Here is a 421538-nt window from a genome sequence, read left to right as displayed (position 1 = left end):
ACCCTAACCCTAACCCTAACCCTAACCCTAACCCTAACCCTAACCCTAACCCTAACCCTAACCCTACCCTAACCCTAACCCTAACCCTAACCCTAACCCTAACCCTAACCCTAACCCTAACCCTAACCCTAACCCTAACCCTAACCCTAACCCTAACCCTAACCCTAACCCTAACCCTAACCCTAACCCTAACCCTAACCCTAACCCTAACCCTAACCCTAACCCTAACCCTAACCCTAACCCTAACCCTAACCCTAACCCTATCCTAACCCTAACCCTAACCCTAACCCTAACCCTAACCCTAACCCTAACCCTAACCCTAACCCTAACCCTAACCCTAACCCTAACCCTAACCCTAACCCTAACCCTAACCCTAACCCTAACCCTAACCCTAACCCTAACCCTAACCCTAACCCTAACCCTAACCCTAACCCTAACCCTAACCCTAACCCTAACCCTAACCCTAACCCTAACCCTAACCCTAACCCTAACCCTAACCCTAACCCTAACCCTAACCCTAACCCTAACCCTAACCCTAACCCTAACCCTAACCCTAACCCTAACCCTAACCCTAACCCTAACCCTAACCCTAACCCTAACCCTAACCCTAACCCTAACCCTAACCCTAACCCTAACCCTAACCCTAACCCTAACCCTAACCCTAACCCTAACCCTAACCCTAACCCTAACCCTAACCCTAACCCTAACCCTAACCCTAACCCTAACCCTAACCCTAACCCTAACCCTAACCCTAACCCTAACCCTAACCCTAACCCTAACCCTAACCCTAACCCTAACCCTAACCCTAACCCTAACCCTAACCCTAACCCTAACCCTAACCCTAACCCTAACCCTAACCCTAACCCTAACCCTAACCCTAACCCTAACCCTAACCCTAACCCTAACCCTAACCCTAACCCTAACCCTAACCCTAACCCTAACCCTAACCCTAACCCTAACCCTAACCCTAACCCTAACCCTAACCCTAACCCTAACCCTAACCCTAACCCTAACCCTAACCCTAACCCTAACCCTAACCCTAACCCTAACCCTAACCCTAACCCTAACCCTAACCCTAACCCTAACCCTAACCCTAACCCTAACCCTAACCCTAACCCTAACCCTAACCCTAACCCTAACCCTAACCCTAACCCTAACCCTAACCCTAACCCTAACCCTAACCCTAACCCTAACCCTAACCCTAACCCTAACCCTAACCCTAACCCTAACCCTAACCCTAACCCTAACCCTAACCCTAACCCTAACCCTAACCCTAACCCTAACCCTAACCCTAACCCTAACCCTAACCCTAACCCTAACCCTAACCCTAACCCTAACCCTAACCCTAACCCTAACCCTAACCCTAACCCTAACCCTAACCCTAACCCTAACCCTAACCCTAACCCTAACCCTAACCCTAACCCTAACCCTAACCCTAACCCTAACCCTAACCCTAACCCTAACCCTAACCCTAACCCTAACCCTAACCCTAACCCTAACCCTAACCCTAACCCTAACCCTAACCCTAACCCTAACCCTAACCCTAACCCTAACCCTAACCCTAACCCTAACCCTAACCCTAACCCTAACCCTAACCCTAACCCTAACCCTAACCCTAACCCTAACCCTAACCCTAACCCTAACCCTAACCCTAACCCTAACCCTAACCCTAACCCTAACCCTAACCCTAACCCTAACCCTAACCCTAACCCTAACCCTAACCCTAACCCTAACCCTAACCCTAACCCTAACCCTAACCCTAACCCTAACCCTAACCCTAACCCTAACCCTAACCCTAACCCTAACCCTAACCCTAACCCTAACCCTAACCCTAACCCTAACCCTAACCCTAACCCTAACCCTAACCCTAACCCTAACCCTAACCCTAACCCTAACCCTAACCCTAACCCTAACCCTAACCCTAACCCTAACCCTAACCCTAACCCTAACCCTAACCCTAACCCTAACCCTAACCCTAACCCTAACCCTAACCCTAACCCTAACCCTAACCCTAACCCTAACCCTAACCCTAACCCTAACCCTAACCCTAACCCTAACCCTAACCCTAACCCTAACCCTAACCCTAACCCTAACCCTAACCCTAACCCTAACCCTAACCCTAACCCTAACCCTAACCCTAACCCTAACCCTAACCCTAACCCTAACCCTAACCCTAACCCTAACCCTAACCCTAACCCTAACCCTAACCCTAACCCTAACCCTAACCCTAACCCTAACCCTAACCCTAACCCTAACCCTAACCCTAACCCTAACCCTAACCCTAACCCTAACCCTAACCCTAACCCTAACCCTAACCCTAACCCTAACCCTAACCCTAACCCTAACCCTAACCCTAACCCTAACCCTAACCCTAACCCTAACCCTAACCCTAACCCTAACCCTAACCCTAACCCTAACCCTAACCCTAACCCTAACCCTAACCCTAACCCTAACCCTAACCCTAACCCTAACCCTAACCCTAACCCTAACCCTAACCCTAACCCTAACCCTAACCCTAACCCTAACCCTAACCCTAACCCTAACCCTAACCCTAACCCTAACCCTAACCCTAACCCTAACCCTAACCCTAACCCTAACCCTAACCCTAACCCTAACCCTAACCCTAACCCTAACCCTAACCCTAACCCTAACCCTAACCCTAACCCTAACCCTAACCCTAACCCTAACCCTAACCCTAACCCTAACCCTAACCCTAACCCTAACCCTAACCCTAACCCTAACCCTAACCCTAACCCTAACCCTAACCCTAACCCTAACCCTAACCCTAACCCTAACCCTAACCCTAACCCTAACCCTAACCCTAACCCTAACCCTAACCCTAACCCTAACCCTAACCCTAACCCTAACCCTAACCCTAACCCTAACCCTAACCCTAACCCTAACCCTAACCCTAACCCTAACCCTAACCCTAACCCTAACCCTAACCCTAACCCTAACCCTAACCCTAACCCTAACCCTAACCCTAACCCTAACCCTAACCCTAACCCTAACCCTAACCCTAACCCTAACCCTAACCCTAACCCTAACCCTAACCCTAACCCTAACCCTAACCCTAACCCTAACCCTAACCCTAACCCTAACCCTAACCCTAACCCTAACCCTAACCCTAACCCTAACCCTAACCCTAACCCTAACCCTAACCCTAACCCTAACCCTAACCCTAACCCTAACCCTAACCCTAACCCTAACCCTAACCCTAACCCTAACCCTAACCCTAACCCTAACCCTAACCCTAACCCTAACCCTAACCCTAACCCTAACCCTAACCCTAACCCTAACCCTAACCCTAACCCTAACCCTAACCCTAACCCTAACCCTAACCCTAACCCTAACCCTAACCCTAACCCTAACCCTAACCCTAACCCTAACCCTAACCCTAACCCTAACCCTAACCCTAACCCTAACCCTAACCCTAACCCTAACCCTAACCCTAACCCTAACCCTAACCCTAACCCTAACCCTAACCCTAACCCTAACCCTAACCCTAACCCTAACCCTAACCCTAACCCTAACCCTAACCCTAACCCTAACCCTAACCCTAACCCTAACCCTAACCCTAACCCTAACCCTAACCCTAACCCTAACCCTAACCCTAACCCTAACCCTAACCCTAACCCTAACCCTAACCCTAACCCTAACCCTAACCCTAACCCTAACCCTAACCCTAACCCTAACCCTAACCCTAACCCTAACCCTAACCCTAACCCTAACCCTAACCCTAACCCTAACCCTAACCCTAACCCTAACCCTAACCCTAACCCTAACCCTAACCCTAACCCTAACCCTAACCCTAACCCTAACCCTAACCCTAACCCTAACCCTAACCCTAACCCTAACCCTAACCCTAACCCTAACCCTAACCCTAACCCTAACCCTAACCCTAACCCTAACCCTAACCCTAACCCTAACCCTAACCCTAACCCTAACCCTAACCCTAACCCTAACCCTAACCCTAACCCTAACCCTAACCCTAACCCTAACCCTAACCCTAACCCTAACCCTAACCCTAACCCTAACCCTAACCCTAACCCTAACCCTAACCCTAACCCTAACCCTAACCCTAACCCTAACCCTAACCCTAACCCTAACCCTAACCCTAACCCTAACCCTAACCCTAACCCTAACCCTAACCCTAACCCTAACCCTAACCCTAACCCTAACCCTAACCCTAACCCTAACCCTAACCCTAACCCTAACCCTAACCCTAACCCTAACCCTAACCCTAACCCTAACCCTAACCCTAACCCTAACCCTAACCCTAACCCTAACCCTAACCCTAACCCTAACCCTAACCCTAACCCTAACCCTAACCCTAACCCTAACCCTAACCCTAACCCTAACCCTAACCCTAACCCTAACCCTAACCCTAACCCTAACCCTAACCCTAACCCTAACCCTAACCCTAACCCTAACCCTAACCCTAACCCTAACCCTAACCCTAACCCTAACCCTAACCCTAACCCTAACCCTAACCCTAACCCTAACCCTAACCCTAACCCTAACCCTAACCCTAACCCTAACCCTAACCCTAACCCTAACCCTAACCCTAACCCTAACCCTAACCCTAACCCTAACCCTAACCCTAACCCTAACCCTAACCCTAACCCTAACCCTAACCCTAACCCTAACCCTAACCCTAACCCTAACCCTAACCCTAACCCTAACCCTAACCCTAACCCTAACCCTAACCCTAACCCTAACCCTAACCCTAACCCTAACCCTAACCCTAACCCTAACCCTAACCCTAACCCTAACCCTAACCCTAACCCTAACCCTAACCCTAACCCTAACCCTAACCCTAACCCTAACCCTAACCCTAACCCTAACCCTAACCCTAACCCTAACCCTAACCCTAACCCTAACCCTAACCCTAACCCTAACCCTAACCCTAACCCTAACCCTAACCCTAACCCTAACCCTAACCCTAACCCTAACCCTAACCCTAACCCTAACCCTAACCCTAACCCTAACCCTAACCCTAACCCTAACCCTAACCCTAACCCTAACCCTAACCCTAACCCTAACCCTAACCCTAACCCTAACCCTAACCCTAACCCTAACCCTAACCCTAACCCTAACCCTAACCCTAACCCTAACCCTAACCCTAACCCTAACCCTAACCCTAACCCTAACCCTAACCCTAACCCTAACCCTAACCCTAACCCTAACCCTAACCCTAACCCTAACCCTAACCCTAACCCTAACCCTAACCCTAACCCTAACCCTAACCCTAACCCTAACCCTAACCCTAACCCTAACCCTAACCCTAACCCTAACCCTAACCCTAACCCTAACCCTAACCCTAACCCTAACCCTAACCCTAACCCTAACCCTAACCCTAACCCTAACCCTAACCCTAACCCTAACCCTAACCCTAACCCTAACCCTAACCCTAACCCTAACCCTAACCCTAACCCTAACCCTAACCCTAACCCTAACCCTAACCCTAACCCTAACCCTAACCCTAACCCTAACCCTAACCCTAACCCTAACCCTAACCCTAACCCTAACCCTAACCCTAACCCTAACCCTAACCCTAACCCTAACCCTAACCCTAACCCTAACCCTAACCCTAACCCTAACCCTAACCCTAACCCTAACCCTAACCCTAACCCTAACCCTAACCCTAACCCTAACCCTAACCCTAACCCTAACCCTAACCCTAACCCTAACCCTAACCCTAACCCTAACCCTAACCCTAACCCTAACCCTAACCCTAACCCTAACCCTAACCCTAACCCTAACCCTAACCCTAACCCTAACCCTAACCCTAACCCTAACCCTAACCCTAACCCTAACCCTAACCCTAACCCTAACCCTAACCCTAACCCTAACCCTAACCCTAACCCTAACCCTAACCCTAACCCTAACCCTAACCCTAACCCTAACCCTAACCCTAACCCTAACCCTAACCCTAACCCTAACCCTAACCCTAACCCTAACCCTAACCCTAACCCTAACCCTAACCCTAACCCTAACCCTAACCCTAACCCTAACCCTAACCCTAACCCTAACCCTAACCCTAACCCTAACCCTAACCCTAACCCTAACCCTAACCCTAACCCTAACCCTAACCCTAACCCTAACCCTAACCCTAACCCTAACCCTAACCCTAACCCTAACCCTAACCCTAACCCTAACCCTAACCCTAACCCTAACCCTAACCCTAACCCTAACCCTAACCCTAACCCTAACCCTAACCCTAACCCTAACCCTAACCCTAACCCTAACCCTAACCCTAACCCTAACCCTAACCCTAACCCTAACCCTAACCCTAACCCTAACCCTAACCCTAACCCTAACCCTAACCCTAACCCTAACCCTAACCCTAACCCTAACCCTAACCCTAACCCTAACCCTAACCCTAACCCTAACCCTAACCCTAACCCTAACCCTAACCCTAACCCTAACCCTAACCCTAACCCTAACCCTAACCCTAACCCTAACCCTAACCCTAACCCTAACCCTAACCCTAACCCTAACCCTAACCCTAACCCTAACCCTAACCCTAACCCTAACCCTAACCCTAACCCTAACCCTAACCCTAACCCTAACCCTAACCCTAACCCTAACCCTAACCCTAACCCTAACCCTAACCCTAACCCTAACCCTAACCCTAACCCTAACCCTAACCCTAACCCTAACCCTAACCCTAACCCTAACCCTAACCCTAACCCTAACCCTAACCCTAACCCTAACCCTAACCCTAACCCTAACCCTAACCCTAACCCTAACCCTAACCCTAACCCTAACCCTAACCCTAACCCTAACCCTAACCCTAACCCTAACCCTAACCCTAACCCTAACCCTAACCCTAACCCTAACCCTAACCCTAACCCTAACCCTAACCCTAACCCTAACCCTAACCCTAACCCTAACCCTAACCCTAACCCTAACCCTAACCCTAACCCTAACCCTAACCCTAACCCTAACCCTAACCCTAACCCTAACCCTAACCCTAACCCTAACCCTAACCCTAACCCTAACCCTAACCCTAACCCTAACCCTAACCCTAACCCTAACCCTAACCCTAACCCTAACCCTAACCCTAACCCTAACCCTAACCCTAACCCTAACCCTAACCCTAACCCTAACCCTAACCCTAACCCTAACCCTAACCCTAACCCTAACCCTAACCCTAACCCTAACCCTAACCCTAACCCTAACCCTAACCCTAACCCTAACCCTAACCCTAACCCTAACCCTAACCCTAACCCTAACCCTAACCCTAACCCTAACCCTAACCCTAACCCTAACCCTAACCCTAACCCTAACCCTAACCCTAACCCTAACCCTAACCCTAACCCTAACCCTAACCCTAACCCTAACCCTAACCCTAACCCTAACCCTAACCCTAACCCTAACCCTAACCCTAACCCTAACCCTAACCCTAACCCTAACCCTAACCCTAACCCTAACCCTAACCCTAACCCTAACCCTAACCCTAACCCTAACCCTAACCCTAACCCTAACCCTAACCCTAACCCTAACCCTAACCCTAACCCTAACCCTAACCCTAACCCTAACCCTAACCCTAACCCTAACCCTAACCCTAACCCTAACCCTAACCCTAACCCTAACCCTAACCCTAACCCTAACCCTAACCCTAACCCTAACCCTAACCCTAACCCTAACCCTAACCCTAACCCTAACCCTAACCCTAACCCTAACCCTAACCCTAACCCTAACCCTAACCCTAACCCTAACCCTAACCCTAACCCTAACCCTAACCCTAACCCTAACCCTAACCCTAACCCTAACCCTAACCCTAACCCTAACCCTAACCCTAACCCTAACCCTAACCCTAACCCTAACCCTAACCCTAACCCTAACCCTAACCCTAACCCTAACCCTAACCCTAACCCTAACCCTAACCCTAACCCTAACCCTAACCCTAACCCTAACCCTAACCCTAACCCTAACCCTAACCCTAACCCTAACCCTAACCCTAACCCTAACCCTAACCCTAACCCTAACCCTAACCCTAACCCTAACCCTAACCCTAACCCTAACCCTAACCCTAACCCTAACCCTAACCCTAACCCTAACCCTAACCCTAACCCTAACCCTAACCCTAACCCTAACCCTAACCCTAACCCTAACCCTAACCCTAACCCTAACCCTAACCCTAACCCTAACCCTAACCCTAACCCTAACCCTAACCCTAACCCTAACCCTAACCCTAACCCTAACCCTAACCCTAACCCTAACCCTAACCCTAACCCTAACCCTAACCCTAACCCTAACCCTAACCCTAACCCTAACCCTAACCCTAACCCTAACCCTAACCCTAACCCTAACCCTAACCCTAACCCTAACCCTAACCCTAACCCTAACCCTAACCCTAACCCTAACCCTAACCCTAACCCTAACCCTAACCCTAACCCTAACCCTAACCCTAACCCTAACCCTAACCCTAACCCTAACCCTAACCCTAACCCTAACCCTAACCCTAACCCTAACCCTAACCCTAACCCTAACCCTAACCCTAACCCTAACCCTAACCCTAACCCTAACCCTAACCCTAACCCTAACCCTAACCCTAACCCTAACCCTAACCCTAACCCTAACCCTAACCCTAACCCTAACCCTAACCCTAACCCTAACCCTAACCCTAACCCTAACCCTAACCCTAACCCTAACCCTAACCCTAACCCTAACCCTAACCCTAACCCTAACCCTAACCCTAACCCTAACCCTAACCCTAACCCTAACCCTAACCCTAACCCTAACCCTAACCCTAACCCTAACCCTAACCCTAACCCTAACCCTAACCCTAACCCTAACCCTAACCCTAACCCTAACCCTAACCCTAACCCTAACCCTAACCCTAACCCTAACCCTAACCCTAACCCTAACCCTAACCCTAACCCTAACCCTAACCCTAACCCTAACCCTAACCCTAACCCTAACCCTAACCCTAACCCTAACCCTAACCCTAACCCTAACCCTAACCCTAACCCTAACCCTAACCCTAACCCTAACCCTAACCCTAACCCTAACCCTAACCCTAACCCTAACCCTAACCCTAACCCTAACCCTAACCCTAACCCTAACCCTAACCCTAACCCTAACCCTAACCCTAACCCTAACCCTAACCCTAACCCTAACCCTAACCCTAACCCTAACCCTAACCCTAACCCTAACCCTAACCCTAACCCTAACCCTAACCCTAACCCTAACCCTAACCCTAACCCTAACCCTAACCCTAACCCTAACCCTAACCCTAACCCTAACCCTAACCCTAACCCTAACCCTAACCCTAACCCTAACCCTAACCCTAACCCTAACCCTAACCCTAACCCTAACCCTAACCCTAACCCTAACCCTAACCCTAACCCTAACCCTAACCCTAACCCTAACCCTAACCCTAACCCTAACCCTAACCCTAACCCTAACCCTAACCCTAACCCTAACCCTAACCCTAACCCTAACCCTAACCCTAACCCTAACCCTAACCCTAACCCTAACCCTAACCCTAACCCTAACCCTAACCCTAACCCTAACCCTAACCCTAACCCTAACCCTAACCCTAACCCTAACCCTAACCCTAACCCTAACCCTAACCCTAACCCTAACCCTAACCCTAACCCTAACCCTAACCCTAACCCTAACCCTAACCCTAACCCTAACCCTAACCCTAACCCTAACCCTAACCCTAACCCTAACCCTAACCCTAACCCTAACCCTAACCCTAACCCTAACCCTAACCCTAACCCTAACCCTAACCCTAACCCTAACCCTAACCCTAACCCTAACCCTAACCCTAACCCTAACCCTAACCCTAACCCTAACCCTAACCCTAACCCTAACCCTAACCCTAACCCTAACCCTAACCCTAACCCTAACCCTAACCCTAACCCTAACCCTAACCCTAACCCTAACCCTAACCCTAACCCTAACCCTAACCCTAACCCTAACCCTAACCCTAACCCTAACCCTAACCCTAACCCTAACCCTAACCCTAACCCTAACCCTAACCCTAACCCTAACCCTAACCCTAACCCTAACCCTAACCCTAACCCTAACCCTAACCCTAACCCTAACCCTAACCCTAACCCTAACCCTAACCCTAACCCTAACCCTAACCCTAACCCTAACCCTAACCCTAACCCTAACCCTAACCCTAACCCTAACCCTAACCCTAACCCTAACCCTAACCCTAACCCTAACCCTAACCCTAACCCTAACCCTAACCCTAACCCTAACCCTAACCCTAACCCTAACCCTAACCCTAACCCTAACCCTAACCCTAACCCTAACCCTAACCCTAACCCTAACCCTAACCCTAACCCTAACCCTAACCCTAACCCTAACCCTAACCCTAACCCTAACCCTAACCCTAACCCTAACCCTAACCCTAACCCTAACCCTAACCCTAACCCTAACCCTAACCCTAACCCTAACCCTAACCCTAACCCTAACCCTAACCCTAACCCTAACCCTAACCCTAACCCTAACCCTAACCCTAACCCTAACCCTAACCCTAACCCTAACCCTAACCCTAACCCTAACCCTAACCCTAACCCTAACCCTAACCCTAACCCTAACCCTAACCCTAACCCTAACCCTAACCCTAACCCTAACCCTAACCCTAACCCTAACCCTAACCCTAACCCTAACCCTAACCCTAACCCTAACCCTAACCCTAACCCTAACCCTAACCCTAACCCTAACCCTAACCCTAACCCTAACCCTAACCCTAACCCTAACCCTAACCCTAACCCTAACCCTAACCCTAACCCTAACCCTAACCCTAACCCTAACCCTAACCCTAACCCTAACCCTAACCCTAACCCTAACCCTAACCCTAACCCTAACCCTAACCCTAACCCTAACCCTAACCCTAACCCTAACCCTAACCCTAACCCTAACCCTAACCCTAACCCTAACCCTAACCCTAACCCTAACCCTAACCCTAACCCTAACCCTAACCCTAACCCTAACCCTAACCCTAACCCTAACCCTAACCCTAACCCTAACCCTAACCCTAACCCTAACCCTAACCCTAACCCTAACCCTAACCCTAACCCTAACCCTAACCCTAACCCTAACCCTAACCCTAACCCTAACCCTAACCCTAACCCTAACCCTAACCCTAACCCTAACCCTAACCCTAACCCTAACCCTAACCCTAACCCTAACCCTAACCCTAACCCTAACCCTAACCCTAACCCTAACCCTAACCCTAACCCTAACCCTAACCCTAACCCTAACCCTAACCCTAACCCTAACCCTAACCCTAACCCTAACCCTAACCCTAACCCTAACCCTAACCCTAACCCTAACCCTAACCCTAACCCTAACCCTAACCCTAACCCTAACCCTAACCCTAACCCTAACCCTAACCCTAACCCTAACCCTAACCCTAACCCTAACCCTAACCCTAACCCTAACCCTAACCCTAACCCTAACCCTAACCCTAACCCTAACCCTAACCCTAACCCTAACCCTAACCCTAACCCTAACCCTAACCCTAACCCTAACCCTAACCCTAACCCTAACCCTAACCCTAACCCTAACCCTAACCCTAACCCTAACCCTAACCCTAACCCTAACCCTAACCCTAACCCTAACCCTAACCCTAACCCTAACCCTAACCCTAACCCTAACCCTAACCCTAACCCTAACCCTAACCCTAACCCTAACCCTAACCCTAACCCTAACCCTAACCCTAACCCTAACCCTAACCCTAACCCTAACCCTAACCCTAACCCTAACCCTAACCCTAACCCTAACCCTAACCCTAACCCTAACCCTAACCCTAACCCTAACCCTAACCCTAACCCTAACCCTAACCCTAACCCTAACCCTAACCCTAACCCTAACCCTAACCCTAACCCTAACCCTAACCCTAACCCTAACCCTAACCCTAACCCTAACCCTAACCCTAACCCTAACCCTAACCCTAACCCTAACCCTAACCCTAACCCTAACCCTAACCCTAACCCTAACCCTAACCCTAACCCTAACCCTAACCCTAACCCTAACCCTAACCCTAACCCTAACCCTAACCCTAACCCTAACCCTAACCCTAACCCTAACCCTAACCCTAACCCTAACCCTAACCCTAACCCTAACCCTAACCCTAACCCTAACCCTAACCCTAACCCTAACCCTAACCCTAACCCTAACCCTAACCCTAACCCTAACCCTAACCCTAACCCTAACCCTAACCCTAACCCTAACCCTAACCCTAACCCTAACCCTAACCCTAACCCTAACCCTAACCCTAACCCTAACCCTAACCCTAACCCTAACCCTAACCCTAACCCTAACCCTAACCCTAACCCTAACCCTAACCCTAACCCTAACCCTAACCCTAACCCTAACCCTAACCCTAACCCTAACCCTAACCCTAACCCTAACCCTAACCCTAACCCTAACCCTAACCCTAACCCTAACCCTAACCCTAACCCTAACCCTAACCCTAACCCTAACCCTAACCCTAACCCTAACCCTAACCCTAACCCTAACCCTAACCCTAACCCTAACCCTAACCCTAACCCTAACCCTAACCCTAACCCTAACCCTAACCCTAACCCTAACCCTAACCCTAACCCTAACCCTAACCCTAACCCTAACCCTAACCCTAACCCTAACCCTAACCCTAACCCTAACCCTAACCCTAACCCTAACCCTAACCCTAACCCTAACCCTAACCCTAACCCTAACCCTAACCCTAACCCTAACCCTAACCCTAACCCTAACCCTAACCCTAACCCTAACCCTAACCCTAACCCTAACCCTAACCCTAACCCTAACCCTAACCCTAACCCTAACCCTAACCCTAACCCTAACCCTAACCCTAACCCTAACCCTAACCCTAACCCTAACCCTAACCCTAACCCTAACCCTAACCCTAACCCTAACCCTAACCCTAACCCTAACCCTAACCCTAACCCTAACCCTAACCCTAACCCTAACCCTAACCCTAACCCTAACCCTAACCCTAACCCTAACCCTAACCCTAACCCTAACCCTAACCCTAACCCTAACCCTAACCCTAACCCTAACCCTAACCCTAACCCTAACCCTAACCCTAACCCTAACCCTAACCCTAACCCTAACCCTAACCCTAACCCTAACCCTAACCCTAACCCTAACCCTAACCCTAACCCTAACCCTAACCCTAACCCTAACCCTAACCCTAACCCTAACCCTAACCCTAACCCTAACCCTAACCCTAACCCTAACCCTAACCCTAACCCTAACCCTAACCCTAACCCTAACCCTAACCCTAACCCTAACCCTAACCCTAACCCTAACCCTAACCCTAACCCTAACCCTAACCCTAACCCTAACCCTAACCCTAACCCTAACCCTAACCCTAACCCTAACCCTAACCCTAACCCTAACCCTAACCCTAACCCTAACCCTAACCCTAACCCTAACCCTAACCCTAACCCTAACCCTAACCCTAACCCTAACCCTAACCCTAACCCTAACCCTAACCCTAACCCTAACCCTAACCCTAACCCTAACCCTAACCCTAACCCTAACCCTAACCCTAACCCTAACCCTAACCCTAACCCTAACCCTAACCCTAACCCTAACCCTAACCCTAACCCTAACCCTAACCCTAACCCTAACCCTAACCCTAACCCTAACCCTAACCCTAACCCTAACCCTAACCCTAACCCTAACCCTAACCCTAACCCTAACCCTAACCCTAACCCTAACCCTAACCCTAACCCTAACCCTAACCCTAACCCTAACCCTAACCCTAACCCTAACCCTAACCCTAACCCTAACCCTAACCCTAACCCTAACCCTAACCCTAACCCTAACCCTAACCCTAACCCTAACCCTAACCCTAACCCTAACCCTAACCCTAACCCTAACCCTAACCCTAACCCTAACCCTAACCCTAACCCTAACCCTAACCCTAACCCTAACCCTAACCCTAACCCTAACCCTAACCCTAACCCTAACCCTAACCCTAACCCTAACCCTAACCCTAACCCTAACCCTAACCCTAACCCTAACCCTAACCCTAACCCTAACCCTAACCCTAACCCTAACCCTAACCCTAACCCTAACCCTAACCCTAACCCTAACCCTAACCCTAACCCTAACCCTAACCCTAACCCTAACCCTAACCCTAACCCTAACCCTAACCCTAACCCTAACCCTAACCCTAACCCTAACCCTAACCCTAACCCTAACCCTAACCCTAACCCTAACCCTAACCCTAACCCTAACCCTAACCCTAACCCTAACCCTAACCCTAACCCTAACCCTAACCCTAACCCTAACCCTAACCCTAACCCTAACCCTAACCCTAACCCTAACCCTAACCCTAACCCTAACCCTAACCCTAACCCTAACCCTAACCCTAACCCTAACCCTAACCCTAACCCTAACCCTAACCCTAACCCTAACCCTAACCCTAACCCTAACCCTAACCCTAACCCTAACCCTAACCCTAACCCTAACCCTAACCCTAACCCTAACCCTAACCCTAACCCTAACCCTAACCCTAACCCTAACCCTAACCCTAACCCTAACCCTAACCCTAACCCTAACCCTAACCCTAACCCTAACCCTAACCCTAACCCTAACCCTAACCCTAACCCTAACCCTAACCCTAACCCTAACCCTAACCCTAACCCTAACCCTAACCCTAACCCTAACCCTAACCCTAACCCTAACCCTAACCCTAACCCTAACCCTAACCCTAACCCTAACCCTAACCCCCTAACCCTAACCCTAACCCTAACCCCCTAACCCTAACCCTAACCCTAACCCTAACCCTAACCCTAACCCTAACCCTAACCCTAACCCTAACCCCCTAACCCTAACCCTAACCCTAACCCTAACCCTAACCCTAACCCTAACCCTAACCCTAACCCTAACCTTAACCCTAACCCTAACCCTAACCCTAACCCTAACCCTAAACCCTAAACCCTAACCCTAACCCTAACCCTAACCCTAACCTAACCCTAACCCTAACCCTAACCCTAACCCCTAACCCTAAACCCTAACCCTAACCCTAACCCTAACCTCTAACCCTAACCCTAACCCTAACCCTAACCCTAACCCCTAACCCTAACCCTAACCCTAACCCCTAACCCTAACCCTAACCCTTACACTTAAAGGGTTTGCTTCATGCCGTCAGAATGGCCTGAACGGAACATATTCTTCAGAAAACATGCCCAACTAACGATATCTTTATCCAAATACACAAATTAAAAGCTCATTTTGTAAATTTTTGGCTTTAAAAAACGTCCTATTTGCTCGGCCTGGGAGTTAATGAGCTATGTGGTCACGTGGTCCAATGACGACAATCGAGCCACTGGAGAACAGAGCGTGCTTAGCTGTCAAACTGAGCTGCATTGTCCACCTGTACGATGACTTCTCTGGCTTCTGATAAAAGTTTATACTCATTCAAATCTCTTACCCGAGGGGTCTAAATCCTCGTGAAGCTGTGTAAAACCATTTCCCGTCTAGTCATTTCTTTAACAAGCATTTCATTATGGTTATCCCAAGTTGTATAAAACACTGCATTTGAATGAGTTAAGGGAAATGTTGATTATTGCATATGAGGTCCATGTTATTTGTGAAATTCAATTTATTTTATTAAACCGCTGACACTCCGTCTTGCATACTTTTATTAAACTGAGGTAAACAATGCCTGTTACCTTTACAAGTCCTATCTTAATCATCCATCTACCTGGAACTTCCTTTACCTCTTAATTAGAGGGTTAAATGGCATTCAATTTGTCTTGCTTGTATCGAACGCACTCTCTAAGCTTTACTCCAGTTATCTCAGGTAAAAATCTACCTGTGCGTTAGTTACAAAGCGCAGCTCCCGTAGACCTGGGGGTACTAGATAAAATCTGAACACCAGGTTTATCGAGGAGCTAGAGAAAGAAAGGAAGAATTTTTCCTGCACAACTTCATAGGAATTTTAACACGGACTTAATCCAGCTTAGACCTCCAAACTAACAGGGTGACATGGGCAATTTTCACAAACAAATCATAAAACTATATTTCAGTTAACCGCCTTTAAAATAAATATACCGTTCTGGGTAAATTAAAATAGTTATTAAATCGCAAGAATATTTTTGACTTAAATGATGATTTTATTATTAATGGAAATTAAGCTACTATATGAGGTACATTTGCTGTGATTACGCTGTCCTTCATGTTTTGCGTAAGTCTACATTTTGCTGTATGTGCTTGTAATCTTTTTAAATATGTGCGTACAATTTTTGCAGGTCTGGTTACCCCCCTGTTATGTGATGAGAGTATTAATTTGGCAATTAGTTCCTTGGCTTATTTGAATAGAATTGCAGTGTAAAATTTTCAACAAGATGTTGGCGAAGTAGCCCATTACTCTTTGTAGGTATTTCCCCCGTCAAAGTTAGTCTAAAATTATCTTTCAATCTTTACTCTTTCAAAGACAGTATAAAGTTACCTGACATATTTTCGTGTAAACTTAATGACAAGCCAAGTGTCTCCAGTTCATTCCGTACTCAATTTTACCCAAGCAAAATTTTTTCTTGAGTAGATCTTTATAGCACGGTGTTATAAGCTTACAAATTTGCAAAAAAAAAATTGCGTACTGACGCAGAATTTGCGTTTCAAGTTATAAAATAATCAATCTTTTAAATTATTTAATATTTCAGATGAAATAATCTTCAGAAACAAATCCTCAAAGCATAAACGAATTAGGATAACGAACCATTTTATTACAGCAGTTCCCATTTTTTCTTTAATATAACGCTCTTTTTCCTGTTTTTCCTCAACACATTTTCTTCCACGGAAGCTTCAAGATACCCTGAGAGCAATTTCTTTTATTTATGTTCGCGACCGTGTTTGAACTTAATTGTTTAAGTATTGATATTTAACGTCATTTACAAATACCAATAAAATAATCCCATGAAATAAATGAGATATATTGAAAAATATGAAAGCCCACCAAGACGAGTTTCATACCTGTTATTACCTGGCTTGGGAATTGCAGCGGTGCATAATTAACAGGTTTGTTGTAAACGAGCTTTTGGTCAACTACAAAGCATTTAAAATGCATCAGCAATCAGTAAGTTTGCCAACTGATGACAGTTAATCTGAAAGACTACCAGCTCTTGATATGATCTAAACCACCTGAGGTGACCATGATCTAGAGCATCGCAACTATTGTCACCGAAGTTAGTAAGTCACGGAAGACCGTCACAGACAAAGAAAGATTGTCAAAGAGAGCTGCAATTTTGGTGAATCCCACGGCAACTCACCGAGGCATAACGAAAATTCCTCAACTCCGTTCAACACAACTTTCCTTAACTTCTACGTCTGTATAGTATGCACCATGCAGCTCAGTTGAGTCTCATAGACCTTTATCGTGATTGTCGTCACAGTACCACGTGACCCAGATCTGTTGCTTCATTTTTGCATATTGAGGTGAGGTTTACTAAAACGCTTTTTTTTCTACTAATAGATTGTTTTTATAATATTTAAATGGCGGGGATCGATTAAAACATACCTCTAGTGTATAGATTGAGTGCTGTATCTTCAAAATTCGAGAAATGGATTTTTACATGAACATTGTCCTTTAAAGTTTTATTAGGCGTGACAGACATTCAAGCCCGTTAAGTTGATATCAATTTAGTACGACTCCCCAATGAGATACATTGATCCAAATATGTGGTCCTTTATAGTCATTTGTGGGGCAAGGGTGGGCTAGCTTTGCATCCAAGGACTGACATCCCAGTTTAACGTAGCCTCTTTCAAACTATCCTGCACCAGCCCGTCGTCTTCTAATTCCCGTATATCGCATTAACTTCATATCTTTTTTGAAAATCATTCTCCATGTGATTTGTCGGGTGAGATTAATGTTCTCTACCTTTGGATCAGTTATAACGTTAGAATTATCTTGCTTAGATGTTAATTTGACAATGTGATTGTGAAATAATACAGTTATTCACATGTTCTGCACGGACCACGTCTTGCCCGACCCATGTACCTTTGCCAGTGCCGCTCGGCCGCGTACATCATAATATTTGTATTATCTCCTATTTGGGATTGTGCAGCCTATTTTCTTATTTATGCGGCTGGGTTGCTTATTTATTTTTGTAACGATGTACTGAGTTGTTTATGTCTGATGATTGTACATTATTTGTGAAGGTGTAGGATATGTTAATAAAGAAATATGATTTTGTATAGAAGCAAACTCTCCATTGTGTCTTGATTTCATATTCGCCGCCATGTAAAATAATATGTAAGTCACGAAGACAAAATCTTTAATAATTTACCATCATGATTTAAAGATTTGACTGTCACCAAAACACAAGTGATAACACACTTCATTTTGGCATATGAAATATAACAGATTAGGTGTAAAATACAACATGTCTAAGTTGATCTGAAAGGCACCGGAATACGTGCGGTAATCTTTGCCATCTTGTGTGACCTTAACTTTGACGGTGCCAGTCACGTCGGCAGGAAGTGTGATATATTGGGGTCACATCAGGTCAACAGGATTATAGCACTGTATATTAATAAGAGATCGTTCTTGTGGCACATGTAAACATAAAATGTCGCCTTGAGTAAGTTTTCTGGTTTAGAACACACTGATTGAATCAAATAAATATTGAAATGAGAAGTGAACACTATGGGTTTATTGATCTCGGTAACGGTGCACCCCACTAGCTTTATTATAACGAAAATGAACGTCCTGTGAGAAGAGAACAACCTCACAACTCTCTCTATATACATAATATGCATGTAGTGTACATGGGTCTTGACAAGGACGAAATACACAGCTGAGGGGTTCAAAATCCACCTCTCACTTCCAGAAATGTCCATGGTTAGATATGAAGTGATTATGATATATATATATTGCAAAAGTAAATCATTAAAGCATTAAACGGAGTCGGTATAAATGCACAGCTTTCTCATTGTTTCACCATGCTATCCATTGTGAACTCGGCGCCCGTGATTTCATCTCTCGCAAACAGTCCTACATACTGAGCATCATTTAACAATGCAACAGCTTTGGGACAGAAACAACCTAAGCATATAATTATACAGCATCTTCTCAATTCAGGTGATTTAAACTCTCTTTAATGTCCCCTTGTCACTGCCAAAGGTAATATTACAATCGCTAGAGAAACGTGTGTGCATTGCTGACCGCAGATAAGGCTTAATGACTGTACAGCACGCAGGCAGCCAAGCGTTCAGGACATCATCTCACCACACTGGCTGGAACTGGTCTAGGGTGATAGACGCCCTTGTTATTAATAGTTTCTCAAAGATCATGAAGTTACAATATATAACAAGGACATAGACGATGTTGTTTTTAAGTGGTGACAGGACGAGGGTGAGCGTCACGTGACATGAGGGACATATTAACTCGCGAACAAACAACTGCACCTTGAACTCTCCGTAGCACCAATCACGTGGTAGTTCTTAATTGCCATAGGGACAGCGAAGAAGACTTTGACTGATTTCTCCAATCTACCAAGATTCACTTTGTATTGACTCCATGTACTTTTCTAAAAAGATGTTTAAACGTGGACCATAGAACGGGCGTTGTTTCTGTATGGTGCATTATTCAACCGGAGACATCCTTTATACTTAAATGTCAGGCAAGTGTACATTGATGCGACTGTTCAACTTGTAAAGAAGTTTTTTTTTTGTAGTTAGAATTGGGCTCTTAAATATTCAGCCGAATTGTTTTGGAAGGAGCAGTCGTTAAATATCTTCTTTAGTTTAGAGATAAAATTAAAGCGCTCTTTTGGCATAATTTCGACATCTTCTGCATGGACACGTTGGACAGGGTTCATGTGCATCAACTATGCCACACATGGGTATTTAGAAGCATACAAGGTGCACGTAGTTGTTGAACTTGCCAATCTCCATTAATGATATATGACGGAAACGGCTTTGATATTTGAAATGCAAAGTACGAGAACTTTATGAGACAACATTCACAACATTCTCCTAATGTTGTCATAGATACACTTATTGCAAAGTTTCACAGGGTTTTTAAGCAATATAATACAGAAGACTGGATATACCAGTTGTAAATGAACCCTATGCTAAATAATTGCCCCTATTCAAAGGATCATCAACAAGTGGTACTTATGCTGCAAGCTTTAATGACTTTGAAGAAATAACTTTCCCTATTTTAATGTGACACTATAAACGTGCAAGGCATGGATAAAGAGTTGAAGAACGGGTTTCACAGTATAGACAGAGAACGTTTTAGTAATTATGTCAAAAGATTCCGGGTCGAGGTCAGGGGCTGTCTTCCAGACCCCAAATCACACCTTAGGACCCTGAAAATAGTGGAGACATCAAAGGTGGTGGACGATTTCGAAATCGATTTTGACGAATACGGATATCGGCTACATCGGCCCGGAGATTTGGTCTCAGGTCTCGTGCAACTTCAGTTGAGGTCCCCGTACGATTGTCACGTGGAGGTGAAGGTCATTGGTGAATACGTCATATTGGACAAGCTTGGCTCGGACACCACGGGGAAAAGATTTGATATGTATGCGGAGGGGGAAGAAATATTTTCAGCAGGAATAGAACTGGGGCAAATTATATCAGACACGCCTGTTCCCTTTAAATTCCAACTTCCCAGTGGCATTCCTGGTTCCATGTCCTATGTCACGACCAGTGGGGCTCGCCGAGTTATGATCACCTATTTTGCGGTAGGGATCATATATGACGACGTTGGAAGAAAAGTGTCAGAATCTGAGAGGTCATATTTCTTAGTTCAGCGTCTCCTTAACCGGGACGCCTTAGAAACAGCCAATATAACCACAACGCATACACAAAAAAAGTCGTTCGGGCTCGCCTGTACAGGCAGTTCCATGTCATGCGCAGTAAGGGCAGGAAGAGTGGCCACTAGAGAGGACGTTACCTTCTCTCCTGAACTGGACAATAATAGCTGCTATAGTGTGAATGCTATCATGTGTAAGTTGTATCAGATGGTGACATTCAAGCATAAGGACCAGGTCAAGGTCGCGGAGAAGGTCAACAAGGCGACTTTTAAGCTTCGGCTAGATTGTGGTCCAGGAAAGAAATTTGGCGGGAACTCACAATATTGGTTTAATTTTCACAGGTATGAAAATGAATGAATATTCAATCAAATAAGTCAATCATGACAATCACCTGTACGTTTTAAGAATGGATAAACTCAAAAAGAATTTGTCATCCTTACAGATGTACTATTAACAAAACATAGAACATAATCAAGCGTTTTCAAACTTTGCAAGATATATTGAAAGCATTGACATTTGAATGCATCATTTTTGGATAAGTTCGTTTAAGGGAACCCTTTCTGAAACCCAGCATTCAAAGTCAAATCCAGAGAATATTCCATCGTTTCTTTTTTTGTTTTGTTTGAAAGGCTGGTGAAAATATTAATGTAGCTTTTTTCCCCGAAAGATTTACAAACACCAGTTTGATGTAATCGCTGGCGACACAAAATCTGAAAATATTCATTACTTCGTGTTGTAAACCATTCCTGTCTGATTCCAGAGCTCTGGAACCGTCACTACTGAAGTCAGACCCTGGGTCACAGTACGTGGAGATTACGTACCTACTAGAGTGCAGGTTCCAGACAGGCCTTGGCCAGCCTAAAGGACCCAAAGTAAGCGGAACTTGGTGCCTTTTGTTTTTATCAGGATTTTTGTCTGTATATTCTTTCATTCTTTCTTCTCCTTTCAAGTACAAAAACTGTGTACATGGAGTCAGCACCTGCGTCTGTTGACGTTGTCGTCAATGTCTGCGCAGTCGTTGTCGCCGTGCACTTTCACCACTAACACGATTTATGGACAAACTGTGACTTATTTTTCTCAAACTTACTTTAGTGGTTTACGGTTCAGAAATAAAGAGCAAATCACCATCAAATTCGAATATTGGATTTTATCTTTTGAAATGAAACATCCTGAAAATTTAACATTACTCACTATATATATATATATATATATATATATATATATATATATATATATATATATATATATATATATATATATATATATAGTGGGCTGGCCATAGTAAAGCGATGGATCTGTTTCCGAGGATCAATTTGTTCTGAATGCACTCAGATTTCAGAAAAAAAAAAGCTTAAATTTGTTCACTGCCACCATAAACATAAAACGAGGAAAACCGTGTTGCTCTGTAACTTAAGAGAATAATGCCAAGTTCTTAAAAACAACAAAAGTTGGAAAACCAGTCTGATTCAATTAATTTTCTTTATTTTTTTCTGGGAGGAGTTACAATGTTCAATTTCACGTTTCGGTATTCTCATTGTGTGACTTTAAAACTCATTGGCATTTCTGGGAGGAGTTACAATGTTCAATTTCACGTTTCGGTATTCTCATTGTGTGACTTTAAAACTCATTGGCATTTCTGGGAGGAGTTACAATGTTCAATTTCACGTTTCGGTATTCTCATTGTGTGACTTTAAAACTCATTGGCATTTCTGGGAGGAGTTACAATGTTCAATTTCACGTTTCGGTATTCTCATTGTGTGACTTTAAAACTCATTGGCATTTCTGGGAGGAGTTACAATGTTCAATTTCACGTTTCGGTATTCTCATTGTGTGACTTTAAAACTCATTGGCATGAAGCCAGATGTGATTTACATACGTGCCGATGCTACCTCTAGCATGTAATGTGAAATAGGTAATTACTAAGTAGTTAGGCATTATAAAATATTACATCAAAATTGACAATACTATATTGTGCAGTAGCATCATTATTTTCTGCTTTGTGACTGTACATTTGTTAGCTCTGCTGCCTAGTTATTATTTCCCTTCTGTCTGTAAGTAATTTTCTACATATTTTCTTTTTTATTATTTCATTGTCTTGCTTAACGTTTAACGAGGCTACCAAAGCCACATCTCTGCAATTAAATATGTTTTATTCATATTGATGAAAGGAAAATTGACAAAGGGGGCTTCCTTCAAGAACTGTCCTGCTTCTGTGTGCTCCGAGGACACCGGAATAACCTTCTCACTGCAAATAATTAGTATGTTTTGTTTTCATTGAAATCAATATTAACCATTTAACCTTAATTAGGAGATTAAGACTTAATAAAGAAACCCAATCCTTCACAACTGAAGACATCCTTTAAAACTTAATTTCAGATCTTTCTAATTAATTAAATAGTTTTACATTAACAGATTCAGGTAAAATCATTATAACAGAGACACACAAACAATTTTGACAAAGTTTTGACATAATGTGAACAAAAGTGGAAAGTTTCTAAATTATAATTTGGTCATGAAATCAGCACTATAATAAAAGCACGCGCTTTTGTTGAAGGGCTCTGTTGAGCTGTTTAGATCGGGTTATGGCGGGTAGAAACGGCGTTCATCTGATGTCCTGATTATCATAATTTTCATCTTATTGAAATGAATGGTGACATTATCCACTGCCCAAAGAGGGTGGATTTCCAAAGGGTGTAATTAATGACGATAAAGATAACTGACCAGGTATCCGCAAAAGCTGCTTGTATACTAGAGGCAAATCGAGTAACTAACCTCGTTGGTAACGTTTGTGATTTCCTTACCGAAGCTTCTTGTGACACAACCATCTTAATTTGTTTAATGAGAATAAACTTGGGTAATTAGTCTGATAAAGCACGATGAAGGGTCTGTGGATAATGACTGAAGAGGTCATAGAGCGCATTCAGAACAGATAATCCGCGAACTTACTGATCCTCGGACTAAATATGGCCAATCCATCATAAAGGAAGCCACTTAATATCCTTATGGTCTCACCGCCTACACACGGCCATTAAACGGATTAAATATGGCCAATCCATCATAAAGGAAGCCACTTAATATCCTTATGGTCTCACCGCCTACACACGGCCATTAAACGGATTAAATATGGCCAATCCATCATAAAGGAAGCCACTTAATATCCTTATGGTCTCACCGCCTACACACGGCCATTAAACGGATTAAATATGGCCAATCCATCATAAAGGCAGCCATTTAAATTCCTTATGGTCTCACCGCCTACACACGACCATTAAACGGATTTAATATGGCCAATCCATCATAAAGGAAGCCACTTAATATCCTTATGGTCTCACCGCCTACACACGGCCATTAAACGGATTTTATATGGCCAATCCATCATAAAGGCAGCCATTTAATGTCCTTATGGTCTCACCGCCTACACACGACCATTAAACGGGTTAAATTTAGGCTCCGAAGTTTAATTGCTAGGCTACCGCAGGGACGGGGCGTGTGGAGGCGGGGAGACCATCAGGGAATTATTAGCGGCTACCTTTTAAGTGGGTCGGCCATATTTGGTCCGCGGATCAATTTGTTCTGAATGCGCTCTTATATACCTTGGTGACTTTAAGCGCATGGTGAACTGAGGTGCACGTTTTTTTTTTTTTTTTTTTTTTTGACGTCTGTATGTGCCAAGTAAGGTGGACCCATCCCCAGGGTGCACTCCAGTGGAGGTACCAGTAATGTTGAAGTATGAGATCCATGTTTTGCCAGGCTAGACATCATTAACCACTAGTACATGAAGTTGTTTACCCTGTACCTTACCGGAATTATTCACAAGTTAACGTCCCCAGCAAGTCAAGTAGGTCTCCACTTTGGTCCCTTGTGTAACAGGCGCAAGCCATTACTGGCTAAATTCTGTGAAGCATAATGCTGAATAAGCAAATAAGTTGATTATTTAGCAAAAAGATAAAATAATAATATGCACGGTTTAACGCCGTTAATGAAGGATAATTATAAATGAACCATGTTATCAAGCACCTGTAAATGGGGCTGTTATTGAGACAGCTCGGGTCTTAACGGCTAGCAGATAGCATGTTCGGGGATAATAGGGTTAAGTGAACGTCAAACAGGACCATGTCGACTGCTGCGTGATGACACTGCTGGGAAGTAAGAGCTCCTTTGTTTCCTCGACTACATGGAGAACACCTGGGAGGGGCCACATGGGACCTTTAATTTGTCACTGGAGCACATTATTGTTGGGAGTTTTCCTGCTATATATCATGCTGAGCTAGTCAGCTTCGAGTTCAACAATATGTCGTTTAGTGGGGTCAGATCAATTGTTTCTTTTTAGCTGAGTGTGTCTCTTTCAATGGCAGTTTCATACTTTTTGCGCCCATTTTGGGAAATAACAATTGGCACCGTATTGCAATTGTGTCTGTCGATACACCTTTTCGGCGGTAAGCAAAACAACGTACATTGCATAGACCTCCTCCAAATCAAATGACTGTATATCACAATTATAATAAGTGGCAAATTGCATGGTTTATTTTCAGGTTTCGGTTCCTGTTATTGTCGGGTCCACCACTTGGAGACCACACCAGTCCTCCAGGTCGTCCATCCTCCAGCCAGAGGAACAGCTGCCCTTCCATATCAAATCCAACGGCGAGGGGGTGGTCAACGGGGTCAAGATGTTGTACCAATATTTGAGATTTGCTGATCCCCGGCCACAACATCCAGAAGATATCTCCACAGGGGGTCCGCGAGAGTTTAAGATTCCCACGGCAGTGCCTACTGAACACGTGTTACCACCACTGGCTCCGAACAGGGCGTACTTGGACGACAACTAGCGACATTCACCTTGGCCAGTAACAATCCTGGTTGGTCTGATGTCACCAAACTGCTGCTGATGTCACCAAACTGGTCCTACGTCACTGAGGTCTGATGCCACCAAACTGCTTCTGATGTCACCAAACTGGTCCTACGTCACTGAGGTCTGATGTCACCAAACTACTTGGGATGTCACCAAACTGGTCCTATGTCATTGAGGTCTGATGTCACCATGAAAATAGGATTTTTTAAATCTATTTTTCAAAAGAAATACTAGGTACTTAGGCTTCGTTCACATGCAATGTCTATTTTCTATTTTCTATTTTCTATTTTCGGTATGTCTTATGATCACGGTCTGTGCACTGAATATCCCGCGGCGTAATTACTGGCAGCGCGAGCCAGTTACTATAAGTTACTATAAGTTACTATAAGTAACTGGCTCGCGCTGCCAGTAATTACGCCGCGGGATATTCAGTGCACAGACCGTGATCATAAGACATACCGAAAATAGAAAATAGAAAATAGACATTGCATGTGAACGAAGCCTTAGTGCCCGAAGTACAAGACCCACCATTTCTCCTTTCAATATAGAATTTAGAAAAACTTATTTCATCATCCTCTTCAAATATATTGACATTCAGTTTGGATGTCTTACGTTTGTGGAGCAAAGGACGTTATTTGCCATTCTAACCGAAATCTCTGACTTTGTATAAATATTATTTATCATTTGGATAAGAATTTTGCATTGATTTCTTAAGTGTATACTTGTACCAATAGGTACTTGGTATATCTGAAAACTTGAAAATTTGCCAGAGGGCAAGTACACAGGACTTTAGTGCAAAACTACATGAAAATGTAGGGTGTTTTGGTTGCGGATAAGGTGCATTCTAGGTTATAATATTGTTGTTTGTTTAAACGAGTTTTATAGATTATCAGCACATATACCGATAAATAACACCGTACATCTGTAATGTATTCATGCAACATTTCTTTCATCTTCTCTTTTAATTGCCGTTTGGATGGTATTTTATCTTTGGGTGTTTTTTACTTTATAATCAACTGTTGGAGGAAGTGTTTAAGACGTCTTAGCTTAATGACACAAGTACATACAGGAATGAATATATGGATGTAAGAATATACGGGAAAATTTGATCTCATAAGAATGAGACACAAGCATTTGAACCTCTATGCAATGCGTTCTGTTTTCAGACCATTTATCCACTGTGTGTCCATAGAGTGAGCGGTTGGGGAGTGGTCATATATCCACTGTGTGTCCATAGAGTGAGCAGTTGGGGAGTGGTCATATATCCACTGTATGTCCATAGAGTGAGCAGTTGGGGAGTGGTCATATATCCACTGTGTGTCCATAGAGTGAGCGGTTGGGGAGTGGTCATATATCTACTGTGTGTCCATAGAGTGAGCAGTTGGGGAGTGGTCATATATCCACTGTGTGTCCATAGAGTGAGCGGTTGGGGAGTGGTCATATATCCACTGTGTGTCCATAGAGTGAGCAGTTGGGGAGTGGTCATATATCTACTGTGTGTCCATAGAGTGAGCAGTTGGGGAGTGGTCATATATCCACTGTATGTCCATAGAGTGAGCAGTTGGGGAGTGGTCATATATCCACTGTGTGTCCATAGAGTGAGCGGTTGGGGAGTGGTCATATATCCACTGTGTGTCCATAGAGTGAGCGGTTGGGGAGTGGTCACATATCCACTGTATGTCCATAGAGTGAGCAGTTGGGGAGTGGTCATATATCTACTGTGTGTCCATAGAGTGAGCAGTTGGGGAGTGGTCATATATCCACTTTATGTCCATAGAGTGAGCAGTTGGGGAGTGGTCATATATCTACTGTGAGTCCATAGAGTGAGCGGTTGGGGAGTGGTCATATATCCACTGTGTGTCCATAGAGTGAGCAGTTGGGGAGTGGTCATATATCTACTGTGAGTCCATAGAGTGAGCAGTTGGGGAGTGGTCATATATCTACTGTGTGTCCATAGAGTGAGCAGTTGGGGAGTGGTCATATATCTACTGTGTGTCCATAGAGTGAGCAGTTGGGGAGTGGTCATATATCCACTTTATGTCCATAGAGTGAGCAGTTGGGGAGTGGTCATATATCTACTGTGAGTCCATAGAGTGAGCGGTTGGGGAGTGGTCATATATCCACTGTGTGTCCATAGAGTGAGCAGTTGGGGAGTGGTCATATATCCACTGTATGTCCATAGAGTGAGCAGTTGGGGAGTGGTCATATATCTACTGTGTGTCCATAGAGTGAGCAGTTGGGGAGTGGTCATATATCTACTGTGAGTCCATAGAGTGAGCGGTTGGGGAGTGGTCATATATCCACTGTGTGTCCATAGAGTGAGCGGTTGGGGGAGTGGTCATATATCCACTGTATGTCCATAGAGTGAGCAGTTGGGGAGTGGTCATATATCCACTGTGAGTCCATAGAGTGAGCGGTTGGGGAGTGGTCATATATCCACTGTGAGTCCATAGAGTGAGCGGTTGGGGAGTGGTCATATATCCACTGTGTGTCCATAGAGTGAGCGGTTGGGGAGTGGTCATATATCCACTGTATGTCCATAGAGTGAGCAGTTGGGGAGTGGTCATATATCTACTGTGTGTCCATAGAGTGAGCGGTTGGGGAGTGGTCATATATCCACTGTATGTCCATAGAGTGAGCGGTTGGGGAGTGGTCATATATCCACTGTGTGTCCATAGAGTGAGCAGTTGGGGAGTGGTCATATATCCACTGTGTGTCCATAGAGTGAGCGGTTGGGGAGTGGTCATATATCCACTGTATGTCCATAGAGTGAGCGGTTGGGGAGTGGTCATATATCCACTGTGTGTCCATAGAGTGAGCAGTTGGGGAGTGGTCATATATCTACTGTATGTCCATAGAGTGAGCGGTTGGGGAGTGGTCATATATCCACTGTGTGTCCATAGAGTGAGCAGTTGGGGAGTGGTCATATATCCACTGTATGTCCATAGAGTGAGCAGTTGGGGAGTGGTCATATATCTACTGTGAGTCCATAGAGTGAGCGGTTGGGGAGTGGTCATATATCCACTGTGTGTCCATAGAGTGAGCGGTTGGGGAGTGGTCATATATCCACTGTGTGTCCATAGAGTGAGCAGTTGGGGAGTGGTCATATATCCACTGTGTGTCCATAGAGTGAGCGGTTGGGGAGTGGTCATATATCCACTGTATGTCCATAGAGTGAGCGGTTGGGGAGTGGTCATATATCCACTGTGTGTCCATAGAGTGAGCAGTTGGGGAGTGGTCATATATCTACTGTATGTCCATAGAGTGAGCGGTTGGGGAGTGGTCATATATCCACTGTGTGTCCATAGAGTGAGCAGTTGGGGAGTGGTCATATATCCACTGTATGTCCATAGAGTGAGCAGTTGGGGAGTGGTCATATATCTACTGTGAGTCCATAGAGTGAGCGGTTGGGGAGTGGTCATATATCCACTGTGTGTCCATAGAGTGAGCGGTTGGGGAGTGGTCATATATCCACTGTGTGTCCATAGAGTGAGCAGTTGGGGAGTGGTCATATATCTACTGTGTGTCCATAGAGTGAGCAGTTGGGGAGTGGTCATATATCTACTGTGAGTCCATAGAGTGAGCGGTTGGGGAGTGGTCATATATCCACTGTGTGTCCATAGAGTGAGCAGTTGGGGAGTGGTCATATATCCACTGTATGTCCATAGAGTGAGCGGTTGGGGAGTGGTCAGCCCCCTATCTGAACATAGCAGGCTTGGTTGAATTGTAACAAGCATTCTCAAACGTGTTAAAAATTATCTTAATAAATATACTATGCATGACTTTGTCTTGAGCTTTATTCCACACATCAATAATGTGAAGTGTCTATGGCACCAAAAATATTATCTTGTTAATGGGCAATTTGTAACCACGTGTTTTACATTTATCAATCAATTTGAATTTTAATGGGCGGCGGCACCAAGTACGGTCAATTAATTCACAGTTAGTTTTGTTTCTTTTGCTCTGTATCAGCGTGAAATCAGGCCTTTTGTGTAGTCTGGTCGGTACAATACATCTTAAAGATAAACGGACTTTTGACATTTAAAATCACGTGCACCTAATACGTTTTTGTAAAATGCATAATATAAGCGTTCTAGATTTCCTTTCGTTCCGCTCGAAACGGATATGTTTGCTAAAAGAACCTAAGAAGATATGTTGATTCTGAGATTTGTATGGAAAATAAATAAATAAAAAGTATAATATATAAGGCATTGTAACTCTACTTCTTGTGTCCCGCAACGTGTGTGCTTCCCGCACGTGTGTGTTTGTGTGTGCGACTGTGTGTGTGTGTGTGTGTGTGCGTGTGCGTGTGTGCGTCTGTGTCCAGGCCCCGGAACTCGAAACCATCGCGCATTGCGACCGAGCGCAAGCGTCTTGATTCCGTAACTCGCCCAGGTCGTGTTTCTGTAATGAGTATGTATGTGAAACATTACGTTTGCATGGATAACCGTTGCCCCGGTTTCCTCGATACCACAGACATGATGCAGCAGTGGCCGTTCCTACATCACATCTTCTCTGGCACAATAAAGAGCGATATTGTCGACAAGGATGCCATCACGGTTTCGACTGTATTATCTGATCCCGAGTACACGGTGGCGTGTATTGGGCAGTGCGCTAACGTCGGTATGTTTGCACGCGCGCGAACGAGTGTGTACATATTGCAGAGTCCCCCCCGCCTCTTTCACTGGCATTTCATATAACATGTCCGTTTTAAATATTCTTTGCCACATGCACAGGAGCGAGTCCCCAAATAAAAGGAAAAAATCTTCATCATGTTTAATATTTATCACAGTTCTTAAGAACTAAGAACTCAGAAGACATTTCATTTCCAAGTCCATATTTATTCCATGATTTGCCTCCCCCTGTCTTCCTGTCAGCAGACTTACTGGACTACACTTCGGTCAAGAAACTATACATCAAGTTCATAAAATATTATACTGATAATGTTCATAGTAATGATAATCCTGGTTATTATTCACATACACACGCTATTGTATAATAATTATTTCATATATTTATATATATATATATCAAACACATCCATACTATAGAATATAATGGGCCATGTATAGTCCTTAGAATGTGTATATTTTTATACGGAATTATTTTCCTTTTTGTACGTTTTGAAAGTAGCATTATATGAGATTTCAAAAGACCTGCTTGTCTATATCATCTGTAAATAGAGAAGGGTTCATATTTAGAATAGTTGACATTTGGTTGTATCACCACTAAATATACAGCCTTTCTTCATAATGTAATAGATTGCACTGAAGTCAGTCGCAGTTATTAACGTGAAACTGTGGCCCTAAAAATGTCCACATCTTCAAACTGTCAGTTAAAAGCTGTCATCGATATTTGATGCTTCCAGGGACTTCCATGTTTTATACTTATCAACAACCACTCTACACAATTCAAAATCCAAAATTACATATAACAGTTTCTTATGATTTTTTTTTCACATAACTCAAATAGCACTAACTTGCAGTTTCACATTTGAGATAAAAATGTAATATTTGAACAGGATATCAACTATCTAATAAAAAAGGATGCAATAAGTAAATCAGATATAAAAACAGCTTTTTCTGCTAGAAATAGGCAGAATGTGGACATGATTTGTGTTCTCTCCACCTCCTGCTATAACCTCTTATGTACAAAATGTGCCTCACACAGTGGTCTTGAAAAGGGCTCAAACAGCAAAATACATCTCCTTGCACTAAAATGATACAATGCCTTACATATGATGTATTTTCTGCAGATAATTAGAGGACAGCAAAAAGGAGGATTTCAGCTGCAAACATAAGTGAGATAATTCTACTGGCAGTCTTCAACAGCATTTAATTCTATTAAATTCTAAATGACATAAAAAAAAAAAACCCATCTCTTCTAAACTCCATAACTATAGCAGCTTCGTCTCAGTATTCATTTTCAAATTATCTGTCTTTAAAACACATTTCAATGTGACTGATAAAACCAATAACCATTTTTGAAGCTGTTTTTTTTTTTGGTAGGGTGAGTGTGGGGCAAAATGTCTCCCCATACTTTTACCATAGCTGATATTTGTTCCTGAATTTGTCACATTAAAAACTACACTATATGCCAGACACCTTTCTTCAGTTTCAACACCTAGCTCATGACCAACTTGCCTACCTGAACTTGTTGACATCTGCTCTCTCACTCGCCCCCACTGGAAAATGACATTTTTTAGAATAAATCTTTTTAGAGGTGCCTATCACACAATGTATTCTGACATAAAGAGTAATTCAAACAGAGAACTAGTTGTATTAGCAGAGATGTGACCATGCTGACCACTAGTAATGGACTTCAGCCATGTGCTGTCCCATAGCAGTAAATTGAGAACTCTAGTTGTATTAGCAGAGATGTGACCATGCTGACCACTAGTAATGGACTTCAGCCATGTGCTGTCCCATAGCAGTAAACTGAGAACTCTAGTTGTATTAGCAGAGATGTGACCATGCTGACCACTAGTAATGGACTTCAGCCATGTGCTGTCCCATAGCAGTAAATTGAGAACTCTAGTTGTATTAGCAGAGATGTGACCATGCTGACCACTAGTAATGGACTTCAGCCATGTGCTGTCCCATAGCAGTAAACTGAGAACTCTAGTTGTATTAGCAGAGATGTGACCATGCTGACCACTAGTAATGGACTTCAGCCATGTGCTGTCCCATAGCAGTAAAAGCTGAATGAATGGCATAGGACAGGGCCGATAACATCATTTTTATCTTCTTCACCTTGAAAAACTTTCCATAGTTCCCCAGCCTTAGTTCCTGTGACAGATCAACTCATAGTTCATCTCTCCACAGCTGTTAGTAGCTTATGGCGATGTGTTCAGATTTGTAGTAAAATGTATATTCTTTTATCAAATATATTTCTTGGCACAAAATATCAGCATACAGACAAGAACAATGTGACCACATGTAGTAAACTACAAGGCTGGGGGATGTCTAACCACAAGTCTGCTACAAGGCTTGGGGATGTCTAACTACAAGGCTGGGGGATGCCTGACTACAAGGCTGGGGGATGTCTGACTAGAAGGCTGGGGGATGTCTGACTACAAGGCTGGGGGATGTCTAAATACAAGGCTGGAGGTGTCTGACTACAAGGTTGCTACAAGGCTGGGGGATGTCTGACTACAAGGCTGGGGGGATGCCTGACTACAAGGCTGGGGGATGTCTGACTACAAGGCTGGAGGTGCATTTCACAATCCACAAAGACCCTGGCAACCTACTCAAGCCCTGGCAACCATAAAAGAACCTCAGTTTTGGTGAGGTACAAAATCTTGAAATATGTTTACACATTCAAAGAGTGAATACACTGCAGTAATGACAAAGATCCTTTGAACCTGTGAACCCACGTGAAACTTAAGATTTTAGTCAACTAACAGACATGACAAAGATTCATCTGTACATACTTCAAAAGTAAAAATTTATACTCACATCCAGGAAAAACGTAAGAGTTCATACCCTGGTTCAATGTACACACCCTGTTAAAATCTGTTTATGAAAGAACATGCTACTTGGAAGAATTTAAAATAAAAATAATCAATATATAGATATTTTCTCTCTGAAAACTGACAGGCAGTATTTTTTCAGAAGCAGTCACAAACTGTGCTTTTTTTCTCTTTCCTTATTTCTACACATCAATACTGCTAAGTAAAAGAGGGATTTCAAATTATTAAGTATTTCTTTTTAACTCTCAAAAGTGAAGACTTCAGATACAGACACAGCCAACCAAATACATGCAAGCAGAAATGATCAACTCAAACTTTGACATTACACTTTGTGGCCTGCACAATAAGTTCTACTGGATGGTCAATTTAAAATGGTTTTCGGAAGTTCCCTCTAGTTGACATTTATATCCCAATCACTTGATACTGGTCAGTGGCACTGGTTCTACTGGCATTTTAGGGGTTATCCAATCCTGTCAATTACTAGTGACTTTCAGACCATGGATGTAACATATACTGTGTTCCAGTCCTGCCTTAACTATGAGCTGAATGTTATATACACACAGTTCCAATCTTGGTGAATTCTGTACTAAATATTTTATACACAAAATTCCAATCTTGATGACTTCTGTACTGAATATTTTATACACACAGTTCCAATCTTGGTGATTTTGGTATTGAATATTTTATACACACAGTTCCAATCTTGGTGATTTCGGTATTGCATATTTTATGCACACAGTTCCAATCTTGGTGATTTCGGTATTGCATATTTTATGCACACAGTTCCAATCTTGGTGATTTCGGTATTGCATATTTTATGCACACAGTTCCAATCTTGGTGATTTCGGTATTGTATATTTTAGGCACACAATAGTTCCAATCTTGATGATTTCTGTATTGAATATTTTATACACACAGTTCCAATCTCAGTGACTTCTGTATTGAATATCTGATACAGTTCCAGTCACGAAAGTCATTCCCATTGGTTCACTGATGCTGTTTGTTGAAATGATTTTATTCCTACACTTCTTGACTGGTCTGTACTGGTGCCATGAATCAAACATCCACCTGTTGACTGTTTTTTGATATTTACGTGAAGATTTAATACAGAATATTTGTCAAGTATAATGCTGCTAATGGCTGTATTGTTGCCAGCAAAAGAATGGTCAGCTGTTAGCTGGTACTGTACATTGAAATGGACATCAACATGCTGGTTTTGATGACATACTGCAGACACTGAAAAAGAAAGGAGAATATTAATAATGAAAATAACAATAAATAAATAAAATGATAAAAAAAGAATTGGCAGTTAATGGGTCAGTTTCTTCTGCTGTTGCATCTGCATGTCTTTTGAGATCAATATACTTTTCTGGGGAGAAGGGCAGCTTTAACTGAAGCAACAAGAATGGCTGCCTGGCTTGTCAAGAATCAGATATCTTCACCAAAAGACAACTGACACTGGCTTTTAAAGACAAGGCAGCAAAGCTGTCAAATGTACAGACAAAATAACAGAAAAAAGGATGCAAAAGAGGTCATTTTGCCAATTTTGATGCAATAATAAACAAGACCGTGGAACTTCAAAGTCACACTTTGAAAATGCCAATATGTGAAACCGTTTAACTGGCAGTAAGAATTACCAAACAGACTGCATTGCCTACTGAAGCTGTATTTTAGTCCCATGTTTCTTTCCTGTAAGTTTGAGAACAGTAAGTGACATGGTTTTTCTTAAATGGTCATCATGGGAGCAGTGCCCAAAATAGTTTTTTTTTTTTAATTTTGATGCAATATTACATAATGTTTAACAGCATAATGACCATCAATTTTAATAATAAAATATTAGTATCATGGATATTCAGAAAATGTGACTAGCAAAGGTCTTCAGGCCCATGGAACTTCAAAGTCACAACTTGAAAATGCCAAAATGTAAACAAAGACAGCACTGTTCTGAAATTTTTTTTTTTTTTTTTAACAATTTTTTAACATAAAACAAAATAAACAGTTTACTGCAATTTTTATATGATCAACTAAGAAAATTGATGAGATGGGAAAAATATCAATAGAACAGTGTTAAATGTCCAATTTCCTCCATTCTGAGATTCTGAACATAGTTAATGAATGAATCTGACAAACTGCAATGATATGAGTTTATTTCCATTTTTGACACTTTATTACACAATACACGATAACAAGTTTACCATCATTTTTACATAATCAACTTACAATGTTGTAAAGATGCAGGAAATGTCAAACAAACACTTTTATGTATCTTATTAGTAAAACAATAAGACTGTTAACATGCCTAAGAATTTAATCTGAGGAAATGTGAAAAAACAGCATAACTTCTAAAATAATGGCCCGATTATGCTGATTTTCGAACTCAACCTGCGTTTTAGTAAGATTGACCACTCCTGTGAGTTTAATGACAATTGGCCTATCTGTTTTTCTTATATTGTGTTTACAGTGTTGCATATATGCTGAAAAATGAAAAAACAGCATAACTACTAAAATAGTGGCCCGATCATGCTGATTTTCGAACTTGACCTGCGTTTTAGTAAGATAGATTACTCCTGTGAGTTTCATGACAACAGGCCTATCGGTTTTCCTTGGAATGTGTTTACAGTGTTGCATATATGCTGAAAAGTGAAAAAAAAAGCATAACTTCTACAATAATGGCCCGATCATGCTGATTTTCGAACTTGACCTGCGTTTTATGAATATTCATCAGCTCTGTAAATATAAAGCCCAAAAGTAAAACTGCCTTCCACTTATCGTGTTTACAATGAAAGTGCACGGCACCGGCGACGCCGATGACAGCGACGACAGACGCAGGTGATGGCAATATGTACAGACACATCTATATATATATATTTACTGTACTGTTTGAGAACAGTAAGTGACATGGTTTTTCTTAAATGGTCATCATGGGAGCAGTGCCCAAAATAGGTTTTTTTCAAATTTTGATGCAATATTACATAATGTTTAACAGCATAATGACCATCAATTTTTAATAATAAAATATTAGTATCATGGATATTCAGAAAATGTGACTAGCCAAGGTCTTCAGGCCCATGGAACCTCTAAGTCACAACTTGAAAGTGCCAAAATGTAAACAAAGACAGCACTGTTCTGAATTTTTTTTTTTTCATTTTTAACAATTTTTAACATAAAACAAAATTAACAGTTTACTGCCATTTTTATATGATCAACTAAGAAAATTGATGAGATGGGAAAAATATCAATAAAGCAGTGTTAAATGTCCAATTTCTTCCATTCTGAGATTCTGAACATAGTGAATGATTGAATCTGACAAACTGCAATGATATGAGTTTATTTCCATTTTTGACACTTTATTACACAATACACAATAACAAGTTTACCATCATTTTTACAAAATCAACTAACAATGTTGTAAAGATGCAGGAAATGTCAAACAAACACTTTTAGGCATCTTATTAGTTAAATAATGAGACTGTTAACATGCCTAATAATTGAATCTGAAGACATGTGAAAAAACAGTATAACTTCTAAAATAATGGCCCGATTATGCTGATTTTCGAACTCATCCTGCGTTTTAGTAAGATTGACCACTCCTGTGAGTATAATTACAATTGGCCAATCCGTTTTTCTTATATTGTGTTATCAGTGTTGCATTTATATTGAAAATAGTGAAAAAACAGCATAAATTCCCTAAAAATGGCCCAATCATGCTGATTTTCGAACTTGACCTGCGTATTATGAATATTCATCAGTTCTGTAAGTTTCAAGTCAAAAGGTAAAATGGTTTTCTACTTATCATGTTATCGGTGCTGCATATATGCTGAAAAAAGTGAAAAAACAGCATAAATTCCCTAAAAGTGACCCAATCATGCTGATTTTCGAACTCGACCTGCGTATTATGAATATTCATCAGTTCTGTAAGTTTCAAGTCAAAAGGTAAAATGGTTTTCCACTTATCGTGTTATCGGTGCTGCATATATGCTGAAAAAAGTGAAAAAACAGCATAAATTCCCTAAAAGTGACCCGATCATGCTGATTTTCGAACTTGACCTGCGTATTATGAATATTCATCAGTTCTGTAAGTTACAAGTCAAAAGGTAAAATGGTTTTCCACTTATCGTGTTATCGGTGCTGCATATATGCTGAAAAAAGTGAAAAAACAGCATTTATTCCCTAAAAGTGACCCGATCATGCTGATTTTCGAACTTGACCTGCGTATTATGAATATTCATCAGTTCTGCAAGTTTCAAGTCAAAAGGTAAAATGGTTTTCCACTTATCGTGTTATCGGTAAAAGTGCACGGCGACGATGGCGCCGACGGCGACGACAGACGCAGATGATGGCTATATGTACAGACACATCTGTGTCTGTACATAAAAAGCATAACTACTAAAATAGTGGCCTGATCATGCCGATTTTCTAACTTGACCTGCGTTTTAGTAAGATTGATTATTCCTGTGAGTGTCATGACAACAGGCCTAACGGTTTTCCTTAAAATGTGTTTACAAGGTTGCATATATGCTGAAAAGTGAAAAAACAGCATAACTTCTACAATAATGGCCCGATCATGCTGATTTTCGAACTTGACCTGCGTTTTATGAATATTCATCAGCTCTGTAAATATAAAGCCAAAAAGTAAAACTGCCTTCCACTTATCGTGTTTACAAGGAAAGTGCACGACGACGGCATCGGCATCGCCGACGACAGACGCAGGTGATGGCAATATGTACAGATACATCTGTGTCTGTACATAAAAATGAATTTCTAGACCTTCTGTTGAGAGGTTCGTGTCTATGGGCCCTGCAAACATCTGATCCATCCACAGTACTTACTCAGGCATAGTGGAAATCTGCACTGGTGTCTAGATGTGGCACAGATACTAGTACTAATGATGTGATGACCTTGTGTTAGTCTATACTAGTAATCACATTCCATAAATATATGTATATTCTACATATAACAAGTCTATTATCACCCTCTATACACAAATTCTAGGTATGTACTGTATATTCATTTTGGGATCCAATGAGCCCTTGAATACTGGGTGTAGGAGTTTTCAGCAAGGTTTTGAACATGAAATGGACATCACCACATAGGCAGAGAAGGCAAGAGAACTGTGTACAACCTAACCCATTACTTCTGTAGTGATGACATAGGCAGAGAAGGCAAGAGAACTGTGTACAACCTAACCCATTACTTCTGTAGCGATGACATAGGCAGAGAAGGCAAGAGAACTGTGTACAACCTAACCCATTACTTCTGTAGTGATGACATAGGCAGAGAAGGCAAGAGAACTGTGTACAACCTAACCCATTACTTCTGTAGTGATGACATAGGCAGAGAAGGCAAGAGAACTGTGTACAGCTTAACCCATTACTTCTGTAGTGATGACATAGGCAGAGAAGGCAAGAGAACTGTGTACAGCCTAACCCATTACTTCTGTAGTGATGACATAGGCAGAGAAGGCAAGAGAACTGTGTACAGCCTAACCCATTACTTCTGTAGTGATGACATAGGCAGAGAAGGCAAGAGAACTGTGCACAGCCTAACCCATTACCTCTGTAGTGATGACATAGGCAGAGAAGGCAAGAGAACTGTGTACAGCCTAACCCATTACTTCTGTAGTGATGACATAGGCAGAGAAGGCAAGAGAACTGTGTACAACCTAACCCATTACTTCTGTAGTGATGACATAGGCAGAGAAGGCAAGAGAACTGTGTACAACCTAACCCATTACTTCTGTAGTGATGACATAGGCAGAGAAGGCAAGAGAACTGTGTACAACCTAACCCATTACTTCTGTAGTGATGACATAGGCAGAGAAGGCAAGAGAACTGTGTACAACCTAACCCATTACTTCTGTAGTGATGACATAGGCAGAGAAGGCAAGAGAACTGTGTACAACCTAATCCATTACTTCTGTAGTGATGACATAGGCAGAGAAGGCAAGAGAACTGTGTACAACCTAATCCATTACTTCTGTAGTGATGACATAGGCAGAGAAGGCAAGAGAACTGTGTACAACCTAATCCATTACTTCTGTAGTGATGACATAGGCAGAGAAGGCAAGAGAACTGTGTACAGCCTAACCCATTACTTCTGTAGTGATGACATAGGCAGAGAAGGCAAGAGAACTGTGTACAGCCTAACCCATTACTTCTGTAGTGATGACATAGGCAGAGAAAGCAAGAGAACTGTGTACAACCTAACCCATTACTTCTGTAGTGATGACATAGGCAGAGAAGGCAAGAGAACTGTGTACAGCCTAACCCATTACTTCTGTAGTGATGACATAGGCAGAGAAGGCAAGAGAACTGTGTACAGCCTAACCCATTACTTCTGTAGTGATGACATAGGCAGAGAAGGCAAGAGAACTGTGTACAACCTAACCCATTACTTCTGTAGTGATGACATAGGCAGAGAAGGCAAGAGAACTGTGTACAACCTAATCCATTACTTCTGTAGTGATGACATAGGCAGAGAAGGCAAGAGAACTGTGTACAGCCTAACCCATTACTTCTGTAGTGATGACATAGGCAGAGAAGGCAAGAGAACTGTGTACAACCTAACCCATTACTTCTGTAGTGATGACATAGGCAGAGAAGGAAAGAGAACTGTGTACAACCTAACCCATTACTTCTGTAGTGATGACATAGGCAGAGAAGGCAAGAGAACTGTGTACAACCTAACTAACCCATTACTTCTGTAGTGATGACATAGGCAGAGAAGGCAAGAGAACTGTGTACAGCTTAACCCATTACCTCTGTAGTGATGACATAGGCAGAGAAGGCAAGAGAACTGTGTAAAGCCTAACTAACCCATTACTTCTGCAGTGATGACATAGATAAATATCTCCAAACACTGAGCACTTCAATGTCATCCTTATGAACAGAGATGGATACATATAAAACCCATTAAGTGGCAGATAATGACACTGGTATGTATTGTTACTCCACTGTGATGACCCTGCCATTTAAACCTGTAGTTTAAAATGATATAACTGGGAAATTAAGTGTTGCAACTGGGTTCCGAAAAAAAGTGGGTGGGGGGTGGGGGGTGGGGGGGGGGGGCAATATTCACAGTTATTTTTACTTTTAAAAAGTTGCTCAAATATATCTGACATTCTGTCATGACTTGATGTAAAAACAAAACAAACAAAAAAGAACAAGTTAGATTAACCAATGACATCAGTATCATTCTAAAAACACTAGCAACAGTTACTGTAAGTATACACTGTGAAAACAGGTCCTGACCAGTCACACATAAGTACACAGGGATGATATAGAACACCTTCATATTTGTACCCTGCCAGTAAAAAACAAGAGGGCTTCTTTAAGGACCATGTGGAGTAAGAGATAAACGAAAAAGAGAAACGTTCATTTTTATTGGTATAGATTTGAGCTCCAAACTAAATTTTATAGGACATTTGTTTTTATTTCAGTGGTGCAGCATGCCTAAAAAAGAGGGGCAACACTTATCCATGCCTGTAGGGCAACAGCAATCCCAGCAAACTGAAATCACTGGGACATGTCTATTTCTTGAGTGTTTCATTGTCATTTAAACTGAAATCACTGGGACATGTCTATTTGTTGAGTGTTTCATTGTCATTTAAACTGAAATCACTGGGACATGTCTATTTGTTGAGTGTTTCATTGTCATTTAAACTGAAATCACTGGGACATGTCTATTTGTTGAGTGTTTCATTGTCATTTAAACTGAAATCACTGGGACATGTGTCTACTTTCCTGTGATTACCCTGGAAAGAGAGTGAGATGGGGTGCTTGAGTGGAGTTGGGCTGAATTTATATGACCAGTTTTATTAGGTACTTAGAGATGCTGGAGAGAGAGAGAGAATCTGAGTTTAGTTCAGCTTAATCCACTGATAACCAGTTCAATCAGAAACCAATTATCATGGCCATATGATATTTCAACTGCTAACTTATCATATCTGGACCAGATATTGCAGGTATCACAGGAGGGGTCCCATTTTGTCAAACTGAGATAAAACCAATAGTTCTCTTATCTTCATATCTTTGAAATCTATTACTGGATTTTTTATCCAGCATTTATTTCTCTTTTCACAGCATAAAAGCTGACCAGTTTGTTGACAGTGTACTAGTAACCTCTTGTTCTGCAAGTCTGCCAGAGAAACTTCTTTTTATCCTATCCATTTTCTTCCATGTTATTGTACAGTAAAATCAATGTCAAAACTTTGTTTTTTTTTTATAAAATCAATAGCAAAAAAATTTCCTAATTAGGAAGATTTGCCTTTTTTGCAAAGTTGTCATATACAATGTGAAGTTCTGAATGGGAGTTGTATTCAAAATCTACTAGTCTAGTAAAATTTTGTTATTATTCTGACAAACTGAATACTTCATCTTGAGCTACTTCTTTTCTGTCAGTGTGCTCAGTTAAATTTAAGCACAGAAGTTACAAAAGAGGACCTGAAATAAATATAAAAAAATCCTCCACTATAAAGATGGCCCACATACAGGTGACATACCATTAAACCACAAATAACACGCCATAAAAATGATGTGCAGACAACCATCTTGGTCTCATCCCAATTCATGGCAGGTCCATTTAACTGCTTCAAACTAGAGTTATGATTTGTGTCAAGCCACCTAAGGTGATTGCACTTTCAAGGTCAACTCACTCTCACTCAAGCAGAAGGGAAATAAGGGATTGGCGGATTACAGTATGTGGAATATATATGAGAAGTTATGACTCAATTTTTTTTAAAAAAGTGTGTCCGGTTAAACTGCTAATGGGCATAAAGCCAATTTTATCAAATAAGCTGCAATTAATATAAGTCACCAGTAATCATCTTAACTTAACTGTATAAGTTGGGGTGAGCACACCTACCTAACTGTATAAGTTGGGGTAAGCACACCTACCTAACTGTATAAGTTGGGGTAAGCACATTTACTTAACTGTATAAGTTGGGGTAAGCACACCTACCTAACTGTATAAGTTGGGGTGAGCACACCTACCTAACTGTATAAGTTGGGGTAAGCACACCTACCTAACTGTATAAGTTATAACTGTATAAGTTGGGGTGAGCACACCTACCTAACTGTATTAGTTGGGGTAAGCACACCTACCTAACTGTATAAGTTATAACTGTATAAGTTGGGGTAAGCACCTAACTGTATACATGGCCATTTAGGAGGCTGTTGAACATTTCCATCATCACCTTAAAATTTCTTCGATAGAAATTGGACACTACATGCAATCTCCATAATACATTCCGACTACCTCAATTCAAAATGCCTTTTTACACACTAATGCCATTTATTTACAACAGAAATAAGACATTTTCATAAATAAGGACACATGGTAGATATAATTCAATACAATAATGATGGGACTTTGTAGTAAATGAAAACTACAGTCCAGTCATCTTAGTCCAGTACCAGAGACATTAAAGGGTGTGTTCCCAATGTAACTACGTAGATCAAACCAACGTAGATCTAACCAACTCAACAGGGATTCCCTGAATGCAATCAGATCTTAAAAGTGAATGATACACCTCCTCAAACTAGGAAGTGATTAATTTCTGGGTAGGCTCGACTTTTGGAATCTTTTTCACTTTGTTTTGAAAGTGACCTAATGCATGCAAAAATTTCCATCCCCTAGCTGCTAGGCCTCATTCAGTAAATCTGACTACATTCAGCGAGTGTCCCTGCAGAGTTGTATCTGTCTAAACAGACTACAGTTTCATCTGGAATGTGCCCAAATAATGTATGCCAGGTAGAACAACATGATCCACATCTTATAATTACCTTGTCCAACTGCTATAATATAGTACAACAATCCTGCTTCTCTTTCACCGGGCTTGAATTCATCTCTCTTACAATCTCAACAAATACTTCATTCACATTCTGAGTATTTTTGGCTGAGGATTCACAGTAAGGACACCCCCAGAGTTGAGCCAGTGCCATTCCTTCAGAAGTGGCCACCTCTCTCTGGTGTTCCAGGTCCTTCTTATTGCCAACAAGTAACATGGGGACTTTATCTGTGCCCTTCACCCTCATGATCTGGTCCTTCATTGTTTTAATATCCTGGAAAGTTTGTAAACTTGTGATGCTATAGACAATAGCAAATCCTTGTCCATTTTTTATATACAGGTCCCTCATGGAAGCAAACTGCTCTGTGCCTGCTGTGTCCAGGATTTCCAGCACTGAGGGGGCTCCATCCACCTCAATTTCTTTTCTGTAGAAATCTTCAATTGTAGGGTCATATTTCTCAACAAAATTCCCTGTGACAAACTTCACAGTGAGGGCACTTTTCCCCACCCCACCACTGCCCAGAACCACCACTTTAAACTCCCTCATGGTTTTTTCTGCTCCCTTTCTCTCTGGTTAAATGATCATGTACACTTCACTGGCTGTGGTCAATAGGATCTGGAAAAGAAGAAGATAATTTAAAGTTTGCTTATCATATGAGACAATCAACTATCTGTAAGTATTTCTACATGTATGCAACTACTGAAAATAGAACAATCTTATGTCTATGTCTGTTTTAAATAGCTAATTTTAAATAAACTTTAAATAGCTTTAAAATTATCAACAAATTTGATACTGCAATGACAAATGTTGATCTCAATATATCAACTCTAAGTTTGAAGCTATGTGGAGTGAACTAATGACTCCTGTAACCATTTCATGTTGTCATCAATTAACCATGTTATAATCTTTACAATGTTTTCAGTGAAGTACTAGAAGTATGTAGCAGTATCAGGTGTGCAGACAGGTGTAACTTGTCACAGGACATGTTTGTGTATGTCATCTTCAAAGTACAACATGCTAATGATATTTCCAAGTTGTCCCCAAAGCTAAAAGTTTTACCAAATTGTCTCTGTAAAATGTTCAACTCAGGGATTATCCTTTCAATGTTTCACTTTTCAACTGTTCTATTAAGCAGTTCTAAACAAATTGAAATTCCACACTATGTTAAGCTGAGGAAGATATGTTTTATAATGATAACATGAATAATGATCTTTACTGGTTCTAGAACATTTTACTAAAAGCCTCACAATATTTTGCAAAGACTTTTTTGTAAAAATAATTAGAATCCTAAACTCTCTGTTGTGATGAAGATGTAATTGAAAAATTATACAGATAACATTACATATGGCAAAAGTTACCCACAAGTTATCTGGTTTATAACCAAATAAGTTAAGTTTAACAGAATGTTAACTTTAACTATTAAATCGCGTCTTATTATTTATTAGAATAAACAAAGATTAATTAAGCAGGATGACATAATATGCATCAACAAACAATGAGTGGACCAGTCACTTAAAATAACACCATTATTCAAAGTAACCATCCTGTACGACAGATAAAATATTACATTTAAATCAACATAATAGCTGCCACAATACTAATGCATTATCTACTGAAATGTGCTGATTAACAATATATACATGGACTAAATCAGACAATGAAGCTTATATTCATAATTGAATTGCTCAATATAAATCATATTTTAAAGCCAAGAAACTTGACACAAATCTTACATTATCACAGGTATCAAGCATGACTAAACCCACCATTTCTAACACAGAGACGCTCCCTGTATGTATACAAGTACAGAAATATCCTGGCAATATCTTCACCACATTCACACCTAAATCACACTACAAAGGCTTGTTTAAGGTTATCTGCGACATAATCATCTCGGTTTTTTTATTACTCTACCGAGAGGCGGTTATCACTCTCTCCCATACACTACATAATGATAGCGACTTATTCCTCCAATCTCTCCCATCTGTCTCTTAATTTGTACCAGGCTGGGCCTCTTCACGGTTTTCAAACAAAGAAATTCACACAATCTGTTGCTAAAAATAAATTATATGTGCGACTAAGAACACCAAGAGACGTTTAAATATAAAATGAACTTTGATCTGGTCTTACCTCACATCTTTTTGGTGTTATTTTTCATGGTGTATTTCGGTTGTGAAATGGGGACATCTAGCTCTCCTTGGGTGGGTCGAGCGGAAGTATCACTTTGTAATCTCCTTTTACTAGAGAAAGTGCTTCATGCGAATTTGATTTTGAAATTTATCCTTGCAGGTTATTATTTTTGTTAAAGAAAAATACAGAATAAATCCAAAGGGCTGTATTAAAATTTTCAAAACTCCGAACCATTCGTTTATACTTTGTGAGAGTCATTACTATGGGGTGAAAGTATAAGTAAAAGTCTTTTGACATTCTTTATTTTTGACACAACCAAATGTTTTGGGATGGCAGAACGGTAAGGAAGTGATTTCAATGTAGGATTTACCGGTTTCAGATCATTTATAGAATTTTTTGATGAAATTAATTTTGTATGTATGTACCAGATATATCAACTGAGATACATATAGTGTGTAGGGTGCCCTTATTTGACCTTTGATTTAGCAAAAACTTTTCTATCAACGGCGCAGCTACAGCAAGAGGACGATTTCAGCACATGATAATTGACACAGCCTCACAGGACAACTTTCTTCAAATGTTTTAATTGTTAAGACATTTTCAAGAGGTTATTCATACCAGATTGATTCCATTGAAATTCACAAAAGCGAGTGGTTTGAAAATTTAACGTTATATAAGAAACCAACCATTTTATTTTAATGACAAACATTTACTAGTACATGTATTTTGCTGAAGCAGTAGCTATTTTCCTCTAGGTCGCGGACAGACCAGTACGGCTTTGAGTGGCCGGAGGACTTTGATTTCTCTGCATACGATGCTTATGAGTCCAGCTATATCCAAGTACTCGCCAGGAGGAGCAGGAAATGGAAAAGTTTACTAGGACACAAGGAAAAAGTGAAGAAGAACAGAACTGGTAATGCGATTCTTAAGAATCCCCTGGAATTTCTGTGATAAATCTATTGAGTCGATTTAGTGTTATTTAGAAAAAAAAACAGGAGATATATTAATTATTTATATTAATGTCACCCTTTTGAAATTCATTTTGCTTTTTCAAAGTACTGCCCAAAGCATATGCTACTACTTGTATGTTCATACCACCTATTATTCATTTGAACAAGGCCGCGCATTTCTTTTATTATCATAGGTTGTCTTTTGTATTTAATATTCCATTTTGTTTGATATATTAGTAGATTATATGTGTAACTGGAGTCTTTTTTTACTATACATGTAACTTGCTTTTTCTACTTTGTAGTTAAGAGATATGTACGTAAAGGCATTCCCAAAGAGTTCAGGCCACTTGCCTGGATGACCCTCAGTGGAGCCCAGATGAGGATGGACTCCCAACCACAGCTCTACCAACACCTCCTGACTCAACAGCCACAGCCAGAAGTCAAGGAGTCCATTGACCAAGGTAAGAACTCTACCAACACCTCCTCACTCAACAACCACAGCCAGAAGTTAAGGAGTCCATTGACCAAGGTAAGAACTCTACCAACACCTCCTCACTCAACAACCACAGTCAGAAGTTAAGGAGTCCATTGACCAAGGTAAGAACTCTAGCAACATTGACCTTTAGCCTGTCTTGTATGTGTCAGCAGCTTTGCCCTTCTTGCTTCAAATGAATATTTGATATATTTAGAAGTCTGCAGTTACAGTATACCTATGACTGACGCAGCATTTATGAAATTAATCTGTCCCAAATAACTACTTCAGAACACTTGGATAGGAAAACTAGCTTTTCAATATGTTACAGAGTGGCCTGTATTTCACCCACACTGCCACCTGCTGTTGCCATGGTATCCTGCTGATGCATCAATTAAATGCCTTGACTGTATAGTATATCTGTGATATGATTTGTAAATAAAGAATGACAATTGGGCTGTCTTGGCAGAGATCTCTGCTCTCTGAGTTAAATGCCTTGACTGTGTAGTATATCTGTGATATGATTTGTAAATAAATAATAACAATTGGGCTACCTTGGCAGAGATCTCTGCTCTCTGAGTTAAATGCCTTGACTGTGTAGTATATCTGTGATATGATTTGTAAATAAAGAATGACAATTGGGCTACCTTGGCAGAGATCTCTGCTCTCTGAGTTAAATGCCTTGACTGTGTAGTATATCTGTGATATGATTTGTAAATAAAGAATGACAATTGGGCTGTCTTGGCAGAGATCTCTGCTCTCTGAGTTAAATGCCTTGACTGTGTAGTATATCTGTGATATGATTTGTAAATAAAGAATGACAATTGGGCTGCCTTGGCAGAGATCTCTGCTCTCTGAGTTAAATGCCTTGACTGTGTAGTATATCTGTGATATGATTTGTAAATAAAGAATGACAATTGGGCTGCCTTGGCAGAGATCTCTGCTCTCTGAGTTAAATGCCTTGACTGTGTAGTATATCTGTGATATGATTTGTAAATAAAGAATGACAATTGGGCTACCTTGGCAGAGATCTCTGCTCTCTGAGGGCCTTTCTGCTTAATGTAGTATTTTGTTGGTCTTGTTTAAATGTATATTGCTTGTCTTTAGTTTTAGTTGACTAACTTTTACTGGTGTTATCAATTTTTTTCATATTGCAAAACCTGCCAAATATTACTTAATACAAATAATAACAACAGAATACTAAGTATGCCTTTTTTCCAAGCATGTTATATAAACATTGCAGATCTCCATAGAACATTCCCTGAAAATATCTATTTCTGTGATACCTTGGACCCGACAGGTCTACGCCAGCCACTGTGCAATGTCCTCACAGCATTTGCTCTGAAGAATCCCAAGATTGGCTATTGTCAGGTAGTCAGTTATGGTTTAATTGTGGTTTGTTTGTTTCTTAGAGGTGAGGGAGGGGATGTTTATTACTTATCTTAGTCTTATGATATGCATTCAGGATTTGCCATATTTATTTATACTATATTTCAGTATATATATTAGCAGTGTATGTTTTCAAATATTGAAATGTTCAAATATGGAATATGACACACAAATGAGTACATATTTATTATTCCAGTTGTTAATTAGTAACCTACATCTGAGTTTTTCTCTCTTTTAATTTTCCTCCCTATGGATTGTGTTTAGAATACGATTTTCTGTTGATAAACACATCAGTTGATTCTGAATTAGTAATAATGATAACTGTTTGTTTTCAGGGATTTAACTTCATCGTAGGGGTGATGCTGCTAATCTTGCGAGATGAACAGAAAACGTTTTGGTTATTAGACACCTTGATCACACAGATATTGCCAGGTAATATTAGACACCTTGATTACACAGATATTGTCAGGTAATATTAGACACCTTGATTACACAGATATTGCCAGGTAATATTAGACACCTTGATTACACAGATATTGCCAGGTAATATTACACACCTTGATGACACAGATATTGTCAGGTAATATATATAATGCTATTATATATTAATATATTTTCCAGATCTCTACAGCCCAGGTATGGCAGGCCTGAAGGCAGAAATTGCAGTGTTAGCAGAGCTTATAAGGTAAGATGAAAACTATGCCATTGGGCAGTTGTAGGGCAGTACTATTATTGGGCAGTCCTATTATTGAACAGTCCTTGTTCAGAAGTTTTATTGGGCAGTCCCAAAAATTGGGCAGTCTTAGGACAGTCCTGTAATTAGGCAGTCCTACTATTGGGCAGTCTTAAAAATCGGCAGTCTTATAATTGGGTAGTCTTGGTACAGACCTATTGTTGGGAGAGTACTGTTAATAACATCTGAGCATACTCCATAGTGACGTGAAGTACTGTGACAGTCCCAATATCTAATAAAGCTCCCAGATAAAGACTGCATTGTATTTTCTTAGTTTAAGTCATATGATCATATAATACAAGGTGTTATGTTGCAGGCAGAAGGAGGCAGGGATATATGATTATGTAGTGAGAGAGGGTGTAGTTTAAGTCATATTATCATATAATACAAGGTGTTATGTTGCAGGCAGAAGGAAGCAGGGATCTATGATAATGTGGAGAGAGAGGGTGTACCATGGGCGGTCGTCTTCACCAGATGGTTTATCTGCCTGTTTATTGATGTTCTACCTATAGAGGTAAACCTGACCCTACCTTGTCTACAAATGATACTGAGTTAAGACTCTTGGTGAATGTGTGCCATAGTTCATGTTGTCTTGAGCCTAATTTTACTGTTATATATGCTGTCATATGGTCATAAGAATACTCCTACATTTGTTGCTTTGTTTTATAATATCTAAATACTATTGTTTTCTCTTTATATCTTGTCATTAACAATCAATACAAATAGTCAACTTGTTTATATTTACTGGCTGCTCCAGCTTAGGGTGCTTCTGTCTTCATTGCCAGTACAGTTACTGACCTACAGCAACTGTTACTTTATATTTCATTGCACACAGACAGTTCTCAGGATCTGGGACTGCTTGTTTTATGAGGGAGTCAAGGTTCTTCACAGAGTGGGCATCACCCTGGTCCTCAGGAACAAGGAGCAGATTCTCCACTCCAAGGGATTTGATGGAATCACCAAGGACTTCAAGGCAACAACCACAGACATAAGGAACTTGGAGTGTCATCAGCTGATGCAGGTGTGTGTGTGTGTGTGTGAGTGTGTGCGACGTGTGTATTTGTGCACATGTGTACGACGTATGTGTGCATTTGTTTGTGCAAGTGTTTGTGTGTGCATGTACATGTGTGTGTTTGTGCAAATAGCCTTCACATGCACATGTGGATATTGGGATAAAGTATGCAATAAATGCCTAAAATCTCATTTAGATTTGACTTTTCTTATTCCTTTAACTGCAATAGTTATTGTTGCATTTAGATTTAATATGTTGTCTTTACTAGGACATCTTTACAATTCCTGGATCATTCCCAAGAGCCAAAATCCAGGAATTGAGAGAGAAGTTTCTGGAGGCTGAGACAAAACAGAGGAATGGGACTCCTTCAGGAAGATAATTTTTTGTGTCCTATAACACAGAGGAGTGGGACTCCATCAGGAAGATAATTTGATGTGTCCTGTAACACTGGCAGACAGCCATGAGACATACTCCCACCATTGAAATGGTACAGGAGTTCAATAAGTGATTTTCATTGGTAGAATATGTTCATAGACAGTATGGTTATTTTTCTGCACAAAAACATAATTTGAAGAAAAAAAAATGTAGAAATCATTGCATATTTAATTGATTTATAATATCCTGTATTGGTATTGATGAATATTTTGGCAATATCTAAACAGTGAAATTTAACAGTGTGCATTATTGTAAATGATTATTTTGCAGAGAAGTTAGGTTACTATGTATTGATTTAATACTGACAAATTATCTAATATTCTACATGAAATGATGCCAGAGGCATTGATGTAGACTGTAGAAAGAGGTTATAAAATGTGCTATATAGTAACTATAAAAGGTTTAACATGTAGCCTTCAAGGTGTACTCAGTCAGAGGTATATATTTCAATGTTGAAATGGCATGTGATATGTAGTTTTCTTTCTCGGCTGCTAGTATTGTCAGTCATGGATGCAATGTGTGCCATAGTTACAGTATTATCTAGTCATAGTAAGGTGTACTTACCTGGCAGTGGACTCAAATAAAAATTCTGAGAGACTGGCCACCAAGTATTTGGATGAAAACTCAGATTGATGAACATCTTAGGCAGACAGAAAGCTGGTACCAGCTTCACCAGTGAAATGGTCTTAATCTCGATTTCAGATCACAGTTGTTCTTACATGGTCTTAATCATTATGGCAATGGTCTTACCATAGACTGGCTCTGCTTGTAAGATAAAAATGATCTGAACCTGGATGAGTTAGGCTATTATTAGACTAACTTCTAATTAAGTAGTCAGGCAATTACCTTCTCTCACAGTGGGTAAATGTGTGAGCAGAGACCACTGCATAACAACTAAACTGGAAGTCAGTAAAATAGTCATACTCATTGATTAAGATCATTTGAGATCTGAAATTGCAGATGAAGACCATTTCAGGCCCATTAGTGTTTGTTGTATGACAACCTAGTCATGTTTTCGTTTTCTGTGAAGGTGTAATTACAGGCTTTCTTGCTGAAATCCACGTTTGTTTGAATTTTTGGGACTATCATAGTGTGTAGCACATTTTGAATGTCAGTTTTTCATGGCATCCAATCCAATTTGTCCATATACTTTTGTCTGATGCTTTGTATATTTGTGAAGCATCTATGAGAACTTTCTTATTAGAAATGATCACATTAATTAAGCAGTTAATTGTGACTGGTGCTCAGTGCTGCTGTGATCATAAAAATTATAATAATAGTAAATTATAACAGACCAAGTATCATAATAGCTAAGGTCATCATTTCTGGTGCTCTTTGCTTGTCAATGATTTTGACTTAGAGTTATGTAATAGATATGTTATTTGTAATATATATGTTATTTGTAATATATATATATATATATGTTTAGCTGTAGCATAATGGGAGTTTTTAAAAATTATTTAAATTAAATAATCTCATACCATTATGATCAAATCAGGGAACAAATATATGACAATCCATAACTATATCTGTTAGTATATACTAAGCTACCTTAATGGCTTTGGGTTCATGATATAAGTTGGTCTTAATCTGTTCAGATAATTATATACTAAGCTACCTTAATGTCATGGGAAGGCTCATATCCTCATGGCTTTGGGTTCATGATACAAGTTGGTCTTAATCTGTTCAGATAATTAGGTGAACAAATGGTGATCAGGGTGATAGATTTGAGATTAACTTTAGTTTTGTCAGCAGCTGAATTATAGTCCAACAAACATATCTGCAAGATGATGGCATCATTTTTGACACAACTTTGATACCTCTGCTTAATTCTCCCACTAAGTCACAGTGGGACATTGCAGATTGAAGCACAGCATATGGAGTCTAGTAATGTGTTGTTATCTTCATAAGGTCAATTTTTAGTCTCAGTCAAAAGGGTTTTTTTTTCAATCTGTTATGATTAGTCAAAATTGAGAATTATGTCCAACTCTGATATATACTGGAACTTATATTAACAACTGATTGTTGTTGTTTTAACCCGAGACTTTTCACTAGGTAATGACCTGGATGGAGTGATTTATTGTCATACAGTCAGTTGTCACTGGAAGTTCCAATATCAGAGTTTTACCAAATTCTCCTTGTAATTCTACTGGATAACTAAATCATTCACTCCTTAGTTAAAATCCATTGTCCATTTTTGGGGAGTCTCTGAGTTCTGGAGCCTTAGGCTTTTACTCCTAATGTAAGGAACAGATCATTGAAGGTGATAACTTGGAGATGGTGCTAATTGTGCAGTATTAATAATCTCGTCTGAATATTCATAAATTAGTTTATATTGACCATGTGCAATTTAGAAATAAAGATATCCCTTTTGATACAGTACGGCTTTGTAGTAGCGGTGTGTTTTAAAACAGTGTGCAGACTCCATTGTAACTGTTTGATGAAATCATCTTGTTAGCACAGTTTCAATTGTTCTTCTACAGTGCCAAGCTTGTTTCAACTTACTAAATAGCCAAATACATCTTCCCACTTTTTCCAGATTTTTTCCCTATTCCTGGAATTGTGAGGCACTGGGAGTATTACCTTGAACATAAACAAGTTTAATCTAATTTATAAAGTTTTCATTTTATGCACAGAATCTGTTTATATAAAGCAATTGCAATACTTGCCTTACTTTTGTAAGAGAGAATTGCCAACTATAATTCCTTCTAGTTGGAAATTCTTCAATTTTGGAATACAGAGAAAAGTATGACAAGTTTCAAGATATGCAGGAAAAAATGTAATGCCATAAACAATAGACATATTTTATTAAGTTACTACTAGTATAGCAGATGAAGATCTGAAAGTAGACAGCTTCAAAAAGTTTTATTTTCTAAATTACTGAGCAGTAACAAAGAATTTCATACTTGGTGCAATTTATCTTCATCAAATAATTTTCATATATGTCAAATCATTTTCAAATATGTCAAATATTTCAAACATGTCATCACATGCACAGCATCCTCCAGTGGACTTTTTCCACAATGAAGCATATCTGGCCACATCAGGCCTGTAATATTGTACTTAATCCTTCTTGTGAGTAAGGCTATAATGTATTCAGACTGTTAACAAAAACAATGAATAAAAAAAACTGATTAAAGGGAGTCTATGCAAATATGAGTGATACAAAACATGACAAAAATGCAATAACTAATCAATAACAATGATCCAAGTCTATTCATTATTTTTTTTTTTATCTTGAAATGCACTTTAACAAATAAAATGCCCCAGTTTATTTTCAGTCACTGAGAAACAGTTCTGCCTTTATACAGTCAACAAATAAGATCACTTAGACTGGGACAAAGTACTTCAAAGACAGAAAAAGTTAACAGTAAAACAAGTGAAAAGACAGAATATATCTCAATATTAAAAAAATATTGTTTTGGTTTTGATGATTAACAAATTATAACAGTACAATAAGATATGTTAAGACAATGTAATACTCATCTATGGACTGGAGTGATTCTGCTGTCAGAACTCCTGCTGAACTTCTTCATCTGGAATTGTACAGAACTGGGGCAGAATATAAAATGAGGTCACAACTACCCCGAGTACCTGCACCAAGAAAGACTAGAATAAAGGGATTAATATGAATTATAATTTCAGGCACCATTTATTTTGAGGTATATTAGTAAGGAATCAATTTAACAACAACACTTCTTTAAGCATGTTAAGCAAAAATTAAATATGGCACAACAAAAAGGCAAACATGAGACAATTGCTAGAAAGATCAAATGCTGGATCCAACCAACCAGTTCCTCCATAGTAACAGAAGGGAGTGCGATACTGGGCCAACATAAAAAACATTGTGTAAATATAACAATGGGCTCTGATCCTTGTCCTGTTGACCACCTTACATACAATGTTAGCAGGCCCTGGTCCTTGTCCTGCTGACCACCCTACATACAATGTTAGCAGGCCCTGGTCCTTGTCCTGCTGACCACCCTACATACAATTTTAGCAGGCCCTGATCCTTGTCCTGCTGACCACCTTACATACAATGTTAGCAGGCCCTGATCCTTGTCCTGTTGACCACCCTACATACAATGTTAGCAGGCCCTGATCCTTGTCCTGCTGACCACCCTACATACAATGTTAGCAGGCCCTGATCCTTGTCCTGCTGACCACCTTACATACAATGTTAGCAGGCCCTGATCCTTGTCCTGTTGACCACCCTACATACAATGTTAGCAGGCCCTGATCCTTGTCCTGTTGACCACCCTACATACAATATGTTAGCAGGCCCTGATCCTTGTCCTGCTGACCACCCTACATACAATATGTTAGCAGGCCCTGATCCTTGTCCTGTTGACCACATGTCCTACATACAATGTTAGTGTTATATGAGTTACATACAATGTTAGCAGGCTGAGTGTTACATGATGGACAGGTTGAACTACATTGAAAATGTAATTATAATGGTTCACAACAAATAATCATGATATACAAACTTTCTGGTAAACAAATGAGACAATTAATATGGCACAGCACACAACAAAAATACTGGAGTATATTGGTAAGTAATCCTTACTATTACTTTATAATGAAAAATATCTGTGAGGATAGAATATGGCAGTTTATATGTAAACTTGATTAAAATCATTAAAACATTAATTTCACTGATGAGGTAATATCTATGTTGTCTTCAACACCCATACAAAGCTATGGAATAACCATTTGTTAAAGAATTTTCTGATAGAAATACTGTAAAACATTTAAAAGATTTAAATTTTAAAAATATTTAAAGCTAAATTTGTAAGCGCATGTGATTGAGATCAGCAACCAATTAAAAGTTCTTATGAGGTATTCTGGCTATCTGCTGGCATTCACAGGTCATTGGAATATTACAATATAGTATAAATGTAATTGCATGGGACAAATTCCCAATCAATATGTGCATATGGTATAATTATTACTGCATGGGACATAAATTCCCAATCAATATATGCATATGGCATAATTATTACTGCATGGGACATAAATTCCCAATCAATATACAATCATATATAAGATATAACAAACTCACATTAATCAATGGCTCACTAAAATATCGGGTCTTATAACTGGTTTATCTCTTCATAGGATAAATAATTCACGTTTTCAGACCCTGGTTCTCTGAAGAAAGCTTCTGTTTAATACTCACATGGACAAGTACTAGAACACACACAACACTCTCATGTGCAGACACACACATACACCTAGACTGCCTCAGGTCCAACAATAAGGTTTTAAATCTAATAACATGTTAAATAATATAATAATTTACTCTAAAAGCAATTAAACCCCGGAGCCAAGATTTAATCCATTTCTTGGCACATATAGAGGCGGGAACACCATTAGGGGATTAGGCAGCTTGCTTAGAAGTGGGGTTGGCCATTTTTATACCACAAATCATCAATTCTGAATGTGCTCTAAATTGACAATATTTTTCTGATCCCATGGAGTTCACCTGGCCGGTCATCCCACAGAGTTCACCTGGCTGGTCATCCTGCAGAGTTTGCCTGGCTGGTCATCCCGCAGAGTTCACCTGGCCGGTCATCCCGCAAAGTTCACCTGGTTGGTCATCCTAAGTGCACCTGGCTTGTCATCCTGAAGAGTTCCCCTGGTTGGTCATCCCGCAGAGTTGGCCTGGCTGGTTATCCCGCAGTGTTCACCTGGCTGGTCATCCCACAGAGTTCACCTGGCTGGTCATCCGGCAGAGTTCACCTGGCTGGTCGTCCCGCAGAGTTCACCTGGCTGGTCATCCTGCAGAGTTCACCTGGCTGGTCATCCCGCAGAGTTCACCTGGCTGGTCGTCCCGCAGAGTTCACCTGGCTGGTCATCCTGCAGAGTTCACCTGGTTGGTCATCCCGCAGAGTTCCCCTGGTTGGTCATCCCGCAGAGTTTGCCTGCCTGGTCATACCGCAGAGTTCACCTGGCCGGTCATCCCGCAGAGTTCACATGGCCGGTTATCCCACAGAGTTCACCTGGCTGGTCATCTCAACCAGTCCAGGTTTACCACTGTGTTGGAGTGCACATTGTGACCCAATGAATGGCAGTTTCCAGATGCTGACAGCAGGAAGAGTTAGATGCTACAAAACAGCATGAGATGTTTTCATAGAAAGCCATCAACCAGTTTTGTTAGTTAAAAACTGTCCTATTCTAGTCTAGGACAGGTGTTCCAAGAGAGTAGAGCATCTCTGATAATCTCTTATCAGGTGATATTTATCTTCCTTAAACATTTGTTTTTCACGAACAACACCTGCAGTGTGTTCTCACATTTTTTCTCTTCTATAATAGAAAAAAATATCCAAGAGACAGTCATTGTCATGTATCCCATGTTTTTTAAACAACAGTTTCTAAATTCCTCTATAATTTTCGAAGACATCATGATTTTCTGTTCTTAGGAAACATCCTAAACACTTTGGGCTTCAGGAGTTATAGGTTGATCTGGTGAAACAATCTTCCCCATTTCAATCTCTTTTTTGGTGACGCCCCTCTTCTTGTCCTGCCAGCGCTGCACTTGTGGGATTACAAACAGCATCATTCCACTGAGGGCCACCATGGACCCGGTGATGTAGAAGGCTATATCATAACTATTGGTGCCATCAAACACCCATCCTGGGGAAAAATAACATATTATTATTATTATTATTCTACTTATACAAACAGTATCAGCATCAGTGACAATAATATTAGTAATACATCAGTTCTAAACAGTTCTGTGTGATACCAAACCTGTGCCCCAATACTGGCAACATGCTACCTCCACTATCAGCAAAAATAAGTCATATGATGACTGTTGGTTGGACTTTTTTTCTTAAAACCATAAAAAATTAAATGCTACTTTTACCTATTACCTTGTGTGTGAATAAATATATATGATAAAACAAGCATGTGTACTGACTTGGTGTACACTGTCACCATTTGCATGGATGAGGGTGGTGGATGTAGACAGATGACTTACCCACAATAGGAGGACCAATGAGTGTGGTGGATGTAGACAGATGACTTACCCACAACAGGACGACCAATGAGTGTGGTGGATGTAGACAGATGACTTACCCACAATAGGAGGACCAATGAGTGTGGTGGATGTAGACAGATGACTTACCCACAACTCGAGGACCAACGAGTGTGGTGGATGTAGACAGATGACTTACCCACAATAGGAGGACCAATGAGTGTGGTGGATGTGGACAGATGACTTACCCACAATAGGAGGACCAATGAGTGTGGTGGATGTAGACAGATGACTTACCCACAATAGGACGACCAATGAGGGTGGTGGATGTGGACAGATGACTTACCCACAATAGGAGGACCAATGAGTGTGGTGGATGTAGACAGATGACTTACCCAAAATAGGAGGACCAATGAGTGTGGTGGATGTGGACAGATGACTTACCCACAATAGGAGGACCAATGAGTGTGGTGGATGTGGACAGATGACTTACCCCCAATAGGAGGACCAATGAGTGTGGTGGATGTAGACAGATGACTTACCCACAATAGGAGGACCAATGAGTGTGGTGGATGTAGACAGATGACTTACCCACAATAGGAGGACCAATGAGTGTGGTGGATGTGGACAGATGACTTACCCACAATAGGAGGACCAATGAGTGTGGCAATCCCCTGGAACATTAGCACAAGTCCAAAGGAACTAGTCAGTCTTTCCAGGCCCAGCAAGTCCACCAATATCACACTGGTCAAGCCAACATAGGCACCTGAAGTCAAAAACCAAGTCTTCAACTCATGGAATGTAACAAGTATCAGTCAAGTAAGGCATCTGAAGTCAAAAACCAAATCTGCAGTATCTCTGCTCATGGTACACCTGAAGTATCAGCTAAACATAAACATGTAAATTTATAAGCTGACAGTTATAATTATAAAATAATATGTTGGCTATCTCATTTCTGTAACATTTATGCCTGGATTTCAAACACAGAAGAAAAAAATGAAAAGGGACCTTTTTTCTTCAAAATACAGCCAGTAAATTCTGCTCAACTTGCAGTCCAGCATTTGCATCAAAACTGAGTAGATAACATACCCCTTTAATTTAGTGCAAACACTTTATGGTTTACCTGTGCAACAAAGACATAACAAAAATAGGCTGCTCTAAATATGTCCATCTGATAAAAATCAGAAAACCAATGGACATTGGAAATAATAGAACTGGGTCAATTTTCAACTGTGGCATGCATTTTAGCCTAGCAGAAGATTTCCAATGCTATGAAAATCAATTTATTATTCTTTGGAGGTCCAATATAATAATCTGTCTTGCTTCAAATAAAAGGACATGAACATGCCAAGTTAAGCAGCTTCTTCCCCTGCTCTTCACTTACCTATAAAGCAGCCAAATGTACAAGCATACACCATCATCAGAGGGTAGGACTTCATAAAAGAGCTGAACACGGTGGCTACACCACATATGGTCAGGGTAATGTTATACAGCCAGAGTCTGTTCACCCACTTCCAGTCAGACATCAGACCAAACACAATCCTGCCTACAGTGTTTCCTATGCCAACTCCTGACAGCAGCCAGGCCGCAGAGTGTTCATCATAGCCTTCCTGCAGAGCACGGTCTGGGATATAGATGAAGGGGGCATTGAACCCTATACTGGTCAGGAAGTTGGAAATGGCAAATATGATGAAGACCCAGTCCTTGAGGAGGGTGAAATCCATCATTTCAAGGAAAGAGTCCTTCATCTGAGTGCAGAAGCCCACCGGTTCATCTGTTTCTGAAGGTGGAACTACATGAGGTATTGACAAAACACTTGCCTGGTAGACGCTGACATTGGAACGATAAAGAGGGATATTACGCAGACTTCCCACATAGAGGACATCTTTCCTCTGCATGACAGTGTGGTGTGGCTTAAAGCCAAGGTGAGACAGACTACGAACAACAGAGGGCGAGCGCGGGTCTTCCACTATAACATTGCCACTGCGAATATCACTCTCACTTTTGATCATAGATGGCGGCAGTGGTGTCTGAACTGTTACTGTGTGGGACTCAGATGCAGTGCTACGGCTCCGTAACAACGGCTTCTGTGCTGACCCCTGTCCATTCTTCACTGTGGCAGCTTTAACATCTCCATCTTTGTCTATTTTACCTAATTTCTTTCTCAAACGTTTCTCAATACGTGCCTCCCTCATTTCACGCTGCTCTCGGGCTGAATATAAAGGTCTGAATACAGCACCACACAGAATACAGTTGAGGATAAGACCAGCCTGTATGAGGACAGCCCCCCGCCAGCCATACTCATGGACTAACTCAGTGGAGAAGGGGGCAAAGATGAAGGTGCCCAGCCCACTCCCACACACTGCAAGGCCAGTGGCAAACGCACGGCGCTTCTCAAAGTAGAATCCCACACTGACGATGGCTGGGAGGTAGATCAGACCAAACCCTAGACCTGAAGAACAATGGAGCAAATGGATCAGATATCTAAGTAGAATCCCACACTGATGATGGCTGGGAGGTAGATCAGACCAAACACCAGACCTGAAGAACAATGGAACAAATGGATCAGATATCAAAGTAGAATCCCACACTGACAATGGCTGGGAGGTAGATCAGACCATATCCCAGACCTGAAGAACAATGGAACAAATGGATCAGATATCAAAGTAGAATCCCACACTGATGATGGCTGGGAGGTAGATCAGACTAAATCCCAGACCTGAAGAACAATGGAACAAATGGATCAGATATCAAAGTAGAATCCCACACTGATGATGGCTGGGAGGTAGATCAGACCATATCCCAGACCTGAAGAACAATGGAACAAATGGATCAGATATCAAAGTAGAATCCCACACTGACGATGGCTGGGAGGTAGATCAGACCAAATCCTAGACCTGAAGAACAATGGAACAAATGGATCAGATATCAAAATAGAATCCCACACTGACGATGGCTGGGAGGTAGATCAGACCAAACCCCAGACCTGAAGAACAATGGAACAAATGAATCAGATATCAAAGTAGAATCCCACACTGACGATGGCTGGGAGGTAGATCAGACCAAACCCCAGACCTCAAGAACAATGGAACAAATGAATCAGATATCAAAGTAGAATCCCACACTGACGATGGCCGGGAGGTAGATCAGACCAAATCCCAGACCTAAAGAACAATGGAACAAATGGATCAGATATCAAAGTAGAATCCCACACTGATGATGGCTGGGAGGTAGATCAGACCAAATCCCAGACCTAAAGAACAATATAACAAATGAATTAGAAATCAGAGGATGAAAGTGAAATAACAGTGTTTTTCTAATTGAACATATTGTCCCATAAAATGTCTTCAACATCTTATTATTTTGTGACAGTTGTAACATTTATCATGTAAAAAAGAAACTGTGAAGTTTCAATAGTATGATGTTAACTGGCATGCTTGCATTGAAAATAATACGTATTTCCTTTTAATATTGTTAAAATGCATTTTGTATGATCACAGAGCTGAGACTTAATTCAAGACTGATGGGACAAAAGCATTTTATAACACTAATCTCACCTAGAAGTATCATGCCAACTCAACAGTAAATTATCTGATCAATACTATACAATGAATGACTCTGGTTAGTCCAGCCCAGCTGAGTCAAACGTGCACCAATGGTATATAATCATTCATATGTTTTGAAATTCTTAGATAAGCCACTGCCTGATACACTGTACTTCAATCTGGTAGTATTATGGTATACAATGTTGTACAGTAACTGTATTATTATTGTTTTAGCAGATATTACTGTCTTCTTACCTCCAACAATTCCAAATGTAAAGTACAGCATGTATAAGTTTGGAGAAAAAATGCTGACAATGAACCCCACGGCAGCCAGTGCAGCCCCTGCTATTGTTGTCACCCGGCAACCGTACTTAGATGTGAAGGCACTTGCCACTGGACCTGAAAAGACACACTGGGATAAAGCTTATTCTTTTTCTAACTACTAACTATAATTAACGGAGCATCACTAAAATATAATTGATTCTAAGTTGGCCCATATTTCTGAGCTGTCTGGAAAATTTTGAGTTAGGCTGTTAGATAACAAACCAGGCAGAATCATAATACTAGATTTTTATTCAAATGCTTTGTTTACATTATAAAATAGAAAAGGGAAACAAGCACACAGATAATATATGTCTTATTAATTAAAAGCAAAATAAAAAAAAAATCATAGTGAAGCAAACATGGCAGATATAAATGCTAAGTGTTCAATTCCTTCATTCATCCTCAAAACATATATATACACCCTCCAAATAAAAATTAATAATATCATATTATCTCTGCCTTCCAAACACGTAAACATTGAAGTAAGACAGGAAAAACTTGTTGGCATTCATATTATTAGTAAATTAACTTACCTGGAGAGATAACACCATAAAGAGCATATACTAAATAAATCATGACAAAGACTGAATTGTTTAAGATCACTCAGGACTTTACTGACAGTGGTCCTATTTTAGTCAACTTAACAGGTGTGTGATCAAAAGTATTCTGACATATGACATTACAATTTGGTAAATCGGGACTACTGGGGAGGAATGTAAAAAAAACTAAGAAATAAGTACTACTAATGTTGTTAAAACTGCAGGTAAGATTATTGGACAGAATCTCCTCAAGCTGAGTGATATTTTTAAGATTATTGGACAGAATCTCCTCAAGCTGAGTGATATTTTTAAGATTATTGGACAGAATCTCTTCAAGCTGAGTGATATTTTAAAGGCCAGATAGGGTAAAAAAGAATGAAAGCAACATGGAGGACTCTTCTTCGCCAGCACCACTGTTTACCTTTTGACCTGGCAGCAGTAGGCTCTTTCAAAACAGTGTTTATCCAAAGCCAGGAACACATCTTAATTTGTTTTTTTTTTTTTTTTTCTTAATTCATTTATTGAGTTTCTTTTACTTTGTACATTTATAAAACTTTGCTCCAAAGGCAAATGATTTTCAGTTTTTGTAACTAGCTGAATAAATTCTTATCTCATCTTATCAGAGGACAAAATTAATATCATACATTTGAGCACCCTAAATCACTGTTGCATTTCTTTTCATCTGAATAATAATAGTCAAAATAATGCATTTGTCCTACTGTCTAAAATTAAAACAAATGATAATAATAGCTACATTTCACAAAAATAAATAATACATTTTACATGAAACAATAAGATGTCTAAAAAAAGACATAAGTATCATATGTATCAGGGAGTGAACAAGGACAGTTACATCCTACGTCTTACTAACACAGCTGTCATCAATTGTGGACTCATTATTCTACCCAATCCTGTGGTGTTTTGCCCTCATTACCCTCCTGTTAACAGCATACAAACACACTTAAATACATAATCTTTAATATTTCCAACAGGCCCAATTATGTATACAAGCAATAGACATGTAATTCCTGCATAGTGATCAGCATGATAACTGTTAAAGATTGAACTAATTATGCACATAATCATTAGTCATGTGTATTTTGTGCTGAAGGCAGTGTGAACATGTGGAGAAACATGACAGAAAGGATTACCCATGCTAAATATACAAGACGTACCCTGTACCAGAGCCACAGAGACTTTTTTCACCAAACCACAGGAGCTGCACTCCCATATCTAGAGTATGCTGAAGGGATGGAAAAGTCTCGAACCTTTGTCCTTTTTATGTACATATAATTGTACTCAATATTATAATTGCATGTAGGAAGTATATATTGTGAAATTCTTGTTCCCAAATATGCCCAAAATAAAGCAAGTGAAAAACTGCTGAATAATATGCCCCAATTCTAGTGTGCCTCAGTGAGTTCTTTGATACATGCTCCACAAGAGGCAGGTATGTTACACATGACACCAAGTTTCATCTTGTTCTGGAAAGAACCACAAGCTCCAGAGTTTAAACTAATATTAGTTGTCAGCAAAGATTTTTGAAAATCATATTCTTTGGGAAAATTGGTCAGGTTTGTTGAGTCAACTGTACAAAGGCAAGAGACGTCTCCTAAGTGTGTGACTGGTTATCTAGACACAGTCAGATAAGTGAGCTAGATATTATGTAAAGAACACCAAATTGTTTGCTGCACGAAAACCAAAGATTTCCTTCCTCTGGAGTAGATATATATAATTGGTTTTTCAAATTTTCAACAATGAGGTGCAATGAGACATTAAAAAAAAGGCATCATTGCCTAGCTGGCCTAGACCAAGACATTAGAACAGGGATCATTGACTGCATGTCTTCAAGGGTACTTGACACCATTCAGGGGCTCACTCTCAGGTCTCCCCTAATAGCCCTCCCACCACAGTAGTGTATTTAACCAAGCAAAGGTCAGGATTATCTTATCTCGGCCTCTCTTGTACAAATCATTTCAAGTAGATGCGGAAGTAATCTGGGTGAACTGTATGGGAGAGAAAAGACCCCTAGATCTTGGCAGAGTCAGGCTGACGCTGCCACCCCGCTGATTACCTGCCAATACAACATGTACATTTGAACTAAAGCAAACGTTTATTCCTTGTCTCTTAGATATAACACGAGATTCTAGAATTGTGAATCACAGCAGAGAAAACGATTTGAGTTATGAGTTAAGAAGTGAATCAAATGTATTCCGTCTTATCCCAGACTTGACCTGATGTTATTTCACCAGCCCAAATTGTATTCAGTCTTATCCCAGACTTGACCAGATGTTATTTCACCAGCCCAAATTGTATTCTGTCTTATCCCAGACTTGACCAGATGTTATTTCACCAGCCCAAATTGTATTCCGTCTTATCCCAGACTTGACCTGAAGTTATTTCACCAGCCCAAATTGTATTCTGTCTCATCCCAAATTTAACCTGAAGTTATTTCACCAGCCCAAATTGCCCCACAACAAGGACACACATCATGTCACCCTCACTGCACATTACAAACTATGCTTGAAATAACACGGATCACTTTCCTCAAACACATTGTGTGCTAATGACACCTTTTTATATAGGAATACCTGTGTCAATGATATAGCAGAGGAAGCATTGTAACCCTTTGGCAAGGAAAACATTTCAAGATTTTTTCTATCAGTGCTGCCTATCAACACATATTAGAACATTAATTAGTTGCTCTTCCAAAAATATCAAAAAGCCATATCATCAAAAAATGAATGTATACCAAGATTCACACCAAAAACAAATACTAAATAAGACGTCTTACATAAATGAATCACAGAATGGACTATATTGTATATTATCTTCTGACCCCAGTTTCATAAAAACACTTAAGTCAGTTCCCTGGTTAACATCTTTGTTACCAACGATACATGGTCACATGTACTCATATTACCCTATCAGGAACTGTGTAACAGCAATCTTATGGAAACATGCTTACATTGTAGTCAACTAAAGATATGCAATTTTGTGAAACAGGGGGCTGATGTTCAGAAGTCATGAGATAAGCAGCTGCAGTCCAGACAAAAAAAGGTACCAGTAGATAAGGAGCCAGACATATCAACTGCACCCTGGCTGATTGTATTTTGGATTCCAATTCCAAGATCAAGTTCTTGACCTTTTAAGGGGCAGAATTTCAATGTCTGACATTCAGACAGACTCTGGATTAAGCAACAGTAAAATTAGCCTCTCCATACAGATACAGCCATATAGACCATATGCAGTAAAGTTAGCCTCTCCATACAGATACAGCCATAGACTAAATTTGGTAAAGTTAGCCTCTCCATACAGTTACAGCCATACAGACCGTGTGCAGTAAAGTTAGCCTCTCCATACAGATACAGCTATAGACTAAATTTAGTAAACTTAGACTTTCCATACAGATACAGCCATATAGACCATATGCAGTAAAGATAGCCTCTCCATACAGATACAGCTATAGACTAAATTTAGGAAACTTAGCCTCTCCATACAGATACAGCCATATAGACCATATGCAGTAAAGTTAGCCTATCCATACAGATACAGCTATATAGACCATATATGCAGTAAAGTTAGCCTCTCCATACAGATACAGCTATAGACCACAGTAAAGTTAGCCTCTCCATACAGATACAGCTATAGACCACAGTAAAGTTAGCCTCTCCATACAGATACAGCTATTGACCACAGCAAAGTTAGCCTCTCCATACAGATACAGCTATAGACCTCAGTAAAGTTAGCCTCTCCACACAGATACAGCTATAGGCCTCAGTAAAGTTAGCCTCTCCATACAGATACAGCTATAGACCTCAAAAAAGTAAGCCTCTCCATACAGATACAGCTATAGACCACAGTAAAGTTAGCCTCTCCATACAGATACAGCTATAGACCTAAGTAAAGTTAGCCTCTCCACACAGAAACAGCTATAGACCACAGTAAATTTAGCCTCTCCATACAGATACAGCTATAGACCTTAGTAAAGTTAGCCTCTCCATACAGATACAGCTATAGACCACAGTAAAGTTAGCCTGTCCATACAGATACAGCTATAGACCATAGTAAAGTTAGCCTCTCCATACAAACACAGCTATAGACCTCAGTAAAGTTAGCCTCTTCATACAGATACATCTATAGACCTCAGTAAAGTTAGCCTCTCCATACAGATACAGCTATAGACCACAGTAAAGTTAGCCTCTCCATACAGATACAGCTATAGACCACAGTAAAGTTAGCCTCTCCATACAGATACAGCTATAGACCTCAGTAAAGTTAGCCTCTTCATACAGATACATCTATAGACCTCAGTAAAGTTAGCCTCTCCATACAGATACAGCTATAGACCACAGTAAAGTTAGCCTCTCCATACAGATAAGCTATAGACCACAGTAAAGTTAGTCTCTCCACACAGATACAGCTATAGACCACAGTAAAGTTAGCCTCTCCATACAGATACAGCTATAGACCACAGTAAAGTTAGCCTCTCCATACAGATACAGCTATAGACCACAGTAAAGTTAGCCTCTCCATACAGATACAGCTATAGACCTCAGTAAAGTTAGCCTCTCCACACAGATACAGCTATAGACCTCAGTTAAGTTAGCCTCTCCACACAGATACAGCTATAGACCTCAGTAAAGTTAGCTTCTCCATACAGATACAGCTATAGACCTCAGAAAAGTTAGCCTATCCATACAGATACAGCTATAGACCACAGTAAAGTTAGCCTCTCCATACAGATACAGCTATAGACCTCAGTAAAGTTAGCCTCTCCACACAGATACAGCTATAGACCTCAGTTAAGTTAGCCTCTCCACACAGATACAGCTATAGACCTCAGTAAAGTTAGCTTCTCCATACAGATACAGCTATAGACCTCAGTTAAGTTAGCCTCTCCATACAGATACAGCTATAGACCTTAGTAAAGTTAGCCTCTCCATACAGATACAGCTATAGACTAAATTTAGGAAACTTAGCCTCTCCATACAGATACAGCCATATAGACCATATGCAGTAAAGTTAGCCTATCCATACAGATACAGCTATATAGACCATATATGCAGTAAAGTTAGCCTCTCCATACAGATACAGCTATAGACCACAGTAAAGTTAGCCTCTCCATACAGATACAGCTATAGACCACAGTAAAGTTAGCCTCTCCATACAGATACAGCTATTGACCACAGCAAAGTTAGCCTCTCCATACAGATACAGCTATAGACCTCAGTAAAGTTAGCCTCTCCACACAGATACAGCTATAGGCCTCAGTAAAGTTAGCCTCTCCATACAGATACAGCTATAGACCTCAAAAAAGTAAGCCTCTCCATACAGATACAGCTATAGACCACAGTAAAGTTAGCCTCTCCATACAGATACAGCTATAGACCTAAGTAAAGTTAGCCTCTCCACACAGAAACAGCTATAGACCACAGTAAATTTAGCCTCTCCATACAGATACAGCTATAGACCTTAGTAAAGTTAGCCTCTCCATACAGATACAGCTATAGACCACAGTAAAGTTAGCCTGTCCATACAGATACAGCTATAGACCATAGTAAAGTTAGCCTCTCCATACAGACACAGCTATAGACCTCAGTAAAGTTAGCCTCTTCATACAGATACATCTATAGACCTCAGTAAAGTTAGCCTCTCCATACAAATACAGCTATAGACCACAGTATAGTTAGCCTCTCCATACAGATACAGCTATAGACCACAGTAAAGTTAGCCTCTCCATACAGATACAGCTATAGACCTCAGTAAAGTTAGCCTCTTCATACAGATACATCTATAGACCTCAGTAAAGTTAGCCTCTCCATACAGATACAGCTATAGACCACAGTAAAGTTAGCCTCTCCATACAGATAAGCTATAGACCACAGTAAAGTTAGTCTCTCCACACAGATACAGCTATAGACCACAGTAAAGTTAGCCTCTCCATACAGATACAGCTATAGACCACAGTAAAGTTAGCCTCTCCATACAGATACAGCTATAGACCACAGTAAAGTTAGCCTCTCCATACAGATACAGCTATAGACCTCAGTAAAGTTAGCCTCTCCACACAGATACAGCTATAGACCTCAGTTAAGTTAGCCTCTCCACACAGATACAGCTATAGACCTCAGTAAAGTTAGCTTCTCCATACAGATACAGCTATAGACCTCAGAAAAGTTAGCCTATCCATACAGATACAGCTATAGACCACAGTAAAGTTAGCCTCTCCATACAGATACAGCTATAGACCTCAGTAAAGTTAGCCTCTCCACACAGATACAGCTATAGACCTCAGTTAAGTTAGCCTCTCCACACAGATACAGCTATAGACCTCAGTAAAGTTAGCTTCTCCATACAGATACAGCTATAGACCTCAGTTAAGTTAGCCTCTCCATACAGATACAGCTATAGACCTTAGTAAAGTTAGCCTCTCCATACAGATACAGCTATAGACCACAGTAAAGTTAGCCTCTCCACACAGATACAGCTATAGACCTCAGTTAAGTGAGCCTCTCCATACAGATACAGCTATAGACCTCAGTAAAGTTAGCCTCACTATACAGATACAGCTATAGACCTCAGTAAAGTTAGCCTCTTCATACAGATACAGCTATAGACCTCAGTAAAGTTAGCCTCTCCATACAGATACAGCTATAGACCTCAGTAAAGTTAGCCTCTCCATACAGATACAGCTATAGACCACAGTAAAGTTAGCCTCTCCATACAGATACAGCTATAGATCACAGTAAAGTTAGCCTCTCCACACAGAAACAGCTATAGACCATACAGATACAGCTATAGACCTCAGTAAAGTTAGCCTCACTATACAGATACAGCTATAGACCTCAGTAAAGTTAGCCTCTTCATACAGATACAGCTATAGACCTCAGTAAAGTTAGCCTCTCCATACAGATACAGCTATAGACCTCAGTAAAGTTAGCCTCTCCATACAGATACAGCTATAGACCACAGTAAAGTTAGCCTCTCCATACAGATACAGCTATAGATCATAGTAAAGTTAGCCTCTCCATACAGATACAGCTATAGACCTCAGTAAAGTTAGCCTCTCCATACAGATACAGCTACAGACGTCAGTAAATTTGGCCTCTCCATACAGATACAGCTATAGACCTCAGTAAAGTTAGCCTCTCCATACAGATACAGCTATAGACCTCAGTAAAAATTAGCCTCTCCATACAGATACAGCTACAGACCTCAGTAAATTAAGCCTATCCATACAGATACAGCTATAGACCACAGTAAAGTAAGCCTCTCCATACAGATACAGCTATAGACCACAGCAAAGTTAGCCTCTCCATACAGATACAGCTGTAGACCACAGCAAAGTTAGCCTCTCCATACAGATACAGCTGTAGACCACAGTAAAGTTAGCCTCTCCATACAGATACAGCTATAGACCATAGTAAAGTTAGCCTCTCCATACAGATACAGCTATAGACCTCAGTAAAGTTAGCCTCACTATACAGATACAGCTATAGACCTCAGTAAAGTTAGCCTCTTCATACAGATACAGCTATAGACCTCAGTAAAGTTAGCCTCTCCATACAGATACAGCTATAGACCTCAGTAAAGTTAGCCTCTCCATACAGATACAGCTATAGACCACAGTAAAGTTAGCCTCTCCATACAGATACAGCTATAGATCACAGTAAAGTTAGCCTCTCCACACAGAAACAGCTATAGACCATACAGATACAGCTATAGACCTTAGTAAAGTTAGCCTCTCCATACAGATACAGCTATAGACCTCGGTAAAGTTAGCCTCTCCATACAGATACGGCTATAGACCTCAGTAAAGTAAGCCTCTCCATACAGATACAGCTATAGACCACAGTAAAGTTAGCCTCTCCATACAGATACAGCTATAGACCTCAGTAAAGTTAGCCTCTCCATACAGATACAGCTATAGACCACAGTAAAGTTAGCCTCTCCATACAGATACAGCTATAGACCACAGTAAAGTTAGTCTCTCTATAAAGATACAGCTATAGACCTTAGTAAAGTTGAAATACTATTTGTTAAACTATTATTACCTGTTAATAAAGTGATCCCAGGGACCAAGGATCCCACCCATGCTGTCTCCCCCTTGCTGCCTTTGAAATCCTCCAGGAATTCCACATAGAATATCCCAAATGAGTAGACAATGCCGTCCGCCAGGATGTGAATGAGAAACGAGGAAAACACCACTACCCATCCCCAACCTCCATCTGGGGGGATGATTAGGTCATCTCGGTCTACCTCTGCGTCCTCTTGGTCCATTTTGGAGTCATTTGTGTCTACTGTGACCACGTTGACAGCAGTGTTTTTCTGCTCCTGCTCCATTTGGAAAGTTTCAGCAGTTAAGAGGCGTGTAGTAACCAGTGGTTCTGGTCTGTGTATAGAGAGCTGAGAACTTCTTCCAGTTGATCCAGTGGCTTGGCAAATACGTCAGGTGTGTGAATTTTCTTGACATGGATAAAGAGAAAAAAAATTCATACATTAAAAACCATGCTGCTTTACCGGCTGCTACTCTTTTTCTCTCTCTCTCTTAATTTTCTCTACAGTTACTTTTTAAGAAGTGAGGTTTCTATGGCTGCAAATCACAACTTGATCTTATATTATTAAAATACTTCATGTTCAAGATAAATGAGTACTAAAACATATTAAACTTTGAAGTTACATATTCACCTGTATTGTTGCAGCTATATTTCCAGAGATCGATGTTCTTAGTTACATCAGGTGTGTATCTGGCCAGTAATAGTCTCCTGTAGATATGGAAATCTTGGTCACTGAGCTGCTGTATTTACTTAATATGTATAGCCAGCTATTATAACAGCTAGTTCAGTCTGCCCAGTCTTCTACAGCCCTGCCCTTGAGCCAACAGTACCCTGTGGTCCACTCTCTCACTATGAACACACTCTGTAAGCTCCCAGTCCAGCTTGCCTCATGTGCTCACTATCTTATGTACAGCATACACAGATTTAGACCAGGCTCTTTATCTGAAGTCCGTCTTAGTAAAGGTCACATGTTTTTCCTCCTGTGTAAATACCATCTGGTACTTACTAGCGTTGTTCCACCAGCCTTTCAGGTCACCTATCAACCTCTCCGCTGGCCCTGCCACCTGCAACGATGACTCAAATGCTAGTTTCCACATAAGGCTTACTTAAATACATGTACAAAAGTGGATATATACAATATGCTAATCTAAGCTATTGTGGTATTTTTTGCTTTACAACTTACATAAACCATATGAACCTCCAGGAAAAAGTTGACAAAAAAATCAAACAGTTTTTTAAATCCTTTTCCTTTGATGAAAAAAAAAAACATTTAAGTGTGCATGACAAAATGCTATTAAAAGGCAATAAACTTTCATCTTTTTTTCTAAATAATTTTTTTTTTTTTTTGTAACATTTCGACTTACTAGAAAAAAGAGCAACATTTTCTTTTACTGAAAATATGTAGGCCAATATTTCTACACACATTATATTTCATTGTCAGACTGCTGAAAGCTCAAAGAGGAGGTACTAATGGTGTGCCCTGTATATAGTAAACTTCCAATTCAAAATGATGCAGCAGTCTAAAAGTTGTCATTAATTTTAAAACTTGTAACTTACTAGTAACACTTACTTTGTTTTATACTGTAATTTAGTATTTTTCAGTTTGATATAGCTCACTGAAAGAATATTTTTTACATAGCATGCAATAGTGACCCTTCCTCAAAACAGCTACTACAATTCTGGTAAAAGCATTATAAAATTAAAAATTAGATATGAGTACAGTAATTCCAACCACCATAACAAGAAGTAAATATTACAGACATTCACTGTGTTAATACATGCAATGAAACCTGCTACTGCACGGTGTGCTACTTCAAGTGTACTAGTAAAGTTTTAAATAAGTGCAATACCAATTACTTCTTTTTGAACTTTTCTGTTGACAAGCAATACTTTTTCATCATTTTCAACAGATAACATGAATTAATATCACTAAGATAATTGAAATGATCATCTCCTGACAACTATCTTTTAAAACAGTTTAATTTTGAATCATGTGCAACCAGGTCAGTGCAAGGAGTGAATTTGGAAGGATATTGAGATTTGAAAAACTCACAAAAAAGCATGTTTCAATGATATTTTTATTTTCCCAGATAATATATTGTTATGGGGAGTGTGTGAAAGGAAGGATTAAATAAAGATTGGTTACTAGTAGTTGAAGAAAATTCTGTTTACCCCAAGAAAATTGTCAAATAAGAGTTTTTCACAGAAAAAATATATCTCTGCACATCTGTAACTGACACTGGCGGCAGCCATTCCCAATTCTTGACCTTCATTGAACTTAAGTGCACTACTGTAGACCAACTACTTCAGCTGGTGTCTCTTTAGGTATCTATACAGTACTAGTACTTGGTATTCCACTCAACTTTTGTTATCAATAACTTTTTTTGGTGGATACATGCAGTTGGTTGGCTAAGGCTTCGAAGTACCTAGGTATGATATGAGATACAAACAAATGAAATGGAATAAACTAGTAATAAATTCACTAGAGCCCGTGCCTGTGACTGTAAAACATGTGATATTAGTGACAGCTGATTGTTAAGCACATGTTAATGCTGGCTCAGCATATCTGGCACATGACTGGTATCTGATGGATAGGGGTCAATGGTAGCACCTCACCTGGGGGGCATCTTCAATGAGCACTTTATCCTGGGTATATTATTATAGGGCAACAAGTAAAACAAGCTTGAAAGATTTAGGAAATATATGCTTTAAAAATAGGTGAAAAGAGAAATTCAATTGCAAAAGAATAGCCAAAATAGAAATAACTTTAATAACATAGATGACGTTCTTAACATCCCTTAAACCACCCAGGTCCAGAATAGTCACTAACACAGAATTCATATTACATTATTACCATGTACAAACAGTGTATTTCAGTTTACTACGATCCTCAGTATCTTCAGATAGGATTAGACGGGGCCGTAGCAATAGTCCGAAGGTTCAATAGTCCGAAGGTTCATTGGTCCGAATATTCACTATAGAGCCTTCGGACCAATGAACCCTTGATTAAAAAATCGATGAAAATGTTACCACTTTTCGGACCAATGAACCTTCGGACCAATGAACCTTCGACTATCGAGACGCCCCCGATTAGACTACAGCCAAGTATTTATAGATTCTGAAGCTATAACTTCATAAGCAAGTTTAATGCATGCTCACAATTTTTTCTCCTATATTCAAAATAGAAAAAAAAAGGAATTTAAAGATGTTCCAAGGAAATAAAAAAAGGGAATATCTATAAAACATTGGAAATAATAAAAACTTTATGCCTTAACTGAAAATACAATACACAGAAGGGGAACACAATTCTCTGTTGCTTACTTCATGTGATTATGTTATTTGTTGAGACAAGGTTGCAAAAAACGCCTAAATAAAAAAAGGGCGCACCTGGTATTTATAAAACCCGCATTCATATTGCTGATACAGACGCACATCAATAAAGCTTTTTTTTAACAAATAAGCTTATCTACTTAGAATCTGGAACAACCTATGTCGAGATACAATGGAGCAAAATGCGGAGAAGTTATATATTACTTCTCTGTACTTAAAATTCATACGTATTTTATAATACATACCCCCCCACCCCACCCCGTATAATAAAGAACATATCGTGCTTATATTTTCATTGTATGGGAAGCTACAAAAATTTAAGCCTTATTTTGAGCTACAAAATCTACATTCTAATGGTATTTTCAATTTACACGGTAAGTTATATGCCAGGCCATAATTATATGACTTATTGTCACTTCTACAGATATTGCAAATATAAATTGACCTCTGTGGTCAGTAATGACAAAGGACAGTGTCACTCATATTTTCATGGCATGGTTAGCAACGGACGCAGTGAGAAAAACTGACATAAGCTCGTCTCTCAACAATGTACAATATCTACTTGCTTCCTCATATCGAAACGTCCCTACTTCCATTTAAATATATAGATAAAACTGCTTAAGAATTATAAGAAATATTTACTTGCCGCTCAGCTTTCCAAGTATCAGCTGTTTCTTCCCACGTGACTTCCGGAAAGCGAGGTCAGAGGTTATCACCTCAAGGAGTTCGACGTCACGTCTTATATCTCTTCATAAATGAGAGGGGCAGTTTCGCTTTATCTCCAACACCCATCAACAAAGTACACGTGTTTGGGAACTTGAGCCAAAACAGAGGTAAATGTTGTATAATTTGGCATGAACAGTACTGTGTTTATCGTTTTACATCACCTGATTCTTAGAATGAAAGACGAACAAGAGCAGTAATAGATCTGTGTACATGTAGAGTACGTTTAATTCACAGGGATTCTTTGTCTAGTACAGGTAAGACATTATACAATGGGAATTTAGCCGTACAGTTTCATGCTGGCGCGCGTAGCTCTTGTATTGTTTTTATACTGTCTAATGAAGAAAACAGCCAATAAATCGCAGTTTGTTTAATAACAGTGTAGTGTGTACTATATATCTGCCTGAATTCTACTGTGCATATGATATACTAGTGCATATGGGCAAACGTTTACGACTACATTGGTTTATATTTAGATCTTAGTAAAAAAAGTAAAAGGTTTGCACTCCTGCGTACTACCAGCACTGACAGCTGTTAAGTCCTGATGCTGCTACATTATATACAAATGCATTTTTTATACCTGACATTTTATCATATGATTACATCAGCCCAAACCGGCTTTCTTCCCTCTACCTATACCCCTGTATGTGACAGAGGACATGAGTCTCATCTCTTCCTTGTACATAATAGCTTTAAGCAAGTTGACAATCTTCATCAAGTAAGGAAATATAGGTTATTTTTTATCCTGGTGCTTTGTTAATATTTCCCCATAAAGTAAAATTACAAAGTGGATATATATGTTTGGTTCTGGTCACCTCTAGTATATCTGGCAGTGAATGTGTTTATATCAAGATCAGAGCAAGGGTAGGGTGCATATTTATTTATATGATATCGTTTACATATTACATAATATTGATATGAATCCGTTTTTCACCTAAACTTAAAAGGAGTTGAAAAAGATGGTTGGAACAGTAGTATTTACTAGTAGACCTAGACATCTGTACTTCTGTGATTCTACATGCAGATGTCCATTATTTCAGTTGTTGTGAATTAATTTAAGAATGGCATTACATCTTCTCTAGGGCCAGACATTAAGTGCACACTCCCCAGGTCTTGGGTGACTATTAAACTACCTCAAGCACAGTAACACATAGCAATGTTAGGTAATAAATTCTATTAAATGAGGACTTACCTGTTTACCTATCTGAGTTAAGTGATGGAATTAACATTTAAATGGAGAATTAATAAAACTGTCAAACGCCCTAAGAAAGTTAATGAATGCAAACCAGGGAATGTTGGCATTAGGTGCATTCAGTTCATAGGCATATTACTGGTATCATACTGTTTCAACTAGCACAGTGGCAGTGAATACATTTGTTCATTTCAGCCAGGAAGTAGATCAAGATGGATGGTGGTTCAGCTTCACACCTACCTGTTGATAAGGGATGGGCCTGGATGACAGTGTTAGGTAACATGTTATGTCCAAACACACACACACACGCACTACCTGTTGACAAGGGATGGGCCTGGATGACAGTGTTAGGTAACATGTTATGTCCAAACACACACACACACACACTACCTGTTGACAAGGGATGGGCCTGGATGACAGTTTTAGGTAACATGTTATGTCCACACACACGCATGTGCGTGCACACACACACACACATGTGCACACACATACACGCACACATACACACACATACACACTACCTGTTGACAAGGGATGGGCCTGGATGACAGCTTTAGGTAACAGAGGGTATCTAGAAAAAAAATCAAAATTTTGCACAAACACATTTCAGTATATTTAAATACTGTATAGTAAGAGGATAACTCATCCCTATATTTCCCTGCTACTTTCAGGTTGTTTTGTTATGCACATATTTGTGGTTGGTTCTTTCAAGTCCCTAGGAATCCTGTTTGTAGAGATTCTGACTACCTTTGAGACCAGTAATGCCCTGACTGCATGGATCCCAGCTGTTCTGGGGGGACTCATGTGTCTGTTGAGTAAGTTATGTGAAAACAACAGCAGGATGAATGTGTTGTGAGAATATGTGTGTTGTGACAGCACCATTGTGATAACTGAGGATATAAAGACAACAGTGATATGAATGTGTTGTGAGAATATGGAGAGTGTGTTGTGACAGCACCATTGTGATAACTGAGGATGTAAAGACAACAGTGATATGAATGTGTTGTGAGAATATGGAGAGTGTGTTGTGACAGCACCAATGTGATAACTGAGGATATAAAGACAACAGTGATATGAATGTGTTGTGACAGCACCATTGTGATAACTGAGGATATAAAGACAACAGTGATATGAATGTGTTGTGTGAACATGGAGAGTGTGTTGTGACAGCACCATTGTGATAACTGAGGATATAAAGACAACAGTGATATGAATGTGTTGTGAGAATATGGAGAGTGTGTTGTGACAGCACCATTGTGATAACTGAGGATGTAAAGACAACAGTGATATGAATGTGTTGTGAGAATATGGAGAGTGTGTTGTGACAGCACCATTGTGATAACTGAGGATATAAAGACAACAGTGATATGAATGTGTTGTGTGAACATGGAGAGTGTGTTGTGACAGCACCATTGTGATAACTGAGGATATAAAGACAACAGTGATATGAATGTGTTGTGAGAATATGGAGAGTGTGTTGTGACAGCACCATTGTGATAACTGAGGATGTAAAGACAACAGTGATATGAATGTGTTGTGAGAATATGGAGAGTGTGTTATGACAGCACCATTGTGATAACTGAGGATGTAAAGACAACAGTGATATGAATGTGTTGTGTGAACATGGAGAGTGTGTTGTGACAGCACCATTGTGATAACTGAGGATGTAAAGACAACAGTGATAGGAATGTGTTGTGAGAATATGGAGAGTGTGTTGTGACAGCACCATTGTGATAACTGAGGATATAAAGACAACAGTGATATGAATGTGTTGTGAGAATATGGAGAGTGTGTTGTGACAGCACCATTGTGATAACTGAGGATATAAAGACAACAGTGTTATGAATGTGTTGTGAGAATATGGAGAGTGTGTTGTCACATCACCATTGTGATAACTGAGGATATAAAGACAACAGTGATATGAATGTGTTGTGAGAATATGGAGAGTGTGTTGTCACATCACCATTGTGATAACTGAGGATATAAAGACAACAGTGATATGAATGTGTTGTGAGAATATGGAGAGTGTGTTGTGACAGCACCATTGTGATAACTGAGGATGTAAAGACAACAGTGATATGAATGTGTTGTGTGAATATGGAGAGTGTGTCGTGACAGCACCATTGTGATAACTGAGGATATAAAGACAACAGTGATATGAATGTGTTGTGTGAATATGGAGAGTGTGTCGTGACAGCACCATTGTGATAAGGGAGGATATAAAGACAACAGTGATATGAATGTGTTGTGTGAATATGGAGAGTGTGTTGTGACAGCACCATTGTGATAACTGAGGATGTAAAGACAACAGTGATATGAATGTGTTGTGTGAATATGGAGAGTGTGTCGTGACAGCACCATTGTGATAACTGAGGATATAAAGACAACAGTGATATGAATGTGTTGTGTGAATATGGAGAGTGTGTCGTGACAGCACCATTGTGATAAGGGAGGATATAAAGACAACAGTGATATGAATGTGTTGTGTGAATATGGAGAGTGTGTTGTGACAGCACCATTGTGATAAGGGAGGATATAAAGACAACAGTGATATGAATGTGTTGTGTGAATATGGAGAGTGTGTTGTGACAGCACCATTGTGATAAGGGAGGATATAAAGACAACAGTGATATGAATGTGTTGTGTGAATATGGAGAGTGTGTTGTGACAGCACCATTGTGATAACTGAGGATATAAAGACAAAAGTGATATGAATGTGTTGTGTGAATATGGAGAGTGTGTCGTGACAGCACCATTGTGATAAGGGAGGATATAAAGACAACAGTGATATGAATGTGTTGTGTGAATATGGAGAGTGTGTTGTGACAGCACCATTGTGATAAGGGAGGATATAAAGACAACAGTGATATGAATGTGTTGTGTGAATATGGAGAGTGTGTTGTGACAGCACCATTGTGATGAGGGAGGATATAAAGACAACAGTGATATGAATGTGTTGTGTGAATATGGAGAGTGTGTTGTGACAGCACCATTGTGATAAGGGAGGATATAAAGACAACAGTGATATGAATGTGTTGTGTGAATATGGAGAGTGTGTTGTGACAGCACCATTGTGATAACTGAGGATATAAAGACAAAAGTGATATGAATGTGTTGTGTGAATATGGAGAGTGTGTTGTGACAGCACCATTGTGATAACTGAGGATATAAAGACAACAGTGATATGAATTTGCTGTGAGAATATGGAGAGTGTGTTGTGACAGCACCATTGTGATAACTGAGGATATAAAGACAACAGTGATATGAATGTGTTGTGAGAATATGGAGAGTGTGTTGTGACATCACTATTGTGATAACTGAGGATATAAAGACAACAGTGATATGAATGTGTTTTGTGAATATGGAGATGGTGTTTTGTGGCAGTATATACTATATTACACCAGCAAAGCTAGTTGGGTTCAAGTCGTAGTATAAAGTTGTTTGTTCCAGGTCCTCTAACCAATGGCTTGACAGCCAGATTTGGTGGCCGTCCTGTAGTGATGGTGGGAGGCTTCTTATTTGCCACAGGCTTCAGTCTTTGTTTCTTTGCTGAGAGCATGGAATATGTGCTGGGCACCTTTGCTATCATATCTGGCAAGTATTACATCCCTTAGTAGTGGACTGTGTAGTATACATTATGTTATATCTTGTCAGTACTTACTCTAAGATATATATTAATCTATTTGAAACTATATGGTGGCATTTGATTGACTTTATCTTAAGTGCAGAACAACAATACCATTTATAACTTTACTTTGTCTTGAAGGTGTAGGTTTTTCCATGTCTTAAACTATACCATTTTATAACTTTACTTTGTCTTGAAGGTGTAGGTTTTTCCATGTCCTAAACAATATCATTTATAACTTTACTTTGTCTTGAAGGTGTAGATTTTTCCATGTCCTAAACAAAATCATTTATAACTTTACTTTGTTTTGAAGGTGTAGATTTTTCCATGTCCTAAACAATATCATTTATAACTTTACTTTGTCTTGAAGGTGTAGGTTTTTCCATGTCCTAAACAATACCATTTTATAACTTTACTTTGTCTTGAAGGTGTAGGTTTTTCCATGACCTAAACAATACCATTTATAACTATACTTTGTCTTGAAGGTGTAGATTTTTCCATGTCCTAAACAATACCATTTATAACTTTACTTTGTCTTGAAGGTGTAGATTTTTCCATGTCCTAAACAATATCATTTATAACTTTACTTTGTCTTGAAGGTGTAGGTTTTTCCATGTCCTAAACAATACCATTTTATAACTTTACTTTGTCTTGAAGGTGTAGGTTTTTCCATGTCCTAAACAATACCATTTATAACTTTACTTTGTCTTGAAGGTGTATTTTTTTCCGTGTCCTAAACAATACCATTTTATAACTTTACTTTGTCTTGAAGGTGTAGGTTTTTGCATGTCCTAAACAATACCATTTATAACTTTACTTAGTCTTGAAGGTGTAGGTTTTTCCATGTCCTAAACAATACCATTTAATAATTTTGTCTTGCGGTGTAGATTTTTCCATGTCCTAAACACTACCATTTATAAGTTTACTTTATCTTGAAGGTGTAGGTTTTTCCATGTCCTAAACAATACCATTTAATAATTTTGTCTTGAAGGTGTAGATTTTTCCATGTCCTAAACACTACCATTTATAAGTTTACTTTGTCTTGAAGGTGTAGATTTTTCCATGTCCTAAACAATACCATTTATTACTTTACTTTATCTTGAAGGTGTAGGTTTTCCATGTCCTAAACAATATCATTTATAACTTTACTTTGTCTTGAAGGTGTAGGTTTTTCCATGTCCTAAACAATACCATTTTATAACTTTACTTTGTCTTGAAGGTGTAGTTTTTTCCATGTCCTAAACAATATCATTTATTACTTTACTTTGTCTTGAAGGTGTAGGTTTTTCCATGTCCTATGCTCCCAGTGTGACTGTAGTGGGTCATTGGTTTGATAAGAGGAGGGCTTTGGCCAATGGTCTCTCTGTGGCTGGAGGAAGTGTTGGCCAGTTCATTATTCCACCCTTGTCCAGGTGAGTTCATTGTTGGTCCAGTCCAATAAACAAATTGTATTTTTGTAATTAAACTGAATTCCCAACTTGAAAACTGTTGATAAGTTAGTAGTGCAAACTTCACACATTGGCTCCGGCATAATATATGTTGTCTGTGTATTACTAACTTGCAGGTTCCTTATAGACAACTACACATATAGAGGTAAGACTGTATTGTTTAAGATCACTCAGGTATGTTCTATGTGACTATCTTGCAGGTTCCTTATAGACAACTACACATACAGAGGTAAGACTGTATTGTTTAAGATCACTCAGGTATGTTCTATATTACTAACTTACAGGTTCCTTATAGACAACTACACATACAGAGGTAAGACTGTATTGTTTAAGATTACTCAGGTATGTTCTATATTACTAACTTGCAGGTTCCTTATAGACAACTACACATACAGAGGTAAGACTGTATTGTTTAAGATCACTCAGGTATGTTCTATATTACTAACTTACAGGTTCCTTATAGACAACTACACATACAGAGGTAAGACTGTATTGTTTAAGATTACTCAGGTATGTTCTATATTACTAACTTGCAGGTTCCTTATAGACAACTACACATACAGAGGTAAGACTGTATTGTTTAAGATCACTCAGGTATGTTCTATATTACTAACTTACAGGTTCCTTATAGACAACTACACATACAGAGGTAAGACTGTATTGTTTAAAATTACTCAGGTATGTTCTATATTACTAACTTGCAGGTTCCTTATAGACAACTACACATACAGAGGTAAGACTGTATTGTTTAAGATCACTCAGGTATGTTCTATATTACTAACATGCAGGTTCCTTATAGACAACTACACATACAGAGGTAAGACTATATTGTTTTAGATCACTCAGGTATGTTCTATGTGACTATCTTGCAGGTTCCTTATAGACAACTACACATACAGAGGTAAGACTGTATTGTTTAAGATTACTCAGGTATGTTCTATGTGACTATCTTGCAGGTTCCTTATAGACAACTACACATACAGAGGTAAGACTGTATTGTTTAAGATTACTCAGGTATGTTCTATATTACTAACTTACAGGTTCCTTATAGACAACTACACATACAGAGGTAAGACTGTATTGTTTAAGATTACTCAGGTATGTTCTATATTACTATCTTGCAGGTTCCTTATAGACAACTACACATACAGAGGTGCCTTCCTCATCCTGGGTGGATTGTGCTTTCATGTGGTGTTTTGTGGAGCTCTCTACCGACCTTTCAACATGTATAGGAAGTCTCCAGTCCAGCAGAAGGCTGACTTTGTTACTGGTCGTGATGAAAGTGATGCTGATGGTGGAAAAGAAATAAAAATAAGTGGTGAAAAGAATTTGCATTTGAGAAATAAAAGGCTGGATGAGGTCAAACATCAGGACAACTTTCTGGGACCTGTCAGGAACAGTGTGGACGTGCAAAGGGACCCCACGCTGCAGTCTGATTCAGCATTAAATGCGAGACCAAGAGTGCAGTCAGACGCAGGTCACTTGTTAAGAAAAGCAGCTCTGTCTGGGGTAGGCTATAAACCTGCCACTGAGGGAGACAAACCTGGTGTCATTCTGCACCACCAGTCTGATCCAGAAATTAACCAATCAGAACAGATAAAACAGAAACAAAGTCTAAATCACCGAGGGATATGGGATCATCTTATCTCACCAGAAATCAATGTCTTTCCTAGCAGTAGTTTTTTATTTATTCCTTCTGTTCAGAACATCCCCAGAGCAACAGAGGAATGGCCCTCAGATGAGCAGTCTGCACTTGGAAGTCACAGAACTCTAGGTGGCAGCACCTTTGCAAGCCTCCAAGAAGGGGTTGCAACAAAGACAAAGAAAATTCCTCTTTTTGATTTTACTTTATTCAAGAATGCACTGTTCATTGTCCTTTTCTTCACAAATGTTCTTGGACAGCTTGGATACTTTAATCAGTTTATTTTTATCCCAGCTCTGGCCAAAAGTCTTGGTATTGACGACACCAGAGGAGCTCTTCTTTTATCTATTGTAGGTGGCGCAGACCTGGTGGGGCGTGTTTCTATTGGCCTGTTTACTGACTATCACTTCCTGAAGACACATCATATCATGCTGATCACTTTGATGATTACTGGAATTTCATCATTTGGAGTTTCTTTTGTAACAGGCTATACAGGTAATTTACATACATATACTGGCTGTGGCTGAGGTCAGTTATTCCAGGGTCAATAAATATAACCAAGATGACAAAAACACCCAAGTCAATATCTGTCTTGTTACATGATCACAAATTTTGAAATCAAGACATAGATGAGAGTTTGCTGCTATATAGTTTCAGATTTCTTCATTCATGTAGCCTACCCCGTCACAAATAAGGTACAATTATGGGACAAAAACTACTACATATACACATATGTACATAAAGTTACACAAAAACTACTACATATACACATATAGGGACAGTCGGGCTGACGTCACGCGCCTTAGCAACCGGCATCTGGGGTAAAACAAACCGGGCAACATGGCGGATCACATTGACTTCTATGTAAAAGTTCGCAGACTTTGTCCGAAGATATCATACTTCACAGTGCCTGACCACTTGTGTCAGTGAGGATGAGTTATTTACCTGGTCGTTTTCCTTTACAGGCCTTTGTAATTAGCCGCTGCACACCTGGTAAAGAGATAAAATCGGCCCTAACATAACTGCCGATCGTTATCTGTGATCGGGAATTTTACAGCAGAAGATTTCGCAAAGGCAGTGCTTGACCTTTTGTGTCTGGCGGGTTGAATCATTTACCTGGACTATTGAGTTAGCAGGCCTTGGTAATAAACTACTGTTTAACTTGTTACGGGATAAAATTGGTATAAACTGAATACGCATATGTTCACCTTAAGTATAGGCCTATACATGTACATAAGTTGGTGAAAAAGGAATGGCTTCTTAGAACGTGGATCGTAAGAAAGGCCTGGAAAATGTGCAACACTGAGAAGTTATTTGAATGAGAGTTCTACAAATTGTGATTAAATCACCTGCTGCTGCAATACCCAGGGGAACAGGATAGGGGCAATGTCATCGGTCCCATGGCCTCTTAATTTGTCTGTATAGTAATAGGACAGCATAGGCAGTTGCTTGCTAACTTTTTGTTACCTGTATTAATATTGGCAGCTATGCGTCTATGAGTGTTTACAATCTTAGTGTGCACTTTTCTGGTACGAAAATTGGCGAAATATCATGGAAGACAGAACGTTTTAAAAGTTTCAAAACGTACAAGGTTAAAATTAAATTGAATAACAAACACGGTAATAAAGCTGTACATGTATGTCATTTTACCATTTAAGGTCGCTTTATTTATGGCAACTTTTTTTTATTTTACTTGATAACTTAAAGATTTAGACATTAACTCACAGGTTTGTCAATATATTGACGTACGTTTTTATCTTATCTTCATAACACCCTCAGTTAACTTGCAACAAAAAAGTTCGACGTTATAGTCCATCAATTTTAACTAAAAGAATTGATATACCGTCACATGCCAAAACAAGATGCAATCTCAATTTCTTGTAAATATTACTTATTAATTCCTGTAACAAATGACAAACATAAATACCAAACAAGGTACAATGACTTTCTCCTTATCTATAATAAAATAATCTATACACACATACACAATTCTCGTAGTGCATGTATAGCTATGACCAAATCTTGTTTCGATCAACAATCCCGTCTTTAGTCACGTTTGCACGACCTATATATATAGCCTGCAACAGTCGTTTACTTTTCCGTGGATCTTTGAAATTTAACAAATCCCATTAGATTTTATTAATGTGTTGGTAGTGTCACCTGGTTAACAGCAAGCTTCCACCATTTCACTTTTGTTCGTGCCTGAGAGTTAAACAGTACCGGTTCAATTCAGTAGGCCTGCAAAATCTACCCCGTCATATGTGTCAGCAATATATGCAACATCAACAGTTATTATAGTACAATTGAAACCTTCCTTGATAATATTAGTTGCTTCCGTATGGTTTTATTTTCAAAGACATGTGAATATTATGCTCATCCAGGTAAGCAAATGGGTCTTTGCAATCTACCACTGTAAGATTCCCGACCACAGATAACAATCGGCATTTAAGGCCGATTTTATCTCTTGACCAGGTGTGCAGCGGCTAATTACAAAGGTCTGTAAAGGAAATCGACCAGGTAAATAACTCATCCTCACTGACACAAGTGGTCAGGCACTGTGAAGTATGATATCTTCGGACGAAGTCTGCCAACTTTTACATAGAAGTCAATGCGATCCGCCATGTTGCCCGATTTGTTTTACCCCAGATGCCGGTTGCTAAGGTAAAGTGCCCGGATGACCGACTGTCCCTATGTACATAAAGTTACACAAATACTACTACATATACACATATGTACATAAAGTTACACAAATACTACTACATATACACATATGTACATAAAGTTACACAAGTACTACTACATATACACATGTACATAAAGTTACACAAATACTACTACATATACACATGTACATAAAGTTTCACAAATACTACTACATATACACATGTACGTAAAGTTACACAAATACTACTACATATACACATATGTACATAAAGTTACACAAATACTACTACATATACACATATGTACATAAAGTTTCACAAATACTACTACATATACACATATGTACATAAAGTTACACAAATACTACTACATATACACATATGTACATAAAGTTACACAAATACTACTACATATACACATATGTACATAAAGTTTCACAAATACTACTACATATACACATGTACATAAAGTTACACAAATACTACTACATATACACACATGTACATAAAGTTACACAAAGAAGTAAGCAACACAGTTACATAAATAAGTAAATAGGTTGCATATTTACACACAAAAATAAAGTGCCCTATAAATATATACTACTTTTGATCTGAGCAGTGCAGAGTCTGTCTTTCACTCCGTCTCTCCATCTCTTGCTGGATTTCATAAAGAGATGTAGTGTGTTGGTGTTAATCTGGTGTTCTCTTGCAATGACTTGTAACACAGAATGTAAACTTGATGTTTTCTTTCCAGGGCTGGTTGTTTACTGTGTGTGTCTGGGTCTGTTTGGCGGGGCTTTCATCGCTGTGATAGCTGTCACTTTAGTAGAAGTCCTAGGACTGGAGAGGTTGGCCTACTCCATGGGTTTGCTGCTCCTGGGGACTACTATATCTACCGTAGGATCCCCACCTTTTTTAGGTACGTCTGACTCTTTTCCTTTAAAGTTAGGGTTTGTGCATATGCTATGCTGAGGGGGAAGGAGGAACAAATTTACATTCTCTTTAATTTAAAATCCACCAACTTTCAATGAGGAACTCTGGCGTGGCTCAGGCAGTGACCTGTTTTAGTGTAAGAAAGCAGTAAATATTTCAGACATTTTTTTATGAATTTGTCCTTATTAAAAATTTCAGAGCAAAATGAAATGAAATATTGTGCAGTTGTTATATTTATTTCTTATGTTAATATAGGCTGGGTGGCTGATACTACAGGGTCTTACAGCTGGCTTTTCCGTATCTGTGGAATCTCCATGGTAACTGCCTCCACCATCTTGTGTCTGGAGCCAGTAGCCAGGAAATATGAAGTGAAGAAAGAACAACTGGCAGCAGGGACATCAGACCTGGTGCAAACTGACCAGACGTGTACACAAAAATTGAATGGAAACTTGGTAGAGACTTAAAAAGCGTTTTGTTAATCATGGTGTTTTGTGTGATTGGTAAAACAATTATTGTATTTTATCTCAAGTAAGATTCTCAGCAAGGATTTCTCCTGTATAAATACTTGCAGATATTTCACCATGATGATATGACTTATTTAACTAAAGGATATCTATTACATACCAATAGGAATGTATACAACATAGAAATGATTTTTTTAAATTTTTGATTACTGTATTTTATTGATCCATTAACATTTTAAAATGTTTAAGTTAAAGTACATTGAATTTTAGTTGCATACTGGTGGTAATTATTTCATTATCAATATGACACGTAATTTTCACACAAAACTTAATTCAAGTTTAACTGAAACTACTTTTAGATGTAATAAAAAGGTAAAGATGAAGACAGTTTGTCTTGTATGTAATGCTAGATGTCCAGATGTTGCTCTATAAATATACATTTTCTCTCTGTCAGCCTCCTGAATTATTGTTACAGTAATCCCATGTCTAATGAAAGGTATGCTATGCAGGTCGTATATGATAGGGATGATGTATTAAGATGCACTTTCTTTAATAGTAAGTTGTTACAGATTACTCCACATTTAAGTGTGGATTTATTGTTTTTTGCTTATTTTATTATTTTTTTCAACACTGAGGTTTGTATGAACCCCTGCTGGTTGCTTTTGCTGATGATAACAGAGAATCTCTTGGAAAATCTCACCAAGCAGAGAGGGTAGATCTTTGTTCCTTTTGTTAAGTTCTGTAAAAATATTTTATTGAGCCAAGATGTTCATAAGCTTGTTGATAGTTGGGTCTTATTTAGAAATTATTGAAGACAAGTTGAAATACATGTTATGGTTAGCTTGTTAACTTTAGTCTGATGAAAGCCTACATCAAGCTACAGTATGGAAAATTGTGTTAAATAACTACTATTTATGATATTTTATTGAATTTGATAAGATTGCTAGTGAAATTGAGGTCCACAGCCAACTATATATTTTTCTTTAGAGTGCACAATGTTTTGTGAAGTTCATTGTTTAAAGGTTTTAGAAGGGAGCATATATGACAGATACTCTAGTCTCTTACATATGTTGAGTTTGTTGATCTTAATTTGTACCACGTGAATTATTAAGATATGTTAATTTAATGACCCATCTTCAGTCCCATGCCAAAGATACATTCTTTATTCCCTGCTAAAATGTTTATGTATTACAGATTTTTTTATTTATGTGTGCATATGACTTAAACGTTTTTAACTGTGTTCCTATAAAATACACTTAGTGTGCCAGAAAACAGACATTTGTTATTGTGAGCATCACGTTTTTAAATTCACAGTTATATTTATATCAATCCATCTCCCACCTCATGGATACCTTAGTTTTATACATCATGTTACAGTGATAATTTGAAAGCAGACATTTTGTTTTGACTTTTTTGAATAATCTACAAGGATAAATACAGGTCATCTTTCAATGAAATAGATTGCATATTATATTATATTATATTATATTATATTATATTATATTATATTATATTGCATTATATTATATTATATTATATTATATTATATTATATTATATTATATTATATTATAATAACAAATTTAATGAAGTGTAATACCGCTCAGACCATTAAAAATTATCTTTACTTAATAAGTTGTAATTTTTTATTCCTAGCAGCTTTTTACAGTAACCGTTGTTACAACTTTGCTTTTCTTTGTTGTGGATTATTTTCTGTGAAATGGTGCCTTTAATTGTACACATTTTCTTTAGAAATTTACTGTGGTGACAATTTTATTTTATTTGTTATTGGAGCCTTATCATATATGTCACATTATATTAATTGTATTGCAGAAGATGACGAAGTTCTTTGGTTTGGTTTCCTTTCTATTTACACTCTTATTGTTGGATCATGTTAAGTTGCAAGTCTCACATCACAAGTACAAAATAACATCGGGAAGCTTTTCACATTGTTCATTCACGCTATACGGTATGGTATGGTGAAAACTAAATGAAAAATTAACGAAATAATTAAATACAGACGAAAACAAAATAAAACAGACGCAAAGTAAAACTAATAATGAATTCATCATATGAATGTGGCAGCGTGTGCTACATGTACAGTACTGGTAGATTTGACTAAATATAACGAAAATATCTTCTTAAAATATTATTATTCATACAAATACATAACAGAAATGTGGCGCTTTACTCGTGGCGGCCCACAGGCGTTTCCGACAATAATATAAAAAAAACTTAGATCTGGCGACCTGCATGAGCACGAATTAGTAGTTTGAGTTGCTGACAAATTAGGTACTAAAATCACCTGACAATTTAATTACAAGACGAATTAACAACAGATATGCTACATGCATAAAAAGACGTGATTCAAAAACAATCTTCCTGAGAATGATGTGAATTTTTCTTCAGTCAACAGCTAATATTGAGATAGGTTTTACCTCCAATATTTCGATGTCTATCAGGACATCTTCAGGGAATCGAAATATTGGAGGTAAAACCTATCTCAATATTAGCTGTTGACTGAAGAAAAACCGCAAACCGCAACGCCTGGTTTACTCAAACTGTTTACGCAAGTTGCACCAAAACAAAACACGATCATCCTAACTACGCCCAAGTAACGCTTCGTTGGATCACTGCCCAACAAATCATGGATGGAATAATTGGGCAAATGAGAAGTTTGCAGCTGAAATCATTATAGCATGAGAACTTAGGGACCATTCCCACAGATATTTGGATCAATCTATCTCCCTGGGGAGTCTCACTAAATAGCTGTCATCTTAACTTGCTTAAATGTCTGTCACGCCTAGTAAAGCTGTTAGGAGGTAATTATCTTTACCCCCAAGCTGATTAGGTAGGCGTGACAGACATTTAAGCCGGTTAGTTGATAGCAACTTAATGAGATTCCTCAGGGAGTTAGACCGATCCAGATGGATGGATCTAGGCATGGAAACCACTCATGAATAAAGACAAAATGAGCATTTCAGTGACGGAGAGATTCAGAACATTAAAAGCTTTGAGTAACAGATTGATGTTTGTTGAATATGAGTAAAATGCGTTTAAGGTAGTACGTATTTATGGATTTAATTTAAATAATGGATTTGAACTACTTGGTCAAATCCATTTTTTAGTCTAAAATTGCACATTTAACGCCAACTAAGTTCTCGTCTCTATGTTTATATATCGTAAAATATGAATAATACAAAACGTGAGAAAAAATGCCAAAAGCTATGGTTAGTAAAGATTGTTAAGAGAAGTTGAGAAATCGAACTCCTTAGAGACACAACTTACTGACATGTGTGGTAAGATTTAACTTGCACAAATACATACCCTAATACATGGCTTCATACTCCTACCATATAAATGAATTTTACATAAACATTTCATAACAATACTGACAGTAACTCACAATTTCCTCATCTTATTTCAACAAACATAAATGTTTAGTACAATGTTATGTCAGCGGCCCATTTATTGTCTCAAAGTTTTCTGATTTTAGTTTTTTATATACATGTAGCCATCACCGCCAGACGGCGCTGTCTGCTCTTTTCAATGGAAACACATGCAATCATTTGATAACCGAGTGACTTTCTATCCTCAAATCTGCAGGTCTGACTTCTTTGAAAACCATGTTAGCTCTTATTTTCAAACTAATAAGAACGATACGTACAGTACTCTATACAATATACAGCTGGCATTCAAAAACAAGACTAATTGGACTCTTTTTCTTAATGTTATGTAGTTTTTACATGAGTGTCTAATTGTTTACACATTGGCGTTTTAAATGATTGAGTTTTAAGTCCCATGGCCTAAAAGCTCTGCGTAAGTAACATTTTCTGAATGTGCATGTTACCTGCAGTACATGATAAACAAATGATTGAAAATTGTCAAAAATATTATGTGCAGTGTCATCGTCATTTTCTGCTTTATGCCTGTACATTGGAGAGCTTTGCTGGCATGTAAACAGCGTTTTACGATAACAAGCCCATGGGTATCCTAAACTTTCACGTACCATATTCTATTTCCAGTTATATTAGAGCCTGATGCTAGTTTATCTCTTTGCCCCGTCGATGTCGTGTGTGTTACTTAGAACACTGCGCTAGGCTACCCCCTACCAGGGTGACTGACTGAATTTTCACAAGATATTCACAGATGTTTAAAAATGTCTTTACATAAATAGTCATCTGCCGCCCTGTGATGAAATCTCAAGGATGATTACATGGCTGGTTCTCAACCACTACCACTTACTAGGCCCAAGCCAAGTCCCCTTGACAGCAGTCAAGACAGTTAATTGCTCTGATTTTAATCACCTGCTCTTTGTGACTGATAAAAATAGCCCCTTATGAATAACTTGTTACTTCAGACTAAAGTTAACTAAGGAATCTCCTGTAGCAGCTCCCTACAGAGCGGGTACAATGTCATCTGCGCGCGTGCAGATTTAATTGCTACCATCTGGTCAAAAGTCACAGGGTGGCTTTTTGTAAATTTGCCCATAATATCTGCCATGCTGGTAGAGAGTAACAGCAGTCCATGTGGTCCAAATAAACCATCTGCAAACAGAAAGCCCTGACAAAGTCAATACAAAGATAAGATAAAGCAGTATTTTAGCGCCACATGAAGAGCAAAGGTAACAGATGTTACGTAACCAAGGTCTAGGTATTAGGGATGGCGTACGTTTATGCAAGTGCGAGTTTTTTGCTGCTCGCTGCTGCGACCGCTGTTCGCCAAGAAACGCCAGAGAACGTGTACTACGATGTAACGACGGGTGTAAGTCTCGAAATGTTTTTATGTACTGAAATATGGATTTAAACCAAACAAAAATTGTGGTGGGAATTAACGGAAGATTGATATGATGCTGTAGAGCATTCGCAATTGACCGATGTTTTGTACATCCAGATAATTCAGAGGGTTAATGGTAAATTTGACGCATATACCGCGTGTTTGAGGGAGAGTATAGTGCGTGTTTGAGGGAGAGTATACCGCGTGTTTGAGGGAGAGTATACCGCGTGTTTGAGGGAGAGTATAGTGCGTGTTTGAGGGAGAGTATACCGCGTGTTTGAGGGAGAGTATAGTGCGTGTTTGAGGGAGAGTATAGTGCGTGTTTGAGGGAGAGTATAGCGCGTGTTTGAGGGAGAGTATAGTGCGTGTTTGAGGGAGAGTATAGTGCGTGTTTGAGGGAGAGTATACCGCGTGTTTGAGGGAGAGTATACCGCGTGTTTGAGGGAGAGTAAAGTGCGTGTTTGAGGGAGAGTATAGTGCGTGTTTGAGGGAGAGTAAAGTGCGTGTTTGAGGGAGAGTATACCGCGTGTTTGAGGGAGAGTATAGTGCCTGTTTGAGAGAGAGTATAGTGCGTGTTTGAGGGAGAGTATAGTGCGTGTTTGAGGGAGAGAATACCGCGAGTTTGAGGGAGAGTTTACCACGTGTTTGAGGGAGAGTATAGTGCGTGTTTGAGGGAGAGTATACCGCGTGTTTGAGGGAGAGTAAAGTGCGTGTTTGAGGGAGAGTAAAGTGCGTGTTTGAGGGAGAGTAAAGTGCGTGTTTGAGGGAGAGTATAGTGCGTGTTTGAGGGAGAGTAAAGTGCGTGTTTGAGGGAGAGTATAGTGCGTGTTTGAGGGAGAGTATACCGCGTGCTTGAGGGAGAGTATACCGCGTGTTTGAGGGAGAGTATACCGCGTGTTTGAGGGAGAGTATAGTGCGTGTTTGAGGGAGAGTGTACCGCGTGCTTGAGGGAGAGTATACCGCGTGTTTGAGGGAGAGTATACCGCGTGTTTGAGGGAGAGTATAGTGCGTGTTTGAGGGAGAGTGTACCGCGTGTTTGAGGGAGAGTATACCGCGTGTTTGAGGGAGAGTAAAGTGCGTGTTTGAGGGAGAGTATACCGCGTGTTTGAGGGAGAGTAAAGTGCGTGTTTGAGGGAGAGTAAAGTGCGTGTTTGAGGGAGAGTATAGTGCGTGTTTGAGGGAGAGTATACCGCGTGTTTGAGGGAGAGTAAAGTGCGTGTTTGAGGGAGAGTAAAGTGCGTGTTTGAGGGAGAGTATAGTGCGTGTTTGAGGGAGAGTAAAGTGCGTGTTTGAGGGAGAGTATAGTGCGTGTTTGAGGGAGAGTGTACCGCGTGTTTGAGGGAGAGTAAAGTGCGTGTTTGAGGGAGAGTAAAGTGCGTGTTTGAGGGAGAGTATAGTGCGTGTTTGAGGGAGAGTAAAGTGCGTGTTTGAGGAAGAGTAAAGTGCGTGTTTGAGGGAGAGTATACCGCGTGTTTGAGGGAGAGTATACCGCGTGTTTGAGGGAGAGTATAGTGCGTGTTTGAGGGAGAGTTCTTTGGCAAAACATTTGCTTTGTTAATGAAATATATGGAACAGTGAACGTCATAAAAGTTAAATGGCCGTTTCCTTTTTGCTCAGACATGCAATAATGGCAAGTATCTCCTTGACAACCTGTCTGGAACCTTCGCTGCCGCTCGTGAAAACACCTACTACCAGGACAACGAGGATTGTTACTGGTACATAGTAGTACCAGACGGTTACACCATCAAGGTGACGTTTACTACAGTCTTGACTTTAGCTGCTGGCGATTATCTCCATGTCTATGAGAGCAATGGCACCAGCAAGCTGAGGGGGACGTTAAAAAACAGCCACTGGGGCAGACCGGTTAATCCGATCAACTCGGCTGGACGCTTTTTAACCTTCCACTTCACATCAGATGGTCATGAACGCTATTACGGATTCCGAGCTAAGTACGGTGAGTGGGCAATGGGACTTCTGAGCACAGTACGGTGAGTGGGCAATGGGACTTCTGAGCACAGTACGGTGAGTGGGCAATGGGACTTCCGAGCACAGTACGGTGAGTGGGCAATGGGACTTCTGAGCACAGTACGGTGAGTGGGCAATGGGACTTCCGAGCACAGTACGGTGAGTGGGCAATGGGACTTCCGAGCACAGTACGGTGAGTGGGCAATGGGACTTCCGAGCACAGTACGGTGAGTGGGCAATGGGACTTCCGAGCACAGTACGGTGAGTGGGCAATGGGACTTCCGAGCACAGTACGGTGAGTGGGCAATGGGACTTCCGAGCACAGAACGGTTTAGTAGGCAATATTGGATCTTTAAATACTACGCCCATCTGGTAGAAATACAGTCTTCATATAAGATAATGCTTTTGAATTAATTGGTGCCTGATTTGCTCCTTTGTTGTTCGAATTCATTCCAGAGGCTGTCGATATTGACGAATGCAGGACCAATGGCGGAGGCTGTGAATATAAATGTGTGAACACAGCTGGAAGCTTCAGATGCGAGTGCATGGCCGGGTTCCAAGTGGCCCAAAAGTCATGTATAGGTAAGTACCACAGTTGGGGGTAGAAATCATTGATGGGCGTTGTCCGAACACGTGCACGTTACTAGTATGTCCGATGGGATGGACTAGACATTTGGTTTGGGGGTTATTGGTAATTTGTTGGTTGTCATGACCCGCTGGCTTTGCATACATTTGGATGCCAAACTTGCTACGAACTGTGATGGTTGCCTAAGTCCACAGAGTCCTTTGTCATTAATAAGAGAATGCACACAAACACTGGTTGTGCAATAACCGTCCTCCTGTTACACTTGTTATCATTGGCACATAGCGACAACACGCTGTTTGTTTTTCCCACACCCGTTATCTCGTTATCATATGAGGTTCACTGTGAGACATAGGATGCTTTTTTAATACGACTTGACAAACAGCCAATAGCATAGCAGACAGTATGATAAATGCAATATATACGTTTTTAATAAAACACAGTCACAAGTTTCCGCTGTGTTTTCAAAATACTTGACAACTATCACACATTTTTCTGAACATGTTCTTTCTTTGTTTACAATGTATTTATTGTGAAATATGCATGTCATATGACGAGTTGTTATCTTTTTAATATGTTTGAACCCACACTTTTTAATATCTGATCAAAACGCAAACATGCAACAAAACTTGTGTTTATAATTTTGCCGAAGAAAAGTTACCAGGTTTTTAAGCACATGTTGCACACGTGCACACAATTTTTATTGTCACATTCATAAGTTACCTTTCCGGATTTTGGTGTTCTCCTATCTGATCTCTCAATAATACTTCTCTTTTCTGAAATGAAATTTACTTTATCTGTCTCCGTCATCAAATGTATTCGAGGATTAGTTTTCAACTTTTATTACAAGAATGGGGATAAAAAGATAATATTCAAGATGTCTTGTATTACCGCCTGTATTGTTTCAGTTACAGATCCCCCTACAGTTGTGACGGGTGAAGTAGCCGTGGTGTACGGACGTGATGCATTAGACGTGGAATTAACTGACATGACACAGGGCACTGTTTTAGGTTATAGTGGCCTGCGGAAAGCTCAGGAAATCCGTATAAACGTGACCCTAGCGTCCCGTCCTGCCCTCCCGCCCGGGCATGCCTACATACCGTCTGTAGCTGTTGGGATTGTTGATGCCGGTGCGACTTTTTCTATTATGAGAGGTGAGGCTCTTCTAAGCATGGCTTTAGTTTTAGCGATGACATAATTGAAAATTCGCAGGTTGTTAATTTCTAAGCAGGACTTTAGTAAAAGAATAATCTCGGTGACAAGCTTTTCTATCAGCTGAAATACGGATGGACGCGCCATTCACCTTCCATATAATTACCGTGACAATTACAATAGTTCACTGATAGTATTGCCCCTGCGTGAATATGTTGTTATATTAAAATAAAAATACTTATGAGAGACACTTAAGATTAACATCATTTATATCAAACAGCCGTCTACATTTCAGGACACACAGAACAGCTAAAAGCAAATATAAGTTGTCGGATCCAGCCAAGTCCGGACAACCCTATGCAATATTTGAACTGCTATGGTTCTACTTATGTCATCTGGGAGTTTATGGAGGGAGATGTGTAAGTGAACACCTAACACTTTATTAACTACCTATATCAGAAAGTAAGACAGCATTTGGGAGATGTTTTGGGCAAAAGACACAAAACCGTTTTTGTCCTTAAGTCTCGGAGAATTAGCGTTCATGGCGGACGTGAATGTATCGACTCGTATAGTAACTTTGGGGAAGAATTTTATCAGCTGCGTTATGTTATAAAATTAAAGTAATTTCTTCTTCATTCAACAGCTAAATATTGACATTGTTTACCTCAGGGTTAGTCTGACAGTTTTTGCAAGAAACGGCGGTTACGTTGATATACAACCCCCTGCGGCCCATAGCGGCCCTCTGTCTTCAGCTGACCGCCGTTACTTCCAGGGCCAGACAGTGAGAAGACACGTGGAAGTGACTTTTGACTTTATGAAGCCGTTTCACTGCTCCATTAGCTACAACTGTCAAGACAAAATGTTGGACGTTGGAAACCCAATTATTAAAACGGTAATATTAAAAGTTCATGATTTTGTCAGAATTATGCGTTAAATAGTGCCTTTCTATACGCACTTTATACCGTACATATATTACACATCCACAATAGTTTTCCAACCGACTTGCCATGCAACTTTCATAGCCACCCATCGTGCATATTTTAATATGTATTGATATCGCATAGGGAGTTTGTTTTGCAAAGGTACTCAGCATTATAAAATTTTCATATTAAAAAATATTAAAGCATCTGACCGATTTATAGCAGTTAAACGTTAAAAATCCAATACCGTAGAAAAAATTATATATATATATATATATATATATATATTTCTCTCTGTTATATAGGCAAATTTCAGTATTAGTTGGTCCGGTTGGGCGGATTCTACCTCCGGTATATCTAACTATACCTACATGATCTTCCCGCTGAAGACCGGTTCTGATGGGTTTCTCACCGAAGAGCTTAGAAGCAATGGTTCAGATATCAAGGCAGTAGTCTACCCTAGTGATAAGTTACCTGTAGACGTTAAGCTGAGCCATTACGGATTGTACTCCGTTGTATTAAAGGTACAAGACAAGGCGGGTCACAGCACGTTGGCTAGGCGATGTATTCTGTATTATGACGTCAATAAGCACAAACCAGAACTAGTAGCAGGTGCCCGTGTCAAGATAGTCAGGAGCTCTGGGGGATGGTCCAATGGAGCTGGTGGCGAAGTGACTGTAGATTTCCATAATGTGTTTGTGAATCGTTTTCTCAAGGACAACGGTTACCTGGGTGACATTAGTAGTTTCTCACCTGCCATAGAGCCGGGGTATGACTGCAAGTCAATTTCAGGCGTACTGGTAAATATCGATGTTTACAGAGACGACAGTTGGTCTGTACCGCTGTATTCCGATTTCTTGACTGTGCATTGTCTGTGCCTTCGTAAGGTTTACTGTATATTACGTCTACCTGATGTCAGTTATCGCATCAATATAGATTACAAATAATTCTGTTCTATTCTTATATCCATTTTCACTTTGAGATGCACTTTTCCAGAACACTAATGGGATTGTCAAGTTTCTAGTTGCTGTTGGAATGTACAACTCTGAGGCAGTTGCCAAATTATCACAACCAACAAGTTGGCAGGTAGTCGCTGATCCGAGCAAGCAACAGTACAGACTTCATGTCCCTAAGACAGCTAAGGTCATCAGAGCCTGGGTCAAGGCCGTTGACCTCATGGGAAGTGAAGTAATAGACAGTGTTACAGTAAAAGTTTATAATTCCACTCCAACCATCAGCCGTCAGATCGTATTCAACGGAAGGTAATGCTTTAGTAAAAACATATCGTCATTCCTCTAACACATGTAAATTGTTTACAGAACATATCTTTAGGTTGATTTTGTTATAGTAGAGAAACGTGTGCTACTATTACTTTGTGAATATATTTAACCACATGGTCAGTAGTATTCCAGTTATTGTAATTCTTTAACCATGGACAAAATTACGTTATATATATGCCCAAGATTTGACTATGGGAAGCATATATCCTGCTATGTCAAGCTGTAGCCTGCTCTTAGGTAATTTCTAGCTGTATATTAAAGAAAGATGGGTGTGTTAAAGAAAGATGAGTGTTTCATCTGAAAACAGGGAGTTGTGGAGGTCCTTGACAGTCAACGTCCTGCAAGGACAAGAAGTTTAGACAACAAGAGAGATTAAAGAAAACGCGTTTACTTCTTTAGTAACCGAAAGTCTCAATTCTAGTGCGATGATTCCTATCATTGTAAACATTTGAAACTATAACTAGTAATACAAAAAGGAACATATTTCAGAATACACGTCGAAGCCCAGGAGTCAGTAAGTGGCATCCATTACATCGAGTGGACACTTTATATCCTCAGCACGGGGTCCGCAGTGTACGGCCGTAACTACTCGGTCAGTGCCATGGAGGGCTTTAATATTGTGACGATATCTGAGTGTTTCTAAGTTGTGATTGGCCTTTATTTTAATGACGTCATCAGCACCGCTAGATATTTATATATTGAAAATCTTTCGAAAGTAGTAGTAACGTACAGAGGTCAAAACAAACGTATTGCTTCCTCTCTACTTTTATCCACAGCAGAGGAACCATGGGTTAAAAAAGTTTATCTTATGGCCACTTTGACACGTAAAGTGACCAGGAATGCGATATCTACACAACAATATGTTTATTTGTTAAATCCAATTCAGAATTCAGATGGAACGTGCGCATCCCCGGAGTGCACGTGCCGCGTGGAAGGCGGGAAATGCAAGTTTGCAACCCTGTTCCTCTCCCCAGGTGGAGCCACGTTACCGGATGTTACTCTGAGGTCAGAGGTCACCGTCGTCAGCAATGCTGGGGACGCGATAAAGTCGCAAACAATGGTGGGCTATATAGATATAAATCAGGATATAATTTTTTTTTAATCACGAACACATATTTAGTGGAAATATTTGTGGTAAAAATCCTTTCGCTAATCGTCTGCTTAATATTTATTTCGGAACTTTTGACGTTATACTGATAATTGTGATTTGTTAGTTACACGTGCGCGGGCTTTCTGTCAACTTTCTACCAATCTAAAGAGAGTAACACATGCATTTTACAGTACGATTCTGTCCTTGTTGTATTGTTTTTGTTTATATATGATCATTTTGCTTCATTTGCCCAGGTGAGAAATTCTGATTTGAAGTTGAAGACCAACTCGGGAGTCCTAGTTATTGGGCGTTAGAGGCATCCAGCCGTACATAGAATAGTCATCACCAGCCACCACGTTATACGCTTACTGTGAAAACTTCGATAGACATTGCAAAAGACAAAACCTCCGTCTCCATGATGAAGGGACTGGCTGAAGAAATACCAGTACACGTTTTTACATGTATATGATTAGATTTTCATGCATCATGCTTTTAATTAACAAAACGCCTTTAAATAATTTGATGTTTAAAACAAATACAAATATCTAATATAATTTTAAAAGGAAAGGACATTGATTATATGGTATTGTTATATATAAGTTATCGCTATTAAAGTTACAATACTAGTGACCTGCATTAACTATATGAGGGTTGCATCTTTTTGTAGTTTATTTGATTCTCGTATGTATTGAATGTTAAATATTAGAGTGAGATCATAAATTATTTGTTTTGTATGGTTGCATCGATTATTAAGATGATTTAAGTGAGCATGATTACATGAAACTTTGTTTAAAAATAACCAAAGATTTAAAATTTAAGTAACATTTTTAACCTTATATCATCATAATTTTACAAAGAATTAGTAGGTGTTATTGGATGAAAGGATTAAGTAAAATTTGTCCAGTGTTATGATATGTTTTAACAGTTAAATGTTTATTATGTGCATAGCTAGCTGTCCTTTATATTTAATATGAAATACGCTTTTTCTTACATTCTACCTCTACAAAACTTAAGAAAAGAAACATTTATTATGAACCTCAATTTTGCTATGTAAACCACCAAGTATATTTTAAAACATGCAGAATAAAGGAGGTCCTCTATTTTACCTGTAGCAGAATTCTGCGTTCTCCTTTATAGCTCTACAATCTTTGCAACCATTAGGCCTATTCAGGGCGCAGTGAGGCTTTCGGTAGAGACTAACAAGAAGAGTAGTAGTTATTTTAGGGAACAGCATGGGCGTAGCCTGGATAACATTTGTCATTTCATGATGATAATAAAGGAAGCGGCTTGCTGGTGGATTGATTGTCATCTCAGGAGCGGGGTGGGCGGGGCGTGACGTAATTGACAGCCCGAAGGGGGCACCTTTCGGTACCTTTGATTTTTACACCCTATATGATAAAGTGACGCTGATATGACTGCCCAGACCTCTGCCAGATGACTTGACAAGAGTTGGACTTACACCAAATACCACACTGGCTAGGAGAGTTTCTACACTGTATAGCCAAAAAGGGAGGAAAACATAACGGCAGCCATGGGATCCAACCCTAAGACACCGTGGTGGAAAAGGCTTCACGACTTCAAGGTATCCCTGGATTATGGATTTGCTTTCGAGCAGCCACTGGTGAGAATATCTGTTTTACTACATTTTAGCAAATGGCCACATGATATAACGCTGTCGGGCAGAATAAATAGCAATCATTGCTACGGAGAATATTGGTTGGTAGGATTCAGTTACAGTTTCTATAGCTGTTGACAAATGAAACTATTTATTTACTGCTACTTAAGTTATGTATGGGCTTGTGTTACATCTTATCAATACTAAAAGCATAGGAGCGGCGTGCAAATAATTTCTATTTCACGATTGCTTCTGCATGTAGTACTTTAATTGAGTTATTTTGTCGTTTTTAAGGTACAAATTTGGAAAGATAAGTTGATTTGAAGGATATTCATACACAAAGCCTTGTCAGTGGGACATTATAAAATACGTACAGTTTAATGAAGTAAACGCGCGGTTTCTGTAGAAAACATCTGTAGGAACATCTTTATACGGAAAAGTTTTTATTTGTTGTCAGGTTTATTTCCTAACAAAATGATGTTGCCATGAAGAAAATGTAAAGGCATAACAAAACATACAGGTGTATCAAGAAAGCCACAAACCTTGATCGACTTAACAGTTTACTCTGCATTTTACCGTGCGGCTAATTCCAGTCACACCTTCTAACCTTAATTACCTCTTCCTAATGAGCCGACGGGTCCTTAAAGGCCGTCATTAGCAGACACCTGTATGTCTGCCCCGCCCATTTGAGAGCACATGACATACCTTGTTTCCTTGTGATTTTTATTGATAATGATCATTGGCATTTCTTAAATGGCTTTATGCCTTGTAGATATGGATAGGGTTGTTTTACCATCAAGTGAACTGAGGGAGATTCTCACGAATGAGGTCAATCAGTCTTAAGCGAATTCACTTTAACTTCTCGTTACACCATTTATTACTTATGTTGCATCTCAGTGGGTTATTTTATAATTCCTATCGCTGTAGAAAGACCGTTAGCGGGATCCTGTCGTGAAAAAGTATAACCAACGCCTCGTAGTCAGGACCTAATTTTGATCTTTCCAAGTGAATCCTTTGTCTGTTTATTACTGTTAAACCATTTTTATATTTACAGACAGAACTTCCAAACTACTTTCACATTTGGAATGATATAGGAAAAAACGCCTGGTCCCTGATGCAGGCAAAAGATTTACGCAATGAGGTTGCCTTGGTAAGTACACACACATGTAGAAGTTATTCAGGCGTTTGCGTTTTATTTTTGACTGTTGTTTTTGTTGATCAAATTTTTTTCTCAAACAAAAACTGTAAGATTTACAACTGAATTCAATATGTAATTATACTAGCTCTATATCAACTCATGACGTAAAGGAAGGTTCAGTTTTGCTCTTATATCAAATTCCACATATGTACCCTTTACTTAGGGTGCGTACTGATGTAAGACCCCATTCCCAGAGTTTAGATCGATCCAAACTAGATCGACCTAACTCCCTGGGGGTTCACGCTAAATAGCTGTCAGCCGAGCGGGCACGAAAGTTAATTACCCCCTTACAGCTTGCAGTAGGCGGGACGGACATTTAAGCCGGATTATCTGACAGTAATCTGGGGCCGGGGATAGATCGATCTAAAATCTATGGGAATACGCCCTAACTATCGTACTAGGCAGAACGATCCAACTCTGGGAACTCTCGCTAAATGCAATCAGATGCTGCCTCGAGCAGCACACGGAAGTTTTAACTTAAAACTTAAAACGCCTCTAGATGTTCAAGGAGGCGTGTCATTTTTGTAAATATGGGGATGAGATTCAGTCCATCCCCCTACAGTATTCTATCTATCTTACCTGTAGATGCCGTGCCTGGACCACACCAAGCTGAACGGATACAGAGAGTACTGCCTGGCGCACCTGCTGCTGTCCACCATAGCTCACAGCTTTGTATGGCAGGAGGGAGAGGTGGGCGTCCCAAAGGTACGTGCTGTTTAAGCAACTGAAATTGGTGCAACTCTGATACAAGCCGCAGCTGCACAGATTTTGGTTTAAAGAAAACAGGCTGACGGCGTGCAGTGGGCAGTACATTGGCAGGACTGTTGTAGATCAGTTTCATTAGCTATGTTATTGTCATAGACTTGTGAAGATTCCTTTGTCTATAGCTTCTTATATTTGTCTTGTCTTACCAGCCAATATTTTGTCTGCTTGCAGTCAGACTTCATCAGGGAATGAGGTTGTGTTAGATGTGACAAAGTTTGATGAAGTCTGACTGGACGTCTAACATAATGTACATCTCTCCGCCGCCAGGTTCTCCCCCGCTGTATTGCTGTGCCCTGGTATCACGTGTCCGAGTACCTTGGACTTAAACCGGTCTACTGCTGTCTGGACATGCTGGCCAACTGGCACTACGCCTCCCGTGCAAGGTAAATCACTGTACTGTTACTCGCCAGGTAAATAAAAGGAAAATTGAATTTTGGTGAGTCAAACAACAATAATAACAAGCTCTTTACTATCAAACTAACTATTCCAATCAACGACTGAAGACTGCAGTGGTGAGGATGCCAGACAGGGATGGATTGAGGCCGCCTTCGGGTCTTTTGGAAGACGGTCAGATTTACATTGACGGGTATCTATTTTTTTCTGTCGGAAGACAATCAAAAATGGAGGACGGATCAACAATGATAATTCGGAAGACTGTCAGAAAATATCTCTGGATCCGCCCCTGCTAGAGAGGGATCATTATGGTGATCAGAAAATACATGATCATAAGCAAGAGTGTAGAAGGGATAGTTATTTTAACGATTAGAATTATATCCATTTTAACTATTGATTATTTTAATTATATGTATAAATTATTATTATCATTTCTGTTAATAATGTTTATTATATCATTATGTCTATTTATCAAATTCATTCTATTTATTAATTAAATTCGTTATGTATTGATTACATTTATAACATCAGTGAATCATATACATTATACCAATAATTATTATGACCTCCATTCCCTGTTCTGGGCAGTCCCCTGGACATGATCTGTCACGTGCCAGGCAGTCCTAGGACCGAATGGTACAATCACGTGGCAGTACAAGTGGAACTGGAACACGCATGCGTGTTTAAGGTAAAACACAAAATGTCAGGGTTCTTAAGCCAGTGATTTTAACAAAAATGGTAAATCGGTTTGCCTTCTTTAATCTTTTCTGTTTTTATTTATTAAACTCTTTTGTAGATTTTATTCCTTTGGTTCATTCAATTTTGTTATTGTTAAATCATTTAGCATTAGCAAATAACCACCTAAAAGCAAATTCATGCTTCACCTTTCGAAGAAGTTCAGTAGGTTCAATGTCTCTGTGCGACCAATAAACAGAGATTGATTTGACACCCGTATTTGACGAATGCCTCCTGTCTGCATGCAAAACTGCAATACTTCCTGTGCATATAGTACCCAGTATGTGATCAGTGTTATTTTCCACAACTTTCAGTATTTTATCAAAGCGTTCGACTCGGTGGAGTCCGGTGATAATACCGGCCTGGTTTCAGCACTAGCAAGTATAGAGGACACTATCCAAAGGATGGAGGATACCTTATCTATGTTACATGGTAATTCTTGATAAACGGTGGCGACGCACGCCATTATAACTACATTAATTTCATTTCCTTTTTAATTCTTTTTATTTCTGTGTTTTGATTTTCGTAGCAAAGGTGACCAGTGGAAATAGTAAAAGGATTATTTGCTCTTTATTCCCGTATCCATAGTATACAACCACCGTCTTCCCGCTCTACACTCAGAGTAGCTGGCTTCTCCAACAGCCAGCACGGTCATGTCAGAAAATGATTCAGATATTTCAGATATTGTCCTGTTTTAAGTGGAAAAATATGAATAAAGTATGTAATTAAACCAAGTAAGCGTAAGAAAATCCTTAAACAGACGTCTGTAAAGACACGTGGGTAAACATTGTTTGCCTCAGATGTATCTACACAAACATACATTGACATCTTCGTACAGTGTCACTGACATTTGAACGTCACATCCAAATTCACATTTTATATTTAGTAACGGGTTTATGTTTTAATTTTTCTATTTCAGAGAAACTGGATCCTTATGCTTTTTATAAAATCCTGAGGCCATTTTATGAAGGGTAAGATATCAAAATACATTTGATATTGCTGTTACACAGTGGACAGCTGATATGTTGCTGTTCATAAATTCACACTGTAAAAGTAAATGAAACCAAATTTATCCAATGCTTTTATATAGATGTGGAAAGCAAATGAAATACCTTAATACTTTTTTCTAATCTTAGCAACGTGTGGCATTTTAATTTTGATAAACCTTTTGAATTCAAATACTTAATAGAAAGAGTGAATTTAATGGTGCAAAAATGGTGCAATACCGACTAACTGAGTACCTCAAATGTTCAGTTATGCTGACGTCATTTGCTCCAGCTGGTGTCTATATTCCATCATTTCAGCTGGGGAAGCCATACTCCACTGCTTCCTAAGGGGCTGATTTATGAAGGTGTCAAGAAGGCTCCGCTACACGTACGCATACCTTAATATACATTAAAGCAAAACTAGTTAGCGTTTGATATTTAGTTTTGACCGTGCTGTCAATAGATTGATCAAGACGGAAGAAGTATGACGTCAGCAACGGTCTAGATTACGTCACGATCTTCTCTGTTCTATTCCAGTATCTAGGCTGCAGTGCCGGCCATAGCCCCATAGTGCAAGCATTCGACACGGTGCTAGGGATAAAACACACAAAGGGTGAGACATGGTTATAAAAGCATAGCCAGGATTCCATGCGCCTTCATGTATTATATGAACATCTTTTTAAAACATTCATACAATAGGCCAACAATTCGTCTACCAATACACCTCACCGGCTCCTTTGTTTACACTTATTAGAATTGTTCCTACTAATAAAAAAATGGTTGTCACTAATATCTTAAACCGGCGGTCTCACTATTATATAGAGGAGAAATTTCGATTTCTAGACGTAGCTTCCCACCTGAAGAGCATGCGCGACTACATGCCTAGCTGTCACCGGTCTCTTTTGAACGCCATAGCCACCGGACCGTCGCTGAGGAAGTACGGTAAGTAACGCCATAGCCACCAGACCGTCGCTGAGGAAGTACGGTAAGTAACGCCATAGCCACCGGACCGTCGCTGAAGCAGTACGGTAAGTAACGCCATAGCCACCGGACCGTCGCTGAAGCAGTACGGTAAATCACGCCATAGCCACAGGACCGTCGCTGAAGCAGTACGGTAAATCACGCCATAGCCACAGGACCGTCGCTGAAGCATTACGGTAAATAACGCCATAGCCACAGGACCGTCGCTGAGGAAGTACGGTAAGTAACGCCATAGCCACCGGGCCGTCGCTGAGGCAGTACGGTAAGTAACGCCAAAGCCACAGGACCGCCGCTGAAGCAGTACAGTAAATAACGCCATAGCCACCGGGCCGTCGCTGAGGAAGTACACTGTACGGTAAGTAACGCCATAGCCACAGGATCGTCGCTGAAGCAGTATGGTAAATAACGCCACAGCCACAGGACCGTCGCTGAAGCAGTACGGTAAAAAACGCCATAGCCACAGGACCGTCGCTGAAGCAGTATGGTAAATAACGCCACAGCCCGTCCCTGAGGCACTGCGAGCGTCTGAAGCTCAGTATATATATATATATATATATACATACATATAAGTATTTACCATAATAAGTTATTTATAAAGTAACTGATGTGTATTAACACAGGTCGACAAGATTAACTGTTACACAATGGGATTCGACTACGTGAATGTAAACCATCATTGTACAAGTTGATATTTTCAGAATATCATCGATATTTTTTTTCTTTCAGTAAGCAAGAGCACGATGAAGGTAAAACTAGCATATAACCAGTGTGTTATAGTGCTAGCAGACCTGAGGAGTTACCACCTTCAGATTGCAATCAAGTGAGTCATTCTTTCACCCCAAGGTTATTTTGACTTTATTCAATGGCGCAACATGAGCACATATTTTAAAATACAGTGTCGATCCATGTTTCATTTTCCGCCGTACTCGCACAAAGGTTATAATAAATGAGTTAAGTTGATTTAATGTTAATGTGACATATCTGCATTTCGTTTTACTCTTAACAAAGAACGACTAGACTTCTTTATTGGTTGTCAGCTTGCAAATACCCTTGTAAACTATCTCATGTCCGGCAGATAGCGGCACAGTCACACTTGCAAAGGTTTATTTGTGCTCAGATCTTTGGGTTACTACTGAATCGATTATCTTCATGTTCTTAGTATTGATATAATACTTTGAGAATATGGACCTTTCTCAGGTTTTTCTTGCTGCAAGCTAACAATGATTTGGAGTCACAGAGACTGCGCAAGGCGGCCAAAAGTAAAGGCGACAAAGGTGGGTGAGTTAACAGTGACGTCACAACACCTTGGCGGGAACTAAAGCAAGGGTTGGGGCCACGTGTTTGACGTCCTGTTTTGGCCCATGCTAGATAATTATTTCTTGACTACGTTCAAGTTTTGTTTGAAATCAAACATTTTAGTGTATAATACACAAAACAGTTTAGAAGAGAAAGTTCACTTCTTCGGTGCAACTTAATATTCTTGGAAAAGTTTTTAGTTTAACTCGAAGCCCCCAAGCTACTTAAAACGTTTTATTTATCTTTTTATTTATGAAAGTGATTCCAACAGTTTTTTTGTGCCTTGTTTATCAGGTTTAAATTATCGTTCTCGTTTTGCCTCATATTTCAGCGTTAATGAAGCACCTCAGGGGTGCCAGGGACGGTACTGTGGCCAACATACTTCCCGTGTGAACCTAGATGGCGTCACTGTTACCATAGTTACGGACAATTGGAGCTACATGTTAGTAATGACGCGAGGAGAATTAAGGACTTTTCGTAACATCGTAACATCTTAATCTTGATCTGCACAAATATCACTTGCATCACAGATTTTATGTGCAAGACGGACGTGATCTGCCTCTCGCAACACTGGCTTTTCAACAGTCATTTTTTTCTCTCACCTAAGTACATAACTACTTATAAGTTTGGAATCGCATTTCACTGTTTAGCTGCAGGGCTGCTCCTAGCGCCACAATGCGTGCTTGGGGGGACGTCACAATAGTTTACTTATCCTAAGAACGAGACATTTGCCCACGGCACGGCAGATCATAGAGTTGAAAGCATCTTAAGCAATGTATGAATACTCGTTTACATACTGTTTTTAGAGATTTTACGTCAGAACTTATGATATTGAGATGTGTTTTCTTCTAAAAACTTTGTAGAACTGTTACATAGCTTTTCTTAACTTGGTTTTTTCATTTATATTTATAGGTCTTTATATTTTAATCAAGCACTAAAACTCTTTTTAAAACTTTTAAAATTCCGAAACTACTTTATGGTTTCTCACTTCACTTGAGTGATGTGCAGTGCTTGACCTTGGATATTGATTCTCCATAGTAAATCTAACGGTGTGGACCTCTCTCCGTATGGGACTGGGAACTGGACACTATTCCCAGCCTTATGACAAAAGATGAGGTGACCTGTCCATCCAGGTACAAGTACCTAGTGAAGGGTGTCAGGTTGAGGACGCAATGTCGCAATCGGTCAGTTGTTACACTCGGAGTTACACATATATTGCTGTAACGGTGTCGATGTTTTCACAGATTTTGTAATAGTTTCACTTTGGTGTTTCTTCATAACCTTTACGTGGAATGCATTCCGCATATGTATATACTGCATACGACTGTCGGTCAAAAGCCACGCTTTTACGTTTAAAATTTTTTTTGTAGAAAATTACTTTGATAACAAAAAGCATATTTTAACTAGTTTCTCCACGTGTTTTCTGATGTAAATAAACTTTAAAGTAATTTATCTTTGTCTGTTGATAGAACACCGTACTAACAGGCTCACACCCTGGAGACAAAATATATTTGAAGCTAGCAGCAGTAGATTGTACTTCACACCCTTAAATGGAAATGTTCATCATAATGATTGGCTTGTGACGAAGTTACCACCCAAACCGATCACAATCTCACACCAGTTAACAAATTTATAATTTTTTCTGATGTCTTTATACAGTACTTATATATAGTTAAATATATTTTACATAAAGGAAATATTTACCTATTTAGGCAATTATAACCTATAGAACTACATGAAGCCCAAGACATGGATGAGATGAATAGAAATGTTGGTGTTTTAGCTCATCGGACGAACCTCACGTTATGAGACGGAGAGAGAGAGAGAGAGTAATACGCTATATCACCTGCTACACCAAGACTTAGGTAGATGGAGGTTCATCACACTGTTAAGTTATCAGAATACAAAGTTCATCAGACAATAAATAGTTCAGCACACAATAGCGAGGCACTGGTATGTGATACCATGGCTGCTCTTACATGTATTAAACAACATTGGATTCCTGAGTTAGTGTACATTACACATGTGAAATACACCAGATAATTATAGGGCTATGTAAACCTAGCTTAAAATACAGCACAGGTAGAGGTCTATCTGGTGTCAAATGATGATTACAATAGAACCACTCCCCCTGAGGTCTTGACGTAAACATTGCACGAAAATCACTGTACCGTTAACCGTCAACGTGCGGGGTACATATGAGTACCGGTAGCAGATAAACTTTTGATGAAAATCACTCTACCGTCAACCGTCAACGTGCGGGGTACATCTGTGTACCTGTAGCAGACAAACACTCGTACCTGATCATTTGTTTTCCTCGTCCAAGTCCTGGCCCAGCATCTTGACCGCCATAGTTCTGAGGACAGGGCCCTGTGGACGCCATGACCACTGCAGTATGCCAGACTACGCCCCTGGAGTGGTGGAGACACCTGGAAACTTTTAACATCTCTCACCAGGTTGGATTTCTCTTGGAGAACCCCTTGGTACGTACATGTAGCAACTACGTGTTTTCTGTGGATTCTTTTTTTAAAGAAGTGTCAGTTTAAAGCTATTTATTGGCTGATCGATGATTTTATCATGTTTATCCCTTGGCATGTCGACTTTATTCGAGTTGTCTAAGAAACTAGTACCAGTAGAAGTGGTTTATACACGCTACTAAGAATCTACCCTCTACCAGGGCGACTGATAGATTTTTTACAGATATTCACAGATATGTCTCAAGATAGATAGATGGTCATTTTGGTTCTAAGACCTCAATTTATCTCTCTCTCTCTCGCTCTCTCTCTCTCTCTCCATATATATATATATATATATATATATATATATATATATATATATATATATATATATATATATGGAAGTCTTTTTAGTCTGTTTATTCTCCGTCGTCTCAGAAAACGAGGGCTGACTTAGGCCACTGTTAACAGCGCTTTCTTCAAGGGCACAGTAATCACGAGGTGGGGTAATGGATACCACGCACGGTAATGACAGATAATGAAGATTACCCTTAACAAACAGAAATCAGTATTTATGAGACAGGCAGAAGAAAAGAAGGCCGTAACCTTGCATTAAGGGTGAAACACATACACAAAGCTGGCTTTGAAATGTTGATTGGCCCAAAAATTGACAAGTCGAAACTACAACAAAGAAGAAAATGTTTCATACAAAGTTTCTGATTGCCTATAATGGCTGTTACTGGCATACTATTGGGCACTGTATAAGATCAAGTAATGGTATCAGTCTTTACTATCAGACCAGACCAACTAAAATTGCATGAACAAGGAAAATAGGTAGACAAGATGTATGAGTATATCAAAAATCAAGTATAATTGCGTACATACCAAAGATCGTGCAATGATTATTTAAAAAGTCAGAAACTAGCAATTAAATGTAACAAATTGGATTACAGCTACAAAAACACTTCGATAACTTCGATAATAAAAACGTGTGTAGGAGGAATTTTAAAAAGTTAAAAGCCCGGAAGAAAAAATAATTGAAACTGTCCAAGCTAGACCAATCTACTCTCTACCAGAGGTCAGTGAGTGATAATGTTAATTTTGTACAAAAAATACAGAAATGCGTACAAAATTAGTCAGAGAAATACACACGGTATTTGTGAATACCTTATGTAAAGTCTGTGGTCCTGGTAGAGGATAACATCTACTTTCTGTTATAAATGTATTGCTAATACTTGAATTCGGTACACTGTTTTAGGAGCCCCATATATCAGAGGGTAGGGAACAACTATCCGGATGGGGCAGCATTTATTACTGATCAACCCTAACAATATAGTGTGACGTCAATGTATGAAAGGAGTTCGTTATTTACGGTTGAACTGATGGTGGGCGGAAAGGTGTACGAAGGTGAACTGGTTTCTGTCAAGCTCGGTGGAACGTAAAATAATATTTACTACTAGTAGTAAATAGACAGTAAGTGAGGACATATCATCTATACCGAATACAGCTATGACACCACTGCCCCTGCAGTCAGCCGACCATACAGTGCAATGATTTCAGTGTCGGACGCCCTTTTGTAATTTGTGCGATAAAAAATGTATTTTGGCAGCGGGAGCTATAGGTAATTACCAATCACACCTAAGAGCATAATTTTTCGCAGACATTTTATTTAATGACATAATATGAGTTAACTCTATATAACATCATTATGTTAGTAATTTTTTTTATCGACGCCCGTAACGTTACCATTCTGGACCCACTATCCCTATCAATTTCACAGTAACAGGCGCATCCGAAAAAGCTAATTCGTGCATAATTCGTGCGTGAATAATTATAAACTTGGCAACTTACCTATGACCTGATATAAGAGTTCATCAAAATGTTCGCCAAATCCCGGCATAAGCATGCAAGCTCAACACCTGTGCCATATTTCGTGGGCACATTTAGAGACGAAGAAAGCCCACCTCTACCAGGGCCGCTAATACATTATGTGCACTTTTCTTTAACGCGAGTGCCAGAATTATCATTGTACCCAACGTGCCTTCTTCTTGGGAGTTCAACTCTCTTTTGTTCTATTCCATTCAATTCTTAAAGAAACACTCGTTCTACTTTCAGGATCATCTTCCTGGATATTTTTTACCATGGGAAAAACTCGGCAAGAATGCCGCCCAACTTATGGCATCGCGGAAACTTAGAAGTGAAGTGTACAAAGTAGGTTTAATATACTTTACCGACTGTATACAGCAAGTTGTACAGTAACAGAATATTATTGTGTGCACATGTACTGTATGTGACATAAAACTAAGTGTCATCATGGCAGTGACGTGATAGGGATACCTCGTGTACCTAGTAGGTAGGTTATAATAAAACTAAGTGTTATCATGGCAGTGATGTGATAGGGGTACCTCGTGTACCAAGTCGGTAGGTAATAATAAAACTAAGTGTCATCATGGCAGTGATGTGATAGGGGTACCCCTGTACATACAACATTGGTCAAAAAGGTTGTCCCACCCCCAATTTCATGTACTTTTATTTATAAATGATCAGCTCATGGGTGAAATTTGTTATAAATAGTGATTTTCATTCCAGATACCATAACTAACATGATTATTGGTGCAGAAAATACAAAGTAGCAGGCCCGTAGCCAGGGGGGTTCGGGGGGTTCGAAAGAACCCCCCTTTTTGCTGGAAAAAGGTCCACTCTGTGTAAAATTTGACCTAGGTACATGGGGATTATATGGTAAAAGGTCCACTTTTTCAGAAAAAGAACCCCCCCTTTGAAATTGCTAGCTACGGGCCTGTAGGTTATAATAAAACCAAGGAGTTATAACAGTTATAACTCCTTGATAAACTAAGTGTTATCATGGCAGTGATGTGATAGGGGTACCCCGTGTACCAAGTCGGTAGGTTATAATAAAACTTAAGTGTTATCATGGCAGTGATGTGATAGGGGTACCCCTGTACATACAACATTGGTCAAAAAGGTTGTCCCACCCCCAATTTCATGTACTTTTATTTATAAATGATCAGCTCATGGGTGAAATTTGTTATAAATAGTGATTTTCATTCCAGATACCATAACTAACATGATTATTGGTGCAGAAAATACAAAGTAGCAGTTAAGATATCCATATTTAATACCATTAATTCACATTTATTACGTGTAACCCCTCAAATCCGATGTTCCACTGTCATTTCCATGGAAATAAAGAAATGCCCATTAAATTGAAATGACACCACCAAAAGTCACCAAATTTACACACATTTAGCATTAGGGTGTGCTCATTAAAGGTTACGTGTCTATTAGCGTGTGTGGCTTCCGCGCACTATAATTATCCCCTGTAGACGGCGCCACCGCCTTCAACAAGGGTAACAATTCTGTTTTGTTTGATTTTGCCCCATGTTTCCTAAAAAGCTTGGCGGAATTGGTCCAGACTAGTTGGGGTTTGGTTCTCCTCTGGATTGCACACTTCAATTCATGCCACGGGTTCTCAGTAGGTTTATTATCAGGATTCAAAGATGGTTTCTCCAGCCTCAGAACTTAAGGTTTCTGCAACAAATCACTCACCACCTGAGAACTGCGTGCAAGTGTGCTGTCATGATGAAGCCTGGAACACCCCTAAGTCCCCTCTTGCAGATGGAATGAGGTATCAGTTGAGAATGTTTGGTTCAGTGACCCCAGAACTACCAGAACTTGGTCAACCATCACTAGGAACAAATTGGTTTTGCTGAAGAATCAAGGTATTTCTTGAATGCCTTCGCTGGTCAAATTAGGGTCCGTAGACATGTTGCATAATGCTTTTTGGAAGGTTTGTGCAAAATAATATCGCCTGAGGTGTCAGGTCAGACCACGTTTGGAGAGAATTCCAAACCCATGGTTTCAATGCATTGTTCTTTCCGGAAAAAAGTTATTGGGGCAATTCACGAAAACGTCTTCAACAAATGTCTAACTCCATTTGAAAGAGGTGACTTCAGAGATACTGCAGGTGTCATCGTGGAAATGCACGTGCTCATAACTCTCGTCTGCTGAGTGATTTGTTGCAGAAACCCAATGTTCAGAGGATAGAGCAACCACCTTTGAGCAAAGTTATTAACCCTACTAAACATCTGTGGCATGAATTGAAGTGTGCAATGGAAAGGAGAACCATACTCCTAATAATCTGGACCAACTCCCCCAAGCTCTTTTGGAAGAATGGGACAATTACCCTTGTTCAAGGCAGGCCGCGCCACCTACAGGAAGTAATAACAGTACGCGGTAAACGCAAACGCTATTATACAAGGAGTAATTAACGAGCACACTCTTATGCCAAATGTGTGTAAATTTGGTTACATTTGGTGGTGTCATTTCAATTTAATGGACATTTCTTTACCTCTGTGAAAATCACAGTGAAATGTCGGATTTGAGGGGGTGCATGTAATAAATGTGAATAAATGGTATGAAATATTGATATCTTTACCGCTAGTTTGTATTTTCTGTATCACTAATCATGTTAGTTATGATATCTGGAATGAAAATCACTATTTATAACACTCTTCACCTGTGATGTGATCTTTTATAAATAAAAGCACATGATACTGAAGGTGGGACAACCTTTTTGACCAATGTTGTATAGTAGGTAGGTTATAATAAAAACTAGAATGTCTGTTATTATTATAACGTTAACACTTTAAAACTTTATACAATTTTTTATAAGCCGTTCTGTTTATATATTTTACATATTATTTATGTTTTATTCATTCATCTTTAGCATCGGCGGATTATTTCAAATAATCAATTGACCAAATCTCATGTGTACAATGCTTGCAAATTATTATGTCACAAAATCACATTTACTCACCTGCCCTCCCATTCAACATATATATGAAGAAGCCTATCTTCTACCAGGGCCTCAGATTAATTATGTGCACTTCATAGCATATATATATATATATATGATTACTTCCTTGTTCCCTAGTTGCCACTCCTAGATTTTCACCTACTGAACGGCCACGAGGAGTATTGTCTGGCCCATACACTGTTGGCTACGATTGCCCATTGTTTTGTGTGGCAAGATAATGACATACCCAAGGTAGGTGTTCCTTGACACTATTGAATACAATCAAATATGAAGATATAAGGGTAATATCGTGGTCAAATCTTAGCAATGTGACGTTGATAATTACAGGCATTTCTTCAGACTTTTCACAAATTATTTATGGGAATACCATTTCTCAGATTCTTCCAAAGGCAGTCGCCATTCCATGGTTCCACATTTCCCAGTATTTGGGCCTCAACCCAGTCTATTGTTACCTGGACTGCGTTCTAGCTATGGGGAGGAAGGTGGACCCGAACAGGTGAGTTGATGACTTCTGAGTGCGGCTGGACCCAGGCGTAGGCGAGAAGCTAACCGCGCAACCGTAAGTTTCCAATCTCACCAGGCTGGTAACGGAACATTTACATGAATACATAGTAAATATGAACATTCATACATACGTTCATACATACATATTTAACTTTTATGTCAAGCATTTTGTAAGTTTCCTATCTGGATTGGATAATAAATGACGTGCTCCCAAGGCACATATTTTGTTGCATAAAATTTATTTATTATATTTTTACAGGGAATTAGATCTGAGGTAAGTCTTGGTATTTGTTGTTATTCTACTTTCTAATTGCTGAAAAAAACTATTATAAGTCCGGCCAGTACTCAAAACTAGAATCAAGAAGATTCTGGTTTGAACAAGTTTATAGGGGAGACCGGGGCTAGTTGGACCCCGGGGTAAGTTGGCCCCCCGTCATTTTCTGAAAAAGTAACTACGAGGTAAAAAAATTGGCCACATACTCTTGTAAAGTGACCGAAGCCTACAATGCTAAGGAAGTGTCGACCATTAAAAAGTTTTAATTAAGCGGTGAGTCTAAATAAACTATTTTTGCACCTAAAAGTAATTTTGTTTAAGAGATTTAAAAATCTATTTTCATAGGCTTTTGATCGAATATAAGATATGTATAGGGCATCAAACTGAAGCTCATTGTTTCAAGTTTCACAGATATGTATCATCGTTGCTCATTCTAGCACCATAAATGGCTGCCATCCCTTAAAATAAATAATGTGCACCCGGGGCTAGTTGGCCCCCTTGACTCGGGGCAAGTTGGACCCTCATATTACCCACAATCCTTTGCGCGCAACGCTGTTTGAAATAAACAAGAAGTTGTAACTTCTTGAAATAAACAAGTTGGTGAAATTGACAAAGCTTGCCGGTGTTTACCGTCTAATTGATTTTTTTTTAATTTGCTCTCTGGTGTCTTTTCGAAAATTTATATTAGAAATGTTCTGTTGATTGTATGTATTAGAAAGCAAATCCATTGGACTTTCCTTAGAAAAACATTTATTTTGCCTTAATTCATTGTAAGGTGATTTTATTGTATTTATAGTGTTATATGTGGCCCCAAGGGGAATTTTCCGCCCCTCCCTAGATAGAGACCATTGTTGAAACAAACTCAATGGTTTAAAACTGAATTTGTTACTTTCTTTTAAAACGTAAATTTATTATTCGTTTTCATTCATTATAAAAACCTGCTTTATAACATTATTAATTTATTCTTAGTTAAAACAAAACAAATTTTATTGATAGATTTCTTGCAACACATACCCCCCCCCCCACACACACACACACACAACGTGACGTACGGAAACCTCAATAAATCTGCCTCATTTGAACTATTTATTCATCAATTTAATAAATTAAAAATGTACAAAAATGTATTTCAAGGCGTTTACATGGGATATATACTTCATTTTCGTATAGGGGGTCCAACTTGCCCCGACCCTGGGGCCAACTTGCCCCGTGGCGGGGCAAGTTGGCCCCCTTGACGTCAACTGCGTTTTTTGTCAAATTGTGAGCCGTCTGGCATTATATTTGAAAAATAATGGCGTTGCATACGTAGCTTAGTTCATGAGGCTTACTTTGAAACCGGTTTTGTGACTCTTGTAAACTTGGTGTTTTAAATTAAAGTTGTCCTTAAATTCTAGTACATTCAAATACTACGCCCCGGCCTGATATATATGTTATGTTATATGTTATGTTATCTGTTATGTTATATGTTATGTTATCTGTTATGTGATATGTTATGTTATATGTTATCTGTTATGTGATATGTTATGTGATATGTTATCTGTTATGTGATATGTTATGTGATATGTTATCTGTTATGTTATATGTTATTTCAGCAACCTGGAGGTGATTTGCCCCGCCCCTGGAAGTCCACACACAGATTGGTTTTCACTGGTTTTAATCCAGGTGGAGCTTGACTTCGCTAAAGGAATCCAGGTATACCTACACCGACGTCCTAGCTACCTGGCGCAATGGGTGGGTGGGTGGGGTGGGAGGGGGGCAGCAGAACAGGCTTACTCAGCAAATAGCTACGTTTTATCTAGTTTCCTTGCATAATTATACACGATTTTTTATATTCAGAACAGTGGAAAACCGAGCGTACAAGTATTCACATAATTTACCGTATATTTAGAAATATCCTTCCCATTAAGATTACGGGTTATTGTTTTAATAGGATATCGTTGACATCTACGACTCTATGGACTCTGAGGATGAGAGGAGGCTGATATTGGGATTAAAAGGCATCGAAAATACCGTGCGCCGTATGCAGCAAACTACCACCAGAATGTACGGTATGTAGACTGGGGCTTCTGTCGATTTTCTATAAAAAAAAAATTCCCCTTGGCCATTGCTTATACATGTAGGAATGATAGAAGTATCTGCTTATATACATTATATGGGAGTTGGTACGATTACAAGTGTGCGTCATTGAACGGAAATTAGACTTTGGACAAGACCACAAAGACATCTGACGTTCTTTTCCTGTTAACATGTAATGTCGGAGGTATTGCACATCGTATTGCAATGAATATTGTGAAAAACTGGAAACGCAGGCCAGTGGTTGTATTTGGTTCTGGGACTTTATTTCACTTTATGGCAGAAAATTGCATTGGACCGTTTGGAATCCATACTAGCTGGGACTAGATAATTGCAATAACCCAAGTGTTTGTTTAATTCTTCAGAGAGGCTTGATCCAGCAGTGTTTTATAATGTTCTGAGACCATTTTATGAAGGGTGAGTTAAAGGAAACAGTGTTCTTTGACACTCAGCGTATTTTGAAAGCTCTTAAATTGTTTGAAAGTTGTATAAAATTTGAATATTGCCAGAAGGAGACTGTGTAATTACAAGTATGTTAATAAAAATCAGGTTTGATCATTTCGAGGTTTGTACATTTTCCAGCTGGGGAGCCCACAGCAAACTGCTTCCTGAGGGTTTGATTTTTGAAGGCATAAGCGACACGCCGTTACAGGTATGTATATCGCACATGTATCGTTTAAATCATATAAATTCAAAGCTAATTTGACGATAGGATAATGCTTGTGGGGGGGGGGGGGGGGGGGGGGCACGTGGGGCACAGCGTTAAAAGGAAGTTCCCATCAACTTCAATTGATACCGTCCTGCATTCGGAATGCTTCTTTCCCACCACTGCCAGCTAGCTTGTTGTCTATATGCTAGTTGAACTTAAATCAAATGATGATATTGTTCTGTCTATCAGTTTGTAGGCGGCAGTGCAGCACAGAGCTCCACTATACAGGCCTTGGACGCAGTGCTGGGAGTTGAACACTCAGAAGGTAACTGTTCAGATACATACTATACACCAGGACGGGTTCTGAAACACCGGCGCCAGAAGTCGGCCTGAACGTTACCAACTTAAGATCAGATTGTCGCAGAACCTTTACATACCCTGGTCGCCTGCTTTACGCCTATCACCAACATGTACCATGTGATTCGTACTAACGCGGCTTTTTACGCATAAAAAACTCAATATAAAACGTTTTTTAACAATTGCGAGTAATATTCGATTGTCGAATCGTCCTAAAAACAAGCCTACAGCAAATAACTAAAAAAAGAACAAACCTGTGGTTAGTTTAAATGATCTGCCTTCCATCAGGAGAATTACATGAACACATTGTATGCTTTGTTGTAGATGCGGACCGTTATCTGAAGCAAATCAGGGAGTATATGCCAGCCGGACACAGGGAGTTCCTATACACCGTTGAAACTGGGCCATCCCTGAAGACTTACGGTAAGGATCTGGGAACTCGTGCTTAACAGGAACAACGTTTTACAGTTCAGACCTCTTCGTTTTGTTTATTTTATATAGGCCTACTGTATGAAGGCTTGGGTAAATTAATTTTATTGAAATTATACATTTAATAGAGTTGGTAATGACAACATTTATTTGATCAGTAGTATTATTAAAATAAATGAATAAATAAACATTTGGAACTTCTGGTCTGTTGCCGTCGCCTAGAACGTAAATGGTATTCTGTCCTGAAGTTTCCAGCCAGATTGAATTTTCCGAAAATAATCTTTTTTCGCTCATTCACGAATCATCCCTGCATACTAGTACCCGTGTTCGATATTTTACACCAATTCTAATTATATTACTTAATTAGCTCTAAACTACTTCTGTCTCTTGGATCGCCATGTTCTATTATTGTATATTTAAAAAACAAACATCGGCGTGCTTTCAGTCATACTTTGATCCAGAATCACATATACTTCTATCGCCTTCTCATTTCAGTCCAGCAGTCCCAGCACGATGGAGTGAAAACAGCGTACAACCAGTGCTTGAAGGCCTTGGTGGACTTTCGAACATCTCATCTCCTAGTGGCAGTAGAGTAAGCCGTATACAGCAATTTTATATTTAAAACAATACATAATATAACTGTAATGTGCATTGAAATCTTCTAATGGCAGTAGAGTAAGCCGTATATTTTATCTTTACAACATCTGTTATCACTGTATGTGCAGTGAGTCTAAAAGACAGTTTAAAGCTGAACAACACCAAAAGAAGTTGTTATGATACTCTTTACTCAAACTGTAAAAAGTAACTCATATGAGATATTTCGGCTGATGGCTCTTATTAATATTCAGATAATCGCACTATTAATGTAAGTGTTCTCATTATCTTTCAAGCTACGTTCTTAAACCGTCACAAAACAAAGAAGAACGCCAACACCACTCGGCTCAGGGGACAGGAGGGACAAGTAAGAATGACGTCAGAGGCTGCGTTGATATCAGGACTACTTTAGACTGAAAACCGACTTTGAAGCCGTCCTACACAAAGATTCCAAACATAACGAGAGTCCTCTTCGTTACTTCATACTTCTCATAATACAATTCTGGTCGACTTTTGGTCTGATGTAACCTTGTGTAAAGTAACGCTCCATATCCACATTACATGCTACCATAGTAACAGGATCACTGATAGTACTGGTTATTTCTCGTGTATTTTAACATGCCAGTTATGTTGTTTGCTTAAAGGTACATACGAACCGAGCGTGGATTCCCAGTAACACCTGTAAACCACTTCTACTAGATTCTTATATGACTCAAATAAATTCGACATGCCAAGGGATAAACTGAATAGATCACTCGATCAGCCATAAAAGACCTTTACACTGCTCCTTTCTTTAAATTTTTGGTTGTAAATTTAACCTACTTTCGTGACCTACTTTCATGCCCCATTGACATACAGCTTAAAATGGCAGCAGAAAAATCCGTTCAAACATCATTTTTTGGTAAAATTAAACAATGCCTTTTGGTAATTCTATTAGTTATACTACTTGAAACTATATACTGGCATTTAGTTGGTTTTTGTGACAAAAAATTGACTTTGTATGCATCTTTAAAAGTTTGCATTCAGAAAAAATTTCACCCTGAAATTTTAGTATACTGTTAATAAATCACACCATTTTAAAGCAATTAATATTTATGGTTGTATTTTTGTTTTCAGATTTCGTGTCATTTCTGAAATCAACACGTGGTCGGACAGTTAGGAGTGTTCTTCAGCTAGATGGCGACACGCCGGTTGTCAATAAAGAACTCAATATAAACACGTAACGTAGGACTACACAAAAATGAAAAAGTATCCCATCTACTGGCGTCATTACACACCTGAAGGAAACTTGGTGCCAGTCGCTTGCCTTTTATTAATGCGCCTTTTTAAGTAGTGATGTAAGCGGTGTTAAGTGACTACGTGAGAGTAATTTATGTGTTGACACTTCACAAACATTAGAGTACTAAGATCTCTTGAATATAATCAGAATTGACATGCCGTTTCTGATAAAAAGGCACGTTTTGTCAGTCAGCGTCAGGCCACTAGAACCCCGGGAGGCATATAAAGGTCAGAGGTCAGGACATACATTTTATCATAAGAGATCAGAGGTCGGGACACAGGCATACAAATGACAGGACATATATTGCATACAGAGGTCAGAGGTCATGACATACACTGTGGCATACAGAGGTCATGACATTGTGGCATACAAGGTCAGAGGTCATGCATATATTGTGGCATACAGAGGTCATGACATACATTGTGGCATACAGAGGTCATGACATTGTGGCATACAAGGTCAGAGGTCATGCATATATTGTGGCATACAGAGGTCATGACATACATTGTGGCATACAGAGGTCATGACATACATTGTGGCATACAGAGGTCAGAGGTCATGGAAATGGCAGAGGATGATGACCCAATCACTAGTAGTATGATGTTCCCTAAGTTTGACAAGTGTATAAAGAGAAATAATATTTTATCATTAGTTTTATTCTCAGTGGTAATTTTTAAAGATTTGTGCCTTTTAATACATTTTAAAAATACTGATAATGACAGGCCATTTTCTGTTTCAGATATATCTTGCTGCCATTGAACTGCCTGTTGTATTGTGTATAGTTTTAATGTCAAATCAAATATTCATGGGTTGTATTTTTGTCCGACAAGGAGAACCATAATAAATGTTGAGCATAGACTAGTCTTGTTTACCAATGAATTCAGGTCTGTAAAGTTTACAAGATGATTCCAGCATTTCCCTAATAATTACATTAAGGAAACCACACTATTGACTTATAACTTAAGTAACACAAAATAATGAACTAATTGTTAAAACATCCTTTTTATTGCACATTACATATAATCAATACACATTACATCTTATCAATATAATCAACTTAAAGAAAGTGAACATTACCCTCTAAATTGAGGAACACAGCACTATGACTAAGAATTTGTTTGATTTTCAGAGGATTCGCCAACAAACCTCTCTCACCAAGATAGTCTTAGTGTTACAGGATATCTTGGGCTTTAAATAAAGTGGTGTAATAAGAATGGTTATTTACAATCTGGTTTTATTCACATAGAATATCTGGTTTTATTCAGTTTCGTATGACAGAACAATACCCATGTCTAGTTAAAATATGCAGAAAAAAATATGCTGAATCAAAGGCTAGACATTCACTACGCACTATGGACCATAAACATGTAGTTTTAATACTGTAATTATACAAAGGACCACAGTTCTCTTAAATAAGGTTGTGTGTCAAGTGACATAACTTCACTATAACTATATATCGGTAGCTTCTTAATAACACCTAATTAATTTCTTATTCATCTATGGTCAAAATACACAAAGTTAATTATTTTTAACAACCTACATATAAAATGAGGCAAAATCTTGATTAGATAAAGACAAAATAGGTTGTTATTAAAACTGAACTGAATTATTACATGCCTATAACCCCCTGTCTTATCTCTATACTGAACTAAATGCAGTGCAGACAGTATCACTGCATTACTAATAAAGAAGAAATAAAGAGCCAGCAAACCATCTGATAGAAACAGTATCTTGTGTACTAGGAAATATTCCATCTTCCACTAATCAAAATAAAAATGATTTGCACCATCTAAACATGGAGGATTTACTCAATCCCCCTCCCCCTTTAATCCAATTAATACCCTCCTTTGTTTCCCCCCCCCTCCCCAATACTCACTCTAATTCCCCTAAATCAATACCCCCCCCCCCCCCCTACCCCATTGAACCTACAGCCTTCAATGTCTTCAAAGATAACTCTGCCCCGCACTCTTCATAAACTGCAGGCAGTAGTAAAACTCTGGATACATATAATTAAAAAAACACTAGTCTTAGGTAAGTTGTGTTGTATTCTAGCATCAGTCCATATTTGACCCTGTGTGAAGTGTCCTGTCCTGGTGCTCCTGGTCCAATAGCATCATGTCCACACTGGCAGTCACTCTGCTTTCTGTGTAGACAGTCATAAGCTGGGCCAGGAACACCCAGAAATGACAGCTTCTATCAGCTGAAAACATAATAATATCTACTCAGAATACCAGAATACACACAGTGTGGTAATACAGGCAGGCATGGGGAATGCATAACAACTGACACTGGAACCAACTCACAGTTACAACTAACACAATGATTACAACTGACAATGATCACAATTCTGGTCACAACTAACACAATGGTCACCACTAATGCAATGTTCACAGATTACACAATGGTCAAAACACTGGTCACAACTAACACAATTCACTTACCGTCAAAGTGAACCTTGCTATGACATCACCCCTTCCTGAGTCATACGCATGTTATTATCAATAATCTGGAAAAACTCCTGTGGAGATGGGATTCGACCTGTCTCTAATTTAGACCAAATTGGGACATCTGAAATTTTATATTACTCTTTAAAACATCCAATTTATTGACATAATATCTTTAAAATAAACATACATTTCAAACAACAGGATTAACATTAGAGTTTTTTATCACTGCACCATTCTGTTTTTAATTATAACATGGACACAAGTCGGTAGACAGATAACAGACTAACACCCCATTCTCATAGATTAGATCGACCTACATTGGATCGACCTAACTCCCTGGGGGTTCACGCTAAATAGCTGTCAGCCGGGCGGACACGAAAGTTAATTACCCCTTAAAGCTTGTAGTAGGCGGGGACGGACACTTAAGGGGGATTATCTGAAAGTAATCTAGTGAGACTCCCCGCGGTGATAGATCGATCTAAAAGTTGTGAGAACAGAGCCTAAGTAAAATACCCACTATTACATTACATAACATTTATTACACTGGAAGGGCAATTTGCAGACTTTAACCCCCCTTCCCAGCTCTACAAGAATGTGCTTCATGAAACATTTTTCTTGTCCTTGAGGCTCTTCACTGTTGTTTGATTTAGGTTTATGTTGATTTTTTAAAACAGTTAAAGGTGACTTCAAAGCCCCAGCAGAAATCAACTTTCCCTCGACTCCATTTAAAATAAACACACACACACACACTCACACAAAACTGTACCGTTAAATGTGACTTCAAATGCTCCTGTAGAGATCAGCTGTCCCTCAACTGCATTGCAAATAAAAAACAGCATCAAACATGCATAGACCTGGAAGATAAGACACACGTGCAAGCTACAACTCTGAAATTATCAAATCAGCTATCATGGTGACATAAACAGCTCACTGTTAAGAATATTTTGAATTTTCACTTTATAAAATACATCAAGACCCTTCACAGTTCACTACTAAAGCACTGCAGCTTTTTCACACTTTCTTCAGATTATAAAAAAATAAATAAATATTGTCTACTAGTAAATTCATAGAAAAGTGTTTTTTTAATATCATGAGTACAGAAAAAAATCCAAAAACTGTTAAATCCAAAATCCAGTTTCTAAGCCTGCAAAAGTATTCCTACCTTATTCTCTGAGGCCCAGGTATAGGCTGATGGCGTGTCTACTCCAAGAGCAGGGAAAGGATTAAATCCACTAGCTATCATGATGATTAAAGCAATTTTGACAAGTCCTAATATTTGAGCTATGGTGGCCTTCAGTGGGGGTGGTGGGTAGTTGCCTCCCTGCACACTGAGGGCTGGGTACTTTTGCTGTATGGCATAGGAAAACTGCTCATACAGCTTTTGATACCCTCAGGAATAGCTGGAACAGAAAACAATCACATATACATGACTGAGGCACACTGAGGGCTGGGTACTTTTGCTGTATGGCATAGGAAAACTGCTCATACAGCTTTTGATACCCTCAGGAATATCTGGAACAGAAAATAATCACATATAAATAACTGGGGCACACTAAGCTGATCCCCTCCAAGCAACCCCCTTTCCCTGCCTCAGGTGTAGGTGACTTGCTTTGTCGCTTTCATACATTAGCCCAAAGGTAAGCATGCTTGGCATCCCTATAGTGTAATTATATCTCTGAACTGTAATTACTCTTTGTGGTGGAACAATGCTGGATAAACTGACTCTGAGGCCATTCAGATTAAGTTCGGTCATAATAGCTAACACAGATGCACTCAGTGAAAGTCTACATGGGGTTAATGCTCACTAAATCATTCTGAACAGTTCCCCTGACACTGGCAAGTGTGCTCTGAACAAGTTCAATCATAGATCGATACTCAACGCTTTGTTAAATTTAGTTATGTAGTGACTTTGATCAATGTTTCTGCCAATCATATTACTTGACCTGGCAGCAAATTTAATTTTTTTTTTTTTAATGCTTTTACTAGAAACATAAAGAGAACTGGGGAAATTTCTGCCGTCCAAGTCAGTGAATACATAAACATGCCTTAAAATCTAGGTTTATTACAGTTTCCACCCTGGACATCGGTAATCTAATACTTGAAGACATTTATGATCCTTTCCCCACAGAATATATTACATAAATGTATATACAAAAGGATGAATCATAAAATGAAAAGATATTTCCGGTAATCGTAAATGAGGCCCGTTAAGATCATCTATGATCTACTCTTTACTTTTGATTCTTTAAATTTTAAACCCATGTAAATATTCACATTTAAAACAAAATAACCACAGTTTAAAAGCAGGTCTACCATCGTATCTTAAGATCTCGCAAATAAGCCATATGGTACATGATAACATTACATCATCAACGATTTTCAATGATGTACACTATTAATACGTTTGGACAAACCTAACTAAAGAAAGTGATACGAACCAGTATAAAAATTTTAGCGCTGGACCCGTGAATTTTGAGAGCTTAGGCGCTCGGATATCTTTTGCAGATTTGTGTGACTGTTCGTGAGCAGATATTTCTGTGGTATAATCCCGCCATGCTAGAAAACAAAGGAAAACCAGCCAAGCGCTGGTCTGCCACCTGGTCGCCATCTTAGTGTATAAGTAGTAACGCGCGCAACGATGAGTTGACATAAAACATAGAATTTCACAAAATTATACAAAAAATAAACCATCTTGAATAAAAAACCTTATAATTTCCCCATTCTTAGCTTATTTATGTTTTATTTTGTGAAACATTGAAACCACATTGCCATATTGCATAAACATGTAAAACTAGTCATTGGCAACTTTTTGGTGCGTATTGTATACAAAAATGGCGGCCTTGGCAACCTGGGTCCGGCAACCTGTGGGTGGCTGAAGCAGGTGCTCGGAAAAAGCATGTGTTAGACTGACATTCAGGGAAAATCAAGGTAAGAAAACTTTGTATTTTGCTGACAATGGTTTATTTGCATCAGGCAAATATGTATTCTGTTGCTTAAGCAATTTTTAGCAAACTGTTGGAAGAATTTCTGTGAGATTAGCGGCGCTCTCATACAATACATGTACTCTACAGTACATGTACATGTACACATGCATGTACTAGTATATTGTACAGGCACATCTGTATTGGTACATGGGCACTCCAGGACGGTATTGTATGGTGTATGATAGCTAAAGTAAAGATACGACCATAAGTAATCACGAAAAATTATGCTAAGATATTAAGACAACTTAAGTTAAGCTGCTGACTTCATTCAAAATGCCTGTAAGACTGGATGTGTACATTTGTAGATTTTGCTGAAGTATGTGCTTTAGACAAAGGTCAATAGTTGCTATCAATTTAAAGGTGATAACCAACATACTAGCTTGACTGAAACAATATGCAGTTAAAGCATTTAAAGCACCTTATAGTTTTGCAGCTAAGTTAAAGTAATAAGCCAAGATGCCAAAGAAGAAAGGCAAGGGGAAGAAGAAGGGGAAGAAGAAGAAGTCCTTGAAGAGTGGAGAGGTAGGATATCTGATAGTAGCTGCACTAGTGCAGTGATATTTGAATATTTCTCATAGAACTGACTTTTACAAAAACAGCGACTGGTACATGGTAAGTTACTGTACATATGAGTCTTCATAAGTATCATCATAAGTTAGAATGGGTATTAGCATATATTGTGTTTAGAAACAGTTTCAGAACAATGTGGTATCATTGGCAATAACGTTTTTCAAACATTATTGAAAAAATATGTTTAAAAAAGAGGAATAAAGTTACCAGTATGTATAATCCAAGTACTTCATTGCATGGGTATTGCAGTCCAACCTTGATCAAAATATTGCTGTAAAACTGTCTTATAAATGTTGCACATGAGCTAGTACTAGCATTTTCAATAAATATTTTGATGGGCAGGTGTATATTGTCAACCTTTCATGACATTCTTTTATGTTTTCATCTTTGATCTGTTTTGATGTTTGCATGCAAGTTATAGATACATATAATGAGCTCTGATTTCTGAATAGGAATATAAAGAAAGTACTAGTATGAATACCACTTGCAGAGTGATTTAATGTACGTATACATGTATGTTTTAGATCCCAGATAAGATGGTTAAAAGTTTGTATAAAACCTATGAAAACAACTGCAAGGAAACCAATTCTGTCATGGATCTGAACTTGAAGAAACTGATGAAGAACTGCATTGAGAATAACACAGTCTTAGTGAAGGTCAGTCTATTAGATGCAATAATATACTGAAGGAACTGTGAAGATAATAACACAGTCTTAGTAAAGGTCAATGTGTTAAATATAATAATGTATTGAAGAGACAGTGAAGATAATTAAAGGAGAGATGGTCAATTTTCCTGCAATCTTTCACAAGATTAATTAAGATGGCAAAATGGCATGCACAATTTATAAAATGCAAAGTGATTTTGGTTAATTGATATTGTGGTAAGGATTTACAGTATAAAAGATGCTCTATGTCACTGCTATTTGCCACACATGTATTGTAATTATTAATATTACAGGTTATTCTTGAGGCCATTCCCACCTTGAGCAAAGATGATCCTAAAGTCCTAGTCGAACCAATGATAAGTGCAATCCGTAAAGAAAGATACGTCCACATCAAAGATTTACACGTATGGGACATATGTACTACATATGAGGATATTGCTACTCTGGTATGTCTGTACATATGTACTACATATGAGGATATTGCTACTCTGGTATGTCTTTACATATGTACTACATATGAGGATATTGCTACTCTGGTATGTCTGTACATATGTACTACATATGAGGATATTGCTACTCTGGTATGTCTGTACATATGTACTACATATGAGGATATTGCTACTCTGGTATGTCTGTACATATGTACTACATATGAGGATATTGCTACTCTGGTATGTCTGTACATATGTACTACATATGAGGATATTGCTACTCTGGTATGTCTGTACATATGTACTACATATGAGGATATTGCTACTCTGGTATGTCTGTACATATGTACTACATATGAGGATATTGCTACTCTGGTATGTCTGTACATATGTACTACATATGAGGATATTGCTACTCTGGTATGTCTGTACATATGTACTACATATGAGGATATTGCTAATTGATCCATTTATCAACAGCATATCACTTATTTATGTATAACTCTTCTAAACTTTATAAATTTTATTATTTAATTTTTGGCACCTAAGATTCCAAGAAAGAGAGAGAGGGAAATCACCATCTACATGCTTAAAAGATTTAAGCTCAATTCAGTATTAAATTTAATTTATTTCTGTTTGCATATTTGATGTACAACAGTGGATTGAGACATCATTCTGTCAAAAGTGCTTAGTGATACTTCCTCTGTTTCAGGCATTGCTACTGGAGAAAGGATTTTATCCACTGAGGACACTAGAGATGATGGACTGCCTGGTAGAGACTCATGCTGTGGAGAGATTATCTAGGTAAGTAGTATGTATTAGAGAAAGGTTTTTATCCACTGAGGACACTAGAGATGATGGACTGCCTGGTAGATACTCATGCTGTGGAGAGAATATCTAGGTAAGTAGTATGTATTAGAGAAAGGTTTTTATCCACTGAGGACACTAGAGATGATGGACTGCCTGGTAGAGACTCATGCTGTGGAGAGATTATCTAGGTAAGTAGTATGTATTAGAGAAAGGTTTTTATCCCCTGAGGACACTAGAGATGATGGACTGCCTGGTAGAGACTCATGCTGTGGAGAGATTATCTAGGTAAGTAGTATGTATTAGAGAAAGGTTTTTATCCACTGAGGACACTAGAGATGATGGACTGCCTGGTAGAGACTCATGCTGTGGAGAGATTATCTAGGTAAGTAGTATGTATTAGAGATGAAGGTTATTCCCCTTCTGTTGTCAATGGTAACCGTGCCACTGTCCTGTTTCAGGTCATTCACCTTCTGTTATCAATGGTAACCATGTCACTGTCCTGTTTCAGGTCATTCACGTTCTGTTGTCATTGGTGACCGTGTCACTGTCTTGTTTCAGGTCATTCACCTTCTGTTGTCAATGGTAACCATGTCACTGTCCTGTTTCAGGTCATTCACCTTCTGTCCTTCACTCACCACACTGGTACTGGACTACAATGAGTAAGTCACAATATATATATATAGGAATATTATGCAAATATTTGTTGATCCCTTTATCAACAGCATATATCACATATTTATTTAACCGTTCATAATTTTTGTTGCAATTGAGCATTATTATTATAATAATTATAAGTATTATTTTTGCCAAGAAATTTTTATTTAAGAAATGAAATTACCAAACTTTCTAAAAGGGCATCATTCTCTAAGTGAATAGTGTCTATAAGGAGACATTTGCCTGGTATTGTGTCTGTCAGTCCTGTATGTTTTCTTGGTCAGGTTTGGTGACGAGGGCTGTAGAAACTTGTGTCTGGGTCTGGAGAACAACGTCACAATGCTCTCCATTAGTCTGTGTTACTGTGAGCTGGGACCAGAGAGTGGGAAGACACTGGGCTTTATACTCTCTACAACAGCTGTTAGGTATGTAAGACACTGGGCTTCATACTCTCTACCACAGCTGTCAGGTATGTAAGACACTGGGCTTCATACTCTCTACCACAGCTGTCAGGTATGTAAGACACTGGGCTTTATACTCTCTGCCACAGCTGTCAGGTATGTAAGACACTGGGCTTTATACTCTCTACCACAGCTGTCAGGTATGTAAGACACTGGGCTTTATACTCTCTACCACAGCTGTCAGGTATGTAAGACACTGGGCTTTATACTCTCTACCACAGCTGTCAGGTATGTAAGACACTGGGCTTTATACTCTCTACCACAGCTGTCAGGTATGTAAGACACTGGGCTTTATACTCTCTACCACAGCTGTCAGGTATGTAAGACACTGGGCTTTATACTCTCTACCACAGCTGTCAGGTATGTAAGACACTGTACTCTTTGGCAAAATTCTCTCTCTCTCTCTCTCTCTTTTTGAGAGCTAAATCAATGTACATGTGCAAGTGAATTATAGTGTGAAGTCCTGGTTGGGAAGTTGTTTGTTCTTTAATGTTAGACTTTGTGCCTGACTTCTAGAGAGCTGTACCTGGACGGCAATGATCTCCAGTGTGAAGGAGCCATGGAGCTGATCAAACTGTGTGCAGACAATGCAGAGTTGGAGGCTTTTGAGAGAGCAGAGAATGAGAGACTTAGACTGGAGGCAGAGGCAGAAGCTGCACTCATGGGTACGTGGAGCATTTTTACTGAATCTGAGAGAGAGAGAGAGAGAGAGAGAACAGGTGTTTAAAGATTTAGTGTTCCATGGTACATGTAAGTGAAAATGAATAGAAAGTTGAATAAGTCTGGATGGGGAAAGAGGTAAAAGAGAAGATTGTGGATTATATGTATGGGATTAAAATAATTGCATATAAATAGAATTAGCATTAATGTTCATAACGAAGTGGCATTCACCCTCTTGAGGTAACTTAAGAAGAAAAAAAACAATAACCAGTTAAAACTTTGAATTATTATTACTTGAACCTTACTTTTTCCAGAAAAGGAAGGCAGACACATTGACCGTATAGGCTCTGCAGTCAGTGGAGAAGGAGGGGAGAAAAAAGACGCTGAGAAACCTGGCTCTGCAGGAGGGAAAGGAAAAGGAAAGAAGAAAAAGAAAGGTTACTGAACTGCTTTTATAGAAAAATGTTAAATCTTTTAACTTATGAGGTGTTACTTCTGTAAATCAGTTTCTAGGTTGGTAATGTTGATATTTATGTGTTGCTTTAAATGAACTTGAGTTTGTAGGGAGGAAAATTAAAAACAAGTCCAGAAATCTAGTTAATGCAATCTTTTATGCCAAGTTGATGACAGTTTAATGCTTGTTGTGTTAAGGTAAAAAGAAGAAGAAGAAGGAGCCCCCTCCGCCTCCCGCCGTGGGTCCCTGGGTACACAAGCTCCACCTGGCGGACAATGGAATAGATGCCTATGGCGCCGGTTCCCAGTTCGCACCTCTCATATGTATGAGGTTGTTCAGGAAGTAAGCAATTCAAGCATTTAGAAAGAATGAACATATTACTCTTATAATTTAGAGATGAATTTGGTCGTTTCTCATTGTGGTAGTTGTGCTGCTAACATTGTGTTGGGTGTGATAATGAATTGAGCACTACTACAGCACTGTACAGCACTGTACACATTCTTCCAGGCTTATTGCAAACTCTCTGTGTCTTGAAGAAATTGACCTTGAAGACAATCACATAGGAGAACTGGGAGGAAAGGAAATCTTGGAAGCATTAAAAGACAGGAAAGAAGGTGAGATAACAGAATACTAATTAATGGGCACTGATTTCACACAGTTCCACAAATTAAAACCCAAAGGGTCATCATCATCTTGCTGGCAACCCCCTATAAGTTAAGCTTTATGAACAACAGTTTTTACATCATTTCAGTCTGCAGGTGCTCTGCTGTTTACATTGCCATTTTTTATTGAATTGTGTTTGATTTTTGTTCTGTCATTATTGCCTATTTTCTGGATCTGAAGATTTTTTTCTTTCCCTTCAAAGCTAAATTTAATGTCAATGAAGCTACATAAAGGTGGTTTAAGAAAGATTAAATGACTGAAACTAGGTTGAAACAATGCCAGTTGTAAAGGCAAATTGCTAGTTATCCATTTCTAACTGTGCTATAACAAAAAGTTGAAGTAGGTTTAATAGGCTTAAGCCAAGAGTGTTCTGTTTAATGAATTGTGGTGCGTGCCTATTCACTCAGTGCTAATTCCCTGGCTGTTGTTTGGTGTTCTAGCTCCAGGAAAACTTGGTGGTGTTAAGTTAAAGACCACAACCAGAATGGCCTCCGAAACCTTCAGTGCAATCTGTAAACTGGCAACAGGACTTAAAAAGAAGAAGAAAAAGGGAAAAGGAAAAAAGAAAAAGGTAAACCTGTCTGCAAATATTAATGGAAGGGGATATTATTTAATTCAAACCTTACTCCCAATCCCTTCACAGCATACTATAGTACATTAAAATAATATAGAACATTATTTTTCAGAATCCCGTTCTGCAGTTCTAAAAAGTCCAGCTATCTTTAATAAACTGGTCAAAAACAATGAATTTAGAGTCTTAGTGTTTTATGTACTGTTGCCAATAGTTTTTAATTGGCACACATCTTAAGTTGTTAATTATTGAAGCTGTGAGTAAAGTCATGAACTGTTTTGTTGCAGAAGAAGTGAGGTGTCTCTCCCACTTGAAGTTTACAGATGACAGTAGAGGAGATACTTCTGTGAAGCAGTAACATCACAGTCTTTTTAATCAGCTCACAATGTAGAACTCTCCATTGATGAAGATTGTTTTTCAGGGGCCATAGCAATAGTCTGAAGGTTCAATAGTCCGAAGGTTCATTGGTCTGAAACTTCACTAAAGAACCTTTGGACCAACGAACCCTTGCTTAAAAAACTGACAAAAATGCTAGGATTTTTTGGACCAATGAACCTTCAGACTCTTAAGACGCCCCCCTTTTTCATGTGAATGCTGCAATGTTTTTCATGTGTCTTGAGTCCCAAAAATTGTCAAATACCCCAGAGGGCCGCGCTATGGAGCATTATATACATATAAACGTACTTAGATTATGGATATTGTGTTCTTTGCCTATGTGGCAGAATCACAAAGTTAATAACTTCTGTTTGGTTAAATTTTGAGATTAGTTACTTCACAGTAATGGGAAATATATGGTTAATGTACCCAATGTTTCAGTAGACTTGAATACATAACTAGTACATGTATTTTATACAGAAACTGGTTCTGTCCTGTTCTTACTAAATTAGAGTAACAGTAGGGCTGACAGCTGGATTGTCTCTTCTTACTAATGTGTACATTTAGGGATCCAGGATTTTATACTGTCATTTATTCAAAATCCCTTCTGAGTTCTCAACTGCTGCATTATATCTTGTGCAGTTTCAATATTAAATGGTTTGTTTTATTCACAGGTAAAAACTAGTCTGTTCTGTTTTTTGAGAGCTCAGCTGACTTTGTCATTGTCTGTTGAGACCAGTATGACTACAAGTATAATATATGGAGAGAAGAGTTCGTACTGACAGTATCCTGTAGATATATCTTACACTTGCATGTTAACACTGTCACTTGTATTAATATCGTTTTCACTTGTTAAAATAACAGTGGCATGCAGGAAGAAGATACCTACCTATTTACATGAAATCAAACTTATTTTTAGTGGTTTTATGTGACATTCACAATGCTAATAGAAAAGATAGTGTCTTTTTTGTCTCTATAGACTACGTGGAGATCTATTCAATGCAGATAGAAGGATTCTAATTTTTTTAAAAACTTTACATCATTCTGTAATACATGAACAGGTATATATAGATCCAGTAATTAGGTATGCCACTAGTATCTCATATTCCATGTACTAGTACCTGTACTGTCTAGCCTTTAAACTATGCCTGTACTTTTAGTGAAAAACTTTAATTTATCATTTGTGTTTTTTATTTATACCCCTCAGATTTTATCCCTACAATGAATAATAATTTTAAAAATTAACTTTTGTTTTGATTCTATTCTTCCTTTCAAGATTTGACGTTAAATCCAGTTTTACGTCTGTCACCTACAAAGCAGTAGTATAATGTTAGGTGAGCCCTAAATACTGCTACCGTAAACAACAAAAATGGTTCAAGTCAGGAAGAAATCTTTATTGAAAAAGTGTTATGTAACCTTTACAGCCACATGTACACCACTTTCTTTGAATAAAACCAATGTGTTGAAATAATACAGAAACAAACAGGTTCTTTCAGAATCTTTTGTCCAACAAAAATTCTCTGCAACGTGTCCATTGACAACATCATTGTTATTCGTTCATATGTGATGTCACTTTGCTGTACGTTTGACATCATTGTTTTTTGGTGTACATGTGACGTCGTTAATCACGGTTTATACGCGTACCTCACATTATGTTGACTTACAGCCGTAGACGGAACTGGTCAGCCATACCCGCCAGGACTGGGTGTGGGTACTGAAATAGAAATGAAGTTAAAGCAAATGAAGTTACAGACATTTAACACGTACAACTGTACATGTGCCTCTTACAAATATGTTCACTTGCCTTTGGACAATCAGGCAAACACGACAGCGCTTGCTTTGCACACAGGGAATTTTTTTATTACATGTATACATACAGGTTCATGTACAGTAGCCTGTATGTACCGGTAATTTATTGTATGTTAAACGTACGTTGATCGACCAATTAAAATCTGTTTTTTTTTTAAACAGTTATCAAAAAGTGAAATGTATTTCGTTCTACAAGTAGCAGTATGTCCCTGTACTGGTATATAATCAAGACATCGCAGCGGTATGGACTGAAATAATATGCGGTTTAATATATTTAACAGTGATGAAGCTGTCATGAGTTAACACACAGTATAACAGGAATGTCCCGGTCCCTCGACTTACTGTACCTCATTTGACGCCTTCTTGCAGATGTCTGGCACAGTAAAAACGCTGTTGTCCTTAATTCCAAGTGTCACGTTCACAATGCCAGCAGACTGGATGAGTTTACCTGAAGTGATAAAAACGTAAAGGTTAGGTCAGCAGGGCCTGATATCATGATATGTTGTCTGATAATTAGAAACACTGGTTATGAATTTAGAAACAGGACAATTAATAATCATTGCAATAGAGAAAAGTGCATACATGTGATAATCCCATTTTACATCACATCCTCTGTTTTTGTTTTTCTTTGATTTTTCAAATCAAAAGGGCCCACTTGGACCATTTAAACAGGAGCCAGCACAGTAATCAAGTTTGATGATCATTCATGCTCAATTATAAAATAAAACTATTCCATATGACAAAAATACCAAAAAATTCTAACTGTCCACTGTATATACTCTGATGTGGTAACTGGCCATGCAGTAACACGAGGTTTACGTACCTTTGTTGACCGTTCCGAAGGCAAACCAGCTCATGGGGATGCAGTCCTTCACGGTGGTAGCCAGTTCAGACTGGAAGTCCATGCCTTTGTACTTGATCAGCCACGTGTCAAACATCAGCTCGTTGTCCTTGCCGGCGCCAAGGTAGAAAGTACCAACGTACGTGGCATTGGCTGGAAACAACCCAATGGTGGAAAGAGTCGTTAATGCAACAGTGGATATTTGTACTTGCCCCTCCCTTTTGTTCGTTAGAAAACTTACTGTTGCCATGTTTAAGCAGGGTAACCAGTACAAGAAGAAACAATTGCCCCTATATTAGCCAATTGCAAGGTGTTCCAGACGTTCCAGCGTTACTCACGTGGGACTCCGTTGATCATTTCCTCCGCAAGGGCAGTTTTAGTGCAGTTTTTGTGGACTATGGCATACTGTTGTTTCTACAATAAAAATCATGAAGTTCATAAATCACAGATTCAATCAAGTAACCCACAATGATGAACTAACACAAAACACCCTATCGTTTTTAATGCATCTGAAATTACGAGAAAAAATTTTTTTCTTGCAGACTAAGTACCTTGTAGTTACATACCGGGTACAAATATGCCGTGTATTGGTGTGTGGGTGAGAGGGAGGGGGGCTAGAATGAATGTATCTCTAAGTAAAGAAGTGAGTGTAAAGACGAGTGATTGAATATGTCAATAAAAGCATAGACGGTGAAGGAAGGACTGCTGTGTAAGTATTTCTACTCACCGCCTTGTAATCTTGAATGACTCTGAACTTGACACTGGTGCCCCCTGTAGCGTTTACCTGACCCATGAAGTTTATCTTCTTGTCCGGCCATGACACAGACATCAACGCACCCTCCTGAAATATCACCAGGACTGAAAATAAGTCTAAAATATTTGAGATTTAAAAAATATAATAAATAAATAAATAAATAAATAAATAAATAAATAAATAAATAAATAAATAAATAAATAAATAACGACTTCACCTGGCGTCTCATACAAAAACCCCTCCATAAACTCCATGCCCCGCCCCCTGTACATTGTGTGGTACCTGTAAAAGCCAGGCCTTGCCCTGGTGGTCTGTCCCCATCTTCTCCGCCAGAAGTCCTTCCCACTGCGGAGGCGCACAGCAGGGTTTTTTATCTGCCGCGGCCACAGCCAGTACCCCCAGACATATGGCTACCAGCAACATGGTGTGTGTGGAATTCCACAAACTTTACCGTGTACAGGATTAATAGGAACCAATGCGCGCACGATGCTGTTCCGATGTTTTTAATGCGCTAACATTGACGAACCGTGCCTTTATATCTGTGTCACCTGACTGTCAGATGGTCACCCACTCACTGGGTGACTGCGTGATTGACACAGGGTGTGCCGAGGGAGGGGGGTGGGGTAGAGGGCAAATGCCTGGACGTATTTTTAACCAAGAAAAAATGGGCATATAACCGTAATTCACTCGTGAGAATTATAATAAAAAAACTTTTCTAATGCTAGGATATCATAGGGATTTTTATCGGCTCTGAAGGAGAGATGTTTACAGCAAGCACCGTAACTCCTATAATAGTACACCGTAGTGCCCTCTCCGACAGCAGTAGGACGCACCATCAACTGGGTCATCACCAATTATTGTGAAAAACTGAGGGTCACATGGTCAGCAATCCATTGTTGAATCAGCTGTATTTCTAGAGTGGAGGTTGCGCAATTGAAAGTTTGATAGTTTGCTGTCATATATTTTTGAAAAGACTCGAAGGTTTTTATTACTGAATGAACTAAATAGACGTGCTGCTTGTGCCAAGGCATTTTAGTAAAAAGACAAATGTTCAAACATTACACCCCAAAATATTTGGGACCCTCTCATTTTAATATAGATTAAAAATTTGGAGGTCATCAAGGTCAAATTCAAAACAATTCTCAAAGAAATGCAGTCGCATCCAGTTTTTTAGTAAAGTTTTTAAATGTTTATTATTAATTAATTGTTTTTTAAGATTTGCTAGAAGAGAATGCCCTTATACTTATTACAATGTTAGAACCGTTTACATCAAATCTACTGAATTTATGACAACTAGATCGAATTTTTCTTCACTATTAAAAAGAACTCAAGAAAATTGTTTAAACCTACCGTCACAAAATTTTCATCTTAATATTCTTATTGTTTTAGCAACATTTGCATCCAGTAGATCTTGGAATAATTTAGAATTTAAAAGTTTTAAATATGTTTGCAGAGTTTTCTTGACCTTTCGATTCATATTTAGATTTTACTCATTAATTTTACATTATGCATTACACTAAGGCAGTTTTAAAGAATTATTATTATTATTATTATTATTATTATTATTATTATTATTATTATTATTATTATGAAAATGTTACCAAATTGGATAGAAAAAACATCAACATACAAAAAATATTTGACATAGCAATGTAATTTACAGTATTTTTCTCTTTAGCATAAGATTTTTTTCTAAAAAATATTTTTCACTAAATATATAATATTTTTTCTAAAAAGTCATTTTTTAAATACTAAGCTTTTACTGGCAAAATGTCACAAATATGTAACAAGGCCCAATCAAAATCTAGCTGATACAGACTAAATACACGCCCACACGTATACACGTACTGTACATGTATATGCGCCCTCACACAAATAATATAACAAAAACACCCGAGACCCATATACATTATATTCCAATGATGACCAAGCTTTGGAAGGTCAACAACAGCAAGCTGCACGAAGCATGCATTCTCTTGTACACAAAATCTAGGCAGCCGAAGTGAATATCTGTAGGCCCTAATCATGTACACTAGCGTATAATATCTTTGAAATTTGACACGATTCCATTGTGGGTATTTTTAAGATGGCCATTAATTCCATTAAGGTAATGGTTGAAGCACTTAAAGGGATAATAACTCTTCGTATGAAATCTGTATTTCACAATAAAAACATTGTGAGTGACTCATAAAAATATAATATATTCTGTTTTCCCACAAAAACGGCTGTTATAGCTATTATTCTGATATCTGAGCTTGTCTTTAGACCACGTGATCCCCATTGATGTCTATACTCTGTTAAAATCTCTTAAGAGATTTTAACAAAAAACCGAACTTTTTAGAGAAAAAACAGGGACTAACTTTGAATGTAAAAATGGATTCATTAACCATTGGTAAGTATGGGAAAATTGTTGTTTACTCCAGGAAAATTCATTTTTTGGCCGAAACGAAGAGTTATTATCACTTTAAGTTTTTTCAACTATTTCAAAAGTTATTTTTATCAAATCAGATGGATTCACACCCCTGCATTTATAAAATAATGTTCAACAGTTAGAAGAGTCCCCTTCCGTGGTACAGGTAAAATAAATTTAACAACAAAATGTCATTCGATTAAGATAAATCTTTATTGGAGGTGTTTTGTCTTTATGATAACAACCGAGCAACACGCCCGTCTCGTTGATCATACCAAACAGATGTATATTTCATAAAAATGTATCTAAGTTCTTTTTGATGCGGCGTCATGTCTTCTTGTGACATCATTGCCACTGGTGTCTATATGACGTCACTGAAATATGTGACTTCATTGATTATGGTGACGTCATAGCTTCTTGACTTATAACTTCAGTCGGAACATTCCATCCATACCCGCCAGTACTGGGTGTGGGTACTGAAAAAGAAACAAGGGCATATTAAGTTACAGACATATTACGTCGTTTTAAATTCAATTTACAAAACCATTAGATAAATATTTATGGCTAATTTCAAATCACATCAGTAACTCCAAAATATTTGCCGTTAAATAAGAGCAATCAACATAATAATTTTTTTCATAAAAAAATTCACGCATAAATGTGACTATGGTTACCGCTTTAAGTATATATTGTAGGGACATATTTATTACTATAGTGTAACAAGCGTCATTGCATAAAACTGATCCCTTCCTGTCCCTTGACCTACCTCATTAGACGCCTTCTTGCAGATGTCTGGCACAGTAAAAACGCTGTTGTCCTTAATTCCAAGTGTGACATTCACAAACCCAACAGTCTCTATCAGCTTATCTGAAATGATAATACACATAAGTTATGTCACGTGGCTCATATATGATGAAGATATCTTATCTGATAGTTATATAAGCTATTATCTGTTAGTGATATATGCTATTGCATGTTATACCAAAAATACTTATTTATCACAAGCGCAGCCGTAATGTTTTAAAATAACAAAGGAAATTCCACAAGGTACGGCGCGGACAACTGAACTAGTACTTTTCAGAACGGTGCTTTCTGCCATTAAGTTTTCGGACCAAAAGTTTGGTTGATGAGCCAAATACCCATATAATTATATGAAATGCTTAAATGTAAATGGTCGTATATTATTCGTAGTTTATCTAGTTCGTTCTGATAGAACGATGACAAAGCAGTCAATGATAAAATGACAACAATGGTAACGGTGCTACGCCGGCCCTCGAGTTAAATACGCTGATGTAGTTATACTGGCCAGAAACACGAGGTTTGTGTACCTTTGTTGACCGTCCCGAAGGCAAACCAGCTGATGGGGATGCAGTCCTTCACAGTGGTGGTCAGTTCAGACTGGAAGTCCATGCCTTTGTACTTGACCAGCCACGTGTCGAACATCAACTCGTTGTCCTTGCCGGCGCCAAAGTAGAAGGTGCCAGCGTAGGTGGCGTTGGCTGGAATTAAATAGATGGCGGACAGTGCCGTTAATGCATTTAGGAATGATCTTTGGGTTTTTATTGTGTTTCTCACAGGTGAAGGACACCCCTCCCCTAGCTTTCCTCATAGTTTCAAAGAGTGGTAAAATTTGGCGCCCTGTATAAGACGTGGCATTGGCTAGGACTAAACAGTTCAGTACGTTGATTGGGAAGTAAACAAAGATTATCTTTGAAAATAGAACTATAAAAACAATAGTCTTTGTATCTCTGTTTTGCATAACTACAAATGTAAAATAAAGGGATAACGTTCTTCGGTAAGTCTCGGATGATTCCGACACCAAAACGGGGCACTGGCATGACTCAGCATACGAAAGCCGAGTTGTTCCAAATTATCCCATGATACTTACATGGGACTCCGTTAATCATTTCGTCTGCAATGGCAGCTTTAGTGCATTTCTTGTGGACTATGGTGTATTGTTGTTTCTGAAATGAAAATCAGTTACTACCTTCGTAAATGAATAAACGAATAAACGCAAGAGAATGAATGTAAAATGGACAGAATGCGATAAAAAATAAAATATCCTACTGACCGCCTTGTAATCCAGAATGACCCTGAACATGACACTGGTTCCGCCAGTCATGTTGGCCTGGCCCATCACGTTCATCTTTTTATCTGGCCACGAGACCGACAGCTGGGCACCCTCCTGAAATCGACCAAAAACCGAACATAAACTTACGGAATTCAGCTTCTAGTACAGGATTGCGTACCTTTCTGAAATTGCTCATTTATCCAGACATTTGCAGGGTTTGCAATTCCCCTATATAAAATAGATAACGGCTGCGTCAGGACAGTCAGGATAAAACAAAAAATCAGAAAGAAACCGCACAAATTCAGATAACAGGCTTTTATTTAGAATCACTGGTTCATGCAAAGTAAAAACACAATTACCATCATATTTCTTATTCCGCTGCATAATTATAATTCCCAGTGTTGTGTATTCTAGTTGGTAATAAAAGATATACATATCAACGTGTTTCATGTAAAATAAAGCATTACATCTACAATCTGAGTTCCAATGATTCTACGCTGTAACGTTTGCAGGCTGACCCACGTCGTACCTGTAAAAGCCAGGGTTTGCCCTCATGGTCACCACCGATTGTCTCTCCAATCAGTCCTTCCCACTGTGGAGGTGCACAGCAGGGCTTTTTATCTGCCGCGGCCACAGCCAGTATCCCCAGACATACAGCTACCAGTAACATCTTCTGTGTGGAATTCTACAAACTTTACAGAGAACAGGATTTATAGGAACCAATGCTCGCAGGGTACTGTTCCAATGCCAAAATGCACCGACTATGGCTCGGCGTGCCTTTTAAATCTACGTCACATGACCACCGCAATGTCGCCCGGGTAACAGATAACTTATCTCGATCATCATTGGTCGGTTGTTCGACAACGTGGTTCCAGGAGGGGGCACTTGAAACGATACCGGAGAGCACCTTTAAAATATTTGCACTCAAAATTAATCCAAAAACTTAGGCAGTGGAATGAATTTACTAGACGTGGAATGTTTTTATAGTAGGCCCTATTTGTGGTCTAGAAATCACACTGTAGATATCCTGTGCCGATGATACGCAAGTTGAAATTCCACATTATAAGCATTATATTGCCTGCCAATTTGAATTTTATTCCATTGAGTACAAAATGAACAAAAATAGCTGAGAAATATTCGTCACTAATCACAGTCAACTATGTCATGGACTTCATTAGTTTTCTGCGATGACCCCCCCCCCCCCCTCCCCCGGCTGAATGCAGACACACCCCTGACGGTTATCATCAACGGGGCAACTTTGATTACTATGAATACTGTGTGTCACATTATCAACAATCAATTATCAAATCAGCGGTATTTCTAGTTGTGGTTGCGCAATGTCTGATGTTTGGTGTGATACAGCCCTGATTGGACACATATGCCTTATTATTAAATAAGCGATATTTCCAGTGGAGGTTGCGCAATTGTTAATCTGATGTTTGTTGGGATATAGCGCTGATTGCACATATATATCTGAATTCGTGGCAGTAATGTTCCAGATATATTCTAAATTAATCCAAGGCAGATATCTTTTCCTTCCAAAAGACAAGATACTGAACTAATTGCCCCGATTTTCTATATCCTTTGCCAGTAATAATAATCACTACAGTCATTGTTTGTATCTACACATGATAACTGGGCCTACGCAGCAGATTATGCACATAACGTGACTTCAGTGTCATGTTTACCTGGTCATTTCAACACATCACGTGACTTCAGTGTCATGATGACCTGGTCATTTCAACACATAACGTGACTTCAGTGTCATGTTGACCTGGTCATTTCAACACATCATGTAACTTCAGTGTCATGTTGACCTGGTCATTTCAACACATCATGTAACTTCAGTGTCATGATGACCTGGTCATTTCAACACATCACGTGACTTGAATGTCATGGTGACCTGGTCATTTCAACACATCATGTGACTTCAGTGTCATGATGACCTGGTCATTTCAGCACAATACAAGAAGTAATGGAAATTATCTGATTATATGGCTTTATGCACATTTTTGGCTATAATCAGGGAGATTAGTCATACAACTGCAAAGTTAGATCCAATAAACCTGTGTGCAATACTGTGGCTGCTAATTGCTTGTCTTCTTTTAACAGAAATAAGGTAAACGATCACTAATGGTATCCAGTTAACTGACAAAGCTGGCATTATTCTCATATAAACACATACAAAGACATGGCAGGTATCTTTTCATTTATTTACAAAAAAGGAAATTTAACATGACTATGTTACAAATAAAGGAGCAATGTCCAGATTCAGTGAGAAATATGTTATAGTAACTGGCAACTCTATGTAAATACACTGCTATCTTTGTAACTTGTCATTACGACCTCCCATATCCCCAGCACGAATGAAATATATCTTTCACTTTCATTGGTCCTGAATTACTTCTGAAGCTTACTGAAGCTTAATTCTCATAAACAGGATAGAATTTTATGACTATCTTTGAAGGTCACTTTGACCCCATTCACATCGAGTTGAGCCATGACTCTACAAAGCCACGAACTAAATATGGCATACGTACATGAAAGGAAAACTGCCTAATCTTTGAATAGTCTCTCCGTCTCTCACATGCCTCCCCATGTGTCGTCCCAATGGAGCCGAGATTTAATGACTGTACCACCGCAGGGACGACGCATGGGGAGGCGTGTGAGAGTCGGAGAGACTATTAAAAGATTAGGCGTTTTTCATTTATGTACGTCCGCCATATTTAGTTTGTGGCTTTGTAGAGCCATGGCTCAACTCAATGTGAATGCGGTCTTATACTCATCCCATCATTGCTCACTCAGAACTAAAGCCTTTCTCCTCTCTGGGCTTGTTCAGATAGCTTACGTGTAGACAAATCATACAAACACTTGCTACATTTTATTATAGCACTGTAGTAGTATATCTTTATACACTTGCTATAGTCTATTCAAACATTGTAGTAGTATATCTTTATACACTTGCTATAGTCTATTCAAACACTGTAGTAGTATATCTTTAAGTTTCACTCTCAGTCCTTCATTGCCTTCACATATGATGTGTGTTGATCCCTCTTCCAACTGTATAAGGGTGTCTTCATTTGGCTGAAACACAGAGAATATATGAATCTATTATCAACATTTCACACTCAGTCTGATTACTTCAATGTTTGATCTCCAGTTACTAGCACACTGTGGTATAAACAGGAATATCTTTGCAAATTTTCTTTTGGTTTCTTTTCTGTTCCTTTCAAAAATAGTAACTTATTATACATTTTTTTGTAAATTCAGAGGCTCAATTACATAAAATTTCATGTCAATTAAGTGCCTAAACTCAGAACAAGATATCTGTATGTTCCCACAAGGCCTCTCCACTGATGTTCTTCATGCTCCTCTGATGGTCAAATGCCATGTGTTGTATTTTCCTCTGCTGTGTATCAGACATCAGTGACAAGACCATGTGGTTTTACTGTATTAAGAGGAGCCTGCATTTCATCAAAGAGATCACACGTTCTAATCCTAGGTCTGTATCTTACCAGGTGGACTATATGTCCCTCAGCACTGTCTTCTACCTTGACATCTGTCAGACCTTCCTACAACATTACACACACAAAACTTGAGACAGCTTGAAATTAACATACAGTATGTTTAACAAAGAAAAAAATTATCATTAGTATTTTATTATTATAATAGAAAATGGAAGTCTTGACTCATTACCCTCACCAGAATATGAGGCTTTCTCCATCCTCCCCCCCCCCTTATCCATTTTAACCAGGCCTTGTTCAATGTCTCTCTTACAAAATATCTTTCATTTGCCAAATGTGACATAGACCACAATTTCATTCAATACAATTACCGATGGCAGCTTCATTTTGTACAATTTTGTCTACAAACAACACAATACCACTCCATTACAACACCTTACCTTGTTTAACTTATCAACAAACTCCTGCACATCCAGGGCTCCCCAGAAATAACTTCTCCTCTTCCTGTCAGAGCTGGTCTCAAGTTTTCTCTTCAGACCAGACGTCTGCAGGGGCTGAAGGAAAACACAGGCCTCATTCAGAACAGGGATCTAGCAGATCTGCAGGTCAAATATAGCTGACCCACTTGAATGCTTGTTGCAGAATCCCCGCAGGAGATCTAAACAGTGTCTGTTAGGGGATTTAAGCAGCAAGTTTTTAAGTGGGTCGCCATATTTGATCTACAGATCTGTTAGTCTACTATTCTGGATACACTTACTGTCTCAGTGTCTTTCCTGGGGTACATTTCATAATTCTGAATCTCTAGAACAACCTACTGATCTTTACTGAATTGTATGGTTTAAAACTTCACCCAGAAAAAAATATGGCATGTTAAATAAGACAAATAAACAAGACCTCATTACTTTTTCCCTTGGTATATTTATTAACTGGCAATGACAAAAATGGCCAACATAAACAATGGTAGTCACTTGATGAAATCACAACCAAACAAAATTTAGAAATCCAAGCTACAGCACTCAATACAAGACCACCATAGCAAGTTCTATCTCGACCATACAAATACCAGAAATAAAAGCTGTAACCCCCAATACAACACCAGTTATTGCAAAAGGGGTTCCCACAGCTGCACATCCTGATCTGGTTCCACAACCACCACCAAACACCACCGAACAGTCAGGTGACAGAATTAAAACACAAACTATGCATGAAACACTCCACTAGCATTCCCCTGCTTACCTTCAGTGTGTGCTGGTTGTCCCTGGTAACAAGGCTTCCAGTTACCATGGCAACAGAGACTCCTGGTCTCACTTCTATAGGCATCAGTGAGCCTGCCAGCTGCCATGATAAAAAGACTGGGTCAATTTCCATCAATACAATTTTACAGTTCAATCGGATGACAAGATGTATATATTTATATATGGGGTTGTTTATGATATCCATATTAGTTTAAATCAAAACAAGGAATACTATAATCTCTCTGAAAGGACATAAATTACTTGACATAAGGTTTCTATGACAACTACAATAATGTCATCTCACCTCTGGGTCAATGTTGATCTGCTCAAACTTTCTCCTGATGGGAAGAGTTAGCACCTCTCCCGGTTTATATGTCATCACTTGCAGGTCCTGAGACAAAACATAATATATAGGTTATATACAGATAGTAAATAATTATAAACTTTCTCCTGATAGGAAGAGTGAGCACCTCTCCTGGATTATATGTCATCACCTGCAGGTCCTGAGACAAAACATAATATATAGGTTATATACAGATAGTAAATAATTACAATTAAATAAGAATTAAGTTCTCATCATTACCACAATTATTACAGGGATTAATGACACCAGTAAAGTTCAAGTCTAACCCCTTACCAATATAAGACTTCTATTGGATTTTATAGAAATCCTACAGGATTCTTTAGAAAGTCTATGATATATCCTACAGGATTCCTATCTAGGACTTGTGCTACAGGAATCCTTAGGATTTTGGGCCAATTACCTATGGGTTGTGTATACTTACTGGGTCCACCACAAGGTCAGTTCTATGTGGATACAGTGTGTATATACTTACTGGGTCCACCACAAGGTTAGTTCTATGTGGATACAGTGTATATATACTTACTGGGTCTACCACAAGGTCAGTTCTATGTGGATACAGTGTATATATACTTACTGGGTCTACCACAAGATCAGTTCTATGTGGATACAGTGTATATATACTTACTGGGTCTACCACAAGGTCAGTTCTATGTGGATACAGTGTGTATATACTTACTGGGTCCACCACAAGGTCAGTTCTTTGTGGATACAGTGTGTATAGACTTACTGGGTCCACCACAAGGTCAGTTCTATGTGGATACAGTGTGTATATACTTACTGGGTCTACCACAAGGTCAGTTCTATGTGGATACAGTGTGTATATACTTACTGGGTCCACCACAAGGTCAGTTCTATGTGGATACAGTGTGTATATACTTACTGGGTCTACCACAAGGTCAGTTCTATGTGGATACAGTGTGTATATATACTTACTGGGTCCACCACAAGGTCAGTTCTATGTGGATACAGAGGAGGGGGGCGTGTGTACGTCTCTGAGATTACAAAATGCTGTGGCTTGAGATCCTTGATCAACTTGTTAGTCTGGGAGAAGTTGAGACTTGTGTCTATAGGGCAGCAAAGAACCTGGAATAAATCATACATCAATGAATTCTTATCGTTATTATCTTACATTTTATTAACATAATCATTTATTTATTTTATTATTTATTTATTGATCTATTCATTCTTAAAATTGCTGATCCCAATCTTTGGCCTGTTCCTACTTTCATAGCCAGGGGTTGGTAGGGGGCCAGAGCATCTAGGTAGTAGAAATCTGGCTCTGAAAAAGAAAAAAAAATATTTAATTTAACAAATTTCATGACTTTAACTCTGCACTACTTTTATACAACCTTTATCCCGTAAACACAAAGATTTTCCTAATAAAAACTTTTAGCTTAATAATTGCCACACAAAATCCACATCTAAGAAACCATCTGGGGAGTCATCGGTATGTTTGACATGCTCATTATATATCCATGGAGACATTTTAAACATAATGATTAGGTAACTATTTTCCTCATCATCACCACTTTCACATAGTACACATAAACAAGAGATTTTCACCTACCAGTAAATATGATGGCATTTGCACTGGTCTTTCCCCACATTTCAATAAAATGAACAACATCTCCAAATCTCAAAGATGGGTGTCCTGTGAATACTACACAGGGAGTCTTGAAGTCTTTACTGAAGTCACCTAAAACACAAAATATTATTACATCAAATCTCAAAACACAAAATATTATTACATCAAATCCCAAAGGTGGATGTCTTGTAAATACTACACAGGGAGTCTTGAAGTCTTTACTGAAGTCAAGTAAAACACATGACTTCTAAACTTCTGTTTTGCTTAATAATATTTATTGAAACCAGTTTTGAGACACCAAAATCTTTTGAAGAAATGCAAACACACAAACAAAAATTGTTTGCTACATATATAAAGTGTCCCCACTCACCATGTATACTAGGGTAATGCCGCAGTCTGCCAGCACTTATCAACTGCAAAGAGAATAAATTACTGAGCTACATTTTCATTATCTTATTTCAAACCACACTTTCCCTTAATGATTTAATTACGAAGAGAGATGACCAAATGTTGATGTGCAACAGCTCTGCTCAGATTGACCAATATGCACGTAGTTCTAACATCAGTGGAGATGTGGTATTTCTAAAATCTACAGATCTTCAAATCCTCAAACATTTTTATTTGCAGAGAAAGAGTTGAGCTTTGCCCAGAAAAGCCAATATTTGAAAACGTCTAAAATTTTGTGAGACATTAAAAAGAGAAAGACTTTGTACTTAGCCTCTCAACCAATCATGGTTAATGCAGTAATACAGTAAGAGTTTCAATGTTAGCAGAGAGAGAGGGTGCAAAGGGAAGTGGAAGCAAAAGGAATATATTGTTACTGTTAGTAAACAATGCAATCAGAAAAACAGTTTAGCTCTCAGGATTTGGAAGATTTCCTGTATATTAGATATTTAATTAAATCAACTCAGCTATAAGTTACATTTGAGAAGGACGGCCCATATAATGTGTACAACAGTTCGTATTGATTTGCTTACCTCTGCATGTGGAAAGGGTGGCTCTGGAAGGTACACCTTGGATTGTTTACTGTCTGAGAGCCTGGGAGTGTAAAGTGTTCAATTATGGTTTGTATATATCTGCTAATTCTTTCACATTCATCAGATCTACACATTACATTGATCATTACTGTAGTTACTGTATCAAAAAGTCAAATATTCAAGTATTTGATTTGGTTTGAAGTGAATAAAATTTTCTTAAGAACTATCAACATGGAATCACTGTCAGCAATTGCTTTAATGCATGAGATGACTTTCTCATCACTCAGCAAAGATATTAGAATATGCCAGACTGCTGTCAGCTACAGGGGAGATAAAATACATGGGGACACCTGCCAGACCACAGTTAACTTACCACTCAGCAAAGATATTAGAATATGCCAGGCTGCTGTCAGCTACAGGGGAGATAAAATACATGGGGACACCTGCCAGTCCACAGTTAACTTACCACTCAGCAAAGATATTAGAATATGCCAGACTGCTGTCAGCTACAGGGGAGATAAAATACATGGGGACACCTGCCAGACCACAGCTCTCCATGTGGACAGAGAGGCATTCAAAGAGGTCATAGGTCACACCAGCTGGGTACACAGGAACCAGAACATTGCCTCCTTTCTTAACAGTCAGAGCTGAAATAGCAAGATCACATTAAAATATTTCAATATAGAGCATAATTACTAAAACACTGTTAACAATCTTAGGTAACATTACTGAGAAAATCACCAAGAACATTCAAAATGTAGAAAAAATTAAGCACTCATTGGAAAATTTTAAACTGTAAAAGTATGAAAGATTTCTCTGAAAATAACCAAACAAATCTTCATACCAGCATTGAGGCAGAACTCTCCTATCATGGAGTCTGGATTGACGTGTGGCGTCTGTGTCAACTGAGATAAGATGATGAGGTCAGCATTTTTCAGTGCAGTGTGGTCTACAGGCTGACATTATGGAGAAAACAAACATAGTATTCATTACAACAGCAGCCATAACTGTAAACAGGAGTACATGGAATATTTGCATTGTTTAATACATTTCATTGAAGAGTAATCTCATGACTGGATATACAACACACACAAGCACAAACATTCTATTTCATACATATATGTACCAATCTCAAGCAGAACAACATTCTGAATCAAGAACAGTATTCTAAATCAAGAGCAGTATACTAAATCATAGGTAAAAGCAGTGACCTACCTTGGAAAATGTTGTCAACGTTGAGGAACCTGCCACGTAACAGATCTGGAAAACAAACCAAACATTAATTTCACAAATACTGAGTAGGCTATATGCTCAAAGCAAGAATCTATGTATTCACAATTAATGATATTAACCTTTTAGTACAACAATTTTCCTCAATATCCAAGAAAAAAATATATATGTATTGTGTGTATGTATGTGTGTGCACGTGCAAGCTCATGTGTGTGTGTATGTATGTTAGTGTACGTGTGTGCATGCATGCAGACCCCTACCTTCTCGTGTGCAGATTGTATCAGCCAGTTACAACCTCCAATACACCAGCCTGAGCTGAGAGGAGTCACACACAATGCCCCTAGAATGTCCTGAAATTTTGAAATTTTATAAGTAATTATATATCATGTATGTCATACAGTATCATATAAATCACAAAAAAAACGCTGCTTAGAAATCAACTCCTGTCTGCACATTCAATGTAAGGACAAATAGACCCATCAGTTCTTCCTCATTAAAAAAACAAACAAAAAAAAACTGTCCTTTGTCCTTATCGAATGAACAATATCCTCAATAACCTTAGTTTTTATACATTATGACCAAATAGTTTTACAACTCTAAGTGAACTGAAAATGCACAACTGATCTTTCAGAAGATTCCCATTGTACACTAGTAGTACCAGTTTAGTTTCTGCCAGGTAAAGTGTAACCTACCAATTTCTCATTCAAGTTCTGCCAGGTAAAGAGTAACCTACCAATTTCTCATTAAAGTTTTGCCAGGTAAGGTGTAACCTACCAATTTCTCATTAAAGTTTTGCCAGGTAAGGTGTAACCTACCAATTTCTCATTAAAGTTCACCATGTGAACCTTTGACAAGCTAGCATTGACGTCATGCAGGCTATAACACTGTTTCCATGACAACGGTTGTATGGCATCTTTTAAGGGAGGAGGTAAACATCTGACAAGTAGAAGAAACAACCAGGTCCTTAAATGCATTCATTGGCAAAGTTATTGGGCAAAGAAGCAAATCAGCATCTTAAATGTGTCATCATATCTACATTCATGCAAAAGACATACAAGTAAATTGACAAAACTCTTATTTTAATTTTTTAGTAGTTAAAACTACTTAAACAAAAATTCCATTTCAATTTTAAAAGTATAGTCATATCTTCTACAAATAAAACACTGTTTCTAGGTTACTACAATTTACAGTCACATTTAAGCTTGGCCAATTGATGACAGAAATCAGTGAAAATCCAGACGTACTTGATGACCTCTGGTTGCTTCCATACGCTGGCGTGGTTTACCTTGGGACACCTGTCTATGTACTGCACCAACTCTTCCATGAACTGTCTGCAAGGAGAAAAGATACAAGATGAATAAAAGGGTCATCTTTACAGAGAAGTGCACCATTTTGTGAGACAGTTACAAATAAATCTTGTCTCACAACTAAAACTTTCACAGACCCCCCCCCCCCCACACACACACACACACACAAACACTACCAAACACACACATGCACATAGTGGAAACAAGCACACACTGTAACTTTAAGTATCAGTTATAAACAATATCCAAACAGCCTGTGCCCCCTCCATTACCTGCCTGCTTGCAGAGTGGGTTCAGTGGCATAGACAACACCCTTGAATCCAGAATACTCAGTGACGTAAGGGAGCGCCAACATGGCATGACTGTTGGAGATGAGGATGACATCCACCTCTGACAGGTCCACCAGCGTTATCTGAACATAAAACATGGCTGACATCATACCTGGGTCATTTCAATATGGTTGAACAGCCCAATCTAGAGATAACTATCAATCTACTAAATTTGTCACAACAACCTGAGAAAATATGTATCTTAATCACCACACCATAATATCTCCACACAAATACTTAAAAATTCAGTACTATTTTGCCTACAAAGATATGACAACAAGAAGGTTGATGTTGACCAGTGACTGTGTATAACATTTACCTTAGGTACATTGAATTCTGGGACACTGTCTACAAACACTCTACCGGCACATTCTCTCAGCTCCTAGAATAAACAACACCAACACCAGCACCTTCTACTATATGTTCTACATCCAACAAATTAGAACTCTACTGCAATATATTAAGTAATTATTAATTTAAATTTTAGAAAATGTTATAATCTGCAATAAAAATATTTGCTGCAAGGTTTACATAACTGAAGCAATAAAAATATTTTGATGAAAAACATTTCTAACATAGAGGGTGATGTATAACTATAAACTTACACCTTCTAATTTATAGGGTCCTTTGTATTCTTTGGGCTTCCATTTTGGTAAATCTGACCACCGGGAGCTTAAGAAAGAAAAAGTTGATTTTGGTTTTCAAATAAATGGTCTGACATGATACACGTACTAGTACAGTAACTGCTATAGTTCTTTAAAACAGAATGAATGATTCAGAAACCAAATTAATATGTTTTACAAGTTGCAAAGTACATGATCCAAAAGAAAAATTACAACACAAAAGTGCTTAAAAATTTCTTCCCACCTCTGTACTAAAGATAAAGGCAGGAAATGGAGAAGTGAGCTGTAATCCAAACCACAGTCCAACATTAAGGTCACTGTATTGAACTTGAGGATGAAGCAGGGATGCCTGGCAGCATGGGACAGACAATACTGAAATAGTGGTGAACACTGTTATACAGACACTGTTAACGTTTTTAACACATTTTACCTTCAATGTAACTTTAGGGGTTGTTGCTACTTTCCAAATGTTGCTGTTAATCTGAGTAAGATCCATTATTCTAATTATATGTCAAATATCAAGGCATAAATATATTATTATATGGCAAATATCAAGGCTTAAATACAGCATTACCAGTTTCATCTTGCAGGTCTAAATCATCATCCTTTACTCTCTGTTTACACCTGACTCCGCAACGTGCCGGGTGCTGTATCGGATAGCAGTTTTTTCCCCGCGATAATCAGCGCCACCTTTTGTTAATATATTATTAAGATTTTTGTATACTTATTACAAAAATGTAACATTATGAACATTTCTTATGATTCTGATTTTTTCCCTTAGGTAATCTAAAATTTATTGGTATGGTTTTGAAGTGAATGAAACCCCATATCCGTTCTTATGAAATATTTTGTAATTTGTCTTGTCTTTAATAAGACTTACGCGTGACGTACCGTTGATTGATTGTTTTAACAAAGTTTTATGTATGGAAAGGCAAAAACATATAATAATATATTTTAGGATAAATAAATATATTCAAAGTGATGTTATAATACTGACTGCCTTATAACTATATTCATACTATAATCAAGACTTGATGTATATCAAATATTTGCGTGCTTAAATAGCTATAGAACAAAGTGTGCAAGACAAAATGGCCTCCGAAAAGCTCCCGTGGGGGCTGAAGTCTGAGGGGATTTCTCCGGGAGCCATGAAGGTAAAGCTGTTTTTATGGCGTGTAAACACTCTGAATAATTACTACAAAACATTGCATATAATTATCGGGTCAGATCACTTGCATAAAATTACTTAAAACTCGGACCAATATGTTGTCATCAACGCCGAAGAAATAAAAGTAACTGCTCACATGTGGGCGCTTTAGCTCTATTGATACGATTGGCTTATACTTAACAATATAAGAATTAAGAATTATGTAATGTTTTTGACATGTCTGCTTGAATGCTTCAATATAAGATGAGGAGAAAATAGTTTTTTTTAAATGACTGCATGTGTTACAGTTCCCCGCCTAAACTGTACACCTCATTGAATGTATCGATGACTCTGAAATGCTGATATGTTTAGATCATGACATTTGTGATGTGTCTTTATTTATTATGAATTATACTAGATAATTATTTTATTTGTTTTGCAGTCTTTTAAAGATAAACAGAAGGTATGTGTACATTTCCTTTAAATATATTTTTTTGAAATATATTTTACCAACATTCTTCAATGAAAAAATAAACTAATCTAATATTTGAGGATTATACATTCTTGTATATGGAACTCTGCAAGGCCAAGTCTTGTAGAATTGTTGATGGCATTAAAATACTTTTTGTATCAAAAACCCATGTACTTGAAATATGATGTTTAAAATTACTTGTTTCATATGTCAGAAATTTTCATTTGTTTTTGAATTTTAATTTTAGTAAATTTATCATTTATTTTACTTTAGAACATATCAGAAAGCAAACTGAAGGCATTTAACATTGGCAGCATGAACTTACCTAAGAAAGGAATGACAAAGAAAGAACAAGAGGAGATGAAGAAAAAGGTACTTAGAGACCACCATAACATCCAAAAATTAAATTTTCTTCTAGAATGCAGAACCCATTCAGCAACTGTTTTTTTTTCTTCTGTAATGTGCTTTGATTTACTATGTAATGTTTCATATTGATGGATTCATTTCATTTTAAGGGATTAAATTGTCTTCAGTTGATTTTTTAATTAGTTGAAAAATGAAAGCCAGTGTTCAATACTAGCATTTAGTTGCCCAGAATATAAAATACAGATCAAATGAAGATAAAATAGATCTTTGCTATAATACATGAAAATAATTTGTATTTGCTTCACTATTTTAGCAAGAGCAAGAAGCTGCCGCACAGGTCTATGAGGAGTTTGTAGCAGCATTCCAGGAGCCAGCCAAGGGAAGTAGGACCTGGGTGAAGGGAGGAGTCGTGCAGGCTGGGAAGGGAAGCAGTAAGTAAGGGAGGAGTGGTGCAGGCTGGGAAGGGAAGCAGTAAGTAAGGGATGAGTGGTGCAGACTGGGAAGGGAAGCAGTAAGTAAGGGAGGAGTGGTGCAGACTGGGAAGGGAAGCAGTAAGTAAGGGAGGAGTGGTGCAGGCTGGGAAGGGAAGCAGTAAGTAAGGGAGGAGTGGTGCAGGCTGGGAAGGGAAGCAATAAGTAAGGGATGAGTGGTGCAGACTGGGAAGGGAAGCAGTAAGTAAGGGAGGAGTGGTGCAGACTGGGAAGGGAAGCAGTAAGTAAGGGAGGAGTGGTGCAGGCTGGGAAGGGAAGCAGTAAGTAAGGGATGAGTGGTGCAGACTGGGAAGGGAAGCAATAAGTAAGGGATGAGTGGTGCAGACTGGGAAGGGAAGCAGTAAGTAAGGGAGGAGTGGTGCAGGCTGGGAAGGGAAGCAGTAAGTAAGGGATGAGTGGTGCAGACTGGGAAGGGAAGCAGTAAGTAAGGGAGGAGTGGTGCAGACTGGGAAGGGAAGCAGTAAGTAAGGGAGGAGTGGTGCAGGCTGGGAAGGGAAGCAGTAAGTAAGGGATGAGTGGTGCAGACTGGGAAGGAAAGCAGTAAGTAAGGGAGGAGTGGTGCAGACTGGGAAGGGAAGCAGTAAGTAAGGGAGGAGTGGTGCAGGCTGGGAAGGGAAGCAGTAAGTAAGGGAGGAGTGGTGCAGGCTGGGAAGGGAAGCAGTAAGTAAGGGAGGAGTGGTGCAGGCTGGGAAGGGAAGCAATAAGTAAGGGATGAGTGGTGCAGACTGGGAAGGGAAGCAGTAAGTAAGGGATGAGTGGTGCAGACTGGGAAGGGAAGCAGTAGGTAAGGGAGGAGTGGTGCAGGCTGGGAAGGGAAGCAGTAAGTAAGGGAGGAGTGGTGCAGACTGGGAAGGGAAGCAATAAGTAAGGGATGAGTGGTGCAGACTGGGAAGGGAAGCAGTAAGTAAGGGAGGAGTGGTGCAGGCTGGGAAGGGAAGCAGTAAGTAAGGGATGAGTGGTGCAGACTGGGAAGGGAAGCAGTAAGTAAGGGAGGAGTGGTGCAGACTGGGAAGAGAAGCAGTAAGTAAGGGAGGAGTGGTGCAGGCTGGGAAGGGAAGCAGTAAGTAAGGGGATGAGTGGTGCAGACTGGGAAGGGAAGCAGTAAGTAAGGGAGGAGTGGTGCAGACTGGGAAGGGAAGCAGTAAGTAAGGGAGGAGTGGTGCAGGCTGGGAAGGGAAGCAGTAAGTAAGGGAGGAGTGGTGCAGGCTGGGAAGGGAAGCAATAAGTAAGGGATGAGTGGTGCAGACTGGGAAGGGAAGCAGTAAGTAAGGGAGGAGTGGTGCAGGCTGGGAAGGGAAGCAGTAAGTATGGGAGGAGTGGTGCAGACTAGGAGGTGGACTTAAGGCACTGTCTGAGCATGAGACCTCAAAATTGTCAATTTTATAACTTCACAACAAGTTATGGTGCAGTTTGAAGCATATTCGGTTAAGGTTGCTTGCAAAGCATGTCCAAACTTCAAGCATGACCAGTATTCCATGTGTTCATCAAGTCTAACAGATAGGAATAAGCAGTCTTCAACGTTGCCAGTGAAATTGATTTTAGTTTTATAAGACATGAAAGTATTTAGCCTCTAACTTTACTGTGTTACAGCTGATGCCAGTGCCCAAGAAAAAAGCCGACTGTACAAACCCACCTCCAAGCTGGCTGAGTTGGCTTCCACCTTCCAGTCTGTGAAAGATGCTCAGAAGAAGAACAGAAATGACTCAGAAGAGGAGAGGGTAAGAGCACACAGTTTTAAGTTATGTGTTCCACAATTTAACTATTAAAAACACGAAGAAAGGGTCAGGCAAACAAGTTAGTATTTGTGAACAATACGACATTGTATATATTTTTCACAGTAGGTTCTTTCTATTTTGAAAATGAAAGAACATTTTTGGAAAAGGTGCAGACTTGACTTTCTCATGTTAAACTTCTTTAATATGCCCAAATAGAATTATATGAATGGAATATACATATTTTCATTTTTGATAAGCAAACTTAGTTTGATTCTATTAATTATTTGATCCCAGGTTTTAATAAGAATAGAGCTATGAAAAAGTGATCTTTGCATTTTGTTTAGAAAGAGATTTTTTTTCATGATAATTTTTTCCTTATTTTTACAGCCAATGTCACTGAAGAAAAAGAAAGAAGCAGAGAAAAAGAAAACAAACTTGGAACTTTTTAAAGAAGAACTAAAAATGTAAGCAGCAGTTTGTGTTTTCTCTGTGCACAGGTGACTGCAGATGTCCTAAATCAGGAGTCAGTTGTACCAGGAATAATCCACATGTTTAGATACAAACTTCTAAACAAAATTGAGTCTGTTACCTTAAGTTAGGTCTGTACTGGACAAGGTAATTATGCTGTCCTGTGTGGTGTCCAGCTTTCAGACCACTGGCTGTGTTGGTCCAGCACTGTTGGTCCTGTGTGGTGTCCAGCTCTCAGACCACTGGCTGTGTTGGTCCAGCACTGTTGGTCCAGGGATATTATTACAGGGAGTTTTCAGACCTCTCTTAAGAGTTCAACTTTGCTTTCTTCCAGGATTCAGGAAGAGAGACAAGAGAGGCACAAGATCAAGAAGCAGCTACGTGACATGGCTGTGGACCAAGGTCTTCCGCCGGCCTCTGTCAGCCACTTAGAGCCTCCTGAGGTGTCTCCATTTGGAAGACCTTCCAATATATTTGGTGGTAGGGAAATATATCAACAATAATCAGTTGAATGTGTTTGTAAAAGTGTAAAATAATATGATATACATCAGTTTTTATAGTGAGTGATACATTTATAATCTAAAAAGACAAAGATAAATCTTGATCTGCATATATTGTGTTATTCCAGATGAAAAAAATTTTATGTATGACAATGATAGAGAGACGACCAATCTTTATCTGGGCAACTTGCATCCTAATGTAAGTATTTGGTTGTCTTGTTATTTCTCTGGAAATATGCTTAGGAGCTGGCCATGAAGTGCCCAAGACGCAAGAATGATAGATTTATAAAATCTTATTTATTTATGAAATATTTTTGAAATAAAAAAAAATATACCATTACGGCTTATTATTTTATTGACATGACTAGGAGAAAGTTTTGAACGGATTTATAAAAATAAAAAAAAAGAAAAAAAAACTCTAAATTAGTTGATAACTTGTGAAAGAAGTGAGTTAGAAAATGAGAAGACTTCTTGACCTTATGTCCTCACAGAAGCCAAGTCATTGTGTACTTAGCAGGAGAATACAGGCTTTCACTAGAGTACAAAATTATTATGCACAGTGAGCCTTGTTAAAATATCCCTTGGTATAATATTGAAATATCTTGGACTTGCAGATGTCAGAGCAGCAGCTGTGTGAGTTGTTTGGTCGCTATGGTCCTCTAGCCAGTGTGAAGATCATGTGGCCGAGGTCGGATGAGGAGCGGTCACGAGGCAGGAACTGTGGCTTTGTGGCCTTCATGAACAGAAAGGACGGAGAGAGGTGTCTTAATGCACTCAAAGGTAAATGGAGAATAAAATATGGAAGGGGATGAGATGAAAAAGAGAGTAAGATAAGAAGATAAGGATGTGGCAAAATAAAATATGGCGGTTATAAGTCATGAGCATGTTGTTTGGACATTTTTTTATTGTAAATTGCCTGTTGATTTTTTTGTAACATTTCCTCTCAAATTTTACCCTGTGGTGAAAGTTCTGTATTCACTACTTGTATTCTCCTTGACATTGCAGGCAAGGAAATCATGGGGTTTGAGATGAAGCTGGGCTGGGGGAAGGCAGTTCCTATCCCTCCACATCCTGTCTATATCCCACCCTCTCTGGCTGAACTCACCCTCCCTCCTCCACCCTCTGGCCTCCCTTTCAATGCTCAGCCCAAAAAGAGGCCAGCCAACTCCAATCAAAACCCTGCTGCAAAATATGGAGCTGCAATTCCTCCACCAGGGGTCAACATGCCAAGAGAGCCCCTTCTCCCAACTCCGCCTACAAACCCAGAGGAAATGGATAAGGTGAGAAGGAAAACAAGATGGCTGGCTAGCCCTGATGTCAAAATTTTAACTCTTAACATCTCTTATAATGCATTGACTGTTTTAACAAGCAGGAAATAGTTTTGTGAAATTTAGACCCTTTTTAGAGCTTAGCCAGTCATATTTGTAAAAGCAAAAACATTGAATTTTACCACCTGTTTTACCACTAATTTTTTTTTTCATAGCAAATTTTTATTTTTTATTTCGTCATCAAATGTGTTAAGCATGAAATAATGCAGTTATCATTGCATTTTTCCGTCGTCCCTCTCACAGACGTTAGCGAATGCAGTTGTGAAAGTGGTTATCCCTACAGAAAGGTAATGTCTATTTTTACCAATTGGCGTAAGTATTCCAGGACTTCTCAAGGGGATGCCTTACAAAGTTCATGATTAAATGTCCAGTTCAGGGTAAATTGACTCTGAATCTTTTTGGCCTCCAAATTTGTCCACTTCAATTTTGGTTGACTTTCCATTTGCTAAGCGACTGAAGTGCCCCAGGCTAGTCTTTCATAGACACCTATTTGACCTTGACTGAATAATTTTTGGTATTACCTTGACCTTTGACCCTGAATTGACCCTTGGGGAGTCCTTCATGCCTACAGGTAGCCCCCACTTTCACGGCACCATAGACCAGCTCTGAGGATCCAGGAAGGTACGTATATCTCCACGCAGGAAGCCACACCAAAGGACTGCCGATATTGAAACCAACAATGATGGATTTGTACCAATAAATGGTTGCTTTTAATATTTACAACTCTATAAATTTAATATGGAATAGCTGGATTCTATTTTTTACCACAAAATGTCAGTTTATGGTTTAGATAACTTAAGTGTTACAGTACTGAAAATAGGCAAATGTGGTTTATACAGTTGATGAGTCGCGTTTCTTTCATTTTGTATCAGGGAAGAAAATATTGTAAACTCAACTTTTTTACGCAACAGAAAGATTGGCATTTTTTAAGTTTGGAATATTTTTTTTGGTTTTCTCTCCAATATGACCCAGAGTAACTTAAGCCCTACAAAAATGTTTTCTTTTGTACACATGTATCCTCCCACCCACCACTCCTAAAAGTAGGAAAAAAGAAGTCATTATTAGTCCAATTAATGCTTACAAAGAATGCATGAAAAGAGTACTATAAACATGATTGTAGGGATAGTGATAAGTAGTTCAGCTGTTGTGGCACTCAGTGCTATAATTATTATGTATATGACCTATATCTGTTAAAAGTATCCTGGCTATGTGTCAGGGCCGTGCCATAAGATCTGTTTATTTCAGGAACCTGCTGTGTGTTATCCACCGTATGATAGAGTTTGTGGTGCGTGAAGGTCCCATGTTTGAGGCCATGGTCATGAACAGAGAGCTCAGTAACCCCATGTTCAGGTGAGGGAATACTTATAACTGAGAGAGAGAGAGAGAGAGAGAGAATAAAACAGCCGAGTAACCCTATGCTTAGGTGACTTAATGCTTGTCTCTTTATAACTGAGAGGGAGAGAGGAAGAGAAAGAGAGTTTGAATTCAGGATCATTCACATAAAAGCCCTCCATTCCAAGGTAAACATTGCCAGTTACTTTCAGATTCCTGTTTGAGAACCAGAGTCCAGCCCATGTGTATTACAGGTGGAAATTGTTCTCAATTCTACAAGTAAGTAGATACTCTTGATGTTATCCTACCAGTTTATGTAATGTACCCTTACTGCAGAGTTTGAAATTGTATCAAATTGTCTTTTAAGAGAGGTTTGTCAACTGATGATGGTGTTTACGGCATGTGGTGCATGTGTGTATATATGTGTGCACAGAAGGATTAAACTGATGTCCTCCTGGGCTGTTTTTGTTTCTTTAATCTTCTGTAGAATCTTATTTCCACAATGTTATATTTCACCACGTTTCCACCAGTTTCATCATCTAAAATTCACCATGTTTCCTACAGGGTGACTCCCCACACAAATGGAGCACAGAGAAATTCCGTATGTTTAAAGGTGGTTCCTTCTGGAAGCCTCCCCCAGTAAACACCTACACCCAGGGGATGCCTGAGGAGTTGGTCCAGGAGATGGGAGACCAGCCCAAGAGAGGGCAACTCACAGATAGGTGGGAGTCACATGATCTTTGTATGCCATACCAAGTCACATGATCTTACTGTAATTTTGATGGATAAATGCAGAGCATCCTCTTTACTGAGTTTTAGAATTCTAAAACTAAGGTTCTTTGTAGCTTGTAAGTTAAATTTATATCATATTAATAGGTTTTTATACAGAGGTTGAATTTTCGATGAATCAGTTATAAGGGTCTGATTTTGGGTGAAAGTAGGGTGGGGAAAAAGTTCTTAAATTTTAAAGGAAGTCCTTGAGGCAATCTTGTGTTGTATAAAAAACCACCCAATGACAGACAGTAAAACAGTTGAGAGAGCTGTTGTCATATTGTTTCATCATTTTGTGTCACATCACAGCCAGCGAGATCGTCTGGAGGACATGCTGCGTGACCTGACACCAGAAAGATGGAAGATAGGGGACGCTATGGTCTGGTGTCTGGAACATGCAGAGTCTGCCGAGGAGGTCGTTGAGTGCATTACGGAGGCTTTGTCCATATTACAGACTCCTATCCCTAAAAAGGTGAGGCAAAAAAACAACACATTTTCTTGATTACATCAGTAGTTTGTCTGTAGTGACTGTAGGGTTTGTTAGATGTCTATACTGCAAAAAGTTTTATTAGTCCATCTCAAGTGTGTGTGTTCAGAGGGAGGGGGGGGAGGGGGTACAACATTGAGAAGTCTGGAACTCTCATCCCCTGAGTAATTCTTTAATAGACCAGACATGCAGATATAGTGAATGTAGACCTGGTGTCTTAAAAATAAACTTCACCTAATTGTTTCTTTTCCAGATTGCCAGGTTGTTTCTGGTGTCAGACATTCTTCATAATTGTAGTGCCAAGGTTCCCAATGCCTCCTTTTATAGAAAATAGTAAGTATATCTGCACTACTCTGCCTTGTGTGTATTTATCTTGGAAGAGGATTAAGTGGAAATCTGCAGTGAATGAAATAGATATCCTCAGATACCTGCCATGAGCAGAAGAGTTTTTGTATATTATTAATGTCTGACAAGACTTTTACATTACTTTGTTCAAATCTCTACCAGAGATAACATTTACAATAACAATGTACACTTAAATGTTTTTAAAAAAAAAGTTATTGTACACTATTCTTTTCTTTCAGTTTTGAATCCAAACTTCCAGAAATCTTTAGAGACGTTCACGACTCCTATGATAATATAGATGGCAGGCTGAAAGCTGAACAGTTCAAGGTGAGCCACATCCCAGTTTCTGTTTATAGAAGAGTATTAAATATAATGGGCATTTTGTACATAATTCCACAAAAGCATCTCACAGAGAGAGCAAGATTTCCCTTCAGAACCCAAGCTTGTATTTCAGAAGAGAATAATAACTGACAATGTCATATTTTGAAGTGCACAACTTCAGACGCTGGTCTCATGGACTGTATTCCATGTTGGAATTTCATGGGAAAAATAATTTGAATCTGATTTCACTTTCCAGCAAAAAGTGATGGCATGTTTCCGTGCATGGGAGGACTGGGCCGTATATCCTAATGACTTCCTGATCAAACTACAGAATATATTCCTAGGTCTGGTTCCTCTGGACAAGGATGACATGGTGAGTATCCTAATGACTTCCTGATTAAACTACAAAATATATTCCTAGATCTGGCTCTCTGGACAAGTGTGACCTTTTAAAGCAGCTGATAACAATATTTAAAGATTGGAACTGCAGTGCGTGGCTGTAGTAAAAAGAGATGGTGTATTATATAAAAGCTGCTTGAGCTTCTACTCGCCATGTTTCAGTTTTTCACGATAAAGAAAATAAATGATAGTTATTACAGTATCATATTTCACAGGCGGAGTCAAAGGAGGAGGAATTAGATGGTGCACCTCTTCCAGACTTGGATGGGGCTCCTATTGACCTAGATGGCGCCCCTCTCCCAGAGGCACGAGGAGACTATGAAGGTGTTCCATACAGTGACGACCTGGATGGAATGCCTTGTGAGTGGGACACCACTTGATTTTATACAGCACTTTTATTGATAAGATTATGCTGGGTATTTTCAAATTATTTTACAGTCTTTCAGATGGTCTTTGTGCGATATTTGTTAATATTTCAGAAAGATTAAAATATCCCAACAACACCTTGGAAAGATAATTAAAACCTTATTCAAATGCAGTGTTTCAAGTGTTCAGCAATATTCAACCATTTCCTTTCTCTAAATTATATTTATATGTTTCCTTTTTTGTTAAAATTTATGTTCTTCCCTGAATTATGGGTGTTTTGTTTGTATTTCAGTGGATAAGTCTGGGGAGGACATTGATGGCAGGCCGTTAGACTTTGAGCAGGCTCCCTCACCTCCTAAGTTTGTCAAGTCAAAGTGGGAAGAGGTGGATGAAGAAGAAGTCAGAGCACAAGGTATGTAAGCTTGTATGTTGATAATTCAATATCACTTCTCTGTTCACAGCTGTGACTACCTCCAAATGGGACATGTTGATAATTCAATATCATTTCTCTGTTCACAGCTGTGACTACCTCCAAATGGGACATGTTGATAATTCAATATCATTTCTCTGTTCACAGCTGTGACTACCTCCAAATGGGACATGTTTGATCCTGTAGATGAAGAAGACCAGGAGAAGCAGGGAGAAGAGGAAGACATAGATGGAAAGTGAGTGACATCTTTCAGTGGTAGGAATTGCTGTAGGATTGTACAGAAAAGAAAGGTTCTGCCTCTCAGAGAAATGTTTTTAAGTGTAGGGATTTCATTTGAAGGCATGAAGGGGATATTTTCCCTCCTTTATCAGGCATATCTTGTCTGAATCTTTCGTTTTCATTTTCTTTCTAGTCTGGTTTAAAGAATGACAGTCTTTCATGTGACTATGAATTTATACAATTCTGAGGTACTTGATGGAGTTTTTGGAGAAAGTTTATAATAATTGTTTTTTCCAATACCTTGATGCTGTTTAAGAGCATACAAAGTTATCATAAATGGTCATAAATATTGCTGAATTCCAGGCCATTAGAAGAAGATGACAAGTCCAATGATGATAGTGATGATGACATGTCAACAGGGGGAGACACTGTACAAGATGCTCCCAAGTTGGAAATGACAGAGGAGAGAAGAGCAAAGCTCAGAGAAATTGAGGTATGATGATTTGGAAATCAGAAGGAAAGATTTTAGATATTTGATAAAATTTCATAACTAGCAATGCACTGACGATGGATGGAATTTTTGTCATCATTTGTGGGCATAATTACTAATAGTCTAAGAGTCAAGGTTTATTAATGATGTAAGTTAATTATAAGTTGATGATAACTATGGTATATTTTGTTTTCAGTTGAAGGTTATGAAGTACCAGGATGAGCTGGAGTCAGGTAGAAGAAGCAGGAAACCCAACATGGACATACAATCACAGATACAGCACTATAGGAACAAATTATTAACTAAGGTGAGAATCCTATTTTTACAACCATACATGCAATGTAAACTCACTGAGGGAAAATATTAACATTTATGTTCCTGTTTTAAAGATGAACAAAATCTTAGATAAATAAATGAATTTTTAGCCTTGTGGCTGTGATCTTCAAGGTAGAAATATTTAATGTTTCAAAATAAATTAATTTTTTTTAGATCAGTCTGAAAATGACCAAAACATCCATGTTGGCCCTTTCATCGCACTGTGCAGTCTGTCAAATCTTTTTGATATTCCCATCATGCCCACTGATAATGTTAAACATGTCTTTATGTACTCACCCAAGTTCTAGGTAAATGTCTAACCTGATGCTGTATGTTATATTATGTCATGAGTAATCATATCAATTCTATTGGTTGTATTGTAGGAGAGAGAAAAAGAGGAAGACAGGCTACGAGATATAGAGCGAGAGAAACGGAGAGAGGAGGAACGAATTAGAGTAAAAGAATGGGAAAGAGCGAGAGAAAGAGAGAAGGAACGAATGAAGGAAAAAGAAAAGAGGTCTCGTTCATCTTCCAGTGAAAGTGAAGGCTCATATTCCAGGGTAAGCACTTCTTTTTATGTACAACCTTTCAGGGTTGACATCATCTCATGAATGACAACAGCGACAAATTACAGTAATGTTAATCATACTGTTCATTGTCAATATGTCCTATATTCTATCTAACAGGACAAGAAGAGAGGCCGTAGCCGCAGTGTGTCTCCCCCAGCAGCTTACAGAGACCTGTCTAAGAGGTCATACTCAAGGTCACCTAATAGGAAAGTAAAGAGACCTGGCTCTCCACCTAAAAGACATGGGTAGGACTTGATATATGAAGATATATGATAAAGAAAATAAGGTCAAGGTCATACTCAAAATCACCCATTAGGAAAGTAAAGAGACCTGGCTCTCCACCTAAAAGACATAGGTATCACTTCTAGACATATTCTTAAAGTTTTTATGGCTTTTAAAAATTATGTCAGTAATGTCCCCATATGATAGAATTTTTTTATGCAATACCCTTTTTTAGTCAAATCACACAAACTGAGGTTTTAGTTCTTTGCCTTTGAAAAGTGGAAAGTAAAGATGTGCTATTTTCCCCTAGGTCAAGGTCGCGATCTCCAAGTGGCAGCAGCAGTAGCAATAAGAAGAAAATGAGGTCAAGGTCAGGCTCAAGGTCACCTAGTCGTTCCAAACATAAACACAAGAAAAGCAAGAGATGAGATGTCACACAGGAACATTAGTGATTGAGTGTAATCTTAGGAGATAGATTTGATACTAGTTCCACATTGCCAGTTACTTGGCTGTCTGATATCTGTATATTTTGTATAAAATGCATCTGTAACTATGTGAATATATGTACACTGGGAATTGTACAGAATGCAGGTGGTTAATACAGAGAGCAGATGGTTCTTAAACCTCTGAAGCTGTGGAGAAAGCCCTGTGGAGAGCAGTTAGATGCTTAACATCTCCAATCTGCTACTGGAGGTGGTAGTGCTGGGCACCGTTACATATAAAGACTGTGTCATTGCCTGGACTGATCTCAACTATCTATGGATGTAGTGCTTTGAAAGGTGATTTAATGTGTAAGCAAACTGTAGCATTGAGCTGATAATATACTCTGCTGTGAATGTTAGGGTGAGTGAGCAGTGAGTAAGTCTTACTGCAGTCTTAAAGTCTAAATGCTGGTCTTGAGGGTACATCACTGCAGCTTATTACTATTTCAAAATGATGTTGCTTTTAATAAAGGCAATATTTAGTTAAAGAATAATGCTGTGGATTTTTAGTGTATTAATAGAATTGGTATTTCTATTACCTGTTGAAGTTCCTAGAAATTCATCCACCTAACGTGCATGCGCAGCTAACTGGAATATGTCGCTTCTCATGAAGTCCTTCACTTTCATATAGAATCAATAGAAATGTTATACAATGCATGGAATTCATACATTTAATGTACGCAAGATCCAAATGTTTGACATAACTGACGCTGATCAATAGGCATTTATTTTTCAGTGTTATTTGTGACATTTTCATTGATAGTTCCTCCACCATCTCATAAGCTCTGCCTCTAAAATCTAGATGCTCAAAACAATTCACAGTTTATGGTCCCTGCAATGTATTCAATGTATTCAAACCAAATGATTGTCATCTATTCCTTCAATATTACATTAAGGCAAAGCTTTATGATACATGAAAATAAAGATCCTTTTACAGTATCTTATCTTGTTGTTTCTCTGATAAAATGGTTTCCTTGACTTAGAGACTGCACAATTGGTCAAATGAACGCTACTGTTTCCATCCACCATCTTCGGATCTTGATGTTGTAACAGGATATATATATATATATATATATATATATATATATATATATATATATACACATATATATACATATATGAGACCCCTGTGATTTCATTGGGTACCTGAATGCTGCACCTAGAAAACGAGACGCTGTCACAAACCTTGTGAAGGGCCTAGGCACAGTTGGGTGGTGTCCGGGGTGGACGTGGAGTTGTGTGCGGGGGCGACGTGGACTGGTGTCCGGGGTGGGCGTGGAGTGGTATCCGGGTGGGTTGCGAATTGGTGTCCGGGGTGGACGTGGAGTGGTGTCCGGGGTGGACGTGGACTGGTGTCCGGGTGGGCGCGAAGTGGTGTCCGGGGTGGGCGTGAACTGGTGTCCGGGGTGGGCGTGGAGTGGTGTCCGGGGTGGACGTGGAGTGGTGTCCGGGGTGGACGTGGAGTTGTGTCCGGGGTGGATGTGGACTGGTGTCCGGAGTGGGCGTGGAGTGGTGTCCGGGGTGGGCGTGGAGTGGTGTCCGGGGTGGACCTGGGGTGGTGTCCGGGGTGGACGTGGAGTTGTGTCCGGGGTGGACGTGGACGTGGACTGGTGTCCAGGGTGGGCGTGGAGTGGTGTCTGGGGTGGACGTGGAGTGGTGTCCGGGGTGGATGTGGACTGGTGTCCAGGGTGGGCGTGGAGTGGTGTCCAGGGTGAACATGGACGTGGACTGGTGTCCAGGGTGGACAAGGAGTGGTGTCCGGGATGGACCTGGACTGGTGTCCAGGGTGGATGTGGACTGGTGTTCGGGTGGACGTGGACTGGTGTCCGGGTGGGCGTGGAGTGGTGTCCAGGGTGGGCGTGGAATGGTGTCCAGGGTGAACGTGGACTGGTGTCCGGTGTGGATGCGGAGTGGTGCTTATTTTAATCGAAGCAGAACGTTTGCTTTCGTGACTTCTTTTGTCACAGGTGATTATTTTTAGGTGATTGATATTTTTGCAATGTGTTATCTGTTATTCAAATATTCAATTCCGTTGCATCCATGATAAGCTAGACGATATGATTACAGAGCACAGTCAAATGTTTTACACGAACCACGACAAAAATGCATTCTCTTAGAAAGCAATGTTATCAGGCATTAAGTGTGTATCGTAATACCCCTTAAACGCAGTCTATTTTTAGTTAGGTTAAAAATCAAACGTGCAAATATTTAAATTAAAATCCGTCATTGACAGACCGTATTTGTAGATCATTTACTTTACGGTGCGCTGCCATGACGACAAACGTAAACTCAGATAAGATAGCATTATAATTAAGCCAGCGCCTGCACGAATTTAACTTCCTTTTTCAAAGTGGCATGGAATCAGCTGTGCTTTGCTTGTGATTTAATTTTTTGCGGTGTCTCTGTATTTCCCTAGAGCGAGACTTTGGCTGATATTCTCTTTGATTATTGACCCGGTTGGAGATTCTGCCCTCCTCCAAAAGATAGCGGGTTTTCCGAAGAAATCCTGCCCCAGCCCATGTTTCCATACTTTGACCGCCGTAGTTATCAACACGTTTAACATGAAGTATAAGATTATTTGTATGTATACAAAAATATTATTACCAATTTAAAACTTCTCTTCAGTTATAGAAAATACGGTGCAAACACAAATATGTAATAAGCCACACGTCCTCTATATAAATACAAAGCCTGTGATATCCCAATTTAAATTTTAGAAATCATTGAGGACAGACTTGCTTTTATATCATAGTCTAGGGGTAATTTGATAATATTTCATGTTGATGCTTTTTATTGGCGATAAGCACGTGTTCTGCAAAAAAAAGGTTAGGTAGGCACTGACCAATGCCGACTTCGTTTTGAGGGCGATTATGAAATATCCCAAATCCAGGGATAAGCTAGGAAAATAATACATAAACAATAGGATAAAAAGATGAATATATGAATCAATAAAAAAAACAAACAAACAAAATCTTGCAAAAAAAAAACGAAAAACATTTAAGATTAAACTTCATCACAAAAAGCAAACTGTGACCATAACATGCATTTAAATGCTGATTACGTAGCTACAGTATGACATTGTGAGTCAGCCCGCGCACTAATCTCTAGTCATGACCTCACGCTCCTGATAAGTAAAGTTACCGTCAACAGCGTCTTCCAAAACTTCCTGATCCAGGTGAACCAACATGGCAGACCCTGTGGCGTGGTCGCGCGTCATCCTATGTTTTGTCGGGGTGGTTTTGACACAATTTGCTGATGGTCAAACGCAAGTTTCTAATGATCTCCTTTTTCCGTACGGCAATGCCAGCGGAGATAGTATGGCGCCTGTTAACGATGACGGGAGCTCGGAAGAAATTCAACTGCAGACAATCTTTCCTTATTTTGGTCATTCACATTCCTCCTTGTATGTAAGTAGATTGCGCAGAAGTAATAATTACGATGTTGCAATTACCGATTGTTTTACCAGCGTATATTAATAAGATATCAATATTATCCGTTGTCGCTTCGTCATTCATCGAAATTTGCGAAGTTAGGTTACAATTGATACTAGCGTGAAAGAAACATTGCAGTGAAAATCCTTTATATCCCTTATAGAATTATAACCATTTCCCTACAACTTTTAGTTGCTTATAGAAGATTATTATTAAAAAGAGAAGCAACTTTCAATATATATCAAGACTCCGGAAAGTTGTCAGGGAGTACCATGTCACGTTCTATGATAATCTGCCTAACTGCCGAAAAATGGACATGAAGTATATATAACGTCTTATGATCATCTGACAAACCCTTCTGCTAAAACGATATGTTTACGTAGGACCATTCGATCTTTACCATAGTTAGGAGATAAAGTCGCATAAAACATCACTTCCATATGTTTTCGTTTATGTGACAAATCGCACACTGGTATAGAGATATTTCTAATATAATATTCAAATTATGTACCTGTGAAAAGTACACAATACAACGTGAATATTAACAAGGCAGCAAAGCTGTCAAATGTACAGACAAAAAGCAGGAAATAACAATGCAAAAAAATAGGCTACTGTCAATCCTGATGTAAAAATACATTATGCTTAACTACAAATTCAACATCAAATTTTAATTATGCTCAACAGGTAATACCAATGTAAGTAAAATGTGTAACAAGCATAAGGCTTCAGGCCCATGGGAGTTAAAGTTCACACTTTGAAAATGCCAGAATGAGAAAAATGAAAATTTCACACAAAATTGTATAATTCAATAATAAATGACAACCCAATTGAGCTGGCTTTCTAATTTGAACTGCATGCCAATCTTGAAAATCATACTTGTAAGTTAAAAATAATAAGTAACACAGTTTTCTTTTCATAATTTTTGTAGTAGCAGTGCAAAAAGATTTCTGTCCATTTTGATGTAACATTACGTAATATATTACAGAATAATTATCACCAATTTTTGATTATTGACTATAAATAGCATGGACATGTAGAAAATTTGATTACCATTCAGCTTCATGTCCATGGGAGCTCAGAGTCCCACAATTAATATGCCAACCCGAAAAAAATGGATATTTCACTAAAATGTATAACTTCCAAAAAAAGAAGCCAATTAGACTGCTTTTCCAACTCAGGCTGCATTTTAGTCCTGTGTTTCGTTTTTGAAAGTTTGACAATCATAAGTAACATGGTTTTCCCATAATGGTCATCATGGCAGCAGCACCAAAAATTGTGTTTTCTTCTATTTAAATGCAATATTACATAATGCTTAACAGCATAATGACCATCAACTTTTAATAATAAAATATATGTATAATGAATTTTCAGAAAATGTGACTACCATGGGTCTTCAAGCCCGTGGAGGTTCTAAGTCACACCTTGAAAATGCCAATATGTGAAAAGTTAAATTTTCACAAAAAAAAAAAAAAAGTTTAATTGCCAGAAAAAATTTACCAAAAAGATTGCATTGCTTACTGAAGCTGTATTTTAGTCCTGTGTTTCTTTCCTGTAAGTTTGAGAACAGTAAGTGACATGGTTTTCCTTACATGGTCATCATGGAAGCAGTGCCCAAAATAGGGGTTTCTTCAAATTTTGATGCAATATTACATAATGTTTAACAGCATAATGACCATCAATTTTAAATAATAAAATATTAGTATCATGGATATTCAGAAAATGTGACTAGCAAAGGTCTTCAGGCCCATGGAACTTCAAAGTCACAACTTGAAAATGCCAAAATGTAAACAAGACAGCACTGTTCTGAAATGGGTGTTTTCCCATTTTTAACAATTTTTTAACATAAAACAAAATTAACAGTTTACTGCCATTTTTATATGATCAACTAAGAAAATTGATGAGATGGGAAAAATATCAATAGAATAGTGTTAAATGTCCAATTTCCTCCATTCCGAGATTCTGAACATAGTGAATGATTCAATCTGACAAACTGAAATGATATGAGTTTATTTCCATTTTTGAAACTTTATTACACAATACACGTTAACAAGTTTACCATCATTTTTACAAAATCAACTAACAATGTTGTAAAGATGTAGGATATGTCAAACAAACACTTTTACGTATCTTATTAGTTAAATATTGAGACTGTTAACATGCCTAAGAATTGAATCTGAGGAAATTTGAAAAAACAGCATAACTTCTAAAATAATGGCCCGATTATGCTGATTTTTGAACTCAACCCGCGTTTTAGTAAGATTGACCACTACTGTGAGTTTAATGACAATTGGTCTATCCGTTTTTCTTATATTGTGTTTACAGTGTTGCATATATGCTGAAAAATGAAAAAAAACGCATAAGTACTAAAATAGTGGCCCGATCATGCCGATTTTCGAACTTGACCTGCATTTTAGTAAAATTGAGTACTTCTGTAAGTTTCATTACAACAGGACTATTGGTTTTCCTTTAAATGTGTTTACAGTGTTGCATATATGCTGAAAAGTGAAAAAACAGCATAACTTCTACAATAATGGCCCGATTATGCTGATTTTCGAACTTGACCTGCGTTTCATGAATATTCATCAGCTCTGTAAATATAAAGCCAAAAAGTAAAACTGTGTTCCACTTATCATGTTTACAAGGAAAGTGCACGGCGCCGGCGACGGCGACGGCGACGACAGACGCAGGTGATGGCAATATGTACAGACACATCTGTGTCTGTACATAAAAATGACTAAATGTGGTTAACTACGTATTTCCGTTGAATCACGCTGTCTCGAAATTAACTGACGTTCTGAACTTTGTTTTAGCTTAATTAGCCAGGAGATAAGGCAAAGATTTTCCAGTCCCTATTTTTTAATGGAGTGGCCTAAGAACTACAGTTGTCTATCTCTAACTGTATTGAGGAGCAATCTGTTTTGGTCACCCCGTTTGAGGACCTCTTAATTTTTAACATGATCAATGTAGGAAAACCGGAGTCTTAATTTCTAACATGATCAATGTAGGAGAACCGGAGTCTTTGCCGGTAGAACCATATTTCGGCTGCTTCGATGGACAATCTTATTCTTAGAGGTAGATCTCGAATACTTGGCAAAAGTGCCCCGCGGAGACAACTAAAGGCCTTCTTAGCAAATTTTTAAATGGCTTCAAGCACAGCATCGGTGATGGCACTTGAAGAAGAAGTGCTGAGGTCATTACCTATTAGATTATGACGTATACAAAGTAATAAATTTTCTGCCATTCTTGTGCATGGTAATAGACCTTAACAGTGAGTTATAATTCATAAAATCTTTTGGTTGGAAGCACCTAACCGATAAAGAGATGTTTCTTTAGCGCTGGAAATGATCGTACAAGTTAGAAGATACCAAACACACCTTTAGGATATTGATTCATAATGTAATGAAAAGAAGCCTATTTTGGTCAGAAAAATGAGCTTTTTCTGTAACATCCAAACCTCTAGTTGTGTTTGGCCACTAACCATGGTGAAGTAGCACGGGAAGTAAGATGTGTCACTTTTGTTATAATTAATTACCAAAGGTCGCGTCTTATCGTTATTGAGGTTCGCGGGGACAAAATACATTGATTTTAACTTGGTTATTTACACGTCTTACTGGATTTACCTCATGTCAAGACCGAACCACATTGCGTTTAGTCTACAAGTGGAAAGTTAACCGCATTATTTTATACCTGCGACTTGCGGTGTAGTCGTTCTAATACAATTAAACTATTTACATTGTGATGGTTGCATACCAGGACCGTCAAATGAACCCAATTTTTAGGTAGCTATTTGTTTTCCGCCTTTACGTATCCGTCTATTTTGTTAATCGATTGGATTGGTTGAACCCGGCCAGGTCTCACGTATTTTCATGAGCCTTACAGGCTTTAAAACGATGTGCACAAGCCACCGTGTTAGATAAAAATACAAATTAATTTAGCAAAAAAGCAGGACGTAGGTGTTAAAATATACCAGACAGCGACTGAAGGTTATCCTTACAAAATAAACACTTTGTTAACCAATATATGACCACATGATTCTAACTTTAAAATAAATTAATCTTTTAATAAAATACCTGAGGTGCTTTTACACATTGACCAAGCAAAAATTCAAATATTAAAAATATTATGAATCCATAATGTACCTTGTGAGCTTAAGCTTGATCTTATACGTACTCATCTGCTCATAGCTCACCACTTTAGAATGTTAGAAACCACTCTCTAAAATTTCTCCAAACACTTATCTTCACCCACTTGTGATGTATTACATTACAATTCATCAATGTTATGATCTGCCGTCCCCAGGTAAACACCAATGGCGCCATATCATTCTTGGGTACCATACGTCAGTTCACAGCCGCTGCCTTTCCACTGAACGACTTCCGAAGAATAGTTGCGCCGTTCTGGACCGACGTGGACACCACAAGGAACACGGGTCGTGTTCTCTACCGGGAGGTTACAGCAGCAAAAGACCCGGGACTTATGCAAAGAGTTACCGTTGTCATTCAGAGTGCATTTCCAGCTTCTCGAGGTCTGGCGAAATTTCGCGCCACGTGGGCTTTTGTTGCCACGTGGAACAATGTCACATATTTTGGTGGGAATCAATCTACTCCTGTGAGTAACCTTCCTTTTTCCTTTAATCAATAAAAAAAGAGAATTTGGAACAAGTTTTTCATTATTTTTTGCCTTATTTAATCTAATGGGTAGGTTGTTACCAAGTACATGGTGTCTACTTTTTATTAAAATATTAAATTTGGCCAGACCTTGACCCCCTTTATCCTGACACCATTTCAGTAACTCTGTATTCCACAGTCTCGTTCCTCTCCAATCTGATGTTTCCCCTGTCGTTGAAAACCTTGTAACCTTTAAGTGGCATATGATTTAATTTTAGACAAACACATTTCAAGCAGTGTTGGCGACCAACGGGAGACATTCGTTTGCCATCTTCAACTACGCTAAGATAACCTGGACAACTGGAACTGCTAGTGGCGGAAATAGGAGTACCGGTCTGGGAGGCATCCCAGCACAGGTACATGTATTTGTGTCAGCCACTGTAGCTCTCTCCCTCCCTCTCTCTCTTTCTCTCTCTCCCTCTCTCTCTCTCGAAAAAAAGCTCTGTTGCAGTGGTCAACTTTGCGCATGGCTGTCACCCTGGGCTCGTAACTCGAATGCATCGCGAATTTCGTCCGAGCGCAAGCACCTCTATTCCATAACTCGGGATTTACTCGCCCCATATAATAGCCTCGAAATAAAAGGTGATATCGCTTATCGCAAGTCTCGATGCTTTCGAGTTACGGAGCCCTGATTGGTTAATTAACCTGGTAAGCAAAAATGAAAAAAATACTAGAAACGAATTTACAACAACCCGTGTCTGCCATAAACAGACAGAAAAAGCTTGTCATTATTTTGGTATGTTTGTCCGCAAATTTTTATAAAATGCACTCATCGGCAAACATAACATTCAGGTCGTTACTCATTAAACAATCGTTTTCTTAGGTTGGTTTTAACGCCGGTGATGGTAAACATTATGCCTCAGTAAAAGAATCTCGCACGGACGCCATAGTTAACATCGCCAGCACTAGTAACGTCCAGACTCCCGGACGCTGGGTCTTTCAAATAGACAAAGCTAAAGTGGAGAAAGGAGGGTGCAATACAGAGGGTAAATAGACAAAGCTAAAGTGGAGAAAGGGGTGCAGTACAGGCTGGGAGTAAATAAAGCTAAAACCCCTTAAAATTCCTGTAGGAAATTTTAGTAAGGGCCCGCTGCCTGTTTAATTTCCTTAATTTAAGCATTGTCTTTATCTTCCAGGCACCTTGGTGATTTCTCCCGTCAGAGGAAACATTCTCGGAGGAGAGGAGATCTTGCTCTCTGGACCTTGTATTGATTCGGAAGAACATGATATCGTGTGTAAATTTGGTAACGTCACAGTGGAGGGAAAACATCACAAAGACATGACAGCCAAGTGTATTACTCCGCCACTCTTTGTCATGGGGAGAGCAGATGTAGAGCTTTCCATCAATGGGGGCATCGATTTCACACATAGAGGATTTTTTATACCAGGTGAATTTTTTTCAATTGGAATATTATTATTAATTAATGGATTGGCAGCAACGTATAACGAATGGCTACCTGATGGTTGTGAAATTATCATCCGTTAAGTAGAGTTTAAATTCAAGATTCTCAGAAAGTAGTTATGTAGCGGGTTTGCATTAGTATTTTTGGACATACGTGCTTTAAAATTTAATAACATAAACGTTATCAACATTCAGTGTATCATTTTAGAATACAACGAGGCATTTTCTAAGGTGACACGTGCCGACAAAGCAAAATGGCGCGAAAGTGGTCCATATTACATAGAATGGACGCCAGAGCAGGTTCTAGATGGTGTCCAGAACGCAGAAAATGTGGACATTGATCTTCTTGCATTTGAGTAGGTGTTTCTTAGTTAAAAAGGTCGAATGTTATTGTCAAAGAGCAATTAAGATCATCAAATAAATTTGGGATAACATTTGTTTAAGTCTTTCAACCATAACTCTGTTCGCATATCTTGCAGATTCATAACGTACTCTAGTATGCACCGTATTTGCTTTTAAAAATTTAAATGAACGAAAACGGTATTGAAATTTCAGAGAGCCGAAAGATGGCGCGATGGAAAAAAACTGGTACACATTGGCTAACAAGGTACCAAACAACGGTAGATTTGACCTGGGCACAATTGCCGTGAAATTCAACAAGACGGAGTTTATTGGAGCTGTGCGTATAACACGGTCCCTCCCTTACTCAAACACAGTCTCTTATCAAAACCCATGTCCAGGATTTGAGAATGAACACAAGCAAGTATACAATTGGCATGAAAGAGTAAAAAGGTCTTGTTTTATCAACAGAATTAATTGCGGGCAATTTTTTATTTGATAACTTTTATTTCTGTAGAATTAAAATATAAGATCACTACATATACCAACGATAATAAGAGTAAATTTTTCATCGGAAAAAGTATCCAAATCGTTAATTGCAAGAACTGACAAACGTTAAACAGACCTCTGACCTCATCCTAATGCATGCTTTACCCCCAGATGGACATGCAGGAGGCCCGCCATATGGACAGATATCCACGTGCTTCAGTGGCACGCCTACAATCACCTAGCAACGGTACTGCAGGAGGGCGGCGTTCTTGAGAAAAACTTTTCTGAAATAGAACAACTCAATTTACTCGGCGGCACATGGGAAGATACTAAAAGAAACATCCACGAGCAGTCGCGTGCGATTAATTCTATCTGGTGTAGAAATTGGAACCAAAGTGACAAGTACGAAATATTGCCACAAGATCTCCCACCATGTCCCGTCACTTTACGTCAAGCCCTTCGAGACCGAGGCCGTTTCCATGCCGACCCGACGTGTCACCGTGGAGACCCCAATGGTTGTACCTTACATCCGGGAGCTTTCCATTGCGTCCGATCAAATGAATGCAGGTGGGATCTCACCTATTTGTTAAAAATGCATTTGAAGCGAGTTTGAATGCCAAAGCATCACCACCAAATCCGACCAAATGCCATTTTATAGTTTTTCAAATAGCATACCTTAAGGAAATATCAAAGGGCATCGTTTCATACTTCCAAAAAATAATTATGAACAGATATATTTGCTCTCTTTCTGTGCTATTTCGTTCCATGCTATTCGGCACAGCAGTAACGCGTCATGCATTACTTTGTCATTTAGCGGACTAAGTGATCTAGTAGGAAAGATAAATAGGACAATGTACGACCAGGATGTTGAAGCTGGTCCAGGACCAGGATGTTAAAGCTTGTCCTGGACCAGGAAGTTGAAGCTGTCTAGGACCAGGATGTTGAAGCTGGTCCAGGACCAGGATGTTGAAGCTTTTCTAGGACCAGAATGTTAAAGCTGGTCCAGGACCAAGATGTTGAGAATGGTCCAGTTGTAAAGTTCAGTTTGCTGCCCAAGTAATTGATTTGGTTTAATGGCATATGGACCTAATTTGAGTCGTATTAGAAACCGATTGAAGTGATTTACAAGCGTTATAGGGAATCTACGTTCACATCATTTGTAAATTAAAAAGTTGTAAAAGGAAAAGCAAAAAGCCAAAAACAAATGCCGAAAGCCAAGGTTCTTTATAAATGTTTCTAATGGTAGAAAAAAAATGGCATAACTTACATATATGTGCCTCAAATATAAAATATCAATTATAATGAAAAAATTAACATTGGTTTCAATTCCCCAGGGATTCATAAAGCCCTTAAAGCCAAGGTCTAGTATTTTAATAATCCATTTCAATCATTTCAGCGGATCGGGAGCCGGCCAACAGTGCTGTTACGACCAGCAAGACAATCTCCTTAATGTGGCCGACAATCATGGCGGAGGAACCATGGATATATCGCACTACAAGGGATGTCGTAATCCGCCCGTGGTGCCGTATATCAGTCACTTCTACACAGACTTACGTCCACACGCGTGGTGCTGTCACAGTTCTGGTAACTTGTCCCTGTGCTCGGAGACGTACATGGAGAGACGACCCTCCCGTGACGGCAGAGGGTACCAGCCGCCCAGACCAGGTAGGAAGTACTGGCGGTTCCAGATTTGTGGGATTTGTACAATGTCAAGTAAAGTAAAAACGGTTAGACTTAATGGTTAATCATAATTTGAATATTTATCTGTCTGTCTGTCTGTCTGTCTGTCTGTTAACGACATTATGGAAAAAGTTATAGAGTCCAAGTATAAAATGATTTAGATTACCTATTTTTTCTACGCTGCCTTTTCCATTGGTAATGGTTCTTTAACACTTCAAGCATTGGGGATCTACTTATCTTACAACTGATTAATTTTCTTTCTTCTGGTGAATGTGTGCCATGAGCTTTACCGATCATAAGTCTTGTATTTTAAGCATAACATGCTTTCGTCAAATAGTGACAATATATAAGTCCCTCAAATTAGTAGCTCAGCATCATCAGAATTTTCCAGTACAGCTGCATCACATTTAAGTTTCAAAGCATTTGCAGCTGATAACATTGGTAAGTAACCTACAGTAATTTAAATAAATAAAAATTCCAGCCACTGGTGTCGGCGACCCTCACGTGGTGACACTGGACGGACTACGCTACACGTTTAATGGGATAGGAGAATACAGCCTTGTAGAGAGCACGAACCAGACGTTCACGTGCCAGGGGAGGACCAAACAAGTTGACGGACAGAACGGTGAGTGAAGTGATAAGGATGACACTGAATGTAAACTCCCAAAAGTAGACTGGTGTTGGGAATTTTTGTACATGTACCTATGATTCATATAATGAATGTATCCTCAAATCCAAAGCGTAACAAGACGCTGTGAGAACGGTCTATTACAAAAGAATGTTCTGGATATTTTAAATATATTTAAAACTAATTAGGACTATTTTTGGCAAACGTCTAAACATACTGCTATCGATGTGCAGGTTCTGTCACACTAAAGCGTATTGTATTAATTAACGCATGGGAAAATTGCTTTACATTAGTTTTAACATCCCCCAAGTTTAAGCCAATGCCCCCTTTCACTCTTACTCCAGGTGAGAAAGGTCTGGCGTCCGTGTGGACAGCACTGGTCATGCGCGGCCGCAACACCAGCAGGGTCCAGGTATCTTATAGTAAACTTTGGGGGATGGAGGTGTTCGTAGATGACGACATGATTGACTTTGATGAAGTAGGAAACATTGTTCCTGGCATAGAAGGTAGGTCTGGGCCAGAGTTTGGTCAGTTGGTGGTGTGGTAACTTTGTTTTGTCTTGGAAATGGTAGTGTTCATTTGCTAGCTGCTTCGTTTTGTTGATGGCCTTGACATACTTCCTGAGTATATATTGAAACGTTAATTGATAAGACGTTTGGTGCAGATTTTAAATGATTGACACGAATTATCAGTAAGGGCCGATGTCGCATTCCATTCATACACTGTATATAACCATAAATATCTACAGGTTATCTTTTTCAGGCATTGAAATTGAAAAGGTGGCCAACGAATCAAAAGCCTATATAAGTTTTGAGGATGAACAAGTATTTGTAGATGTGCAGATTACAAACGGGGTTTTAAACTTTTTGCTCTACCTTCCAAATTATTTGAAGGGTAAGTTGACACTTAATACAATTGTATGTAACTATATATCCATTGATAATGTGCGACTATAAACTGTTACCAATTTTCAGTTTACATAACGCGGACTTCTGTAGTTAACGATATTTTTGAAGTTAACTTTACTAATCTACACATCGAAGCCGCTTAATGATAACAACAGAATAGATAAAACTAATAAGAATCCATTTTCTTTATTTCAATTAAAACTAAATGACTAATACTCATTCTGTTTGTTTCAGGAAATGTTAAAGGGCTCCTTGGCGTATGGAATGATGACCCCATAGATGACCTTCTCTCACGTGATGGACACGTGCTAAGCCCCAATGCATCACTTGAAGACATCCATTATAAATTTGGTGAAACGTGTACGTATTCATCATCCTCATCCCAGTGACATCATCCACCGACTGGTATACATCCAACTAAAGAACAAAAAAAAAATAAACATTAAAACATCATGATAATAATAAAATAATGTATAATATATTTTACTGTATTTACAAAACAGCATGTCCTTTCCAGGGCGCATCAGTCAAACTTCATCACTTTTCACATACGGCATAGGTGAAAGTTATGCTAGCCATCAAAATGCATCATTCGAGCCCATGTTTGAACCTCCAAAACTCGAAAACGAGACTCTGCAGACCCAGATGGAGGCTGTGTGTGGGGAGAGCCTCGAGTGCATGTTTGATTTTACAATAACTGGAGGAAACGCTGAAATGGCCGCAGCGAGTAAAATGGTGATGGTTGAATATTCTGAAGCGGTCTCTGAAACTAATCCAGGTGAGTTAAAAGTATATATTTACTGGTACCTTATCACTAATAGAGAATAACTGTACATGTAGGTGATGACTTCTGTCCCAAAATGATAATGAATAAATGTATATGTATATTCCAATGCTATGTGACGTTCATGGATTCGTGCATGTAGGGGAGAGCGGGGTTGGTTGGAACAGTTTTCACCTTTTTTGCGATATCTCAGCAGTCAAAGCTTTGGGGACAAAAATAAAAAATCTGATAGGGGAAAATTATATGCCGCACTCATCTATGAAATAAAACATCAAGTAGGTCTTTTTATTTTAGAGTAATAAATGCTCAAAGTTGCCTCCTAAAACGTTCCATCTCACCCCACCCGCGGGGTAAGTTGGAACAGGCAGTGGGGTGAGTTGGAACAAGAGGGCGAGTTGGAACGCTTGCATATAAATTCAAAGTATAATTCATTTTAAGAGTAGGTGTATCTATATTAATTTCCCAACAAGTGTTACTTTGTATTCGTATCTCCATAGTTTGTAAGCATTTTTTACGTTTACAGTTTGCTTTCAAATAGTCTTTTCGATGTATAAACCATATCCAGGTACACGTCATTTCATAATGATAACAAAAGTGGTGTAGTTTAAGAGAAAAGAAATTAAACTCACATAACTCAACCTATCAACAACAGTATGTTAGACCTACAAATGAAAACTGTATCTCTTTCAACTCAACAACTCAGAATCAAAATCGCAGTTCTGACATACTCAGCATGTACACTTGGTCAACCTTAGTACAGTTTTCATGTGACCACTTTAGACAAACAATGCATTTAACCCATTTCTCTTTTGGTCGGCTGTTAATGAACGGCTCCCCACAAACCAGAGATGGCCACTCTTTTTCTGACTCAGAATCGTTGGTCATCTTTAATTTCCTTTTTCTTGATTTTCTCTATCGACTAGAAATCTTTAACTGTTTTTTGTTTTTGTTGCGCTTGTCCTTTTTAATTTTGTTGGGCTTGGCCTTTTCTTTTTCGAATAGCTCATTTTCAGGTGTGTCAGTTAGTACTGCACTGCATCGTTTTCTTCTTTTAATCTTTGGACTGCGACGGTGAGCCTTTGGAACCGGTCTAATTATTGCTGGACTTGAGCTGTTTTGGACTTTTCTTAAGTGCGCTTTAGACCCCATTTCCAGAGATAAGATCGATCTACTTTATATCGACCTAACTCCCTGGGGGTTCACGCTAAATAGCTGTCAGCCGAGCGGACACCAAAGTTAATTACCCCCTTACAGCTTGTAGTAGGCGGGACGGACATTTAAGCCGGATTATCTGACAGTAATCTAGTGACAGTAATCTAGATCGATCTAAAAGCTCTGGGAATACAACCTTAGTGTGCTGTAGCACCTCTTCCGGTGAGGGCAAATGAGATTTCAACTGAATCTATGCCTAAGTTACGAGGTGAATGTTTGTCTTTTCTGGCGGATTTTGTGCCCTCGCTCACTAAACATTAACAGCAACCCCCAACCCATTACACAAAGCATCTAAAACAATATCGGCAGAATTGGTGTTGTATAGTTTATCCATAACATAGGCTCTCAGCTAGAATATTTTCATTTTGCCGCGAAAAGCAGGGTAATAATCGACATTTCCTTCCACATCTAAAAGCAATTTATCGCAAAAAGCAACAGTGGGCATGCAGACAATTTTCGACCAAACAGCTAGCAACTGCATTTAACAAGCAGTGACCATCCCCCCTTGTATCTTCTACACGCATGTACATTCCGGCATCTTGGAGATGTTCTATCAGCTAGATTTCGTCTCCAGTTGGAGTTGTACTGGGTTACTACGTTACTACTCTCTTCAAAGTTGAAATTAAAACATTTAGAGAGGTTTAAAAAATGAAAAACACCGTGCAGGGTGGGTTGGAACACCCCTGACAGTGTTCCAACTGGCCCCATGTCAAATGTTCCGACCAGCCCCCATGACGTCATGGCCTACTTATGACACTGTATTTCTTTAACACGTGGGAAGTGATTAAAAAAAACAACAGCTTTTTGAACATCAAGGTGGTCCTAAACGTTTTGCACAATTTCATTGATATAATCCTTATACTTTAGTTTACAGCACGATGAATGTCAAAAATAAGAAAACTTACTTCGAGTAGCGAAAATAAGTTTTTTTCGCATAAAACTTTTACTGCATTTTCGAAACTTCCACAAGTTTACCGGATGAATGACCATGCCACGTGACATTTTTATGCTGAAGGAGCACATGATCAGTCTTGTGATTTAAGAAATAAAGCCAATGTTCCAACTTACCCGCGTTCCAACCCACCCCGCTCTCCCCTATTTCTACATGAATATGTTGTTTGAATGTTTTTAGTATAAATGTTTTTTTACCGCCAAGTTTTTATTTCGTTCTTAAAACAAACGTATGACGTTTTTATCATAATATTTCTTCCTATTAAATCTTATTGCAGTTATAACCTGTGGTTTCCTCGTTACTTCCGCCAACGTTACAAAAGACAACCTGTCCACCTTGGCGGGCACCATAGTGACCTTGACCTGCCCCGAAGGGTACGCCCTGATTGGCCAGAGTACCGTGAAATGCCAGGATGATGGGACGTGGGACAGCTATAGTGACGCTAAGTGTAGCAAAGGTACTCAGTAGTCACAGTAATATCTGGGCGGGGTTATGAAAGTCCTTTAGTACTGTATGATTAACAGATACGATATAATGAGAGAAAACAGTTTCTTACCATTGTTGAAATGTAACTGTAATGATGGCTACTGTCCAGAAATGATAATGAACAAATGTATATTCCAATGCAATGTGACGTTCATGGATTCGTATTTCTATCAATACGGTGTTTGAATATTCGTGTTTTAGTGTAAACGTTTTTTCACCGCTAAAATTTCATGACATTCTAAAAACATAGATATGACTTCATTCCTGCCATAATTTTCTACAAGTGATATTTCCTCCAATTAAATCTAATTGCAGTTAGGCCTATTGACTGTGGTTTCCTGGATACTTCCGCCAACGTTACAAAAGACAACCTGTCCACCCAGGCGGGCACCATAGTGACCTTGACCTGCCCTGAAGGCTACGCCCTGATTGGCCAGAGTACCGTGAAGTGCCAGGATGATGGGACGTGGGACAGCTATAGCGACGCCAAGTGTAGCAAAGGTACTCAGTAGTCACGGTTATATCTGGGCGGGGTTATGAATGTCCTTGGGTACTGTATGATTAACAGATACGATATAATGAGAGAAACAGTTTCTAATTATTATTGACATTTTACTCTTATATCCTCACAATTAAGTTAACAGTTAAACTGTTTTTATTCTTTGTGTCGCTAACTATTGAGACATTGTTGACTATTTATTAGGGAAATTAATTCGAGGCAAATAGCCTTGCATGGCGATACCGTTCACTTATTTACATATATTTGTATATCAAAATAATTACAGCGAGCGAGCCTACATTGCTCAGGACTGTGGGCATTGCCGTGGGATCGGCCCTGGGCGCCATCTTGCTGGTTGTTGTTGTCTCTGTCATTGTCTACAAGACGGCAAGGCGCAGAAAGAGAGTAGGAGCATACAAGACGCAGAAGCAACCAGCGAACCCTATGCTTGAGAAAGCAAATGCATGTTAGACTCTGGTTAACTCTGGAACCCAAGCATTAACCCAAACAGTGAGGAATTTTTATCATCAGTATGTGTGCAGTGGGGTGTACTTAATTCAAACCCGCACTTCACTTCTGTTGTATTTATATAGCTGCATATAATCACTTCTTTCAATCTGATAATCTAGGCCAGAGTAACGACATCTTCGTGAACAAATCTGATGTAGATGCATACATTTAAGCTATTTGAAGCTTAGTGAACATATCATACATTCAAGTTATTGGAAGCTCTCGTTGAGATTTAGGTGTTTGTGATTTTCAAACCCTTATAAAAGTACTTAAAATTCCTAAAACTTTTGCTATTCTGTATATGTGCCAGAATTAGTGAATATCACATTTAAATGAAAATACAATATGAAAATGCACGCAAGGCAAAAATATCAAAAATATCATAAGATAAAGCAATATTGTCGTGATTTCATAATACTATATTCATCACATCACAGCTATTATAAAGATGTCAAGAATCATATATTATTCCAGTAACTTATGACAATGTTTCATTTATTAAATAACCGTACTGTCAATGTCTTTACTTTTTAACCATTGTAACATATGAGTTTAATTTATGTTTAAGTTTGAAATGCGTGTCCAACACTTCACTTTTGTTGGTTTTATATAGCTGTATATATTCACTTCTTTAAATTTTGATAATCGAAACCGAAATTCACATCTAAGTGAACAAAAGACCAGTGAAGTCATACGGTGATGGCGATCTACGCCTAATTCTTTTCAATTGTCAATACATTAAGTTTCAATTAAGTTACATTTCTTTAAGCATTTGCGGTCATTTATGTGCCCTAAACTTTGGACACTATATTTTCCATTGTGAGAATGAGATAGAAATATGTCTTTCATTTTGAAGAACTTAGGGGAAATGTAAAGAGATCTGTATTTCTGATTTCACGCGGCGAACCAGTATTCCAAGCAGAGGAACCCAAATGACCGCCAAGCTGGAGGAGAGTGGGGGGAAACACAAAGGGGAACTGCGTAACCTATTTTAAAAATAAAAGACAGATGGCTAAATATATCGGATGATTAGGTCAAAATTGTCTCAACAAGAAAAAAACATACACCAGCTATACACGTTTACTTGTATCTATACTGTAGTCTAATTAAAAGTGTCATCGACCAGTGGCTGTTTAATAACCTTCTAGAAGTTTTTGTGTCACGAAATTTCACTTGTTGTACAACTTACATGTATGAATAAACTCTGCATAGAAATAAATCTTAGTAATTTGTACAGTACCCTCTGACGCATGTCAGGTGCCTGTGCATAGAGTCAAAAGGTTCTGTACAGTTTGCTGAGGGATGGTGTTCCACGCCCGGTATATTGATGACATGGAATAATTTTAGTTTGCAGGGTTATTCCTCAGAATCCCTCACATTGCCAATGATGCTCTGATCTTAAAATTAAACTGGTCATTGGTGGTTCTAGATCTGGTTGTCACTTCATTAGTTCGGGTTTGTTGCGTTGTCTGTTTGTTGAGTAACATTATCATACTGAATTAGAACTGGGTGTTCACGGTCCCCAGAGATATTCTTAAAATTTTTATACGTTCCTTTCTAGTACTATATATTGGCGCGTGTTAAGATTCCCGTTGGCCGCTATCAACTTGCGTACACCATGATAGCCAAATCATTATACCCCATACCACGACTGATGTGTGGTGCGTCAACAAGAGACAGACAAATGTGCAGATATTTCTCACAATTAAACATTTATTTATCAACGACTCAAATATACTTTACAATTGTTCCAAAAGCCTTATCCTCGTTATGCTACTTATACTAAAATTTCACGTGTGACGAGAATTTTGTAAATGTGCTGCAACGTTACTCTAATGCTGGTGCTTAAAATCCAACGATAATTTGTAACTGATTTTTAAAAAAGGACATGGCCTCTAAACTGTTTCTAAACTGTTCTCAACATGGCTTTTGAAAAACTTCATCATTCTGATTGAAGATCATATTTGTGGATATATTAAAATCTGTAATATACTTAATGACGCAATGATTGTACCTCCCGTGCTAATGTCCCAGTTGATCCAGAAATGTAACAGTACATCTACGTATACACCTCGTCAGGTGTTTTTAGCAAATTTACGTGCCCCTAATATCGTGTAAATCAAGGTATGGGATTCAAGTGACTCGATTAATTAACCACTTTCACCACACGGTCAGTAGGCTCAATATTACGTCAAAATATATTCAAAATTGTATTCTTCTTTAAGGCCAATCACAGAAAAATTAATAATGATAATGAAGTATTTGATCATGTTCTATGGTCCAACAGGCTAAAATAGCGATATAAATGGCCACATTGTAATTATCAACACACACAGCGGTAGTTTAGCAGGTGCCACAGGTCACCGGTGGAGCTGTTTATTTCCAGTACTCCTCTGTCGGCTTATATGTTTGGTTTATATGACACAGTGAAGAGCGCAGTTTCAATTTGTTCGACTTCTTGTTCTTCAGTACCTTGCAGACAATGCCGACAGTAACAATGGCCAACAAAATAGCGCCCAGAGCTGCTCCGACCCCGATGGCGATGGTATTCAGCATGCTGGGTTCACTCGCTGGAAGAGAGAGCAAGGTTCCATAAAATATGTGCATTTTCACATATTCTTGAATTGTATTCTCTATATACATAATGTAAGGAAATCATCAATGCATGTATGTGTACAGGTCTACGTATTAACACTGTATATATTTGGTATATATGCTGGAAATACGAGCACCTATATCTTGTAATATATAATATAATGATAAATCGTACGGAATTTTATGTAATTTTAAAATTGCATGTTAATGCATTCATTTGCCGTATAAGTGAACTTTTGTATTCCACTTTTAGCATATAAGCATATGCTGTACCTGTACATACCGCAAACAAATTCTGAGTAAGGAATTGCCATGCAAGACGATTTACCTCGAAATACTTTTCCTTTTGTCTAATAGTCAGCAAGATCCCTTTTAGATACGTCATGAAGATCAAAAGATTGAATGTGATCAAATAAGAGTAATGTTTTCAACTGGAATAAGAAACAGCTCTCTCGCATAACATCGTGATGGTTTGATCAGATGGAACACAAGAGCATTTTTAACCCCGTCCAGATATAACTGTAACTACCTTTCCTACACTTGGCGTCGCCATAGCTGTCCCACGTCCCATCATCCTGGCACTTCACGGTACTCTGGCCAATCAGGGCGTACCCTTCGGGGCAGGTCAAAGTCACTATGGTGCCCGCCAGGGTGGACAGGTTGTCTTTTGTAACATTGGCGGAAGTAACCAGGAAACCACAGGTTATAACTGCAATAAGATTTATTTAGAGGAAATTTCCGTGGTGGATTATTATGATACAAACAAATCATACCTAAGTTTTTAGAATGTAATGAAATTTTAGCGGTGAAAAAACATTTATACTAAAACATGAATATTCAAACACCACATTCATGTAGAAATACGAATCCATTAACGTCACATTGCAGTGGAATATACATTTGTTTTTATGTACAAATATATATATTAATAAGTGAACGAAATTGCCTTGCTTCGAATTGATTTCCCTAATAAAAAGTCAACAATGTCTCATTATTTTGCAACAAGAAGAATAAAAACTGTTAACTTTAAGGGATAATAACTCTTCGTATGAGATCAATAAATCACAACAAAAACATTGTAAAGATAAAAATTAAATGTATTTTGTTTTACCGCAAAAACGACAGTTATAGCTATTATTCTGATATCTGAGCTTGTCATTGGACCACGTGATCTCCACAGCTGATTATACTCTGTAATAATCTCTTAAGAGATCTCTTAAGAGATTATTACAAAAAATTCTTTAGAAAAACAAAAGACTAACTTTGAATGAAGAAATGGTTTCAAATTGTTGTTTACTCGAGGAAAATTCATTTTTTGGCCAAAGCGAACAATAATTATCCCTTTAATTGTGAGGACATAAGAATAAAATGTCAACAATAAGAAGAAATTGTTTAACTCTCATTTCGTATCGGTTAACCATACAGTACACAAGGACTTTTTTAACCCCAGTCAGATATGACTGTGACTACCTTTCCTACACTTGGCGTCGCCATAGCTGTCCCACGCCCCATCATCCTGGCACTTCACGGTACTCTGGCCAATCAGGGCGTACCCTTCGGGGCAGGTCAAGGTCACTATGGTACCCGCCAGGGTAGAGACGTTGTCTTTTGTAACATTGGTAGATGTTGCCAGAAAACCACAGGTTATAACTGCAATATGATTTAATAGGAAAAATATAATATCACGGGTACATAATCATGATAAAAACGAAGTCATACGTATGTTTTAAGAAAAAAGAAATGAAAACTTAGCGGTTTTACACTAAAACATGAATAAAAGAAATATCACGGGTAGATAATTTTGATCAAAAGGAAGTCATACTTTTGAAGAGTAAAATGAAATCATAGGAGTGAAAAAAGGTTATTTTTTATATTAATGTTCAGCCACCATTCATAAAAATACGGATCCATGAATCGCGTTGCATTGGAATATCCATGTCTCTCATTTCCAGACAGTACAGCCATAATCACAGTTATTCTGCATTGTTCGTTATATGTAAATATATACTTTTGACTTACCTGGTTTAGTTTCAGAGACCGCTTCAGAATATTCAACCATCACCATTTTAGTCGCTGCGGCCATTTCAGCGTTTCCTCCAGTTATTGTAAAATCAAACATGCACTCGAGGCTCTCCCCACACACAGCCTCCATCTGGGTCTGCAGAGTCTCGTTTTCGAGCTTTGGACGTTTAAACATGGGCTCGAATGATTCATTTTGATGGCTGGCATAACTTTCACCGATGCCGTATGTGAATAGAGATGACGTTTGACTGATGCGCCCTGCAAAGGAAATGTTGTTTTGTAAATACCCAAGTACAAGATATAATATATCTTTTTGTTATTATTATTATGACCAGTATGTTTTAATATATAAATATACATATATTTTTTTGTTCATTAATTGAATATATACTGGTCGGGGCATGATATCACTGGGATGAAGATGATGGTTACGTACACGTTTCACCAAATTGATAATGAATGTCTTCAAGTGATGCATTGGGGTTTAGCACGTGTCCATTACGTGAGAGAAGGTCATCTTTGGGGTCATCATTCCATACGCCAAGTAGCCCTTTAACGTTCCCTGAAAGAAATACGATGAGTCGTTATGTAGGACCTACGCCTCAATTGAATTAAATACAACGGCTTCTTAACTGCTTTCGTAACTTTGATATATAAATTAGTACATTTAACTTCAAAAATATAGTGGGCATTATGTTAACTAAAATAAGTTACAGCTTACAACTGTATATTATCAATTTTCATAGTTATATATAATTGTATAAAGCGTCAACGTACCCTTCAAATAATTGGGAAGGTAGAGCAAAAAGTTCAAAACGCCGTTTGCAATCTGCACATCAACATATACTTGTTCATGCTCAAAACTTATATAGGCTTTTGATTCGTTGGTCACCTTTTCGATTTCAATGCCTGAAAAATTCATGTACAAATATTGATGCTAATATACAAATGGAATGCAATGTTCAACGATCTTTACTGAAAATTCGTTTCGATAGTTGTTTTTATCATTTACAATCTGTATCAAACTTCTTATCAATTAACATTTCAAGTATTTTGTTAACGTATCTCAATATGCTCAATTACCTTTAAAAGAAACTGTGTCAAAGCCATCAGGAAAACGAAGCAGCTAATGAACACTACCATTTCCAAGACAAAACAAAGTGCCCACACCAACAACTGACCAAACTCTGGCCCAGACCTACCTTCTATGCCAGGAACAATGTTTCCTACTTCATCAAAGTCAATCATGTCGTCATCTACGAACACCTCCATCCCCCAAAGTTTACTATAAGATACCTGGACCCTGCTGGTGTTGCGGCCGCGCATGACCAGTGCTGTCCACACGGACGCCAGACCTTTCTCACCTGGAGTAAGAGTGAAAGGGGGCATTGGCTTAAACTTGGGGATGTGTAAAACTGATGTAAAACAATTTTCCCATGCGTTAATTAATACAATACGCTTTAGTGTGACAGAACCTACACATCGATAGCAGTATGTTTAGACGTTTGCCAAAAGTTGTCCTAAATATATAGTTTTAAACATATTTAAAATATCTAAGAACATTCTTTTGTAATATACCATTCTCACAGCGTCTTGTTACGCTTTGGATTGGAGGATACATTCATTATATGAATCATAGGTACATGTTCAAAAATTCCCAACACTCGTCTAATTTGGGGTTTTTGCATTCACTGTCATCCTCATTACTTCACTCACCGTTCTGTCCGTCAACTTGTTTGGTCCTCCCCTGGCACGTGAACGTCTGGTTCGTGCTCTCTACAAGGCTGTACTCTCCTATCCCATTAAACGTGTAGCGTAGTCCGTCCAGTGTCACCACGTGAGGGTCACCGACACCAGTGGCTGGGAATTTTAATCATTGAAATCACTGCCTGTCAGTGTTATCAGTTGCCAAACTAAGATTTGTAAATGTGCTGTAAATTAATGCTAATTTCAGGTGTCAATTGTCACTTTATAACGACAGTAAGTTTACAGCAGATATTGGTAAAATGTACCCATAACAAGCACAAGGTAACCGTATGCCGTGTGATATAAATGTGTGGAACTATTATTGATTGTCGTTGCTCAAAGATATCCGGTCACCACTCCCCCCCCCCCCCCCCCATACCCACACCCAAACTGGTGAATAAACGTAAACCCCTGCCCCCTCCATCTCCCTAAATATCCCTATCCCCAAATCACATAAATCTGGAACCGCCAGTACGGCCTACCTGGTCTTGGCGGCTGATACCCTCTGCCGTCTTGGGAGGGTCGTCTCTTCATGTACTTCTCCGAGCACAGGGACATGTTACCAGAACTGTGACAGCACCACGCGTGTGGACGTAAGTCTGCGTAGAAGTGACTGATATACGGCACCACGGGCGGATTACGACATCCCTTGTAGTGCGAAATATCCATGGTTCCTCCACCGTGATTGTCGGCCACGTTAAGGAGATTGCCTTGCTGGTCGTAGCAGCATTGTTGGCCGGCTCCCGATCCACTGAAGTGGGAATAGGAAAAATAGCGGATTTCAAATTACAGGGTACATGTAAGTCTAGATAATTGAAATAAATTAATTCCCACTTTTGGAAATTATTTCTTTTTTCCACTTTTTGAATAAATTATCTGAGACCCCACCTGCATTCATTTGAGCGGACGCAATGGAAAGCTCCCGGATGTAAGATACAACCATTGGGGTCTCTACGGTGACATGTCGGGTCGGCATGGAAACGGCCTCGGTCTCGAAGGGCTTGACGTAGAATAACAGGACATGGTGGGAGATCTTGTGTCAAGTTTTTGTATTTAGCTATATCATTGTGGTACCAATTATTACACCAGATGGAATTAATCGCACGCGACTGCTTGTAGATGTTTGTTGTAGTATTCTCCCATGTGTCGCCGATTAAATCGAGTTGTTGTATTTGATAAAATGTTTCGTTGAGAATGCCGCTTGGGTTCTTTCCCTCATGCAGTACCGTTGCTAGTAGATTGTAGGCGTGCCACTGAAGCACGTGGATATCTGTCCATATGGCAGGCCTTCTGCATATCCATCTGGGGGTAAATCATGCATTAAGATGAGGACAAGGCTTTGTTTAACGTTTATCAATCCTCGCAAGTAACAAATTAGACATGCTTCCTATGAATAATTTACAAATTTTATTTTTATCTTCTTTTTGTGGTTGGTATATATATGACCATATATTATAATTCTACCTTAATAAAAGTTATCAATTAACAAATGGCTGCAATTGAGTATGTTGACAGAAAAAAGACCTTTTTACTGTTTCATGCCACTTGTATACTTGCTTGGTTTCATTCCTAAAATCTTTACATTGGTCTCCAAGGGATTGTGAGTGGGACCGTGTTATACGCACAGCTCCAATAAACTCCGTCTTTCTGAATTTCACGGCAACCGTGCCCAGGTCAAAACTACCATTGTTTGGTACCTTCTTAGCCAAAGTGTACCAGTTTTTTTTCACCGCGCCATCTTTTGGCTCTCTGAAATATTTCAATAGCTTTTTCGTTCATTTGAAAAGCAAATACTATGCTACGTAAAAAATCTGCAAGATATGTGAACAGAATTAAGGGTGAAATATTTTACCAAAGGTTAATCAAAATTCCTCTAACGATCTGAACCGTCACTTTGAAAATAACATTTGACTTTTCATTCTATAGACCACCTACTCAAATGCGAGAAGATCAATGTCCACATTTTCTGTGTTCTGTTCACCATATGGGACCTGCTCTGGCGTCCATTCTATGTAATATGTACCACCTACGCGCCATTTTGTCTTCATGGCACGTTCCACTTTAGAAAATGCCTCGTTGTATTCTAAAAAGGTTAAAGTAGATAGTATGCTGAGACGGCGTTTTATGCAAACTCGCTACAGAGTTCATGTGCGGGGACGTTTTCACATAGCAGTGGCGGATTTAGAGGGAGGGTCAGGGGGGTCCGAACTCCCCCCCCCCCCCTTCGATTTCTGGTCCCCTCTTGTAATTAGAATTTTGACTAGCTGAATCATACTTCTAAACCGTACCAAATGGCACCGTTCGGCCTCTCAAATATCAACAAATTTCGGGGCCCTTCAGCGGGTCCCGAACCCCACGCCAAGTGGGGGGAGGGGAGAGGGGAAAGGGTCGACTTCGCAACCGCGGCCCCCCCCCCTTCAAATAATCCTGGATCCGCCCCTGCATAGCATTACTTAACCCATTAATATTTCTGACAGCAGACAACCAGTTACTTCGAGCATAAATTTACGTTATATCTAGTAATGACATTCCGTATAAAGGTGTTCCAATTAAAAAGTATTGCCTGGTATAAAAAATCCTCTATGAGTGAAACTGGCCCCTCCATTGATGGAAAGCTGTACATCTGCTCTTCCCACGACAAAGAGCGGCGGTGTAATACACTTGGCTGGCATGTTCTCGTCGTGTGTTCCCTCCACTGTGACGTTACCAAATTTACATATGATATCGTCACTCGAATTAAAACAAGGTCCAGAAGAAGACCCAGAAAAAGGTCCAGATAACAAGATCTCCTCTCCTCCGAGGATGTTTCCTCTGACAGGAGAAATCACCAAGGTACCTGCAAGATGAAGACATGGTGTGAAGACAAGCCGACAAGCAGACACACCGAAAGACTGGCAGGCAATACATCGTGCGTCAAAATATCATGCATTCATTTACCCTCTGTATTGCGCCTTCCTTTCTCCACTTTACCTTTGTCTATTTACCCTCTTTATTGCACCCCCCATTCTCCACTTTAGCTTTGTCTATTTACCCTCTGTATTGCACCCTCCATTCTCCACTTTAGCTTTGTCTATTTACCCTCTGTATTGCACCCTCCTATCTCCACTTTAGCTTTGTCTATTTACCCTCTGTTTTGCACCCTTTCTCCATTTAGCTTTGTCTATTTACCCTCTGTATTGAACACGCCTTTCTCCGCTTTAGCTATGTTTATTTACCCTCTGTAAAGCACCCTTTCTCCACTTAAGCTTTGTCTACTTACCCTCTGTATTGCACCCATCTTTCTCCACTTTAGCCTTGTCTATTTACCCTCTGTATTGCACCCTTTCTCCACTTTAGCTTTGTCTATTTACCCTCTGTATTGCACCCTTTCTCCACTTTAGCTTTGTCTGATTACCCTCTGTATTGCACCTTCCTTTCTCCACCTTAGCTATGTCTATTTTCCCTCTGTATTGCACCCTTTCTCCGCTTTAGCTTAGTCTATTTACCCTCTGTATTGCACCCACCTTTCTCCACTTTAGCTCTGCTATTTACCCTCTGTATTGCACCCTTTCTCCACTTTAGCTTTGTCTATTTACCCTCTGTATTGCTCCCTCCTTATTCCACTTTAACTTTGTCTATTTACCCTCTGTATTGCACCCACCTTTCTCCACTTTAGCTTTGTCTATTTACCCTCTGCATTGCACCCTCCTTTCTCCACTTTAGCTTTGTCTATTTACCCTCTGCATTGCACCCTCCTTTCTCCACTTTAGCCTTGTCTATTTACCCTCTGTATTGCACCCTTTCTCCATTTTAGCTTTGTCTATTTACCCTCTGTATTGAACACGCCTTTCTCCGCTTTAGCTATGTCTATTTACCCTCTGTAAAGCACCCTTTCTCCACTTAAGCTTTGTCTACTTACCCTCTGTATTGCACCCATCTTTCTCCACTTTAGCCTTGTCTATTTACCCTCTGTATTGCACCCTTTCTCCACTTTAGCTTTGTCTATTTACCCTCTGTATTGCACCTTCCTTTCTCCACCTTAGCTATGTCTATTTACCCTCTGTATTGCACCCTTTCTCCGCTTTAGCTTCGTCTATTTACCCTCTGTATTGCACCCACCTTTCTCCACTTTAGCTCTGCTATTTACCCTCTGTATTGCACCCTTTCTCCACTTTAGCTTTGTCTATTTACCCTCTGTATTGCTCCCTCCTTATTCCACTTTAACTTTGTCTATTTACCCTCTGTATTGCACCCACCTTTCTCCACTTTAGCTTTGTCTATTTACCCTCTGCATTGCACCCTCCTTTCTCCACTTTAGCCTTGTCTATTTACCCTCTGTATTGCACTCGCCTTTCTCCACTTTAGCTTTGTCTATTTACCCTCTATATTGCACCCTCCTCTCTCCACTTTAGCTTTGTCTATTTACCCTCTGTATTGCACCCTCCTTTCTCCACTTTAGCTTTGTCTATTTACCCTCTGTATTGCACCCTCCTTCCTTCATTTCAGCCTTGTCTATTTGGAAGACCCAGAGTCCGGGAGTCTGGACGTTGCTAGTGCTGGAGATGTTAACTATGGCGTCTGTGCGAGATTCATTCACCGCAAAGTAGTTTTCACCATCACCAGAGTCGAACCCAACCTATATAAACAAAGTTGGCTTTGTATTACTGATGAGTTTTTACTTTTTGCCTTTGTACAGTACCAGTACAGTTGGCTCGGTTTAAGGGGTACATAGCGCCCTCTTCGGTGTTTGAAAATGATTTTTACACACAAACACCTAACGTAAAAAGGGCAACTAACATTGCTTTTGATCTAGTTTTCCTTTTAGACTGCAAAATCCCAGATGGGTCATGGGTAATAGTTATGATAAATCTATTCTGTTTACTATGACCACAGTCTTCTTAATTTTGGCGGGATGACATATCAAAGGCCACATATCTGAGTGATGACAGAGGATCGTGTCTGTACAGATGTGCCTCATCTGCTTTCTCCATCCTTAGGTATGAAAGTTCTAGTTGTCCAGGTTGTTTCGACAAAGTCGAAAATTAAGCTAACACTGCACCAAAATTATTGAAAGAGAGAGAGAGAGAGAGAGAGAAGAAGAAGAAGTAAATACCTGCGCTAGGGTGCCTCCCAGACCGGTACTTCTGTCCCCGCCACTAGCAGTTCCAGTTGTTCAGATTATCTGAGCGTAGTTGAAGAGAGAGAGAGAGAGAGAGAGAGAGAGAGAGAGAGAGATGTACATACCTGTGCTGGTGTGCCTCCCAGACCGGTACTCCTGTCCCCGCCACTAGCAATTCCAGTTGTCCAGGTTATCTTAGCGTAGTTGAAGATGGCAAATGAATGTCTCCCGTTGGTCGCCAAGACTGCTTGAAATGTGTTTGTCTAAAATTAAAGCATATGCCACTCAGGTGACGAGGTTTTCAAAGACAGGGGAAACACCAGATGGGAGAGGAACGAGAATGCAGAGTCACTGAAATGGTGTCAGGATAAAGGGGGTCAAGGTCAGGCCAACTTTAGCACTAAATTAGACACCATCTACTTGGTAACAACCTACCCATCAAATTAAATAAGGCCAAAAAGTAATTAAAAACTTGTTCCAAATTTTCTTTTTGTGATTAAAAGAAACAGGAAGTTAACTGACAGGAGTATAATGATTCCCACCAAAATATGTGACATTGTTCCACGTGGCAACAAAAGCCCACGTGGCACTAAATTTCGACGGTCTTCGAGAGGCTGGAAATGCACTCTGTACGGTAACGTCAACTGTTTGCAATAGATCCGGGTCTGTTGCTGATGTAACCTCCCTGTAGAAGACACGACCCGTGTTCCTTGTGGTGTCCACGTCGGCCCAGAAAGGCGCAACTATTCTCAGTGAAGTGTGTAGTGGAAATGGATCGGGCGTGAACTGACTGATAGGCTGCAGAAATGATATGGCACCATTGGTGTTCACCTGGAATCACGGTATAATGAAAGAACTTCAGCCCATTTTTTTCTCAACTTTGGGACCCAACGTTTGTTCTATTTCAGTTCAAAATAAATTCATAGTAGTCACAAAGAAATAACTATTGTTCTGAAACATTGGCAATGTCTTTCTTTTTATAGAAAAGGCGAAATACATGTTCTCTGCCAGTTGATGGAATTACTAGTACAACTAATATGTGCAGGAACAAAATACCGTTCAACAAAAGGAACAAAAGACCAATTTTCGGACCATAATTCTTTTTAGGAACAGGCCCCTGTTGAATTGAAATAAGGCAAATATTGCGACAGGAACTAGGACAGTGGTTTCCAATACAGTGTGACTCTGGTTATGAAGATACAGTTAGACGTGTTAAAATCAATGTATTTTAAAACAATGTATTTTGTCCCCGCAAACCTCAATAAGGATAAGACGCGACCTTTGGTAATTTGTCAGAACAAACGTGTTACTTCAGACTTCCCGTGCTACTTCACTCTGTTGGGTGGCCAACAACAACTAGAGGTTTGGATGATAAAGAATATTTTATTTTGACTTGAAAGGGCTTCTTTTCAATTGATTGAGAATCCATGCATGAAGGCCGTTTTCACTATCTTCCGGGAAACACTGAGAATAAAATCGGAGTCATTTGACTTTCTAGTCAGAGTCCAGCACCCCTTGACCTCATGGAGTCAATTTGACTCCTATATAAGGGTCAAAGTACCCCACTACCACAGTCCTTAGACCCCTTTATCAGAGTCAATCACCCCCTGGCTCTCATGGAGTCAATCTGACTCTAAAATCAGAGTCAAATTACCGGGGGCCAGTGTCTGGCTGACCCCTTTCATCGACTCTTTTCGCTGGCTGGACAGTAAGCCTCGTTTTAGTACTTATGATTGCAGTGAGCAGGCGGCGTGGAGAGAACAGTTTTCACCATCCTTTGTCAGTATAAACATTACTTTATTGGCCATAGTTGGTTTTCGTACACTTATTACTGGCCCGGGCTTTCAGTTGCCCACACCCTTTTTGTGATATGTTGGTATACAGGTGAGCAGGTTTTGTTTCTAGGTTGTAGGTTTGACCCATCAATGCATGTCACTGGGGAGGTATGCTCACTCATTAGTACATTTGTGGTATATATATATATATCATGCTGTTTATTACCAGATTTACAAACTGTTTGTTATTGCTATTTCAACACCGGATGGCCTTGTAGATAGAGTGTCCACCTCCAGAGCGGGAGGACGTGGGTTCACACCAGTCCGGCGACATGCCATTCTTTAATAAACGGAACCTGTTATCTCCCTGCTTGGCACTGTTGTTAAAGTTTTTTTTTTCATAATGTGCCAAGGAGACAAAGATGCCTTAATATGGGGTCATGGTGACACTGCTGGACTCCAAGTTTGGAGTCACTTGGACTCCTATATTATTCTCAGTGAATGCTATTATTTCCAACACAAAGGAAATATCTTTTTGCCGGAATGTGAACTATCGGTTGGGTGCTTCCACCACGTAGAGTTTATGAATTATATCTCATAGATAAGATTTATTTCAGTGTTTGAAAGCTGGATGATTTGTTTATTTGTGTAACTTAGAATTAACTGTCTCTTAATGAAAGCCACGCCATCAGAAATAGACTATTGCGAAAATGCAGATTAGTGATCACGACTTAACGGGGTAGCTATACTTCTCCTAAAATCTCTACTGAAAATCGTATGGGCCCTCACTGTAATGGAATTGAAACGGAAATTCATTTTCACTGAAATGTGAAGAACATAGTAACGATGGAAGCAGACCCATGATACCTCCTGAGCAGAAAACAGATCATGAAAAACTGCAGCCCAAAAAGTGAAACATGCTTAAGAGCATATATATATATATATATATATATATATATATATATATATATATATATATAACTGAAAGTTTGAAAATATCAATACCAATAGTAGTTTTATTCTGTGCTACTTCCCAGTAATAATTCCATATCTGTTTTGTATAGATTTTTATAGTTGTTATAAAGATGTTATGATAAGAGTAGAGAGCTTGTAAAATGTAACTTGTACACATTCAAGTGCTCAATAAAGATTATAGATTGTAAAAATAAGTATGTTATTGTCATTATTCATCTCTGTTTATTTCACAGTACACTGTCTTGTGTACAGATATGAAGAAGGAAGGCGTACACCGTTTTAACTAAGCTTTTAAAAGATAAAATTCTGTGCAAAATGCATTGTTTTACACGGCGTTTTAGACAGAACAGTTGGGTTTGAAATATCACCACAGACTAAAATGTTTGATAAAGTATATTTTCATTATATATACATTGCCATAAACTGCCTCTTTAAACTTAGAGATACAGGAAAGCCTAAGTGCTTATAACGGTTATCTTATCAATAAAGTGTAAAATGTCAATTATTTTATGTCTCCTCCATCTCAGTGTACCACAAACTTTTATAGTCTCATTCATAGCAAGAAAGAAGGTAACAAGGAATATTGTTTGTTCGTAATTTGGCCAAACCAGGCCGCTTTTATTTTATAACCCCTCTATCCTAATCGTTTTAACAATAATAACAATGTAGCAAATTGTTGCCTGTATTAAATGTTATGGCCTAAGGGATAAAATTATATATCAAATATTCAATGAGACTCATCATCCTAAAATTATGATGCGACGAGTCAGCAAAAGTTATTATTTACCAACAATTTTGCACAAATTTCATTTGTGGGGTTGCAAAGAGGCCGACGAGTCAGCAAAAGTTATTATTTACCAACAATTTTGCACAAATTTCATTTGTGGGGTTGCAAAGAGGCCCCCACTATGTCGAATATTCAAAAACACTAGTTACCCTAAGAAGTGATTCAGTATAATGTACAGTATTGCATCCAATTCAGCTTGTCTGATTGCAAAGGCGAGGCCGATGCATTGCTAATTGCAGGATTCTCAATACAAATCTACATAAGTACCGACATGTCAATGCTGTTAGCGGGTGACCTAACCCCTACTCCCCTTTTTTTTTTTTTTTTTTTTAACAAAGGAAGGGGGGAGGTTCAGTTTTTCCCATATGCTGAAAACAGCTGGAAGAGTGAACTCTCTATAATTGCCATGCCATCCTAGCTTGCACCTTACTAGTTGATTAGTATTATAGTTAACAGTTTTAAGTGGTTATCTGCGGAAGAGCAATTTCCTTCTGTTTTATAGTTATCAATGACTAGAATAAAACGTGAACGAAGAAGCAGAGTCGGGGATAACCTACATACGTATGTTCTAATACAACCGATCCCCTTATATTCCTGATTTCAACAAATGTAGAGATGGACCCGCAAAGCTTGCTGGGCCGTATTATGAGAAAAGCATGACTGGGTCTTAAAAATAGAGTCAAAATTCTCATATGTTACATGAAAACAGCAGGTACACAAGTTGGATTTTGCAACACTCATGTCACAACACATTGAAATGACTAATAATCGTGTAAGCAAAAACCGGGAATGGAGCCTGTTTGGCCCCTAAAACGGTGTATGTCAGATTCATATACAGCTGTTCCAATGACCTCTGCAGTATGCACAGATCAAAAATGGACCCACAAGGCTTGCTGGGCCACTGTTCGTTATATTTGAAAAGTAATCGGAAAATGAACCCACTAAAATTTTCATGTGACGATGTCACATACTCTTAAAAAGGTGACACAATATCATCTGAACTCGGGAGAATGTCATATGGAATGAAGAGACTTGATATGTGGCTGGTGGTGGGTTACATAAAAGTTTGGCAGATTATAGTATCACATGACATGGTATTCCCTGGCCTTTCTTTCGGAGTCCGAACTAAATTTTGAAAGTTGCTACTATTTTGAGAATAATGTTTAATTTACAATGGATATGCAGTTCTTGTAATTTAATGGTGATATATATATATATATATATATATATCATGGACATAAAGCACATTGAAATACATGTACATTTTTATTGTGCTGTATGTTTCTTTCAATTTGGTATTAATTGTAACCTAAGTTTTCAAATTGCAAAAAACCATACTGATATTTTAATATTCTTTCAAATATCGGTTTACCCAGGTATATATCGGTTATTCCTACAAAATTATGTATTACTCATGCGCAATCTACTTACATACAAGGAGGAATGCGGTAGATCAAAATAAGGAAAGATAATCTGCAGCTGAATTTCTTCCGAGTTTCCGTCATCGTTAACAGGCGCCATACTATCTCCGCTAGCGTTGCCGTACGGAAAAAGGAGATCATTAGAAACTTGTGGTTGACCATCAGCTAGTTGTGTCAAAACCACCCCGACAAAACAAAGGATGACGCGCGGCCACGCCACAGGGTCTGCCATGTTGGTTCACCTGGATCAGGAAGTTTTGGAAGACGCTGTTGACGGTAACTTTACTTATCAGAAGGAGCTTGAGGTCAGGTAGAGATAATTGCGCGGTCTGACTCATGATGTCATACTGTTGCCATGCCAGCAACATATTAATGCATGGTATGGTAATATTTTGGTTTTTGTGATGAAGTTTAATCTTTAATCTATTTAGATTTTTTCTAAGGTTTGGTTTTTACTGATTCATTTAGTCATCTTATCTTTTTATCCTATTGTTTATGTATTATTTTCCTATCTTATCCCTGGATTTGGGATATTTCACCATCGCCCTAAAAAAGAAGTCGGCATTGACCAGTGCCGACCATCTATCAACTGGGGACTTTTTTTGTAGAACACGTGCTACAAAGCATCAACATGAAATATCCTCAAATTATCCTTTGACTATGATATTAAAGTAAGGCAGTCTGTAGTAGGTACTATAACCGTCTTAGACCAAAGCGTTTGTATGTAGTTAATAGGCTATCCAGTTTAAAAGGTGTAACCATAGATAAAACTTAAACATTTATGACGCAGGCCCCGGGACATTTCGTGAAAATAAGGGTTTGCCATAGGCTCCACTCTTTTATTTCCAATTAAATATTGCGGCGGAAATGACCGCTGAGAACTTGGAGTACGATAAGTACAAGATCTGGAAAGGAAGCTGTTAGATGATTGGCCACGTCTCTCGTCTGCTGTTTACTCTATATCCGGGCATTTACCAACAGACCAACGGACTATCCTTTCAAAGTCTCAATCAATCTGAAAATAGACTTAAAGAAAACACAATTAAATATTTTTTTGCATCTCATTTACAATTATTTCGTGTTCATTGAAATCTAATTTTGTGGTCTATCCTATAAAATATACGACGTCCCACCCACAAATCAATGTGCTTTTATTAACAAATGATCACCTCAAAGGTGTACATTGCTCTAAACAATGCTTTTTATTTCAGATACCATATGTACATGATTAATAGTTCAGAATATACAAAATAGCGATGAAAATAGCTATATTTTATAACATTAATTCTAATTTATTCAAATGGCATCGGCCCTTGGCGCCATCTTGCTGGTTGTTGTCGTCTCTGTCATTGTCTACAAGACAGTAAGGCGCAAGAAGAGAGTGGGAGCATACAAGACGCAGAAGCAACCAGCTAATCCTACACTTGAGAAAACAAATGCATGTTAGACTAATTAGTTATTACTCTGGTAAAATCTGGAACACTAACAGTTACCCAGACAGAGAGGAATTTTTATCATCAATATGTGTGCAGTGGGCTGTACTTAATTCAAACCCACGCTTCACTTCTGTTGTATTTATATAGCTGCATATAATCACTTCTTTCAATCTGATAATCTAGGCCAGAGTAACGTCATCTTCGTGAACAAATCTGATGTAGATGCATACATTAAAGCTATTTTGAGCTCTTGTTGTCTCACGCGAGATTTAGGTCTGCGTGCTTTTCAATAAATGCTTATTTTTTAAACATCTTTATTCTCATGAAGGTTAAATATCGTTGCAGTATAATTGCAGGTGGCAATTTGCCAAGGCATTACATGCTCACCTTTGAATTTAAATTATAAAAATAATAAAAACAACGAAAATAATATAAGATAATAAGATAATAATAGTTAAAATGATAAAAATAATATTCAAGGAAAAGGCAGTGACGAGGACATGAGTGACGTTTGAGGGGATCGAATGAGGGACAGGGCAAGGGGGAAAGGTATTTGTAGGGGGGGGGGGGGGCAAAAGGCCATCAGGAGAGAGTCATAGGCGCCAGAACAGATATGGAAGTGTCATCGACCAGTGGCTGTTTAATAACCTTCTAGAAGTGTTTTTGTCACAGAATTTCACTTGTTGTAGAACTTATGAATAAAATGTGCATAGAAAGAAATCTTAGTAATTTGTACAGTATCATCTGGATTGGAGAACGCACCTCAGGCGCCTGTGCATGGAGTCAAAAGGTTCTGTACAGTTTTCTGAGGGATGGTAATCCACGCCCGGTATATTGATGACATGGAATAATTTTTGTTTGCATGGTAATCCATGCAAACTCCCCTCTCTGACATCCCTCACATCGCCAATGATACTCTGATCTTGAAACTGAACTGGTCATTGGTGGTTCTGGATCTGGTTCTCACTTCATTAGTTCGGGTTTGTTGCGTTGTCTGTTTGTGGAATAACGTTATCATACTGAATAAGAACTGGGTGTTCACGGTCCTCAGAGATATTCTTCAAATTTTTATACGTTCCTTTCTAGTACTATATATTGGCGCGTGTTAAGATTCCCGTTGGCCGCTACCAACTTGCGTACACCATTATAGCCAAATCATTACACCCCATACCACGACTGATGTGTGGTGCATCAACAAGAGACAGACAACTGTGCAGATATTTCTCACAATTAATATATTTATCAACGACTTAAATGTACTTTACAATTGGTTCCAAAAGCCTTATCCTCGTTATGCTACTAATACTAGAATTTCACGTGTGACGAGAATTTTGTAAATGTGCTACAACGTTACTCTAATGCTGGTGCTTAAAATCCAACGATAATTTGTAACTGATTTTTAAAAAAGGACATGGCCTCTAAACTGTTTCTAAACTATTCTAAATATGGCTTCTAAAAACTCCATCTTTCTGATTGAAGATCATATTTGTGGATATATTAAAATCTGTAATATACCTAATGACGCAATGATTGTACCTCCCGTGCTAATGTCCCGATCGATCCGGAAATAAAAACAATACATCTACGTATATATCTCGCCATGTGTTTTAAGCAAATGAACGTTTCCCTAATATCGTATAAATCAAGGTATGGGATCCAAGTGACTCGATTAATGAACCACTTTCACCACACGGTCAGTAGGCTCAATATTACGTCAAAATATAACTCGATTCTACCTTAGGCCATTCACAAAAAATTAATATTAATAATGATAATGAATAATACTGTTTGCATTAGTGTTGGCTTAATAAACGTATTAAGTTTTGATCATGTTCTTTGGCCCAACAGGCTAAAATATTGATAGAAATGGCCATATTGTAATTATTAATACACGCAGTGGCAGTTTAGCAGGTGCCACAGGTCACCGGTGGAGCTATTTATTTCCAGTAGTCCTCTGTCGTCTCGTATATTTGGTTTACATGACCAAGTGAAGAGCGCGGTTCTCTATTGTTCGAATTCTTGTTCTTCCGTACCTTGCAGACAATGCCGACAGTAAAAATGACCAACAAAATGGCGCCCAGAGCTGCTCCGACCGCGATGGCGATGGTAGTCAGCATGCTGAGTTCACTCGCTGGAAAAGACAGCAAGTTTCATAAAATCTGTGCATTTTACATATTCTTGACTTGGATTCTCTATATACATAATGTAAGGAAATCATCTTTGCATGCCTGCGTATACACCTACGTATATATACTATAGATATCGGGTACATGTGCTGGAAATACGAGCATTTATATATTGAAACATAATATGATAAATCATACGGATTTTTATGTAATTTTGAATTGCATGTTAATGTATTTATTTGCCGTATAAGTGCACATTGTTTTCCCCCTTTAGCATATATGCATATTTCGTACATGTACACAACATAAATTCTGAGTAAGGAATTGCCATGCAAAACGATTTGCCTCGAAATGCTTTTCCCTTTGTCTAATAGTCAGCAAGACCCCTTTTAGATACGACAAGAAGATCGAAAGATTGAATGTGATCAAATAAGAGTAAAGTTTTCAACTGGAATAAGAAAAAGCTCTCTCCCATAACATAGTAACGGTTAATAACACAGTACACAAGGACATTTATAACCCCGTCCAGATATAACTGTAACTACCTTTCCTACACTTGGCGTCGCCATAGCTGTCCCACGTCCCATCATCCTGGCACTTCACGGTACTCTGGCCAATCAGGGCGTACCCTTCGGGGCAGGCCAAGGTCACTATGGTGCCCGCCAGGGTAGAGACGTTGTCTTTTGTAACATTGGTAGATGTTGCCAGAAAACCACAGGTAATAACTGCAATAAGATTTAATTGAAAGAAATAGCACGGGTACATATAATTTTGATTAAAATGAAGTAATACATATATATATTTATAGAAGAGCAAAATGAAATCTAAGGAGTGAAAAAAGGTTATTTTAAAATATTAATGTTCAGCCACCATTCATAAAAATACGGATCCATGAATCACATTGCATTGGAATATCCATGTGTATCATTTGCAGAAAGAAGCCATCATCACAAGTATTCTGCATTGTTCGTTATACGTTGCCTATAAATAAAAATTTTAGCTCACCTGGTTTAGTTTCAGAGACCGCTTCAGAATATTCAACCATCACCATTTTACTCGCTGCGGCCATTTCAGCGTTTCCTCCAGTTATTGTAAAATCAAACATGCACTCGAGGCTTTCCCCACACACAGCCTCCATCTGGGTCTGCAAAGTCTCGTTTTCGAGTTTTGGAGGTTCAAACATGGGTTCGAATGATTCATTTTGATGGCTCGCATAATTTTCACCGATGCCGTAAGTGAAAAGTGATGACGTTTCACTGATGCGCCCTGCAAAGGAAAGGCTGTTTTGTAAATAGTCAAGTAAAAGAAATAATACCGGTATATCACTTTATCATTATTATCATCTTTTAATGTTTATTATTATTATTTTTCTATCATTATATATGGATATATACCAGTCGGAGCATGATATCACTGGGATGAAGATGACGAATACGTACACGTTTCGCCAAATTTATAATGAATGTCTTCAAGTGATGCATTGGGGCTTAGCACATGTCCATCACGTGGGAGAAGGTCATCTACGGGGTCTTCATTCCATACGCCAAGGAGCCCTTTAACGTTCCCTGAAACAAATACAACGTGTCGTTATGAAGGATCTACGCCTCAATTGAATTAAATACAACGGCTTCTTAACTGCTTTCGTAACTTTGATATGTAAATTAGTACATTTAACTTTTAAAAAAAATAAAGTGAGCATTATGTTAACTAAAATAAGTTACAGCTTACAACTGTATATTATCAATTTTCATAGTTATATATAATTGTATAAAGCGTCAACGTACCCTTCAAATAATTGGGAAGGTAGAGCAAAAAGTTCAAAACCCCCTTTGCAATCTGCACATCAACAAATACTTGTTCATCCTCAAAACTTATATAGGCTTTTGATTCGTTGGCCACCTTTTCGATTTCAATGCCTGAAAAACATCATGTATAAATATTGATGATAATAATTATAGGAATGGAACGCCATGCAATACCGGTTCTAGTTAATGGTTTTTATCTTCTTTATTCTACTTCAAAATAGTATTCAGCTAACGTTTCTAAACATCCTCAATTACCTTTTAGAGGAACTATGTCAAACCATCAGCTGATGTTCACTACCATTTCCAAGACAAAACAAAGTTACCACACCAACAACTGACCAAACTCAGGCCCAGACCTACCTTCTATGCCAGGGACAATATTTCCTACTTCATCAAAGTCAATCATGTCGTCATCTACGAACACCTCAATCCCCCAAAGTTTACTATAAGATACCTGGACCCTGCTGGTGTTGCGGCCGCACATGGCCAGTGCTGTCCACACGGACGCCAGGCCTTGCTCACCTGGAGGTAGAGTGAAAGAGGGGCACTGACGTATCTAAGTTTATCTTAGGTAATCTACAAAGCTAGTAATATATCGACCATCATGTTGTAAAAAACCCAAGGTGATGTAATTTGGAAACCACAAAATTCTAAAATAGCATATATAAACAAGACTGTCACATAGGTTTCTTCCACTTCCTTTTGCAGAAATAAAAAAGTAAACAAGTGTAAAGAGCAGTCTTTGTAATAGACAATTTTGACAACGTCTCTTTTAGCTTTACATCAGAGGCTACATTTAATTTATGAATCGTACATATACATGTTGGTACAATGCATATGGAGGTCAAACATTCCCAACATTAGCTTATTTTGGGGGTTTTGCATTCGGTGTCATCCTCATCACTTCACTCACCGTTCTGGCCGTCAACTTGTTTGGTCCTCCCCTGGCACGTGAACGTCTGGTTCGTGCTCTCTACAAGGCTGTACTCTCCTATCCCATTAAACGTGTAGCTCAGCCCGTCCAGTGTCACCACGTGAGGGTCGCCAAAGCCAGTGGCTGGAATTTTTAATCATTGAAATCACTGCCTGTTAATATTATCAACTGCCAATACGTTGAAAAATGTGAAGAGGTCGTGTAAATTACTGATACTGATGAGCAATAATTACTTTATGGTTAAATTATTATTGCTGTAGGACTTCTAATTAAGGACAAGGTAAAAGTATGACCTATGATGTGTGAAACGGTTACTGATTGTCATTGCCCAAAGATTAAGCGTTAAGCCTATACAGAAAAAGATATGACCCACTTATATTATGAATATGCCAAACAACAAAGGGGCTAAAATATAAATATGCAAAATGGACAATTTCAAATTGGACAAAATCAAATTTGGAATTCACGGGGACAACAAGAGCACAAGAGCAAAGTATTTCACTTGACACCAATATCTGTTGGTGCAGAGGTAATAGAGCTCCCTGCCCCCCCCCCCTCCATCTCTCCAAAGGCCCCTATTCCAAAATCACACAGATCTGGAACCGCCAGTACTTCCTACCTGGTCTGGGCGGCTGGTACCCTCTGCCGTCATGGGAGGGCCGTCTCTCCATGTACGTCTCCGAGCACAGGGACTTGTCACCAGAACTGTGACAGCACCACGCGTGTGGACGTAAGTCTGTGTAGAAGTGACTGATATACGGTACCACGGCCGGATAACGACATCCCTTGTAGTGCGATATATCCATGGTTCCTCCGCCGTGATTGTCGGCCACATTAAGGAGATTGCCTTGCTGATCATAGCAGCATTGTTGGCCGGCTCCCGATCCACTGAAATTGGTATAGGAAAAATAGCGGCCTTTAAATGACAGGGTACATGTAATTCTACATAATTGAAATCAATTAATTCCCAGTTTTGAAAATTATTATTTTTTCATATTTCAAGCAAATGTATGTAAGGTGCGTGACATCTTTCTTTTTGCATACCGCCTTTAACATTTGATGAAGAGACTCGATTACAGCCTTATTTATTTCTTTTTTTTTTCCACTGTTTAATTGAATAAATTATTTGAGATCCCACCTGCATTCATTTGAGCGGACGCAATGGAAAGCTCCCGGATGTAAGTTACAACCATTGGGGTCTCCACGGTGACATGTCGGGTCGGCATGGAAACGGCCTCGGTCTCGAAGGGCTTGACGTAAAGTGACGGGACATGGTGGGAGATCTTGTGGCAATATTTCGTACTTGAATTTGTCATTTTGGTACCAATTTCTACACCAGATGGAATTAATGGCACGAGACTGCTCGTGGATGTTCCTTTTGGTATCTTCCCATGTGCCGCCGAATAAATTGAGTTGTTGTATTTGATAAAATGTTTCTTTAAGAAAGCCGCTTGGGATCTTCCCCTCCTGCAGTACCGTTGCTAGGTGATTGTAGGCGTGCCACTGAAGCACGTGGATATCTGTCCATATGGCGGGCCTTCTACATATCGACCTGGTGGGGAAACCATGCATTAGGATTAGGTCGGAGTTCTGTTTAACGTTTATCATTTCTTGCAATTGACGAATTGGATACTTCCCGATGAATTATTTACTATTGTAAGCTTTATCCTTTTTTATTATTGGTATACGTAGTAATCTTATTTAATAATTCTGCCAAATTAAAAGTTATTAATTAAAATTGCCCGCAATTAATTCTGTTGATAAAACGAGACTTTTTTCTCTTTCATGCCAATTGTATACTTGCTTGTGTTCTTTCTCAAATCCTTGACATGGGTTTGGGTAAGAGACTGTGTTTGAGAATGGGAGGGATCGTGTTATACGCACAGCTCCAATAAACTCTGTCTTTCTGAATTTCACGGCGACCGTGCCCAGGTCAAATTTACCGTTGTTTGGTACCTTCTTAGCCAATGTGTACCAGTTTTTTTCCATCGCGCCATCTTTCGGCTCTCTGAAATATTGCAATAGCTTTTTGGTTCATTTGAAAAGCAAATACGATGCATACTAGAGTAGGTGAAAATATCTGCAAGATTTGCGAACAGAATTAAGGTGGTAATATTTTAACAAATGTTATCCCAAATTCTTTTGGTGATCTTAATCGCTACTTTGACGATAACATTCGACATTTTTCATTCTTAACCACCTACCCAAATGCAAGAAGATCTATGTCCACATTTTCTGCGTTCTTTGCACCATCTAGAACCTGCTCTGGCGTCCATTCTATGTAGTATGGACCACTTTCGCGCCATTTTGTATGGTCAGTACGTGTAACTTTAGAAAATGCCTCGTTGTATTCTGAAATTTTACAATGAATGTTGATAACGTTTATGTTATTAAAATTCAAAGCACTTGTGTCCAAAAATAATAATGTAAACCTGCGACATGAGTATTGGAGTATCTTGAATTTTATCTCTACTTAACTTAACGGATAATAATTTCACGTTCGAAAGGTAATCATTGGATATTAGTTGCTGTTAATCCCTTAATTAACAATACTCTAATTGAAAAAATCACCTGGTATAAAAAATCCTTTATGTGTGAAATCGGTGCCCCCATTGATGGAAAGCTGTACATCTGCTCTCCCCATGACAAAGAGTGGCGGAGTAATACACTTGGCTGTCATGTCTTTGTGGTATTTTCCCTCCACTTTGACGTCACCAAATTTACACACGATATCATGTTCTTCCGAATCAATACAAGGTCCAGATAACAAGATCTCCTCTCCTCCGAGAATGTTTCCTCTGACGGGAGAAATCACCAAAGTGCCTGGAAGATAAAGACGTTGCTTTAATTATGGTGTGAATACATACAGGCAGTATTGCACCCCATTTCTCCACTTTAGCTTCGTCTATTTACCCTCTGTATTGCACCCTCCTTTCTCCACTTTAGCTTTGTCTATTTACCCTCTGTATTGCACCCTCCTTTCTCCACTTTACCTTCGTCTATTTACCCTCTGTATTGCACCCTCCTTTCTCCACTTTAGCTTCGTCTATTTACTCTCTGTATTGCACCCTCCTTTCTCCACTTTAGCTTTGTCTATTTACCCTCTGTATTGCACCCTCCTTTCTCCACTTTAGCTTTGTCTATTTACACTCTGTATTGCACCCTCCTTTCTCCACTTTAGCTTTGTCTATTTACCCTCTGTATTGCACCTCCTTTTTCCACTTTAGCTTTGTCTATTTACCCTCCGTACTGCACCCCCTTTCTCCACTTTAGCTTTGTCTATTTACCCTCTGTATTGCACCCTCCTTTCTCCACTTTAGCTTTGTCTATTTGGAAGACCCAGCGTCCGGGAGTCTGGACACTACTTGTGCTGGAGATGTTAACTATGGCGTCCGTGCGAGATTCATTCATCGCAAAGTAGTTTTCACCATCACCCGAGTCGAAACCAGCCTGAAGTTACAAAGTTGGCTTTGTATTACTGAAGAGTTTGTATTTTTTGCCTATGTACAGTACCATTACAGTTACCTTGGTTTAAGGGACCCATGGCGCCCTCTTCGGTGTTTGAAAATGCTTTTTACACACAAACATCAACGAAAAAAGGGCAACTAACATTGTTTTTAATCTACATGTAGTTTCCACTTCAACTGCAAAATCTCAGATGGGCCATGGGTAGAAGTTATGACATATCTATTCTGACTACTATGACCACCGCCTTCTTCTTCACTTTAGGTGGGATGACATATCAAAGGGCACATATCTGAGTGATGACAGAGGATCGACCGTGCCTCCAGGCTGCTTCTGCTTTCTCCATCCTTAGGTGTAACAGTTCTTGTTGTCCAGCTTGTTTCGGCAAAGTCGAAAATTAAACAAACACTGCACAGAGCTTTTGAAAGAGAGAGGAAGATGTACATACCTGTGCTGGTGTGCCTCCCAGACCTGTTCTACTATCCCCGCCACTAGCAGTTCCAGTTGTCCAGGTTATCCGAGCGTAGTTGAAGATGGCAAACGAGTGTCTCCCGTTGGTCGCCAACACTGCTTGGAATGTGTTTGTCTAAAATTAAAACATATGCCACTAAGGTGAAGAGGTTTTTGAACAGTGTCAGGGGAAACATTCAATGGATGGGGAACGAGAAATCATTTGGGATACAGAAGTACTGAAAGTGTGCCGGGATAAGGGGAACGGTTGAGTCAAGTGAAAGACGGAGAAAAATAGTAACAATATCTACTTAGAGAAAAAGGAAAAAGAAAACACTCACAGGAGTATATCGATCCCCACCGAAATATGTGACATTGTTCCACGTGGCAACAAATGCCCACGTAGCCGACAGCTTTCGAACGGCTGGGAAGGCATTATGTATGATTACGTTAAATCTTTGCATTAGTCCCGGGTCTGTTGCTGATGTAACCTCCCTGTAGAAGACACGACCAGAATTAATCCTGGTGTCCACGTCGGTCCAGAAAGGAGCAACCATTCTCAGTGAATTGTGGAGTGGAAATGGATCGGGCGTGTACTGTCTGATAGGCTGCAGAAATGATATGGCACCATTGGTGTTTACCTGGAATCATGGTATAATGAAAGAACTTCAGCCCATTTTTTTCTAAACTTTGGGATCCAACATTTGTGCTATTTCTGTTCAAAATAAATCCATAGCAGTCACAAATAAAATAACTATTGTTCTGAAACATTGGCAATGTCTTTCTTTTTATAGAAAAGGCGAAATAAATCTCCTCTGCTTGATGATGGAATTACCAGTACTACTACGATGTGCAGGAATAAAGTACCCTAAATATTGGTCCAAAACTATAGACCAATTTTCGGACCATAATTCTTTTACGGAACAGGCCCCTGTTGAATTGAAATAAGACAAATATTGCGACAGGAACTAAGACAGTGGTTTCCAATATAATGTGTCTCTGGTTATATTACTTAACTGTCATCACAACAGTTATGACACATTTCGTCTCATGAAATTATTTGTTAACTTATCTAAAAGATCATACATATGTAATAATTATTTCGGTGGTTTGTGCAAATAATAAGGAACGGCCACTGAATTTTTGTGCATCCTACGCTCCAATACAGTTTTCCGTTCTTGGTGCATAACTTTCTAATTTTGACTGGTCAAAGTGTAAAGTCAATAAATAGTTTAATGTAATGATATGAAATTTATTTTTGAATTAGATTGTATTTATAACAAGGCTAGCGTCATGCTTGTGTTATTTGTATAACCTTAAGTCTTTACCTTTGGGACTTCAACGTGGTTCACATCATTATACTTATTCATTAAATTTGATAAATAAGTTTTATCTTTATCTAAAATGACAGCGTGTGCACACTTCACGAAAGCCCTTAATGCGCACTCCAATACACTAGAATCTGGACACGGCTTGACAACAGTTGGCTATACTACTTAAAGTTTCGTTTACACTATGATACTTACACCAAGTTCACAACCAGTTGTTTCGCGGATTAACTAGTTCTCGGAACAAGTATGGTGCTTGAAAGCATGCCGTGATTTAATTGTTCTGCCCCTGAAAGGACTGCGGTGGCGGTAATCCATTGTCAAATGCGCGCCATATTTGATCCGCGGACTGGTTAGACAACGGACCAACTGGTTGTGAAAGCAACCTTATTGGGCTCTCCTGGTGTGCCACGAATCTCAAACAATGCGCGATTACCCAAAAATGCGTGATAAGCCGGGTTTTAACAAAACCCTTACACTTAAAATCGCGTATTCATGTATAAAGAATTGCAGCCAACTTTTTCACTTATTGACTAAACGCAATCTAATTAGGGCAGTAGATCCAGTAAAAGATGTGTAAATGGCCCAGATACAATCAATGTATTTTGTCCCCGCGAACCTCAATAACGATAAGACGCGATCTTTGGTAATTTGTCACATTAAACGTGATACATCAGACAACCCGTGCTACTTCACCCTGGTGAGAGGCCAACAACAACTAGAAATTAGGATATTACTGTGACAGCTCATTTTTCAGACTAAAATAGGCTTCTTTTCATTTGATTGAGAATCAAAGCCCTATAGCTTTTTTCAGTTTCTTCCAGGAAATGCTATTATTTCCAACACAAAAGAAATTTCTTTTTACCAGAATGGAAAATAACAGTTAGGTGCTCCCACTGAGTAGAGTTAATGGATTATATCTCACAGATAAGATTAATTTCAGTGTGCTTGAAAGTTGGATGATTTGTTTATTTGTGTAACTTATAGTTAAATATGTATGATATTATCATTATTTGTCTCTGTACATTTTCACAGTTCATTGTCTTGTTTACAGGTATGAAGAAGGAATGTGTACACCGTTTTAACTTAGCTTTTAAAAGATAAAATGCTGTGCAAAATGTATTGTTTTACACAGCTTTTTAGACTGAACAGTTGGGTTTGAAATATCACCACAGACTAAAATGTTTTGATAAAGTATCTTTTCATTATATTTACACTGCCATATTCTGCCTCTTTAAACTTTGAGATACAGAATAGTCTACGTGCTTATCACGGTTATCTTATCAATTAACTGTAAAATGTCAATTATTTTGGAGACAGCGCTACGTGATTGGTGGGAAATGTGTAGTTAAACAAATTTAGTTATATTTCAATTTCACGTTGTGTTGTGTATTTTCCACAGGTAAATATAATTTTAATATGACTTAAGAAATTTGTAGATACATTAAGCTATTTGTCACAAAAAAATCAAAACAAATGGAAATGGTGTTTTATACGGCTTATCTCCTAACTGTGGTGAAGATATATACGGTCCTACGAAGTAACAAAACATAACAGTTTGGCAGATTTTCATAGCACATGACATGTTATTCCCTGGCCTTTCTTTCGGAGTCCAAATTTAATGTTGAAATTTGCTACTATTCTGAGAATAATTAACAAGTAATATATGGTTATGCAGTTATTATAATTTAATGGTCACATAAATAAAATGGACATAAAGCATGTTGAAATACATTTTCACAGCGGTGTATGTTTCTTTCACTTTGGTATTAATTGTAACCAAAGTTTGCAAATGGCAAAAACCATACTGATATCTTAATACCCTTTTAAATATCGGTATACCCCGGTAAATATCGGTTATTACTACTTACTTACATACAAGCATACAATCAACTTAAATATCAGTAATTACTACAAAATAATGTATTACTCCTGAGCAATCTACTTACATACAAGGATGAATGCGGACGATCAAAATAAGGAAAGATAATCTGCAGCTGAATTTCTTCCGAGCTCCCGTCATCGTTAACAGGCACCACACTATCTCCGCTGGCATTGCCGTACGGAAAAAGGAGATCATTAGAAACTTGTGTTTGACCATCAGCTAGTTGTGTCAAAGCAACCCCGACAAAACAAAAGATGACGCGTGACCACGCCACAGGGTCTGCCATGTTGGTTCACCTGGATAAGGAAGTTTTAGAGGCGCTGTTGACGGCAAATTTACTTATCAGAAGGAGCGCGAGGTCAGGTAGAGATGATTGCGCAAGATGAAAGGCCCAGTGTCATAACTGATAACTATGTGTATGAGCGTTCGTCATGATGTCATAATGTAGCAGTGTCAGTAGCAGAATAGAGCATAATGCAGACACTAAGGCAGTTTAACCCGTAGTACCGTAAATGTTTTGTTTTCTGATGCATCTCAGTCCTTAATCGGTTAGTGTTTTTCTATAAAGTTTTTTAAATTCATCTAATCATCTTCTTTTTATTTTATTTTATTTTATTTTATTTTATTTTATTTTATTTTCCAAATATCATCTGTCTGCCATTTCACTGAAGCTGGGGTATTCCAGCACCACTTCACTGTCCTGCATTAATCCAGCTCCAATAACTACAGCTATCAAGATGGCGGTGGTCCCGGGTCTCGTCTCTGTGCGAGATGTGGGTTTGTGTACACATGTATACATGACCCCAGTAAGGACAGCGGTTTGCATAGGATTTGATTGGCAATGTGTAAACCAGAGCATAGAAAGTAAAAAAGTTTTATCTATCTGGGTCTGAAGAAGGTACAGCCACATTAACAGCCACCGCACTATTATGACTAACAGTGTGTGTGTGTGTGTGTGTGTGTGTGTGTGTGTGTGTGTGAGAGAGAGAGAGAGAGAGAGAGAGAAAGAGAGAGGGGGGGGGGTAGGCATTACATGGCAAGCTGGAAAAATCAAACAGTTTAAATCCCAGAGTTGGCTAAAAACATTTATTTGAAACGAATCTAGACACCGCCTTATGCAGGAAATCTTGCCAGTCTGTGCCAGAAACGTTTTAAGCTTACTGACCATTCGGGCCACCATTTTCCCAATTTGGGGGGGTCCGAGTCAGGATGTTATGGTCCTCATAAAAATTTTGATAAGCCTGAATTTTAGATATAACGACACCTTGATTTTGTCAGTTTTTTTAGAATCATCATGTAACAGTTACATTTCAAAAAAAAAAAAAATCAAATCGAAAATTTATTAAAAAAAAAAAAAAAAAAAAATAGCCATATCGGACTACTAAATACACACACTCTGAAAAAATGTTGTCCTAAAAAAATTTTCCTGGTCGCGGGCATAAGGATAGAAATAGAGTACTAAAGTATGGCCACCACCATTATTGCTGCTTCCTTGATACTTTTATGTTTTTTGGTTTCGTTTTGTGTGTCTGTCTGTTCAACAGCAGCCTAAATCAATAAGTTATCGATGGATTTTGATTTTTTTTTTTACTTGAATTTTCAGAATAGGTCACAAATGGGTTACCATTTGTACCCAATTTTAGGGATACTTCACCACATTTTGTTATCTTACAAAACTTTCCCAAAATACAAAATATTTGTAAAAAAAAAAAGAGCGTTTTATCTTATTTTGAAGTTATATTTTATTTTAAATAATACACACTGAACAATAATTTAGAGCAAAATGCGAGATAATTCATAACGTCTTTCCGCGGACAGGACGCCCTGTTGGTCTTGTCTTGTCTGTGTGCAGCATTAGCAACGTCTCTGTGGCCAGCGCTTGTATTGTTTGTGGTAGGTGTTATTGCCGAAGCAATGCGCTGCTTCTCTGTCGCATTCACACCCTCCCTGCTCACAATCGTCGTTTTTGTCCTTACCTGAAAGAGAAAGGGATCCAATATTTAATACACAGTGTCTAATCCAGGATTTAGCTGAGGAGTAGGAAGGGGAGCACGAGTGGGAAGGTGAGTGGGGCACGTTTGCGTAGAAGTAGCCGGTAGAGAATACAGGGAGGGGGGGGGAGGGACACGTGGGTGTATGCACAGCTGATAACCTCCTTTCATTTCATATTGTTTATGTTGCCATCTAATCAAGGTGTGAGATATCTTGCAGGTGTGTTAGGTTGAATTTACAGTCTCCCGTGAAATTAGCATATCGAATGACAAAAGATAAATATCACAAGCAAGATAAGCAATGTGCAAGACAAATGATTTCGAGGAAATGGGGATAAGTTTATAAAAACAGAATTTCTTTTCTTACGTTTGCCCTTATATCTAAATTTGTGCAAAACCTTGACAAGCTATGTGTAATGGCGATCCGACAATCGGAGAAAGCAACATGAAGGTAAGAATTTACACAGCAAACAATTGGCATCCAGGTTTGCCAGTCCCAGTGCCAGGTGTGATACACGTGAGATAAACAGATACATTTCCTAGCTAACGGGAGCAGAATAAGGTAACTTACGACAGATGATGTTCTCTTCCAGCGTGTACTTATACCCGTTCAACACAGGACTAAAACATCCCCGGTCATACAGCGCCTTGTAGCAGTAGTCATGGACCTGACAACACCTTGAAGGAAAATAATTGTTAATGGCACCGTATAGCCAAAATAATAAACAATGTCTCTCTCTCCCACCTGTGTCTCTCTCTCTTTCTCTCTATCACACACACACACACGGACACGCACTCTCTCTCTCTCTTTCCCTCTATCACACACACACACACACACACACACACACACACGGACACGCACTCTCTCTCTCTCACACACACACACACACACACACACACACACACACACACACGAACACGCTGTCTCTCTCTCTCTCTCACCTGTCCACCTCGTCCTTGGGTTTTCCCTTCCCCCCCAGACCACACCAGCAGCCGTAGCCGTTGTAGTCAAAGGGATTCCTCCCTGTGGTTGCTATGATCATAGTAGCAAACTGGAACACGTTTCTCTTTGGACGAGGGTGAACTTCACCACGAGTCAGGCTGATGTACAGGAAGCATGCACCAAACGCTGCAAATAATAAAATAATTCCATAATATTGCAAGACAATAAAGAGTATAAAACTCTCTCTCTCTCTCTCTCACACACACACACACACACACGCACTTATTTTGCTTACATTTAGCCCCACTTAATCACGCTTGTTCAGTTTTTTCAGTGTCCACCTTTTCTTCAGTTTATATTTCTTCAGTTTAAATGATGCAAAACACTAGTATCATAAAGACCGCTGTGTCTTTACCATCACAGTCCGTAGTATCTGGAGTGAGCGGCCGCTGCACATGTGTTCAGCTGTTTCACTGGTTCTTGTCATTTTAAAAACAAATCTTAAAACTTAACTTTTAATCCTTCAACACTGAAATTGACTTATATTATGTTGCACACATTGGAATAAAAATACTTACACCTCAAACGACAATGTAGTTTCATTTTACTTATTCTAAGTACTCCCCTAGGAACTGGTGATTTCAGTTTGCATGCTTTGGGATTAAGATTAATTCGTAATTTTAGAAGGTACTTGTACATTTTCGAACTAGTTTGATTAATTAATCACCATATGGTACACAACGCTCAGACGACAGTGCTGGTAAAAATATCTCATTATTATTATTATTATTATTATTATTATTATTATTATTATTATCAAACAATGATAAATCAAACGGTCATTAAGTTTAATTAAAAAATTAAAAAATCTAATAATGAGACTGAAGAAGTCAACACCAATTGTTTTCCACACTAACTTACCTATAGTGAATATCGTCAATGCTGTTTTCATTTCTCTCGGTCTTTGAGCTCACTTACTGTAATTTTAATTTTATGTCAATTAAAGCGCAGTGTAGATTGGCACATTTATATCACTCAGCGGGACAACGTGATGTTCACCGCAGTTATGTATTCACCTAACATTCATCAGATCCACCATTTGTAACCGGACCTTATTTTGTCACATCATCTATTAAGGCTGCCTAGCCCAACATTTTGTGGATTATTCTTAGAATTAAAGTGAAATAAAACACAAGATATATTCACCGAGTGGCTACGAGTAATGTGACGTGATGATATGATTAAGGATGTGTATAGCTAGGTGTATGTAACAGTATCATATCCTATTAGTATAGCAGTGCCTACGGAGTGTACATAGGTAAAACACAGGTAATACACAGGGTATGTTAATTGCCTGGTCACCAGTGATGTTATTTCCCCATAGTCTACTTAAGGTACTGACCATAAATGTATGTGGATTCCAAACCGAAGCCAGCGCTTAAAAAACCAAATGAGGAAATGTGGTTGATGAAGGAAATAGTTTAAGAAACATTTCTATAATGTTGGCGTCTAGTCATTTTGCTTATAAATACGCTTAAATGAGTGAAGACGGGTGACCTTGGTGAAAAAAGAAAGTATTCCATTTTCATTGTCCGACATGTTTGTTTTATTTCATACAATCATAAAGAAATATGGAGTTACATCAATATGAAGCGTTGAAACTATGGGAAATTACAACAAATTATTCCATTTCTATTTTAAACAAAGATGACAAGAACATTCTGTATTAATTTTAACAAATCCCCATCCAGTTCTTGTACTGGTTGTGGTAGGTGTGCCGAGCGGCGCAATCAGCTGCTGCCTTGTCGCATTCACAGGCTCCTTGTTCACAGCGATTGTTTTTGTTGCCGTCTGAAATAAAAAAACATATATGTATTAATCAAACACAATATTTTATGTTTTCCTTTTTGATGATCATTTCCAAAGAAGGAGTTTTCAAACCTATAGGTGTTCGCAGACTGGATATGCACATAAACGTATGCTTGGCATCTCACTACTGAGAAACTACATGGACCATTTAACTATCCTGCCATGTGCCATCTATCTATCTATCTATCTATCTGTCTGTCTGTCTGTCTATCTATCTACCTATCTATCATATATCTATCTATTGTCGTATAGGAAGTATCAGTGAAGAGAATCTATCCAGACGTCAAGAAGCGATGATTCAAGGAGGACGCATACATGAAGTGGTAGAATCCATTCAGAGTTGCTTTGTATATAATGGCAACTTATGGTGTCAACACGTGCATTCAGGACTGCTTTTCGATTCTAGAGCAATACTCGTTGCGAGGGCAGCTTTTCGTGATGCCACGCATCTTTGTGATGATTTAATGGGTTTAAAAAGTTGCCTCCGCTAAAATCGTTTTCTTGGTAGAGGTTGCTTCAACCCTGTAAGACGGAGTAGACATAAGTTTGTACCGGTAAACTTTAAGAGACAAGTAAGTCAACATACCGCACACGATCCCAGTCTTCAGGTGAAAGTTGTAGGCTTGCCAAATAGGTAGAAGACACCATTTCCTGGACAGGGCCTCGTAGCACCTGGCTAACGTTTGACAACACCTGCAAGTGGACAGTGATATATTATAAACACAGTCATACACACACACTTGTGGTACGGGCCACAAGCGGGCCATCCAGGCAAGGTTTATTTATTATTGAAAAAATAGCAGGTTTATTTTTCAACGAAAGAATGAATGCAACCTGCATAGCACCTTAGAGTTAGACAAGGAAGTACATTAAAAAAGGGCTATTCCCTTGAGTTGTGTTATTTTCTGCTCTGCGAATTTGACAGTCACACCATGCGGGTACAAACTTATACTATTAATGGAAATCCATCGTACCTGTCCACAAACGTGTGCCTATAATAAACTTCACCATACCTGTCCACTCCGTCTTTCGGCTGCCCCCTGCCTACCAGCCCGCACCAGCAGCCATAGCCGTAATAATCTAAGCCAGCTCTTCCCGTCGTGTGGGCTATCATTGCGGCAAGTTGGCTATAGTCCCTCTTCGCGCGAGAAAGAGCGATATTTGTGCACGTGCAGGTCCACGCACCTGGAAATCGGTAGCGGATTTTATGTTATACTAACATATCTTTAAAAACGTAGGCTAGCCCTGTCGGGTAACATTCGGTGTAGTGACACTGAGTTTACTTATATAACATTGGACAATATTTAAATGTTCTATTATATCCTAACGTTCTATGATTGAACACTAGTCGCGGGATATAGTCCCATACCAAAGAAAACAATGAACTGATGGTAGCCATAGCACAGGAAAGTTCCTTGTATATGTTTTGCGCTATGACATCAATTGTAGCAAACAAAACGTCATATTTGTTTTAAAAAATGCCTACCTGCAATAATCAAGATTAGAGTGGTCTTCATCCTACTTCAATCGCACTGTTTTAGTATTTCCGAGTAACGACAGTACTGTTGTACCTGGTAAACATGAAAACATACAGCAAATAAAAGAACATGGATGTCTGTCATTAAAGAATTTCGTTAAAATCTGTCAAAAAAAATGAAAATTTTCGTTAATTACGTCATTGCCGTATCTATTTTGTCACTCTTTTAATTAAATAAGGCGATGATACGACCCCCTCCCCTAATTCACACACACATCTACACACTTGATAATTACATTCTTGCTTAAGATTATGGAATGTTTAGAAAATTATATTAGCATCATCTCAGTTCAGCTGCGTAAATTGCCAAAGCTCCTGTGATAACCTACATGTACAGTACATGTAGTATGTTAGTAATGATAAATAAACAGTTACCAAATATTCCTCGAGTAATGCATAGCAATATCTTGAATCTGCCTGTGATTAAAAAAACACACATACACACACACACAAACACACACACAGAGAGAGAGAGAGAGAGAGAGAGATGACCTCGTAATTTACCCGTGTCTTCGGCAAGGTGCGCCAGCTGAACAGTTTGCTATAGACTGTACAGAGTACATAAAGCCACGAGAACATGATGGACAGACACCTGAGACATCTCCTATCTCCTTGGTTGATCTCTACACGTCCATGGGCCCCATTGTTCTGTGCCTATATTTACTGTTTCTTGGTAAAAATACTGGGTTTACTGTTTCCTTTAGATTGATTTCGCGAGAAAAACAACAAGTACGTCCTAAAATAGTAGTCATACAGAGATGCACTTCGTAGATGAGTTAGAGACATAAGCAAACGAGAAAATCCTTGTCTCCGAGTAGACTAACGGCTACCATGGCGCAGTGCGTGACATACAAATAACGCAGAATTGAAAGAGTCCAATAAATGTACCCCACTTCTCCCGCCCACCCCACACCCCGAACTAAAATCGGGAGAAATAATGTTGAAATCCTAGTCAATTACTTTCTTGGGCGAAATTAAAGATGCATAAAAGTGAAGTTGCTCTGAGAAGTTTATTAAAATTGCTTCATTACTCTATCCAAAATTCCATTTCAAATGGTTCGTGACATTTCAGCAGGATATATTTTAATATAATTTATACCACAAAATTAGAGTATACATAAACACTATATACCGTAAATGGGATATTTTAAATTGTGTTCTTTTCAAGTCTATTTTCAGATTGAGTAAGGCTTCGTTCAACATGGAAAGTCTATTTTCTAAAAATCTATTTTCTATTCGCGGTATCTTATGATCACAGTCTGTGCCCTGAATATCCCGCGGCGTAATTACTGGCAGCGCGAGCCAGTTACCAGAAGTTACTATAAGTAACTGGCTCGCGCTGCCAGTAATTACGCCGCGGGATATTCAGGGCACAGACCGTGATCATAAGACATACCGCGAATAGAAAATAGAATTTAGAAAATAGACATTCCATGTGAACGAAGCCTTAGACATTCAAGGTAAATGCCCAGATGTAGAGTAACCAGAGACGTGGCCAATCATCTAACAGCTTCCTTTCCAGTTCTTGTACTTATTGTGGTAGGTGTTCCTGGCGAAGCAATACGCCGCTGTTCTGTCACATTTACACCCTCCCAGTTCACAGCGGTCATTTCCTCGGCGATCTGTAATTGGAAATACCAGAGTTGAGCCGATGGCAAAGCCTTATTTGCACGAAAAGTACTGGGGTCTGCGTCATAAATTTTTAAAACTTTTTCTTAGACTTTTTTCTTAGACCTCTAAAACGGGATAGCATAGGCACTACGTACAAATGATTTCGCGATATTGGTCTAAGCAGTTATATAGTTCCTACCAAAGACTGACTCAGGATCAATGTTGTGGACATACACAAATGGGTAATTTTTGTCACGCTAGGGAACGTTAGGAACAAAGTTAAAAGCTTCTATGGAAGAGGTAGGATGCATTTGAAAATATCTGTGAAACGTAACTCGACAGTCGAATATATTTTTCGGTAAGCGTTATATTCCTCGTGGAAATACTTTTCCAACATTAAGCTTTTTTTTTTTTTTGCTATACGAGGTTTAACAGTATATGCATAACTGAGATTTAAAAAATATCGTGTCAACAGGCCACGCCCTACAATACAATACAATACAAAACAATACAATACAATACAATACAATACGGTTTTTAATCGGGACCTTATTCTGTTTTTGATTAGTAGGAAGTCGTATGTATGGAACTTACAACAATATATTCCCCAGCGCAGAGTGTATCTGTAGGTGTTCCACACTGGACTGCGACATCCGCTTTTGATAAGTCTATCGTAACAGTAGTCATGGGCGCGACAGCATCTGTAATGATTAGATTTGGTCTATGTATATTGAAAGATAAACTGTATACTGCAGTTACAAGCAGTGCAATGTCAAAACCGCAAAACCGCAAAAAAGACGAATATGGCATGGTCCCGCGCTATAGTAGTTGTCATTCACAGTGGATTCTTCACTTTTTTTGCTCAAGGCGTATCATTATATGATGTTATGTAAGTTATACATGTATTACACTGTTAACGATGTTTTAACGGCGTCCACGGGTGAATGTTCTTGGCCAAATATCTCTTTCGATATGCGGCATCGGTACTAACATATAAAACTGATTGCACACGTTTAATACTGTGTACGGTTATAGAATTTAAAATATTTTATTTGTGTGCGATCTTGGTGAAAGGACTGTCACTACAGGTAGAATCTCAGACAGTTAAGATTGTCAATCAATGGTCCAAAAATAGTTGCCATCGTCTCTATTGGTCAGTCATGTATACACTTTATGGCGCAGTCAAGAAAAAAAAACATGGGAACTCTTTATGTTTAAAATAACCATCATATATTTCATCATATTTTACCTGTCCACTCCGTCTTTAGGTGTTCCTTTTCCTCCCAGACCACACCAACAACCATAACCGTTATAAGCCAGGGCAGATCTTCCTGTACGACTCTTGATCATCCTGCCAAACTGAAAGAAATTCCTCTTCTCGCGAGAATGCACGTTATCCTCGCACACACAGGCAATGACTGCGCACGCAGCTGCAAAGGAAGAAATATGTATGAGACATGAAGTTTAATGATCTATTGTATACTACATGTATAGATGCATAGAATTTTTGTTTCTTTCTCCTTTTACCCTAAACCTACCAGTACACGGAAGATAAAGAATGTTTTCATAATAACGACATACAGATTACACTGGTAAGATTTGAAATGTGCATTTTTCATAACATAAAAACATAACGTAATCTTCTTCATAAAAATGAGTATCCTAACTCTGATCCTGCTTTCTGATAGACTTGTACTCTGTAATTGGAGTGTTGGTCTGCTTCTGTGGTTTATAATTGTGCTAGTTAGGCCACACTTTTTTATTTTTATGGATGACATCCTCTGGGGACCCCAAAGTAGGTGCGAGCGGGCGAAAAAAAAAAAAAAAAACAGTCCGAAAAAAAAAAAACTGCTTAAGAAAAGTTATGTTTTCAGTACACAGCTGGAAACACTAATTTACCAGAGAAACACGTATCAAACTAACAACATGTCTTTATCCATGCTCTCAAAATATTAAAGCTTTGTGAATAGGGCCTATTTCGTAGAAAGGTAAAAAGTCATGAATATATATGCTGCACCAAATACCAAATCTATTTAAGGTTATTTCATGCATTCTGTTGGTATAGCATCCAATAAAACAAATATCAAATAAACAGCGTGTCTTAATTTGTACTCTCAGAAAATTAAAGCATTGTAAACACTTCACAGAATTGTTAAAAAAATGAAGCAAAGATAGGCCTATGCTTCCTACTACTAAGGTAATTTCGGTCGATGCCATTTTGTCTACTTCGACTCAAACGCTAGCAGCCAACTATCGGGTGGCCTGTCCGACCTTCAGTCCACCAAATACCACGACGCTCTTGTCGACCCTTTTTTTGCTCCAAAAAGAAACTGGTATGTGCTGCTCTGGACAGAATGTCACTGAAATTTTTCGGGCGATGATTGCTGGCCGCGGCCAGCCTTTCGCATAATTGTAAAAGGGTGATATCTCCATGTCCAATATCAATGGCAAACCAATCCAAAAAGACGGCCCCCGTTCTCTTTATGACTTTAATTGTCGTGTATTTTGAAATTAAAGCAATAATAACTCTTCGTTTCGGCCAAAAAATGAATTTTCCTGGAGTAAACAACAATTTTCCCATACTTACCAATGGTTATGAATCCATTTTTACATTCAAAGTTAGTCCCTGTTTTTTTTCTAAAAAGTTTGGTTTTTTGTTAAAATCTCTTAAGAGCTTGCGGAATTAGCCGAGAATTGCCGATTGCATTTTCCTGCAAATTCAATAACGATGTTTGCGACAACCAACTTCCTCGGGGGGGGGGGGGGGGAGCGGTTTGGGGGGGGGGATTTTTTTTTTTTTTTTTTGGAGAACGGACGAAAATCGGTGCGCGCGCAGGATGTCATCCATAAAATTAAAAAAGTGTGGCCTTAGTCTAAGTGTAGTGGAGAAATTGGCGGATGTAAACATTGCAGGGGCGGATCCAGAGATATTTTCTGACAGTCTTCCAAATTATCTTTGTTGATCAAGACTCCATTTTTGACCGTCTTCCAACAGAAAAAAATTGGATACCCATCAATGAAAACTTGAAAAGCTGACCGTCTTCTGGAAGACCCAGAAGACGGCCTATATCCGCCCCTGCATTGTACTTTAACAAGTAGCATTGTTTGACACAGTATAGGCAACGTGCCATTCTAACTGAGTACCAACATTGCAGCATCCAGGAGGAGGGCAATGTTAGCGGCAGTACAAATGACACAAAAAACTTGGTTTTCTTACTTTTTGTGGCTTAAACTAGCACAAAACAGTATCGGAATTTCAAAATCACACACACAAAAAAATACAATTTGTGAAAAAAATCCACACACACACACCAAAGTGAAATCGGTAACAAAAAATAATAGGTAACACGCTTACTCGGTTTTCATTTTATCAGTTTAATTAATGATGAATGTGCACTGATTACGCTTTTGGTCAATTTAGGTGCATTGTTACATAATATTTAATACCATTGTCACCATCAATTTTGATGATTTGCCACTGTCACTGTGGGCATTAAGGAAATATAACTACCGAAAGACTTCACGACAATGAAAATTTAATTTCACACCTGGACAATACCAACATAATTTTACGAAAAGCAACTTAACTAATGCTGTTTTCGAACTCAAGTTGGAGGCACATGAACCATCTGTGTATTTTCGAAAATAATCAGTAGAAATTTCCTATTAGGTTAGCGAAAATGCACGACAAGAGAAGATGTAGTCGATGTAGGAAAAGGCCATATAAGTCCATTCACAGCATGCTTCTCCTTAAAAGGTTTGTGTTCAGTGACTTTATTCCACACCCCACGTACTTCAAGTAATTGTCTTACACTGTCATTGAAAAATGAATGTCTGATTGAGAAGAAACCCCATACATGTACCTACCCAGTATAAACAAGATCAAGGTGGTCTTCATCATATTTCAAAGTATCCGTTTATGCTTTTACTTCTTCCGATATCGTCTCTGGTAAATCTGAAAACATAAAGAATAAGGCTGCAATAACAGAAGAACCATTATACATGGTTGTTACCATATTTAGTTTATCACTTTTTTAAATTACTGGACATGACAACCCCTACCCATCCACACGCGCGCGCGTGCAATGATATTTTAGATCTGCCGCTAATAAGAAATACATAACCGAGAGCGAAAGAGAGAAAAGAGATTGAAAAGTTGACACCCCGTTATTATATATAACGTGTGCCACTGCCTATATAAATACATAACAGAGAGAGAGAGAAAGAGAGAGAGAGAGAGAGAGAGCGTTATTTACCCGTTTCAATGCCGTGGAAAGGTGCGCCAGCCGAATAGACAAGATAGTCGACTACTGCGCAGAATATATAAGGCAAGAGTGTATAATGAGGATAGATAGGAGACATCTCTGCCACTTTCATTTTTATGGTCCTCATTGTATTGTGTATATTTTTACCGTTTCGTGGAAAGATTAGTAAGTTAACTACATGTATTTCCTTTTGAATTTCGCGAGAAAGACGTGAGTTTAGTTTCGATATTCCTGTCAACCTTAGATCTAATTAAAGATAAATAAGGTTTACGTGAACAAGCAGTGAAGAAATGTTTCCTTATACACTTTCTTTTGGGCGTTGTGTAATTGTGGTGATATGGGTAATTAAAATGGCTTTTTTTGACAGAATGCAAAATTTCATCTTTGTCACAGATTACTGTATCATATTTAAGTTTCCCCAGAAAAACCTGAGGATACCAAATTGAGTGTGTAAGTCCATTAAAGAGTACGTTGGGCTACATGGTGGACATACCCCTGTATCTTCTCACCTTCTTTAACAAATTGTTCGATGGGAAGTTTATTTTGGACAGGAGACATCTCTAGTCCGCCATTTTCATTTCCATGGGTCTCTGTTATGTGTATATATTTTACCGTTTCTTGGAAAGATTAGCAAGTCAACTATTTCCTTGAAAATTGTTTCGCGGGGAAAAACGTGCATTTTCGTCTAAATACTCAAGTATTAATGTTCCTGTCAACCCTGGGTGTAATTAGTGGTGAATAGGATTTACATGAACAAACGTGGTCGAAATGTAGGCCTATACCTGTATATACCCTGTATGTTCCTTGGGCAGTTATGAAAATGAGCTGATATGGGCCAAACAATGGGTATTTTCTTTTCCAAATACCAGGATGTCATTATTTTCATATATTACGTCACATTTAATTTTGAGCAGTAGGCTTTAAACATAGGAAAGTAAGCGTTCAAGTAAATTTAAGTAAATGTTATTACTAAAAGGTCACTCACATCGATAAATGTAAAGGTAACAATGATATGGTTTTTGGAGTTTTTATGGATTTCATTCAAGCATATTATTTCAGTTAAACTTGAGACAGGTTTAATTCTCAGATCTTTTGAAATAAAAGCTTTGAGAGGTGACCACTGTGGGTGGATGTTACATGTATTCTGCGAACATCTCAAAATGGCCACAAGTTTTTTATCTTTCCAAATCATGACCTTAATATCGGCATTAAACCCCGTTGTAAAAGTTCATCTGAAGCATTCTTGATGTCGTTTTGGCCTTCTGGTCATTTGGACCCACTTAGAAATAAAATCGCGGTTTTTATTCCAAAGTGAAAACGAGGCCATCCCGATTCTCTGTCGTGCGTGATATGCGAAATGACAGGAGGGCGGATGGCAGTTGTAATGAATGATAAGCTTGCTATTATAATGATTTGAAAATGAGACACATGGTGTAACACTTCTGACGCGTACCCACTCTGTTTGTAAATGTTTTTTTTTTTTTTTCATCATTATTCTTCATTAAATAGTAATTACAACTTTATGTTCATAAAAAAAGTAATGTTTTCACATCTGTTATTCAAATACGGTATTCAAATCTGTTTTTATACTGGATTAGTAGTTCTTGAGTATTTCCTCCAGATGTAATGTGGTCACTCTGACACATAGACAGGGTCCTTTACGTGACTTGTACGTGACCATTAGTTCCGATAATTATATACAAAGTACATCATTATCAGAATTATGTTCATTCATTCCGCATTAGCCTTAAAAATCCATTTAACAAAACAAATTTGGAATACTTTGGAATGACATACGTTTGAAGGTTTTTTAATTTCCTTTTTTTAATTTTCTATAAGTCTATTAATTAACTTTTTTTGCTAGACCGTACAGGCTTGGTCCTAGATTTAAACACAAAATGACATGGGGATTGGTCACCCAAACACAAAATTTGCTGGGCGTTTTTTGTACAAAATTATCTATTATTTTCAAGTGGCATCTTTTATTATGCTTTCCTTGTCTATGACAACAGCTGTGAATAGTAGCAAAAGGTCTTCCTATAATCGGGCTTATTCTTTAAAGCAAACATCCGGGTGAACAGCAGGGAAACAAAAAGTGAAACTAATTTTGACTGCATTTTTATCATGAATTAAACTTCACATTTCATTCATTGATAATGCACTGCAATTGTCGCCAGATGCCTATTTAGTGTATAAGCTGCGATAAAAACACTGAACATAAACGCGATCTCCAGAAAACTGTTTGATATGCCGTGGTTTGCAGTGTTTAATTATTCAATATCCGTCGCCATTTTAAACCTCCAACAGAAAGCTGGAACTTCAATGTTTTACAGCCGCATATGCTTAAGCGTGGCATAAATTCAGGTCACATTAATTTTATCAGTAAGTAACTTCAATGAAAACACGTAGCTCAAATAAAATAGTGGTTGAACATTTTATATACCTGTATATGCACATATTTTTTCACTCCATCATAATTGGCTGATCACGTGATCAACGCTGTACTTTTTATCCCTAATGTCATCTTCAATTTATAACACATTGTTTTCCAGACCACTAATTGTAAGTCACTGCCTGCATATGTTTTAATTAGTAGAGTGTATGCGATCTCAAATTAAGCCCCTTTACATCTAATTGTAAATATGATACTACCAAGTCATTAAATATGGATCAATCACAAAATACGCTTTTTCATTTAATGGCCCCATGCACCTTTAAAGTAACATTTCTTATCGATACCTTTATGCTGTGTTACGCCGACGACAGATAAAGTCGTGTCTTTTCTCTCTCTCGCCCACGTTCCTCTCTCTCTCTCTTTTTCTCTCTCTCTCTCTCACCTGTCCACTCCGTCCTTGGGTAAACCCTTTCCTCCCTTACCACACCAGCAGCCGTAACCGTTATAATCCAGGGGAGATCTTCCTGTGCGATTCGCGATCATAAACCCAAACTGAACGAAATTTAATTCTTTTCTTGCGAGAAAGCACATCATTCCCACACATGCAGGCAATGATTGTGCATGCAGCTGCAAATAGAGAAATGTGTACAAAACAATACACTTTTATACATAAAGTATACGGCCGGTGCATAAAATTTGGTCTTCTTTCTTTTCGCTGCAACTACCCAGTGACCAAAACAGTGGTTTATAAGTTGTAAACGTACCGATAAATAGGAATAAAATCCCAGTATTCATCTTGAATTGAAACTCGGCGCTGACTCAGATTAGTCTCTTTGTCAAAGTGCGCTGCTAATGCACAACATTTACTTAGCTGTGTCTTTACTGACTGCCACCTATTGGGGTAGTTAAAATACGTTTATCAAAGCACATGGCAAGTTACTGAGTTTTTTTGCGGATTTGGAGGTAAACGAGTACTCGGTCGTACAGGATTCATAAACGATAATTGCCGTTTTCTAACACGAGTCTTTGATTTGGGAGCACATGCATAAATGAACGACTCCAGCAACGAATTAACTATCCCAAAGCAGAATTACTTGCCACAAGTTTAGCGTTACATTGCACATAATATTGGCCAGCTACTGATTCTGTAGAATGACACTGAAAACGATGTGTACAACTAAATGATGATTTTTAAAGAATATTTTTGAAGAACACTACGTTGTTGATTTATGTGTTTTCTATCAGCAGTGAAAAATGAAATATATCGATGTAATAACATTTTAGTAAAGCATATCCCCTGTGTGGTATCATAAACTTAAACAACTACATGTATATTCTCGTTTGCTATACATCTTTACTTCGGATATTGCAACTTTTTGAGGACTACTGCAGTGTTATAGGCCTACTATTTATGAGCTGCATCTTACTATTTACTTTTGTGATTCTGCATAACTGCATGGGGAAATTCTAAAATTCTCGACTCCTCAATCACGGCAAACAAGTTGATCAGAACACTTTATTTAAATATATTCGCAATATAACAGAAATTCTCAAGTAGTTTCTTTTCTCTGTTTACTTCGTTTCCCTATTTCAAATTGCAAGCATTATATTTTCAAAGGATATGTCAAAAAGTGTGAATTAAAATTAGATCTATTTTACGTTTACATTGATATTTCAAATATGAATGAGACTTTCAATGGTGGTCTATGCTAGTCCGGTCCGGTTATATACTGATCTGCCGACGAGTGTTGGGCAATCATCTACAGAGGAAATTAGGCCAGCTGATGTATTTCTTGTGAAAGGTGTTGCTAGCGAAGCAATACGCCGCTGTTCTGTCGCATTCACATGCCCCCTGTTGACAGCTGTTATTTTCACTGCTATCTGCAATTGAAAATAAAAGAGTACAGCCCGAGTCTATGGCAATCCCCTGGTAAGTACCAGAGCCTGTGTCTAAAAGTTAAAACGTCTTAGGGTTTTCTTAGGTTATACCCCTAATAGCATATTTCGTACAGGTGATTTTGCAATATTGGTTGAAGTGTTATAGGACTTTGGCTCGACTGGCCCACAATGAAATCTAATGACATACCTATATGGGTAATTATTGCCTCAAATTCAAATATAAGCTATGAGCAAAGTTAACAGCTACAAAAATAAACGAGGTAAGATGAATTTCACATTATCTGTGAAGCATAACATTAAAGGATAAAAAACGCATTTTTCTCTGTAAGCGTTATATATATGTATTCCCCGTCAAAATATTCTTGCCAGTATAGAGATGTATTTTTCTAGGTAAACTATATAAACAATACTATACAGTACAACACAAAACAATACAATACAAAACAACAGGACACAACGCAACAAAATACAAAACACTGCAATATTCAAAACCAGACAGTAAAACACAATACAAAAAAACAGAACCGAACAGTGCAATATAACTCAGATCAATACCCCAGTACAATCGATACAACACAATACAATACTATTTAACACAACACATTATAAGAGGAGGGGGCACCTGACTAAACAGCACACCTGAGGGGTGACAGGTGGTAATACCTATCACGGATTTCATTTCCCTGATGAATCTGACTGTCAGCAGATGAAATTTTGGCTGGTAAATGTCACTTAATATTTTTAAAGCTATTGACAAATGAAACTTTATGGTCATTTCCAACACGGACTTTTCTAATGAAACTGTTCAACAATAAAAAAAACAATATAATTTAATACAAGACAAGGCAATACAATACGACATAATACCATACAATGCGACACAACGCGACTCAATGCAATACCACGCAATGTAATACAATACGATACAGTACACATTAATGCAACACAGTATAATACAACACAATATATACAACATTACAACATAAAAAACAACAACACAATACAATACAACAAAATATGACACAACACAAAAGAGTACAATACAAGTAGACAAGACAATAACTTATGAGAGATTTAAATCAAGATTTTAACCAGGTATGGAACTTACCACAAACAATTCCACTGCTCAGACTGTAGGTGTATTTGCTAATCACTGGGTAACAACCATTGTCTCTAAGTCTATCGTAGCAGTAGTCATGGGAGCGGCAGCATCTGTAATAATACGTATTGTTCAATGTGTATTGTAAAATATATTGTTTAGTGCATTTCAAGCAGTGTTATGTCCATATTGCACGACGCAAACAAACAAGGGACATGCTTTAGCCCCACGCAAAAATCTGTTGTTTCCAAATAGTCACCAATGGCTCTTCAGCCTGTTGCACAAGAATATAAAAGTTTTGGGGTTGACTTGGACTGCAAAACCCCGCTGTCAGCCATTAAATAGGTGCGTATACGTTGGAAGCCCATGTTAAGTGTGTGTGTGGGGGGGGGGGGGGTTGCTCATTCAGGAAAAAACTACCCCCCCCCCCCCAATACCTGCTTCTTGTGTTTGTGACATACGTGGTTAAAAAGTGGAGATCGAGCCCAGCTTGCTACTCTTCGCACTTACGCTTGGGACTATTTTTTCCTGAATTGTTTAAGTTATAAACGTATTCGTCCATACGTTCCGGGTAATCATACTTGCAAACATTACTGAACGTATGGTGTTTAGATATTTTAGAAAGACCGTAATTGCTGTTCCATCTCTAGATGGAACCTTCTATTGGTTTGCTTGGAAACTTTCCATGGACTCATCAAAACGCGTTTAACAAAGCTTTTATTTGACGGCAAAACGAATTACTATGAATCTAATTGTTCTCCTTTTTGTTCTTACTGATACACCAAGTTATTATAAGTCAAATACGAAGCAGTCTAATAATAAAATACTGATCAGTCAGAGACTGCGCTATATTTCTTGCAAAGTGAGGAACTCCTTATTCTAAAATTAATATAATATTTTCATCATATATATTCACCTGTCTACTCCGTCCTTTGGTTTTCCTCTCCCTCCCACACCACACCAACAACCATAACGGCTATATAACAGTGCGATCCTTTATCATTTTGCGGAACTGAAAAGCATTTCTCTTCTCGCGAGAATGCACGTTATCCTCGCACATGCAGGCGGTGACTGCGTATGCAGCTGCAATTAAAAAAGTAACGATTAGGAGCTAAATAATTTGATGATAGCTATTAGTGCATGAAGTATAGCAAATTGGACTCTCCACTTTTCTAACCGCATGGCCTGAGTAGAGACATTCATAGTTGAAAAAATGGCATTTTTACCTGAAGTGGGTACAATGTTTTATAAAAGTTTATGTTTGAAAAACTGCTTTTATTCCGTTTTGTTTTTATTAAATATGTAAAAAAGGGAACACATTTATTTATTTTAATTCACTAAATTTCGTTTAAAACACAATGTCTTGAAAAAAGAAAAATTTTGTTGATTATGCTCTCAATTATCGAGTATTAGCTGAGCTTTGCTGACTAACTTTGAGTTTAGGCGGCTTCCGAGGAAGCAAAAAGTAGTTGATGTTGAAAAGCTTCTAATGTAAATGGTGAGCGGCCTTTAGAAATATTTGTTAAACACAACGTAGTAAAAAATATTTTAGACAGAAAACTGTCAAATATCCCAGCTTCGCATCAAATATAGCCTCGAGGTTATCTTATCCAAAGTCAAAAATTGTTTATTCCGAATAATTCCTGTAAGTGTGAAAAAAAAAACTGGAATATTCTTTTAAAAGGTTAACAAGTAAAGGTATCAGACAACTGCCTGTAGCGGCAACGGCAGATGCAGGTAATGCACATGAAGGATACTTCTTCATACACAATGTATCTGCATATGTCCATAAAATGTGCCGTATTGTGTCCGACATGGATCATATGACTTTATTCCTCAACTATTCGTATTACCCCGTTAATAGGAAACTATTTGTTTAATATAAAATTAACTTACCCGCAATAAACAAGATCAGGGACGTCTTCATCGTTCTTCAGTGCCCGTCCACTTTTAACTCTTCTAAGCTACAACAAAATGCTGCCCGGGTGTATCTGAAAACATACAATAAATTAAGGCTGTATTAAAATTTAAAATAAACAAATAGTTTGGCCCTCAGAAAATTCCTAAACATCTGTTGAAAGAAGTCTGTAAGTTTTTATTTATCAAGGACACACCAAAGAAACTGATAGTATAGGTACCAATATTTCACGTTTACCTTATCACTTTTTTAATAGAGATGGCGACATGGTGATTGATTTCCGCCATCAGCACACCTAATAATATCTTGGACTACAAATACATATACTACAAATAAATAACTGAGAGAGAGAAGAGAGAGAGAGAGAGAGGGAGGGAGCATTATTTACCTGTGTCCGTGCCAGTAGGTAGGTAGAAAGCTGCGCCAGCTGAGCAGGCAAACCACCGAGAAGATTATATAGACCCGAGTAGGTGAAAGATAAACAAAGGCGACATCTTCATCACTCTGATTAATCTCTACACTCCCATACGTCCCATTGTTCTGTGTCTATATTTACCTTAATCTTGGTAATGTGACAAACTTGACTATTTTCTTAGAATGGTTTCCTTGAAAACACACTAGATAATTCTTTATGTTTCAGTTACTCCCAGGGCAAAATCGTGACGAGTTCAGTTAACATAAACAAACCAGACTCATGCATCCGTAGATGTCTGTTTTAGCTGTTATCTAGTCTTCACATCAAATATGGTCCTTGGACTTAATTTAGTCCCCAAGAGGCGTTGCTCTGTCCTTACCTGGAAAAATCAACCTCAGGTAGGTCAGATGTAGGTTGGTACTTAACATGTGCCTTAGAGCTAAGATTAGAGATATTATTATTATTATTATTATTATTATTAATAAAAAGTGGCTTTAACGGGTAACGAAAATACCCCGTGGGACCCTCTCAGCTCAGTCTGTTGTTATCGTTGGTTTTCATAGATTAATTTTTTCATACTTAGAGCGTAGGTATACACAAAATGTCAAAATATTTAATTTAATCTTGCACACTGTAAGTTTATTTCATTTTTTTTTTTATATTGATATCTTCACTTTAAAAATCGCTGAGGGGGTGATCGTGGGATTCTAAGGATTCCAGCTCATATATAAATATAGACGGTGTCCTATAACTTGTGATCAACCTGTCATATGAGAAATCCTATTGCTTATAATATAAAAAGTAAAAAAAAATATAAATAATACATGAACTTATATTTATTAATAATTTATTTATTTATTTATATGCATAATTATGAATATTTAATAATGATTATTTTTTATTGCATTGGAACCTCCCCCCTCCACCCTCCTCCCAGCCATCCCCGCTCACGGCATTTGGTTTTTGCTTTGTTTGGACTACCGGTCTATTGACTATAACAAGTCATAAAAACAGTAAAAACAAGTTGCAGTTTATTAAAATTGCAACATGATTTCATCAGATTTTTTAAGTAATTCCTTTTCTTTGGGTATTTTTCAAAAGTACATAGCTGCAAACTTGACAATTTCAAACTGGTATGCTAAAAATAATCAATTTCAATATGTGTCTATGTTACTGTCCATATTATAATTTCTGCTTTAAATATTATTAAATTTGAAAGGTACATATTTGGGATAGGTCTCTTAATAGACGTCTGATATAAAATCTTTTTGTTAAATGCCTGATTTAACATTTGAACTGCAGACGACAGACGTGGCCAATCATCTAACAGCTTCCTCTCCAGTTCTTGTACACACTGTTATACCGGTTCCCGGCGAAGCAAGATGCCGCTATTCTGTCACAGTCACAGCTTCCCTGTTCACAGCGGTCATTTCTACTGCGATCTGTAATTGAAAATGAATAAGCACATTTGTAGCATTAAAACAATTCCTTGTTTACTTAGGTGTGTATATAAATGAATTAAGATTTTGGTTTTAGCCTTGACTGGTAAATTTGGACAGCCATTGCGTTCACTTGGTTCGCCAAGAACTTTCTCCGAACGACTGATCCACAGTATCTGAAGTTGGCATAACTAAGTAGGGTTTTACCATCACTGAGAGGAAAATCCATTGTCATGTGCTATACTATGGGCAGAGGTAACACTAAAAAAAAAAACCCGAGCTAGCTGCCTCTTACGTTCTTTGTAAACGCGACTTCCTGATCTGTTGGGACCATTTCAGATGGTAGAACTGCTACTACCACGCCATGCTAGCGTCACGTGTACGTCCCACAATTTATAAATCTACGTCATCTAGTGATCCCGTGTTCTCACGCGATATATCGTAATCAATCAGATCTATTATTCTGTGTTTGGTTAGAACAAGGAGTTATAACAGGAGGAGATTACACGCGTGGGGGCGGAGCCCGTATTACGGTCTCTCATTGGTCGGAATGAATAGAACCCAGTGAACAATGGGTTCCTATCTCTGTTACGCTTTCTGTTACTCTCGTTTAAATCTCGTTTGTAAGAATAGGTGCCTTCGTCTGTCGTTTGGAGAGGGCACAAACAGAAACGCAGTCAAAAGTATCTTAAAATGAGAGAATTACAGAGTGCAGAGGATATAACGTTGGATAAGGTTATCAAAAAAACAGGTAAGTGCTTTTAAATGCATAACTACTCGAAAATGAAGATAAATTGCAACTTTTATGCCGTGGGGTCTCACTGTGTAAGTGTCCAGCTTCACGTCGATCTCGCGAGGTGGTGTGTGGAGAATAAATATTGCACGAAAAATATTTCCCACTCATAACAAGTGCTTATAAATATAGTATCAGATGAAGAAAGTTTGTTCTTTATACAGTTGCAATTGTTTAGTTATTTGTGGCCATAGCATAGAATAAAACTTGGGTGCACTTTCAGTAGCCGAATAACAAGCAGATGCATAAGCCGCCATCTTGTTTATGTTTCGAAAAAAAATAACTCCAAAAGACATTTTCCTCCTACTTTTTGATATTTCTGTCACATGACAGTCATAAAATTTAACTAATTGGTGTGTGTGCAAGACATTTTCTTGAGCAGTATTGTTGGTTTTTTCGATTTTACATGTGTTCTAGCTCGAATACGACAAGGGACAATTTTCACGAGTCCAGATCAAAAAGTGTTACGCTTGTTACGGCCAAAAGCCTGAACGTTTTTTGCACTTTTCAAATGCGTGATTATAAAAGATTTTGGTGTGTTTAGATTCTGGAACATCTTGGTCATGGCTTGGTATATATTGCATTGGTATTGCTCCAATATTTCCTGAAAAAAATAACCTGTTTTGTTCAGAATACCAATTTTTTACTTTAGTGTTATGGGTAAATGTACCATTTTTGCCTTTACCTTTTTCGTGTTTAAAACTAAAAAGACTTATCATGACAGTTGGTCATCATTTTTCTTCTCACCATGGTGGGTGGCTTTGGAGTGGCAACTTTGTTGTTAAAGTAAGGTGCTCAATTATTTTGACTGGAAAAGTTTTGCCTCCACCCAGCATTTTCCATCATGGCGGTCTAACGGGAAGTTTGACTTCACAGTGTCTTTGGTATAGTTATTTTAAACTTATTTAGTCTTCTTTTTACATAAATATGTTTTAATTCATATTAAACCTTTGAAAAAAAGAACACACATGAATCCTGGTGCTTCTTAATTTAAAGTCTTAAGGTTATAAGTTCACCTAGGCTCCACCAATTACTTTACCTGTTATCTCACTACACATCTCCCTTTGAGTCAAGGTGTGTAAGACACACCTTATTGTGTAAGACACCTCTATAATTAAGGGGTACTTGCTTCTCTACTTTAATTATACTTCACTACTTTGGCATGTTAGGTGGCAAGCTTGGATGTTTCAATTCATTTTAAGAAAGAAGCTTTGCCTTGGTGGTTACAAAAGAATAGAACTCTATTAAGGTTTATTCATTACTTGAAAGTAAATATTTCATCTTGCAGTGCTGAAACAGAAATTCTCTCTGATAATGATAATGAATTTTACATGCTTATCTTAACACTACTCAAGTTTTTTTTTCTTCTATTATAGATATGGGAGAAGGCTGCATTGAATATATGAATTATGGTCAGGCTGGAAAAAAATAAAAAATGTCAATGAAAAAAGGAGGTCAGCGTGTCTGGGGTAAGTTACTATTGTCATAATGCCTACGATGCATTAAACATTCACTAACAACAGTACCCTTTTTCAATTTTTTTTTTCAAAATACAACAACCTTGGGCATTTTCCTTTTAGCAACCAGCCTCTCTGAAATCCCCTTTTTGTCCTGTCAGAAGGGTAGGAACCAGGGCGGATTTAAATAATTTCTTGTAATAAGTACAATTTCTTTCAATTTCTTGGGGTTATTAGCTTGTGATCATGAATCTTGATATTCTATATAAATTTAGTTGTAAATTGTTCATTTATGTGGTGAACATTATTTCAGTCAAGTCATAACAAGACACATTAAACTTCACTGCGTAATTCCATAATGTCTACATGGATACTAGTAGTTCATAATGCTATTATTATGTTTTTTTTCTAACCTACAGGTTTCTCTCTTTTCTGAGTGGCATGGCATTGGCAGGCAGAAGAAAAAGCCCTGAAGAAATTCTCACATGAGTTGTCCTTTTTGGAGAAGAAACTGGATAAGACTGGCCAACAGAAATTGCATTAAATTAATAGTGCTCCTTCATGACATTTTAAAATATTTTCAGTCACCTAACTGACTCTATACATTTCAAAAGTTGACATAAATTTTATGTTACTGTCACGTGGAAAAAATTCAAAACCTATATAATTTGTTGAGTGCCATGGTATAACAGTCTACTTGATTGCCAGTAAAATTTGGACTGTTTCAGTGAAATTTCTTTAAAGCAGTCACTTACTGGCCCAGTTAATTTTTTCAGCTGTAACATGTACTCCAGTTCATTTTATAAATGTTCTTACTCAGTGTTGTCTTGATTTATAATAACCTTTTGAAAATCCCATGTTTTTTATCCTATTTGTAAGAATCAGCCACTTTATCTTCTAGGGTTTTTTTTCATTCAGACCATTAGATTCTCAGACCTTGCTGGCCTGTAAGTGGAAAAGTATCTGGCACAGACTGGTATCAGCAAATCAGATAAAAAAGAATATAATTATTTCTATTTGCACGGTTGAAAAAAATGCCAACAAAGACTGCATAAAACTGGAAAACTATAGCAACTTAATCATTCTTATGACTTCATTAATTACTGCTTATGTGTAAAATTTTGTTTTTGTTCTTCTATTGATATAATAAAATGGTTTTACTCACAGACGCTACTATCATGATGCTTGAGTAAAGAGTTGACTTAAAAGATATTTTAAGTTAATATAGTAAATAATAGTTTGAAATTCAAAATTCTCATCTCTATTTGTTTCACTTTAAAGAGCTCAGTTAATACTAAAATTTCTGATATATTTTGTACATAAATATATTTATGAATGAATAAAAATTATTCTTAATGTTTAGCACTGTGTACTTGTTTACCGACAAATATGAAGTGTTAGTATGTGTCAAAATAATCCTGAAAAAAAGGGAGATTTCCAAGATAAAGAAATTTATAATGAGTATTTAGTTAACTGACATGTCGTGGCATTGCCTCAACCTTTGATTAAATTTTCACTTTAATGCATTATAATATTAAAATTATACTGAGTGAGAGAAAAAAATACTTAAAAAATTTAAAACCAGTCACAAAGCTTAGGCACTGTCTCAATGTATATGTTTATGGGACCCAAAGGCAGGAATGTCCAAACGTTTATGTATTAATATTACGTTCTTTGGCAGTGAGGACAGACGTTCACTTGAATGTCATTTTCACAAACCACAGTTGGGACGTTTTCTTTTGACTTATCCTTGGTGATTTTTTACTGTGTTATGCAAAAGAAAAGCCTTCTATCACTGACTCAAAAAACTCATGGCGACCATCCTCAGTCACCACCTTATAATCGCTTTCTATGATATCGTTTCCTCCCAGCACATCGTCCAAATAACTACCTGTGAAAAAAATCGTCAGCATACAGCGCCGCTTTGACACTACTGAGGAGGAGAGCGACCCAGACGAAACCTTGAAACCGGAGGCCCCCCGTAGCTAGCTCCGCCCACCGTAACAGACATCGGACAATAGAGAGGTTTGCGTGTAATCTCCTTCTGTTATAACTCCTTGGTTAGAAGTAAGTTCCTACTATGAGATGTGACTAGAACTTACTGCAAACGATTCCTCCGCTTGCAGTGAAGCTGTAGGCGTTCAACATTGGATTACGACATCCAGTGTTGATAAGTCTATCGTAACAGCGGTCATGAAGCTGGCAGCATCTGTAATGAAAGTACTGGTCGATGAACCGTTGTATTTTAGTACAAAACATAAATCTACTTCTAAGATAATCTACTTCTAAGTAATTTAACCTAGGAAAGTGTATGCGATCTCAGATAAAGTCCTTTACACCTATTTCCAAATATGAAGCAGTCAAGTCTTACTGATCAATTAGAAGATACTCTTTATCATTTGAATGGTCTTATGTACCATGAAAGCAATTAGATTGTTTCTTACCACGTTTGTTCTTTTTACACGCTGACGAACAGACAATTTCTCATCCCCCCCCCCCTCTCTCTCTCTCTCACCTGTCCACTCCATCTTTAGGTGTACCTCTTCCCCCCAGACCACACCAACAACCATAACGGTTATAATCCAGGGCAGATCTTCCTGTGCGACTAGTGATCATAATGCCAAACTGAAAGGCATTTCTCTTCTCGCGAGAATGTGCGTCATCCTCACACGTGCAGACAGCGACTGCACAGGCAGCTGCAATTAAAGAAATTTTTGGGAAAAAAACGTTCTGTTTTGATATATTCAGTATTTATTAAAAAAAAATGTTCTGATTATTTTTGATCCATTTTGCTAAAAAAGACCTAAGGCCGTATACTTACCGATGAACAGAACTGCAGTATTCATCTTAGATTACAACACAGAAGATTTCTGGGCTCACAGTGAATGACTCCTGCTCAGCTGAACTTTCGTCTGTTTTAGCTTGCACTGAGGACGGTGCATTTATACCAGAAACTTGAAAGGTGTGAATCGGAGTTTCAAAAGTTATTTCCTTGACAATATTTCATTTTAAATCTATTCCAGTATGGGATAATACTGCTTTGTCTTAATTCGCCTAGGTAATTTGTTATTTGAAATGTATTTTAGAGAAATGGTTACTGATACTGACTGATACTACGTGGTAAAACTTCCAGAGGACCCAGTGTCATAGTCAGCTGTCTCTTTTGTTACAAACGCCCAGGTACCCACCGGTTAACATAGAATTTATTATATCATTACCAGTTACACGTCGTACAGAACAGACTGTTGATTTAAATACCTGTTAACAAAAGTATGTGTGTGTTTGTTCGTTTGGCCTGTATAGTTGTTTCTCTGTAGTCTTGTAAACTGCAAGTCGCCATAGACCCCATTCCCGTAGATTTTAGATCGATCTATCCCTGCGAGGAGTCTCACTAGACTACTGTCAGCTTAGACGGCTTAAGCGTCTGCCCCTCCTACTAAGAGCTGTAAGGGGGTAATTAACTATGGTGCGCGCTCGGCTGACTGCAATTTAGCGTGAACCCCCAGGGAGTTAGGTCGATCTAAATCTAAATCTCTGGATCGATCTAAATCTCTGGGAATGCACCCATAGATTAATGTAACGCGGTACAACTTCCTGAACGTAAGGTTTTACAGTCACGCAATATTCAGTTTAACGGAACTTGTCCCTCTTACTTTATACATTTGTTATCGATAGGGGCCTATTATCATTATTTTTGTAACCATAAGTTAACCAGGAAACGTAAACAAGACGTAGGCTATGTGAAATTAATAAATGGACGCTGGCAGTACCGGTACCATAATGACACCTGTCCATAACTTATGACTGAATAAGCTCATCATTAACTTTTAAGATTGGCCTTATGTCGGAGATGGCACTGCGTGAACCATCAACGGGAGACGCAACTACTAGCCAAGGACAAGGACAAGGACAATAACTTTTAATCAAGTCTAATAATATTAAAAATGTTTTAGAGCGACATATACACGGGCATTTTAACTGACCCGAGGAAGGACTTTTTTCTGTATATAATTTCCTAGGGTCTATTTGGTCGAAAATCACCACTGTAACAGACAATCCTGTGTCCTTAGAGACCTGTATCTTTACGATCCGAAAGACAACTTGTGGTACCTAGCTTCAAACCTCTTATGTTAGCATGAATATTGGCAAACATGTTTGCGTCAATAGGGGTACTTTATTAAAACTGAAAACATCTATTATTTCAAAAGTCGCTTTTTGAGATCAAAATTTAAGATTGTTTCACTTAATTGGAGCTGTATTGAATGTCTTTATTCTTTTAAACTCTTGATTTCATCAAAACTTTTTTTATATAAAAAGACATGTTTACAGACGCAACATAGTTTATATACCAATAATTGTATACGAGAGAAAAAAGAGAAGTGTAGCAATAAATACGGTACAGATATTTACGAAGCATGGTCAATGGCATCCAATATGCATGTTTTATTTGCGGTAAATAGAACATCTTTCAGACTGCTCATTAAAAAATGATTTACAAATTGATTAATGTAGATAGTGACGTCAGCATTGTAAAAAAGTGTGACGTCATAAAGAGTTTAACAGCTCCCCCTCCAGTTCCGGTAGCGGACGTTATAAATGTTCCTGGCAAAGCAATAGGCAAGTGCTCTGTCACATTCACAGCCAGTCTGCTCACACACGTCGTTTCTTCTGCTATCTGCAAGTAAAGGAAGTATACCTGGTAAAGACTTGCTGACATCTGAAATAATACATGTACCCATATACAGAGAAAATCCGTATACTTCAGTATTATTGTTATCTTTTAAGCATTCAAAATAGCTAACATGCTAAGACCGTGTGTTTACCACGCCATCACGCTGCAGATGTGTAGTCACGTGGTCTCAGGCGGCACATTTATTGAATGTGACATTGGTATATGATTGACATGTACAGTAGTGACACGACTAAGTACCTGAGCAGGTTCGCCTGTAGACCTTAACTAAAACCAGAAAATGTCCTAATGAGATTAGAAATTGTTAATAATTCACAGGAAACGTCCAGCTGTTCTTAACGATACAAATAACAGATTGAGTTGTGTAGGTTTATCAATATAAAACCTCATCAGTGGCCATACAATCATAACGTAATAGTTACGTCATCAAATAACATCATAATAACGAACAGAAATTCAAGGGAATAATCACACTTTTCGTACTCGTGATCATTATTGCCGCTGAGGACAAATACTTAATTCCAAGGCCAGTTTTTACCGACACTGGGACGTTATATACTTACTGCAAACAATTCCTCCGCGCAGCGTGTATCTGTAGGTATTCAGCACAGGATTGGGACATCCACTTCTGGTCAGCCGCCCATAGCACCGGTCATGGACGAGACAACAGCTGGAAATAAATGACCAGAGGTCAGTTAATATGTATATGGGTATCACACATGTGACTGGGCAGTCAGTGCAGTTCAGCAGTGCGGATTTGGGGGGGGGGGGGGGGCAGGGTTAGTCCAATGTTTTATGCAATGACATATAGGGAAAATTCTTGGCTCAAAAAAAAAAGCGTACTCCATGAAACGCAGTGGTCTATACCTGATTTTATTTATTTCTTTAAACACATTTATATTTGTGTACCAAGGATATCTAGATGAGGGGGTGTTGAGATTTTACTCCCCTGTCTGCTCTTTACTCGCCCCCCCCCCCCCCCTCTCTCTCTCTCTCTCTCACACCTGTCCACTCCATCTTTAGGTGTTCCTCTTCCACCCAGCCCACACCAACAACCATAACCGTTATAATCCAGGGCAGACCTCCTGGTACGGCTGAAGATCATCCAGCCTAACTGGATAGCGTTCCTCTTCTTACGTGAATGCACGCTAGTCTCTGCATTCTCACACATACAGGCAGTGACTGCATACATGACTGTAAGCAAAGAAATATGAAAGTTACACCTAAATAAAGTCCACGTTTCAACTTCGTAAAAAGGCCTATCTGCACATAAGAAAATATCGCCCACATGTTTAAATTCCAAATGCGGCAATTTTAATTAAAAGTAAAATATCACAGTACGCGGCGTTCGCAGCACCAACATGCATTGCCCATTGAGTCTTTAACTGCGCTTACCTACCAATGAAAACAACTGTAAATGCAATCTTCATCTTTCTGTCGTCTATAGGGCCTACAGGATGCAGAGGACACCTTAACTTCAGGGGGAACCTTCCGGTTTGCCGTCCACTGAGACTGTGGCAGTTATATTTGTACCAGGCACCAGTGTGACCAAAACCATCGCTATAGTAAGGAGACTTTCCGTGACTTGAACGTATTTAAGTTTAATCCCGCTCCCCATTTTCTCAATTTCTGCCGCAGAATTTTATTTGGTGTAAAATATCTTATCATATTGACAACTATAAACTTTAATTGAAAAAATCATATATCAGAAAAAGGATTTGAAAGAAAAAAGAATTCATCAGAAAAATGGTTGTTAAAGTTGCCACGTCGTATAACAGGAAGTTAGCGTTAACGACTACTACTGCTACAGTTAATTTATATTTAGACATATGTCACAGGCAAGATTGAAATCCAGGCGAGATTCAAATCCAGGTCACAGCTACATAAATCACATCCCATATATATATATATATATATATATATATATATATATATATATAACATCACAAATGAATATTATACATGTACATCTCTAAAATACCTCCCATTTCTGTCAACCCTATGGATATATTCAAGCACTCCTCGACGGACATCAGTCAATATGTTCCCTCTGATAGTTCCATTATAGTATTTGTGTTCAGCCTCAAACCAAAGTCGACAATACAAAGGTATGTATTTTTCTACGGGTTCGCATGCCACTGATATTACTTTTGCTTCTCTGCCTCTTACTCGTGGATCATAAAATGCAGAGAACACGCGCAACCCAGAATCTGGATTTGAATCTCGCCTGGATTTCAATCTTGCCTGTGACATATACGCCCTTCGCTGGTCACAGACAGTTTAAAAATGTAATGGGGGCTTACACGAAGAACTAAGATTTTGGTGAACATTATGTTATCAGTCAATGTATTAAATCATTGTCCTTCGCTGGAAAGCGTTTTAGACAAAAAATCAAGAATATATGAGTCTGAGAAAGAGAGAGAAAGAATGAAAATAAGAAATTAAAGAAGTTTTGCATGTCGTTCTACGTCGCTCTGGTGTGCTGAAACCCCTTTCTGTGTTAAAGTATATTGTTTCTGTGCAAAAAAAAAAAAAAAAAAAAAAAAAAAAAAAAAAAAAAAACATGAAATGCGTGGACAAATATTATAATTACGTCTTAGACCTCGTTCCCACAGACGCCACTGATCTGTGTAGATCGACCCAACTCTGCAGGGACTCTCGCTAAGTGCAATCAGCTTAACTGACATGCTTTCCCCTTGTGTCCAGCGTATATTCGTATATAATCGCCAGCTTTTCTGTACACTACTTCACGCCCGGAGGAGGTGTGTTATTCATTTTAGCTGATTTCAGTCAGCGAGAGTGCCTGCAGGATTGGGTCGCTCCATTTAGACCGATACTGTCTATGGGAATGCATTTCTATTTACATCGATTTTGTGAAAAAAATACATGCGTGCAGACTTCAATTAACTTCCATCTCTTCGTGAGAATGATAATAATCCGCACGCACGTACAAGCGTGATAGGGGAGGGGGCGAAAGAACAATTCTGCATGCCTGATAAAGGTCCGCTCTGAAGTAAATTTTGATCTAGGTTCTATGCGTATTTCCATATTGGGCCGACTTAAGGGGTAAAAATAAAATATAAGGCCTGACCGATTTCGGTTTGATCGTCGTTTAATTCAGCTGTATCAACATATTTGTATTCCCACACTAGAACCGACCAATAGTCTTGATCAAGTTTTTTAAACACATGAAGTTAAATTTTTAAAAGTAAATGTGGACACTTCAATCATAGCCGATTCGTGTAGAGAAGACTACAGCTGTATACAGTTGTGACGCAATGTGTTGTTCACAATCGGTTGTTTCTGATTGCGTTGCAAGTCGCACCTATCGCAATGAAGTGAAAGCATCGCCCCAACTGAACGTCACAGCAATCGAATCCAGGAGGGCCAGGTCGATCAAGCCCACCCCTATTTTTGACACCCTGAATCCACTAGTTTGTGGATGAGGGCCTAGAGGGAGAGTGAGATGATATGACCATTGTTCCAATTATCGTTTTTTTTTATTTGCACAAAAAATAGAAAATGTTCAAAATTAAATCTCTTTTGCGAGGCTGCAAAAATCTTAATTTTGTTTTTACTTTTTTTCCCTAAATGCCCAATGCTACTCTATTCATCCACGGAACGCTATATGTAAACGTGTTTACTGATCATTTTCTAATATTCCCAGCCAAAACAGTAATTCAGTTATTCTGTTACCATCTAGAACCATTATAAGCATCCGTGCTCAGTCTCGACTTTTGAAAGAAAATTAATCTCCTGGTTTGGTTAAGTCATATGAAAGTTTAAAATGATAGAGCCTTTTTTTTTTGGGGGGGGGGGGGGTGAAGGCGCTCAAAGCCTGTTTTGATGTGGTTTACTCGCGCTTCTGCAAGTAGAGTGGTCAAGCGTTAATTATTAGCGTGCTGCTTTGTAAATTGGTGTGAGATATTGGTGGCTGTACGTGATCACGACTTTTGACACTCATCAATTGGTCTTGAGCAGTCACGTGCTGGTCAATATCAGGCCATATTCACATCCCAACCTCATCATCTGATAAGGTTTCGAAGGCTGAGATTCGAATCCTTGACCTCCTGCTCAAGAGGGGAACACTCTAACCAATATTCTATTAATGTGCATAGAAATTTGGGACATTCACTCATCGTATCTTACACGTTTAAAAGATACACGCACGTATATCCCTTTTGCATTGTTATACTTAAGAAATGAATAAAGTATGGATCCTATCTGGTTCGTATTGGTCTGCCATCTTGGATCTAGATAAGTCGTCATTTGTCAACACTTCTTGAAAAAAGTGCGTATGAATCAGTCACCAAAAAGGCTCATACTATTTTAAATGTTTGGACAGGTGCATGTACGTATCTCTGTTTCGCTGTTATACTCTAGGAATTAATAAAGTATGTATTTTAAAGCTGCATAAAAAACTTTAAGACACACATAAAACTAAATTAATGGTTTAAGACAGATACTTTGGGACTCCAATGGACCCGTGGTTGCACATCGTGTTTTAGATCTCTCATAGTGTATGCTGTAGAAGAATGCTCGATTTTCCAGTTCCATATTTCCCAGGATCCTCTCTCGTAACAGATTGATTAAAGGAACATATATATAGGCTAATGTTAAACTGGCTGAGTAGTTTTATGTTGTCGTTCTCACACTTGTGATATTGCACTGAGGTGGGTCTGATTTGTTGACACTATCATGCATTTATTCCTATATAGGAATAATCTCTTGTGACTTGATTACAAAATCCATGATCATGCATGCAACAAAACAGTTATAGACTTAAAATTCAATTAATTTCAGTAGCATTCATCATCAGCACCATCAGCACCACCATGAAGTATCATGCCGATAGGCTTCGGCGACCATGGACCTCGATTTTCTCTGCCTGCAGTAATTTCTAGGGTTTCGTGTACTGCCTTTGTTCTGACCCAGGTTGTCATGCCGTCTGGTATCTCCAATATTCGTCTTCCCCTGCTTCATTTCCCCCGAAATCTTTCCTGTGGTTATGATGGCTTCCAGACCACTATTTCTTATGCAGTGTATGATAAAAGTACATTGTCTCTTTCTTATTGTACTTAAAAGTCGCCAGGTGATTTCTGCAAGATGGAGGGCAACTGTACCTCTTCGTTTGTCTTGTGTGCTGTGTATTGTATTTTAAGTAGGACTGTAACACCCCATTGTAAATGCATTCACATACACTGTATGGTACATGCTTGGCATCCGTATGCAAGGCCATATATATGTTTCTTATACTCTTTTTGTTGTTATTGACAGCTTTAGTTGGTAAGTATTGATTACAGCTCTTTAAAAGCTGTCTTCAGAAGTATTCAATGAACGTTAAAACACAATGGCTTGATAAAAGTACGTATTTTTGAAATAATTGTTGATTGTGCTCCCATTTACTGAATTTTAGTTGAGCTTTGTAGCCGCATTCAGAATAGTGGACTAACTAGTCCGCGGGTCAATTATGGCGATCCACTACAAAGCTTGCCATCTAATGCGCTGATAGACACAGAATAGATTCCCTCTGGAAAAGCGGAATTTTAAGAATCTTAGTCAGGCCTACCCAACTACCAGACGCGGCCTGTTAGTGTAACACAACGCAGTAAGGTTAGTATCAAAGATTTTAGCCAGAAAAGTGACTATGGATTTTTTTCTTCAGCTGCGGTCAATTATTCCAGGATCGGATCGAAAATAACCGCGAGGCAACCTCACCCATAGTCAACAATTGCATATTACAAATCATATCTGTAATTCTGATATAAAAACCAACACAGATATCCCTTAACAACGTAAACGACTGAAAAATCAGACTAATTCTTCATACAGAGTGCATCTGCCCATGCATGTAACAAAGAGCCGTTTTGTGTCCGAATGAATCGTATGACTTTATTCTTGAAGCCTACGTAAAACATGCTGTTATTGGATAATTAATATAACAATGCCTACCTGCAATAAAAAAGATCGGGGCAACCTTCATCGCTCTTCAATGATTAAACGCTATCTGTACGACAGTACTGTTGTCCTTGGTATATCTAAAAATACAATAAATAAAGGCTGTAATAAAATTTAAATTAAACGAAGAGATCGATAGTCAGAGGATTTGGTCAACTTCTGTTGAAAGAAGTTTCCATGTTTTCATTAATCAACGGCACACCGAAGGAACTGTGACAATTGAAGCACCATCCTTTCACAATTACTTTAATTATTACCTTTTTAATAAATTAAGCGACTTGGTGGTCGATGTCTCCATCAACACCTAATAATATCTTGGATGTGTCGATAAGTACAAATACATAACTGAGAGAGAGAGAGAGAGAGAGGCCGTTATTTACCTGTGTCTGTGCAAATACGTTGAAAGCTGCGCCAGTTGAACAAGCAATTAAGGCATCAAGAAGACTATAAAGGCATGAGTGCTTGAGTGACAGACACAGTAAACGTCTTTATCACTCTGATTTATCTCTACACTCCCGTACGAACCATTGTTCTGTGTCTATATTTATCTTGGAAATGTGACAAAATTTACTACTTTATTACAGTGATTTCTTTGAAAAGACATCAGATAAGTCTATCAGTTTCAGTTACTCCCAGGGTAAAATCGTGACGAGTTCAGTTAACATAAACAAGACGCATGCATGCGCAGACGCCTGTTTCAGCAGCAATCTAGTCTTCGGAACGAATATGGTCCCCGGACTTTTTTTTAAGCCTGAGAGACTCTGTTTTGGTCTAACGCCTGGAAAAGTCAATCACGGCAGCTCATACGGCGGCTGATACGTGGACCTTTGAAAAGCTCCATTGCCTGGGTCTGTTTTGATCCTCGATTTTTATAGATTTTAACTAAAAGCGTGGGTGTTTACAGAATGTTATATACAAAATATTTTATTTAAACGTGCAAACTTTAGGGTCACGCTGTTTTTGATTTATTTACTTATTTTTTAAAGAAACAAAAATTAATATTGTGATGTGAGACCACTCTCGGGATTCTAAGTATTCCAGCTAGAATAATAAACAATGTCCTACACATGTATATCTTGTGTTCAACCTTGTGTCATATGAGGCAGTGGTGGGTGACAGTAACTCAATGCTTCCATGATGGTGTGTATGTTATGGTGTTGTGTCAATTTATCATAATCTCTTCATGATGATATGTACACGCGGGTTAAACATGGTAAATCTAGCCTTCTTATTTGAAGACTGTACCCCCCCCCCCCCCACCACCACACACACGCGCCTCAAATTAAGGTCTGTAACATTTGTCAGCATTATATATTCCACATAACAACATATCCTACATGTAGCTGTCACGTGTATTATGTTAGACCCCATTCCCAGAGATTAGATCGATCCAAACTAGATCGACCTAACTCCCTGTGGGTTCACGCTAAATAGCTGTCAGCCAAGCGGGCACGACCCCCTTACAGCTTGTAGTAGGCGGGACGGACATTTAAGCCGGATTATCTGACAGTAATCTAGTGAGACTCCCCAAGAGGATAGATCGATCTAAATGTCTGGGAATACGCCCTTAGAGTTGACTGCCTATCTTGTATCGTTTCTTTCTTATGTTGTCGTGTCCTGTGGTATTTTATCCGTATTATCAACTGCTCTCTCTCTCTCTCTCTCTCTCTCTCACACACACACACACACACACACACACACACATTTAAGTATGATAAAGAACTATAGTATAATATCACGTGTGTCTATACATGTGGTGCTTCATTAGTGTTATGCACACGGCATGGCATATAGTAATCGAGGGGGGATAAAAATGGTGGTTTTACACTAGTTGTTGACAGATATTACAGAAAAGTTGAAAATCCTGGAGTCATTATGATGACTAACCAGACTGGAACTGTGACAATGATATAGGTGAGGTAAGATCGATTTCCACGCCATTTTGACTGCGTTACACTGTGTGTCTGTGTGTGTGTGTGTGTGTGTGTGTGTGAAACACAAGGTAGGTCTCGTACATTCTCTTCTTGTTGTAACTCTGTCCCATAACTAAGACAGAAGCCATGCTAACGAGGCGTGCCATGTTTCCTATTCTCTTTTTAGATAACTTTGGGAATGCCAATTATTACAACTCATAATAACACACTAAAAACAAGTTGCAGTTTATTACAATTGCAGTGCAATTCTATCAGAATTTCTGAACGATTCCTTTCTTTTTAAGTGCTTTTTTTAAAGACAGCTACAAACTTGACAACGAATCAATTTCAATTATGTGTCTGTGTGACTGTTCATATGATAACTTCTCCTTTAAATGCTTTCAGGTTTGCGGGAAGCATATTTGGGAGGCGTCTCTTAATAGTCGTCTGCTATAAAATATTTCTGTTAATAAATGTCCGATTTAACATTTAACTGCAGACGAGAGACGCAGTCAGCCATCTAACAGCTTCCTCTCCAGTTCTTGTACACACTGTTATACCGGTTCCTGGCGAAGCAATACGCCGCTGTTCTGTCACATTCACAGCCTCCCTGTTCACAGCGGTCATTTCTACTGCGATCTGTAATTGAAAATGAATAAGCACATTTGTAGCATAAAAACAATTCCTTGTTTACTTGGATGTGTATATAAATGAATTAAGATTTTGGTTTTAGCCTTGACTGGTAAAATTGGATAGCCATTGCGTTCATTTGGTTCGCCAAGAACTTTCTTTGAACGACTGAACCACAGTAGGCCTATCTGTAGATGACACAAGTAAGTAGGCTTTTACCATCACTGAGAGGAAAATCCATTGCCATGTGCTATACTATGGGTTACTGAAAATGGTTACTGAAAAAAAAAAGGCGAGCTAGCTGCCTTTTACGTTCTTTGTAAACGCCACTTCCTGATATGCTGGGACCATTTCAGATGGTAGAACTGCTACCACTACGCCCTGCTAGCGTCAAGTGTACGTCCCACAATTTATAAAATTACGTCATCTAGTAATCCCGTGTTCTCACGCGATATGTCTTAATCAATCAGATCTATTATTCTGTGTTTGGTTAGAAGGAATTTCCTACTGTAAGATGTAACTAGAACTTACTGCAAACGATTCCTCCGCTTAGAGTGTAGCTGTAGGCGTTCAACACAGGATTACGACATCCACTGTTGATAAGTCTATCGTAACAGCGGTCATGGGCCTGGCAGCATCTGTAATGATAAGTACTGGTCAATGAACTGTTATATTTTAGTACAAAACATGCAGTATAGTCTAGCACAAACAGTGTCAGATTAACATTGTACCACAATATTCTCCGACACATATCGGTAATTTTTACCGAAAGGTATCATACGCATAACTTTCCCTCGTGTTTATTCCACTAGAACATTATATAGTCTTATTCAAGTATACTGGATCCAAGGCCCTAGCCTTTGCATTGAGTATGGGTTAGCGCTAGAAAATAACTCTGGACAGGATTAGGATCGGCAACACGTGCACGTGCAACTAGCACGTGACAGGATGAAGGGGGTATCTCTCAAACCGGAAGTACATGAACGTTCAATAGGTTATTCAACAGGTTAGTCCTTGCATTTTGTCTTATTTTATTTGTAAAAAAAAAGGGTAGGACAATGATATGTTTGCGAAGAAACTGCGTATCTTGGCTTTCTTCAAACCAAATATGCACAAAAAATATATGACCCAGTTGCTGACCTATTGAATGGCCCGATTTTAATGTGCATTGTTGGTGATGTAAGACATAGTCCCAAAAGGTACAAAATGTTACTCGAGGAAAAACTTACATAATATTATGAACACACAAAACAAGAAAACTGGAACTCGAGAGCATGCAAGTGTTGTAGATATTTTCTTGCCATGAGTTTGTCTTTGCTTCTACTTATCGGCAACTGCTTTGGATAGTAAAAACTATATAGCATATATATTTACGAAACCAAGCCTACACTCTAAAGTAAAAGAGGGTAAACTGTCGGTGAGAAATACTCAATGAAACGTAATTTGGTCGTGTTTTCGGTTTTCTATCCCAAGATCAGCTACATCTAAGTAATTCAACCTAGGAAAGTGTATGCGATCTCAGATAAAGTCCTTTACACCTATTTCCAAATATGAAGCATTCAAGTCTTACTGATAAATCAGAAAATACTCTTTATCATTTGAATGGTCTTATGTACCATGAAAGCAATTAGATTGTTTCTTACCACATGTTTGTTCTTTTTCACGCTGACGGAAGGACAATCTCTCACCCCTCTCTCTCTCTCTCTCTCTCTCTCTCTCACCTGTCCACTCCATCTTTAGGTGTCCCTCTTCCTCCCAGACCACACCAACAACCATAACCGTTATAATCCAGGGCAGATCTTCCTGTACGACTTCTGATCATCCTGCCAAACTGAAAGGCATTTCTCTTCTCGCGAGAATGTGCTTCATCCTCACACGTGCAGACAGCGACTGCACAGGCAGCTGCAATTAAAAGAATACTGGAAAAAAAAACGTTCCGTTTTGATATATTCACTATTTATTCAAGACATTTCTCTGATTATTTTTGATCCTTTTGCTAAAAAAAGACCTAAGACCAAAGGCCGTATACTTACCGATGAACAGGACTGCAGTATTCATCTTAGATTACAACACAGACGATTTCTTGGCTCACAGTGGCTGTCTTGAGAATGACTCCTGCTCAGCTGAACTTTCGTCTGTTTTATCTTGCAGTGAGGACGCTACATTTATACCAGAAACTTGAAAGGAGTGAATCGGCGTTTCAAACGTTATTTCCTTGACAATATTTCATTTTAAATGTATTCCAGTATGGGATAATACTGCCCTGTCTTAATTCGCCTAGGTAATTTGTTATTTGAAATGTATTTCAGAGAAATGGTTACTGATACTGGTATGTACCAGTACGTGGTTAAACTTCCAGAGGACCCTGTGTCATAGTCTGCTGCGTCTCTTTTGTTACAAACGCCCAGGTACCCACCGGTTAGCACAGAATTTATTTTATTATTACCAGATACACGTCGTACAGAACAGACCGTTGATTAAAAATAACTTTTAACGGGGGTATGTGTGCGTTTGTTTAAGTGTGTGTGTGTGCGTGTAAGTACATTTTGTCTGTATAGTTATTTCTATGTACACACACTGGACAATAGAAGTGTCACCCATACTGATTCTTTGGGGGAGATAATGACTGTGGAATGATATGCTCCTGATATTATTTTATTAACACCAAATTTCACAAAATAAACGGTTCTGACTGAACAATTCAACTGTATCGATATTCTGACATTGCTAAATATTCCGCCTCTTCAGGTTAATAATTTTGATTACTCTGATTCAGGGGGTGACACTTTTATTGTCCAGTGTGTGTAGTATTGTAAACTGCAAGTCGCCATTGATTAATGGAACGCGGTACAACTTCCTGAATGTAAGGTTTTACAGTCACGCAATATTCAGTTCAACGGACCTTGTCCCTATTACTTTATACATTTGTTATCTATATTATCATTATTTTTGTTGCCATTAGTAAACCAGGAAACGTAAACAAGATCTAGGCTATGTGAACATAATGGATGGATCCTGGCAGTACCGTACTATAATGACATATGTCCATAACTTATGACTGAATAAATTCATGGTATTAACTTTTAAGATTGGTCGTATGTTGCAGATGACACAGCATGAACTATCAACAAGAAACGCCACTACTAGCGTATTATCAAGGCCATGAACTTTGAATGAAGTCAAATGATATTTTAAAGGTTGTAGAGCGACATTTAAACGGGCATTAAGACTGACCCAATTAAGGACCTTTTTCAGTGTGGTATAACCATGTAATTCTTTAGGACCTATTTGTTCGAAAATCACAACTGTAACAAACAATCCTGCCTCGTCAGGGACCTGTATCTTAAAGAACCGAAATAAAAGTTGTGGTATCTAGTACTATGTTAGCATGAATATTGGCAAACATGTTTGCGTCATTAGGGGTACTTTATAAACTGGAAAACATCATTTATTTCAAAAGTCACTTTTTGAGATCAAAATACAAGATTACTTCACTTGACTGAAGTTGTATTGAATGCCTTTATTCATTTAAACTACTGATTTCATCAAAAAAATTTTATCTAATAAGACATGTTTACAGACGCAATATAATTTATATAGCAATAATTGAATACAGGATTAAACGGAGAAGTGTAGCAATAAATACGGTACAAGTATATACGAAGCATGGATAATGGCATCCGATATGCTTGTTTTATTTGCAGTTAATAGAACATCTTTCAGACTGCTCATTAAAAAATAATTCAAGAACATTTTGATTAATTTAGATAGTTACGTCAGAATTTTAAAAAGTGGTGTGACGTCATGAAGCGTTTAACAGCTCCCCCTCCAGTTCCGGTAGCGGACGTTATAAATGTTCCGGGCAAAGCAAAAGGCAAGTGCTCTGTCACATTCACAGCCAATCTGCTCACACACGTCGTTTCTTCTGCTATCTGCAAGTAAAGAAAACATACCTCGTAAAGACTCGCTGACATCTGAAATAATACATTTACCCATACAATGAGAAAATGTGTATGCTACAGTACTATTGCTATCAGTTATAAGCCTTCAAAAGGGCTATCATGGAAGTTCAGTTTTCTGGATGTCCTTTATTTCTATCAGTGGGTCGTTCCAACCTTTTAGTTCCTACTTCTTTTAGTCTCCGTCTTTGCTTTTCGCTGCGTTCTTCTTGCGTTTTAACAGTTTGGTATTATATACATTAAATATCATGCTTAGACCGTGTGTTTACCACGCCATCCCGCTGCAGGTGTGTAGTCACGTGGTCTCAGGCGGCACATTTATTGAATGTGACGTGTACGCATTGGTTTATGATTGACAGCTGTGACACGACTAAGTACCTGAGCAGGTTTGCCTGCAGACCTTAACTAAAACCAGGAAATGTGCTAATGAGATCAGAGATTGTTAATAATTTACAAGAAACGTCCAGCTGTTTACGAGACAAATAACAGATTGGTTTGTGTAGGTTTATCGATATAAAAACTCATCTTTGCAGTGGCCATGCAATCGTAAAGTCTTAGTTACGTCATAATATAACGTCATAAACACGATTTCCGAACATGTATTCCCTAATCACCGCATTTCGTTCTCGTGATCATCATTGCAGTTGAGGACAAATACTTAATTCCAAGGCAGTATACCACTGACACTGAGACGTTATGTAGGCCTACATGTACTTACTGCAAACAATTCCTCCGCGCAGCGTGTATCTATAGGTATTCAGCACAGGGTTGGGACATCCACTTCTGGTCAGCCGCCCGTAGCACCTGTCATGGACGAGACAACAGCTGGAAATAAATGACCAGAGGTCAGTTAATATATATATGTATATCACACATGGGACTGGGCAGTCAGTGCAGTTCAGCAGTGCGGATTTGGGGGGGGGGGGGGGTCAGGGTTAGTCCAATGTTTTATGCAATGACATAATAGGAAAATTCTTGGCTCAAAAAAAGGCGTACTCCATGAAACGCAGTGGTCTATACTTGATTTTATTTATTTCTTTAAACAAATTTATATTTGTGTACCAAGGATATCTAGATGAGGGGGTGTTGAGATTTTACTTCCCTGTCTGCTCTTTACTCGCCCCCCCCCCCCCTCTTCAGTTCTGTCTCTCTCTCTTTCTCTCTCTCTCACCTGTCCACTCCGTCTTTAGGTGTTCCTCTTCCACCCAGACCACACCAACAACCATAACCGTTATAAGCCAGGGCAGACCTCCTGGTGCGACTGAAGATCATCCAGCCTAACTGGACAGCGTTCCTCTTCTTACGTGAATGAACGCTACTCTTTTCATTCTCACACATGCAGGCAGTGACTGCATACATGACTGTAAGCAGAGAAATATGAAAGTTACCACCTAAATAAGTTCCACGTTTCAACTTGGTAAAACATATGTAAAAAAAAGCCTATCTGCACATGGGAAAGTATCGCCCACATGTTTATATTCCAAATATTAATTAAAAGTAAAATATATTCCAATTTTAATTAAAAGTAAAATATCACGTACGCGGCGTTCACAGCACCAACATGCATTGACCATTCAGTCTTAAACCGCGCTTACCTACCAATGAAAACAACTGTAAATGCAATCTTCATCTTTCTGTCGTCTATAGGACCTACAGGATGCAGAGGACACCTTAACTTCAGGGGGAAACCTTCCGGTTTGCCGTCCACTGAGACTGTGCGAGGAGGAGAAAGTGGCAGTTATATCTGTACCAGGCACCAGTGTGACCAAAACCATCGCTATAGTAAGGAGACTTTCCGTGACTTGAACGTATTAAGGTTTAACCCCCCCCCCCTCCCCATTTTCTCAATTTCTGCCGCAGAGTTTTATTTGGTGTAAAATATCGTATCATATTGACAACTGTAATCTTTAATTGAAAAAATCATACATCAGAAAAAGGATTTGAAAGAAAAAAAATTCATCAGAAAAATGGTTGTTAATGTTGCCACGTCGTATAACAGGAAGTTAGCGTTAACGACTACTACTGCTACAGTTAATGTATATTTACGCCCTTCGCTGGTCACAGACAGTTTAAAAATGTAATGAGGGGTTTACACGAAGAACTAAGATTTTGGTGCACATTATGTTATCAGTCAATGTATTAAATTATTATCCTTCGCTGGGAACGCGTTTTAGACAAAAAATCAAGAATATATAAGTCTGAGAAAGGACAAGGCCGAAAACCAAAGAAGAAAAAAAGACAAGTCTTTAGGCCTATATAGCGAGGTAAAAACGTAAATTTTGAAATTGTTTTGTTGGTAACAAAATTCATGACGGATATAGCTCTTCGAAATACAATAAAGTATGAATCGCATCCGCGCGCATTTGTGTGTGTGTGTGTGTGTGTGTGTGTGTGTGTGTGTGTGTGTGTGTTTGAAAGAAAGAGAGAGAAAGAATGAAAATAAGAAATTAAAGAAGTTTTGCATGCCGTTCTACGTCGCTCTGGTGTGCTGAAACCCCTTTCCGTGTTAAAGTACATTGTTTCTGTGCAAAAAAAAAAAAAAAAAAAAAACATGAAATGTGTGGACAAATATAATTAGGTCTTATGACCTCGTTCCCATGGACACCATCGGTCTTTGTAGATCGACCAAACTCTGCAGGGACTCTCGCTAAGTGCAATCACGACTTCCTTTGTGTCCACCGTGTTCGTATAATCGCCAGCTTTTCTGTACACTACTTCACGCCTGGAGGAGGTGTGTGATTCAGTCAAGCTGATTTCAGTCAGCTAGAGTGTCTGCAGGATTAGGTCGCTCCATTTAGACCGATACTGTCTATGGGAATGCATTTCTATTTACACCGATTTGTGAAAAATACATGAGTGCAGACTTCAGTTAACTTCCATCTCTTCGTGAGAATGATATTAGTCCGCACGCACGTAAGCGTGATAGGGGAGGAGGCGAAAGAACAATTCTGTATGGGTGGGAAAAGTCCGCTCTGAGTAAATTTTGATCTAGGTTCTATGCGTATTTTCATATTGGGTCGCCTTAGGGGGTAAAAATAATATCAGACATGATCGATTTCGCTTTGATCGTCGTATAATTCAGCTCTATCAACGTACTGGTATTTCCACACTAGAACCGACCAATATATATTCTTGATCAAGCTTTTTAAACTCATAAAGTTTAAAGGAAATGTGGCCACTTCAATCATAGCCGATTCGTGTAGAGAAGACTACAGGTGTAGTTGTGACGCAATGTGTTGTTCACAATCGGTTGTGTCTGATTGCGTTGCAAGTCGCAACTATCGCAATGAAATAAAAGCATCGCCCCAACTGAACGTCACAGCAATCGAACCCAGGAGGGCCAGGTCGATCAAGTCCAGTGACCACCCTTATTTTTGACACCCTGAATCCACTAGTGTTTGGATGAGGGACTAGAGGGAATGTGAGAGGGGGATGATATGACCTTTGTTCCAATTATCGTTTTTTTCCCCTTAATTTGCACAAAAAATAGAAAATGTTCAAAATTAAATCTCTTTTGAGAGGCTGCAAAAATCTTTATTTTGTTTTAGGGTTAAGAGAAGAAAAATACTCATCGTTGCCAAGGACTATTTTAAGGTAATTTAAATATTTATTGCACATTTTTTACTTTTTTCCCTAAATGCCCGATGTTACTCTATTCATCCTTGAAACGCTATATGTAAATGTGTTTCCTGATCATTTTCTTATATTCCAAGCCAAAACAGTAATTCAGTTATTCTGTTGCCATCTATAACCATTATAAGTATCCGTGCTCAATCTCGATTTTTGAAAGAAAATTAATCTCCTGGTGTGGTTAAGTCATATAATGGTTTTAAATGATAGAGCCTTTTTTTTTTTTTTTTTTTGGTTTGAAGGCGCTCAAAGCCTGTTTTGATGTGATTTTAAAATGTATAGTGTATGACTGTTTTCTAAAACTGATTTTATTGGCTGTACTTAATTCTTATTTATGAGAAAGTGCGGTCCATTTGATCTTTTGATAAAAAATTCTGAAGGTTACATTTATTGAATTCAATGTCAAATAATTTTTCATAAAAACTAAAATAGAACAAAGGAGGAAAATCCAAAGAATGCCAATTTCCTTTTTTCATTTTAAAAGAACGACCCTTCATCTTGGCTTTAATTCTTAAGCCAGCTTCAACAATAGTCCTAGTTTAGGTAATTTTATACAACATCTATTCATTTTTAATATATAAAGAAAAAGTGTGGCACGCCAAATATGTCAGTTTTCTTTTACATTTTAAAAAGTACTGGAGAAAGCTCTGGCCTCTCTGATCTAATCGTGCGTGAGGCGGACTTCCTTATAAGGGCATCGACTAGAATGCAGCAGATGAGACACCATTGTGCTTTTACAAATGTAAACAAACTGTATCCTTTTTCATATAAAATACTCATTCAGTAACAAAGTTTTGTACTTTCAATTCTGATATTTAAAGTCGCAATAACAGGTGTGGACGACCGCCCACGATAAATTCACCTGCCGATTCATTGACATGACTCAGAGTCAACAAGCGGCTATAACTTTGATGTTGCGAAAGATCAAAGACCCAGTCGCCTAATCTAAGGAAAAAGATAAACACAGATTTGAGTTTTAATCTCTCTTTGTTAGTATCTCTTCGCAAGTTGCGGTCCTACACGAGGAAAGTTAACTGAGAACGCAGTTAAGTATCGGAATGAACGGCTTAATGAATGAAACTTCGTGACCTCTCCCCTCTTCAATAATGTGTGACGTAAGCGTCCGGAAGACCCCCAGCAAACAAGAGGTTAAACTGCGTATTAATATCAAAATGCTAAAATTAAGAATATATCCCCTCTCAGTTATGCTAGTAATTCATTTACACAGCAGGTACAGTTTCGTCTTTTTGGCACTAATAAATTTCACTTGTATGTAATAGTACTTGAAGAGAGTAATCTCATTAATGACCTAGTTTATGACGCGTCACTATAACCTACTTTAAGTCAGTGGTGAAGAGGTGAAAGGAGCAAGTCAAGTTAGAGAAACTTTTTTCGAGTGGCCTCCTGCGAGTTTCCCAGGAAAACTTCAAGATTTCTCCCCACGGATCGTATTGCTGGTTAAACAGAAACCGCCCAGGATCTGCAGATACCCCAGGGACGCGGAATTTGTTCACTTAAACGGGGTCTGGGACGATTAAAAACATGGCTCAACAACCCGAAGGCAACAGGCAAGTCGGGTCAACTCAGCCCATCGTCCATGTTCGTGAGAACTCCAACCAAGAATTAGACGCTCTGTTTGACGTTCTTAATAAACAGCCCCTTCAGCCACAGAGATCATGGAAGGAGAGGGGTCTGCCTCCATCGTTTTTTAACCCCAGTGTCCAGCGGACAGGTAACCACAGCCGGGAGTCCAGTACGGACTCGATGACCAGTGGTTATCACAGTCTGGCCCAGGGAGGGCCTGGAGGAATGATGCCCCTCCACCAAAAGACGCTGTCCAGCCCGGCTGTACTGGGCGGGCACTTGTCTGTGGCCCCCCAGCAGCCGCCTGCACGACACCACGTCAGACAGTCAAGTCTGGGGGACCCTATCGCTGACGACAGCCCCCTGGGTCTCCCCCCGGGCTGGGACATGGCACGAACCCCCAGTGGACAGCCCTACTACATCAAGTAAGTGAACCCCGAGATTCCAGGCTTGGACATTTATGTAATAAAATTATCCTGTTCATGATTTTAAGAAGGAATTCCATGTTGATTTTTGTCATATTTCATATTTCATTTATGTTTTAATGAGTTATGTTTAACGTATTATTCTCATGTATATTTTTCATTTTAAAATTTGTTGATGTATATGTAAAATGTACATGTAAAATAAAAGTTGATAAATATGGATATCATTCTGTCCCAGACACATTAATTACATGTCCTTTTTATAATCAATTTAATATATTCACATCCTCTCTTGTCACACACTACTGCAGACATGGAATATTTATCATGTACATTATGTTCTTATCACACTAGTTTTATGATGTGTACTGTATTAAATTTTCAAAGGTATTGTTCAATGTTTTATAGATTTCATGCTCTGGTCTGCATGTTGTAGTGATATGTTTAACATTTATATTCTTGAGTAATTTTTTTCTTCTTTAAAGATACAACTCTTGTTTATGTTTTACAAGTAGGAGAAAGAAGGTACATGAAGTCAATGGTGAAATTATGTGTACTGTATGTGTGCATGTATTTATGAACCGTCATCTGTGTAGCATGTCTGATAAACACAACTAAGGACCAGGCTATCAGAAAATATATAAAAACTTATAGTCATCAGGAAAAAATCATAACAGTAAGGTCAGAATACAAGTGGAAAGCCGTACTGTATCAGAAAGCGGCTTGGTTTGCAATAAAGCTACCATTGTTTGACTGTAAGAGAGGTCCCAGACGTCGTCCTCATGGGGGGTCTGTAATAAACAAGATAGCTCAGCCTGGGGGGTCCTTCTGCCACCCACACGAAGAAGTCATTAAATGGGAGACAAGATTGTCGTACAGCTCTGTTTTATAGCAGTTGTTGGTGATCACAACTGGTAGAGATATTAAAGATGGAATGTCTAAGAGTGAATGAGAGAAGAGTGGAGGAGAAAAATTGGGGGATTGAAACTATTTCCCTATTTCCAATGTTTCTGTTTCATGTAGTTTTAATCACCATAGCTGTGACCAGGACATTGTGGCCACAGTACTAGTGTACAAGTTACTGGTGTGTGTGTGTGTTTTTATTCGTGTGTATGTTCATGTGTTTGAAGGCAGGAGGCTAAATTCATACAACTTAGGATTTTTTACCCGAGACTAAAAGTCATCTGAACTCTGTTACACTCAGCAGACAGTGTGAATGTCTTGCCTTGACCTTAAACTTTGAAACGAACAGATTGGATCCTTCTTTTTATGGTGTGATTTGCTTCTTCAATTAACACAGCTGTCATGTGCACTGCTGTCTAGTGAACTCTGACATTTTACAGCAGCAGTTTGGCTTTCTTTGTATTGTATAGTCTTTGGAACTTGAAACATTTAAAACAAAATATTTCAAGTTTCCACATGACTCGATTCATGAGGTTTGAAAGTCAGGTTGATTTATCTTGATTTCTCCAACCCCCGCACATCCGGCTCCCAACTAAAGGCCAAGACAAAATAATAGTATGACCAACATTAGGATTACCTTGATCAGAAATTATAATTGATACATACAGAAATTCTTCTTAGCATAACTTCCATGTGACTTGCAAATGCATGGGTGAAATTTTTCAGGATTTTGCATGATTTCAAAATTTTCAGTCTTCGTTTGATTGTTTTTTCATACGGTCTATATGAGACATGATGAGACATTGCAAGGTATGTTTTCAGTCTTTACAACTTTCACCCTTGGGCATAATAATAGTACCAAACTGAAAAGTTAATCTGGGGTGGGCTCTGTCTACTCCTCAGGTTGAAGTCTACTCTTCAGGTATAGTCTACTCCTCGGGTTGTGGTCTACTCCTTGGGTTGTAGTCTACTCCTTGGGTTGTAGTTTACTCCTCAGGTTGTAGTCTACTCCTCAGGTTGTAGTTTACTCCTTGGGTTGTAGTTTACTCCTCAGGTTGTAGTCTACTCCTCAGGTATAGTCTACTCCTTGGGTCGTAGTTTACTCCTCAGGTTGTAGTCTACTCCTTGGGTTGTAGTCTACTCCTCAGGTTGTAGTCTACTCCTCGGGTTGTAGTCCACTCCTCGGGTTGTAGTCTACTCCTCGGGTGGTAGTCTACTCCTTGGGTGGTAGTCTGCTCCTCAGGTTGAAGGACAGAAATATTGAAGTTTGCATTGCTGAGTATAGGGAGAAGTTCACCTGGCTCAGATATAGCTCTAACTACTGATTCTACCCCCCTCCCCCTCACACACACACACTTTCCTCCTCCCAAGTCAAAAAGAGTTGGTATTTACAGTGTGTTCTCTGATGTGTATAGTTCTGTGACAGGTTTATATCACATTGACTACATGAAGCGTAAACTTTCTCAAGGGAAACTGCCAGCTTAATGAGTCCATAGCGACAAGTGCCCCCTGCCTTATGAGAAAGAGAAATAGGTGAATTTATTGCCTTACACCATATCAACATTAGTAGAAAGGGGTTTTCCATTTATTCATAATATCATTGATATGACTTCACTTACGTCAGATATTTAGCTAATTCAGTATTGAAACTACAACCAGATGCTCAGCCTGGTCTGCTTGCTCTGTTTACCTTTATTCAAGTTCCTGGAGTTCAGACATGTGGTCTAAGTTCTCTTCATGAAGTGGGTCAGGCAAGTGACCAGTGAGAGTGTATTGATCCCACTGTAGCACTTTGTTATTATTACAATGCAGACCTCACCAATTAGGCTTAGGTCCAGGTGGGGAGAGATCAATATGTGAACAGTGTAGTATTGACAGGTAGGAAGTCTTGATTGGGGGGTGGGGGACGGGGGGGGGGGGGGAAGGACTAGAAACGCTACCCTAGCAGAGTTAGCTAGTTGTAATGGTAGAAATATACATAGGGTGAAATATACATAGGGTGAAAACATGTATATTGATGTCTTAATTTGCAGTGGAGGCCCCATTAATTAGTCTGCAAATACTGGTGACAGGGAATTAATACTACAGTTAATGGACTGATGTAGGTATTGGTGCTGACTTTGTGGTTGATGTATTAAAGTAACAGTGAGGGGTGTGGGTGGGGAGAGGGTGGAAAGGTGGGGGGGAGTGTAGGGTAAGCCTATTAGTATGGCAACATGGCATACCAACTTAACTAAGTCTTGTGATGAACTGAGACCAGTAGAAGTCCCAGGTGCAGTGCTCATTAACAAGTCCAGGATAAAGGTGGGAAGTAATCAACATTGGGGGGGGGAGCGGGGGGGGGGGGGGGGGGGCACAGAGGCCTGGAGGATGGGGGGGAGGGCTATACACTAACTACTGGCAGGGCTCAAGTCCCAGTGGTATACAGGTTGAGAGTTCTAGCCTTCAGGGACAGGGAGTTTTCATTCTGAACACATCATAATAACATCAACTTTATGACATTGGTTAAATGGAGTTGTAGCTATTTAATGTCAGTCACCTTGGTTATGGCAATGATTAATTGTTTCCACGATAGAGACAGAGAGTTTGAGAGAGAGAGAGAGAGAGAGAAAGAGGGGTTGATTGTATGATATTGTGGCTAGTTTAGTGTCAGTGACATAGTTCAAAATGCCATAAACCTATTTTCTCTACATAAACTATCCCAGTGAAGATGTTAAGTTGTAGTATACAGTAACTGCCACACATGTTGTGTCTAGTATGGTATATACTGAGGTAGTACCAGGCAGCTCCAGATACTACATGTTATGGCATCCCCATGACCTCATTTCTTTACCCCTCCACAGGCCTGGGGGTGACCCAGTTTGGGCCCTAGATCTGGTGAGGAGATTTCCTTGAAGGTGAATGTTTCACAGTGTAATTTTTGGATTGCTAAGTTATTTTTTGCCCTTTCAGTGTTGCCATGTAGAGCAAGGTTTAGTGGTCAGTGATCCTTATACCTCTCAACAAGTGCAGCATGTGGAAGTGGTTCAATTATCATAATGAGTCTTCTGAAGTATCTCTACTGAAGTTGAGCAGTTGAAAATTTGATTTCAAATTGATTATACTGCCACACACATACACACACGCACGCGTGAGCACATGCACACACACTGCCCTGCATAGAATGTAACAAGCCCAGCCTCCCATGTTTTCCATAAACTGCTAGCTTTCAGCAGTGGTGCTTGGGTGTGTGTTAGGATATGTCAGTTCCAATAAAAGAACTGGTCAGCTAAACAGAAAGGCTACTTGATTCATGTCAGGTCAGGTGCCCTTAGAAAGGAAGGGAGAGGGCCTTGTGGGGGGGGGGGGGTAACAACTGGTGGGGTTAGAGGAGAGTGGTTTCACAGGTATACTAACAAGGTGCTCTCTCTATCTCACACACGCACACAAACACTCTCTCTCTCTCTCTCTCTCACACACACACACACACACACACACATTCAATCAGTATGACTACAATATTCTAGACTTTATTGTCCAAGTCCTAGCACAATACACAAGGGTAGAGTAATGAATATTAAAATTCAAACAGCCTTAGTACATAACCCCCTAGAGAAAGGTGTAATTGTTGAGAACAGGGGGTCTCCTGTTAACGCAGACTAGGCGTGTGCTCTTTCATCCTAAGAGGATGCGTTCACAGACTTAAAAGTTGAGGCCAGCTTTGAATTTTGGTTCATGTTCAACTCTCCCATCCCCCCTTCTCTTCAATACATGCCCAGACTGCTCAAACAAAGCATCCACTTTTCAGACAAATAAAAGAATAACAAACAGGAGCTGACTTAAGTTTCAACAAATACTGGTGAGATCTTAGCTGATAGTAAACATATCATACTCCAGGTGCTCCCACTAGGCTGCCATTTTGTCTTCAGGGCAAGAGGTAGAAGTGATCGTTGGTGTTCAGAAAAAATAATAGCTTCACTGGGGTAGCCCTAGAATTTTTTTTTTTTTTTTTTTTTTTGGCTTTGCTTAATTCACCATTTTTTGTCAATTTGTTATCCAAATGGTTATAATTTGACTAAAACAAGTGAAATCAAGTCCTTTTTGTTTAGCCAATTTATGTCAGTTTAAGCATTTGGCTAAATTGGCGAGTGTGAGCACTATCCCAGATTCAGCTTCTCATGGGCATTGGCAGATCATAAAAAGTTTTTTCAGCTGGAGGACGGAAAGTGTTTCTTAATTGTTTTATCCTTGTATCATTTTTTTATATTTTGGAAAAATGTTAAGCTTTGTAGAACAGTGAAATTTAAATATATCTTCCAGTGTCTGTATTTCTAGGTTACATTAAAAAAAAAGCTTATTTACCCCTTAAAAGAATCAGATACATTGCCCAATAGTAATCAGACTTATTTCAATCTTTGTAAATTACCCCAAGATAATGTAGGAAGGTTCTGAACTGCCCAAGTGATACAAAATTAGCCGTAAGCAGTAATTACAAGAACGTCCTAGCAAGCATCTGAATGCATTCAACCCTTTTTAGCAGGAATCAAAGTTGATTTCTTTTGGTAGGTGTGAGTCTAGGTCCAGTTTTATAGCCTTGTCTGTTTGATGCCAGAGAGGTGGATGTGATTATTAATATAATAGTTGAACAGCAGATGTGAAGTGAGCAAGATAATGACACATCTCTCACAGCTGAGGTGAGCACCCTGTCAGAGCACACCTGTCTAAAGCTGCTACCTTACCTGCCACAGAGATCTGAAACTTCACTGTGAAGCTGGCTGTGTTCACAGTTACACTCACTAAGGCCACATTCACAACAGTGGACTAACTAGTCCCAGGGTCAAATATGGCCGACCCACTTGAATACTTCCCCAAGGGAAATATATTCAGCGTCTAGAAGCAGATTAGACGACAAGCTTTGTAGTGGTTCAGGGTAGCCATATTTGACCCTTGGACTAATAAGTCCCCTATTCTGAATGGGGCCTAAGAATTCAACAAATCTTAAGCCACTAGAGAATTATTTTTGGAATAAAGAACTAAGATAGTGCTAGTGGCTTTTTCTGATTCTGTCTTCTAGAGTTAGGGCACAACTGCACTTTCAGATACACATTTAAAGTGAAGGGGATATTGTGGCTGTATAAGAGTGTGTTTTTTTAATCAACATGAATAATGTTAATCTGAACCCTATAAAGAGGCTGCAGGGGTCATCAAAAGTGTCCATATATCCTGTCAGTGTGAAGTTCCAGCAGTTGATGTGGTTACATATGGTAAACAGGGTGGGACACAATTCTTGAGGACATAAACCAGTAAGTTAACTCTTACATTATCCTTACAAGCTCAGGTCCTCCCCTGTTGACTGTTACACTTAATTATTTATAAACGCCTTCAACCACCCATTCATTATTTTCTTAGTTTTTCATGTAAAGTTTTTTGTATCAGGCAATGCAAGCTGACGTAATGGGATAGCCCTAATATTCACCAATTTAGCCAAATGCTGAAACTGACTTAAATTGGCTAACCAAAATAGGATTGATTTGATTTGTGCTAGTCAAATTTCTACCATTTGGAGAAAAAAGTGATGGAAAAGTAGTGATTTGGCTAAAAAAAAAAAATAATAATTTAATAATAATCAGCGTTTGACACTCGCACTCGCCAGCTCGCCAATGCGAGTTAAAATTAAATCTGGCGAGTGAAAATGATGGTGCAAGTCGCCATTTTGGCGATTTATGTCAACTTACTGTATCAAGTTTATCGGCAAAATTTAGACTCAATTTAAGTCCGACTCGTATGCCAAAAATTACAGGGAAGTTCATGGGATTACCCTTACTGCTAACATCGTTTTCACTCTCATAATCGTGATTGCTTGAAAGTGGGGAATTCCGTAATGACGTATTCACAGTCTCGCTGTCGTTTTTGAAAGCATCTAGCCTTCGTTTGCGCGCCGGATTTTGACGAAGTATAGGAAATGCTGTCTGTTTCGTTTCACTTGCGTCTTGCGATTTTGCGCAGTTGACGCTTCCGGGAGAAAACGTGATGCACGTGGATTATCAAGCTGCATGGAAAAGTTTTTAAAAATTTCAAAACGCCAAGTAGAAGAGACTGAGAGTGAGAGCGTCGCAGAATCGGCTTCAACTTCAAGTGGTAAGTAAACAAAATCAAAGCAGAAACGAACTAATAGTCTGAGCTCTTTGACCCAACGCATGTTTTTGACGTTTTCTGATTTTTTTTCCTGAGCGGAACAAAAAAAGAAAAAAGGGGGGGGGGGAGGGGGTTAAATGCGTGCGACGTGCAACGTGTGTAGGGTAAGAGAAATTGAATTACATAGCGCACGCTATTACAGTACAGTGCAATACTATACAAATAATACAAAATAATGAATTTTATTTCAACTCGGATACAACTGAATCTTTTAACAATCTCGTTAGGTTTTCAGCAGTTCACCGACTGCATCTCCGTCAGTGCGACTTACGGAGTTCACCCTGAATATCACAAGTTCTCTAATAATGATAGTGCTTAATTTAACCTCATTTTGATATTTATTTTGAAACGAGTATTTCTTTATATATATTTATTAAGACCCCATATCTGAACGGTCTACTTGTTTGGCCCAATTGTTGATTTTAACGTTGTTAAATGTTTAGCTCTTTATCACATGTACCAGTAATTGATTATGTCTGACTCGGTGATTGTGTTGGCAGTCTTTAATAAACTTGACACTTAAAAATTGCAGGTACCAAACCAAAAACACCAAGAATTGAAAAAAGGGATGCAGTGACAGTGATGAGGGGTTTGATGACAGTTATAGTGATTCAGATGAAGACAATGAAATGACTGAGAAGGATGTGGAGCAGTTTTTAAGACAAAATTGATCTTTATACTGACTTTTATCTCTTCATCGGTATCAGGACAATTTCACCCCGGCCGATTCCCCCCAAAGAATATACATTTATGTACAAATATATAGGAAAGAGCATGAAGCTTAAATCCTTGCATCTATTGTATGAATATTTCTTGGTGTGATGATGCAACTTAAAGATACAAAATATAAATTTCATTAAACAAATTATGTTCACGGAGTACAAGTTCAGAAAATTTTAGAAATATATGTACAGAAAATTTTATTTAAAATCTAATCAAAGTATCTCTAGGTAAAGTGGGGTAAATAAATATGCATATAGTTTATGTTTAATTTAGATTAGAATGTGCGAAATCTGTAGACTAAAGAATAAACACAGTTCTAGGTTTAAAAAAGGTTTTAAATTTTTTTTCTTTATTTGCTTATGATAACATCTCCATCATGAGTCATTACCACATGGCCTGCACTTTGAATATTTGGCCAGTAACTTCGTAATAAAGCTGGCCAAAGTCTGGCTTGTGCATTTTCGGTTTGGCCAGTAACTTTCAGAGCACACTGGCCAAATTGGCCTGTACTATTTCAAACGAAGGTCAAACACTGTAATAATATTAAATAATAAAATTAAATTTTAAAAAATAAATAAATTACTAGATATTTCACATCTCTGTACACCAAATTCAGCTCTATAGCATCAGGATATGATGAGTACATCTTGGGCTCCCACTTACCAGTCATAGGTCCTTGTTATGTTGTCTTCACCTTGTTATAGCTCAGTGACCTCTTGCTGCGGTGTGGAAATAAACAACAGAGAAGACTTGACCACGACACTTACTGTTAGTTAATCATTTCTTTGTATCTTCACAAATACAGACATCACTGGGAAGATAAAATCAAGGAAGTTGTCTTGTTATGACTCTTCTAAACGCACCTAAATCATGCTGGAGAGGAATTGTTTCTAATTAAAGAAACTTAACAAAAAGAAAAGTAAGGTTTTTCAGTTTGATAATCCTATCCTCCATTTACACACACACTCACACAGAAGGAGAGAAAGAATTAAAAATCCAGCCATTTCACCAAAATAAAAGCTCAAACACCATGACAATTGCACTGAGAAAAATGGAAAATATGAAAGAAAAAGAAAAAAAAAACAGCTTTTCACAAGAAAACCATGATTTCCAGTTCATTGTGTTGATGACTAGGGGTGTGTGAGGTCAGCACCACCCCACTATATAGATCATAATAACAGGGGTTGTATTGTATGCTGCATTGTTTACCCACTTATAGTAATCTATGTACACAATCCTTCAGTCAATAGGATTGCCCTATAACCTGAGAGAGGTGCGGGGGTGGTATTTACTTAGGGGGAGAGGGACTTACATCTCTTTGTTTCTTCTCATCTGTACCAGCGCTGTGGCTGAACTGGCTTTGAAGTTAAAAGTGTTGGTCTAAAGCGGGGCTTCAATCCATGTTTTCACAGGCCAGCTCACTGTGAGGAAGGGAATATATATACACAATACAATCTGCCTCAGACTTTTACATAGTAGGTTAAACTGGCCAGCAGGCAATGTTTTTGATCCACTTATTCCCATTAAAACAACGTTAAAAAACTGACCTGTGAGATTTCTCATTATCTTATGTATAAAAGAGACATTATGTGCTGGACCAGGGAAGGGGGTTTAATTGCCTCTTCTTTACAAAGTTATGATTTTATGTATGATCTTAAATTACTTTAGAAATGAGTAGAACTGTCTTGTTGTTGACGGTATTCTGAAATAATAGCATTAGAGTTTTGTTTAGAAACAGGGAGGTGGATGAAAGTAACTGTCTGGGATCCACCCCACATCATAGTATTTGTAGAAGGAGGGGTTGACGTTTTCAAAAGTAAAAATAAAATTTCTAGGTAAACTTGAAGCTTTCATCACACCAAGGTAGGGTGAGTTTTGCTGTCATGAAGATGGCAGGCATGGTGACGTGTGACCACAGCAATATGTGGTTCACAGGAACCAACTCTCACCACAAACCAACACAACCACTGCTGCACACACACTGGTGGGAAAAATAAGGTGAAAATAAAAAATCTGGTTTTACCATCAGCCCAGAGAACACATGGCTATAAAGGAGATTAAGTTGTAATAATGTGAAGCATTTCAGGCCAAAGCAGAGGAATGATGCAGTGTTAATGTGGGGAGAGAAATCTGTAAACCTTTCATGACCCTGACATTATTGGAGATTAATGGACATGGATTTGTATCTGAAGTTTCTTTGGGCTCATTCCCAGTACGGCTACTATTCTTCGTAGATCGATCTAACTCTGCATGAACTCTCAATGAGTACAATTAACTTGCCTCCTCTTGGTTCCACTGTACTCCATGTTAGTCTGTTAATCTGACTGCATTAAGCAAGAGTTGGATCAATCTACAATATGAAGTCGAATGATAGATACATTGGGAATGCACCCTTAAACAGTTAAAGAACATGGCCCATCTCCTCTCTATAGCCTCGGTATGGTGATGTTGATACACATACTAAAACAGTTAAATTGAGGACACTGACATTGTAGTAAACAGCCCTGACCCTTGGGGGGGGGGGGGGGGTCAACAAGGCATGGTTAATGGCTTTATTTGGTATAAATTGATGTTGTTTTTCTAATGGTTTTATGAGCAGGAGTGAACACAGCAGTGCTTGCCCCAAAGCTAAAGAAAATTGTTTGTGAGATGTAAGATGGACTTTTAAAAAGAAACAGGCCAGTGTACTTGTATTTTGAACTGGTTAAAATTTAGATAAGGGGTAAATGAGTGGAATATATCATTTTGATTGGGCTGTTTGCTGTTCTAGATGAGTTCATTCTGTACCATTAAGAATGATAGAATGCATTGCAGTTTGGGACAGAAAGAGAGAGAGTACAATTCATTAAACCTTTCATGTCAGAGAGGTATTCCTCAGACATCTTTCCTGTACTTCACAACTCTGCTATCACCTATTTCTCAGTCACGTATGCACTTTATGACTTCACAAGTGTTAAAACAGTGGCGCACTGTTATGAAATCATTACCCTAATGGTGTCAGTGAAGCTATAGTACAGACAGAAAATAATTAGGTGGCCCTGACAAGGTCAGTCTCAGGTGAATATACCTGTATTCCCAGCACATCAGGTCCAGGATAGTAGTACTACCTCAGTGAGCACTATAGTTAGACCAAAAGTCAGGTTGGATCCATTCCAAGGTACCAGTCTCCTTAGAGAGTATCAGGGCTATAAATATACTCAATGTTTTTGAAACTCTAGTGCTATATATAAACAAAGGTTCAATATCCCTAGATGAAACCCTGGCAGCACTGGTATAATGTACATTAGGAATCATTATGGTAATGTATCATTTGATTTGAACAAGTGTCCCCTAGTGTGCGCCCTCTGGTGGTCAGTTACAGCAAGTTCTGGACCTGTTCTTCCTTCCCTCAATAAGAAACTCTCCCATATCTTATATTTCAACCCCCTCCCTCCTCGTCCTTCTCGCTTCTCTACCAGTGTTGAACAGTGGGAATTGTTGCAGGCTCTGGTGACCCCCCCTCCTCCCCCCCCCCCCCTCCCTGCTCAGGCTCTGGCTGCACTAAGTGACCTCACCTGGGGACAGTAGAGAAAGGAGAAGAGGGGTCCAGTTACAGTGTCTCTGGTAAACACTGGTCATATTATACTGATACCAAGGGAAAGGGTTTTGGTTGAGACTTCAAAAACTTACAGAAACAATAAAAGATTGGTTGGGTGAAGAAGACATTGTGTACCACCCATCTGATTTGTTTAAGGTCTATGAGGTGCATTTACAACCTTTCCAATTTACAGAAGACCAGGTACCTTTACAAAAAACATCAAGACTAAGTTAGCACTGATATGAACAGGTCTGCATCACTTTTCATCACCCCAACTGCTGTGATTGAAGTACATCGAACTTGAGGTTAACTTGAATAAAACACCTTATTGAAGCCTTTGTTAAACTTCACTTATAGGGAAGACATTGATCCCAATCAAAGGCACAGAGGAAGGGTTTGATTAAGGTGTAGTTTCAAATAAAAGTTTACAGAACTGACTGCTGGGGTCCAGATCCTAAACAAATCAAATCTGGGGAAACTTGATCTTATATTGTGAAGGTTATATTACAATTAGGCTGTAAGTAAAGGTGAATTCTAGACATGAGAGGGACTGGTAGGACCCAGATCACCTCTTTAATGAGGGTAAAAGTCTAAGGTTGGTGTTAGGGGCCAAACTCATTGTTTGATAACATCCGCACCATTATGGCCTTCTTTTTGTTGTCCTGAGAAATGTTTCAATTCTGCAGGAATTATCAGTGGAGGTATGTTTTGTTGTTAAGAGATGAAGTTTAGTGAAAAATAATAGAATTAAAAGGAAAAATGTACATGTCATTGAACTCTTACACACTTGAAGATTAGAGAATTACATAGTTTGCTCAGTGACAGACTTGTTGATGCTATAGTTATTGATTAAATAAAAAAGTTGCAAATAAATATTTTGTAATTATTGGTGTTGGACTGCATTGCATCCCAGGCCAAATGAGGATTTAAGAAACTTTTGCTATTTGTTAGAAAAACATCACTTGGTTCTTCATAGTGTCTTACTCAGGACTTGACTGAAGCTTTTAGACAAAAAAGAAATTAGTGTCTGAAGTACGTTTGTGTGCATGTTGTGTGTGTGTGTGTGCATGTTGTGTGCGCGTGTGTGTGCATGTTGTGTGTGCGTGCTGTGTGTAGGTAAGTGTGTTTGCATGCATACTGATACCTTTTTTGCCAATGGATTACATTTCAGGAACATTATAAAACTGCGAAGATTCTCGTTTCAAAAAGATATAAAATGTTTGCTAGGACGTTGATCTCTGGTTTATATTTCCGCAGCAGCAGGTGACAGACAACAATCCCAAGCTGAAGACCCATGGGGGCTATCTAAAGACACAAAATTCAACATAAAATTTATTTGAATTGAAAAAGCAATGTGTATTAATCCGTATCTCTATCACTATTTTAGCCACATCGACAAAACCACCACATGGCACGACCCACGGAAGTCAGTGAGCAGTATGAACCTGAGCCACCACACGACCCCGCCCCCCTCTCACCAGTCCCCCAATGTATCTATGCAGAACCTGGGGCCTCTTCCCCCAGGGTGGGAACAGGCCGCGACGCCAGAGGGAGAAATCTACTTTATTAATCACAATGATCGCAATACAAGCTGGTTTGACCCCAGGATACGTAAGTACATCATGGTTTTATCTTTAAAGGGATAATAACTCTTCGTTTTGGCCAAAAAATGAATTTTCCTGGAGTAAACAACAATTTTCCCATGCTTACCAATGGTTAATGAATCCATTTTTATATTCAAAGTTAGTCCCTGATTTTTTTCTAAGAAGTTTGGTTTTTTGTTAAAATCTCTTAAGAAATTATAACAGAGTATAGCCATCAATGGAGGTCACGTGATCTGAAGACAAGCTCAGATATCAGATAACTGCTGTTTTCGTCGTAAAACAGGATATATTATATTTCTATGAGTTATTCACAATGTTTTTATTGTGAAATATATATTTCATACGAAGAGTTATTATCCCTTTAAGTTGGTCTGTTAACATAGCTCTGTGTACTTGTCTGTCTTTTCATCTGTCTTGAACACTGTATACTGCAATTTAAGGTGAACTTCATACGCTTTGGGTTACTAATTACCCTTCATCTGTAGAACCTGTTACCTTATCTTCTTTTTCTTTTGTCATAAATGAAGGGCAGTTTTAAAAGAAATCCGGTATAAGAGAAACTGCTAACTCCTTTCGACTGTGAGTGAGCATCTAGTCTTTGTTTTGGCAGTTGTACTCATTGACTGCCTGAAGAACTCATTCATATTCCAGACTGATTACAATAACCTGTAAAAACAGTCTTGGTAATGAAGTGCATCTACTCAAATACATGGCCATGTTCAGTTGAACTTGTCTGCTGCCAGAGGGCAGTGATATCACAGGAGGAGACCAATGTCAATCCCATGGGGAAAGGGTTGATGTGGTTGGGGACTTCTGCTTGCTTCAGGGTCTCAAAGAGACTGGTACTTTGATAACCTAGTCCAAGTTATTGTATGGATATTGATTTGATGGGAATGGAAACTTTAGTCTTTTGTCTTCAGTTTTGAATAAATTTTTTCTTGGGTCTACCTTCATTTCTTTCACTCCTCCCTTTTTTCACTTTCTCTGAAGTGCAGTATGGAAACTTAACGTTAGGCCATTCGTCTTTAATTTAAAATAGAATTATTTCATGGGTCGACCTTCTCTCTCTCTCTCTCTCTCTCTCTCTCTCTCTCTCTCTCTCTCACCAGCTGAGCTCATGAAGTCAATAATGAGAGGTTTCTCAGCTGTGTCAGTGTACAGTGACACCTGGGGTAACCACCTGGCCTCCTGCTACCTCTCTCTTCATCTGGGGTCACACAGGGATAGAACCAAACTGCTTCAGATCAAACTGTGGCACATTGTTTGATAATCTTACTTTGCATGGTGTGTTGCATTACATCAGCCCTCTTCCATTTTGCTTATAGTGAATTAATTGAATTACTCAGTGCTGACAGGTTTGTATCTACAGGCTTGAATGTACACTGCTTTAAAACTGGTGGTGTTTTAGACCTACATCGGTCTAGGTCTGTATCTGTGTGTGAACACGGCTGCAGTATTACCCAGCTGGTAGGGAGCATCTTGTAACCAAGGGATGACCTTTGAAAACTGTCAAATTTTGAGACATTTTTCAAATCAGTCAGCTGGCTATGTGTTTGGTGTAATAAATGCTGTAGCAGATGAACTATCACAATTTCTTTGATTTTTTTAAGTATTTTGAAGATGACCTTTTTAAATATCATGGGATAATATATTTGGTAAAGGCACAGAACTGCTCCTATTTTAATTGAAATTTTATACGTGTGATCATTGAACTTGATAGGGCTGTATGTATAATTCATAAGCCTTTGGCAAGTAATACTGACTGAAAAAAAAAGACTTGTGCACCTGTGTAATTGGCTGAGTGACGTCAGGTTTCAGCTTTACCTCACTTCAGAAGCCTGCTGGTCCTCTATTAGTTCTGAATGGCCATAGATACTGTATCATATCTTGTAAGCGTAATAAATAAAGCCTTCCAAACCATTGAGTGTGCCATTCCCTTAATCTAAGATTGATAGGAATCTGACTGACGGTTTATGTACATGTATAGTTATTTATACTACTCTCTCTCTCTCTCTCTCTCTCCCTCCCTCCTTCAGTTGTGTTTTTACACAGACAGTCACTACCATTGAACTCTTCCATATTATGTGAAACATTACAGATCTGCACTTCCTTTCCAAAAATTCTGCAGCCTGAAAAAAGTCGCAAAATATTCGACACATATTTTAATTCCTTGTCCAAAATAGTTAGGGCTATGAGTATAAATAAGTCAAATTATAAGTTCCCTTCTATTCCCAACCTTTGTTCTGTTTTATATCCTATCTACATGTCATATGCTAAGTGTGTTCTCTGTCTTCTGTTTTATATCCTATCTACATGTCATATACTAAGTGTGTTCTCTGTTTTCTGTTTTATATCCTATCTACATGTCATATACTAAGTGTGTTCTCTGTTTTCTGTTTTATATCCTATCTACATGTCATATACTAAGTGTGTTCTCTGTCTTCTGTTTTATATCCTATCTACATGTCATATACTAAGTGTGTTCTCTGTCTTCTGTTTTATATCCTATCTACATGTCATATACTAAGTGGGTTCTCTGTCTTCTGTTTTATATACTATCTACATGTCATATACTAAGTGTGTTCTCTGTCTGTTCCAGCCATGCATCTGCAGCAGCCAGCAATGAACCTGCAGCAGAAACATCAGAGATCACTTCCTCCACAGATGCATCAATTACAGCAACAGCATCAGCAACAGCAGCAGCAACAACAACAGGCAGCGCAGCAACAGCAACCTCGGCAGTTACCTTCCCCACAAATGACAGGGCCTAATGGCCGACAGAGAACGTTACAGGAGCTCCAGCGAGAAGAGGCGCTGTTAAAAAGACGACAAGAAGAGATTACAAAACAAGTGAGTATTTAAGCTGGTTTGTGCTTTGTGTGACAGTGTGTGAGATGTGGCATTGTGTTAGTTGTTATGGTGTGTTGGGTGTGACAGTGTGTTAGTTGTGACAGTGTGTTGGGTGGGACAGTGTGCCTGATGGTCATTTTCAATAATATAAAACACCAGAGAGGATTTACCTTCCAAGGACACTTATCTTGGCTGTTACTGTACACAATTTGTAGTCAATAATGTTTATGTAATTTTATTCCTGTGCAGTATGAGCAGAAAATGTTTTGTGTGATTTGTTTAAAGCAGAAAGCCAATTTAAGGACTTAGCTATTCAAAAGAATAAGAAAAAACCTCTCTCAAGCACACTTTCTCAGGCCTATTTCCATACTTGCTTCCCAGTTGTCAGTCAGTAAACATTTAGGTCATTTCTGGATAGAAGAATGTGTAATGGCCCCTGCTTTAAAAAAAAGCAATGTAAGGCTAAACTTGTGAAATAGTTGGCATAATTTTGGAACATTAACGCTGCTAGCAGTATGCGGAACTATTTACAAACAGATTCTGTGTACTTTTACTTCCTGAGATTGTATCTTAATGATTGGGGGTGGAGCGTGATTTTATGAAGAAGAAGTTAGAAATGTCATAGATGGTTTCTTTCGTGTGATTTTGGGTCGTGATATTTTAGAAAGGGAAAAGTTTCATTAGGTTAAGGAAGTTCTGTCTTTTTTATTGGGAGAACAAAAAAAACTGTATTTAAAAGTAAAAGATGTGTAAGAATTTGTACAATAAATTGGCTTCGATAATATTATATCTAAATACAGTGGAGGTTTCTGTGATTGCTTAGAATACCTTGACAGAGAAAAAGCAGATTACTAGGATGGTCTGCTTGTTCGTGAGAAGGTTATTCTAGATTTTAGAGGAACTTCACCAGGGCAAGTTATAAATTTACAAATTTGCCAGTGGAGACTTCCCTGCTGCTGTGATCTCTGATCAGAGCCAGGAGGGTTTGGACCAGGGCCAAGTAGGGGCTGTCTGGACTGAAAAGGAGAAATTTTACACAGTTAACTGGTAAACACTATGTCCAGATTGTTGGATGACTATCAAATAACAGAGAGAGAGAGAGAGAGAGAGAGAGAGAGAGAGAGAGAGAGAGAGAGAGAGAGAGAGAGAGAGAGAGGGGGGGGGGGGGGTAGAGAGTTTTATTTTGTCAACAATCCTGCACAGTCTTGTATATGAAGGAGATAAAGAAAAGGACATTTCAACAAGAAAGAATAAGAAGTGTGTGATCAGGTTCCCAACATTGGGTGTGGCTAAGAAAGGATTTGAATGTGCATGCTAAAAGGGGGCCATAAAATAACTGGATGACTACATTGAAGTCTCTCCCTAACAATTTCCCCTTGTTGGTAACTGTAGCGACTGCGTGGGCAGTAGGGCGGGTGTAATGTCGCCTAATTTACTGACTTCTACAGCCCAGCTGTTAAAAAACCATTTAATTTGAAAGAGAACACCGCGGAGTGTTTATGTAAAGCTGTTTACAAGGATTCTGTTATTTCCTCTACCAGTATTGGTGAATAGTTTAAATGATAAACCACTCCAGGGTAACAGACAAGTTCACCCTCTCTTCAACTCATTGTAGTTTATATAATCTGCCCTTGATACCTAAACATTTTGGATGATTTGATGTCAGGTAAGCTCTGGATTAAAGTGAATAATCTGCCTCCATTACAAATTTTTTCCTCAAAACCTATACACAACTTCTCAGTCTTAACAAAATATTCCTTCCTAGCTTAAGATCACTTACATGAAATAATAAAAAGAAACTTTGTGGTTTAGTCAACCCCCACACTGGGGACAGCCCTTCTTTATGAGGAGATAAAGTTTGGAGAACTTGATCTGAGAGTGGGCAGAGATGTGGTGTAGTGATGGAGAAGGCAGGTGCTTGGATCAGTTTAAGAGATTGTAATTTGAAGTTTAAGAAGTCATAAGGCAGTTAGTCATAGGCACCCAAGTGATTGCTTCAGAAGTCTGAAATGGTCTGGAACTGTCTTGGTGAGACCAACAAAGACAGCTGTAATGTACACCAATACAATATTCATCTACATATTAATTGTTCACTAAAATAAACTGTTGAAGATGAAGCTGTTATTGAGCAGGGTTTACTCTACACATCATAAGATTTAAGTCCCTCACTGTAGATAACAGAAGATTGTATTGTACCCAACATCAAAATGCTCTCAACAAATTTTGTAGTAATCTGCCCACTCACCTATCACCAAGAGGTGTACTGGCTGCGTTACTTTATCAGGGCACCTGTTTCATCTTCTGGGGCCCTGTGAAGGCAAAGCATCTACAAAGTTAGAATTCTCATGATTTAGCCCCATCCTCCTCCACCCCCCTTCTGTTCCAAATCACAACACTCCTGTCTACCCCCCTCCCCCAATTACCCTGTGCTGCAAAAGATATAGAACACATCACTGTCAGCCATTCTGGTATAGTATCAGTTGCCATGGTGAAATGGTTGGTGTATATTGACCATGCACATTCCCTTGGTGTCATATTGTCCTTCAGGGCCCTGGTGCTGCATAGCCAAAGCCTTGCACTCTCCAGGTCTCATATTACAAACCCTAGCAACAGGGACTGTGATCTTCAGTTTAATTGGATTTCTAGATTAGGTTACTGGGTGAATAGAAAAGACCATTCTTGACCAGTGCAGGGGTCAAGAGCTGGGCAGTGACTGGAGAAACAATGGGGCAGGGAGGAAGGGGAGGATGGAGAGAAGAGAGAGAGAGATGAAAAGAGATGAATGGAAAGAGTGAGAGAAAAAGAGTATGTGTGCGAAAGAGGGGTTATCTGGTTTAAACAATAAATTGGCTTTTCAAGACAATAGGAATAACCCTGGCATTGTAGGCAAACCATGCCCAATGGTATGGTGAGGGAGAGAAAGATTTCAGAGGAAATGAAACCAAGTGTATTGTATAGAATTTGTGTTTGACAGGGAAAATTGGAAGAGGTAAAAAAGGAGTATGGCTTGGCTTGGTATCAAGATGCCACCTGTGTTGTGTGCAGTGTAGTGAGTGAAGTGGATGTCAGACTTTCCCAATATAGAACATACAGATGGAGCATAAGACTATACAGCTTGTAAACATTCTCTCTCTCTCTCTCTCACACACATACACACACACACACACACACACACACACACACACTGTTAGTCGTAATAATGTGGTAGCTGTTAATGTGGCTGTGCCTTCTTCAGACCCACATAGTTAAAATTTTTTTTACTTTCTATGCAAAATTGAAGCTATACCTCACAAAGCCTTGGGTATGGCTTCAGTTTTGTGTAGGAAGCAGGGATAAGGTTTTTTCCGACTATCAGTAGATTTTCAACTTTTTGCGAGCCAAAAACATGACTAGCGCCATATTTTCCAATGAAAGGCAGCCTCATCCTCAACAAAGTGAAAAGTTGAAAACTTCTGATCATGTTGTCCTTGTGTTCTGGTCCTTACCCATACCGTCTCTCCCTCTAATTGGTACACTGGTTCTTATCCATACCGTCTCCCCCTCTTATTGGTACAGGTGCAAGAGATGATGCTGCGGCAACACGGGATGAAGAGCGAGCTGGCAGTTAGTAATACGGGGGTCGACCCGTTCCTGAATCAGGGCTCCTCAGATTACCACGCCAGACAGGAGAGCGGAGACAGCGGTTTAGGTAGGTGAAAAATACAGCCTTGGGTGTAATTACAATGAAACTGTCATACTGGGAAGTGAGAACTCACTCTGTGGAGACTCTTGCTGAATGCAATCTGATTAACAGATTTATATGCCAACATTCTTATACAATCATCAGCTTTTTGGTATTCTGGTCAACAGCATGGGAATAGTTTCAATGTGAACACCCTATAACTAAGAAATATGCTGCTTCAAATTAGTGAGTATTTGCTGAAAGTAAGAACATTAAAATTACTACAAAGGTATACATATTGTCAGAAATAGTAGTAGGCAATGCAAAAGACCAGTGGCAGACCAATGCTTTAGGCTGTTTGCTGCCATCAAGAGATGGTTAAAGCTGAGGTAGTGCTAACGCTGGTCAATTCAGCCAAATGCTAAAACTGATGTAAATTGGCCAAACAGAAAGGGTTTGATTTGACTTGTTTTAGTCAAATTCTAACCATTTGGATAACTAATTGACAAAAAAAAAAGTGGTGATTTGGCTAAGCGAAAAATTTTCTAGTGCTACCCTAGTAAAAGTATGTAGTTCTTGTAAAGAATGTAAGATGTGGTTGAGAGAAGAAAGAGGTGTCCATCCTTTTCTCAGTTACCTTATCAGGTAAAAGGTCCTCAAAGGTCACGCGAAATTGAGGCTGTGCCTTGCGCCTCCTGTGGTTGTAAACTTTGCAGGTACTCAGTGTTTTATTTGGACTTTGGATTCCTGTAATCTGTTCTCAATGGTTATTGACCATAAGGCAGTAAAAAGTCTTATTCTGTTAAGGCAAAGATGGGAAATGTGGCTGAAATGTTCTGTTTGACCTTCTGAAATGTCATCTTGGATTTGAAATTACGTGTTTGTGTATAAATTGAGAATGGGGTGATTTCAGACTAGAGTAAATTTGGCATTAAGACTTCCTTGGTCTTGGTATGGTTTGCTGCAGTTAACTGCTTTTGACATTTTCAAACATGTTGCCAAAAATTGAAACATGTGGCAGATGGCTTTATTTGAATGTGTTTGATTACAGAGTAAGCCCCCATGCCTAGTATTGGGATGATAAGATTTGACTACAAAGCTATGGAGACAGGACACATTATTTTCTGCCTGTGTTTACTATTACCCAATAACAGTTTTAACATATTGATATGTTAAATATAACATATTTATTTAAATCTAAAAGCCTGAATATCGACCTGCCCTCTAGTGACATACTAGAATCTAGGCATATTGCTAACTAACAAACTTTTGAAGATATCTCACAAGATCTAGTCTAGAAACTTGTTTGCTGGGGTGCGCTTCGCTATGCCGAAGGTTCGCTATGCCGAAGGTTCGCTGTGCCGAGGGTTCGCTATGCCGAAGGTTCGTTATGCCGAGGGTTCGCTGAGCCGAAGGTTCGCTATACCGAGGGTTCGCTATGCCGATTGTTTTTAAAAAGATGTTAATTTTACACACACCCAATAACTACAACAAGTTCGCCAAAAATAATTAGAGAATGTTTTCTTGTCAGTAATTTCCTAAATGTGGGTGACGCCCATAGTGCCAAAAATAATTAATATATTAACTTACAGAACTGATTATTTAAAGCGATTTAAGATGTTTATGTCCATAAGGATAAATCTTCAATGCGCAGTTTTAACAAATCCAAATGGTACGGATAGAAGAAGAGAACTTTTAAAACTCGTTTATTTTCAAAAAAGGCCACTGCTCGCCACGTTACATAACAAGCACAATGGGTGATGGGTAGCCGACTTTTTCGGCGCAGCGAACCCTCGGCGCAGCGACCCTTTCGGCACAGCGAACCATCGGCATAGCGAACCTTTGATTTTGGGGCTCCGGAAAAACTTAGCCGATTTTAGACCAATTTTCCGGTTTTGTCGGCACAGTGAACCCTCGGCACAGCGAACCTTCGGCACAGCGCGCTGTCCCCGTTTGCTGATCATGGTCTTCAGTAACCACTGAATTCTCCATAAAGACTTGGGTTGTTTATCTATAACCTCTACAAACATGAGCCTACCCGTACAGCTTTCCCTGTGATTCCTCTCATATGTGATCATGCATATATTAATTCCTGTCATATGTGACCATACATATATTAATTCCTGTCATATGTGATCATGCATATATTGACCACAGAACTACTACACACCAAGATCTAGGTGATCATGGGGGTGGACCTTGTGATTCTGTTGTGATTTCGTAACACATCAATTCTGTACCAGTCTCTGTGCTGCCCTTTAATCTACATTTGCATTTACATGAAGTTTGAACTCACTGGGGGGTGGGGGGTGTTCTGATTTCTACTTCATCATAATTCTGAGAAAATCAAGATAAACAGGTCAAGCTTTGAGGGAAAAAAAACTGTTACACTAGATCTGTTGACTATGTCAGCTTCAGAAGCCATTATTAGAGCCATTTCTGCAAGATTTCACTGCTAACAAGTACGAAGTGTTATTCCTCAGTTCTGGAGATATAAGCCACCACTTCTCACAGCAGACAAGTTCTTGGAAAATGGAGAGAAAAGGGTTTCTCTGAGGCCGTGCCTGGATAATTTCTGCCTAAAATGTATAAACAGTATCATCAGTCACTCTTGAATAAAGCATGAGGTAGATTTATGGGAGCTCATCATACACACATTAAGTACATTTATTTAACCCTTATTCATTGGGCTTTTCTAAGGACAAATAAATGAATTCTCTCTCTCTTTCTCTCTCTCTCTCTCTTTCTGTGTGTGTAGTAGGTGAAATCACTAATGGCTGCACCTTGATGAAATTCTTCAGAAGTGAAATATCACACGTATCTGTCAATTGCTCAGGATATTGCAGCTCCGGAATAAACCATGCAGAGTTGTTAGAATGATATCCAGCTAGTTACAATCCTTGCAATGGCTCAGTTCAGTTTCTGCTGAAAATTACGTGACTACACAACAAAGTTACATGAGCACTGCATGTCTGTGCATATTGCCATCACCCTTTTCCGTTGCTCTCATGCAAATTTCACTATATCCGCAATAAATGGATAATCAGGTTACTTATATTCCTTAAAACTCTCTGGATTAATTTAAGGAGGAAAACCAGCCTGATTGGATTCTATTTCTTAAACTTTGTGAATTTTAAATTTTTCACCATTGACATTTAAATGTGTGATTTTTAACTCTCATTTATCTGAAGTCCTAAGCTAGTTACATGTCTGAATGTCCACATTAACAGTATTACTTAAAAATTGGTGGTGATTATGCCGTAATCAGTTATATGATATTGCATCAAAATTGACAAAAAAATTTTTAGTGCAGTCATCATTATTCTTTTTTTTTTTTTTTTTTTTTTTTTGTCTGTACATTTACCAGCTTTTTCGTCTCTTTGAATAAAAAAAAAAATTAAAAAAGAAACTTTTTCACTAATGGCAACAGTTGTAAGATCAGCGTAAAATTCATGGTATTGAACCAGGTCATTGGAAGTGAATGTACTTCGTCCTGTAGTGAACTAAGGCATAGCCAGCATACTCAATGAGAGGAAATTGAATGTAATTTATATGAGAAAAGTGTGGAGGAAATGTCTGATTGAAATGGTAATGTCTTTGAAGTTTTGCCAGAGTGAGTTCTTTAATGCTTATAATAGCTTTACTCTGTGTTCTCAGCTGTTAATGGAATAATGTATTTTATAAGTGCACAAACTCTCGTGTGTGCATGTGTACGTGCGTCAGTACGCGTAAGCAAGTGCTTTCGCACTTTTGCCTACACACGTGTAAATCTGCGTCCCAATTCAGCCAAAGAAGCTTTTAAGGAGTAAGTCTGAATCTTATCTGATGGGACTGTTGTGTTATATCTATATTGAAGGCATTATCTGATGGAACTGTTGTGTTATATCTATATTGAAGGCATTATCTGATGGAACTGTTGTGTTATATCTATATTGAAGGCATTATCTGATGGGACTGTTGTGTTATATCTATATTGAAGGCTGCTGTTGTGTTATATCTATATTGAAGGCTACTGTTGTGTTATATCTATATTAAAGGTGACTGTTGTGTTATATCTATATTAAAGGTATTATGTAACCATTGCAGGTGGGATGGGGACAAACTATAGCTTACCAAGAACTCCAGAAGATCTCCTGGGTAACATGGACGATATGGACACGTCAGAAGGAGGTGAGTGAGACGGCCTCTGGTCTGATACATCACACCTAGCACACTGTCACATCTAACACACTGTCACACCTAACACATTGTAACATCTAACACACTGTCACACCTAACACACTGTCACATCTAACACATTGTAACATTTAACACACTGTCACACCTAGCACACTGTCACATCTAACACACTGTCACACCTAACACATTGACAAGTCTGATACACTGTCACACCTAGCACACTGTCACATCTAACACACTGTCACACCTAACACATTGACAAGTCTGATACACTGTCACACCTAGCACACTGTCACATCTAACACACTGTCACACCTAACACATTGACAAGTCTGATACACTGTCACATCTGACACACTGTCACACCTAACACATTGTCACATCTGACACACTGCTGATTTGGCCACATCTCACGTTGAGCAAGTTAACATTTCATAGTTCTAAGGAACTGCAAAAATGGGTACGTTACTGCCACAGTGGTCATGTGACCAACCAAGAAAGTGCCATAGTCAAGATGGCAGTGCCACAGTTTATAGAAATGTAGTTTCAGGGTGGTTGTTGTTAAGCAGAAGAGGAATTTGGAGAGAAATGGAGAGTGTGTGTGTGTTCGTTTGTGAGTGAGAGAGAGAGAAAGAGAGAGAGAGAGAGATGGAGAGCATGTGATTGTGTTTGTGTGTGAGAGAAAGGGAGAGACAGAGAGAAAAAAGAGAGTGTGTGTGTGTTTAATTATCTTCTGTTATGACAACCCCAAGTTGGTTACCATGGTGAAACATAATACATCTGACCTTCACCTTGACCCGCGGTGGTCAGTGCTTTTCCTACACTGACCAAACTGCCCGTCTGGGTGGTCAGCCTGGACACTACTGTGTGACCATGTTAACACAGGTCTGGACCAGTCTGGGAGGGGTCAGAGCCCAGCTGGAGGTGGTGTACAATATTTCTGTTCCTCTGCATGTGGAGCTTGCTCACACCATCATAACAGAGAGCTGGTCTACCTTGGAGAATAACCAGGGCAGGGAGGCATGGCCTCTTGCCAGTGTGGTAGACTAGCATATATTTACTGTTCACTCAGAACTTCAGGTTGGTTTTGACTGTAAACATGGGGAGAGGTGTTAGTTCAGCTGACCATCCTTAGTACACTACATCACTGCAGGGGAGAGACAGAGAATTGGGAAGGGAGAGAGAGAGGGAAGGAGGGAAAGAAAAAAGAGAGAGGGAGAGAGATAGAGTGAAGGAAAGAGAGGGGGGTGGCAGGGGATGTATGTGTTTGTGTGTGAGAGAGATTTATGTGTGTGTGTGTGTGTGTGTGTGTGTGTGTGTGTGTGTGTGAGAGAGAGAGAGAGAGAGAGAGAACATCTGATGGTGTTGCCTACTAGCGGCTCTAGGTGCCAAGTTGGCTGTCATCCATGGTAACAAGTGTTCTCATTCACTGCGACAGGCACGTGTTCTGAGGACAGGCACATGTTTTGTGAGGAGAGTACAACTGGATTTTACAACCTGTCACACACACAGGTTTCTCTGCAGGCCTCACACCCTGACCTGGACTTTGTTTGATTCTCTCCTTCTCTCTCTCTCCCTCCTCTCTCTTTCTCTCCCTCCCCCCTTCTCTCTTTCTCTTTCTTTCTCCCATCTCTTTCTCTCTCTCTCTCTCTCTCTCTCTCTCTCTCTCTCTCCCATATTAAATTGAATTCTAAGCAGTTCCTGATAGAAGATTGGTATTATAACCCCTTCTCAAACACAACACACACACACTGTTTAAACCTGATACATAAACTTTGATAGTTTTTACTTTTATTTTTTGTTACAAAATTATTCATGAAGTAAAAAGGAGGGGATAAACAGGATAAACATGTCAACTTTTTTATCAGTAACAGTAATTATTATGTGTTGAAATTTTTTATCAGAATTGTTTTAATTATTTCAGTTAAAGCTTGGGAAGTTGATAAAACTTTTCAGGAGCTAAGTAGAAAAAAATAAGTTCAGGCAGGGAAAGCACTGCACTCTTGAAATAATTGCCCAAGTCTACTGCTGCACTTCTAACAGACATTACCCTAAAACTTCACCTGTCTGACCAAGGGGTGAAACTACACAGCATTCAGGCTAGACACTCTTTCCTCCTTGTCTAAAAGACTTCTTTTGTTGATATTTCTAGGTCACAAACTACAGCCTCAGCAAATGGAATTTGGCCACGATAACATGACCCTCGGCAACATGGGGGAGAGCGACGAAACTTCCAATATGGACAGCGATGATCTGGTGCCTAGTCTGAGGGTAAGGAGGGGGGGGTCTGAGGGTAGGGGTGAACAGGTGGTGTTTAGAGTGGAGGGAGGGGGTTTCAGGGTAAGGAGGGGAGTAGGGGGTTTCAGGGTAAGGAGGAGAGCGGGGGGAGGGTCTGAGGGTAGGGGTGAACAGGTGGTGTTTAGTGTAAGGAGGGGAGTAGGGGGTTTCAGGGTAAGGAGGAGAGCGGGGGGAGGGTCTGAGGGTAGGGGTGAACAGGTGGTGTTTAGGGTAAGGAGGGGAGTAGGGGGTTTCAGGGTAAGGAGGAGAGCGGGGGGAGGGTCTGAGGGTAGGGGTGAACAGGTGGTATTTAGAGTGGAGAGAGGGGGGTTCAGGGTAAGGAGGGGGAGGGGGTCTGAGGGTAAGGAGGGGGGGCGGGTCTGAGGGTAGAAGTGAACTGGTGGTGTTTAGAGTTGAGGGAATGGAGAGAGGGTATCAAAGAGACTGCAGTGTTTTTATCAAGCTTTGCACTTTTCAAACTTGTTGAATTTAATTGCACACAAGGAAATATGCTTTCATTGCTGAAAACAGTATTTTACCCCTGCTGTTATCTGATGCAATATATCCCAATAACTAACTATGTCCTGGTTGACTGACCTGTGTGATCAGAAGTATTCTTGTCTATTTCAACATATCCCAATAACTATGTCCTGGTTGACTGACCTGTGTGATCAGAAGTATTCTTGTCTATTTCAACATATCCCAATAACTATGTCCTGGTTGACTGACCTGTGTGATCAGAAGTATTCTTGTCTATTTCAACATATCCCAATAACTATGTCCTGGTTGACTGACCTGTGTGATCAGAAGTATTCTTGTCTATTTCAACATATCCCAATAACTATGTCCTGGTTGACTGACCTGTGTGATCAGAAGTATTCTTGTCTATTTCAACATATCCCAATAACTATGTCCTGGTTGACTGACCTGTGTGATCAGAAGTATTCTTGTCTATTTCAACATATCCCAATAACTATGTCCTGGTTGACTGACCTGTGTGATCAGAAGTATTCTTGTCTATTTCAACATATCCCAATAACTATGTCCTGGTTGACTGACCTGTGTGATCAGAAGTATTCTTGTCTATTTCAACATATCCCAATAACTATGTCCTGGTTGACTGACCTGTGTGATCAGAAGTATTCTTGTCTATTTCAACATATCCCAATAACTATGTCCTGGTTGACTGACCTGTGTGATCAGAAGTATTCTTGTCTATTTCAACATATCCCAATAACTATGTCCTGGTTGACTGACCTGTGTGATCAGAAGTATTCTTGTCTATTTCAACATATCCCAATAACTATGTCCTGGTTGACTGACCTGTGTGATCAGAAGTATTCTTGTCTATTTCAACATATCCCAATAACTATGTCCTGGTTGACTGACCTGTGTGATCAGAAGTATTCTTGTCTATTTCAACATATCCCAATAACTATGTCCTGGTTGACTGACCTGTGTGATCAGAAGTATTCTTGTCTATTTCAACATATCCCAATAACTATGTCCTGGTTGACTGACCTGTGTGATCAGAAGTATTCTTGTCTATTTCAACATATCCCAATAACTATGTCCTGGTTGACTGACCTGTGTGATCAGAAGTATTCTTGTCTATTTCAACATATCCCAATAACTATGTCCTGGTTGACTGACCTGTGTGATCAGAAGTATTCTTGTCTATTTCAACATATCCCAATAACTATGTCCTGGTTGACTGACCTGTGTGATCAGAAGTATTCTTGTCTATTTCAACATATCCCAATAACTATGTCCTGGTTGACTGACCTGTGTGATCAGAAGTATTCTTGTCTATTTCAACATATCCCAATAACTATGTCCTGGTTGACTGACCTGTGTGATCAGAAGTATTCTTGTCTATTTCAACATATCCCAATAACTATGTCCTGGTTGACTGACCTGTGTGATCAGAAGTATTCTTGTCTATTTCAACATATCCCAATAACTATGTCCTGGATGACTGTCCTGTGTGATCAGAAGTATTCTTGTCTATTTCAACATATCCCAATAACTATGTCCTGGATGACTGTCCTGTGTGATCAGAAGTATTCTTGTCTATTTCAACATATCCCAATAACTATGTCCTGGATGACTGACCTGTGTGATCAGAAGTATTCTTGTCTATTTCAACATATCCCAATAATAACTATGTCCTGGTTGACTGACCTGTGTGATCAGAAGTATTCTTGTCTATTTCAACATATCCCAATAACTATGTCCTGGTTGACTGACCTGTGTGATCAGAAGTATTCTTGTCTATTTCAACATATCCCAATAACTATGTCCTGGTTGACTGACCTGTGTGATCAGAAGTATTCTTGTCTATTTCAACATATCCCAATAACTATGTCCTGGATGACTGACCTGTGTGATCAGAAGTATTCTTGTCTATTTCAACATATCCCAATAACTATGTCCTGGTTGACTGACCTGTGTGATCAGAAGTATTCTTGTCTATTTCAACATATCCCAATAACTATGTCCTGGTTCACTGACCTGTGTGATCAGAAGTATTCTTGTCTATTTCAACATATCCCAATAATAACTATGTCCTGGTTGACTGACCTGTGTGATCAGAAGTATTCTTGTCTATTTCAACATATCCCAATAACTATGTCCTGGTTGACTGACCTGTGTGATCAGAAGTATTCTTGTCTATTTCAACATATCCCAATAACTATGTCCTGGTTGACTGACCTGTGTGATCAGAAGTATTCTTGTCTATTTCAACATATCCCAATAACTATGTCCTGGATGACTGACCTGTGTGATCAGAAGTATTCTTGTCTATTTCAACATATCCCAATAATAACTATGTCCTGGTTGACTGTCCTGTGTGATCAGAAGTATTCTTGTCTATTTCAACATATCCCAATAACTATGTCCTGGTTGACTGACCTGTGTGATCAGAAGTATTCTTGTCTATTTCAGGAGGATATTAGCAATGAACTGTTAAATGACATGGAGAGTGTTCTTAATGGCCAGGACAGTCTACAGACCCTCACATGGCTGTGAAACTACTCACTACATACAACTAAGAACAAAGATCTTCAACTTGTAATATAGTATTATTATTATCATTATTATAGTGGAGAATGGAAGTTTTCTTTTGAAGCACCAAATGAGTAATTCACTCAAAGTCAGATTTTTATTATTTTATCTATCTTTTAGAAGTAGTTGTTGTATTTTTGTAACAGAATGAAGCTTAACTTATCTATTTTGTAAGAGCAAATTATTATTTTTTATCAGAATTATGATATTTCATCATGAAGTTTGTGGCTCTTCTTGACCGCTTTCAACACACTGGTGCCATCTAATGGTGATATAAAAAAGTTAACTTTGGGACAGGTATGACACATTCAGAAGGAAAAAACATGATATTGGGGTGGATTGATTGGCAGTTCTACTTATAACGGTGCTATACTATTGTCATAATTCCTGGTTTACCCAGTGTGAGGCTGTCGTGTGGAGTCTGCAGGTTTTATCAGTGATTTGCTCTTACAGTATGGATAATGCTCTCATGGGAACCTCCAATCATGGGTGTAGATATGTAAAGAGAAAATAATACAAAAAGGGAAACACACCAAAGTGACAAAAAGGCAACACGTAAAACAATTTCAAAAGGATAGCCTTTGAATAGATTCCCTGCAGTTGATGGAAAGACAAACTTGGTTCAACAGGTGTTTTGTTTATAAGACGTGTACCACGTCTGCGTAGATATAACTGCACTGGTTTCATCTTATAAATATGAACAAATAGTTGTGAAGAGAGGTGAAAATTTGGAAGTTTTGTTGTTGTGGGAGTGAACTGTGAGAGGCAAGCAGACTGTTCTTACATACATACAAGTATTTATACACTATTTTCACCATTGTAAGAATAAAATCAGATGTACTATATAATGTCAGTTGATAGGGCAGAAATGGGGAGGGATTAGCTCTCCTTTTTTATGAAAAGGACAGTTACAGTGTTCCCTTTTTTTTTTTTTTTTTTTAGAAAGGGTAAAGTTCAGTGTAAAGAAGAATGCCCAGTTAAGCCCCCTCCTCCACTTCTTATAAAAATAGAACAGAGTTATTGATTACCACTGACCTCTTTATTACTGGCATAGCTTCCTGTTTTTCGCAGACATGAGCCCATGTTTTAGAAAAAAAAAAAACATTTATTGTGGAACCAAACACCTTACGTAAATTTTGGGGGGGGGTTAATTGCTTTAGGGAATTGCTTTAGGGTCATGTAAAAAAAGCATAATTCTGTGATTCTGCAGAAAAAACTCATGTCTGTTTTTGCTATAAGACAAGAACAAGAATTTCCTAAAATTTGGATCAACTATTGGGAGACGGTTTATGTGGAAACCAGTGCTGTCAAAAACCCCCTCGCCCCCAACCCCTCGCCCCATCTTACCTGTCTTCTGACAGGTTTCTTATCGTTGCCATTCCTGTCTGACTGATGAGCAAGAAGTTCCTTTTCCGTCTCTGCCTCGATCAAACTGACCTAATTCTATGACATTATATGCATGAACAGTTGAATAACAATTTATGTCATCATTTACATAAGGCCAGCTGTGTTGGCTTGGTGCAAGTACAGAAATATTATTTGCATAACATGCAATAATTTTTAGTAATATTACTTAGTTATTTGTACAGATTATATGATGAAAAGAGTTGTATTCTGTAGTTTTAAGAGAAAGCTCATAATTTCATCTGTTACAGAAATAAAATGCAGCATGAAACAATTATTATTGAAAAATCTTTAAAATTATGAAAAAGAAACATTGAAAAAATGTTTAATATATATAGAGTTATTATCAGGGAGAGTATTGTCACATGTGCATCCATATACATGTTATACTTGTATATTTTTTCTACACTCAATCATTGTACATAGATAGCATAGTGTACTACAGTCATCACTCGATCTTTTCAATGGGAGACAGTTGTGAATTTTTCCGAAAACTATATTTTTTAAGGTCATAATTTCTTAAAAGTAGAATGTTAGTGTTGAGTGTTAGCAACAACATTAAAAAGCAGGCTACATGTTCCATTTTATGCAGAAAACACACCACAAATGCTATATAGAAATAAGGTTTTGAGATGATAAAATTTTGTATCTGAAAGTGAGATAATTTCTGCTCATTGAAAAGATGGAGTCATAACTGTATTAAGTTACCCTCAAACTGACACTTGGAATGGATCCCCATTCTGAGATTATCTTTGCTGATAGTTTTATCCAAGTTTGTGTATTACAAAGACAGTATTTGACCACTGGGTGTTGTATAAGGTTTGTTCATCGCGCAGTCATGTGAGGGTCCGCTGTCAGGGAACACCTTATGACTTGAAAGTCAACAGACAGCTTGGAGCAACACAAGCGTTCCCCTACAGTAGCCATTTTGAATGTCTGCACTGCATTTAATGGCAGACCAAGCAAGAGGAGCAGGAAAGTTAAAGATGAAAACTCAAAAGGGCAATTTGCATTCATCTCGAAGAAATGCTGAAATTATTTGTATGTTGATATATAATAGACTCAGATGTTATATTTTAGTTATTTTAATTTTAAATCTCTTTTAATAAAAGAGAGGAAAAGTGATGTATGGGCAAGTGTAGCTTAGGGAATTGTTATAAAGTTGAAGAGTACTTAAAAAGTTCCATTATTGTGTCGACATTGTTGCCAACCTCCTGGTTACCAAGGGAGAAGATGACACGAGGGTCGTCTTTAAGCTCTCCAGATTGAAGAACTGAGGTGAAAAATGATTTTATTTCTATTGAGACGTGGGTTTATTAAGGTCCCAAGCAAACGTGGCCAGAAACACACAAAACTGGTGCAAGTGTGGGTGAAGCGTCTTCTCAGGTTGGGATTCGCCAATCCTTAGATTAAAAACTAACGACCTGAAGAGCTCCACACAATGTTTACATCTGGACATTTCAACTTGTGTTCAGACAGAATGAATCAAGTAATTAAGAGAACATTCAGTGTAATAACACTGGTGTTATGTAAGGTCCAGTGTGAATGTACGTAAGATGCAATACAACAGACGCCAGAGGCTCTGACCAATACATAACAAGAAATACAACATTGTTACTGTTTAATACAATATCAAATGATTGATGACAGTAATAACTGTACAGCAGCAAAATGATCAAGTCTGAGCATTGTAAACAGTAAGTTACTGTTTTGATGAATAGATATAATGAAGAGGGTTGAACTTCACCAGATTGTTCCGTATTATTGAGAACCTTTTATTGAATGTTGACTAGAAGAGCCTTGAAATTATTGGTTATTATTCATAAAAAGTAACCCTTGTTTAAAAACTTTCTTGAGTCATGTTTAGAGGATTGTATTTAGTTTGATCTCATTTAATTATTGATAAAAAGTTTGTTTATTTGACGTTGGCAAGTTGACCACTAACTTTGAATTGTATTGCAGGCGGTTCTTCTACTGTGCCTGTTTGGCTTCAAGGACATCAGATCTGACCTATAAATATCCAGTAATGTATGTCAGTGTAACCCAGATACATAATTATAAGGCAGTGACCTTGACCTACTACTGGTCAAGGGCATATTGTTTGTATAGATCAATACTGTTAAGTTAAACAATTTATGTTCAGTACCAGAACCTTTAGTGTATTGTACAACTACTGCAAGCAGCAAATTCAAGCTACTTACAAAAGATCAAAAGAAAGAAAAAAAAGTCCATTCCTTATTTATCTTTAATATCTATGCAATTTGAATAACATCAAAAATCTGCTGACAAAAAAAAAAGCAAAAGATTAGAAAAAGTAATAAACAAAATTGTAAATATTTGTATAATAGTTTTATACAACTAGAGGATTATTTTATATCAAGAAACTAAGATACGTAGTGGTTTTATTGTCAAGTCCGTTTATGTATTATGGACTAGAAATAAATTTTTATGAAAAAGAATCACTTCTTATTTTGTGGTCTTAAATAATAATTGGTCATTTATGGTGTTAAGACAGTGAACTTAAATTGTGGTCCAAATTAATAACTGGTCGTCTATGGTGATAGGACTGGACTTCTTATCTTGTGGTCTAAATTAATAATAACTGGTCATCTATGGTGATAGGACTGGACTTCTTATCTTGTGGTCTAAATTAATAATAACTGGTCATCTGTGTTGATAGGACTGGACTTCTTATCTTGTGGTCTAAATTAATAATAACTGGCCATCTATGGTGATAGAACTGGACTTCTTATCTTGTGGTCTAAATAAATAATAACTGGTCATCTATGGTGATAGGACTGGACTTCTTATCTTGTGGTCTTAATAATAACTGGTCATCTGTGTTGATAGAACTGGACTTCTTATCTTGTGGTCTAAATTAATAAGAACTGGTCATCTAAGGCTGTATTCCCAGAGCTTTAAGATCGATCTATCCTTGCGGGGAGTCTCAGTAGATTACTGTCAGATAATCCGGCTTAAATGTCCGTCCCGCCTACTACATGCTGTAAGGGGGTAATTAACTTTCGTGTCCGCCCGGCTGACAGCTATTTAGCGTGAACCCCCAGGGAGTTAGGTCGATCTAAAGTAGATCGATCTAATCTGTGGAAATGGGGTCTAAGGTGATAGGACTGGACTTCTTATCTTGTGGTCTAAATTAATAATAACTGGTCATCTATGGTGACGGGACTGGACTTATCTTGTGGTCTAAATTAATAATAACTGGTCATCTATGATGTTAAGCCAGTGGACATAAGGCCAGGACAAGTGCAATGTGACACAACAAACACTATTGCAGCCTGTCTTGACCTGACGTTCACTGTCCTGCTCCATGGCGCCATCTATCTAGCAGAAAGCCATCCTCCAAAACTTGGGTCATCACCTCTCTCATCCAGAATTGTGAATGACTGCATCATTAATACCCCATAGCATTTAACAAACTGCAATCAATCATTGCTTGACCTTTTTATGGTTCCTTTTTTCGTCTCACGTTTTTAAAAATACAAAACTGTTACAACAACTACAACATGGCCTTAAAATCCCAAGTCTGCTTATTTATTTGCAGTGATAAATAACCCATCACACAACATCATTGTTTTAGTAATCCATGTGTGATATGACTACACAACAAAGTCTCTATATACATAGCCAATAAAATATTGCATCTAATGTTCAAAATGTACAGGATCATGTAGCAATACATTCTACTGGACCAAGTTCACTTATGTACAAACCATCTAAAATGTCTGTGACAACGAAGTTCCGTCAAGGTGCAAATATTATAAACAGCAGGCAGTTTCTATGCATACCAAGGATATGACCTAGATCAAGATACATCTTACTCCAGTTCAGCCAAACCCCATCACAGGTGACATGACCTATTTTTTAAATGAATACTTCAGGATTTATTCAAACCTTCAAACTAAATTCTATGCCAGAATGTTCCAACGTCTTTGTCTCATTGTTACCTTTAAAACTGGAGAGTTATACCAGCTTGTTTTTCAAAGATCAGAGCTTCTTTATTCATAAAAACTGCAGTTTGGTATTCCAATGTGATTACAATTGTACATAAGAAAAGAAAAATAACACAGAAACACTAATTCTTGTCAAAGCCAGTTTCTCTTTTTGTTCCCTCGTTTGGTTTGGTCAAGGTCTGTAAAAGACGGTCATGGTCTGTAAAAGATGGTCAAGTTCTGTACAAGAGGGTCAGGTTCTTTACAGTATGGTCAGCCTGGTCTTGGCCGTATTCACCTGCCAGACATTAAGCTCCTCGTACTCCTCAATACACTCTTCAACCTGGTGAGGCTTGAATCCTTTAGAAGCACAGCGCTCCATGATGTCAGCCATCTTGATGGACTTTGCCCCCTTGGCTGGCGCCATTTCCTTCACCAGGTTGAAAACTTGGTCCTTCCAATTTTGTTTCCTGAAATAGAAAAAGTCATCATGCAGTAAAATACCTCCATAGCTTGGAGTGCCCCTAACAACTTATATTTAGTAGAATTTTGTCACAAACCAAAACTATCTTTTACCTAAGACCTACATCTGAAGTGGATGAGCATTTAATACGTAGAAGACAAAATGATGGGAGCTTTTATTTCTTAATTTGTTCTTGTATATATTCAGAATTCTCCTTCAAACTGATGATGGAGCGTTCTCACTCATTTGTTTCTTATTATTATTTTTCAGTACTGAAATTGCGTCATTTATATCTGATCTCTCCCACCACATACCTCCCGGCCGTCTCCTCTGTACTCAGGGATTCCTTCGACATCTCAATAAGCCGCATGGCTTCATTCACATCTTCCTTCTCAACGACATCAGCAAGTCTGAGCCGCGCCTGGAACAATCAACATTAGGGTGTGATGACACACAAACTTCGAAACGATTACACTGAGGAGAGAGATCTTCTTCAACATTACACCCTGCTGTTACAGTTTGGTTGCAAAGGTCAGGGGCAACCTGGCCTGGATTAGTGTCACAAAATGACACACTTCGGTCCTTCACATCTTAAACATAGGGATCATTTTGAATCCACACTGAAAAATGTAGGGTTATTTCCTAAGTCACTGGGCCAAGTCCAAAAAGTGTCCCATTTGTAAAAAATTTAAATTTTGCTAACAAAAACATTAACTTAAAACCAAAAACCACATACTGCTTCTCTTTCATTAGACATGAGCTTAGGTTAAAAAAAAAAAAAAAAAAAAAAAAAAAAAAAAAAAAAAAAAAAAAAAGAACCCTCTGAACGTTCATCGTGGGACCTAACACTTAACTTGGCGAATCTCAGAAACCATCAGAATTGAATTAAAAAAGGCAGAATTCTGCATTTCCGCGGAAAAAGCTTGTCTGTTTCAAAGCAAATTTGCTTCTTTAGTAACATTAAATGATAACCTTGTTGTCAACTGACCAGAGCAGTGGACAGCCTCAGTATGGCCAACAGTGACCTTGCAGAGGTGAAGGTCGTGTCCTTGCTATTCCTGGCCTCCTTTCTCATCTCCACATATGCTCCAGTCAGGTAGTCTGTCAGAGCCTCGGGGATCACTGGATTCTTCTTCTTACACAATGCTACATAACGCCTGACAAAATAGGATAGATAATATACTAGTCTATATTTAGACGATTAAATACAATGCCAAAAGACCCCCCCCCCCCTCCATTAAGATATTTCAATGTCATCTTTATTCTACTCTTTATACATCAGAAATGCACAACCCCCAACGGCACTATTTATAAAGAAGAGAGACATTACTTCACCTTCTACCCACTAACAAAGTATAAATAGTTGAACTCCTAAGATAAAAGTTTGTTAAGTTCATTAATCATAGCATAGGTGCTGTGGGTAATTATACACCATGCCTGTATCTATAGAATTCCTCCATCAATTCCCTCTACTCTGTCCACTACCTACTACTCTGTCCACTCCCTACTACCCTCTACTCTGTCCACTCCCCTCTACACTGCCTACTACTCACCTCATCAGCTTCATGTCCAGTGGTGTGAACTGTGACGGAGGCTGCACATTGTGTTGGTGGACATATGTGATGTGCTGGGCAAGTCTGGAAATATAACACTTACATTATATCACACCTAACACAATGTCACACCTAACACACTGTCACATCTTACCGTCACACCTACCACACTGTCACATCTAACACACTGTAACATCTCACACTGTCACACCCCAAACGCTGTCGCATCTTACACACTGTCACATCTGACACACTGTCACATCTAACACAATGTTACACCTAACACACTGTCACATCTAACACTATGTTACACCTAACACACTGTCACATCTAACACAATGTTACACCTAACACACTGTCACATCTAACACAATGTTACACCTAACACACTGTCACATCTAACACTATGTTACACCTACCAAACTGTCACATCTAACACACTGTCACATTTAACACAATGTTACACCTAACACACTGTCACATCTAACACACTGTCACATCTAACACCATGAAATCTAACACACTGTGCTGTTGCACATAGGAGATCTGCTGGGCAAGCCTGGAAATATAACCAACTGATATCTAGATATTATGTAACATATAATACAAACAAATCAACTCTCCTCTCCCTAAGCTGGGTGGTCAGGTTAGCAACTTTGGTAACTTGAACCTCTGAAAATTAGTCTGAGTGAGCTCTGACATTTGGTTGAACTCAAAGCATTCCTATAATTTGGTTGTCAGATTAGGTTCCTTCACAGGGCACATGTGTTCTGATTCTTATTAATACTGCATACAAGAAATGGATAAAAACCAAACTGTAGAAGGCACAAAGTTACCTGAGGTCATTCTCTCTGTCTGCCTTGTCCTGCATCAGCCACAGCAGGTCAAACCTGGACAAAAGTGCTGCCGGTAGCTGGATGTTCTGTTCTACAGACTTCTTGGGATTGTAGCGACCATAGGCAGGATTGGCAGCTGCGAGGATGGACACTCGGGCATTCAGACTAGTCATGATGCCCGCCTGGGAAACAATACAAATAGAACCTTTAACTTTTGGTTTGGCCAGAAAATTGATGATATTGTTTATTAAACTTGTGTTACTCATTAACCACAAATGGAACTCCAAAACACACTTTCATCCTCACTAGTTGGTGATCCCAGGGGATATTTTCAGAAGAAAAACTGTACCCGTACAAATTTTTAGGCCCTTGAAGATTTCACCAAAGCAAAGCAATGACAGAAATAATTCCTGGGTCATATTCATATCAATACAACTCTGTGATCATAGCTGTTCACCAAGAAGACACCCACCTTAGCAATGGAGATGGTTTGTTGTTCCATGACCTCATGAATACACGTCCTGTCAGCGTCCATCATCTTGTCAAACTCGTCAATACAGCAGACGCCCTGGTCAGCCAGGACAAGAGCGCCACCTTCCAGGACCATCTCATTGGTCAGAGGGTCCTTCATGACAGCCGCGGTAAGACCCACCCCTGAGGAGCCACGCCCCGTTGTGTACTGACCTAAAGGTGGACCAGAAAATATACAGGTTATGGAAAGGTAAACATATGGGAAACTGAAAAATAAATTGTTTGAAGGAGGAGGTCAGTTCTGCAAGAGCGTTGAACTCCCAAGATGAAAGTGTGTCAAGTTCATTGATCATAGCACACGTGCTGAGGGTACTTATCCACTGATTTGGTGACCTTTTGATGCACACATTAAATTCAACAGAATCAGGGCATAATTAAGATATCTCCTCTGCTACATGACATGGGCACATGTGGAATGAAGAAGGCAGAGATATGTAACTAGTCCGTTCACACATTATTTTGGAGAACTGTGTACAAAAGACAGAAAATGTCAAGGTCATCCTTGAACTGAGCATCTACGGAGTTCAACCCCCCTTGTTTTGAGTAACATGTACTTATCTACTTCCTCAATTCTCTATTCATCACTCTAAAACAAGAACATAGTGGTTATAAGTTGTAAATAAACAAAACTGAGATATATAGGAATCATCACTCAAATTAATACATTATTCTCCAAACTGCCCAGAGGTCAGCCATACTCACTTCTAGGGGCCAGTCTGTCCACATAGGACAAGAGTTGCGACTTGGCCACTCCCGGGTCTCCCATTAGACAGATGTTGATGTTTCCTGGGGGTAAATATATAATCCAAGTTAACTTTATCTCTGTTAAAATATTACATTGCTTGGTTTCATTTGTATTAAAAGTAAAGTTGTGTAAGTTAACTATTATCTCCTTTTTCTTTTTTCAAGATTTTAATGAATTCATTTTCAATGTGGAAAATGTCTGTACAATAGCAAAACCATGTCACCGAGTTGATAACAACAATATGTATTTGAAGCTCACCCCTAATTTTCATTCCCTTTGGAGATCTATCTACACCTCCAACCAGGAGTAACAGTAACGCTTTCTTAACGTCTTCAAGTCCGTAGATCTCTGGAGCAATACTGTAAGCTAACTTCTCATAAAAATCATTCTCTGAAATAAAATGAAACTTGACAATCACCTTTGGTTTTGAATCCATCTGAACAAACTTGACATAAAAATGGTAGTTTCACATAACTAATCGCAACTATCCTGACATTTTTCGATTAATATCTAAAGATTGAAGTAATTTGAAGAGATTAAGATTAACATGGTTTTTAGATTTATAAATTCTTAAACTTATATTTGATTAACTTCAATCTACACAATGAGCTGCAATAATGTGTGCTTTACCTGCCATTTGTGAAATCTCATCCTCCGTCAAATCAGCTGCCTCCAGTTCATCATCCTCAGTTTTGTTCATACGCACAATTCTCTAAATATTCAAAAATGGTGCATGAAAAAATATGTGTAAGGATTATTTGCAAACAATCTAAGATAAAAAAACAAGTCATCAACTAATAAAAATACATTTGGTCAAAGAAACTCAGAAAATCTTAGGAATACAAAGGCAGGCAGTATTTGCTTTATCTCTATCCATGTTGATAATCATTTTCATAATTCTCCAATCAAAGCCTGGTTTTGCTGCACAGACACAGACCCTGGGTTCTAACATACCTTTGATAAAACTCAGCATATCACATGAAAATCAGTAGTTCTTTGATAATATCTTTAAAGGATAACAACTGTTCATTTTGGCCAAAAATATCTTAGACACTTCCACTTCTGGTCTTCCATATAAACAGAGACACGAGATATTCTTGAATACCAAAAGATGTGTTCTACTTACGTGAGCATCCAGGAAAGTCTCAGACAGTAAACCAGCTGCTATCTGTTTGTAGCCACTCCTCACCATGGGCAAGAAGATCTGGAGGCACAGGGTTAAGGGGGATTACTTTCATCTAAATAGGTGAGAGTTGGAGCACTTTTGTTTTTTGCACTTTGGTGTGATACAAAACTTATCAAGAGGGCTGAACTGCAAAGGATTTTTGTTGAGTATGTTGATAATTCTGGAATTTTCTCTTTTTTACACACAGAACTGAGTAAAACATATCTTGTCTTTCTTGATCCCAAATGTGCTCATGAATATAGCACAGGTGCTTACTTATGCCTGGACTTGGTGACCCTTTCCATGTATAGTGATGCTGACATGGACTGTACCCCCCCCCCCCCCCCCCAATGGATCATTATTTCTACCACAGAACTAACATCCATGTTTCAATACTACTTTTACTGTATGAACATAGTAGAAAGGATACCCCAGTAACGCTGACGTGATCCCCTGGCTGCGCCAGTCGTGTGTTCTCGCCCTTACAGTACACTGTCATACTCCGCGGGATGTTTCCAACTGGTACCTGGTCACTCTGGAGATGAAATATCACACGGATAATATTACGCTAAGAACATCATCTTAAAATTCAGATTTAATGGAAATAAAGGTCAGCCACCTATCAGCTGGACATAAAAGTTACATAAAATGGTACAATATTTGTAAGTATAACTGTGCTCATTTTAAAATATATGGCTGCTGGATAAGAACTGGCTTTCCTGCAGGTAGAAGTTGCTTTGAGGGACTGCAATCCTGATGCATTACAACCTGGAAGTATTTTCATTTTGCTCACGCACCAACCCACGCACGCATGCATGCACCCCACCCTCTCAGAATATCAAGTATTTGTATTGGTCAACTCTTTACTTACATGTTCCTGTATTTTCAGTTCCTGGAACTTGATGAACTTTGACCCCCGGGTCTGCAGATACAGGCGCCCTCCAGATCGGTTGGTGACGCAGTCTTGACTAGGACACATGATCAGCGGCATGAAGACTGGAGACGCAATCTGCAGACACAGAGAAACACTCTGTTGTTAGCAAGGAATGCAGGACAGACAGTGTAGCATACAAGGATGACACTCTTAACAACTTGTGATTACAGCTTAACACTAGAAATGGGATATAAAGTAGACATCTAAAAAATCCAGAAAAAGCAAGCAGTTTAAGTATAATTATAAGATAGCTTAAACTGCCAGACGTTATTTCTTATTTTTTTTCTTTTGGCTAAAAGAATTATAAAAATTTATATAAGTGTTTAGCTCAATTGGGAGGAGGGGGGGGTGGCGGCAAATAAGATCCAGCTATCTGGATAAATCAGGAGACTTTCATCTCTAAGAAATAACACTATGAAATAAAGTAGCGAAGAGAATGGTCCATGACATTCAATGTCCACTAGTTGATAACCTATGCTACAATTTAACCTTCCTTCCGAAAGGTGCTTAAAGTCTTATAAAACCAGTTCAGTCTATTGTGATTCACTGCAGTAATAAAAGTAAAGGTCAAGTCAACGTCCACTCACAGGCTGGTAGGTTTCTGCCCCACACTGGTCACATGTGTAAGTAGCCACTACCATCATTGGTTTAACTTCAGTTGCCCTGGTAACAATTCCTTTCACAGAGACTAACTTGCCAATGCTGTCTGCCTTCACATCGCGCACACTGACGTGTTTCTGGTTACCAGAAGACTTGAAGTAGATCTCACTAAAAAAGAGAGCATCTGCTATGTAACAGTGCTATGACAATGTGTTAGACGTGACAGTGTGTTAGGTGTGAAATATTTCTGATTACCAGAAGACTTGAAGTAGATCTAACTGAAATACGGAGCATGTTTCAGTGAACACAGTTCGTCATTCTGCAGAATAAGAATGATAAGTATGAATGACTCGATTATATCGCAACTTACTTTAGTAACTGACTGACGACCTGAGACCTTTCACTACATAAATGACCTAGACGGACTAGTCACCTGATCTTTTGTCATATGTCTGGGAATAGTGCCCAGTGCCCCGTCACATGTGTGAAAGGTTAAACCTGAGGATTCTGGTTGAGACCACAATGTCAGTTAGTTGCTAAATGCAAGTTCTAGTATCAAAGTTATTCATATTTATCACAGAGCATGTTCCTTACAGATGGTAATGCTTCATCTCTGAATCAGTTCAGGTTTTAGAATAAATTGAAAGAAGCACCACCTGCTCTTAACGTATAGTATTAATGGTATTATACCATTGAATTTTGACACAATACCTGCAAAAGTACAAAGTAGCCAGCGTCAGAAGACTTACATCTGGAAATCTTATGTTACATAATATCACAATATCCAGACATACTTTTTTACATTCCTTCAATTGAAGAAATACAAATTTTGAATTGTGCATACTTTCCCAATTTTTCAAACAAATCTGCAAGTTTTTAAAACATTTTTCTCTGTCAAACACGTCATTGTTTAGAGCAGTACTTACAATCTCCTCATCAGCTCTGCAGGGTATTTGTTTCTGGCATCTCGTGTGACATCTGATTGGCTGTCTGGATGGTTACGTTGTTGCAGCAGAAGACGGTGCTCAATGTAAACATCTAAAGCATCCTTCACTATTACCTAGTAGAGAAATGTAAACATCTAAAGCATCCTTCACTATCACCTATTGGGAAAATGCAGGGGAGAATGTTTATCCAGTGTGGTGTAAGTTCCATCTTTATTGGTAAATTAAAAAGATGAAAATAGAGTAATATTTTTAAATGAAATCCCCAAAATTGGCTGCATAGAAATAAATAATTCATAACTTCATTCTACCTTAAACAAATAACTAGAAATGTTTCATTAATGACGTTTCAAGTCTTGAGCAATCTAAATCTACTCCAAATGTATCATCTGAAAAGTTTGGAGAAGTATGGAAATCACACCTTAACGCCTAAATATCCACAGAAAATCCACAGGTATGCCAACAGATAAATCAACAGCACTTTTTATTATAAACTATAAATCAAAGTTAGACCAACTTACATCTTTCTCCTTGAAATCAGGCAGCATGTCTTGCACAACGTCTGCGAACAGATTGGTGTACCGCCTGGTGTTCTCTACGATGGCCTCGGCCAATTCTGGATCATGTTCGTTGATGTCATCTAGGTCAATCGTCAGCGCCACCTGTTCCCTGTGAGCCAGCTTCATCTGGGACAAGAAACATTTTTTGTTTTGTTTTGTTTGACAAAGATATGGACTCATTCATAACACACAGAGAATGTTTTGGGCTACATAGAAAAATTAAGGAGGAAGATAAAGCTTGATGGTTTTCTCAATGGGGATCTAGGGGCCTGCTTAAGGCAAAAGACCAACAAGAAATAACAGATGTGACAATGAAACTATTTTTAAAAACCACAACTCCATTTAACATTGCATAAATATGAAAAGAACAAAACGTGGCCCAAGGCCACATTCCTGTACATCAACAATGATAAGTGTTAGTGGCATCAGTTGACAGTTGACTTCACTCAACAAATACAATACACAAAGCAGCGCACAGTACATACAATGTTAATTAGATTAACTGTTGTTAATACCAGTCCCAGAGATGTACACAGTACATACAATGTTAATTAGATTAACTGTTGTTAATACTAGTGCCAGAGATGTATACAGTACATACAATGTTAATTAGATTAAGGCTGTATTCCCAGAGCTTTTAGATCGATCTATCTCTGCGGGGAGTCTCACTAGATTACTTTCAGATAATCCGGCTTAAATGTCCGTCCCGCCTACTACAAGCTGTAAGGGGGTAATTAACTTTCGTGTCCGCTCGGCTGACAGCTATTTAGCGTGAACCCCCAAGGAGTTAGGTCGATCTAAAGTAGATCGATCTAATTTCTGGAAATGGGGTCTAACTGTTGTTAATACCAGTGCCCGAGATGCGTTCACTTACCAGCTGACTGCAGTACTTAAAATTTTTTCCGCCATCCTCTGCATAAAACTCAGATAAGAAGGTTTTGATTTTATCTGAAGAAAAAATTGAAGTTCAAGCATGGGTAAAGTTTTCAACTTCTTTAAAGTTTTCACAATCCCCCACATCCATACATCACAAAAAGTACCCCCCCCCCCACCCAAGAAAAAAACACAAAGAGAAACCATGCATATATCATATATAACACAGATTCAGAATCTTTCTTGATAAACACCTTTGCATACAAGGTACAATCAATGACAGCACAACTATAAAAGAGCACACATAAACATATTGATGTGTGTGTGTGTGTGTGGATTGTGTGTGTGTGTGTGTGTGTGTGTGTGTCATGCACCCACGTATACACTACACTACTGGACTGAACTATTTGCTTAGCTATGTCTCTTACCAAATGACTCAGGCCAATCACAAAAAAATTAAGTATCTCTGCACTTAAACAATGACAAAAATAAAATAACAGCTTCTCGATACGCTCAGAGTACTTGTCTAGCTGTTGATGATACACCAGACCAGCGGCAGTTTTCCCGCCTGTCTTAGCGTGGGATAGGGTATTTAATTTTTAAAGGTCCAACTTGGTAACACTACAAAAGTGAGTTTTCATTTCCAGAATAGCAAATCTACCTACCCTTCTCAGCGGCGTAGTCTCTTGGAGGCATGTTCAGAGGTTTTTTTGGTGATCGGTTGGCGTTTCCTCAGTTTTAATGACGCTGTTTTCTTGTTGATGTCTACAAAGGTTCTTAGCCAACTTGGAAAACGGCGCGAAACACTAGTCACGTGACTCTTGGAACTAGGGCGCGAGATGTGCCAATAAATAAATAAATGAGAGATAAAACTGCAAAATAACATAATGCTATTCGAATTATGTAGTAAAATTAAGCAGTAAAATGTTGTTTTAATTACTTGATTTTCGAAAAAATTAAAAAAAATACCGTCTGTCCTTACTGTCACGAATCTTCTCGTCATGGCAGAGAAATAACGAGATCATGGTGAGTAGTGAAACTATTTCACAAGAAGATCAAAATAAAACTTGTTTATCACTAATCAAGACCATTGTACTCACGAGAGACTATTTCTTAGTTATAAAGAATATTTTCCCCTTTGTAGCATAAGCTGAAATCGTCGCAAAAAGACAAAGTACGGCAATTTATTGCCTTCACTCAGTCTGGCGAGAAAACTGCTATCAACTGTCTGACAGCCCACGACTGGAAACTGGACGTCGCGGTGGACAACTATTTCCAGTTCCCCGAACGCTACAACAGAGAGCCAAAAGGGACGATAGACAGAAAGAAAATAGAGCAAATATTCAATAGATACAAAGGTAGGTACTAAGTTAGTATGGGCTTGGAGTAAGTGGCTAGATTTTCTATTATCATAGTCAGCCAGTTCAGTGGTGTGACGTTAATAAATACAGGTAAGGTTTACATACTAAAATTTCCATTGCAAATTATCATTATCAAAAACCTGTACAAAATTTAGAAAATAACAGTTCCATCCATAGTGGTCTGTTGATTTAATATACACACTTTGACAACTTGATGTAGCATTCATTTTGTGCTCAGTCATGTGGTGTATATTTAGCTCAACAAATATAAATGAATTAGTGTGTGTTTCATCAGTATGCCTTGACTTTTTTATTGACATTGATGCATCACATATTTATGGCAACATACTGCAACAACTGTTTTCACAGAACCTTTCTTATAGTGAAAAACTGTGCTGTTAGTCCCTGAAGTTGTTATAAATTATACTGAAATATGTCTTTAATGTTGTGTTTAAAGCTGCCATATATCAAATAAGTATCCTGTGTTGTGTTTCTTATTTCCTTCTGTAGTGCCTGGCCAGGGTTGGCCCAGGCTCAGCAGCTCAGTTGGGAGAGCAGGCGCATGGTTTGCAAGAGTCCTGGATTTGAATCCCAGTCGAGCCTGGTGTTTTCTCTCCCCCCCCCCCCCCCCCCCCCCCCCAAAAAAAAAAAAAAAAAAAAAAAAAGCACTAGACTTCCATCATCAGTGATTACTAACGTATATTGAAATTCTCTCTTCCAGATCCCCATGAGGAAGATAAAATCACAGCAGAAGGAATGCTCAAGTTCTTAGAAGAATTAAATCTTAACCCGGAGAGCCGAGTGGTTTTAGTCTTAGCCTGGAAGTTTCACGCAGCAGTGCAGTGCGAGTTTACAAAAGACGAGTTTATCAATGGAATGACCGATTTAGGGTAGGTATAACCCCTCCAAAATTTGTCTCATTTAACACTCACGGTTCCCAATCTGTCCTAGAACATAATGTTTTTCTCTTTTAATGAGAACTGTTACATTCATTACAGAACAAAAATAAAACTTAAAAAAAAAAATAAAAATAAAAATACATCAAATGTACTAGATTAGATTGAGAACCATAAGTGAACATTAAATGAGACAAATTTTTGCAGGGGAATTCAAGATATGATAAATTTGAGTTATTTTTGTTGACATTTTATGGTATTCATTTGTTAAAATGATCTAAATAATTACATCTTTTTATTACTTCAACAAGAAGTAAATTAGGGACTTAAAAGTACAAGTATGTGTTTTCAAGATCTTACTCTTTGCTCCTTTAAGATGAAGAAATAAACTAAGCAATTGCACCTATTTAAAATCTTATGTTGACATAGAAAGAAGCATTAAGAAAGTGGAATGAATGAAAAAAGATATTACAGCAGTGAAAGACCCTAGTAACTCTATATTTGAAAGGAAGACGTAACCATGTATATTTAATTTCTTAATAATTATTATTCATTTTCAGATGTGATAGCGTAGAACGTTTAAAACATAAATGCCAGAGTCTGGAATTGGAGATCAGAGATCCTGCAAAATTCAAAGATTTTTATAATTTTACTTTCAATTATGCCAAAAATCCAGGTCAAAAAGGTTTAGGTGAGTTGTCCTTTTTTTATTATTATTATTATTATTATTTTTTTTTTTTTTTTTTTTTTTTTATTATTTTTTTTTTTTTTTGTTAAATATATTATGCCATCTCTTCATGATTGCAAAAGCAACTGTTTGTCATAGGTAAAAAATATAGATGATTTATGGTAAGTGGTATTTTCTACAAATGATTGTCTTGTGTTAGTCTGTTGACTATTTTGATATACATCAGAGGAAGAACTGACTCTCGTTGATTACAAAACTGACAAACATTTGTTCCATTTTCTAAATTTTTAATTTGCAGACCTGGACATGGCAATAGCATACTGGAACATTGTGCTCTCAGGAAAATTCAAATTTTTAGACCTTTGGGTACAATTTTTACAGGTGACAAAACTTCAAATTCAAAGATTGTAAGGAATCAGTCCTTAATTAAGACAGCTTTAAAGAAATATCCAAAACTTAGTAAACTTAACCATAGAAAATATAATGTTTTGTTTTGCAAATGAAATATTAAGAATAAGTCAGTACAATTGATTTAAGCAGTGTACCACTGTATTATTAGTTTAATTTTTTTTATCAGGAACACCATAAAAGATCCATCCCTAAAGACACCTGGAATCTGCTGCTAGACTTCAGTAACATGATTGCTGATGACATGACTAATTATGATGAGGAAGGTAAGGGGGTCTTTTACTCAGTCACAACTGACGTATTGGCACATCCAGCACACTGTCACATCTAACACACTGACACATCTAACACAATGTCACACCTAACACAGTGCCAAGTTCAGTGTATTGTAGCATAAGAGATGTGAAATGTATTAAAATAGCACAGCCTAAAGCTACTCCAAGCCTATCTTACCTCTGTTGTTCTGACGTCAAACATCTGTGTCACTTCCAGGGGCGTGGCCAGTGCTCATAGATGACTTTGTAGAATTTGCTCGACCGCAGCTTGATGGGGGACACAGGAGTACTACAGTATAACACTCTGGAATCCCCTCCTAGAATATTGACTGAATCCTACTGGAATCCTTTATAATGGCAGATCCTTTCATACAATCAATAATCATAATTGATAATGGACTTAGTTACCCCTGTGAATGAAGCTCCGTGCCCCTTGAAGTCAGAATGGCTGTGGTGGTGAAGACATCATGTCAACTGCAAATTTTGTAGGATATTTTGCTTGTAAGGTACTTTAAAAAAATTGCAAAGTTGGGCGAATGGTATGTGGAAAGATCTGTGTGTGTAGAACTGAGTCCCAGGAGTTCAGGTGATGAAGTATACCACTGACTCAGTTCAGCTTTCACCAGCAGATGTGTGACCAGTGCCAGTCTCCACACACATGTCTTAGCACATGTGATAATGAAGAACAGAACATTTCTGTGATACACATGTACTCCATTGCCATCACGTGATTTCTACTAGGCTTAGAGAAACCTAGGCTTAGAAATGGGAATGTGTTAGAGAAGCTTGGCTTGGAAACAGGAATGTGCTAGAGAAGCCTTTGTTAAAGAGGAGGAATATGGTGTAAAGTAAAATCAGCATGGAAATAATGCTGTGTTGTGGAAGTCATGATAAGAAAGAGGAATGAGAATGTGCCAGAGGAATGCGGTAGAGAAGCTGTGGTTGAGATTGAAAATGTGCCAGAGAACATCAGCACATTGAGAGCCCACTTCTCAGGAGACAGGTTTTAGCTAATAGGTTCTGCAAGGCTTGTCCATGATTTCTGTAAATTTCTCATTTATTGGCAGATTTTGTATATACAAGACTGGCTTATGGAATTTGCAGCAAATGGTTAAATAAAAGTAAAATACATTTACAAAAAAAGCCCTACTGAATTTTTGTCTAAGATGGTCTCAGGCTATTATTGAGTAATAATTCAAGATTTTGTTTTTTAACAAATGTCAAATTTTTAACTAATCTTATAAACTGCATAGAAAATCATCTCTAGAGGCACAACCAAGATTTATTCTTTGTCATTTTCAACAAGTTAAAAAAGGATCCCTCGCGTTAAAATTGTTATGTTTTGATTCCTGACAAATATTTAAATATCTGTGGGAGGGAGGGGGGGGGGGGGGGGGTCGAACAGTGCCTTTTTATTTGTTGTAAAAGGTCCACGCTGGATAACATTTGATCAAGATATGCGAAGGATTCGTGGTAAAAGAGCCCCCACCCTGCTTTGAAATTGCTTGTACTTGGAATATAGCACATTTGTCAATCAAATTTACTCTGATGAATTTGAGATTTTGAATTTGGATCGAAAACACCAGTTTGAGATGAAATGTTAAATTAACATTTGGTATTTTTATGTAGAAAGTAAACTGATGAAGCATGGATAGTCATAGCCTCAATTTAAACCCCCCTCCCCCAAATGTGGGTCATGTGCATCTAACTCAGTTCTTAAGACGTGATAGGAGTAACAATCACCGTTGAAATGCAGCAACTTATAGTAGGCAATTTTTGCATAAGTTGTGAAACTAGAAATGATGTTATGTCAATGTGTCGTAATTTGAGCGTGCTGGAGGTGCATTACGTAGGAAGAAATGTCAAGAGCCAGGCTCCAGTACGGCCATAGTTAAGAAATGACGCAAGAGTAATCGGACATGCAGTATCTTGCAAACATATTTTTAATTAGTGACATAATTTTACTGCAATGAACTTCCGTGGCATTCAGCCCAAATGTTATTAAAAAGGGAATGTTATCTGTGGCCGTTTTTTTTTTTTTTTTTTTTTTTTTTTTTTTTTTTTTTTTTTTTTTTTTTATATCTTCTCCCCATAGCAGGTTTGATGTTAAACATTACACCTAGATGCTGGTCTGCTTGATAGGGGTGTGTTCCATGTTATGAAATATATTAATTAGAAATATTCCTCAGACGTTTTGTTTTTTCTCTCCATTTTATTTATATTGTTTTTTTTTTTTTTTTTAGATTCTCCAGATATGTTTTTTTTACTGTCTGTTGTCCAACGGAACCAAATATGTTTCAATGCTGACAAATGAAACAATAAAATAATGTTGACCAGCAGTTTAACCCCATAGAGCCTGAAAGCATCTGACCTTGAAAGTGCCCTTGGTCCTGAGCCCTCTACCCAGATGCACTCAATTTTACAGGCGGCCTCATTTAATCAATGATAATGTATTTACTTGTCTAGAAAACACCTAAACCTGAACATTTTAAAAAGCCAAGAATGTAAGTTTTAAAGTCATGTCAGTTTTATTCACATTTGTTAACTTAAGTAGAAATAGCAGGAGTTTAAATAAGAGACTTGCTTTTCTCGAATAGAAGCAAAAAACAAAAATTTTAATTTCAGCATGCACATTCTTTTTCACTGTACCAAATAATTTGTTGAAATTTTATCATAAACATCCGAAATATGTCTTAAACAATGTCAGAAAATTTCAGAAAGATATCTTATTTAGTTTTTAAGATATAATAAATTTTCGGGGATGCGTGCTGTACCTAAAAACCTGCATCACGTCAGAGAGTTGCACAATATACAGGCAGGTTAGTTGACTAGAAGACTTCCACCTAATTACTTTTATAATTACAAAAACATTGTAAATTTTGTGCTTTTTACGACAGTTTTTCATAGTTTTTTTAATCAACTGATCCACGATACTCATAAAATTTTGTTTAGCACTCAAACCATATGCAAGAATACAAACATTATCATGAGCAAATATTACACTTTCGAGAATAAAAATTGCATCATAAAAATACCAGTAAACGTGGCATTTGTACTAATACACAAGTAGGAAAAGACATGTTGATACAGCGCACTAGTAAACATATTACATCTGTATCCATACACAAGCAGGAAAAGACGTGTTGATGTAACACACAAGTAAACATATGTCATTTGTACTTAAACATAAGCAGGAAAAGACATGTTGATGCAGCACAACGTAACATATGACATTTGTATTAATGCACAAGCAGGAAAAGACATATTGATGCAGTACACAAGGCAACATTTAACCTGACTTGCCACGGTTACAGTTATTTTATCAGCGATATAGCCATTCCAATTACTATTGTCGTCTGCTTGGTTACTGCCGTTAGTATCATCAGCGTTTTTCATAAATCAAGCCCCACGTCCGAATCTGCTCTCTGACAACTCATAATAGGCAAAGGCACATCATCTTTGAAGTTACCGGAGTATCAAAATCTATCAAGGACTCTTCCCCGAAGTCTGAATTTTCTAAATATTCTAAATTTTCTAAAATATTTCTCAACCTTTAACTTCTGCTGACTTCTCGCCGCCATTATGACTTCATAGCGCCTCGACAATGGTTGAAATAAACCGCTTTTTCGTTATCTATTTCTCGCTACACGTCTTTCAAAAGCCGGTAGTAAACAAAAAACTAACATTTAGTTAGTCTTGTGATAAAAGCATGAATTGTTACAAAAGACAGGGGACAGTACAAGCATGTAAACACAGAAACCGCGTATATCCTTAGGTGTGACAGCTGCTTATGTTGATAGCAATTTAGCGTGAATTAATCCCCATGGAGTTAGACCGATCCTGTTGGATCAATCTAGGCCTGGAAACCTAGTCTAAGACTTTTTCACAAGATATTCACAGAAATTCCTCTGGCTAATTCTGCTTGTGTCTGCACAGCTGTCATTTATAGAGAAGAGGTGCACAGGTAGATGTTAAGTTACTGCCTCTCCCCCCTTACCCACACACACACACACACACACACACGCACACACACATGCACACACGCACACATGCACACACACACACACACTGCATAGAACATTAACAAGAAAAAGGGCAATATAAGGGAACAATTATGAGATTTATTTCAAACAGTGAGTGGTACACAATGGCCACATACTACAGTTTAAATGGTGCAAGGATGCTTGTCTTGGCCTTAATTTTGTATAAAATGGGTACAGTGATTATGTATTTAATGTGTTGGGTGTGCTTCTCAAAACATGACTTTCAAAACATCTGTTAATGAAGGAATAATATAAAAACAGCAGCACATATTTTAATTTTAGAATATCAATGCTTTTACATGTATCATTTCATTACAGTAAATTTTAATCACTCAGTAAAGGAATGAATCTGTGAATGAAATGAAAAAAGCAATGATGATGGTAAATGAAGTAGCTGTAATATGGCTGACAGTAATCAGAGATGATTATTTTTCTGTATAATTGGGGCTAGCAACACAAGTTGCATCACATATACAGAGGCAACAGCAGCAAGTCGAGGAAAAATAATAATAACAATGTTAATTATTATAGTGAGCGGAGAAAAAGATTAGGTTTTGATCCATATTATCTGAAAAGAAATCAAAATATTTTCAGGCCAGAATGACAGGTTTTTTAACTTTTCCTAAATAAATATAAATATCAGATTTAAAAAGTTATTAAAGATGCATACAAAATCAATTTTTTGTCACAAAATCAACCAAATGCCAGCAAATAGTTTCAAGTAGTATAACTAAGAGAATTACCAAAAGGCATTGTTTAATTTTACCCGAAAATGATGTTTGAACAGATTTTTCTGCTGGCATTCTAAGCTGCATGTCAATGGGGTAGGAAAGTAGGTCACGGAAGTAGGTTAAATTTACAACCATAAATTTAAAGAAAGGAGCAGTCTTTAGGTCTTTTATGGCTGATCGAGTGATCTATTCAATTTATCCCTTGGCATATCAAATTTATTTGAGCCATATAAGAATTTTGTAGAAGTGGTTTACATGTGTTACTGGGAATCCACACTCCACCGATGCTCGGTTCGTATGAACCTTTAAAATGCAGTCTGGTATTGATGGAAGAAAACTTGAATGCGTTCTAGCCCAAAAAATGTATTTTCCTGGAGTAAACAACAATTTTCCCATACTTTACCAATGGTTAATGAATCCATTTTTACAATCAAAGTTAGTTCCTGTTTTTTTTTTTTCTTTTTGTCATAAACTCTTAAGAGTATAGCCATCAATGGAGGTCACATGGTCTAAAGACAAGCTCAGATGTCAGAATAATAGCTATAACTGCTGTTTTTGTGGTAAAACAGAATATATTATATTTCTATGAGTTGTTTACAATGTTTTTATTGTGAAATATAGATCTCATACAAAGAGTTATTATCCCTTTAAGCTTTTATATTCAGGTCATTAACGTAGTGTATGTAGCAGGCTGCATATTAGATAAAGAAGATTAAAAATGCACAATGAGATGATGGAAAAAAGAGTTGTCATTCAATCTACATCATTTCTATGTACAAATTATCAATCTAAAAGAAATGCCCAGCAAGAATCTATCAATCATCATGCGAATATCTAGTTAAATAAAATTTAGGTGGCCCTGGTAGACGAGGTAAAGGTTATGAAAAATTCAGGAAATAATCAGAATAATCAATATACATATTATTAAACTTCAAAAGATAAAATTTTATCAGAGCTATAAATAAAACTAAACTTATAAAACAGTATAAAAAACACTAATTTTAACTTTTCTCGCATAGAATGCATAATCACGGCCTGTTTTTATTTATTTTTCTTTCTTTTATAATTAATTATTATTATTATTTTTTTTTTTTTTTTAGTGGCCTGGCATGCCTTTTTCCCACAATTTTTTCTAGTGGCCTGAGATGCCGTTTTCCGCCATTTTCTCCGCTTCTTCAAAAGCGAGCCAGTCTTAACCGCCTCGTGGTCAGGGCGGACATGTTCAGCAGTACGCTCGGTATTTGGACCATTTATAACATGTAATGATGTTTTCTTCGGCACTGGGATATGTCTACCGAAGCTGTAGTAGACACGATTTTGTAGGTAGAGTAGCTCAGTGTTTTGCACAACCGTCACGATGCCATCAACCGCTGCGGTTTACATGCGCCGTTTCACAACTGCGAAGTCCTCGGAAGACGTGGGGTTGGTCGTTGGGGAGACATGTCGGCGGAATTAACCAGTCATACTCTACAATGACCATCACGAAACATGTTTATAACAGAATCATCAGAGAGAGCCAAATGAATTTTGAAAGTAAAGCGGAGTGGAACATAACGCAAGATGGAAGGAGCAAAGCGGAGATTATCAGTGATTACGAGAACAGAGCCAGTAAGGCCGATAGTGACCTTGACGGAGAGATACTGTACATATTTGCTGTCGGTGGTCTTTTAAAGGATTCACCAAAATCTCAAGAAACTCATCTTCCACAAGATGACAGGATATCATCAGCCCTGCAAACCATCCTCAACCACGCTCGGCTGTCACCTTGATTGGATAGTAAACGGTTGTCGTAAAATCGCTAAAAGATATTAAAACCCGGTGCATAAACTTGAAAACCACCTAGGACAACCTCAGACTGCCACATTAATCCAATACAATGCAAAAATAAACTATAACAAGTGGTTAAAGCCTTCAAACCGAATGTCGTAAAGTCCCCATATACCTCCATAGAGACAATAAAATAGAATAAGCTTCTGAAACAAGAAAAATCCAGTTCCAACATAATAATCGAAATAAAATACTGCCGGGCATCGGAGCGGCCTAAAACTTGGCACGCTTACCACTAATACTGCAGGCTACATCATCCCGTCGCTCGTTTGTAAATTCCGTGCATGGCATACGCACAATCAAACCGTATATCCAAATTGCACCTCTGATGTTTGAATTGGTCCTCTCTAACCTACCATTACGAAAAAGAAGCCATGCCATTGGACAATGCGACCTCTGCGGTTACGTCACTTCCTGATTTGAATAGCGTAGAGGACTAATTCAAACATCAGAGGTGCAATTTGGATATACGGTTTGATTGTGCGTATGCCATGCACGGAATTTACAAACGAGCGACGGGATGATGTAGCCTGCAGTATTAGCGGTAAGCGTGCCAAGTTTTAGGCCGCTCCGATGCCCGGCAGTATTTTATTTCGATTATTATGTTGGAACTGGATTTTTCTTGTTTCAGAAGCTTATTCTATTTTATTGTCTCTATGGAGGTATATGGGGACTTTACGACATTCGGTTTGAAGGCTTTAACCACTTGTTATAGTTTATTTTTGCATTGTATTGGATTAATGTGGCAGTCTGAGGTTGTCCTAGGTGGTTTTCAAGTTTATGCACCGGGTTTTAATATCTTTTAGCGATTTTACGACAACCGTTTACTATCCAATCAAGGTGACAGCCGAGCGTGTCCTCAACAAAGGTTTGATGGAGGGAAGTTCCTCGAGTCAGTTACGCAGATTGTTGTTAGTTGGGGCCAGAATTCATCAATCTCCAGAAGTTCTTCGGTTTAGTAAGGAACTGGAGAGACACATGTCACAGGTATGGTCCGAATGGCCTTTTAAGTCTAAGATACAAGCCTGCCACGGGTGGTTTCGTTTGTCTGCAATACACAGGCAGAAATACTTCGAGGACCAGATCCGAATTTTCTTAAAGCACATGAGAGAGGCAAAGCTTGGGTGGGAGGAACCTGGACGCAAAAATATTTACCAGCTCCTTCGTGTTCTGTCCTGTGGAACATACTATTCTAATGCACTGGGTGGAAGATGGGCGGATGAAAACAATGTTGGATTATTTTTACAGAATTTGGAAACGTGGTATTTTGACATGGATTTAGAGCCAAAAGAAGTGGACAGTTATGTCAGTGTCTGTCACAGTGTTGATTATTTGGTGCCTTCTGACATTTTATGGAAGATGTTAAAGATTCTCCAAAAGGCAACACTTTGTGAAGAAGTTGGAAAAGACAACAATGCATATTTGTGCATTAAAGACATGTTGGATTTAGCTCAAAAGCAGGAGTTGAATAAAGATTTCATGTACATACAATATGTTACAGAACTTGCAGAAGTATTTAAGAAGCAGGCATCTTTGTTGTCATTGATGCACCAAATTGAAATTACATGGAAATTTAGTTTAGTGCTGTATTGTGATCATGAAATGATTTTGAAAGTTTTAAAGAACTTTGTGGCTGATGATCAAGATGGCAATCACAGCATTGTTTATAAATTAGTTACTGCTTACTATATGGTGGATTGTAATCCAAATATTACTTTTGTAGAAACGGTGAGAGATTTAATACAAAACCAAGGAAAAAATGTCTCCCCTTTCCAATTACTTTCCATTGCTCGCAATTTGATATGCCATCATGGCTATCGTGAAGTCTTCAGTGAAATACTAGATTGTTTATTTAAGTCTGATCTGATGAAGGAAGAGTCGTTAAGTGAGCTGGACCCAAGAGGGATTAGTATAAATATTCTGGAATTGTGTGGAAGGTTAGAAATAGAACAAATTGACAAATATGTGAAGAAGATTCCACCCAGCCTCTACAAGGTATGTGGTGTTCAAGTCTGTGCAGAGAAATTGAAAACAAATTGCCAGCTGTCCTCAGTGAAGGCTGTTTTAGCAGCTGTACAGATGAATCTTGGTGGTTCCCACATGGCAAGAATCATGCCAGTACTTCCCATATATCTTCCTATTGTGGAGTGCTGTTTGAATGAAGTGAATGAGCCTGTAGACATGGAGCTGGTGCCCAGAGTTTTTGATGAAAGTGGATTCCTCAAAGTGGAAAACTTGTCTGCCCTGCCTGAAGGTTGGAGAAAAATAGCAGTACTAGTATGGCCTTCACAATATAAACATCTCTTTATCAACAAGCCAGCGTACACTGGTGAGTTAAAATGTTGTTGTCCTGCTTAAGATAACATCCACTGATGTCGGGTGCAGAAATGAATTTTTATTGATTTGTTTTTTTTTTATTAGTATTTTTTAGGTGTTCTCACATACTTCACTGGGGTAACAGTATTAGAGGCCATCTTAATTTGAATGTGTTATATGTTTGGTTAAAGTGATTAAGATTTGAATAGATTTCCCAAGTTTATGTTAATTTTTCATTACATTAAGGCACATGTTTTTTAACAGTATTAGGTATAAATTTATGATTCATGTTTACATTGATTTGTATTTTTTTTCTTCATGAGGTGACTTTAAAGCAAAGCTACGCTTCCTAGGACGTGCAGGATACCAAAAGGTTGTACTGGTTGCTAAAGTTCCAATGGAGGAGAAGTTACACAAATGTATGAGGGATATATTGAAAGAAATCCCTGATATAAGGTGAGGAAGTAGCATTATAATTGATGAATAAAAATACTGTGGTTTGTAAAAGGTAATAGAATCTTGTTGTTATTTTTATTATCATTAAAGATTTTTGTAAAATTATTATTACTTTATTCTTTTGGAGGCAGGGTCCTACCTAATTTGCATAAAGGAGATTTTTGGGCAAAGGGTAGACTGCATTAATTGCATAGCTGATAAAAAAAGTCGTCTTTGTTTTGAAATCTAATATTGCAAGCTATTTACCCAAAAATATATAAATTGAGTTGACTTAGTTTGGTTTATAGGAGTAAAAGCTATTTTAAAAACAATCGCTAATTTAAATGTGCTTGCTTAAAGAACATTCTGTGGTATTTGGTCTACAGTTCTTAAAATTTCAGAACATACTCCTACTTACAAAATTTTTAATTTCTGAAACCTGAAACCTCTAAGTACCAGAATACAAAATAAAATTAAGGATGTGATGATTAATTTATGATTTCTGGAACAATTGTAAAATATTGCTTAGAAAGACATTTTTATTTTTGATGTAGTTGTCAAAATATTGAATATTTTTCAACAATTAAGGCTATAGACATTAAATATAAGTTATTTCTTTATTTAATTAGGAAATAGTGGATTAATTAATATCAGTTTGTCCTTCCCAGATGATTTTGGTTACTATATTTTAGGTTTTCTCAGTAACTGAAAAGACTAAAAACTTTTTCACTTCACATTCTCCTCAAAACGTGCTCTTCACATTATCAGAATATCCATGATACTTATATTATTATTATTGTGTCTCTGCATATAGTCTGTGCCAAAAACTTATACTGCTAGCCCTTTGGGCAAGCAGGGTCTAAACATAAACTAGCTGGAACAAAAAAATACTAGCCTGAATGATAATAATTCATTTAAACAGTTTAGTTGAAGGGAATGTTGTAAAGAGTTGTGGTTTCAAACTAACTTTAAACCCTTATCAGGTGATCAACAACAAAGTCAATCAGGTTGATTAATAACATTAAAATCATGTCCTGTTTTTCTTTAAACATTGCAAGACTGTTTCATATGACTTATGTTCAGGTCAAGTTTGAAAATTATCTTGATCAGTTTAGTTTAGATGATGTTTTTTTTGTTTTTATATATATATATATATATATATATATATGAGTGGCGTTTCCTCAGTGTCTTTTCTTAGGTATGTTTACAGTCTCAGTATTGAACTCATTGCATACGTAAAATTGTTCTTTTGACATTTTCTGCATCTTAACAATTTTTTTGGTTGATTATGTAAAACTGATGGTTAATCTGTTATCATGCATTGCATAAAAAAAGAGTCAAAAATGGTAATAAACTCATGTCATTGCAGTTTTTCAGACTCAATCCTTCACTATGTTCATATTTTCAGAATGGAGCCAATTAGACATAAAAATTGTTTTACTGATATTTCTATTTCTCGACAATTATCTTAGTTGAACATATAAAATGATAGTTAATTGGTTATTTTGTATTATGTAAAAAAATGTTTAAAATGGACAGTTTTTCCTACTTTATGTCTGAAAATTTGACAGTTTTGCTGCCTTGTTTCAGTATATTTTGAAAATTTAAGGTGAAACTTCACCGAAGCTGAAAGAGTTATGAGAAAAGTTACTTTAGATGTCTGACCTAAAAGTCATATGTGGAGATTAAGCATGTGGTATGCTTTGTAGCTGTACTATTTTGGTCTAAAATATTGATATTGTTTTATTACTTTTTTTAAAGGTTACCAGATAATTAGGAGACTTTTGGAGTGTTTCATGACAAGATTGAAGAGGATTGGGCAACTCTCTGCTAACATTGACTGTTGAATGTTAATCTTAAACCAAACTCACTGTAGTGATGTGCTGTTACCATTAGGACTTCCATCAAATAACACAATTCTGTGGATACGTGTGCCTTTTGCTGGGACAGAATAACACTAGGCAAGGCATTGTATTATGCTTCAAATCTGTTGGGCAAAATTTGACTTAAAGTCACAAATGCCAGTGACTGGGACAATAATGTACATTTAATCTGTCATTCTGCTCAATTTAGTTGAACAGAATACAGAACTAAAATCTCCTTTTGTACATTACTGAAGACATTTGTTCCACTTGTGTAATTTGAAACGTTTATTTATCATTGTACAGCCTGTTGTATTTTTTTAATTGTGACAATTGTAAAGTTAAAGATAATTGTAGCTTAGATATTTGAAGTATATAATCAAAGTGCTATACATGATATCTATGTTATTATTATTTCATTGCATAACAAATTTTACAATCACTTAATATGGGAAGTGCTGAAAATGAGTTTGTAAATAAAATAAATTGTTAATAAAATTTCTGCTTGAAGTAATAATAATAATGATAATAGACTAACCATGTCAGACAATTTAACTGATTACATTGACTGCACTAAAGCTATAATCCCAGCAGAGTTAGATCGATCCAGCTAGAATGATGGGTTTATCTGAATGCTCTGTAAATGGCATTTGACTACTTGAATCACAATCTCTTCTGACAACATTCTTGTCAAAAAAATTGAGATAAAGATCAGTTCTGCTGCTACAGCATTTGAGAAACTTCAAACCGGAACAATGGACAAAGCATCTGGCCACAAACAAAACGTATTCTTTTGTAATCAGTTGTCTTCAAATAAATGCAGTTTGTTAAGACCCACTGGCAGGTGACACCCAGAGAGTCAAGTTACTCAAGGTGACAGACGCTGTTTGTTAAGACCCACTGGTAGGTGACACCCAGAGAGTCTAGGTACTTAAGGTGACAGACGCTGTTTGTTAAGACCCACTGGCAGGTGATACCCAGAGTGTCAAGTTACTCAAGGTGACTGGCAGGTGACACCCAGAGAGTCTAGGTACTTAAGGTGACAGACACTGTTTGTTAAGACCCACTGGCAGGTGACACCCAGAGTGTCAAGTTAATCAAGGTGACAGACACTGTTTGTGAAGACCCACTGGCAGGTGACACCCAGAGAGTCAAGTTACTCAAGGTGACAGACACTGTTTGTTAAGACCCACTGGTAGGTGACACCCAGAGAGTCTAGGTACTTAAGGTGACAGACGCTGTTTGTTAAGACCCACTGGCAGGTGATACCCAGAGTGTCAAGTTACTCAAGGTGACTGGCAGGTGACACCCTGAGAGTCTAGGTACTTAAGGTGACAGACACTGTTTGTTAAGACCCACTGGCAGGTGATACCCAGAGTGTCAAGTTAATCAAGGTGACAGACACTGTTTGTGAAGACCCACTGGCAGGTGACACCCAGAGAGTCAAGTTACTCAAGGTGACAGACGCTGTTCGTTAAGACCCAGTCGTAGGTGACACCCAGAGAGTCTAGGTACTCAAGGTGACAGACGCTGTTTGTTAAGACCCACTGGTAGGTGACACCCAGAGGGTCAAGGTAATCGAGGTGTAACACGCGTTTGTTAAGACCCACTAGTAAGATAAGCTACATAATTTGAAGATAACCCAATTCTGCATGAATATTTTTATAATTTTTGTATGATTCTGTGGTGCAAAACAAAATGCTTTTAACAGGTTTGATGATAAACAGTTTTTTATTAGTTTTCAGACTAAATAACAATCATTGCCCATGTTTTTGCCCACCACAATGGAAAATAACGTTTTCATTGCCATAAGCTATTCATAAGCTATATTAGAGAAAGAATATTTGTTATAATGTTCATCCCAATTATCAGTTCTATTCACCGTGTCTGCCTCAAGCTGGACTCTCCTGCAATTCAAAAGTGGAATGTACAACAATACTCAATTCTATTATGGGCAGTTCCGGAATACTTAAACAGGAGCAGTAGTCCACCTTGAATTGTCTCCAAGGGGGCATTCACAACCATTTGATCCGTGGACTAACAGATGTGGCTGGCTCACTTGAAAGCCCTCTAAAATGTTGCATAGTCCTGAAATTGAATAGATTCCTTGCTAGAATTATGGGGTGAGCTTTTCAGAGTTTGTCGGCCATATTTGATCAGCGGGTCAGTTAGAGGCCATCCAGAATAGAAGATAAAGGATCTACGGATCAAATATGGCCGACCCCACATGAAAGAAGAGCCAACCAATCCGTTGATGGTCTTCCCGCCTCCACACGCGCAGTCCTTCCAGGGGTCTAGCAATCTTAACCCTTCGAGCTGTGATTTAATCCGTCCAATGGCGCGTGTGGAGGCAGTGAGTCCGTCAGCAGATACGCCGGCTCTTCTTTCATGTAGGGTCTGCCATAATTGATCCGTGGATCAGTAGATCATCGGATGTTATGTTCTGAATGGGTTCTTAGTCTGTAGATCAACTGGTTGTGAAAGTGGCCATGCAGCTACTGATTAATTCATTGTCAAAAATAAAGAATTCAGTTCAAGTGAAAGCTTTACGTATAAGACCAAAACAGTTTAATGTCAGTGTATCTTATAGACTTTCTCACAAAATTTGCATGAAATTTGAATCTTCTCGGAATTATTATTTTTATTACTGAATAAAATGTTAAGGTTCAGGTATCCTTATCCCACCAAATGCCAGCACAAAATCACTTCTCATTCCAAAACTGCTGCAATAACTTAAAGATATGACACTTGAGTTATGCAACCTTCTTTGGCGGAAAGGATCCCCAAAGATACCTCCCTGAGGACTGCTTTGCATCAGCAAAATAACCCAAACCGTTTTTTACGTATTCCTTCTCATCCAAGTAGCCATCATCATCGCTGTCAAAGATGTTGAAGGATTTTGGAGCCGTCTCTGGGTCCACGCCGAAGCTTTGCAGAAAAGCAGTGTAGTCTGACAAGTCAATCAGTTGGTTCCCGTGAGAGAGGACCAGTTTAAACACTTCTTGAAACCAGGCCTCGCCGTGTTCTGGAAAGTGAGGCACGGTGAGGTATCTGGACTGCATTTTTATCACATCCTCCACGGTAAGATTGTCATTCTTTTCTCGGGTGACGAAAAAAAGTCCCAAGTTGAATGCCATATGGCTTTAAAAACGGACGCTTCGTTTCTACTAAAGTATTGATCCATTCTGTTGGGAATTATACCCAGAAATTCATGTTGCGTTAGCACGCCGTCCAGGTCGTCATCTAGTAAGTTGAAAAAGTAGCGCATCTTGCGGGTCCAAAATTTAGGCAAGTTGTCAATATCAGTCTGTATTAAAGAAAAAAAGTAACATGTATTAAAGTAGTTTTGTACACAATAACGAAATCGTTAACTGAAAACCGAGTATTTAAAATGGCCAAATATAGCATTGATTGCCGCAAGGGGTGAACTTTGGCGCCGTATATCTGCTGTCAGTAGGCTTGAACCACATCACAGCGAACACAAAAAGGTTTTGGAAGTGTTAACGTGTATATCTTTTTAACATCACAGTGGCGGATTTTGAGGAGTCCCTAACTGGTAGCCAGTGTAATTGCTTTAAAATTGGAGTGATATGGCAATCCCTAGGCTGTAGCATTAAAAGCCGTGCTAAACTAGTTTGATCTTGAATATACCTCATTGACAGGATAGTCTTTGTGTTGACTGCCACCTCCTTTGCCTGCGCTGAAGGTAAAGGACTGGACGGCGACAGCAGAGATTACTACCATGTACACCACGCATGATGACAACATCTCGCTTCACTTCCGGTGGGAATTGATGGACCTTTGAAAACACGTGCTACCGAAGCTATAATCGTTTGCTATGAACACATAGCTCTATATATATACTGTATACGTATTCTTTATTTGCGTGTTTATAACAGAGAGGCAATAGGAAAATGATATTCATTTTGAACAAAGTTACTTTGCGTTATTGTAGTTTTTAGATGTTATTCCAAGATCTACCAAGAATATGCGGGGTTTAAATCTATGTTATTAGGTAAAATACTGGGCGTTGACGTGACAACGCAAACAAACACTGATATTGTTACGCAATTGATTTCCTGTAGTTAAAATACCATGTTAAAGTTACTTTGCATTATGTTAGTTCCGAAAACCGACATGTTTTCCAAGAATTGCAGTAGTCATGCTTGTTATTTCCTATGTTTTAAAGCCATGTAATTATACTGGTAGGTAAGACATATTCATACCGGGCTTGAACGTAGCAATGTAAAACCGAGGCTAACGTGGGGGATTTTCTATCATTAGAGAGTTTTGGCAAGGCCTTCCGTATGACGTGTAACGTATAGTTCAATACGTAATAATACGTTTTACGTACGCAAGAAAGCTAGCAGTGGTTTTGGCAGGTCTCACTCCGTATGCGTTTTTTTTTTTTTTAATATTATTTTTATTTATATTATATATAAATATTATAATATTTGGATTCTTTTTAGATAGATGAATAATTAAGATGTTGAATGGAATGTGTTATTTACGTCAATTGATGCCGCAGATCCTGTTGTTTATGAAAAAAATCAACTTAAATTGAATTTGATACTACTACGGACGACTGATTGACTGGCTGTTTTTCCAGCTGTTTTCACAGAGTATTTCTACCGACAGCGTCTAAAAGTGATTCAGTGGAATCTTAACACCCTATATATTCCTCTGCAGTGTGTTAAACTTGAAAGAAATAAGCGTAAATCTATTAAATTCGATACGTTTCTTACCTACGTGTAATCACCGATTCATACGTAGTGCCGTATGACTTATGACTTGTCCTTGAGAAAAACTACGCACAAAGTGATGACGTCGCACGTTATACGTCGTACGGAAGGCCTTGCCAAAACTCTCTAATAGAAACCTGACAAAAGTAATGGCGTATTTTTAAGAGTAGAAGTTCTCCTCTATTTAGACAATCCTCCTCTTTTCCAGTAGAAATTACCCCCCCCCCCCCATCCACACACACACACACACACACACACACACACACACACACATTTAGACAAAAGCGGTTTGATTACAGTCACCTTGGCAGTGAAGTCACTCGAGACGGCTGCTAAAATCCGTGGAGAGCCGACAGCTTCCCACTTCCTACGAAATGGCTGTTTGTACCAAATAAACTACTTCATAAATTACCACAAAAGTCATACATACTTCTTTTGCTTCGATCATTTAGGCAGTTCCTAAGTTTGGAGTGCATTTGCATCTCAATAAAAAAGGACAACTTACCAATTTTTAAGAAATGCATGCTAAATACAGTGTTTATTGTTCTGTATTCATACAGCGTATATTCAGAGGTTTATCAGCAAGAATAAAAGTGTTGTGTTGTGCATTCGTAGTTTTTCAGAGAAATCATATTGCAAAGTAAATACGGCCTATGCCAAGGCCATCCAGAGAGAGGAAGCAAAACCGTTTTCTACGCTGAAACAAAAATAGATTGTAAGACCATTCCCAGTTGTTCCAGCGACCAGAAGAGAAGTTTCTGCTTATAGATAAACTCGTTTAGCATATGATTTTAAATGGACTTTACCGAATATATAACCTATAATGTCAAGTAAAATACAGATGCAAGGTTCAGTCCGGCAATCAGTTCTCACACATCAACGGTCCCAGGGTGGGGTAGGCTTTCTCTCCAGCGTCACCTGTGTCACCAATTCTCAACCCGGTGATAGGAAGAACGTCCTTGTCTGTCACCAGGCCGCTGTCTTCTCTCCAGACTAGATCATTCATGTCACAGTTACACTTCTTTCCTGTAAACAACAAACCGCAAAAATTGTTAAATTAACAACAGCTCATTACCATACACGAATAAAATTATTATAAAATGATGACAAATTTGAGTCACTCTAGTCACTTCAGTCACTAGAGTCACTTCACTCTAAACCGGGGGGGGGGAGGCTTCGCATCGGCGCCCCCCCCCCCCCCCCCCACCTTTTCAGATAATCTTGGATCCGCCCCTGATTTATAACATGCTTATGTGAATATAAAACTGCTTTTTTGTCGTGAAAGAAAAAAGTTCAAATATCTACGGTACCTCCTGCGCAACTTTTGGTCTGGTAACATGCACATCCACCCAACTGCGCATTCCCTCCGGGCCAGTATGACGTCACTTCCTGTCCGTTAGCTATCCAATAAGAATACGTTCTGCTGCCGTTCAATGAAGTTTCAATGATCGCGCCCCGACATTCGTACTTCAGCTGTTGGTGACAGGGTCCAGATCTGGCCATCAGTGCCCGGATTCGCTGACTGCTACTGGCGTATGACACGTCATCTTGACAACATAAATATGACATAAAGCAATGGCATACAGACTTTCAAAACACGGCTATATAATATATTATTATTATTATTATTATTATTCCATATAGAGAAATAAAGAAGCCTTGAACTTGGTTGGAACGTTGGAAACATAAACATCTTTCTTTCTAATTAGGATTCAAATGACTTACAACTGTATGCGCCTTTGCCTTCAAACCCGGTTACCAAGGTTCTGTTTTCCTTGTCATGATGGATGACGGCGATAGGTGGCACCACTGTCATGTCACACCAGACCAAGAAATCCGAGACGCCACGGAGACCGTCAGGGTCGATCAGATAGTTTCCATTTGTCACGAACCCGTCCCGGAACCAATCAGAACATGAACGACGTGCTAGGTTAATACAAATATAGGCCCCCTATATATATATATCTAAAATATTCATACAAACAATCACTCTTCACAGATCTCTCCATCGTTCCCCTCGAAATAGAGGCTGATAAATGCCATTGTGACTGGAAAATCTAGAACTTGCAAGGAACTTTTAGAGCTTATACTTTTCTCAGCAGTTTTGGGTGGCACATATCCCTAAAGAGGATATCTTTAGAAAAGTGATTTCCTTCGCTCCATAAAGGTCTTACAGGTACGCCCATTGGTTATAGTTTTTCACTCACCCTGCATTAGATTCCCTCCAAGCAGCTGCCGAACCTGAAACTCCAAGGCGGCAACTTTGTCTTTCAATGTCTTGACATCATCTTCAACAGAGACTGCAGTAGTGTTGTCACAGCCGTGAAGGAGGGTAAATGTCGCTACCCCAATCACCATGACAACACTGATACCGGTCATCTCTGCGGCTGATCCTAGTACAAATTAAGTTTTTATTTTATCGTACCATAACCCTGGGTTTTGAGGCATGGCATCTGTCGTATAACGCGTGCTGTAGATGACAAACACGGAGGAATGTCTCCGACAGGACTCGAAAAATAAGGGTAATTTACCGTCACCTTAGTTAAACATTAAGAATGTCTTGCACACACACACACACACACACACGCCTACCTTTGTAGTCAAAAACTGAACTGAAAATCCTCCGTGCTGAACTGCTGTAATATAACAGACAGGACACCGCAAGGTGACCCTGAACAGGACTTAAACAATTTCATACACTATTGTGTCATTAGAAAAACCGCGAAATGACATCTACCATATTTACTATATTTAATTGCATCCTGTTTGGCTAGCCTCCAAAAAGGATTTGGTTGCTGCCTGGTTCTCATCCGATATCGTTGCCATGGAAACCACCGATTGGTTGTGAATAATAATTTATTACTGGATTTCTCCACAAAATATGGCTGACCACAGTTCAGAAGCGATGCCGCTGATTCCTGATGGTCTCTCGGACTCCGCACGTGTCTGTTCAAAGATCAATTTTCTAGAAATAATGTTACGAAACTCTGTGGTATATCTCTTCAAATTAAATTATTCGAAACATTATGGCGGCATTTGAATGGGTTTAGTGGCAATGGTTTGGCATAATTACTGGCTTGACATGCATATTGAACTCTTCATACACATTTCACAAACTGAAATTTTATCTGAGCTAATAACCTTGCCGCTATTTTTAAAGATTTTTGTATATATGTTGATGCATTTCTAGCTTGTTCTTTTAATTTCGGTATGTTATTCGCTTTTAAGAATAATAGCCGAAACGTCGCGAGAGGTCTTACAGTGAAAACAACTAAAACCAAAATCACACGGGACAATACTTAAAAATAAAAAAACACAAAAATATGAGAGACGTATTTATCCACAACATAATATATTGTATAGACGTCATCAGTTGTAATGTTAGATTTGCCTAATATCACCCATCAGTTTACGGATATAGGAGAGACGATTCTTTCATAACAACGTAACGACTTTTGTTGACGCTTCTACCAAAAGCAGAACAAGATTTTTTTTATTTACTTTCTAAAACTCTGTGGCGGCAAAAGACATCTGAATAGATCTGAACAACTTTTCAACTTTTTAAAGAATAATTTGGTCTAAATAGGCATATCTGACATAATATATTCATACATGTGAGTACTTGTGCTCAATAAGAAGTATTTTCAATTTTGGTCACGGTTAGTTAGTATGAATGAATTAGAGCCTCGGCAAATGATCAGTTCTACGAACTACACAACATACTTAATTTGACACAATTAACTACGACTTGTGCTGCCTTTGTACTCTTGATTAATAAAAACAACAGTATTTTAATTAAAACGATGTAGCTACAGGGTATCTCTACTAAAGCAAACGCTCACGGTGTCTGGTTTAGAAGTTCATCTTAAGGACAACTATTCCGTACCAGTCTGGTTTCATGGCCAAAACGTCCGTTTTCTCACTTAGTGTGCTTTGCGATTTCCGTACACATTTTCATGATTTTTACCTATTCAAGCCTATTAAAAGCCTACCTATTAAAATAAAATTGTAAAAACAAAGCGATAGGCGGATTATAGCCATTCAAACTTATTCGCGTTTAACACAAGGTGAACTTAAAATAGAAAATTGGTTAGCACACGAATACAATGTAAAAAACATATAATTTTATCCAAAAGTTTCATCGAGAAGATTCTTCCCTGGGGCCCTTCTGTAGTAAATATGGAGAACTTCTTGGGCCACTGACTAAAATATGTCAAGGACAACTAAATGCTACATGAAGATTTTGGAAACATGACACAGATCTATAGTACAATGTACATAAACTCTTTGGTAAAAAAAACTTTGTAGAATACTAAGATGTAAAGAAACACAGCATCTAAAGCACTATGAAATTAATAGAAACAGTACATAAAGGTATACAGTAGACGGGGCCCTCGAGATAGGCACCTCTTTTTTTCAGCAATATTTTGAACCTTCTAGCAAGAGTTCTGTTCATGTCTGATTTTGTTGCACAGCGAAATAAGGTGTCAATGTTCCCCCCCCCCCCACCCCCCCACCACCCCCCCACCCCTAGGCACTCAAAGTGAGATTTGTTCTCCACTTTGCAGTGAAAAATTGTCTTCGATTTCTTTGGTAAGCCAGGGTTCCTGCATATCAGATATCTCGTCTCCTGACAAATCAAAATCTCCTTCGCAGTCGGCGTTTATTTCTCGAGCAGTTTGGCTGAACGTTTTGCTGAGGTTATCGACATCACGAGGCGGTTTTAAAACCGGAAAACGACATCCATTCGCCAAAAGCTGAGTGTGTTGTTGAAGCGTTGATGCTGTAAAGCCATTGTTTTCACTTGGAAAGACTTGCATGTGAGTGCCGCTTTTACCACAGGACTGCAACCTTACAATCCTGCCTATGTCACCATTACATACAATACCGCTATCGTACGACTCCTCGGCCATTTCCAGGTCGTGTTCGGGACACTGGGACATGCGCAGTCCAAACATATCACTCCACCATTTTGTATTTCCTCTAAAATAACGATCTGCTTCCTCAATAGATTCATTGAGACGCTGCCAAGCGCGAACAGTTTCAGGAGATGCTTCACTTAAAGCACATTCTATTTTTTGTGATCCGCTTTGTATAAACTCCAACACGCCCTTGAGGTCGTTCAAGAGACAAAAAGTATGACACCCATCAAGTAAAGAAAACTCTGGAGTGTAATGAAAACGAGTGCAGACGGTCTTTTTGTAAATCTCGTCCTTTAGACCTCGACGCCGTATCATGCTAAGCGCCAGGGTGAACATATCGCCGTATGGGTCATGCTGGCATGGTATAGGCCTACTGAAGCTTTTCTTTTCCTGTTGCGCTCTGGAAACTCTGTTAGCGTCCACGGAACAGACAACGATGATACTGTGGGCGCGTTCGATATTTTTAGTCAGCCATTCAATTTTTCCAATGGCGGCGATATCTTGTGTTGACCACATATCAACAGTAATGTCAAAGTTAAACATTTCTTTTAGGACGCTGGCAAAGTTAAGCACCACTGTAGTGTGGCGCGGGTGCTCATGGGAGAAAAGAACAAGAACTGTCCTTTGGCGGCTGGCGCAACTGGACGTTGTCAATTCTGTAAATTCAGAAAAAAATCTAACTAGCTAGTTTTCTAGAGAATTTCCAATGGGAGAAACTCTTTTCAAAAAAAAAAAAATTGTAACACTTCTATAAATTACAAACTTTAGTACTTGAATTTAAAAAAGAAAATACAATCTCCGTAAATAAACTCCCCACAATGTCCCATCATAGGTCATAAGGCCTAGTGCGAGATAGGGTATTGAAAAGCAGAACATGTATAGCACTGTATTTAATAACATGAAGTATAGACCAAGCCCTATTGATCGGAATACTTAGAAAAGTATCTATAACACCCCAGAAATACCTTTTCTGCCAAGGAATTGGAGTCCATCTTGGTCCAGTCTAACGTTCTCGTCGTAGCGGGACATTTTCATTGAAACTGGAAGAAGGAAAAGAACACCATCTTCCCCAAAATATGTGCTTTGCTAGTCTGTGGTGCTATTTAAAAACCCCACTTTATGTTCATCAGTCTGGTTCGGCTTTTTGTGACATTTTGGATAAATTTAATTACCTACTGACAAGGGCTAGTGCAATGTACAATGTAGTAGCACCGCGGAGAGAAATCGTTAGGAAGAACTCATTTTAAGGTAAGTGGATATTTCTAGCATCTGTTGTAGACAAAATTGTTCAGTTCCTTGCACATGTGTAAGCTAGTAAACAGGTTCAGATAATCTTTAAATGCGTTAAAGATAAAAGCAAGACTTACTAAATTTACATTTGTTTTTCCTGATCAAGCAAACAGTTGCTGCTATTATGAAAGCGAGGCTACAAACACTTCCGGTAAAAGCTGCAATCGTCACGCCTATTGGAAAAGCAGACGTGAGGGGGTCCTGTATAGTGTCTTCTGTCGTCGTGGCCACTTGCCTGCCTGGTGGACCGATAGGGGGAGCAGTTGTTGAAGCTTCGCAGGCTGGAAGGAACATTATCTGAGATAAGTACTGTAATGTGCATGAACGGGACAGGAGCACCTGGACTTTGAACCTCTTACAGCCTCAACTTTAGTAACAAATATCACATCGTTGCAACTTGATTATACATAGCAAAATATCCACCAAAGACTGAAATCTCGCATCATTAGCAAACATAATCAATGATACATCGGTTTTCGTTGATTTTAAAGAAGAACGTAGAAAAAAAAATTAAGAGCGCACATCCCTCAACACATTTGCACATATACTTTTTTGGTAGTCGATGGCGTGTATATCGGAATAGCTATTTGGACTAATATAACAAGTCATAATGTTTCTTCTGTCGATATCAATATACAGACAGCACAGTAAACGAACTAAGAACACAGCCCCTTGCCCTGTATCCACCCTGAGCTTCAGAGCTAACTTGACACTAACCTTTTCACTGTAGCCTATCTCCATCGTGTCAAGTTACTTGACACGATGAAGATAGGCTACAGTGAAGAGGTTAGTGTCAAGTTAGCTCTGAAGCTCAGGGTGCCTGTATCCCACCTTGAGAATAATATTTTGGAAACTACTATACTAGGCCTACAATTTAACTATGGGCAGTGCGTTTATGAGTCTACATACATGTACATGTGCGGCGTTATCTCCCGTTTTCATAACTTAATCCTCAAGTATCTTTTGGAAACTTAGGCCACACTTTTTTAATTTTATGGATGACATCCTGCGCGCGCACCGATTTTCGTCCGTTCTCCAAAAAAAAAAAAAAAAAAAAAATCACCCCCCCCCCCAAGGAAGTCGGTTGTCGCAAACGTCGTTATTGAATTTGCCGGAAAATGCAATCGGCAATCCTCGGCAATCCAAGCTCCATGCTGTCATTGTCGACTGCGGAGACATCCGAGTAGTTCCGAGTGCGGAAAATGAGCTTTCTGCGCATGAGTATTATCACCACGTGGAAATATGGCCGCTTTGCCGTCAAATTCATCTCTAGCATTAATTTCAAAATACACGACAATTAAAGTCATAAAGAGAACGGGGCCGTCGTTTTGGATTGGTTTGCCATTGATATTGGACATGGAGATATCCCCTTTTTACAATTATACGAAAGGCTGGCCGCGACCAGCGATCATCGCCCGGAAAATTTCAGTGACATTCTGTCCAAAGCAGCACATAGGCTTACCAGGGTTTTTTTTTGTAGCGAAAAAAGGGTCGACAAGAGCGTCGTGGTATTTGGTGGACTGAAGGTCGGACAGGCCACCCGATAGTTGGCTGCTACGTGTGAGTCGAAGTAGACAAAATGGCATCGACCGAAATTACCTTTTTTAGATTTGGTAGTAGGAAGCATAGGCCTATCTTTGCTTCATTTTTTAACAATTCTGAGAAGTGTTCACAATGCTTTAATTTTTTGAGAGTACAAATAAAGACACGCTGTTTATTTGATATTTGTTTTATTGATTGCTATACCAACAGAATGCATGAAATAACCTTAAATAGATTTGGTAATATGCAGCATATATATATTCATGACTTTTTACCTTTCTACGAAGTAGGCCCTATTCACAATGCTTTAATATTTTGAGAGCATGGATAAAGACATGTTGTTGGTTTGATACGTGTTTCTGTGGTAAATTAGTGTTTCCAGCTGTGTACTGAAAACATAACTTTTCTTAAGCAATTTTTTTTTTTGGACTGTTTTTTTTTTTTTCGCCCGCTCGCACCGATTTTGGGGTCCCCAGAGGATGTCATCCATAAAAATAAAAAAGTGTGGCCTTAAGTGAAGAGGTGGCCGACTTTCCCACCACCTGAAATGAGGCTTATACCACGATTGGCGCTTCGAACGAGAGGATAATTGCACTTGTATTTCGCATACAGGTGTATTTTCATACGCTTCGGTGCGTTCATCCTGTTGTTCAAGCCGCCAGTCATGGTATAAGTCAATTAAAACTACTCGTCGTCCACTATATGCGACATAGACCCCATTCCCATAGATTTTAGATCGATCTATCCCTGTGGGGAGTCTTACTAGATTACTGTCAGCTTAGCCGGCTTTAGTGTCTGTCCCGCCTACAAAAAGCTGTAAGGGGGTAATTAACTATGGTGCGCGCTTAGCTGACTGCAGTTTAGCGTGAACCCCCAGGGAGTTAGGTCGATCTAAATCTTAATTTCTGGATCGATTTAAATCTCTGGGAGTGCACCCATACAAGAGCAAATTATTTGTCGGCTGCGCCTCGATATAATTACGCTCTTGTACGTCGCATACCCTGGTAGTCTATGGACGACGAGTAGCTGTAACTAGTACAAACTGATTGAAGTAATTCCTTCTCCACTCTGTTGAATCATCAAGAATGCGTGGACTTACTTCTCTGAGTAAATTTTCTATGCGACCTTGCGCAAAGATTTCTGCAGTCTCCATTTTTAGTTTTGCAGACACATGAGCCGGGCAATTTATGGATGCTAACATCTTTTGGCTCAACCTATGGAAAAACAAAAAAAGCAGTTGAACAAAAAAATTCACAAAGAAGTCCTTGCCTTACTTAAAGCAGTATTTAAGTAAATGTGAGAGCGAGGTATACAACGTTGTATATGCAGTGAGTATGGATTGGGTTTTAGATTACAGATATCTTATTGTACGTTGGCACAGGTACGTGTCAAATGTCAATTTTAACTCCCATTCATTCACTCCAAACACGGTGCCAGAGTTTTTCTTTTTAAGTTCTTGTAGTTTATTTTTTTCTGAAAAACATTTAAAAATGCTGCCTTTTTATCCTTTCTAAGCACCAGACGTTCCTTTCTTCTAACCTGTAAATTAGTTAATATATGAAGTTGTGCTGCTTGTAACAATTAATGCATTATGCCATATTGGGATTAGTGGATTTAGAATATGCTTGGATTGGCACTGGGCCAGCGACAAATACATTTAGTGCTTAATTAACTTATCATTATACTATCAGTGTGTGCTGTCTTACCACGAGTGTGAACTCCCCAGCTCCAACATTCTCGAACATTGTGCTGTTGTTGGGCTAGCAGTGAAAAAGAAATACCATTACTTGATTGATTGGTTGGTTAATTGATTAATGTTGAAACTCGGTAATGCTTTCAGGGTAGCAGGGAGGAGTTACACTTAAGTCAGGTCAGATGGTATTAATTAAAAGTATGACAAAAACGTGAACCATTGCTTCAAAAATACACAAATAAATTAATACCTTACTGTTATGAAAAATCAGGTTATCATATATTAAATTGATTGTTTGATCGATTAATTGATCCTATAAAAATTAATCAATTCTGAGATCGTTTTAGTGATCAGGAGATTTGTCAGTTACTTACTTATCTAGTCGTCAGATAGGTTTAGTTCGACAGGTTATACAAACACGGGGCACTTGTGACCGTGGAAGTTTGCTTTACTGTCAGAAAAACTAACTACTGTATAAGGTTAAATGGTGTGCAAATTACCTGTATAAAAAACAAGGTTAGTTATCATATACAGGTACTCACTGTGAAAACGGTCATTTCTTCCAAGGGCCTATTGGTGGTATTCCACAGTGTAACGGTATATTTCAAAAAATTAAATTCTTCAGGAGCCAATTGGAAACTGACCAGCACCTGTTCCTTGCATTGCAGAGTCCGAATGGAAATCTCCGTGGTCCAGTCGGCTGGAGTAGTGGTCGCTACATAAATTTATATGACAGTTTAAAATAAAGAGAGTACAGACTAAGAGAGTACGAATTAAGGGCGTTTTCAAAAGATCATATAAACTAACTACTGTATTAAAGGGCTCAAATCAAATAAACAGAAGATAAATCTTGAAACAGCATTTAATTTAAACTACACTGTCCAGGTGCCGATTCTTTATGCGCCTCGCTGGCGGGTTTTTTTTTCGTCTAGTCAAAACAAACGCCATGCAGTGCTGGCAAGCATGATACAATGGCCCGCACATGTAGTTCAAAGATTATGATATAAAACATACCCGAGGGCGTGGAGGAGGTCAGTTGCATGTGTTTCATTTCGCAATTATACGGTTCTGTAGTACGACGTGGTAGACTGCATACATCTATGATCACTGTGTTACCAAAGGGCGCCATGCCATGTGTAATTCTCACTGTGTGTTGAAAGACAATCTGGAAAAATAAGCAAATTTTGACGATTTGCTTATATAACAGGTCTTATAAAGCCCATATGATTTTTTTTAGATCTTATTTTAAGACAAAGGTCGGTTTTGAAACCCCTCTTCGGTCCCCTAACTCCCTTTTAACTTCCCTTTTAATGCTATAAGCTACCTGCGATGAAGGTGTTCACGTATGGAGCAAAGTGCTCATTTTTATTTCTTGCATGCTCCAACTATGCATTCCTTAAATTACTATTACTATCAATAAAGTTGGTAACATCATAAACGCCATCGCCATCACCGCATTCTTAATAATAATCCTCCCCTGAACACCTGGTGTTAATTTGCTGCTCTGGCTATCCTGATTAGTTTTACCTTGGTTGTGTCTTTAGTCCAGACGGCTGTGGTCAGATTGAAGTATGCACAGTACACCCCGCCTATATCCACATAGAACCCATTCAACCCGTGAACTGAAGCTGAATGTAAAACACAAGTGAGTGTCTGTTTAATTCAATACATTCACATGTCTATACGTCTATACGTTTGGACCTCAGCGGTATATAATTGATGATAGTATACGTGTTTCAATTACGTATGTGCAATCGATTTCATGTATCTAAGGTAAATACAACTGCATATTTAAAACATTCACATTGAAAACATTTATACGTTACCAACCACCAACGCCACCTCCTCAAAGAAAAAGAAAAGAACACACACAAATTACACCTGAGTTACTGTACATGTTTTAAATTTGCTTTAATCAAAAATAAAGTCTGCATATTCTATATTCGCTACTTTTCATGGCGTACTGTATGTCATATGTATTAAACATATATATGTACTCACCATCATCCGGGACCTTCCAGGTTATGCTGACGTCAGAGTCTGTACCGGTCCACGTCGCATCCATATCTCTGGGAGGCCCGGGGTTCAGGATGCTCACGTATTCACGGTTATCCCAGATAAATTGGCAGGAAACTGGAAAAAATCAAGTGACTTGTTTATGGTGAATTAATGGGGACACGAACTAATATCATTATACCCACTAGTAGTAGCAGTATATAAGTAGTTGTAGTTGTAGCAGTAGTAGTACTTAAAGTTGTACATGTAGTAGTATTTGTATTAGAAGTAATTGTAGTAGCAGTAGTAGTAGTAGTAGTATAAAATTACAAATTTTGTCCTTCGGGCACCGATGCTATAGTTCCATGCATGCAACGGATACGTCCATTTTTCCCCAGCGTTACTTTTCATTCTAATAAAATTGCACCACCAGTTCGACGTTCGCTTGCGTAAAGTTGCTTTTATACCGCGATGTAACTGTGATATGTGATGCATATACGATATTACTACAATATGTGGTAGATCACCGTCTGCCTTCACACGGACGCTGCCGTCTGCCTTCACACGGAAGCTGCACGATAAAGGACACGAAATACTGGCAGGAACGATGGTTACATTGGGAATAAGCCCTTAAACTACATTGCATTTGTACCTAGTACGATTTTAGTATTGATACCACCTATGAGCGATACACAATACTGGTAGTCCATTAATTCTAATGACTGAATTACCATTTTTGTTAGTTTGTTTTAGATAGATGTAACCACTTTGAAAATGATTCACAGTTGTGATGAAATAATGTATGACACATCGGTCCTGGTGTATGTACGGCATAGCTTTCCCATTGCTACACAATATTACAGCTAGAGGAACCAGATTTATTGCAATCAGATTGATCTTTCTCTTATTCATTATTTCATCAACATCTGAATATCACAGACAAAAGACCCTTTTAATCCACTGAGTGCGAATAAGCTGCATTCGAAATTGGAAGAAACAGAAATGGTTATTCCGGTTTATGTTACCGGTTATCGATCTTATCAATAAACAATCCGTGAAGCATTGATGACTAAAGGTTCCCCCCATTCGGTGGCATATAATTAAGTCACACTATAGTTGAATGAAACGCACTACGCCTTATAAGAGAGGTGAACACTGCATGCTTTTGTATCGATCAGATATACAAACACGGCACTTGAGGACAAATAGTTCATATTTTACGGAATGAGTATTTTCTGATTCAAACTGAGATTAAAAATTAACGCGGAGCTACGATTCAGAATGAGTTAATCACGACTATTACTACGTGCAGGTCACATCACAGTGCAGGCGCCAATATTTACATATACAGTATCAGTGTGAATTAGGACGGATTATACACGACGACAACAATAGGTCCTTGAGAGAGAGAGAGAGAGAGAGAGAGAGAGAGAGACGTAGTGCAACATACCTTTGTTTGCAGTACAAAACGGTCGAGTGATGTTCTGAAATATAAAACAACAGTGTCTTCGAATATACCACCCAACTACAATACAATTGCTTGATGTATATTTTACGAACACAATTACTCATCGTTTCACAACTGTAATACATCTGAGAGAGAGAAAGAGAGAGAGAGAGAGAGAGAGAGAGAGGTGGAGAGAGAAAGAGAGAGAGGGGGAAGGGTTAGGGTTGTTAGACAGCAAGGGGAGAGAGAGCGATAATTTACTTACCAATTCTGATTGGTAGCACGACGCAGCCCCCGTCAAATCCAACTTCGCCAACGCCAACAGAGCCGTGCAGATCAAGGTGGATTTTAAAGCCATGTTTGATTTCACAGGTTTAGCTGGCGGTTTGTGACCTTCTCTTCCAAGAAGTTCTTTCACGATTCTTAAAAAGCAAATAAAAGTCATAAAGATAAGCCTATCAGGGTCAGATATATTATAACCGTTCTGATCACTGGGGCACAACTACATGTAACACCAATGTGTGTACAAACATAACGTCCAGTATTACGAACAAAATAGATCTAATAACACAAGCCAGTTTTTCTGGGATTTAACAAAATTCATTGACTTCTCCCCTACTTTCATATACTGATATCTTCCTATTTATTTCACTTGTTTACCTGTTTATTTGTTTGTCTGTTTATTTGATTGTTTGTTTGGAAAATCTGTTACTGGCGTAAATTAGGTTTTAATTTGTGTAGTGACAAAATTCTGCGAGGAAATTGAATTATCAAAAAAAAATATTGTCACACAATTGTTTTGTCAAAGCGTCCTCTGTCCTGTGGGAAGCGTATTTGCTGGGGTACAGATCGTCCTGGCTGTCATTACCGTACGGACATGTATGTAAGTTCAGGATATTTCAGTGTACAGAATGTTACGGAGTTCATACGACTTTTATAACCCCTCTTAAGAGCCGTCCCTGCATTAAGCAGGTCACAAAAAAGTAGCTTAATATATAATACGATATAACACTGATTCAATCCGATGAAATTACAATTCATAACGACCTAAATCCTACGCACTTTAGCAGACACACGCGTAGGAGTAACATACCTGTAAAACTATATATGGTATTACGAATTTAAATGAGTGCATATCTAAAACCTACGCATTTTAGCAGACACATCTTTACAGCTGGATACGAACAAAAAAAAAAAAAAAAAAAACGCGCAGGTTTTAATTGATAGGAGAAGTAACATAAAACTATATATCGTATTACGAGTCTAAGAGCGCATTCTCAACGAATTAAGCCAGGCTTTACAAAGCCGGTGACCTAAAAATGGCGGACGTACATGAAAGAAAAACCGCCTAATCTTTCAATAGTCTCTCCGCCTCCCCATACGTCGTCCCTGCGGGGTACAGTAATTAAATCGCGTCTCCGTTCGCCATGCGGAAGCTACCTGAGAAATATTAAGTGCGCATGCTCATCAGTTAAACTCGTGGTGAAGAAAGCATGGCGGCTGAAGGCGATCGAAGGAAAAAAGCTCTTCTGTTCTATTATCTTTGAAAACAGAGACGAAAAAGGAATAATTTGGCCCGTAGAGCAGCAATGAATCGACTATCTACGGAGATAATATCACCAGAGATATTCACGGAAATATTAATGTTCGGAGCCGAGATTTAATTACTGTACCCCGCAGGGACGACAGGTGGGGAGGCGTGTGAGAGGCGGAGAGACTATTAAAAGATTAGGCGGTTTTTCTTTCATGTACGTCCGCCATTTTTAGGTCACCGGCTTTGTAAAGCCTGGCTTAATTCGTTGAGAATGCGCTCATAATGAATGCATATCTCAAAGTGGTTATTAAACTTTTAGGACAGTACACATGTCAGGGGTAGAAATTTGTTAAAGTAGAATATAAAAACTGAAAACCCACTTGCCAGGGACTAAGGCCGTGTTCACAACCCATTGATCCGCGGACTAACTATTCCGCGGATGAAATATGGCGCGACCCACTTTTCAGCGTGCAGAAATTCAATTGCTTTGTGCCTGCTTGGACGTAGCTGAGAGGAGGGGGTCCATTGTCAAGTGCCCTCCATGTTTTATCCGTGAACTAGTTAGTCCGCGGATTAACTGGTTGTGAATGGCTAATGACAACTCATGGCACGAAGTAGGTTCTTTTCTTGTTTGCACTTTATTTATTTATTTATTTATTTATTTATTTATCTATGTGCCACCTAACTTACCTCTGTCCTGACATGATCACCTGGCATTGTGACTTATAAACATTCTCCAATATGTGTTCATAGGGGGGCAACTTACACGTGCTTACACGTGCTTACATGTGGCCGCGAGACTTACCTGATTTTTTCCCGCACTACACGCGCCTCGGGTCTGATATGATGGACCAGATCGGTTCTGTTGACGAGTTTTCTTTAACTTCATTGCTCTTATATATACATACACCTCGTTGTATTGACAGATGTTAACGGTCACGAACAAAAGAAGGTGAATTGGCATAAAAACTCATTTCAGGGGAGTGGCTATAGCCGCATCCTAATAGGTGATTGAGGACATTTATGGGAGAAAAGTGTTTAAAATAATATCACTCAAACAACAGCCACCGAGTTTCAGGGGACACTGAAAACTTACCTTCTACGCAGGGTATATAAAACTTCACGTCCTGATACACGTAAGGCAACAATGGCCGGGTTTGTTAGTGAATTTCGTCAACCTTATTCTTATTCTGTACACTCATTTGCATACAGGTGTGTTTGTTTTCGTTAAGCCAATGAACCGTCAAGAAATGGCCAAGCTTCCTTATAAGTTCTGGTTTAGAAAACGTCTTTTACCGCTTCAGGTTTCACTGGACGTCAAGTTTGCTGAGGACAAAGAAACGCACTGCATAGTGAATTGTATTCTTTTTAGCCTTTCAAAATGTGGATTTCCTTCACGTACTCGCCAAATGAACGCGTTAGTGTTCACCATCACGTAGGATTTTGTGTAATTTGATAATTGTGGTAGTCTATTGGGTCTTAAAAGGCACTAGAACCCGTGTCTCTTCAAGGACTAGCTGGAGCGCTTTAATTTACCACTAAGACGTCGTTCACCATACCTAGATAGATCGAGCAGGATCGACCCATATGCGATGGGTTTCTTGCTATATTGCACTCAGATTTAGTGGCTTAGATGTCTGGCACGCCTACTGAATCTGCTAAACAATAGTGAATTACCCCCTAACAGCTTCAGTAGTACATCAGAGCCGCTTAAGCTAAATGCAATTTAGTGAGAAACCCCTACGAGATGGGTTGATCCCGCTAGATCGATCTAAGTATGGGAAAGGGATCTCAGAGAAAAACACATTTTGCTACATGTTTTATTCATCAACGAATGCTATTAACGATTTTGCGCTTGCTTTCCGAGAACAATACATGCAGTACTTCCTCTATTCCGTTTGAGATCGCCAGATTTAATCATGGAAATCATTTATTCAGCATATAATGTTACACGTTAACATGGTATGTCTGCTTCTCATGCTACTGTTTGTTTACATAAGATTTAAAGAAATAAGAAATGGATAAATCAATATAGAAGATAATTGTCAATAATTTTAAGGTACACTGTGTGTTTGTAAATCCCCCAAATGCTTCTTATATAACATAACATACAACTTAAAAACGATTTAACCCCTTCAATTATTTTTGGGGTGCCCCTGATGTTGATATTTATATGGGAGCATGTAGGATGATGGTTGCTGGCTTTTATGACTGGCTAATCATTTTAAATTAAATTAATTTTCATAAATTCAATTAAGAGTCGAATCCAAGTGCAGAGAAGGATAGGTGAATGAATCGTGAGGACGCGGATATTTACTTATTTTAACGGGAAAAGCCATTTTGCGGGAAAACCCTATGGTGTTGCCCTTTAATTTAAGTTATGTAAGACAAGACGTCTTGGGGCGCTTTCTGCTTGATTTGCTTAGTGTATATATATATATCAAGATAGGCCTATATATCATTCTGTGGATTTATCAAGATAGTAAACCTCTGTCTGATCATTGCCTAAATCAATATAGATAGCCTTTCTGTAATCTTGTGGTCATTGCCTATGTAAATACGTATAATCTTACTCTAATCTTGTTACAACCTGTACCAGTTGTTATTCCCCCTTCCAAGCAGAACTAGACGCTCAGCCAGAACTAACAGCCATCTAACTACAGAGGTGGTTTAAGATATATAATCTGCTTGACAAATAGGCTGACGCCCCCCTCCTCTCCCCCCCCCCCCCCCCCCCCACCAACTCCCCAGCACGTGCCCAGTACACATTATCCCAAGGCACACTTCACGTTGTTTGCCCCGCATATTTGCTTTCTGCTTTTTTTCCTTTTACCTTTTACATGAACAAATAAATCTTGGTGGCACCTGTTTTTATTGACACACTGACACGTGCCCTCATAGCTCGGGACAGATCAGGGTGCGGCATAGGCTTGTCTTGCGCAATACACCACTCCTAGCGGCAGACCCAGTTAATTATACCGTCTTTCTATACGAATTCATGTCCACTGTCTAGAATCTATAACATGTGAATATGTCCATTTTTCACATACCACACCCACATCCAATGTCATTTTCATTCATGTTTTACAAAATGATCGAAGCATGCAAGTTGTGTAAACGAATTTTTTTGCAAGTGCAAAATACCCCGCCAGAACGACACGAAGTCAATAATTGGAAACCAGAAACATTGATGCAAAATAAAATGGCATTCACACATTCACTATGATTTGTTCATGCTCTCCCCTACTGTCGTTTCTGTCCTGTGTCGATTGAGCACCTTTAAGTGCTGAAATGACGTGAATAAACCAACGCAAGGAGGTGTGCCGATTGTACCCGCGTAATACCTCAGCACTTCGCAACCTTCTAGGAAGTTCTGTTCTTCCTTATCTACGGATCACTTGGCACGCGGTAAAGGCAAGGTTTAAAAACGTCCTCCTCAAATCAAACAGCTTTGTCGCCTATCTTATTGAAAAACGACTGTTTATTTATCAATTTATATATTTATATGGAGGGGTTTATACAAATGTTTATTTGCTACCTTTTTTAAGCACGTAAAAGACTGAGTGTTCTCGTAGGCGCTGTTTAGGGCCGAAAATATTTATTTTTACACGTGGCTGATTGGATCCGATCTTACAGTTATTTACCATTCGAAATTTTTCATTTGTTCGATCGCAATTAACGTGTAGTGCCTTACCTTCCTTGTCTTTGACGCTGCCTCAGTAAATGTCCAGGTTTGCCGCTTTGTCTCATAGTCTGATAACAAAACTGTAATATTTGAGTGCTACTGGCTGGGCTCTCAGTCGTAAATAGATTGACGGTAATAAAGAATTTATAATTCAATCAAAAATAATGCTGTCTGCCTATGGATTATTTCAATTTTGTTCACAGTTGCGAGCTGCGTCTCTAGCCTCAATTAGCAGACTAATGAAATAATTATAACAACAGCAACAGCGACAAGAACATTGAGGAAGAAAAGCTTACCCTGAGAGCGCGCTGTAAACTTCTCTCTACTCAAGCTCTTCTAGCTATTACAGTATCGTATTAATGTATCTGTCGTTTGTCTACCACGCTTGATGCATGCTGGAGCTGTTCGGGTTACAGTTTGAGCCATTATAAATGAACATACACAATTGCAATATGCCGTTCTTGTTTTGCACATAATCCATTAAAACCGAAATACAAAATGACAACATTAAAGGTATTGATTTGAATTAAGCATTTCTGGATCAAGAGCACACTCTGTTTACATGTAAGTTATTTCTTATCATTTATTCATCATACAGTCGTCTCATCTTGCACGCGTACAGTAAGTAAGCACTCACGCTGGAGGATTCAGGATGGGGGGTCGACGGAAATGAAATAATTAAGTGGAGACCTATTCTTTACATTTATATACATGTAGCTCAGCGTTTTGTTTTTGTCGAGCACGTGGGCCACGTGCGGGAGCACCATTTAACGTGTAAGGCCCCATTCCCATACCTAAATACGCAAATTAAGCAATTAATTCAGCAAACATTACAAACAGACTCAATATACAATAGAATAAAATCATTCTGGGGACATATTTTAATCATCAGAATGATGAACCCCTTCACGGACGAATGCTGCCAAGCCCCTAGCCGGTGGCAGATGTGCCGGGGTGAAGCCACGAGGAGGGGGGGGGGGAGGCAGGGGGAAGGGAGAGACAGAAGGCACGTACACCCCCCCCCCATGGGGTGTCCCGTTTTTCTTCTACCACCCAACCTAAGAAAACTAGAGCCAGCAAAACGAGATCACATCAAGTCATCTTCCCACGTACTAATTTGAAGATGCCCTCGTCTACAGGTTTATATTCACGAAGTGAAGTTAGTGTTTCCTCGACCCCCTCCCCCAAACCTTATGAGCCACAGTGTTTGTAGGCAGAAGTTAAAGCGATACTTCTCGAAAAAAATGTGACTTGATTGTGTTTACAGACAGTGGTTATTGCCGTGACATATTACTTCAAATGGTGATGTCGCTGTGGGTTATGTGGGTTATGTGGGTGGGTGGGAAAAGAACGCGTTGTTAAGATCAATAGAAAATTTAAACCACACTGACAAACACAAACGCCATAAAGTTAAAAAAAACACACTAAGGAATAATCACGGAATAGGTGTGTAATCCCAGATGAACCTGTGTTGTTCCGCGTGAACTGATATCTTACGTAAACTGAACTACTCCATGTTTGGCACAGATAATCTTCTGTAGCACAGTGGAATGAAGGAAATCAAGCAGTTGGGTCTTAAAGTGAAGACCAGCGTCCGAGTAAGTTCTGTAAAACTGACCCCCGGGGAATGCGAGGACAAGAACGCACGGGTCTTGTTTCTAGGTCATTGAGCATAACATTAATACCTAGTTATGTAGTGTGTCCTTCCCGTATGTTTGTAATAAGATAATGTGTTGATTTCTAACGATAAAAACGTACATATTACATGTACTATTACATGTAGCACTTGCAAATGAATGCACAACTTCTATGAACCCATATCCGAAACGAATAATACGCTCAGGCTTTAAATCAATAAATGAGTCGAGGGAATGAATAAAAGCACAAATCCCTGCGAAAAAAAAAATAGGGCCTATATATATACGGCTTTAAGGTTCGAATAAATCCTGATTATTGTGCAACCAGCGCGTTTGCTGTGTCCACTCAAGAAATTATAAAGAGAAGGCCTTCTCTTCATAACTTCTTGGTCCACTTAATGTCGGAGGAAACACGTGACCGTGTCCACACCTCCTCGTGGACTACAGACCTGTGTCCTCATCTGACCCATTAAGGTCCCTGAAAAAAAACTCAGCAATTGGTGCGTTTGCATAGCTGTGACACTAGTCGCACTGGGTCCTTGTCAAGAAAATTCAAAATTAAACGTGAAATATTTCTCAAAACTTAGTAAATACGGGGAAATTCACACACACACACACACACACACACACACACACACAAAGAAAAAAAATCACAAGAGAAGACCAAATCTAAGTCATATGTGAAAAGCCAATAAGAGATGTGAAAACTATATATTCTGCTGTCTCCCATGCTGAACTATGGCGGAATGAAAACATTGCTCTCTTTTTTTTCTTGAAAAAACAGGGTATTTTGTTGTAATGTACTAGTGGAATTATCACAGCCATCTGGTTTTCCCGTATTATATTATATTATATTATATTATATTATATTATATTATATTATATTAAGGCAACACCAACGATACCTAAAATATTTGCTCCAATTTTGTATCAAAGTACATGTATTACAGAGGCACGATAGTTTCAAGTTTTATACATCCAAATTATTGAACAATGTACCACTTATTTTCTCCTACAGTATCTATCATTCAAACAGTTATAGTTTAAATATTATTTCTTGCGAATATCACCACAGATAAGTAAAGTAAGATTCACAAACATATATAGACTTGTTAAACGAAGAACAGATGCTTTCACCACACCGCAGGGCTAGATAGAGTGACCTGTGTCCTAGTCTGTAGTTCACATAGATAACCGAGCTACAGGGACACTCTTTTGATATCACTGACTAGCGTTCCCAAGCCTTCTGATGTTGGATTATTGGTGTCCTCTATCAGGGCCACAGATTCATTTTTCACCAGATATTCACAGATACGTCACTGGCTAATTCACGGCACTTTCCTACAGTGCACTCACGTTAGAGAAAAGTGCGCGTAAAGGTTATTAATCTGCGGCTCTGGGAGAGGGTAGATTCCTGAACTAAATGATAAAACAAAAATCGTTTCTTCCGTCTACTGCTCAGCAAACAAAACCCTGGATGTGCTGATGCTAATATAAATACATAATATTGTGCAAATATCTAACTGATATTCAGTACAAACAGAATGATATCTTATTACCCGCTGATTAAAAAGCCTCAAAACTCAATTGACAAGAAGAAATACGCGCCTTAAAGTCTTTGATACGGAGAACGTCGAAGGATTTCCAAAGCTGTGCGTTTTGTCGTTTTCTAAGTTTTTTTGTCGTTTTTGACAAAATGTCAACTTCAAGTGCCCTGATAGCTCTGGCTGTATTCTGCTTGTGGACATCAACACGAGGACATTTAATTCAACGGTAAGATTCCAGTTAAAAAAACTGACCTATACGAACGCTTGTGATAAACCGGCGCCTTCATGGCTGTCATATTTTCACTTGCTGTAATCATTAGCAGAACGTCCACGTTTCAATGTCGCTTCAAGTATAATTTGTAAGGTCACTGCGATTTTGTCTGAAGTGCATAAAATACAACGACAACAGTAGTCAATACAGAAGATGGTTCTGTGCAAATTCTATCTTGCATTATAGACTATAAACACGGTGCACGAAGTAATAGTGCATTATAGCCGACAGGTGCTCCTATTATATTATATTATATTATATTATATTATATTATATTATATTATATTATATTATATTATATTATATTTCAGTCGCCAGGTAAACCAAGGTGGAACATCTCCTCAGCAATGTGCTGTAACTGACCGACTGCTGGACATGTTGCAGAATGTTGTTCAGACACAGCAGCAGGAACTGAAGACACTGGAGAACAAATATGACGACTTGGTGTATAAATATACCACATTAGTTGAAACATCGGCTAAGTTGCAGATTAATGTGGCGAAATTTACTTCCGAAAAGCAAGGAGGTTTACAGTTTTTTTTAAATAAGGCCTAATATCCGTCAATTATTTATCTGTTTAATATCAATATGAACAGCCGGTAATTTAAACATTTTATAATTAGGTCTATACTTAAACCGTTTATTAAGGGCACACCACCCCTTGCTCAGGGTAGCAGGTCATTCAGGTGTAACATGAAAATCTGACTTCCATGAAAATCTTTCATAATTAAAATCTGACTCCCTCCACATTTTTAATTTTCTTTTTTTTTCATGAAAATTTTCACCTGCAAACTACAATAAAGTGCCAATGTATCCATCATTATGCATACTACAAGATCATAGTCATTTACTCAAATAAAATGAGATTAATGAATGTTTTTTTTTTTTGGGGGGGGGGGAGTCAAAATTTCATAGGGGGAGTCACATTTTAGGGGAGTCATATTTTCATGGTACACAGGTATATAGTCTTCTGGTATTAATATTTTCAGCTAGCGGCAAAGACTGTGCTGAACTCTACAAGAACGGGTTAAAACTAAGTGGAGTGTACACCATTACTCCCTCTAACGGCCAAAGTCCCTTCGATGTCTACTGTGACATGACCACTGACGGGGGAGGATGGACGGTAGGTTCAACAGCCGCAGGTCGTCGATGGAAAATATATCTTTTTGGGGTGGAGGTGATTGTGTCGAATATTTAAGCCGAAAGTTTAATTTTGGGTTGATATATCAATAAAGATGAAGTGAACTACATGTATTGTGTTAATTTTTTTTTTTTTTACATATTTAAAAAGATGCCTAATGTACCCGTACCTTGTCCTTTTTTCCATTGGATCTTTCTATGGATCTTTTCATAACATTTTATAATCATCCACTTTTAAATAGCTCTAAAAAAGAAATCGAATACTATGGGTAACAGTTTGTCTTGTAAGTTGTAGGTGTTCCAGAAGCGTATGGACGGTTCAGTAGACTTCTACCGTGGTTGGCAGGATTACAAACACGGCTTTGGTAACTTGAACGGGGAACACTGGTTAGGTAGGTTTTGCGCCGGAAATTTAAGGATCGATTTTCTTGCAAACAAATACCTCCACTTTAATTTAATTGTCAATAATTATGGTTATTATTTACTAGTATATTTTAACGTAAAATATATTTAATTGTAAATATTAAATAGAAATCAATTAAAAATTTCATGAATTTATCTGTGTCGTTGTTTTTATTTTTAAGAAATTAATGGATGTATATACAGTGTATTTATAATTTACAACCTCATTTTTCCAAGGAAACGACCAAATAAGTCTCCTAACTCACCAGGGGCACTATGAACTACGTGTTGACCTAGAAGACGTCACAGGGGTAAAAGTTTATGCTCGCTATGATAACATTGCTGTCTCTTCAGAACGGACTAATTATCAGTTAACACTCGGAGCATATTCTGGGAACGCAGGTTTGTTTATTAGTTAACACTTGGTGCATATTCTGGGGACGCAGCTTTGTTTTTTAGTTAACACTTGGAGCATATTCTGGGAACGCAGGTTTGATTATTAGTTAACACTTGGTGCATATTCTGGGGACGCAGATTTGTTTTTTAGTTAACACTTGACACATATTCTGGGAACGCAGATTTGTTTTTTAGTTAACACTTGGTGCATATTCTGGGGACGCAGATTTGTTTTTTAGTTAACACTTGGTGCATATTCTGGGAACGCAGGTTTGATTATTAGTTAACACTTGGTGCATATTCTGGGGACGCAGATTTGTTTTTTAGTTAACACTTGGAGCATATTCTGGGAACGCAGGTTTGTTTATTAGTTAACACTTGGTGTATATTCTGGAAACGCAGATTTTTTTTTAGTTAGCACTTGGAGCATATTCTGGGAACGCAGGTTTGTTTATTAGTTAACACTTGGTGCATATTCTGGGAACGCAGATTTGTTTTTTAGTTAACACTTGGTGCATATTCTGGGAACGCAGATTTGTTTTTTAGTTAACACTTGGTGCATATTCTGGGAACGCAGGTTTGTTTTTTAGTTAAAACTTGGTGCATATCCGGGAACGCAGGTTTGTTTTTTAGTTAACATTTGGTGCATATTCTGGGAACGCAGATTTGTTTTTTAGTTAACACTTGGTGCATATTCTGGGAACGCAGATTTGTTTTTTAGTTAACACTTGGTGCATATTCTGGGAACGCAGGTTTGATTATTAGTTAACACTTGGTGCATATTCTGGGGACGCAGATTTGTTTTTTAGTTAACACTTGATACGTATTCTGGGAACGCAGATTTGTTTTTTAGTTAACACTTGGTGCATATTCTGGGAACGCAGGTTTGTTTTTTAGTTAACACTTGGTGCATATTCTGGGTACGCAGGTTTGTTTATTAGTTAACACTTGGTGCATATTCTGGGGACGCAGCTTTGTTTTTTAGTTAACACTTGGGACATAATCTGGGAACGCAGATTTGTTTTTTAGTTAACACTTGGAGCATATTCTGGAAACGCAGGTTTGGTTATTAGTTAATACTTGGTGCATATTCTGGGGACGCAGATTTGTTTTTTAGTTAACACTTGACACATATTCTGGGAACGTAGACTTGTTTTTTAGTTAACACTTGGTGCATATTCTGGGGACGCAGATTTGTTTTTTAGTTAACACTTGGTGCATATTCTGGGAACACAGGTTTGATTATTAGTTAACACTTGGTGCATATTCTGGGAACGCAGATTTGTTTTTTAGTTAACACTTGGAGCATATTCTGGGAACGCAGGTTTGTTTATTAGTTAACACTTGGTGCATATTCTGGGAACGCAGATTTGTTTTTTAAGTTAGCACTTGGAGCATATTCTGGGAACGCAGGTTTGTTTATTAGTTAACACTTGGTGCATATTCTGGGAACGCAGGTTTGTTTATTCGTTAACACTTGGTGCATATTCTGGGAACGCAGATTTGTTTTTTAGTTAACACTTGATACGTATTCTGGGAACGCAGGTTTGTTTATTCGTTAACACTTGGTGATATTCTGGGAACGCAGATTTGTTTTTTAGTAAACACTTGATACGTATTCTGGGAACGCAGATTTGTTTTTTAGTTAACACTTGGAGCAAATTCTGGGAACGCAGATTTGTTTTTTAGTTAACACTTGGTGCATATTCTGGGAACGCAGATTTGTTTTTTAGTTAACACTTGGAGCATATTCTGGGGACGCAGGTTTGTTTATTAGTTAACACTTGGTGCATATTCTGGGGACGCAGATTTGTTTTTTAGTTAACACTTGGGACATATTCTGGGAACGCAGATTTGTTTTTTAGTTAACACTTGGTGCATATTCTGGGAACGCAGATTTGTTTTTTAGTTAACACTTGATACGTATTCTGGGAACGCAGATTTGTTTTTTAGTTAACACTTGGAGCATATTCTGGGAACGCAGATTTGTTTTTTAGTTAACACTTGGAGCATATTCTGGGAACGCAGGTTTGTTTATTAGTTAACACTTGGGACATATTCTGGGAACGCAGATTTGTTTATTAGTTAACACTTGGAGCATATTGTGGGAACGCAGGTTTGTTTATTAGTTAACACTTGGTGCATATTCTGGGAACGCAGATTTGTTTTTTAGTTAACACTTGGTGCATATTCTGGGAACGCAGATTTGTTTTTTAGTTAACACTTGGAGCATATTCTGGGGACGCAGGTTTGTTTATTAGTTAACACTTGGTGCATATTCTGGGAACGCAGATTTGTTTTTTAGTTAACACTTGGAGCATATTCTGGGGACGCAGGTTTGTTTATTAGTTAACACTTGGTGCATATTCTGGGGACGCAGATTTGTTTTTTAGTTAACACTTGGTGCATATTCTGGGAACGCAGATTTGTTTTTTAGTTAACACTTGGTGCATATTCTGGGAACGCAGATTTGTTTTTTAGTTAACACTTGATACGTATTCTGGGAACGCAGATTTGTTTTTTAGTTAACACTTGGAGCATATTCTGGGAACGCAGATTTGTTTTTTAGTTAACACTTGGAGCATATTCTGGGAACGCAGGTTTGTTTATTAGTTAACACTTGGGACATATTCTGGGAACGCAGATTTGTTTATTAGTTAACACTTGGAGCATATTGTGGGAACGCAGGTTTGTTTATTAGTTAACACTTGGTGCATATTCTGGGAACGCAGATTTGTTTTTTAGTTAACACTTGGAGCATATTCTGGGAACGCAGGTTTGTTTATTAGTTAACACTTGGTGCATATTCTGGGAACGCAGATTTGTTTTTTAGTTAACACTTGGGAAATATTCTGGGAACGCAGATTTGTTTTTTAGTTAACTTTGCTGTCTCTTCAGAACGGACTAATTATCAGTTAACACTTGGGACATATTCTGGGAACGCAGGTTTGTTTATTAGTTAACACTTGGTGCATATTCTGGGAACGCAGATTTGTTTTTTAGTTAACACTTGGAGCATATTCTGGGAACGCAGGTTTGTTTATTAGTTAACACTTGGTGCATATTCTGGGAACGCAGATTTGTTTTTTAGTTAACACTTGGGAAATATTCTGGGAACGCAGATTTGTTTTTTAGTTAACTTTGCTGTCTCTTCAGAATGGACTAATTATCAGTTAACACTTGGGACATATTCTGGGAACGCAGGTTTGTTTATCAGTTAACACTTGGAGCATATTCTGGGGACGCAGGTTTGTTTATTAGTTAACACTTGGTGCATATTCTGGGAACGCAGATTTGTTTTTTAGTTAACACTTGGAGCATATTCTGGGGACGCAGGTTTGTTTATTAGTTAACACTTGGTGCATATTCTGGGAACGCAGATTTGTTTTTTAGTTAACACTTGGGACATATTCTGGGAACGCAGGTTTGATTATTAGTTAACACTTGGTGCATATTCTGGGGACGCAGATTTGTTTTTTAGTTAACACTTGATACGTATTCTGGGAACGCAGATTTGTTTTTTAGTTAACACTTGGTGCATATTCTGGGAACGCAGGTTTGTTTTTTAGTTAACACTTGGTGCATATTCTGGGTACGCAGGTTTGTTTATTAGTTAACACTTGGTGCATATTCTGGGGACGCAGCTTTGTTTTTTAGTTAACACTTGGGACATAATCTGGGAACGCAGATTTGTTTTTTAGTTAACACTTGGAGCATATTCTGGAAACGCAGGTTTGGTTATTAGTTAATACTTGGTGCATATTCTGGGGACGCAGATTTGTTTTTTAGTTAACACTTGACACATATTCTGGGAACGTAGACTTGTTTTTTAGTTAACACTTGGTGCATATTCTGGGGACGCAGATTTGTTTTTTAGTTAACACTTGGTGCATATTCTGGGAACACAGGTTTGATTATTAGTTAACACTTGGTGCATATTCTGGGAACGCAGATTTGTTTTTTAGTTAACACTTGGAGCATATTCTGGGAACGCAGGTTTGTTTATTAGTTAACACTTGGTGCATATTCTGGGAACGCAGATTTGTTTTTTAAGTTAGCACTTGGAGCATATTCTGGGAACGCAGGTTTGTTTATTAGTTAACACTTGGTGCATATTCTGGGAACGCAGGTTTGTTTATTCGTTAACACTTGGTGCATATTCTGGGAACGCAGATTTGTTTTTTAGTTAACACTTGATACGTATTCTGGGAACGCAGGTTTGTTTATTCGTTAACACTTGGTGATATTCTGGGAACGCAGATTTGTTTTTTAGTAAACACTTGATACGTATTCTGGGAACGCAGATTTGTTTTTTAGTTAACACTTGGAGCAAATTCTGGGAACGCAGATTTGTTTTTTAGTTAACACTTGGTGCATATTCTGGGAACGCAGATTTGTTTTTTAGTTAACACTTGGAGCATATTCTGGGGACGCAGGTTTGTTTATTAGTTAACACTTGGTGCATATTCTGGGGACGCAGATTTGTTTTTTAGTTAACACTTGGGACATATTCTGGGAACGCAGATTTGTTTTTTAGTTAACACTTGGTGCATATTCTGGGAACGCAGATTTGTTTTTTAGTTAACACTTGATACGTATTCTGGGAACGCAGATTTGTTTTTTAGTTAACACTTGGAGCATATTCTGGGAACGCAGATTTGTTTTTTAGTTAACACTTGGAGCATATTCTGGGAACGCAGGTTTGTTTATTAGTTAACACTTGGGACATATTCTGGGAACGCAGATTTGTTTATTAGTTAACACTTGGAGCATATTGTGGGAACGCAGGTTTGTTTATTAGTTAACACTTGGTGCATATTCTGGGAACGCAGATTTGTTTTTTAGTTAACACTTGGAGCATATTCTGGGAACGCAGGTTTGTTTATTAGTTAACACTTGGAGCATATTCTGGGAACGCAGATTTGTTTTTTAGTAAACACTTGATACGTATTCTGGGAACGCAGATTTGTTTTTTAGTTAACACTTGGAGCAAATTCTGGGAACGCAGATTTGTTTTTTAGTTAACACTTGGTGCATATTCTTGGAACGCAGATTTGTTTTTTAGTTAACACTTGGAGCATATTCTGGGGACGCAGGTTTGTTTATTAGTTAACACTTGGTGCATATTCTGGGAACGCAGATTTGTTTTTTAGTTAACACTTGGAGCATATTCTGGGGACGCAGGTTTGTTTATTAGTTAACACTTGGTGCATATTCTGGGGACGCAGATTTGTTTTTTAGTTAACACTTGGGACATATTCTGGGAACGCAGATTTGTTTTTTAGTTAACACTTGGTGCATATTCTGGGAACGCAGATTTGTTTTTTAGTTAACACTTGATACGTATTCTGGGAACGCAGATTTGTTTTTTAGTTAACACTTGGAGCATATTCTGGGAACGCAGATTTGTTTTTTAGTTAACACTTGGAGCATATTCTGGGAACGCAGGTTTGTTTATTAGTTAACACTTGGGACATATTCTGGGAACGCAGATTTGTTTATTAGTTAACACTTGGAGCATATTGTGGGAACGCAGGTTTGTTTATTAGTTAACACTTGGTGCATATTCTGGGAACGCAGATTTGTTTTTTAGTTAACACTTGGAGCATATTCTGGGAACGCAGGTTTGTTTATTAGTTAACACTTGGTGCATATTCTGGGAACGCAGATTTGTTTTTTAGTTAACACTTGGGAAATATTCTGGGAACGCAGATTTGTTTTTTAGTTAACTTTGCTGTCTCTTCAGAACGGACTAATTATCAGTTAACACTTGGGACATATTCTGGGAACGCAGGTTTGTTTATCAGTTAACACTTGGAGCATATTCTGGGAACGCAGGTTTGTTTATTAATTAACACTTGGTGCATATTCTGGGGATGCAGGTTTGTTTGTTGGTGCTCTGTTTATATTTGATGATTTTCAAGTTTTTGAGAATTTTTAGATCTTAATTCCTAAGGATACGTGTACAATAACAAGTCATAGTAAAACCCTAAATAAACGTAACCAATTTTGTCAAATTATCCCAAGCTTAATTTTATTCGGGAACCAGTGTCTATTTTTTGAGGTTGAATCAAAGGAAAAAATATGAAATGTTATCTTTCCTTAAATAAGTACCACAATCATAAGAAATGTGGTGTTTTTATTGCTTTTAAATCATGAATCTTAAGATCAAAATGTTAAACCGAACCATAAAAGAGGTTTTTGACCTCAAAAGTGGATTGATTAGTTCTTCTAACTATCTTTAAATCATTCTAGGTGATTCATTATCCGGTCATAATGGTATGACCTTCTCCACAAAGGACAGAGATAACGATGCAGATAAAAACAGACATTGCGCGCAGCAATTCAAGGGAGCTTGGTGGTACGAGGACTGCCATTCGTCCAATCTGAACGGCCTGTACCACCTGGGTGATCACAGCTCGTACGCTGATGGCGTCAACTGGTATGCATTTAGAGGACACAGCCACTCCCTGAAGACAACGGAGATGAAATTGCGTCCTGTCGGTTTCAAATCTGCAAATATCGTTATTGGATGAATTTCAGCTTCTGACACTGTCGATACCTCATTTCAATACCTGCCAATGAAAACGTATTTAAAGTGGATATGGAATTTTATAGTATTGTTAAACCTTTCATTTTTAACGTTCCAACATCACATCTAGTCTGAAACTGAATACTTCTTTTTGCGTTCAAATAAAGTCCATACGAATTAAATAAAATCAAAGGACATATGACAAGCGATTCTACAATATTTTCGAAATTTTTAACGCGATGATCAAATTAAGTGTTTGTACAGCAATGTTTTGAGAGAATATTTTCAACGAAATAATTTAAAAGGAGTGTCCTTATTTCACTGCATCAAACTGACAGTTTTCAAACTTTCGCTTCAAACTGTCAGTGCTCGCATCAAATCTGTTCCAACGATAGAACTTTCTTCAAACTTGTGGAACCCATTCAAGCAGTCAAATAAACAAGTTCAATGTGCTCAGGGGGTTTGTTATTAAGTATGTTAAAGACAAAAAATTGGGGTAAATGATGCATTTTAAATATGTTTACATAACATGATTGAAATACGTAAACAGCACAGATGCAGGGTGGCAGTCGGGAATAATAGTTGTTCATTGCGTTTTGTTGAAGGATAAATTTCGCATTAAAAATAGAAAGAATACTTCCGCAGCACCAACGTGGTTTCTGTACAATCGAACTTTTGTTTCGTCCGACTAGAGAAAAATAAGTAACCGAGAGATATAATCACACAAAGTAGGCCAAAGCGCGTCCAACACATTGACTTTTTTCATATGAATGACCTTAGATAGGAAAAAAAATTAACTCAGAAGTGAGAAGAATATCAGTTACTTTTCTGTATAGCACTTGACATAAGTATTGAAACCAGGATTTATTTTATAGACTATATGCATATCTGCCATTAATCAGAAGGTTATTTTTTGTGGAGAGACCCAGTTATGGCTTATCATTTCACAACCAATCGGTTGTTTCCATGGCTACAGTATCAGATGACACCCAGACAGCGACCGGTTCCTTTTTGGAGACTAACCAAACAGGATACAAAATGTATATTTAGTATACAAGTGTAAAAAGTTGTCTAGATCCAGTTCAGGCTCGGTGTCAGGCATTGTTTGTAATAGACTTCGTCAGTTAACGATAAGACCCATACCTAGATCGATCTAGCTTGATCGGTCCATCTCCGAGGGGATTCTTACTAAATTGCACTCATCTTAAACGGTTTAGATGTCTGGCACGCCCACTGAAGCTGCTTAGCTATATAGTTAATCATCCCCTAACAGCTTCAGTAGGCGTGCCAGACATCAGAGCCGTTTAAGCTGAAGGCAATTTAGGGAGAATCCCCTCGAAGGTGGAACGATCCCGTTAGTTCGATCTAGGTATGGGAATGGGGTATAAATGCAGAGCACCTGACCTAGCTGAGAAAGCGGACCTTCTCCAGAACTTTCGGGCTAACTGCCAGCTACCAGATCTTTCTTTTGGAGACTAACCAAACAGGATACAATATGAATAAAGTTACAAATATTTGCATTACTGGTGTTTTTTTCCTGTGGCACTAGTGTAAAAAGTTGTCCAGATCCTGTTCAGACTCACATTGCCACGCTGCCCTGACTGTTATATTAGTTTAGTTTTTGACTACAAAGGTAAGCAAGCGTGTGTGTACGTGCGTATGTATGTATTAATGTAAGTTTTGTAACGTTAATGGCTCACACTAATTGCAGGTAATAATTAAAGAGGAATCAAACGAGTAAAAGGATACGGAGTTATTGAGTGTAGGTTAAATTTCTTTAAAAATCAACAAGTGTAGAAATTGCTTTCGTGGTAGGAAAAGATGTCAAAGGCACATATAGTTCGTGCATATAAATTCGCTTTTTTTATGGTTGTAAATTGCATTGAAATGTAAGGAAATGGAATGTGCTAGAAGTGATTATTAATATTATTATTATCATTATTATTATTATTATTATTATTATTATTATTATTATTATTATTATACCCGTGGCAGGGTTAAGTAAGCTATATTGATAAAAAATTACATCGTTACACAATACTGAAATGGCTAAGTCAAAGCCACGCTTATAAGTTTGAGTTATTTTCCGTGTGTCGACGGGTTTCTTTAGATGTAAATTTTGTTGCTTTTTAGTAGATCTACAAAATGTCAGCTTCAAGTGCCCTGATAGCTCTGGTTGTATTCTGCTTGTGGACTTCAACACGAGGACATTTTATTCAACGGTAAGACGCCGGTTTAAAAAAAAAAACTGACCTATACGAACGCTTGTTTTTACGTTATGATTACGTGCAGGTGAGCTTGCGAGTGTTCTTTATTTCGTTGTGTGTCAATGTTGTTGTTTGCGCGTTTGCTTATATGTTTCTGCATGTGCTTTGCATGTAATTTTGTGAGTTTAGCCGGGATTTGATAAAAGAAGAAAATTTCTCTATGCATCGGGCTTCGCAGAATATTTGTTTTTCTGTGACGTACACCGCGTAGTTAACATCACTTCTTTCACCTTGCTTGTTAGAAATTTTCCACATAAAACGATAGATGCCCTCTATTAGAGCCGCAGATTAATTATGTGCACAATTCACCAACGTTGTTTCATGAATGAGTATATTGTGAATATATTGTAAAAAAATTAAAAAAACAAACAATCTTTAGCCTTGGTAGAAGGTAAAGGTATAGACATACCGGTGTCGGGAAACTGAGGGTCCGTGTAACAGAAAGTCCTCCCTCCATTTAGTTATAATGGTTAGGGTTAGCCTGACCTGAATGAGTCAAAATCTAGAGCAAGGCTCACCTGTATAAATGAATGGAAAGCGGACTCTCTGTCATTGGGGGTCTTTCTGGTACATGACACCAGGTACATGTCCACAGAAATATTTTCACTCTATGTTAGCAGATATTTATCTTGCTAATTCTATGCATATTTTTGGACAGTGACAATCTCAGAAAGAACTGTTAGAAATGACGTCATCAGTTGTTCTCTGGTAGAGAGTACCTGGAATACATCCAAGCATTATATTATATTATATTATATTATATTATATTATATTATATTATATTATTACCTCCGCCAAGGAGGTTATGTTTTCACCCCTGTTTGTTTGTCTGTCTGTTTGTCATCAACATAACTCAAAAAGTTATGGATGAATTTCGATGGAATTTTCAGGGTATGTAAAAAATGGGTTAACGTAGAAGTGATTAGTTTTTGGTGGTGATCTGGATCAATAATCAATAAATAATCAAAAATAAAAAAAACTAAGTTATGGACCGATTTTGATGAAATTTTCAGGAACTGTCAGAAGTGGGCCAAGGAAAGATGATCAGTTTTTGGTGGTGATCCGGATCAATAATCAATCAATAATCAAAAACCAAAAAACTAAATCATTATAGAATGAAAATTATTGGATGGAGACTGCTGCCTTGGGGGAGGTCTGCGCTCTCTGGGTGCTTTTCTAGTATTATATTATATTATATTATATTATATTATATTATATTATATCAGTCGCCAGGTAAACCAAGGTGGAACATCTCCTCAGCAATGTGCTGTAACTGACCGACTGCTGGACATGTTGCAGAATATTGTTCAGACACAGCAGCAGGAACTGAAGACACTAGAGAACAAATATGACGACTTACTGGTTAAATATACCACATTAGTTGAAACTACAGCAAAGTTGCAAATCAACGTGGCAAAATTTACTTCGGAAAAGCAAGGAGGTACACGCAGATAAAATTATATATACATTTTTTGATATATTAAATTACCCCTATTACTTTATCGCTAGCTCCATAATCTATTAATTAATTAATTTATTCATTTTAGCTTGTTTAGCCTTCATTAACCTATTAAGCGATATAACTTGATTTTGCATTTGCACCTCTTGTGCTGAGACCAGTACAAGGCACCTAATGAGGCATCTATGTAAAACAGGTCATCTTCTGAGAGAACAGTTTCATTAGCTCTGTATGTATAAATTCAAATTATTGTTTTTCTTTTTATCAAGAGCTTGTAAAATATGTGGGTATTGCCTCCAATATTTCTGTGACTGTCAGTCACCATCATCAGGGAGTAAATGACTAGAGCAATGTGGTCTGATATATTCAGTCAAATGATGAGCCTGCCAAGGAGAATACATTGGCGAGACAGGAAGACCATTAGCCACAAGAATGAAAGAACACAAAGACTCAATGGCCAAAAACAACTGGAAATCAGCCCTTGGAGAACATACCTGCAAACATCCAGGTCAACACATAGATTTTGACAGCCTGAAAGTGATAGACAGGGAAAACTGGACATTCCAAAGAAAAATAGCAGAAGCTGTACACATCAGGACCAAACAACCAGACCTGAACAGACAGGGGGGGTATGATTTACCAGCTATCTACCTCACGGTGCTCCAGAGGGATGCAGAGGAGCCCCGGGGGGAGGAAGTAACAGTTACAACACAAGGCCAGTGATTAGGGGCAATTGACCTGGATTTTCATTCCAGGTGAAATGACCCTAGTCATTTACTCCCTGATGATGGTGACTGACAGTCACAGAAATATTGGAGGTAATACCCACATATTTTACAAGCTCTTGATAAAAAGAAAAACAATAATTTGAAGGTCATCTTCTGATGTTAATACTTTCAGCTGACGGCAAGGACTGTGCTGAACTCTACAAGAACGGGTTAAAACTAAGCGGAGTGTATACCATTACCCCCTCTAACGGCCAAAGTCCCTTCGATGTCTACTGTGACATGACCACTGACGGGGGAGGATGGACGGTAGGTTCAACAGCTGCCGGTCGTCAATGTGGTTGAATTCAATTTTTTTTTTTTTTTTTTTTTGGGGGGGGGGGGGGGAGGAGGAGTAATTATGTCGAATATATTTTCATCGCCGAAAGTTCAGTTTTGGGATGATATATCAATAAAGCTACAGTTAACGCCATGTATTGTGTTCAATTTTTTTACATGTCTAAGAAAATGCCTCGACCTTTTTTCCATTGGATCTTTTCTATGGATCTTTTCATAATCTTTTCATTACCATCCACTTTTAAATGGCTCTAAAAAAGAAATCGAATACTATGTGTAACAGTTTGTCTTGTAAGTTGTAGGTGTTCCAGAAGCGTATGGACGGCTCAGTAGACTTCTACCGTGGCTGGCAAGATTACAAACACGGCTTTGGTAACTTGAACGGGGAACACTGGTTAGGTAGGTTGTGCGCTGGAGATTACTTTATCCCGGAAATTTATAAATGGATCTTCTTGCAAATAAAATACCTCAACTTCCATTTAATTTTCAATAATTAATATTATTATTTACTAGTATATTTTAACGTAAAATGTATTTAACCTAACGGGGAACATAGGTTGTGCGCTGAGAATTGATTAATCCCAGGAATTTAAAAATCATTCTTTTGGCAAACAAAAGTCCTTTTTTATTTAATTATCATTAAAGACTGTCATTTTTATATTCAAAATAAAGTATATTTTATCACAATTATTATAATGTATTCAATCATAAAATTCTTCAAGTTATCTATCTTCGTCCTTGTTATTTAAAAAATGTATTTAATGGATTTATATGCAGTGTATTTATAATTTATAACCTTATTTTTTCCAAGGAAACGACCAAATAAATCTCCTAACTCACCAGGGGCACTATGAACTCCGTGTTGACCTAGAAGACGCCACAGGGGTGAAAGTTTATGCTCGCTATGATAACTTTGCTGTCTCCTCCGAACGGACTAATTATCAGTTAACACTTGGGACATATTCTGGCGACGCAGGTTTGTTTATTAGTTAACACTTGGTGCATATTCTGGAAACGCAGGTTTGTTTATTAGTTAACACTTGGTGCATATTCTGCAGCTGGGGATGCAGGCTTGTTTATCAGTAAACAGTTGGTGCATATTCTGGGGACGCAGGTTTGTTTATTAGTTAACACTTGGTGCATATTCTGGGGACGCAGGTTTGTTTACCAGTAAACAGTTAGGGGATATTGTTGGGGCAGGTTTTTGTGTTGATGCTCAGCTTATACTTGATGATTTGCAAGTTTTATTTATTTATTTATTTACTTATTTTTGAGAATGTTGGGTTTTTTCTACCTTAAATACGTGTACAATAACAAGTAATTAGAATATTCTTAATAATTGTAACTAATTTTGTCAAATTGGCCCAAGCCTAATTAAAATAGGGACGTAGTATCTATTATTTAAGTTTAATAAAAAAGAAAATGAATGATGTCATCTTCCCTTAAATTTCACAAGTATAAGAAATATGATGTTTCTGTTGCTTTCAAGCCATATATCTTCAGATGAAAAAACAGTTCAATCGAAACACAAAAGACAGCAAAGAGTGGATTGAACAGTCCCTTTAATTATATTTTCATCATTCATTCTAGGTGATTCCTTATCCTACCATAATGGTGCGTCGTTCTCCACAAAGGACAGAGATAACGATTCGGATACACATAAAAAGCATTGTGCACAGTTTTACAAGGGAGCTTGGTGGTACAAGGGTTGCCACTTTTCCAATCTGAACGGCCTGTACCACCTGGGTGATCACACCTCAGATGGTGATGGTGTCAACTGGCGGGCATTAAGAGGAAGCCACCACTCCCTGAAGTCAACTGAGATGAAAGTTCGTCCTGTCGGCTTTAAATCTACAAATATCGTCATCGGGTGAATTTCAGTCTCTTCCTTGGCAATATCTTATTTCAATCCCTGCCAATGAAAAGGGAAGATGACATATTATTGTAATGCTAATTTATGAACCTATAATTTTAACGTTCCAAAGCCACATCTAAACCGAAATTGAATACTTTTTTTTTTTGCGTTCGAAATAAAGTTCATACTTATGTGAATTGAATAAAACCAAAGGACATATGACAAGCGATTCTACAATATTTTCGAAATATGTAACGCGATGATCAAGTTAAGTGTTTGTACTGCAATGTTTTGAGAGAATATTTTTCAACGAAATCACTTAAAACGACTGCCCTTATTTCACTTCATCAAACTGACAGTGCTCACATAACATCTGTTGCAGCGATAGAACTTTCTTAAGACTTGTGGAACTCCAGTGAAGCAATCAAATAAACCAGTTTAATGTGCTCAGGGAGTTTGTTATTAGTAGTTAGTATGTTATGGACCAAAAATTGGGAAAACGGTGCATTTGGGGATTTACATAAACATATGAAACATACGTAACAGGGGCGGATTCAGGATTATTTGAAGGGGGGCCGCGGATGCGTACCCCCCCCCCCCCCCCTGTGAAGTTCTAATTTCAAGAGGGGATCCCATTAGGGTGATATTTTTTTCAGAAATCGAAAGGGGACTCGGGGGTCCTATACGCCACACACAGTTCAGATGCAGGGCGGCAGTCGGGAATGATAGTTGTTCACGGTCTAGGGCGATACGCTGAAGGATAAATTTCTCATTAAAAAAAGAAAAAAATCTTTTGAAGCTTCCACGGCCTTTCTGTACAATGAAACTTTTGTTTTATCCAACAGAGAAAAATAAACAAGAGAAATAACTTCACCAAAAGACGCATTTAACGACATCCAACGTTTTTTTTACATGAATGACTTCAGACAGGGATAAGTTACCTTGGTAGTGAAAAGAATTTTAATTATAGTTCTATACAGCACTTCAGATAACTTTTGATGCCAGGTCTCTCAAATTAAAGAAATTGTATTGCGTGTTACAGCACACGTAAATTATTCAACTTATGTTCCCTCGTCTGTTAAATCAGGATTCCCTAACAAGACCAAGCGTGAATGCTTTGTTTTATATTTATTTTGCTCGAAGAAAATAATTATAGTTTTCAAAACACTTCTTTATTAATTACATGACAAATATATTGTGTCTGTCTAAAAACCGTGCGCAGTTCCTTAGATCTATCGTCTGCTATCACGGTCACGTGACCTATCCCGTTCTTTATCCCTATTATCTTTAGAGTGTTTGGCTCTATCATAACGTTCACGGGACACGCTCCTATCTCGAGACCGAGACTTTCTTTTTCTGTACTGAGACTCTTTGTCTCTTTTGCGTTCATTACGATCTCGTGAATTGCCTCTTTCCCTGGAACTGGATCTTCTTGGATGATACCCCGACGTCCTGTCACGTGGGTAATCCCTGTCTCTAGAACTAGATCTCCGAGTGCCGTGGTCTCGGCCTCTATGACTCTTCCTCTCAGCACTATAATGGTCCCTGTCAACTTTCCTATCTTGAACATCTCTATACCTATCTGATCTGCCATTACTGATACGTGCGTCTCTTTGGCTGTCTCTAGCCATGTCTTCACCTGACCTAGCCCTCTTAGAGCTGCTATTATGATTCGTCCATTTTCCCTCTGCCTCTCGCTTTATAGCTCTCTGTGCATCGCGTCCCTCTTGCTCCACTTTGTGTTGACTGGCATATTTAGCGTAACCCAAATCGATTTTCTCTTCCTTGATTTTGATTGGTCTTTTAATTTGCTTGTCTGAATCATCTTTTTCCGAGGAGCTGACAGACTCAGAGTCAGAAGTCTTCATTTTCTTTGCCTTCTTCTCTTTCTTCTTCTTCTTTTCTTTTTTCTTTTTCTTCTTCTTTTCTGAATCATCTGCAAAAAGTACAAGGTTGTTTTTAAGTCACTACCTATGAGTAAATGATGCCACAACTGGAACAATCTTTCCATTTCTTTGACAACTGTTAATCAAATCGCCTTAAAAACTCATAAAAACCCAACAGACTTCACTCTGAGGACACAAATAATCCAAATTTACATACCACGAGAACTTGACACTATATTTTAAAAAATGAAAAAAGTATACAACCAAATATACAAAAGATGACAAGTACACAAACCACAATGATTTAATAAGATATGAGATAGTAAATGGGTGAATGTTGTTAGTCAGCCAGTAGAATAAGAATGACAAATATGAATAACTCTGAAACTGGAACTAACATTAAGCAACTGAGTGATATTGCAGTCTCAACTTGAAACCTTTCGCTAGGTTAAGTAGAATTAATTCCCATTACTGGGGTAGCGCCAGCAATTTTTTTCGCTTAGCCAAATCACCACTTTTTTGTCAATTTGTTATCCAAATTGTTATAATTTGACTAAAATTAGCCAAATCAAGCGTTTTTTTCTTTAGCCAATTTAAGTTAATTTTAGCATTTGGCTAAATTGGCGAGTGTTAGCACTATCCCAGCATTATCATATGAGAACGAACATAAACAAATACACCACTGTTGGTGGCTAACTACATCACCTTTTTTCCTTTTCACTGTCACCTGTAGTTCCCCCTCTTCTTCTTCACTAGAACTTTGAACTTTTGGAGCACAACCTTCCTCACGTAGCGCCTTTGTAACATCATCAATATCTTCGTCTTCTTTTGGTGGTTTGTAATTCAGTACGTGATCCACCCGCAACGTTCTCCCCAGTAGCTGTGGTGAATAGGTAAACAAACAAACAAATACATAAACTAATTGAGTGAATAAAAAGACAAAATCTACCTGTTACTTTTGGCATTACTAATACCAATTCTTACTGACACATCAGTTAGAAGTTTGGTGTTTTTTTTCTTTTGGAAAGACTTTTTGTCTTTATGCAGATCACCAGCAGGAAAATGCATAAAAATGTGTAAAAATGATAATAGCAAAGTATACATCTGAACGAGAGACCTGCAGGCAATACTCAGGTGATTAAATAAAAAGTTTTAAAACCATTCATCTGCAGGTAGGGGTCCATTAGCAAGAACTGCACTAACAACCAGAAAATATCTACTCCAAAACAAAATTTGATTTAGAATCCATGCAATTTCTGAAGCTGGATCAAGTCGGGGGTGGGGGGGGGGGTATAAAGGAAAACTTCTCTAGAAAAGGACCCTGTTTTGAAATTGTTGGCTGTAAGTACCCTCTTCCAAGGCCAAAGATTGATTTATCACTACATATTCATAGATCTGATACATATCTAGATAAATGATGGTACTTTTCTGCACTGTTAGAGAAAAGTGCACACAATTATCTGTGACCATGGTCGCTGGTAGGTTGAAGGCCTGTTCCTATTTGTTCCGTACCTTAGCTCCGTTCAGATTGTCTACAGCCAGTATAGTGCTGCGCTGATCTTCATAACATAAAAAGCAGAAACCTTTGGATTTCCCCGTCCCTTTGTCCCTGACCATGTTGATGTTTACCACCTCCCCGTACCTGAAACCATGAATTCATAACTGGTGGTAAAACTATGAATACTTCTGTACTAGTATTTAACTGTCAGTTCATCAAGTAAGTTTCTCTTTGGAGTAAAAAACCCTGAGATTAACTTATAAACTAAGGTGAACTTCAGATTCTGCTGCCTTTCAGTTTTATCACATGGGTGAATCATGCAACTGAATCTGAAGAATACCTGAAAGGCATATGTCAAGTTTATGCTTAAAAAAGATCATACAGCCATTTAATCAATTCCTAGCTTATCATGCAGTATATCTGTGATAAAAATTTTCTTCCAAAAGCAAAAAAATTGCTTCATTGTTATTTGTATTATTCTCAATAGGCGCGGTGGAGGTAGTGAAAATTTTACATGATTTGTGCTTCAAATAAGACAAGGTTTAAACATACAAAGGTTTCTCAATTAAAGAACTGAAAAAAAGTATTATTTTATAAATGACCTTCTTCTTTATGTGGTAGTTAATCACACTATAAACCAGTGTTTATACATTGGAATCAATTTTATACTCCACTGAAAAAGCTTTTGGCCTTAAATAATATAGCAAATTACTTACAATATAAAAATGTTAAAACAGTCCAAAAAAAAAAAATAGCTTTATATCTAAAATGCTGCCTATAACAACAATTATGGATAGGACTGCACTTGAAGGTAGGTCAGGCCAAAAAAAAAAAAACACTTGTGTTATTCAGGCCAAAGCAGTAGTAGAGTGGTTGATATGAAGGTAAAACACTCACTGGGAAAACACACAAATTACGTCTCCTTCCGTCAGATCATAAGGTAGTCCTCCTATGAAGACCCAGGCACTGTCTTTATACTTGCTGTGCCAGGAGTTCTTAGTTCCCACCAGACCCAGCTCCAGTTCTCTCTGGTTGATCTTCTTAGTCCCCTCCACATTGCTAAACAGAGAAATGATCATTGTTGCTAAACAGAGAAAGGGAAGTTTTATACAATTCTTTAATACTTGAAACATCACTAAGGCATGTACGTTACACTTTACACCTAAGTGTACTGGTCACAGGGATAGCCAGTTTTCCCCCAAGCTAGATTGGATTATTGATATATTTACTTAAAAACGTCCAAATTGTTTCAGTATACCTCGAAGTTTGGAGAGTACATTTATATGATTATCCATATGCAGTCAGACAACCTACAGTAGATCTGAATATAATGGGATAAAACGGATGTTTTGCCATTACTCAGTACTTTACACACAGTGTATGTTTTCAACCCAATTTTTAAGATCTAAAATAGAAGAGTATACTAAGCAGGCCTTCTTTTATATATAACGAAAGTGAGATTAAAATCTGCAGGCTTAATGAAGAATTGCGACGGGGGAGGGGAGGGGGGGGCAGAGAGAGAGAGAGAGAGGCGAAAAGATACAGATATTGAATGCAATGAAGAGGAATGCAAGTCTTCAATACGATTCAGTAAATGTGCCGATACACTAAGGATAAATTAGAGGTTTTAATGACACCATCGCTACCATCAAGTCTCTTAATATTTACCTTAAAGGATTCATTGTTGACCAACTTCGTCCAACGTTTTACCATAAATGGGTACTTAATGACGTCCTAAATTAAGATAAGTTTTCTCTGTATCTTTTTTTCTGTGAAATCACAAGCATAACGAAGTCAAAACAAAAAGTGATTTCTTATCATAATAACAAGTTCCAGTATATTGTAATGCGATGATTAATTAATAATATGACGTCACAATATTAGCGCTACCGCAAATCGTGCGGCTGAACCAATCGCAGCCATTGCTTGGTCACGTGGCAGTCTCCATCACCACCTCAAACAATCCGCTGGAAGTGCTGTCACGTTTCTGTTTAACATGGAACACCTGGGCTAGTTAAACAACTGAGGTAGGTTTTTGGTACTGGGATTAGAAATGTGTTTATAAAGTATGTTGCTGAACGTTGAAGCAGAGTGTATTGCCTATGTTCCCTAATGTTGTTTAAACGAGTTTAGGCACATGTTCAGGAAGCCTCAAGTGGCTCCACAGTTGAGTCCTGTTAATGTGCACTGGTATAAAGAAGTACATGTAGTAGTAGTACATATAGTAGTAATAACAGTAATAGTAGTAGTGTCAATACTAGTAGGTAGACCAGTTTACTGGTATAATATTATGTTAAACACTGTTGATTTAAAAAAATTATATATTTTTTCTTCCAATTTTCTACAGAGAGCTGATAAAACAAACTGAACACAATGGAGGAAAGAGAGAGAGCAGGAAGCAGAACAGGCTCTGTCTCCTCAGGTCTTGGGCCACTACGAAGTGGAAAAAACACACCCCTTGAGAGCATTGACATTCGACCAGCCAGTCGTTCAGGGAAGAACACTCCTCTTGAGAACATTGATGTTCGACCAGCTAGTCGGTCAGGGAAGAATACCCCCCAGGGTAGCCGCAGTGCTAGCAGAATCGCTGATCTTCCAGAAGAGGAGATTGTGAGGAATATGCCGCAGGTGAAACCACTGCCACCTATTGGCAAAGAGAATAAAGATGGCGGTGCACAAAGTGGGAGGACAAGCCCAGCCGAGAGTGTCAGCAGTCAAGGTACTTGATATTTGTTTACTAGTAATTGTATTTCATTATTGCATGTTATTTTCTAGTGTTTGATTGTAGCCAGTAAGTAGAGTGAAACAGTTGTGGACTGTTGATAAAATGATGATAACGAGAAATAATTTGATTATTTTAAATTACTGATTAAAAATAATGAAGTAATTTGAATTGAAACTATCTCAGGTATGTGGTTATATCACTTAGTAAATAAACAAAAAGCAGCTCCATGTTGAAATGTTTTCAGACTGTTAGAATGTAAATTGTAAATATTCCAGGTTCTGCTGCACAAACCTCCAAACCCAGGATTATTGCCTTCAGGAGAGAAATGAGTTACGACAGCGGTTCTGACGACTCTGATGACAGCACACAAAGGAAGAAAACCACGTAAGTTGCATGCCTGAAAATCTTTATAATATGCTAATATTAGTAACTCATACCCTCATAGTAGATTTAATTAGGTTAAATAATGCTCCTTATTACTTGGCACATTTGCTTTCATTATTATTATTATTATTATTATTATTATTATTATTATTATTATTATCATCCAAAAGATATTAAGTCATCAATCAATCAATTTATTTTTGTAGAAAATACCCTCTTATATAATGTCTTTATTGCAGCACTCCTGCTATACGCGAAACCTCCACCAAACTGGGGTTAGACGGCAGAACACACACCGTAATCTCCACTCCCTGTCAGACAGAGTGGAGCTGGACTGAGACTATGAAGAAAGCAGGGTTGCTAGGAGACTCGGACGACAATGCAGATGGATTAGACACTGGAAGACTCAGTGGACAAGGTAAGGTGGAAGACTTATAATTTACAGTGTACACCTTTACACCTACCATCAGACAGACAGACACAAGTGAGTACTCACATACACACAGATTTACAAACATATACCCACACATGGGCATGAACACACATACACATGACACACATACACATGATACACACACACATGACACACATACACATGACACACATACACATGACACACATACACATGATACACATACACATGACACACATACACATGAACACACATACACATGATACACACACACATGACACACACGCACATGAACACACATACACATGATACACACACACATGACACACACGCACATGAACACACATACACATGATACACACACACATGACACACACGCACATGAACACACATACACATGATACACACACACATGACACACATACAAACAGATCCCAGATAAAAAGATCCCAGCCAGGATGAAGAAGATCTACTTTCACTTGCTTTGACCACTTCCTGAATCTACTAACATTCCTCATGCCTCACTTTTTCCATCTGTTGCAGAAGCCAGAGCCAAGAGCCGAGGTGACAAGTCCAAGTCGAGTCTGTCAGTGGCCAGGTCTGTGGACGATGACGCGGTCAGCAAAGTGCCCTCCATTGGTCCGTCAGAATCTTTCCCGCCCAGGGATGATGAGTACGGCATTCCTATCCTGGAGCTGGACACCAGTGATGTGAGTACCTGGGGGCGAGAGAGAGAGAGAGAGAGAGAGAGAGAGAGAGAGAGAGAGAGAGAGAGAGAGAGACTGGAGGAAGAGAGAGAGAGAGAGAGAGAGAGAGAGAGAGAGAGAGAGAGAGAGAGAGAGAGAGGGGGGGGAGGGAGAGATATAATATAATATAATATATAATATGTATTTATTAAATGGACATGTTCATAGATTATACACCAAAAAATTACAACTATTATAAGATAAAAAAGAAAGAACACCCAGTAACAAATGGCCTATAAGTTGTACACCAGATAAAGAAATGCAATAGTTTATTTCACTAGGAAATATAATTTTGTTTCTCATTTGCAAGGTATTGAAGTTAAACTTAACACATGTCAGGTCAGTCATCATTTTGTGAGTTCTCAGTAGTAAAGCAGAGAGAATGCTTCTGATGTGACTGATATATGTATAGTTGTATGTGTGTAATATTATATATGCATAATTGTATGTGTATCTTTCAGACTGAAGATGATGACTATGATGAGGGTGCAGACACATTACCCAGTATAGGACCACCTGATATTCTCAAGGTACATGTAACACCCTACACAGTAATAATGAACAATGGCTAATATAGTCAATCTTCTAAATGTGGTTGGTTGATCATTGTTGCAACAGTGCTGATACCATTATCGACGTAGTGTCAGTGCTTTTACAATTAGAGTACCTTTGTTTTTATAGTACTATTATTCTGATTATGACAGTGACAATACCATTTTTGTAACACTAACAATGTTGTAGCAATTACAGTAGCACTGTTGTGACACTTAAAATGTTGTTACTGTTACAGTTTTAATGCCTTTGTTGTTAGCAGTTATATAATCTGAGATAATTTTTGTATTAGGGACAAATCATGTTGTTGTAAACATTTGTAAAACTGATTTTTTTTACTGAAAAATCAGATGAAACTGTAAACAGCATTTTTTTCTTTTGGTTATAAACTATACTAGTTATCTTATATTAGGGTATTAATTTTTTAAACAGCATTAAATATAATTATTGTTTACTGACAAATTGAGATATAACTTAAAATTTATGTAGATTTATTTGTTACACTCCAGTTTAAAAGAGAAACAGAAAAGGACAGTGAAAGCAGCAGCCTTGATTTGGAAGAACGTGAAAATGAATTCAAGGACTTAATTGGCAAAAGTGTGGACAGCAAGGGGCGCCCTCTAGGGATTTTTACTGGAGTCTGTGAGTTCTGTCAAAAGACAATCAAACCTTTTCCATCAATGGAGGAGCAGCAGTCAAAGCCACCAGATCAGTTATACTGTTGTGAAGAGTATAGGCAGTTTGTACACTTTGCTTTGTTCAATCCCATGGAAACAGAACACAAGGTGGATGAGAAAATTGATATCAAACCTCATGGACCTTTTGGCAGCAAACAGGCCAGAAGAGCAGCCAAGGAGAGAGCTGTTTTAAGGTATTTGGGACATTAAGAATAGAGTAGTTTTTCTTCAGTCAGCATCTAATATTGAAGTTGTTTTCCTCCAATATCTAGATGTCTAGCAAGAGCATTTTCATCACAGAATGGCTACTTTATTCCTTAAGCATTGCACTTAACTAATACACTAATTAAAGAATGAAAAGCAACACGTGAAGTCTCAGTGAGGAGATTGACTTAAACATTTCTAAATTTTAAACATTTTAAAAAAAAACAATCAAAAATTTTCTTTTAAATTATTCATCTTACAAGTCTTCACTGTTATCCTAGCAATAAACGACATTGTAACAAAAACACCTGGCTGTATGGAGATAGATTTTAAATTGAAACTTGGTATCTGCGCACTTTATGTCTCCCCAATCCTAAATAATATACACAGACATTTAAGCCATCTTCCACAAAAAGTGCAAGTAGACAAACAAGGACGTGATATTGCTTGATCCAGATTTTTCCTATCAAGGCCAGTTTTGTTAGATAAATCAATGGTACCTCAAATTTTATTTTCTGTTGTAGCTAATTATTGAGTGCATTATGACCTAAAATTAAAAATTATGTAAGATGTGTTTCTTTTTGGTAATCCTATAATATTGGAAGCTTTAATTGCTTGTCAATGCGGCTACAGATGGTTCACTGGTTCATTTGTTTTCTCTTCTCAAGGATGCGTGAGCGTGAACTTGCCAGAGCCCAACAGGTGGCAGCAGCGCAGCAGGCAGCAGCAGGTGGCGGGGGAGTCTCCAATTTCTTTACGTGTAAGTTGATTGTTCATGTTCATAGCCTTATTTGATTCCTGACTTTTAGTGGCAAAGAAAATTCTTTTACACATTTGTTTTGATTAAAGTAATTGTTCTTTTTTATTATTATTTGTTAAAACACCATAAATTTGGTTAGAAATAGGTCATTTGTCAGAAGCAATATAATTGTGCAATGTATGAATAACCCAAGTGTTGCAGTAACAACAGTAAGATATTTATTGTTGTAAAAACAGTGTGCTTGTAATTAAAACAAAGAACAAGAGAACTTTCATAGTAGTGAACAGCTTTAACTGTGAGACATTTCATTTGTTAAGTAAAAGAATGTTTCTTGTTGTTAACAATAGCTTATTTGTTGTTTTAAACAATAGCATATTTACTGTTACAAACAATAGCATATTTATCATTATAAACAATCCTACATTTAGTGTTATGAGCATTCAAATATTATACAATTGGTTGTTTATTGTAACAGTTGTAAATAGTTAGAAGTCTATTGTTGTAAACAATAAGGTTTTTTATTGTAGTAAATAATGTTCATGTTGTATTGGGCAATGTATGAATCAATGGAGTGTGGTTATGTAGAGTATAAAGATCATCTGATGCTAGGTTACAGTACCATGTATAGTACCATGTCTAACTCTGTAGCTGAGCACAGGGCACACATCTGTACTTAACATAATCAGCAAACTTTAAGTAAAGGATGGCGAGACTGCAATTTGCAATGCACCATGGACCATTGTGGTCAAAGTTTGGACCTGAATTGGTCAGAGTTGTCTTGATAACATTCACGCGATGATTGCTCTACGTGGGATTCAAAATGCTTCAAGAGAAACAGAACAGGAGGTTACATGCCAATCAAGGTGTGTGTGTGCGTGTGTGTGTGTGTGTGTGTGCGCGCACGCATCCACGTGTGTACATGCAGACATGATAAATACCAGGCAATGAACAAAATTATATCCCTATTCCTTTCTGACCATATTTATCTGTTAACTTTCAGTTGCCAGGGCGATGAAGACCATCAACTACCAGTTGTCCAGTCAGCGCTGCCTGGATGAGGGTTGGACAGTGCGGCCCCCCAGTCCACTGTGGGAGGAAGCCAAAGACCCAGATGTGTTCAGTGTAGAGGATGTGGACTTCACCATGAATGCTAAGGAGGGACTAGGCTGGGTGAGTGTGTGTGGAGGGCAGATCTATGAATAGGGGCTGAGGGGGGGGGGATAGTCCTCTTTCTTAAAAGAAAGAATAAACCCAATCCAGGCTTACAGATAATGTTTTTATGAGGGGCTGGGCTGGGAAAGGGTATGGTGGGCAGATTTTTAAAAAGGGGCCAGGCAAGGGGGGGTCTTCCTACTTAAAAGAAAGAATAGACCCATTCCAGGCCAACAGATAATGTTTTTATGTCTCCTCCACCCTACATTACTAGTATGGCAATTTACCATAAACACACATTCACACCATCATCCATACAAATTAAACAAACAACAGGGGGTATTGGTGATTGGTGGTTCCAGTTTTGGCCAATTTCTGCTGCTTTATTTAAGTTTATTAGAACACCCCACTAATGAATCATCTTAAAAATTTTAACTGCCATTGTAACTAAGGTCCTGTCCAGCACCAGTTGATATGTGGACCAAATAGTCTGTGGATCAAATATGGCGCCACCCACTTGAAAATGTGGCAAGATTTAATTGCTCTGCACCTGCTGGGATGATGGCGTACATGGGAGGCGGGAATCAACTGTGTGCCATATTTGATCCTAGATGTTCTGCAGATCAGCGTGGTTATGACTGCTCCTTAAGTATTGCAAGTATTTAATAAATCTTTGTAAGATTCTAGAGCAATTTTAACATTCCTTCCCCTGGGAAGGGTCTAAGAAATAACGGAATGGTTTGCCTCTTCCTGATTAGGACATGTTGAGAGGAACTGGGGCGTCTCGATAGTCTGAAGGTTCATTGGTCCAAAATGGTAACATTTTCATCAGTTTTTTTATCAAGCGTTCATTGGTCCAAAGGCTCTATAGTGAACATTTGGACCAACGAACCTTCGGATTATTGCTATATCCCCGTGAGGAGCGCAGGTATGGAGATAGCTCATTGTAATGTCACAATCATATCACCAGTTTTCCAACTTCTGGTCATTCACACTGCATGTGTTACATCCTTCTTATCATGTTTATGAGTTGTAATGTCAACTGAGGGCCATTGGCATGGCATGACGTGTGGGGCAAGATAGTATGTCTAAACAACAAATGAAATCACTTCAACAGGCACCACTACCACAACAGTTCAACTCATATTGTTGAATAAACCAATCAATTCATTTATGGACCACTGCCAAAATCTTTTGGTTCTAAGTTAACAAATTTTGACCTGCCCTTGAGTTTATATCAAAAACCCTTTAGAACTTTTTGAATTAGACTGTTAACTACATGTTACTGACTGGCAAAAATGAAACCTCCTTGGCAGAGGTATAAAATAGAGCCTGCTAAACGATAAGTAGATAAATATAGATAAAGAGATACAAGTTAAATGAAATTGATATTTTATAATATATGTTTATCAACAAGTAAGAATGGTGTTAATATATCTGAAGTAAGAATTTTCCTTTTTTTATTATATGAGTGGAAGCACCTGTAGATTTTCTCTTTGTATTCACATGATATTGGTGAGGGGTTAGGACTGCATGATATATATGTCACTTTGTATGATTTACTTGTTTGCATGTGATCTGCAGTCTTATGTCAATTCAAAGTTCAAAGCATTTTAATTTTTTTGCCTCTAGTTCCATTTTATAACAGACAGATATTAGCTTAAGTTTTCAAAAACAATATATAAAAAATTAACTTTCAGATTTGAAATATTTGGTAAGAGCAAACAAAATATCATTTATATTTGAATAGTTTCCTATTGAAGAAATCAGTAATATCGACACTATTTAATTGATACAAAATCACTTTTGTCCTAAGATAAAAAAAAAGGATATTTATCTTTTTCATTATGTCTTCACCAGGAGCTGAGAAAGAGGGGCGTCACACTGGAGAAGTACTACGAAGATGGCAGCCTATTCCTGGTCCTGTTTCCTGACGGCACGGGTCACGTCTAGTATCCTTTTTACTGCAACACTATTGAAATATTTCCATAATTTATTATTAACATTTAAACTAAATTAAGAGATATGATCAGCAATTTCGCATTTCCCTAGGTATATTTTTGCAACTTTGTTGAAAATTAGAAACTGGATCTTAACAGTAACTTAAAAATTTATAGTTAGAGCAAGCACCGTTTTATCCTTTTATTATAATATCTTAAAACATGTTGACATGGAAGGACATCTTCTCTTTGATTAACAAGTCCTTTTGATTATGTTAGGATTTTGACAGCTACTGAATTCAAAGATCTATTCTTCTTTTTACTATATCTCAAATATTTGACAGGAAAAGATATCTTCTGTCCGATTATCACTGGGAATTATTTCCCTTAACCCTTTCCTCAGCTATCCATCAGGCAACTTGGCTATTGGAATATCCTCCACCACCCCCGGGAAATTCACCTACGTCATCCTGGAGGACGCCGCGGAGGAGCCGCAGGTGCTTGGTGTGTTTGAGCCTAATGGGCATGCTGGCTGCTACTTCCATAATGGGAAACTAAGGTGAGATATCTCTCTCTCTCTCTCTCTCTCTCTCTCTCTCTCTCTCTCTCGTATATATTCTTTGATGTGTGCGCCTAAGTACTGAGTACATTCTGGATCAAAAATTAAATCTGTATGGCATCTTCCTTTGATTTCAGACTGTGTTTAGATCAGATGGGAGGAATTGAGTTGGACATCAATGGTGCTAAGAAGAAAAAGTGGAACTGGAAAGACGTGACAACGCATGTGCATGCGCCGCCATTCCAGCCCATCTGTTTTGCGTTGAACCGTTGCCTGAGCTTGCGGTTTCTGGATCAGGACAACATCTCCTTACTGTTCCAGTCACACAAACAGAGTTGTAAATTTAATGTGGGAGCCAAATTGAAGGTGAGCCATATCTTTCTGTTATATAGGTTGTAGTAGTGGACCAAATCACTCTCTGCGGAGTAATATATTGTCCGCTAAAACAAAGTAGTTCTAGAAATGGCTGCACTTGTTTTATAGCCCAGAACCTTATCTCCCAGAGAGTCAAAGAAGGACTTCTCTTCACTAAAAATACAATACCAGGTTCTTTTTTTTTAAGAAAAGGCTTGATGGGATATTTCTGCAGTCAATGTGTTAAAAAAAAGAAAAAGTGAATTACAAATTATTTTTTATATTCTTATATTGTGCATAGCTGTTTGAATTTAAGTAATAAGAAGATCACATCTGTTTTTAATGATTTTAAAAAAGGATAATGTTTAGGCAAACAGATATATATTAGATATTTAATTCATACCATCTTGATTTATGTTCATATTATTAGGTTTGTATTTTGATCTTCAGCTTGTGAACCCAGAGTACATTCCAGTGAAAGAGATAGAAGAAAATGAAGTATTCCTCAGTGAATGTAAAACTAAAGTCGAGTGAGTACCTATTTTTCTCTGTTATTTTTCTTTTCTTACAGAAAAGCAGTGTAATTTTGCAACACAAAATATTAAATGGTTACAGATTTTTAGTGGTTATGGCTATCTTGTGAAGTTAATCATGTTTTATATTTGATTGACCAATTTAAAAAAACACTTTTAAAATATGAAAATTAAATTCATGTTTCTGTTGACAAATTTTGGTTAAGTGTCCATAGGTTGATATAAGATTGAGAAGTAAAATCTAATTATACCACAATTATAAAACAGATATTTCATATGGTGGTTTGATAATGTAGTTAATTTAATTTAGATGCAGTCTCATATGAGTAAGGTGATTTGATACGTATGTTCACTTTGGGTTAAATATTAATCTTATTTACTCCATATTTCAGGTTTCTGTTGGACAAAGTAGCTAACTTAATGAAGTTCCCCAAGTCCCCCAAACTGGACAAACTCCAGCCACCCCTTTCAGTGGTCAGTCAGGCCCAGAGAACGGAGAAACTGAGGAGGTCCAGGGCCGTACAGGAGGCCGCCAAACAGGAACAGAACAAGACCAGCTTGTCAGTCACGTGATTACTTGACCTATTTTAATTTGCTATCAAAACCAATTAGAATAAAGGAGTAGAGGTGTTCAAATGGTCTGCTAATGAAGTAAGGTAGATGCGTTTGTAATGGTCCACACAGGTCACATCAGTGGACTTGTGTTCTGTGAAGTTGTCACACTGGTGGCTGCAGCGGGATAACTGTCAATAGTTTTAAAATACAGGTGACAAGCAAGGAAAGCAGGAGGTGAATAAACTCAACTCAGTACATCTTCCTGTAGTTAGTTGATGTATTTTTTAACCTGGATAGCAAGGGTGTTTGGGGGGGGGGGGGTTAGAAACACCCTTCATAGAGGACAATTTAGAATTTATATTTTCATAAATTAGAAACAGAGACCAACAGTTACTGATGTAAATAATTTTAAATAAATCATGGGTATCACACAGGACATAATTTACAGTTGTGATTTATGAAATATATGAGTTTATAAGAGTTCAAATTGATCCTTTTGTATATTGTATATAGACCACAGAACTTTGTACATAGTGTCCACATACAAATGATATCCAGTGTCATCCACATAATTCACAGCACTAAGTAATCTAGTCTTAGCTTATACCTGTGCAAGCTCACATTTTAGATCTGTATTTATAAGATATCTGATGATATTTATGTGTAGGCTGAGCCTTTGTTATTTACTTTGTAATCACAGTTCATTAATATTATAAAGATGATAATCATATTAATAATGGTAAAGATTTTGGACAAAGCAACTTTCTTTGTATCTGTTAATGATGTCACAAATTGGTGATGCTATTAGGTTTATTTATGTGCTAAGTTGCATATGATAACTGCATTTATTTATACTTGTGTTCAGCATTGGCAAACACTGTCTTGTTTCCAGACTGTGGGCCTGCTTTTTTCTTTTCATGGAAGCTTCTTCATGTATCCTGTCTACACTGATGTTGTAAGGTACCAGGTATAGCATGGTTCCATTCTTAATACAAACTAAATCCAGTATTAGTGCTTGTAGACACTGGCACTCTGTAGTATTGTTGTAATTTAATTGAAATTCTGTACATGAGTGTAAAATATTGGTCAGAGTATTAAGAATGAGTTCATTATCCTGACCTTTTTAATTGAAGCATCTTAATTCCACAATATTGCCCCAATCCAACTATGTTAACATGAATTATAATGTGTATAATATCTGAAGACTTGAATTTACAGTATTAACCCCCTCACTGCCAAATCAGGACATTATCTACAGGGAATTTAGTAAGTGGCAGACCAGAAAGGGTTAACATCTACTGTTATTCATTAAAAGTTAGATGACAGGTTTATTAAGAAAGTCATTGGCTTATTTCAAGATCACCTATATAAATTATGTTTTAGAGTTGGGGTAGGTCTACACTGACAGGACAGGTGTGTGAGGGTTAATTGAGTATTTGAATATTAGAAACTGAAACTGTGATAGTTTTCTAAGGTTTGATATTGAAATCATTGATCGCCATCCAGATGAATTTTTGTCCAAATTGTCTATTTAATAGTCAATTCACAATGAGGTCATAATCTTATTATGTCAATTTGGAATATTTTCCTTGTCTTTTTGGTTTTCATGTATAGTATTATGTATCAGTATGATTGGAATTCATTCATTTACTCATGTAGATTGTACAGGTAAAATCATGTTCATATAATGAAATGTACAAGCATGAGAAAACATTTCACTAATACGGTAGCAATTTGGGTAGATACTTACATTTTATACCTATTTTGATATGTATGATTTTGTATTTACTAATAAAATATAAAACCTTAAGACTATTTTGTTAAAGAGGGGTAACTCCTTGTTGCTATGGATATTACTCATCTTCAGTTACTGTTAGTTGTCCTTTATTATTTTCACAATACTAATTTTCAAGTGTAACTTAAGTTAAGAAGACAAATTAAACAAGAAACAGAATGCTGATGACACGTGCAAATATATTTTTATTCAACTTCTTTTTTTATTCAAAAAATTCTAAATGCAGAGAGGATTGAATGAACAAACCCCTCACAATCCTATTATTTTAAAACATACTGTATGTACATCATTTGGCAATAACTGAGTGGGCGGATTCGACTCTTAAATTGTTTATAATCACAATTCAAGGTTAAAAACAAACAAACACTACAACTTTCACTTGTATGTACAACATAAACTAATACTTCTACTATCACAGTTATTTCTCAGTTTAAAATGAAAACTTCTTCAATATAAATATCATAAAACATCAAAACAATAAGAAGAAATAATGTTTATACACTGCAGCAAGCGTGCTCCAGTCTTTTAGATGGACAACTTCAAGGGACGGAATTATTTGTGGCACTATTTCTACTAGAAAAAGGGTCTTATACAAAACAGCTCCTGAGAGAAATGTTAGTGTTGGAAAATGGGACTGAGGTCTAAATTTCTCTACTGACTTTTGATATCTCACTGCAGCTGGATATTTACACGTAAAGCCAATTTCAAATGACAACTAGAAATATCTTCACCCTATAAGACATCAACAAAAAGAAATTCATACATCATTTCCCAATAAAAGCTGCATTTCAAAATGAAGAAAAAATGAATGCTTAACTATCAATTATTCACAATATTATGTGAAAACACGGAATGCTTTAGTGGATCTGTCAAATTAAAAGTGCTATGGTAAGTGACAGCTGACCTTAGCTAAACACTGCACTTATATAACAAACATTCAGTTGTTCACAAATAAAAATAAAATAAAAAACCTGGTTTGTTTAAGCTAGTCTTTTTAGATCATTTCTTTCCAAAACTTTTTATCCAAAAATATCACTTTTCAGTTCATACATCTTCTTAATGGAAAAAATTGTTCTTGGCAAAGTTTCTTCTTAAATTTGCAGTTCATGTTTTCCCCTGAACACAAATTTGACTCTTCCAATGAATACTGTCACTGCAATAATTTCTGTGAATTCCCATAACCCTGTTCTCCCTCCTCTCCTTTCCTAGTGTCTATGTGTCCAGGCTCATGAGTAGTGCAGTGCCTCTCTTCACCCAGTGGTCTGAAGATTTCTCGCCACATTTGAGGTCCACAGCGACTACAAAGCTGGCTCTCCCTGTCCTGCCAGCGCGGTTAGGGTAGTAGTAACAAGGACACTGGTACAGACCTGGAGTAGACAGACTCACATGTCAGTTTTGTTAACTACAACATGTGGGTTGCTCATATGATTTTAATGAACTCATAACATATCACTAACATTGTCATTACAGTAACTACTGATTCATGAGAAAGGAGACTGTGAAATAATCAACAACTATATCATGACAACAGGTGACAAACAACACATCCTTCTCCAACAATTGTCATAGCAGGAAAACTGCAGACATACTGAGCCTTTAATTTGACTTTAATTAAACTGACAAGCAGACAACAACTTCACATCTTATATAATGACTTCACTTTTTTTATTGTTGAAACAATTTATTGTTGTAATAATTTTTACTAGTTTGCAATCAAGACCCTATATCATGTATCTCTTCTTTTACAATAATAAATAAATAAATAAATAAATAAATAAATACACAGGATCAAAATTAAAATTAATAAACCAGTACTTTAATTAAAAAAAAAAAAAACAGCCTCCTCTGGTGGTATAAATACCTTTCCCACTCTTCTTCTTGTTCTCCACAGGTTTGAAGTGTATGGTGGGTATAGGACAAACCAGCTGCATAGGTTCTGCCTCAATGAGACAGGCATTCTTCTTGTCCCAACCAGCCCCCTGCAGGAACAGCCCCCGGATTAACACTCCGTCCTTGGGGGCACCTGTTATATTGGAGTCATCTACTGTCATCACAGTGAACTCCCAGGACAGAGAGTCTACAGACACCTGGAATAATGTATGACACAGTGGACATTAGTACTGGGATGTGGGGTTGATTGAGAATATTAGTACGACTTTGTGTGGATTAGAATAACTGCAATGTTGGAGTGAATCACTTGAATTGTCAGAAAAATAATGGACAGAGTGACATGTATGGACAGAATCTTTTTTTTTTCTTTCTACTGAACTGTTCAATTTTTATTTTTTCTGATAGTCCCAGAAGTTCTGTGGCTTATTTAACATGTCTAGACAACACCAAGCCTTTGAGAGAGAGAGAGAGAGAGAGAGAGAGAGAGAGAGAGAGAGAGAGAGGATCTCTCTTACATTGTGATATCTAGCAGATGTCTGCAGCACTGCAGTGAGGAACCCGGTTGGGAAGGTGAACCCAGACATCCAGAAAATCACTGGAGGATGTGCCGTCGTCGCCCACTTCTCAAACTGTTCCACACGCTGCATGAGATCACGTGTCCACGAGCCCAGCAGTTTCATGGACGGATACGCCTGGAAATACACAACTCCGTCAGTGAGGAACTCTGATGAACCAAGTCATTCTATACAAGAAACTTACGTCACATTACCTCTACGGATTCTTCCATTTTTCAACTTTTTCACCAGTCTTCTGATCAAATATGATAAATTTGAAGATGAATTACCAATTTTTTTATAATTTCTCTTTCTTTCTTTTTTTCCCCAATATTGAAATTCTGAAAACTCTCAAATATGCTGAGTTGCTAATGCCATGCATTTACACATGTATTCTATATAATATTTAGGACAGACTCATTATTTACAGGTGTTATTCTGTTGTTAATAATACAACACAAAATAGATCTATGCAGTTCTAAGGTCTGTCATGTTGTCAATTGTGAACTAAGAGCTGTGTGTCTCCAGTCAAGCTTACATTTTCCCAGCTAGGTGGCACCCTGCCGTCAAACATGCACTGGAAGATGTCCTCCAGTTCTGATGACATCACAACCAGACCTTGGATCGCCTTCTCCAGCGCAATTAGCGACGTGCGGATGGTGTCCAGCAGGGCATTATAACGCTCAATCTGAAACATTCAGAGGAAGTCATGTTATTATATTATAGCAATTTGCTAAATCTTACACATAATTTATGTATGTAGCAATGTGCTGAATTTGAAATATTGAGAAAGGTAGTGTTAAAATGTATGCAGCAATGTGCTCAATCTTATATGTATAGTGATGGTAGTCTAATGGTATTATGTAAGGCAGTAAGCTTTTGTTTCAGCTAAGTACAGACTCTACAATAGTTTCTTAGGTGTCATTGATGATGTTTCATTTCCATAATGCACCTATAAATCTAGAATAATGACTGTTAAAAAAAGTATTCTGTGGGAGCTGCATGTCCATAATAAAATCCACAGATTTTAAGTGGCAGTCTGTGGAGAGTTTGGTGGCCAGTTCTTACCTCTTGTAGCAGTACCACATTGAGAGGGGAGGGATCCACAGACAGGATCTTTGCCGTGCCCTCATAGTCAATGTTCTCTGGCAGCTGCTCCATAATCTTGCCAGCCAGGTCCAGAACCTGTAAGGAATCAAGCATCACTATAAGGACATTGTCTAGATGAGGGACATTCTACATCTGTCTTAATGTTAACATACTAGTTTTAAGTACCAGCATAAAAGGAAAAGAAAATTAGAAAAGAACTAAAATTTCCTCACTGTCTCCATACACATGCAGTTAATAACAAAAAAGGGCCAAGATTTTAAAAATACCACAAAAATAGTCTTCTATCAGGCGTAACTGTAATCTGATAGCAATTCTCTCCCTCACACCCCTACTCTATCCCTCCCCCCCCCCCCCCCCCCCCCCCCCACAAACACCCAATCTTTACCTTGTCCTCTCTACTCTCTCCAGCAGCTGCCGAGGTCTGTGGCTGCAGTGACAGCAGAGTTTCAAACAACATCCTGGTCTCCTGGATCTGTGAGGTGATGTCAGCATTGGGGTGCTGTCCAAACGCCTCGGGATGGTCCATGTTGGGTAACATACTCACATACTCCTTGTAGGAGGACAGAGGGCCATCCTTAGGGACATAGTATGTGGGGAGGGAAGACAACCTGAAATGTTAAGATATATTACTGCCTGTTCTGTGTACTGAAAGAGTGTGGATACAATGTGAGTACAGATACTACCATATAATACCTGTAATGCCTCCTGAGATTTAGACTGTTAAGGGCAGAAAAATGTGCCAACATATCACTCTGTCCCTGTAGTTGCAAACCAATTTCTTTGTGGGTGCAGCAGAATGAACAGTGTGACAAAATTTCAGTTTATTTCACAAAGCCAGAGGTAAGCTATTATATACAGTGTGTTTTTTATCAAAGAAGTCAGAAAACATCCCAGTTCACTCACTTGAAGAACGGCTGAGCGATGGCAGCCTCACAGAACAGATCTGTGATATAGGTCATGAGGAGACGTCTGTCCCAGTCATCAGTCACGTGACCTCCATAGTTGATGCCAGCAATGAGATATTTGAGAGCGTCCCATGGCGTCTCGTCGTACTCGTCCAGATAGATGCTGAGCAGGTTCTCTGAGACCTGGCAACAAATTAACGAATTCCAATATGTGTTCTGAAAGTTGTCTTTATGCAGACAGCAGCGAAATGATCAAATGATAACTTCTGAGTTGATTAAAAGTTCCTCTTTTGAAGCTTCAAGGGGTATTTTAGTTCTATGTAATTCAGTGTTAAATTTGTCATTTTATTTGTACATAAAATATAAATATAATACTGTCTCAGAATATGGTTTTCAGCAATCTTTAGAATAAATATCAAACATTATCACAATGATTACAATTTTCTTCACAGGCAAATAGCCCCTTTTTTTAAATTACAGATTTGGTATAAAATAATTCATTTAACATACAAAGCAATAATATATCCAACCCTTACCTCAAAGTCTGAATCATTGAAATCATACGGGATGTTCCATCCTAACATCAAGAACTTTCTCCTCTCAATCAGGATGGAGTGGAAGAAGCAGAGACAGAACAGCAGCTTCTTGTACTTCTCTGGCTTCTTGCAGCGATTAAACTGCTGCTCAGTGATCAGGTGGTACAGACGCTTCACGTTGGCTTTCAGTCCCTGCACAACATTAAGAGTGATTTAAATTATCTGGTTTTAAATATCATTAATGCACTGATATTTTGTAAGTGATAGTGTGTGGTCAGTATTAAATGAACATATCTGGTCTTAAAACTCATTGATGCCCTCACCTTGGGAGGCTCAGTAGTCATTTTAATTCCTGCCTGGAGGATGGAAATAGGGAACTGTGGGTTGGGAGAGCTGCTGAGCCACAGGCGGAATTCCTCATGGGGCTCCTCAATCTGCAGCTGTTCTACCAGCTTGTCCAAAGTGGGCATCCAACTTAATGACAAGTGACAGTTGGCTAGGTAAACCCAGTTACCCTGAAACACAATATATAATACATAATATAGGACAAGTGACAGTTGGCTAGGTAAACCCAGTTACCCTGAAACACAATATATAATACATAATATAGGACAAGTGACAGTTGGCTAGGTAAACCCAGTTACCCTGAAACACAATATATATAATACATAATATAGTAAAGCAAAATAAGTTAATATTGTCCTCTCTCTCATATTATCTACTTCATGAATAAACCGTACCCCATATTCCCCCATCTTCACAACAAACAAACAGATTCAAGAGAACATGGGCACACACTGAACCCCCCTTAACAATCTTTCAAGCACTCACAATCCAAAATACCCTTCTTTATACCAGTTCCCCCAATCCGTCCACCCTCTAACCACACATGTCACTCTCACAAGTTGAACGAGTAGTATTATTTATCACAAGTTTTTGTTGCTACCCAATCTCCCCCCCCCTCCCCCCGCCCACTTCTCCTATCCTCTTCATTGTCTTGCTATTTGGCAGAGCTGGCTACCTCACCTCTCCGACTCCCCCCCTCCCCTATTTTCAAAAGCCCCTGTAACTCACCTCTCTTGACTCCCCCCCCCCTCCCCTATCCTATCTTCTAGAGCCCCTGTTCCTCACCTCTCTGACTCCCTCTTTGATCATCCTGGTGGCTATAGGAGCCTGTCCCTGGCCTAGAGACAAAGCATGGAACCTGTGCGCCATACCACGCGCCTCCGCCAACTGTAGCAGAGAACTGGTGGGGTCCTGAGGAGTGAGAAAAACATTTTATAATATTTATATGCAATTATATACAATTATCCTCCACCAACTACAGCAGAGAACTGGTGGGATCCTGAGGAGCGAGGTAAACATTGTTATAATAATTATATACAATTATATTATCAACAGAGAGAGTTGAAAAAAAACTTTTTAAAATATGACAAAAATTTCAAAATTAAAAAGAACTGTCTAGCACACAGACAGATTTTGACATTGCTGGGTATTTCACATTTACTCAATCATGACACTATTAATAAATAATATGAAAGACTGCAATAAGATCAATAAATTTAAGTTCTGTATATCAACATGATGGGGACATTGACAACACACAGTTTCTAAATGCTGTCAACTAACTCTGTCTCCAGGTGACACCTACCACTCCAGGTGAGAGCACAAAGATCAGTGGAGACTTGGTCGTGGAATCCTCCACCACTGCCTGCATGTCCAATACTGGTGGCTCCGTGAACTTTGACCCCAAGTTGTTGATGATAAAGGAAGTGGAGCAGAAAGACACACGGTCAGGTCGCAAGGAACGCACAATCAACATGCGCTGGAGCTCGTTGCAGGAGTTGTCCCATTCACCTGTTATATAATAGAATCATCAGGATTACCTCATCTAATGAAGATTTGGACTAACTATATAAAAGAAGAACTGAGAGCAGAAAGGAAAGATTCCCTTTTTTTTTCAATATCAAGGTTTAACTTAGTCTACAAAAACTGAGCTGTATACATACATAGAAGTAAAGAAGGTAAAATGAAAGAGATAGAGAGAGAAAGTTAGAGAAAGAGAGGGAGGAGGTACATGCAGATCTTACCAGGCAAGGCAGCAGTCTCAGGCTCAGAGCTGGTATACCAGACATTCCAGTCCCGTGGATACTGTTCAAAGGCCTGGATGATGCCGTGGAAGTTGGTCAGTTTGTCCAGCTCTGTGATGTTATCCCAGGCATTGTCATTAAGCCACTGAGAGCAGGGGTTGTCCATCTGGTTTTCTCTGTCCATCACCTAGACCATGATATTATATATGATTTTTATCTGGGCTTAAAGCTAAGCTACATAATATCTCACATTGCTCAAAGACATTGTTACAACAAATTAAGATCACTACCTACAAATCTGATGTGCCCTTTCAATAACTTTAAATGCAAATGAGGAACAAGTGGCTTACATTATATATTAACTATATTCTAACTGTATGTCAAATAAAAAATCTCTAACTATCATAAGTATGTTTCACATCCTCTGCTACCACACATATCCAATAATTCATAGTCTACAACTGACCAACACATTTCTTTTCCATTATTTATTCACATTTTTCTTTGACTGGGTAAAACCTACCACTCCGCCCCTGAGGAAGAAGGCGTATTCATCCATGTTCAATTTCCCAGAAGCCTCCAGGATCTTGGCACACATTTGGAATGAGAACAGCAGCTTGTGACGCTCAAATAGACCACGACATGTGTACCTGGAGTCATAGAACATTCTAACTGTTGACATCTGACATTATTGACAACATTGTCCTTGGCTTTTAAGTGACACACACAGAGAGGAAATCATGGGAGCTGCTTTAGATTTAGATCATTTATGTGGAGTAAGCCATTTTACATATTTCTAATTGCTTATTTCCTTTTCCATATTTTAATAATTTTCCATCTAAAAAAAGTGACTATATTTAAAGAAATACCATTACTGATACAATGCAACATGTCTATAATCAAACTAGTTATTTCAAATACAAACTGCCTATGCAATACCTCATTTTAGATTCTCTGTAACATTCTAAAAATACACTGAACATATAAGTTAAGCAGCTAGTCACCTGTACACAGCATAGGTATGGTACTCTACACTCACCTGTACACAGCATAGGTATGGTACACTACACTCACCCGTACACAGCATAGGTGTGGTACTCATTCAGATTAACAATCCTCTCCTCTACACTCACCCGTACACAGCATAGGTGTGGTACTCATTCAGGTTAACAATCCTCTCCTCTACACTCACCTGTACACGGCATAGGTATGATACTCATTCAGGTTAACAATCCTCTCCTCTACACTCACCTGTACACGGCATAGGTGTGGTACTCTACACTCACCTGTACACGGCATAGGTGTGGTACTCTACACTCACCTGTACACGGCGTAGGTGTGGTACTCATTCAGGTTAACAATCCTCTCCTCCAGTTTGGAACTTCTCTGAGACTTGTCAATGGACAGGTTGAACAGTTCAATGTAGGCGTCCAGAGAGAACTGGTACATGGGGTCAATACGGCCCATGTCATTCAGCACAAAGAACAAGATGGATGCTCTCTGGGCACATGGACGGTAACCCTGGAGTGGAGACAAACCACAAATATTAAAATATGCCTGCATGAGAAATTCAGATTTTAGTGAAAATTACAACTTTGTAGTCAGCACGATTTTTTTTCATTTAACACACAAATATATGGAATACTGTTAAATCAATAAAATAATCCCATATTGGTTCTTAGCACGCATCTTCTGCCAAGTTATGTGCAAAAACTATTATAACAAAGAAAAATATTAGCAAATCATCTTAAGAATACATGATAATAAATTTAACAATCAGTGTAAAAAAAACAAACAAACAAAGTAGCTGTTTTTCCTTGTAGCATTTAATAAAATGCTCCATTTATTTTCATGTCTTGCTTCATAATGGTTCAAGACTGAAGGAAAGCATACCTCTCTGGCAGCGTCAATCTTGACCTCTGTGAGCTCAGAAATCTGGAGCTGTTCCGTAACTTCCTGTGAGGTGGTCTTAGAAGTCTGAAGCGTGTTCACCAGTTGTTCATCATCCAGCAAAGAACCTTTGGTCTCATTCAGCAACCTGGGGAAACATTTATACAGTTTTACAACTTGATGTGAGCCTGATTTAAATATGTTTTATGTGTAGGAAAGTGTCATTTCAAAATTGAATAAATCTGACTTTAAATCTCAAATTACAATGACAAACAGATAAAATTATCTTAAATCTCAATAAAAGATTTTATGGCACTGAATTAACAGTTAATGTGAAAGTAATTAAACTCAACTCTTACCTTAAAAATAAAAAAAATTCAACAACAAAATACTATTAATAAAGAGAATGACAGAAATAATATCCTCTACCAAACCTTCACAAGCAAATCTCACCTCAGAATCTCATCTTCCAGTTCTGCAATTTTCTTCTTTCCAGCAGCAATGTTGATCACCAAGCTGTCCTTCTGTTCCTCCAACTCTGGTCTCTCTTTTCTCACCACAATACCCAACAGCTGAGCCTCCAGACCTAACCAGAATAAACTGAGATTAGAACTCTGGACACAGAATAAATGAGGTTAGAACTCCGGACAAGTTGACACCAGACCCTATGATTATTCATAAGCAATGATTATTTAGCATAAACTTGGATTTTTTTCACCATTGGCAAATGGCCAACTCTGTTGGAGGCCTTCTTCACAAAACAAATTGTTGTTTATGATTCAACTACCAAGCTAATGAACATTTTTGATCACTTACTTTGAAATATTGATATTTTACCTTAAATATTTAGTAGTCAATTCAAGCTGGTAAAAACGTATAAATATATTGTATTCAGTTGAAGAGATCTCTGAGTTGAAGTTTTCTTAGCCTATCATCTTCTTACCTTGCTCCTTGACAGCAAAGTTGACAATCTGTGTCTTGGCAGCAATCTCTGGAGCATAGTGAGGGTTGCTGAGCTTGGTGGTGATGTAGAAGCGGAAGTCAAAGTTGTACTCCACCTCTTTGTCTCCCAGCTTGATCATCCAGGCGCCACCTACAGGAGAAAGATGAGAGCAACTAAAACAGACATATGTTAGAACTGAGATGAGAGCAACTTAAGAGACATATGTTATAGCTGTGATACGTGGGGATATCCACGTGATATTAAACTTTATACCTATTCTGTTCATATACTGTTCAATTATCATTTTTATTAATATTCTAAATACTTATCCTGTATTTTTTCTAATTTTCCACATAAAATGAAGGAAATTCTCCAAAAGGATGTCAATTCATATCTCATATGATTAAGGTTATAACAGACTACTACAATGCTCTTCATCTTCATAAAAACCCATATGAGGCTATTCTGTTGTTAAATATCTTACCCATCTTCTTGACAGCCTTGGTCAGTATAGGGTCCAGTGAGGGGTCCAGTCTCTCCTGGACATTCTGCAGGACAACAGGCAGTCCGTACTGGACACTGGTCTCCAGAGTTCTCATGTAGTCACTCTGCTGGAGATCTATGATCTTCAGACCCTAGAACACATAAAGCAAGAGACTGTCTCAACTGCTGCAACTGTCTTAGCTACACAGTCTCAACTACTGCACTATGAAAGTCTTGTAACAGTGTCATACCATCTTGGTCCTATCACAAATGACTGATAAAATTTACAAGAACCAGGGGAAAATTGTGTTCAGACAGTCCAACAGGACAGGCAACAATTTTAAAAAGTGCCATATTGATATTACATGCAGTCAATCTGGCTTAAAGTCCTTCAGCCAAGGAAAATTTTCACAACAGCATGTCTGTTGGATCCAGAGTTTTCTCACCTTGGACATCTCCATATTCTTGATCCACTTGATGGCCTGCCCCTGGGGGTCCACCATCAGCGGCCAGCGGTTCCCTCGGGTGACGATGACGCCATTCTCCGTGGAGAAGGCATCGTTAGGAAGTCCCTGGATGTTCCAGTCTCTGACCTGTGTTGGTTTCACCATGAACGCACAGAAGTCAAAGTCAGCACAGCACGGAATCTGGAGTTTACTGATCTGGAGGTGGAAAAACACGGTACTTATTAGTGCTCACTATTTGACTGAAATCAATTTGTTATATTGTCAAAAACAATGTTATGTTGACAATGATTGAAAAGATGGAAAATTCCAAAGCTCTTGGGATTGTGTAAAAGAGTGTTTCCTAAGCATATTTCAGTGATGTTCCTTGAAAAAAAAATCAAATATTTTAACAAGTTTGTAGTTCATTTGACAGTGGTGATAAGGCATACCACATACAAAGCCAATATTTTTACAGTCACTCCTTGTATTAAGTTTACCTCTGTCAGCCAACTCTTGGTCACCATAGCCAGTATTGATAAGTTATACCACATACAAAGCCAATAGTTTTATAAGAACTCCATGTATTAAGTTACCTCTGTCAGCCAACTCTTGGTCACCATAGCCTCTCTGTACTCAGACAGGAAGGGTCCCATGTAGGAGAGGAAGCCTGCTGCTACCAAACAGTCCCCTACCAAATACCCCATAGCTTCTTCCAGTTCCTAGGGGAACACACAAATATCACATAGCATTATTAACTTTTAGGTTATATTCAAATATCATAAATAACTTCAAAACCAAATTAGTTTAAATGGGTGTGAATATTTTTTATTGACAATGAAAATATTATTACCTCTGCATTAATTTCCAAGTCAAGATATTCAACTCTGAGGGGAGAATGGAGGGGGGGGGGGGGGGTGGAGAGACAAACAACTTTCATCATCTCAGTGTTCTAATAGACACTTATCAGACATGAACTTGGGTTGTTAGCAAAAATGATGACTGAGGGAATGGGGTGCTTTAGGCAGAAAACCGCCAAGAAAAAAAGGCAGATAAATCCAAATTAAAAACCTTAGAGAAAAAGATCATGTCTAACGTACCCCGACTGTCTTCTCCCAGCGCACTTTCTCTCCTGCCAAACCTGACACTAGTTTTGCTGCTCTGTCCAACATAAGTTCTGTCTGCTCAGCTTTCTTCCTGAGGTCTTCCTTCTGAGCGAGCTTCTCGTCATACTGCTTCTTCAGTTCTGCCATCTTGGCTTCAACCTACAGGAGAGCAATGACATGTACAATTAAGAGGTAAAGGAAAGTTGACCTAAGTCTAGCAAAAATGATGTTTTAATACTTCTGAGAGAAGCAATGAAGCTCAAGGCTGATGAGGTTACTTTCCTTTTTAAAGAATACTTTTAATTTGAATACAGGAATTGCACATATTATAAAGTTACATTATAAAACAATCCAATAAAGATACTGGTAGAGAGAAAGAAAGAAGGAAAGAAAGAAATGTATGCCACAGAGCATATTTTTGGTTCCAACCTCTGCCAGTTTGTTCTTGGCATCAGCCAGGGCGGCTTGTTTCTCCTTCAGAGTGGACATGGCGGCATTGAGACGCTGCTTCTTGGGCTCCACAACCCTGATGACAGGAGGAATTCATGTGAAATAAATGTCTAGATTTATCCAAGACCTCAAATTTAGTCTATATGAGGACAATAGCTCCATCTTGGAGTCAATCTACTGAAAATACAGGTAGTCTAAGAACTCTACTCAATCTTGTAAATTGTCTGATTACTATGTTCATTTTATATCTATCAACCATTAAGTCGTTTTACCTGTAGATCCTGCCATACACCTCCATGGCTCTAACCCACATACACAGAGACTTAGCTCACCTGTAGATCCTACCATACACCTCCATGGCTCTAACCCACATACACAGAGACTTAGCTCACCTGTAGATCCTACCATACACCTCCATGGCTCTAACCCACATACACAGAGACTTAGCTCACCTGTAGATCCTACCATACACCTCCATGGCTCTAACCCACATACACAGAGACTTAGCTCACCTGTAGATCCTACCATACACCTCCATTGCTCTAACCCACATACACAGAGACTTAGCTCACCTGTAGATCCTACCATACACCTCCATGGCTCTAACCCACATACACAGAGACTTAGCTCACCTGTAGATCCTACCATACACCTCCATGGCTCTAACCCACATACACAGAGACTTAGCTCACCTGTAGATCCTACCATACACCTCCATGGCTCTAACCCACATACACAGAGACTTGGCAGCCAGGGACACACGACCAATGATTTCAGGCATAAAGTCAGGTTGAGCCACATACTGGCCAATCTTCTTCAACACGCGGTCGGTGATGTTGTCCTTGTCAAAGTTCATCAGCTGTTTGATGAAGTTACCATCACCTGAAAATAAGACAGGGTTAGGAAGGAAGACTGATATGTGAATACCCACAAATTTCTAACACCTTTATTTATTTCTCCCACTGGAATGAGGTGACAGGTACTCATGTACAGGCTGCTGTGCCACCTGTTGACTCACTCACTGAGGGTGACTTCATAGAAACCAAAATATTGGAGTAATAAATACTGAAGATATTCTTTACTTTGCCTTAAAAGTGCAATTTAACTCCAAATCCTTCTACAAGAAGTGCCCCTAAAGACCAATTAAGTTTTCTAGAATTAAGGTAGTTTAAAGACCACCTAACAGAGAAGTGAGTTCAGTTACCCAGTTGTTTCTTAGACTCTGCCCAGGTGGGTTCCTGTCCTCTGAGGATCATCACAGCCTCCATGACCTTCTCTACCAGAGGTGGAGGACGTCCATATGACTTGATCTCTGTCATGTCTTTCTTGTTCAGAGACTCTAGAGCCTGCAGGTAGCATGTTAGCATGATATTAGAAGATCTGGCATGCTTTATTGTTAATGACATAATATATTAATTCATTTATTAACAATGTGCAGGGCTGCAACTCACTGCTCTGCCTTGATTTTAGCCTATAAATTGTGCATCAACAGAGATAAATTTCAGCCATTAGGTATGAAACAAGAAATCAACAAATATAAGGCAATGATAGGCTCTGCGACCAGCATGTTCTGTTTCAACAGAATTGACAAGCTTAGTGACCAATGTATTCTATGACATGTTATTACCTTGACAGCTTCCTCCAGTGCAGGGAGAGCCTCGTCCAGGTCATGTTGGGCCAGGTCAGCCATATGTTGACACTTTACTTCCTCTTCTCCAATCTTCTCACTCTTCTGGGCTACAGACTGGAAGGCAAGAAGATACCGTAAAACTACCTCAGATTTTTGTACTGTTGTCTTAACATCTCACTCGACTTCACCAGATTAGTAAAAACATCACCAGAACCAGATAGAGCCTCGATCTGTTGTCTTCTTTAATGTTTTCAAATTAACCTTTTTTTTATCAGAAGGTACTTACATGCGGCATTAAATGGTGAAAACAACAGGTTCGTAAGAACTGTGTAAATATTGGACAAAATGTGAGCATTATTAACAAGTCTCTGAGAACAATCTTTTGCAGATCCCCCCCCTCCCTCCCCTCCTGATAACATCTGGAGAGCACCCTGTGTGTCTACACCACTAGCTACCTTCTGCTGTTCATCAGCCTCTCTCTTCTGCTGTACAATCACCACCAGGTACTCTTCACACTCCTTCTGGAACTGTGCCACCTTGGTCTTGGCCTCCTCCAGGTCAATGGACATCTTCTCCACCTTAGTACGAGTGTCGTCAATCTTACTGAGGCCGTTCTTCAACTTGTTACATGCATCTCCCAACTCCTTGTTCTTCTCTGCTAGGAGCCTGGAGGGATTAGAAAATGAACAGCAATTAGATATAGTAACTGTAAGTTTAAACAGGAAATAAAAAAAAATAGGAGGGCTTGGTAAGATGTCAAACTCTCTTCCTATCTAATTCAAAGATAAGGGGTAACAATCATTGGTGTGGTTCCTATTTGTAGTAAGATTGCAAAAAAAAAAAAAAATCATTTATTAATGCATATAATGAGAAAATTTTATAAATATATGTTAAATTGAGAATCTATACACCTCAAAATACTCACAGCTATTCAAGATTTATTATCAGCAGATCGACACTTTTTATATCAATAATCAGCTTAATTTTTTACAACAAATACGCAGTGGTCTAAGGTGAAGGTACTGACTTCTTGTATCCAGCCACCAGCTCCAGGTAGTTGGTAGGAGTGACATAGTTGTGCCTCTTCATCTCATTCAACATCTTCTTGCTGTAGTCTGCGACAGACCTGTGCATAATGGCAAACACCTTGGCTAGACTGGGCTTGAGCTTGTCCTAGCAATAGATAAAGACTACATGTAAGCTGGCAGCATGGTATACACTTCATGTAAGCAGACATGTGTGATGTCTCTTGCAATTTAATATTGTACTTAGTGGTAAGTCAAAGCCTTGTTTCATTGCTAATATTAATAAAATTCCACAATAAGCATTAATGTTTTATATACTTTTTGTATAAAATAAGCAGTGAGTGCAACGTTCATAGGTGCAACTAGAAAGCATTCTTTTCTCAAACTTAGCATTTTCTCGATGAATTTGCCTTTTACCTGGACCACAAAATTGAAAATAATCTATATGTAAGACGTATGCATGAAATCTATCATGATATTAATGCATAATCACACTTTACATTATACCATACTGAAAACATGCAGAATGATTCACAAAAACCAATCTATTGTTACTTAGAGTTATAGGACAAAACATCAGGCCAGTAGGCAGGGGAGAGGTTTAGGAGAACTGGAGGGGGGGTCAGGGCATGGGGTTAAGGGGAAGGGTGGGGGCAAGGTTAGGGTGAGGGGGGGGTCAGGGCATGGGGTTAAGGGGAAGGGTGGGGGTAAGGTTAGGGTGAGGGGGGTTCAGGGCATGGGGTTAAGGGGAAGGGTGGGAGCAAGGTTAAGGTGAGGGGGTCAGGGTATGGGGTTAAGGGGAAGGGTGGGGTCAAGGTTAGGGTGAGGGGGGTTCTGGGTATGGGGGGGAATAAAAAGACCCTTTTGGTTGAAAAGTCTCTGAATCTAAATTTTGCCTTGGTTTTATGCCAAACGTAAATTTGGGTCAACAAAAAAAAAAAGTAAAAAGATCTACCTTTTTAACAAAAGAACCCCCCATGTATAAATGTCTGGCTACAGACAGGCCTGAACTCTCCTCTCCACACTTCTAACCCTACTGTGTCATGTCCTGACCAGCTATTTTATCTTCAAATCTCTATAAAAGCGCTATCCACCACCTCTTAACCCCAGCTAATCAATAACCTAGCTATAGAATCTACATCAATACAGGAAGTAGTTCCAGTTAGTAGTAGTAATAAGCTTTAGTTGCTATATTAGTCTACATAGAATATAAAGAACACCCTACACCAGAGATAAATTACATCAGCTGTTATGCACTAAGAAAACAAGCAGTTATTTTTTTTTTCAGTCAGTAGTAAATATTGAAAATGTTGTATACCACCAATATGTCAACATCTGTATAGAATGTCTGTATCTTCAGATAGACATTAAAATATTGAAGGTATGCATTTTCAATAAATTTTCAACTGAAGAAAATAAGCTGCTCTATTCTTAACCCTTCACCGCTAAACATCACTCCACATCATATTCTAAAAACATAACAATTGTCACAAACAACAGCACAAGTAAACAAGAATCATAAAACATATTCACTATGATATTCAAAATAGGTCAAATACATCATCCAAATTAATACACATGGAATCCTGGTAATAGATCAGATTTGTTTTGAGCATTGTACATCACACAAACCATATTGAACCATCACAAAATATAGAACAAAACAATATTTTTTTATAGAAACAAATCAGTTGAGACATGCATCATGCAGATTATAAACTGATTAAAATAACTTGTATTTTTGGTAAAAAACATGCTACCTAAACTCTACCTAATCCTAATCATTAGCATGCCGCAGCAGGATTATACATAAATCTAACATGCATACTATTCTGTCTGTTGGATCCTAGAGTAAAAATTCTATCTACAACTCAGAAAGATATTCACTGAGTTTCCCATCACAGGTGTATACATGATGATCTAAAATTTTAGGGTTTATTCCCAAAGATATCTCATAAGATTACCTCATAGTGAAACTAAAGTTAATTGAAATTTTACAAATGAACATTTTTCCCAAGAACATAAATGTAAATCAAGTTAGACAGAAATTCAGTGAACATCTCTATAAAATCTGAAAATATGTGATCCTTATATGAGTCCTATCTATCTACTGCACTATGATTAAAGAATGCAGCAACTCAATGCAGATTACATGCATTTCTGTAAAATATTTTTATTTGACTCACTCTTTTTTCCTGCAAAAGAGAGCAATGTGACAAGTGTGAATAAAGCTTGGAGACTACAACAAAGATGACAACAATGACATTTAACAACAACGACACTCAGCTGCAAAATATGTATACAGCAGACTTCTTTACAACTTTGACAACAAATATAGCGTGATTGTTAGTGCAACATTAACAACATTAATGTGAACGGCAACAACATGGTGAAATTATGCTAGATCTTTGTATTCAAACAAAACATTGATATTTTACAATAAGTGTGAGAGATTTAGGTGAAGTGATGCAACATTAATTTCATTTATTCTACAATATATATAAACATTTAAAGTAATGTGCTGCAACATGGTGGAATAATGTAACAAAACACTATGCAAGATGGTAAACAAAAAAAGTGTACCCCCCCCCCAACCCCCCACATCCCACCTCTTCTACTTTATGGAAAAGTGAGTATGTCTTATGTGATCATATTATTATATTAATTCATACAACATAACCACTTTATTCTCAATTCTTCTCAAGTATTATCCCTCCACATAAGCCATCAGTTCTGTACTGAGTCCCTTCAGACTCACACCAAGAACTGCTAGTTTCTTCATATACTAATCTCCATATTAATGGGGCCCTGTTCTCATAGGCAGGCAGATATGGAAATTAGACAATGAACAAGATGGCAAGTGGTGGATCTGAAACTCTCGGTAGAATAGAGAGAAAATGTATGATGAATTCCATGGTTCACTCACCCCTTCCTCTCCGCCCAGGTCCACCGTCTCAAGGTACTTGCCGGCCACCTCCAGCAGTGCGTCTAGCGGCCACTCACTGAACCAATCAATGGTGGTACAGTTTACAAAGGCTGGGTACATACGGATACGGTTCCTGTAAGATACAGATACTAATAGATAAGATTCTGTTGTAGACAAATGCACCAACAAAGTGTGATTTTAAGTGTTCCATAATGATCAACACCACATACTACCTGCTACAATGCAGTCAAGGCATCGTACCTGATTCAGTATCATTCACAGTACTGTATCATTCAGCTATATCTATATATAATCTATACACCAGCAAATTAATGCCACAGAATCTTCAACTGCAGAAGATATCAAATGGTATCTTATTTTGAGAGGTGTGTATTGACTTTTGTACTATTAGAACAGTATTGTATCTTTGCATCCATATATCACAATGTGTCTGTGTGTGTGTGTGTGTGTTTATATGTGTGCATGTGTGTAGATGCATTACCTGAAAGGCTCTCCCACTGGACTCATGCACAAAATCACGTGCAGATTAGCACGCACACGATCAATGAGGAATGCGAAGATGTTAGACGGCGTATCATCTATTCCTTCTTTCTTAGCTATGTCAGCCAGAGCAGTGCGCACCTGAAACAATTAGGGAAGTTTCATTTAAAAGACCTACAAAACCAACATAGATAATAGACATAAGCATCTGCCTAGCTAAGCACACTTAACAACATCATAGTCAGTAAGCACTTATTATATACCTCTATACATGTACATTGTTTATCTTTTACAGCATCATATACTGACCTCTAAACACATTATGTAATATCATGACAGCTGGAAACTGTTGATAAATATTTCAAGGAAGTGTAGAAAATTGTGTTAAATGGGTCCAAAGCACATTAAACAATGTTAAAAATTGGCATTTTGAATTAACTGTCAGACAGGGAACAAATCATTTTATTAAGCAAATTTTTCACAGTTGCCTGCCCAAATGTTAAGGCTGTTTTAAAAGTTTTCAGCATGTCAGAATATCTGGGCTTCCCTGGTAAAAAGGACTCTAACACTGACCTCCTCAAACTCATCAGGTTTGTAGAGATTGGGCACCTCTCCACTGCTGAGGATGTTGTTGATGTCCTCCAGGAAACCCTCTTCCACCACCTGAGTGTCTGTGAACAGGAACACAGTGGGCTTGTTCTCTACTCCTGCTTGCCAGTACAGGCGCTTCAAGTCTGGAAGAGTAAGTGTGGGTTCATACAGACAGAGATACAGGCAATTCCAGTTGTTTATGACTCTGAGAACAAGGTAAATTGAATCTTATGCTTATGACTCTCAATCTTTAATTTAGAATTAACCTAACAAATGGAACTTAAAAATGCCTAGGCTAGCACATTCTTGAGACAGTGTGCCGATAAATCACAAAACTGGCATTATTTTGAATAAAAAATGACCCCATTTCCCTCTTAAGTTCACCTGCAAAACTTACCATCCCTGAACTCCTGTTTTCTGTAGTGTTTAGACACTTCAATCTGGAATGTCTTGTATTCACAGATGCTGGCAGCCAGTCTAGACATACTCTGTCTTCCACTGCCTCCTATACCTATCAGTAACATGTTCCCCAGGGGCTGGCGGATTACACGCACTATCTTAGACACTGAAATATACAAATATATACGTTATACATCTATTTCATTCGTTTCTTATCAATTTATTGACACCTGTAAAATGTCCCTCTAAAAATATAAAATAATGCTTCTCTTGAACTCTTATAGCCTTTTACTATAGTTAATGATTTTCAAATTTCTGTTTCAATATCTCAAGTTCTCACTGACCATGTTCTATAGCATCCCTGAACAGCACCAGGTCCATGGGGACGACCCCTGGGCTGTTATTATACTCCTCCAACATCTCTGTCATGTGGTGCTTCAGACTGCCTATGTCTGCAATGTCCTCGTATACATTGTCTGGGTTCATGTAATCACCTGGAGAAGTTTGTAATTAGAAAATAAGAGAAGTAGTACTTCTTGGCCATGGTAATAAACTTATTGGGTTCTTATAGTCACATGGAAAAGTTTTTAAATTACAGCTGTGATTTATCCAAGATGGCCCAAAATCCTGTGACTAAGCATAAAACCAAGTTTGATTTAGAGGGGTTTAGAGGTGAGCGGGGTCAAATGTAATGGCAGACTGGTGAGAGAGTTACTTTTTTGTAGAATGACTGATTAATATCTTTCCATAAATAACATAACATTCCCCATTAAATCCCAGAGAAGAAAAAAGAAAGGATTCCTCACCAAATATTGGTGGCTGTTTGCTGGGACATATCCCATGGAAAGTGGTGTCAAACAGTGTCCCAAGTTTGTCACTCAACATGCCAATAAAAGCCTCCATGTCAGATGTATCCACAAGACGGTCAGAGAATACCCTGGAATGGAAATACCAATCATTAAATCTCAAACTTGTAAGCATGGAGTAAACATATGTCAACGGGTACATAAAGTAAAACTGGTCTTGAACAGGTTTAGCAATGGCTGTCAACCTCACCTGAAGCACTCATGGATCCATAACCTAGTGATGGCAGCCTTGGTGTCATGGTAGTTCTTATTGGCTCTCAGCATGCCCTGGAAAACCTAGAAAAACAACAGATGACATTATAATAATGTGCAGCAATCATTTTTTGTATGAAAAACATAAACACAAAGAACTGTTTAAAATTCTACACAAAAAATCAAAATTCAAAATATCTTATAGGAGTCCTATAGGTCACCTATAAGATATTTTCTTCGCGGGATAAACATGGTGGGTGGGGGGTTGAAGCAAACTTTTTCTCCATTACCTTGGAGATATCTCTCAGGTTGAACAGGTAGTGTATTTTGGTGGGAGTGGGCAGGAAGCGTCCAACAATGGCCTGGTACAGCTCCAGGGTGGCTTGAGTGACCACGTCTCCTATTGGCTTGACCTCCTCCTCAAAGTCTTGTAGCTTCTGGTTGATCATAGAGCCAAAGATACGCTTGATCTGGGAGTCCTAGCAAAACAGAAAACAAACAGTTTTTTTTCTTTTATCTGGGAATCCTAACAAAACATGATTTTCTTCTAAAATTAATGTATATCCTCTGCCTGACAAATTTCATCTATATCTATTCAATGGTCACAAAGCAAGACATAAACAAACACTAGATGTCAGCACTAGACATAACAGGATCAAATGCCTACCTGTGGGAAGGTCATGTTGAGCAGGTTAAACTTGCTCTGCAGTCTGGTGGAGATCTGTGTACGGCCGCCACCAGGGGGACCCATGGCAGTCAGCAGGAACATGTCCTACAAGTAGGAGAACAGCATTAGTTATTTACCTGTAATACACTGAATGTCTCACTGTATATATCATTCATCTGAAATTATCATATCTGTTCCTCTGTGTCTGCAGATTAATCATACCATCTTTTTTTTTCTGTGTCTGCCTGTAGACAACATCAAAACAAAAAAGGTTCACAAGCTTGGAACTTGCATTATATGAATAAGTAACTCTAGACATTAAGCACTGAAACTGTTATCAACAAAGCACAAACCAGCATAACTGAAAATACAAGCAATATCTCTCACCTTGACAAACTTGACGGTCTGTTTCTGCCTGTCGTACCAGAACCCGTAGTCTAACCACAACTTGATCAGCTCTAGCGGCGGCTGGGAGCCAAACAGGTCCTTGGCGGGCATGTTAAGGTCATCCATGAAAGTCAGGAGTTTCTTCCCACCAATAGGGACGTAGACGCCTTTAGTCCGCTTCTCCACACGGCTCTCAATGATGTCCTGGACGTTGTTGGAGGACGTCTGCAGAAAGAAATTATCTCTGTGTTTATAATGTATTATGCATGCACAGTAATTATTACATATTTTCACATTCAATTTATCACAGAATGAAATTATCGGAGTCTGTGATCATAAAATATGTATATACTATAAACTTGTCTGCACAATCAAGTTAAAGAGGGGTACTCAAATATGTTTTTAAGACCAATTTAGAGGATACTTATAACATTTGACATTACAAAATCTGAATGGAATAAAATAATTGTGTTAACATCAGCATTGCAAAATTGTTTGGATAAGCAGCACAGAGGCTCTACCTGGTCATAAATGCCAATTTACACCCTCAAATTAGCATTTAGGACCAGTTATAAAGCTATATTGTTTCCTCACCTGTGCAGACATGTTCACTATCAGCACATTATACAGCTTGGGGTCCAGTTTGGCCAGGACACTTTGTACCACCGAGGTCTTCCCTGTCCCCACAGGTCCCACCAAGGTGACAGGGTGCTGTGCCTCTATCAGAGATGACACAATGAAGTTATAGCGGGCCGTGTCCACTGTGGGGACAATGATCTTGTAGAACGGTACACTGGAATAGTGAGAAATTATAGTTTTTTATAGTTAAAGTATTTTTTTCTTTTTTTCATGATGACATATTTGCTTTTATGACTTTTTTGTTGTGAAAAAGATTATCTTGTAGGTTTTACATGGCAATAGCTATATATATATATATATAGAGAGAGAATTCAACTGAGTTCTACCAGACAACAGTTCAGCATTACCTTGGGTTATACTTCCATCCACTCCTCAGTCTCTCCTCCCAGTGGACCCACGTCTTACTCTTAGGGTCCACAAAGTACTCATAGATGGAGTCCTTGTTGGGGAATGTGCCCTCCATCTCACGGAAGTAGTTGTCAATCCTCTTACGTCCCTCCTCGTCCACGCTACCCATGATAGACCAGATCATACAGAACTGGAAGTACAGCTCTATCATCCTGACATAGTTCTCCTGGTCACTGGGATCACACTGGAAATAGGGAAAGGTTAAAGTCAATTATTACATTGTTAATATCAAGATTGGAATTGCTAGTACAGCTCTATCATCCTGACATAGTTCTCCTGGTCACTGGGATCACACTGGAAAAATTGAAAATTTGAAGTCATCATTCCATTATCAATATCAGTCACACTGAAGGTCACAGACACAACTATTGCATGACTTTATCTGTTAAACCTAAAGATATGGTTTGTACTACCAACTTCATATCCTACACATTTTCTTCCTTTTGTTTCCAATCACATGCTCAAATACTCCAGTTAAACAAGTCCTCTTGTTTTCCATCATCTCCTTAGTCTACTTACCCCTAGTTCTGGTTTGGCCATACAATCAAACAGCTTGCACAGTGAAATCACTCCATTCAGCTCAGCAATGGGGATCAGCTCCTTACACTGCTGTTTCTTAAATTCCATGATCTTGACAATGTACTTCTCAAACAGTCTCTTCAGTTCCTCCACCATGGTTTTATCTGGTTTCTTATCCAGCCAGGAGTCAACATAAGGTCTCCAGCCCAGGTCTACATAGTCATAGTACACCATGCCACACCTTGACACAGTGGCTGGGGAGGCTACAGACAGGTCAGCCACCTCAAACAGCAGTGACACCTATAGGAGAGGAAAAGCACTAGTATGAATAGAAGTCAACAATAATACAATATAATAATGAACATCATGTAGGAAATGGTTTTGTGTTAAGTGTTTTATACACAACAACAGAGTCCTTTCAGGGCTTCATATAGCCAGCAATTTCATAGGGAAGTTCTTTTTCTGAAAAAGTGGACCTTTCTACCTTCTTGATATACCCAATTTGAGATATGGCATAGAACCAAGATCAAATTTTAATTCAAACTGGATATTTTCCTGCCAAAAAGGCATAAGTATTTCCCCCTGCCCTTCTTTCTCAACCTAAGGGCCTTCCTTTTGTAACTTATATTAAATATATATCAAGAATTCTCAAAAAGCAAAAGATATGTCACAGAGTTAATTATCTGACCTGTTCTGGCATTCCAATTCGCTCTCCATTGATTAGGGTGAGAATCTTGTTGTCATCCATCACAGAGTTCATGCTCTCAATCCACAGTGTGTCCACAGGACCATCAAACAGAATCCACTTCTCCTCTGGCTTCTCATCTAACAGTGAAGGAACAACAGGACATATTAGACTCTTTTAAACCTTACACTTGATGTGCTCTGATATGACTGCTGTATTCTTATTATTATTATCACTACTGGATTCATCTATGTACGGTAATGACTTGACATCTTATATTGTATAATAGTGCGCACACTCGCACTCACACACGCACACACACACACACACACACACACACACACACACACACACACACACACACACACACACACACACACACACACACACACAGTGTATATCCCTGTACCTGCACAAGTTGTCCTCATCACACTAGAGAGCACACCATCCGCCCACTCGTTGGTGTTCAGGTCAAACTCTCCGTACAGCTCTCCTAGTGACACAGCCTTGGGGTTGATGGGGAATTCCTGGAATGATATGTGAGATAACAGGTTGAGTATCCTTCTGTATTCAACTGATAAATTCCATCCAAATTTTTTTATACATCAGACACAATGGTACTATTTGTGTCATACTATTCATATACAGAAATGTTCAATGAACCTAGTCAATTTGCCTTTTCAGTTTGCAACTTAGTTTTATCATCAGTACCCTACACACACACTGCTTGCTGACACCATAAACCTAACACTCTAACTATTACCATATTAAACCCATGTCACACCCAGCACACTCAGTCACACCTAACACACTCACCTTCACCATATTAAATGCAGGGTCTCCAGCTTTGTGCAGTCTCCCCATGGCTGCCTGCAGGACTCTCCAGGTCACAGACTTCCCAGACAGCGTCTTCCCAACTATCATGACAGAGTGACGTGAGTTCTTGGTCTCGTAGAGCTGGATCACCTTGGTGATGGTGTTAGGAATAGTCTGGAGACCAAAGGCACGCAGCTCCTCCTCTATGGCAGTCTTCATCTGATGAAGGGAGAGGAGATTAGTCTTTTTTCAATCTTTTACTTCTTTATAAATCCAAAGTGGACACAATCCTAAGAACACTTTCCTGATCGAGTCTACTGAGAAGACCAAGCACTTTTTTTGGTGAATCTTAGTCAAGTCTGGCATTTTATAACAGACTTCAATCAAAACAATGTGCTCTTCCTCTTTTTTTTAAATCTTACACATAAAAAAGATGCTTTAATATAATATTCAGCATGCCAGCTGTCTGGTCATGTCAGCTAGGCCAATACTGTGATACCAAAATACTAAAATACTCTCACAGTATTAATGAAGCCCCGGATGAGCTACAGGAGGTCCTGTGTCACATTACCTTGGAGTAATCAATGGTTGGCAGGTCTACACCAGGGAACAGATCAGACACAATGCCATTGAACAGAGGCAAGTCTACAGCTGTCATCTTGGCCACATTCATGTCCTTCATAGACAGCAACAGAAGCTGGAAACAAAATTACAACCTCCCTTTAAAAATATCACAAAAATACAGCACTTCATTATATATTTGATATGAAACATATGGTAATTTGAAATACATCATACTCAATGGCAAAGTGGTATGAACATTCTTGAAAGTTTGAGAGATTTGTATATGTTGGACATTTGAGACATGTATTTGACAAAGGCTCCATAAGGCATACCAGGATTCTTTTAAACTTAGCACTGTTTATAGAACTTAATCTATGCACATAGATGGCCTTGACCTCAGCAAATGACCTTGACACATATTCATGACCTTCTACTTTGACCTTACCTCTTCATCAGGCATGTTGGGGTTAGATCTCTTCTTTCTCCCAGCATATCTCAGCACAGAGACCAGAGCTCTGAGACCAAAGTCATAATGGTCCTGCTTGGACAGCTGCTGAACTGCCAAACTATACAGAGTGAACACCTTCTTAGCCAGCACCTGTAGGGAACAGAAATAACGGGAACATGTATAGGAAACATCCAAACTTAAACTATAGAAATATGTTGGACAGTTAGACTGTACAGAGACAGAGACCTGTGAGGAAGTAGATTTATTTATTTGTTCATTTATTTACTTTTTTATTTACATATTTTGTCATAATTTATCATTATCATTTTTTATAAGTTTAGCACATCTGCACAATAATATAATATAACCTGTATTCACAGTACATTAAGGAAGGTTATCACAAATAAATTATCCATTTCTATTGATGACCTTTCAATACTTGGATCACTCTGTCACTTTTAACCCAGTTTATTACCTTGGTGTTGTTAAATCCCTCTCCAAACAGTGTGATCTCAGCAATGAGGTTGGAGTCAGGGACTACCATAGAGATGGGCCGGAACATGGATTTCAAGTTGTCTGGTAGCTCTGTACGACCAGCATAACCTGGAGACAGAAGTGGAGAATTAATAAATCACTTTCAAGTTTATGGTACCTTACTGAATTTCATAATTTCATTAACAGCTTTGATCTAAATATTTGGATCTATAGGTTGAGAAAAGTTATTCTGAATGTTTTTTCATTAAAATAAATGTTTGTGGTTTCCAAAAAAAGTATCTTATAAAGTGCTTCTGACATTATTTGCCACATTAAGAACAAATCACTTTCAGTCAGTGTTAAGACAGCAGTTTCCCTACCTGGATTCATGGTAATAAAGATGCCACAAGACCACTGCAGGTTGATTTCTCTTCCCTCAAACACAAACCTCCTGGAGGCCGCCGCCAGGGCAGACAAGATGGAGAGAATCTGCTGCGCCACCACTGACAACACCTCAATGTTGATACGGTTGAACTCATCAAAACAGCCCCAGGCTCCAGTCTGTGAAGGTAAATAAATGTGGCATATACAGCATAGGTCAATAATACTCATAAACCTGATCAAAATATGGACAGATTGTGGAATACATATACAAAGACTGTTTTTTCTGATAAGTCTATTACTTGTAGTCCAGACCCTGGGAGCAGTTAATTACAAACTATACCTGAGCTAATCCAGAGAACATCCTCCCCATAGACTTGTAATCCAGGCCCTCTGAGCAGTTCACCACAATGACGTAGTTTCCCAGGGATTTGCCCAAATCCTTGGTTGTCTCTGTCTTTCCTGTCCCTGCAGGCCCCTTGGGGCTGCCTCCTCTGTGTAAGTGGAGGGCAGTGGTCAAGGTCATGTAACATCTAAAAATAGAAAGTAGGTCATTCAAAGTTGGTCACCAAAGACTGGCCAGAATCAAAAGCAAGTTATTAGACAGAGGCACAATTCAGACATACACAGCTTAACAGGATCGAGAAGATGGTTAAACATTAAATAATTGATAATTTATCTATAATACCTGGGAAAATAAGATCATATTAGAAACTATAGCTGTACAGTACTATATGTATCATGTGTATGTATACAGTACCTGTCTGTCAGGGGTGTGATGACCAGACGTCCCGAGTTGCCAAGGTACTCGTATCCATACTGAAAACTGGTGTTGGTCTGTCTAACTACACAGTCATCTATCACATCCTAGAGACAGAAATAGAATGAATGTGTCAGAGTGTTAACATACTCCCAAGACAAATCAAACTACAGTATTAACATCTAATGTTTGGAAGTGAAAGATCTGACTGACTATCTTTACAGTACTCATATACATGGTACTTATGATGGAATAAAAATAGGCCACTTTATAAATCTTATTTAAAAACAAGCCCTGTATTTTGGCTAAATCAGTCTCTTACAAATTCCTCACCTTCTCCCAGTAAAGCCTGAGCTGACTGAGCCACTCAAATGCTGTGACATCATTGACGCCTCTCTTGATCAGCTGCTCTATGATGTCACGCTGATGGACCTCAATGGTTACCAAGGCAACAATCTTTAGACGCTGGATCTTGGTGAGGTTGCCACGGATGGCTTCTGAGAACTTGGACAGCATGGAGACCTGGGGACATTAAAACATTGGACATGTTCTCATTGTAGGCCATTTTCATGCTATGATTTTGTTAATAATCTTGAACCAAGGAATGCCCCTTTTAAATTAATAAAAACTTTGCATTATTTTTTTAATACATTTTATTCCCATGGCTTTCATATTATATTGCCTTTCTTCTTCTTTGCACATCATAAATATTTGATATTCTGTTTCCATTAATTTAAAACACAAATTTGCTCTAAGTTACAAAATCAATGTATACACACCTGTTTCTTCTTTAAGCTCTTCAAAGCCTTCTTATCTCCCCTCTCTTTAGAGGTGGCCAGAGCTTTAGTCACGTCCTGTGTCCACTGCATCTGACTGGACGTAATACACATCTGACCACACCATTCTCGCACCCACTTGTCTCTCTTACTCAGACTCTTCTTCAGCGCCGCGCGGCACTGCTTCAGCACGTCCTTGAGGGTGGTCCGCATGGTTCTCTCTATGTCACACAGCCAGGCCTGGAAGACAAGGGCAGTATCCATGACAACATTTTAAAAATCTGAAGGCAATACCTAAAATATCCCTTTAATGTTATAAAGCAAGGGACAAAAACCCCTATTTGCCAAAAAATAAAATTTTAAAAATACCTATAATAGTTCCTGTGAAACTTAATTTGATATTTGTAAAGTTATGATAGTGAGTTTGATGACTTACTCATTATTTATTAGATATGAACACATTTGTTTAAGTTTATTTGTATTATATAAATATCACTTCCATGGATGTAATTACTGTTTGACCCCAACCAAACTAAAACATTTATTCAAATCAACAAAATAATGTACATTAATATGACAAAAAACATTTCCAAGCATGTAATTATGTGTTGACCTCACCTCTACTGGACCATCCAGCAGCACATGTACAGGTGTCCCTGAGTGAACAAACTCTATATACTCTCCGTCAGCAGAGCTCATACCAGCCGCCTCCCACTTCTGTGTGATACCAGTCTGAAATGATAGATAATACAGATGAGACACAAATACATTAACTGTGAAAAGTAAACAAGAAAAATAATCTTGAAATGCAAAACCGCATCTCTGAAACATGCTATACTTAACTGCTCATTATGGTTTTACAGCCGAAAAACCTTACAAGAATGTTACGCTGGTCTTCATAGTAGCAAATTTGTAGTACAGTCAACTGTTGAAACATCAATAGCTAAACTTAGAATTTAGTATTTATGAGTAAGCATTTAAAAAAAAAAGTTATCCTTTTTCCCAGACAAATATAAAGGTCTTTAGACTGTGAAAAATATTCCAGGCTGACTGTAAACCTGTAACATCTCTACTTTACCCCTACCAAAAACTAAATTTCCCATCCCCATCCTAACTATTCCCCAAGAACTCTACCTTTCCCATCTTTAGTTTATTAATATTATCAAAGCACTTCTTCAGGTGTGGTTGGACGGCCTCAGGGTTTTTAGACTGGCCCAGGATTTCCAGGAGGTCATCATTAGAGATGAAGTAGAATCTGGGGAAGATTTGTCTCTTGGTCTCCAGGTACATGTCCAGAGACTTCTGGATCTCCTCTAGCTTGTTGTTCATCTGGGTCAGCCTCTCCAGCAGTCCTGGAACACATGGTGGACATAGAATATTGTTATAAGAGATAATAGCATATTTGAGTCACTCTCTCTAACAGTCCTGGAACACATGGTGGACATAGAATATTGTTATAAGAGATAATAGCATATTTGAGTCACTCTCTCCAGCAGTCCTGGAACACATGGTGGACATAGAATATTGTTATAAGAGATAATAGCATATTTGGATCAGTCTCTCCATCAGTCCTAGAACACATGGTACAGATACAGATACATCCAGGCATAATCAAATACAAATACATGAAGTAGTTCCCATAGTGATTTCTATAAACAACTAGATATACATTGTAGACTATGGTGGACAAAGAATGTTGTTATAAGAGACAATAGCATATGATGAAATGGGCTAAATTTTGCAATAAGTTGAAGTTATAGTTTGACCTTTGAACAATTTTGAATTAGAAAACATGTTTTTATTCATCCATTCATTAATCTATCCATCCATTCATAATTATTTCAATCATCTAACAAGAACATATAAGATACACATGGAGGCTCGCACCTTGCTGGTGTGTGGCTCTCAAAGCATTCTTGTCTTTATTCATGGTTGTCATGATCTTCTTCCAGCTGATGTTGATTTCATCAAAGTCGGCCGACTCCCTGGGCAGCTGTTTCCTGATGTCTTCTCCCAGGAAAATATTCTGGAATAAAACCAGAGATATTACCCACTTCACTTGGGCTGTGGGGGCCATGTATTAGAACTTAGAATGGTCTGGTATTTCCCTGTGTGGTTGCTATCACAATATACTAACTTTGTATTACTAATTTTTTTCTTTATTCAGTGTGGCTGTTGTAGTAAATCTTTGTTTCTCATTCAAATATGCCAAAAAAAAAACAACTTTTCATTGTGATACACAAACATTTGAATAGTTGAAAATGTGCCAAATAACTATAAATATATATATATATATATATTCAGTGTAATATGTATGAACTGTGCCTCACCTCCAGGTACATCCACTGTCTCTGTACAGTCAACAACATCTCCACTGTCTCCATGATCAATGACAACGTCCTTTCCCACCTGTCCACGTCCTGCTCAAATGCCTTCACAAACCTGGATGCCTTCATGGTGGACAGCTGAACCTGGCCATCCTCCAGGAACTGGAACACCTCCTCAGTGGACCTGTGAGAAAGAGAGAGAAGGGAGAATAACAAAATTATGCCCTGCCCTTCTTGTTTCAAAAATGCTCTGAACACTGATTAGGAAGGCTTATTCCATTTTTATTCCATTTTAATTAAAAGACAATATGCCATTTTACATGAAGCAATCTAATAGAATTATTTTCGGAATGCTGACATAAAATGCATATTTTGTTTTATTTTAGTTTACAGGCTAAAGTGTGTGCTATTTTGCTATCAATCTTACTCAAAGTAATCTTTGATTATTTTTTTTCTTTTATTATTATTATTATATTTAATTATTATTAATCTTCTAAGACCTGGACAAAACTGACCTCAGTTTGAAGTGACCTTTGTCCTTGTAGGGTCCAATGTCCAGCTCAGTAATCTCCCAGGTCTCACTGATCTTCTGTAGGGCCACCTCTATGGCCAGTTCTTTAGTGGCGGCGCCAGAGATATCATTGATCTGCTCACTGTACTGGTCAAAACCGTACTCGATGATCTTCTCCAGGGTGAAATCATCTGACTCAGGGTCAAAACTTCTCTGCATGTCTTCCTGTCGGGAAAATATATAGAAAATGATCTGTGAATCCAAATTCATTGCTATGGTTAGATCTGTATTCTAAATTATGATGAAGATACTGATTTTCCCTCTGTATATTCTGCTGTCGCTGCACTGGTTGTGTGTGTGTGTGTGTGTGTGTGTGTGTGTGTGTGTGTGTGTGTGTGTATGGATTGTGTATGTTGTGTGTGGGTGCATGTGTGCCCTATGCATGCCTATGTGTGGTGCATGTATGTGTGTGTGCCTGCAAGCATATGTGTATGCTCACCCTTGTATGCACACACATGCTTACATACGCACACATGACACACAAATGCTTGTCCACACACACACACTCAATCCTGTGCAGCCTTACCCTGATCTGTGTCCAATGTCTGGGTCTCATAGCTTTATTCTTCAGGTCACTGATCAGAGGCATGGTACGCCTAAACTGGTCCACTTTATTCTTACTCTGTTCCACAATCTCCCAGCTCTTGTCCTTCAGTTCACGTGATAGCTTAGACAGCTTCTTGAACAGCACCTGGGGGGATAATAATATTAATAATAATAATAATAATAATAATAATAATAAGCCAGCAATTTAAAAGGGGGGGGTTCTTTTTCTGAAAAAGTGGACCTTTTACCATAAAATCCCCATGTACCTAGATCAAATTTTACCCAGAGCGAACCTTTTCCAAACAAAAGGGGCGGTTCTTTTGAACCCCCTGAACCCCCCCTGGCTACGGGCCTGAATATGAACTGATCTAACGGAGCACATTCAATTATTAAGAAAAGGAAGCTACAAAATAATAAAAAAATTTCAACATTTCCAAACTGTAGTGTCTTATAGCACTCCTGAGTTTCTGTTAAATTACAAAAGAAGAAAAAAAGGATCACATGTCCACTTACCTGACACTGATCTTCCATTTCTGTAGTTTGCAATCCAGAGAACTTCCCCTGTTTCCACTGGTCCCAGTGTTCTTCCCATTCCTTAGTAATCTCCCACACTGTCTCTATACTCTCTATATCCTAGAATAGAACACATGATATTGTTATACTAGCTTCCACTGGTCCCAGTGTTCTTCCCACTCCTTAGTAATCTCCCACACTGTCTCTATACTCTCTATATCCTAGAATAGAACACATGATATTGTTCCAAAACACAGACAATAATAATTGATTTTTATAATGTTCTTGTCAGAAAGAGACCCATATACTGCAAAAAGTTACAGATATTGAAAGGAAGCTTAAACAGCATTTAAAATCAAATACATTAAATGCAAAACACTCCTATATACAGACAGACAGACAAACACTGTACCAACACACACATACACATACATACATACAGGTAGTAAACCATACCTTCTCCAGTACTCCTATATCCTTAGATGGCGGCTGATCAATCTTGAAGATCCCAAGTCCTCGCCGCAGTTGTTGTTCCTGCTCCTTGAAGTTGTTCACCTGAGCCTTGATCTCAGCTACCTGCACCAGCGCCGCCTCTGTGCCAAGACTGCCACTGAACGGCCCGTTCTTGCTGAAGTCTGACAGCAGTGCTGCCACCTGTTTCTTGAACTCTTCCGCCTGCGCCAGAAGTCCCGTCTTGAACTTCTCCTGCAAGCACCAATGATCTCCTTCTTGAGGATATGTTTTATTATTTTTTTTATTTATCTTTTTTTTTTTAATATAAACTGAATATTAGGACTTCAAAACTGTGACAAAAGTCATTGGAATATGTATAAGGAATCCTGACCTATTTCTTACATAAATTGATAAGGGCACTGCTAAGTAGGTTACCTTATTTTTCTTCAGCATCGCATCAGCATCTATCAGAGTCTGTTGGAATTCCACCCACTTGTTAGGAAGTTCATCTAACATAGCTGTCGTCTACAACAAAACATAGCACATCAGTTTGCATACACAAGTGGTATAATCTCAATGTTTTTCAATAGGATCACACATTTTAATGCAATTTTACCTACTTAACTATTCTTTGCATAACATAAATTAAACAATACTGCCAGTAACAGAAGAGATGTAAACCTGATTGAAGATCTATTTTGAAAACAAGACGGCAAATCTTTAAACATTGTACAACTTCAAACTTAGGGTGGCCTATTTACTGAGTAAACTATAACAGTTTCAATAATTTTTTTTCAAGTCTGACACTATTAATGTAACATTAAGCTTCCAGTCAATCCAATATGCCCATTTAGTCAAATAGCTTATCTATGTGCTGCCATCTGCAGAACAAGATAAGCCCAATCCCTTACCTCCTCTGGCACTGGCACCTCATACTTGGTCAAGATGGCAAACTGGTCGTAGAGAGGGGCAAACTTGGCCTCCACACTGCTCAGATCACTGTTCAGGGTCTCCCACAGGGTCAGGGTGTCGGCCAGCTCATCCAGGGTCTGGGGTGGTTTGCTTACCCTACGGAAATATAGGGTATGCTTTATATCTTAACACATTTATCAGCTTAAATAAAGAAAAAAAAATCATACTAAATTTCACCAATTCAGCTGCATATCTTAACAAATTTATCAGCTTGAAAAATAATTATTTTATTCTCAAATAGAAAATCATCAATACTAAATTATTTGAACTAAAAGATGACATACTGCAGCCAAATAATAGTGTCTACATTGTGACTTCTTTGTCATCTGCCAATCAAGTTTAGTTTAACATTACTGACAACCTACAGGTAACAGCTCAAACTTTTGTTGACAGTTCTGACTTATAGCAATGAAATAAAAATAAAAACCACAAATATTCAGTCAGTACAAACTCACTTTGCCCCGTTATCCTGCAGGAAGCTGTGCAGCTCGTTCAGTTTGGAGGTGGCGATATCCTTGAGCAGCGTAGTGAACTTGTTCTGCCATTCTTGGCAGTGACTGAGGATAGAGTACTTGAGAGGAGAACAGTCTAACAGAACAAACTGGATGTTTAGGATGGTCTCCTGGGTCTGAACATTGTTAGCTACCTCAGTGTATCTGGAAATATAGAGTTATCATGTAGTGTTATGTCCTCAGTCAAATACTTTGTAATAAAAGTCATCATTCCTGTTTATATTTAATTATATAACATTTAGTTGTATTACAAAAATATTTTCCTCCTCCAATGAGATCAAGTATTTTTGGTTACATTAATTTATTTGTCTGTTCGGGACATTATGCAAAAAGTTATGGACAGATTTTGATGAAATTTTCAGGATAGTTCACAAATGGGCCAAGGAACAAATGGTTATGTTTCTGTTAACACATTCAACTTTAGTAAAAAGTAGTTTTACCAAAAGGCAATACAGCAGTTTAAAAAACACACATGTACCTTTCAATATCAGCGTGGAAAGAGGACACCTGTGGGTTCAGTTTCTGGTATCTCCTGATGAAGGCGTCTTTGTTGATCTCCCAGATCTCGCGGTAGTTGTCCCAGGTGGTCAGGTACTCCTGGAGACTGGTGGCATTGGTCGCCATTCCTGTCTTGATGGCGTTCTGGATCTTCCTGATCTCCTCATCTCTGGCCACAACATCATGGATGGGCTGGAATAATAATAATAATAATAATAATAATAATAATAATTATAATAGTAATAATATCTGGGTGTAACATCACCGCATAATTTGAAACAAAAACCCTGCTGTTATCATGTAAGACAGAAATATAGTCTTTGTTTTCTTGCTTTAAACTATGAATTTCAGAAGTAAATGTGTAAAACAAATGAAAATGACATACATCTTTGGTAGATTTTTTCTTAGTGAGCAGGTCTGGCAGCCTGCGTATACTGGAGATAGTCTTAGTCAGGTGGGATCCTATGGCTGTCACGATGAACGCCAGCTGCTTCAATGTGGGGTTAAACTCAACCTGATATAAGGAAAGAAACATTTTTACAAAACACTCTATAAATATTTATATTTCATACTTTACAATGAACATTTCTTTTCTGTTTTTCAAATGTTATTATTTTAAAGGCACTGCTATGTAAAGAATTTCCCTCTAAGACCTGTGTACCCATATTTTGATATTCTTAATAATATTATGTTAAAATCTTCCATGAAAATTAAATTGTAGCAATTGTGTATTTTTTCTATATTTGATTAGTTTCCATGACAACACTCACCTTGTCTCCTTCCAACACCACCTTCACCTTGAACAGCGGGTTGGGGGCAGTCTTGCCGTCTCCATTGATGGCCCTGGACAGCTCCTGTAGTGACCACTTCACATTCAGTCTGAACGCCTCCTCACACATTCTGTCCATCTTCTCAGTGTACCTGTGCCAGTGCTGCTGGACCTGGAGATCACAATGAAAACATATAGGTCAGTATAGAGGATATTATATTGTCCACAATATATCCCAATACTACTTACTTAACAGCATTTAATGTTCACCTGAATAGATATGTTTGATCCATACAATATACGTACCTCCCCACCATCTCCTCTGAATACTTCATATGTACTCTTCATTGTCCTGACAATCTCAGCATGGATTCCTTCCAACTTAACCTTCACACTGGCACGGTGCTTCTCCTGTAGAGCATATTTATAAATTTAAACACTTTCTTACTATCATTACTATGCATAAAACTTAATATGACATTTTTGCAACTCATTTCTTTTCTCCAGGTGTAAGGTGAAAACAACTCTTATGTAATATCTGTTAGAAGACTATAATTAAAGGTACATTCAATTTAAATTTAATCAAACTCAATACTGGAATAAATTCCTTTACAATAAGATGGAGGATATCCATCTGGAATTCTAGCAACAAAAATGTTAAAATTGCTATGACTAAGACTGCCAAAAGGTTCCTTAATTACCTGATCTTCATCAAACTGCATGTCCTCATAGATCTTCTTGCCGTCTATCTTGAGCAGCAGGAGTTCACTGATCCTCTTACAGCTACTGGAGATGTTCATGTTGGCTCCCTTGTAGTCATCTACTATAGCTTGAACCTGAGATTGGGGAAGTTAGAACACTGATGAGTACATATTTTATATTTCTTTTTTTTTCTTTCTTTTTCAAAAAGTAATATTTTTTAAGACTTTCATAGTCAACCTGATATCTTGATTGTTCACTGACATCACTGGGTGATGTCTGTGTCCCAAGAGACCTATCATAAAATCTAGCACTTTTGTGACAAAAGAACATTTGGTTCCAATTCATAAAGAAGTGTTTTTCCTCTCTTACCTTGCTGGCCTGGACTCTGCACTCTCCTATGAAGTAATCTGACACCCCCTTGGATGCCCAGGTCAGCTTGGTAAGACCAGGGTGAATCTTCTTATCAAGATTCTTAATTCTTTCCTTGAACAAACTTCTCTCTTCTGGAGACAGTGCTGCTATGATTCTGAAAAATAAAAGAAAGATGTGACTTATACACTAAAATATTTAATTTAGGACGTTCATATCCTTTAACCCTCATACCAAGCAATGATAAAGTTTTTTAAATAAACAATGTTCCTAGTCATTTACTTTTCAAAAATCATTTTTTAATAGACACATGGCACAATTTTTTTTCCAATAAAATTCCACCTCTCAATTTTTTTACAGTAACCCTGAAATACTCTGTAAAAAATTAAATTACACAATCATAAGCTTTAAACTAGTCAAATGACACCATATTTACCTGTTGTAGTCTCTGACAACCAGAAGTACATTTTCTCTGAGAATTCTCAGCTCTTCTTTTTTACTGCAGACGTCACTGCAGTAATGTGGGATCTCAAACAGCAGCCTTTCCCAGTAATGTGTTTCCTGGAACAGCTTCAGGAGGGACCTGCAAGTGTGACAGTGTGATATCCTTGCACATGTGATAATTATTATCTTAAGATAATTGAGCAGTTAGAGTAAAATATTTATGTACTGTTGAAAATCCCTTTCACGGTCTATCTTCTCTATCCCTTTATTTTTTTCTTTTTTTTTCAAAAATAAGAATCAATCAGTAATTTAAATACTTTACATTCATCTAATAGTCAAGATTTTCTAGATAGATCCATCAAGTCAGCATTTAGAGGTTTGTACTGCAAAAAAATAACAAAATAATGATAATTTTGTGCCCCATACCTGTCAAAATTGACATCTATCATGGGCGGCCTCTCCAGACTGCGGGCCATCAGAGGAATCTCCAGTAACTTGGACGGCTCCTGAAATAGATGATAAAATCAAGTTAGATTTTTTACATCTCTCTCATTCCCTCCCTTAATACCTTCCTGATAAAGACACCAAAACAGCAAATAGCTGCTGCTACTGTGCTTTATAACTTAGAGCCTATAATTCTAACATCTTTCCTATACACATAATAATCAGTTGTCTCTGAGGTCTACCTATTACGTACCCTGTCTATAGTCTGACTCCATTCATTGAAAGTCTTCCTAATGAAGTCGTCCAGTGCAGCACAGAGTTGCTGATACTGAGCCCTGGCCTCGTCTCCAGCACCAGCATGAGGGAGGAAGTGGGCGCGGTCCAAGATCTGAAACAGTGAAGAATGAGGTACTGTATTGATAAGTAATTTTTTAGCATTTTGGTGACAGCAGCTAGATTTTGTCTCTCTATTTTGATTGCACAGTGTGGTATATTGCACCGTATGGTATAATAACTCACCATCATGGTGGCAGCGTGTGGGATAACGGGACAATGACTCACCATCATAGATCTCTCTATCCTCTTCTTGAGTTGTCTGGCCCAGTGCCCCTGTCCTGCATATTTAGGGTGGCCCAGAGGCAAGGGGATGGCTGTGGACTTCTGCATCATTTCCTTCTTCACAGCATTCAACTCATCATTGAACAGACCATACACATCCACTGTCTTCTTGTCCAGGCTTCTTCTGATGGCCTGCAGATAGTGGAAATCAAGTATATGAGTTATATTCATTCAGGCTGCATATCTTGGTTCTGTATATTATGCTTTTTAACACATCTCAATGCACAGAGAACAAACCATGGATTTTTTTAATATTTAAAGGTTTTTAATGAATTGATACAAATTCATTCTATTCATTTTAACACAGTAAAGCTGATGGGCTTTACATTTGCTTCAATAAAATCAATAAGCAACATCTATAACAAATGCAAGCATGCCATATGTCACAAGCAAGTTCATATGCAAGTGCCAAAATCTGCAATTCTATAAATAAGCAATTTCAGTTCAATTTTACCATCTTGCCTTTATAATCCATACAAAGTAAAGGAAGGGGGAATTGTGATGCTGTGAGGGCACTTTGTATGCTAAAAGATGTGTGAAAGGGATTTTTTGTGATAAAAAATAACATGAAGTGTTTTTTTTATTTTTTTATTCTATTTACATTTTAAAACAAGAATTGTTGCAGTGCTTGGGATATATAAAATGGGATTTTATGAAAAAACAATGGGGCCTTGAACAAACTAATTTCACAAAATAAGGCTAAAATTGCATGATGTGTTTCTAAATTACAGGGAAAATATGTTAAATAATCAATATATGTAGAGAATCTGAACAGAAATACTTGAAAATACAGTGCATGCTAGAGGGAAAAAAAGGCAAAGTATCAGTCATCAACATCAATAATACCGCTCGGTCTCTCTCTGGTCGCAGTTTTGAATCCTGATCAGGCTGAAAACAAACCAATTCATAGACACAAAATACAACACTACAGGGCTATGTTAGAGTTCTAACTCTACTGAAGATAACTACTTTGACACAAGAACTATAGTCTAAAACTTCACACAGACTTGTTAATAAGTTATTTGTACACTACTGTCACAATTCAGAGAATATTATCACTAAAAGAAAGAATACATCTAATGGTTGTTTGAACAGCACAGTTATTGAGCAAAAAAAACAATAAACTGTTCTTTCAGTCAGAAATGATATATATTTATGTAACAAAACAATAAGCATGTGAGAGGCACCCACCATTCTAGACAACAGTTTTTAGTAGTGTTATGACATTCCCTTGCCATGCTATGTTATAAAGCAAGAAAGCTTACACGACATACTAGTTGTTTAGTAAGCTACAATACTGTCCCAATACACAACAGCGGTCACTTCTCTGCCCACATTCTCAGATATTAACACCATCCCTGTCTCTCACAGCTTAATCTACGTCCTATCACACATATCACAGGTCATATTTCTGACTCTTTACCTCTCTAGATGACAGATGCATGAAGACGTCCAGGAGCTCCACGCCCTGCTCCACCGTGGTGGCTGTCTCGAAGCCTGACGTGATCACATTCTGCATCATCACCTCCAGGTCCTTGATACCAGCACGAAACCTGGACGTAAAAATAATACAATATAAAACAATATGAATACAGTATAAATATGAAACTGAAATAATATGGATACTATACAAAACAATATGAATACATTAAAAACAAGGTCCAGAACTAATATGGATACCAAATGAAGCAATATGAACAAAGTATAAATCTGAAATTAAAACATGGACATCATGTAAAACAATTGCTAGAGCACCTGAAAGGATTTGAATCTGCAACTTCAGAAGACAAATGACCTCACATGTTCTTAACTCACCTGTTGTAGTCATCATGCCAGGAAGTGGCCTTCACATCCAAGATGGTCTTCTTGACACTTCTCAAGTAGTTCAGATTCTTCTCAAAGGCGTTCTCTATCTCCAGCAGGCTCCGTGCTATCTCGGGTCCTTTCTGACCCGCGAACAGTGGCATCTCTGTCTTGTTGCCATCCTCTCGTCTGGCAAAGTGGATCTGACACTCACAGACCTAGACAAAAACAGTGCAAACATCAGTGGTCAAATTTCATACCTCTTAGTCCTTAAGAGGTTTTCATGACTATTTTTTATGCTAGGAGCATATGAGAACTGCAGTCTATACAAAAAAAAAAAAAAAAAAAAAACTTTTTGGCTATTAGCACTTCAGGTAATCTGGGTCTACTGTTAAAACTCAGTCTGGGTTATATGAAATCTAATTTTTTTACTAGTCCAATGTCTCTGGGCGATTGCCCCAGGCAATAATTGATTTAAAGGAATGAAAATTCATCAAGCTTGCTTCATGCTTGTTGACACCTCATACAAATCAATGACCAAACCTCTATGTGTTTTGATACAATGTATTAGTTGGATGTGTTGATAAAAAGTGAAAGTGAAAGTGAACTGTCACTGTCTCCTACCTCTAAGAGATCCTTACATCTCTGGATGAAAGCATCCACCTGGGCAAAGATGCCACTCTTATCCAGCACCCAGCCTGAGGGAGAAAACTTGTGGTGGAGCTTGGCAGTCTGGCAGGGAAAAATTAAGGCAAAAATGAATAAATAAATAAATAAGATACATGATAACAGGTCTTGAAGACTAGTTTTTATTTCAGAAATGCTGTAAATGAATAACATCAAACAGGGTTCAAATATCTTATCATTCAAGGGTATTCAATTTACTACAGAAACATGTAAAAATTTGTGCATATTTATCAAGTCTTGTGAATGTACAAATGTCACTGACAAATAAGGTCTCTCTCTTAAAGATTTTTCAACAGGAATGGTATTTCTGATTTCAATATTTGTTACTTATTTCAAATTCACTCATTAAAAAAAATCCAGTTTTTCTGCCTTCATCTATTCACTTATCATTTATTTAATCAAATTAAATTTCCTTTTTTTTTTCAAAAAGCCTAACCATAGCCCACCTTGTTATAAATGTCTTTCCACTGCTCACAGCACTCAATGCACTCATTCAGGCTCTTCATACTGGACTGTACATAGCCATCAAATATCTTGTCCAGAGAAATCTCCTTACAACAGCGACGGATGATCTCATTACTCAGCTGAAATATTATATAACGACAGAGATGCTGAATTCAATACTCAACTACCATTACTTACTAGTACGTGGTGAAAATTGTAAAAACTGAAAATCCTGAAAATTTTGCAGAAGGCCACAGTGGGTCCAGAGCCCCCAATGAAGATCCAGAAATCCAAAAACTTTCACACATGTTAGTGTATCAGACACAGGGCACAGACATTGTTGGTTCAGTCTACAGCAGCATATAGTGAGGCCAAATTACTCTTGGCAAAAATAAAGACTGGCGTGATGGATTGTATTGCTGAGGATTTACAAGCTCCAAGAAGGAACAGATAATCACATAAATTTAGTTATATACCTGTCTACAAAATATGATTGGAAACAGTGGTTCAAAAATTGTTTATCTAGAAATCAGTCTCTAAAACTGCAAAATTTACTCCAATCTTTTGGGGTAAAGACACACAACAGAAAACTAGGCCCACCTTCCTAAGGATCCCAATGAGCCTCTCTCTGGTCTTATAGAACTCCGAGTTCACCCAGATCATCCTGATCAGGTTCAGAATCTTGGGCAACATGGGTGGGATGTCCTTGGGGTGAGCGTCAGACAGCTCATAGCATGGGTCCTTTAATACCATCAGAAACTTGAGGTTGCTCTCTGCCTGTCTGGACCCCTCCTGGAATACAAGAAAATAACAGTGGATTTAAGATATATCTAGATGATAAGGTGTGGCATGTGAAAGTATGGAAAATAAACAAAAGGACAATGAAGACAAAACAGATATATTCTGAAATTATGCTTTGATTTATAAGATTAATTCATTGTAGCACATGCATCTGCTTGGGTAGATGAAAATGTACAACAGAAATATAATTTTAAATTACTAAAGTATACTTAATGTAATATATTAATGATATAAGGAGACTACTCATATAAAATGCAGACATTTGGCTGATTTCAAGTGAATTATGTGAACACTTGCACAGCATAAATTCATGAAGAAGACACTAGTGCAGTAACTGTCGTATTTTATATTCTACCTTAAAATGTAAGTTTTCATTGTAACAAATAACTTTTTCATCATGAAGTACACCATACTGATTGTAAAAAATAGGACAAATCATATAGCATACATAGTTATCAAACCAGATATCTATGAAATATTTTGATAGACTAAAAAATCTTACTTTGATATGTCCTGCTAACTTCATGAAGGGTGTCACATACGAAGACTTTGCCAGTCCCAGGATGGCGGTAATCTTCTTCACCCCAGGTTTGTCCAGTTGTTGGCTGATGCCAGATAAGTCGGCACATCTGTTCTTCCAAAACTCGATCTCCTCCAGGGGTCCCGCATTCTCTGCTGTCTCAAAACCATCTTGGGAGCTGAGAACTTCCTTGATCTGCCTGGTCCAATGAATCATAGCAGCTGGAATATTTTATAGTTCAACATGTAGATTTATCAAAAAAACATGACTTTAACATGGACATCACCTGATTACATGGAGAAGTTAATTTAAATTTTGGATAGGAAAGTGATAGTTATAATATGTCATATTAAATTTATGTTCAAATTTATGTTCAAATAAAATAAGGCATACATTTTTTAAAAATTGTAAAAAACACATGAACACAATTGTCATGATCATGTTTGTGTATCTTTTCCACATAAAAATTAAAACTATTACAAATAGCAAAACAGCAGTGCAAAGTTAAATCAATCTTAAACCCTCATAACAATTCATCCTTACTTTCCAGTCTCTGTACCAGCTCCTTATTCTTGGCGGCCTCCTCTGCCTGCATCTTCATCCCTTCACTGGGGACATACAGCACCGTCTTGCCCTCCATCTTCCAGCGCGTGTCTGTCAGACTGGCCAGGAACCTGTGTAACTGCGCTGCAAAGTCGTTCTTAATACCTGGACACAGAGTTAAGGAACTCTACAGGCCAGGTGGTTTTAGTTTTCAATCACTCAAACACAGAATGTCAAAATGAACGAATTGAAAATTAAAATCCACATGATGCAGAACTTCACACACATGACAGACCTGCAGAAAGGTGTAATCTTCTACAAACAAATCTAGAACATATTCAGAAACCTCATTTAGATACCTGCTTAATAATAATCCTTAGTGTAAAATCAAATTTCAAACTTTAGGTCATTATTTCCCAACAGGCACAAATGCAGTATTTTATTCTATTTCATCTTATGTACTGTTTTTTGTTTTTGCTTTTTTTCTTATAAAACTGGGCCCAGAACCCCAAAACTCCACCCAATCACACACACACACATTAATAAAAAGGATACTGTCTGGCCATGTTGTATTCTCAAAGAAAATTGGTGCATATATTCCTGACATCATCTTCAGCAGGCTCTCAATGTGGTTTCCATTCACTGTTCCGTACTGGACACACTTCAGGAAATTCTGTGCTGTAATTGCACCCTTCAGTTCTCCCTTTTGAATAAAATAGGTCACCTCCTCGGTGGGGTTTGTAGGGATCATGTGATCAAATGTCAGACCGTTAATTTTGTCCATGTATGCGACCAGCAGCCTGCAGTCAGGGTCGTCCAGGAAACGTTTGATAAATGTTTCGTGCGTCTCTGTGTACATGTCTGACGTCAGGTGGCTTAGTGTCACTCTGTCCTTTAGGAGCTGACGCTGCAATTTTAAGATAATAATTTCTTAATTATTTTATTTATTTTAATTTATGATTATTAATTAATTTACATGCCACATACTTCTGAGTTATTAAATAAGTATGGACATTTTCACATCATTACTATTACTGAGACAAATAATTATTTTTGCCTGTATTTGATGAGGATATCAATATCTTAACTCATCTTCTGATGTATCAATAAAAATATAATTTACTTTAACTGTTATCTTTCATTGTTAGATACATTCAACACATTTTGTCAGAAATTCCTGCACTTTGATAAACTATAAATACAAGTTTATGTAGACAAGAACGCAGAAATAAATTTCTCCCACTTGTGACTAACCCATATCATATTTGCTGAACACTAACTCCTACTATATCTAGCAAGCATTTATTAAGTGCATGCAGTTACATTATTATCAGATGTACTTACCACATCAACTTCTGGCTCTTTTTCTTTACTGTCTTCTTCATCATCATCATCCTTTAAATCAGCAAGTTCTCCACTTTCTGATGGTTCCACTTCTCCATTCACTTCTCCATTAATATCTCCATTAACTAAAAATTTTAAAGGAAAAATGTACAGACTTTTGAAGTTGGGAGTATAATTTTATCTACAATCCAAGTATCATCTACCTTAACAGGTCAGTAACCAGCAATTTCAAAGGGGATTATATCTAAAAAAAAAAGTGGGTAAAATTAAATTTAATAATCTGATAAACACTTATTTACCATTTTCTTGCACACCATTTTCTTCTCCATTTTCAACACCATTTTCTTGTATTCCCTCCCCAGCTTCTTCTGTTTTTTCTTCTGTTGGGGGAGTATTTGGTGCCTCTTCCGACATATTTGCTTCTTAATGTGAGTAATTCATAAAATCCTAATAGTGTAAATGCATGGGCCTGGAATGATAAGTCACTTTATTAAAAATGTACTCACATTATCAAATCAAAATAAAAAAAATCGTTGTGAGTTTTGGTCTATTTTTGATAAAAGGTGGAATTACGTTTAATAACAAAAATCAGTTAGAGGTCCAATTTAACATATGGGAGATATACAGGACTAAAGAGCACCTATTTGTAAGATTTAAGGATCATGCAAAATCTCGAGCCATGTCTTATTTCAGATAACAGCTTCAATAGTGTTAACACTGCATCACAGATTCGTGTTTGCAGTGACTATATCAGAGGTCGCCTCAATTTATGCCAAAATAAGTATCAAACAGTGGCCCTATGGATTTGCATTTGAGCCTGGACAAAACAAACAAACTGATTTCATATTAACCAAACTTAGACAAGAGAGATACCAAATCTGTAGCCTTGTTTCGGCTGTAAAACCCCATTTTGAAAACTTGCCAAGTATTTCTAATTTTACCTAAACACAGCAATGGTAGGTAAAAAGCGCTCAATTCACGAAACATCTAAGTGAAAACTTAATTTTACTTTAAAGAAGGGGTGCTTCTTTTTACATGAGAAATATCTAGATATTTCTTGAGCAGTTTATTGTAAAACATTGTAAACAAGTATTATTTTTGCCTGAACTTGTAGAAGCGCCGATATTTGCTGTAAAATGTTGTAGAAGCGTCCTATTTCGATCACTTTTCTGACTTCAAAAACCACATCTTCGGAGACTATATTTGTACTGGGTATTCTTTGTATGCAAATTTATCAAACTGATCTTGACAAACCTACAAATTATCTCTAATTGGCGATTTTAAGTTGATATATAATATAATTTACCTTAGCGACGGCCCTGATTAGTGCCTCTCTCCTAAAATCTCGCGTTGTGCGAGAGCAGGTCACGTGACAAAATAAGTCACATGACTCTCACTCTATTGAACGGGGAACGTTCCAAAGTATGAATTAAAAATTATTTATTCGATACAAAAAGAAGCAGTAAATTATTCAGTATTTTTCTCCTTTTTGTAGTCGCAGCACCAATGTCAAAGAAAAAATAACATTAAATCCACCTGTATTTATAAATTGGGACCTATAAATGTCTAAATTTAAATTAGATTAATATTTTTAACGATGGTAACTTTTGTAGACTATTCTTAGTAACAAAATTCAACAATAAATAAACAAATAAATAGACAACCCAGAAAAACACTGAAAATATTTTGTCCTCAATTCCTTAGCTGTATAGTAGAGTATTTAGTTGTCCTGCGTACGCGTGGGCCCCGTTATCTTTTAGCAAATAGACTTAGAAAGCCAACACCGCTAATTCCCTCCTTCTATACGTACGGAATGCGCGCATTTCGTTAGTTTGCAGTCGCGTAACGAGTGGAGATTATAGAATGTTTTACCATGTAGTCTTATCATTTCCTGCAGATGCTGTTGAGTATTTGATCCATGGATATTTGAAGCACGAATTACTTAAAACAAAGGGTTGAATTGTTACATGTAGCAGGAAATGAACACGAAACGGATTTTTATCACATCATAATACATTGCCTTAGTTTTCCATATCATATATTTACCTAATTCATTTTTTTATCTGTCCATTCATTCGTTCAAAACATCAAATTCAAATTCTACGCTTTTTTTTTTTTTTTTTTTTTTTTTTTGGTCGCCGAAATCATACTGTATGTTTCCCTCCATCACAGCCTTCCACAGCTTTGTCGAAATGTTAAATATTTGACCAGAACACAAACATGTTATGACAGTTCAATAAACATCAATAAACCTACTTGGATGTCATGTGCACTAGGGTTTTGTTTTAGACCATAAAGGCTTAGACAATAAAGTGTTCTTTTTTTTTAATTCATATCATTATTTGGTTGCACTTTCGCCTATATTTCGACATGTGCATCTTCGCAACTGTAGACCTACATGTACCTCGTGCTACCCTGAATGACGGGACGTGGTTTATTACCGCCAGAAGATGGTGCATTACGTTATCAGTAAATACAGCCATTAACAGCCATCATAAATTCTTAAAATTTTGCTGACGCACCTGATTAATTGCACTTGTGCCAAATGATTCATCAAAAATATAAGTGTTGTGAATCAACCTTTGTTTCTTTTAAGTAGAAGTTAAACAGTATTAAAAGCAATAATTAATACTCTAATGGCAAATGTATTTAGTATAAAACAAACGGACTTTCTGTCCTTTCCTGTTAAAAAATCGTGTGCGGTGCGATTTTAAAACTTTTAAACAGCTTCAAAGCGACTGCAGTTATTAGATTGATATTACAAGGTCACCCGCAGTACTAAGTCTGATATTCTGTATATTTATTTCTAAAACAGATTTGACCTGTAAAAATATGAGCATATCCCGTGCGGAGTAATAAAAACCAATCATCACTAGAATTTTTTTAAGTCAGGGCATAGGACAGGCCCGTGGCCGGGTGGGGGGGGGGGGAGTGGTTCGTGCGAAAAAGGTCCGCTCTGGGTGAAATTTGATCGAAGTTCGTGAAGGTTTCATGGTAAAAGATCCACTTTTTCGGACCCCCCCCCCGCCTTCCTACTTAAATTGCTGGTCACTGACCTGTAGTACATGTATATAGACTATATACGTACTAGTAATTAACGTTAAAATATCATAACATTAAAATATTGATCAACACCTGCTGTCAGTTTTCCCTGGATTTGACTTTCATGACAGGTACACAATCACGAGGACCACGATAATTTTTATCAAAAACTAAAACGCATGCACAAAAATACAAGTTTTTGCCTCACGGTCACTGGCAGGTGAAGTCAGATTTAAAGATAGCTAATCACGCGCCAGGACGGGATGCATCCTCCACTTTTCCAGGTGGAACACATTAATAATTCATCTCTATTTCTTCGACAACGGAAAGCACTGTCAAATAAAGTAAGCGAAGGTTGCTCTACTACAAGTCGATGGACCCATCTGGAGTTGCCTGGCTGCGTCTCTTATCGAGCCTTCAACTGGGTTAACTTTAGAACAGGTAACCTGGAGATTCCTGGTAAACATAGGCGTTACTTCTATGAAATATGCCAGTTGAGCTTTTTCAGGAAGCACACAGATAACGTTATTGGACGGGACTGGACCCACGCGTGGAGAGCATGCTTGTTTAGACTACATGTTGAACAGTTCAGCGCAGGACTCGTGGAAATATCATACAGGCATGGCGAAAGTTCAGTTGTCCACGCGTGGGTTTGTGTGTGTGTGTGCGAGCCCGAGAGAGAGAGAAAGAGAGAGAGAGAGAGAGAGAGAGAGAGAGAGGGAGGCACCATTTATTAGACGAAGGAGAGTTACGATAATCTATCCTAGAAAACTTAACTGGGACTGTTATGATAGCTAGAGCTATTCATATGTTTATTTTACACTGACTCACTGTATGTGTTTTAGGTCAATCATGTAGGTTGACGTGAAAATGGTAGCAAGAATATTAATTTCTGTGAAAGTTATCTTAATTGCCTATGACTAACTGACTGCGGTAGTGTAAAGTATATAAATTAAATCCGTGGGGGAGGGGAGGGATAGTTTTATTGAACCCATGTCAGAGAAATGAATGATAGTGTTTGTGTGTACTTGACACGCGTACCGTGACTGTTATTTGGGTGCTTTCTACAACTCAAAATTGACGTGCATTCTGCATATCATTCCATTGATTTTTGGATGAAT

The 421538-nt window shown here is 38.6% G+C and overlaps 32 protein-coding genes and 2 long non-coding RNA genes across 66 annotated transcripts; 15 read left to right on the top strand and 19 right to left on the bottom strand.

Moving 5' to 3' along the window:
- The first annotated feature begins 19184 nt into the window (after nt 1-19184).
- Nucleotides 19185-26750, top strand: LOC106161403 (uncharacterized). Its single transcript, XM_013538347.2, has 4 exons — nt 19185-21097; nt 21517-21628; nt 25289-25847; nt 26113-26750. The coding sequence occupies exons 1-3, from the start codon at nt 20184-20186 to the stop codon at nt 25580-25582; spliced, it is 1320 nt and encodes a 439-aa protein (XP_013393801.2). The 5' UTR covers nt 19185-20183; the 3' UTR covers nt 25583-25847; nt 26113-26750.
- A 3675-nt stretch (nt 26751-30425) lies between these two features.
- Nucleotides 30426-45135, bottom strand: LOC106161435 (ras-related protein Rap-2c). Of its 2 annotated transcripts, XR_015331554.1 has the most exons (4): nt 44995-45135; nt 42859-43479; nt 32777-34312; nt 30426-32650 (listed from the first exon to the last, which is right to left on the bottom strand). XR_015331554.1 is itself a non-coding variant. In XM_013538389.2 (3 exons), exon 2 carries the CDS (start codon nt 43408-43410, stop codon nt 42871-42873), a length of 540 nt encoding a protein of 179 aa, XP_013393843.1. In that variant the 5' UTR covers nt 43411-43479; nt 44995-45135; the 3' UTR covers nt 30426-34312; nt 42859-42870. The 2 variants fall into 2 exon arrangements, 1 of the variants encoding a protein (XP_013393843.1); XM_013538389.2 differs by having other exon boundaries at nt 30426-34312.
- Nucleotides 45136-45168: 33 nt separating this feature from the next.
- Nucleotides 45169-52367, top strand: LOC106161432 (growth hormone-regulated TBC protein 1-A). The gene is made up of 9 exons (XM_013538385.2): nt 45169-45334; nt 45750-45907; nt 46247-46405; nt 47660-47787; nt 48141-48237; nt 48427-48490; nt 48944-49052; nt 49374-49559; nt 49819-52367. The coding sequence occupies exons 1-9, from the start codon at nt 45324-45326 to the stop codon at nt 49927-49929; spliced, it is 1023 nt and encodes a 340-aa protein (XP_013393839.2). The 5' UTR covers nt 45169-45323; the 3' UTR covers nt 49930-52367.
- A 468-nt stretch (nt 52368-52835) lies between these two features.
- LOC106161430 (monocarboxylate transporter 12) lies at nt 52836-73571 on the bottom strand. Of its 2 annotated transcripts, none has more exons than XM_086998188.1 (7): nt 73408-73571; nt 70067-70499; nt 69433-69843; nt 60768-60911; nt 58352-59419; nt 57608-57733; nt 52836-56624 (listed from the first exon to the last, which is right to left on the bottom strand). In XM_086998188.1, the coding sequence occupies exons 3-7, from the start codon at nt 69719-69721 to the stop codon at nt 56419-56421; spliced, it is 1833 nt and encodes a 610-aa protein (XP_086854314.1). In that variant the 5' UTR covers nt 69722-69843; nt 70067-70499; nt 73408-73571; the 3' UTR covers nt 52836-56418. The 2 variants fall into 2 exon arrangements, with proteins under 2 accessions (XP_086854314.1, XP_086854315.1); XM_086998189.1 differs by lacking the exon at nt 73408-73571 and adding an exon at nt 71919-73393.
- Nucleotides 73457-87306, top strand: LOC106161433 (monocarboxylate transporter 12-like). Of its 8 annotated transcripts, none has more exons than XM_086998183.1 (9): nt 73457-73598; nt 74571-74651; nt 74880-74956; nt 75352-75495; nt 78131-78274; nt 79582-79717; nt 80878-81890; nt 84813-84977; nt 85247-87306. In XM_086998183.1, exons 3-9 carry the CDS (start codon nt 74893-74895, stop codon nt 85453-85455), a joined length of 1875 nt encoding a protein of 624 aa, XP_086854309.1. In that variant the 5' UTR covers nt 73457-73598; nt 74571-74651; nt 74880-74892; the 3' UTR covers nt 85456-87306. The 8 variants fall into 8 exon arrangements, with proteins under 8 accessions (XP_086854309.1, XP_086854306.1, XP_086854305.1 ...); XM_086998180.1 differs by having other exon boundaries at nt 74876-74956; XM_086998186.1 differs by having other exon boundaries at nt 73577-73745.
- Nucleotides 87307-90000: 2694 nt separating this feature from the next.
- On the top strand, nt 90001-98331 carry LOC106161422 (uncharacterized). 2 transcript variants are annotated; one of them, XM_013538371.2, is made up of 11 exons: nt 90003-90218; nt 91848-92184; nt 92652-92777; nt 93687-93932; nt 94226-94349; nt 94600-94822; nt 95156-95650; nt 95847-96112; nt 96620-96722; nt 97017-97190; nt 97475-98331. In XM_013538371.2, the coding sequence occupies exons 1-11, from the start codon at nt 90117-90119 to the stop codon at nt 97532-97534; spliced, it is 2256 nt and encodes a 751-aa protein (XP_013393825.2). In that variant the 5' UTR covers nt 90003-90116; the 3' UTR covers nt 97535-98331. The 2 variants fall into 2 exon arrangements, 1 of the variants encoding a protein (XP_013393825.2); XR_015331303.1 differs by lacking the exon at nt 96620-96722 and having other exon boundaries at nt 90001-90218.
- A 217-nt stretch (nt 98332-98548) lies between these two features.
- LOC106161424 (indoleamine 2,3-dioxygenase 1-like) lies at nt 98549-119499 on the top strand. Of its 7 annotated transcripts, none has more exons than XR_001238227.3 (15): nt 107308-107672; nt 109761-109856; nt 112600-112713; nt 112860-112978; nt 113246-113260; nt 114853-114952; nt 115191-115308; nt 115699-115750; nt 115916-115985; nt 116232-116307; nt 116664-116762; nt 117264-117360; nt 117659-117729; nt 118479-118963; nt 119077-119499. XR_001238227.3 is itself a non-coding variant. In XM_013538375.2 (15 exons), exons 3-15 carry the CDS (start codon nt 109821-109823, stop codon nt 118583-118585), a joined length of 1074 nt encoding a protein of 357 aa, XP_013393829.2. In that variant the 5' UTR covers nt 107309-107672; nt 108904-109266; nt 109761-109820; the 3' UTR covers nt 118586-119499. The 7 variants fall into 7 exon arrangements, 4 of the variants coding, with proteins under 4 accessions (XP_086852856.1, XP_023931538.2, XP_013393828.2 ...); XR_001238228.3 differs by having other exon boundaries at nt 118479-119076; nt 119134-119499; XM_013538375.2 differs by adding an exon at nt 108904-109266 and having other exon boundaries at nt 107309-107672; nt 118479-119499.
- A 125-nt stretch (nt 119500-119624) lies between these two features.
- LOC106161425 (thioredoxin reductase-like selenoprotein T homolog CG3887) lies at nt 119625-123727 on the bottom strand. Its single transcript, XM_013538378.2, has 5 exons — nt 123527-123727; nt 122251-122488; nt 121855-121942; nt 121083-121209; nt 119625-120841 (listed from the first exon to the last, which is right to left on the bottom strand). Exons 1-4 carry the CDS (start codon nt 123694-123696, stop codon nt 121100-121102), a joined length of 606 nt encoding a protein of 201 aa, XP_013393832.2. The 5' UTR covers nt 123697-123727; the 3' UTR covers nt 119625-120841; nt 121083-121099.
- Nucleotides 123728-123897: 170 nt separating this feature from the next.
- Nucleotides 123898-131631, top strand: LOC106161408 (uncharacterized). Of its 3 annotated transcripts, none has more exons than XM_086996729.1 (13): nt 123898-124016; nt 124498-124594; nt 125167-125298; nt 125601-125753; nt 126451-126542; nt 127157-127207; nt 127487-127627; nt 128180-128328; nt 128638-128760; nt 128975-129119; nt 129285-129391; nt 129881-130011; nt 130302-131631. In XM_086996729.1, exons 2-13 carry the CDS (start codon nt 124529-124531, stop codon nt 130305-130307), a joined length of 1296 nt encoding a protein of 431 aa, XP_086852855.1. In that variant the 5' UTR covers nt 123898-124016; nt 124498-124528; the 3' UTR covers nt 130308-131631. The 3 variants fall into 3 exon arrangements, with proteins under 3 accessions (XP_086852855.1, XP_086852853.1, XP_086852854.1); XM_086996727.1 differs by having other exon boundaries at nt 130299-131631; XM_086996728.1 differs by having other exon boundaries at nt 123913-124016; nt 124506-124594; nt 130299-131631.
- A 128-nt stretch (nt 131632-131759) lies between these two features.
- LOC106161421 (mammalian ependymin-related protein 1) lies at nt 131760-134306 on the bottom strand. Its single transcript, XM_013538370.2, has 6 exons — nt 134073-134306; nt 133764-133877; nt 133375-133450; nt 133019-133189; nt 132543-132643; nt 131760-132100 (listed from the first exon to the last, which is right to left on the bottom strand). The coding sequence occupies exons 1-6, from the start codon at nt 134211-134213 to the stop codon at nt 132047-132049; spliced, it is 657 nt and encodes a 218-aa protein (XP_013393824.2). The 5' UTR covers nt 134214-134306; the 3' UTR covers nt 131760-132046.
- Nucleotides 134307-136394: 2088 nt separating this feature from the next.
- On the bottom strand, nt 136395-139042 carry LOC106161419 (mammalian ependymin-related protein 1). The gene is made up of 6 exons (XM_013538368.2): nt 138801-139042; nt 138272-138385; nt 138089-138164; nt 137529-137699; nt 136967-137067; nt 136395-136676 (listed from the first exon to the last, which is right to left on the bottom strand). Exons 1-6 carry the CDS (start codon nt 138939-138941, stop codon nt 136623-136625), a joined length of 657 nt encoding a protein of 218 aa, XP_013393822.1. The 5' UTR covers nt 138942-139042; the 3' UTR covers nt 136395-136622.
- Nucleotides 139043-140463: 1421 nt separating this feature from the next.
- LOC106161449 (integrator complex subunit 9) lies at nt 140464-150146 on the bottom strand. Of its 2 annotated transcripts, XM_086997246.1 has the most exons (22): nt 149960-150146; nt 149630-149757; nt 149368-149434; nt 149082-149144; nt 148706-148845; nt 148371-148457; nt 147942-148062; nt 147387-147476; nt 147112-147156; nt 146741-146852; nt 146433-146543; nt 146270-146339; nt 145897-145957; nt 145290-145332; nt 144902-145030; nt 144558-144613; nt 144268-144417; nt 143275-143361; nt 142972-143070; nt 142176-142289; nt 141787-141843; nt 140464-141355 (listed from the first exon to the last, which is right to left on the bottom strand). In XM_086997246.1, exons 1-22 carry the CDS (start codon nt 149966-149968, stop codon nt 141236-141238), a joined length of 1959 nt encoding a protein of 652 aa, XP_086853372.1. In that variant the 5' UTR covers nt 149969-150146; the 3' UTR covers nt 140464-141235. The 2 variants fall into 2 exon arrangements, with proteins under 2 accessions (XP_086853372.1, XP_086853371.1); XM_086997245.1 differs by lacking the exon at nt 146270-146339 and having other exon boundaries at nt 146363-146543.
- A 236-nt stretch (nt 150147-150382) lies between these two features.
- Nucleotides 150383-163559, top strand: LOC106161437 (U2 snRNP-associated SURP motif-containing protein). 2 transcript variants are annotated; one of them, XR_015331350.1, is made up of 26 exons: nt 150383-150539; nt 150975-150995; nt 151278-151376; nt 151684-151801; nt 153452-153579; nt 153964-154040; nt 154379-154524; nt 154673-154743; nt 155159-155324; nt 155550-155824; nt 156116-156159; nt 157118-157222; nt 157417-157483; nt 157769-157926; nt 158285-158447; nt 158716-158795; nt 159047-159134; nt 159385-159501; nt 159743-159887; nt 160186-160305; nt 160471-160558; nt 160906-161035; nt 161229-161339; nt 161731-161907; nt 162034-162271; nt 162449-163559. XR_015331350.1 is itself a non-coding variant. In XM_086997244.1 (26 exons), the coding sequence occupies exons 1-26, from the start codon at nt 150477-150479 to the stop codon at nt 162564-162566; spliced, it is 3003 nt and encodes a 1000-aa protein (XP_086853370.1). In that variant the 5' UTR covers nt 150383-150476; the 3' UTR covers nt 162567-163559. The 2 variants fall into 2 exon arrangements, 1 of the variants encoding a protein (XP_086853370.1); XM_086997244.1 differs by having other exon boundaries at nt 162034-162161.
- Nucleotides 163560-165734: 2175 nt separating this feature from the next.
- LOC106161410 (sushi domain-containing protein 2-like) lies at nt 165735-181182 on the top strand. Its single transcript, XM_086998231.1, has 17 exons — nt 165735-166027; nt 170351-170659; nt 170937-171074; nt 171542-171704; nt 171855-172106; nt 172329-172476; nt 172676-172942; nt 173120-173515; nt 174345-174613; nt 175110-175253; nt 175601-175762; nt 176019-176150; nt 176399-176524; nt 176682-176942; nt 179390-179569; nt 179914-180099; nt 180384-181182. Exons 1-17 carry the CDS (start codon nt 165806-165808, stop codon nt 180566-180568), a joined length of 3540 nt encoding a protein of 1179 aa, XP_086854357.1. The 5' UTR covers nt 165735-165805; the 3' UTR covers nt 180569-181182.
- A 1122-nt stretch (nt 181183-182304) lies between these two features.
- LOC106154891 (sushi domain-containing protein 2-like) lies at nt 182305-210839 on the bottom strand. Of its 2 annotated transcripts, none has more exons than XM_086997351.1 (17): nt 210520-210839; nt 192591-192899; nt 192194-192331; nt 191423-191585; nt 189534-189806; nt 188906-189053; nt 188528-188719; nt 187859-188272; nt 187453-187721; nt 186941-187084; nt 186427-186588; nt 186002-186133; nt 185661-185786; nt 185222-185482; nt 184673-184852; nt 183732-183911; nt 182305-183177 (listed from the first exon to the last, which is right to left on the bottom strand). In XM_086997351.1, the coding sequence occupies exons 1-17, from the start codon at nt 210739-210741 to the stop codon at nt 182984-182986; spliced, it is 3507 nt and encodes a 1168-aa protein (XP_086853477.1). In that variant the 5' UTR covers nt 210742-210839; the 3' UTR covers nt 182305-182983. The 2 variants fall into 2 exon arrangements, with proteins under 2 accessions (XP_086853477.1, XP_086853476.1); XM_086997350.1 differs by lacking the exon at nt 210520-210839 and adding an exon at nt 197037-197309.
- On the bottom strand, nt 199679-207877 carry LOC106161451 (sushi domain-containing protein 2-like). The gene is made up of 15 exons (XM_013538407.2): nt 207584-207877; nt 207241-207378; nt 206615-206777; nt 205899-206150; nt 205532-205679; nt 205132-205335; nt 204466-204879; nt 203947-204215; nt 203307-203450; nt 202754-202915; nt 202373-202504; nt 202028-202153; nt 201594-201854; nt 201134-201313; nt 199679-200593 (listed from the first exon to the last, which is right to left on the bottom strand). The coding sequence occupies exons 1-15, from the start codon at nt 207797-207799 to the stop codon at nt 200400-200402; spliced, it is 3003 nt and encodes a 1000-aa protein (XP_013393861.2). The 5' UTR covers nt 207800-207877; the 3' UTR covers nt 199679-200399.
- A 1333-nt stretch (nt 210840-212172) lies between the features above and the next one.
- Nucleotides 212173-214469, bottom strand: LOC106161406 (basic phospholipase A2 RVV-VD-like). The gene is made up of 4 exons (XM_013538352.3): nt 214311-214469; nt 213389-213575; nt 213018-213124; nt 212173-212431 (listed from the first exon to the last, which is right to left on the bottom strand). Exons 1-4 carry the CDS (start codon nt 214339-214341, stop codon nt 212310-212312), a joined length of 447 nt encoding a protein of 148 aa, XP_013393806.2. The 5' UTR covers nt 214342-214469; the 3' UTR covers nt 212173-212309.
- Nucleotides 214470-214971: 502 nt separating this feature from the next.
- Nucleotides 214972-217678, bottom strand: LOC106161407 (phospholipase A2 A2-actitoxin-Cgg2a-like). Of its 3 annotated transcripts, none has more exons than XM_086997431.1 (5): nt 217300-217678; nt 216745-216829; nt 216233-216443; nt 215845-215951; nt 214972-215240 (listed from the first exon to the last, which is right to left on the bottom strand). In XM_086997431.1, the coding sequence occupies exons 2-5, from the start codon at nt 216773-216775 to the stop codon at nt 215122-215124; spliced, it is 468 nt and encodes a 155-aa protein (XP_086853557.1). In that variant the 5' UTR covers nt 216776-216829; nt 217300-217678; the 3' UTR covers nt 214972-215121. The 3 variants fall into 3 exon arrangements, with proteins under 3 accessions (XP_086853557.1, XP_013393807.2, XP_086853558.1); XM_013538353.2 differs by having other exon boundaries at nt 216272-216443; nt 217300-217675; XM_086997432.1 differs by lacking the exon at nt 217300-217678 and adding an exon at nt 217171-217243.
- Nucleotides 217679-217791: 113 nt separating this feature from the next.
- On the bottom strand, nt 217792-222767 carry LOC106161399 (acidic phospholipase A2 PLA-1-like). Of its 2 annotated transcripts, none has more exons than XM_013538344.2 (6): nt 222663-222767; nt 222274-222361; nt 219656-219836; nt 219001-219107; nt 218247-218417; nt 217792-217984 (listed from the first exon to the last, which is right to left on the bottom strand). In XM_013538344.2, the coding sequence occupies exons 2-5, from the start codon at nt 222305-222307 to the stop codon at nt 218299-218301; spliced, it is 441 nt and encodes a 146-aa protein (XP_013393798.2). In that variant the 5' UTR covers nt 222308-222361; nt 222663-222767; the 3' UTR covers nt 217792-217984; nt 218247-218298. The 2 variants fall into 2 exon arrangements, with proteins under 2 accessions (XP_013393798.2, XP_086853559.1); XM_086997433.1 differs by having other exon boundaries at nt 217792-217980.
- A 3602-nt stretch (nt 222768-226369) lies between these two features.
- On the bottom strand, nt 226370-229050 carry LOC106161400 (uncharacterized). The gene is made up of 3 exons (XR_015331374.1): nt 228981-229050; nt 228074-228177; nt 226370-226947 (listed from the first exon to the last, which is right to left on the bottom strand). It is a non-coding gene; the product is annotated as an uncharacterized LOC106161400 (long non-coding RNA).
- Nucleotides 229051-231413: 2363 nt separating this feature from the next.
- LOC106161412 (phospholipase A2) lies at nt 231414-252968 on the bottom strand. Its single transcript, XM_086997434.1, has 6 exons — nt 252836-252968; nt 252408-252597; nt 239340-239446; nt 236602-236782; nt 236189-236295; nt 231414-231839 (listed from the first exon to the last, which is right to left on the bottom strand). The coding sequence occupies exons 1-6, from the start codon at nt 252864-252866 to the stop codon at nt 231721-231723; spliced, it is 735 nt and encodes a 244-aa protein (XP_086853560.1). The 5' UTR covers nt 252867-252968; the 3' UTR covers nt 231414-231720.
- LOC147759735 (uncharacterized) lies at nt 232458-235252 on the top strand. The gene is made up of 3 exons (XR_015331373.1): nt 232458-232587; nt 234006-234098; nt 234506-235252. It is a non-coding gene; the product is annotated as an uncharacterized LOC147759735 (long non-coding RNA).
- Nucleotides 246878-249476, bottom strand: LOC106161402 (neutral phospholipase A2 agkistrodotoxin). Its single transcript, XM_013538346.3, has 4 exons — nt 249311-249476; nt 248999-249179; nt 247809-247915; nt 246878-247286 (listed from the first exon to the last, which is right to left on the bottom strand). Exons 1-4 carry the CDS (start codon nt 249333-249335, stop codon nt 247168-247170), a joined length of 432 nt encoding a protein of 143 aa, XP_013393800.1. The 5' UTR covers nt 249336-249476; the 3' UTR covers nt 246878-247167.
- Nucleotides 252969-256210: 3242 nt separating the features above from the next.
- LOC106161429 (transcriptional coactivator YAP1-A) lies at nt 256211-289755 on the top strand. 2 transcript variants are annotated; one of them, XM_013538383.3, is made up of 7 exons: nt 256211-256875; nt 269640-269863; nt 272456-272706; nt 276262-276394; nt 280454-280537; nt 282699-282817; nt 285773-289755. In XM_013538383.3, exons 1-7 carry the CDS (start codon nt 256409-256411, stop codon nt 285854-285856), a joined length of 1362 nt encoding a protein of 453 aa, XP_013393837.2. In that variant the 5' UTR covers nt 256211-256408; the 3' UTR covers nt 285857-289755. The 2 variants fall into 2 exon arrangements, with proteins under 2 accessions (XP_013393837.2, XP_086854256.1); XM_086998130.1 differs by having other exon boundaries at nt 272456-272708; nt 276258-276394.
- A 1071-nt stretch (nt 289756-290826) lies between these two features.
- Nucleotides 290827-301277, bottom strand: LOC106161413 (DNA replication licensing factor mcm7). Its single transcript, XM_086998129.1, has 17 exons — nt 301116-301277; nt 300452-300525; nt 299539-299703; nt 299000-299133; nt 298061-298241; nt 297411-297548; nt 296970-297074; nt 296501-296578; nt 296005-296086; nt 295633-295764; nt 295332-295415; nt 294571-294782; nt 294099-294280; nt 293263-293346; nt 292698-292866; nt 292024-292130; nt 290827-291716 (listed from the first exon to the last, which is right to left on the bottom strand). Exons 1-17 carry the CDS (start codon nt 301144-301146, stop codon nt 291509-291511), a joined length of 2166 nt encoding a protein of 721 aa, XP_086854255.1. The 5' UTR covers nt 301147-301277; the 3' UTR covers nt 290827-291508.
- Nucleotides 301278-301398: 121 nt separating this feature from the next.
- On the top strand, nt 301399-305227 carry LOC106161445 (DCN1-like protein 1). Its single transcript, XM_013538402.2, has 7 exons — nt 301399-301476; nt 301595-301808; nt 302533-302701; nt 303268-303398; nt 303694-303776; nt 303973-304069; nt 304296-305227. Exons 1-7 carry the CDS (start codon nt 301474-301476, stop codon nt 304376-304378), a joined length of 780 nt encoding a protein of 259 aa, XP_013393856.1. The 5' UTR covers nt 301399-301473; the 3' UTR covers nt 304379-305227.
- Nucleotides 305228-311541: 6314 nt separating this feature from the next.
- LOC147759734 (uncharacterized) lies at nt 311542-315684 on the top strand. The gene is made up of 3 exons (XM_086996910.1): nt 311542-313008; nt 313319-313451; nt 315192-315684. Exons 1-3 carry the CDS (start codon nt 311553-311555, stop codon nt 315205-315207), a joined length of 1605 nt encoding a protein of 534 aa, XP_086853036.1. The 5' UTR covers nt 311542-311552; the 3' UTR covers nt 315208-315684.
- Nucleotides 315685-320542: 4858 nt separating this feature from the next.
- Nucleotides 320543-322779, bottom strand: LOC106161439 (contactin-associated protein-like 2). The gene is made up of 5 exons (XM_086996911.1): nt 322627-322779; nt 322242-322427; nt 321760-321960; nt 321345-321581; nt 320543-321060 (listed from the first exon to the last, which is right to left on the bottom strand). The coding sequence occupies exons 2-5, from the start codon at nt 322411-322413 to the stop codon at nt 320897-320899; spliced, it is 774 nt and encodes a 257-aa protein (XP_086853037.1). The 5' UTR covers nt 322414-322427; nt 322627-322779; the 3' UTR covers nt 320543-320896.
- A 1680-nt stretch (nt 322780-324459) lies between these two features.
- Nucleotides 324460-338667, bottom strand: LOC106161441 (interleukin cytokine receptor-related protein 1). 4 transcript variants are annotated; one of them, XM_086996909.1, is made up of 12 exons: nt 338439-338667; nt 333189-333345; nt 332927-332960; nt 331483-331614; nt 331009-331109; nt 330496-330646; nt 330024-330196; nt 329495-329548; nt 328888-329002; nt 326324-326527; nt 325922-325996; nt 324460-325612 (listed from the first exon to the last, which is right to left on the bottom strand). In XM_086996909.1, the coding sequence occupies exons 2-12, from the start codon at nt 333279-333281 to the stop codon at nt 324573-324575; spliced, it is 2172 nt and encodes a 723-aa protein (XP_086853035.1). In that variant the 5' UTR covers nt 333282-333345; nt 338439-338667; the 3' UTR covers nt 324460-324572. The 4 variants fall into 4 exon arrangements, with proteins under 4 accessions (XP_086853035.1, XP_086853032.1, XP_086853034.1 ...); XM_086996906.1 differs by lacking the exon at nt 338439-338667 and adding an exon at nt 338152-338340; XM_086996908.1 differs by lacking the exon at nt 338439-338667 and adding an exon at nt 335554-335674.
- Nucleotides 338668-341305: 2638 nt separating this feature from the next.
- Nucleotides 341306-350519, top strand: LOC106161414 (fibrinogen C domain-containing protein 1-like). The gene is made up of 6 exons (XM_086997659.1): nt 341306-341552; nt 341909-342123; nt 342587-342720; nt 343033-343129; nt 343377-343541; nt 349791-350519. The coding sequence occupies exons 1-6, from the start codon at nt 341476-341478 to the stop codon at nt 350069-350071; spliced, it is 969 nt and encodes a 322-aa protein (XP_086853785.1). The 5' UTR covers nt 341306-341475; the 3' UTR covers nt 350072-350519.
- Nucleotides 350520-351421: 902 nt separating this feature from the next.
- On the top strand, nt 351422-357155 carry LOC106161415 (microfibril-associated glycoprotein 4). Of its 2 annotated transcripts, none has more exons than XM_086997658.1 (7): nt 351422-351700; nt 352204-352289; nt 353561-353775; nt 354694-354827; nt 355157-355253; nt 355666-355830; nt 356445-357155. In XM_086997658.1, exons 2-7 carry the CDS (start codon nt 352213-352215, stop codon nt 356726-356728), a joined length of 972 nt encoding a protein of 323 aa, XP_086853784.1. In that variant the 5' UTR covers nt 351422-351700; nt 352204-352212; the 3' UTR covers nt 356729-357155. The 2 variants fall into 2 exon arrangements, with proteins under 2 accessions (XP_086853784.1, XP_086853783.1); XM_086997657.1 differs by having other exon boundaries at nt 351423-351700; nt 352201-352289.
- A 663-nt stretch (nt 357156-357818) lies between these two features.
- On the bottom strand, nt 357819-361939 carry LOC106161427 (uncharacterized). The gene is made up of 5 exons (XM_013538380.2): nt 361762-361939; nt 360991-361152; nt 360108-360237; nt 359301-359475; nt 357819-358645 (listed from the first exon to the last, which is right to left on the bottom strand). Exons 1-5 carry the CDS (start codon nt 361773-361775, stop codon nt 357942-357944), a joined length of 1185 nt encoding a protein of 394 aa, XP_013393834.2. The 5' UTR covers nt 361776-361939; the 3' UTR covers nt 357819-357941.
- A 31-nt stretch (nt 361940-361970) lies between these two features.
- On the top strand, nt 361971-373456 carry LOC106175238 (glutamate-rich protein 6-like). Of its 2 annotated transcripts, none has more exons than XM_086996698.1 (14): nt 361971-362120; nt 362441-362812; nt 363094-363202; nt 363442-363620; nt 364161-364324; nt 364822-364890; nt 365422-365783; nt 366462-366553; nt 367554-367723; nt 369566-369657; nt 370049-370204; nt 370342-370570; nt 371009-371088; nt 371484-373456. In XM_086996698.1, the coding sequence occupies exons 2-14, from the start codon at nt 362467-362469 to the stop codon at nt 371662-371664; spliced, it is 2229 nt and encodes a 742-aa protein (XP_086852824.1). In that variant the 5' UTR covers nt 361971-362120; nt 362441-362466; the 3' UTR covers nt 371665-373456. The 2 variants fall into 2 exon arrangements, with proteins under 2 accessions (XP_086852824.1, XP_013412599.2); XM_013557145.2 differs by having other exon boundaries at nt 361972-362120; nt 364158-364324.
- A 150-nt stretch (nt 373457-373606) lies between these two features.
- On the bottom strand, nt 373607-418725 carry LOC106161428 (dynein axonemal heavy chain 2-like). 3 transcript variants are annotated; one of them, XM_086996696.1, is made up of 84 exons: nt 418682-418725; nt 417675-417844; nt 417376-417500; nt 416587-416938; nt 416032-416196; nt 415471-415709; nt 414768-414959; nt 414170-414307; nt 413661-413768; nt 413049-413254; nt 412657-412786; nt 411177-411365; nt 410869-411003; nt 410598-410677; nt 410164-410310; nt 409728-409884; nt 409358-409492; nt 408963-409067; nt 408658-408828; nt 408273-408401; nt 407868-408079; nt 407333-407533; nt 406817-406973; nt 406341-406430; nt 405909-406157; nt 405453-405572; nt 404920-405084; nt 404338-404558; nt 403826-404006; nt 403383-403521; nt 402630-402847; nt 402114-402227; nt 401499-401735; nt 401053-401241; nt 400720-400826; nt 400303-400492; nt 399959-400139; nt 399580-399707; nt 399102-399254; nt 398664-398789; nt 398093-398311; nt 397686-397803; nt 397280-397416; nt 396592-396891; nt 396012-396256; nt 395620-395818; nt 395026-395250; nt 394639-394743; nt 394262-394450; nt 393970-394055; nt 393720-393850; nt 393258-393407; nt 392912-393079; nt 392497-392657; nt 391925-392064; nt 391423-391555; nt 388499-388644; nt 387927-388137; nt 387469-387585; nt 387046-387187; nt 386554-386723; nt 386114-386133; nt 385821-385917; nt 385386-385550; nt 384882-385007; nt 384289-384504; nt 383844-383994; nt 383360-383509; nt 382870-383002; nt 382420-382564; nt 381848-382047; nt 381050-381176; nt 380527-380713; nt 380088-380293; nt 379568-379693; nt 378760-378951; nt 378437-378628; nt 377899-378083; nt 377381-377603; nt 376954-377070; nt 376424-376573; nt 375847-376023; nt 375303-375528; nt 373607-374808 (listed from the first exon to the last, which is right to left on the bottom strand). In XM_086996696.1, exons 2-84 carry the CDS (start codon nt 417787-417789, stop codon nt 374654-374656), a joined length of 13554 nt encoding a protein of 4517 aa, XP_086852822.1. In that variant the 5' UTR covers nt 417790-417844; nt 418682-418725; the 3' UTR covers nt 373607-374653. The 3 variants fall into 3 exon arrangements, with proteins under 3 accessions (XP_086852822.1, XP_086852821.1, XP_086852823.1); XM_086996695.1 differs by lacking the exon at nt 386114-386133 and having other exon boundaries at nt 386534-386723; XM_086996697.1 differs by lacking the exons at nt 373607-374808; nt 375303-375528; nt 375847-376023; ... (5 more) ...; nt 378760-378951; nt 386114-386133 and adding an exon at nt 378983-379081 and having other exon boundaries at nt 386534-386723.
- Between the last annotated feature and the right edge of the window lie 2813 nt (nt 418726-421538).

Source organism: Lingula anatina, chromosome 10 (assembly GCF_051362555.1).
Source record: "Lingula anatina isolate TDL-2025a chromosome 10, LinAna3.0, whole genome shotgun sequence".
In the NCBI taxonomy this organism is placed as follows: Eukaryota; Metazoa; Brachiopoda; class Lingulata; order Lingulida; family Lingulidae; genus Lingula; species Lingula anatina.
Note: the sequence above shows the minus strand (reverse complement) of the source record. Positions and strands in the feature narration are given on the sequence as shown.

Excerpts from the sequence above, each read along its gene's own strand:
- LOC106161428 (XM_086996695.1), bottom strand. The coding sequence starts at position 417,789 with ATGTCGGAAGAGGCACCAAATACTCCCCCAACAGAAGAAAAAACAGAA. Across the intron at positions 405,085-405,452 it reads AAATGGAAGATCAGTGTCAG|GTGCTGTTCAAGAAGCTGTC; the intron begins GTAAGTGGACAT and ends TTATCCCCCCAG. Across the intron at positions 388,645-391,422 it reads ACCTGGGCGGAGAGGAAGGG|GACAAGCTCAAGCCCAGTCT; the intron begins GTGAGTGAACCA and ends ATCTATTGCTAG.
- LOC106161412 (XM_086997434.1), bottom strand. The coding sequence starts at position 252,866 with ATGAAGATTGCATTTACAGTTGTTTTCATTG. Across the intron at positions 252,598-252,835 it reads ATTTACAGTTGTTTTCATTG|TCATGTATGCAGTCACTGCC; the intron begins GTAGGTAAGCGC and ends CTCTGCTTACAG. Across the intron at positions 239,447-252,407 it reads CCTAAAGACGGAGTGGACAG|CTGTTGTCTCGTCCATGACC; the intron begins GTGAGAGAGAGA and ends ATTTATTTCCAG.
- LOC106161402 (XM_013538346.3), bottom strand. The coding sequence starts at position 249,335 with ATGAATACTGCAGTCCTGTTCATCG. Across the intron at positions 247,916-248,998 it reads CCTAAAGATGGAGTGGACAG|ATGCTGCCAGGCCCATGACC; the intron begins GTGAGAGAGAGA and ends TTATCATTACAG. Across the intron at positions 247,287-247,808 it reads AAGCGGAGGAATCGTTTGCA|ATCGCAGTAGAAATGACCGC; the intron begins GTAAGTTCTAGT and ends TTTCAATTACAG.
- LOC106161437 (XM_086997244.1), top strand. The coding sequence starts at position 150,477 with ATGGCCTCCGAAAAGCTCCCGTGGGGGCTGAAGTCTGAGGGGATTTCT. Across the intron at positions 150,996-151,277 it reads CTTTTAAAGATAAACAGAAG|AACATATCAGAAAGCAAACT; the intron begins GTATGTGTACAT and ends ATTTTACTTTAG. Across the intron at positions 157,927-158,284 it reads AGAGGGCAACTCACAGATAG|CCAGCGAGATCGTCTGGAGG; the intron begins GTGGGAGTCACA and ends GTCACATCACAG.
- LOC106161406 (XM_013538352.3), bottom strand. The coding sequence starts at position 214,341 with ATGAAAACAGCATTGACGATATTCACTATAG. Across the intron at positions 213,125-213,388 it reads CCCAAGGACGAGGTGGACAG|GTGTTGTCAGGTCCATGACT; the intron begins GTGAGAGAGAGA and ends TTTTCCTTCAAG. Across the intron at positions 212,432-213,017 it reads GGAAGAGAACATCATCTGTC|GTAAGGACAAAAACGACGAT; the intron begins GTAAGTTACCTT and ends TTTCTCTTTCAG.
- LOC106161399 (XM_013538344.2), bottom strand. The coding sequence starts at position 222,307 with ATGATGAAGACCACCTTGATCTTGTTTATACTGG. Across the intron at positions 219,837-222,273 it reads CTTGATCTTGTTTATACTGG|CTGCGTGCGCAGTCATTGCC; the intron begins GTAGGTACATGT and ends CTTCCTTTGCAG. Across the intron at positions 219,108-219,655 it reads CCTAAAGACGGAGTGGACAG|ATGCTGTCGCGCCCATGACT; the intron begins GTAAAATATGAT and ends TAATCATTACAG.
- LOC106161407 (XM_086997431.1), bottom strand. The coding sequence starts at position 216,775 with ATGAAGACCACTCTAATCTTGATTATTGCAG. Across the intron at positions 216,444-216,744 it reads TCTAATCTTGATTATTGCAG|GTGCGTGGACCTGCACGTGC; the intron begins GTAGGCATTTTT and ends ACCGATTTCCAG. Across the intron at positions 215,952-216,232 it reads AGGCACACGTTTGTGGACAG|GTGTTGTCAAACGTTAGCCA; the intron begins GTACGATGGATT and ends GTCCACTTGCAG.
- LOC106175238 (XM_013557145.2), top strand. The coding sequence starts at position 362,467 with ATGGAGGAAAGAGAGAGAGCAGGAAGCAGAACAGGCTCTGTCTCCTCA. Across the intron at positions 363,621-364,157 it reads TGGAAGACTCAGTGGACAAG|AAGCCAGAGCCAAGAGCCGA; the intron begins GTAAGGTGGAAG and ends CATCTGTTGCAG. Across the intron at positions 365,784-366,461 it reads AAGGAGAGAGCTGTTTTAAG|GATGCGTGAGCGTGAACTTG; the intron begins GTATTTGGGACA and ends TCTCTTCTCAAG.
- LOC106161449 (XM_086997245.1), bottom strand. Across the intron at positions 148,458-148,705 it reads CCCACTCTGCAAGCAGGCAG|ACAGTTCATGGAAGAGTTGG; the intron begins GTAATGGAGGGG and ends TTCTCCTTGCAG. Across the intron at positions 144,614-144,901 it reads AAATGCCATCATATTTACTG|AGCCAGATTTCTACTACCTA; the intron begins GTAGGTGAAAAT and ends TTTCTTTTTCAG.
- LOC106161427 (XM_013538380.2), bottom strand. Across the intron at positions 360,238-360,990 it reads GTAATTTGTGTGTTTTCCCA|GTACGGGGAGGTGGTAAACA; the intron begins GTGAGTGTTTTA and ends TCATGGTTTCAG. Across the intron at positions 358,646-359,300 it reads GACAGTGAAAAGGAAAAAAG|ATGATTCAGAAAAGAAGAAG; the intron begins GTGATGTAGTTA and ends TACTTTTTGCAG.
- LOC106161439 (XM_086996911.1), bottom strand. The coding sequence starts at position 322,413 with ATGACCGGTATCAGTGTTGTCATGGTGATTGGGGTAGCGACATTTACC. Across the intron at positions 321,961-322,241 it reads TGGAGGGAATCTAATGCAGG|CACGTCGTTCATGTTCTGAT; the intron begins GTGAGTGAAAAA and ends GTATTAACCTAG. Across the intron at positions 321,582-321,759 it reads AGGCAAAGGCGCATACAGTT|ATGACGTGTCATACGCCAGT; the intron begins GTAAGTCATTTG and ends TATGTTGTCAAG.
- LOC106154891 (XM_086997351.1), bottom strand. The coding sequence starts at position 210,741 with ATGGCAGACCCTGTGGCGTGGTCACGCGTCATCTTTTGTTTTGTCGGG. Across the intron at positions 189,807-191,422 it reads AGGAGGGTGCAATACAGAGG|GTACCTTGGTGATTTCTCCT; the intron begins GTAAATAGACAA and ends TTCATCTTGCAG. Across the intron at positions 186,589-186,940 it reads ACAAGTTGACGGACAGAACG|GTGAGAAAGGTCTGGCGTCC; the intron begins GTGAGTGAAGTA and ends CTCTTACTCCAG.
- LOC106161445 (XM_013538402.2), top strand. Across the intron at positions 301,809-302,532 it reads AATATTCAATAGATACAAAG|ATCCCCATGAGGAAGATAAA; the intron begins GTAGGTACTAAG and ends TCTCTCTTCCAG. Across the intron at positions 302,702-303,267 it reads AATGGAATGACCGATTTAGG|ATGTGATAGCGTAGAACGTT; the intron begins GTAGGTATAACC and ends ATTCATTTTCAG.
- LOC106161413 (XM_086998129.1), bottom strand. The coding sequence starts at position 301,146 with ATGCCTCCAAGAGACTACGCCGCTGAGAAGG. Across the intron at positions 300,526-301,115 it reads AGACTACGCCGCTGAGAAGG|ATAAAATCAAAACCTTCTTA; the intron begins GTAGGTAGATTT and ends TTTTTTCTTCAG. Across the intron at positions 299,704-300,451 it reads TTAAGTACTGCAGTCAGCTG|ATGAAGCTGGCTCACAGGGA; the intron begins GTAAGTGAACGC and ends TTCTTGTCCCAG.
- LOC106161441 (XM_086996906.1), bottom strand. The coding sequence starts at position 338,207 with ATGAGACAAAGCGGCAAACCTGGACATTTACTGAGGCAGCGTCAAAGA. Across the intron at positions 331,615-332,926 it reads GTTTTGTACTGCAAACAAAG|TTTCCTGCCAATTTATCTGG; the intron begins GTATGTTGCACT and ends GATTTTTTCCAG. Across the intron at positions 330,197-330,495 it reads GACCTCCTCCACGCCCTCGG|CGACCACTACTCCAGCCGAC; the intron begins GTATGTTTTATA and ends AAATTTATGTAG.
- LOC106161451 (XM_013538407.2), bottom strand. The coding sequence starts at position 207,799 with ATGGTTGCTCCTTTCTGGACCGACGTGGACACCAGGATTAATTCTGGT. Across the intron at positions 202,916-203,306 it reads ACAAGTTGACGGCCAGAACG|GTGAGCAAGGCCTGGCGTCC; the intron begins GTGAGTGAAGTG and ends CTCTACCTCCAG. Across the intron at positions 202,154-202,372 it reads CCTTCCCAATTATTTGAAGG|GGAACGTTAAAGGGCTCCTT; the intron begins GTACGTTGACGC and ends TATTTGTTTCAG.
- LOC106161419 (XM_013538368.2), bottom strand. The coding sequence starts at position 138,941 with ATGTTACTGGTAGCTGTATGTCTGGGGATACTGGCTGTGGCCGCGGCA. Across the intron at positions 137,068-137,528 it reads CTTCGGGACGGTCAACAAAG|ATAAGCTGATAGAGACTGTT; the intron begins GTACACAAACCT and ends TTATCATTTCAG. Across the intron at positions 136,677-136,966 it reads GCAAGAAGGCGTCTAATGAG|TACCCACACCCAGTACTGGC; the intron begins GTAGGTCAAGGG and ends TTTCTTTTTCAG.
- LOC106161414 (XM_086997659.1), top strand. The coding sequence starts at position 341,476 with ATGTCAACTTCAAGTGCCCTGATAGCTCTGGCTGTATTCTGCTTGTGG. Across the intron at positions 341,553-341,908 it reads CGAGGACATTTAATTCAACG|TCGCCAGGTAAACCAAGGTG; the intron begins GTAAGATTCCAG and ends ATTATATTTCAG. Across the intron at positions 342,124-342,586 it reads TACTTCCGAAAAGCAAGGAG|CTAGCGGCAAAGACTGTGCT; the intron begins GTTTACAGTTTT and ends TAATATTTTCAG.
- LOC106161422 (XM_013538371.2), top strand. The coding sequence starts at position 90,117 with ATGGCGTACGTTTATGCAAGTGCGAGTTTTTTGCTGCTCGCTGCTGCG. Across the intron at positions 92,185-92,651 it reads CGGATTCCGAGCTAAGTACG|AGGCTGTCGATATTGACGAA; the intron begins GTGAGTGGGCAA and ends AATTCATTCCAG. Across the intron at positions 92,778-93,686 it reads GGCCCAAAAGTCATGTATAG|TTACAGATCCCCCTACAGTT; the intron begins GTAAGTACCACA and ends GTATTGTTTCAG.
- LOC106161435 (XM_013538389.2), bottom strand. The coding sequence starts at position 43,410 with ATGAGGGAGTTTAAAGTGGTGGTTCTGGGCAGTGGTGGGGTGGGGAAA.
- LOC106161430 (XM_086998188.1), bottom strand. The coding sequence starts at position 69,721 with ATGGAGCAGGAGCAGAAAAACACTGCTGTCAACGTGGTCACAGTAGAC. Across the intron at positions 60,912-69,432 it reads TGGGATCACTTTATTAACAG|GTCCAGTGGCAAGTGCCTTC; the intron begins GTAATAATAGTT and ends GTGTCTTTTCAG. Across the intron at positions 59,420-60,767 it reads TACATTTGGAATTGTTGGAG|GTCTAGGGTTTGGTCTGATC; the intron begins GTAAGAAGACAG and ends ATTGTTCTTCAG.
- LOC106161415 (XM_086997658.1), top strand. The coding sequence starts at position 352,213 with ATGTCAGCTTCAAGTGCCCTGATAGCTCTGGTTGTATTCTGCTTGTGG. Across the intron at positions 353,776-354,693 it reads TACTTCGGAAAAGCAAGGAG|CTGACGGCAAGGACTGTGCT; the intron begins GTACACGCAGAT and ends TAATACTTTCAG. Across the intron at positions 355,254-355,665 it reads GAACGGGGAACACTGGTTAG|GAAACGACCAAATAAATCTC; the intron begins GTAGGTTGTGCG and ends ATTTTTTCCAAG.
- LOC106161408 (XM_086996727.1), top strand. The coding sequence starts at position 124,529 with ATGCCAAAGAAGAAAGGCAAGGGGAAGAAGAAGGGGAAGAAGAAGAAG. Across the intron at positions 124,595-125,166 it reads AGTCCTTGAAGAGTGGAGAG|ATCCCAGATAAGATGGTTAA; the intron begins GTAGGATATCTG and ends TGTATGTTTTAG. Across the intron at positions 129,120-129,284 it reads TGTATGAGGTTGTTCAGGAA|GCTTATTGCAAACTCTCTGT; the intron begins GTAAGCAATTCA and ends ACATTCTTCCAG.
- LOC106161429 (XM_086998130.1), top strand. The coding sequence starts at position 256,409 with ATGGCTCAACAACCCGAAGGCAACAGGCAAGTCGGGTCAACTCAGCCC. Across the intron at positions 276,395-280,453 it reads GAGCGGAGACAGCGGTTTAG|GTGGGATGGGGACAAACTAT; the intron begins GTAGGTGAAAAA and ends TAACCATTGCAG. Across the intron at positions 282,818-285,772 it reads ATCTGGTGCCTAGTCTGAGG|GAGGATATTAGCAATGAACT; the intron begins GTAAGGAGGGGG and ends TGTCTATTTCAG.
- LOC106161424 (XM_013538374.3), top strand. The coding sequence starts at position 107,571 with ATGACCACTGCAGTATGCCAGACTACGCCCCTGGAGTGGTGGAGACAC. Across the intron at positions 109,857-112,599 it reads TTAGAAGTGAAGTGTACAAA|TTGCCACTCCTAGATTTTCA; the intron begins GTAGGTTTAATA and ends CTTGTTCCCTAG. Across the intron at positions 112,714-112,859 it reads AAGATAATGACATACCCAAG|ATTCTTCCAAAGGCAGTCGC; the intron begins GTAGGTGTTCCT and ends ACCATTTCTCAG.
- LOC106161432 (XM_013538385.2), top strand. Across the intron at positions 45,908-46,246 it reads AGTGAAGAAGAACAGAACTG|TTAAGAGATATGTACGTAAA; the intron begins GTAATGCGATTC and ends TCTACTTTGTAG. Across the intron at positions 48,238-48,426 it reads GATCACACAGATATTGCCAG|ATCTCTACAGCCCAGGTATG; the intron begins GTAATATTAGAC and ends TATATTTTCCAG.
- LOC106161410 (XM_086998231.1), top strand. The coding sequence starts at position 165,806 with ATGGCAGACCCTGTGGCGTGGTCGCGCGTCATCCTATGTTTTGTCGGG. Across the intron at positions 176,151-176,398 it reads CCTTCCAAATTATTTGAAGG|GAAATGTTAAAGGGCTCCTT; the intron begins GTAAGTTGACAC and ends TGTTTGTTTCAG. Across the intron at positions 179,570-179,913 it reads TGACGCTAAGTGTAGCAAAG|TTAGGCCTATTGACTGTGGT; the intron begins GTACTCAGTAGT and ends ATCTAATTGCAG.
- LOC106161403 (XM_013538347.2), top strand. The coding sequence starts at position 20,184 with ATGGATAAAGAGTTGAAGAACGGGTTTCACAGTATAGACAGAGAACGT. Across the intron at positions 21,098-21,516 it reads TATTGGTTTAATTTTCACAG|AGCTCTGGAACCGTCACTAC; the intron begins GTATGAAAATGA and ends GTCTGATTCCAG. Across the intron at positions 21,629-25,288 it reads GCCAGCCTAAAGGACCCAAA|GTTTCGGTTCCTGTTATTGT; the intron begins GTAAGCGGAACT and ends GTTTATTTTCAG.
- LOC106161421 (XM_013538370.2), bottom strand. The coding sequence starts at position 134,213 with ATGTTGCTGGTAGCCATATGTCTGGGGGTACTGGCTGTGGCCGCGGCA. Across the intron at positions 133,451-133,763 it reads TCATTCAAGATTACAAGGCG|AAACAACAGTATGCCATAGT; the intron begins GTGAGTAGAAAT and ends TTTTTATTGTAG. Across the intron at positions 132,644-133,018 it reads CTTCGGAACGGTCAACAAAG|GTAAACTCATCCAGTCTGCT; the intron begins GTACGTAAACCT and ends TTATCACTTCAG.
- LOC147759734 (XM_086996910.1), top strand. The coding sequence starts at position 311,553 with ATGGAGGGAAGTTCCTCGAGTCAGTTACGCAGATTGTTGTTAGTTGGG. Across the intron at positions 313,009-313,318 it reads CAACAAGCCAGCGTACACTG|GTGACTTTAAAGCAAAGCTA; the intron begins GTGAGTTAAAAT and ends TTTCTTCATGAG.
- LOC106161433 (XM_086998183.1), top strand. The coding sequence starts at position 74,893 with ATGGATGGTGGTTCAGCTTCACACCTACCTGTTGATAAGGGATGGGCC. Across the intron at positions 74,957-75,351 it reads GGCCTGGATGACAGTGTTAG|GTTGTTTTGTTATGCACATA; the intron begins GTAACATGTTAT and ends TGCTACTTTCAG. Across the intron at positions 81,891-84,812 it reads TTTTGTAACAGGCTATACAG|GGCTGGTTGTTTACTGTGTG; the intron begins GTAATTTACATA and ends TTTTCTTTCCAG.